The sequence below is a fragment of the Eulemur rufifrons genome, chromosome 3 (assembly GCF_041146395.1).
Source record: "Eulemur rufifrons isolate Redbay chromosome 3, OSU_ERuf_1, whole genome shotgun sequence".
Lineage (NCBI taxonomy): Eukaryota > Metazoa > Chordata > Mammalia > Primates > Lemuridae > Eulemur > Eulemur rufifrons.
The window spans coordinates 62,233,661-62,715,045 of NC_090985.1; the positions used below are offsets into that span (position 1 = coordinate 62,233,661).

Sequence of the window (481,385 nt, forward strand, 5' to 3'; positions counted from 1 at the left end):
GGTATAGCATTAATATAAAGACAGACATATAGACCAATGGAATAGAACAGAGAGCCCAGAAATAAACTCCTGAATAAATGGTCAAATGATTATTGACAAGGGTGCCAAGAGCATTTGATGGGGAAAGAATAGTCTTTTCAATAAATGTTGTGGGAAAAACTAGATAGCCACATGCAAAAGAATGAAGTTGGATCTCACACCATATACAAAAATTAACTCTAAATGTATTAAAAACCTAAAGACCTAATGTAAAAGCTAAAACAATAAAACTCTTACAAGAAAACATAAGGGAAAAGCTTTATGACATTGGATTTGTCAATGATTTCTTGGATATGACACTAAAGGCACAGAACAACAACAAAAAATTTGACTACATCAAAATTACGTATTTCTGTGCATCAAAGAACACAATCAACAGAGTGAAAAGGCAACCTATGGAATGGGAGAAAATATTTACAAACTATATCTTTGATAAAGGGTTACTATCCAGTATCTATAAAAAACTCCTACAATTCAACAACAAAAAACCCAAACAATTCAATTACAAAATAGGGCTTGAATAGACATTTTTCCAAAGAAGATATCCAAATGGCCAATAAGCACATGAAAAGATGCTCAACATCACTAATGATTAGGGAAACAAATCAAAACCACAATGAGATACCACTTCTCACCCACTAGGATGGCTACTATTAAAAAAAAAAAAACGCAGGAAATAATAAGTTTTGGCTAGGATGTATAGAACTTGGAATTCTTGTGCACTGAGACTGTAAAATGGTGCAGCTGCTATGAAAAACCATATGAAGTTTCCTCAAAAAATTAAAAATAGAATTACTATATGATCCATAAATTCTCTGGCTCCATACAAAGCATAGAATTATTTTTTCTAAATCTGTAAAGAATGATGGTGGTGTTTTGATAGGGATTGCATCAATTCTGTAGATCACTTTAGGTAGTATGGACATTTTAACAATATTGATTCTACCAAAACATAAATTCCACTTCTTAGTATACACCCAAAGGAAAGCAGGATCTTAAAAAGATGTCTGTACGTCCATAGTCATAGCAGCATTATTCCCAATAGCCAAAAGGTGGAAGCAACCTAAATGTTCACTGAGGAATGGATGGATGAACAAAACGTGGTATATATGGACAATGGAATATTATTCAGCATCCAAAAGAAGGAAATTCTGACACATGCTATAACATGGATGACCCTTGAGGACATTATGCTAAGTGAAATAAGCCAGACACAAAAAGACAAATAGTGCATGATTCCACTTACATGAGGTACCTGCAAGAGTCAAATTCATAGAGACAGAAAGTAGAATGGTGGTTACTAGAGGCTGGGGGAATGGAGAATGGGAAGTTATTGCTGAAGGAACACAGAGTTTCAGTTTTGCAAGATGAGTTCTAAAGATGGATGGTGATGGTTGTGCAACAGTGTGAATGTACGTAATACTACTGAAAATGGTTACAATAGTAAATTTTATGTGTATTTTGCTATAATTAAAAATAATTTAAAAAATTAACTATTGAGTTAAAGGGAACTATTGATTATAATTAAGAAATATCAAATTTTTACATAAAAATATTAAAATAAAGCAAACATTTTCTATTTCAATTTAAAAATGCTTGTTGAATATTATTAATTTTATAAAATAAAACTTTGCGATTCTAGTATGAAATGTCCCTCTAGTTGTCAGTGTAAATTGCGGGTATTACACTTCAGAAGGGTTTTACCTAGACCAACACACCAAATTATTTAATGCTGCAAACACTAAACAATGCAAAACGCTGCCCTGTACAGCTGTTGTGAAAGCCATGTTTACTCTCGAGTCCTGTTGGAACCACAAATTGGAGCATAACAAGAATCAAGAAAGTAGATGCTCCACACTTGTGGGCAACAGCACCTCTTTACGCAAGGATCCATTGCTTTCGTGCTCTCTGAGAGGAAAGACTCGACATGTTGATGAATTCGTCTTTTCTTCTTGAGTGCTTTTGTCCTTCGTGCTCTGAAGCGGTGTCTGTCTTCACATTTGGACACAGCCTTCTCTCAAAGGCAGGAGCTGAGGAGCAGTTTTTCTCTGGAGCCTTCATGGCATTAGCCTGGGAGTGAACAGCTCAGAGCCCTGCTGAGTCATGCTGTGCAGGCCCCGAGCGCCAGGTCTCTGGTGACACAGGCACCCACGTGTTCCTCAATACAATGACTGTTGGTGTGAGAGGTGGGGCCCTCTTTCCTGGGCAGAAGCGTGGTGCTGTCCAAACCCTACTTTCTATTACTTGAAATGAAAATGCTCCAGTTAGATTGGATCCGTTCACACAGGGAAAGCTCAAAGGGCCACTATCCAGAGAGTTTATGTTTGTCTGAGGAGGATATTCAAGTTTGAATTTTTGAGATTTTAGCCACATTTGATCAGTTCTGGTACCTTGGAAAAGTTACTTATGAGCTGTGTACCCAGGTTTTCTCATCTCTAAAATAGGGATTAAAATAGGACTACCTCATTGCATTGATGAGGATGAGCTGAGAAAATGCATATAAAGTTTTTAAGCAGTGTAATTGGCCCAGGGTGGGTATTGGTGATAATAGTGGTGATTGGGTGGCAAGGCAGAGCCTGAGAGACGAGTGCAGCTTGGGGAAAATTCATGTTCGAATCATCATGTTCCAATCTCTGGGATAGACTGGCTGGTATTTCAAATTAAGAGAACTAATTGAACGAGGGCACACCTTCATCACCAAGATCTACAGCTAAATGTTCTTTCCATCTGAAAAATAAAGCAAAGGCTTTCTGAGGTACCATCTAAGTCATAGACAATTCTGTGGCTGCTTGAACAGAACCAGCATGACCACTGATGATACTGAGAATGTCAGGTTCTCTGAAGAACTTGAGCACACTTGGATATGCTGCAAACATATAAATATTTATCTGTCAAGTTTTAAGGCCACAGGAAAGTCCTAATGTCCAGGGAAAAAGTCTTTGCCTGGAGTTGAGTAATCAATTGATTGGAAGACCTGATTCCATGAGAGCTGAGTTCACCTGTCTCATTTCATGGACAAAACTTCATTGACCATTGCCTTCCACTATTCCTTTGGTTAACTGTGGATCATCTAACGGAGTGGATTTAAAAAAAAAAAAAAAAAAAAACACCAAAAATCTTCAAAGGTAATTTCTTTCTGCTCCGAAAACAGTCTTAGGTTTTCTGGTTTAACAGAGAATTGAGAAGTAAGCATGCACCATTAATTTCTATGCAGAAAACATTCTTCACTTCAAATGGCAATTAGTGATAACATTTCTATCTTGTGTCGTGATGAGATTTTTATGCTAATCATCACATAGCTGTAAATTAATCATTTGGGCACAGTTAGAAAGGATGTATATTTCATGAGACAGATATAGATATCAAGATCTGTTTGATATTTACTCAAGGTAAATGGGAAGCATCTCAAATCATTATGAAAGGGGCATGCTGAGCAAATAGGACTGCGTGGCAGTGTAATGTATGCAGCGTAGAGGCATGAGAATTTTCAAGATGCTCTTGGTGTCATTAGTGTAATTATTGTGAGGAAGGTGGAACACTCCGGGGAACTTAAACTCCAAATCATTCCCAGACACACCAGAACCCTCAAAACCACATCATAACAACATCAAGGGCAAAATCAGCTATCGACCTCCTTTCCCTCTAGTTCTCTTCTTTTTTTGTTACAGAATTCACCCTTTTCACATTATACAATATTTATATGGGTTTCTCTTCTCAATTTGCACTTAAGGCCACTCAGCCAAATGAATCAGAAAAGGAACTTGACCCTAAAGTCAAATTGGAAAGTGGCTGTATGCACAGGAAATAGGCCACCACTCAAAGGATACACCATTTCTTAGCACATGAACAGTTCCTTTTATAACAATTTATGGAAAATAAGAGAATTGTACTTAAAAATCCTTATAGCTGTACATACTCAACAGCTTGTGCCAGGCTCCTAGGCTGCCTGGTAGACCTTAGCAATTATTATGTGCAGGTAGAGTTGTCATGAGAGGAAAAAAACCTTACAGACTCCTCTGGTTCTTTGTATTTCTTCTTCCATCTGTCTCTTTTTCTAACTCCCACATTTTCCTCCTACTGCCCCTATGGTCAGTGCTACTGACAGCCACACTCACCCACATGCTCCCCACCCACACACATCCACACTGTCGCCTCACCCAGACCCTCTGTACTCCTCTAGTGAGGCATCAGGAAAGGAGCCCAGCTAGAAAATGGACCATTCCTGCTGCCATTTGGCCCCACATCATTCTGTTTTGTTTTGTTTTTTTGATCAGGGAAACAACTTTATGGGGAGAGGCAGAGAGATGGAATAAGATCCATTTCTTCAGAGCCACTTCTAGAATAAGGGAACGGTGACACAATCCCAAACCCTGTGGGGAGGGTGGAGGTGGAGGCAAGGTCTAGTTTCCTGGAGGGACTAGGTGGGTGCAATGACTTGGGAGGCAGTTTGTTGGGGAGGAAATGACAATCTTGCCAGCTGGTGGGAATTTGAGATTCGAATAAAACTTTATGAGTTTTTCTCTTTCAAAGTTGCCCTGAAGCTTAAAATTCTGGAGTGAGTGGGGAGGGTGGTGGTAGCAGTAGGTGAAGAATACAAAATGGAACTTACTTGGGGTTCCACCGTCTGCAGGGATAATCTAAGATGTTGCTCAGACTGACAAGCAGAAAGCACAGTAGCCCCAAGTCAAAGAAAGACGGAGCTCACCAGTGTGGCAGTGTTCCTATGAGACGCTCCTCTCTGCTGTTCCTGAAGGAAATGGAAGAAACTTGGTCCAATAGGACATAAACACCCATTTTAGGATGCAAAAAAGAACCACCAGATGGCCCATGAGTTTTTAAAGCTAAATATAAAACTGGATATATCCCTTCTGTAAAATAGCCCTGAAAATCCAAGAATTTTTATCAGATAAACCATGGATTATCCTTGGACTTTGATAATTCATAGATAACCATGAATTTTTGTGCAGTCTTTGGACAGTTCATAAAATCTCTGAGAATCTCCATTCCCAGACTGGAATCAAGTTGTGAAAAAAGAATGGATCAAAATGCACAAAATGTCAAAGGAATACGGGTATAAACATTAGACAAAAATTGGTGATCTGACACCCACTTCCAACCAAGTAGGAGTAACAGGGACCAGACATACCTTTATGTATGAAACAATTAAAAATCCAAATCAAATATATATAACAACAGTTTTCAAGACACCAGATGTCAGACATGAAGGTCAACGATGCCCAAGAGACAGCAGACAAATGAGGTGAGCTCTGTGATGGCCCTGGCTTACCTTCCTTGTTAGAGTTTGCAGTCGCAGCACAGGGAGGAGAAACTCAGGCAGAGCCCAGCAACCATCGTGAGTTGAAGAGAAGAATCTGAACACCTAGGGAGGCTGAGGCAGCTGAAATTCACAGGACATGGTCTCAGGGAGGAGAGCTACAGAGAGAGAATGCCAGAGCTCCACGCCCCACCCCCACATCGTCTGCTGAGTACTGACCAGTGCATGCGTCTGAGGAAATTATCAGAGGCTGGGGGAAGGCCCAGCTGGAAGGAGTATAGGAAACAATACTAGGAACTCACACAAGACAGAAATGGCTCTTGTTCCCCCAGTCAGAGAGGATAACTTCATCCTTCAGGAGGCATCAAGTAGAGTACTTAGAAGAGTTGAGTTTTAGTAGTGGGGCAATATTAGTGTTAGACTAAATGCAGCTGTAGTTTCACCTAATTGAGCTTGGTTAAAGAATCAGGGTATGCTGCATTTCTCAATCCAGCACTACCCTGAGAGCGGTTGACTGACTGCCTTTTGAATCGAGTTGGAAGACACCATCTTGTAAGCTGCAACACCAATATTAACCAATCAAAACATCTGCTTGTGTCTCTCAAGGGCCACTGTGGTAGGAATTATTGCCTGTGTGGGTTACTGGCTATTAAGTGGTGCCTTCCAATACAGGTCTCTATCTATGGCCACTCATTTTGTGAAGATGGATTATAAATGGTACCACCTAAAGCACAACTGTGATAATGACCTTCCTCTTTGGTAGTTTCCATATTTCCTGTCTAAGCCTTTCCCCTCCTTTGAGAGAATTCCAGACCTTTCCTGCCAGCACTCAGGCTAGCTCTCTCTTGACAGGCCTTTATGCTGGGAATTTTCATCTTGTTTTCATCATTACCTCAAGGAAAGGAATAGGGAGGACTGGAAACTGAGAAATGGATTTGCCATAAGATGGAAGCAGCTAACATTCCCTAATCAAGGGACATTTATTGCAGACCTGGACCTCCTATATACTGGGCACCGTTCACGGTGCCCTTAAATTAGGAAACAACCCTTTGTTTTCAAACTGTTCCCAACAAAAGACTCTGCAGGGGAGGTATGAGGTAGGAGTCCAATTTAATTGTTTACCTATAGATAGTTATTCTAACATCTATTGAATAGTCGACCTTTTCTTACAGATCATGTATGCCAACGTTGTCATAAACCAGGTTTTTGTGTATGTGGTTCTGGATCTGAACTCTATTTTGTTCCTCTGGTCTATGCACCTATCCTGTGCTAGTGCCATGCCACCTTAAATGCTAGTTGACAATAAGTTTTGATATCTGTCAAGACAAGATCGAAAATCAGAATAGGCTAGATTATGCTGTGGTAACAAAACCTCCACAAAATTATTAGTGGCACAACACAACAAAGATTTATTTCTTATTCATACTTCATGGCCATTGTGAGTCGACTGGAAGTGTTTCCTTGCTGGGTGTTACCCTGGATCCAAGCTCACAGAGCAGGCACTATCTGGAACATTGCCATTGACCATGGGAGGGAAAAATCATATGCTGAGTCCTACAATTTCCACCCAAAGGTGTGTGATCTGTTTGAAACATGAGTTTTATTTGCTTAATATTAGGGCTTTGCCCTTTTTCTGTAAGTCCTGTGTAGAAGCTGTTCTCATTAAACATCAAACAGTTAAGTGAAAAAAAAATCTGCTAATTTCTGCTCATATTTCTTTGCCAAAAGTACGTGGTAATACCAAATTACCAGGGATCAGGACAGTGCAATCTTGCCTTGAAAGAAAATGGAACTAAGGGTCAGTCACATTAATGGCTACTATGATCATCTAGTTTTAATGTCTTTTTCAGAAATCGTTGGCTATTATAGTCTTCAGTCTTTTAATTACATTTTGCAATCAGCTTGGTACATTAAACCAACAAACCAACAAACAAAAATCAAGAACTCAAACACAAAACATTCTAATATGAAATTTTGATAGAGATCGTATTGACTTTAGAAAAATTTGAAGAGATTGTACATCTTTACTAGTGAGTCTTCCAAAACACAAACATGGCATATTCTTTCACTGGTTTAGTATTTCAATAAAGTTGGATAATTTTTCTCCATAAAAGAGTCTCATATCTTTTTGTAAAGTTTATTTTGAGACACTTTATATTATTATTTCTAGAGATAGGCGTCTTACTATGTTGCTGGCCTTGAACTCCTGGGCTCAAGTGATCCTCCTGCCTCAGCCTCTCAAGTAGCTGAGATTACAGGTGTGCATTACAGTGCCTGGCTGACAATTTATATTATTTGATGCTCATGTAAATGGTATCTTTTACAGTACATTTTCTAAGCATTTATATAGAAATGCTTCTCATTTTTATTTCTTGATTTATTTTCTTGAGCAAACTTTCTAAGCCCCATTTTTATTTTGATAATTTTTAATAGATTCTTTTGAATTTTCTAAATAGGCAATCATATTTATCTACAAATAAAAACATTTTCTTTCTTCCTTTGTTTGCGTATAATTTTCTCCCCCTGTCTTTCTGTGGCAGCTAGGACATCCAAGTAGTGCAGAATAGAAGTGGTTATACTTATTCTTTACTTTAAAAGAAATGTTTTCAGCATTTCACATTAATTATGGTATTTCTTTAACTTTTTTTGTAGATGCTTTTTATCTGGTTAAGGATGTCCTCTTTAATTTTTATCATAAATGGATTTTGGATTTTATGTGATTTTTCTTCACCTAGAGATGATTGGAATAATTTTTCTCTTTTAATTTGCTAATGTGGTGAATTATATTGATACTCTAATGATAAATCAATCTTGCATATCTGCAGAAACTCAACTTTGTCATCATGTATTTTATTTTTTTCAGTAATAGATACAGTTTGGTTAATATTTTGTTCAATTTTTGTTTCTTCTATGATCATGAGTGAAATTGGCCTGTGATTTTTCATACTGTTTTTAATCAGAGTTTGATGTTAAGATAATACTAGTCCCATAAAATGAGTTTTATTAGTCTCTCTTATAAACTCTGTAATAGTTTTATAAAATTGGAATTGTTTGTTTAAATTTTGGTAGAACATGCCTGTAAAACTGTCTGGCCTAAAGAATGTGTGTGTGTGTGTGTGTGTGTGTGCGCGCTGGTACATTTTAAATGAGTGACTCAACTTATTGAATGGAGTTATGAAAATATTCAGTTAATTCATCAGCTAATTTAGGTAGTTTACAGTTTTCAGAAGTTAGTCCATTTATTCAGTGTTCCAAATTATTGGTATAAAGCTTTTCATAAGTAATTTTTAGTATTTTCAAAGAACCAACTTTTGGCTTTTTTGATCTTTTTTATTGAATGCTTGTTGTCTTTTTCACTGATTTCTACTAATATTTATTATTTCCTAGTTCTTTCTTTGGGTTTATTCTGCTATTCTTTTTTCTTCTTAAATTGGGTTAGGTTTTTTTTTCTTTTTGTTTATGGTGTTTAGAACTGTAACTTTGCCTCCAAGAAACTACTTACCTGCATTCCAAAAGTTTTGCTATGTGTGTATTTGTGTGTGTGCTATTATTCAGTTTGTAAATACATTTTAATGTCAATTATAATTCTTTCTGTAATTCACAAGTTAATTAGTAGTCATTTATTTATTTCATTAAGTCATCTCGTATTTTCCAAACTTAGGATTTTTTTTTTTTTAGTTGATTAGTGGCATTGTAGTCATTTAATATGATACCAAATTTGATGATCTTTTTTCTCACTCCATGGGAGGGGTAATTGTTTTGTGGTTATGCACTCTATCTCTATTTTTGTGGTTTACTTAGAAAATTTAACTTTCATGTTTAACTTAGCAAAGCCTAAAGTTAGACAATGTCATTAATCTCTTCCAGATCAACACAAGGACCGTAGAACACTAATTCCAGTAACTTCCTTTTGTATTAGGTCATTAAGTACGAAATGTCCAATTTCCTTAAGTACTGAGTTTGACAGTTGATATCTCTGACATTTCACTTTGACACTTTTTTTTCCCCCTATTGTGAAGGTACATCCTTAGTCTTTCCAACACACGTTTTGCTTGTGATTATCTTTCATATTTTTTTAAGAACTATTTTTGTGAAACCATGGGTAAGTAAAAAATTCGTGTTATTTTTGAATATGAGTTCCATCATGGAACCAATGCAGTGCAGACAGCTCGAGATATCATCAAAGGGTTTGGGAAGGATGTGGCTAATGTATGCACAGTATGTTGATGGTTTGAGAAGTTCCATTCTTGTGATTTTAATTTTGAAAGTGAGCCATATGGGTGCCCTGAGACCAAGGTGGATAATGATGAGCTGAAAGCTGTAGTAGAAGTGAATCCATCTCAACCTATGTGTAAGTTAGAGCAAGGTTTGATGTTACTATTCCAACAATACTGGACCATTTGAAATAAATGGGCAAGGTAAAGAAGCTGGACAGATGGGTACCACATGAATTAAACAAATGTCAGAAGAGAAATGATCTCGAAGCTTGCCTTTCTTTGCTGTCATGATATAAAGGCAAACCATTTCTACACCATATTGTTATGTGTGATGAAAAAGACTCTTTTTGACAACTGCAAGCATTCAGCACAATGGTTGGATAAAGATGAAGTGCCAAAACATAGTTCAAAACCAAATATTAATAAAAAAATGCCAATGGTGTCTATTTGGTGGTCCAGCGCTGGTATTATCCACTCTAGCATCATGAAACCTGGTCAATCAATTACAGTGGATGTCTACTGCAATCAACTGGATGAAATGATGAGGGTGCTTGCGATTAAGCAGCTGAGATTGATCAATAGAGACAGGCCAATCCTCTTGCAAGATGACATGTCACAAAAAACAATGCTGCTCAAACTACAGAGGCTGGACTTGAAAACTCTGTCATCCACTGTATTCACCAGACCTTGCATAACTGACTACTACTTCTTCCAAGCTCTGGACCACTTCTTGCAAGGAAAAATATTCAATTCTCAACAAGCTGTGGAAAACACCTTTTGTGATTTCATCGCTACTCGTTCTCCAGGCTTCTTCGCTGCTGGCATAAACAAGCTACCCTTAAAATGGCAAAACTGTGTCGATAGTTTAGGCACACACTTTGATTAATTGTACTGCTTCTTGTTTGAGATATAATAAACTAAACTTTTGGTTTGAAATCAGATATTTCATAGTTACCTAATATTAATATGCTATTCTAGTCAAGTATCTTCTTTCTGTCTTGTGTTCTTTTCAAATACCACGTTATTATTATTGTTGTTTTCTTTATTCCATGTTTGTTTAAAATGATTACCACTTTCTTTGCTCTTAGTTTCTGTCCAGCTGCCAGGTTTAGGTGGTTAGTTAGGACACTGAGCCAAAATGAAAATAAGCAGCCTTAATCACTTACAGAGATAGTGTAAGCAAAAGTCAAAATTAGGCACCAGTTCCCTAATGTTCAATTTCTTTCCCCCAGAGAATGGCACAAGGCAAGGGTCAGATGAATCAGCCCAGATGGGAGAAATCATCTCAGGACCAAAGAGCCCTGAACATGACTCCTGACATTTATGGGGGACTGAGAAGAGGGAGAGGGAGAAGGGCTAGAAGTGGAAAAGCACTCAGAGTGGATGAGAGTGTCTTGCTCATAAGATAAGGAGGCCTTGAATGGAGGTGTTTGGGGGAGGAATGGCTGGCTGCCCTAGGGGGCCTCAGTCCTTGACTGCCCTCCGGAAAACTAAGATCCTCTGTCTGTGTACTAAATCTGGCGCGGAGAGGGCAGCTCTCTCCCACCAGGCCTGCCAGGCAAAGCCTTTGTCACCGCTTACAGTCAGGCCTGAAAGATCACATATAGATCTTGGCCTGAGCCAGTCTCTTCACTTCTTGTATGTTAGTGTTCACTCTAGGATCATTTAATCTTTCCTGGAGTACACTTTTTCTAATTTCCTTTAGTGAAGATCTGCCAGTAGTAAACTCACTCACTTTTTATCTGAAAATGTCCTTATTTTGTCTTTGTTTTTGAAAGGTATTTTTCCTGAGTACAGAATTTTTAGGTTGATAATTGTTGTCTCTCAGCATGTTGAAGATTATTATTTCCCTGTCTTCTGGCTTGCACTGTGCTATTAAGAAGTTAGCTAAAAGTCTAATTGTTGCTCCTTTTGAGATCATCCATTTCTGCTCTCTTACTTCAAAGATCTTCTCTTTGTCTTTTTTGGTCTGTAGTTTCTCTATGTCTTTTCATTTATTCTGTTTGGGATTCATCGGATTTCTTCATTCTGTGGATTGGTGTGTTTCATTATTTCTGAAAAATTTTCATTTAATATTTCTTCATGGGATTCTTTGTCTCATTTGTCTGAACCCCTGATTAAACATGTTAGACAATATAGCTCTATCCTTCATATTTCTTAACCTCTCATTCATATTTTCCATATCTTTAGTTTAGTGTACTAAATTCTCATTAATTTCTTCACTGTTGTCTTTTGGGTTCATGAATTAACTTATTAAATTGGTTAAATTGATCCATTAATTTTTAAATTTCATTTATTAAAGTTTATATTTTTAGAAGTTCTATTTGGTTCTTTCAACAACACGCTTGGTCATTTTTTTTTTATAGTTCCTTGCTCTCTATTCTATTTTCAATCCCTTCTTTTACTTCTTTAAACATAATGGACATAGTTTAAAAAATTCTCAACCTAAAGATTACAATATGAGAGGACACTGTGAGTTAACTCTTTTGTTGTCTTTTTTGGTTTGCTCTTGCTCAGAATGCTATGGTTCCTTCCCCACACCCCCTTTTGGCTGCGAGTTCATATTTTTTGTAACTTTATCTGTGGGAATTTCTTTGGACCCTCTATTCAGCAGTTATTCAATCATGGTAACTTTTCTTGTAGTTCTCACAGTTATTTTTAGTTTGTCGTTGTATTAAGGTATACTTTTTAAGGGTCTCATTCTTTTTGGGATTCTCTGGGATCCTTAATGTGGGAGAATCTGGGATTTGTCTACAGTTCCCTGAGGCCTGAAAGTTTGCAAAACTAACCCAGTGAATATTTCCCACACTCTTCAAATTTTCTCAAAGAGAAAGTTTGTTTAATATTCTATAATATACATCTCTCTTGATACATGCCTTTACTTTGTCTTTTGTCTAATACTCTTTACTTTTTAACCGGTTCATTCATATATTTAATAAGGTGTTTCAAATGTTAAATGACATTTTTAGCAGTTTCCAGTATAAGGGCCAGTCAGAATACTGGGCTGCCATCTTGCCAGATATCAAAGACGCTACTCTGTCCTTCAATCCTTTTAATTACTACCCTTAAAAAAACTGATGCTTTGTCTTCTCTTTCTGGAAATCCAATTACATGTATATTAGACCACTTGATGTTATATCATAATTCTTGGATGATACTTCTTGGCATTTTTTTCCCCTTCATTCTTCCTTCTCTTAGTGTTTCAGTTTGGATAATTTTTATTGACCTATATTCAAGTCCACTGATTCTTTCCTCAGCCTTGTCCAACCTACTGGTTAGTCCAAAAGAGAAATTTTTTATCTCTGATATTGTATTTTTTTTTATTTTAACATTTGCATTTGTTTTATAGTTTCCATCTCTTTTCTAAAATTCTCCTTCTCTTTGTATGGGTAGTCCATCTTCCCCACTAGATCTTTAATATATTAATCATAGTAATATTAAGCTTCTTCTTTGATACTTCCAACTTCTGAGTTATCTCTTTGTCTGGTTCTCCTAATTGCTTTATCTCTTGGCAATGAGTTTATTTTTTTTCTTGCTTTTTTTAGTGTATCTTGTTATTTTTTATTGAATATTGGACATTATGTCAGGAAGAATAGTAGAGATTGTCACCAGAATGAATGGGGATCAATATTTTTGCTCTGTAGGACTCTGTGAATATTATTTAGCCTCTCTGAGCTTCAACCTTTTTATCAGCAAATTGTGAATAAGCCCCAACTTCATGGAAATATTATGTAAAATATACAAAACATAAATGTAAAATAGCATTATTTATATAGTGATAGATATTAGTGCTCATATTTAATAAGGCAATTGAATTATACATACTTGATTTTTTCCTCAAATGGGGACATCTTTTTTCTCTGTTAATTTAAAACTTCCATATCTCATTTAAAGAATTCACATAACAAAAATGTATAAATTAGAAAGCCACATGCCTCCATATATTCAATTAAGTTCATACTACAATTGAGTAATTCCCCTACTCCTTCAGCAAATAACATAAACCACAATAATTGATATTGTTATATTTAATGACCATAAGTGAACACATAAAACTAGAAATCTTCAAAGATTTATTCAGGGCATATTTTCAAAGTAGAAATAATATTTTTAGAAAGTAGTATAAAGAAATGCCCCCATTGTGATCTCTACTATATGTTGATTCTATGTTGTGGGGGATCATTCCTTATAGAAACAAAAAATGTTGTGTTTTGAAGATGAGTAGATAAAATTATTACTTGAAGAGGCCTTTCCAAAAGCTGCAGACCCAAGATTCCTGGCTAGAAAGGACAAAGGTGCCTTCTTATTGCTCTTTCTAGGACCTAGGCAGCATTTCTTCCAAGTCTGCAACGACGTAAGAGACAACAGTCCAAATGGCAGCAGCAATATTCATCTCCTTTGGATCCATGACAGTCAGGGTGTCTCCATGGGAGTGATGGAAGAAGAAATATTTATACAAATCATCAAGCAGACTGGCTCCTGGAGAGAAGAAAGGAAGAATTCTTAGTGAAGTACATTGACAGACACTGCTAGCTACCTCTCCCTCTTCACTTTTGCAGGCTCCTATTATAGAGGCTGCAATAGCAAAATAATACTTTCCCAGGCTCCCTTGCAGCAAGAAATGGCCATGGGACACCATCCTCCTGACTATTAGGGTATGAATGGCAGGCTACAGTAGAGTTCTAGGAAAGCTTTTACTTTGCTGACAAAGAGTCAGGAATATGCCCCTATCCTACATTAATGGTAGATGAGAAGTTTGGAGCTGCATGGGGCAAAAAGCCCACACACTAAAAATGGCAGAGTGGAAAGACAGAAGGAGCCTGGATTTAGAAAATATTACTAACCCACTGAACAAGCTCTACACTGCCTATTTCTGGACTTCCTGCTATGAGAGGAAAAAGAAACTTTTATTTGTGTAAGTAACAGATACAATGTCCTCATATTTATAAAAAGGACAGTACCCTTTTTGTACCTACATGACTGCAAATTACGTGCCTTTCTGATACAAAAGGCAGTGCTCCTTTGTTCAAGTTTCCCTTCTCAAATCATTCATTTATTTCTTGCAGTCACAAGTCACAAAATCCCCAGCAATCCCCAGGGCACTAGCAGAAGTCTCTGCCCCACTTAAAACTTATTCTCATTCAAGAGAGAAGATTTTCACTAGTTTCAGCTATGAATCAGAGCCTCATTGAAATTTCACTGTCTCTTATTTATCCTCGAAAATGTACTGGGCACATCTTGTGGGTTCTAGCTGCAGTTCTTTAACCTCTAGCAAGCTTGACTGATTAGTTGGTTAATTATTTTATTGTGAAATACACCATACAAATGTAAAGTTGTAGAGAACATAAATGTATATTACAAAGGGTGACAATATAAAAATACACATATGTCCATAATTCAATGCAAGAAAGATATTACCAGTTCCTTTGAAACCCATATTATGACTCCCCCCCAATTGTAGACCCTTTCCTCCCTCCAGAGGTACTCATTATCCTGTCCTACTTGTTAGTCATTCTTTGCTTTTTTAAATAGTTTTATCACTTTATAGTTTACCACATATATGTACATAACTACATATATAACTATATATACAGTTTAATATTGCCTGCTTTTGAATTGTATCATCCAGTTATACAAGGGCTGTCCGGAAAGTATCCAGCCATGTAATATATTCTCATTATATTAAATTAACAATGGCTGGATACTTTCTGGACAGCCTTTGTATTTCTGTAACTTGTTTTTTCCATTCAAACATATGTAAGCTTTATCTGTTATTGTGTATAGCTGTAGTATTTTCAGTTTTTATTGCTGTACATTATCTCATTGTATTTATTTATCCATTTTCCTGACAATGTCCGTTAGGTAGTTTCCAGTTTTCTGTCATTATATGCTACAGTCACCATTCTCTAGGCTCTAAATGTTAACGTGGATTGCTGGGCTATAGAGTATGTGTGTGTTTAATTTCACCATGCAATTCCAAAATGTTTTCATTTTTAATTTACACTTACACAGCCAGTATATGAATTGTTCTCTTGCTTCACATACTTTCCAGCACTTGGTATTATCAAACTACATTTTTGCTCATTTGGTGAGTGTGAAATGTTATCTCATTATCATTTGTAAAAGTATCAGTAAGATTGAGCATGTTTTTACACTTTATTTTTTTGTCATTTACATTTTCTCTTTTGTGGAATTCCTGTTCATACCTTTTGCCCATTTTCTAGTTGATTTGTTTGTGTTTTTTAAATTGATTTGTAGGAATTCTTGACATATTGTTCTTACTTTTAATGTAGTTGAATTTATAAATCTTTTCCTTTAAGATTTGTACTTTTTATATCTTAAGAAATCCTTCCCTACCCTGATATCAAAAAGATATTTTCTGATGTTACATTCTAAAATTTTTAAAGATTTGCTTTTCATTTTTGCATTTTCCATCCATCTGGAATAGGAACTGATTTTTGTGTAGGGTGTGAGGTAGGATTCTATTTTTATTTTTCAGTTGTCCAGAAACATTTATTCACTAGTATATCCTCTTTCCCCACCCCATCTGCAGTATCAGTTTTGCCATATATCAAGTTTCCTTTTATGTGAAGATTTGTTTTGTGGCTTTCTAATTATTTTCGGTGGTCTATTTGTCTATGCCCATGGCAACACCATACTATCTTACTTGCTATTACTTTCTAATCTTTGATATCTGGCAGGTAAGTTCCCTTACCTTCTCTTCCTTCTCCTTTGAGAGTATCTTGACTATTACGAACCATTTGCTCTTCCAGGTAAATTTTAGAATCATTTTAAAACTTTCCAAAAATATTTTTAGATTTTGATCAGAATTGTATTAACCTGTACATCAAATTCCGGGGAAATCTAACACATTTTTATTAGGATATTGTGTTCTTATCCATAAAAATGGTATGTTGTTACGTGTCTATTTAAGTCTTCTGTAATGTCTTTAAAGATTTGTAATACAGTTTTCCATACTTTTGGTAAGTTTTCTTTCCTTGATGGCTTATACTGTTTGTTGCTATTGTAAATGTACATTAAAAAAACTTGCATTTTCTGGATCTTAATATCAAGGATAAATCTGATTCATAAAATGGTGTTCCTTCTTTTTCTACATTCTGAAATAGGTTGTGTAAGATTAGAATTCTTTATTTCTTGGTTATTTTGTAGAACTTTTTACAAAACCATCTAAGTCTAGTGCTTTCTTTATAGTAACAATTTTAACTGATGATTCAATTTCTTTCATGGTTATTAGGTTATTCAGGTTTTGTATTTATTTTTGAACTAATTATGGAAGTTACATTTCTCTAGAAATTTATGAGTTTTGCCTAAATATTCAAAATAATTATCATAAAGTTGTCAATAATATCTTGTTTTTAATCTTTATTGATGTCTGCAGCATCTTTTCATTTCTGATGTTGGTTATTGGTGTCTTCTATTTTGTTCATTGATCTTGCTGGCAGTTTGTCAGTTTTATTAGTATCTTGAAGAAAAAAAGAGGACAATTTTTGGTTTTTTTTGGATGCTTTCTATTGTATAGTAATTATTCTTTCATTGATTTCTGCTCTTATATTTATTATTTTTCTCCTTCATCTTTCTTTGGGTTTATTTGCTTTTTTCCCCCTAACTTCTTGAGTTGAATGCTCAGTTTATTACTCTGCAGACGTGCTTCATTTCTAGCATAAGCAATAAGGCTATACTCTTCCCCTAATATTGTTTTAAATGTGTCACATCAGTTCTGATTAGTAGTTTCATGCTTTTTCAGTTCTAAATATTTACTAATTTCTAGTTTGACTTTTTTCTTTGACTTGAGTTAGAAAGTGTTTTTTAATTTTTAATGATATGGGGTTTCCTTAGTTATTTATTTCATTACTGATTTCTAATTTAACTGTTAGAGACTATGGGCCATATGATACATATTCTTTGAATTTTGTTGAGATTTGCTCTATGGCCTCTTATATGATCAATTTTTATGAATGTTCCATGTGTACTTGAATGTACTGTCACTGTTCTGTGTATGTCCATTAAATCAAACTTGTTAATTGTGTTCTTCAAACCTTTTTAACTCCTTAGTGATTTATTGTCTATTTGATCTATCAGTTTTGAGAGACATGTGAAAATATTCCTCTATGATTTTGGGTATTTTTTTTCTCGTGGTTCCAGCAATTTCTTTTTTATATACTTCAAGGTTAGTCTATTAGGAACATGTAAATTTAGAATTATGTCTTCCTGGTAAATTGAAAATTCATCTGTAGTAATGCTTTTTGCCCTAAATTCCAGTTTTTCTTAATATTTAATATAGCCATAACCACTTTCTTTGGCAGAGTTTTACACTGGTATACTTTTTCCCATTATATTACCTGCAGTGTTCCTCTGCCTCTATGTTTTTAGAGGTTTCTCTTATGAATAGTTTAGAGTTGATTTTTTAAGATCTAGTCTAATAATCTTTGATTTTTAACTGGAGAGTATATTCCACTTTTGCAGAGTGTGATTATTAAATTGTATTCATTTATGCCATCTTAGTTTTTGCTTTCTCTTTATTCATTATGTTTTCTAGGTTTCTTTTCCCCCTTTCTTTCTTGCCTTCTTTGGGGTTGACTTTTTTCCCTTCTCTCATTCCTTTTGTTCTTCTATCTCTACTAGTTTGGAATTTATACACTTTATTTCAATTCTGCCAGTGAAGACCTTGGAAGTTACAGGTCACATACTTACCTTACAAGTCTAAAGTTAATAAATATTTTATATAAGGACACTAGAAGCCCCAAGTTTTATACCTGTCCTAGACGCACTTGCTGCTTATTAAAACCCATGCTATAGGCAAACAGGGTTAAGCAGACGAGTGCCAGGCTCCAGAGTGTTCCTACCTCTAAAGACTCTGACTCTTATTTCTCACCTCTGAGGAATTCCCTTATGCTGCCTCCTGCTAACCCATGTATTATAAAAAAACAATTATTATTTTATCCAATAATTACTTTGGGGAAGGAGAAGGACGTTTCTTTGTGTTTCTGGTAATAACATTGCTAGAGCTTTCTCCCAATCCTCCACTTCCAGTCCTGTGGATTGGACTCTGTCACTGTTTTTGAGCACTATGATGCCTTAGGATGCCATCTAGATTTTCTCTAAGCCCAACTCAAATTTCAAAAACTTTGTACCAAGGTTTCCCCCTGTTTATCCCTCCAAGCCCCTTGCTCTGGGTTGGAGTACTTAGAATGTCAACAGGCAGAAATGACCACAGGTACTCCAAGTGAATAGAATATGTGAGCATTTTAGTTTGGTTGATGTCGGGGTAACTTGGGCTAATTATTGGCAGATAAAGTGGGCAACCAACTGCGGAAGGTCCTAAATGTAAGGCTGAAAATGAACTGAATGTAGTTCATAAATGTGAAGCTACGGGGGGCAGTGCACAGGAGGTGACTGGAGCTGCACCTTAGGGAGATGCTCCAGAAAAATGTGGTGAAGGAGTTGTGTGAACAACCACGGAGGTGCAGAGACAGTTGGGGAAAAGGTATAGTCTGGGGGAGAGGTGACAGGGCCCAGGACCAGATGATGACATCTCATCCACTGGAATTCTCTGGAAGGCATGTAGATAAAGATAACAACACTTCTCGGTGGAAAGGTCAGAAGTCCATTTTAAAACCAGAGGATTCTTTATGCCATGAGCTCACAGCACACCCAGGAGAGACAAATCTGTGCGTTTACTCTGGTAGTAGCTGGAAGCATTTTAACAGAAACTGTGACATTTTTAGAATTAGTTGAAGCTGGTGGGGAGTACATGCTTTCTGGACTCCAGAGAGTATCAGGTGAATTGTCAAATTCATGCACAACTTAAGGACAGCGTCAAGAAGTTCAAAGAACGGAAGTCACTAAGGTAGCCGGAGGATGCATGAGAATTGTGGATGTCAGGAAACAAGAAGGGACATTTAATTCCAGCAGACAGAGTATGCCTCACTCAGGGCTGTTTTCCTCCCATACAGAGCTTCTTAAAGACACCGCATGGTGGTTGACAGGAAAAGGCTCCAAATTCCATATTGAAAAAATAGAGGCAAGAAATATTTGTGCATGCCCTCTTCAGGCTTCCAAAATTCCCTTTCTGTCTCAGACTGAAAGATTTTGGCTGCCTTCCTTTAGAATTAGTGACTTAAGGAAGGCATTTCCTCAGATACTATCTAAGTTCCCATGAACATTCTACAAAACTAAAACGACTCCAGAAACTCCTGTGTCACCAGTGAGAATGCTGATAACCACAGGAGAGACCAGGGTGGGCCTGCCTGCCGGCTGCCCTGCAGCTCCGTCTGCAATTCCAAGGAGACATTTTATCAGTGACAGCTACTGATCTATTATAAAACACCAGCACTGAGGGAGATCCTGCATTTCAATTTCTGAGAGCACCTGACATCTCAGGGTGGGGGGAATGTTAACTATCCCTGGAGATAAATTGCATAGTATCTTTTGACAGGTATATGAGCTCTGAAGAGGGAATCATCAAATGCTTTTTAGAAATAGAAAGCTGGTAGAGTAGAAGGAGCCTGCTCTGAAGGCCAGTATTCTCCCCTAGAAACAAACTACAGCATTATTAGGGCAGTTCACGGTTAGGAAATTATTTCCAAGGGAGGTTTGGAATTTAAGGATAGAAAGACATATCCTTCGGCATGTCAGCCAAGGAGAAGTGGGACCTAGGCAGAAAGACACAGCTGAGAGAATATGGGGTTTAGAGGCAGGTAGGGCTGGATTCAAATTCAAACTCTTCTGCCTAAAAACTGGGTGACTTTGGAAGAATCATGTAAGGACATTCAACTTTGGTTTCCTTAATCATGAAATAGGACTAATGATACCTCATTTCCAAATTGCTTGTGAGGATTAGTAGGTACTCAACTAGTTTATTAATAGGTACTCAACTGGTTTATTATAGCTGATACATCCACAAGGATGACCCAGTATATTATATATCGATGACATCGTGATCAATTAATTATGACTTGGTGGATTTACAATTCCAATTTAATAAATCAAAGTTCTGATGATTGTTCTTAAAGATGGAAAAGTTGAACTGTGAGGTATATTCTATTAATATATGACTCTGCCTTGATCCTGGTTTGGATTATCTCTTTTCCTCCTCCTCCCCTTGTTGCTGCTTCCTCTCTCTCTATGAATCTTTTTGGTAAGCACTCATCTCACAGGAAATATTTCCCGGCTATGTGACTGGGTGAAGACCATCCAATTAATATTGTAAGAAATACCCAAGCTGCCTCATACTGTTCACAGCCGATTTCAGTCTTCACGGGGAGATCTCAGTAATGACTGTCGTCCGTGCAGGATATTGGAACAAGGCTGAATACCTGCTAATTCCTGAAGAGATTGGTGGGCCCGTACACAGAGATTCCCATAGCTCCTCTTATTGTACACTGACTCTCATTCATATGGAATCAGTGGGGTTTCATGTACACAAATTAAGCAATTTGTGTTATGAGAGGTTTTGAAAGACATTTGAAAGCTTTGAAAGTTTAAATTCAAGTCTGTTATTGCTGCATGAAGAATGCACTCACAGGCAAGCGGCTGTGGAAAATCCATTTCTCCTTTGTAAACACATCTTGAACAGTATGGTCTGGGGTAGGCAATTTAATTGCAATGGAATGTGTTACAGACATTCCCCTGATCATAATAATTATGGGGTTAGAGAAGAATGTTATGGTCTTAATGTATTTTCTGAAAGAAAACTTAGTCCCCCTAGAATAAACTGCTAAAAATACATTTAAAATTTAATTAAAATTATTTTTCAGCAATATTATCAAATGAAAAAATGTTATTACCAAAACAATTAGAAAATCAATTCGTGCAATTTGCAGACATTTAATCTCTCTTTTCAAGGGGGCAGTTTAATTGCTACTGTATTAAATCTTATTGAAAATTAGAGTCAGAAGCAGTTAATTAATAGCTTCCTGACCCACAGCTCCCCAGAAGAAAAACCATCTCATAAGGGTGGGGGGAAAGGAAAAGAAAACAAATGACAGGACAGAACAGGAAAAAAAAAAAAAAAAAAAGGAAATTAAAAAAAAAAAAATCCCTGATCAAAACTCCATGAAATGCATTATAATTTTAGTTTCTAAACTCTCAATCTACCCAAGAATCTCCAAGCTTGTGCTAAAAAGTTTCAGGTGTGCCACTAAGACCCTGCTCTTCCATCTCTTCGGAAAACTCAGATTGGCCACTTGAGGTAATTTTGACCACATATCTTAGGTCAACATCAACACACCAGGTAGACCTCCAGGTGGCCGGGCACCTAAACTGTGTGATAATGAGTCATATTTTCATAAAGTTGAAAAATATATGGCAGCAATCACTAAGACTAGTAAATCTGTACTACATGAATATGGTACTACAGACTCTCTATATAGGGGAATAATAAGACTACTGTTTGTTGAGTGTTTCCTGTGGCTCTAGGGCTTTTTGAAGATTATTTCATTTAATTGATCCCATGAGGGAGGGATCTTCAAGTGTCATTAACAGATGGAAAATAGATTTAAGTAGCTTGTCTAAAGTCATAGAGTAGTAAGTGGTAGAGACAGGATTCAAACCTAGGTGTCCCTGATCTAAAATCCATGCTGTGTATCTTTTCCCACTGCCCTCTCCCAGGAAATCTACTTTTTCCCCAGGGGAAACTATTTGCTTCATTTGCTGCTCTGGTCACCCGCGCTGCTATCTCATCACAAGGGGATGGAAATTCTGGTTGGAAGTATCCTGGACCGTGAAACAGAGTAAGACTAGAATTACTTCATACAGTGGGCCCAGGCAGCCCAGGACCGATTAGATGAACGACAGAGCCCTAACTGACACTCTGCAGGCCTGCCAATCCTCCAGGGATTTCCCAACCATTCTATTTTATCTAAAGCCCATCACTCGGACTGGTCACTCATGATCTCCCTTACTCTATTTCTTCTTCTTTTTTCTTTTTTATAGCACTCTCTTCTACCCAAAACTGTATTATTCTTGTAATGGCTTTATTATTGCCTATTTGTTCCACTATGATGTAAGCTCCTTAAGAGCAGGGACTTTGTCTTTTCCACCTCAATCCTCAATTCCTGGCATATAGTAGATGCTTAACAGATATCTTGAATCACTGAATGGATAAATGGATGAATTCTTAAATGTCTAGAGGGACAAAAGCAGAGATAAATATTGACTTCTTCCTGCCTCTCTGTAGCAACTTCTGGTAAGTAAATCCTGCTTTTTAGGGATTCTACTCTTGGCTTCTGCCTTGGGGAATGACAAGTCAGTGCTCCTTACCAAAATTATGTACATATATATTTACAAATATAAGCTGAGATCAAACACTCTATTATGTATTACTCAATATGTTTTTATACCTTTTACCACTGTTATAAAAATTATTCATAAACTGAAAATAAGGCAAAAAGGTAGGCAGCAAATTCTTTCAATGTCATTCAGGGCCAAGTCCACCCAAAGATTATTTAGGAGAATGTACCTATTTTGACTCACTGCTTATTATTGATTAAAGTTCCCAGATTTAGTGAAGTTACATGTTAACTTATAGATGTCTAGAAGAGATGAAAATAATGAACAAATAATCCCAAAGGTTATAGTTTATTGGCCTCTAAAACATTAACTAGCTTTTATTTAACCCAGCAATTTTATCCTAATATTTATTAAATTGCATAGACTTAGTGTCTCAAATGCTCTTTGAATTGGTGTTAATATCTTATTGATTCCCTGGTTAATTAATGAATTGAGTAAAATCTTTGACATGTGTTCCTTGTATACTTGCATGAGAGTCATGATTTTACCTTCTAGAAAATTTTATTTTTGATGTCAAAGTGAATAGCCTAGCCCACCATAAAACACCTCTGGGGGCCACTGTCAGAAGTAGAATTATAGGCTGGATGGACCAAGAGTCTGAACTGAAATGGACTTTTTTTCATTTCTGGATACCATGGTGTCAAGGTCACACAAGAAGCTGTACCATGGATAATAAGGGATAAACATATAAGAAAGTTTTATAACTAAAAACAAATTCTATCTGAAATTGTACATTAAAATAGAATAAAAGGCTAATTTCTAATGAATAATATATATCATATTCAGAAAAATGAGGATGGTGTCATGTATATGCTTTAGAGGCAGCTCAGACCAATGAATAAAATTGATCTGGGTGTGAGAGACTCTAGATTCCTTTCTAGTTTCCATATTTGCTTATGTGTCAGAACATGGATTTATCCAAAATAAATGTGTCTATGCTTTTGTGTAAAGCAGTTGGTTAAAAAAGGTGACAAACTGCGTGGTTAATGCTCCATATTAGTGAAGTTTCCCCCAAAATCAGGTCCCAAGGAAACTACTACAAGGACTGAAACATGGTGACTAAGCCTTGCTTCAGACCATAATCCTTGAAGATGGAACAAAGTTAGATGTTGACAATAGTGAAAAATGAGGTGAATGTTAGTTCAGTATTCTAATATGTTTTCATTTTACTTATGCGAACAGGCTTTTCCTTCTTGGTCACCTGGCAGTTTCCTATTTGGCAGGTAAAGTCCCCTTTAACTGACTGATAAAAGTATGCACATTTTTTTTATGCCAAATCTTCTAAAATATAACCTACTAAAAATTATTATATAGTGAGAGAATGAAAGAGCTAAACTTGAAAAACTGCAAATTCTAAAACAAAGGAAAGCAAATGTGTAAGAAGAATCCTGGGAAATAAATATGCTTTTAATGCAAATCCATTTCACTTAAAGTAAAACATTGGTTCAAGGAATAGCCATTAAATGCCAATGCCCATGGAAAGACTCTGGCCCACAGTAGTCGATTTATAGGGAATCTACAAGGCTGAGAGGCAAATTTAACATTTAAATGTAGCTAAATTCCCAGTGCTCTTTATGGTTGACCCTCATTAATGTAATTGTTAGGACGATCCTTGTAATGAAAAAACAGTGATTATTCTTAATAGCCACCCAAAACATAATTATAATACATTTGATTAAATGCTTCTATGGTGAAATAAACTGCAATTTATACATTTCTATGTGTTCTTTGAAAAAAAAGGTTGATGATGACAAAAGAAGCTAATGCTATTTTGTGGGCTAACATGTCATTAGTTGTTCCATCATTCATATTCAAACTCCAGGATTATGGGGCAAGGTAAACGATGCTTGAGATTTGCTGCTACAGATCCTGAAACAGTTTTCAGTGAAGGGTTTATAAATAACACCAGTAGTCCTGCTGTTTCACCCCCTGAGTAATTTGTCTCTAAAGCCTTTAGAATTCTTGACAAAAGGTGGAAAGGAAAGTGCGCTGTCCTTCACTAACTAATTATACTGGTAAGAAGGTCTCATGATGGACGATATGGAACATGAACCATGAATTATTTCTTACTTAATTTCATACAGTGGAGAAATAATCTTCTAGCTGCTGTAAATAGGTTAAATGACTACTCAAAATCATCGCTGTTACATTTATAATCTATTAACTTTTCAGTCATTGCTGCATATACAGCAAGGTAGCCATTAGCGATTCTTTCAAACACTACTTGCATGTAAGGCTTCTGGGAAGGGCACTATATTCATTCAACTTACATCTTTTGCGCTCCTACTAAGTGCCAAGTACCTTGCTAAGCCCTGGGGAAACAGTGGTGGGCATAATTTACCAGGTGCCTGCTCTCATGGAACTTTCAATTAAAACAAAAGAGCACATCTAAAAACTGCTTGAGAGTCCACAGATGAAGCTTAAAAAGAAAAATCCTCATTTTCTCTAAGTTCCTGATTTTAATGCAGTAGAGATTATTTAAGGGTATGTTACTAGATGGCATAGACTGTTTCACTATGAGCATGGTACAGAAATTGAGAAATAGCCTTCCTACTTTTTGCCTCTGGAGTGAATGACATATGGTTTAATGATGAAACATGTAACAAAATCATAACCATAATCATAGCCAGGATTTACTAAGTACTTTTGATGAGCCATGGCCTGTACTAAACACTTACAGGCATTATGTTATCAAAGCCTCACAATGATTTTATAATTATTATTATCCTCATTTTACAGATGAGTAAACTTTGGCTTAAAGGTAATAATGATGATTATAAGCAAAGGGGTCTGGTCAGAGGATCTGCAGACCTTTTTACCTTGTGCTGAATCACATCCTCTCATGTTAAGGACCGAAAGCCACAGGAGCAGGGAGTCAGAGGACAACTGCCATCCTCAGATGGCCCATGCCTACACCACCACCTACCTTTCCTTTCCAGGAAACTTCTTACATGCACCTGCGCTCTTTTAAATACCTTCTATTCGATTGCATGTCTGACTTGTACATTTCCAAAATTATATCCTTCCTTAGCTTCTAATTCAATCCCATATCCCTGGAAATTGACATCTAGCCCACTCTGCTGGTTTAGGGGTGAATCCCACTCTGCCTATGGTCAGCGGATTGTCAGAATGGCTGCTGTCCCTCCTAATTTTTAGGATCATTTCTTTCCGTGGAGAAATGCCTCATACCCTTGGAAGCGTTCTTTTCTCACAAATCAGGGCTCGTAAAGAACTTCTCTAGTGCAGGCATGATTTAATGTTTGAATCACTTTATAACATCCCTAATATATATGGCTGTTCAGCCCTTTCTTTAACACCTCTGCTAACAGGGAGTGCTTTCCACAGTAGTCCATCCCAGTTGCTCTCCAGGAATCCATTCATTCAGCATAACTACATTCATAAAATGAACTGAGGGGAAAGTTTTAAGCAAAGGACTGTGATGGTTGTGTCAAGCCCCCACCCTTGAGGAGGCCCAAATAGGGGAGCTAGGACTTACACACCAAGAGCAAAACAGTTCTGTAAGAATTCAGGGGACAGAAAGGTCAATTCCAAATGTGATGCCCAATCAGATCAAGAAAACCCATGCTAACTTCCTAATTCTCTGATTGACCAGAGGAATTCATAGTACTGCAAAACCTTGTGAAAGAGCTAGATAACAGTAGTGCTAATATTGTTGATTTTCTTATTAACAAAATAATTTGCTTCTTTTTATACAAAATTTTCATACAATAAAAATACCTATTTTAAGTGTACATTCAACAAATTTTGACAAATGACACCTGTGTAACTATCACAGCAATCAAGATGTAGAATATTCCATCATTTCTAAAAGTTCCCTCATGGCCCTTTTCAGTCCATTCCTTCCCACCCCAGCCTCAGGCGACCATTGGTTTGCTTCCTGTAAGTATTAATTAGATTTGCCTTTCCTAGACTTTCATGTGAATGGAATAATACAATATGTGATTGTGATCTTTTGTTTGGCTTCTTTTGCTCAGCATAATGATTTCAGAATTCATCCATATTGTTGCATAATTTGTTTGGCTTTTTCTTCTTTTTGGACATTTTACTGACTGTGTAGCAATGTGTCATCTCGGTGTAAACTAAAAATAAAATCCTAAATCCCCACTGACTGAATAGAACCCTTCTTGGCCAAGGGAACCTTAAAAGTGAGTTCCTGGCCATGATTGGAAGGAAGGTCAGACATGCCTTGTTATATCCTCTCCCTTTTGGTGTTTAGACACAACAATTGACCAAACAGATGTTAAAAAAGAGATCACAAGACTGACAAAACAGAATCTTTGTGTCAATAAGGTACCAAATTTATAAACAAGACCTAAGGCCATGCAAGGCAAGGATTAAGCCATGTCTTACAATGCCTAAAATCTAGTTAAATAGGTCTTTTTATGCTTGCATGGTGTCACAAGATAGATAACACATCCCCTTATCTTACTTAATTTAGGCATTCCTTCCTACTGACTCCAAATTTTCAGACAAAATTTAACTCTGTCAACCAATCACCAGTGAAAGAATTCATAAATCCATCTATGATTTGTAAGTTCCCACTTCAAGATATACCACTTTTTCAGGCAGAACCAATGTACATGTTCAATGTATTGATTTATAATTGTACCTGCAATTCCTGTGTCCCTGAAATGTATAAAACCAAACTGTAACCCAACTACATAGGGACAACTTTCTTAAGAACTCCCTAGGCTATGGTCACTCATATTGGCTCAGAAAAAAACTCCTTAAATTATTTTACAGAGTTCGTTTTTTTCCATTAACATGGGGTATTAGGAACTGACCAATTCTGCATAATTTCAAACTCTTTTCATGCGTAATCTTTGCTCCAAATTTCCCTGTTGGCGTTGGTCAGGACTTTGTCAGATCGGCACAGCTGTTAGGGACTCTCCATGTCAAGTTCTGTTTTTCCTCATGTTTCTTCTCCTGTGTGAACACCATAGTGTTGATCAATCAGTGCCAACTTGATGGCGAGTACATGTGGAGCCTATTCTTCTGATCTTGTGATACCCCACTTTGGAGGATGGGCTCAAGCTCTACCCAGGAAAATATAAGAGGTGCTGGATCACTGTCATTTCTTATAATTGAATAATATTCCACTGCATACATATACCAAATTTTAATAATCCACTCATGAATTAACGGGCACTTGGGTTGTTTCCACATCCTTGCAATAGTGAATTGTGCTGCCATACATACATTTTGATATACTGTGTTTTTATTATCAAGAATGTAGAAATAATTTCTAATTTCCTTGTAATTTCTTCTTTGACTCATGGTTTATTTAGATGCATGGCATTTAATTTCCATATATTTGGGGAATTTCTTGATATCTTAATGCTTTTGACTTTTTGTCTAATTCCATGGTAGTCAACAAATATACTTCATATGATTATAATCTTTTAAAATTTATTAAGTCAGTTTTTATGACCGAGCATATGTTCTGTCATGGTGAATGCTCCATGTGCACTTAAAAAGAATGTGCATCCCGCTATTGTTGAATGCAGCATTCTATAATATCAATCTGACCAAGTTGATTGATAGTGTTGCTTGAATCTTCCATTTCCAGACTATCTGCTTGTTCTAACAATTGCTGAGAAATGAGTGTTGAAATCTCTGACGACATCTATAGATATGTCTATTTTTTTCAATTTTGTTAGTTTTTTCTTCATATATTTTTAAAGCTCTGTATTTGGGTGCATCCACACTTAAGATTGCTATGTCTTATTGATGAATAGATTATTTTACCATTGTGAAATGTCCCTCCTCCTCACTAGTAATATTCTTTATTTTGAAGACTGCTTTTTCAGATAGTACAGTTATGGCAGCCTTCATATATCCAAAATTTGTTATATATCCTTTTCCATCCATTTACTTCTAATTTACCTGTGTCTTGAATATTTAAAATGTATTTTTTTGTAAATAGCATGTAATTAAAATCTTGTTTTATTTAGTTTGACAATTTTTTTCTTTTAATTGAGAGATTTAGTCCATTTATACTTAATGTAATTATTGATATATTGATATGCTTGAGTTTAAGCCTACCATCTTAAATTTATTTTGTATTTGTTTCTTTTATTCTTTGTTCTTTCATTGTTCCTTTCTTCCCTTACTATCATGAAATTTTTTTCCCAAATTCCATTTTATCTCCTCTATGGCTCATTAGCTATATCTTTTTATTTTTTAGTGATTGCTCTAGTATTTATAATATTCATTTTAACTTATCACAGTCTTCATTAGATATTATGCACTTCATGTATTGGAGAATCTTACAGTAGTATACTTTCATTTCTCCTCTCCTGTCCTTTATGCTGTTATTAAACAGTTTACTTTCTTGTATTTATGAAATCCATACATATCATTATTATGTTTTGCTTTAAACAGTCAATTACCTCTTAAAGATATTTTAAAACAAAAATGCCTTTTATATTTACTCACATATTTATCAATTTACAAACTCTTCTGTGCAGATCTGAGTTTCCACCATTTTATTTTGACTTAATAAACTTCCTTTGACATTTCTTGTAGTGTAGGGTCTTCTGCTTAAGAATTTGCTCATCAAATTTTTTCTGTCTAAAGTATTCTTAATTTCATTCTCATGTTTGAGGGACATTTTTGCTAATTATAGAATTCTAGACTGGTAGGTTTTTGTTTAAGTACTGTAAAGATGCCATCCATTGTCTTCTACAAGACATTTCCTTTTCTCAACAAAAATCAATGATTATTCTTATCTTTTTCCCTTTTATGTAATATGTTTTTCTCTCTGGATGTTTTTAAGATTTTTTTTGTTGCTCCTTTCCAGCAAGCCATTCATGAGGGATCTGTCTCTGTGGCCCAAACACCTTATTGTTTATCCTGCTTGGGTTTTATTGAGCTTCTTGGATATGTGAGTTTGTAGTTTTTATTACATTTATTTTTTTTCCACTACCACCCTGCCATTTTCTGGCATTCCATTTACAATTTTGTTAGACTGCTTGATGTTGTCTCACAGGTCTGAGACTCTGTTTATTTTTATTTAAAAATGAGACTCTGTTCTTATTTTTATGAGACTCTTATCTGTATTTAGTTTGAATTGCTTTATTACTATGTTTTCAAGTTCATCAATCTTTTATTTAGCAATATACAATCTACTGTTGAACCCATTAGGTGAATTTTTTATTCCATATATTATATTTTTCAGTTATGGAATTCCATTTGATTCTTTTTTTTTAATAGTTTCCACTTCTCATTATGTTTTTGTTTTTCTTTAAATTCTTGCATATATGTGTAATAGCTGTTTGTATTCCTTTTCTGCAAATTTCATCAGCACTATCATTTCTGGGTCTGCTTCTCTTAACTGAATGTTCCAGTTATGTTCCAGTTCCACATTTTCTTGCTTCTTCACCTGTCTAGTGACTTTTGATTAGATAGTAGATATTGCAAGTTTTACACTGTTGAGTGTCTGGATTTTCTTATCTTCCTTTCAAGACTGTTGAATATTGTTGTGGCAGTTATAGATGTAGTTGACCCTTTTAAGACTTGTTTTCAAGTTTTACCAGGGTGAGTCTAGCATAGTCTTGATTCTAGGGCTAGTTTAGCCCTACTATTATAGTGAGGGCCTTCTGGGATCTCTGTTGAATGTACCATATTCAGCAAGTATGAGAACTCAAAACTTTGGCTGATCAGAACTCAAAATTTTCCCAGCCCTGTGGGCTCTGGTAGTTGTTTAGCCTCCAGCTCCCTGATAGCTGTTCTTTGCTGAGTAGGGTGGAATCTTACCTAATGCATGCTCAGTTTAGTATTCAGCTAAAGACTCAAGGAGACACTTATGCAGATTTGGGGAGCTCTTTTTCTGTGTAGCTCCCTCCTCTCTGGCTCTCTGTCATACAAAACTGACTTAGTCTGTTTGTATTGATATTCACATGAGATTGGGTAATTTATAAAGAAAAGGATTTATCTGGCTCATGATTCTGCAGGCTGTACAAGAAGCATGGCACCAGCACCTGTTTCTGGTGAGGGTCCAAGGAAACTTCCACTCATGGCAGAAGGTGATAGGGAACTGGCATATGGAAACAACATGGTGAGAGAGTTGGAGCAAGAGAGAAAGAGGAAGGAAGTCTCAGGCTCTTTTTAACAATCAGTTCTCACAGGAACTATCAAAGTGAGAATTCACTTATTACTGTGAGGATGGTAGGCACCAAGCCATTCATGAGGGATCTGTCTCTGTGGCCCAAACACCTCCCACTAAGCCCCACCTCCAACATTGGGGTTCAAATTTCAACATGAGATTTGGAGGGAACAAATATCCAATTGTATCAAAAATTATATATAGCTGCCTCAGATTTGGTGAACTCTAATCTCTGTCTCTGCAGTTTAATGAGACCACTGTGCTAAGCATGGGTTTCCCCACCCTGTCCCATGGCCCAAAATATGCCTCCAGGCAGAAAACTATTGGGGGTAGAGATGATCTTTTGTTTCCTTCATCTCAGGAATCACAGTCCTCACCCTCCTGTTGTCCAGTGTATGAAATTAGTTGTTTGATATATTTTGTCCAGCTTTCCTGTTTTGTTTTTATTTTTGTTTTTATGGCAAAAGACAAGTCCAACACCATTTTCTCTCTTATGGCCTGAGGCAGAAATTCTTATTAGTTTCTTGAAGGTAGAAAACATGTCATATGTTGCTCTTGTTCCTATAATTCAGCACCTGACAGTTGTTTTACTTGTCAATATGGTATTGTGGTTAATAGCACAAATTATAGAGCCAGCCTTGCTGAGTTTGAATCCTGACTCTGCATTATCACCTTGTGACATGGGTAGGATATTTTACTTCTCTGTGCCTTAATTTCTCCATTTATAACATAGGAATTATTATAATTATACCTACCTTTTAGGTTTGAGCTTTAATAAGTTAAGAGTTAGAATGCTACTTGGCACAGGATAATGCTCAATATGGTAGCTATTGTCAATATTGTTATTACTTATCATCTAAAGGGCAATTAGCTTATTTCTGTATGACTGATCCTTTTTTTTTTTTTTTTTTTGGAAACCTTATGCAGATAATCAGAGCAAATCAGTCAAGGAAATCACATAATATTGTTTCATTTTTATTTTAAAGAATCTTGTACCCCAATTCTTCCAGGCAATCATAAGTATCAAGTAACATTAAGCTCCTAAACTGAAAACAAAACACTTTGACAAAAGCCACGTCTTAAGATCTAAGGGTGTTCTAAGGGTACCCTGTTCTTTATCTTGCCATCCTAGTTAGCATCTGGGTTTCCATCCAGAGCATATGTGTACTGGATTTCTAACAATGAGATTTTATTGGAACTGCACTAGTGGCAATAGATCAGTAAAGGAACATGACAGTGAATATGCTTGTAAAGTGAAGAATCATTTTATAGAGCAAATGATTGCTCACTAATTTACGTCTGCCATAAATCTGGAGTTGGGTATGTAGGGTCTATAAATGGGCTGCACCTGGGCCAATGTTACTTTCAGTGACCAAACTTGGCCTCCTTACGTGGCTATTTTCAGCCCCATGAAGAGCTGCTCCTTTAGGGAGATCATCCCAGGAGGTTTGAGGGGGTTCTTGAGAAAGAAGAGGCCCTGATATTTATATGTGTTAGGCAAAGATTTGTTTATCACTTTTATATGTGCTTAACTAGCCTGGAGATCAGTCATGTGTCCAAGAATCAAATATAAATTCAAGTCTTAACAGAAACAAATATCTTTGCTATTTGCTCTGCAAACCAGCCCATGTGCTACCACCCCCACTTTTCTACTGTCTTGGGAGTAGTCTTTCCTCGTGTGCCCAGAAGCCTCCTTTGTCTTGGTCCTTGACTAAAATGGCCAGCTGCCAGGTGACCTCAGCAGAAATGTTGGCATGATCTGAAGTTCATGTCTTGTAAATGTTAATGATAGTCTTCAGAGGATACAGGGATAAAGAAGCAATTAAAACTCACACTCCTGACTAGATACTGTGATTAAATTGGATTCTGGTGCAGTATTTTGGCTTTGATGTAGTACGACAGTGCAGGGGTCTGTATGCTATCACTGATCTAAGTAATCCCGCACCATGTACATGAGAGACCGAATATCAGAGAATAATAACAACACGTCAGTCATCATTTCTGAGTCATCTAACAGCATTCACCTTATGAACAATACTTTGAATCTAAATCAGCTTTCCTCCAGAAAAGATCAATGCCTTTTGTCTTCTTATCTATCTGAACAATATTTCTGTGAGGAAAGAAGGGGCTAGATTTGTATTCTCTTCCTTTTACAGTGTGAGAAACAGAACCAGAGAGTAAATCATTCATTTGAGATCCTACAGTGACACAAAACCTAAGAGAATCCTGGACCTTGGAGTACCAATCTTATAAACTTTCTGCTAGATTGGGGTCAGAGACTAAATATTTTAGGTTTGGTGGGCTGTATAGTCTCTGCTGCAAGGCAACTGCTCAACTCTTCTGTTGTCACTTGAAAGCAATCATAGTACATAAATGTAAATGAATACGCATAGCTGGTCATGACAACTATATGTATTATATATGTGTATATATAATGCTATATATAATATATAAACACAGATTGGGGTCAGAGACTAAATATTTTAGGCTATATATAACATAAGCATATATGTTTATATATGTAATATACACACATACTCTCTCTCTCTCTCTTTTTTTTTTTTGAAAAACAGGCAATAGGCCAGATTTGGTCCATGAGCTGTAGTACTAAATCATGGCACATACTAAATGCTACCTTAAGCTGTAAGGGCCATTACATGACAGCAGAATGTGACATTTGTACATGCTTCCAATATTATCACTTAATTTTCATAAGAACCCTGCTATGTAGGCTGTTAATGACTTTTCATTTTATATATAATGAAATGAAGAGCTAACTCATTTGTCCAAGACCACATGGTTGTAAATGAAGTGTGAAAACTATAGCATGAGTTTCCTGACTTTTAATATTTCTCCTCTGCTAGTTGTTCCATGGGAAATTCCTACCTACATTTTCTTTTTCACAGGAGGAAATCCTAGGATCTGGGAATATTGAATGACTTGTCTGGGGTCAGTGGTCTATAAGTGATTGAGCCAGGACTAGAACTGTTGGCTTCCAGGCTGGTCTTCTATCCTTTCACATTGTGTGAACATTTTCCAGGAAAAAAGGTGTAACTAGAGAAAATAATAGCAGTCCATTGTAGTTCATCCTTTCAACTTCCTGAAGTTATACCATTTTATAAATGATCCCTTTGATGTACCAAAAGGTATCCAGATACAAAAATGATTTTTGATTCACTTTATCTTTTTGGTTGTCTAATTTTCCAATCCCAATCTGGATTATAAAGTTCTTATTGGTACCTTTAATTAAATTTTATTCTTTAATGAAATCTGAAGATAATAGTTTCAAACACAGAACTTAATTATCTCCTCCAATCCAGGCAATGTGTGAATCAGAGGAAAATAAGTTGATAAAGAGGACTCCTTGGCTTTAACTAGTACTTTAAAATGAGCGGATAGGAATCATGAGTTCTAGGGTCTCTTCTAGCTCTATCAGCACATGGTAGATGCTAGGGCGACCAACCGTCCTGTTTTGCCTGGTTTTCCCTGGAATATAGAACTTTCACTGCTCAAATCAAAAAGTCTCAGGCAAACTGGGATGAGTTGGCCACTCTAAATGCTTAATTAGTATTTGTTCAATGAATTGGCCATTAACTATAACTCTGTATCCCTGGAGGTAATGATCGTCATCTGGAATAAGGACTGGGGAACTGGGGAAAAAAATAGGAGGGCTGTCCAGCTTCTTAGCAATAATTGAGTATCAGAGGGCCTCATGATTTTGTAGAAAACCAGATCCAATTATATTAAAATATGTAGGTGTATATATGAAAAACCAGCCCAAAGACAAATCTAAATCAGTCTGGATAATTATTGCTACATTTCCCACTCAGTGGTGAAAATCATGTAATCTATCATAACCTAAAAAACATCCAAACAGAGGGCGTTCAGCTCCAACTATAACAGAAGGCACCTGAAAGTGCTTAGCTGATGTCAGTGCTCAACACGGAGAACTATCTACAAGCTACTGGTGATCATCATGTCCTGGACTCTGCAGCGCACACAGCTGCCAGCACAGGAGCCGCAGCAAGCCCAAGAGGTAGTGCCAAGTTTCCAGCCTCTGAATCGGAGGCCACAGGCCCAGCGTCACCTTCCTGAGGTTTCTCTGGGGCCCCCATCATCTCTACCTTTCCTGATGCCTCTGGTTTTGCAGATTTGGGCTGCCTGAGAGGACCTGCTCTGGACTTCCTAGCTTTGGGGGAGGGAGTGTCTGTTGGTCTCATTAGAATCCAAATCCCTTAAATGTTCCCTTCTCATCTCTAGAGTTAATGTTCCTGACAAGGGGTTTCATTTACACCACAGGTCAGCCACTCTCCCTGCCCTGCAGAATGTTCACAGTAAATACTAGAAGGATTCACACAGTCTTGCCATGGAGCAGTTGCTAACATACTAACTAGCCAGTGTTAAGAACAGCAAATGTCTAAAAATTTGGAAAAAGCAACGTTAAAGGTTTTTAGACTTTCCCTGTAGAAACACTAATCCCTGAAAGCCTTATTCTAATTTTCAGTTACAGCTGGTGACTGTTTGTTTAAGACCTTGGTTAGAAAAATTCAGTTTAAATATGCATCAGTGGATTTTGTTGCCATTACAGGCTGGCCAACGACAGTAATGAATCTGGCTGGCTCTTATTTCAGAGTCTGAATTAGCATATGCAGGGGACATTCTCCCTTGTCAGACTGTCCTAAGGAATTCAGACATCTAACTTCATTAGGGATACATCCAGCCCCTCTCCACTTCCTCCCTGTAATTCTTGAGACCTGGATGTCTCTGACTTTTTCCCCCATAATTCTTACTTTAGCCTTCACTTGTTCTATTTCCTTTTTGAATCCATTACTCAAATCTGTAGCATTTCTTTTTCTGTCTCCTTTCCTTCCGCTTTTTCCTTGACCTCCCCTCCTTTTCCCATATATCTCCTGTCAGCTTCGCTCATTTTTCTTTGTTATTTTACTCTCTCCTTTTAAGTGTCCTTGTCTTTATTACCTAATTTTTCTTCCTCTTTTGCAACTTATTCCTTGTTTTCCACTTGGGATTTCTTTACGCATTTAAAAAACCAATCATAACCATGTTGTTTTATTTTTAATAAACCTTATTTTTAAAGTAGAAACTCCATTTCCTTAGTGTGCTAGGCAGGGAAGTAAAGACATAAATTAACTAGAGCTGGCTGAAATGGGAACAGAAAGCCGATTTGTAGCCCTGTGCCAGAATGAATATGAAGCAGGTGGTGAGGGTATGAATACATACCTACATCTAGCTTAGCACACACTGTACCCATCAAATACATGCAGCCTGGCCATGCCCAGAGAAAATCACTTTCCCCTCTATTGAATGCTAAATGAAGGCTAAGTCAGGTACTGATCAGCTATTTGGAGAACAAATTCAAAAATGGCACAGAGCATTTTGAAATTGTCATGAAGTCCAGTTTCAGCAACATGAGTACCTGAGTCAGCTGAGGATATTCCTATGGGGTGACGAATGCCTGTGTGTTGGTGAAGTGCTCTGGGGTATTCTTCTAACATAAAATCTAAGCAACACAGGCCCACTAACGAGAGTGAAATTGCTTCAGGTTGACAAGCCTTCAATAGCTTCCCTGTGTTTTCAGCAGGCTCAGACTCACACCTGCCAATATAGCTTTTGATTACAAAACACAACAGTTGGGCAGTGCAGGTAACAATAATTATCTCGGTAATTAGATTCTGTCATGCACTGTATACTCAGGGCCTTGGGCTTTGCACATACAGAAGAGGCACCCGGAGTATCTTTAGAGCACTTGGTTTCTTCTAGTGAGCAGGACGCTAATAAGCTCTTCCTGAGACAATAAGAAGGCAGATTGCTTCTCCCTTTATACCTCCTTCCTCCCCTTTCTGGTTCAGCAAATTTCAGTTGTGTTGCAGAATAGAAAAGAAAGGAGAAAGCTGTAAACAAAGGCTGTGGATGGAAACTGTCCAGGAAGAAATCCAATTTCTGTCTTGTGCTCTGTGCATTTCAAAATGGAAATGCTACTATACTCATTAAACTGCCCATTAAGCAAACAATACAGGGAAACAAGATGTGGTTTAGGAAACTGGGAGGGAGGAGAAGAGGCAGGTCAGAGAGAGGAAACAAAATGAGGGCATTGTTTTTAAATGAGACTATACAATGTTCAACCAGAGGAAAGAAAATGCCTGCACAGGTTTCACTGAAGAATGAAGGAGTGCATCGTTTCAATACTGGCAAGTGGCAATAACATCTCCATTGCAGCTACACAAAACTCTGTTGGTGTCTGACAAGATAGTGGTGAGTCTATGTAATGGTATAGTAAATTCCATGTAGTAAATTCAATGCATTAGGATGAGGGATCACTAAATAGTCTTGATGGGAAGAAATGTATCAGATCTGTGAGAGTAAACACAGTTACCTAGTAGTCAAAACAGATCTGCAGAGAAGGGAGAAGAAAAAAACACTGTATACCTACTGGCTGCCACATACTTCCACATATTGTCTCACTTAACCTTGAAAACATGTGGTGCAGTGGGTCTCAGGCTTTGTTCATTCAAGAAGATATGTAAGTAGCTCAAGTTCACACAGCTGCTCACTAGCACAGCCAAAATTCGAGGGCAAATCCCATATGGTTTGCATCCTGCCATGCTGCCTTATGAGAACACAGTCCCTAGTACCTTCCAGAAAGGAAACCAGTACTTATGGATCACCAGCCATGTGTCAACTGCTTTGGAACATGCTCTTGCATTCTTCTTCTCTTATAATTTCAGCTCCACCAACCCACAAACAACTTGAAGACAAACAGTATGGGGCCTCTTCAAAAGATAATTCAAATCTTCGCCACTGCAATTACACAAATCTGGTGCCTGGGGTTGAGAGTATTATGAAATCTCCAGCATTTGGCATTCCTCCTGAACAGGGAAATCTCATTTGAAAACTAGAGGAAAAGCTCTGGAAAGAAACAGGGTAGGAGCCCAAAAGAGATTTCTCGGCTGTGCACACACTGCCTTCATGATGGATGCTCTGTGGCCGGTGCTGGAGCCAAACACTACAAACACTAAGTGTTTCTACAGATAAAACAAGCCCAGCTCCTAAGGACAATGCTGAGTTTCGACAATTTAGAAAACAACAGCACAAGAACATGTGTTTTAGTATTTTTAGTCTGGGTGAGTAGCCACCAGATATGTTCTTTTCCTTAATTTTAGGTTTCAGCAGATGATTAGAGCTAACATTTGTTGAGCACTTGCCTAACTGAGAGGTGGGTGTGCTTATCTCCACTTCAGGTAGAGAGATTAAATAACTTGCCCACAGGTACCCTCAGCTGGGAATGGACCACGGGGGTTTGTCCAGAACCTGCCCACTGTGCTACCTCCACCACATGGAACTGAATTCTCTAAAACTTTTGTAAACTGGGGATTCAGCCCACTCTCAGAGAATCTTGATGTTATAAAGTGTTAAGTCAGTAGACATCGCGCCTGTATTCTCGTTATATGCTTTATATCCTAAAATGGCTTCTCATCACACATTTCATTCGTTCATCCTCTCACCTCATTCTAAAACACAGTAAAGTCCTGTTTATGTTTCTCCCATCTTAAAAAAAGAAACCCCATTCTTTGACCGCACACTCCTCTCTAGCTACTGCTCTCTGTGTCCTCTGGCCATTTAGAGCCAAACCTCTTGAAGTTCCTCATTTCCCATTCACCTTTCAATCTACTTCACCCTCACTAGTCCCCTGGCTTTTAACTTGCCAACCTCGCCTTTCCATTGCTAAATCCAATGGGTATAAAGGTCTTTCTGGGATATCGGACCTGGTTTACCATCTGTCTTCCTTGCAAGGCTCTTGCCTTAGCCCTCGGTGGGGTGACCCCTCTCCTGGCTGTCCCTCAATCTTCTCTATAGGTTTCTCCTCATCTGCCTGCTCCCCAGTGTCCTTCCTCTTCTCTTGGGCTGTCCACTGCATCCCCGGGGCAGCATTACTATCCAGGCACTGATGACTTATGACCCCACTAGCCCAGACCTCTCTTGAGGCCCAGTTAGGTATCAAATTACCTAAAGGATGGCTTGCCCTGCCCCAAACCTGACGTTCCTTATCCTGTGAATGGACCATGATTAACCCAGAGGGCCAAGCCTGAAACATGGGCCTCATCCTTTACTCATTCTTCCCCATGACATGGTTGGCCCATCTATCTTCTCCATCTGCTCTGCCACTCCTCCCTTGGAGGCCATTGTCATCTCTTGTCTGGCCTTCCTGCCTGTTCCAGCTTCACCCCTCCAATCCATGCTAGCAAGGCCACTGCCAGCAGGGCCTTTCCAAACATAAAAGCGTCCTCTCATTCTCCTACTTAAGCTCTTGAATGGCTCCCTTTGCTCTGAGAAGTCCCTGCTCCTTGGAACTTAGCAGAAAGGCCCAGTTTCGTAATATGCTTGAGCTTTCAGCTTCCCCTTCACCACTTGCTTGTATTCTACAGTAGTTCCTTCCCGCACCATGTTCTCATGGTGTCTGGGTGTTCCCTCGTATGTCCTCTGTGTGAAGCACCTCATCCCCACCCTAATGCTTTCAAGTGATTTCTGGGTAAGTCTTACAGCTTCTGGGTTGCCTCTTCTTTGAAGCCTTCCCAGATGTCCCAAGCCTGGACTCAGTGCTCCCAGCATGTGTCCCACAGCTCTTGTGCTTTTACGGAGGGCAGTCAGGATGCTGGTTTGCAGTTGCCTCTTTCCATGTCTATATCTCCTTGTAAAATATGAAGCCCAGAAGTAGGCACTGTTTCCATCTTGGCTGTTGTTGGACTTCTAACTCCTACCACAGTGTCTAGCAAATAAATAAATGAACTGTTAACTATTTTTAAATGAATAAACATATGTTGTAGGAAACGGTAGGTGGAGAGAGAATGGTGCACCAGGGGGCAAAATAAGGAAGCGTGGCATTCCTAGGTACTCCAGCTCCCATTTTCTAGTGTTAAAGATGAAGGATTTTTCTGGAGTCAAATGCAGGCAACAGAAGTTGAAAGGCAAGATTCTCTTTCCAGGAGTCTTTTAGGAAGACAGCTGGGGTATCTGCCCAGAGCATATGAGGGAACAGACAAGGTGCTGGTTTGAGAGAGAGTGTGAGAGAAAACAAGAGAAAAGAAAACCTGGTGGGTTGTTAGGCTGCCTCTCTAGTCTTGTTCAAGATATTTACCAAATGTGAGCCAAATGTTCCTACATCTCCCGGGGAAAATGAGCAGCCTGTACTAATGGCACGAGGCAGGGCCATGTTACCCAGTGCTTTCTCACACACCCAGAGGACTGAATGCTTTAACATGTGCTCTGGAATGCAACTCCAGCTCTCCACCGACTGGTGAGTGATGAAACACGGTCCGAAGCAATTTATTATTAATATTTCAAGATGATGGTAGGAGGCAGTGCTGGCTAGCATTGGAGTGGCTCATTTTCAGCAAGGGACATCAAAAGAAAGGCCTTGCCTAACAGCTGGCCCTCTGGGACATGGCCACAGACATCTGGGGTGCACTTGCCATGTAGAGAGCTCTCTTCTGCCCGGGGATGCCTCTTCTAATCTAGAAACCCTGGAAGCTAGGATTGGGACCATCATTCCATCCTGAGAAGGTTATATCTTAATAATTCATAGGAGAGAAGAGTTACTGAAGGATGAAGCAGCTGGGAAAGCTTCACAGAGATATTGGCATTCGTGCCAGGCCTTGATGACTTGGCTTCTGGAAGGGAAAGAGGGAGGGCATTCCAACTAAGAATTTTCCCCAGACTGTGGGAAAATGCATGGAGGAAGATACAGACAAGGAACACCCAGGGCATAACGATTACACCAGCCTGGCTGGAGAGGTGGGCTCCCGTCATAGAATATTGGAAGTTAAGATGGACAAAAATGCCCTGCAGTGTTCCACAGGTAAGATCAACGGCTCATTTACCCAGCGTCAAAAGACTGCAAACAGCTATTTTTTATGTTGGAAAAGAAATCCAATAATTTGTATCACTTGCCACTGAATCTGATAAAAAGCCTTTCCCGAAGACCGAAACAAATGGCCACGGGAGCCTGCATGCGCACCGCGGTGCTGCCATGCGCTGCGGGCCGGTCGGATCAGATCCATCTCGTCAGGCCGCTTGGCTGTCTGCACGGAGCTCCTAAGTCCGTGGCTCCTTCGCCGGGTGCTATGTCATCCGGTCCTGCACCGACTCAGAGAGAGCCAGCTCTAAGGAAGGCTAGCCTGTGGGTGTGCGGAGACGACGGGGGGGGGTGACTGCAGTCCTTCAGACGCTCACTGGAGGGAGATGAGATAAGATGCTCTGCGAACACAGGGCAGCAGCCTCCAAGGAAAGCATGAATGAGGACGCAGAAGTAGGAGAGGGAGCAACTGGAACCCACATACACTGCCTTATGACCAGCAATCTCATTCCTAGGTACTTTCCCAAGAAAAAACAGAAAACATATGTCTGTGAAACTTGTACGAGGATGTACTTAGTAGCTTCATGCATAAATGCCAAAAACTGGGGGAAAAATAAGCTAAATGTGTATTTAACAGGAAAATGGATAAAAAAATTGTAGTATATTTATAAAATGGAATAATACTAAGCAATCAAAAAGAATGAACTGCTGATAAATACAACAACGTGGGTGAGTCTCAAAAACAGGATGCAGTGCTAACGAAGTATGACACACTACCTGTGTGTGACTCCGTTTATATGAAGTTCAAGCCCAGGCAAAGCTAATCCCTGGCGGTAGAACAGTGGCTATCTCTAGGTGAGGTTGGGACTTGACTAGAAAGTAGAATGAGGAAATGTCTGGGGTGTTGGAAATGTTATATCGCAATTTGGTAGTTATACAGGTTACCTGATTATCAAAACTTATCATTTTACTATATATCAATGATATCTCAATACAAATGGAAAAAAAATTAGAGTTGGATGAAAGGACAGCATGGCTTTGTGGAAATGCCGCCTTGAGTAGGCTTCATGGAGAGTGGGCCTTAAAGAATGGCTGGGGCGAGGCAAACCAGGGGCATGAAACAGGGAGATGGAGGCAGGGAGCTGGGAAAGTGCAGCGCGGGTCTTGGGCAGGTTCGCGTAGGGAACGGGAGGTAAGGCTGGGGAGGAAGGCTGAGGCCATAACATCGAGGGTGGGGTAGTAGGAGCTGGAGGCACTGACTACTTATTTCATAGGATTCACCGAGAGAGAGAAGGGAAATAGAAAAATGATTCAAGGGGTTTGAAAAGCACAGAGAATTTAAAAAATTATGTTTATTTGTAGCATGTTTGTAGGGCAAAGGGCAGAATCACTGAGGAAGAGGTATTGAAGGCATCGTTCATGGAGCAAGGTTCTGGTAGAACTGGATGGCTAACCCTTAGAAAGGAGGGGAACCTTCTGTGTCAGGAAGGAAGATGGAGGACTGAGTTAAACTGAAGGGTGGGGGAGAAGAAAGTCACGAGAGTGCCTGACGGATGTCCTCTGATGTCCTCAACACAGCAGGAGGAAGGCCCTTCGGTGAAAATGATGAAGAGGCAGGGCTGGGGTCTGAGGAGCATGGGAAGGGGCCAGAACACAGTACTCTAGAGAACTTGAAAGGGAGTTTGCCTGAGACGGACGGAAAATGCTGAGTGTTACAGAGCACAGAACAATGATGGAGATAATTGCCAAGGCTGGGGACTGGCAAGGCATGGACAATGAAAGCACTCAGTGGCTATTGAGAACACCCTTGAAATGGATTATGGCTAGAAGCAGGCGTGAGATAGGGCAGGGCCAGTGGAGATTAGGGAAGGGTCAACGGTCTGGAAGTCAGGAAGAAGAGGAGCAGGTGCAGGAGGCACAAGAAAGTTGGTAAGTATAAGGCAATGATCCATAGAGGTAGTTTTAGGGCTCCAGATGTTTGAAGGAGAGCAGTTCTGACAGATGGTGAGTTATAAGCTAACCCAATGGATAGATTGAAGAGCAGTGATGTTTGGTGTTCGAAGTTGGAGTCACTAAGGATGATGGCAGAACATGTGTCATGAAGGCGACCGAGCCCAAGGCCGAAGACCTTGAGAAAGGTGGTGGAGTATCCCCACTTAACAAGTTTCTCTCTCTCCTGTGTTATTGGTTATATTTAACCCCTTTAATTCTATGAAGTTGAAAATTCTTCAGAATGTGTGTTAAAGCTGATCTCAAGCAAGTCTCTGTGAGTTACACAAAAGTGGTTTTTATTCACATTTTACAAGTGAGGAGTCTTACTTTACTGGCTCACCTCCATCAACCCCTCCCCACTGCCTTCCTTCCACTTGGGGTAGGATTTGGGTGCACAGCGGTAATTACTGAAATCACTTGACTATTCAGAAAGTGATTGCATTAAACAAAGGTCACAAAATGTCATAAATTTCAGTATCTGAAAAGAAGTCACATGTTTTGACACTTCAAAAATAAAATTTATGAGAAGAAAGGAGTTGTTTTCTTCTTATTTATCTTTCCAGTTCTTTTATTGACTTTTAAAATTGAAATAATTCCTTCAAGCCTTTAAAAATCAAAATTCTTATTTGAGAATTCTCAGACTCCTATATTAAGAAATATATTAAAAAATCCAGTGGGAGCTGCTTGGTGTATCATGAGCCAGAAAAAAATAATGGCAACACAACTGTTTCTACTATTTACTGGCTGGGTGTCTCTTGACAAATCATTGTCTCACTGTGCCTCAACTTCCTCCCTGTGCACATGGAGAAATCGTGCAAGTGAAAGGACTACACATTGTGGAGTATGACTATTTAATATACTTAAAAGCAGTGAGTTACTAGTGAGACTTACATAGAAATTAACAGAAAAAGTCAACTATGACCTGCAAGGGCACTCTGGCGAGGCATTCTTAATCAGGGCTCTGCTGGAAACGAGTGCTGACTAAGCAGAAGAGAACTTCCTCATTGTCCCACCACCCATCCCCTTCCTCCTCAGCGTCAGCACCCACCCACTCTGCCTTCTCACTTGTTACCACAGAAGAACTATTTAAACTTAAATCCAAAGCCAATTTCCACACTTGTGCACTATGGCCTCTTCCCTTTCACCTACTCACGTCATTGCTGTGGCCGCCCTTTTCTTTTCCACATCATCTCTTTCCCCCTCTACTGGATTGTGCTCACGAGCAAACATATTCTTATTTCTCCTATCTTAAAAATCTTTTTCTTTATCCCATTTGCCCACCAGCTGAGAGAGCTGGTGAGAAGGTCCCTGCCCTTGGTTTTGTGTTCTGGCTCTGCTCCAGCCACACACCTCCCTGTGAGGAGCCCCCGCTGGGCCCGGGAGAAGTGTTGACTCAGAGCTGATGTTTCCCGCTCTCTAGCTCAAGCCTTGAGTACTCTGCACCCCATCACTCTCTGCCCACATGGTTCTTAGCTCCTTATAGGATGTTCATAGCCCTCTTCTCTGGGTCCATCTTCCCCAGGGAAGACTATGCTACACACTCCTAGGCTCAAGGATACTCAAGGGATAGTTGTCTGTGGGAGTGTGAACAGAGTTCGGACATGCAGGCCCCCCACAAACACACATAGCCCCTTTCCCTGTGCTACCAAGTTATAGTGCAGAACTCTAAGGTCCAAAAATTCTAAACCTGAATCTGCTTTTCCAGGTTCTTGTGAAGTTATATTTGTCACTGCAATGGAAAGCATATATTTATTTAATAGTTTGTTAGCTTGATGTATAACTTTTGTATATTTATAAATATTTATGTAGGCCTCCATTTTGCCTTGGACCCCATACGTGTTAGGGGTGCACCACCTACTAATCCTGTGTAAAAAAGTTCCCCTTTGTAGCAAAATTCCATTAAGGAATGGAATTATAGTCAGTAGCTCCAATTCCTCCTCTCCCACTCTCTCTTAAACACACTCATGTTGTTAGCCTTTTGCTCTTCACTATCTACTACAGCTGCTCTTGTCAAGGTCACCAATAATTCACTTTGTTAAATCCAATGATTGATTCTCAACCCTCATTTGGAACCCTCAATCAACCCTCAATCCCTCATGCTGGAACATCAGCATGTGACATAGAGATCACTCCCTCCTCCTTAATGTACTTTTCCCACTTGGCTTCTAGGATTCCATACTCTGGTTTTCTTCCTACCTTACCAGCTTCTCTTTCTTAGCTCTTTGCTGATTCCTTCTCTTATCTTATCCCCAAGTTCTTAGCGATGGAATTGCCAGGTCTCAGTCCTTGTAGTACACATCTTCTCTGTACTCACTCCCTTGTGATCCATCCAGACTGTAGCTATATTGCAGACGATTCTCAAATAATTTCTCCACACCTCTTTCTTAGCATCGTACTCTCTACCTAACATGTCCATTGGATGTCTAATCACACCTTAAACGTACACACACCCAAATGAACTCCTCCTGTCTATGTTCCCAAACCTGCTCTAATCACATCTCAGTTTATGTCAACTCCATCTTCCAACTGCTTAGACCAAAAACTCTGGAGTCTTTTGGAGTCATTTTTTTAATTCTTCTAATCTATCAGGAAGTCATGTTGGCTCTACATTCAAAATATACCCCAAACACGACCATTTATCACCACTTCCACAGCTACCACAGCCTGCAATCATCTTTGGTCTGGACTACTGCAATAGTCTCACAGATCTCCATTTCAGTCTGTTCTTAATACAGAAACCAGTCTGATGCCATTACAGTATGACAGGTGATGTCACTCCTCTGCTCAGGACCCTGCACTGGCTCTCCATTTCACACAGAGTTTTGAAGCCACTGACAGTATTCAAAGCCCTACAGTCCCTGTTGCTCTCTGATCTCCCTTCTTGCCATTTTCTCCTTTGCTCACTCAGCTCCAGCCATGTTGGTCTCTTTGTACTTCCTGGAACATGTCAAGCATGTTCTTGACTTAGCATCTTGCTCTGTCTGGCTGTTCAGTCTGCCTGGAATGCTCTCCTCTCAGTTATCTACTTAGCTACTTACCTCCTTCAAGTCTTTAAATCTCACCTTCTCAGTAAGGCTTATCCTGACAACCACATTTAATACCACAGCCTGTCTCTATTCACCCCCTAATTAGCATTCCTAATTTCCCTTACTCTTATCTACTTTTCTCTTTTCCACAGCACTTGGCGTCTTCTAACATTTCATAGTTTTCTTATTTAGTATCTGATTTTCCCATATTATCATCCGATAGAACTTTCTGCGATGATGGAAATGTTCCATATCTGCACTGTTCAATACAGCAGCTATCGGCTGCATGTGGCCACTGAGCACTTGAAATGTGGCTAGTGCAACTGGAGAATTGAGTTTTAAAAGTCTTCCTAATTTTAATTAATTTAAATTTTAATCTAAATAGCCACATGTGGCTAGTGGCTATCATATCAGGAATAGCTCTAGACTCTGATTGTCATAAGAGAAGAGTATTATGAGCACCTGGCAGAGTGCTTGACACATAGTAGGAACTCAATAAAAATGTGCTAATATAGCTGGGTGTGGTGGATCACACCTGTAATCCTAGCACTCTGGGAGGCCAAGGCGGGAGGATTGCTTGAGCTCAGGAGTTCAAGATCAGCCTGAGCAAAAGCAAGACCCCCATGTCTATTAAAAGTATAAAAATTAGCCTGGTGTTGTGGCGTATGCCTGTAGTCCCAGCTACTTGCGAGACTGAGGCAGGAAGATCGCTTGAGCCCAGGAGTTTGAGGTTGAAGTGAACTATGATGATGGTACTATACTCTACTCGGGCACAGAGTGAGACTCTGTATCCAAAAAAAAAAAAAAAAAAAAATGTGCGATCAAAGTCCAAGGCCTTTTTCAAGGCTGTAAGACTCCACTGGTGGAGACAGGGTCAGATCCCAGGACCTCATCACTCAGGAAACATGCCTCTTTCCTAGCATGTCAAGGAAAGATCCAGAAGTCTGAGCAGAGGCTTTCTGACAGTATGCCTGTAAGAGCAGTGCTTGGTCCTAGGTTTTCCTGATTTTACAAAGATATTTGCTCACACATACAAATTAAGGAAGCAAAAAATCTGTCCTGCACAGAATCCAAACCCTCCAATCTCTGCCAACATATAATCCACTTGGATCATTTGTGGCTATCATCAGAATTCAGGGCAAATACTTTCCACAGTCATGGTCTTACAGAGGGAAGTTATAATAAATTTGTAAAGTATTGGGCCCTTCCAATGGTAAGGAAGACGAGGGCATATGTCAGCATTTACTGATGAAGAGGTTGAGGACACAGAATATAATGTTTTATGCACCTGCATCCTGGAAAACAAGCAAAATTACCAAACAGCTATAGAAATTTATTTTCTTTTTGTACAATAAAAGTACTATATAGGAAATTAAACAACTACAGGGTGCATGATATTTTTAAAAGCTGTTTGGAGATGAAACATAAAATTAGTCTTATGATACCAAATCAAGAATTTCAACTGTTTCCTTATAAAATCTTATTTTAAGGATCCATAAGACCAATGTTTTTAGTTGTACAAAGGTTATCAAAGAAGTTACAAGTGTTGTATTAAATTGTAATAATACCAAGGATGAGGCAATATTTTGCTTGTATTATCTGCTTAGTTCCTTAGGTTCCTAGTAAAAGTACTGGATTATTATATCTGTTATTTAGTTTAAAATACTTCAGCATATATTTGTATGCTAATATTTATGGCAGCATTATTCACAATAGCCAAGATGTGGAAACAACTCAAATGTCCACTGATGAATACATAGACAAAATGTGGTATATATATACAATTGAATATTATGTAGCCTTAAAAAGAAATGAAATTCTACACATGCTACAACATGGATGAACCCTGAAGGCATTATGCTAAGTGAAATAAACTAGTCACAAAAGGACAAATATTGTATGATTCCACTTATATGAGATCTTGAAAGTAGTCAAATTCATAGAGACAGAAAGTAGAATGGTGGCTGCCAGGTGGAATCTCATGTTATGTATATTTTATCAAAATTAAAAAAAAAATCCAAAATTTCAGCATGTGCAGGGAGATACTATGTGGTCGTTACTTAGGTTAAGCTATGACCAGGAGCCGCCTGCATGCTAATCAAGAAAGCACAATGCAGGGGTTGCCATTCCAATTAGCTACCACAGGTGGTTGTTATCTGTATCTCAGCCCATAAGCAATGCTTTACTAATTAACACACTGAAAGTCAGAAATGGGTTTTTTGTTGATGAAATTAGTAGTCAGTTATGGAGCCCAGTGAATGTTAGAGAAGGGCTCTCATTAGTGAAATGAAGAGTTTTCATTATATGTGGATTGGCAGAAATATTTTAGAGACACTCCCCACAGCTGTTTCACAAGGGCATAAGAATCCAATTAGTCCTGTATCCTTTACTCAGAGATGATGGCCTAGGCTAAATTTCTAAATGGTCCTGTGTCCAGTCAGGAACAGTGGGGGATCCTGGATCCTTGGTGCTAGCCAAAGGGTGACAGAATGCTGCCCTTGGGATCTTCATAAGGGCCTTCAGTGAGCACTTTGTGTAAGATGGGGTCAGAGCACTTAAAAATATACAGCTGAAACATGCTCAGGTCTCCCAAACAGGTCTTAGAAATTCCATGTGTGTGTTTGTGTTTACTTGCTAAGACGTGTTTACTTAATGGATGTTTCATATGTGACAGTATTTGTCTGAGATTTCTGTTCATTATAACCCAGTAGTGAAGTAACCTCAAAACTTCTTCAGAGGCTCCCATGGTTTCCCAAAAAGATGCTAAGAGTCACACATGACCAAATCAGCTGAAGTCAATTCACAATCTCCAGCACAGAGGCCAGAGGGAAATTCTAGTGTCCAAAGGACCTGAGAAACCAAGCCACGAAGAATCAGATTGTTAGTCCTAAGAATACAAATTGAGATGGTTTAGTTTACACTCCTCCCTGACTTTAGAGATAAAAAATTAAGGCTCAAAAATGTTGAGTGATCTTCCGAAGTGCAAACTAATTTCATAAGCAGCAACTAAAGGGAAACCTTTGGTCTCATCATTATTTAAATGCTTCCAGTTATTGAGCAATTATTATGTGTCAGGCATACCACTAGGTGTTTTAATATGTGATTGCTAATTCTCACACAATCCCTGCAAGATGAATACTATGGTCCTCAGTTTTCAGAGGAAGGACTGAAGTTGAGAGAGGCTGTTCCAGCAGATGCTGTCAGTGCCCCAGCCACAGCCCCTGGCACTCAGCATTCCTCACTCGATGGAATCACCCGATGGCAAACAGTGTCCCCAGGGCTTTCTTGGCCTGTAGGCTGGAAGTGCTGGAGATAATATGCCTCTGGGATCAGCCCTCAGCCAATGATAACAGCTTCCTTCCTGCAGGTGGGATACCTCTGAGGCATGTTTACACTGTCCTCCAGATTCCATAAGTCACCCAGTGGCCCACAGGAGTAATCTTCTTGATAACATACTGTTTATTAGCTTCTTTCCACTGTCTGACTAATTTCCTCTCTCTCCATTTGTGCTTCCTGGGATCATCTTTCAGATGAACTACCTGCCTCTGATCCTTGTCTCAGGGAATGCTTTTGGGGAGTGCACCCAAGGCAACCATGTCATTTTCCCAAGGTAACCCAGCCAACCATTAGGTTGCACACTTGGAACATGGACCCAGGTCCCAAAGATGTCCACATCCTAATCCCTGGGGCCCATGAATGTTCCTTGTCCTTATATGGCAAAGGGGTACTTGCAGATGTGATTAAATTAAGCATCTTAATATGGGAGATTATCCTGGATTATCTTGGTGGATCCAATGTAATCATAATGCTCTTTATAAGAGAGACCTAGAAGGTAGTCAGAGAAGAAGGCAATGTAATGATGAAAGTAGAGATTGGAATGATATACTTTGAATATGGAAGAAGGGGCCAAAAGGCACTAGAAGCTGAAAAAGGAAAGGAAACAGATTCTTCCCTCAGACTCTCCAGAAGGAACCATCCCTGCCAACACCTTAAGTTTAGCCCAGTGAAACTGATTTCTGACTTTTGACCTCCAGAAAGGTAAAAGAACAAATTTGTGTTGTTTTATGCCACTAAGTTTGTGGTGATTTGTTAGAGTGGCAACAGGAAACTAATGCAGTTAACTAAGCATTGCCAGTGATAATAATAGACAAGATTTATTCAGCTCTTACAATGTCTAGGCATAGCTCTGGCTGTTTTCTGTGCACCATAATCCCACAGAAACATTTCTGTGAAACTAATTTTAATCTCTTCATTTTACAGATAAGGAGAATGACATTTAGAGAGGCCAAGAGGTTAAGAACTTGCTTCAAATTACATAGCTAATACCTGAACTCAGGCCTTTCATACCCCAAAACCATGTTCTTAACTAAAACACAAAATCTGAGTCTTGAAACCGTGAGTAAAAGGCAAGTGAAAGGACACTTACTGCCAGTGTTGCAAAGCAGCTTGCCGTCAATTACTTGTTGAAGAGTGAGAAACAGCAATATATACCATGAGGCTGATCCTCACCGTTTTCCCGTCACAGAACCTCTTCCTTGTTCCCCTCTGTGTTTCTGGAAAAGGGTAGTTTAACCCAAACAGTAGTGATGGTTGGACAGGGATAATTTAGTAATTGGGTGTTTTGGTTTCTAAGGTCTTCTTAGTTTCTATTTTCTATCAGAATTGAGCCCATAAGAAATTCCCCCAGTAGCTCTGAAATCAGAAGTGGCTTTGCAAACCCAGAAAGAAATACATCCTTTTTATTTATTTATTTTTTCAGTTTGAGTGAATTTTCATTTTTAAAACAAACAAAAAGCTTAAGTGATCATATTCATTTTAAAAAGGAGTGAGATTTGACTGGTTCACATAGCTAGATCTTATCTCCCAAGCTATAACATATTGTGTGCTCTTCCAGGGCAGCAAGTAGGTCTTACATACCTTTCTCCCTTTAGTAATAAGGTAAGCTACCAGTAGAGAGACAGAGAGAGAGAGAGAGACAGAGACTGATTCACCAATCTAATAAATAAATAATGAAACGATCCCAAACCCAGCAGAAGGCGAGAAATTACTAAGATCAAATCAGAACTAAATGAAAAGGACAACAAAGAAACTATAAGGGAAATTAATAAAACAAAAAGTTGGTTCTTTGAAAAGATAAACAAAATAGACACACCTCTGGCTAGATTAACCAAGAGCATAAAAGTAAAATCTCTAATAACCTCCATTAGGAACATGAAGGGAGAAATCACAACCGATGCTACAGAGATACAAGATATCATCTATGAATTCTACAAAAATCTTTATGCACACAAACTGGAGAACGTGGAGGAAATGGACAAATTTTTAGAAACACATAGTCTTCCCAGGTTCAACCAGGAAGAAATAGAGTACCTGAACAGACCAATATCAAGAACTGAAATCGAAACAGCAATAAAAAACCTTCCCAAAAAGAAAAGCCCTGGTCCAGATGGGTTCACACCTGAATTTTACCATACATACAAAGAAGAACTGGTGCCCATCCTACATAAACTATTCTCCAATATTGAGAAGGATGGAGTTCTCCCCAACACGTTCTACCAAGCCAATATAACATTAATACCAAAACCTGGAAAGGACACAACAAAAATAGAGAACTACAGACCAATTTCCCTCATGAATATAGATGCAAAAATTTTCAATAAAATACTAGCAAATCGAATCCAAGTACTTATCAAAAAAGTAATCCACCACGACCAAGTGGGCTTCATCCCCGAGATGCAGGGGTGGTTCAACATACGTAAATCTATAAATGTAATTCACCACATAAATAGAAGCAAAAACAAAAACCATATGATACTCTCATTAGATGCAGAAAAAGCATTTGACAAAATTCAACACCCTTTTATGATAAAAACGCTTAACAAAATAGGCATTGATGGAACCTACCTAAAAATGATACAAGCCATATATGACAAACCCACAGCCAACATCATACTGAATGGGGAAAAACTGAAAGCACTCCCACTTAGAACTGGAACCAGACAGGGCTGCCCATTGTCTCCATTACTTTTCAACATAGTACTGGAAGTCCTTGCGAGAGCTATCAGGCAAGAGAGCAGAATCAAGGGAGTCCAAATAGGGAAGGAAGAGATCAAACTCTCACTTTTTGCTGATGATATGATGTTATATCTGGAAAACCCCCAGGATTCAACCAAGAGACTCCTGGAATTGATTAACGAATACAGCAAAGTCTCAGGCTACAAAATTAATATATACAAATCAGAGGCATTTATATATGCCAATAACAGTCAATCGGAAAACCAAATTAAAGACTCAATACTCTTCAAAATAGCAACAAAGAAAATAAAATATCTAGGTATATATCTAACTAAAGAGGTAAAGGACCTCTATAAGGAAAACTATGAAACACTGAGAAAAGAAATAGCAGAACTTGCAAATAGATGGAAAAATATACCATGCTCGTGGATTGGAAGAATCAACATTGTTAAAATGTCTATACTACCCAAAGTGATCTACAGATTCAATGCAATCCCTATTAAATTACCAACATCATTCTTTACAGACATAGAGAAAATAATTATACACTTTGTATGGAATCAAAGAAGACCCCGTATAGCAAAAGCAATTTTAAGCAACAAAAACAAAATGGGAGGTATTAATTTGCCAGACCTCAAACAATACTACAAGGCCGTGGTTCTTAAAACAGCCTGGTATTGGCACAAGTGCAGGGACACAGACCAGTGGAACACAACAGAAAATCCAAATATAGAACCATCCTCATATAGTCACCTAATTTTTGACAAAGCGGGAAAGAATATACCCTGGGGACAAGAATCCCTATTCAACAAATGGTGCTGGGAGAATTGGTTAGCCACTTGTAGAAGACTGAAACAGGACCCACAGCTTTCACCTCTCACAAAAATCAAATCACGGTGGATAACAGACTTAAACCTTAGGCGTGATACAATCAGAATTCTAGAAGAAAATGTAGGAAAGACTCTTACAGACATTGGCCTAGGCAAAGAATTTATGAAGAAGACCCCCAAGGCAATCACAGCAGCAACAAAAATAAATGAATGGGACATGATTAAATTAAAAAGCTTCTGCACAGCCAAAGAAACAGTCCAGAGAATAAACAGACCACCTACAGAATGGGAAAAAATTTTTGCATACTACACATCAGATAAAGGACTGATAACAAGAATCTATTTAGAACTCAGGAAAATCAGCAAGAAAAAATCAAGCAACCCTATCAAAAAGTGGGCAAAGGACATGAATAGAAATTTTTCAAAAGAAGATATAAAAATGGCTAACAAACATATGAAAAAGTGTTCAACATCTCTAATCATCAGGGAAATGCAAATCAAAACCACAATGAGATATCACTTAACCCCAGTGAGAATGGCCTTTATCAAAAAAACCCAAAACAACACATGTTGGCGTGGGTGTGGAGAGACAGGAACACTAATACACTGCTGGTGGGACTGCAAACTAGTGTAACCCTTGTGGAAAGCATTATGGAGGTATCTTAAACAGATTCAAGTAGACCTGCCATTTGACCCAGCAATCCCATTACTGGGCATATACCCAAAGGAAAAAAGGTCATTCTGTAACAAAGACACATGTACCCGAATGTTTATAGCAGCACAATTCACAATAGCAAAGATGTGGAAACAACCCAAATGCCCATCAATACATGATTGGATTAGTAAACTGTGGTATATGTATACCATGGAATATTACTCAGCTATAAGGAATGATGAAGATACGACATCTCTATGGTTCTCCTGGAGAGAGTTGGAACCCATTATATTGAGTGAAGTATCCCAAGAATGGAAAAACATGCATCACATGTACTCACCAGAAAATTGGTTTCCCTGATCATCACCTAAATACAAATCTGGGAACGACACCAATTGGACATCAGACTGAGGTGGGGGGTGGGGGAGGGGATGGGGGTATGCCTACACAATGAGTGCATTGCGCACTGTTTGGGGAGTGGTAACACTTGAAGGTGCTGACTCGGGAAAGGGGGGGTGGGGAAAAATATGAAACTATTGTTTTTAACTTGCACTGTTCACTTAATAATTTATCATGAATATTTCCCATATTATTTCATATCATTGTACAAGAAATAATGTATACATTATGAGGAAAAAAAAATATAAAAAAAATAAATAAATAAATAATGAAAGGACAAATAAATGAAGAAAGTAACATGTGGGAAAGGAGGTTGAGACATTATTTTCATGTAAGTCCTGCATTTGTGTATTATTAATCATATGCACTTATACATTTGCAGGCCATTAACAGTGATAATGGGAGCTCTTTGTCTGAAACTTTGGTGAACCATTCTTTAACAAGAGATAGTATATGTTTCATTTGGCCTATGCCAACTCTGATCTACTGCTATTGGCTGCCTAGAGCCCTATATCTCAAAGAAACATAATGGCCAAATCAAGACTCAGTTGGAAAGAATGTGTGATTGATTAGTGATTCCTGCTTTGGACTAGGAACAGAGGAGTTGTAGAAATATATTTGCTGAAACTGTCTATACAATTTGATCAACTGTGGGCACAGCATACTGCCCAAATTTGTTTTAAGACAATGCCATCACTTCCAAAACTATCTCTACTCTATGAATATGTAGTTTCTACCTCTGCTTCTACAATAGAATGTGACAACCAACAAATCTTACTTTATGCTTTTAGGCATACACAGAAACAATGACTTTCATTTGAGAACATATTTGAAAAGAAGTTTAAATCAATGTTTGTCAAGTTCTGTGAAGATGAGAAATATTATACATGCCAAGAATCATGAACCATAAAGCTTTGTCTAATATTCCTTAACAAGTGTGGTTGGGTATTATTCTAATCAAGTTCCTTTGCTTACTCAGGGAATGAATGATTCTTTACCTCCCACATAATAATTTTGTGAAATGAATATATACAATTCATAATACTTTAAATCAATCACACAAATTTAACTATAAAAATCATTTCTAATACTTACTTAGGAATCTTAAAAGAATTTTCTCACTTGTCCTGTTTTAAAATGATCCAATAAGCAATTGCTCACTAGATTTCATCTTTTTACTTATTTCTTCCCAGGAATATATCCTGGGGCCATTCTATAAAATATTTTCCCACCAAGAAAACCACCAGAATCAAAAGGCCAACCAGAACATTGTTTCATCAATAATTACAATAATAATCCCATTTATAAAAAAGCTCTTGGCCGGGCGTGGTGGCTCACGCCTGTAATCCTAGCTCTCTGGGAGGCCGAGGCGGGTGGATTGCTCAAGGTCAGGAGTTCGAGACCAGCCTGAGCAAGAGTGAGACCCCGTCTCTACTAAAAATAGAAAGAAATTATATGGGCAACTAAAAATATATATAGAAAAAATTAGCCGGGCATGGTGGCGCATGCCTGTAGTCCTAGCTACTTGGGAGGCTGAGGCAGGAGGATCGCTTAAGCCCAGGAGTTTGAGGTTGCTGTGAATTAGGCTGACGCCACGGCACTCACTCTAGCCCGGGTAACAGAGTGAGACTCTGTCTCAAAAAAAAAAAAAAAAAAAAAAAAGCTCTTTAATCAACCAACATCAATTGAATAAGAAAAAAATATATAAAAAAGCTCTTCAAGTTCACAACTTTTTCACCTACAATATCTTCTTGACTTTTATTTCCTATGCATTATTTTCAAATTATAGATATTAAATGAGGCTAACAGAGGTTATTTATCCAGTTATTGAATAAACAGCAGAGCTAGCACACAAGCTCAGATGGTGGGTCTAGGCCCTAACCCCATGCCCGGCCTACCTGGTTTCTATTACTCTGCTGTGTGAGTCCTCAGACTGGAGCCATGCCAGCATTCCCAGTGAACCATGCTAATTCCCTCCTCTGTTACTTTTCTCACCTTTTCTCCTTGCCTGTTTGCCCACTCCTCTCCCCTCCACCCATTCAAAGTCTGGAACACTTTGTGGCTCTGCTCAAAGCCACCATCTTCATAAAGTCTTCTTCACTCTTCTCTCTGACCTCCTACTCCTACAGTTTTAATACTTGATGATATATTGCTGTTTGATCTCAATTCATTCCACAAATAATTCTTGAGGACTCTACCATATGCCAGGTACTACTTAAAGCACTAGGGATTCAGCAGAGAAGAAGGTAGCCTTTCAGAGTGCTCATATACCAGTTGGGGCTCGCACTCCTAGTGTTCACATCTAGATTTTAAGCTCCTTGACAACAGTAATCATGCTTCTGATTTCTCTATGTCTATGAAGGAACAATGTAATTTCACTGCTGTACATACAGCTGATCATTGAATCAATAAAGTGGTGTCTTGGTGGCGTAGATACATAGCTAGTTAATGTCAGGGGATTAGACAAGTAAACATATTTGAGATACTCACTCCATTCTCCCATAATTTTCTAACCCTAGAAAATCTCTATTATTGTTGAGGAAGGTACATTTTAGAATTCTCCAAGAAGAAACCTGTAAAGGAATTATGAGGAAGAACTGCCTGGAGATTGGTTTCCTGTGTGTGCTAAAGCAAAAGCCTAAATATCTATTTCTCAGATATATGCCTGGAAAGTCCTACTATACTTGGGAACAGCATTTTAAGAGGTTTTGAATTATTGTGCTTATTAATATATTTTTCCTTTCTTTGATCTTTTCCTTGAGGACAACTACAGCTGCTCTTATAATATTTTGGGCATGGTGAGAATTTAGCATCAGAAGAAACAATTTACTCAGAAAAAATATATTTTAAGAATTTTTACCATAACCAAAATGAACAGGGGTAGAGTTGAACCCACCAAAACAAAATACCTGTCCCTTCGAAGTCTTATAGGAAGTGATCAGAGAGGGAATTTTGGGATTTATTCCAGAAAATCCACCTGGAGAAATTTGGCATCTTCAATGTTTTAAAACTTGTTTTTTTTTTTTAAAAGAACCTGGTTGCTCTATCAAATTAAAATTTTATTTAATAGGCCTAAGTGTTATTATAGAATTTAGTACTCTCCTCTTCCCCTCTCTGCAGGGAGAAAGGTTCTGCCCAGGCCTCTTGCCTTTGTTTTATTCCTTTGCCATAAAGCAACATAATAAGAGATTGTTCTATTCTCTACAAGTACCCTTCAAATCCCATACACTCTTCAGCCCTCTGCCATCTTTACCCATTAGGACTCCACTGCTCAGGTACATATCAAACGCCTCCTCCTCCAAAATGACTTTCCTGAGTTGTCCTTACCAGTTTAAACTTTCTCTCTTTTCAATTTTTATAGCACTTATAAGTTTTAGCATTTATAATACTTTGCCTAGTTATTTAGGCATGTTCATATCTTATTTCCCTTTCTAGGAGGTAAACTTGAGGGAAGAGCTGAGTTTTATTCAAAGACCTAATTCAATCCAGCACAAAGTAGATATATAACAAGTATTTTGAATTGACTTTCCTGGCTTTCTCTCTCATACAGTAATAGGAATAAGATTAGCATCAGGACACGGATAATATTTTCTATATTTTTTGGTCTCTGGAGTACTATTCTATGTGTTCAAATCCTGGTTCCATCATTCCTAAGCTATGTGAATTGGCCAAGATACTTACCTCTCCCAGCTTTAGTTTCCTCACCCATTAAGTGAGATTAGTAATAAGATTATCACAGAAAACATTTAGAAAGTGCCTAGAGCACATAGAACTCAATAAATGTAGTTATCATCATCATCATCCTCACCACCACCATCATTTTACTGGAAAATTGTTGATGACTGTTGTTATTTTAAACAGAAATAGCAAACCCAAGTACCTTTAGGGTCCAGGAAGGTAACATGAGAAAAGTAAAATTCAGAACTTGGTGGTAAGAAAAACAAGCAGCCAATTACAACACAGTGTGATTAATGCCATGTTATAGGTTTACCATGAAAACACAGAGAAGGGGTACCAAACAGCCTTAGATACTAAATGGAGGCATAACTACCAAAATAGCAACAATAATGATCATTAACATTTCCTGGGCTGGGCGTGGTGGCTCACGCCTGTAATCCTAGCACTCTGGGAGGCCGAAGCAGGTGGATCGTTTGAGCTCAGGAGTTCAAGACCAGCCTGAGCAAAAGTGAGACCCCCATCTCTACTAAAAATAGAAAGAAATTAGCTGGACAACTAAAAATATATAGAGAAAATTAGCTGGGCATGGTGGCGCATGCCTGTAGTCCCAGCTACTCGGGAGGCTGAGGCAGAAGGATTGTTTGAGCCCAGGAGTTTGAGGTTGCTGTGAGCTAGGCTGATGCCACGGCACTCTAGCCAGGGCAAAAGAGTGAGACTCTGTCTCAAAAACAAAAACAAAAACAAAAACAAAAACAAACATTTCCTGAGTGATTTAAATGTGTTAAGAAGCTATTTGAGCTGAATCTTAAAAGATAAGTTGAAATTAGCCAGGGGGACTAGAAAGCAAGAATGTTAGAAGTAGAGAGTGCAGCATATAAAATGAGGAATTGTACAATAATTTGATGTTTTTAAGGAACTTCCAGGAGGAAGCTATGGCCAGAGTGAAGTCCATGTGGAAAACTGGCAAGAGGCCAGACTGGAGAGTTTGGCAGGTGTCTGGTCATGAAGGACCTTATATGCCATGCTCAGGAGTTTGCCTTGAAGCAATGGGAAGCCACATTTTGGGAAGATAACCAGGAACAATGCAGTCATAGGAAATGTTGAGTACCTTAACTCAGGCAACAGCATAGTGAATAGAGGAGAGGCTACATTTAGAAGGCAGCACTGGCACATCTTAAGAGTTGAATGCAGAAGGGCAAATGAGCAAGAGAGGTCTAAGTCAATGACCAGCTTTCAGGTTTGAGTGAATAGGACAATAATTTGCTATTCCTAGGACAGGTTGTAGGAAGGGTGGGATAAAAAGTTCACCTTTAGGTGTGCTGACTTAAAATACCTATAGGACATCCCAGTGGTAATGTTGGCTGCATGGATTCTAAAATCTGGAGATATAGATTTGGGCATCTATATATTAATGGTTATCTTCCAGGAACAGTGACCTGAATAGAAAGAGTCCAAGGATGCTAACCTGGCACATACTAACACTTAAGGGACTGGCACAAGGAGAAGAAGCTAAAAAATGATGGCGAAGAGAGAGATGCAAATCCAGGGAAGAAGATTATACAGAAGCTAAGGAGGCAGAGTTTCAAGATGTAGGTAGTGGTCAACTGTGTCAATGCTCCAGAGAAATCAAGTAAGAAAAGGACTAGAATGGGCCAGTTCAGTTTGGCCAAAAGGAGGACTTTTGTGTCCTTGGAAAGGTAGTTTCAGGTGGAGTTCAGAGTGCAGTGGGAGAAATGAGCAAGAGGAGAAAAGACTTGGCTGAAAAGAAAAGAAAGAGCTGAAGGATCATGGAGTTGAGTGGGGATGATTATATATTTTTTTAAAGGCAAAAGACTTGAAATATTTCATATTCTGAAGGAAAAACTTTAGTGAATTAAAGTTACAGGACAGAAATAATTGCCGGTATGAGAGATGCTTGAGGATGTAGAAGGGGACAGGACCCAGAACATGGCCCTGGACAATAAGAGGACCCAGATCCTATTGTATCAGAAAGGAAGAGTGGGAATGGATGGGGAATAGCTGCTTTGCTGAGCAGGGCAGGAAATGGAGGGTAGGAGAACATCAGTGGTGACAGTTTGGGAGAGGAGCTGACTGAGGACACCTAGCAGGATTATGAGGTCTCATGGAGGGCCCAGTTAAGATTGGAGGCCATAAATTTGCAGTGGCACAAAGTTAGTATGTATATGACAGCCCTGGGCTGTCTGGCATGGATGGGGCAGAGAAGGCAGATGAGTGATTTGGTACAGGATGTCTAGACCTCTGAGGGAATAGCTCATGTTTAGTGATTTCCTTGGCCTGAGATTTCATTATGCGTCTGAACAATTTGCAAACCTTCAAATCATCTGAGATTTTCCCAAAGCTATGCTGAATACTAATTCATCTAGATAGACACTATAACCTGCAAGGGAATTGGAGACTTTAAACTCAATTCTCTCTTGACACTTGAGAAATGAATGGAGAATTATGTGTCCAATTCTTAGTCCTTGGAGAGTCAAGCACAAAAGTGTTTTATAAGAGTTATCAGAGAAGAGTTTTGTTCTTAGAATGAGCATTCTGAAAAGAGAGAAAAGAAAAGAGGAGCAAGGAGGTTTTCACAGGAGAAGGAGGGGCTTATCAAGGGCATCCCCTACCTTTGTGTGTGAAGCCTCATACCTTACGTGATTCCTATAATAAATACTAATTCAGTGGATTTAGGATACCACAAAATGACTCTAGTATCTCCACTCTGACCTCAGTGGTCCAGAGACTCTAGGTATTGGCTATGACAAAACTTTATATCTAAAATAGAAGGCAAAGGAATAGCAGGCAAATTGGTTTCTTTAAAGATTTCAGATTCTGACTGGTGGTTTAACCTCTCAGTAGGCCTAGTCCTTACAAAGAATACAGAAAGGAAGAGAGGCCGCTGTCCAGGTAATAAGCATCAAGAGTGAGTTCAATCTCCACTGTTATCTATGCCACTCAACGTGTCACAATGGGGTCCTTGCCCACACCTCTTCCCTCTCTACTGGGAGGGTGTACAGAAGTACCTATTGGAAAAGGAATGTATCTCCCCAAACTCTGAATATATTCTATTCTATGTTTATATGAAACTGAATATTTCATAGCCTTTAAACCTTATGATACTGAGGATAACCACAGCTGACAATAGGTTTTTGACAGGTTTCAAAGGTAGTGGGTGTTAAATCTAAATGCTGCACACAGTTTTCTACTGGAGTTTTCATCCCACATATTTTCCACTTAGTTATGAAACAAGAAAAAGCTACTGAAACATGAGCTGTTCTTTACCATGATTTTAGCACTCCATAATTTCAGTATTATGTGTCAAACAGGTGCAATGCATGTGTATGTATGTACATAGCATACAGATGTAAACAAATAGTTAAATGGTAGGAACCATTGCTTTGTTGGTTTTTGTTTCTAGAGGTATTCAGGATAACTGCAGCTTTTTTAGGGTGGTAAGAAGTTCATATGAGTCTGATGTTTCCTATCCATCTATCTATCTTTCTATCTCTCAGTAGATTTTGGCAATCATTTCATTGTCTTTGCTCTTCCTTATAATTTCCCTACTGACCTGCTGCTTCATGGGAAAAGCCTTTCTTACTGTTCCTAAATCCCTAAATCTTCTCAAGTTCATAGGTTCCTAAATGCTAGGGACATGCATTTTGAGATCAGATCAACTGACCATAAATGAACAATGGCAAAACTAAAAGATTAATTTTAAAAACAGCATCTACCAAGAGAACTTGAAATGTTTGCCATGAAAAAATCATACTGCTCTAAGATTGATTTTATACTACAAAAATATTTGATGTAAAAGAGAAGAAAGCAACCCAGGACACCTAGGAACTGGCCTGACATTTACAGGTAGGCATCAGTGGTGTTGAAGAAACCAGGCCATCTTCTTCTCCTGCCAGAGACGTAATTAATCTAACAGAACACCAGCACCAGACAAGGTCACTCTGCAACTGTAATGAAATGAGTCAAAACTAGCCACTTCATAATTTTGGCTAAGCCCAGAAAAAAAGTCACAGTCAAACTACAAAATATCAACCATCACCTTTTCTGAGTAATATGTGAGTGACTACTGCCTCTTTACCAATTAAAACTTTTGTCCCCATCTGGTTTGTCCTCCCCATAGATGCAATTTATTAAGATACCCAGTCATAGAATTTTCACTGTGTCCTAACATCACCCAATCTAGAGCAAACCCCTGCTTCCTTAGACTCTCCCCAAACCCTCTAATCAGAACCCAAATTCTCCAAGTCCTTTCTAACGCCCTTTTACTGAGATGTCTCATGGCCCTCCATGGCATGTGTTCTCCCTCACTGCAACGTGCAATGAACCCAACTCGTCCAACCACAGGTGTGTTCCTGGTCTCAGACAAAGCAAAGGTTGCAGGGGCATGGACTCCTGCTGCATACTGTTCTGATGTGAAGTTGCATTATATATTTGGAGAGGATGAGGTAGGTAAAGTGACGAGAGAGGTTTCTCTAGTGAGGGTGGGCAAGAATGCTTCCTTGCACAAATTCTAATTCCAAAGAACCACTTGAGAGTTTCTTACACTCAGCTTCTTCTGCTCTTTAATGAGGTCTTACACAGAGGCACCCACACACACTGACTCATTATTGGGAAGGGTTTTGTGGTTTAACCTGACTTTTTATCCCATACAAATCCCAGGCTAGCTCAGCAGCTGGTTGTTATTTTCAACAAGTCAAATATGATTGACCTCTGAGGTTCTGAGTGTGGGAAATGTAAGAGTTCCAAGGACACCCATTAGCGGGTAGTTTAGAAACGTGACATGTAATCTGGCATCTCAATATCTTTACAGAAATGAATTGAGACAGGAAGAAGGTAAGTAGAAAGTTATGGGGAAAGTCTCTAAGGAAGTGGTTTTAAAAACTATCATCTAAACTGAGGGAAATTATTATAAAACAAAAAAAATGCTAGGTTTTCCACTGGTGTTTGGTTTCTGGAAATCTGTTACTTACATAACTACTCTACCATGTAGAAATTAGTTTATTTTTATAAGCTGTGCCTCAACATTTGCCAGTGCATTGGAATTATGTGGGTAGGAGGCAAAGATGATTATCTCCACTCACACATTAGAAAACTGAGTCATGTAAGTTGTATAACATTGCCAGAACCTCAGTGACAGGGCCCTAGGACTCACCCAGGTCTTCCCACTCGAGAGAACTCTCAGAATCCATCAAACTGCTGTTTGTGTGAAGTAGCCTCCTTGTCATCCTTTTGGTTCCAAACCTGATAATACTAATATACCCGGGGAAACACTGCCTAGATCATATAGTTACTAGCTAGTTACAATAGGTAGTTTTTGTGTAAACAGATAAGCAAGGACTCAGAGCCCATCCTGTTGCTCAAAGGATGGTTCCCAAACATCCTGAATCTTTGGCATCAGGGGAATTTCAGGAAAAATGAACATTCCAAATCTCACCCCAGACTTGCTCCATTAGAACAAGCTTTACAGGAGATTCTTAACTACATTGTTTAAATACTACTGGTCTAGGGGCCTCCAAAGGCCACTCAAAATTAAAGAAAGGGTCAACTAGCCCATCCTGAGTTCAATACACACAAAATTATTGAGAAGGAAAAGTGGCAAATGTTTAAATTATGAGTCACCAAGCAAAATTTTCAGAAGGGGCCCTCTTAGTTTTTATTGACTACAAATTAAATTGATCTCCAGTAGAAAGGGATCCAGAAATTTTTCAGATCCTCTAGCAACAAAGCTGCTGCTCTTATGGCCAAAGGGGGCGGGGGGAAATCCCGTACTAATAGCAGCTGAAAAGGAACTGGCAGACTATTTTGATATTAGCAGGGTCTGCAACCTTAGGTTGGGTCTTGTTTGAATGGGAGACTGCAAACCATAATCCTGGACCATTAGGATTGCTTCTAGGCCTGTGCTTTTAGGAAAGATGCAAACGCATAGTAAAGTAGATAGAAGCAATGCAGCTTTCTTAATAGCAGTGGATGCCTAGGCATTTTAGGAGTGGTGATATTATATTAATACTTTTTTTTTAAATAGAAGGGTCACCTATAAAAGCTATTTCAAGCATAGTTTAGACTTCCTATTTTACAGCAAAGCTACAGTCTATTTCTTTTTTTCCTGTATATGCAGTAGTTTTAATTGAGCTGTTCTTTTGAGCTACCTATGTTTAAAATTAATCAAACTTGATAAAAAATAATGCTACACACCAGTCTGTTACCTTAAAGTAGCATATTTTAAAAGCCAGGCTGTAGGTTTAAATGCAAAAAATCTCCTGTAAACTAACAAAGGCAACATAAGAGAATGAGGGTCCTGGGTAACACAGCTTCTAAGAGAGACATTAGCCTCAGCCACTCCAGCATTTAAATTTCAATTCCTGTCATTTTCACTGTTGAAATGCATGAGTTTCCATTCTTCAACAACTCTATAATATTTGAAAACTCATAGTGAAATCACACATGCTGTTTTTTTAAGAAGCCATTTTAGGTTATGCAGTGTATAATAAGGTAAGCAATTTATGGAAAATTTCTTTTTAGAAAAGCCTCATTTGAAACTTGATTGTACTATATAGAACCAAAGAACATAGATTAAGTGAAGTCAGTGAACCTTTTCCCAAATAGTCATCTTGAACACAGATGTTCAAAATGTGCTACAGATGTATAAATCAAGGTACAAAGCTATTTATAAAATTAAAATTCCATTGATCAAAGATGAAACATTTACATTTTTACCTCATTACCAGCTTGGCAACTAGTTTGGTGAAAATTAACTATACTTATATGAAATTTATTACATTGTTTTCATCACTAACATTTCTTCTTCACCATTAATATTTTTAGAGAAATGCAAAGTACGAAATATTGCAAAGAAGTACTTTCTCTTTTGAAAACATATTATGAAGAAAAGGGTGAAAAAGTAGCCCATTCTCTCTCTTTTTTCTTTGTTTTTAACTTCTCTTTGGATATAACTGAAAGTCAAATATCCTTTGATAATAAAAAAATATTTCCAATATTATCTTATAAACTATGGTTCCATATCACCAAAACAAAATAACCAGAAACACTTAAATTTGATCAAGTGCTCTAAATGCATAACTTCATTTTAAACCAGATACTGTAAATAGGCATTTTAAAACCAGGTACAGACTATGAACATAAAATATTCCATGTTAGCAATAACCTTTTGTGTTTTTTAGTGAGATCTTTTCAAATTAATCTTTCAGCACTCATATTGAAAAATCTCAGTTCTTGTCAGTTCTCAAATTTAATGACAGCCTTTTGCATTTGAGATGTTGAGGATTAGAACGAGGTAATGAATGCACAAACTTGGCTAATTTAGCCTACCTTCAGTCCACAAAATTAATGCAACTAGATTCCTAGTGGAAATGCTTTTTAAATTTAAAATTCTGTTTTGGATTTCTTAATTTACTATTCAAGATATAATGCTAATTACCATCATAAAAAAAAAATTAAAACACAGAGAAGAGCCCACCACTCCTTGGGGTGGTGATGCCCTGTTGGGGAAGAACTGCTCATCATACAGGGGGGAAAGCCCTTGACCTCAGTGGCCGGCACCTGGGAGAGGTGTACGCAGCGAGGCAGCTGCCTGCCTCAGCCAGGAGCCACAGGCTGCATTGATTCCCCTTTGGTTTTTCACAGTGCAAGGCCATTCCGTCTGTCCCGTGTAATTTGCAGCCATTATCATAGATATTAGATGTGGAAAGGCTTGGCAGGTCACCTAATTCCCCAGCCCTTCGCACAGTGCCCCCGTTGAATATTTATGAGGCAGTTGTTAGCAGGCGCCTGTGGAAGCCAGCCTCTTAGCCATTACGGTCATTTACCACCACCTGGGGGCAAACAACATCAAAGGAGCCTTAAAACATAACCATAAGTGGAAAATAAATAATGAAGCAATACCATATTCTAGACATTTGACTAATTGTCAAATAATGAGGTTTATTAAAAACTTCCATAGAAACTAGATTCCTCTAATGTTTGGGGATCAGTGGGAAGGACTCTGAAGGATACCTGGGCGTGGCTTTCTCTTCCTTTGTGTAGGAAATTCTCAAAATGGGCTCTTCCCATGCCAGAGATAGAGCGCACTTCAAAATCCAATCTGAAGGATTCTTGGTTTAGGGACCATAAATTCAGTTAATAAAAGACAGCACAGCACATACTTAATTAAAATAAGACAATATTCTTAGTATTTCTCTGGGACAAGGCGAATTTGGAGACATTTTCAGTTGGCAACAAAGCAGAAACTGGGGGTAAGATCTAGCATTATTTGATACATGGGATAATTCAGACATGAATCCAGTTAAGTCAGACCCCTGGTGGATTTCTGTTTGTGAGGCTGGGTGTATGTCAGGCTGCACTGATTGCAAAACCTGTATGAACTAAGAAGCTGCTACTCTTTGTTGTTTTCAACATAATCCCAGGAATGTAAAGACATCAGAGAAGGAAAACAGGCTTTTCAGCCAAACAGAGCAGGTTCCAGATCTGCCCTGTACCTCATACCACTTAGGGTAACTTCTAGCCAGTTTTAGCCTCAGTTTCCTCATCTGTACAGCAGAAACAGCAATACCTACTCATATAGATAAGAGGAACAGAGAAAATACTGAATATAATGTATTTGGCACCTTGCAGATCTTCAATAAATATTAGTTTCCCTTTCCCCTGTGAGCATTCTATAGTTCATTTAAATGTTCATTTCTAAAAGACAGATTATTTATGCATAAAGCAAAAACTTTATTACAGGTAAATTTACGTGGCTCTAAATGCAATCAAATTTTCCAAATATTTCTAACCCATTGAACAGTAGAGCAGGCTTTTTAAGTGCCAAGCAATTAAAATTGTTTCCTTCACATATCCTTGAGTTTAATAGGAAACTGATGCAAAATTTAATGCTGGAGAAGAGACACTCTCAGGCATCCTGTTTTTCCCATTTGAAGGACGTGATTTGATACCCTAGAATTTAACAGCTTCCCCTCTTCTGTGGAGTTGGCAAAGCCCCTAAAGATGCTCCTTTTCAATAAACACTAAACAATTTGTAGGTCACTTCTTCTTTTCTCCAATATGATGGTAATTCATTTAGACATTAAGGATAGTTAAGCATTACAACACGCTTGATATTTAAAGATTAAGAAACACCATTAACCACCATGGGTGAAACCACCATGGGCTTTAACCTCTATCAACTTTTCTCTCCGGTTCTTCTTTCAGCCATTTAATAACTCCTTCAGGTAGCTCTTCTACTAGAATTCATTTAATTAAATGAATTCATTCATTCAATTTATTGTTTATAATATTAATAAGTGATACTTACAATGTCTAAAAGCATTACCTTTCTTTTAAATGAAAAAAAAAATAATGTTACTATGATCATGCACACCCAGTATTAAGTGTTTGGATGACATGAGAAAAATGGTCAATATTCTGGATATTGTCAAATATCCCAGATGTTAAAATTAGAGAGATGAAGTATCTAGATAGATGACTTGTAAATTCAGCTCTACTTTTCTACATACTAGATAATTCCTGAATAATACAGCTTATGGAATGAAACATGACATATGCTTATTGGTCAGGAAGAGATCCAAAAGAAGGTGAGCATAGCTCCAGAGAGAGTCCCAGTGACTTCCAATTACACATTTCATGTTAAGAAATCTGACCCAAATTTTGACTGAAGGACACGATGATATGAAATCAGAACTAACTGTATTCAAAAAACAGAAAAAATCCAAAAGAAGCCAAGAATATGCTATTAACAAAAGAGTAAATAGAAAATAAAAGCAGCAACTTACAAGAAAGGTTTGTAGATGGGTAAAAGAAAGTCTTTATGTTCATTTCTTGGAGTGGTTCTTTTTTGGTGTGTACACACACACACACACACAGGGAATGACTAGCTCCTTTACTGGGCACATAAACACATTTTCAGGCAAAATTAAACTCTGTAGTTCTAGGACAGTTAAAAAGCACACACTTTGAAATGTCCCTGAGGGCCTGTGAACTGAGGCACAGGGAGACACATGCCATGATATGAAGGGCATTGTGTGTGCCTCTGTGATCGTCAACAGATGTGACATGGCAAAACACGGGAAACACAGCTTCCACTTAACACATGCTTTCTGGTGACTGACAGCATTGGAGTCTTAGAACAATGAATGTTTGATGAATGAGGCATCTTGCTTAATTGTGCTAAACTGTTTAGTTCAAATTTTCATAAATAGATTCAACTGTTGAGAAATAGGAAGCCTTTTCCTGATTCTCTCAAGCAAAAACTGGGGAGGGGTAGGAAGGAAATGAAAGAGAGCAGTAAAAGATCATGTTGCCATGGGATACACAAACTGTATAAATCAGGCATTTATGTGGTTATATTAGCAGAAATTGAAATAAAATTGGTTCCAAGACCAGATGTTGAAAAAATTAAGAGAATATGTTCCTTCACTTCTAAGATATTCTCAACAATTTGTTCCCTACATTTTAGTATGTTGAAGTACCAATTTTTTGAACAATTTAAAATCCATAGCTGATCTTTATTCATGTTTGTTTGATACAGGCAGTTTGTGCTATTTCATCTCTTGCTCCTAAAAGCTCATGAGTAGACTACTTCATTCAAAATGCTCCTGTTTTACATTGTAAGCAATTTTTACTTCTGGAAAAATAGAGGTTTTTGGTTGTAGAGTTTTAACACTAAAAGAGGCTTATGGAGGTAATTGTCCCCTTTACAGGTCAGAGAAGATGCGTACTCTATGTTTTTGTTGTTGTTGTTGTTGATGTTTGTTGAATGGCATTGTATGTGCCTCTGTAATCGTCAACAGATGTGGCATGTTGTTGTTTTTGATACATACTACCTTGACATCACTGCTTGGGATGAGGCTCCTTGACAGTGGAGAAGACCCAGTCAGTCTATCACGCATAATCTAGGACTCGATGTTGCCTGTGAGAGCCAGTCAGAGTGCCATTCATTCCGTGTCCTACTCACATAATCCCCCCACCCACTCTTCACAACCCCAAATCAATATACTTTGGCCAAATAGGAACTATAAAGGGACCTCAAAGTCCCTGGAGGCATTCTTTGAAATGAGGACCTTGTAATGTTACCAATATTTGACTTTTTTCTTCTTTGCTTTATTTCTGAAGTGTTACACCATGTTATGGTCAAGTGAGTCAGGTTGCTTTCCTAACAAAGGCCACTGAACCAGTATGTAGCAGGGTGGTTTAGAGTGAATGCCAGTAGCTCCATCATTCTTTTTTGTAACCACAAAGTGTGCTAAAGACCCAACAGTAGGTGAATGCTAATAATACTTGTGCATCTTTTACGATGTTTCTTAGGATAGTCAAGTATATGCCCAATCATCCTCTCTATTGGGTCTAAATATAGAAGAGCATGCTTATAGCAAAAACTCTTGAATAATTTTTTAAATATAAGACTATACAAACCTCCAACCCCCTGAAAAACCATTTATTGAATATTAACTGTATAGAATGTAATTGACTTTCAAATACATTATCACTTATCAAATACATTCAATTCTCACAATAGTCCTGTGAAATATCATTGCCCTCATTTTACAGATCAGGAAACTGAAGCTCTTAGAAGTTAAATAACTTGTGAAAAGCACACTGCTATAAAGCAATGAATCTTATTCCTCTTTCCTGACATTTGCTGCCTCTCTACCACAAGTGTTAGGTAAGTGGCTAGAACAATTCAAATGTTAAAGGGCGGCTCTGGGCCTTTTATGATTGTTCTTCCTCACTGCCTTATTCTTGGATAACATACACAGCAGAGTAGCTGTAGAGAGTGTTCTGTACATAACAAATAAATAACTCTGCTTAGTTTTCCTACTTGTATGGGTTAAGGAGAGACTGTGGGGGGAGTAGGAGGAGAGAACACTTCAGGTATTAAATTTCTGTAACTCAGTACTGAAGGAGTCTAGACTCCTGGCATGAATAGCTAAAATAATAATAGTGGCTCATTGAGTGTTAATTTTGTGTCAAGCATTTCACTTTGACCATCTTATTAATATTTTTTGTTATATATAACCTCCTAAGGTATTATATTGTTATTGCTATTTTATTTAGAAAGAAATTGAGGTTCCAAGAGGTTAAGTGACTTTTCTAGGGTCACACAGCTAGAAAGCAGTAGAGCTAGATTTTGAATCCATTTCTACGTGGCTCCTAAATCTGTGCTCTTAATGTCTAGGATATATCATAGTCCAGTGGTTCTCAATTCTGCTGTATATTATAACACCTGGGGAGTTTCTGAAACCAGGTGTGCTCAGGCCCTATATCTAGGGCCTCCAAGTTCCCACAAGTACAGTGTGTACCATTCACATGGAATACAGTGGAGTTGTGCTCCAGGAGGTTGGAGAGCCAGGGGGATGAATAGATTCTCAGTAAATTGTGCTCCCTGGATTTGTGCAACTGTTGTGGCCTTGCAGCCAGACCAATTCAATCTGAATCTTTTGGCTTGGGGCCTGAGCATTGATATATTTTTCAAAGCTCCCCAGGTAATTTTAAAGTACAGTCAAGGGTATGAAGCACAACTAGAACCTAAACATATCTTGGACTTATATGGGCTTTGACTGGGTCTATGCTAGCACAAAATAGAACATTTAAGCCTATGGGGGGCAATAGAAGCTAAGATGCTAAGTAACTATAATTATTAGGTTATCTCAGATAAAATCTTCTGTGAGGAACAGTGAGTCTAGAATCACTGACCCACTTAATGGCTTTATTCTGTACTGCACTTTGTAGTATAGTGCTAAAGGTATTACAATAGTATCTGTGCATAACTTCATTCTGTAAATATAACATCAATAATGGTAAACTATTTCTGCAAAAATATGTGGATTTTGTAAAGATGTGCTCAGCAAACATTTTTCACTTAGGTTTAAACCTCCAAAAACTGGATAGTTTTGAGTATTGATGAAGTTCACGCCCTATTTCTATTTAAGATTCTGTTCTCCCACCTGCCAGGAGACTATTCAAGTTATTACAATAAAGAAAGAAAAAGAAATAAAGACACACAAAGAGAGAGAGAGAGAGAGAGCGATTGAGAACACTAAGAATACTGAGGACACACCTCATAACTTGTCCTGTCACAGGCAACAGATCACTGAGGCTGCAAAGATCCGTAACTAATAGATTTTGCAGAGCTCAGCCCTGTTTGCTTTATACATTATGGACTAGAAAGACAATTAAGATAGCAAATGTCATATTTTAAAACAAAATTTAGTTATCATGAATTATGCAATCTTACACTTTTTTATAAAAATGGGATAATAAAGAGACTTAATTCACTGTGTTAAAAATTCCTGTGAGAGGGATATATAAGAATATCAGGTGAAATGGTCATTTTTGAACTTTAATACTGAGCAAACAGGAGATTTTAGGCCAATTAAATTATCCAAACTAGGGAGTCTATTGTATACATTCAGATGTTACCCATTTCTATAGTAAAAAACTCTTCCCTAATATGAACTCAATTTTACAAAAATCTCTTTGTGATATTTTTCCTATTATTTCTAATCCTATAATTATTAGAGTAATTAAATTGATAAGCATATGTTTTAGCAGAGCTCTTATAAGAAATCAATGAAATGTCACACTAAGACTTATTTGACTCAAAGGTTCAACAAGCAGATTATGTTCAATTAGAGTCAGACTTCATTTGTTCATATCTGAGAATTCTAGTACAACCATTGCCAATACAGTGCAATGATTTGTGGGGCTACTCGGTATCTCTCCAGCTGGAAGGTTTAATTTGGCAAAACTTCAAGTAGCAAAACATCAATGAAAATGCATCTTTACTGAGAAATTGCTACAAGACTTAGAGTCAATCAGTGAGATCTGTGGATCTGTGAAGATGGGTCTTGTCTTGAGTATGGACACTGCCCAGTGCCCATCATATTTCACTTCTGCTCAAAACCTTCAAAGTGTCTGGCTGTCCTAAATCCTCAGAATGGCATTCAGATCCCAAATGGTGTTCCAGGCAAGCTTTTCAGTTTTACTCTATTCCCCTGTATTAATCTAAACTTTGCCCCAATCCGACTACTTATCATTTTAAGAATCTATTACCTACAGGATTTTGCTCATCTCCAACATTTGACATGGAACGCACTCCCTCTCCATCTAAAAAAATTCTATTATTTCCTGAAAATCAGGTAAAGTGCCTCCTCTTTTGTGATACCCTGATAATTTAATGCATCTTTTGTCTGAACTCCTGTTGCACTTTGTTCTTCCTTCTTGTGTCTCAAGTCTCCATTAACTCCTTAAGAACAGGGACTGCACCTTATAGATGACATTGAAGTAAAATAGACCTTATATGTTAATTCTGGCTTCTCCACTTAATATCTTTGTGACTTTGGATGAAGAAAATCCCCTCAGCTCCATTTGCCTCCTCTGAAAATTGGTTACAGAATAATAATGTATACTTCAAAATGTTCTTAGATGATGGAATTATATGACATAATGTATGTAAAGCACCTATTATCATATTTGACACATAGTAGACATTCAATATTTGTTAAATTCCTTCCTTATACTGCTTGTCTAAATTGCTGTATAGCATTTACTAGGTATTTATTGAATGATTGAATGAAATTGTGAAATTGTCTGAGTCAAGTCTAAGAAGAAAGAATAGTATCTCGAGGATCTAATTATGGTACTCCAAGGTAATTAGTTCAATAAGTCCTATAATGATTCATATTTGTAATCTCTTTCTCACTTCATAAAGAAAAACTAGAGATAAGTATTTAAATATTTTAGAAATCAGTAGTTTCAGATTTTAAAACAAAAATAAGAAATATGGAAATAATATACTGAGAGTAATATGCATCATAGGTTAACAGAAATTTGTACATCTTTAGTAGAATGTATATATTAAAGACAAAAAGAACTAAAAAATCTTTTCAATAATCATACTATTGATGATTGTGTTGGTACTGTTTTTCTTAGACTACTGTGTGCGTATTACGTGATAAAGTAAATGAGTGATTATTTTGTTCCACTGAGAACCAGGATTTTTGGCAAGGGAAAAGGTAGATACAGATATAACATCAGTGAGGTTAAGTGCAACCTCGCAGTCCTGAACTTGAATTGGAAATGTTATATAATTAATAATATTATTTCTCTTTAGAGAAAAAAATACATTTTTTTTTAGTTCCGTCTGCTGAAAATACCTAAAAGCAGTGACCAATCTAGTAGCAATAAGCACACTAACTGCTCAGATTGTGGCTTCTAAATACTATGATTTAATAAAAGAAATTAGGCTCTTTGAAGAAATAGTTGATTTCAGATCTAGGGCAGGAAATGTACAAGATAGCCTGGAACAATCTGTCACATTAGAAAGCTAGAACACTACGGTTTTTTTTCTTAGAAATTTCAGCGTAGCTTTGTTCATTAATAGTTTTCCATGATGAAGTCTTTCATCTTATTTTCATCACTATTAAGTCAACCAAATAGCAGTCAGTTTTCAATTGTGAGTTCTGGGAGAGAAGGGACCATGTATAATTTTTCTGTCCTCCATAATTTACATGTAATATAGCTACCCATTGATTCACGTGTTACATAAGGAGTCAATTAGAGTATTTACAAAGCATTCATTGAAACTGATGGAAAGTCAAATGCATAGGAAGGGGAACCCAGAAGAGCTAACCTGGAGACCTTGAAAGGACAGATAGAGAAGGAAAATTTTTCTAGGCTATGTTATTAGAAGTCACAGGAAATAGTAGATAGTGAAACTTAAGTGTGTTTTATGGGTCATTATAGTGCAGAAAATGGAGCGATGCTATAATGCCATCCTCTGATTTTCTAAAGTAATTGCTTCTCACCCTTCACTACTCCCTCAAGCTCCCGTTTCCCTCTAGGTGCTCTTTGCTCTGAGCCTCCTATGTGAGCGTGATCTGGATACCTCCTGGCATGAGCTTTAGGGATTCCCATCCTAAAACACTGCTTTCATCAGGTCTCTCCTGACAAAGACTTCTGATGACTTTGTATCAGCTGCAGAAGTTTTCAAGCTGAAATTTATGGACCTTCTTCGCCTGACCCAGAGATACTGAACTATTCTCACCACCCACTGCTCTCCAAGATTAATTGCTCAGGGAAGTCACTTTCTTAACTGTTCCCCACAGGGACACCTGCCATGTTTATATTATTTCTCTTGCCAGGAATGTCCTTCTCTACCCCTTCTGTCCACTCTCATACTGCATATCCCTCAGTATCCACCTCAAGCTCCCTCTTCCAGGTTTCTCCTGTCTTCTGTCCTATGAATGCCTGTGGTTATTCCGCGAGTGTTATTTATTTTGGTACCGTACCAAAAACTTTCTTTTACTGTTACTTGTGTTCATCTTTAAATCAATACACCTAATCAGTAAACATTTATGGGATAACTTTTATGTGCCAGGTAATAATGGGTGCTATGGGTATGTAAACAAGAATAAAATACTCTATTGGTCTTCAATCCAGTTAAAGAGATAAAATACAAAGTATATTAACTTTCAAGTAAAAGTTTGTGTTTTAAATAATAGTTCAAGGCAGCAATAGAAGAGACTTCATAAGGAAGTGCATGACTAACTGCCCTGTGACAGTTCTCTTCTCCTCATCTGTATTCATCCTAGAAGGCATGAGCTAGGTCTGCTTTGGGCAAGATACTCAATGGCTCATGTTGCAGCTGAAGCAGGTCTACTGCAAGGGGGAAGAGCAGAAGAAGCTGTTCTGATGCACAATTTCTAGGAATGCAGTACTGATGAGGATGTTATACACACCAACCTAGCATATAGCAGTCAAGGAATATTAAAGCAAGAGCTCTAACTCATGTGAGTTAAAGAGGTAAGAGGAAACCACCCCCTATAATTCTCTGTATAGCTCTTATGCCTCTCTAATATTTTTCTCCATTCTTGATTTATTTATTTGTTTTTTTGTTTGTTTGTTTTGTTTTAGTCTGTCTCCTCCCACTGTCTCAGCAGAGACCTGTAAGTCTTTTTCATGCTCTATCTTCAGTGTCTAAACAGTGCCTGGTTTGTGGTAGGCACTTAAGACATGTTGATTGAATGAAACTGCTTCAAATATTTAAATGAGGGTCCCAGGGCTATTGTTACAAACCAGAGAGTGCCCTTTTCATGTTCCCAGTGGGCTGAGGTCTGCTCACCATGGAGCATCGATCTCTTCAAACATCACTGCACAGAGTATTTTCAACATAAGGGAGGCATCTTTTAATTAGGGACAGCAGGGGACATGGAACTGCTGGGTTGCACTATTCCATCTGGTGATTGAATAACACACGAGTCCCTGGGTCCAGAAGCCGAGCCTTCAGTTTAGTTTACACTACCATTCCTACTAGTGTCCTGATTGTCTCCTTTCTTGGAATGTCTTAGAAAAAAGGCCTTCCAAAATGCAGAAATGGAAAGTTTTAATTTAGTTCTGCTTAATAAGAAGGTGGAAAATATGTGAAATTCTCAGTAGTCTGCATATTTGGTACTTTAACACGGAGTCTGAACGACTATAGAAAAGATGAAAGAAATTAAAATATGATTTTTAAAACAATTCAATATGTAAAGAAAGAGGACAACTCAATGAAGCACTGTCATTATTAATTATAATTTACAGTTGCATAGTGCATTACAGTTAATAAGCCTCTCTCATATTATCTTACTCTTCCTACAAACCTAGACCCTATTTATTCAGCATTTGACTCATAGTCATTTTGTAGAAGTCCAGGCACTTCTTCTAGGCACTTGGAATTCTGAGGAATTCACAATTGATCACAATTATAAGAGCAGGAGAAGTGCTAAGAGGAGAGGTGAACACAGTGCATTACAGGAGCAAACCTAAAAGACACTTACTCGGACAGTAGGACATTAGGGAACAAGGAGCTGAATCATGGGTGAGTAGGAATCAGCTGGTGAAAAAGACAGATTAGGGCAGGTCCAGTGGCAAGAAGTATGAAAGCACAAGGGTGTGCCAGGAACTTCAATTAGACCTGCATGACTGACAGATGGATAGAAAGGAGCGGAGGAGCCATGGAACAGGGGGCTGCACACAAGCCAGGCGGTGGAACAAGAAGGGCCTTGAATCCCATGCTAAGTAAACACTTTAGTAATAAATACATAACATTCCAGAGACAGTGGGGAGACACTGAAGGATTCTAAGAGAGGAGCAGAGATAATGAGATATTGCAGCTACTCTTAATTACTTACCCCATGGACACCCTCATATTCTTTCTAAAGAATCCCAGTTTTTCTCACACATCAGGAAGCTATGTTTTTCAGTGGAGACCCCCACCCCATGCCCAGGAGGTAAAATTAGATCAATATAAGCCAATCTTAGTAATTCTACTCCATTGACGCTGCATGAATTAGCCACTGACATCTGTCACAATTGTACTCAAAAAGATTAAGGAGAAACCTTTTTTAGAGGTTCTGAAAAATATTTCCTCACTCTTAAAAAGGGATATCAGCCAGGCATAGTGGCACATGCCTGTAGTCCTAGGTACTCAGGAGGCTGAGGTGGGAGGATCGCTTGAGCCCAGGAGCTCTGGGCTGTGGGGTGCTTTGCTGATTGGATGTTTGGCATCAATACAGTGACCTCTGGGGAGCAGGGGACCACCAGGTTGCCTAAGGATGGATGAACTGGTCCAGGTTGCAAATAAAGCAAGTCAAAACTCCCATGCTGATCAGTAGTGGGATCATGCCTGTGAATAGTCACTGCACTTCAGTCTGGGCAACATAGTGAGACCCTGTCTCTTAGAAAAAGCGGGGGGATATCCATTATGGACCTTTTTTCTTCCACTATTGCACAATGTATGAAAACGTGTTGTTTGGAGCAACTGCAGTCATCTTGGGATCATGAAAGGACAAGCCTGAAGACAAAAGTCAATATGCTGGGATGGGGACATGGAAAGACATAAAGAACCAAGGTCCTGATGTGGTTGAATGAATTATGGACTCTGTAACCACCCACTCCAGAGTTCTTTTTAAGTGAATTTTAAAAATCCCCTTACTGCCATTCTGAGTTGCTTCTTCTGTTTTATTTTTCAAGCAAAAGCATCCCAATTGATATATTGATTTTCAATTTAGGAAGTTCAGTCTGGAAGCTGTGAGCCAATTAGGTGGAAGGGGATTAAGAATGCAGGTCAGGACATTAGTAGGAGGCTGCTGTAGGAGTCAGTGAGTTCTGATGAGACAAGATCTGTAGAGTGGAGAGGAGAAAATGGGTTTAAGAAATATGAGGGATTTGAAGTAAGCAGGACTTGGCAACGATTTGGTTATATGTCCTGGACGATTTTGAAGGTTCTGGATCATGGTGCCTGTCAATGAGATAGGGGACAGAGAAGGAAGAGGAACACATGTGGAGATTTGGTAGAAATGATGACAAATAGGCTACCATATCCATTTTGTAGATGAAATAAGCAAGACTCACTCACTAATCTGTATAATCTGTGAAGGTATATGCATCTTGTCTGTCTTTTTTTTTACCACCAGTTCCCCAGGGCCATATAATAGTTGATTAATAAGGATGCTTAAAAGCAAATGAGTGAGGCTTAGAAAAATTACATTATTTGCCTATGTAGTTAGAAGTTCTGAAGCCAGAGCACACACTCAAGGCCTCTAAGTGTTTCTAACACACCGTCTACCACAAGCCAACAACATCAAAAAAGAATTTGAATCTCAGATTCTGAAGCAGAGGAGACTCTTACTGGCAGGTACAGAGTAAGAGTGGGCTCCCTCCCTCACATCACAGTAAGAGGGTATCTAATCTTTTTTCATTAATGTGTATTTTATGGAAGAGTTTCTAAAGAGAGAAGATGTTTAGGAAGGATGCATTTAGGGACATCCAAGAACCACAGATTATACCTCACTGATGACATATTCTACAGAATGAAACAGACTACTGTTATTCTAACCTAGAGCTCATAGTTGGAGAATCAGACAAAAACTTAAGATTTAAAGCCTCTTCACTATCTGGAGTGAATAGGGACTAATCTAAATCCCTCTTAGATAACTTTAAGTTATTTCTTATATTGTCTTTGAAATTGTCAGGGAATCACTGTTAACCATTTTATGTGTGAGAATCATTAAAGTTCTAGAAGATATTGTCCAAAATCTTAGTCTTTGTTCCTTTAAGAGAAGTAATCCGTATTGCTCTAGCCGTCTTATTTTATATCATTCTTCCAATATTTTTTACATTTTTTGACTCTTTTTTTTTTTTTTAGCATCCTTTATTTTTTCCACACTCTTAAGTTGAGGGATCCAAAGCTTGTTGAGAAAATAATCATTTCAATGTTTTTGTTTCTTCTCTCAAGTCAGATTTATGAGAATTTAAATGTTTTCCCAAATTAAAGTAAGAACTATGGAAGAGGCAAAGAAGTAGAAAGTACTGACTTTAACCTCAAAGAACTGATCACTAGTATAGGAGGCAGGCTGCACATAAACTAATAATCCAAGAACAATATCATAGGGTGTAAATCAAGTGCCTGATTGTGGGATAAAGACTAGAAATGCTTTGGAAATTTAGAAACGCATTAAAGCACCATGGACTAAGGAAGGATTTATGAATATCAGTGAAGACAGTATGCCTTTAAGGCATCTAGGATTTGGAGGGGAAGAATAGGAGTATGGAAGGAGGTGGAAATGGGAGGAGGCTGGAGTATAAAGATCTAGAACAGAGAGTTTATGTGGAAAGGACATCCAAGATACTTATTTCACCCCCAAAGCCTTATATTTGTGTGGATAGTTATCTTGTCCATTATGGATATCATATAGATGGGTGAAGGACATCACCTCTCTTATCCCAAACATGGTCCTTTCAGAAATTATCTGTCTTCTATAATTAATGAAAATGATGTTGAAATTTAATTCTATCTGTGCTCTTAATTAATATTTTGGTATTCAGTATTCATGGAATATTAAAAAATTGGGGCTTGGTGATCAGATAGTCACCTCAGATTATAGAAATTTAATAGGCCTAGAACATGGTAGGGACTCCATAAATATTCATTGAATCAATGGAAGAAAGGAAAGAAAAAGGGAAAAAAAAGAATGGATGGAGTTTGGAAATGTTATTTCTCATTAATTTTTCAAAAGTTAGGGGAGTGGTTATTTACATAATAACTTAATGAGTATTTGGAATCCTATTCTTAGCTTTAAGTTATTATGATTTGCCAGATCTTCAAGAATATAGGGTATACAACTGGTGTATTTTTATTTTCTTTTTTAGATCAATTATGGTTATTCATCTTTTTCTAAAGTTCTTAAAAATTTCAATAGGTGACCATAGTTGTAACATAAGCAGTTCCACTGTTTCTTCCAGGAGTAGTGCAAGTTTCAAATATCAAAAGCTAGTTCAAAAGTAATAAGGTGAAGACAGCAATAATTTGGTTCTATCTTACAGTACTCTAAATGAAATAATTCCAGGAACATTCATAGTAGTCTAAATGATCTACTGACTTTATATAAACTTTTCTGATCTAAAGAGGTAAAGAGGGGAGTGGAACAAAGAATGTGAGAAGAAATGAGTAGTTATATACAATAACAAACTCCTTTCTCCCAGGGGGAAATTATTCTGGAGCAGGAATGAACTGAAATCCTTTGCATAAGCAAGAGCTGAGTAAGATAAACATTTTAGACACTGCCAGAGATTTGGAAGACCATCTCAGCATTCCAGACTCCCCTGTGTTGTTGCATATTGTGGGAAAAGGGCCACCAGCCTTGAAGCCAAAATGGCCTGTTCTCAGGGTGACTTCTGCCCTTAGAGCAGTATAGTCCTAGGCAAGTCATTTAACCCTTCTGAGTCTGTTTCTTCATCTGCAAAATAGGGATACTCATACCTACTTCATAGGATGGTTGTATGGATAAAACAAAATAGTGTCTGCAAAAAGTCCAACTGATTACTTTACAAATAGGACTTCAATAAGTTGTAACTCTTATTAATTCTTAGGCAACCATAATGGGCTAATTTCCCCACTCCAGTCTACTAGGTAGAAATCAAATCTGACTTCACCTTACTGTGGAAATGAGGGAAAAGGCCCCCTTACCTCAGGTGAAAAGAATCAGATCAACTTGCTCATTCCAAACAGAATCATTTTTATGGGACATGTATGTGTGAAGGGATACAGCTAGCGCCAAACCTTGATGATCAAACACAATAAAGCAAGAAATACCGGAGGGAGGGAGGTACAAGTTTTTTGTCCTAAATTTGTCTTAGGTTTCAGCTCCTTCTTACCTCCCCTTTGAGCAACCCCAGGCTCCACTCTAATTCACCCCCAATTCACCAGTCTTTTCCTCACAGCTACTACCGAGAAGCTTACTTAGGGTTTCTCAGATTTTAAGAAGTTCCTGTTGAAAAATTTAAGGCTCAGGAAAAATCTAGAATTTCAAACAAATGATTTTGTGCTTAAAGGGCAAACTCTCTCCCCTGTACTTAGATCATGCTTATTAATGACATATACAGAGAGAGTCTTGGGTCTATCCAGGAGATGTACAGCATTGTAAATGGAAATGTTGCTTTAAGAGAATTTTAAAATATGGTTAAAATATACACAGAACAAATGGAGAGAATTTGGGTCTTTGTATTAGAATAAAGGAAAGCTCCTATTTTTAGTTATGAAAGATTATAATAAACTTCAAAACCTAAAATATGCCTTAAAATCTGCAATAGCTCAATAATAAGCTTTTTAAAAATCTTAAATCCATGTAATATGCCATTGGAAATATCTACTTTGAAGTCTAGGCAAAAAAAAGCTGGAGTGGAGTGGGTCTAGAGACACTGTTTTTGTACCTATGACATGTTTTGTCGTGCAGAAATAGTTGTAGAAACAGTAATGTTAAAACTTTTCAAAATCTGGCCTTTTTATTTGTATAAAGAACAATTTGCAGATGGATCCTTTAACATTTTTTATTTTGATTATGTGTTGTGTTGAGGGAACTACTGTGGGTTACAAACTCATAATATCAATAGCCCTTTCCATGGCCAGTCTCAGGCAACTTTGTGAAGTATTAATAGTATAAGTTTGTCTTTCTTAAGACTGGTCCAGCTGCTACTCCTATAAGCTCCCAAGGTGTTCTCCCATTTCATGATTTCATTCCTGCCCCCAGGGGCTTAGGACTTCTCCTCAGGATATTCACATGGTAAGTCACTGATCAGGATAAATTAGTTTGTGTCCAACCTCTTAACAGGAGTCTTTGCATTAAGGAAAAACATGATTAACAGGAAGTATTATACTCTCAAAGAATGAATCTCTAATGGTATAATTTCAGATACCACAGTATTTGAATAGGGAATTATTTGGATCAGTGAAGATTTCCCACCACAGGACTAGAACTAGAAGAATATTAATAACAATATTGCCTTCTACTCTATTTCACAAATTTTGGTTGTGAGATCACTTGTGCTACAATCACCAGAGATACCACTTTGAAAAACAAAACAACAGATTTCTAGGCCCAATTCCAGAATCACTAAATCAGAATCTCTGGGAGTGAGGAGCTTATAATTTAGAAACAGAAGATAGATGGGTGAGCAAATATAAGGTGAGTACTAGTATTCTAATTTTGAAAATCATCAGATTATGCCTTATAGAGAAAAGCTTAAGGTTTCTATGCACTAACTGGCCTACCAGTATCCATGGTGCCATATTAAAACAGAAATGTTATTTTAAATCGGTAGCAGTATATAAGGAACACCAATTTCATCTTTCGGTCTTACCAGGCACTCCGGCTTGGATCCATAAGCTAATGTCTTCCCCTTCTCCGTGGTTCAAGACCTGAGTGATATTGAGAGGCTGCAATAGGTTCATGATCTCTTTCATGATGGCCCTGGCCTTGTCACTGCCAGTGAACTGCAGCCCAGTAGGTAAGAAGGTTCCTGCATCAGACTCCATCACCAGACTGTAGTTGGAAATATTTACCTAAACAAAAAAGAAAAAATGTTTGGTTCATATCTGTTGCTTCTGTGTTTTCTGTCTGGGAACTATCAAACAAAAATAATCAAATACTTTACCTTCTCACAAGCTGCTGCCAAAACACATGTTGCCTTGCCTGACTTAGGGTCTGGTATGCATATTACCTAACCATTCTGAGATGTGCAATTACTCATCCTGGGATTTGCCAAACTCAGGAGCTGACTTGGAAGGATTCAAGAAATATAGTGAAGGGAAATATAAAGCCCTATATTAAAGTTGTTCAATTATTTCTACTAGCAATATTCTTTAAACCGATTTTCTTATGTGTCTACTGTGTACCAATATACAATTCCTCCTATATGGCAGGGATCTCCAGACAGTGTTAGCCATGCCCAGACAAAAGAAAGTAAACTCTATGAACTCATTTCTTTGCACCTCTTCCCTCTAAATAGATATTCTATCTTATTTGAATTGTGAGTTCTGCCAAAGCTTAAAGGCATCAAACTGACAGGTTTGTCTTGGGTTTCTGATTTTGTTGTTGCTCCATCTGTTGAATCCCCAGGGAGGGGGGTGATAGAAGAAGACATGAAACACTGCTCTCCCTGGTGTAACACCACAGCACTCTAATCTCAAGCAACTCTGCCAGGCTACTAGTTTGTAAACTCTTTCCAAATAAAGTCTGGTAAGAATGCACACAGTGATTTCACATAGCCAATATTGTCACTGCAAGAGCTTAGAATATAACAGGCTCCCGACAGGTTGCACAGTTAAATTGCTACCCAGCACCAAGACTTGCAAGTTTAAGGCCCTCAACCTGGCCAGGCCAGCTGTTTCCCAGGATCTATCCACTTCTTCAGGACTGAACAACTATCACTTTGGTTGAGTTATTCCCAAGCTATTCTTGGACAGCACTGCTATTCATTCCTCATTATTCACCTCATAAAAATCAATAGTAACATTTGTACAGTGCTTCCAGAGAGCTTTCACATTTGCAATCTTTGGTTTTCTTTGACAACTCATAAAATAGACAAAATGGCTTTATTGTTGATGCTGTTTTATAGGAAAGGATCTGAGGATCAGAGAGGTCAAATGATTTGCTCAAAGCCACACAGGTGGCAAATGGTAGTGCTGGTTCTGAAATTCTGTGCTTTCCAAAACTCCACACTGCCATCACTAACTTGAGACTGGAGTGGTAAGTCATACTTGTTCTGCATTAGAATGATTTTTTTTTCACTTACATAACAATTTTGAGGGTTGCATAAGTATTTTTTTCCAAAACTGGTTCCCTTTTATAATGATTTCCTAACTGTTTTCCATGGAAGTGTACTGTTGTTACAAAGGCAAGAACAGTGGCAGGGTTTAAAGGAAGATGTTGCCAGCTGAATGCAGGGCCCTGGGATACCAACACTTTTTCTTTTGTTGTTATGAATGATGAGAAGGTTAACAAAGCAGAAGCCTGCTCATATTTCTACTCTCACTTCTAAGGAATTTCTGTCTTCATGGTGATTTTCAGTGAAAGACCCAAGGCATTTATAATAAAAAGTGCCACCTCAGCTTTCAGTAGCTGTGGCTACTGCATTATGGTAGCATCATTAGAGTTAATAACATGCAAAATATTTGCATTAATGTCTTACATTCAGGGCTCATTTAACTAGTACATTGGTGCTAGGTCAGCAGGTTGACATATAATTTGGCCTTCCATTGTATGCCCTGCCATACCCCTCACCCCAAACTCCTTCCCTTCCCTGCAAAAAGGAGAAAAGAAAAAAAATCACAATATATTTTGCAAATGAAAACAGAATTGGGAAATCTTATATGTGAAGGTTCCCATATTGCAGGCAGATTTCATTCTTCCAACAAGAAAACCAGGCAAAGTGCTCCTAATTATGTACTATTTAGGTTAAAAGTGGAGCTAGTTAGCACTTCGGCTGTCAGACTCAACACTAATGAGAAGCCTGGTGAGGTGGACATAGCCCTGGACCCATTCTGTTCTATTCCTGACTCAGCAACTGACACCCTGGGCTGCCTGGGGTGGGGGGAGGGGTGACTGGCCTCTCCCTCTGTCCCCAAGTCATGTCACCTTGGCCTCTCCATTTGTAGGTTGGGACAAAAGCTTGAATAATGAACTTGTGCTTGTGGAGTTTCACACACCTTTAAAGAAAAGGCTTTGTAGACCAAAGTGAAAGTGGTTGCATGAATTGAACTTCCCAGGACTTCTTACAACATGTTCATTAAGTGCTTTCTGGCCCTAGGACTGCAAATGATGTCCTAGGGACAGGGGACATCACAGTTTATGAATGCCACTATGCAATGTCACAGGATGTTGACAGGAACATAGAAAATATGTAAATAAAGGAACTTTCAAAGGTGCTATAGGCTATATATGTGTTGACCATTTTAGCAAAGAGATAAAGAGTATAGGCCTTGGAATTATTCAGACTGGGTTTGATCCTCATATTACCCAATCCTTAGCTGTGTGCCTTTGGGCAGCCTATGAAACCTCAGTTTCTTCCTCCATGAAATGGGGATGATAATGGTACCCAGATCATGAGGTTGTAAGAAACAGTGCATTGTAAAGCTAGTGCATAAATAGCACTTGCTAAACAGTAGTATTATTACTGTTACTGTTCTTAGCACCAGGCATCAATACCTCTCAGATTTTCAAGGATGGTTCCCAGATAAACCCTTCTGTTAGCTGATTATGATAATGATAGGTAGCATTTTTGTGATGCTTCCTACAAGCCAGACACTGTGAAACACTTTTATAGCTCATCCCATGTGATGTTCACAATCATTCTATAAGTGTTATTATATTTCTCATTTCACAGATGAAGTAACTGAGGTTTAGTCAGGTTAACTAGCTTTCTCAAGGTTACTAACCTAGTTAAGTGGTGCAGCCAGAATTCAAACCCAGAGGTCTGCCTGTCCAAGCATGCGCTCTCAACCTCTCTACTACCCTGTCTCCTCAAAATCACTTTTGTCAGCCTGCAAGTCCTCACTTTTAATTCAGAAATACAGAGACTTTAGTTAAATGTACAGATTCTTAAACATTTTTTCATGATCAGAAAACAAGGTCTACTTGGACAGAATTTATTGTTCCTGCTAATAAAGTAATTTAATTAAGCAAAAAGAGAAATGAAAAAAACCAAGACCAAAACCAAAAAACTCTTGCTCCACAGTTTCCTTTCAACTAAGAATAAAAAGCCTAAAATCATAAAACATCTTTTCAAGTCAAATAAGTCAGGATGTACAGATATCAGTAAACCAGAATTCTGGCATAGGTAGAGAAATGTTTGATTTCTATTCATGTAGAAAATTATTAGCTGCTGCTAACATGATGGCAGCATTCAATTGTTTTCTATTTATATATAAACATCTCCATATGTTTTCAATAAAGAACTAAGAAAACAAACCACCCACCACCCATGACATGGCTTTTTCTCCACATTTATGGAGTCATTATCTAATTGTTAGCACATGGTGAAGGAGTAGGGAAAACAAAAGGTCTCTGCACAAAGAAACTGGAATGAATAGCTGGGTCACTGGGCTGTTGGGACTGCTGTTTCTCAGGAATGTGTCGTCACAAATATCCCTATTCCTTACTGTGCCACGTGTAGGGACACGCTCAGTGTAGATGTGAAGAGCTGATTATAGCTAGTGACAGGGAGCAGAGCCGTGCTCATTTCACTCAACGCATTTTAGCACATGTAGCAAGATATTCATTTTCTTGTTTACAGGGTGTAGGAAGAAACCTGTTCCTAGAGACTGAATGCTTTATTGCTGAGATAACCAGCACTGACTGAGACAAGCTGAGGCACAGAGATGAGGAGGCCGAGCAGCTCAATGATAAGCTCAGATATTATCTGTAAACCCCCCACTTTGTTCTCCTAATAAAAAGAAACATCTCTTTGTTAGGAGCCATGGAAAGTGTTGTTCATTACCATGTAACGTAGAGCGATGCAAAGGAATGCTCCCAGGTAACCTCCTAGGTTGGGATCTCTGGATTAGTTAATATCTGCTCAGGGTGGAGGATTTGTAACTTTGTCTTGTGCTACAATCATCCTATGCTTTTTTTTTTTTTCTCTTTTTAAGGGTCAGGCTACTCTGCCAAAAAACAATTTGGCAACCATTAGCATTCTTTGGGTGCAACACAAGATTCAAAAGAAGAAAAGTGTTTAAAATACATATTGCATGTTTTAAAATACTTCTTAATATAAACACAAAGATGATGTTTGTGTTCTTTGCTTAAAAATTCCAGGAGATTCTTCTTCAGAAATATTGACCCAAATTCTATAACATCTGCTTTCTCCCAGATTTGGCTTAGTTTTCATTTAAAAGCTTGTTATATTCTCATAACTTACAGAAAATAACCTATGAGAAAACCATGAGAAATTAAACCTGTTTTCTCATGTTTCTCAGTATGTCTTTGGTTTTGACCTAAAGAGAAATCCCAAAATCCAATGAAAAGAAAAAGAGACTCCTATTTGAATTAATCATGTAGCCTCCTCAGTTCATTCTTCAAAGAAGTAAACTCCATGCTGACAAAGGGCAGTCAGCCTCAGTACCACTTTCTTGCCCCAATAAATATTAATATTTTACAGATAATTGTGGTGATGCTGTTTGGTTAGGCAGTAGGCTCAAAACAAGTTCTCAGAAGCAAATCACCTCATGATGTGTGTGCTGACTTGTGCAATCCTCTTTTCCAGCTCTGTCAGTGACCCTGGAGTTCCCAGTTTCTGGGGGTGAAGGTTCTTCAGACAGCTTTAGCTTAAACAACTGACATGACTGAATGATAGGTAAAGAGGTTTCTCGCTGCTGTGCAAAGTCAAAAATAGGCTTTACTTTCTGGTCAGGTCTACCTGAAGTTCAGACTTTTATTTCCGACAGTCTCTAGCATTCAGTTTTGAACAGACTTGGGCACCCAAGGGAAAGCCAGGAAAAGGATAATGACAAGGTGGAGTGCCATTAGTTACTTTTATTTGACAGCTAAACTGGCTGTAGCTTGGGGAAGTGGGCAGTCTTGGGTAAGTTACATTAGTACTAAAATTGCAGACACTTCTTGTGGTTTAGCCACCATCATGCCTGGAGTTGGGAACAGAATGAATAGCTTCTGGAGATTCCTTTCCAGCCCTACCATTCTGTGTGTGTGCACAGAGGTATCCTGTTGGGAGACGACCCTATGTTTTTAGGCAAGCCAGTTTTTACAATGTCATTTGAAGCACTCTAGATCTTATTGAATTTTCCTCTTGTGCTAGAGTTAAGGTCCACGGATAGCCCTTAAACTTACTGAAAACACATGATCCTTCTATAAATGTCACTATGGTAACGACAGTGAGCCAGAAGGCTAAAAATATGGCATAAACATTGGCTAAAAAATTCTTCAGTTATATTATATGGCAAACGTGACTGTATTTAATTTGTTTTTAGAAAAAAAAATGCAATATCCAGGGCATTCAGTAGATAGACTTAAAAAAGACTTACATGGCAAATTAATGTCTATCTCAGTTTCTGATTTTATTCCTTCATGTTGAAGCAATATAATGATATTAATAATAGAAGCAGTGGGACGTAGAATCTCACAATTAAATTTTGATTCCTTTAATACTACACGTTGGTTGAGTGTTTCATATTACTGGTTTCACATTCATTTCAGTATGTAGTTGTAGAAGAGAAATCTCCAACATAGCTGTCTTTGTCAAAGCAGCCTTCTCCGCTTTTTTCATTCTCTCTCTCTCTCAATCCCCTCCTCCCAAGTTCTCTCTCTGTCAGTCTCTCCTCTAATGCCCACCACGCTTGCAGCGTTTCCCAGGTTCAAAAGGCAAAAACTAAATTGCCTAAATGAGGAACCGTTTCTTCAGTTGACTCTCTTCCTTTAATACTGTGACATGCTAAATAAACACAAGATGTGTTTCTTGTTGTGGATGGTGTTGTACCAGCCAAGACAGTGCTTTCTCTGCTTGACCTCTAATGCCCTTCTCTTGGCTGGGAAGACTACAGCAGCTTCTTTAAGTCCCTGTCTAAGGTTACAAATGATGGTTGAGTTCATCTTCTCATGAGTAGACAGGTTATTTCTTTTTAAAATACAGTCTCGTCATTTTCTTATCCTGTAAAAATAGGCTACTTTATATTCTAGAACCCAAATATTTATTCAATCCTAGAGTGTATCATATTGAAACCCAACTCATGAATTTTCCTTTTTCTATAGCCTACAGACAAGCATACCATTTCTAGATTATGACAATATTCCCATATGCTTTATTTGATCAGGTACTCTTTACTAATATTAGTAAAGATGCTAAACATGACTTTAGAAATAATTATATTTTCTTAAGAATGCCTTTCTTTCTTCTTTCTCAAAAGCACACTAGTGAGTTTAAAACCTTATGAAAAATGAAAATACCCAAATATGAGCTTTAGGGCTTTTGGTCTGCTCAAGTGACTTCATGCCCCACTTCTGCCCAAGCCTTCCATGACTAACACACCACACTCCTATCTAATATGCTGGCCTATTGCACTTTATTCAATTTGTTTTTTATACCTTCCTTGATCCTGTAAAAATTCAAGGCTTCCTACTAGAAAAGATCTCAATGCCATATTAAAAGAGTAGGTAAATGCACAAGAACCAAGAAAATGCCACGAAGGCAGGAGTCAAATCTGCAGGGATCTCTGCCATATCTCCAGCTTCAATAACAGAGCTAAGCTCATAGTAGGTGATAAATGAATGTCTGAGGAAAAGGAAAAGCCACAACTGGGAGAATTTTGACATGACCCTAACAGCAACTTGAGGATATAATTTAGTTCTAGCTTGTGGCTGCCAATGTAAGAAGGAAGATTGATGTATTACTAAGCTCTCATTATCTAGGAAAAGAAAGCATACCACCAGCTCCTTGAAAAAAGCAATATTTTTTCTAGCATTCAATTCTAAGAGGAATTATTACGTGACTCTTTATAAGAGGCACATCGAACAAAATAATAGACAGTCTCTAATAACAGTTTTACAAAAGATGCAGAAACACTTTGCCCAACAGTATATCCTACATATTGATCCTCGATTAAAGCAAAGAGCAAAATATTAAGTCCTATTTCAGTAAAGGTGTTTCTTCAGGGAGCAAAATGTATTTATTGAGACAGAACCAAGGAATAGGGTGCCCATACATCTGTTTGCCCTGGGCTGTCCCAATTTACAGCCTTTGTCATGGTCATGGTGTTAATGAATAGAGCCTCCTTTCTTTTGCAAACATTTCCTGGTTTTAATAATGAATCACATTTCTAACCTACCTACGAAGGAATTTATATAAAAGATGACTATGATCAGATTGCTTTCCTATGAAACGTCAGAGTTTACTAGCAGAGGGAATATCTGGCTGTTACATTAAATGTGATGAGTTCTATAAATATGTACAAAGAAGTGAAAGGAACTATCAAAAAGAGTTGCAAAAGCTTGATAGAAGAGGTGATGTTTGGCCTGAGCAAAGCCCCTGGATTGAAAGTTCTCCCGTGAGAAAAGGGATCTTATTAGTTCATCAGTGTATCCCCAGGACCTAGCCAACGGGCATTTGAAAATACTTGTCAAATGAATAAATGAATGTATGACACTATTCTAAACTTCCAAATAACGCTGCCCATATATGTAGCTTTTCAATAGAGGACCAGAGCATGGTCAATCTCTAACAGACAAAAATATAAGCATGTTCTATAGAGTATCCCACTCTGAAATATCAATGGTCCCTCCTAGAATTTTTATAGGAGTTAGCAAAAAATTCAATATTGTCACTAGTGGGCGTTAAATCGCAAATCTTTGATGGTGCTGCACTTGACACTTGTTACTCCTGGAAATGCTTTCTTCCCTTGGCTTCTGGGACCTGAGCTCTTGACTCTCTTCATGCCTCACTGGATGCTCTTTCTCATTTTCCTTGGCTGGTTTTCTCATCTCCCTGACCTCTAGACATTGGGGTAGTCACAAACATTCTAAAGGCCTCTTCTTTTCTCTATCCACAGTCCTCTTATTCTGGCTTATAATTTTATTTTATTTTATTTTTTATTTTTTTTTTATTTTTATTTTTTTTTCCGGCTTATAATTTTAAATAAATGGGTTCCAAATTCATCTTTTCATGCCTCTCTTTTGAATTCCAGACTCATATTCAACAGCTACTCAGCATCTCTACTTAGATATCTAATTGTGTATTAGTTTCCTATTGCTGCTGTAATGAATTACCACAAATTCTTTGACTTACCACAAAAATTTATTCTCTTATAGTTCTGAAGATCATAAGTCTAAATAAGTGTCACAGGGCTAAAGTTGAGACTGGTAGGGCTGGTTCCTCCAGGAGGCTCCAGGGGAAAATCTGTGTCCTTGCCTTTTCCAGCTTCCAGAGGTTTCCCTCATTCCTTGGACTGCGGCTGCCTATCCTATTGCCCTTTCTCCTCCTGCTGCTTTTGTCACATTGCCTTCTTCCTCCTTTGATCTTCTTGTCCCCCTCTTACAAGGTGGATCCAACTCAATAACAGTAAAAACATTCTTCTAGTTGCTGAGTCTAAAAATGTTGACAGCCATTCTTGACTCCTCTCTTGCTTTCACACCCCAAATTCCATATATCAACAAATCCCAGTGGCTCTATTTGCAAAATAGACCTACTCTCCAACAACTTCTCACCAGCTCTACTGTTCTCACCCAGTCCAAGCCACCGTCACCTCTTGCCTGGAGTACTGCAACAGTTTCCCACCTGTCTCCCTGTTTCAACCTTTGCCATCCTTCCACCTATTCTCTATATAGAAGTCAGAACACTCCTGTTAAAAAAACTAAGCCATTCCTCTTCTCAAACCCTCCATATGCCTTCCATCCGAGTTGGGGTAAAAAGCAAAGCTTTAATATTCATCTGTGAGGCCCCAGATGTAGGGCCTGGCCTTCCATAATTTCTCTGACCTCACCTCCTACTAATCTCCACCTCACTTTCACCATTCCAACCACCTTCAGTTGCTCAGTAATGCTTGTGACCTGGTGCTTTTGCACTTGCAACTTCCTCTGGCTTTTTCCACTCGTCCTCTGGACATCTCTTGCTTGCTTCCTTCGGGGATCTGCTGAGATGTCCTCTTCCTAGGGAAGTCTTCCTTACCACCTTATGTAAAATAAGACCCCTCCCCGATGTTCTGGATAGCACTCTCTAACTCCCTTATCCTGGTTATTTTTCTCCTTTGTATCAATAAGTGTTCGTTTTCATTATTTGTCTCCCCTGGAAGAATATACAGTTCCTGATGAAAGGGAATTTTTTGTTATGCTCACTACCTGTGACAGATGATTTATTGGCTATAAATTCCTTCCTTCTCTGTATGTATGCACTCTTGTAATGTGACATTGCCATTTCTTTCACCAAGAGGTGCAGTCTCTTTCTCTACTCCATGAATCTGGGCCAGCCTTCTGACATCCTCTGACCAATAGTCTGGGGCAGAGGTGACCACATGTGACTTCAGAGTATGGGCCAAAAGAAGCCTTGCAGCTTCCACCTTGACCTTTTGCAGCCCTAAGACTGATAGGTAAAGAAACCTCTTCAAGTTGAGGCACCACATGGGGAGAGCAGCCCAGCTGACAGCCAGCTCCAACTGCCATACACAAAGGTGAGGCCATATTTCACCTTCCAGCCCCACCAAGCTACTGGATGAACACAGCCTCAGTGACCAGTGTTGCCCGTTAAAGTGCAGGATACCCAGGTAAGTTTGAATTTTAGCTAAATAATTTTTCATATGTCTTACATAGTATTTGGAAGCATGTGAGTTCCTTAATGACAGGGAGCCTGGTGTCTGGACTAGAACTAAAAATGTGTAAGGGGTGCTTAATATTTGAATGAGTGAACATTCTATATTATTGCTTCAAAGGAGATTCATGTGTTTATATATTAATATAACCTGGATATGTAGGAAAGTTGGAATTTTAAAAATTAATGAGTCTGATTTGTAATCTTTCCCATGTGATAGATCACCTCTCTTTGGCTGAACTTGGCAACATAGAATTTTTAAAATAGTAAATAATTTTTTAAAAAACTTAAAGTATGTTATGCTAAGGTTAGTACAGCATGAGGCTAATAATACATGTGCAATCAGGAAGACTCAATTACAGTAACTAATAAATGCATCCTGGGACTACTTAAGACTTTAACAATCGCTTCACATACTTTGTAAGTTTTAAAGTATTCAGACAAAATGAAGGAAAATAATGAACAGATGAGGCAATTTAGCTTTGAGAAGAGTTAACATAATTTAATAGGTATAGTTTAGATAAAAGGAGGCTAAGGAATTATAGCAATTACAGAAAAAAAATCCAAATAGGTACCTGTATTGAGCTAAGGGAGGTGAAGAAAAACAATTTCCCTCATCTGAGAATAGTAATAAGCAGAAGCGGTAATCACCTAAGGTAAGAGGAAAATAGCTGCGGTAGAAAATAGCATCAGATATGTTGGAAATAATGACCATTCTGGGAAGCCGCCTGAGGACCACTTAGGGGAGGCTGAATGCCAGAAATGCTCAAGGCAAGTTGAATAAAAGCAGTTAATCAGGCACACAGACCTCTCCTCCAGTTTCTCCCTGGATACCTGTGCTCTTCGTCAAGGTGTTGTTGATGTTCAAAGGATGTGCTGGTGATTAGGGTGACAATCCTGAGGAGTCTCAGAGTGGGGTGGATGCTAAAAGTCCCACTTCAATAGTGACTGCCACTGGGGAGCAAAGGGAGATGATGTACAGAGGCTAATGTCATTTTAGTGGCCATTAGGTGGCCATGAGGTGAAAGATATTAGGCAAGTAACATAATTACTCTGGGCCTCAGTTTACTCATTTGTAAAATAGGGATAATAGTTGTTTTGCAGGTTTACTCTAAGGCATAAATTCTTAATCTGGGGTTCCTGGGGAGTTCATAGATTTGGAGGGGGTCGGTGAACTTGAATGGGAAAAATATTACAGCTTTATTTTCATTAAACTGTAACTGAAATTGAGAATTTCATTTAATTATTCAGGTAAGCAACAAACCCCAATAGTATTACCAGAAGCTGTCACTTTGTCCCTAATAGATATCACAGATATTTTTATATGACATTAGACTTGTTGCAGAAATCTCAAAGTAATTTTTAAGTTCATCACTATTTTGAAATTACAGTAATGGTTAAATAATACTTCAAGATCTTATTTAACGTGTTTGAGAAACCACATATGTAACTGTATCACTGATTTTGCTTAAAATTTTTGATAACTGTATTTTAATAAAATTCATGTTCTTATAATGCTTTGTGTTTTATTTTATGCATTCAAAAATATTGTCCAAGAAGAGACCCACGGGTTTCACCAGACTGCCAAAGTGGTCCATGGCACAAGCAATGGTCAAGAACCTCTGCTGGGTTCTTTATGAGTAAGAGGTAGCTTTATTAGTAAGGTAATAATGATGATGATAATCATTCCTACTATTATTATTAAGCTCACTAAAATCAGTTTGCCCTGGACATCTGGGTTAAAGTCCTGGTTCTGTCATATAATAGCTAAATGACTTTGGCAAACAATCTCACTGAGATTCATATCCTCTGCAACAAAGGAAAGATCTATTTAATAAGGTTGTTCTGAAGATCATATAAATTTCTTATATATATTCAAAAGTATATCATATACCAAGCTATTCTGTTCTCTTGAGACATTATTATTATCAACAACAAGCATAACTAATAAATAGAGTAACCATTAAGTTACTATGTATGCCAGGACACCTTTGAGAGTGAAAGGGGATGCTTTCAATAATTATGGCAGGAGAGGGGGTGAAGCAAGATGGACAAATAGAAACCTCCAGCCATCTTCCCTCCGTCCCTCCACAAGAATGCCAAATTCAACTATCCATGAAAGCAAGCAACTTCAGAAGAACCAAAAATCAGGTGAGCAATCACAGTACCTGGTTTTAACATTACATCAAGGAAATAGGCACTGAGGAGGGCAGAAAAGACAGTCTTGCATTGCCTACGCCACTCTTCCCCGACCCCTCAGCAGTGCCACGCCAGTGTGCCCAGTGGAGAGAGAATCTGTGTACCCGGGGGAAGGAGAGTGACGTGACTGTGGGACTTTGCATTGATACTCGGGGCTGCCCTGGCATAGGGGAACACAGCACAGGGCAGAATTCTGCCGGTGTCCACGGAGGGAGCATTTAGACCAGCCTGGCCAGAGGGAACTCCTCCACCTGAAGCCTGAGTTCCAGCGAGGCCCACCAGGGGGTGACAAAATGGGGCCTGGGGCCTGGAATAAATTTGTAAGGCAGTCAGGCCACAAAGGCTGCAGTCCTTGGGCAATTCCTGTGGCTGTGCTGGCAAAGAGCCAGTGGTCTTGGGGTGCACCTGACCCAGTCAGACACCAGCAGGGGCAGCCAAGCCAGTGCCTGTGTCATCCCTCCCCTAAATCCAGGCAGTGCGGCTCAGGGAGAGTCTACTTTCACTTGGGGAAAGGAAAGGGAAGAGTTCAGAGGACTTTGTTTTGCAACTTGACTACCAGCTCAATTACAGTAAAATAAAGTACCAAGCAGATTCCTAAAGCCCCTGATTTAAAAAAAAATTAATAACGGGAATATTTAAAGAGCTCCAACAACTCAATAGGAAAAAAAAGCACAAATAATCCAATTAAGAAATGAGCAAAGGGTCTAAATAGACATTTCTCAAAGGAAAACATATTAGGCCGGGCGCGGTGGCTCACGCCTGTAATCCTAGCACTCTGGGAGGCTGAGGCGGGTAGATCATTTGAGCTCAGGAGTTCGAGACCAGCCTGAGCAAGAGCGAGACTCTGTCTCTACTAAAAACAGAAAGAAATTAGCTGGACAACTAAAAATATATGTAGAAAAAATTAACCGAGCATGGTGGCGCATGCCTGTAGTCCCAGCTACTCGGGAGGCTGAAGCAGAAGGATTGCTTGAGCCCAGGAGTTTGAGGTTGCTGTGAGCTAGGTTGATGCCAAGGCACTCTAGCCGGGGCAACAAGAGTGAGACTCTGTCTTAAAAAAAAAAAAAAAAAAGGAAAACATATTAATACAAATGGCCAACAGTGTAAAAAATGCTCAACATCATTATTCATCAAAGAAATGCATATCAAAACCACAATGAGCTATCATCTCACCCCAGTTAAAATGGCATTTATCAAAAAGAGGCATTAACAATAACGAATGCTGGTGAGGATGTGGACAAAGGGGAACCCTCATATATTGTTAGTGGAAATGTAAATTAGTACAACCAGTATGGAGGTTCCTCAAAAAACTAAAAACAGAATTACCATATGACCCAGAAATCCTACTGCTAGGTGTATATGCAAAAGAAGGGAATTCAGCATATCAAAAAGGTATCTACACTCCCATGTTTACTGCAGTACTATTCACAATAGGCAAGACTTGAAATCAGCCTAAGTGTCCATCAACAGATGAATGAATGAAGAAATTGTGGTACATATACATGATGGAATATTATACAGCCATAAAAAGAATGAAATCTTGCCATTTTCAACATGGATGGAACTAGAGAACATTATGTTAAGTGAAATAAGCCAAGCACAGAAAGACAAATCTTGCATGTTCTCACTCATATGTGGAAGCTAAATATGAAAAAGAATTGATCTCGTGGAGACAGAAAGTAGAGTGATGGTTACCAGAGGCTGGGAAGGGCAGAAGGGAGGGAGAGATGAAGTGGGATGGTTAACAGGTGCAAAAATACAGTTAGATAGTTGATAGAATGAACAATATTTGATAACACAACAAAGTGACTATATTCAACAATAAGTTTTAATTATTTTAAAGTATGCCTAAAAAGTATAACTAAAAGAGTAGAATTGGAATGTTCCTAACACAAAGGATAAATGTCTGAGGTGAAAGATACTCAATTACCTGTATCAAAAGATCACAGGTATCCTATAAATATTAATATATACAACTATTACATATCAATAATAATTAGAAATAAAACATCTAAAGAATTATTATGGCAGGAAAATGGGTGAAAACTGGACTACCTCAGGCAAATCAGGAACAAAAAGGCTACCTAAATACTACTTTTCTGATTTTTTGGTCTCTCCTATTTCTGCCACTAAAAAATTCAACTGATAAGTACCTTATTTCCTTAACTATAAGAATCACATTTTCTCCTATTTTAACATTTTAGAAATGGAATGTATCTTGCTATAGATGCACTCCATAAGACACTTGCCAAATACCAAGAAAAGAAACAAATATGTCATATATTTGTTGTCACTGTTTGTCCATATGTAAACTTCATCACACAGAAAGAGCCTCGGGTAAATCCATTTTATACCTCACTTAAGTTATTTGCACTGGTATCAACACAGATCATTAAATTCTAAATCAGAGTCCCTAATTATTGATTAAAATTCTTGATAAAGTTTGATGTACATAGAAGATTAATTTCATATTTGAGGCCAATAGAAATCACCAAATCTTTAGAATAGACTCTAAAGTGTTCAAGGGTAGAAAAGACTGGTGTAACCAGCTATGTATCGTGGGGGCCTCCCACTCAGGTCCTGAGCTATTTGCCAAAATCTCCCTAAGACTTTCAGGAGAAACTATTATACATTTCTTTTAGAAATATTAAAATTAAAAATAAAGTGAAGAAAACTTAAGCAAATTAAAAATACAGAGGAGAGCTGTATTTCATATGCCTCATAAAGACTGTCAACCCTAGAGGTGCATCTTTAGTGCCTTTTGAAAACAAGGAGCACAGGTTACACAAAGTGGCCTCGCACCCTGATGCCGAGGCGTCACTGCTAATGACTAAATGGTAATCAGAGCACTCTTCGGACTCCAAACTGATGGTATTTTAGACACAGATTGATTCTAATGACAAAAGTGTTATGTTTCGTATGCTATTGTCAGTTTTAAAAAAAACTACATTTAATGTAGTATTATTTTTCCTGAAAATCTATATTAACCCTAACTGTACTCCTTACAATTGACAATCCTTAAATCAAAGAAATAAAGAACTGAATACCTCCTAACCAATCTATGTCAGTATTCAGTTCCTGCTCTTCTCCTTCAACCTCCGCTATTTTCTCGTTTAAATTTGGGAATACAATATTCGACTTTCTGTTGTTCTTACTGGAGAGGTATCAATAGCGTTTTGTTTTGTTTTGTTTTGTTTTTAAATAAAAGGAAGTTTCTTTCACCACTATTCATAAGACAACTGCTTGAACCATGTTTAAGAAGAGAGGTGCAGGCTGAGACTGTTGCAGCTGCCGGCTGCTCTGCCCCTTGACATCCTTTGTGTTTCCCTGTTGGTAATAATTTTCCCACATAAATATCACTATCCTATTTTAATGCTAAAATATCTTCCAAAAGATATTTTATTATACACATGAATTTATTATACACATAAATGTAGAAGGCATTTTCACCTAATCAGTCATGAGAAAAATGCACTTCATCCCACTTAAAAACTTCAATATTAAAGTCCACAATTGCTGGTTCTTACAAAGACAATGTTAATTTATGACTTCACACATGTCACTTTCATATAATGAAATAATTAGCTGAGAAATTATATTTGCATTCTCAACACTTTTGTACAATGGGAATGTCAGTATAATTAGTCATTAACTACAATTTTAGAGAATCGAAGGTAGCAGCTTTGTGTACAAGTGAATATTTTTTCTTCCTCTTCATTTGCTCCATTCTTGTCTTGGTGATTCAGAAAAAGATGTTTAAATAGAACCTTTCAAGGGAAGCCGTCACTACAGTGTGTCATATTAAGGTAATTGCCTAAAAGATGAGAAGATAAAAATCACATGGGTGGTCAAAACCTTTCTGTCAAATTCTTTGGAAACCAATAGGCTTAGTTCCTTAGGTGCCAACAATTTGTTACACTCTTGAATGTGTCTTTAATTCTCATCTTCCTTTCCATTTCTGTTGTATTAGACGTTGGCAGGCTGGACTATCCAACAGGGATAGCTCTTTATCACAGCCACCTTTCATTGAGGAAGAACAAACACCCATCCGTTTTGGCAGGTGCAATTTTCCAGTACATTCAGAAAACAGTTTGCGAGCAAAATACTAACAAACTGAGCTCTCAATTATGAAGAAAAGAATACATTAAAGGTTACAAATTATTTTATCTCCTGACTAAGGAAAGAATAAATTAGAGTCCACTTTCTTAAAAACAAAAACAAAAAAACCAAAACAAGTGTTACATCATGTGTGCTTTGAGTTTAGTTAGCAAACAATGTTTAAATTTCTCTTTTGCAATTCACAATTCATCCCCCTCCCCCCCAGTTCATTTATCCTTCCTTAGGGCTTTCATGCAGGAACTACTAGGTCACGTAGGATGAAGGAACATTAACTTTTGCAGATCTGTAACTACTTTCGTTTATAATTGTTCCTTCAATCTTCTAAGTTGTTTCCTTAAATTAAGACATCACTAAATGGACCTGTCCAGGGATATTCCCATTGTCTGATAATGTTAAAAAAAAAATGACACAAGTGAAATCTCTGTCCTTGGAAATCTTTAAAAATAGCACAGGCAGAGGTCCATCCTGGTGTATCCCTGTCCTTGGTGTATCAGGCACGGTTACCCTGAAAGAAAAGACAGCTGGACTCGATTTGTAGAGATTCTTCATATATTTTCCTAGGTGTTTAAACTCTACACATGTAGAAAAGATATAAAGAAACATACACACACACACTATTTCTATCTCTCAAGGGTCAGGATTCTGTTCTCATTTTTCTTTTCTTTTAAGATTAAGGCAGTGGGAAATGTCTTGAGGTGGTATCCTGGGGTACGTGTGATCTGAAGATAGTCTTTTAAATAGTGGAGCAATTTTAACATTTCTTACTGTGAGAAAGAGTTTCATATCGTTAGAAGGTCTCTTTGAATTTTTAAAATTTTATCTATTGTTTACCTAAAACTTTAGTTAGAAAATGCCCCACCTTAAGGGAAAATTACAGTAAATTTTAAATTTGGTTACTTTTTAAAAATCATTTAGAGAGTTAACTTCATGAATAAATACAAATATTTATTTGTATACCCTCTAGAGAAAGTACAAATATAAAATATTGAGAATTGCTAGTGACAACTGATGTCTGCATGGTCACACACTATCCCTTGGCATTTTATTCGAAAATTGTGTTGACTTGATTCTATGCTATATGTGTTTTAAACTAAGCACTTTGAAGTGGCTCCTTCATCTATTCATTCATGCATTCCTTATCATTCAGCATTCCTGAATATATTGGTGTGTTTGTCCTTCAGTCTATGACAAGTTGGTAGACACCTGTATTTAAGATGAGTGGCAGAGAAGTACATAGTTATAGAAGTCATGATGGCTGAAGTCCAGAGATAGGAAAACTAAGTCAAATTTAGGTTCTGTACCTCATGGGCTGTGCTGTGCAAACTTGGTTACCTTCTTCACTTCTCTGAGCCTGTTTCTTCATGGGTGAAATAAGGAAAACAGTATGTGGTCTGGCAACTACTAGGGCCATTACTATTATCAATGAGGTGGTGTCTATGAAAGAGTAATTTATAAATGATCACATAGATGAAAGAGATTATAATGACATCTTGTAAATTGGACGAACTTGTTACATTATATTTGTTTGGGAAATGGGACCTTTAAAAATTCTTGATGGTTTCTTTTCTCTCTATAAGTCCATCCAAAAAATCTCTAGTGCTGGATTTTCAGATCTAATAAAAGGAACAAATTACTTTCCCTTACATGGAAAAAATGGGCAATTTTCACAAAGCACTTTTCTGTCTGTCTACTATTATGCTCTCTTCTCTTTGACCTTTCCTAATTCAAATGACAAAACAGCTTGATTGCCTCCCATTTGGCTCTGTGAGGTACAATATAGTATTTTCCAGAGCTTTGGAGGGGAACAGAATCATCCAGAGCTTTGGAGTGACGGGAGATTGGTGCCTGGCATCCATTCTGCCAGCCCTCAGTTCGTACCTGGCAAGTTGCCTGAAACATTTGTAAGTATTTACCACAGCACTGCCTCTGATTGCTGGGGGTGCTGCATCTCATTGGATGAGTTTTATTAAATGAAACTATAGGAATCCATAAAAGCAAATTATACTCCTTTTTCAACTAGTAACAGAAATTCCGTTTAATCTCAAATAACTCATGTTATGAAACCACTTTAAACCTTTGTTGAAAGGCCTGGTTAAGCTCTCTAAATTTGAATTGTTGTTTATAGATGTTTTGCTGTGTAGGGTGTAAAAGCTCTTTAGAAATTGATTTTGAGAAACTCTCCTTTAAGAGAACCCTGAAACCAAAGCAGTTTAGACAAACTGCTGGTTGTCAGGGGCAACCTCAGCTTTTAGAATGAATAATTATAAATAGAGGACAGGCATTTGATAAGAGTATGCAAGAGGGAGGTCTTCTGAGAGAAAATAAAGAATACAAGTTTGAATCTTCTGCTTAGGATAAAAAAAATTTGCCTTTGTATTTTTTACACAAATAAGTGAGTCAGCAGGAATTATAGATGTGACACAATTGATAAGGAATGTAGAAAGCCAGACCAAGACCAACTCTATCAAGGGACAAATGTCACCTTTAAGACACCACAGGACTTGGAGGTTAACACCCGAGAAATGACCCAGTATGATGGGTCCGAGAAAGAAAGACAAAGGGCCCTGAAGTGTACTCAGGCTGCACTCACAACTGTGGCCCACAAGTCTGGGGCCCCGTTCCCTGCCTGATCTTCAGCCGGTAACTCACGGCAGTTTCAGTGCTGTCCATTGCACCATCTGGATGCTGCTTCCCAGAGTGCAGGGCAAACTCACCACCCAGGAGCTGCTTTGCACTGACCTTGCAGGCAGCCCTGCCAGTCATCTCAGACAAACCATTTTTGAGTTTGGAAGTGCTGTGGAAGCAACAGAAAAGCCACCGTGACCAGAAATAGAAGATAAACTTCCAGAAGGGCTATCGATTGCCCAAATACCTAATGTTCATTGGGTCTCTTGGGAAAAGCCTCTCTCAGATAATGATTCAGGTTTAAAAAAGAAATACTGTAAGCAAATCTATGGATAAAACTAGGATGTGGTTAAGCAGTAAATGGTAATTTCTAAGCATTAGTAGGAAAGTTGCCAAGATGTATTGGAATGTTTATTTCTTTGAAAGACCCTTCCATATGTTTAAACTTTAGAAAAAGATATTATGTATTTTTGGAATACATATTTAGCCATCTTAATATAGGGTTCTGTTCTTGCTTTAAGAAATATTAGAGAAGGATGTTAACCCCTTCCTCCAATAAGGTAACTATGTCTGTTGTATGGCTCCTTGGGCTATAACTATGGCACTAGACTGACCTGGTGATGGTGTGCTCTGTTGGCCAAATACCTAAGGGGAAACAACTGGGACCTCTTAAGGGCTAAGTTTACAAACAGCATTCATATTACTAGCCTACCAAGATACAATCTCTAAATGTTAGAATTCCACCATATGCTACATACAAATCTCTTTCACCAAAAGCTATAATTGTGAGATTGAAAAAGGCTTCCAGAAGAAACTTCTGCCCAATAAGGATTTAGAACAGGGGTCAGTAAAGTATCTGACCTATCTGATTTGACCTTTTTTTTTTTTATAGATAAGGTTCTATTGGAACACAGCCATGCTCATTTGTCTAGTTTGTCTATGACCGCACTACAGTGGCAGAGTTGAGAGACCATATAGACTGCCGTCCTAAAATCTTTACTGTCTGGATCTTTAAAAAAAAAGATTACCAACCCCTGGTTTAGAAGACAAGAGGGCAGAAGGCAGATCTAGTTGAATTAAAATAGTTTTAATGACTGAAAAGTGGTTTGCTGACTCTGTAACTTAGTAAGGCCCAAGTACATGTAATGGGATAATTTAGTCCTAAAGGCTCTGACCCATGTAGGTCACTTGTGAGCCCAAGGCATGACACATCAGTTCAGATTTGCATACCCTGGTGTGCCAACTTGATTTCCTCAGAAACTTCATGCACTAGATACGCTATGGGTCCATCTTGGTCAGGTGATGATCTGGTTAGGAACAGGAAAGCAATGAGGCAGAAACTATTCATGCCAGTAGGCAATCTCTAGAAAGCTAGTAAAACAGTTGGATATAAAATGAAGCCCTTCTTCATGGTTTCAGGAGTGAAGAATAAATGCCAGCCACAATAATTCACAATAAACGTGGTGTCCTGGCACACTGTTCTCAGAACCAACCTTAAAAGGCAATTGTTTTATTTGGGTTAGTAATGGAAGCAGAGAAGTTGGGATTTTGTTTTTTACATGTACTGGGCTGTGAAACCAACACTCAAGCCAAACTTAACTATGATCTGAAACCACGAGGCATTAAACAAAAAATATTACCCCAGAATGATAGGCAAGGTCTTGCTCTCCTAGGAACATGCAAAAATTTCATTCTAGGTGTCACGGTCTATCTTTTTACCTTAAACTATTTCTTTTCTCTTATGTAGAAAAAATAATAAAAGCCAGTTGAGAAGGATCCTTTCTAAAGAGAGATAAAGGAAAGAGGTGAGTTGAAGCTGACTCAGGTCATTCGCGAGGTGGCATATGATTCTCCTAATATTGAAGGGAATATTGTGATAGCTCAGCCCAGCTATCATAATTACCATATGCACATAAGACTCAGAAGTCTCACAGTCATAATGGAATTCTACACAGCTGAAAGCAAACAAATGTAAAAGACAGTCCTTTCTTTTTTTTTTAAATAAAATCCACAAATTCTAATAAGACCCCTAAGAGCTCCCAGGTGTGTTGTAGAAAATATTTGAATGTAGGAACTACAAGGGCTCCAGACCAAGAACACACTGAGATAAATGAAATTTAAACCAATTTTGTGATGTGCTTGACAGACTAATGCAATATCTAGGCACTGAAAGAAAAACACAGGATGCATAAAAGCCCAGCAGTAATGATTGAGACAATAACCTCTGATTAGTATGTCTATACTGCATGGAACATTAAAGATATAAAAAAAAGGCTGTGCTGGAGACACAGTCCAGACACAATTATGCTGAATGAGGACATCAGCTCTATTATTTTTATAACCAGAGCTAAACACGGGTACAACACGCTTACTCTAGCACTGTCACCCTCCCAAATTAACATTATATAGAGGAAATAGGGTTGGTAAAATAAAAACGCCAAAGAAACACATTTGCCCACATAGCACGAATAAGCCTCACAAGCATTTCTAACATTTTCTTTTATTTTAGAATGAAACATGAGACCTAATGTGGGCAGGGAAGCTGGCAAGAACTTCACTGCTCCAAGAAGCTAACATTTTATATTTATGCATGTAAAGAGGAAGCTTTGTTTCTCAGCATGACAACACAGGAAATTCTGACAAAATATCATACATATTCGCTTTTCCTTTTTCTCTTTAAGAGTTGGCTAGAGTTCGGATAGACTCATGTGTTTAGAATGATCATACATCCCATCCCTCATTTAATAAAGCCTATTTAAAATATTGTCCTTATTAATGACTACCAGAACACAGCAGTGTTCATTATCCCTGTAATTCAATTGCCAGAAGTTTGTGCAATAAATCAGGAAAAGGTTAAAATATTTTTCATGCCAGAATAGAACATATCAATCTATTTTATTTGATTACCTTCAGTAATGAGGCTTTCTCAAGGCCAGATTACCTTACTCATTATAATTATGCCAGATCATATTTTTGCTTAAAATGGAAAAGATTAAAAAAATGCCAGAAATTTAGTTGAAACTAATCCAGGTTTTTTCGCCTCCTTTGTACATTTCAGGACATGAGAAATGACATCTTGCTTTCCTTCCAAGAGAAGACAAGAGAGCAACATTGTTCCCATGAAAAGTAGATTAGGCAAATGGCATCTGGACAACTCTCATTTTATCCACTGATTTGAAAATTCAATAAAATTATCTATAATATTTTTTTAAATCCAAAGTTAAATTCCACTCCTATAAATAAACTCTTATTCACTAGAGCACAATAAAATGCTTCCCTGTGTGGTGACATTTCAAGTGAATGCAAGCTAAATTCAACCAATAAAGGAGTTCATATTTTTTAAAAATAACAATTTATCAATAAAGAATAACACAAAGGCATTTTTTGCAGTTTTTCCCCTTCTCTAGAATAATCTCTTTTCTGGACATAAAAGAAATCTATCTCCCCAAGCCCTTTGGGGATCATCCTCCCTGGTTGGCTCCAATTGTGTTCTAGTAGCTTCTGGTCTGGGCTCCTGAAAGTCAGCTGTGGTTGTGAGCAGGACAGCATTTCTATGTTCTACTCTTGCCAAGGTGTTTCTCCAAATTGAGAGGGTCACTCCAACCATGAAGAGCCCCACCGGCCTCATACAGGGTGAAAAGGTCTTTGGTCTCCCTTACATCATAAGGCAGAACACCAGAATGAAAATATTAATAGTCAGGAGGCACAAGAGAAGGGGAGGGTGAAAGAATGGTGACCATTAGAAGCGGAGGCAGAACTTCCCTTGTAACTCTTCACAACTGTACCTTGAAAAATATAAAAATAAGACACCTACAAGAATGGCTAAAAATAAAAAGATGATCAATAGCACATACTGGGAAGGATGTGGAGCAACTGGGATGCTCACATGTTGCTGGTGGGAAGACATAATGGCACACCTCCTACCTTTTTGGCAATTTCTAATATTAATTAAATATCATCTATCATATGACCCAGCAATTCTACCCCACAAAAGAAAATGAATGTATATGTCTACCAAAAGATTTGTACAAAAATGTTCACAGCAACTTCATTTATAATGGCTAAAATTGGAAACAACCCAAATATCCATCAACAGACCATCCATGCTGCATTTGCCTTGGAGAATAAAGAAATTGTGGTATATTGACAACAGAAAATCACTCAGCAATAGAAAAGGACAAACTACTGTTAATGCAACAACATGGATAAATTGCAAACCCATGTTGGTTAGTGAAAGAAGCCAGACTCGAGATCATATATTGTATGATTCCATTTATAGGAAGTTCAAGAACAGGAAAAACCAATCTGTGGTGATGAAAAGTAGTAGTTGCCTCTGGCTGGGAAGGAGGTTGATCTGAAAGGGGTATAAGGAAACTTTCTAGGGTAATGGGAATGCTCTGTATCTTGATCTGGGTGATGACTGCACAGGGGTATATATTTCCCAGATATGTTTTGCTGTATACTTAAAATCTGTGCATTTACCAAATGCTAATTAACCTTAATAAAAACACTGTTAGCATGAAAAATAAATTACTTCTAAAAGAATCATTAAACATAAAGCACAAACAATATACTGTACATATGAATACTTTTCAGGTTCATGTGCTAAAGTGAAGAGGGGCAGAGAGATGGTGGAAAGAACTTTAAAACCAGGAGAGAAAATTTTATAAGTTATCAAAATAGGTGAATTGTCATTTTTTTAATAAGACAAAAATATATATATAAATCCTATATGAGACTTTCTGCTCTGAACTGTCACAAGCATGCTGGAGGGACCCCAGGAGTAATTTCTATTCTAGCTGACTCCAAATTATAGCAGATAATCCCAACATTTCCTATTTGAGTTATTTTACTTAGTAACTGCCACAAGAATGCTTATAGATCATTTCTGAGTAAAATTTTGTTTCCTCCAAAAGAGTGTTTCAGACATTATAATAAAGTTGCATATGAGTTTCAAAATTTGTACACAAACCACAAATAGCCTCATATATTTCACAATGAGTAAACTGTTTAGTAATTTTTTAGTAAATTTAGTAATTTCTAGCAATTATAATAATTTAGCTAATATTTCATAAGAAAGCATAATTATGAAGTAAAGGTATTAATCTGAATATAATTTTGAAAGTCAGTTTGGCAATAATTTTATCATATAGTTTAAAATCACTTTAATTTATATTTTTCTATGCATATGTTAATAAAAGTACATTGTAAACAAAGATATTTACTAAGAAAAGCATAATGCATATTAATCTTAATTTTATTCCCACAAAATTAAGCTAAATATAGCCATTAAAATTGCTTTTGTAGAACTTTCACTGTTGAAAAGATTCTGAAAGATTCTGTAAGGGGGAAGAAAGAATATATTCAGACCAACTAAAAGAAGAAATAATAATTTTCTACATACTATTTTTTTCTGTAGTTGGTATCATATAAGTTTAACCAACTTTACCATTAAATTCTACCAAATAAAAATGAAAAAAAGAGTTCAATATCATTACAATAATATCCTCCTACAGTATACTTACATTGGAATATATCTAGTTCCAAACAAAATTTACAAAACTATCTTTTAGGTCATAGGGATTATTGTATGGAAATATGGTGAAAGTATTTTATGACTTTTATCAGAGATACCAGTGGTCAGCAAACATTTTCCGTAAAGAGCCAGACAGTTAGTATTTTAAGTTTTGCTGGCCACACACAATCTCTGTTGCTTAGCCAGCTAAAAACATAAAAGCCATTTTTAGCTTGAGGTCTACACATAAACAAGTGGCAGGCTGGATTTGGCACACAGGCCATACTTTGCTGATTCCTGATAAAGATCACTAATAACATAAATGTATCATAAAAAGGCTAGCAGTTATTTTAAAAGTTCAAGCCTTTTATTTTTATGATACCTAAAATAGATCCTTCCCAAGTACAAATTCTGTTCCTGCATGGTATCACCCACACCAATGCCAAAGGCAAACCTTGTACACAGTTACCATCCATATGAAGGTGAGTAGCTGTCCCTTCTCCCACTTCCTGGTCACTAACTGAAATCCACTTACTCTGCAAGGATCAGATCTTGAATCTTTCCTCATGACTAACATGTCACAGTGATTTCTTCCTTTTCTAACTCCTTTACATTTAGTGTGTTAAGACTTTACACCACTCAGCATCTTGTCAGTGATACAAAATCTTTTGTAAAAATAAAATACTTTTATTAAGTAATTTAAAACCTGATCATTTATTGTCTGTTATACTAAATTTCTTATGTGTGAATTAAAAGTTGTTTTTAAAGTAGAATGTAAGGTCCTTATGGCCAAAGACTGTGACCTCTTCTTTTTTGTGTGTTGACTGGCAAAAGCCTCCTGGTAGTGGTGGTAAGTACTTTTAGGCAGCTCACAGAGCTGATCTCACTTTGAGCACCATGGGAGGTGAAGACCTCAGGGCAATTGGTCTCTTGTGCAGATGGAAGTGTATGAGAAGTCAGCACAAAGTGAGAGGAAGGCCTTAAAGTGAGACAGCCTTCCATTAATGATGTGTGCTTCCCTTCCATAGTATAGCGCTGGGGCCAGGAAGTGGCTGCCCAGCCAGGGTCTGTATTTCGTAGCTTCTTATGCAGTTGGATTACATGACGAGTTCTTGCTGATGGAATGTGAGTAGAAATAATACAAGCTCCTTCCAGAACTGTCCCATAAAAACCTCCCTCTATCCCCTGCCTGCCCACTGGATGTCAACACACAAGGCATATTAAAAGCCACATTGCTAACGAGTCTGTCAGCTTGGATCCTTGAATAAACTATACAGAGCAGAGCCCTACTGTAGATTGGATGTTAAGTGAGCAAGGAATAACTTTCGATTATGTTAAGCCATTAACACTTCAGGGTTTATTTGCTTCAGCAGTTCATATTACCTTATTTAGAGCAGAGGATCTCTCTTTTGTGACTGGAGTGACCTGAACATTGTTTGACTGTCTGTTGGCATTCAATAATGCTGTAGAGAAGTCTAGAGGCAATCTAATTCATCCCCCTCAGTTTGTGACTTGCGTATTATGTTTACTTTAAGTTGAACTCAGCCACCCCAGAAATGATTATACTCTTGACAATGTCAATATCAATATGCTAATATAAGAATCCAGAATAAGTTCTTTGAAATTGGCTGTACCATGTAAAACATGCAGAATGTCTTTTTAAAGGTGAGATAAAGAGCTGCTCTAACACAAAAAGCTTACATTTTCTCTTTCTGGAATTTCTTCTTTCCGTCCCTGAAAATGCAATGCAGAGTAACCACCAGTATGAAGACACATTTGTATGAAGGCAGCATGCATACTGTCAAGATAAACCAGTTCTGTTAATGTGACTGCACATCCTTTGAGTGTGTATTTCCCTGTCAGCCTCTTAGAAATTTAAAATCAAGTCATTTCTGATTTCATCCATGCATTTTAGAAGGCCACAGTGAAACTCAAGATCCTCTTTTTTCAGATCCTAGGAATTTCAGTGGTGAGGAAACTTTGAGCCAGATCCATTGCAGTTTAAATTCAAAAATTTTTTTTTTTGGGAGTAGAGTACGTTATAGTGAATAAAAGATCTTTAAAACAATTTTTTTAGTATTCTAAAATTCTAAAATACTTTTATAAAGTTCAAGATATATAGAATTTTAAAGCTCCCCCTTAAAAATAATTCAGCTACTCTTCTTGCCCTGAGACTAAAGTCTAAACTTCTAAGCATGATTTATATGTTCTTGTTCAGACTCTTGTTTCCCTCTTCACTCCACGCTCCTACCACTATGCCTCTTGTATTCTATGCACCAGCCACTCTGAATTCCTTTCCTTTTCTCCAATGTGCTTTGCTCTCTCTTACCTCCTGCCTTTACACGTACAGTCCCCTCTGCCAAGGTGTAGTACCCACCTCCTCCCTCCCACTCCTTCAGCTTAGATGTCATTTCTTCCTCACAGCTTATTCTGCCTTTCAAAGCCAGGTTAGGTGAACTTCTTGTGTCTGTCTTCAATACCTTATTCTTTATCAAAGACTTAATGCCTTATGTTATAATTGAAGTTTAGTGGTCGGTGTCCTTTAGATGGCGGTCTTTGTAAGGTCAGGGTGAATCTTTTTAATGATGCTAACACTAAAGCCTAATGTAGTACATGAAACATAGTGGGGGCTCAGAAAATATTAATTGAATGTTGCTGAATCTAGAACAACCCTTATCTGATGTAGTCTACCACAACATATAAAAGATGATAGCACTGACCCACCAACAAAAGGACACTTGTCTTGAATTATCTTACCCCCAGGACTACTTGAGGCCAAAGAACTAAGGTGGGAAGAGTGGGCCATAAGGCACAGGTTGTCGTTTGTATAGTAGATAATTATATTCAGTGACCAAACTCATGACGTTGAACTCATTAAACTCTAACTGAAATAGGGTAATAGAGATTGACTCTGTAAAATAATCAAAATGGATACAAATACAATTCACAAAACAAATAAATCCCTCTCTGATTTGGATAATTTAAGCTTGTAATATGTTTCTTCTACTCTGGACGTTTAGGTAAGACAGCCCAGCAGTAGCAGCAGACCAGACCCTCCTCCCCTGCCCTCCCATCCCCGCTCAGCAGCATGCCCATGGACTTGGGGGTTCCTTTTTCAAATAACATTTGACTTGATCCACAGTATTTCTGACCTTCTGCATTTTGCTCTCTCAAAAGAGGTTCTTGATATTGATCTCCCTGTCCCCACCTTAAGTGCAGTCCTGTATTTCTAATCATGGTCTTCCAAAATCACCTTCTTGCTTCAAGCTTCACTCTTGCCTAATTATAGTGAGTGTCAAAACAAGCTGTCTTCCACATTCCTAGGATGGAGACTTCTGCCTGCTGTCATTCCCACCACCATGACGGCAACGCTCCTGGCTGACTCAAGGCCTCAGAACTTGGCTCTTAAATCCCAAGGCTTCCAGGAGGATTTGGGGCATTAAGGTATGTGGGTGGGTTCAGTGGGGAGAGAAAATGTTCACCTATTACTATTTTTGTGGCATACACAAGTATAGCAGAACTAGAGATACTTAAAGAAAATGGCAACATCACAGTTAGAATTTTTCTGTGGCCACAGGCTGTAGAAGTAGAAAAGCCCTTAGCTCTACACCACAGCATGCTCAGTTCACTAGTGCATCCTCATTCACGAGGCTGGATGAAGAAGGCTTATACCAAGGGTGTTTGCCAGGGTCAGTCAACCACAAAGTATTGAGAGAGTTAAACGGGACAATTACAGGGAAATTTAAAACCAAAAGCATCACTCAATGCTTTTGGTTTACACTGATACATGTGCAAATGCTCAGGAGTCCATGGCCGACTTTTACCTTGTGTAACTCGTAATACTGGAAGGCACCAATTCCACCTTGTTCCTCTGCAGTCCAGAGCACCAGGCGCAGAGTCCTCTTTGGACGCAGCCCTAGGAAAAATAGTAAAATTTAAAAGTGATACTGCAGTTGATTTTGAATTTTTAAAAACTGGCAGGGTCCCTCATCTGCATTGTGGAGGCAAGAGAGAATCAGAGGCATTCATCTCTCACTGGTCTGGCTGTCTGCTTCAGGGTACGGCTGACACAGCAAAGGAACAACCAGGGCAGGTTCATGGAGAAAGGGGCTGTGACAAATGCTATCTGCAGGCCAGTCAGTGGGAGCCTCTGAGCACATCCTTAACTGGATCTCCTGTCCAGCAGGACCCAATGGATGGCCTAGTTCAGCGAGATATTAAATTGCATCCAGAAGATGCAGTTAAGAGGACCCTAAGCAGATCATGGGTTCTTCCAGCAATCTTAACTGAAATAAAATCATTTGGCTCTACTTCCAGACAAGGTGTGTAGGGGATTACTTCAGTCTAAATACACAAGCACAGCTAGCTGCCCATGGTATCTCCAGTAATGTAATAACTGAAAAGCAGATACAACATACATGCCTGATCATGGCCAATTTCTTCTCCTACTTGGAAATACAAGGTCATTCACTTCAAAATTAATTGAATGAGGATTTCATTTATTTACCTTATTACTACACGAACAGCTTGGTGGCAAATTTTATTGACTTGTGATATGCAGATTTGTATCCTGGAGTTATTAAAAGTTAATGGCAGATCTGGCAGATCTAGGACCATTTTCGAGTGACAATGTCTGATCAGTAGAAGTTAACTTCAGGGAAGCTGTTTTCTGAACTTAAAAAAATGGTGAAATAGTATGCTAAAATTCCACTTCGTGACCAAAAATTAAAATCAATTTCGATTCGGACTTGATAATGTTATTTCTGAGAAATAACAAAGGCAGAAAAATATAAAGCTGTACTTAAAAATCTTATTAGGAGGATTCATTTTCCCACCTCCTCAGAGGGGAGCCACAGGGAAGGACTGAAATGTACTTTGAGTAGCTGAGATGGACACACTACAAATCTCAAGTGTAATCACATGTGTGCCACCAACCAGGCGCGTGGTCTTCAAAGCAGTGAGCTTGTCAGCTGCCGCCTGGAGGACAAATGCTCCTGGGACACGGAGCCCTTTCCGGCCCCCTCCAGGGACCTCCAGGTATTCTGCTATCCTAAGCCTAGAGCTAAGGAGCTAAAAAGGAGGAACTACATTTTTTTTTTCACTAAATTGAATATGGTTGTGAAGTCACTTTACACTTTAGCATTTTAACATAATTAGAAGAGCACAGGTTTAGGATGTAGGCTGACCTGAGTTCTAGTTAAATACTGGACCAGTGATTTCCACATTCAATTCCTCAGCAATCCCATTGGCATTTCCATCTAAGTCCATCTGCAATCCAGCTTCTCATCTGGGCCACCACTTGGGTCCAAGTCCCCACCAACTGCTGCTTGGATTGCTGCAGTCGCCTCCCAACTGGTCTCCTGCCACAGTCCTCACCTCTGTGCGAGTGAGGCTCCACACTGTAGCCAGGAGGACCTTTTTAAAACTTAGGCTGGACCCTGTTATTTCTCTGCTCAGAACCTCCAATAACCAGTATGTAAGCTTCTGGAAGGCAGGGGTTTATGTTTTTTAATTCACTGATGTCTCCAGTTCCCAGATTGTTAGGTATTAGGTACCCAATAAATAAGTACTGAAGGAATAAATTAATGAAAAGCTTGGTATCTTGATTAGAGTAAAATTCAAAGCCACTTCCCCAGTCTCATATCCTAACTCTTCTCCTAGCTCTTTCCCAGACAAGGTGTTATATTTGACAAAGGCAGACAGATCTGAAGAATCCTACTATAAGTAGGTGCTAGCTGTGTAACCACTGGGAAACTGATCTACAGTAACTTCAGCCTCCTTATCTGAACAGTGGAGATAATATTACATACCCGTGCCTTAACTCTTTCACGGGGTGGTGGTGAGAATTAAACGATATGATAATGTATGGAATACAACGCTGTGGCTGGCATGCAATTGGCATTCAATAAATGAACTATAAAACCACACAATAGGTATCTAGGCACAGAGCACACACTTTCATCACCACAGAGGAGAAGGGGCATCTAAATGCCCAGAAAGGAAATTCTTTCAAAGGCCTGTGAGCACTTGGCAAAGAAGAATCCTAGAGTGCCCACTGCTTGCTCCACAGTCAAACCATCTGCTCACACTTATAGTACAAACTTAACAGACTGTTTTCTGAGGAAGAAATCTAATCAAGATTGCTAAAGATCACAATCTTTGATTTCTCTAAAAGAGATGTGCTCAGAGTCAATTTAATTTAAATCAAATGATATTTTGCTTGCAACATAGGAAAAAATAAGAAAGAATAAACTACTATTGCTTATATTCTGCAAATAAAAATTCTAAACAATTTTTAAATCCATACGGAAAAAAATACTTTTTACATATCTCTGTACCTACCAACAAAACAATACCAAATTATTAAAATGATAGAATTCTCTAAATAAGAATGAACAGGCAGCATGGGCTATTCATTTTTTTAAAAGCAAATGTTCTGAATATCCCTATAGATTTGATGTGCCACTCAAAAGTTATTATCATATAGGATTAGTCTCCTTCACATTCCAAATCAGCCAGATGGCCAATGATGTCATATTAAGGTAATAAAGCAGTAATCAGTTTGAAGTGAGGAATGCTAAGGCCTTAAAACAACAACAGCATAGCTGCTGGTGTGCAGCTGGCCCTAAAAAGACTAACAGAGCCTCATCAAGCCCTTGAGAAACTCAGCACCCATTAGCATGGAACACTAGCATCTACTTCACAGAGTGAAGGGCTCTACAGAGAGGTGAGGAACCCAGTGGTTTAGCAAATACCCGAGTCCAAAGTCTCTTTCCACTCTGACTGATCTGATTGATCCTAAACCTAAGAGAAATGCACAGGACTTCATTCAGTAATTAGACCCTAAACCTAGTGTGGAGTTTGGGCCCTTTGGCCACCAAAGTCTATGATGGATAGCATGGGTTATGGAAAGGCATTGGCTATGGAGTCTGAATTAGCTGTGTTTCATTCCTGGCTCTGCCACATCTGGCTCTGTGAGATTAGTTACCTAACTTCTTTGAGCATCAATTTCTTAATAAAGAAAATGGTAATTGCCTTATGGGATTGTTAGAAAATTAAATGAGACAAGGCAAATATACATCATGCACAGTCCCTGGCACACAGCAGGTTTTCAAGAATTGTTTATTAGCTTCTCTCTCCATCACTGTAGAGAACTTTCCAGTCTGTGCTAATAGTGACCAGGGAGAGCATGTGGGGGAAGCAGTGTCAGGTGTGTTTGTGTTGGAGCATTGTTGTCCTGGTCCTTTGGCTCCTTGCTTGGAAGAATCGCAAGCAGAGCTAGTGCGATGGAATGAGGGCAGACGAGAAACTTCCACACAAGCAGCCTTTATTGCATAGCTAAGAATACAAGTGACAGTGTGTCCCAGAGGAGGGATGGATCTGTCTCCATGAGTGGAGAAGACCCTGGGGTCTTAACACACTTCTACTTTTATGTCTATACCTTTTGATATGCTAAATGGTGGGTGGAATATTCATTATTTTTCTGGGAAAAGAGTGGAGATTTCTTGGGGCTAAGAGCCCTCCCCATTTTTATCCTTATAGGGTATCTTTCAGGGGTTGCCAGGACATTTATAAACCGTTATGGTGCTGGTGGGTGTGATTTTTACTATGCTAATATATGTTAATGGGGAAAAGGTCACCTTTGGTCATGAGCTCCTAGTTTCTGTGCATGCTCCTGGCTGGGAAAAGTTCCTATACTTAAGTTCCTGCTGTTGCAGGTTTGGTTCTAGATGCTCATTGGCCTCCTCACATTCACCCCCCTTCTCTTTTCCTGTGGTAAGTGCTGCCAACTTGCACCTGTCCCTAACAGTAGGTCAGAGGCGTGTTCTCATGCTGCTTCCTGAGGAGCCCTAGAACACCTTTGTTTATACAGAATACATACACCCAGCCAAGGCAAAAAACACAGGTTCTATCTAACTTGTAGGAAAATACATAACCTCCTTCAGTATGAAATACTTTCTCATCCCAACATAGAGCATACACATAGAAATACACATAGATAGAAACAAGCTCCTCACATTTAACGTGAGGGACAAGCAAAAGTTTTAGTTTCTGGATGAGGTCAAAAGGCTAAATATACCTGAAAACTGAATAAAATAGAGATAAGGACACCTCCATTTATAATTTTTAAATGACATAATTTATTGTGTATCTCAAATCCAAACTAGTTTGAAAAGCCACAAATTTCAAGCATATAAAATAACAGCAACAACAACAATAATAATAAAGCAATAACAGCAACAAAACAAAGTGACAGGAGGTCAAATGTAAGGAATTAATGTGGTAGAACTGAGGTAAATGAAGAGCTCAGCAGTAATCCTGGTCCCAGCTCTGGAGCTGGCTTGGTGGTGTGCAGTTCCAGTCCAAGGCAAGCACATGAAAGAAAGTTCTAGAATTGGAGGCAGGAGGGAGATCCCTGCTTAGTCTTAGCTGGCTAGGATTCAGGTCTTGTTGAAGTTTTGTCAGAGGATAGGCAATTAGTTCTATAGATTTATAGAAACTGCTTGAGATTCCTCGACCTCCTGGAATTTCTAGTAAGACCTCCGGATAGTGCAGGAAACAGTTTATAGCATCATGATTTTCCTCTAAAAGAACATAAACTACCAATGATATGTCAGAAGTTGGTTTTGGCTTATGAAATATGATATACATGCATTTCATTTTCATTTCATTGAGGAGAGTAAAAATGCTAGGGGGAAGATAGTGCATATGAGAAAAGGTGAAAAAATGTTTGGCCTTTTTTTCCCATTATGCTCAAATTTAAAGATGAGATGACTAAGAGATGAGTATCATTACGATGATAAATTGAAAAGGTCAGTTGACTATCTTACACTCACAACAAGACAGGGGCAAAGCAAAACAAACTTGACTTTCAGCAGAAAAACTCAGATTAATCCAGCCTGTACACAGCTTTTCCAAAGCATAAATTCTAAAGAACACTATTTGTTAACAAGGTATATTGACCACAATGCCCATTTACTATTCAGTTTCAAGCCCTCTAGAACTATGTAAACTATGTATGAGTACTGTTCTCCTTTCTGCAATCTAACTTTGCAGAGAAAACACTTTCTTTTATGGTGAATATACTAATTTTCCACATAAATGCTCTAGTTCACAAATGCACTTGTCCCCCTGTCCTTTAGCAACAGTTTGGAAGAGAATGCCTACACTTAACCCTACAATAAACTTGACTAGTATGAGCATAGTACCTGAGTTATAGAAGTAAATAATGACATGAATTGAATTGAGAAGAGGTAGTAAAGCACAGTGGTTAAAACCATGGGTTTGGAGGTGGAGACCTTGGGCAAATTACATAATTTGTCATATAATATATAAGCACATTATTCCTAATTTTTTAAATAGGGGCATGGTTAGACAAAGATTAATTATTTTAGTGAAGTAAATTGCAACTCTTTATATGGCAGGAACAGAAAATCACCTTGAAGATCTTTGTTCTTGGAAGAATCACTTGGTGTCTTTCTTAGTTATGTAAATAGAAGGCAATTAGGTACTTTAGTGGGCATTGGGCAGGGCAACAAGATGTTTTTTACACTTCCATCTCACAAGCTGCCACCTGGAAAAACTTGGACACTAGGCAGGAGGAGAATCGGTGTGTAAAAGGAGCCCAGGGCCTTATGGAGGGACACCTGGTGTCCTCACCCCTGTTTCCTTGGGTTAGGGGCTGGGGATGAGACACTTGTTGGGCCAGGATGACACTGACTAAGGTCCTGGGGCAGGGAAGGTCCTGGATTCCACGGAAATAAAGTGACCCTGATGAAAGGAGTCTGGGCTGTTGACTTGGGCTCCATACAATGGCCTAAGGTTCTAGGGTAAGGACTAATTTCAGCCTAGCATGAGGCCAACTCCAGAAGTGCCTCCAGACCCAGCCAGCCTGGCACAGTGGTTATGACTTAGGTAACAATGGCTGAGGTTGGAAATGTAAATAAAGGGAGTTGTAACGTTGTTGCCCAAAATGGGAACCACTGTGACATGAATATATAAGCAAGCAGCCACTACAGAGAGACGGACCCAGCCACAGGGTTCTGCAGGAGGATTGACCCATTTGGTCTGAGTGAAGTCCTAGGATTCATGGACAGTGGGAGGAACATCAAGAGGAGATAACAGGCTTCCTGCTAATGAGCCCTGTGGAGGCTTGGGTGATTAACTGGAAAGAAGATTAAAGGGATGTGATAATATTTATAACCTGTGTTTGTGGAACAGGTCATAACAGTTATAATTTCCATAATTCAAAGGCAACAGTCCTACCTCATTATAATGATTAGGATTCTATTAGCCAGGAAAATCACTATTAATCATTGGTGAAGGAGAAACACTGTGATTACGAGCCGGTGAAGGCCGTTTCTGTCCTAACCTAGTTTCCACTCTCATCCTTTGCTTCTGCCTCTCATCCTAAGCTGTGGCTACACAGCATTTCCTACCAGTCCCTGAACACGCCACACGCTCCCACAGTTTTAGCCTGGGTATGTGCCCTTCTTCCTATCCAGAATCCCTCTTCACCTCTTCCACCCGGCAAACTGCTATTCAGCCGACAAAGCCCATCTCTAACATTGTTTTCTCTGGAAACCTTCTCTAACTCAAAGGCAAGTTTGGCTGCTTCTTTCTCAGTGTTCCTCTGGAACTTTCTACATACCTCTATTTTCATTTTCAACCACACTTAAATGTTGATCTTCCCCATTCAACCATGAATTTTCTGAGATTTACTCATTTCCCTTTATCACAACCTGGACCAGTACCTGACATTTAACAATTGCTGAATAAATGTTTGTTTATTGATTGACTGAATGACTAATATATTTATATAAGTATAAATAAAAGGTACTGCCTTTTCGTTTACTCTAAAGCATGTTAGTACCTACTCAGTTCCTAAAGCTGGTAAGATAAGCTATTTCTGTAAGACCAAAGCCCAATAACACAGGTGAAAACACCTCAGTAGCCAGGATAATTAAATGTGCTTCCATTTTGACATTTGCTTTAGTTGCCATTACATTGCCTGCTTTTGTAGCACAGCTGAGTCTAGTCAAAATTTAGAGCATCAACAGCTTTTGTTGATTGAGTCATTAAATGGATATATAATGGTCACAGAAATTTTCCATCAGCTAACTGAATTACAGGTATTTGTATGTTAAACTCTTGAAAGTTCTCTTTAATTTTTTACTTTGATAATTTTTTTGAATCTGAAAACTGTATATATCCTTTTTAAATTTAAAATTAAAGAAAACAAAAAATTAGAAAACAAAACCATCTGTAAGCATATTGTTATATTTCTTTACAATTTTTATATACATATATATGAATACAAATACATGAATACAAAATTATTAATATATATAAACAGTGATATTTTTCTACTATTCCACTTAAAATCATGGCATATATGGTATTTATTATAATCAATAATCTTCAAGAAAATGGTTCTTAATTTTTCTAGCTATTCCCTTATTACTATGAATTTAAGGTTTTTATTCTTAGGACAAGTTCTTAAAAACAGAAATACAGTACTGAGTCTCAATAGTATACACATTTTTAAGGCTCTTGACATGTGTCACTAATGCCCTTAAGAAAGGTTACCGATTCATATTCCTACCAGCAGTGTATGAGAATATTCACTTTTACTTAATGTAGAACATTTAATCTTATCTCCTTTTTTTATGTGCCATATGTTATATCTATTTTTCTATACTATATTCTACGCATTTTCAGCCCAAATAATTATACACACACATGCACACACAATCCATGGTTTATTTTAACTTGACTGAGACAAATGTTAAGTTTATATCTGAGGCTTGACTAGTTAAAATATGTGAATTTGTTTTTCTTATTTAAATTGCTTGATAGTAGGGCTCTTCTATCGATATGTTTCTAAGATAATACTAGTATCATGTAGGAATCACAAGTCTGATCTAGTTGGCATTTTAAAACATGCTATTTCTTTTTCCCTATCATTATTTAGAGTGTTTTTATCTGCAAGGAGAAATTGAGAAGCCTGGTTAATGATAGATTTGAACTCTGAATCACACTTTTGTTAAGAGTTCTACCTTATACAAACATCAACTGGTGAGGAGTTAAACAGTACAATTTTCGAGAAAATGACGGTAAATCAAATACAAGTAGCAAAACTCCCTTTACAAATTTACATTCACCAATATGGTTGTTTAAATTTTATTGCTTGTGAAGATCAAGGTATATGAGGAAGAACAACTATTAATATGTTTGTACTTGTATTTGGGATTATCAAAAAGTAATGTATCTCCAACAAGCAACTGGAATGAGAAAATTTCTGGAATCCTTTTTCAGTACCCAATGGTAGGTACAAAGCATAAGTTTTTTTTTAATAATGCAAGAACCATCAATAAGCTGCTTCTTTTAACATTTTCAAATGCTCCTTTTTATGGTTATGATGGAGAAGATGTTATCTACACTTTCAAAGATTGCCCTTGTGTATAAAATTAGTTATGAAGTTATCTATACTTTATATGAAGTTATACTTTATTAAAGGCTTGATCCTTTAATCCTTTATTGTTTTTGACCAATAATTAATCAAAATTTTTTATTCTTGATTCCATTTAAGTTTAGGTTTTCAGACCATAGAACATTTGGTAATACTAATCCATCTTTCAATCAGTTTTGAACAAAAAAACTCACCTTCCTGAGCACTGCTCTATTTTTGGCCCCCAAAGTGATTGCTGCATACTCTTGCTTAGGGAAAATCTCACCATGAAAAGAAAAAGATAATCAAAATGTCTCTGGAACTTGCCTCTTCCTTTCCATTCCCACTGTGGCTATCATAATTTAAGCCCTTTGAATTGCTGCAATCGCCAACTAACTGCTTCCTCCAATCCTTTCTGTATAACTGCTGCCAGATTCATCTTCTTAAAATACTGCTTTGAACATGTCACTGGCTGCATGAAAACCTTTAATCACTCCTTATCATCTATAGCAGCAGTCTTCCTCCAACCTCTTTTGAACATGGATCTCTATCAATAAAACAATTCTGACAGAGATTTTCAAACAAATTTGGAAAAATATACATATATATATTTATATGAAAATGACACACATACAATATTGTCAATACAAGTAATTATTAGTAAAATTTATTTTTTCTATATAAAGAATACATATTTTCCTGTACACAAATGGATTTTCCTACACACTCTCTGGCTTAGGAGGCCACTGGTTATGGGACAGACCATGCTCTTTGGGACAGCATTAGAGGACCTATGCAGACTGATCCCAATCTGCCTCTCCGGATTTACTTTCAACTACTCCCCTTTCCAAAGCCTCATTTCCACATAAATTGATCTCTTCACTGTCTTTCCATTTCTGTGCTTTTCCTCACACCATTTATGCTATCTGGCTTGTCCTTTTTTCTCTCAACTTACCCGTATCTCAACCATCTTTCAAGATGCAGTTCCAATTCCCCTGCTTGATTCTCTCCTTCCTATGAACTTCAAAGCTACTATTTTCTGTTCCGCCCATTTGGCAATTAATCATCATTTAATGAACTTTCTGCTTTTGGTTTTCACACAGCCACTGCTAAATCAAAGAGCCCTATACATATCTGTTAATGTATGTATTAGCATACCTAATAGAAATTGTTTTAAGTGGCAACAAGAGAGTTATAGATTAGATCTATAAAAAGAACTTTTGAACAGAAGATATTTTAAAACATTAAATCAGTTATCAGTTACATTTTCCTAAGGGAGAGGAAAGCCTGGAAATAAGGCTGGTCTTGGGCAGGTGGGTAGGTGGAAATAGACTAGAATCTTTGAGTCCTTGTTAGATTTAGGATATTTTAATAAGTGACTCTACAAATACTGAACCCTACATGCAGGGACATGGGACTGGCATTTATTTAAGACAAGGATTTGGCCGCCCAGGAGAAGGGATGTTTATCTCAAACATTTTCATTCCTCAATTATGGAAAGTGTGAGACACATTTGTACTCTTGAGACAAAAGAAAATTTAGAGCAATCTCAGGGGTGTCTATATGAAATTTCAATACTTCAAATTTTATGTACCTTAGATTGCCAAGGTAATGAATTATCTGACCTTATGAAGCTTTTGCTGTTCCGGGTCATTTTGACACATCTTATATACAAAAGCCGTTAAGGTAAAGGAGAAATTTTATATAGTCTATTAAAAGTATCTCCCGGAGCTTGTAAAAATTTACTTAAAACCTCACGGGATTGTTGTCTTAGAAAAACTCCTCAAGTTTATCTGCTGCCCTTTTAGGGCTGAGTTTACAGGGGTGTGTGTTCAGTCTGTGAACACTCCATTTTTGACTGAAACCAAACCCATGCAGAGTTATGTGTTTAGTGTGGGAAAGAAAGTGATGCCTCCACTCTCAGCACTTCTCCCAGCACCCTCCATCCTCAAACCTTAAAATCAATCTTCCATTTTTTTTCTGTGTAGACACCATTTCAAGAACATTATTTTCTACTATACTCTAACTTATTTATTTTTAATTTCCACATTTAACGCTTATTAGAACATCACCACTGTCCATCTTGGATGCACAAGCATGCATTTAAGAATTCTATTCCATAAAAGGAGAAACTAAAATTTTGTAATAGGAGAAGTGAACACAAAAACCCACAAATACTCATTTGGACTAACTGTGCAGAAATTAAACAGAGGAAATGACACAGTCAGAGCAACTTGAAATATCAGACTCATTCATTTAACAACTATTCCTTGTCCAGGAACCGAGGACTTTGGGGCCGAAGAAGACAGTCATGCTCTTTGAACTCATGAAACTTACAATCCAGAGGAAAAGGAGTAAGAAATCCCCACATTATTCTTATCATTATCACCATCACCAGCACCATCATTGTCGGTGCTTTGAGTTCATCTAAAGAAAACTGACGAAGTTATTGTTCTAGATAGAGAGTGAGGTTATGAGAGAGAGAGAGAGAGAGAGAGAGTTATAAGTGGGTCCAGGAAGGCAATGGCATAGTGGGGAAGCATTGAGAGCACTGCTAATACGGTTTTAGAGATGGCCAACATTCAAGGCAAGATGAGGCAGAAAGGACTGAAATTGACTGGGTATTCTGAACTGTGCCAGACACTGCGCTGAGATGTTTCTAGACAATACTTCACAAATAACCTTAGAAACATTATCTTATTTAGTTATGCAAAGCAAGTAATGGTCCCTTTCTCTTTTACAAATCATGAAACTGAGAAGTAGAGAAATGAAATCACTTGCTTACTATTACACAGCTAATAAGCGGCAGAGCTGGGATTCAAACCTGGGACTGTCTACTGTCCAACTGATGCCCTTAACTGCTTCACATTATTGCCTTTCCAAAAGATAAATGGCATATAAGGATATGACCGGTCTTGTGTAACCTCTATCTTCTTCTGTCTCTTTTTTGGTGAAAATCTCACATTAAACAATATAATCTAACAAAGCTATTGTACCTGTCCCTGTTACTCAGAGGTCCATGTTAGCACCTGCAAATTCCATCTAAAACTGCCTGATTTTAAAGAGACGAAGTGGCAGGAACATGACCTATAGACATTAGTTTGGGTATACGTGTTTGGTCAGTAGAGGTAAGAGCCAGGACCAACGCAGAGAAGGATGTTTTCTAGGCTGTTGGAGATAAGCAATCAGTCTCTAAGACAGTCAGAAGCTGAACAACATTGGGATGTCCAGACTGATATCAACAGGAATGACACAATTTTGAACTTCTGGGTCCAAAAATTAACACTAACTCTGAGTAAGTAGGAGACAGATGGGTTGCTCAAGACTCACTTACGTTTAGGGGGACTGAACTCCAGAAAAACTAAAAATGAGTGTAAAAAATTATAAGTCTAGCAGCCACTTAGATAAGCCAACAAAATGCATTCTCTGCCCAGAAAAATCTTTTTTGGGCTTTTCAAAATTCAGGTGATTGTGAAAGATAAGCTACAAATGTATATATATTAAATTTGGTTGTCAACAATAAATCCTGTTGGAAGACAAAAACTCACAATGACATTTTAGGGGCTTTAGGTTCTTCTAAGGAAAAATGATCTTTTTAAACATTAAGGTTTTACTGTTCTCTGCAGAGAGGGAGATTGAACCAGAGGGAGAGTCGTAATTGAGTTTAGGAACAGATCTGGCAGGAAGGCAGAAAGGTGATCAAGGAGAGGATTGGTGGAGAGTAATTACAGAACTGTGAAAGTATTTACAGTTCCACTGATGCTGTGTTAGAGGCAGCTGGCCGACTGGCGAGGCAGTGAGGCTGGGGGAGAGCAGGAATCAGGATTTACTGGTACTTAACACTATGCCAGACACTGTGCTAAGTTATTTCTAGACGTTATCTCATTTAATTTTTACACCAATCCTATAATACCTGACAATATTATGATATCTGGGAGTATTATCCCCAAGTTACAGATAAGGAAACAGATATTAAAAGAATGTGAGTGACTTGCACAATATCACAGAGCTAATCAGTGCTAGAGGCTGGATATGCATCCAGATTTTTAGTTGTTTTTACCCCAGTGCCCATGCTTTTTCAACTAGACCACCCTGACTCAGGCTCCCTTATATCAAGAACATTCTCTGACATATGAAAACAAAAATAACTTAGGACAAATACTAATGGCATAGGTAGACCATACAGGCTGGACTTCAATAACAATGTGGAAGTAACTGAATTGCTTTCTAATGTGTTTCACTAAACCAGCCACGTACAGAGTCATTAGTGTTAAGTCACAGACATCATCGCAGCAGGGCACGGGGTCTGTACTCCAGTCTTCCTGGTGGTATCTACTACGGCCCCACCTTCTACCTCTCCTCAAGTGTCCAGTGTAATCTTCCCCAGGAAAACAAGGATTGAGATAAAGGCAGGCAGAGTGTGAGGAAGAAAAGAGGCAGTCTAAAGGCAGACACAAAGCAAACACTGTAGATCCAACACTGTCAGCCTCTTACTTGTGCAATCACAGAAAATGTACAAATCACTCTGTGAGCTGAGGCCACGAGGCACCACTGTCCCCATTCTCCCATGGTACCCTATGCACAGCACTCTGATAAAAGTTGTTACCTTCTGATTCAGCAGCTCTTGCTCTTTCCCTAGACTGACTGAATGAATGAAAATTAATTGAGAATTAAGAACATCCAGAGAGCAAAATGACCCGAGATACAGATGATGTAGATGTAATATAGACAAGCTTAGACTCATTTCAAATGATGAAAGCCAGATGGCAACCTGTGTGTCTTTTTAAAGGATATATACAATAGAAACAAATCTTTTTTCCATAGATGAATAATTCTTCAAGTAAAAACTGGTGACCATAAACAGCACTATTACAAACTCAAGAAAATATGTGGCCACCTTAGTCTGTCATATCCTGTACCTCCTGCCAACACTGCCCTATTTGGGGCATCTGACAGCAAACCACTCACACTCCTTCGGCCCTGCACTCACCTTCTACAATAAAAGCAGATCAGATATGACATGGAGGAGATGAGATGGAAAGCATCTGGGACCAAGAAGAAAGAAAGCTGGAACTAGTCAAGCATGGAAACAAAGAATCCGGAGACAGAGATGTCAGTCTGCCCGGCTCTCTGAGGCATCAGCAGGTGCGCTATAGTTGCTAGAGGCCAGCACGGAGCATGCACAGATGGAGAACAAGTGCCCAATAACGGATGTGCCAGGGACCAAGCAGCAGGCTGTGCTGAGGCTACCAGTGCAGAGTGACTGAGCAGATTCTAGCATGGACAGTAAAGTGGCTTTACTCCTGACATTGTACTTAGGACCAGATGGGATCCAAAGCCAGGGGACATGGAAAAGGCAGTACATAGCCAAAACCGTAGCTCACCAGGTCAGCAAGTGAAGAAATAGTCATGTGAGCAACAGGCACAAATACAAACTAGACGGACCTTCTGTTGCGTCATGCCAACCTTGACATGGACAGGAGAACACTAACTAGAGAATAAAGATGTTCTGTAAAGTAAAATGAAAAGTAGCATTTATTGAATGCCTATTATGTTCCAGGTACATTATGTGCCGTTATTAACTTTTTCTCAACTGAATCTCACAGTAACACAAGGATGTAGGTATAATTATTTTTCCTATTTTATAAATCAGGAAGCCGAGGCTTACGGAGATGAGACAACTCATTCATGGTCACACATACAATAACAGGCGGAAGCAGGACTTGAACCCAGGTTCTTCTGATCCCAAAGCCCACAGCTTAAGCCTTTTTTCTACATGTGAGTCCCCTCAGTAGGCCCAGGGGACTGGGGATGACTCACTTGGGGATTAGTCCTGTGGGAACCTGTTACAGAAGAAGGTGATAACAACTCACTGGACACACACTCACAAGACCCCCAACATGAAAAAGCACACTCTGGGCCAGTCACAATACTGAAAAATGAGGAACCCAGTCCAAGGGAAGAGCTACACTTTGGCACTGGATTCACGTTGGCTACAAGATCGAGGTACATTTATTTGTTCACATTTGTATAAAGAGACATCCTGAAATATCCAAGCATCAACTGACACATTACTACAGAGAATACTAAGCTATGGATTCCAGCCTCCCAGCTCTCCTTGGCTTGAGTCATCACCACGTTTTTAAAATCTATTTCTGTGTACCAGCGTATCAATAGCAGAAAGCAACAAATTGTTCTGAGTAAATAATTTCGTCTTTAAGTTCTTCAAGTTATAACTGACATTAAAGATGTTTTAAAAAAATAGAGATGTCAGGTCATGTCCTCAAGCCTTGACTTTACAAGGGACCCTAATAGGAAAGGATTGTTCACCACTCACCACCCCAACACACATATGTTCAAGTACTCTGTACAGTAACAATGTTGATATATTCATTCTTGAGCCTTGAACCTGGAGGACTTTGAGTCAACTACCTAATCTAATCTTAGCCAGACTATTTTACAGTCCCAGCATTAAATAATAGCACTGGGGTGCATTTGTTTGTGCCTAACAGACTGTGGGTAATAAATGTTAAATAAATAAGACATCCCAGTGTTCCACAGCCCCCTTCTTTATAGTGTTAAAACTGTTACTTCATTCTCTAAAGTTCCCAAATAAGAAAAACAGTCCATGCTTTATTATAAGCAATAACAATTTCTCCTCCCATCTAGAAATGCATGCCACTGCCCGGAATGAAGTTTTATTTCAAGAATTAGATCACCTTATACTCTAAAGCATAACTGTGTTCTGGCTGCCTGTGTTTTTCAGGGAAATCACAATCCACTTTGAAAATTTGCACACATTTGTCATTTTAGAAATAGTTCTTTGCTTTGGCTTTTGAGAAAGAAAGGATTTTTCTAAGGACAGTGTCAAATAGCCCTGTGATTACTCCCATTTTGCTGTGCTAATCATTATCTTCCATTACCAGGCTACAGACACCATCAGTTTTGAAAACAGCCACTTTATGGAAACTAAAACATGAGTCAGGAGGCAAGCAAGTTCTCAGTGGCGTTTGCATGTGTCATTTTATTCTAGGCAGTACCTGTGGCATTTCTGCAGGGTGGGCTTGCTTTTATTGGCTGCCAGGGCCGTTGTGGGAAGACACTAGAACTCAAAGATCTAACTGAAAAGCACCACACCGCTTCTGTTAAAACAGTTGGATGCCCAAAATTAAGCCACACAGAAGACTGTTTTGTAAAACTCCAAATGAAATGAAAGATTATATCTCTCTTACTAGAAGCCCCTCTCATTCCAGAACCAGCTGTTAAAGATATCGGTAGGTATATTTGGGGCCTCCTTGGAGTTCTACAGAAGAAACTCTTCAAACAAACAAACCTTTGGAGGGGTGGAAGGCGGCAGGATTGGGAACAGTAGTGTGCTTTTTAATGACCGAGGCTGAATATGCTTTCCTCTGGTTTTCTTTTATGTTTCTTCATAAAGCATTTTTCATGCTTTCCTGCTATTTTGCAGCAGCTTTTTTTCTCTAATATACTTAGGTTGCCAAACTAAAAAAGAATCTCTGCCCCCATGTACTCACTCTGTTTAGTTGAAAGACGAGTTTCAACTATCGCACGCAGGAGAATGAGCCAGCAACCTGCCACAGAAGTCAAGTTACAATAGGCCCCCTTCAGAGGCTGTCAATTTCCAGGGCCTGATGCTCTGTGACCAGATACGTGGGTTCCCAGTGCACCTGGGTCTCCCTGGGTTGCTAGCAAGGGTTGTCAGCACAACACTTCAGGGATCCAGCCACTGTATTTACATTTTAATAAGTATTTTGTTTTTATTACTTTTTCTTGTTTGTTCCCAGGGCTTCTAAGAAAGGCAGAGACACAGTAATAACCAAGTCATATTAGGTAGAATTAGCTACATTTGGGTGCACTGAAATTTGGACTAGGAAATGAGAGCTGGAATTTTTCAAAAGGACAAATATTTAGAAGGCTACAAATGCAATTTGCATAGGTTTTATTCTCCTTGCACTTCTTCATACACAGAGCAATTCCCCACTGCTCTGTTTACTGACTAAAAAGGGTATAGTGGGGTAACAAACTAGCACGAGAGTGTCTGCTGGATTCAAGCCCCTGACACCCTTTTCTGGGGACAGATTTATGTAAATCTAAGGAATATCAGAACACAGACATAGGAAGAGACTCTTCAAAAAGGCAATTCAGCTTTTAGATTCTTTCATCCCATTTCAATCTCACTTGTATTCCTTATGCAAAAATAACAGTCTTCTCAGTTTCAAAACTGCTTCCTCACTTTTGTGGAAATGCTGAGGGCCTTCTTCTTCAAGCACAAATATCTCCTCAAAAAACCACAGGTCCAAAGACCTCAGATGAGTAGGCAGATTCATTGATCAAAAGCATAAGGCCTCTGTTAGCCCTGTCCAGCTTGTTTAAACTTATCTTCCCTCATCATACATTTTTGGGGAAAGTATTGAGGATTCTAAACTGCAGAGGGTATCTGTGACACTGGTGGCTACTGTCAGTGACTTTTATGGAGCATATAAAACAGGCAATGGCCTTTTTTATTTTAGGGTCCAATGTCCAGTGCAACAATGTGTACATGTATGGGGGAAAAATGACTTTGGAGTGGGAAGATTAGCCCTGATCAGCTACGAACTGAGATTTGACACTCAAAACAAAAAAACAAAACACAATTCTACGTACTCACACTCACACAATAAACTCACCCTCACCCCATTAACTGATAACATCCTCAATGAAGAGATAAGCTTCATTTATAACTAGCACTATTATATATGTTAACTAGCAGTTAACATGTTAAAGCCTATCAAAAACCTGCTTAGCATAGTTTAGGATCTAAGCTATGGTAAATTTTTCTTGTCATCTTTTTCACATTCTTTAATGTTAACTTAGGAGAAGTTGTCTTTGCTGGCTATTCAAAAAAGACTTTAAATCAGTCCATATGAAGTGATCATAAATACTCAGTTGCTACAAAAAAAATTCACAAGGTTTCTGAATCAAGTCACACTTGTAGGCCCTTTCTCCAGCCCTATAAGAAATTGTTCTAGTTATACTTTTCTTTCTTTAAAAAAAACACATTCTCTTCTCTTAAACTAGAAATTGTATTCATCATGGGAAATTTGGAAAATACAGAAAAAATAGTCAAACCCCTATTAAGAGATGATCTTTGTTAACATTTTGGTATTTTCCTTCAGTACTTTTTTTTACTATACTTTAAAATTTCTTTAAGTCGATCCATCAGACATGTACATTTTTTATTTGACATTACAACTTAGATATTTATCTGTGTTATTTCATAGTCTTCCTAAATTTGTAATTGTGCTGTCTATAAAATATTCCATTGTAAGGATGAAGCAAATTTTAACTGTTCTTCAGCTGTTACACTTTTCATTTATTTTCAATATTATAAATAACATTGTAATGACTAGTTTTGAACATAATGCTTTTTCAGATACTTGAATTTTTTGAGGATAGATTGTGAGAAGTAAAATTAGTCAAACAGTAATTTTATGTTTCTTGATGTATACAGTATTGCCAAATTCCTTTTGAAAACTGGTACCAAATTATTTTCCCACAGTGTATGAAAATACATTTTCATTGTGTTCTACCGAGTATTCTGTTAGTTTTCTCAAAATGACTAATTTAAAAGGCTAAAAATGTTATTTCATTGTTTTGAATTGTATGTATTTGACTGTTACCAGGATTTAAGATTTGAAATTTTTTTTTTTTTTAAATTATGTGTTTTGGCCCTTGGCTTATTTATTTATTGCAGTCCTGAAGCTTCTTTCTTATTGATGTGTTTGAATATTTTATGTATTATGGATATTATTGATTATAACTTCACTGAAATTCCTTCATATACTGTAAATTAAATTCTGTGCTTTTCCTATCTGTAGTTCTTAGTCTTTAGTCTTCCTGCTAACATTTCAAAAGATGGCTCTGGATTTCAACATAATAGAAATGAATTAGGAGAATTAAAGAAAAAGGTGTCAGGATAGTTAAATCCAAAATGTAATTCCATCTCTAAGGTTATAAATTCAATATTACTGTTTCTCAACACATACCAAAATTTCTTCCTAAGTCTGATTAGTAAAGATAGGTTCATACATCCCAGATGATAGTGACAAAAAGAACTTATAATAGTTTTTAGCACAGTGATAAGGTTCAAGATAGATGCTCCATAAATATATACCCAGCAATGAGAATTATTCCCCCACCCCTTGGTTTGGCTAAATGAGGGACAGCACAGTGTAAAAGGTCCCTTCCAAGCAAAGGATGTCAGCTTGCACCCATGCTTATCTCAGGTCCTCACGGACCCTTCAGTCATCAAATTCCTTTGGCAAAGGGTACAGATGACTGAAGATTGAGTCAGGCAGCACCAGGCCACTAGGGAAATGAACATAGGTAAGCTCACAGTGAAAATCTAGTACATCAAAGCAGGTGACAGCTGAAGAAGAGGCCAAGAATTTCAGGCTTCAGATGAAATATATAGGGGCATATAGTGTGTAGAGACCTAGGAAATAAAGTAAAAATAATTGAAGACCAATTTTATTCACCTAAAACAAAAACTTCAGATTAATAACAACTAAACTGTACACAGTGCTTTGAGGTGGTTCAAAATGTTTTACACATTGATTTCCTCAGTTGGTCCTCCCCAAAATTCATTGTGTATGATTACATTCATTTTATTGATGTGACAGCTAAGGAAGAGAATTTCATGGAGGTGTCCATAATCTTAGCACTTTTAACTTGCAGTGGAGGAATCTAAGTCAGACCAGTCAACTCTGTGACCTCATCAATGATTCCTAAGCTTGCGATAGCCCTTCTTCTCTGGCTGAATACTGGTTCTCAGCTTCTCCAGCAATTCTACCATATCTAAAACCTTGATTCATACAGAGTCAACAAAAGACTACCTTTTTCTCTGTGAGATAAGTGGAAATTTGGGAACAAATAGCTTCTTTGGTGGACATGTTTCTTCATTCTGTCCCTCAGTATGACCTCGACTATCCTCTCCAGACTTAGGGAAACTTCCATGGAGGACTGCACTGGGATAGCGATAACCGAGGAAGCGTGTCCATAGTTTGAAGGACTTCCCTGAAGACCAAGGAAGTATAACCTTTTGAGGATGCCTCTTCTGCAACCTCTACAGAAAGCTCAACCTGCCTTCTTGCCCTAACCACGTAAAATTCAAAAGTAGAACCAGCATCTGCTTTCAAGAAAAAAGACATGAGGGTAAAGAGGAAATGCTCCTCTGTTAGAATCTATAGAAATTCCTAGGGCTCTATAAAAGGCAGGTAAATTCTATGCCTCAGGGGTCTGAAGGATTTCTGGTTCTCCCAGAAAAATATCATAGGGATAACTATGGCTTAGAAAGTACTTATGATTATGGAGCCTGGATGGTCTTGGCCACATGTGGATCTGAAAAAGTCAAACATTTATAAAACAATCAATCACCGTCTAAAGATCAGAATCTTAGACAGGTGTTCCAGAATACAACCCCACAGAAGAAAGACTGCCGAGAAAGACTGCTCAAAGTTCCGGTAGCTTTGCTAAAGTGTTCTATTTTTTTTTTTTTTCATTAAAAAGGTATCATAGAATAGTCATTAAGAATTTGGGCTTAGAATTTGACTTTGTTAAAATCTAGGATGTATCACCTAACATACTAGTGGAAAGTTATACGACTTTGGCAAGAAACTCAGCTTCTCTAAATAAGCCTCAGCTTCCTTATCTGGAAAACAGGAATGATGCAGTAGTAACAGCCTCATGGGAATGAGGATTAACTGGAAAAACCTTGTAAAAGTGTCCAGTAGATAGCAAACACCCAATAAATGTAAGCTTTTGCTATGTTAGTATTATGTACTTGCTTTAAAGCCAATCCTTTGTTCCATAGACTATTCTTATTTATTATAAGTTTTTTAATAGTTTTTTGGTTTGTCTAGTAAACAGCAAAGAACAGCAGTAAACTAAAATGAGTTGGAGACCAGTACAATGACTTCATGAGAAGTAATAGCAAGCAAATAACTAAATCAATGTAAGAGAAAGTTTTATCACAACAGAATGCAAGAATAAACCTCTAGTAATCAAGGAAAGCTTCAATGATATTTCATATCTCCCTATTCAAAAAAGCAAACATTTTCCCCTTGCTATCCTTTAGCTTCATTATAATGTAAATATAGGAAGAGGCTTTTAAAATTTAATCTTACTTGGCATTCTTTGTCCTTTTATGACTATGAATACTTGTGTCTTGCCTTAATTCTAGATAATGTTCAGAAATTTTCTCTATTTTCTCCCATTGGAACTATTTACTGATGTGTAATGGAACTTATATTTCAAAATCTTTTACATTTTCAATTCTTTTCTCTCTTTTATACAGTTAGTAATTTTCTAATTTCTACGATCCAGTTTATAAAGTCTCTCTTTGACAGCATTCTCTCTCTGATTACTTATTCTTTCTATTGAGATTTTTTAAAAAAAATCTAAGTGATTATACATTTTCATTTCTAATAAATTAAATTGGTTCTCTTTTGTATCTGTATGTTCTAATTTCATTACTACTTAGTTGTTATTTTCTAAACTCCTGTTCTTATTTTTTATTTTTATTTTTTTTGAAAATAATATGGTCTTATTTATTTATTTTTTTATTTCAGCATATTATAGGGGTACAAAAGTTTAGGTTATGTATATTGCCCTTGCCCCCTACCCCGAATCAGAGCTTCAAGAGTGTCCATCCCCTAGACGGTGCACATCGCACTCATTATGTATGTATATACCCATCCCCTCCCCCCGCAAATCTGCCTGACATCTGATTAATGTTATTCCTAAATGTGCTCTTAGGTAATGATCAGTGAAACCAATTTGATGGTGAGTACATGTGGTGCTTATTTTTCCATTCCTGGGATACTTCACTTAGTAGAATGGGTTCCAGCTCTATCCAGGAAAATACAAGAGGTGCTATATCACCATTGTTTCTTATAGCTGAGTAGGACTCCATGGTATACATATACCACATTTTATTAATCCATTCATATATTGATGGGCACTTGAGTTGTTTTCACATCTTTGCAATTGTGAATTATGCTGCTATAAACATTTGAGTGCAGATAGTCAGCAAACCCATTATTGGACATCTACCCAAAAGAACAAAAGACATTCCATAAAAAAAGACATCTGCTCTTATTTTTTAACTGGTGCTATTTACATTTTATTTTTTAAAGATTTTAAATATACATATTTTCAAGTCTTTTCTGTCTTAATCATGCCACCCTATGATGGTAAACTCAAGTTGCTAGACAGACAGCATAGGGAAATGTAAGACTGAGGGAACAATATAAGAAAAAAGGTGATGAAAATTCAATTGCAAAGATGTGGAAACAACCCAAATGCCCATCAATACATGATTGGATTAGTAAACTGTGGTATATGTATACCATGGAATATTACTCAGCTATAAGAAATAACGAAGATACGACATCTCTATGGTTCTCCTGGAGAGAGTTGGAACCCATTCTATTAAGTGAAGTATCCCAAGAATGGAAAAACAAGCACCACATGTACTCACCAGAAAATTGGTTTCCCTGATCATCACCTAAATGCACATCTGGGAACAATACCAATCGGATATCAAACTGAGGTGGGGGGTGGGGGAGGGGATGGGTGTATGCCTACACAATGAGTGCATTGCGCACCGTTTGGTGAATGGTCACGCTTGAAGGTGCTGACTCGGGAGGGGGGGTGGAGAGGGGATGGATATATACCTACACGATGGGTGCAACGCACACTGTCTGGGGAACGGACACGCCTGGAGCTTTGACTTGGGGGGACAGGCGGTACATGGGCAACGTATGTAACCTGAAATTCTGTATCCCCCATAATAAGATGAAATAAAAAAAAAAGAAAAGAAAAAGGTGATGAAAATTATGTGAAAAAGCTACCATGTAATTTCTATTTTCCTCAAGTTGGATTTCAAAATATTTAGAGAAAAATGTGGAAGTTTAAGCAATAACCTAGATTAAGACATATGATAAATGGCTCACTTTACAAATTCAAATGCTATTATCAGGTAGTCATTTATTGTCCATTGCTTAGCAAAAGAGCTTAAGCTTAATACTGTTCTCAATAACTGTGAGTTGAATGAATAAATGAAGAACAGATGGATGAATATTAAGTAATGATGACTCTCACCAATGGGAAGCCTCAGTCAAGTGAAATGATAATTAGAGCCATCTTTCTTCAATTCCAGGAGTATAGTATATGTTTTCACATTTAAAGTTTCTAGAATTAGAATGGTCTTATGATCAATGTATACAGTCATTGAGAAGTGGTTTTTCTCTTAAAAATCTTTTCTTATATGAAAGGTGCATCTTTCAACTAATATTGGGAATTAAAGAAATAGAATATTTTAATATCATAATTATGAAAAGGCTTTAAGCACATACATGAAAACAAAAAATGATAGCAAAATATCTGTTAATTTCTAATTAACTAGGAACAACAGAGACCAATCTCTAACTCAAATGGATAGACTGTGTTACACAATAATGTCAGCAAAAATCTGAGTTTGGTCAAAGCCAGAGGAAAATTAAATGATAGGACTTCAACTCTTTGGAGGAAAATGACCTTTTCCTAGCTCCCTAGGATCTGTCTATATGAAAACATTGATTCTTCTAGCTAAAGTGAGTTTTCTAATAAACCAGTGGAAGAAAGTTTATGAGCTTTAATCTATCAAGCTAAGAGGACCTTAATTGGTAGAGAAAAAACTAAAAATGGACTCGTGAATGCTTTTGATCAAAATTGAGGTATCTCTGGGGGAAGCTTTTCCCTCGAGGCTAAGGAAACATTTGAAGAGACTTTCCAAACAGAAGATCCCAGACAAAAGGCTGTAGTGCAGAATTACGATGCAGTTATAAATTCTGACTCTCTCGTGCCCTAGTGAGACTGGAGGGAGTGATGGGAGACCTGGGACTTTTCAGAAACAAGGCTTTGGCTCCTCCCGATAGAGCACTTCCAGATGCGCAGCCTACCTTATTCCACTAGCAGCAAACTAACTGCTTTGTTTAGTCAATAAACCCACCAAGGCTCTGGGGGCAAATGTTAAAAGTCTTTGAAAAGAATTATCATTCAGTAAACCTCCCCTAATGTCATGATCTAATGATTTAATAATTATTCTTTTGGAGAAGCTGGAAACAGGCATGGAAAAAATAGTCAAAAATGCAAATTACATATAAGCACAAGCAGCTGGTTGAAAATAAGAACCAATCATGAAATAGTTTGTGAAGGAATCAAATGTCTGTGGTACTAAAAGATTAAGAACACTATTCATAAATACACTATGTATGGATATACATTTTGACCCTTAAAATGTATGTCCCTAAAGACTTGTGAGATCAAATTAAATTTTAACTTAAATTTGTTAGGATAAGACAGATTTTATACCTTCTCTACAGGTATCAACCTGTGAAAATAAAATCTGAACCTAGGTACTTATTAAGTAAAGAATCATAGAATAATAAACACTTTGAAATGGAAAGAACTTTTAAGGTCATATAATCCCAAACATATCCTGGTCTGCAAATCCTTTGTGCAACTCTGGAACCAAATGACCTCATAGGCTATGCTTTTAAAAAGCCTCTAGCCACCAAGTGACCCTTTCCTTTCCTTCACAGTCAAGCACCCTGAAGAAAAGGTTAATACCTTGCAATCTGTATATCCTCTCTTCTCATTCTCACCTACACCTTTAGTGATCTGATCAGACTTGATCTTCCCTACTCCACTGAATCTATTCTTACTAAAATCACCAATAGCACTCAATTGCTCAATCTATGGAACTCATTTCTGTTCTTATCTTCTTGATTTCTGTTTGACACTTAACACTGTTGTCCACTCTATTCTTCCTGACTTTCTCTCCTTCCTTGCCTTTCTTCATATCACTTGCTGCTTTTCTTCTATTTCTCTGGCTACTCCTTCTTGTATTTTTTCATGGGCTTCTTTTCCCATGCCCCTTAAATTGTGACCTACCCCAGATAGCTGTTAATGGCCCTTTCATTGCTAACTCTGTATATTCCCTCTAATCAATCTCCTACAGTTCTTTGGTTTCAACTACCATCTAGATCCTGAAAACTCACAAATCTAGATTTCAGCTCAGACCGCTATCTGAGCCCCAAACTTAAATATTCAGCTGCCTATTTGACATTACCATTTGGATACCCCCTAGGTCCCTCAAACGCAACATATTGAACCAAATGCATTATTCCTCCCACTTAAGTTGGCCTTTCTTGTGTTTACTCTTTTAGTAATCCATCCAAACTATATGCATTCTCACCCCCACATAAATCAGCTTCCCCTGCATTTACTACTTTACATAACCGTCCACCAGGACATCCAAGTCAGAGGCCTGGGATTTTTCTTAAACACTTCTCTCATGTTTGGCCATTAAGAAACAACAGTAACAACTTCTTTTCCTCTTTCTCCTTCTTCTTCCTCATTATTGTAATCATAACAAATATTAATTATTTATTATATTTTAAGCACTCTTATAAGATTTGTCTTATTTAATTTTTACAATTTTATAAGTATTATCATAAGCCCCATGTAACAGTGTAGTAAAATGAGGCAGAGGTCAGCTGGTAACTTCCCAAGTTATGATAGCTAGTAGGTGGTAGAACTGGTATTCAAACCTAGACAGTCTTACTTAAACACCTAAGAGTTTTAACCACTATGCTATTTAGTTACTAAGCCCCATAAAATTTAATTCCTCAACCTCTTCCAAGTATGCCTCCTCTGTTCCATCCTCATAGCTATTGCCTCGTTTAGGCGCCCATCATTCACTAGACTAGACTGTACATTTCATGAATACCAGGATCATACATGCCTTTGTTGACAAATGTCCCTAGTACTTAGCACAATGATTAGCACTTAGTATGTCCTCAGTAAGTGCTTTCTGATGAAATAAAGTATTTTCATTGTGTAGATGTAGGAGACCATATAATTTAGTGTCCAAACAGGGAAAGTTTTGACAGTGAAAAGGGCACTATCCATAATTACTCTGGTGGCCTGGCACAGTGGCTCATGTCTATAATCCCAGCACTTTGGGAGGCTGAGGTGGGAGAATCACTTGAGGCCAGGAGTCTGAGATCAGCCTGGGTAACATAGTGAGACCCCTATCTCTACAAAAAATGTAAAAATTAGCCAGGCATAGTTGTGCATGGTGTACACCTGTAGTCCTAGCTACTTGGGAGGCTGAGGCAAGGGGGTCACTTGAGCCCAGGAGTTTAAAGCTGCAATGAGCTGTGATGATACCACTGTACTCCAGCCTGGGCAAAAGAGTGAAACCCAGTCTCTAAAACAAACAAACAAACAAACAAACATTACTCTGGGTCAACAGGAATAAATCGGGACTGTTCCAGACAAACTGGGATATATCATCACCCTAATAATTGGGCTACCTATGTATGCCAGACTCTTTTTGGCAACTCTACATCATTTTCTCTTCTCTAGTCTCCCTAGTATTATAGGGATTGGAAGCATTGGAACTACATTTCCTAGAATTTCTGCCCACTGGGTTATGGCTTAGATTAAGACAATGAGGCTCATTCATGTGAGATTCCAAAGATAAAAGATAAATAGAAACTTTTATTACTCCTTCAAGTGGGTAGTCACATGGACTGTTGTAGACCCTAGATGTGAGCTTTTGCCAACAGCTTCCAATTATCTTCCGACCAATCACTCACTTTGGTACCATAGATAGCTGAGATCATTGGTGATAGTTTCAAGTAGTTCCTGTGCTTCATGATTTTCTGAATACTAGTGGTTGCATCCTGATCTTCCTTCTCTGAAGCCTTCCATCATTTTTATAGCTCCAGTATTTGTGAGTTAATTAATCCTAGCTGCCTTGAAAGATGAAACTCTCAAATCTCTGTGGCTTATCGAAGTAAAAGTTAGCTTTTTGCTCATGCAAAATCCAATGCAGGTTGGTGAGAAATCTGTATCTGGTGACTCAGATGACCAGGATTTATCCACCTTTTTATTTTCCACTTCAACATATAGCTTCCAAGGTTGCTTCCAGGGGAAGTGAGGGTTGAAAGGGGCACACAAGCTCTTAACCAGTTTGGCCCTGGGAAATTGATACTTCCCTCTCCTTCAAAGTCTTTCAGCCCGGACCATCATAAGGTCCCAACCAAACAGCAAGAGAGGATAAGGGGACAATACAATGTTTGGTAAGCATTAACCCTTTCTGCTATGGGATCTAATTCTCTAAATTAAATCACTTCCTTCTTGAAATAATGGGAGTAGTTTCTGATCTCTTTATTGATACACTATGAAATAATACATACTTATAGAACCTGAATATATTCACTTTAGGAAGAGGCACTAATCATTTGTTTCCACACCTAAATGTGTAAATATTGGTTTTATTATGTATGCATAAAAGCATATTATCTTATATAAAATTTAACATACATGCTTAGTGTTTAGCTCATCTATCTACTGATAGATATTATTTGAATTAATAGATTCAATAGTAAAGACTAAATCAGGATTAATGTCTTTAGCAAAGAGAAGAAAACAAAAATTTATTGATATAGAACTTATTCAAACATATATCTAGCCATTTGAAATTAAAATGATCTATATTTTTTAGTGAGTGATAATGCTTTTGAAATTTGCAGAGATATAAAACTACCACCATTGGTCCTGTAAAGACCAGGGCCCACAATCATCATTTTTGTTTATAACATGCCTGATGATGCATAAGGTTGTACTAAAGTGAGCAAGAATGAATGTGAAACAGGATATTAACTCTCGAATTTGGTAATCATTATATTTTCATATAAAGCTATTAGCTTCTGTTTAGCTCTTATTCAAGAAACAAATAATACATACACAAACCCATTCATGTAATACAATATCTTAAAACATTTTCCAAATGGTTGAGTTAGAACAGTGCAAATATTAATATGATTATAACTATGGTTGTACTATATATACTGTACTAGACCTTCACCCTTCCCACTTGAAGGTGATTTTCAATGGACAAGCGCTCGTTTCCATTTCGATGACTATGGCGAAGATAGATTCATTTCCAGGGATGATGTATCATCAACGCAGGTGGCAGAGCCAGCCTACCCAACAGGCAACATTCAACTCCTGCCTGAATTGAGACATTCATCATTGTGTTCTGCCTATTCATGTCTCTGTCAACAAATGAAGGTCATGATACTCCCTACAATTTGTGTTAACAGAAAATGTGAGTATAAGAAGCAATCTGAAAGATGGATATGAATTGAGAGGAAGCACTTTAAGTGAGCCATTACAGGACTGAAATCTCATTCTGCCACTTTTCATCTCGGGTTAATTCATGGAAAAGAGAATACAGAGAAAGAAAGTGGGTGGAAACTCACCTTTATCGAATATTTACTTTGGCCAAATTCTGTGCTTAGAAATTTCACTTACATTTTCTTACTGACTCATCACAACAACTCTTGAAGAAGGTACTATTATTATCCCTATTATACAATAAATAAGGCCTCTTGTGTCACTTACTGAATCAAAAACTTTGAGCAAAGCCTCTTACCTCTCTCAGACTCAGCTTTCTCGTCTGCTGAATGAGAATAATAATACATGCCCTACTTCTAGACACTCCTCACACATATGATTATTTCTTTAACATTTCCTTTCCTTCTAGATTGTCAGCTACATAGGCTTTCAAAAGAAGATCCATCTGGTGCCAAAGGGCCTGCTTTTTCCTCTGTCCCTCAGAGCCTACCTGTAAGAGGGGGCTCAGAATAAGTGCTTACCTGGACAATCTAGATTCTCCGTAGACACGTGTGCACCCTCGGGCAGGAGCTACATTCAGTGTAATACCATTAGAAGCTTATCTCTGCCACTAAAAACACTCCTACATCGAAGACCAAAGAAGAATAATGCAGAAGAGAAGAGGCCAGTGATGATAAGCAGAGAAGGTCACCTTGCTGTTGATGATCGCTGGCACATACCCATCAAAGGACATAGAACAGATCTGTGTAAGGGTCAGACCCATCCACTTTGTGTGCCAGGTACTGAGACTAGGGAAGAATCTACAAAGAAATATTATGCACTTTTGAAGTTACTCACTTATGTCCAAGGTCACTGGTTGGCCTCTGTTGATTCACTGTGGGTCTTTTGCCTCAGTTCCTTCTCAGTGATGGAGAATGGAAAATGGAAACCGAAACTCAAAACCACCAAACTCTAGGGAGCCAGAATGACAACATCAAAGATGGCAAGAATCATAATAATAGCTTATACTTGGTCTAAACTTCTCCTTGTCACTTGGTCAACCAGCCAATGAATACAATACACACCCTACTATGGGCCAAGTTCTGGGGATACAGTGGTAAACAAGACACACATAAAACCCAGAGTTAGAGTTTTTGATGAATAAAGCAGTCCACACAATATGATCTGTACCACACTGCAAACATAAGAAATACATAAGCACATAGGAGGCAATATGCCAAAGTGGAAGAACATGGTATCTTTTTTTTTATATTTCAGAATATTATGGGTTAAATAATTTGGTTATATAATTTGCTTTTGTACAGTGTGAGTCAAAGTTATAAGTGTGCCCTTCACCTATGTGATAAACTGATAAGACATAGCCTGGGCTGTGAGACCCCATCCCTACCAAAAAAGAAAGAAAGAAAAATTTAAAAGTCAATATCTGTCACTTCTAGATGATAATCTACATATTGAATTTTGCCTTTTAAATAAATGTAATGTTTGCCCATCTACTAAAAAAAACCAAAACAACACACACACACACACACACACACACACACACACACACACACAGAGTTGGGAGAGCATGACCTGGCTGAGAAATTGAGATGAAACATGAAACAGAGAATGAAAAAGGACCTGAAGGAGTCCAGGGCAAGGAGAGGTCACTTTGGGCCAGAAGAGCAGCAGAGCCAAAGTCGACTTTGGAAATGAGATTGGGCTGAGCATCAGGGGATGTGCAGGGCTGAGTAGAGGAGCTGGAGGGGACGGGCACTCTGAGCAGGGCACGCAGCATCAGCAAAGGTGCAGGGGTGGGAGCGAGGGTGGCTTGCAGAGGACACGGCGAGGAGGCCTATGTAGTGCAGTAGAAGACGTGTCTGGAGAGAAATGGGATTCAGCCTGCGTGGTGTCTATAGACCTCCCGAGAGCACCCTGCACTACAGGTCAGAAAACCTGTGCTCCGACATGGACTGTGGCCCGTGTCCTTGCATAAACCACATCCTCTCTGGGGCTCATTTTGTTCACATGAACAACCAGATTGTTCCACTAGACAATCTTTGAGATCCCCTTCTAGCTCTGGCAACTGGGATTCTTTGATCCTCAAAGCTATTGTGGAAGAAAGGGTACATCATTTCCACTTCTGACTAAAGGTTCAGGGGGCACAAAGAACCAATAATACAAAGAACAAATAGAAATATATCCTATTAATCTTAGCACAGCTGAGACCCCTGGAATTCCCTCAACCAGAAGAAAAAAGCCGGGGTGGTTTAATGTCAGATGCTGAGGCTCACCATTATTTTGCTCTCAGGACTCGCTGTCCAAGTCAGTGGGGTGTGAGGAAATCCAGCTCACGGGCCCATTTCTTTTCCCTTCTGCTATACATGCCCCACCAGTCACATGACATCACACCCTGTAAAACTGTCATGCACATTTCTGTCTTAGAATCATTTCCTCTTGAAGATGCTTCCTCACAATCAAGGGACATGATAGTCACTCTGGTGGCCCTCATTTAGTGCTTCAGTTCTAGGGACTGCAGAGGGCCTGCTTTCCATAGGCAGCTCTCAGAACGGCAGGAGTCACCACTGCCTGCCGGCAGATGAGTAGACTCGATGTGCAGAAGGCACGGTGAGGGCCCATCTCTCGCAGATGGCATTCACACGGCAGATAATCTTGTCTGCATCTCAACACAGCCAGGGCAAACATGACATCTTAAATGGGCTTTTATACAGAATAAGTATTTTGAAAAAAAAAATTGATCTAGATGCATTTCTCTCAAAGAGAATAAATTCATAAGAAAATTCGTCTTTGAAGACCAAACAAAAATAAGCACATATACACACACTCATCAAAGGAAAGCTTCTAAGCGTCTGATTTTATTACTATTAATAAAATCAGCAGCATCCTCAGTTCATATTTAACTGAAGAAGGAGGCATTTCTGTTTGATCATTTTTATCTCCTCTCCCTTAGCAAGTGTCTGCTTTTTAAATTGCCAGCTGTTCCTCACAATAAGAAGAATGACCAAAGTTTCCTTTTCCTGATGGTGTCTTAGAAGGTTTTAATTGCTAATATTATTACTTCCCCCATTAAATCACATGAGATAAATCTTTCTAAGTTTGTGGGGTCAACAACCAAGGTTTTGTCAAAGCTGGAAAACAGCATCTGCACTTGAATGTTTCTCAGGGTTTCAAGCAATAAATCAAATGGAGAGAGAAATAAAAAGGCATTTATTGAAATTAAATCATCTGCTTACAAATAGCACATTTTTTTCTGAGTCTGGGAGATACGAAAAGAGAACAAAAACTCTGGATACGTATACAGTAGATAAGGGTAAATGTGGGTCAGTCTTAAGTCACATATGTCAACTTTTTTAGAAATAAGATTTGTGTAGAGTAATAGGTATTTGGTTTATCAAAAAAATGAATACAATGAAGTTAATATCACTGGGAAAGACAATAGATTATTTTTCCTCTATAGCCATCCTTCAGTACATGAAGGGTAAGAAAAAAACAGTATGCAAAAGCTGTACCTGAATATAAAATTTCAGGACAGATAAACATCACAAAACTACCCCACAACTGAACTAGCGGACAGTGACCAGATCAAAAAAAAAAAAACAACAAAAATGTCTGAATTCCTTGGATGTAGATCAACTCATCTCACACATTTTTGAATCTAAAACAAACCCTACATAGTTGCTGACAGACAGTGTGGAAAGAAATATCACTTCAAAGATGATCACGGCAATTCGTAGTGACAAGACAACCTCTATCATGGGAATTCACTTTATGCCATTAAGTTACTTTTTATAGCACTTGGAGAATGACAAAAGATTCGCTGCTGTGACCACAACTAAGCTCTACACTTAAAAAATTATTAAATAAGGTCTGTCTTCCATAAGAAGAAATAACTGTCACTTTAAATATTTATATATCAAAAGGGACTGAAAGTAGCTACCTGGAGATTGCCTGGGTTAAAAGTTCTCTGAATTAATGTTAATGTGACGTTTAAGACGGAGCCAAGGAAGAAGAAAAGAAAAATGACTAGATGATCAAGCAAAGGCTGAATGATTAACAAAGGTTGAAATTCAGACACAGAATAATGCTGGTGCTCAGATCAAACAGACGTAGATATGGACTTCCCGTCTGACTTCGTGATGTGAGTCCCAAATGTCACTCCTCCAGCTCACCTGTGCCAGCCTGGGCCAGGCTCTGCTTCTACTTGGTTGTGTTTCTTTACTTTCTTTCCCTCTCCTTTCCTTTCTCTTTGGTCATAGTTATGCTCCCTTACCACATCTGTGTTTTTGTAAGAGACCAAGGGCCTCTGTAGATTCGTTCCTCTACTCCTCTCACAGTGAAGCTTCCCCCGGCCCTCTCACTTTCCTGTCCTTTGGCACTTGAGTGTGGTCAGTTCCACTAAACCTGACAAACACTATTGGTTTTTACCTTGTGTTGGGTGTACACATGCAACAATTAAAAGTCACGCCTAAGGAACTCAAATCTGACAATGGAAGCAAGAACACATAATGTATGGAGACACGTTAAATGAGGAGAGGGGAAACTGTACGGCATATTTAGGGATCTGCAAATACATGCAACATAAAATGCCCGTGAATACAAAGAGCAGGCAGTAGCCCCATGGAAGGATTTGAAGGATGCACACGTGCCCATTTCCCATATGACTACTCTCTGTGCCCACTCAGGGACCTACCCCCACTCCTTCCAGGGCCACTTACCAACAACGACCAACATCTCTTCTCATTTCAGTCTCTCTATCTGCATTACCTAGATTTCAATATATAACCCTAAATGAACCCTAAATACATTCATTAATATACTCATCCCTCACTTAATGTTTTTTTTTCCGTATGGAAGAAGAATATTACACAGGGGTATATCAGGTAAGTTAAAAGGCTAGAAGTGTGATTTGAAAGTCTGGGTAATATAACTGTATTGTTTATCCCTCTAGCAAAGTCCACTCTAAAAATATGCTCTCTCTAACTACATAAAGCAACAAAGAGATGGCTGCACCTCCTGATGACTTCCTTATTTCCCCTCCCACTGTCTCTCCAGGCTCTACAGTGACTAGTATTCTGCCCACTGTCCTCAGATGACAGGCCAACTTCAGAGTCAGCCCAGCTGTGAGTATCATGAGTGAATTAGTTTGGAACTAGGGAGTTGTTTCTTTTTTAATATTCGGCATTGGGATTTGGGAGATGGAGTAAATAAGGAAGATCTGCTTAATAATTGCCAGGAAAAATCAGTATGAAATTTTCTAAGGCACTATTCTGCAAGAATAAATAAAAACCCCATAGTGAAAATCTTTAAGTGAGAGACAATTACATAAGTTGCATTTACCAGAGCTGGGAAGAATCACTGATAAGCCATAAAAACTCATTTGCTTTGATGGTTCAGGACTTTCTAATCTGATATGAAAACTGGGGTCATCTGTAAGGGGAGGCAACAAGATAATTTTGTATGATACTCCTTGTGCTAGTCCAAATAACATCCTCTAAAAGCTAATCAACACCCACACCTAGACTACTTAGGAACTGCATCTCTAACCTCTGTAGATGCTGCAACTTGGGTCAAGAAAGGAATGAGCAGTGGCTGTAGGTAAGTTTCTGGACCAGCTAACAGTAGCTAAACCTTGAGAGGAAGGAGGAAGGCAAGAATGATGTCCCTCTTTCTAGAGCTCCAGTCAGTACCTGGGATCATGAAAGGAACTTTATGAGCCAGTTTCAAATATTCTAAAAAAACATAGAAAAATTTATCTTTCTGGGTGAGCTGGTACCTGAATAAACTAAATTGGCAAATTTAATTTCTTTGCTCTTAGCTGGAAGAATATCAATTTGATACAGTAGCATTGGTCATCTCATAACGAATTAAAGTGTGATTGTTACAAATTTTGTGATTAGAAAAATTTGGAAATGAATTATTAGTTAACAAATTTATATGTTATTTTGTTTTTTACAAAATCTTGCAAAGCACACACACAAAACAAATAAAAATACAGAGGAAACTGGGAATCAGTGGTCTTGGCCATTTATGCTTTTCACAGTTCTCCTCACCCCCTTCCTCATTATTTCATGCCAATGAGTGTCACGCACAGGTCACTGCCCTCATTTTCCAGTTCTTTTCTTCTCCAGATGCCAAGCATCAGGCCAAACCTTTGGGTGTTTTGCTTCCTTATAAAAGAATTAGAAGGACTTCTGGCTGATCAAGCTGGTGCAGAAGGGATCCCTTTCTCATATAAACATGTGGAAATACTTAGAAAATATAAAATTAAAAAATGATTGTTTAATGCATAACATAACAAATGAAAAGAAGAAAGAAAGGAAGAAGAGAAAGAAAGAGGAAGGAAGAGAGAGAAAAGGAAAAGAGGAAGAAAAAGAGGCAGAAATCCTCAGATATCAGAATCAATAAGAGAATTTAAGCTATAGCAGAAAGTAAAAGCAGATGATGCAGTAACCCATTGGGTTCTGAAAACCCCAAGCTGAGAAAGTTACAAGAAAACTGGTTTCCCTGAAACCCAGAGAGATCAAGTCAAAGCAAGTGGATTTGGTGTTCAGGCCCCTCCAATCTGCTCTCAAGACAAAAAGAGGACCCAATGAAGATAAGACCATAATGAAAAACTACATGCCAAAACTTTATGTAATGATAAACCATATGTAGTTTAAGTTAAAACTCAATGGAAAAGACAGAAAGGAGAATGGTGGTTGCCAGGGGTGAAGGGAGGGAAGACAAATGGAGTTGGTGTTTAATGGGTACAGAGTTTCAGTTTTGCAAGATGAAAAAGTGGTGGAGATAGATGGTGGTGATGGTAGCCCAACAGCACGAATGCACTTAATGTTGCTGAACTGCACACCTCCCAAAGAGTACAGAATGGACAGGGGGGCAAAGTTACAGTGAGAAACCTCAATAAATATGCATTAGCCAGGTGATCCAGGTTCACATCAACAGTAATAGGTCATGTGGATAGCATGTACCCTTGATATGATGTGATGAAAATGGCACTTTACCTCTATAATCTTTCCCCCAAAAACGTATAAGCTCAGTTTAACCCTCAGAAAAATATCAGACAAATCATAATCAAAGGGCCTCTACAAAATAGTTGACCATTGCCCCTTAAAACTTTCCAAGTTAGCAAAAAGAAGGGAAGTCTGAGAAACTCTCAGACCCAGGAGGAGCCTAAACGGATGTGATGACTAAATGTAATGTGGTATACAGGATGGGATCCTAGGACAGAAAAAGTATATGAGGTGAAAACAAAGGAAATCTGAATAAACTGGGCTTTTACTTAATAATAATGTGTGAATATTTTTTCACTAATTGTAACAAATGCGCTATACCAATGTAAGATGTTATAGGAGAAACTGCATGTGGAGTATAAGGGAACTCTGAACTCTCTTTGTAATTTTTCTGTAAATCTAAAACATTTCTATAATAAAAAGCTTATTTTAAAAACTCAGTGGAAGGATTAAATAAAATTAACAACACAACTGAACGGAAATACGATTAACTGAAAGAATGGATCTGAGGAAACCACCCAGAAAAGCTGCAAAGAGATAAAGAAATAAAAAATCACAAGGTTAGATTGAGAGACATGGGAGACAGCATGAAATATTTATCTTGTAAGGATTACAGAAGGAGAGACTAGAATGGGGGAGAGAATATTTGAGGAGAGAATAGCTTATGACATTACTAAATAAAAAAGAACAGATAAGAGTTCTCAGATTTAAGATGCAAAAAAATAAAAGCAGGTAAAAATAAAAACAAAAGTGTCCCCAAACAAATCATGGTGAAAATGCAGATCATCATTGAGACAATTGGATTCCTCAAGAACAACTAAGGAGCCAGAAAAAAATAGAGTAATGTCTCCCAAATTCTGTGAAAAATAACTGTCATCTATAATTTCATATCCAACTGAACATCATTCAAAGATAAAAACAAAATAAAGGTGTTTTCAAATAAAACTTAGAGTTTATTACTCCCAGAACTCTATTAAAAGAACTACTATGCATTCTACTTCAGGAAGAAGGTAGTTAAACCAGAAGAAAAAAAATAATAAATAATAAAAATATCAGTGAATATGCTGACAATCTAAGAAGTACTAACTAAATAATAGCAGCTAAAATTCACTGAGTTAATTATATGCCAGGAACTGGTGTAGCTCATTTAATTATCACAATAAACCTACATTTAGATGCCATTATAATCCCCTTTATACAGAAGAGGAAACTAGGCATAGCACATTTGAAAAACTTGCAAGGTAACATAGTCAGTAAGTGGTAAAGCCAAAAAAAAAAAAAAAAAAAGTCTTAGTCCATTTTGTGCTGCTATAATGGAATACCTGAGACTGTATTATATATAACTTATAAAGAACAGAAATTTATTTTCTCACAGTTCTAAAGGCTGGAAAGTCCAGAATCAAGGTACCGGTAGATTCAGTGTCTGGTGAAGGCCCAGTCTCTGCTTCCAAGATGGCTCCTTGAACAGTGTGTCTTCCAGAGGGAAGGAACTGTCCTTACATGGCAGAAGGTGGAGGGGAAAAAAGGGATGGAATCTCTCCCCCAAGGCCTTTTATAATGGCACTAATCCATTCATAAGGGCAGAGCCCTTATGATCTAAATACCTCCCAAAAAGCTTTGCCTCCCAACACTGTTGCATTGAGGATTAAGTTTCCAACACATGAATATTGGGGGACACATTCAGACTGTAGCAAATAATATTAAGCAAGCAATTATGTATCTGGAGACAGTTTATAAACAAATCATAACTAAAATACTAGTCAACAATAACATCTATGATAATGTGATGAAAGGGGATATATTGGAGCAATCTATAGTTGCTATATTATTTAAAATAAATATACATGTGATATTTTAATAGTAACCACTAAAAGAATAGAAAGAAAATGTATAAGTTTCTAAATAATACAGAGGAAATGGGTGGAGAGGGTAAGAAAAAAACCAATGAATCCAACAGAAAGCAAAAAAGGGTGAAAAAATAGTAAGTTTAATAGAAAATTTAGGAAGTTAATAAAATATAAGTAATCATCATGAAGATAAACAAGAAAAACTTCCCTGTTAACTGATATTGTTAGGTTTGATATTTAACATCTAACTTTATGCTATGTACAACAGAATCAACAAACACGCAACAACCTAGATAAATCAGAAGTAAAGGAGCAAAAAAGAGTAACCAAAAGAGAATTGGTTCCATGATATTAATAGAAGATAAAATAGACTTGCAGAGAAAAAAATCATTATTAAGGATAAAGAAGATCTTCAGGCTCAACTATATAGAGCGATAAAGCAATAACGCTAAGCTGATGAAATTCCAGGAGAAATTTATAAAAAAATCACAATCCTAGTGGGAGATTCTAATATACTTTTTTCAAAAACTTTAGGTAATAAGCCAAAAATAACTCTTAACAAATACCACAGAATCAATATTCTGTAGACCATGTTAGAATAAGTATGCAAGAAAATTGGAACTCAGTAACTCAATAATAATTCTTCATTTTTGGAAACTTAAAGGTACTATTTCAAAACTTGCATAATGCAGCTAAACCAGTGCTTAGAGGGAGATAAATGGCCTTAAATGTATACATTAGAAAATGAAAATGACTGAAAATTAAAGGACTTAACATTACTTCAAGAAGATAGGAAAAATAAACAGAATAAACCTGAAGACAGAAGAAAATACTAACACGTACATAAATTCAAAATCACAAAACTTCTATGATACTGTTTTTAACATACACACAGAATAATGTAAAACAATCTCAGAACACTGGTTACATCTGCAGAGGGAGAAGGAAATGGATTGTGGAGAGGTACAAAACAGGTTTCAACTGTATTATTAATAGCAACTTTCTTTTTCTTTTTTTTATTTCAAAATATTAAGGGGGTACAAATGTTTTTGTTACATGGATACCTTAAGTCAGGGCTTTGATATGTCCTTCAAAAAAATAGTGTTCATTGTACCCCCATAAGTGAGCTTTTATCCCACACCTCCCCTCCCACCCTCTCTACTTGTTGGCTTCCAATGTCCTTTATATCTCTTTGTGCCTGTGTGTACCCACAGTTTAGCTCTCACTTATGAGTGTTAACATATGATATTTGCTTTTCCATTCCTGAGACATTTCACTTAAGATAATGGTCTTCAGTTCCATTCAAGTTGATACAGACATTATTTCATTCCTTTTTATGGCTGAGTAGTATTCCATGATGGTTTTGTATGTGTGTATGTGTGTATCACATTTTCTTTATTCACTTGTGAACTGATGGGCACTTAGGTTGGTTCCACATCTCTGCAGTTGTGAATTGTGCTGCAATAAACATTCAAGTGCAGGTGTCTTTTTAATAAAATGGCTTCTTTTCCTTTGGGTAGATAACTAGCAGTGGGATTGCTGCATCGAATAGTAGGCCTCCATTTATTTCTTTGAGAAATATCCACACTATTTTCCACAGAGGATGTACTAATTTGCAGTCCCACCAACAGTGTATTAGCATTCCTCTCTCTCTGCATCAATGCCAGCATCTATTGTTTTTTGATTTTTCTTTATTTCAGAGTATTACAGAGGTACAAATGCTTCGGTTACATAAACTGCCTTTGCACACCCACCAAGCATGCCCATCCCCCAGATAGTGTGCATCACATCCATTAGGTGTGGATTTACCCATTCTCTCCTTCCCTCTCCCACCTGCTCGACACCCTATGAATGTTACTTCCCATACATGCACATTAGTGTCGATCAATTAGTACCAATTTAATGGTGAGTACATGTGGTATTTGTTTTTCCATTCTTATGATACTTCACTTAGAATAATGGGCTCCAGCTCCATCCAGGATAATACAATAGGTAGTTCACCATTTTTTTTATGGCTGAGTAGTACTCCATGGTATACATATACCACATTTTATTAATCCACTCACGTATTGATGGGCACTTCTATGCTTCTTATGGAACTAGAGAAGACCCTGCATAGCTAAAGAAACCTTAAGAAAAAGAACTAATTGTCTTTTTATTTTTTTATAATGGCCATTCTGATATGAGTAAGGTGGTATTTCATTGTAGTATGAATTTGCATTTCCCTGATGTTTAGTGATGTTGAGCATTTTTCATATGTTTCTAGGCCATTTGTCCATCTTCTTTTGAAAAAATTCTGTTCATATCTTTTGCCTACTTTTTGATGGGGTTGTTTTTTTCTTGCTGATTTGTCTGAGTTCTTTGTAGATTCTGGATATTTAATATCCTTTGTCGGATGAAGAGTTTGTGAATATTTTCCCTTATTCTGTAGATTGTGTGTTCACTCTGATGATTATCTCCCTTGCTGTGCAGAAGCTTTTTAATTTAATTAAGTCCCATTTACTTATTTTTGTTGTTGTTATGTGTGCTTTTGGGGGTCTTAGTCATAAATTTTTTGCCTACGCTAATGTCTAGGAGAGTTTTTCCTATGTTTTCTTCTAGAATTATTATGGTTTCATGCTTTATTTTATTTTTTTTATTTTATTTCATCTTGTTATGGGGGATACAGAATTTCAGGTTACATACGTTGCTCCTGTTCCGCCTTTCCCCCCAAGCCAGAGCTCCAGACGTGTCTGTTCCCCAGGTCGTGCGCATTGCACCCATCATGTAGGTATATATCCCTCCCTTCCCCACCCCCCCTTCCCGAGTCAGCACCTTCAAGTGTTACCACTCCCCAAACGGTGCACAATGCACTCATTGTGTAGGCATACCCCCATCCCCTCCCCCGCCCCCCCACCTCAGTCTGACATCCAATTGGTGTTGCTCCCAGATGTGTATTTAGGTGATGATCAGGGGAACCAATTTTCTGGTGAGTACATGTGATGCTTGTTTTTCCATTCTTGGGATACTTCACTTAATAGAATGGGTTCCAATTCTCTCCAGGAGAACCATAGAGATGTCGTATCTTCATCATTCCTTATAGCTGAGTAATATTCCATGGTATACATATACCACAGTTTACTAATCCAATCATGTATTGATGGGCATTTGGGTTGCTTCCACATCTTTGCTATTGTGAATTGTGCTGCTATAAACATTTGGGTACATGTGTCTTTGTTAAAGAATGACCTTTTTTCCTTTGGGTATATGCCCAGTAATGGGATTGCTGGGTCAAATGGCAGGTCTACTTGAATCTGTTTAAGATACCTCCATAATGCTTTCCACAGGGGTTGCACTAGTTTGCAGTCCCACCAGCAGTGTAGGAGTGTTCCTGTCTCTCCGCACCCACGCCAACATGTGTTGTTTTGGGTTTTTTTGATAAAGGCCATTCTCACTGGGGTTAAGTGATATCTCATTGTGGTTTTGATTTGCATTTCTCTGATGATTAGGGATGTTGAGCATTTTTTCATATGTTTGTTAGCCATTCTTACATCTTCTTTCGAGAAGTTTCTATTCATGTCATTTGCCCACTTTTTGATAGGGTTACTTGATTTTTTCTTGCTGATTTTCCTGAGTTCTAAATAGATTCTTGTTATCAGTCCTTTATCTGATGTGTAGTATGCAAAAATTTTTTCCCATTCTGTAGGTGGTCTGTTTATTCTCTGGACTGTTTCTTTGGCTGTGCAGAAGCTTTTTAATTTAATCATGTCCCATTCATTTATTTTTGTTGCTGCTGTGATTGCCTTGGGGGTCTTCTTCATAAATTCTTTGCCTAGGCCAATGTCTGTAAGAGTCTTTCCTACATTTTCTTCTAGAATTCTGATTGTATCACGCCTAAGGTTTAAGTCTGTTATCCACCGTGATTTGATTTTTGTGAGAAGTGAAAGCTGTGGGTCCTGTTTCAGTCTTCTACAAGTGGCTAACCAATTCTCCCAGCACCATTTATTGAATAGGGATTCTTGTCCCCAGAGTATATTCTTTCCTGCTTTGTCAAAAATTAGGTGACTATATGAGGATGGTTCTATATTTGGATTTTCTGTTGTGTTCCACTGGTCTGTGTCCCTGTACTTGTGCCAGTACCAGGCTGTTTTAAGAACCACGGCCTTGTAGTATAGTTTGAGGTCTGGCAAATTAATACCTCCCATTTTGTTTTTGTTGCTTAAAATTGCTTTTGCTATACGGGGTCTTCTCTGGTTCCATACAAAGTGTATAATTATTTTCTCTACATCTGTGAAGAATGATGTTGGTAATTTAATAGGGATTGCATTGAATCTGTAGATCACTTTGGGTAGTATAGACATTTTAACAATGTTGATTCTTCCGATCCACGAGCATGGTATATTTTTCCATCTATTTGCAAGTTCTGCTATTTCTTTTCTCAGTGTTTCATAGTTTTCCTTATAGAGGTCCTTTACCTCTTTAGTTAGGTATATACCTAGATATTTTATTTTCTTTGTTGCTATTTTGAAGGGTATTGAGTCTTTAATTTGGTTTTCTGATTGACTGTTATTGGCATATATAAATGCCTCTGATTTGTGTATATTAATTTTGTAGCCAGAGACTTTGCTGTATTCGTTAATCAATTCCAGGAGTCTCATGGTTGAATCCTGGGGGTTTTCCAGATATAGCATCATATCGTCAGCAAAAAGTGAGAGTTTGATCTCTTCCTTCCCTATTTGGACTCCCTTGATTTTGCTCTCTTGCCTGATAGCTCTCGCAAGGACTTCCAATACTATGTTGAAAAGTAATGGGGACAGTGGGCAGCCCTGTCTGGTTCCAGTTCTAAGTGGGAGTGCTTTCAATTTTTCCCCATTCAGAATGATGTTGGCTGTGGGTCTGTCATATATGGCTCGTATCATTTTTAGGTAGGTTCCATCTACGCCTATTTTGTTAAGCGTTTTTATCATAAAAGAGTGTTGAATTTTGTCAAATGCTTTTTCTGCATCTAATGAGAGTATCATATGGTTTTTGGTTTTGCTTCTATTTATGTGGTGAATTACATTTATAGATTTACGTATGTTGAACCACCCCTGCATCTCTGGGATGAAGCCCACTTGGTCGTGGTGGATTATTTTTTTGATAAGTACTTGGATTCGATTTGCTAGTATTTTATTGAAAATTTTTGCATCTATATTCATGAGAGAAATTGGTCTGTAGTTCTCTATTTTTGTTGCGTCCTTTCCTGGTTTTGGTATCAATGTTATATTGGCTTGGTAGAACGTGTTGGGGAGAATTCCATCCTTCTCAATATTGGAGAATAGTTTATGTAGGATGGGCACCAGTTCTTCTTTGTATGTATGGTAAAATTCAGGTGTGAACCCATCTGGACCAGGGCTTTTCTTTTTGGGAAGGTTTTTTATTGCTGTTTCGATTTCAGTTCTTGATATTGGTCTGTTCAGGTACTCTATTTCTTCCTGGTTGAGCCTGGGAAGACTATGTGTTTCTAAAAATTTGTCCATTTCCTCCACATTCTCCAGTTTGTGTGCATAAAGATTTTTGTAGAATTCATAGATGATATCTTGTATCTCTGTAGCATCGGTTGTGATTTCTCCTTTCATGTTCCTAATGGAGGTTATTAGAGAGTTTACTTTTGTGCTCTTGGTTAGTTTAGCCAGAGGTGTGTCTATTTTGTTTATCTTTTCAAAGAACCAACTTTTTGTTTTATTAATTTCCCTTATAGTTTCTTTGTTGTCCTTTTCATTTAATTCTGATTTGATCTTAGTAATTTCTCGCCTTCTGCTGGGTTTGGGGTCGTTCTGTTCTTCTTTCTCCAGCTCTTTGAGTCTATTCGTTAGGTTGTCTATTTGCATGTTTTCTGTCTTTTGGATATAGGCATTTATGGATATGAATTTCCCTCTCAGGACTGCTTTAGCTGCGTCCCATAGATTTTGATAAGTTGTATCTCCATTGTCATTTAATTCAAAGAAACTTTTGATTTCCATCTTGATTTCTTCCTTTATAGAATAATTATTCAGGAGAAAGTTATTTAGCTTCCATGACTTTGAGTAAGAGTGAGGGTTTCTGTTTGTGATCATTGTTACTTTTATTCCGCTGTGATCTGAGAAGATGCATGGTATAATTTCTATTTTTTTGAATTTTTTAAGACATGCTTTATGTCCTAGGACATGGTCAATCTTAGAGAATGTCCCATGAGCTGATGAGAAAAATGTATATTCTGTGGACTTTGGGTGGAATGTCCTATAGATATCAGCCATGCCCATTTGTTCTAGCATTCTATTTAGGTCCATTATGTCTTTGTTTATTTTCTGTTTAGAGGATCTGTCCTGTACTGTCAGTGGGGTGTTAAAGTCTCCAGCTATTACAGTATTATTATCTATCATCTGGTTCAGATCTAGTAGGGTTTGCTTTATGAATCTAGGTGCACCTAGGTTGGGTGCATATATATTGAGTATAGTCATGGCTTCTTGTTGAATTGTGCCCTTGACCAGTATGTAGTAGCCATCTTTGTCTTTTATTATTTTTGTTGGTTTGAAAGCTAAGTTATTGGAAATTAAGATTGCCACACCAGCTTTCTTTTCGTTACCGTTTGCTTGAAATACCGATTTCCATCCTTTTACTTTCAGTCTAAATGCATCTTTGCTCATTAGGTGGGTTTCTTGAAGACAGCAGATACTTGGCTTGTGCTTTTTTATCCATTGGGACAGTCTATGTCTCTTGAGCGGGGAATTCAAGCCATTCACATTTATTGATAAAACTGATAAGTGAGACGGTTTTTTGTTCAGCTTGTTGGGTAGAACTTCATTGCGATGTTTTCTCTCCTGAGCCATTGTGGTATCTGGAATTTCATCTTTAGCTCTTGAGTAGTTTTACATTCGTGGATCTTTCTTGTGCTGATCCGTGTGTAACTCTCTTTTGAGTACTTCTTGTAGGGCTGGTCTTGTCTTGGTGAATTCCCTCAACCTTTGTTTATCTGAGAATGTCTTGATTTCTCCTTCGTATAGAAAACTTAGCTTAGCTGGGTACAAGATTCTAGGCTGGGCATTATTCTGTTTCAGAAGCGTGAAAATGGGGCCCCAACCTCTTCTTGCTTGTAAGGTTTCAGCGGAGAAATCTGGCATAATTCTGATGGGGTTTCCTTTGTAAGTTACCTGTTTCTTTCTCCTTACAGCTCGGAGAAGGGACTCTTTAGTGGATATTTTGGTCAGCCTGATGACTACGTGGTGTGGTGTTTTCCTGTTTGCTATGAATCTCCCAGGGGTCCTTTGAGCTTCTTGAATCTGTATGTCTAGAGTATTGGCAAGGCCTGGAAAATTTTCCTCGATTATGTCTTCAAATAGCTTGTCCAACCCTTGCTTATTGTCTTCTTCACCCTCAGGAATGCCAATAACTCTCAAGTTAGGTTTCTTCATATAATCCCACATTTCTTGAAGACTCAGATCATTTCTCTTACTTTTTTGATCTATCTCTGTGACTGACTTATTTAGTTGGAAGGAGTTATCTTCAATTTCTGAGATTCTTTCCTCTGTTTGATCTACCCTGCTTTTGAGACTTTCCACAGTGTTTTGTAGCTCTCTGAGTGAATTCTTCATTTCTAGGAGTTCAGTTTGGTTTTTCTTCAATATTTCAATTTCTTTAGTGAATTTTTCCTCCAAATCCTGTATTTTTTTTGCATTTTCCTTGTGTTGTTTTTCCATTGATTCTTGTATATTATTCAGCTTGTTTATGATCCATAATTGGAATTCTTCCTGTGACATGTTGGTGTTTTGAGTCTGGTTTGTGTCAAATGGTTGAGAGCTGGTATTTCTCTTTGGGGGTGAGCTTTCTGTTTGATTCTTTGTGCTTCCTGTGTTTTTTCGCTGGGCTCTTCCCATCTAGATTAATCATTGGATCTTTTATTATAGATTTATTCTGGTTAACAGCACTCTCTGTGCTCTATTCTTAGGCTGTGGAGCAGTCTAGGTATATTGCTTCCTTTGGCAAGAGGGGAAGACTGTTGTGAATTGTTTAGAAATTTTTCTATTTCAGTTGGGGGACTGCTTCTGATGGGTCCAATCCTAGAAGATTGGAGTGATCCAAGACTGCTTTGGTGAGTTAGGACACTGTGTTGTAGTCTTTCAGAAGGCAGGCAAGGTCCACACTAGTAGTGGACCAAAATTCTCTTTGTTTGTTTGTTTCCCTTTGGTTCTTCCTCTATAGGGGTGGTTTCTGTCTCTTTCTGCAGGAAAGATACTAGCTGTGGGGAGTGGATGGTGCCCTTGCTCGCTCAGCGCCCCAGTTGCCGCAACTCCCACGGGCAAAAGTCTGCCTTGGCCCAATGTCCCCAGGGACCAGGCTCCACACTCTCACTTCTGGAGAAGTAGTCAATGTTTAGACATGGGTGGGGTCCCTATATAAGGTCTGTGGACCAGGGGAGGGGGCCGTCCAGGGAGCCTCTTGGCACCCTATTGCTCCGCAGTGACTTGGCTGTGGGCCCCAAGATGGCGATTGCGCGCCCGCAGATCGCCGGCGTTGGGAGTGACTACTCAGGTTCCGGTATGTACCAGAGCCAGGGGCCTGGCCCGTTCCCAAGCTTACCGTGGGTTCCCAGTTAGAAGGCAAAAAGAGAGAAGAAATAAAGAAAAAGAAAAAAGAAAAGAAAAGAAAAAAAAAAGGAAGAGAAAAGAAAGAACAGAAGGAGAAGAAAAAGAAAGAGAAAAGAAAAGGAGAAGAGAAGAGGAAAAAAAAAGGAAAGAGAAAAGAAAAAACAAACCCCCCCCAAAAAAAAAACCAACAAAAGAAGCAAAATAAAACAAAACAAAACAAAGAAAAAACAAAAACCAAACTAACAAATAACACAAAGAGACCTAACCCAGAAACAGCGAAAACACAAACACAAAAGAACAAAAACAGAGCTACACAGCACCACAGCACATCGCTAAACGAAGGGATACACAATTCTGAAGTATACAGTTCAGCGGCTCAATGATTGTGTTTTTGCGCCTTAGCGCAGCTCCGCCCCTTCACGCCCACTCCGTTGGGTCCCGATTGGCAACTCAATGTTTATTTTACGTCTTAGCGCAGCTCCACCCCTTTACGCCCGCTCCGTTGGGTCCCCAGCGGCAACTCAATGTTTATTTTACGTCTTAGCGCAGCTCCGCCCCTTCACGCCCGCTCCGTTGGGTCCCCAGCGGCAACTCAATGTTTATTTTACGTCTTAGCGCAGCTCTGCCCCTTCACGCCCGCTCCGTTGGGTCCCCAGCGGCAACTCAATGTTTATTTTACGTCTTAGCACAGCTCCGCCCCTTCACGCCGAGCGCGGCCCGGCGGAGATGGCACGGGCCTGGCGGAGATGGCACGGGCCCAGAGACCAGCAGAGGGCGCCGGGGAGAGAGAGCCGCTCGGCACCTTATGGCTCCCGAGCGGTTCCGCCTTTGCTTTCAAGATGGCGCCCGCAGCGCTCCGGGGTCGGAGGGGGACCGGCTCCCCGGCAGGCAGAGACCAGAGACCGCCGCTGCCGGTGGGGGGGGGTTGGCGGGCAAAGCCGCCGGGGGCCACCGGCTGAAGAACCACCGACAAAAGTAGCGCAGAGGTACAGCGCAATTCGCTGATCGGGGATCGTTCGTGCCCCTCCCCCCTGGCACAGGTCCGTCCCTTCTCGCCAAAGACTGTCTCAGCCGAGACTTCCCAGGTTCCAAGCTATTCTCCCGAAAAAGCCTCCTGTCTGCAATGCCCTACGTCTCCCTCGGTGATTCTGCTCTGGCTTGCGAGGGGGTCTCCAAGCAATTGGGGGTGGAGGTCAGTGAGGAGCGCAAGCCGCTTTTCCCAAAGACTGCCCCCGCCCCACCTGGGGGCGGGCGCAGCCGCCTGTGCTCCGCTGGCTACTGTCTGTTCCGCGCCTTCCGCAGAGTTCCGCGATCTTAATTTCTGTTCACCTCAGACCTCACTTGCTCTGTTTGTCCCACGCTGATTCTCCGTGGATTCACACCGCTGTTCCTGTGTGGGAGCGGTCCTCTAGCGTTGTGGCAGGTCCGGATCCACGGTTCCTCGCCGGAGCGCAGATCTAAGCAGTCACCACCACTCCGCCATCTTCCAGTCATCGGTTTCATGCTTTAGATCTAAGTCTTTTATCCATCTTGAATTAATTTTTTTATATGGTGAGAGATAGGGGTCCTGTTTCATTCTTCTGCATGTGGCTACCCAGTTTTCCCAGCAACATTTGAGTAGGACTTTCTCTTCCCAGTGTATGTTGTTGTGTGCTTTGTCAAAGATTAGTTGATCATAGCTACATAGTTTTATTTCTGGGTTCTCTATTTTTGTTCCATTGGTTTATGTCTCTACTTTTATACCAGTACCATGCTGTTCTGGTTACTGCAGTCTTCCAGTACAATTTGAAGTCAGGCAATGCGATGCATCCAGATGTGTTCTTTTTGCTTAGGTTTGCTTTAGTATTTGGGGTCTTTTTTGGTTCCAAATGAAGTGTGGGATTATTTTTTCTAGGTCTGTGAAATAAGATGTTGTTATTTTGATGGGAATTGCATTGAATATGTAAATCATTTGGGACAGTATGGACATTTTAACGACATTGATTCTGCCAATCCATGAGCAAGGAATTTTTTCCCATTTATTTGTGTCATGTATGATTTCTTTCATCATTGTTTTATAGTTCTCCTTGTAGAGATCTTTCACCTCCTTGGTTAAGTATTTCCTATTTTATTTCTTTGTACTTATTGTGAATGGTATTAAGTCCTTGATTTGACTCTCAGCTTGACTATGATTAGTGTTTAGAAATGCTACTGATTCGTGTACATCGATTTTGTAACCTAAGACTTTTCTGAATTTATTTATCAATTCCAGGAGTCTTTTGGTGGATTCTTTAGGGTTTCTAGATACAAGATAATATCGTCAGCACACAGGAATAGTTTGACCTCCTCTGTCCTGATTTGGATACTCTTTATTTCTTCTCTTGCCTGATTGCTCTAAGAATTCCAATACTATGTTGAATAGAAGTGGTGACAGTGGGCACCCTTGTCTTGTTCTAGCTCTCAGGGAGAATGCTTTCAACTTTTCCCCATTCAGTAGGACGTTGGCTGTGGATTTGTTATAGATGACTTTAATAACTTTGAGCTCTATTCTTTCTATGCCTAGTTTTTTGAGGGTTTTTTTTTTTTTAACATGAAAGGGTGTTGGATTTTATCAAATGCTTTTTCTGCATCTATAAGCATTTGATGTATTAGTAACTTTCAATTTCTTTTAAACTAGGGCTATGAAAGTAATATTTAAAATTGTTAACATTTATGAAATGTGGGTAGAGGATATATCTGCATTTATTATTCTATATTATTTTCATTATTTGAAATATTTCTTAAAAAAAAGAGCAAAGAAAAAATTTAAAGAGCAACGTCACAAAAAAGAAATAAGAGAATTACTACTTTTACAAGTTGTGAATATATCAGCCTTGGGCCCTTTATCTGTAAAAGAAGTAATAGTAGTTTCTACCTTCTAGACTCAATGAGAATCGCATATCTAGCACTTAGCTCAGAACTTGATACAGTGTATTCAAGCATATTAACTGCCATTATTAGATCATCCTAAAATTAGGAACAGTCTACTATCATCTACACATCAATCTAAGAAGACTTGGATGAGAAATCTTATTTGATCCTACTTCATTTAAGAACTAAAGCAAGAGTATTCACTGCCAATTCTTTAAAATAATCATCTTACCTATCATTTACCTCCATTTTGCTAAGTGTAAATGTATAAGGAGATGTTACACATTTGCACTTAGTAAAATACTACTGATATAAAATGTTGTAGGGCATTATTGAACTCTTTCCTTATTATAACCACTGTGAAGGTTGCCTTGTTTCTCTATGTCTGACATCACTGCTCCACCAAAATGCTCCTTTTGAATTCCAAGCTACTGAGATGTTCACCATCAGTAGCAGCATTGCCACCGCAGTTTTCTTCAACATTATATGTCATGTATTTTCCATCTTTGCAACTCTGAAAGACATATGTTTTGCCTAGATTATATCTGATCCATATTATGGCCTTGCAAACAAATTGTCGTCTATTTCACTGATAAAAGAACTGAGTCCCAGATAGGTCCCGTGACCTATTAGAGGTAATAATACATGTCTTACAGAGCTGCTTTGAGGATTAAAAAAGATCATGCAAAGTAACTGGCACATAAGAGATATTCAATAAATATTGATTTTCTCCTCCCTTCTCCTAGGTATAGATTATAAAAATGAAAATATACAACATGGAGTTCTCTTGGTAGATATTTTGCATTTTTTACCAAAACCCGTAACTTTATAGTAAGTTTAACCCCAGTTTTTTGTGCTAGCACATTGGAAGTTTCCAGAAAGGTAATCAGTTCAAAAATTCCTCTATTGAACTCTTCATTTGTGACCAAAAATGACATTAAAATGACTTCATCTAAAATTATTCAACTATAAAAGATGAATTCATACTTTCTTCTTTCAGAAAAGGAATAATTCCAATATGAAGCACTTCATAAAATATTTCTTTGTTCTAATATGCTGCCTGAAACAAGTGAATATGGGATGGCTAAATGGATCTATGGTCTATGGTGATGAGAATAGAAATATAGCCTTTAAAACACTTCCTGAATTATATTTTCCCACACACATTAATCAAGGCAATAACTCAACAGTTTCAATTGTACTTTAAATATATTCCTTTTTAAAGATGCCATTATTACAGAGAAAGGAAAATAATATAAGCATCACTGGGCCGGGCGCGGTGGCTCACGCCTGTAATCCTAGCTCTCTGGGAGGCCGAGGTGGGCGGATCGTTGGAGCTCAGGAGTTCGAGACCAGCCTGAGCAAGAGCGAGACCCCATCTCTACTAAAAATAGAAAGAAATTATATGGACAGCTAAAAATATATATAGAAAAAATTAGCCGGGCATGGTGGTGCATGCCTGTAGTCCCAGCTACTCGGGAGGCTGAGACAGGAGGATCACTTGAGCCCAGGAGTTTGAGGTTGCTGTGAGCTAGGCTGACGCCACGGCACTCACTCTAGCCTGGGCAACAGAGCGAGACTCTGTCTCAAAAAAAAAAAAAAAAAAAAAAAAAGCATCACTGGTCATCATTCATGGTTTTCTTAAGCATGAGCCTCTTCTGAGAATACCTGAAAATTGTAAGGTTTTGACTACATTAAAAACAGAAATATTTCTGGAGAATTCAGTTACCATGGTCAATTGTAAACAGTAAGCACTAGATTTGATTCTTTGTTTTCTCTGCCTTGATTTTTTTTTTTTCTGTATCTCAACAAACTTACTTTGTAGTAAATTATGTTGCCCTCAACAGGTATTTCTGTTTTTACTATTCTTTTCTTCAGCACTATTATAAATCTTTCTATATACAGTGTTACTTAGGTTAAGGACATTGACACAGATAGCAAAGTGCATGGGAAAAAATGATTTCTACATCCTCACACTGGGAGTGTTATTATATTTTTAAGTCTGCACCACATTTATGAAGCATCTAGTAATTGCTCTTCACTACAGCAATGAGGAGAGAATTAGCCTAATATGTTAGCCTTATATACACCCATGGATGGTGGCTGTAGTGGGGTGAAGGTTCATCAGAGTCAACTACTGTTCTTTAATTTTGAGGGCTTCTCCACTGTGGGGATGGTCCTGGCCAAATTGAACTGTGCGACAGGATGTAAACATGAAAATTTGAGAGCTAAGAGTCAATCCTGGAATTATATTCTCTGCTGGAATGTCCATACTTGTTGCTTTGGCCATTAGCATCTGATAATATTGGTTACTTTTATTGATGGTTTAGTGGGGGCCAGGTACTGCTGTCTAAATTATTTCAAATAATCCTATCAATTATGCAAGATAAATTGTACCCATTGTAAAGAAGAGGAAACTGAGATATAAAAAGTTAAATAATTTTCCCCAGAGAATACAGCTACTAAGTAGCATAGGGGGATTTGAATCTAAGATATTCTAACACAGAGCATATGCTTATTCTACTATCCATGCTGCCTCTCATTTACCTCAAGATTTTGAGTTATTTAAGGAAGGGTTAAGAAAAGAGGACTTAATGGGTTGAAAAGTCAGTGAGATCTTGGTCACATCGTATAATCTGGAAATACTGGTGTCGGCCAAGAACATGGGCTATTGGTTCATCAGTGATGATTATCTAATATGAGGAGAGCATTAGGAAGAATACAAGTACTCTTATAATAGATAACTTCTTTCAGTACATTCTTTAGCCTGGCACACACCCAGCAGAAACTCTCTTTTCCTAAGTGCTTGCTTTGGAGGATGTTCATAGGAGTGGAGGGTTTATTAAGAATAAACTAAACTCTTATGTTCCAGGGCAATTTTTAAAAGCCAGTTAACAATAAAGGTCCAATCAGATGTTCATAGTATATTTTACTGTTTCTTTGCAGACCTTTGTTTTTAGGCAAGTTTACTGGAACAGAATTCATTAGAACCCGGGTAAACCACAGCTTTTGTAAAATGCAGCATTAGCATGATGCAGAGACATGTGTAGGCGATGAACACAGCAGCCCTGGAAACCCCATCACTTCCTCATTGGTATATTTAGCATGGCAAGGTGGAAGCTGGCTCATCCACCCACGCAAGTATAATTTGCTTAATAACTCCAAAGCTGTGGTTTTCCAGGCTCACTCATTGTAGCTGGGATCTCTCTGCTCTACTTTTCTGTGTGTCCATTCTATTTATCACAGTACTTTAGAAGTGACAATGAAAACCAACCCACTGTCTTTTGGAAAGAAGCACTCCCATGCTTAAAATTTTCAGTGGCTCCCGCTGCCTATAGCACCAACTCCAAACTTTAGCTTTGCATTCAATGCCCTTCACAAACTGACTCTCACCTTTCATTTGTCTCATTTCCTACCACTCCTCAGTCGCTTATTGCTCTGGAGTTACAAAAACACCCTCCACTCCTTAAACTATGTACTTTCATGAGTTCTGATTTTGTTCTCTTTCTCCCACTTCCTACCTTTTCAACATTTAGCTCAAACGTCTTTATGTGAAGCCATTGTTGTCTGACTGTGAGCTCTCTGATGGAAGGAACCGTGTCCTGTCCATTTTATTTGCTTGATATGAAGTGGGCATTTAATGTTTATTATTGAAATAGGATATCCCCTTGTAAGGCAAGTTGTGCAACACCATGATAATATTGTTTTAATAAAGTAGCCTAGGTTTTCCAGACAGCCCTACCCTCGACTTGTATGTATTCTACTCTTGGGTGGGAGGAAATCCACTGGGGCACTAAGGAGACCATTATTAAATCTTCCCATGACTCCTCTTCTCCAGGATAAATAATACCAACTTCTTAAGCTTCTACTTCCTTTGCTTCTACATTGCTTCACTGTCTAAGGCACGCAGGCCAAACCACAATACGTGGGGGAGAAAGCTGAGCATGCTATAGAAAAAGGGGGCCATGAGACTCTTCATCTTGCAGGATTCATCTGCCACTCCTCAAGACTCTCTATCAGACGGGAAGGAATGGGTCACGATGCTGCATGCCATTGGGCCTGGGTTGCGTCTACTAATAGTATATTCTAACCAAATGATAAAATAATAACAGCAATATTCATGTAGGCTAAGGCTCTAAAATGACTATGGAATCTCCCATACTGCATCAAAACTAAAAGGTAGGCCACATTCTAAGTGATTCCTTTTTAACAAATCGTACTGTATCTCACATATTTTATGAATCAATCTACACACCATTTGTCTTTTTATACATGCTAGTAGAAATGTCTATGTTAGCTGAATGAGATATAAGGATGCTAAGTGTGTTAGTGAAACTTATAAATGTGTTCAAACCTCAGGAAAAGTTATCAGCAATTCCCAGCTGAAAAAAATATGTATCTGTCATAGGTCTTATGGAAAAGGCAGATAGTACATAACTTGTCACTACAGGAAATAACATATCTGAATAAAAAATGAGAAGATCATCCTCTAAAGCATGTGAGAAGGAGTCACAAATGCCCCATGACCATAAACCTACATGTAGAAGTAACAACAACAACCAAAAAAATGGGAAAGGAAGAAAGGAGCAAACCAATTCTTAAAGTTTCTAATTCTATTGTTTTAGGTATTTGCCTTACTTAGTGTAATCACAAAAAGTGAAGACCAAAATTTTTCAGAAAAAAGAAAACATCTATCTACACATTAAAATTTAAATTAATAAAACTGAAACTTAATGTCGGAGGGAAATTTTTTTGTGTCTTAAAACAAGTTAATTTCCTGAACAGCTTTGTTTGCAGATGTATTATTCTCTAAAAATATTGAGCACCAGTGATTTTAAGGGCCATTAGTCTCCCTTCCTGTGTTCACAAAATAACTATGGAGAAAGAGCATCCAAAATGGGAGTAGGAAGATGTCATGGAATGTTTTAAGACAAAAATTCCTTCTAGAAAAGAAAAATAAAATTAAAATTCATTTGGGGCCATAGAAAAACATGGTAGAAAGAGTTCTTAGCATATTTCAAATATTTCCAATAATACTATGTTAATTGTATATAAAATAGACTCCAATAGTGTGGATAAGAGTTAGTTGTTGGCTAGAATTTGCAGTTGGGTGGATGCAAATATTCTTCAAGAAGAAATACAACAATAAGCTCTACCATGCCAATTATGGAACCATCACATGGCTCTACCTTGTCAATATTCTGGCAACTGCAAGCTCCCAAAGGTGGCTTAGAAAATCTAGAAGGAAAACAAATCCAAGGTCATTAGTATTCAGTTTCAGAAGCACATCTGAGCAAGTATTCTTGGATTCTTCTTCAGTTCTGATACTACCAACAATCCCAAGGGTAATGTGTCCCAAAGTATACTGTACCAATGGAAAATTCTCCCGGCAAATGTTTCTGATGAATACAGCAATTACCAAGAGAGAGTTTCCCAAACTTACTTGACAATAGGACACTTTTTTTTTCTTTTTGTGTAACATCTCTTGATATCCTGAGGAAGAGTGTTCCAGAAACAGACTAGGACTGCTCTTATAATAAACAGTATTATAAAGTACTTAAGAGTATTGGGTATGCAGTCAGGATGCCTGGATTTAAGTTTTTTAAGTTGAGCAGGGTACTTAGCTTTTCTCTGCTTCAGTTTCCTCATCTGTAAAATGTATAAAACAAGAGTTATCTACTTCTTGGGCTATTGCCAGGAAAAAAAGAGAACATGTACATAGTGAAGAGCTTAGTACAATGCCTAAAGCAGAGTATCTTTAGTAAATGCTAGTTGTTAGTACTTTTATTATACCCAGAGGTATGGCTAAGCCCAAGGAGAGGTCCTATGAGAGATTTCCTTTCTAGGTCTGGGCTAGTTCCAAATTGGTTTCAGGGCTCTAGCTGTCTCTAGCTCTACCTTTTAGCTTTCCACTTCATTGGAAGCTATTCATTCCTTCCCTCAGTTACTCTGGATTGGATTTCCTGGGGTTTTTCCAAGGCAGACCTGACCAGGGCTTTGAAGAAGGAACCCTCTTCCCAAAGGGGACCCCACTTTTAAGAGAGAACTCACTGCATTGGAAATGGCTACATAAAGCTCTAGGTACAGTGGAAGTTACATCAAAGACTTGGCATGCATTTGGCTGTGTTCACTGGTATATTCTGGGCCAGGTAGGCTTGGTGGACTACTTCACAACTCTTCCTACTCTCCTACCTCTGCTCTGTTAACAGCGTGTTTATGGTAATAGCAATACCAAGAATCTTTCTTTTTTGGGGGGGTACTTTTGAGGGTTTTTTCTTGATTATTGAAATAACACATAATTATTACACAAAAGTCTAACATTATGTAAATATACCAGGTAAAAAAGTGAGAATCTCCTATACTTTCACAACCTCTCCCTCCCCTCACAATCCCAGAACTGATACTGTCAACAACTATCTCCTCATTTTTAATGATGTGTAGAACTGGAAGCTCTATACTCTGCTGGGAATTCTTCATTCTTCTCTTTTTGCTTCAGGAGTTTCTATTTATCTTTATAAAAGAAAGCTCAAATATCACCTTAGTGAAGCTTCCCTGACCCAGACAAGCCATGCTGGTGTCTCTCTTCACCAGGTGCCCAAAGTAATTTGTACATATTACATTTAGAGAACTGACAACAATTTCATTGCATTTTTTGAATTAAATGTCTCTCCTACTTCAAGGTCTTTAATGGCCATGTCTCTTTCCTCTTTAGTATAATGCATCTGTTACACAAATATGCAATTAATGCACAACAGATATTTGTTGAATAAATGAGTGAAATAACATACAAATAAAATCTTTTTCTAAGAGATGGACTTTCAAGCTCTTCAATAATCACAATCAGGATGCTCACATTCACATTTTTCTAGAAATATCTTGCTTATGTATCCCACATTTCAACAACCAGATAATGCTGTTAATTCTCATTTCTCTTATTTATTTAGGCCTGAAAATTCAAAATTATAACTTTACAGAAAATGATAAAGTTCAAAGAATTTCAGGATGACTGGTAGTTTATTTTTCAAGTGCCAAATGAACATTTTGAAGCACAGCACCTTTGGCCATAGCTTTGTCCACTGATACCATAATATTCCAGGAAATGACATTTCAAATAAATAGTTTCAAGCCTAGTAAATAAAAAACACAAAAAAGTATTCAACAGCACTTCACGGCAAATAGCCTTCTGTTGACAGTTATTCAGGAATGACTGATTATATTTACAAAGCACAAATATCTCTATTAGATTAATTGAATATAATTTAAGCTGACGGCTTTGGCAAAAGAGTGAATCTATAAGAGCAGTGAAAGAGGAAGACAAGGAGAATATACCAGAAGGATGAATCTTAGAAAAATATTCCCAAATACCAGAGAACCCCGCTGGACCAACACTTCAAATTAACAAGCCCCACTGAGGGACTCTGACATGCATGCTGTATGACATATTGTCCAAGGAACAGCATCCAAAAGGAGTCTCATTTTTCTTGGAAAAAGAGAATGCCCCAGAGCTTTCACATTTCATCAATTAAACTGTGTGGGCTCAATGTAATTAAGTAATATAATTATGAACCCATTTCTTGGTCTCAAGCCCAAGGCCCTATGTCTTGATCAAATATATTAGCAATTTTCATCTATTAATAGAACTCATATGTCATATGTTAGACCCAGCTCTTCATATTAAAATACATAGGCAATCTATACATAGAAATCCACAATTAATTTTAAGATTAAAGAGTAAGACTTAATGGCAGCAATCATAGGAAGTAGGATGCGGAGTGGACACTGGGCATTCAACATGAGCAGGGCATGGAAGAGGAAAGTGACCAGGAAGAATCTAAGACTCCTGAAAACTTAGTATGAAAATGGAAAAAAGTGGAGGGAGCACCAGGTTTCCATCATGCAAGGGAGTGAGGGGAAAGGATACATACGATAGTAAAGGGAAAGGATATTTTAGGGATACCATAGCAGCTGGCCCTAGAGTTACATAAGTATAACTAACATAAGTTAGGAGGCAAAGTAGTCACTAATGGGAGTATAAAAAAATTATCTTTTCTTATATAAAAATAAGATACTATAAGAGTTCTGCTTATTAAGTCATAAAAGTTAACATTTATTGAGAACTTGGGTTCGGTCAGGCCCTTCTCTAAGTACATTATGTAAATAGTTTATTTAATTTTCAAAGCAACACTATGTGATAGGAACTATTCTTATATCTATTTCACAGATGAGAAAACTGAGGCACAGAGAGGCAAAGTAACTTGCCCAAGGCCATACAGCTAGGAAGTTGAAGAACTGAGATTTGAACTTAGGCAGTCAGGCTCCAGATTCCTGTAGTTTTTTTAACAGTATACTAGGTTGCTTCACACTACTACTAAAAGGAAATATTACTCTTTGTTTTAGAGTTTTATTCATATGTTTACATAGGTTTTCAGAAATCTTTTAGAGACTTAAGTCTGAATGGAAGAGACTGATCACTAGCTATCAAAAGCAACTGAAGTCAATGTACTATCAGAGCTGGAAAAAGATATTCAATTCACCTTTGCATAGTGTTTGACATTTACCCATGCCGTTGAATTCAACTCAATTAACAGCAATTTAGGGTCTCATGCTGAGTACCAAAGAAGTAAGATTCAAAGATTAGAGAAGATATAATTTTTCTTCTAATCTAGAGCAAATAAAATACTCTGGAAACTTACAGTTGAATAGAGATGAGAAAAATGAAGTCCAGAGAGTTCAAATGACTTGCTTGAGCCCCAAAATGTCTGTAGAACAGAGTGACCTAAAACCCAAGTCAGATGGGTCTAGTTTCTCTTTCTACTCCACCACTCCAATGAAGCTAGCTGAACACATTGAAATAAAATTAACCTCCGAAATAAATATCTGTGCTCTATAAGGAGAAAAAATGCTTGACTTTGCCTGCTCTACTCTAGAACCCTCTTCATTCTAGAATGATGTGAGGAGAAAAAAAGAAGAGATAGCCTAGGGAATATTTTTAAGGAAAGGGGAACAGAAGAGAATTCACAGAGTCTACCACATCTTCTCTGAAGGAAAGTGTGTTTTTTGGTTTTATTTGCTGGATAATTATTCTTTTAAACCTTACTCAATTCTAAAAGTAGATGTTGAAACTATATCTATATTGATAACTATGTGTATAGGTGTATGTGTAGGTCACCAACTGTATTCTAGGGGTCTTAAGAATAGAGAACATGATTTAAACCTCTCTGTGTGCCCACCATTTATAGGGTGCTTTATAAGAAGCATGATAGGTGTTCAGGAATCTTTTCTGTCAGGTATGGTAATGATGCTAGAAGTATAAGCACATACAACATAAGATTTCCAATTAGTTTTTTTTCTTTTTTTAAAAAAAGACCCTGTACTCTGGTAACCTAGAGATTTTTTTATTAGTTTATTTTAGTGGTTCTCAAACTGGGGCAATTGTTACTCCTGCCCTCTCCAGGAAACACTGGCAATATCTGGAGACACTTTTGGCTGTCACAACTTGCTGGAGGTAGCAGGGGACGGGGGCGGGGGGTGTAGTGCAGAGAGTGATATTGGTACCTAGTGGGTAGAGGCCAGGGATGCCGTGAAACATTCTACCATCCATGGAACAAACCCCACAACAAAGAATTATTTGATCCAAAATATCAGTAGTGCCAAGGTTAAGAAACACTGGCCTATTTAGGAGTGAAAAAAATAAAATGCATACCTTTCCATTTCTCCATTTAAAAACGAAAGTAAGATATAAATCAAAATGTTACACTAAAGATTTGCCCCCAAACAGGACAATTTTAGCAACTTACTTTTTGAAGATGAACAATTATTTAATGGGCCAATTTACCGGATTAGAAGGATTTACTAAAAGCTAGAGGAAAAGCATGAATTTAAACACTTACGTTTTTAAATAAGCAATGGAATGTTCTAATGGTTGCTGTATCTGAAACTGAGGCTATTCCACAACTATGACACAAGACATTCTGTTGATGAGGCATTTTAAAACCACCACTGATTTGATTCAAACATGGAACACTCACTTCAGATTATTTTATTATTGTAACCACTCTCAAAATCCACCTTTTTGAATGGCACATAAAGAGGGAATGTATGTTTTTTGTTTGCAAATACGGTCATCAAAATAAACTTCCTTTACTATCAGTCCTCACTTCTTATGCCTGTCCATCTTCCCCACATGTAGGTTTACCTACATCTAATTTTTCAGCCTGGATTTCTTCTTGTAGCAATAGGAATCATTCTTTCAGTCCTAGGTCACTCTCTTTGATTCTATCATGGAAAGATGACCAACAGTCTGATAATGTCTTAAGTCGAACAACAAAAAGGAAGTAGGAGGTCCTGCTGATTTCTCTTTGCATTTGGTCATGTTTTCCTTGTATAGTCTCCAGCTGATATAGTTACATTTGCTTAACTTTTATTTGCTTGTTCATTTTCCCCAGTGGCTGATAATATTTGATAATTTGGATGTCTGGAGTACACCTAAATAAAAATTTCTTTCTTTAAGGTGATAAGTTAATTCTTTTCTGGGAATTGACCAAACAAAAAACGTGCAGACCTCAGGAAGGTCATTGAACACATCATAGTAACTAATCTACTAAATATTTTGTGTGCTGAGTTAAACATGTCACTACTGAGATCCTCCACACATTGGTTAACAATTTTCTAAATATTTACCAAGATCTCTGATAAGCGAGAGTGCTTCCCATGATATAAAGGCTCCGCCACCATCATCCATGGCCCCCTGCCCAACATCCCAGCTGTCCAGATGTCCACTGACCAGTACAACCTAGAACAAATAATAAAAGAAGAAAAAAATAAAGCTAAGCAACAATGACAACAAAGAGAAAGCATTCATAGGTATTCCAAATACAAAAATGAAACCTTTATATTTTCTTTTCTATTTTCACATCTTAAAAGATATGTGTCATTACTAGAGGAAAACTTGGTATAGAGGCATTATATAAGAGGTATAAGGTCATCCTAATCATAATAAAAATCCTTACTTCGTACGTTTCTTTTTAATGTAATTTTAAGTACTAAAGAAATTGGCTTATTTCTAAGAGATGTTTGATAAATTTATTATATGGTTTAAAACCTAAATGACATAAAAATGGAACTCAAATCTTCAACCATATTCTCATCTGTCCCAGATTCTAGAAGACACATAGTAAATATGTGTTGGATTGAATTCAAATGAAAAAATGAGAATGATAATTTACTTTTTAAAAAATGTTTTTTTGCCCTATACATTAATCAGGTGTTAAATAAATAAATAGCTGGATTTAAAAACTAGTTCTTGTTGAACAGAAGAGCTTTTAAAAGAGATTTTAATTTATATTTGTGTTAAATATAGAGATTAAATTATAAATTTTAAATCACCATACTTTTAAATTTGTCAGGAAGCATTAGTAATTCTTTGTAAGAAAATATAAAAACTATTTCATTGAAACTAAATTTTGTGGACATATTTCAAATAAGTTAAAAACCAAATAAAATAAAGCTGAGTCAATAGAACATCAATATGGAAAAACTGTACCTTGATCCCTACATTATACAACATGCAAATATCAAGTAAGATGAATTATAGATCGAAATAAAGGTTTTAAAGAAAAGCATAGAACAGTTTTGCCAACTTGGAATAGGGAAAGATTTCTTAAACTAGACACAAAAAGCATAAACCATAAAAGAACAACTAATAAATTGGACTTTTTAAAAAGTAGGTATATCCAGTCATCAAAAGACCCCATTAACCCATAGCCAACATCATTCTGAATGGAGAAAAATTAAAAGCATTCCCGCTTAGAACTGGAACCAGACAAGGTTGCCCACTGGAACCACTTCTGTTCAACATAATGCTGGAGTCCTAGCCAGAGCAATCAGGCAAGAGAACGAAATTAAGGGTATTCAAATGGGGAAAGAAGATGTCAAACTATCACTCTTTGCTGACGATATGATCTTATATCTATAAAACCCCAAAGATTCTGCCAAGAGACTCCTGGAATTAATAAACAAGTCCAGCAAAGTCCCAGGTTACAAAATCAATGTACATAAATCAGTAGCACTCATATACACCAAAAACAGTCAAGCTGAGAATCAAATCAAAGACTCAATACCTTTCACAATAGCTACAAAGAAAATAAAATACCTAAGAATATATTTAACCAAGGAAGGGAAAGACCTCTACAGGGAGAACTACAAATCAATGGGGAAGGAAACTGCAGATGATCTAAACAAATGGAAAAACATATCATGCTCATGGAGTAGCAGAATCAACATTATTAAAATGTTTATACTACCCAAAATGATTTACAGATTCAATGTTATCCCCATTAAAATACCAAAGTCTATTCATGTCCTTTGCCCACTTTTTGATAGGGTTGTTCGATTTTTTCTTACTGATTTTCCTGAGTTCTAAATAGATGCTTGCTATCAGTCCTTTATCTGCTGTGTAGTATGCGAAAATTTTTTCCCATTCTGTAGGTTGCCTGTTTACTCTCGTGACTGTTTCTTTGGCTGTGCAGAAGCTTTTTAATTTGATCAGGTCCCATTTATTTATTTTTGTTGTTGCTGTGATTGTCTTAGGGGTCTTCTTCATAAATTCTTTGCCTAGGCCAATGTCTGTAAGAGTCTTTCCTTCGTTTTCTTCTAGAATTCTAATAGTTTCTGACCTAAGGTTTAAGTCTGTTAACCACTGTGATTTGATTTTTGTGAGGGGTGAGAGCTGTGTGTCCTGTTTTAGTCTTCTACATGTGGATATCCAGTTTTCCCAGCACCATTTATTAAATAAGGAATCTTTTCCCCAGAGTATGTTTTTGTCTGCTTTGTCAAAGATTAGATGGCTATATGAGGATGGTTTTATATTTGGATTTTCTGTTCTGTTCCACTGGTCTGTGTCCCTGCACTTGTGCCAGTACCAGGCTGTTTTAAGAACCACAGCCTTGTAGTAAAGTTTGAAGTCTGGCAAATTAATACCTCCCATTTTGTTTTTGTTGTTTAAGATTGCTTTTGCTAAACGGGGTCTTCTCTTTCCATACAAAGCGTAAAATTATTTTTTCTATGTCTGTGAAAAAAGATGTTGGTAATTTAATAGGGATTGCATTGAATCTGTAGATCACTTTGGGTAGTATAGACATTTTAACAATGTTGATTCTACCGATCCATGAGCATGGTATGGTTTTCCACCTATTTACATGTTCTGCGATTTTCTTCCTCAGTGTTTCATAGTTCTCCCTATAGAGGTCCTTTACCTCCTTAGTTAAATATATTCCTAGGTATTTTATTTTCTATGTTGCTATTTTGAAGGGTATTGAGTCCTTAATTTGGTTCTCCGTTTGACTGTTATTGGCGTATATGAATGCCTCTGATTTGTGCGTATTGATTTTGTATCCTGAGACTTTGCTGAATTCATTAATCAATTCCAGGAGTCTCTTGGTTGAATCCTTGGGGTTTTCTAGATATAACATCATATCATCAGCAAAGAAGATATAAAAATGGCTAACAAACATATGAAAAAGTGTTCAACATCTCTAATCATCAGGGAAATGCAAATCAAAACCACAATGAGATATCACTTAACTCCAGTGAGAATGGCCTTTATCAAAAAGTCCCAAAACAATACATGTTGGCGTGGGTGTGGAGAGATAGGTACACTCATACACTGCTGGTGGGACTGTAAACTAGTGCAGCCCTTGTGGAAAGCAATGTGGGGATACCTTAAACAGATTCAAGTAGACCTACCATTCGATCCAGCAATCCCATTATTGGGCATCTACCCAGAAGAACAAAAGTCATTCTATAAAAAAGACACCTGCACCCGAATGTTTACAGCAGCACAATTCACAATCGCAAAGATGTGGAAACAACCCAAATGCCCATCGATTCATGAATGGATTAGCAAAATGTGGTATATGTATACCATGGAATATTACTCAGTTATTAGAAATAATGGCGATATGGCATCTCTTTGATTCTCCTGGAGAGAGCTGGAACCCATTCTATTAAGTGAAGTATCCCAAGAATGGAAAAATAAGCACCACATGTACTCACCAGCAAACCGGTTTCCCTGAGTGCACATTTGGGAATAACACCAATTGGGTATCGGACAGAGGTCGGGGTTGGGTGGAGAGGATGGGTGTATACCTACTTGATGAGTGCGATGCGCACTGCCTGGGGAATGGACACGCTTGAAGTTCTGACTAGGGGGGATGGGGTGGGGGAGGGGAGGGGTGCACACCTACATGATGAGTGTGATGTGCACTGTCTAGGGAATGGACACAATTGAAGCTCAGACTTAGGGGGATGGGGAGGCATGGGCAATGTATATAGCCTGATCTTTTGTACCCCCTTAATGAGCTGAAAAACAAACAAACAAACAAAAATACCAAAGTCATTTTTCACAGATCTAGAAAAACTAATTCTACACTTCATATGGAACCATAAAAAGCCTGAATAGCCAAAGCAACCCTAAGCAAAAAGAACAAATCAGGAGGCATCCCTTTACTGGACTTCAAGCTATATAACAAGGCTATAGTAACCAAAACAGCATGATACTGGCACAAGAACAGGGACATAGGCCAATGGATCAGAACAGAGAACCCAGATGTAAAACCAACCTCATATTGCCATCTGATCTTTGACAAAGCAGACAAGAAGATACACTGGGGAAAAGAATCCCTATTCAATAAACAGTGCTGGGAAAATTGCATAGCCACGTGTAGAAGACTGAAACAGGAGCCACACCTCTCACCACTCACAAAAATTAATTCACAATGCATAACAGACTTAAACCTAAAGCATGAAACTATAAGAATTCTAGAAGAAGAGGTTGGAAAAACTCTTATAGATATCGGCCTAGGTAAAGAACTTATGAAGAAGACCCCAAAGGCAATCATGGCAATAACAAAAATAAATAAATGAGATCTGATTAAATCAAAAAGCTTCTACACAGCCAAGGAAACAATCAATAGAGCAAACAGACAACCTACAGAATGGCAGAAAATATCTGCATGCTATACATCCGATTAAGGGCTAATAATTAGAATCTACAAAGAACTCAAGCATATCAGCAAGAAAAAAAAATCAGACAAACCCATTAAAAAGTGGGCAAAAGACATAAACTGAAGCTTTTCAAAAGAAGATAGACTAATGCCAACAAACATATGAAAAAACTCTAAATGTTACTAATTATCAGTGAAACGCAAATCAAAACCACAATGAGATGTCACCTAACCCTACTGAGAATGGCTTTCTTTTTTTTTTTTTGAGACAGAGTCTCACTCTCTTGCGTGGCTAGAGTGCCGTGGTGTCAGCCTAGCTCACAGCAACCTCAGACTCCTAGGCTCAAGCAATCCTCCTGCCTCAGCCTCCTGAGTAGCTGGGACTACAAGCATGCACCACCATGCCTGGCTAATTTTTTCTCTATATATTTTTAGTTGTCCAGATAATTTCTTTCTATTTTTTTTAGTAGAGATGGAGTCTCGCTCTTGCTCAGGCTGGTCTCAAACTCCTGAGCTCAAATGATCTGCCCACCTCGGCCTCCCAGAGTGCTAGGATCCCAGGCATGAGCCACCGTGCCCGGTCCGAGAATGGCTTTTATCAAAAAATCCCAAAACAATAGATGCTGTGTGGATGCAGAGAGAAAGAAACATTTATACACCGTTGGTGGGACTACAAACTAGTGCAACCTCTGTGGAAAATGGTATGGAGATTCCTCCAAGAACTAAAAGTAGATCTACAATTTGATCCAGTAATCCCACTGTTGGGTATTTACTCAAAGGAAAAAAAGTCATTTTATCAAAAAGACACTTGTACTTGAATGTTTATAGCAGTACAATTCACCATTGCAAAGATGCAGAAACCACCCAAGTGCCCATAAATTCATGAATGGATTAATAAAATGTGGTATATGTATACCATGGAGTACTACTCAGCCATAAAAAATGAATTAATACCGTTTGCAACAATCTGCATGGAACTGGAGACCATTCTCCTAAATGAAGAATAGAAAAACAAACACCACATGTACTCACTATTAAATTAGAACTAACTGATCAGCACTCATATATGCACAGTTAGAAGTAAAACAATGGAAATCATGCAGCTGGGGGGGAAAGGATGGGTGAAATCATACCTAATGGGTATAATGTACACTATCTGGGTGGTGGGCACACTTACAACTTTAACTCAAGTAGTACTAAGGCAATCCATATAACCAAAACATTTGTACCCCTGTAATTTTCTGAAATAATAATAAAAAAGAGAGTGAAAATGCAACTCACAGAGGGAGAGAAAATACTCACCATACATATATATAATAAAGAACTCATATCTGGATTATATAAAGAATTTCTATGAAATAGTAACAAAAGGAGTCAACCAATAGTAAAATAGCAAAAGACTTCAACAGACAATTCACAAAGAAAGATATACAAATTTCTTTTTATATCTCAGAGTACTCAGGTTCATTATTATCAAGGAAATATAAATTGAACCACATTCAATACACATCCACCAGAACAGCTAAAATGAAAACAACAGAAAATGCCAAATATTGGAGAGGAGGTAGAGCACCTGGAACTCTTGTACATTGCTGGTGTGAGTGTAAATACACACAGCCACTCTGAAAAACTGGCTTATCTATTAAATCTGAACATACACATACTTTATGACCCAGAAATTCCACTCGTAGCTATATATCCAACAGGAATGTAGCGTGTGTGTGTACTTTAACCAAAAGAAATGTACTAGAATGTTCATAACAAAATACTGATAATAGAGGCTGAGGCGGAAGGATTGCTTGAGGTCAGGAGTTTAAGACCAGCACGGGCAACATAGTAAGACCACATCTCTGAAAATAAAATAATAAAAAAAAAAATATTCATAATAGTCCTCACTCTCCCCCCAAAAGGGCACTATTCAAATGCCTGTTAATAGTAGAATGAATAAATTGTATGTATTCATCAATGAAACACTGCACAGTAGTAAGAATGGAAAAAATGAACAAACAATACATGATAAATTTGGATGAATCTCATAAACATAATGAAGAATGAAAGAAGCCAGATACAAAATGGCACATTGTGTATAATTATGTTTATATAAAGTATAAAAGCAAGCAAAACAAGAGAGTGGTTACCCTTGGTGAGGAGAGGTAGTGACAGGATGGAGGGACACAGGAAAGATTCTGGGGTGCTCGTCATGTTGTTTCCTGATCTCGGTAGTGGTTACACAGGTGTGCTCAGTTTGTAAAAGTTCACCTTGTTATAAACTTTAGGATTTGTGCACTTTCTCTGAGGATATTACATTTCAATGAAAAGTTTAGAAAGACTGGGCGTAGTGGCTCGTGCCTGTAATCCCAGCAGTTCAGGAGGCCAAAGTTGGGAGGATTGCTTGAGGCCAGGAGTTCAAGACCAGCCTGAGCAACAAAGTAAGACCCCATCTCTACTACAAAATAATTTAAAAAATTACCCAGGCATGGTGGCACACACCTGTAGTTCTACCTAGTCAGGAGGCTGAGGCAGGAGGATCGCTTGAGCCCAGGAGTTAGAGGCTGCAGTGAGCTACGATTGTACCACTGCATTCCAGCCTGGGTGACAGAGCAAGACTCTGTCTCAAACAAAAAAAAAAAGTTAAATAAAAAGTTCAGCAGATGGATATCTATGCACAGCATGTAGTAAGCAAACCAAAGTTGAACCAATCTTCTTTGTGGTTAAAATAAAAATTCCCCATGACTCTGGGAAAGCAGGATTTCAGGTTTAAAATATCAGGGTGACTCTGCACTGGCTGATTCACTGAGCAGCTGCAGGATCTCCTGTTGACTTACACACAGACCGGCCTAGCATGACTTCATTGTAATCACAAACAAGTACAATGCCCCAGACTCACAAATGGCCATGTAACAAACCCAAATGGACTGTTTCTAAGGGGAAAAAGAAAAACAAAGAATAAAGAATAAAACATGTTGCAATAGCAGGAACTTCTGATTCAGAAAGTGGTGTAATCCCATGTGGCACAAACAGCCCAAGTAGTCAACATTCTCAGAACCCTCAGAATGATTTTCCCAATAATGTTCCAGTGGATTAAAGTGTCAAAATGTGTTTTAATGAACTTTTCTCAGATAACATGTAAGAGTAACTAAATCAAGGCAGCTATTATTCTATTCTTCAGATTTCCTTCAGAATAATTAAGGTTGCTTATAATACTTCTTTATGGTTTTTAAAAAATGCCTCCATTCTCCAATATAGAATTATTATTTAAACTAGTAGTTTAAAAATGGGACAGATGGTTTCTGAATGATAGGACACTAAATGTTTCCTATCAGGATAAGGTCTTTTGTATAGTGCTATGAAAAAGTGATAATATACTGTTTGGATTATAAGAGCTTATTTTAGTATATATTTTTTACATCAGAAGAAAAAATTGGAGGCCACAGTAGTTATAATTTTAATATCAATTTAAAACTAGGTGATGTCAAAAAGCTACTTCAAATTCAGTAGCATTTTGAATGAACTTGAATTTCCTAATCATAAGAGCTTCTATGCACACTTGGAAAATAGTGCAGGAGGTCTCATTCAAAACGGGATCTGGCTAGCACTCCTTAAGGTAGCCTCACAAAAGATAATGTAGCAAAGCATACCAAGTCACAGGCATACTGAAGATCTGCTGTATTGCGGGGTCAGGCATAAATGAATCTTAATTATAATGAAATGAGATATGATTTAAACAAAACAAAAATAGACTACCCAGAGATATAGTAAACTCCAGTTTCATGAAAAATAACTACCTGATAAAAGATAGGAAAATGCACAGTGTCTTCATTGCCTCTGTTTCTAGATATGGACCCCTAGAACCAACAGAAAAGTGGGCACCCTGTCATACACCCACCTCGTGTGATGCTTGAGGCAGGTATAGCACTGACCAATTCCTTTCCACCAACTTCCTTTCAGTCACCATCTCTTCCAAATGCAGTACAGAGTAAAAAATTATTAAAACAACAGCAACAGCAATAGCAGCCACAACAAGACAACTAGGAAGGCAGAATGAGAGAACTCTAGTTCTCTGAAATGCAGGGCTCATTACTGGTGAAGCACACATTGGCCCTGACTACCTTGCCAATGGGAGCCTTGGCAATAGGGAGAAGAACCCATGACAGTTGAGCAGAAATGGAAATGCGCCAGATGAAAGCCTACTAGGAGGAGAAATTAGACTGGCAATTGCACACACCCACCTGTAGGCCAACTGGAGGTCTGGGAGAAGAGAAGGACAGAACCAACAGTACACAGAGAGCAGCCCCAGGGACAAGCCCTTCACTTCTCTGCTTTTTGAAGGAACTTGAATTTTTCTAATCATAAGAGCTTCTCACATGTGAAGATGCTGAGTCCAAACAGATTCACTTGATTATAAAATGAATAAGAACATAATCAAAATACAGCAGAACAAGGGAGAAAGAACAGCCTCAGAGGGAGTGCATTCTTATGAAAATGAGCTGATGCAAGATACTGAAGAAAATTTCATGCTCTTTGGCATTCATTCATGATTTCATTCATCAATTTGTATTGCATTCCCACTATGTTCTAGAGGTACAGAAATGAACAAAACAAGCAGACATTCTGCCTTAATGGAATTTACGTTCTGGTGGAAGAGATGGAAGATATATAAATAAACACAATATAATGATAGTTTTAAGTGTGATAGAGAAAAATAAGGCAGAGAAAGAGAATAGAGAGTGATGGTGGCGAGGAGAGGATGGAAAATGAGGCTATTTCAAGTAGAACTGTCAGAGAAGGTCTCTCCCTAAGGAGATGATGACATTTGAGCAGAGCCCTGAATGAAGACAGAAAGTGAGCCATGCAAAATCTGGGGAACGAGCATTCTAAGCAGCATGAAAACACTCATAAAAGCTCTGGGTAGGCACAGTGTAGTGTGCTTGAAGACTGGCAAGAAAGCTGGTGTTTCTAGACTAAAGACAGTTGTGAGGTAGAGAGGGCCTAGACAGATCGCTGGAGGCTGGAGGAACAAGTAGAAACTCGTAGGCCACAGTGAGAAATTGGATTTTATTCTAAATGATGAGAAGCTATAGGGGGATTATAGGATCCGGTTTATATCTTTAAAAATCATTGCTAGTGGGAAGAGAGACTGAAGGATGAAAGGAAAGCAGGCCAATTCACTGAAACTAATTCATAGAAAATCAGTTTGTGGGGAAAAAATGAGTCTGCTTCCTCTTAAAAGGTAGATAGCCACAAGAGAATGCTGTCCCTACCCTAACAATAAGAGAAAGCTGGATCATCTACAAAATCTTAACTTTTTAAAAACCCATCAGAGATCTGAGATAGTAATTTGGTCAGAGGAACCGAATTCCAGAGGATGGCAAACCGTTCCAAGGGGAGATGAGACACATGAATTGTTTTGCCTTTGGCAGTGACAGCAGGGAGAGGTGGCAGTCATAAAAGCAAGAACAAAGAATGCAACCAAAATGTTGACAAATTCTTACAGGGCAAATGTGGGTTAGCATGAGAGTTCAGAATCCCTGGAAACCCGCATATAAGGGCACCAGCTGCCCATTTTCCAGATCTCTTCTACAGGCCTCCATTGGGTGCTCACAAAGAACACTGGGAGCAGGGTGGAAGACCTGAGAGAGCCTGTCTCAGTGGTACGGGACTGCACGTGCTGACTGCAGGCTGCTGGGAGGCAGGCAGCAAACATGCCTGCTTCTGGGACCCTTCCCTCATAGGAAACAGAAGCCATCTGGCCCTGGAGGAGAGCAGGAAACTGTCCTTCATGGCAGTCCCAGGCACAGGTCGTTGGCTATGGGGAGAGAGGTGGAAAATTGCACTCCCACCCTGTATTGACATTAGGAGAAACACCTGTCTCTTGGGGAGAGCAAGAAACTCATTCATTCCCAGAATCCTGATATAAAGTAGAGCTCTACTGCTGCTGGATGAGGGGCAGGATGCTCACTCCCATGACACAAGGCAAAGTGTGATTTCCCCAGGGGGAGGAGCAGACATGTTAAGAAAGCCCCACCCTTGAGCTCAGGAACACAGGGCCTACCTAGCTAAGACTGTGGGGCAGGAGAACCAAGAAGTCACCTTGTCCCCAGCACAACCCTTGCACTGAGTACCAAGCACAGCAGTGATAATTTATAGCAGAGGGAAGGGCAGGAGCACAGAGAGACACACCTCCTGTGCTGCAGACAAACAGCCTGCTGAAAGCAGAGGGCGAAGTGAGAACACTGAGAATACTACTCCAGCAACCCAAGCCGAAAGCTAAAGATTAGCATCAGCCCATGAAATATGTGAGCACCAAAAGTGATAATATAAACCACAAAATCTAAACCTAGCTAAACTATGAATAGATTAACTCAACTACCCTCATACTAATGGTTTGACAGAAGAAGAGGTGTTCTCATTTTTGGACATAAATATTATTCATCTCAGGCTCTACTGTTCTCTTATGTACAATGTCTAGCATCCAATAAAAAATTATGAGATACAAAATGAGCTAAAATAAAAACGATCTATTGTCACAAAATGTAGTGTTAAATAGAACCACACCCAGATATCACCTAGATCTTTAAACTAGACAAGAACTTTTAAAAAACTGTGATTAGGCCGGGCGCGGTGGCTCACGCCTGTAATCCTAGCACTCTGGGAGGCCGAGGTGGGCGGATCGTTTGAGCTCAGGAGTTCGAGACCAGCCTGAGCAAGAGCGAGACCCCATCTCTACTAAAAATAGAAAGAAATTATATGGACAGCTAAAAAAATATATATAGAAAAAATTAGCCGGGCATGGTGGCGCATGCCTGTAGTCCCAGCTACTCGGGAGGCTGAGACAGGAGGATCACTTGAGCTCAGGAGTTTGAGGTTGCTGTGAGCTAGGCTGACGCCACGGCACTCACTCTAGCCTGGGCAACAGAGTGAGACTCTGTCTCAAAAAAAACAAACAAACAAAAAAAACAAACAAAAAAAAACTGTGATTAATATGTTAAAGGCTGTAGTAGAAAAGGTAGAGAATTTCATTAGACATATCAAAACCACAAAAAAGTCAAATGTAAATGCTAACAAAGAAAAATACAGTATAATTATTTATAGATAAATTAAGCACTAAAATGTAGAAGTCAAAAATGAAAACTTTTATAAGAAAATAGAAATATCTTTACATATTCAGCAGGGAGTAGAATATTTTTTAAACATTCAAAGCATGAAGAGAAGATGCATAAATTCAACTATCATAAAAGGAAGCCTTTATGTTCATCAAGAGAAATCATAGAATGAGAGGAGTTGCTACAAATTAGGAGAAGACAATTACAATATATATAGCAAAAAATGATTTATATTCAAAATAAAGAAGTTCTACTAATCAATTAAGAAAAAGACAAGCAATCTAAAAGGCAAACGGGTAAAAGACATAAATAGGTATTCCACAGAAAAGAAATTATGAATGGACTTCAAGCACTTGGAAAACTGACCAATCTCATTACTCATCAGGGAAATGTAAATTAAATCTTCAATAAGATACTTCTTTATACCTATCTACGGGCAATAAAATTTTAAATCTGACAATATGAGATCTTGGCAAGGATACTGAGCACAGAAATTCTTATCTACACCTGATAGGAACAGGAAATTGTTAAAAATCATTCAGGAATAACAGTTGGACATACCCTTATAAAGTTGAACAAAAGTGCATTCTACAATCCAACAATTCTACTTTAAAAGACTATATTAGAAGAATTTTGGCACATGAGTTCCAGGAAATATGCACCAAAATGGTCACACAGAAGCAATCAGAAGGTCTGAAACTGAAAGTGTCACTCCATGGACACCCAAATGTCCACTGATAGTAGAGAGGATAAAGGAATTGTGATATAGTCATACAGTGGAATATTATAAAGTAGTGAAGTGAACTGAAAATGACATACAGTTAATGAATTTCAAAACAAAAATAGGGAACACAAACCAAAAACAAAAAAGGAAATGACATAAGAAATAGAAGAGTATGATTCTATGATATAAATTTTGGCTCCACTAAATAATATAATCTCTAGTAATACATACAAAGATGGTAAAATCATAAAGAAAAGCAAAGTAATGATAAACTAAAACTAGGATAGTGTTTCTATCAGATGGGGGTTGGGACAGAGAGGAGGGCATGATCAGGAAGGGGCACATAGTAGGCTTTGACGTCACTGTTAGTGTTCTACTTCTGAAAAAGTGGTGAGAACATGTGCGATCCTTGCGTTACTATTCTTTAGGTTTCATAGATAAAGTCTTTTTCATGTCTGCTATATTAAACAATAGCAAGAATTATCAAAGACCTATGGAAAGGCATGGGTCTCAGATAGTTTTATAAGTGAGTTCAACCAAACATTAAACATTAGGTTAATCTTGTCCTATATTTCAACTATTCTAAAGCAAAAAAAAAAAAAAAAAAAAAGAAAGAAAAGAAAAGAAAAATACCTATATTTACCTATAAAGCTATCATAATTTTCATACTAAAACTTGGCAAAGATCGTATGCTCCTTAAAAGCTAACTAGAGATCAAATATAATTGTAAAAATCTAAAACAATTGTATCTGGCAGCATATTAAAAAATATTCCAATAATGGCTCTGTAGTCTTCAAATGCCCTTGGTAACTAGAAACTATATGTGTATCCGACATACAAGAAAGGGCTACTGTTGGGCCATACTTACTTTCTTGGCATGCTTAACTTTTAACAGTCTTCATTTAAAATTATGTGAGTTGTAGTTATTTATCTAAACCTGACCACATTCTTGTTGCTCAATTGTCAATAAACAGGATGCCCATCTGACATGAAGCATGCTTCATTTTACAAGTATCTTGCACAACAAAAACCAGAAAGAAACTACTCAGTGTTTTTTATTTTTGCTTTTGTGATATTTTGGTTTATTTGCAGCTCCATAATTCTGCTAGTCTTAATTTTATTTGGTGTATTTTAAGAGGTAGCAGGGGAAGTCTTAGGGCTACAAAGTTCAAGGCCCAATGCGTTTCCAGATACAGGAAATCCCCAATCAAATTTTTAACAACAAAAATCATTAAATGGTTCAAAAAATATGACCTACAAAAAAAGGAGGAAAAAATCCTCATTATTTAGCCTTAGAGAAAAGGCCAAAGAGTGACTTAATAATGGGCTTCAGAGAAGAGAGGTCCCACAGTGGAGGATATAAACAGCAGAAGAAAAAGCAAAGGAAGCCAGGCTTGGGTTGCAGCAGTGCATTAGGGACATATTAGTAAGCAAGAATTTTCTGATAAGGATTTTGTAGAAGTTAAACAAACGGCTAACAGGGAAAAGGTTATAGAAAACTTCCTTCCTTGGAGAGTCTCTAAAATAGGATATATTCTTAGGTCTTACATAGAAAGCTAAAAAAGGGATAAATAAAACCTTTCAAGGCTCCATCTAATACAACATTCCATGATAGTTTTGAAGAATTCCTGCTCTATTCCAATCACTTTAAAGGGGGAACTGCCTTTCAAAAAGTCTCTAAAACCTCAACAAACTTTTCCCTGAGCATCTCCTTTTTGGCTGCCAAGCATCTTCCCATGATTTAGAATGTAGACACAGGGGGCAGGCACTTCTCAAGAAATCTGTGCTTTCATAATCCCTGTTGGAGACAAAGGCTTGGCTTTCTGAGGTCAGTTGCTGAATGTAGTATGCTGTTGCCCAGCACGGACACAGGGGACTATGTTTGAGCAAATATTTTCCTCCCCAGTGACTTAGACAAGGTGGTCCACAGAATAAAGCTGGGTTCCTGACACAGGGTGTGTTCAGGGACAGCACAGCAAACATCTAAGTTCCTCTGGAATTGATTTCTTATCTTTAAGCTTTTCTTTTTTTAGTGAAGCTACTGGGTGTTAACCTTGTAGGATACAGACCCCTTTCACAAGAAAATGGGCCATCTGTGCAAATGCTGGTTCATCACCACAGCTGCTCCTCAAAAGAGCTATTTCCACTCCCAGACTACCCCCTCTTACTTGTACTGGGCACTCAGATTAGACTCATGAAAGGAAGATCATGACTTCTCCTGGCTAAATTCTCTTAGCATGTTACCGGACTGATAATCTAAGGATAAAACAAGAGTGGCCTAATTTATCAGTGGCTGATGAAAACCAAGGCTTAGGTAGATTTATAAAATGTGATTGCAGTGTATTTGGAAGAAATGGCTGAAATCGATTAAACATTGATTGGAGGATAGAGGCACAACAGACAATATCTATGGAAAGAAATCATTTTCATCTAGATCATGACTGCATCAATCAGAGATGATCTTCTTTTAAGTGAAAGAACCATGCACCTGAATTCCTTCTCCTTTAGCCTCAGCAGCCATGGGATAAGTTGTCTCATTTGAGAGGATGGGAGGAGCAGAAGAGTTGAATATAATATTGTACTTGAACTTCCTGACAGGAGGGAGAGGAGTTTAGAAAACTTCTATGTCAGTAATGATCATATTTCCCGTGGTCAAATCCAAGTGGTACAGCGCACAACTGTAACTTCTCATTCCTCACAACCATTCACTTGTCTGGCTTTTGTCAGGTCTAAGTGGGTAGGATTTAAAAAAAAAAAAAATGGAAACATTTGGTATCCTACAGACTCTTATAGTTCAACTTAAGCAAGCTAATGGGGATATCATCAATCTTTCATTATAGAAAATAGGGGTCAAGGTGATTCCTACTGAAAGAAACTTTCTTCAACTTAAATTATAACCATTCAGGTTTACAAGCTGAAGGACTCTTCTTGGCCTCTAATGGTTTCTAAAATCCCAGAAGCCTTTGTAGCTTTGAGAAATTCCCAGCCATGATAGCCTCTGTAGTTTAAATGAATGTTACCCAAAGCATTTCTACCTTAACAGTTGGCTCCTGCCTGCCATGCCCTGGACCACAGTGGCGATGGGCATCAGAAGTTAACCATTTTAAGTCCCCATACTTGTCAGTGAACTTTAGGGTAGGTGCATGGCTTCCCATGACGACAATACTTGAAAACAACTTCTATATTGACACATAAATTCCAGCTTAAACATAAGACAGTCAAATAATGTTACAGACATCCCTAATAGAGGACTTCTTGATGACCTGATTTTTAGCTTCAGGACAGAATGTCAAGAAGCCAAGCTTACTTCACAGCAGCCAGCTTACTATCTAAACACAGTACCTCCTAGTGTTTAATCCTCTCAACATATTCAATCTCATATAATATCAGCTAGGTCACTTCTATTAATAATCTCTGTGTTTAGACTCTAAAAACCAAGCCAAATTTCCATCAGGATATTTTGTTTTAGAAAGGGATGCTGCAAATATTGAACGTTCCATTTTCTTGCATCCTTGTATGAAAGAATACTATTTTCACCATTATCCCTGATCCTGTCTTATTTTTATTAGAATTTATATATCCTAGGGGAAAAAACCAGAATAGACATCTTAACTAGTATTGCATCCAATATAAATACTATGAGAGCCAAGGAAAAGTATGTTTGTGTTATGCATATATACCTAAAATGAAAAATTCTTGCCTTCCATTTAAAATGCAGTAAATTGAAGCTTAACTTCAGTAGTCACAGTCAACACATTTATATGAAGAAAAATGACGATCTTAGTCTCACAAGAATCAAAAGCCACTAATAGCTAAAATGCTGATTAACCTTATAACATTTGTGTATCACAACTCAAAAAGAATGGTCTGAAAGTGATTTATTCAAAGTCCAAAGCTAACCTGAAGCATGTTCATGCTTTGCCCAGCACAGAAAACATCTTCTGCCCCCTTAAAAGTGAACTTCAAGGATAAGGAATAGCAAGAATCTGAATGTCATAATGTTTGATAAATGCAGGCCAGTTGGAGAAAAAGGAATAATAATTGGCCTAGAGATTAAGAGTCCATGAGGAATGACTATTTAAAAAAGAACATAATAGAAAGATAAGATAATTTTCAGAATGTAATAGAGACCATAAAAGAGAATGAATAGTTTTCTTCTTTCTAAAATGCAATTAATTAAAATAAAAGAACATCATACCATAAGACTGTTCACTTTGTCCATCAATGGATATTGTGACATTACTGTCATGTTGTGAAATTAGACACTTGAAGTCAACACTCATGAGGTTGTCCCTGTCCCCCTAATTATTTTGACTTGTCATTAGATTATACTCTTATCAATTAAATCAATTAAATATCATCAGTTGGTTGTAGCCATGTGTTTTAAATAATCACAACCTGTGGATAACTTAAAATAAAGAAAGAAAATAAAAGTGAATGCTTGTTTTTATTCATATTGTTTCTTCAGAAAATGTACAATTGAGTGGAAAAAAGTATTTTAAAATGTAACTAGTATTTGTTAGCATGAACAGTATATTTTAATAGGCTATAAATTAGCACAAGATTAAAAGAAATACAAGTATAAAATACAAGTCTTGCTAAACTATATTTCACATTAAATTTCAAATGTCAGCACTGCTTAACTTAATCCATCCAGGTCTCGGTATAATCTTGTTTAACATTTCCATCAATATCTTGGAGATATGCTTATGAATTTTAAGATGATAAAAATATAAGATGAATCATTAATATGTTGGACCAAATAATCAAGATTGTAAAATATCATGAAGCAGAGAGAATAGCTTAAAACTGATAAGATAATTTAGTGGCGATAAATATGAAGGTGCACACTGCACTTTGAGATGGTGTTGATAGCAGTGTTTCTGGCAACAATCAGGAAATTCAGGTGGCCATAAGAATACTGAGCAAACCAGTATGTCTCAGCCATGAGAAAAATTTTTTAAAATTTTTAGGATTTATTGATAAAAATAAAATAATATTCTTGATGATGTGAAGTAATTTACTCTAAATTAATCAAATGCTTTTTTCTTCCTATTTTTTTTTTCCCTCCAGAACACTTGGAGAGAGCTTTTGGAAAAGAGAATGTGGTCAGCAAAGAGCTGTCAGGATTTTAAAGTGTCTGGAAATGGATTGCTTGAAGAGCAACTGAATATGTTACCCTGGAGTACAGAAGACGTCAAAGGGCTATGCTTCATCTGCAAGAAGAGTAGATTTGCCCAGAAGGTATAAGCAGGCCAGTGAGAAGAGGGTACATGCAGGTAGATTTCAGCTCAGAAGAAGAATAAATCTGAGCAGTCTAACAAGAGAACTGTATGCCCCAGAGGAGTAATCTGCCAAATACTGACAGTGTACAAACAGAGGCACGAGGAACATCGTCAGGTGAAGAATGGATGCCTGACCTGAGAAGGTAGGGGGAGGTGGGCACTGAGGTACATAATCTTCAAGGACACTGTCAACTCTAAGATTCTATGACTCTAGAAAGAAAAATGAGCTTATCTTGGCCATTATTCAGCAAGATGGAACTGTTAATGTTTTCCTGTGACACTAGTATTGTTTTCTAGTATAAATTTCTATCATCATAAGCATGATAATTCTTCAACTGGAATCAAAACAAAATTTTTAAATTATATTATACTACTAGTAATATTAATTATTAAGGAACTTTGCCATCCTAAAAAGAACTATTTATGACTTAAAATTTGCCTTCCTGAATTGGAGCTATGCTGTATCAGCAACTTCCATTGGAACCTAGGGGCATACTGGAAGGGCACAATAACTATGATCCCTGTTAATACCAACTTTTAGGCATGAACTCCATACTTTATAGTATCCTTTGATAATCCAGAATGGACTGTCATTTCTGCATCTGCCTAAATGTTCCTAAAGTTATTTTTACTTTTTGCATCCACAGGTAGAAATCTCCATAAATTTATCATGAACCGTGTGAAACCGTACTTTTATCTGAGCTAACATTCCTTTCTCAGGTATGAAATACATAAAAATCATGATTCTGTAGAAAATTCTAAATGAGGCTTTTTTCTCCCTTTGCAGGCTAAAGATTGCTACATCTCTCACAATAGTTTCAGCATGCTGTTTTGATGGTTCCTTCTAACTTTCCTGAATCCCACTAGATTTTATAGATGTAGCAACAAAACCTATGATGTATAAATACTATGAATTCTTTGTATATTATCTATGAACTGTAACAACCTTCCTGACAGCTCCCAGAATTTACTTGGTCTCTTTAATTGCATAGATTTATATAAATTAAGAAACCTGCAATGACTCTAGATTCCTTTGCAGGCTCCCACATTCACACCCTATTAAAGCCAGAGGGCTTTAGGAGATTACAGCCAAACTCTGCTTTTACACAGAGAAGTGAAATTATTTGCCCAATTGGCAGGGCCCGAGAATAGAAGCCAGAGCTTTTGACTCAGAGCTGAAGGTTATTTCAATCATATCCCTCTGACTGCTTCACCAAAGATGGTGCAGAACCTATTTTTGATTGTTTTTATCTAATGTATGATGTTTTACTTGACTAGCTAAAAATTAATCTGCACTTTTTGCCAATACACATAGCGTAATGAGGGCTTTCAATGTTTTATCCCCATCAGTTTGACATGGGAAAGTTACTTAACCTCTCAAACCCTTGTTTCCCTATCTGCAACATGAGAATAATACTACTAACCTATCTTTAAAGTGTGTTGTGAGAATTAAATGAGATGACATGCTTATCACTGTCACATTCTCTGGCACACAGCAAGAACTCTTCAAACTGTTGCCGTTATTGATTATGCCATAATTATTGTAAGATGACCTTAAACATTGCAAACACACAATTCTCTCTAGGAAATATTCACTTGGGAAGTTGGAAAGCATAAATGGATTTCATACAAACTGCTTCTGCAGGCACTGGCTTAGGGTACTGTGTGCTGCCAGTTTGAATTAGAGAGAGTATCAATCACAAGCACATGTTATTTAGATATGTGAAAATATTCTAAAAATGTTGTTTGGTGGGCCTAATTTAAAACATCATGAACTTATTCCATTTGAAAACATCCATATAGGATGAAATAGCTACGTTACATTTTCCTTTCAATAATAGGTTGCAAAGGGGAAAAGTTACAGCTCAGGCAATCACACACATGCAACCCTCTCTAAGTAACTCTGGAGTTACTAGGTAACCAGGTAGCACTGCGTGAAAATGAATTCAGTTATTTGAACTGAAGCTTCCCAAAATGTACCTGGGGTTAGTTTTGTCCTGATGATGGCCAACCTTATGAATGATTCCACTGTCAATTGCATTTACAGAGTTAGCAAGACTGGCCACAGAATGGCTCTATCCCTGGAAGAGCCTTGAATACAGGGAGAGGGTTCAGAACAGGGCCTTGGGGAAAGCATCAAAAGCCTGTCATATCTTATTTAGAAATGAGAAGCTTAAGCTGGGGACAAAAAGCATTTCCTGACATCACATTTGCCAAGAAGGAAGATTGGATGAGAAAAGACAAATATAAATTTTCTTATGCCATTATAGATAAACTTTAGTGTGGCATTGTTTAAAGATCAAAGAAAAAAATAAATGGCCAAAGGAGCATCCTATCATCTGTTTTAACTCTATATTCTAATAATTTATCAATTTTAATCCATATATTCTTGCAGTAAACTGTAATAAAGTAGGGCATATTTCAACCTTGCTTTTTTCCCCTCTTATTGCAATAAAGTAGTTAAGACCTTCAGAGGCAGGCAGACTGGGATTTGAAGTCTACCTCTGCCACTTACTAGGAACTGTCAATAAGCTACTTGAACTCTCTGAGCTCCCGTTTCCATGTATCTAAAAATGGATATTAACATCTGTCCACAGTGTTGATGAAACAGCAATTGTGTAAAAGAAGGACCTAATGCATTGCCCAACACCCAGTGTATACTCTATCTAGTTTCCTAATCTATCTTAGAATCTAATTATATATTTTATTGTTATCATAATGCCCAATTGATATGTTATATGTTCTTGATAAAGGAGACTCTCTCTTATAGTATAATAATTCTCAAGTAGTTGAGAAGCAAGAAATATACTCCTCTGTTGGTAGGGGGCTGGGAAAAGGAGATAGAGTGCATAGTTTGAAAATAAAAAGCCACCCATCTCTGATTCTCATAGACTTCTACTGGGGAAAGTGGAGAAGTATGCCTTCCAACTTCAGCCTTGTGCTGAGAAATACTAGAATTCCTAATGGCAGAGACCTTTTTATTTCCTTCACATGTATTTCTCACAAGGCCTAAAATATAGCAGAAAGCCAATAAATCCATTTGAGTTGATATGTTTCTGTTTAGTAATATAATAAAATATGATTCAGAATCAAACTGGCTAAGGCCCTTAAAGGAAACAATATTACTTTTTGGAATAAATGCACAATTAAAATACATTTCCCATTAATTCCTTTGACCTTTACAAGTTTAGTCACATAAACCCATTAAAGAAGTTTACTCTCGACTATTATATAATGTAACTCACTTTATCTCAGTGATGAGTATAAATGGTGAGTACATTAAAAAAAGATTAACCTTTATTATGATCTCCAAAGGTCAGAACCATACAGAGCTACGGACGAGAAATTAGGACCAGAAATAAAATAATGCTTAAAAGGTAATGGTGAGACTTCTGGTCAACATGGTGTAGCAAATGCATACCATTATAGGACTACTCTGTTCCAAGCATGTGACAATTAGAAGTGAAACATAAAAAGGAAAAATCAAAAGTTTACAGTTTGACTCCAAGAACCAGATAAATATCTCTGTGGACTAGAAATGGATTAGAGTCACAAGCAATGAGTAAGTCTGGAGCCAGGGGACCTGCAGGGCTCCAATCCAGAAGCCAACACTAACTGCTGGGCATTCTGCTCCTATAGGATAAGTGAATACAAAATTGCTTCACTGGAGATAAGGGGACTAAGCCAATTTAACTGTATGAATCCAGTCAAGAAGGTTGAGCTCATGAGAAGAGGCTGAAAACAAATATAACAAAAAATCATGCCAAGAGATACAGTTTTATAAAAAGTTCTAGCCTGTGGAGAAGAAATGGATAAAGATATGACTCAGAACCAGGCACTGAATCAAGCCACCTGATGGCTTGGCAACAGATTACCTGATATGCCCAATGTCACCATTGGCAAGGGTGGCTGATACAACACAATAAAACCTGGTTCTGAACTGGAAGTCTTGGAGTCCAGGTGAAAGTGATCACAAAACCCCTTACTAGAAAAAGAATAGTAAGCCCAAAGAAAGAGAAAACAATACAATAAAAACTAAATTTAAAAATATCCCACTCAAATGAGTTAGCAAATCAAAATTTCAAAACATATGGAAAGGTATAATGCTAAAAATGTCAACAAGAATCAAAGTCTATCAATACAAAAAAAATCAACAAAACACAAAGGAAGACAGCAAGAGAGGAAAAGATAGACAAAAATATTATAAGACCAACAGAAAACAACTAAAAAAATGGCAATGATAAATCTTTACCTTATCAATAATTATATTAAATGTTAATGGATTAAGCTCCCCAATCAAAAGACATAGAGTTGGTGAATGGAAAAAACAAACAAACAAACAAACAAACAAACAAAAAATCAAGACCCAACTATATGCCATCTACAAGAAACTCACTTCAGACTTAGTGACAAACAGGCTGAAGATGAAGGGACAGAAAAAGATATTCCATGCAAATGGGCAACTGGTAGCCAAAAGAGAGCATGGGTGGCTATGATTATATCAGACAAAATAGACTTTAAGTCTAAAACTATCACAATAGACAATGAAGGACACATATAATGATAAAAAGACCAATCCACAAGGAAGATAGAAGAATTATAAATATATATACATCCAACATTAGAGTATCTAAATATATAAAGCAATCATTGGTAGAAGTGAAGGGAGAAATAGACAGCATTACAGAAATAGTAGGAAACTTCAATATCCCACTTCAATAATGGACAGAATATCAAGACATATCAATACGGAAACAAAGGATTTGAATAATACTATAGACCAAATAGACCTTACAGACATATATAAAACATTCCACCCAGCAGAGGCAGAATACACATTCTTCTCAAGTGCACAAGGATCTTTCTTCAGGATAGATCATATGCTAGTTTACAAAATAAATCTTAGCAATTTTAAAAAGACTGAAATCATAGTAAGTATCTTTTATGACCACTATGAAGTGAAGCTAGAAATCAAGAGCCAAAGGAAAACTGAAAAATTAACAGTGATGTGGAAATCAAACCACACAATTTTGAACAACCATTAGGAACAACCATTAGGTCAAAGAAGAATTCAAAAAGGAAATTATAAAATACCTCAAGACAAAGAAGATGAAAATATAACATATCAAAACTTATGGGTTTTAGCAAAAGTAGTAGTAAGAGGGACATTTACAGCAACAAATGTGTACACTAAAAAAAATTTCTCAAATAAACAACCAAACTTTATATCTTAAGGAACTAGTTAAAAAGAACAAATTAAACCTAAAGTTAGCAGAAGGAAGGATATAATAAAGATTAGAACAAAAATAAACAAAATAGAAAATACAAAAACAGTAGGAAGAAATCATTGAAACTAGGAGTTGATTTTTTTGTGTGTTTTGAAAAAACAAACAAAATTGGCAAACCTTTAGCTAAAGTAAAAACAAGAGAAGGATCAAATAAATAGAATCAGAAATGAAAGAAGAAACATTACAACTGATGCCACACTAATAAAAAGAATCATATGAGACTACCACGAACAATTCTATGCCAAGAAACTTGATAACCTAGAAGAAACAGATAAATTCCTAAAAACATTCAACCAATCAAGACTAAATCATGAAAAAATATAAAGTATGAACAGATTATAATGAGTAGAGAGATTAAATCAGTAATCAAAAACTCCAACAAAGAAAAGCCCAGGACCAGATGACTTCACTAGTGAAATCTACCAAAAATTGAAAGAAGAATTAGTTCCAATCATTCTCAAACTCTTCCAAAAATTGAAGAGGAAGGCACACTTTAAAACTCATTTTATGAGACCAGCATTACTCTGATGCCAAAACCAGACAAAGACATTACAAGAAAATAAAACCACAGGTCAATATGGTTAATGAATATAGATGCCCAAATCCTCAACAAAATACTAGCAAACTGATTTCCCCAGCCAATTAAAAGAATATATTTACCCAAGGAGGTGAATGATCTCTACAAGGAGAACTACAAAACACTGATGAAAGAAATCATAGATGACAAAAATGGAAAAATATCTCATGCTCATGGATTAGAAGATTCAACATTATTAAAAATCTGTGAATCTGTAAATCACTGCCCAAAGTGATTTACAGATTCAGTGCAATTCCTATCACAATATCAATGTGTCATTTTTCATATGTCTAGAAAAAATAACCATAAATTTCATATGGAACCAAAAAAGAGCGCAAAGAGCCAAAGCAATCCTAAGCAAGAAAAAAAAAAAAAAATCTGGAGGCACGGTACTGGTATGATGGCAGACACATAGAGCAATGGAACAAAATACAGAATCCAGAAATAAAACTATATAGCTAAGATCAACTGATCTTCAACAAAGCAGACAGCAACATACACTAAGGAAAGGGAGCCATATTCAACAAAAAGTGCTGGGAAAATTGGATAGCCACATGCAGAAGAATGAAACTGGATCCCCATCTTTCACCATATACAAAAATTAACACAAACTGTATTGAAGACTTAAATGTAAGACATGAAACCACAAAAATGCTAGAAGAAAACATAGGAAAAACTCTTCCAGACATTGGCCTAGGGCAAAGAATTTATGATTAAGACCCCAAAAGCAAATACAGCAACAACAAAAATAAATAAATTGGACTTAATTACACTAAAAAGTTTCTGCACGGTAAAGGAAATAATCAACAGAGTAAATAAACAACCTGCAATATGGGAGAAAATATTAACAAATTATACAGCTAACCAAGGGCTAATGTCCAGAATCTATAAAGAACTCAAACAAATCAACAAGAAAGAAACAAATAACCCCACCAAAAAGTGGGCAAAAGACATGAACAGATTTTTTCAAAAGAAGATAGACAAATGGCAAACAACATATGAGAAAATGCTCAACATCACTAATTATCAGGGAAATGTAAATTAAAACCACAATGAGATATCACCTTACCCCTGTCAGAATGGCCATTATTAAAAAGTCAAAAAACAATAGATGTTGGCATGGATGCAATGACAAGGGAATGCTTATACTCTGTTAGTTAGTGGAAATGTAAACTAGAAAAACCACTATGGAAAACAGTGTGAAGATTCTTCAAAGAACTAAAAGTAGACCTACCATTCAATCCAGCAGTCCCACTACTGGGCATCTACCCAAAGGAAAAAAAAGTAATTTTATACAAAAGACCCCAGCAATTCTAAAAATCAAATGGAACCACTTAAAACTATGAATAGCCAAATCAATCATGAGAAAGAGCAAAGCTGGAGGCATCATACTTCATGACTTCAAAATGTATTACAAAGCTACAGTAATCAAAACAGTATGGTACTGATCCTAAGACATATAGACCAATAGAACAGGATACAATCATGCATCACTTAACAATGGGATACATTCTGAAAAATACTTCATTAGGAAATTTCACCATTGTGCAAATATCATAGAGTGCACTTAATGAACCCAGATGGTATAGCCTACTGCATTATATAGCTCCATTATAATCTTATGAAATCACTGTTATAAATGTCATAAATGCTGCCAATCATTAACTGAAATGTCATTACGTGGTACGTGATATAGATACATTAAACATATATATAAAATATATATATGCATGTTCATGACATATATAGGTATATCCTTAGTCAAATATATTTGGAAAATACCATACCAATATATCTCACTCTAGAGAAACCTGTTTAACCTAATTTTACCCATCATTTCTCAAATGCTTTATTCACACATTCACCAAGCATTTATCAAACAACTATGTGCCAGCCACCATACTATGTGCTGGGGATACAGCAATGAAATTGACAGACAAGGCCTCCGCTCTTCTGAACTTACATTCTAGTTGGAGGACAGGTGATGTACAAGTGAACAAAAATAACTCCAGATAGTGACACATGCTATGAAAAAATAAAATGAAATGATGTGACAGACAGTGGCAGAGGGCTCTATGGCCAAAAAAAGGCCTCTTCAAGAAAGCAGTCTGAGTTGAAACTTGAATGATAAGAGTTGGCCACATTGAAGATCTGGGAAAGAGAACTCCAGCCAAAGGGAGTGGCTAGAGCAAAGGTCCAAGGCTCAGAATGAGTCTGAGTGCTGAAGTCTTCCTTTAGAAGTCAGCATTAAATGGTGTAGTGAGCCATGGAGCCCAATTTAGGAAATACTTGAGGTACCAGATATACTGATTTAATGTGAATTTAGGAAATATAGATGGGCATGTTAATTTAGAAAATTAAAGAAATACCAAAACACTCACCAACAGATCTATCTGGAAATGCTGATAATAATTCCCTTTCAAGTAGTGAAATGCAACAAATTAAATCTAGAAGTCCCAAGAAAGATGTAATATAGTAAACTAAAATGTGATTTTCTAGGACGAATTTTCTAACCATGTGGAGTCATCAAATAATTTTGTTTTAAAAGTGAATGTAATGCAAGTGTCAAATTGTCATAGAAGTCCTACGGGAGGGAATCAAAAAGGAAGGATCATTTCTTGAAAAAAAAAATCTATTTACTAGGGAAAATTTAGGAAGGGATGAGTGCTGAAGATGACATTAAATGGAATAAAAGGTGGATAATCAGGAAGATTTAAGCAGGGATATATATTTTCACGAAGTTAATTGGAAGGCCAACGTCATGGAAAGCAGCCCTGACAGGAGCAATCTGCTCATCAGCAGGTCAGCTTGACACGGGGATTCTGCAGTGCATGAAATGAGCAGCCACTGCTAAAGGCAAGTCACCTGGAAGTCACTTGGGCTGGCTACAATTCACAGTATCACCAGTGTTGGGCAGAGAGCAAACTCAGGGGCATCTGAGCACAAACAAATAGTGTGAAGAACTTCCTCGAGAAGAAGATGTGGTTTAGGAGGAAGAAGAAACCAGTTAACAGAGAATTCACACCGGGAAAATATAAAATGGAGACAAGTGAACAAGTTAATGATGGTCATATTTTAGTAAGAAATGGAATATTGTATCTTTACAACAGATTATTGTACAGAACTGTATTGTAAGTTCCTCCAATTTCAAACGTAACTTGAAAGAGGAGCTAAATTGGATATAGGTATAAAAAATAACCATGCTGCTGGGTACTCTTTCATCTTGAGAAAAAACATGCTCAGTCAAATCTTTTATGGGATGGAGTGTTCTGTTTAAATCAATTTCCTGATTAGGTAGATTAGATTTTTAAAATATAGTTGTCAATCTTTCTTAAAGATATCAGCTAAGATCAATGGAAGAGAACAGACAGCCCTGAAGCCCATCTGTGTATGTGTGTATAAAATAATTTAAGTTTATTATAAAAGATGCACCATAATGCCAATATACTACCTGCATTATGAAACATCCACAACAATAGAAATTCATAATGAGATAAACCTTAGTTTTATATTTGATCCCAACATCCTCATGCATCTCCCCATTACCACTTGTGCTCTCTGTCCTCACTGACTCTGGTTGGACTACACCCATGACCTGCAGGAGGGCAGGGACCATGGCTGTCTTGCTCATCATCCAATCTCCAGCCCCTTAGAGTGCTCAAGAAGCATTAGCTTCCCTGAGCTCTTTCCTTCCTAGGAGGGTGACATTGGACACAAGAGATATAAGCTTCTCTTTATATTCTCTTTAAGCGATCTAATTCTTTTTGGGGGGGGGAAATGGATTTTTATTTATTTTGCTAATAAATAAATAAAATAATAAATAAAAAATTTATTATTATTTTTTATTTCAGCATATTATGGGGGTACAAAAGTTTAAGTTACATATATTGCCCTTGCCCTCCCTCCCCCCAACCCCGCCTCCTCGAATCAGAGCTTCAAGCATGTCCATCCCCTAGAGGGTGCATATCGCACTCATTATGTATGTATACACCCATCCCCTCCCTGCCCCCACATCTGCCCGACACCCAATTAATGTTATTCCTAAATGTGCTCTTAGGTGATGATCAGTGAAACCAATTTGATGGTGAGTACACGTGGTGCTTATTTTTCCATTCTTGGGATACTTCACTTAGTAGAATGGGTTCCAGCTCTATCCAGGAAAACACAAGAGGTGCTATATCACCATTGTTTCTTATAGCTGAGTAGGACTCCATGATATACATATATCAAATTTTATTAATCCACTCATGTATTGATGGGCACTTGGGTTGTTTCCACATCTTTGCAATTGTGAATTGTGCTGCTATAAACACTCGAGTGCAGGTGTCTTTTTTATAGAATGTCTTTTGTTCTTTTGGGTAAATGCCCAATAATGGGATTGCTGGATCAAATGGTAGGTCTACTTGTATCTCTTTAAGGTATCTCCATATTGGTTTCCACAGAGGTTAAACAATCTAATTCTATAACTTCTGGGGACAATGAAGAAAACTTCCCCAAGACAGGATGGTGAGCACCAGGTATAAAGTGAGTCCCTTAGCCTAAGGCTACTGCTGAAGGTAAAGGGGATATTTTATGCCCTCTAGGAAACAAATCCATGAAAAGAGGAATTCGAGGTATTTCCCCACTACCCATGCCACTGGAAGAATTTTTAGAGTTGAAAGGAATAAATATGCGAACACTGTAACCTTTTAGAAGTACAACTGTTTAAAAAGTGTACACTGGCAAGTTGCTCAAATATTCTAAAACAATGAGCAGCTTGACATTTTTCAAACAAATATTTTAAAACTCAGGTCCATATGTGCACTGGAAATTAATGCCATTTGTTCAACAATAATAGACTTGATTCATATCTACTCTCATACAGTGGATTATATTTACTGATTTCATTAAACCTTCAAAAGGTTACAGCTGGTTGACATATGATAAAGCTCCACACCTCCAGAACAGGGAATTTTGTACAATTTTTTTTTTTTAACAAAACTTTTCAGAAAGAAATGATGAAACATAGAACTCTGTTCCTTCCTAACATTTATTATATATTCAAACTTTTATTATATCAGGATATACTAACAAAGTAACAGAAGTAGGTGAGCATGAGCAAATGTGGGACGTAGCACATGAGAGACACCTCTGGGAACTCCAAGAACTGCATGGAGGGGACTTTGTAGGGAGGCTTAGAGAACTGCAGCTCTGCAAGCCAGATTCATAGGATGCAAACTGGACATGAATTGGAATGGGACCCACCTTTCGCTTTTGGTTGCTGGGCCAGGGGATATTTTGATCATAGACAGGACTCTGGAATTCAGTACTCTACAATGTCAATTGTCTTACTTGTTCTTTTAGAATACTAAAAATGAAATGAAATGAAATAATAATCCTCAAAAGGGATTCTACCAGGAGTAACAGAAGGTCTGTGTAATACCAGAGAGACTGACACTAGCCTTTCAATAAACTTTATAAAGTACTTGAATCAGGAAACAAATTCTTGACCATGCCAGAAACATATTAGGATCAATGTGGGTCAAATTAGGGCTTCCATAATAATGACAGTAATTTTTGCAATAAAATCTTTAACAGCTACTAATCTACAAAACCTTCCCAGCCTAAAAGGTTTAGTAACACAAATAACTATTACATTGTCAAATCCTGAGTGACAATAAAAGTCCTGGAATTAACCCCAATACACATTAGAGGCTACAGCTACTATACCTAGATACATGTCTGAAAAACTCCAAAGAAAAAAAGCTACAACACTTCTCACAGGTGCTTATGTTGTGTCTCTACAATGCCCTTCATGTATTTATCTCCTTACTCTTTTGAAAATAGAGGTTTCTTCAGACTCCTACACTTTTCAATGATTGATTTCATTTTAACTTACACAAACCAAGAGGGCCAGGCTGCTATTTCCTTGCTGTGCAACATTATGCAAGTTACTTAACTCTCCTGTGGCTTGGTTTCTTATCTATATAAGAAAAATAATAATAATACTTAAAGTGCTGGTTATGAAGATTAGCAGAATATATACAAATCATATAGAATAAGGCCTGACCTGTGGTAGTCAATTATAAATGATTTGTATTATTTTTATTATTTCAGTGGTGTCTATAGATTGTATGAAAATAGGACCCACCATGATATATAGGGGAAATAATACATAGGAATCTTTATAAGATAAACAATTATTTTGTACACACATACACACATGTGCCTCAGGGCTGTCTGTTCTGTTCCATTGATCTTATCCAATACTCAAACTCTTGGTAATTTACTTGCAGGTCATTCAGCTTTTCTAATCAAAATTCTAGCCTGAGATTATCTATTTTTTTCCACTGGAGTGCTAGAGGGCTTTCCAAAGGAAGAAGATCTTGCATAGGTCTGGAAGGCTAGCTGCTGACTCCAGCTTTCTGTCATTCAAGCCACTGGACATTGCTTGGATCCAGTGGGAGCCTTCTAGAAAGCCAGATCTCCAATAAATAATGTACCTAAAGTCCTCTCAAAGAGTTCAACCACATTCTACAAAAGTAGATCACAGGAATTCCTGGCTCCAGCTCCGAGTAGTGACGTTAAAAGGGTCATATTCAAAGTTACATCCTGAAGCAAAGGCAAAGAGCCAAAGTGCAGAGATCACAAGAGGCACTAGACTGGTGTTTCCCCAAGTGTGGCCCTCAGCATCAGAGTCATCTGTGACGTCTGCACAAATGCAGATTCCTGGGTCCCACCCCAGATGTACTGAATCAGAATCTGAACATGGGTCCCAAACAGGAATCTACATGTTTTTTGTTGTTGTTGCTTTTGTTTTATGGGTTTTGTTGTTTGTTTGTTTTTGTTCTTTGTCTTTTTAGGACTCTACATTTTTATCAAGCACCCAGATGATTCCAATGCATGCTGTATTTTCCGAACTGTTCTAGAAATTCCACTCAGGTCATGGGACTGAGCCGCAAACCTGTGCTGTTGGCAATGGATCTTTTGTGTCAGCTAGAGGAGCCATAGGCTGTTTGACCTCTAGCTCTCCTCTTTTATACAGCAGTGGTCCCTTTTTTCATACGCTTGGTCCCTGCACCAAGCCTCAGAGAACCCAAATCTACAAATCATGCTGGGACCAAAGGAGGCAACTGGGTGGAGCTGGCCAGCCTGATAACTTGGCTCCAAGAGTATTGCCTCTATAGGATTCCTTCTTTAATGTGCATGTGGCAAGATTATAAAATCCCCATTTAAAAATCAGCTGTGGAGTTTACAAAAACCCAACTCAACCCCCTGCCTTATAGGGATGAAAAAAAGGAATGAAATATGGCAAAATGTATCAAGTAATTGCTTTTTGTGGTTTACTTGTGAAATCAAGTTAAGCAGTCTTTGGAAGGACAATGCTATTTCAGGTTCTGCTAACAAAAGTAGCCAAATTGTTTCTCTGAATTAAGAATGAGTATATATGCCCCTCAGTTATTTAGATATTGTCAAATAAATTAATCTTCTCTAGAGAAAAAGAAGAGGATAAAGGATAAGGATAAATATTCTAGCACATTTATCACAATTAAAGAGATTCAATATTTCAGTGGTAGCTTGAATGGTTAAACACCTCCCTCATTCTGTGTTTTCCACTTTATTCTTATTCTTTCAGTTTGGTTTTCTTGCATTACTACATTAAAAAAAATAAAAATGATTACATTTGATTCATAGGCATGAAAAAAAGACTTAGTGATGCATAACGTATGTAAAGATGTGAAAATTATGCTTAGCCTATTCCTGTGAGGGGCATAGAATAAAACTATAAACTTTCATTCTAATCGTTTTGGAATCATGGTTCTTAGTTATGCTCATGACATTCCAAGTAGGAAATGAAAACATCCCCTCTGGAAGGAGTGGAATAGGAAACCTGGAGTGGCTTGGCAAATTCTCCAGGGTCCCACAGCATGTTCACAGGGAAACCCTCAGTCCTGAGCCATCTCTTTGCTCCATCTACTCAATTTCATACTGACGCTTGATAACAACTCATTACTACTAATAGCAACCATATTGTCCAGTTTTAAGACACACTGCCACGCTTTGGACAGGAGCCTACAAAGAAAGAACTCTTTACAGAATGTGAACTGGGGCAATACATGGGCAGCTGAAAGTCTGAAGCTGATTTACATGCAAGCCAACCAGGACAAAAGATTAAAGAAACTGGGGACCCGGGCAAATTCAGCTGAGCTCTGACATGCAGATAAAGTTTACAAATGAGAAAGACATCAAGATTATAATAGTAAGAGTGCAAGGCTAGCACAAGTTCAGCCAATCCCAGCAGCTTGTTAAAAGCAATTCTCCCCTACCCCACTGAATCTGCTTCCTGACTTCAAAGTTACATAACCCTACCAGCAGCAGCAGCAGCAGCAGCAGCAGCAGCAGCACCAGGCACCCCATCCATTATCCACATTTCATCCAGCTTATTACCAGGTGCCAGACATGCTTCTATGGGAGAGGGCTGAGAGCAATTGCTTAAGTCCCCATGTTTTCATTAATGTGAGTTTTTCAGCTTTTCTAGGTCAGAGAAACACCGGGTGATTACAAGCTCTTAGTTGTATGGAAAGGGGGAAAAAGCATGCTGGCTCGTTTTAAGGAGCTCATGTCAATTCTCAAGATTTGGGGAAAGAAGATGGAGTGCTTGAAAGAATACAAAAGGTATTTTTAAAATATAAAATAAATTGTTAGTATCTCCTGAAGGAATCAATCAAGAGATCATATAAGGCAGCGGTCCCTAACCTTTTAGGCACCAGGGACCGGTTTCATGGAAGACAATTTTTCCACGGATGGTGGGAGAGGAAGTGGGGGAAGCGGAGATCAGGCAGTGATGTGAGTGATGAGCAGCGGCTGTAAATACAGATGAAGCTTCACTTGCTCCCCTGCCACTCACCTCCTGCTGTGCAGCCCAGTTCCTAAGTTTCATGGAAGATAATTTTTACATTTTTCCATGGGGGACAGGGGGCGCTGGGGTGGAGGAGCAGAGCTCAGGCGGTGATGAGCAGCCCAGGGGTTGAGGACCACAGATATAAGGTATTCTGAGTATTAAGTTACCAAAGAAGACTAACTCTAGTAACAGAAGATGGACTAGTTGTTAAGAATTCAACTCCATGTAGCTCCTCCTAAACTATAATGAATAAAGAACTGAAAGCTTTTATAGTATGTATTCATTCATTCACTTAGCAAATACTCGGTAGAGCCTACCCCATCTCAGAACTGAGGCAGACTCAAGAAATATAGAGGTCAAGTTTCCTCCTCTGCACTCCAGAAGCATCTGTCCATTTCGTGTCATTTCATCTACAGGCTGCACACTAATAATTCACTAGTCTTCTCCACAAGGATTTTAGCTAGTTAGTGAATGAATACATAAAAGAAGGAAAGAAAGATAGAATGGGGCGGGGGATGAAGAGAGAGAGGGAGAGCAAGATGGAGAGCGGCATGATTCCATTCAAAGAGCACTCAATCCAGTTTGCTGTGAAAGTCTAGGTGGTCTGGAGTTTGGTGAAAAGGGACCATGGAGAACTGTTGGCTTTCTCTTTCCTCTTTGTGAGCTACCTTCTCCATATGGGCCCAACCCTAACCTTCAGTTTTATGAGCCATAGTGTGCATATGAAGCCCTATCAGAATCACATTAATTTTAGAGTTGGAAAGAACTGAATGACCATTTGGCAGATTTGTTTTCAATGTATTAACTACCTTTAAATATATTTAGAATGTGTCACAGTTAGTAGATAATATAAACTTCAGAGAACAATGAGGCAAATAAAATAAGGCAGAAAAGGGAAAACAATTTTTATGGAGAAAAGTATAACTCATTTTTTAGGATCGCCAGATTAATATTTATTATGATAACAGAGTCATGATAATAGGGTGAGAGTCTCGTTAAGATTTTGCTTGGTATCCCTGAAAAAAATATTAGCAGTAAAAAATTAATACGTCTGAAAATGCCAAGCATTAAGGAAGGCAATGAACGACCAGAACTCTTACATACTTCTGGGGGGAATGTAAATTGGCACAATCCCACTGAAAACAATTTGGTATTACCTAGCAAAGCCAAATACGTTTAAACCCCATGACCTAGAAATTCCACTCCTAGGTCTATGCCCTAGAGCAACTCTTGCATGTATATTCCAGGAGACATGGACAAAAATGTTCATAAGCAGCATTGTTTGAAACGGCAAAAACTGGAAACGACCCAAAAGTCCATCAACAGTCCAATGGGGAGGTTAGTTGTGGCATATGCACACAATGGAGTATTATAAGCTATGAAAATAAATGAAGCACAGCTGCACACCAATATGGATGCTATGTTTAAAAAAAAGCAAACTGTATAAGACTATATGCAATTAAAGTAACAATTCTGTAAAGCTTTTAAAAAAGTAAAACTATGTAATATATTGTTTAGAGATACCTACATATATGGAAAAACTATTTTTAAAAACATAAGGGAATTAACACACAAAAAAGTTCCAACTAGCATTTGCAGGGTGAGGGGGCACAGGAAGCCTACATAGGAGCGGAGCTGAAGATAAGATCAAATGGTATTAGTGATCTTAGGGTGAGAGATAAATTTACAGATTATTTTATTGCTAGGCTTTATAACTTACATAGGCGGTACATGTTCTGTTGCATATATCAACCACTATACATACAAAATTTTTTAAAATTCTGATCTATTGCATAATGAAATACTATGCAGCCAAAGAATAAAATAAATAAATTAGATCCATATATTAAAATATATACTGATGCAAAAAGTTTTCAAGACAAATTGTTGAGGTTAACAAATAAACAAGTTGTAGAAAAATACCATAGTAACAATCTCATTTTTGTCCCAAATAGGCAAAGAAAGCAAAAGCTCATAGAACTATATGATATGGAAGTGTGTGTACTACTTGCCCCTCCAACCCATTCTCCACCCTTCTCCACTCTGCTGCCTGGCTGAGGAGGTTGACCTCCTCAGACTGCATCATTAGGTTTGCTTGTTCCCTGGCTTTCCGTAGGGCTTAGTCAATGGGGGAGCTTCAGCAGGAGAGTGAAAGGAGTGTGTTTATTCCCAGCCACCTCCCTGAGGTCTCTAAGGACTAGCTAGCTGCATCTCTCCACCAAAGGTCTCACTGCCTATCAGAGGGCCCCTCTGAAGCACCCTCTCTGTGTCCAGGTTTCTATGGCCACTCCCTTGCTGTGTCCCTTCAGGTCTAAAGTTAGTAAACATGATCCCTTACTTAGGCTTTCCCTACACCTTCCCCATACCATGTAAATAGTCCCTTTATTAAACTTAAATTACCCTAATTTGAATGCACCATCTGTTTCCTATTGGGATCCCAACTGATACAATTATATATGGATATGTAAGCATAGAAAATAGACTAAAAAGATATGCAACATTAGTGGTTAATGTTAGTTAAAGAAGCTATTAATAGAATTGGGGGAAGAAGAAAAACACCAATGTTTTCACTTTTATATTTCTGTATTCTATAACTTATGTATAAGAGGAAAGTTGTCATGTATTATCTGGGCAAAACAAAATTTTAAGAGTGCCAAAAAATAATTTCAAAAAATGCACAAGCTGGATAGTTTAGTTAAAAGAAGAAACTAGGTCCTTTTATGTCTATATCCCTTGTGCCTAGCACAGTGCCTGACTAGCACAGCATAAGAGGTGCTTATAAGGAAGGCTGACACTATAATCTGGTGAGCATTAGACCTAAAGAATTTCTCAGAAGTAAAATTTAGCTTCTGTGCGGTTTAGTAACAAGAGGGAAGGAAAAAACACCTCCTAGAGTAGCTCAACAGAGGTTTCCTAGAAGGTGTGTCAGTGGTGGCCCTCACTGAGTACAGGCACATGCAACAATTGGGCACTCTGCCTGGTTCCTGGACAGTACTGTGTACACAAAGCTGAGACCCCAGGCCCTCTGCAGGCTGAGGCTGTGCCACCATGATCTCCAGGCATTAGAATTGCACCTGACCTATTTGTTCAAGTGCCTTTCCTGAGGTCTGACAGACTTCTAGTACTACTATCTCCTCTCTTGCTAGCCAGGGTCTGGATGCTTCTCTTGACTATAAACTCTATGCTGAACCCTTTGGCTACCATGCTATGACTACTGGAGTGGACTCCGTTTGAACACCTGGAGCTGGGAGTGGCCACAAACACTGTCTTACTCTAGTAGGGAGACTAAGTCCAGGCCCAGACTCCTCCCATCTGGCCCACTCAGCCATAGAAAAATTGGTCTGGCTAACTCGACTACTCCTTCAAAATTCAGATTAGATGGCACTGCCTCTGAGAAGCTCTTCCTGATTCCCTGAGTTTGACTTAAGTGTTCTCCTTCTCAAATGGCGCATAGGCACACTGTGTACTTCCTCTATCATAATATTTATTATACCGTATTGAAATTGCCCACTTATTTGTGTGTATCTTCTCATAAAACTGTAAATTCTTTGAGGACAGGGGATAAGCCTTATTCACCTCTGTATCATAATACTGACGCAGAGTAGGAGTTCATTAAATATTGGGGGAGAAAGGGAGGGAGGGAAGCGAGGTAGGGTCTAGGAAGGAAGGAAAGAAGGAAGGCAAGAAGGAAGAAAGGAAGGAAAGAAGGAAGCAAGGAAGGAAGGAAGGGAAGGGAAGGGAAAGAAAGGAGGGACGGAGGGAGGGAGGGAGGGAGGAAAGGAAGAAGTGAGAAAGAGAAAGAGAGAGAAATCACATGCTGTTGGATCCATAGATATGAAAAAACAAAATATATCACCCTGTTTTACCTACTCTCATAACCTTTAAAGTTGTGGATATTCAAGAATCAATGTAAAGACAAAGTCATATAGATTCATCACATCCTTAGCTGAGAACCTTCTCTCCACACTCACTATGCTAGGGGCCAGTGATATAACGGTGACAAAAAATATACTATAGTCCCTCCCCCATTCCCATGCTTATATGTGAGAATACTTGGTTTTTCAAACTTCTGATTTTTCTAAATGTTTTGAGATATTTTCTAAGGATCTTTCCAATATTTTTGAAGTATTTAGATATCTCTGTATATTTCTACTAATTGTTATCAGGCAAGAGATTTTGTGGAAGTGCGTAATTAGCACTAGGTACAGATATCAGAGACCTGCACTGTTTCCTCTGTGCCAAATTATTTCAAGAATTCTTTGCCAAAGTAATGAAAATGAATGTTTAATGTTGGCCCCCTCTGTTTCCCTGATGGCTTTATAGAATTCTGTGGCATTTGAAAATCATCAGGGAAAGTAAATAATGAAGCTTTTGTGTTGCTTTTTTTTTTTTTGACACAAATGAAACTATTAAGCAAATGAGTCAGAAATCATATAAGAGAACATTAGGAATCAAAATAGATCTGAAAATTATTTCTAAAAGACCTTAGGCAAAAATTCCACTCAGTTGAGTCTAGAAGACTGCATTAGTCCCACCATATTGAGCAATGCTGCCTTTTAATTACTCCTCACCACACTTACCACCTTCTAATATGTGCCCACTGTACCCCATCACTGCACTGCATCTGGGTGAGAGAATGCAAGCACTTCATTCTTAAACAAGCCCAGAGTTTTCTTCAGGCACATGAATACCACACAAAAAGGCCATGAAAAGAAGATAAAGAATACACACAAAATTATAATTTCCTATCTGATGCTCACTACTTTACCTGGGCTTATAAGACATTGGTTATACTCATGAGAAAGGTAAGCAATATATGATAAGAAAAGAGGTAGACTGGCTGGGTGTAGTGGCTCACACCTGTAATCCTAGCACTTTGGGAGGCTGAACTAGGAGGAATGCTTGAGGTTAGGAGTTCAAGATCATCCTGGGCAATATAGTGAGAACTTATCTCTAAAAAAATTTAAAATTAGCTACTAGCTGGGCATGGTGGCACATGCCTGTAGTCCCACCTACTCAGGAGGCTAAGGCAGAAGGATTGCTTAAGCCCAAGAGTTCAAGGTTGCAGTGAGCTATGATGATGCCAATGCACTCTTGCCTGGGCAACAGAGTAAGATCTTGTCTCAAAAAAAAAAGAAGAAGAAGAAAAGATGAAGGAAGAAGGAGGAGGAGGAGAAATAGGAGAAGGAGAAGAGGAGAGGAGAGGAGAGGAGAGGAGAGGAGAGGACCGGATCAAATTAGGATGCACAGTTGGGAAGACAATCAGCATTAGCTTGCAATTGTACACATGTGGTTTATGAGTAGAAACCTTTTCATCTCAGACTGATTTCCCCAGCCACTATCAAGATAGAATTTATAAGTAGAGTACTTCATGCTGTGCTGCAAAGTACATAGTTACTTTGTGTTATGATTTGAAGAACCCTAAAATCCAAAATCTCCACCTTCTCCAAACCGCTCACTGGCCTTTTCATGGTAGACAAAATTTCCATGTTATACTCACTAAAAGATGGACAGTCCTTCACAAGAGGCCAATGCTATCAGGGATACAATACCTTAAACTGTTGTCAGTTGTGGTGGGTTGTACGCACTTGATGTGTGGGTGGGTGCACACATACTAGTTCAATATCCATTTTCCTTTCTTTTGAAAACAGAAACCTGGTTACCTATTGGGAACGACCTCTTTCCCACTCTCAGTCCATGGTTTGAGTGAGACTGACCATCACCCCTAGTTGCAGTAGCAGGCATCTGACCTAGTTCCAGGCAATCACAGCTCTGTAACACTCTCCCCACAATGAAAGTAGGCACATGACTCAAAACTCAAGTTTAATGAAAGCCTTATCTAGGACATATGCCAGTAAAATTTCTCTATTTCTCTTGGGATGCTAATATGGTAGTATATAAGGGTGGTGTCATTAAAGTCTTTTGGACCATTTGTAGTCAGCTTCCCTAAGAATGAAGCCACACTGAGAAAAGTAGAGCCTTCCTTGCGAAGGAAAAGCAAATACTTGGCATCTTCTGGAAACCTGGTTTCAGCCTTACCAGAACTCTTCAGTTATACAAGCCAAGCCATTTCCTTCTTATTAAACCAATTTCTCTAGGTTTCTGACACTTAAAATCCCAAGAGTCCTGATCAATATGTAGGTATTGATGCCCTAGCTCAAATTAATTAATCAAAATGCATGGTTGGGACCTCAACACCCCACAGTCAGAGCTCAACAAATCATCAAAGCAGAAAATAAATAAGGATACAATGGACTTAAACCAAACTCTAAATGGACCTAACAGACATTCACAGAACATTCTACTCCAAAACTACTGAATATACATTCTTCTCATTGGCACATAGGACGCTCTCCAAGACTGATCATATCTTAGGCCACAAAACAGGTCTCAACAATTCAAAAAAATCAAAATCATACCATGTACCTTTTCAGACCACAGTGGAATAAAACTAGAAATCAATCACAAAAGAAACACTCAAACCTACAAAAGTCATGGAAATTAAACAACCTGCTGCTGAATGATTATTGGGTCATGAATGAAATTAATATGGAAATCAAAAAATTGTTTGAACTGAATGACAAAGGGGATACAAGCTATCAAAATCTATGGGACACAGCAAAAGCATTCCTCAGGGGAAAATTCATAGCCTTAAATGCCTACATCGAAAAGAAAGAAAGATCACAAATTAACCTGATGTCAAACTTCAAGGAACTAGAAGAGGAAGAAAAAACCAACCCAAAGCTAGCAGAAGAAAAGAAATAACAAAGGTCAGAGCAGAACTAAATGAATTGGGGAAAAAATACAAAGGACTAATGGAACAAAATGTTGGTTCTTCGAAAAAATAAACAAAAGTGACAGACCTCTTGCTAGATTAACCAAAACAGAAGAGAAAGGACCAAAATAACCTCAATCAGAAATGAAAAAGGTGACATTACAACTGATACCACAGAAATAGAAAATATTATCCATGAATACTCTATGCATATAGCATAGAGGAAACGGACATGTTCCTGGAAACACACATAACCTCCCAAGACTCAATGAGAAAAGAAACAGAACTCCTGAACAGACCAATAATGAACAGTGAGATCAAAGCAGTAATAAAAAACTTTCCAACAACAACAAAAAAAGCCTTGGACCAGATGCCTTTACAGCCGAATTCTGTCACACCTACAAAGAAGACATGGTATCCATAATACAGAAATTATTCCACAATATTGAGGAGAGAATCCTCCCCAACTAATTCCATGAATCCAGTAACACCTTGATACCAAAGCAAGGAAAGGACACAACAAAACAAAGAAAACTACAGAAAAATATCTCATGTGAATATAGATGTAAAAATCATCAGTAAAATACTAGCAAACTGAATTCAACAGCACATCAAAAATATAATCCACCATGACCAAGTGGGCTTCATCCCAGGGATGCAAGGATAGTTAAACATACATATATCAATAAATTGGAATCACCACATAAGCAGAAGCAAAAAGAAATATGATTATTTCAATAGATGCAGAAAAAGCAGTCAACAAAATCCAGCATACTTTTATGATAAAAACCCTCTACAAACTAGGCCTAGAAGGAATATATCACAAAATTATAAAAGCCATATATGACAAACTCACAGCCAACATCATACTGAACGGGGAAAAGTTGAAAGCATTCCCCCTAAGAACAAGACAAGGATGCCCATTGTCACCACTTCTATTCAACATAGTGCTGGAAGTCCTAGCCAGAGCAATCAGACAAGAGAATGAAATAAAGGGTATACAAATCAGGAAAGAGGAGGTAAAACTATCACTTGTCACTGGTGATATGATCTTGTATCTAGGAAATACCAAAAATTCTACCAAGAGTCTCCTGAAATTGATAAATTCAGCAAAGTCTCAGGATACAAAATGCATGTACATAAATCAGTAGCATTTCTATATATCAATAACTGTCAAGCCAAGAGTCAAATCAAAGACTCAATACTATTCACAATAGCTACAAAGAAAATAAAATACCTATGAAAATACTTAACCAAGGAGGTGAAAGATCTTGACAAGGAGAACTATGAAATTCTGAGGAAAGAAACTGCAGAGGATACAAACAAATGGAAAAACATATCATGCTCATGCATAGATAGAATCAACATTGGTAAAATATCTATACAATTCAAAGCAATTCAATGCAACCCCATCAAGTTACCAATGTCTAGAAATCATATGTAGAAAAAATAATTCTACACTTTGTCTGGAACCAGAAAAGAGCTCAAATAGCCAAAGCAATCTTAAGCAAAAAGAACAAATCTGGAGGCATCATATTACCAGACTTCAAACTATCTATAAGGCTATAGTAACCAAAACAACATGGTATTGGCACAAAAATAGAGGCATAGGCTAATTGAACAGAACAGAGAACCCATATATAAAACCATCTACCTACAACCAACTGATCTTCAACTAAGCTGACAACAATGTACATGGGAGGAAAAGAGGCCTTGTTCAATAAACGGTGCTGGGAAAATTGGATAGCCACATGAAAAAGAATGAAATGAGACCTCTACTTCTCACCACTCACCAAAATTAATTCAAGATAGATAAAAGACTTAAATTTAAGACATGACACCATAAGAATTCTAGAGGAAAATGTAGGAAAAACTCTTCTAGATATCGGCCTAGGCAAAGAATTTATGACTAAGACCCCAATGGCAATCATGGCAACAATCAAAATTAATAAATGGGATTTCATTAAACTAAAAAGCTTCTGCACAGCCAAGGAAACAACCAACAGAGCAAAGAGACAACCTACAGAATGGAAGAAAATACTTTCAAGCTATACATCCAATAAAGTGCTAATATCCATAATTTACAAAGAACTTAAGCAAATCAACAAGAAAAAAACAAACAACCCTATTGACAAGTGGCTAAAAGACATGAACAGAACCCTCTCAAAAGAAGAAAACCAAATGGCCAATAAACATATGAAAAATGTTCAACATCATTAATCATCAGGGAAATACAAATTAAAACCACAATGAGATATCACCTTACCCCACTTAGAATGGCTTTTATTAAAAAGTCCAAAAACAATAGATGCTGGTATGGATGCAGAGAGAAAGTAACGCTTACACACTGTTGGTGGGACTGCAAATTAGTACAATCCCTATGGAAAACAGTATGAAGATTACTCAAAAAACTAAAAGTTGACCTACCATTCAATCCAGCAATCCCACTATTGGGTATCTACCCAAAGGTAAAGAAGACTTTTCATCAAAAAGACACCTGCACTTGAATGTTTATTGTAGCACAATTCGCAATTGCAAAGATGTCTGGAATCAACCCAAGTGCCTTTCAGTTCATGAGTGGATTAATAAAATGTGATACATGGAGTACTAATTAGCCACAAAAAGATGAATTAATATCTTTTGCAACAATCTGGATGGAGCTGGAGACCATTCTCCTAAGTGAAGTATCTCAAGAATAGAAAAACAAATACCACATGTATTCACTATTAAATTGGAACTAACTAATGAGCAGACATGTGCACAGAGGGATGTTAAACTCAGTGGAAATCAACCAGTGGGGAGAGGGAGAAAGGGAGGGGCAAAACCTACCTAATGGGTACAATGAACACTATTTGCGTGATAGGTATACCTGTAGCTGGAATTCAAGCATTACAAAAGCAATCTATGTAACCTAAAACATTTGTACCCCTTTAATATTTTCAAATTAAAAAAAACAAAAAAATAAACATGAAATTTTAAAAAAATGCATGGTTGAGAGAAAGGTAGACTGCATAGTGGAAAAAAGAGAACATAATTGGGAGATCACAATGATCTGGCTCTCTTTTCTGCCCTTAAATGCTTAAGCTGGGGCATGTCTCTTCATACTATAATAAGGGGGCTTATAATAATGAACTGTAAGCTCCCTCTAAGCTTTGACATACCATGATTCTAGGTATGCTTTTGAAGGTAAGAAGAACCACGAAGGGATGCTATACAGGGCATATTTTGGTGGGAGTTGGGGGCTTATTTAGCCAAGCTAGCAGGAATGCACAGGCAAAAGAAGGTTGGCTGCTGAGAGGAAGATGAATGGTCATACAGACTAACTTCAATGACTTGACAATTTTGCCAGAACCAGCCCTGACTATCAAAGAAATAAACTTCTGAGCTAAAGACCTTTGTATATCCATTCTCCTCCATAAGAAAGGCTGCCCCAAAGGTGAGGAGATAAAGGAAGTAGCTGATATACTTGACATGTGACTTGGCCTCTTTTGCTCAATTGTGCCCCTACCTGGAATGCCCTCTCCTCTCATCTCTTCCTGTCTAAAGCCTACCTTGCTTTCAGCACCCAGCCCAAAGGCCCTTTTCCTCCACAAAGCCTTCCCAAGTCACAGCATCACACAGTGATCTCTCCATTGTCCTTAATCCTAGGTTGCTTGCTGTGTGTTCCTTTCACTTAAAAATTACTTGATTCATGCATGGGCCTCTCTGCAATGATGGGAGACCCCAGAGAATGCCAGAGACGACATGCCAAAGGGCACCCAACTCCTCAGTGACAGTCAGGTGAGAACTTAGTCCACATCCAGAGCTCTTCTCTCCCTATCCACTAATGACACCTACTGCCTGATAACTTTTTCACTCCTTATTGAATGCTTCCCATGTGCTAGGCACTGTGTTAGGTTCCTTATGAACATTTTCTGTGATCATCACAATCATCCTGGAGGTACATATCACTATTTCCATTTTACAGATGAGGCACACCAAGGCTGAGTGACTTACTCAAGATCACAGAGCTAAGGACAGGAAGAGCGGGGATTTAAAACTAGTGTTATCTAGTTGCGAAGGCATATTTTTCCTTCTGTACCATCATCATTACCACCAATACCACATTGTCATCACTGCTATTACTAAGCAAGCAATTTAAAGACATTACCTTAAATTCTCTCCACTTTGCAACATGGATATTAATCCCATATTACAGATGCGATCACTTCCCCCAGGAAGCCTTTGCTGACACCAAATCCTAGAATAGTTTGAGGCTCCTATACCACCCTGTGCTTCCTCTCCCTGTTTTAGCATTTATCCACCAGCTTTTTGTCTCCTCCACTGAATTAGAAGCAATTTGGGGTGGTAGCATATCTTGTTAATCACTTGCTCAGTAAATAAGTATTGAATGGATGAGGTTGACAAAAGCCCACAAGAAGCCTTTGCTGATGATATAGGACTACTTTTCATTTCACCCTGGACCCTCCCACCATTTATTTCAGGAGGGACCATCCACTTCCAGGTAAAGCAAGAACAAACTCTCCCTGGGCCACCAAAAACAGACGTGTATGGGGAAAACTGTCTCCCTTTGACTGGAGCTACACACTTGGCATTTTCTCACCAAATCTAGTATTCATGACCTTGCTGGGGCCTAGTCAAAACCAAAATCAAAGCTACTTCTGGTCCTCACTGAGCCATGCAGGAGCCTATAATCTGACAGAAGGAAAAAAAAATCATCTCTTTAATCTATTATGGCAATTTTTGAAGAATAAATCAACTAGCAAGAAACTAATGGTTGCTAGAGAGTGGTATGAGTATTTTAGGAAAGGCATTAATATCTTCTTACATGTATTGGAAATACAGCATTAAAACCTATTCTACAGCCATTTACTGTTACTCATGCAAGCATTCATCCAACAAATATTTATTGCACACCTAATTAAGAATCAAGCACTCTCCTAGATGCCAGAAAGATAATGGTGAACAAGTAAAATCTGGTATTTCAAATAAACTTTCTTACTTGGAAGACACTATTCAGGAGGCCATTTGTACTCACTGGGGTCAAAGCACAGACAATTTATAACATAAACTAATTGTTCTTTTGAAAAGCAGTAGCAAGGGGAAAGGGTCCAAGAACATGTAACTCTTGATGACTGAACATCAGGTTGGGGTTGGGTTGTGAGGAGACGGAAGAGAACATAATCAGCTTTATGTAGTAAAGTGGCATTTACAGCAGCAATGACATTTAGTAAACCCTGGTTGGCACATACAGTTAAAATGGATGAACTAGAACTGGATGTATGAATATGGATGAGTCTTGAAATTTAATAATAATATTATTAAAGAAACTTAATAATATTGAATAAAAATCAAGTTGGAAAAGGATGCATACTTTATGAAACTGCTTGTTTAAAATTACAGTACTAAAAATCAATAGCTTATGTTGTTTATGAGAACATGAATATGTAATAAAATAATTAAAATATGCATACAAATGATATATACAAACTTCAAGTGAATTCCATAGGAAAGAAAGGGAAGAGACCAGGGAAATCTGGGTAGAACTTCAACTATATCTATATTTTTGTTTTGTTTTGCTTGTTTTCCTTCCTTCTTCCCTTCCTTAAGGAGAAATCTGAAGCAAATATAGCAAAGTGTTAACATTTGTTCAATCTCGGTAGTATGTACATACTTGCCTTTTTCTGATTTTGTGTGTGTGTTTTTGTTTTAGTATATCTGAAACATTTTTTAATAAAAATTAAAAATAATAAAAAAAGAAAGAAAGAAACATTGGGACAAGTTAGGGATCCAGAAACCCAGAAGGAAATATTTCAAGTTTCTCCCTGGAATTTACTGATTGGCTAGAGGGAAATAGTCCAGGGCAATCTATAAATATCATTCAAGGCAATAGGACTAAACTCACACCAGGAAGATCTTGACCTGTTCAAACCTTTCACCACACCAAGATGCTATCTGGTGCCTCTTCTCCTAGCCCTACCAAATGAAGCACCTTCTATTTGGGGCAATTTTGCTCACAGCACTCATTTTGGAGTGGGCGTGTAAGGTTGGGGTAGAGGGGAAAGCAATAGTTCCGAAGTTTAAGATACTCAGACCACTGCCTGTTAGTTCCAGGGCTCAACTATGTCAAACGACGGATGGTGGCAGGTGCTTCAGGGAGGGGCTCCAGTTGAAGACAGGGAAGTCACACTAAAGCAAGCTCAGCCTGTGGTGGTCTCATGTGCACCCTTCCTGCTATGTCTGCTCCTTCTCTGAAGGCTGTGCTTCACCCAGCCTAGGTGATCGTAGGAGCTGTATCGTGCCCAGGACTGTCAGCATTCCAAGTTGATAAAACAGGAGCAAAATGAAGCAGGGAACTGTAACACAAACAAACAAGCAATGGTGGTGTGGAAACAGTAAGGCAATTTCTCCAAAGCCACTGTAAAACTATAAGACCAAAACTTCATTTGTGCCATTTAGATAAATAGGAGATATACTTGTCCTTTAGGGCATAATAGAAAAGTCGAAGAGAAGTAAAAAGAAAGGAAGCTGAAAACAAAACCGTTTTATCTATTTCATGTTTGAACCTAGCATGGCTATAAGGCAAAAAGCCTAGCCTAGATCCCTGGGATACTCTGTAAGTCGCAGCCCGTTACCTGATATCCAATAATATGATCTCTGCTTCAATAAGTCCTTTGTGGGGAAGAGGGGGAGGGTGGCCTAAAGCCTGCATGTATGTTTCATGAAAGATCAACATGGCCTCCAGTGTGTAAACAGCCATTGACAGAAAAGAGGGGAGAAACACTCTTGGATTTCCCCTTGTCTATATGCCTTGGATGTTCAGCACATCCTTGAGGACCATCTGCCAAGGTAGTTTATAAGACTTAGGACACTGATATCCATCTTTGCCCTGTGAATGTTTCTCTACAGGACAAACATCTTCCTCCTCCTGTCAATGTTGACAGACCCAAGTTCAGGGAGATTTAAATCTGTCTGAAATTCCAATTGCCCATCAAAATTCTTTCCTTATCTTGGAGTCTAGCCATATATAACTATCTCCATTCCTACCCTTTTCCCAGGCATTTAAATGACATGTCTGTGTGTGTCCCTGTGAAGGTAGTTGTCATTGTCCTTTTCATTCTGCAGACCTGAAAAGTCCTTGCTGGTAGAACCAGGAGAGCAATGAAGGCTTTCCAACTAACCACTGGGAAATGGGTGCATGCAAATTATGCCTCCAGTAAAGTATATGATTTAAAACTAAAAATTTCCAAAGAATGCCATCCTCACTGCCAGAGATAAAACTTTTGGTGATAGTGTCTGTGAAGGTTTAACTTATACTTTGGAAACAGCTAGCCAAAGAATCAAGTTTCTGAAATAGCAATTCTATGGATTTCAATTCCGTGGGGGTGCTGGCAAGTGAGATAAATTCTCTATTCCAAATAACTCTGAAAAAATGAACAGGACTACATTTCAATCTTTCCCAAAAATCACTCTAGAAAAAAAAGAAATACAACATTTCTTTCAAGTCCTCATCCAGAGAAGATCTTTTAAAGAGTTGTAGCTGCTAGCCATCTGCTGGGCTAAGAGAAACATGTGTCCCTCTTTGCTCTGTGACTTTCGATGTATTTGATTCCTTGATCTGGGGCTCATGTGAAACTGAAGAATCTTAAGAAGAGAAGATGACACTGTATTTTCATTTCTGTTGCCATAGAAACTCCTATATTTTCTGAAGATGTCTCAGGAAACATATATCTCCCTCAGTCTCCTAACTGTGAAGTTCAGAAGGAAAAGATTGTCCCCTCTTGGTTTTTGACTGCTCCAGCTGGGGGTGTTTCTTATTATACCTCACCCCAAGCTTTGACCTGTATGCAGCTCCCCTTTGAGTTCTCAGCACACAGAGAAAGCTGTTTTCAAAGCATAGCAATTACTGTACAGAAACTTTTGCCTACTGAGACACTTTGACACACAGAGCTACTGAATTCTCTATCCACATTTTTTAGTGAACGCTTTCAGTAGGAAGCAAGTGTGGGTAATTGCATCTCAGAGTGTAAGTCATTTTTGTGCTTATGTACACAACTGAAAATAAGAGACAATAGTTAAAGTACATTTTCAACCTAAACTCTACAGTGTAAGGATAGATATAGAAAAAACTAAACATGTTTCAAAGACAGTCAGATGGTGAGAAGCCATGTTTTGCTTTATGCCGAAGAAAACTGTGGAAATAACTACCTGGATTTCTGAAATTAAGCCAGAGGGGGCAACAGGAGAGGGGATCACACTCCAGCATCCTATCATCGGAGCTGAGAAACTTACACTGAGAGAAGCATACGAAAAAGCCTAGAAAGATGATCACCTTTGCTTAATCTCATAAAGCAGGTCAAAAGAGTCACGAGTATAACTTCTTTACATTACAACATTGCTAAAAATATACATTCAAACAGAGTAAAACATTTTATCTTCCAACATTCCTCGCCAATACAATGGGACACATCTGCTCACTGAGACTTAAATTAGGCCTTCCTCGTGCTGACAAACTAGAATGTTACACATTTTATTTCTTTGCCTTTGAAAAGTTCTTTCTAGGCAGTGTTGGTCCTTCCCTTGTCCCGTACCAATAACCAGAATGATATTCAATCATTCGAAAGCCTGACCAAGCTCTTAATATAAATGCTTGTTAACAGTTCCTTAGAAAGTCACGTACAAAATTTAGGTTGGATGGGAAAAGCATCTACTCATTGGGAATAATTTAAAAAAAAAAAAAAGGTTTTAAATAATTTACAATTCCTTAAAAGTGACCTGGGTTGAGAAGTTTGGGTTTCGTGTTCAGACTCAGCAGAATGCTTTCAGGCCTCGGACTCCTGAAATTAAAAATCAGACCCAAATCCAAACAAATGGTTTCTACTGATTTGCTGTTCTCAGACCTGGTGTATAATTTTCCTTCGTCAGGGTCTGAACTTTCGGAAGCCCATCCTGCAAGCAGCTTTCAGTCCATGAACAAAGCAAAGAGGAGGCCTCTGCTTTTCACTGGAGAGTCAGTGATGTGGAGAATCTGGCGGCTTTACAGAGCACAGCCCGGTGGCTGCAGCCTAAACACACAGGGCTGTTTACTTTCAGTTCTGAACTGTTGAGCACTGAGGTAAACTGCCTGGCTGTGTTTGCCTGCTCAGAATACCATGAGCAGCAGAAACTGATTAAGAGGCAAAGAGACAAGCATCTGATAAACATGCTTCGCTCACAAATCACAAGTCTGCCTATCTGCTGCTAAACATAAGGTCAGCATCTCTCTCTCTCTTTTGCTGTCTTTCCCCCCACCCCCTTCTCTCTCTCTCATGCAATCCCCTTATACAAGGGCCAAATTTTTGGCTTATTCTTAATTCAGAGTGGGCAGATACTAGACAGCTCATAAGAATGGAACGTTAACCCTTAAGAATTTCCTGACATTTGATTTATGCTACCATGCCAATATTAATTCTATTTAATTTAATTGCTTTGGTTTACGTTCTTTTGAAAAGCACAAAGGAGGGAGGTTATTAGTGCATAAGTGCCCCAGGGTTTGGAACTGCAAGAGCACTTTTTCCTGTTCCCTGCCTTATAATATCAGAAAATGCTTCTTGAGAGTAAAAGATGGGCACAGTCAACCCATAAAATGAATTGAGAAATTGGTTGGTTGTGAAGCACCGTGATGCACGTGAGCTGTATGAGACTTGCTGGTCTGGCCCTGCGTATTTTCAGTGCTCGTGTCTGCTTTAACGTTGACGCAGCCAGGGGAGGGCACAACACAACTATGTCATGGCACGATGTATGCCACAGGATAAAGCAGGGCAAGGTGGGGGAATAAACCAGAATTAATCCCCAGAGTACAAATCTCACACTCTGAGATTAGAAGGAATTCCTACCATCTCAGGGCTGGGTGTATTTGAAGGATGGGGGAATTTGGTGTCTAAATAGGCAAAAGAGGTTGGTAGCACTATTTTAGCTACCTTGGTGCCTGGAGCATAAAATGCCTCTCCGATGGGTTTCTAGTTTGGAGTAAGTGGACTCACGCTCTAGCTCCCAGGAAGGAGTCCTTGTGACCCTTTACCTTCCCTCCAAAGAGACAGCAGAGAGCATTCAACACTGCTCCAGCACCAGTTCTTCCACAAGGTGCTCATCTCCATTGTGCCATAGGCCCAGGGGCACCTCATTAAGCTACTACAGGGGACACCAATCCTGGTAAAGTCTATGAAAGCCCATGAATGTAATCCCCTTGGGAGCACAACAATGTGAATGGAGCCCCTGGAGCTTGGCTTTCCCTCTCTTTGGAAAGCTATAAAAGTCCAGGGTGACCTAGATCTACCCTTAACGGGCTTTGTTTCCCAGGAAAACCTTCAGCTTCAGGGAACTGGCACACCCAAGCACTGCTGGACCAAGAGTCTCCTTGGAGACCTCATCTGGCTGCTTTCATCATGGGGAATAACAGGAGGGGAAGCAACCTTGTTTATCCTTCCCCCAAAAAACATCATCCAGAAATCAAGCAAGTAATGTAATCATTCACTCTTGCTTCCCCAGGGCCACCATATTTAGAGACTTAGAATGACTCAAGAAGAACTCTGAGAAGTAACACAGGGCATTGCCCTCTGCCCTCAAAGCAGTATATAAGTAGAGTCACATGAAAGAATGTCATATTTAAAGCCTCAAGGAAAGATTCCACAACCTTACTCAGAAAAATATTCCCAAAGTTTAATAGTCACCACTCCATTACCTAAATTTATCATATAGCTTAAGCCCGTTTGCTCTTTTACTGTTCCAGCCTGGGATAATCTTTTATATAAGAAATGTGGCAGATGAGAAAAGAACAACAAACACAATTTATTTATGGAAATGAGGACTGACTTTCAAATCCTCCTAGGAATCTGTACTTTTATTTCAATGAGGTAGCCCAGTGTCCAATACATAGGAGGCATTCCATAAATGTTTACTGAATGAATGGATTATTCAAATATTTAAAAAACTTGTTAGGAAGATTCCCTTACCCTCACCCCCATCCCAAAGTGGTAGAAATAGGAAGAATAGCTTGCAGCTACAAAGAGACAGACTTATATCTGAACTGGTCGGAGTTGCCCAGTGATGGACAAGGGCAGCCTGCAGTTATATGTCACTACTGGGTATTTAAATTGGACACCCAGAAGGCTTTCAGAGGTATCTAGGAATTGGAAGGGTGGTTCGTGTAGCTGGTCTTCAGAGTACCATGAACCATACTACAAGGCCAATTACTACTGTCTTGAAGAAGTGCAATCAAGGTTTTCTGGGTCTTCAGAGAAGACCACAATTACATCCAGGTACAGCGGTAGTTCTCAACCTTGGTTGCACACTGTAACCACTTGAGCTTTTAAAAATATCAAGGTCTGAATTCTATTCCTAAAGACTCTGATTTAAATGATCTGGGATGTAGCCTGGGCAAAAGAATTTTTAACAGTTGCCCAACTGCAGCCAAGTATAAGAAACACTGAATTGGAAGAAACTGGGGAAGCTTCATTAAAGAAGGAGAAATTATGCCTGGGCCTGAAAGGTTGGACAAGATTTGAACAAATGGAAAGAAAAGAGAGGCATTCCTGACATAACCTGGTAGGTGGTAAACACTTACAGAGCAACTATAAATGAACCACAAAGAAGGTTAATTTACTAATTTTTGTTACAGTTCATGGACATGTGTTCTTAGATATAAATCCCAAGTGGATTTATTTTGCTCATTCAATAAACATTTCCCATATATTAGACACTCACAGTTACTTTTAGCCCCAGCCTAGTGATGTGTAGAGAAGGGGTTACACAAAGGGTGGATGGCTGTGTTAAAAAAAAAAAGAACAAGTTCGATTCAATTATAAAGGGTTAGCAAAAATGTTTTTAATGGACTCAGAGTAGATGACATTCAAACTTTGATACTTGAAAGTATTAATAGCCATAGAAGTTTCTTTATTTTTCAATCAATTCACTAGTATCTGGTAAATTAAATCCACCAAACCAAGCACTCAATAATCTGTTATGGTATCTAGCCTGTTTTAAATCCATTTCCTCTTCTCTGAAAGTTGGGCTGAATCAAATATTTCTCTGCCAACTTTCCATGTATAGTGCCTTCTTACTAACACACCATAATTAGGGAGCCAATAGGTGATAAAGCAAACTGCATTAGCCATTAGAAGAGTTATGCTACACGGATGTAATCATTCTTGGTAAAAAAAAAAAAAATCAAAGCACAAGAGTTGCAAAATATTCCTTTCAAATGATAGATAATAAATCAAATGGGCATGATTAATGTCAGTACAGTGAAATTTGCAGTGGCGCTTTGGGCTACAATATTTTTCTTGTCTGCATAAATCTGCTGAAAAGAGGTTTTAGAGAAAGAGAAGCTATACATATTCAGGAAATGAGTAAGACCAATTCTAAACATAGTGCTGTGTTTCTGCACATGAAAGTGAGTAAATTCTCACCCTTGTACTCTTTACCAAAAAATGGAAAACTCTGATGCACTTCCATTTAAGGCAGCTGGACTGGCCAGAGTTTGAAGCAGATGCTATGGACACCCACTCCATGGCTTCTGGGGCTACCTCTGAGTTCACCAGCAGCCTAGGTGAAAAGAACTTACGTCTGCCCTTATCTTCTATTTTTCTGCCTGAGGGCTTTCTCCAGCACTAGGGCTTGCAAAGCCTGTTGGGAGGGCATCCTGAAAATGCCAGGATAACTCTCAGCCAATGAGTCAATCATCTCAGTTTTCCCATCCTTCAGTGGGACAATTCTGAGGCATATTCTACAAAGTTTCTCAAAAAATCCCCAGCAGGACGGAACCCAATTGTCTATGGCAGTTTCCCACTTCTTAATGCATCCTTTATTGTTTTTTCCCTTCCCCCTCCCTGTTTACTTCAATTTTGCTTCCTGTAATCACCTATCAAATAAACTACTTGCATCCAATTCCTTATTATATGGTATGCTTCTGAAGAAATGAGCTGAGACAGAACACCTACTCTCTCTTTATCTTCCTAATTTGGCCAGGGAAATGGTGTTTTGAAAATATGCTTCACGTGCACATGACAGATGCTCAATAATGGTTGATAGGATGGATGGATGGATGGATGGACAAAGAAGAGTATGTTACTGGGGACAATGGATAAAATAAGAAGAGGATTAAAACTGGAGCCATGTGAAACAAAGACATTTGAGGGAAAAAAAGAAAGAGGAAAGGGAATAGAAGAAGGAGACTGAAGCATTCCCAATGGCCAGGTTTGAAGATCCGGTTGAGTGATTCTGGTGGAAGGGATATGCCAGTTTAGGGATGGAAAGGAGGTATTTCATGGGCTAGTGGGGATTAAGCACATTTAAAAAGGTACTCTCTTTTAATGCCTAGACCATGTAGTCTAGGCACTGTCTAGCCACTGATGATTCAGTTTTATATTTTACACTGCTTTCATATACTTCTTTGCATCATAATTTTAACAACTTCAGGTTAATGCATTATTTTTAACCTCCAGGTTAGAATTCTGCTTTCCAGAGAGATAATATTTCTAAAAATCAAGCAAGGATAGTACAGAAGCTAAGGGAAGAGAGAATATCAGAAAGTCAAGCCGGTCAAGTGTGTCCATGCCACTAAGAGGCTTGGTATGATCTTGAAAGAAAAGTCCTTATCCCTCCCTGTAGCTGAGTACCAGCTAAGATGACTTCAACATCCAGTGGCAAGAGCTCGTAGAGTTATGGTCAGTTTGTAGCCCACTACCTTCTATTTACTGCTGGCCCAAGAAAGATGGGCCGGCTGTAGTAGAGGCAGCTCTTACAGCTTCCTTATGCCTGCAGGAAATTTAATGAAACATATGGAGTGGACTGAGAGGAAGGGTCAACATTAAGGAGCTGTCTCAATTGCATAGTCCTGCCACTATGCCATTTGGAAGGTCAGCTAATCTTAGGGGCTATGCCACCCAATCAAGCACCAGAGGACTATTCCAACACTGTGACTTGGACATTTTGTTCTCTTTGAGCACCACAGTGGTCTAATCAAAACCAATCATCCAATCACCATATATGCATTAATCCTGAAGAAATTAGCTTATCCAGTATATTATGATTCACTTGTATTATGTATTCACTTGAGAGGAGTTTCTGCACTGGAGATGGGGGCAGTAACTAGTAGGAATTTGGTTAAAATTGCTATAGTTAAGTAGCATAATTCTAGTTTATCACAAAAGGATAAAATATTTAAAAGCCTTTCAGGTTGAGGGAGACATTGATTTGAAAATTGTAATGTGTTCTTACTTCTTTTTAACAAAACAAAACTTTATCACACAGGGTCATGAAGAGCAGGAACACAGTGAATTGTCCCTGCCTCACATTTCAGCCACCAGTCAGTCAAATAGTTTCCAATCCTGTTTGGCAGCTCAGGCTGAGTACATGGAATTCACAGCAGTCTATCCCCTTCTAAAAGGAAAAAGAGAAACAAATTAGGGGGTTAATCCTTGCTGTATGATGAACTCCCACTGTCCGAAATCACATGCTGCTGAACAAACAGCTTTATAGGCTCTGTTTGCAAAAAGCATTTGATTATCGTCCAAAGATTTTTTTTCTTCTTTTCCAAATCCTCTACTTATGTCATCTTGTAAAACAGACAGTTGGGAAAGTATTAGGGGTTGAGCATGGTTAGGAGGAATGGGTTGCCATAGTTACTGCTTGTAAATATGGGCTCTGAACCAATTCCAATGCTGATCATACTTTGGAAACATCTTTCTAATTAGATGGCCAGAAACAAAGTTACATACTCTGTGTTGTCACACAAGAACAACACGGGTCTCTGAAATTAAAAAATTTAACTTAAAAAGGCAATTTGAAAAAAATTATTGCTACTCTTAGGGGAAAAAATTGGAGCATTCTCCATTTCTTAAAGTAAAATTTTTGGTGAAGAACATCATACACACAAACTTACTTAATTATAGTCTAAAAATAATAGGAAAGAAATCCCAAATAAAAGTTATTGCTTAAATGTTCCCCTTCACATCTATATCTACTCACCTTCTCCCCCAGATACTCTACATATGAGCAGTTATAACTTTAATTATGAATGAGTATGACGATAAACTAAGATTATTTAAAAACTGGCAATAGGTTGTTTACTATATTATTTTGAGTTAAACGTTTTCAAATTTCTATAAAAATCTTTCTGAGAATGAAGGAGAACACTGAAAGTTTAATCTGTGGGTGGGGAAGGTTTATTGTATTATATTTTTAATACAACAAAAAAGCTACAGTGCAATACCATAGAAAGGCTTCTGCAGCTCAAGAACCAAGAGTTTTCTGTTCGGACCCATCTCTTCATGTTGAACATGTTAACTCCTACCTCAAAAACTGATATCCAAACTTGGGACTCATAACAGGTGTTCAATATATATTTGTGGAATGAATGAACAACTAAAAGGTGATCTAACCACATGGAATGGCTTAAAAGCAGAAAAAAAAAAACAGTAGGTATTCTATATCACCATTATTTCTTATAGCTGAGTAATACTCCATGGTATACATATACCACAATTTACTAATCCATTCATGAATTGATGGGCATTTGGGTTGTTTCCACATCTTTGCAATTGTGAATAGTGCTGCTATAAACATTCGGGTACAGGTGTCTTTGTCATAGAATGACTTTTGTTCCTTTGGGTAGATGCCCAATAATGGGATTGCTGGATCGAATGGCTTTTGTTCTCCTGGATAGAGCTGGAACCCATTCTATTAAGTGAAGTATCCCAAGAATGGAAAAACAAGCACCACATGTACTCACCAGCAAATTGGTTTCCCTGATCATCACCTAAATGCACATTTGGGAATGACACCAATTGGGTATCAGACTGAGGTGGGGGGTGGGGGAGGGGATGGATGTATACCTACATGATGAGTGCGTTGCGCACCGTCTGGGGAATGGTCACGCTTGAATGTGCTGACTCGGGGAGATGGGGGTGGGGGGAGGGAATGGGGGCATAACTACATGATGAGTGCAATGCGCACTGTCTGGGGAATGGGCACGTTTGAAGCTCTGACTCTGGGGGATGGGCGGGACATGGGCAATATATATAACCTGAACTTTTGTACCCCCATAATAAGCTGAAATAAAAAAATAAATAAATAAAATTTAAAAAAAGCAGTAGGTATATCAACATTTAATTCTTCTGTTTCAGTAGAACAATGACAGAAAATTGAAAGGCATTAGATTCTGGAAACTGAATAATAAATAAAATTGCTCTCTTTTCATATTTGGCAAATTTGCTATTTTCTTCAGCCCAGCATTAGGCAGCAATCCATGGTAACCTGTCAGTTGTACAAATGCATAAACTACAATAGAAAGAAACAGGCGCATACTCTACACTCATGGTAAGGGGAGAGGGAAGGAAGAAACATATTGGTAAAGTGAAGAGAGAAGGACATTTAAATCAAATAGCCTGGTTTCAAATTCCACCTTCCACCTGAGCAGCTATGTGTTTGTACAGACTCTCTGAGCCTCAATTGTTTCATCTGTAAAATGCAGTTAATAATAACACTTACTTTATAGGATTGGATGAAGTTCAAATTATGTGTGTGAAAAATGCTTTATAAACTACAAAAGATAAAATAAAATCAGAAATTTCAGTCTGAAGTTTGCTCCTCAATGCCAACTATATTAGTTTGCTAGGGCTGCCGTAACAAAGTACCACAGACTGAGTGGCTAAAACAATAGAAGTTTATTTCCTCACACGTCTGGAGGCTGGGAGTTGAAGATCAAAGTGTTGACAAGTTTGGTTTCTTCTGAGGCCTCTCTCTTTGGCTTGCAAGTGACTGCCTGCTCTCTGTCTCTTCACATGGTTGTCCCTCTCTGCCTGCCCTTGGTGTCTCTTCTTGTGTCCAAATTTCTTCTTCTAATAAGGACACCAGGCATATTAAATTAAGCCACACTCTAATGGCCCAATGGCCTCATGTTAAATCAACCACCTCTTGCAAGGCCCTATCTCTAAGTACAACCACAGTCTGAGGTACTGCAGGTTAGGGTGTGTATGAATTTTGGGGGAATAGAATTTAGCTCATAACACCAACTAAATATGACCTTTAATATAAAAATGTGGTGAGAGGATGGGATATTGAAACAATGCTGAAGGCTGATATGCTGACTAATTAGCAGAATGCCAGAGTTAAATTATAGCATTTGGAAAGAACAATATATTAGAATTGTTAAGAAAACAAGTCCATTACTAAATAACACATTTATTTACACTGATGGCCTCACAACATTAAGAGCTAAATGGAGTAGCTAATGGACTTTAGATCATGAGAAATGATTCTTATAGCTACTAGCTACTCTTTCCTTGGTTGCAAGAACACAATCTTTTAATTTAATAGGGCTCAGTGAACAAAGTACCATTATTTCCCTGGACTGCTAAATTTTCTCTGCCCAATCCCCAACGCCCTCACCCCTCAATTTTTTTCACTAAACTTTTTTCAAGTTATTTCAGACAACCATCAAATATTTGCTCAGCATTATATTAACTGTCATGATATATAATAACAAATAAAGGTAACATATATTGAAAGCTTACTACATGCCAGGTATTATGCTGTTTTACATACATTATTTTGCTTAATCTTCATACATGCCAATAACGTATGTATTGGTATCATTCCAATTTTAATGTAGAGAAACTGGGGCTCAAAGAAGTTAATGAATTACCTATTTGGTAAGTGAAGGAGCTAAGATTCAAACTCAGGTCTAACTCCAGAGTGCATATTCTAATTTGTTATCCATGTGGCCTTTTTATCTTAACTTTAACTGGACTTCTGAGCTAATTCCATTGCTAAAGACATTATTTGCCACACCAAAGTCATACCAAATCTGTACATAAATGAAATTAAAGTATGAAAGATGAATCTAATTAGAGAAATAGAGTTGTTTGGGGAACCTCCCAAATCATAGTATCTTCAATTTCTTCCAGTCCTTTTCCAGGTCACCTCCTAGGGGCAGCATAGTTGTGGGGCATACAACTGGGTTAAAACTTAAAAATGTGAGATTCTAGGTCAGTCTAACATTGTCACTTAACTGCTCAGATGGTGCCTGAGCAACTATAATGTATCTTAGAGGTTTTAGTGCCTGTTCAGAAATAATACAGCAAACTCTTGGATTCAATAAGCACATAATGAGGACACCTAGCAGAATTAGGCCAGCACAAGGCTCAGAGTGTATATACATTAGTTAGATGTGGTCCTTGCCCTAGATGGGCTTATAGTCTAGTGGGGAAAATGAACAGATGTAGTACAATAGAGTATGACATGTGCTCTGACAGAGGATCAAACAGAAGACTGTGGAAAACAAGGATAAAGCAATTTACTTTACTTGGAGGACTCAGGAGTACCTTCTCCAAAGAAGTAACACAAGCTGAGTTTAGTGTGGTTCATAAAAAATGTAAACCAGGCATGGGACTTCAAATTTAAGTTAGGACATCATTTTCTCTCCAAAATCACCTCTCACAACAACCAATAGCACAAGAAACATAAACACAAACTCCACCTGTGATGAAATTTAAAGACATCTGTAACACTGAACCACGTAAAGTGAAGATGCTAAGCAGATATAAGAATTCTTACTGACTCAGCAGAATAAAGCCAGAGCAACTTATGTACCCACAGAGAGTATTCCTAAGAGAAACAAACTGTGTTACTGCAGAGAACCTAAGGAATATACAGGAATTAGAGGGACCAGGTACCACTAAAGCAGGGGTGAGTCATAGGGTTGAGAGAAGGAAGCGTGTTTGAAAGCATTATGAAAAGCACATACACCCCAAGTCCCCAAGCCCTTAATGCCCAACCAACCAACTGCAACCCACATCCTCCCAATGCCAGAAGATAGTAGTATAAGTCTTGCAGAAAGTGACTCAGAAAGGCTTGAGACTCAGTCACCCAGGCACAGTAGAAGGCAGAGTGAGACACCAATCTGAGAACAGGGACATTAAGTAAAAGCCTGCATACAAGACAATGAGACCCTCAGTCTTCTTCCTTATTCAGTTTCCAGACCTTATTCCTGGCTATACAAACTTATTTTCTGTGAAGTAGCCCAAGAAAACAGAAAGTCCTGGGAAGTAAGGATGAGGCATAAGAAAAATCTGGGTACTATCTAGTAAGTTTGATCACATGGGAAAAAGTGCTGTGGGAGACATGGGTATAAAAAAATGAGGCAATTAATTCCAGGATTGAAAAAAATTGAAAGGAAAGTAAATAATGTAAATACTGAATATCAATTTAATTAAAAAATTGTGAAATTGGGAATGGGTCAAGGGAAGTAGATGTAATAAAGCTAAGTTCTCATCTACAATAATAGGAAATCAATGGATAATGTTTAAAGTTGATGTCTCAAGTTGTAAAGTACATTATTTAAATTTTAAATGAATGGATGTATGTAGCGAAAAGAGTTAAAAGTGTTGTCCTTAGGGAACAGGTCAGGGTGGAGTAGGAGTGAGAGGAGGGGACTGCTAGGTTTTATTATAAGCCTGGCAGCACTATTTGCCATCTTTAGCTATATAATCCTATATATTATATATTTGGATAAATATAAAACACAATTTTAAAAAGAGAATGATATGAAACAACCTCACTGTAGGAGGAGTGGGATAAGGTGCTAATCTAAGTAAGTTTGGAAATGAGTTGACTCTATAAGGCTAAAGGTAAAAGTAACTGTACTATATAAGCACTGTGCTCTAGTTGATAAAGTTGATTCCCACAGGGGAAACATGTACTGTTCTAAAACAATATATGTGTACTGGAAATGAACAATTAAGTTTGTTGGTATTAGGTGGTGAGAACTAGGTTTCTCATTGCTGGGGTGGGAGGTTACAAAAGAGCAAGGGGACAAGGCTAGAATGTGGTAAAGGATTAGAGTTGGAGACATCAGTATGCACTCAGGTTTAACTTAATATAAATACAGATGGCTACATATAAAAACACTTGTGGATATGTGTATATAGTTGGGTTAGCACACACACATATATCTCCTTGCTTTGTTAACTGAGAGGATCTAGAAGCAATGATGCTCTAGGAGTAATGAGCATATCTAACATCCGATCTTTGTTTTTAATGCCATTCTTGAATAAAAAGAACTAGGGCTCCTTGGAGAAATGGATTATTCTAAGACTGGAGCAGGAAACATGTGAGATAAGCTGAGAGCATCTTGTAGTGTCAGAAAGTAAGGAAGGGCTAAACACAAAACAAAACAAAACAAAACACACAGTAACAGGAGTATGTCAAAGGGACACAGGAGCCAACTGAAAGAACTCCCAATGGCCAAAGTGGGAACAATTTGAGCAACATCATAAATAAACTAGTATCAGATTATAACCCAAAGTACAGAACAAATTTTCATGCATCCATAATAATATAAATAAATTATTAAATAAAGGAAAATAGAAAAATCTCCTGTGCAGAAGAATTATAATTATACAGAAACTACATGCTTAAGGAGGTGGAGTATAATTCTCCAACTCTTTAGTGTGGGCCGCACAGAGTGATCTTCTTCCAAAGAGTATAGTAAGTAAAGGGTGAAAAAAAAAAGAATAACTTTACAAAGGAGAAACCTGACAAATACTACCTCAGTCAGGTGATCAAGCTTAATATCAACAGTAACAAGTCATGCTGACAGTTTGTACCCTTGATATGATGTGATGAGAATGACAGTTTACCTCCGTGGTCTTCCTCTCCAAAACACTTACCCCAGTCTAATCATTTGAAAAATACCAGACAAATCCCAATAGGGGGCATTCTGCAAAATCTCTGACCAGATATCTTCAAAACAGTAAAGGCCATCAAAAACAAGGAAAGACTGAGAAACTATCATGCCAAGAGGAGCCTACAAGATGTGACTTCTAAATTCAGTGTGGTATCCTTGAAACAGAAGGAAGACATTAGGGAAAGACTGAGAAAATCTGAATAAACGATGGAGTTTAGTTAAAAATAGTGCTTCAATATTGGTTCATTAACTATGACAAATATACTATACTGATGTAAAATGTTAATAATAGGGGAAACTGGGTGTGGGCTATATATATTATTTTTTACAATAATTCTGTAAATTTAAGACTGCTCTGGAATTTTTAAAAATTATTTTTAAAATGATAATGGTCATAGAGAAATGCAAATCAAAACCACAGTGAGATATCACCTAACCCCAGTGAGATTGGCCTCTATCAAAAAAATTCCAAAACAACAAATGCTGGAGAGGATGTGGAGAGATGGGAACACTCTTACACTGCTGGTGGGACTGCAAATTAGTGCAACCTCTGTGGAAAAGAATTTGGAGATACCTCAAAGAATTAAAAATAGAAATACCATTCGATCCAGCAATAGCACTATTAGGCATCTACCCAAAAGAGCAAAAGTCATTCTATAATAAAGACATCTGGACTCGAACGTTTATGGCAGCACAATTCACTATTGCAAGGATGTGGAAACAACCAAAGTGCCCGTCGATTCATGAGTGGATTATTAAAATTTGGTATATGTATACAATGGAACATTACTCAATTTTAAGAAACGACAGTGATCTAGCACCTCTTATATTTTCCTGGATAGAGCTTGAGCCCATGATACGAAATGAGATATCACAAGATCGGAAGAATAGGCTCCACATGTACTCGCTGTCAAATTGGCACTGACTGATCAACACTATGGTGCTCACACGGTAGTAATATTCTCCAGGGATTAGGGAGTTAGGGGATGGGTAAACTCACAACTAATGGACATAGAGAGCGGTGTAGGTGGGGAAAAGGCACACTCCAAATCATGGTTTGGGTGTGGCAAAGTCATAACATGTAACCAAAACGGTTCTACTCCCATAGTATCCTGAAAAAAAAAAAAAAAAAGATAATGGTCATAAGTTTCCAGTTAATTTCTGCTCTAATTCTCCATTTTAAACTCTCAAGTTTTTAAAACTGTAGTAAGAAATTAAGTGCTATAATGGAGATTATTTGGTTTAATTCATATCTAAGATCTCTTTGATTATTAGAACGTTTTGAACTCTATGCTTTCAAAATGCTTTAAATCATCATAACACAAAAGTAGGGACTAGAAGATGGAGGCTGCATTAGGATACTTGGTCAGCAAACAACAACCAATTTTGGCAACAGAGACAAAATAAAGGGATTTGTAGAAGAGATATGGGCAGCTCACAGACTCTAAGGTAAAGCTGCCCAACCAGGCCTCATAAAGGATAGGACATAGGCAGGTTGAAGGCAGGCAGTAGGGTATCCTGCCTTCTCTTCAGAAAACGCCCTTGAAAGGAATCAGCTGTTGCTCTTTTCCATTCTTAGAGGGCTGCTGCTCAAAGCTCAAATTCTCAGTCGTCAGAATGGATAGCCTCAGGTGAATCACGTGACTAGCTTCAGGCAGAGAAGGGCAGAATCTCTTAATTGGGATGCCACTTGGTCTGCATGCAAAGCGGGAGAGTAGGTTCTCTCGAGTATCTAAGATACAATTGCCAGAAGCAGCAGCAGCAGATGTTGGGTTGGCCGGAAACATCAGCTGTCCAAGTTCCTTCAAAGAATTTACAAACCAAAGGGAAGGTTGAGTCAAGCAGGGTATTTAGACATAAGCATCCTAAAACAGAGGAAGCAAATTACAAAGCAGGGAGGTGTGAGCCTCAAGAGAGGAATCTTCAAGACTTGTCCTCAACATACGGAGGACACAGAGTCAGACAGCTAGGAGGTCTTCTAGGAAAGGAGAATCCAATTAGAAATAAGTATGGGAAAACATACAATTCACCCATGAAGAGAATAGCCCATTTAGTCTGTATGGGTGGGTGGCATGTTTTTTCTTTATTTCCTTTTATGCAAATCTTATTTTTAGAGTGTTTTTTTCTTTTTGGACTATGTACAAATCCATGAATGAAAAAGGAAAAGTATGCTCGGTATAAGGCATGCTTCCAGTGATCAGCAGTAGTTATTTTGGTGTTCAGAATTTCAGCTGCAGGCCTCCAGGTACACAACGTGCATGCTTCTAGAATAGGACGTTATAGATGCTTCCGGAGCTTTGGACGCAGGACAGGGAGACAGAAAAAGAACCTTCCCAAGGCCCTAACTTTTAAAAACAAGGGCCCCAGAATTGGCAGGATAGAAAGGGCATTTGCAGGCATCATTATCATCATGCAAGTCAGTGCCAAGGACGAACTCTACAATTCCCTGTCTCTTTGGCTCCTCCCCCAAATAAAAGCTTTCATGTCATGTTAGGCAGGTAAAACAGATAACCCCGGAAACCAGCAACCAGAGTCACAATCCATGTGTTCCGATAACCTAAAAGACTTCCTCTGATTATTCCATCAGTGACTTCAATGCCAAAGAGCCAGCTGCAGTAAGTATTAATAATTTTTCCCATTTTTGACTGTACAATGGACCATAACTGGCAGATTTGCATCCCACAAGTCAATCTCTAACCAATGATTTCAGCTGACATCAACAAATTCTTCCAAACTGGCAAGTGTTATTCCATCTGAGCAATCCCCTTATTCCTGGCATCTAAGCATGCCACTTCCTGTTCTGTGTGCCGGAGGTGGAGACCGTTTATGGCCGACTGGAGTCAGCAGACTCGGTTTAAAATGAGCCTGGTGGAATTCTGACCAAAAATCTCTTACTATAATTTTAAAAGAAATCGTCCCAAAATGACAAAGTAGGACCAGGGATGCATTCCCCTCACTGAAAACTAAGATGTTTAATGGAAAGGAAAATGCCGAGGCTGAAGGGAAAGTTACTATTACAAAAAAATTGTATTTCAGATTTCTGAGCACAAGTCAATTATATTTCCTAAACCTGTTCAAGGGATAGATGTCAGCCAACCTTGTGATGGTTATTATATCTACTAATTTCCTACCGGCAACACTTGCTGAAAGTACCACAAGAGGATTCCTGGAGTTCTGCAAAGGGCCCTGTTCTTTTCCTTTCACAATCTACCACCATTGCTGTAAACTGCTTTGTGATGGAGGCATTCAAGGAATGATTCAAAACTATTTTTTCTCATACTTAGGTTGTAGTGAGTAACTACCCTTGCCTTTTTGTAGCTCTAAAGTCCTTGAGTTCTTGTTTCTTTTCACAAAACTAGTCAAAGTAAAAAAACAAACAAAAACTTCATACCCAAAGAGAGGTGAAGTTTCTTTATGACACATTGAAGGTACTCAGTGAATATTTTTCAAATTAATTTAAAAATGAAAGTATCTGTAACACTAACATAATTTTGTCTATTGAAAAACAAATGAATTTGCTTTGGCTATATAACCTCAATTTACCACCATAATCCTCCAACACATATGGGGCACAATTAAGTAAAGAAGCTTGAATGCAATGAAAGGAATTGGAATCACTTTCTTTAAAAGCCATTTATAATCACATTGTAAACCAATATGTGTTTAGAAAGCATTATTTTGCAATTTCTTTTCTGTGGTGTTCAAGGTAATTATGTGGGTTTGTAAACAGCAAAGTAATGACTGAGAAATAAATGACCACAATATCTTGCTATTTGTAAAGTTTTCAGTAATCAGCAAGACTCTAGACTGAATAATAATAATTTGTAAATAGCTAGACAACCAAAAGAGCCTTTTAAAAATTAACTATTTGAAAACTAGCTTATAAGGAACTTCTGAGAGATGGGAAACACAAAGAATTTATTTTATATCCTGAAATCATACCTTGGAGCCCTAGCTAGAAAGGGAGGGTTCAAAGCACTGAAGAGACAAGAGAGTTCAATTCATTTAATTTCCTTTCCCACACCTAACGTTTGCCTTTTCTCTTTACATGAGTAGGGTGATGGCAAAGCTCCCTGTCTCTCACTTTCATTTAAGAATTACTTTCCCCATCACCTTGTGCTAGAAAAGCACATGGAGTTCACAACTTGGGAGCAAACAGATATTTGCTATCCTGGAACTATCACAATGATGATGTGGTTGGGATCAGCAAGACTTCAGAAGCCAGAGCAAAAAGCAAGGGACTATATGTGCTTTGACCATCTATTATGAATAAAATGCTGCCAGCCTCACCAGCAGTGTGGACAATGGTCTGTATGTATGATATATCTGGAGCTATATACATGGTTGCCTGATTGCTTTTATCAGACAGTCATTGTACCTTTCCCCTAAGAATATAATTTTTGAAGCTTTTCCTTTTTAAGGGAAAAAAGGGTGCACATATGTTGGTTCACAGGAGTAAGCTCCTCTGTGTGTGTGTGTGTGTGTGTGTGTGTGTGTAGAGAGAGAGAGGAGCAGGAGAAAGTGGAGGAGTAAACAGTTGGGCCTGGCCTCTCTAGAGTGAGGATGTCATTATTAGATGACATGGCTGTTTGTGGCATGGATTGCAGAATGTGGATGGAATCAGAACACTGCTCAACAGAATACTTCTCTTCCATTGCTCCTCCTCACATGGGGCTCAAAACAGTCTCATTTGCAGATAAAGAGAGGAAGTTTCAGAATAGAGCATATGGAATCATTCTATGTAGCTGAGGGAGATTTGATCTTTGAGACTATTTAAAGATTCTAAGCCTGCAGCAAAATAACTATGTTGTTTCTCTTAATACTCCTTCGAGGTAGGTCAGATTCTACCATTTCCCTCAAAGAACTGGCAAAGGAATTCACATTCCATTATTTTAGTATTATTTCTATAAAATTCTCTTTAAAAAACCTGTATAAGGTCATGCATTTGGCTAGCACATGCCTGATTTAATACATTTATGAAAAAATAATAACCTGTTTATATGCCCCTAAGTCCTCAAAATAGCCTTATCTTTTAATGTGCTTTTTAAGAAGCATTTTTAGTCATTATTATATTGGAACTTTGAGATTTTTTTGACAGTAAAAGGCTAGATTAAAACAAACAATATGCTCACAAAGATGTACTTGGCACATAGAGGGTATTTTCACATTCACATGCAAGATAATGGCAAGAATGCCTTTCTTACCACCTTGTTCCCAGTGAAAGGATAAGAAATGAAGGCAACCTGAAGTGAAAACCTACTAATGTTATAACGTAGCTTGACTTCTAAAGTGAGGTACAAAACTTTAAAAAGAATATTTCTTATCTCTTTCAATAAAATGAATGCATTTCATATGTTAAAAGAATCCTGGATGACCTTTGTCTAATTAAAGCTTCCTAATGAGAGAAAAACATCACAAATGAATCACTCATCTGCTTCTGGGGAGTGAGATCAGGCAAAACGCTGTTCTGTAACTAAGCACTTCACGTGCAGTAGCTCCTCTGATCCTCACAGCACAAGCCACTTGGTGGGCGCCATTATTGTCACTCTACAGATGGGGACAGTAAGGCTCAGACAACTTATATGAGGTCACACAGCTAAGCTGTGGAGCTAGGTAGAACCCTATAGTTCATGCTCTTACCTTCTGAACAACGCTCCTCCTGGCTGCTTTATAAACCTGGATTCAGTGAAATGCCCACCAAAATAGCAGAGATAACAGGCAAATCAGACTAATTTAGGTTACATGAGAAAACTCAGAGTGTCAATATTTACATTTTAAAAATTTGCATGGTTTTCTATACTTGGTCAATATTAGGGTTTATGAGATTAAAAGACTTAGTTTTATTGCTAGAAAGGACTAGTTTTTAGGAGGCCCGCTTATTATATAGTGGGCCCAGATGGTTCAGGACAGCAAGACAAAGGAGCATGGGCATTATATTATACAAGAGAGAGCATGATATTGGTATCACCAGGAATCATTAAATCACACTGTAAGGAACAGCTATAACACACGGCCTAGACACTGGCAAAGTACAAAGGGGACTCCTTATTCGAATGAGGGGATTGGTAGGAAAGGCAAGCGCAAGGCCCGTAGACCCTTGTCTTGCTGCTGCTGAGCTCTCAGGCCCCCATTTGAGAACATGTACCAGTTTGACCTTTCCTGACCTGAACCTGAACTTGGCAGGAACAAATGACTCAATTGTCTCTTCATTTATGAGCTGCATTCTTGAAGTAGCAAATGACGTGTTTGCATTTTGGAGCAAGGGCCTTTTGTGGTTATTGTCTTATTTATATGTTTTGTTTTGTTTTGTAACTACTCCCATTGCAAACCTGCTGTCTCTTGCTCCACCTCTTCACTTACCCAGGGAACTCTTCTGGTGGGTAAAAAGCACATGGATCACTAAACTATTAATATAATTCAAGAAAACTTTTGGTTCTATGGTAGCTTTATCCTAAAATATCCTAACTACAACTACTAAATTAGAGATAATAATATTGATTCCTTTTTGCTTCATCTTTCAGTCCTCTCCTACATGTACTGGTGTAGCAGTGACAGTCCACTTAGAATAGAGAGAAGCCCATACATCTGGAGTCTCACAAACCCAGGTTCAAGTCCTGACTCAACCTTCAGCATGACCTCAACAAGACACCTGGCCTTTCAGAATTTCAGTTTCCCCAACTGTCAAATAAGAGTAAGGTTGAGATGATTATACTACCTCACCTACTGCATGTTCAATGGGAATACACATTTTAAAAAGTACTTTACAGATTTAAAAAGTATTATACACATGATAATTATTATGGTTATTCAATGTGCAATAATAGTACAATGCTGACAAGGATGGAGAAAGGTAGCAATCAGTCTAGATATGATATAGTAAAAAAAAAAAGTCTTAGAATAGAGTCTTAGAAAACATTACTGCTACTGCCAGGACCACCCTTAACTAGGTGTGACATTGGGCAAGACATTTAACTTCTTTGGACCAGCATTTCTTCACCAAAAATGTGAATGGAAAGAAGAAAAGAAATCTACAAGCCACACAACGGCTAGGATTTATTTGTTCTCTCTCCTGTAATCAAACACTAGGCTTCACAAGAAGCATGACATCCACTGTCACGAATGAAGAGAACTGAGGCCCTGAAAACTCAGTGAAGAGAACTCAAAGCACAGCAGTAGTGGCTCCAGATTTAAACTCTATTCCGCTGACTCCAAATCCCATGCTCAACAAGGCCAAGTACCGCACAAAGGAAACAATCGTGACTGTGGCTTTGATCAGGGTGATTTGTAAGGGTTTCTTTTAACTCTAAAATTCCATGAGTCCAAAATTTGATTAGTTTTCCCACTTAGTGAAAAATAAAAGCCTACATCATCTAGGTTAAATATATCTTTAATTTTTATATGACATCCCTCCATAAATGTCCCCTTATTTTTCACAGAAAGGCAGGCTAGCTACTAAAGTTCCTTAGATGTCCACTCCCAACTCTTCTCTGGGGGAGGGACATGACTCATATCATTGGGCTATTAAAACTCATCTCTCCTTTTACAAAAACACAGGCCAATAACAGCAGGACAATCATACCACTGGTTTCCAATACTGTGAGAAAGAGCTGCCCACACATCTCCAGCGCCATGGACAGAAAATAAACATAGCTGTCCCTCTCACTAAAAGAAAATTGCTGAATTTATAGTATGATATTATCATGGCAAGTATACTGAGAAGAGGGGGAGGAAATCACTGAAAAATTCTCCTCTTTGACCAATGCCCATAATAGAAGAAGAGTATTAGAAGAAGGCTGCCTTGTGTTAAGTACAAAGCCTCTAACACCATTTTATTTTCACTGTTACTGATGTAATTGTGCATTCTTTCTGCATTTATAATTAAGAAAGAAACAGATGGTAATGCTTAGTATTAAGCAATAAGGAGTGGCCATTAAAACAATCTAGAATGCCAGCAGTTGTATATGATATCAGAGGTTTAGTTTACCATAACAAAGTTTTATATCCATGGGAAAAGAGAAGAGAAATTAAGGTCCTTCCACCCTGCCAAAAAAAAAAAAAAAAATCCATTCACATCACAGCTGTCCCTTCATTGAAGGCACATTGCACATCACAGGCAGACTCCAACTTTTCCATTGCTGAACGCAAAATAGGTCATATCTTGATTTAATTATAAACTGCTAACACAAGTGGCAAAACATGAATTCCAAGATGGAATATTCACCAAGCTATAGAATACTATTGGTGAGACACTAAAGAATCACAAAAATCATACTTGGGTGATGGAGCAGTCTGAGGGTAGTAGGAAAAATTCCAGAATCCTGTGGGAACGTGTCTGAAAGCTCAGATCTCCTGGAGAATATAAGGGTCTATTAAATGTGATACAAAATTAAAACAAAACACCTCTCCCTCAAAACATATGGGTGTGTGCACATGTGTGTGTATGTGTGTGTGTGTAACTTAAAAGAGAAATGGCTGTATAATTTTTCCAGTAAGACAAACTTTAATGGCAATGTCAACTAGCTGCTAGGAAAGTAACTTATCTCTCACTCCACCACTTATAGACACCAATGTTTTCATCTTTAGTAATCTGAGCTTTCTAAACAGTTTGTCAGCCATCAAATCTGCCTTCAGATTTTTCTTTGAGATAATTTCATCTCACTGAAGTCACACTGTCTCACAGGGATCCAGTTCCCATGGTGAAGAAATCACTCTCTGAATCAATGAAACCATCCAAGCAGCAGCTCTCACTAGTACCGATCTGCTTCCATCCCCCTTAACAGCCTCTGTCACATGCCAACCTCCAGTCTATGTCATTCATCGTGCAAAATGCGTGGCAGCAGAGTGACTTCATCTTTAGAAATCACCCATGGCAGCTAATTATCAGAACTTTCTGTTATGAATAGTACTATGCATCACAGAATAATGAGCAAACATATATTGTCATGGTGGAACATTCTTCTGTCTCTCTCTCTCTCTCTCTCTCACACACACACACACACACACACACACAGGTCAGGAGAGAGAGCAAGAGGAATCAAACAAAGAGGTAGTATAGAATAAAGAGAGTGCAGGGACAGGTGGAGACTTGGGAACCATCAGTAAAAATGTTGAAAATCTGTGAACTCATTTTCTGCTTGGATGAGCTTTAAGAAAACAATCTTAATGTTCAGAGCCTCCGATTATATGACAATAGTCACACTTGAGATTTTGAGATTCATTATGTCACAACTGTCAGAAAAGTAAATGGAATACAATTCATACTGACATGTTTGTCAACATTTCCTAACCAACAGCACATTTATTAACTGTAGGATAAGGACTGAACAAGTCTTTTCCTCATGACCCGCAAGGATACAGGAAGAGAATCCTAAATTGATAAAAAGAAATAGCAGCATCCACATCGTCCACAATAATTCACAGGCTTAGCTGGATACTAGGAATAAGGCTTTAGACAGGCTAGGAACAGCACATCAAAAGAAATATTGATACTCCACAGCACAATAGTAGCTGTGGCCAATTAGTGAAGCCATGAAAAGTATTGACTGGCTCCCTTTTCAAAGTTCCATATATGTTTCCTGTGGCAGAGACTGCTAGTTAGTTACCAACTCTGTTCTCACCTTCTTCTATAGCAGTAATGACCGAGTTATAGTTGGGTGTCTGGCTATTCCACTAGGCTATACTTCCCAGCCTCCCTTTTACTTAGGCATGGTTGTGTTTTTAAGCTTGTTAATGGGATGGAAATGATAGGTGCCACTTCCAGGTCTGAGCTTTAAGATGCTCCATGTGATCTGTTCCTTTTCCAGGTGATAAGCCAGCTTCTATATATAAATACATAATAAACATATATGTAACTATTTTATACACACACACACACACACACACACACACTTGTTTTAGCTGGGAGAAAGCCTTGCTTCTCTTCCTCAATTCAACCCAGTTTGGGAAACACTGACTCAAAGCTCACCTTTTGGGTCAAGCTTTCAATGCTCTGCTTTCTTCACAGACCTAACCCTTCTGTCAGATGGGCACTGGCTATAATGCTATAATGCGGGAGATAATCTGATAGCTTCCTGTGGGGCTGTGTTCATTAGCTGTTCTTAAGCTACCATCCACTTTCCTATCCTCTGGTCACAGCCTTCATCCTTAACCACATGCTTCCAGGCCACTGTCTTCTCAGCAACTCACTCCACTCTACTGCAACAAAAAATATCCATGCTTGGAAATGACCCTCTACAGAAATCAGCTGATACAGGGCTGCTGTGTTGCACAACTCCAAGAAGTACTATTCAGATTCTATTTCATGTGAATCATGCCCATGGAGTCCATACAATGCAAATGGCACACCTGGAGCTGTACAACTGGCAGTATTGAGAAAAGTTGTTCCTAAACTGTGCATCAAAATGACCTAAGGAACTTGTTACAATTATGGATTCTAGGCCTCTGCTCCCCTCTGCAATCTCCTTCCACATGAAGTATGATTCAGAGGTCCGAGATGGGCTCTTTTTAAAAAAGTATCTGTGGTGATTCTGATGATTAGCCTGGTTTAGTTATAAATAATATCACCCAACTCTCCCATTTTGCAGGTGAATGAATGGAGTTCCCAAAGAACTAGGTGACAAATCAAAGTCATACACAGATGTTAAGTCAGAGCTGCAAGCAGGTCCCAGATTTCATGATTTCCCACAACGGCCTTCTGCCACCATCATTTAAACAACAACAAACAATAAATGTGAAACAATAACAAAAACTCACTAGGGGGAAGAAGAGTGGTATGAGGTATCTCAAAGGCAAACATGAAATGCTACTTGTATTCTCCATTGTGTGGAGCACGCATACCATGGCTCCATTCCATGGCAAATGTGGTCCTATCTGTGCCATGAACACAAAACTCTGGGGTTGTGCCAAGGAGGGAAAGTTGGGAGAGAAGAGCTTTAGATTCAAAAGAAAAATTTTAAAGACAATTTGGCTCCCCCTGAGGACACCTATCCAAGAAGATATCAAGGAGGAAGCCTGCCGGCTGCCTTAGGCTAGGTGACCTCTGCAAGATCACTATGTTCAGGGTTTGGTTCTGTGAGAGGATCGATTTATGCCAATCCAATACATTAAAGCTTTATTGAGGAGCTGGAGGGCCCATTTATTATTTTATAATAGAAAGTATTCTTGGCTTGAGAAGTAAAAACAGTCTGCTAACAGGAATGGGCACTTCCTCCTCGGAGACAAAGATACTCTGAACACCAGCAACTGGCTCCACCAGAAGTGGCTCTGGAGCAGATTAGAAAAAAGGTAATATAATGCTCTCATGCCATATTTTTTCTCCATATGTCCTTTCTCTGCTACAGATAACTTCCTTTGATAAGAAACTTTGCAGAAGACAGCAGAACGTATCAGTTTTTAGTAGGGGCCTCAGAGTTAGGCAGACCGGGTTTGAAGTCTGGCTCTAGTACTCAACTCATCAGCTATTGGGCACTCACTTCTCTTTGAGTCTCCATTTTCTATCTCAAAGGAATAAATGAGAAAATATACATAAGGCACTTACCATGGTCTCAGGTATATATTTAAGAGTTTAGAATTAGTGGCTATTTTTGCTATGGGGAAGAGGAGACAGGCATAACAGGGAGGAAGCAAATCTGACTTGCAGTCAGCCTCTCCAGGGAGGTCCTCCCTCCTAAATCCCCCTTCTCCATCAATGCTAACTTTCTGGTAACTTAATCACATGGAGTCCTGAAGCTTACACTTTAGTCATAATAGCAATTCCTACCTCATTCTAAATTCATTTTTCAAAGAACCTATGTCTTTTGTCTCTGAATGAGGACGTGTTGAGAACTATGTCCACTACTCTACTTGTTTTCACTTTTTTGCACAGACCTACTTTCTCAGCTTGGCCTTTAATGCTTTGTTTGAAAGGGGTAAATCCAGGGTAGCTAGGGTTAGACAGAAGGGAAGTGAGTCAAGGCAAGACACCAAGCAATGCCACGTGAAGTATCACTACGCTGCCTAATGCCTCACAATAAGCCACAAAGAGACACAACAGGTCCTTCAAGGGTGCATCCACTTGACAAGGGTAAGAATGAGCTAGAAGGAAAACTCATGCCTCAGAGTAGTCAACTGAACAGAGGAAGATGAGGGAATTTAGCCACTCCTCCTCCTGCCCCTGTCCCCTACTTTCCTCTGGTCCAATTTCACCCCACAGGGAATTAACTCTCCTGCATTTCCAGGTTGTATCATCTGGCTTCTTCCACTGCTCATGGGGCCACATCCCATGCTCCAAGGCTTGGTGGCTCATCCAAGTCCTGATGTGGCAGGAAGAGCCAGAAACTCGGTGCAGGGGACTGGCTGACCAAGCTGCACACTGGCAGGCAAGGGCCCAGCTCCTCCAGGACACATGACTGGGCAGTTCCCCGGGCAGTGCAGTGCAAGATGCAGTTGGCCCAGACAGATTGGAGGAGACATAGAAGATATGTGCCGGTTATACCCTTCTCCCCACCACACGCATTCTGAATCTATCTTGGTCTTTCATTAAGGAAATTTATAACATATAAGAACCTTCTGCCTCAGAAGCAGGTACATAAGCAATGGATAATAGAAGAGCATGACTTTGGGAATAGACTACCTAGGTTTGAACCCAGGGTTAACAACTTACTAGCTATGTGACATTGGGCAAGTTATTTGGCCCCTCTGTGCCTCAGTTAACCTCGTTAACTAAACAGGTTTGATGATAATAATAGCACCTACTTCATAAGCTTTCCGCGAGAATTACTTATACATACAATATTACTAGAATAGCACCTGACATGTGATGAGTGATGTGCAATAAATATTTATTATTGTTAGACATCTGTTCAACAATCTGACCTCTTATTTCCTGGGCTCTCTCACTTGGGGTCCTCTTTCTTTCTGCTCAGTCTCCTAACTAGAGTCCTGATTCTGAGATGAGCTTCCTGAACTGAATCAGTCTATCCCTCTCTGCCTTAACTGACCTTCCTCCTTCCATGCTTTGCGTGTCTCATCTTATTCATGCAAAGTTCTCACCAGCTCCTTCCCTTCCTTCATCACCAACTTCTCACACCTAGTCTGCTCAGTCTTGTTATGCCAAGTTCCTGGAGTGAAGAATATGAAATTCTTGACATGTTTTGTTAGACAGTGCAAGTACTATCAGGACAATGTTGTGCAGGTCTTGGGACTCACAGCTCTTCCAAAGTAAATAAAAATGCTAATTGGCTGTCTGACTACATTGTTCAACTCTCTTGAAGAAAGCCCACAGCTCTGCCACTTGGCACCCCAAAGATGAGCTCATTAGGAAGCTGTCAGTGAAAAACTATGACATGACAGAGATTATTGTGACCAATCATTTTAGCAGCTAATTTGCATATAAGGAATCTATATGTTCCTATATAGAATATGATGCTAGGACACTGCCTTAGTCCATACAATGAAAGGTCTTTCATTTGGATTCCAAGCCATCCCCCAAGTCCATCACTCCTCACCTCAATTTAACAATAAACTATTACGTAGCTTAACACCATCAGAGTCAAATCTCTGTGACATTAAATATGCAGTGGACACAGCAGCTAAATCAAAGACATTCAAGAAACTTGTAGAAAAACCAATGTCAAAATATTTGGTAACAAATGTCCACTATTGGTAGAAAAGCATGAGGGGCACATGAAACTTTCTATAGTGGTTTTTGTGATTTCTCTTTGTGATATTTACAGTCCATAAACCTGGCTAGCTAAGATAAGTAGTTTATTCATGAGTGCACACTGCTTCACTACCTGGAATCCATCAGGAAGTCTCTCTGCCTCACATGCTTAGAGAACAGCAGCCTGGCAACAGTTCCTTGGACTTGTTAGGGAAGAATCTAGTTCAATGAACTTTGTCCTTCGCAAAGACAGTCCTGGACACAAAATTATACTTCCCCTTGTGCCCCCTTTCATATCCTCTGAGTCTAGTGTTTTATTCCCACCACTGCTGCAGCAACTACTTGTGCACAGGGGTAACCTGGTAGTACCCTGCCTCAGCTGCACCTGACATCTCTCATTTTCTTCTCAGAACTTTCAGTGCCTGCCTCTTGGGAGGATGACAGGTACTCATTCAGCTGCTCTGAGGCATGTAAAAACCTGGAAGTGTAAGGAATCAACACCTCATAAAGCAATGTTTGGCCAATGGGGCCGAGGAGATGTGGAGAAATACTCTTCTCTTCTACCCTCTGGCAGACAATTCTATTCGGCTCCCCAGAGGGTCCCAAGTTAGAGTGTACTCAGTTGTCCATAATGGTAAGTAGATCAATAATAAACCCTTGAATTGGCTTTCCCTCCTGCTGTTCCCATTCTCTCACTTCTCTTCCTTGGGATAATTTCCCAAAATAAACTACTCACATGTAAGTCCTTTAGTCTTTGTCTTAGGCTCTGATTTTGAGAGCTAAGACATCTTAATCTAAGACATCCTCACTGAAAATTTTCTCTCTTTACTGTATGAGCTTTACATATTGGATTCACAGCAATGAAATTTAAAATATTCTTCAAAACATATAGGCGATTACACTCACATATCCAGCCACTCCAGAAGCCCCATCAAAGTGTCCAAGTCCATAAACAAATTGGAATGGTTTCACAGGAAGACTTGAAGTCACACACTACAAGCTTGGCTCCCCAGGGAGAACTCTGCATCAGATTTTAGCATGTAGAATATTTATGCCCTTGGGATGAACACCCAAGAAAGGGAGGGGAACGACTCAAGAAAGGAGAGAAGGAAAAGTCAAGTCACCATACAGCCCAACAATGGCCTCAGCTGACCTCATGAGCAGCTGTGAAACTAAAATGGCTTGTCAAAGTTGTCACACATTGGACTGGGCTTTTATACTCCCATCTGAACCAGTGACTGCATTGGATGTGGACCACACTGGATAGGGCGTGGCCTTAGATGAGTGGCTGTCTGCCAGTGAGACAATGCCTGCAGGGGATGACACTGGAGCCATCTGTTAGGTGCATTCCCAGAACCTGAGCCAACAAGTCCTTTCCTGAAGGAAGATGTCCTCCAAGGAACACTGAAGAGATGGAGAAGAGCTTAGTCCAGCATAGAGAAAATCAAGAGAGATATGGACACTGTTTCCAAATGTGTGATGAGCTTTTATGTGGAAGAGATATTGGGGTTTGCCCGTTATGGGTAAAACTAGGAAAAATCTGCTTAAAGGGAGGAAAACTTTACCCTAAAATTGAGACCTTTCATACAGGGAGAGCTAGCTAAAGGACTGGGAAGTATCTATCAGTTAGGACCTTATGAAGATGTAAAGCAGTCTGAATACAGAACAAATCCAAGAGAGAAATTAAGTTCCCATCCAACCCTGAAATTCTATGATTCCAAGAATCACAGTAATACTCATAATATAAAAGTGTCACTTATGCATCATTCACAGGCAGCACTATCCACCCTTAGGCACAAAAAATAAATATGAGAGTTCCATTTGTTATGGCTACATGAGAAAATAAAGTTGCTAGGCAATAGAAATACTAATGACTATAGACATTTCCCAACTACCAATATCTATCTATCTATCTATCTATCATCTCTGTCTATTTATCCTACTTATCTATTCCTCCACTAATTCTGCAGCAAATGAAACACTCTAAGTTTACCCATCTCCACCACTGGGCAACAAACCAAGATTTCTCTTGTGACCAGACAACAGAAAATGGCTATTCCAAGGCAGCTCAAAACCAACATATCTAAAACCAAGCTCATCTTTCCTTTGCCCAAACCCCACCCCAACCCATATTCTTTCTGTATTCCTTTATTTTGTTAATGGTGGTACCATTAACTCAGACATTCCAAGCCAAAAGTGTTGGAGTTCATGAGTTTTGGAGCCAGACATACTTGATTATGAATCTGGCTTTCTTCCATTTCTCTCTTATTTATTATATGGGCATACACAAGTTATAGAAACCTCTTTGTGCTTCATTTTTCTCAACTGTAACATTGAAATAATACTTATTTCATTGGGCTGTTTTGCAAAAAGAGAGTTCTGTTAGTCAGAGAGAAAAGGTACCAGGAATTAGAAGAGGACCAAAAAAGGGGCCATCAAAAACAACATCATCTATTTTTTGGGGGGGATGGGGGGCAAGAGTTGGCCTAAAGTCCCTAGATGATAGAAGAAACCCTTCCTCTATCATCCTGTGATCCTCATACTGACTTTCTCTTAGCCTCATACCTTGTTCTGATAAATTCAATTCCAGAATATGAATTAAACAGTCATTTGCAGCTTCATGTCTACTTGAAAATGCATTCCAAATTCCAAGTGATCTACTTTTTGTACAACTTCTGGTAAATTGGTGATTGTTCAAACTTGAAATAAGATAACAAAAAGTCACATTTTAAGGAGGCATGTGACTATACCTATGGCTTCTAATACTCTCTCTGGGCCCGCATATTAAAGATCAAAGATTCTTGCTTGATCAGTACTCCCCCATCACTTCATATAAGTGTTCCTCCAGCCAGCAGGATCATTTCTTTTTCCACCTCAGCACCCGAATTTCACCCACAACATTTCATCGGCTAGAATAGGTTGCCTTAGCACAGATGCCTCCTGGACATCTCATTTATAATTCTCTGTATTGTTATTGCCACGTACAATATGCTCTGTTTCATTTTTGAAGTTCTTACCACCCAGAGTGGGACATTTCTTAATATTCTGGAACTTCACCATAACTCTAGTCATTAAAAGAGCGCCTTCGCCACTGGATGGCTGGATGGCTACTTCCTTCATAGACTTGGTAGACCCTTTCTACTCCCTCCACATCCGCTACCACCTCTCTGCCCCCAGCAACAGTCCTGAGTTTCTTTAGTGCCATTGACTTTTAAAGAATGAAGTATTATTTTTTAATTATTATTTCAATAGATTTAGGGAGACAAGTGTTTTCTGTTACATGGCTGAATTGTATAACACTGAGATCGGGGCTTTTAGTGTACCTGTAACCAGAATAGTGTACATTGTACCTGATAGATCATTTTTATGCCTCACCCCGTCCCACCCTTTCCCTTTCTTAGTTTCCAATGTCCATTATACCACTTCATGATCATATATACCCATTGTTTAGCACCCATTTATAAGTGAGAACGTGTGATATTTGTTTTGCCATTCCTGAGGCACTTCACTTAGCACTGTGGGTTTTAACAGCAATATTATAACACAGCAGCAGTGCATCATACAACAGTTCACAACCAACTGGGTATCTTTTGCTATCTCATCATTTGAATGGTTGGATATTCACAAGTACCTTCAATGATTCTGCATTTGCTGCCTCCTCAGCAGAAAATCTCCTTTTGCGTTTCCATTTTTGGAGGGATTAAAAAAAGAATTGTCCCCAAGACTACTAATCTCAAGAGTGGTACTAACATTCACTGAATAGTAACTCCGTGCCAAAGCTATAATGGACATCATCTTACTGAATCCTCAAACAACTCAGTGAGGCATATACATCCTATTTTACAAAAAGGAAAACTGAGGCTCAGAGATCCTGAATTGCCCAAGGCACCATCAGGAATGACTCAGCCCCAACCACCTCTGTCCCTGTGTGTCTCTTCTCCAGATTCCAGCTCTTAGGAGTGGGAGTTAGCAGTCCACCAAAAACACAAATGCTGGGAGAGGGGCCCTTTCCAAAGGAAGGAACCCTCGGTAGACAAAAATACCTTTCTCAAGCCTTGATTCCATAATTAGAGGTTACCTACCACTCTCTGTGAATTTTTTCCTTTCTTTGCCCCAGAAGTCTATTATAAAAAATATAATTTAACCTAATTCCAGATTTTTGAAGGAATGGTCACCTCCAGAAGGACAGTTATGCCTACTCTGCTTCAGCATGGTATGAAGATTAAAAGGGAACCACTAACCACTCAAAGAAGCACAATTTTTTGAGACTCTCTCCCCATTCTGTGGTTTCAACAATTTTCTGCAACAAACAAACAACAAAAAGCAAAATTCAGCACTAAAGTCTTACAGGTTGAATATTCCTTACCCAAAATGCTTGGGACCAGAATTATTTTGAATTTTGGACTTTTTAGATTTTGGAATATTTGCACATAACTAATGATACATCTTGGGGATGGGACCCAAGTCTAAATAAGGAATTCATTTTTGTTTCATATACACCTTACACACACAGCCTGAAGATACAGTATTTTTAATAATTTTATGCATAAAACAAAGTTTTGACTGTGACTCATCTCATGAAGTCAGATGTGGAATTTTAATTTGTGGCATTATGTTGGTGTTCAAAAAGTTTTGAATTTTGGAGCACTTCGGGTTAGCATGTCAACCTGTGTTCCTCTTTCATAGAGCTCATACAGAAGCAACTGTATAAATAAAAATCACTTAGGTGTCACTGTCAAAGCTCACACATATTCTAATGCCATGAATAGATAAAGAAGAGCACAGAAGTTGAGCTTGTGGGCTTCAGAGACTAAATGACTAAGGGTTAATCTGCCCAATACCCACAATTACTAGTCCTGTGGGAATGGACAAGTTGCCTAATCTCTTTAAGCTTCCAACTCCCCATCTGTAAGATAAGGACAATAAAAGCACCTGATTCATAGAGTTGTTTGAGGGATTAAACAACTATGAGAAATTAGACAATAAAATACCTGACAAATGGTAAACACAAGCTGATCATTATGATTATTGTTTTGGTGGTTCACTTTTATCAGGAACTAATCAAAGTCCTTAACCTTTATTCATTGTTCAAAATAATGATCTGTCAAAATTATTTAATCTTCTGTTTTTCTCACCACTCAGGTTAATATATTTGCCCTTTGAATGCTAAATTAGGTTATGATACTCTGAAAGAAAAATCTTCCTGTTCAGTGCTGCCCGTAAAGCACTATGTCTTATGATAAAAAGGAATGACAAAGTATAATATTGCCTTTGGCTTCCACTTTTAGATAGGGGAGAATGTGATTATATGGTGAAAAAAGAGCAATGATATGGGAATCAGAAGATATGAGGATTCCATATCCTTCTCTGTTGGGATGGTCCAATATGGAAAGCACATTGAGGGTGCTTTATATACTGGAAACCCATGAAAATCTTCAATTTCTATTCCAGTTTAATCATTTTATTTTAGCCATTAGCTTTTGCTAATACAGAACATATAACTTTGATTCATTAGTTCATTCATTCATTTTTTTAATGATAAAAGTATTTTTGAGGGCTACTATATGCACCTATATGCACAGAAATGAGGTATAGGATTTATGGCAAAAGGGAAGCATAAAAAAGACCTATAGAAGTTCTGAAGAGAGAAACATTGTATATGGCTGAGTAGTTGGGAAAGGCTTCTCAGGGGTCATGGCATTTGAGCAGGCCCTTAAACAGTGTCTGAGATGAAATCAGTGCTCAGTAAATACTTATTAAGTAAATGAGTTTTATTAAAATGACCAATGAATAAATGAACAAGGAAAAGAGTACGTAAGATTTCAACAGGTAGATTTAGAAAAGGGGGTCAATATGGCGATGGCACAGAGACAGAGAAGTGACACCAAACATATGGAACAGAGTCTTCTGGGCTTCTAGAAGATAGGTAGGAAAAGGTTTGACCAGTATGACACTTATAGGTTCAAAGTTTTGAATGCCACATTTAAAGAGTATTGGCTATTATCTTATTGGAAGTGTGAAGCCATTGACTTTTTAAAATAGAGAATTGATAGAGGCATTCTTCTATATAGAGGTGTACTTAAAGAGTATTGGTATGCAAGACAGACGGAGAGGGAAAAATTCAAACACAGATAAGATGGCACAATATGCCCTGAAGAGTGAAAAAGGACTTGGTCCAGTACATTGATTTGCATTGATTCCAGTGCCCCATATGCAAGCTAGCTTCTTACAGGCTTATGAAAATACACAAATGGGGCTCTGCAATATAAACTCAAAAGCCTCCTGATATAAACACTGAGGGAAAAGAGAAGAAAGTGCTACTTAAAAATCTGGTCAGAATAAATTTGGAATGAAATATTGTAATTTTGCAAAGAGATGAGGCATGACTAAGGAAGAACATGCATTAACTGCCCATAATTGCTGCTAAAAATTCACATGACATTAAATTAAGTTAGTTTAACCTTAAATTAAGAACCAAGAATGTGTACAGAATAATAATGTTCTTCATCCAATCCTTCATGCTTAATTTAACTAACAGTGTAACTACAATGGCACATTCAGCACAAGGCCACAATGGCCATCTCAGAGCCTCACAAAGGCAGTTACCTTGGTAGGGGGAGAAGCCATGTTAACTTCTTCCTAAGCTTGCTATAGATTATTATTTAAAATTATCCAATTATCACAATATCCATAAACCGTTCAAAAGACAAATTCAAAATTCCTTAGCCACATGTTTATTTAGATATTACATCATTTTTACTGAAAGATTGATTCTTGTATAATCAAAACCCCTAATAACAGGTTAAGTAAATAATAGAATATCCATTTGTTAGAATACCTTAAATATATTAAAAATTCTCTTTCAAGGGATATTTTGCCTGATGTAAAAAAAAATAGGTTTGACAGTATCTATAAAATGTGACAACTATGTAAAGATATTCATAGAAGAAAACAGAGTAAAGGAAATGCAGCAAGATGCTAACAGCAATTGTCTTTAAGTTAATGTATTTCCAAGTAAAAATTCTTTTCATTTTTCTCTATTTTTCAAGTGAGTAGGTATTAATTTTATATTTAAAACTCAACTTAAGCAGTAAGTGTAGTCTTTTTACCAGGAACTGCTATTAACTTTAGAAAATAGAACTGAAATTGGGATGCAAAGAGATTTTTGCAACCATAAAGGTTTGGTTTATGGGCCTATCACAGTGGGTAACACATGGATAGCACTCAATAAATAGTCAGTCAATGAATGAGGTATGGCATAGAATAACAAGTCAATGCGGGCAATTCTCTTTTTAAAAAATTCAGTTGGTTAGCCTGATGCCAAGCAAAACACATAATTGGTTATAAAATGTTAATTTCTACCTGATTGTTGTAGCAAAACTGGTGCAGTGAAATCCTGTGGAAGAACCAGCTGTTTTTCATTAGTTACTTTTTGGCTCTACATTTAAGCTAAAGTTTTCAAAACATGGACCCAGACAGTCTCGGGAAGTAACAACACAGGGAGGTGGCTATTCTGGATAGCCTAGACTCTAACTAAGAATTTATACAGTACTTCTTTTGTTTTAATTTTTGAAGTAAATATTTCAAACATTGTTTTAATTGCTTTCCTAGCTTCTTAAATAGTCCATATGAAACTTAACTTCTTGCAGACTCAAAGTCACTCTTAAGAACATCAGTCGTTACATTATGGCATAATAAATTCTTAGTGAGATTCCCATACTCAAAATGCTATGCTTTTTGCTTTGTGTGATTTTGTCTCATCCTGTGCATTGTGCAGTTTCATAAATGTGCCTTGCTGTGGCACATTTCCATGCTTTTTTGTACACACTTCTCTTTGCCCATAACACCTTCCAGTAAATTCCTTGTCCACCTATTAAGTTCCCACTCATATTTCTCATCTTTTAGTACCCAGCTTTCATGACAGCTCAGACAGGGCTATTCCTTTCTGTGTATCTTGTATAGACTGATTACTGTATTAGTTCACCCCAAAACTGAGTGGCTTAAAACAATAAGCAGGTAACTCATACATTTTTTTTTGTGGGTCAAGAATCTGGGAGTGGCTTAGCTGGGTGGTTCGGCTCAAGATTTCTAATAAGGTTGTGGTCAAGTTATCAGCCAAGGTTAAATTCATCTGAAGGCTAGACTGGAACTGTCAGGTTTACTTGTTGGCTAGTTTGTGCTGGTTGACAGCAGAAGGCCTCAGCTCCTTACTACCTGAACTTCTCCACGGGGCTTCTTGAATATCCTCACAGCATGGCGGCTGGCATCTCCCAGAGCAAGTGACCCAAGAGAAAGAGCAAAGCGGAAGCCACATTGCTTTCTAAGTTCTAACCTTGGCTGTCACACCCTAGCACTTCTACTACATTCTATTCATTAGAAGTAAGTCACTAAATACAGCCCACACGTAGGAGATCAAAATATTTTTAAACCACTAAAATTGCCCTTATTACATAATTATACTGTAATTATTTACTTAGAGGTTTTCATTTTTAGGTTGGGTTTCAGGCCATACTTAAAGCATTTATTTATGCTATATAAAATTATAAGGCTTTGAGCAGTGACTACAGCAAGTTATAGAGAAATCACACTTTGAATCTTATCTCCCACTTGTTAGGTATGTGTCTATCTTTAGTAAAGCTATTTAATCCCCTGAATCTCAGCTTCCTCATCTTTAAGTGGGAATTGTAATAATCAGCCCCATTGTCAGGATTATGCAGGATAATATAGGTAAGATTACACTGCAAATTTTTAAAGTACTATATGCACATGTTAGTACCAGGCCAGCCAAGAGGCAATACTGCAGGCCCTGTGTTAGCACTGTAGAGTCTGAGTTCCAGAACTTACTGTCTACTTTACTGAGTAGCCACCAAGAAAGGACCCTTTATCTTCTCTCTTCTCTGCCCCAGAATATTTCCCAAGTTTGTAACACAGTGTCCTGTAAATAGTAGGTGTTCAACATGCATTTGTTGTTGATGCTGATGGTTATCCTGGTTTTCTTTTCATTTAGGGTAAAATGGGAAACTCTTTAGGTAGCAGTGCTTCACAAACTAGAATAGAGAGGGACTAAGTACAGGGTAATGAATTGTTAAGAATACAGGTTCAGGCCGGGCGCGGTGGCTCACGCCTGTAATCCTAGCACTCTGGGAGGCCGAGGTGGGCGGATCGTTTGAGCTCAGGAGTTCGAGACCAGCCTGAGCAAGAGCGAGACCCCACCTCTACTAAAAATAGAAAGAAATTATATGGACAGCTAAAAATATGTATAGAAAAAATTAGCCGGGCATGGTGGCGCATGCCTGTAGTCCCAGCTACTCGGGAGGCTGAGACAGGAGGATCGCTTGAGCTCAGGAGTTTGAGGTTGCTGTGAGCTAGGCTGACGCCACGGCACTCACTCTAGCCTGGGCAACAGAGTGAGACTCTGTCTCAAAAAAAAAAAAAAAAGAATACAGGTTCTGAGATAGGAGAGGCTTGAGTTTAAATCCCACCTCTGCCACTCAGAAACTTTGTGAATTTTGTGATCTAAGTTTCAGTTTCTTCATCTGTTATATGAGAACAATAGCATTCCTTATTTGATAAGGTATTTGTGAAGACTAAAGGAGACAGTGTATGAGAAGTATCTAGAATACTGCCTGTCGCGTAGTAAGTACTCTATCAATGTGTATAATCCTTCAATTTATGATTATCGTTAAGCGGCTCCATCATTAATAAGGGCAAGGTGCTCAGCTCTATGAAAGACCACATCCTCCTGCTTGCAAGTCCCATCTGACACACCAAAATGACTTGTGTCTAGGAAAGAGTAAACTCCCAGGTTTGCCTTGCCTACCTGGGTGGCTATCTATCTAAAACAGCCTGTCTGGCTTGAGCTATTTCCATCCGCTGTCTTTATGAGCCCAGAGGCATGCACGGCTATGAGCACATTTCAGAAATTTGAAAAATAAACAATGAAATGTCTCATGCTTGCCACACATGTATTTTTTCTTCCATGATTTAGGTTGGCTGATTCTAAGCCATATAAAGTTTATAATAAGAAAGAAAGAAAAAAGAATGAATTTGCCAGCTTAGAACTCTTTAACCCTACCCCCCAAAACTTTCCAACTCGAGGTTAAAATGTGAACAAATGTTCTAACCAATATGTTCATGAAACATTTAATAATTACTTTGCTTATGAAAGTTTAAACAGCTGCTTAAGTTAGTAAAAAGTCTCCCACCCAGGCAGAGTGGGAGACTGTACCCTGCTATACCCACTAAGCAGGTTTTACAAATCATCAGACTACATATTCAGATGAAAGGCAAAGTTGCATTTGCTGTACAGCCTCTAACTATTCAATTATGTATGGAATGAGTTTATTCACCAGGTCAATCAGGTTTTGTTTATTCCTTTGACAAGGGTCTTGACAGCATCAATGTTAAAGCAGTTTCAGAGGGATTGCTGAGCTTTTCAATAATTTATTTTTTAAAACACATATACATGAAATAGGCCATGTCTTTTTCTTTAGGTTATTTTATAGCATAACTCCATGAAAACAGGGGTCATTACCAAATGGATTCAGAAATGATAGGAAGTCACATCATATTCCTTAAAAAAAGAGTAACACTACTCTTTGGGCTTTCACATGTTCTACTTCCTCTGCTTGGAATATACCCCATCCCAATCCCATTCCTATAATCCTTACCATGGTGTTAATGTACTACTCATGCTGCAGGAGTAAACGGAATCTCCCCAGCGATCCTTCCTTGGCCTCCTGGAACAGGATGGTTGCCCCTGAGATAAGCCCCAGAGAACCAGGTAGCTGCTATATTACAGCACCTACCACCTTCTGTTGTGTTGCTTGTTTAATTGCCCATCTTACCACTCAATCCCAAGTACTATGAGGGCCATTTGACACACCCAGAAAATAGTAGAAGCTATTGCTGTAGAATTAATGAATGAATTCTCCCAGTTACCCAAACTGCACTTCTCCCTCGTTTTCTCTCCTATATCCAAACTTTAACAACTCCTGTCAATTTTATTCCCTAAACATTTTCTGAATTCTTCGCTTCTTTTCTAACACTACTTCAAACATTTCAGTTCAAGCTCTATTATCTCCTGGCTGAATTTCAGTCCTTGCCTACTCAAATGTATACAGTGGCCAGAGTAAACTGCTAAAACCCTACAGTGACTTCCTGCTGCCTGTAGGACAAAGCCCTAGCCCTTCCCATGGCAGGCCCACTGTGGTCTGTTCCTCCTAATGTGTACCTTCTATTTCTCAACTCCTTGCCCTTGCATAAGCTCTTTCCTCTCCAGAAATGCTAATATTTATATCTATAAAGGCAAATAATCTACCAATTACTATAATAGACAGGATTTGAATTCTGTAGGCTTTGCTTCTAACCACAGAGCTATACTGCCCACCCAATGCTATTGCTATAACTCTAGTGCCTGACACATACTAAATACTCAATAAATATATGCTAAATTAGTGAATAATTAGGAAAAAAGAACATAATAAAAAACACCAAAACATCTACATCCTTCCATTGTACAGTTTCTCAAAATGTGTCTCATGGTAGGATACTCTGTGAAAAAATTGTTTCATGATCAAAAGGTTGCAGAATAGTGCAAAGCTACCACTTAAAGATTCCCAGTGCACATCAGCACATTAAAGGCTTAAGAAATGCCACAGAAAAGAGGAGCCTGTTTAACTTTTTGAATAGGAGAATTCCTAACTGTATTTGAATACAGAATTTAAAAAAAAAATACCATGAAAATACCCTTACTCTGTGAATAATTCTCTGCTCCAACACCAGCTTTAGAAAGGGCTCCCACTGCTTGTTACTATCTAACAATACACAGAGTTTACCATCATCAGTCTGATGATAAATTTCATCTCCAAGTATTTTTTTAAATAATGGAATTCTAGGGCTGGCAATGACCTTGGAGCTTTTTCAGACAAAGTTCCTCCTTCTATAGATGAAGGATTAAGTAACGATAAGGTCACTTGCTTATTTGTAGCAGAAATAAAACCAGAACCAAAGTCTCACAACACCCACCCAGTCTTCTTTCCATTACTCCACACATCAGTGATTCTCAACCTAGGGTGACTTCTGTTCCCCAGGGGACATCTGTCAATGTCTGGAGACATTTTTGATGGTCAATATTATGGGAGGTGAGGGGTGGGGGTAGGGAGTGATACTAGAGATTAGAGGCCAAGGAAGCCCCTGAACAGCTGATAATGTAGGACAGCCCCCACAAAGAGTGATCTGGCCCAAAGAGTCAATAGTTATGATGTTGAGAAACCCTGCCCCACACTAAAAAGAAGAAAAATTGAAGTGTTTGGTTAACAAACTATAGATTTCCTTTCAATGTTTCCCATTAGCCTTCATGGTGTTGCATTATATTTGAAATAATACTGGCATATAATACTGAATTTGTTCTTCGAATCCATGAAAATAACTGCTGTAGGAAAAAGAAACATATGAAAAAATAATTCCTTGCATCAAGGCCTTATCAAACTACTATCAATCCTCCCCCCCCCAAAAAAAAACCTCAAAACACTTTTCTTTCCATACAATGCCCTCAGAGGAATTCTTGAATATATTAACATTTTAAAAATGCTGCATTTACTAAGCAAACTTCAAAATAAGACCTAGGAAATTACTGGGGATCAAAGGAAATGGGCCAGCCCCAGGAGTCAACATGAAAGAATATGCTATCAGTGAGAGAGTCTCTCCTGTGGGTACAACAAAATCCTTAAGGTCACTTTGCCCTGTGGTCAGGTCAATTCAAGCACAAATCTCCTTCTGTATTTGTCTATTTATTTGTTCATTTGTTTGTGGAAAATCATAGAAGCATCACAAATTAAGACTGGAAAAAGACTAATTGGGCTAATGTCAGAGTAGAGTCCACCATGCACTGGGCACTGCACAGGCAGGCCCTGCTTTATAGGAAAGCAGCTCTCACACTGATAAGTGGTAAGGGGTAATAGGTCATGAGGGATCTACCCTCATGGATGGATTAATGCCATTATCACAGAAGTGGGTTACTTATCTTGACAGTGGGTTTGCTATAAACGGGAGTTTGGCCCCCTCTTGCACTCTCATTCTTACCCTTTCTTGCCCTTCTACCTTCTACTATGGAATGATGCAGCACAAACACCCTTGCCTGCACCATGCTCTTGGACTTCCCTGCCTCCAGAACTGTGAGCCAATTTCTGTTCATTATAAATTACCAATCTGTGGTATTCTGCTGTAGAAGCATAAAACAGACTAAGACAATCCACAAATCACTGAGGATGTTTAATCTGCAGGCAGAATAATGGTGATTTCAATAAACCCTCATTTTTAGAGATAATTTCCACTACAACTAATTTGCTCAGAGTTATTTGGCACTACTATTCTTTGGTATGCTAAAAAGCAATGATATGTCAGGCATAAATTAGTCAACCCAAACTATCAAAACCAACATTTATGGTCACTGTTGCATCAATGAGAATTAAAAATAAAGTTGAGATTTGAGCCTCGAAGTGAGGTTGTTGCAGGAAGCATGTTTTTGGCTTTTGGCAGTGGAGCAAAATTCCTGAAGACAATTTATTCTTCAAAAATCCTTAGATTCTCTACTTCTGCTTTTTGGAGGGTAAAAATATGAGATCAAAGTATCAAGACTGGAGGAAGATGGCAGCCTAGAAGCAGCCCACACATGCTGCTCTCATAGAAAGAATCAAAAGTTGCAGGTGGATGCCTAGCTATGGATGGTTTTTCTTGGAAAGAACATTGAAAAACTCTGGAGAAATGCAGGGGGACATTCAGAGTAAAGGAGAAGGTGACAGGGTGATTCATATGGCAAGATCAAAGAGAACCTTGGAGAGGCATCCACACATGGGGAAATACAGGAAAAGAGAGCCCTGGGGCTCCATGTTCACCCCACATGCTCTGCAGCCCAATCTGTGAGGGGGGCTGCACCACTACAGGTCTCTAGACTGCTCAGGGAGCTGCTTGGAGTCTGTGGAGAGACATTGCACTGGAGAGCAGGCACAGCAGGGATTTGGTGGCTACCAATCCCCGGTTACTGCAACTGATGCCATTCTGAGCTCTCAGATGCAGGGGCCCAGGTCTGCATCGGGCTCAGCTTTGCAATAGTAGACTTTTCCTTGTCCCCACTGGGCTGGGGAGGGAGCGGGCACAGTGAATGTTCCCCCTGTGGTGTGCCCTGTGATTGAGTACTGAGCACCTGTCTCCCCGAACATGGGATCTAAGCAGACAGGGCACCCTTAGAGCCACAGACACCACCTAAGAAGCCTTGAGGCTTGGCATCCATAGTCTCAGCACTGCTGGATTAGCCCCTGCCTATGTGGCTCTACCTCTGTGGTCCCTACACCACTGGATCAGCCCCCACCAGCACGGCTCAACCTTTACGGTTCTCATTTTACGGTTTGACACTATGGCCCCACTCACACAGCTCTTGCCTTGCCTCCAGGCTGCAGTTCTGGCTCTGAGACTCCCACAACACCCAGGCCAGAGGCTCCACCCTTGAGGCTTCATTGCCCCTGAGGATGCAGCGCTGCTCTTAGGACCATAGTACCACCCCAAGGTCCAAAAATCCACCAGGGACTCCCCAGCCTTGAGCTGACATTATACCTGAAGCTGGTTTGAGCAAATGTCCAGAACCCAGACACCCCAGACCACTGCCTACATGGCCTCACCCAGCTGGCACTGGCACTTTCATGGGGAGACCCTGAGCAAAGCAATCCCCGCAAAATGCCTCCATGGAGAGGGTCTCACTCAGCCCCCAACTCAAGCTTCCAACAATGATCTGCCTGCATGAATATCATCAAGCAGTGGCTTGAATTGTTACAATCACATGGGAAAGGGACAAAACAGAACAGTGGCACTAAAGGCTCTCAGTGTACCTGCCCCTCCCCTGCCCAATCAACCTTCCTGAGTAAAATACAAAAGCACATCTATGGAACTCCCCTTCTTCTCACTAAGTAGGAGAATTCCCAGTGAAGAACAGGTGCACTGAAAACCTACCAGCTTTGAGCTGAGAGGAGTCAGATAGGAAGAAACCAGCAAAAGAACTCTGGCAACATGAAAAAAACAAAACAGTTCAATACTGCCAAGGGATCAAAATGGAATTACAGTAGTGGATCCCAACTAAAAGGAAATTGTTGAAATGTCAGAAATGGAATTCAGGATTTAGATGGCAAATAAGATGAATTGAACTGAAGAGAAAGTTGAAATCCACAAAATGAACCCCAAAAAACATTTCAGGAAATCAATGGAAAAAAATGAAAAAGTCATTAAAGAGCTAGACAACACAAGAAAGGATATACTAGAGCTTAAAGAAATGCAAGAGTCATTTAGGGAATTTTAAAATACAGCAGAGAGCATCAACAATAGTCTAAACCAAGCAGAAGAAAGAATCTCAGAGCTTAAAGACAAGGCTCTCAAGCTAACCAAGTCATTCAAAGATTAAAAAAAAAAAAAAAAAAAAGAGTATAAAAGACGAACAATCACTCAGAGAAATATGCAAAGTGAACCAAAATATGAATTATAGGTGTCTTTGAGGGAGAGGAAGAAAGAACAAAAATCACGGAAAATCAGTTTAAGGGAATTATTATTTTTTTTTTTCCGAGACAGAGTCTCACTCTGTTGCCCAGGCTAGAGTGAGTGCCGTGGCGTCAGCCTAGCTCACAGCAACCTCAAACTCCTAGGCTCAAGCGATCCTCCTGCCTCAGCCTCCCGAGTAGCTGGGACTACAGGCATGCGCCACCATGCCCGGCTAATTTTTTCTATATATATATTTAGCTGTCTATATAATTTCTTTCTATTTTTATTAGAGATGGGGTCTCGCTCTTGCTCAGGCTGGTCTCGAACTCCTGAGCTCAAACGATCCGCCCACCTCGGCCTCCCAGGGTGCTAGGATTACAGGCGTGAGCCACCGCGCCCGGCCTTAAGGGAATTATTGAGGAAAACTTCCCTGGTATTGCCAGAGATTTAGAGATCCAGATACAAGATGGTCATTGAACACTGGGAATATTCACAGCAAATGGGATAATTCCAAGACATATAGTCATCATCCTGGCCAAAGTCAAAAAGAAGGAGAAAATTCTATAAGGAACAAGATGAGAGCAACAACTAACCTACAAAGGAAAGCCCATCAGGCTAACAGCAGACTTCTCAGTGGAGATTTTACGAGCCAGACTGGTTTGGGGTCCCATCTATAGTGTTCTTAAACAGAACAATTGCCAGACAAGAATATTGTATCCCACAAACTAAATTTCATAAACAAATGAGAAATAAAGACTTTTCCAGAAAGGAAACAGTGAGGGAATTTGTCATATTTGTCATGACTGGGCCTGCCCTACAGGAAATACTCAGAACAGCATTATACATGGATAGGCACAATAGATACCTACCAGTGTAAAATTACTCCAAAGCTAAAGCTCACAGCTTGCATAAAACAATAACATATGAGGAAAAACAAAGCAATAAGGTACTATCCAATATTATGAACAGAACACCATCCTACATATCAATACTGTCAGTCAATGTAAACGATTTGAAGTCTCCACTCAAAAGACACAGACTGACTGAATGGATGAAAAAACATACCCCAATTATCTGCTGTCTCTAGGAAACACATCCAATCCACAAGGACTCACACAGACTCAAGGTCAAGGGATGGAAAAAAATATTCCATGCAAATGGACATGAAAAGAGAACAAGTGTAGCCATTCTCATATCAGATAAAATAGACTTTAAATCAACAATGGTTAAGAAAGACAAAAATGGTCATTATATACTGGTAAAGGGAGCAATTCAACAAGAAGACATAACAATTCTAAATATATATATGTATGTATATATACATGTATGTATATGTACGTATTATATTTATATCCTAAATATAATCCTAATGCAGGAGCTCCCAGGTTCATAAAATTCTACTAGAACTAAGCAAAGAAATAAACAGTAGCATCACAATTACTGGGGACTTCAACACCCTACTGACAGAGCTGGGCAGATTATCAAAGCATAAAATAAAGAAAGAAACACTGAACTTAAGTGGGACTCTAGAACAAATGGACCAAACAGACATTTATAGAACACTCTACCCAAAAACTACTGAACATACATTCTTCTCGTCAGCACATGAAGCATTCTCCAAGACTGAACATATCTTAGAACACAAACATGTCTCAACAGATTCAAAAAGATCTAAATCATACCGTGTATCTTCTAAGACCACAGTAGAATTAAACCAGAAATCAATTCCAAGAGAAACACTCAAATCTACACAAACTCATGCAATTCAACAACCACCTGCTGAACAATCCTTGGGTCAATGATGAAAGTAAGATGGAAATCAAAAGATTCCTCAAATGACATAGGGAACACAAGCTATCAAAATTGTGGAATTAGCCAAAGCAATCCTAAGGGGAAAATTCATGGCCTTCAATGCTTACATCAAAAAGACAGACATATCACAAATCCTCCCCAACTCATTTTATGAAGCCAGTATCACCTTGATATCAAAGCCAGGAAAGGACACAACAAAAAAAGAACCTTACAGACCAATATCCCTTATGAAAATATATGTAAAAATCTTCATCAAAATACTATAAAAATGAATTTAATAGCACATTAAAAATATAATTCACCATGATCAAGTGGGTTTCATTCCAGGGATGCAAGGATGGTTAAACATACATAAATCAATAAATGTGATTCATCACATAAACAAAGCAAAAACAAAGATCATATGTTCATCTCAATAGATGTCAAAAAAGAAGTCAACAGAATCCAGCACCACTGAACATGATAAAAACCCTCAACAAACTAGGCATAGAAGGAACATAACTCAAAAGTATAAAAGCCACATATGACAAATCCACAACCAAGATCATACTGAATGGGGAAAAGTTGAAAGCATTCTCCCTAAGAACTGGAACAAGACAAGGGTGCCCACTGTCACCATTTCTATTCAACACAGTGCTGGAAGTGCTAGCCAGAGCAATCAGACAAGAAAAAGAAATAAAGGGCATCCAAATCAGGAAAGAGAAGGTCAAACCATCTCTTTTTACTCATGATATGATCTTGCATCTAGAAAACCCCAGAGTCTACCAAGAGTCTCCTGAAATTGATAAATAAATTCAGCAAAGTCTCAAGTTACAAAATTAATGTACACAAATCAGTAGCATTTCTATATACTAATAGTAGTAAAGCTGAGAGTCAAATCAAAGATTTAATACTATTCACAATAGCTACAAAGAAAATAAAATACTTAGGAATATAATTAACCAAAGAGGTGAAAGATCTTACAAGGAGAACTACAAAACACTAATGAAAGAAGTTGCAGATGACACAAACAAATGGAAAAACATCTCATACTCATGGATCAGTAGAATCAACATTGTTAACATGTCCATACTTCCCATAGTGATTTACAGATTCAACTCAATCCCCATCAAAATACCAAAGTCATATTTCACAGATCTAGAAAAGATAATTCTATGCTTCACTTGGAACCAAAAAAGAACCAAAATAGCTAAAGCAATTTTTAGCAAAAAGAACAAATCTGGTGGCATCACACTACCAAACTTATACAATACTATACTACAAGGCTATAGTAACCAAAACAGCATTGTATTGATATAAAAGTAGAGACATAGACCAATGGAATAGAACAGAGAACCCAAATATACAACCATCTACCTACAACCAACTGATCTTCAACAAAGCAGACAACAACATACACTGGAGAAAGGAGGCCCTATTCAATAAATGGTGCTGGGAAAACTGGATAACCACATGCAGAAGAATAAAAAATGACCCCCATCATCTCTTGCCATATACAAAAATTAATTCAAGATGGATTAAAAATTTAAATGTAAGGCATGAAACCATAAAAATTCTAGAAGATAATGTGGGAAAAACTCTTCTAGACATTAGCCTCAGCACAGAATTTATGACTAAGGCCCCAAAGTCAATTACAGCAACAACAAAGAATAAATAAATGAGAGACTTGATTAAATAAAAAAAAGGTTCTGCACAGCAAAGGAAATAATCAACAGATTATATAGACAACCTATGAACCAGAGAAAATAGTCACAAACCATACATCCAATAAAGAGCTAATATCCAGAATTTACAAAGAGCTCAAACAAATCATGAAGAAAAAACCAAACAACCCCATTAAAAAGTGGTCAAAAGACTTAACAGAAATTTTTGAAAAGAAGATAGACAAATGGCCAACAAACATATGGAAAAATACTCAACATCACTAATCATCAGGGAAATGCAAATTAAAACTACAATGGGATATCACCTTATCCTTGTCAGAATGGCCATTACTAAAAAGGCAAAAAACAATAGATGCTGGCATGGATGCAGAGAAAGGAATGCTTATACACTGTTGGTGGGACTGTAAATTAGTAAAACTTCTATGGAAAATAGCATGGATATTCCTCAGAGAAAGAAATATAGACTTACCACTCAACCCAGCAATCCCACTATTGGGTATCTACCTAAAGGAAAGGAAGTCATTTTATCAAAAGGACACCTTCACCTGAATGTTTATTGCAGCACAATTCACAGTCACAAAGATGTGGAATCAGCCTAAATACCCATCAATTTATGAATGGATTAACAAAATGTGGTATACATATACCATGGAGTACTACTCAGCCATAAAAAGGAATTAATTAATGTCTTTTGCAGCAATTTGGATGGAACTGGAGACCGTTATCCTTAGTGAAGTATCTTAGGAATGGAAAAACAAGCACCACATGTACTTTGTAATAATTTGGAACTAATCAATGGGCACACATGGACACAGAGAGAAGTAAAACTCATTGTAAATCAAGAAGGCAGGAGGGACGGAGGAGGGGAGGGGTAAAAACCTACCTAACAGGTACAATGAACACTATTCTTATGATGTGCATACTAATAACATTATAAAAGCTATCAATATAACAAAACATTTGTATCTCCTTAATATTTTGAAATTAAAAACAAGTTAAAAAAACACAGTTGAAGGATTTTAGGAAAGCTTTTCAGAGTTTAGGAGAGCTGAACTCCCTCAATGGCCTATGGAATAAAGAAGATTTAAGTTGATCTTAAATCTCTATCATACATTTCCTTTCTACATCATACATTTCCTTTCTCTCTTTCTTTATTCTCATTTTCTGGTCATTTATGAATGGTGCTATATAATTTCCTCTTACTATAACTGCCTCCTACATAACCCTCCCCAGTTCCCTTCCCTCTTTGTCTCATTTCCTCTGTCTTCTGCTCACCTCAGATCACTCACGCCAGCATTTATCTTCATCACAACCTTAATCTTGTAGAAAAAGAGATAGGGAGAGAGGGACCTAAAGCAGGGAAACACCATGTTGAGATCAATGTTTTAAAAGATAACTTTGAGCTTCATTATAAGAACAGACACAGTATGGGAGAGACTAGCAGAAAAATAGATCAGGAGGGAAATAGTGAACACCTGAATTAGGGCAGTAATAGCGGTAAAGGCAAGGTAGGGACAGAATTTTTTAAAATATGCTGAAAGTAGACTGAATAGGACATGACGCCTGACTGTAGGACAGTGATAAAGAGGAGGGAATGAAAAATAACTTGAAGTTTTATAACTGTGCTGATAGCTAGATACGGTTCATTCAATAGACACAAGAAATGAAGGCAAGGAACAAGGTATGAGGGAGTTGATGTGTTCATGTTTGGACATTCAGGGATGATGTCCAATATGCCAATCGATAATGTTTTAAAAGGGCAGGAAAACTAGATTTAGAGAGGATCAAGATTAACAAAATCTTCCAACCATTTACTTCTTTACTTACTCTCTTCATTCTACTAAAAATATATATACATGTTGGGAAGCTACTGCATGCCAAGTCCTGGGATAGCCATTAGAGAAAAAAAAGAAAAAGAAAGTAAATAAAGTAAATAGAGTGCCTGCTCAGGGCACTTGTAAACACTGGTGGGAGATGAAAGTAGCATAAAGTGTTAAGAAGAGGGGAAAGTTACCAGAGAAGGCTTCATGGAAGAGGTGGCATTTATCAGGGATAAGAAGGACAGTGCTTACTCAGGTTCATTAACCAACCTAACAACTGAAGGGGAGACTATATGCTTGTCTTTTGCGTTCACAATCTGTATGTCCCCTGTGGTTCCAAGTCAGCTATAAGGCAGATTCCTCCAGAAAACACAGCCACAGATTTGACTTTACTGTGATCATTTATATTCCTTCTGTGGAAATAATGCTGTGACTCCTTTGTGGGAGAACTTTTGTTAATCTTCTACCGTTTATATCTTGGTAAGGAGATATTTATGACCAACTCTTGGAGTGCCAGGCAACACTATGGAAAAGGTGAAAGTTTAATCTTGAGTCCTGAGATCTCTCCAGAATTGTCCATTTACCTTCCTGGAGAATGTAAGTCCACAGAAAGACGAGGACAAGAATGTTTACAGAAGCTTCACACATAATTGTCAAAAACTAGAAACCACCCACATGTCCATCAACTGCTGAGTGGATAACAAAATTGTGCTCTATCCATACAATGAGATATTCCTCAGTGATATAAAAGAAGAAATAACTTTTTATATACTACACTTTTTAGATACCACAACATGGATAAATCTCGAAAGCATTATGCTGAGTGAAAGAGGCAGACGTTAATGACTACAGATTATATGATTCCACTTATATGAAATTCTAGAAAAGATAATAGCTCTAGAAAGAGCAAGTAGCTGTCAGGGGGCAGGAGAGTTAAGTTGCAAATGGACCGAAAAAGCACAAGGGAATCTTTGGCCTGGTGGAAATATTCCATATGATTGTGGTAGTGGTTGCATTACTATATACATTTTTAAAAACTCATCAAAACCCGAAGGCCAGAATCAACCTGCTCACTCAGACAACTGATAGTATAAAATCCTAAACCCCAATACCCTGGGCTAGCAACCTGAAGATGACAAAACTTTATCCAGGAATTACTGACGGGGAAAATACCTGGTAAGGATTACATTTTTCAGGAGTCTGACTGTTCAGTATCTGGAATACAGATTCTTGGTTCTCTTGTTATCAGTTTCCTATAGGGGGAAGAGGCTGGGGTTATTTGTTTTCTCAATATTTGAAACCATAGTTTCAATACAGCTATCTGATTCCCAATGGTCCTACTGAGTTCTTGATTTTCTATTATCCCTGTGGCCACAACCCATGGTTGATGATACCCAGGTCCTTGAAACAGGCAATTTGGGAAGAAAAGGGTCCTGAACTTAAAATAAATCTTTACTACAGCACAACCCTAAGTCTGGGAGGAGTCCTGAGTCAAGACATGAGCAGAAGGTGTGTTTCTCCATTACCAAACTCCATCACTATTCACTTTTTCCTTTGTCCCATTGGTGTCTTCAAGCAAAATACAAGTCTGAAATTTCTGAGTAACTTTATTTTTAAGTCTATTTTCAGGATTTCAGATTTGCACCAGAAACATCATAAAAACTGTTTTTTGCACACTTGATACCACACAAAGTAGACTCACAGTCAATGAGCATTTGAGCATTTGTGATGTGCCAAACACTGTATGAGGCTATTTGATGTGCATTATCTAATATAGTCCTCATAATAATTTGGTTAATTACATATACCATCCCTTTTTTTGCAGATAAGTTCTCTAAGACTCAGAGAATAAGTAACTTGGTCATGTTATTTAACATTCAGGTAGTATAGAGATTGGATCTATCTCTAAGACTATTTAAAAAAATACACCTTGGAAACTGCACATAAACTGTGGTTTAAAGCTTAATTTAATATCTACAAAGTCCTGAATTTAAGTCCCTTATCAGTCACTTAGCTGTGTGGACCTTGTGAGAGTGAGTTTCCCTCTGAGTTACCTTCCTTACCTGTAAAATGAAGAAAACAGGTCCCGCTTCACTGATGTTTGAAAGGATTAAATAAGATAACTCACACAATAAGCACAATAAGTATTACCTATTGGTTTGATCTCAAATGCCAACCTGGCTCCAAATGGAACAAATCTGTATGTACAAATAATACTCTCACACTATGGATCCCATTCTCCCTTTCAATTAGTCCTGTCCTTCTTCAGTCAATGTAGTAAAACTTTTGGTGAGAAAAAATATAAATGAAGTTTCTGCCTTCAATGAGCCTATGAGGACCATCTCTGCAGTCTCATGTTCTCCTTCCCAAACTATCCTAATAACTCAAACTTGCCAAGATCACCCTATTCCTAAACAGCCCATCCCTCTCCTTCACTCACCTGTTCTGGGTACTTTCTCCCAGTGATCTCTGCTACAATGTTGAAGGAATCAGTATCTGGATAGTTCCTTGCCCCCATCTTCAGCCGAATGATAATTTTGACCCCACGAGAAGCCATTCTTGACATCATTTCTGCATCTTCCACTGTAATACAGGCTGCTGGGATCTTGGGCACATCATCTTGGTATTTCTGAATACCTGTGTGAGGACTTGAGAAAAGAAGCCACCAGGTTACCTTGACAGTTGAAATGGACCAAGAGTATTTTTTAAAAGCTCCTGTATATTGACATTTGATTTTCACTGATCTTTGTTCACATATGGGAAGTAGGCAGGGTGGGCAGTATTGGTTTACTTGCTTTTGATATGAATATAATTTTTACTTTGGTAAAAAAAAAAACTTAGAAACTTTAAATTAATAATCATCTAATTGAAAATATATGTAAATTTTTGATAATATGGATGATCCTTCAAAGTTGCAAATTGCCACAAACTCTGAAGGACATCAACAGTGCCTTTGTGACCAAGAAGTGAACACATCTGTACCAGGAGACAAGGCTGCACACCAGAAGACCCACATGTCTGGAAGAAAACTGGCCCAAATACACTTAGCTCTGTGGTCACTGACTAACACTGAGCTTACACTCTTCTCACCTAAACACAGAAGTCTGAGTATATAATCCCACGTTGGTGGTAGAACACCATGCAGGAAAACTGGAGAACAACGTCTGGGAAATATTTGTGGTCTCATGAAGAAAGGTGCTGAATAAATCCAGGCCCCTGATTTTATTGCCACAAGAGAAAAAAAACTATTATAATTTTGGCACTAAAGGAGAAATATTATCCCAACTGGTCAAATGTTTCTTGCTAATTTCCAGATTCTTCTTACATTACTAGAAACACTTATAATTGAAGTTTATATTAATCTACTATTGATTCAACCTCTGTATCTGCTAATGAAGTTTATCAAAGTCATTTTGCAAATTGCTCTTTCAAGCTGTCCCCTTTTACCCCTGAGGTACAGCTGCAAACCCTTCTGAACCGCAATTCACTCAAGGCCAGTCTCTGCTTCTGAGCGCATACCACAACCTATCAGTCTATTCCTATCTTCTGTTAAAGCAGAAGCAAAAAGCCTCCCTTTTAAAATTATTTTTTCTTTTCATATTTCCATATTTGTTTCAGGTTATCTCATATTCACAGAACAGCCTTCCTCCTCCTTTCGGCCACAACACATTTCTCTCCTACACATGACAGCTTGGTGCTTCTCTCCTATAGAAGTGACTCCAATCTCTACATGCACAAACACAATGTTCCATTGTTATCTATAACTGCATTCTTGGTATGACTGCATTGTCGTGACCATATTTCAGGTGACTTCTTACTTAGAGAAATTACATAGCAAAACAGTTAAGAACAGAGGCTCTGGAGCAAGACTGCCTGGGTTCAAACCTGGGCTATGCCACTTACTGCTAATTGGCCTTGGGCAAGTTACCCACATCTTTGCTTCAGGAGCTTCAGCTACAAATGGAGATGATAATAATAATACTCCTATTTTATAGAATTCTTTTGCAGATTTAATTACTTTATACAAGTAAATCAATTACCCTGGAACATAGTAATCACTCAATAAATGCTAAATATTTATTTTATTGACTTGCCTATTAAATTATCTCCACAGAGACTGTCTAATCTTAAGTCATTAGTACCATCTGAGTACATGCTTTATGGACATTTCTTAATTTCTTTTTTTTCCTTAAATCTATGTTGTCTTCTTAGGGACATTTCTTAAATGTTGACTGCAAATTTTATTGTTCATCAAAAGGAAGACAAATGACTTATAAACCCAGAACTTGGAATATCGGATCTGAATCCCTGCTCTGAAATGTGCATAATCCACTTGAACTTCTGGTTCAGGTTCTGTGGTCATATAACCAAGGTCAAATCCTGGCTCCAGCATTCTCTACCTGCATGACACCAAGCAACTTAGATTAGCTCTCTGTTTCTCAGTTTCCTCATCTGTAAAGTGGAGAGTAATGTTAATATTGACCTCATACTATTGCTATAAAAAATAAAAAAGTATATATAAAGAATTTAAGACAGTGTTTGGCACATAGTAATTACTTAGTAAACATTAGTTGTTGTTATTATTTCTTCAGTGCTAATTTTTCCCACTGAGTTGGTAGAGTGATTAATGACTAGAAATTACCTTGCAACATGTAGGAAGACAATCTAAATATTTATTACTCATAATATCTTACGTGATGTCTGGGATTCAACAAGCTCTCCTTGTTCTCAGACTCTCTTACTCATGAGAAGGTCAGTATAAAACTTCTTAACAGTTTCTTATAAATAATGTTTCTAGACAAATTTGTCCTAATAAGTTACAGGTAAGAGTTCTTAAAGTAGGGACAGTGAACCAGGCATCATGGCTTAACTGGGAGAAACAGCACGGAAAAAGATCTTCTAACTGTGGTTCTGAATTTAAGATATAAAAACCTTTGAATTTGTTTCTGTCTTCCAGTGGTAGAGCATTAATCATTGTCTAGCAGAAGGAGGCAAAATGAAGACTCAACAGTTTTATTTAGAATCCTGTACTTTCACTGTTGTGAAATTGTCCTAGAGGGACCAATCAGTATGAACACCACCTTCCTGCCTCCATTTACAAGCCCTATCTGCAACTTAATAATAGTAAAGAGTAAACTACAAAGGAAGCCATAAAAAATAAAAATAATATTAAAAGATTAATACTAGTCCTTTACAAACTCTTCCAAGAAATAGAAGAGGAGGGAATATTTCTAAACTTATTCTATAATAAAAGGCAACTATTACTGACATCAAAACCAGATAAAAAAATGCTCAACAACTCTAATTGTTAGAGAAATGCAAATCAAAAACACAATGAGATATCATCTAATCCCAGTGAGATTGGCCTCTATCAAAAAATCCTAAAACAACAAATGCTGGAGAGGATGTGGAGAGATGGGAACACTCTTACACTGCTGGTGGGACTGCAAATTAGTGCAACCTCTGTGGAAAAGAATTTGGAGATACCTCAAAGAACTAAAAATAGAAATACCATTCGATCCAGCAATAGCACTATTAGGCATCTACCCAAAAGAGCAAAAGGCATTCTATAATAAAGACATCTGGACCCGAATGTTTATGGCAGCACAATTCACCATTGCAAGGATGTGGAAACAACCAAAGTGCCCATCAATGCATGAGTGGATTATTAAAATTTGGTATATGTATACAATGGAATATTACTCAATTATAAGAAACGACAGTGATCTAGCACCTCTTATATTTCCCTGGGTAGAGCTTGAGCCCATTATCCGAAGTGAGGTATCACCAGATTGGGAGAATAGGCTCCACAGGTACTTGCCATCAAACTGGCACTGACTGAGCAACACTATGGTGCCCACACAGTAGTAATATTCTCCAGGGATTAGGGGGTTGGGGGGTTGGTAAACTCACAACTAATGGATGTGGTGAGCATTGTAGAGGAGAAGGGCAGAAGGGCATGCCTCTAAACCTCACTTGGGTGAGGCAAAGACATAAAATGTAACCAAAATGTTTGTACCTTCATAATATCCTGAAATAAAAATAAAAATAAAACAGATAAAGACATCACAAGAAAAGAAATCTACAGACCAATATCTTATGAATATAAATGCAAAAAATCCTCAACAAAATACTAGCAAACTGAATCCAGCAACATATGAAAATGATTATACACCATGACCAAATGGGATTTATCCCAGGAATACAAAGTTGGTTTAACATCCAAAAAATCAATGAATATAATACACCACATTGATATGATAAAAGACAAAAACCACATGATCATCTCAGTAGATGCTGAAAAAGCATTTGACAAAATCTAGTACCTTTATACAAAATCTCTAATCAAACTAATGGAGAACTTCCTCAAACTGATTAAAAAGTATCTACCAAAAACTCCACAGCTAACACCATACGTAATGGTGAAAGACTGAATGCTTTTCCCCTGAGATCAGGAATAAGACTAGGATGTTTGCTCTCCCTATGCGTATTCAACATTGTGCTGGAGATTCTAGCCAGGAAAATTAAATAAGAAAAAGAAAGAAAAGTAATTCAGATTGGAAAGGAAGAAATAAAATATCTCTTTTCACAAATGACATAATTTTATATATAGAAACCCTTATGGAATCTGCAAAAAAAAAAAAAAAAGAAAAAGAAAAGAAAAGAAAGAATAGAAAAGAAAGAACCATTAGAACTAATTAACAAGTTTAGCAAGGTTACAAAGGTTACAGGATAAAAATCAGTTGTATAGTAGCAATGAACAATACAATACAATAGCAATACAGTAGCAAAGAGCAATTTGAAAATTAAACAAGTAAACAATTCCATGTATATTAGTAACAAAACAATAAAATAGTACAAATAAATTTAACTAAAGAAGTGTGAGACTTGCACACTGAAAACTACAAAATATTGTTGACATAAAGATCCAGATAAATACAGAGACATCTGATGTTTATGAATTAGAAGACTTAATATTGTTAACATGGCATTACTCCCCAAATTTATCTATAGATGTAACACAATCTCTATCAAAATTCCAGCTACTTTTTTTTTTTTTTAAGAAATTGACAAGCTGCTTCTAAAATTCCTATGGAAAAGCAAAAGACTCACAGTAACCAATACAAGTTTGAAAAAGTAGAACAAAGTTGGAGAATTCACACTTCCAAATTTTAAAATGACTACAAATCTATAGTAACCAAGATAGCATGATACTGGTATAAGGATAGATATATGAATCAATTGAATAGAATTAAGAGTCCAGAAATAAACCCTTATAAGAATGGCCAATTCATTTTCAACAAGGTTACCCTAAATCACATCATATGCAAAAATTAATTCAAAATGAATCATAGACCTAAATGTAACAGCTGAAACTATAAAACTTCAAGACCTTGGGTTAAGAAATTGTTTCTTAAATACAACACCAAAATCAGAGGCAATTAAAAAAATAGATAAATTGAACCATCAGACTGTTAAAACTTTTGTGCTTCAATGGACATCAACAAAAAGTGGAAAGACCACACACACAAGGAGAGAAAATTTCGGCAAATCATATATAAGGCACTTGTAACTAAAATATGTAAAGAGTTCTTAATATAATTTTTAAAATCCAGTTAAAAATGGGCAAAGAATTTGAACATACACTTCCCCAAAGAAGTTATACAAATGGGTTATAAACACATGAAAAGATGCTGAACATCATTAGCCATAAGAGAAATGCAAATCAAAACTTCAGTGAGATGCTACTTCATACCCACTGGAATGGCTATGATCAAAAAGAGATTAAAAACAAGTATTGGGCAGGATATGAGGAAATTTGAATCCTTGTACATAGCTAGTGGGGTAAAATGGGGTAGCTACTTTGGAAAACAATTTGATAGTTCCTCAAAAAGTGAAACATGTTAAACATTTGTCACACAACCCAGCAATGCTACTCCTTGTCATATACTCAAAAGAAATGAACACATATGTCCACATGAAGAAAACTTGCACACAAATATTCATAGCAGCATTATTCTTAATAGTAAAAAGGTGAAAACAACTCTAATATCCATCAACTGATAAACTGGTAAACAAAATGTGTATAGCCATACAATAGAATATTATTCAGCAATAAAAAATGACATTTTTGGTACATTTTATAACATGAATGAACCTTGAAAATATTATTTTAAGTAAAAGAAGCTAGTTATAAAAGACCACATATTATAAAATTCCATTTATATGACATCTCCAGAACAAGCAGATCTATAGAGACAGAAAGTAAATTTTAGCTTGCCTAAGGCTGGTGGGGGAGAGGCGAATGGGGCATGAATGTTAACAAGTATGAAGTTTCCTTTCAGGATGATGAAAATGTTCTAAAATTGGATGGTGATGGTGGTTGCACAACTCTGTGAATATACTAAAAACTATAGAATTGTACAAGTTAAAGGGGTAAATTTTATTGTATATGAATTATGTTTGGAATAAAACATCTATTATAAAAATCAAAATAAGAATTCTAAGTTTCCAGATTTTTCTTTAAGGAGAGAATCCTGATATCATTCTCATTTAAAAATTATACTTCCATGGACCTGGCTTATGAGACCATAAACACAAAGCCTGCTGCTGTCTGTGCTTGCAAGATAGTATACCCTAAATATAAAATGAACATGTAAAAATGTCAGTCTTAAATCGGTTTTTCAAATTTCATTAAAATTTCTTATGTATTTTACGAAAAGTGACATAATTTGAAGCAAGATGAATATTTTCCTTTTACCTACATAAAATAAGTACAATGTTTAAGCAAATAAGTTTGAAGTTTCCCACATGATTACCACACATCAGTCAAACTCCCTAATGCTAGTGACTTCTGACTATTGCCTTATAAAAGATATCAGGCACTTTGTTTCTGAATATTTCAAAATTTACAAAGCTCAAATCAATCCTTGAAAGTAGGCGTCAGCTTATATGTTAAATGTAAGAGGACAATTATGTATTTCTATGAGAAATATGTAGGTTTATGTAGAGGCATATAATACATTGACTAAAATAAAAATTGTTCACAATACTGTAAAGCCTTAGAATGTTTCCTAAACAAAGGTCTGGAGGTGGGAATGGTTGTGAAGATTGTGAGCTTTTGAAGCTACAATCCTTTGTTTCCATAGTTTTTTTTTTAAAAAAAACTTCTTTATTAGTAACATTAAACGAGCACTTACTCTGTTTATTAGACAGGCTTGTTAGATTTAAAAATCAGTGTGAAAATAACTCTTTGGGAAAATTAACAATTGGCTTTACTAATTTTTTTAGATCTAGTGCCATAATATGAGTAAATTCACCTCAGACTTTTAAACTGTCATTAACAACACAAAAGCAAAAAGTTTCATTTATACCAGAATTTCACAAAAGGGAAACACTAAAGTATTCCCAACTTCCACAAGTTAAAAAAAAAAAAAAACTTAAGAGAGAGGAGACAGGACTAAATTTCATTCCTAACTTGTATGATTCAGTTGAAATGGTAGAAGAGAGACAGAAAAAAGTCAAATTCTTGAATTCTATTCCATATGAATGACAGACTCCACATGAACAAAACTCAACCAACATGTTTAATATCTTATGTTCACCTACAGACTATTACAAACACAGTGTCAGAGAGATGTAGCTTCTCCCAAAATAGAGGAATACAGCCAACTCCACAAGAGTGTGGGAAAGAAGGAAGATGATCAAAATATTGAGGGAAATAAAACTGACTTTTAACATTGACGGCATACAGGAAAGACTTTTGGCTTTTTTCTCTAAAACACAAAAATGTAAAGAAGACTCAAAGATATAAGAAGGTAACTGTGAAATAAATATAAAATTCAAAATAGCTAAAATTTTATACAATATTTTGTCAGCTAGAAAGTATTACATGAATATTAGTTTTTGTGATTATTTTGTAACCCAAAGTAAACATCACAAAATATATTAGTTTCCTTATTTTCTTTCTGATTTCATTCTGTGTATGTTATAATTTCTGCTTGGTTACACATCCTATTGGTTTTGTTTCTCTGGAAAACCCTAATACAGCTACCATTAGCCAAATTCATTCCTAATGTTTGCAATGACCAAAGTAGATAAATCAGTGTATTAAATATTTTAAAACTATAAATATTAAACCTTTTCTTTTAAAAATGTACAGCTCCCTATCAAGTAAATAAATCCAAATTAAAATTATTGTAAGAAGCTATTATATACTTAAAATAAAAATCCAATATTATGTAAACTGTGGAGAAATTGTACATACAGGTCAAGCATTCCTAATATGAAAATCCGAAATCCAAAATGTTCCAAAATCCAAACTTTTTGAGCGCTAACATGATGCCACAAGTGGAAAATGCCACACTCAACCTCACGTGATTGGTGGCAATCAAAATGCAGTTAAAACTAGGTTTCATTTCACAAAATTATTTAAAATGCTGCATAAAATTATAAAATTACCTTTAGGCTATGTGTATAATGGGTATATTAAACATAAATAAATTTGTGTTTTGACTTGGGTCCCATCCCCAAGATATCTCATTATGTATATGCAAACATTTCAAAATTAAAAAAAAAAAATCTGAAATCCAAAACACTTCTGGTCCCAAACATTTTGGATAAGGGATGCTCAAGCTCAACCTGCATATCACATGCTGGTGGCACCTAAATTAGTTTGATCTTTCTACTATAGAATGTGATCTCTCAAAATGTTTTAAACCTATAAAAATTCTTATTTTGCCCTGGTTATTTTGTTTTAGAGAACAAACTCCTTGGTAATATCATAAAAAAATAATTTGTACTAAAATGTTCTCTGCATCTCTGTGTATAAATGTAGAAATCTAGAAGAAATGCAGCAGAAAAACTTCAGGAGTGGTAGCAGCAAAATGGAAGATTTTCATGGCATGTAAATGGTCAAAAGCAACACATGGAAACATGAAGATGAAATAATGTAAAGTAAAATAAAAGAACTGAACACAATATCCACATGATAAAGATTGAACATGAATTTACAGTGACCTAAACTGAGTTAATAGTCACTTGATTCTTTGAGAAATTATAGTCATCCTGTTAAACTATAATCAACCAAACTGCAGCATTACCAAGAAACAGAATTAAATTCTTAAAAGTATGTGCCACAACCTGTAGAAAACCTGGAAGCAAAATCTGAAGCTATCACAGTAGCAAATTTGAATACCTGAAATTCTAGCACACAGGCATTTGAGCACCTGTGGCAAATTAATAGAAAAATATCTGTTGAAATTTTCTTTTCTTCTACCGTAAGTTACATGAAATATTTGCAGATGAATCCTTCTGTAGTGCTAGCCATCAATGTACCATCTAGGCAGAATTACAAAGCTAATATTTTTGTGATGTAAACTGCATTTGTGTTCAAAGACTCTTCCTATACATCTGGTAGTATTTTAACTGTTTATTCACGTTTGTGTACATCTTCTCAGCCTCTGAGGCAACTGACACATATTTTAGTCTTCTAATCTTCAGAAAAGTCCAATACAAGATCTCTGTCCCACACAGTGATATCGAGGGCACAGAATTAGTTCTGATAAGAATGCTGGCACAGATAAGAAATCAGTAGTTAGTTACTTCAAAGGAGGAAAATAATGTATACAAATAGAATCTGGGCATCATTATCGGCATATGTGCTTAAATAATACATTTCCATGAAATAAAAATGGATGACTTTTGATTAAAATTTTCTTCCCCTTGGCCTTTTGTAAGTCTTAGTTTGGTATAATTTTTTTTTTCTTCTTATTCTTAGACATCATGGAAAGGTCTTTACTCAAATAGGTATTGATCTTTGAACACCACAGATTTAAGAAAGGGTGATATTCTTGTTCCATAGTCCCCCAAAGAAAACACCATTTCATGAAAATTACAAAATAACACAGAGAGATGTTAGACTTTTTGACAGAGCAGTCTACAGAACATTCCAAATAAATTAATGATAATAATAGCTAGCACTTATTGAGCATTTGCTGTATGCCTACCAGTGTTTTGGGTGTTATACATGCATTAATTCATTCACCAGTACCTACAACCCTATGAAGCAAGGACTCTCATTGTCCCCATTTTATAGATGAGGAAACTGAAGCACAGAGAAGCTAAACCCATGGACTCACAACTAGAAGCTGACAAAGCCAGAAGTGAACCCTGGCAATCTGGCTTGAGTTACGCTCTTAATCTCTACAGAACCGATACTACATTGCCACTCACCACGCTAGGAACAATGATAATGATGTTGATTACTGTTAATAGCAATAAAAATAATTACTACCTATTGAATATTTGTGATATATATATTGAGCTAAGCAATTTCATATGTTACTTATTTAATCTGCATATCAATTTTAAGGAAAGTGCTAATATACTCATTTCTGAAGTGAACTGACAAGCACAGAGACTAAATAGTTCAAGTCCTCTGGGCAAGAAATGCTGAACTTTGATACCAGAGTTTTATTATTTCCAGTTTTAAGGGAACCTATTCAAGCCACACAGCAGCATTTAATCTTTTATATTCTTTCTAATGGATAGATTGAAAGAATTTTATACATACACATATATATAATGCAAAGCACTTGCACTGTGGCTGACAGATAACATGTGGTCTCTAAATGGTACTTATCATTATCACCACCCATATTTCGCATATACTTCTATATTGAAGTATCACACAGCATTATATTTATTTAAATATTTTATACACATTTGCACATCTTTATTTCTTCTAGACATCAGCTCCTTGAGAACAAAGACATTATCTTTTTGCTTTTGTGTACTTAGTGTTTACAGCACAATTTCTGGAAAATGTTTATTGAATTTTGCTTATCTGTGGTTCTAAAGCCAATTTTCTTTTGTCCTAGAATATCTCCCTGATCTTTATTTTCAGTTTTTCTCCAGGCATATTTTACCATTTATTGATTTATGTATTATGTGTCAGAATAACATGAAGGGCTTGTTAAAACAGATTGCTGGGCCCAACCCCTAGAATTTCTGATTCAGTAGGTCCAGGATGGAGCCAGGGAACATTCATTTCTAACAAATTTCCATGTGATGCTAATGCTGTTGGTCCAGAGTTCTGAAAAGTTCAAGCCTTCACCAGAAGAAAGGATTTATTCAAGATAGGTCCTTATCAATGGAAAAAGAGTATGCTCAACAGAGTATTCACTTTTTAGAATCAATCACAAATATACACAGGCACATACCATGTACAAGACACGAATGGAGGGGCTATGAAAGAATCAGCCACTGCTCTCAAGGAACTGACATTTAGAACAATAGATTTATGCCCAAGTATGACTATCGAGTTATGGACTTAACGGCTATAGTAACAAACCTACTCAAACTCACATAACCAAAGGAGTGTTATTCCTCCAAAACCATCACTGTGGTAGGCTGCACAGTTATTGCAGTAATTGCCCATTGCTCTAAACATTTTTGGAACTTTTCCTCTAAAATTGCCTTCAGAGCATTTGGCAGTCTTCCAAATGGTCTAAATAGAGGCAAAATTTGGTGCTTTAAAATTAGAATTGATTTTTGGAAACAGTCAAAATATGACAAATAAAATGAATGAATTATTTGGGGTCCAAACCAAGATATGTTATAAAGTAATAAAACTGGCTTTTAAGTTGTGGCTCATCAATTGGCCCTAAAAACAATTTCAAAGAAAAGTATTAGAAATGTTTTTATAAATAGCACCTGTGTTAGCATATGTGTTCAGACTTAGAAGTTATTCATACAGTAATGCTGATTATATGCATAAATTCTAGTATATTTGTTTTAAAATGATTTAAAAACTATTTATTCCAACAGTATTTCTAAAAAAAAAAACAGCAAACTAAAAACCCAGTAATAAGGGAATTGTAGTATAAATTATGGTATTCAATTTCAATGGAATATTTTATAGCCATTAAAATGTTAATTATGAAGTCTAGAAAATAACAGGAAAATTTTTAACATGATACAGAGAAAATGCCAAGTTGTATGTAAACTGTGATAGGCAACATAAAGTTTTACACACAAGGAATAGAGAAAATATGGAATGAAAGAAATAGGTTTGACTGGCAGAGGAAATAACAGGATTATTTTTTCTTTTGAACTTACTCATTTTCATACAACTACAAAATTTAAACTTAAAAGAATCAATCTTTACGTTAAAATTTCTACTGACACTTGGCAAGGAGACAGAAAAACACAGACAAGGCTAATCATAAACATTATGAGAATAAAGGTATGAATGCTTACATATGTGTGTAATACAAGTTATCAAATATGTCTGAAGGACTACATAGGTCTAAAGGAACACCTTGAAAACAGATGTGTAGGGAGAAAAATTCCCCAATTGTCTGAGAATCTGATGGTGTTTACGGTGACCTGCCACATATTCATGGACATGAAGGTGAGTGGGTCCACATGATGATCACAGCGTCTAAAGCAGATTCCCAATCTAAATACGTATGATCAGTGTATCAGTCAAGATCAGCTAACTTATGCTATGATACCAAACAGCCCCCAAGATTTCATTCATTAAAACAAAGTTTTGTTTTCTTCTCACATTACCTATCCATCCCAGGTCAGTTGGGTGCTCATCTTGGCCTCACCCTCACTCTGGGATCCAGGCTTACGGAGCAGCCACTCTCTGGAATGCTGCCAGATAGTGTGGCAAAAACAACAGTGCTCGAGAAGATCTCTCTCATTAATACTTAAATGCCTTACTCACATCTATCTCATTGGCTAGAAAAAGTCAGATAGCCTCACCCAAACCCAAAGGGGCCAAAAAGTACAGTCCTTTTATGTGAAGAAGGTGAAGAGTATCTAGGAGCCGGTGCTAATGACTACCGTAGTGAGCCCAGAGTGACTCAGTGAAGACAAAGGATGTGCAGTCATCACCATGAAACTGAACCTAGGCACCACAGCAAGACAGGAAAGACCAAATAAAGGATGGTGAAGTAGTAACAGATAAACTCTGCAGCCACTCAAAACCATATTTTGAAGAATATTCAATGTCACAAGAATATGGTTAAAACATGTTTCAAAATTGTACATATACTCTAACCCCAATTTTGTATATATGTAAATTTATGTAGCAAAAAATGATCCCCCCAAATAGAGGAAAACGTAAAAGAAATTTTATCTAGGTAGTGAGATCATGGATGATTTTTATGTTCTTCTTTACTTTTCAACATTTTCTAAATTTGTAAAAAAAAAAAAAAGTAAATATTACGCTTATAATCAGAAAAATAATGCAAAGCACTGAAATTAACATCAACCTATATTTTTTTGAGACATAGTCTCACTCGTCACCCCACCTAGAGTGCAGTAGTGTCATCAAAGCTCACTATGCCCTCAAACTCCTGGGCTCAAGTGATCCTCCCTCCTCAGCCTCCGAGTGCTAGGATTACAGGTGTGAGCCACCGGGCCCAGCCTACGATGTTTTAATTTTTTTAAAAAAGTCGTGAGTTCAACTGCTTTTTTACCCTACCAACCTGGCTACAAAATGTCAACTTTAATATTGCCTTATTCCCCATTTTTTCCTATTTTTTTCTCCCAATGCCTTTTCTAAGTAGTCTTAAACTGATTAATAGTGATGAGTTAAGCAGACAGATTTTCAAAGGATTAGATTCTATTGCTAAGCTTTGAGGAATTAGTAGGTGTTCCTCCATTCATTTTGCAGTCTCAATTAATAATCTGGTTTAAGAAATTGAGAAATTAAACTTTTCTTTCAAAGAGAGAATACTTTTTAGGGAAAACAGAAGATGTAGGGAGGTATAAGAAGCATTGCCAAGAACTTAGTATTCATACAAAATTCCACAACACAGACTGCATTCTTGTCATGTGTCATGGTGAAAATAGGTGATGATAGGGAGTAAGTCCCTTTAAGGCAGAAGGGTGGGACTGAAGGACTGTTGGGTAGCTAAAATGTAATATTTAGTTGATGTAAAATGCTTTCATCTGGTACTTTGAAGTAGGCAAATGTATTTTTTTTAACCACAAAGTATAAACAGGACATTAGCAAAATGCCATTTTATAAACATCTGGATAATGTGTTCTTAAAGCCTAGGCCTAAAGATTCAGGAATCAGCTGGCAATAATTCCAAATCCATCACTGATTAAAACACTTTTCAAACAGAAAATCTCAAGTACTCGCTGTGGTTTCAGATTGCACTGGAACATTCTGTAAGATTTAATCGACTTCATAAACACGATGGTGAGGTATAGCCTTAAACTTGGAGTTTGCATTTTAAAAGAGAAGGGTAAAAGTAACACCATCCAAAAATAGATAAAAGTTAACTCTAAAAAATAATTAGTAATCAAATGGAAACTATTATTTCTGCATTTAGAGCTATAATTTAACTTCTGTGAGAAATTAACACCTAAAAATATTTTAAGATCATATAAAAATGTCTTCAAATATCTAATCAATTCTCCATAATCTGCTCCCCTTTCAGGTAATTTCTGCTTTTAAGTATAGCAAAACAGATGTAATTTTAAAAGTTATTTTCCTAGTTTCCTTGCAAGAATATTATATAACCTAATAGGTCTCATTTGCTGAGAAATTTTCCTAAGCTACCATGTGTAATGTCTTAAAACTGCCAACAGATTTGCTGAGCTTTTTGTGAGCCTTCTGCTTTTATTAAAAATAAATCATTCAACAAACCTGTGATGAGGCATATTCACCAATTACCAGAATTTAAACATTTGGCTACCAGGTTGACTTTGGCAACAAAAAAATTTCTAGCTCACTAAAAGGAGTAAAAAGAACACATGGGTTAAATTAACTCATTCTGGCCACTTAATGATATAATTAGAAATATTAAGTCAATTCAAAGAACATCTACTGGGTACTTAGCTGAGCCAGGTTCTGTGATAGGCAATGGAGAGAGGCTACATCTGTGAACAAAACAAATGCAATTCTTGTCCTCAAGGGAAAGAAAATTCACATTTTCCCAAAAGCTTGTGAAGATTTATATCCCAGACTAGCCTAGATGCCACTCTCAGGGTTTCTACCCTACTCCCTAGGACAGGCATTGTTTATATATTTATCTTTATATGGCTAGTGCTTAGTATACACCCCAGTACACAGTAGGTTCTTAATAAACATTTGATGAATAAATGAATGAATGGAGTGTAAAGTACATATTATATAATATTATTTCCATTATTATTAAATATGTCCATTGATGGGGGATCATTAATTCAATACCGACAACTTGAGTTTAGGAAAAATTCAACCTCTCCTTCTCATCTGTGCTCTAACTGTTCTCAAACACGATGGGTCTATTTAAAATCAATACTATCTGAATTTCTAACTAAGCCTGACAAAGAATCAGTCACACAGCAACTCTGGAGAAAGCTCACCTTAAGAAGCAAGGGCATGTTACAAACCCTTGAAAGTCAGATGAACTGAAGTTGAGTGGAATAGGAATTCAATAAATGACTATCATCTACATCCACAGGGTAGCATATTGATCGTAGACACCAGGAAAGGTCCTGCTGGGCTCCTGCAGAGTTCACCTGCACAAGGCACGAGATACCTGGGTGCACATCTTCTATGTGCTGCTCAGCGCTAAATCAGATTCGTGTGTAGAGCCTCCTTTCTCTGTTCTTCCTCAAAACACAGCCAGCTAACTGTGGTGGTTTAATCAATCTCAACACCTGCCTCTCTACTCCAGACAAACAGGGTCTCACTGAGTGAGAGAGCTAACCTTTTCCAGTGTTCATACCAGGTAGAGCTAGCTGTCATTTGGGGAACTATTGATTCTATGTTGAACCCTGGAGAGGCAGGGTCACCATATAAACCAGAGAAAAGAAGGTTCAAATTCAGTTTTGACATAAACAGTAAGACCTAGGGTAGCCTTCATGACCAGGCTAATCCTCAGATTCCTCATCTGTAAAATGGAGATGATACCTAGCTCAGAGAGATGCTGAATCTCCAGAAGGTTATGCAAAATGCCCAGCACACTGTCACTATGAATGGTAGCCATGATTATTATTCTACTTTGTCGGGCCACCTGCCTTCCTACACACCCAGAGATGCACGGCCCATACAGTCCACTCAAGTATACCACTTATGCCTTCCTCCACAGACCCCCACCCTCTGGCAATGCTCCAATTTTTCTTATTTTAGTATTATTGCTATTAATATCAGTAATAACACCTACTATTTTAATTGTCACTTAGAATTTACTAAGCATATTCTCATAAATTTTATTTACTTTTCACAACAATCTCATAAAGTAGGTATTGTTACACAAATTAACAATGGAGACACTCTTGGTTCAAATTTAAGTAATTTGCCCAATATTACACAAGTAGAAATGAAAGGAACTAGAATTTGAAGCAATACCTACAGTAAATGTTTTATGGGGGAGACATGCTGTCTCTCACTCCTCTCCCCAGGTTGTGTGCCTCATCCTCCATCCTATTCCTCCAATTACCTATTGTTGCTTATTTCCTTAGGCTTGAAAACATGGAGGACAGGTTCATTTAGGCTACAGTTTTAAATATTTCTCAAATAAGTATATTCATTCAAAATTAATTTAATAAACATTTATTGAGGTACTGTTCCAGGTTTGAAAGATATGGCAGTGAATGTAATATTTTATCATGGTTTGTAACCCTTTTGTGTTTCTTATAATCTGAACTCTACATTGTTTTATCTTTGAAAATATAGAACATATCACTGTTTTGTATAATGCAGCTCAGGTCAACATTCTGTACAAGGTTCCTATAAGCTTTAAGAACACAAACATGCCTCTTTAGACTCTTGATGAATCCATATAATCATAATCTCTGAAGTTTTTGTGGTCTACAGCCTTCTTCTCTTCTGCTAGGGAGAAGGAAAAGCTTTGGGTGAGGCCATGCGTAATGTCTCACAGAACTTTAAGGAAACTGGAAAAGCCCAAAATGTTAATATATTCCATCCTCTTCAACTGAGAGAATATGGCCAGCAGATTTGCCAACCCTGAAGAGCGGGAACTGGAGCAGGGTAGACATACTAGGTGTTAGGTCAGCTTAATGGGGGTGAGGTGCTATAGGCCTCTGGCTCCAGAACAAACTGGTTAGGAAGCAGGACAGAAACAGTAAACAGTGTCCACCTCCTCCTGGTCCTTACCCTTGGCACAAATCATCCTTTTCCCGTTTCTCAATATCATTCTTCTCACAGTTATTTCCATAAATGTCTGGTATATGTCTGGACAAAAGTAATGCTGGCTATTATCAGTTAGAGCCAGTTACTATATGGCCTATAATCATGAAGACCAGTAATACTATTAAAATATGTCAAGCCTGATTTGTTAGTAATTTTATTTGATGCCAACACCAAAACCACTCATGAGTTCTCAGTCTTCACAGTCTGTCGCTTACGCAGCATGATCATCTGCTCGCAACTTTAAAAGCCATTAAGTGACTTTCCAGTCGAGACCATCCATCCTCCACGGAATTCCTTGGAAATGCTGTCACTGAGATACTCTGGTGTACAGCTACTTACCAAAGAGATTAACAAAGCTGTAACCAAGCATTAAAAGGGGAAAACAACTCTGTGAGCTGGAACCAAAGTTTTCCCTGAAACACTAAATAATATAGTATTGTATTTATTAATGAAGCGAACATATCTAATACTACATTCTTGACTATGAGATTCCTGGAAATCTCTTTTCCTTTCCCACATTTCCCACCATGTACAAAGAAATAAGCTTCACCAATTCAGCTTCAACTCTTCTTCCTTTTCCCTCTCACAGTCAGCATGCATCTTTGCCTGCCCAACTTCACTACCTCTATTGCCTCCTCCCCCTGCATAAACAGACACTTAGCCCAGGGTCAGCCTTCAGTGTTTTGCACTCTTTTTATACTTGCATCCCCTGGACATTTCTTCCTCTACCATACATTCAACGATAGAGTTATTTAAAGTCCTGTTGCCCACCCCAAGTCTAAACTTCCAACTCTGATCTCTCTGCCAAGTTCTTAACATTTGTCTCCAATAACCTGACTTCTCCACCTGGATTGGACCCCAAACCAAAACCATCATCCTTCCCCTGCTCCAAACATGTATCCTTTATAGTCCTATAACTGCTATTGGCTGAAACCCTAGAAACTAAGCTCCTTTCATTTATTTCCTCCATAACTAAATTGGTTAGGATTACATTCTACTTCATGTAACAGAATCTCAAAATCCCAATGGCTTTGACAAATTAGTTTATTCTTCTCTCATGTAGAAGACTGGTGAAATTTAGTTAAGGGATGGTATGACCATTCTGTTCCCTGAAGTTTCCTGGGACTCAGGCTCCTCCCAGCTCATCTCTTCAAGATTCCTAGGGTCCAAATTAGCAGCTAGACCAAGACCAAGATGGCAGATAGTCTAAATAGCAAGATGGAGAAAGTGATAAAGAAGAAAGAAGTAAAGGGTGTGCCAACCTTCTTTTAGGTATTGAACTACATGATACTTCTGGCCAGAACAGAATTACATAGCCACATATAGCCACATGCATAAAAGGTAAACAGGGCCTTTATTTTAGATAGCCATATTTCCAGCCAAAAATCATGGATTTTATCACTGTGAAAAAATAAAGAACAGATATAGATGTTCAAGTGTCTGACACCATGCTCCATATCTAATTTTCCTAATCTTTTATGTCTCAGTGCTAAAATGAATCTGGAATCAGCACTATCAAAATAAAATTTCTAATTCTAAACCTTAATCACTCATTCCATAGTCAAAATTTTTCAATGGCTTTCCAATGCCTATAAAATTAAATCTACATTCCTTAACTAGCTTCCTAAGATCACCCAAAATTTAATCACAAATTACTTTTCTGATTTTATTAACACATTGTCCAGAATGGAGACAGTCTATTTACCAAAATAATTGCTAACATTTGTTGAGCACCAGAAGGTTTACATAGATTCTAACCAGTCTTCACACACACCACCCCCCTCCAAAAACGCAAAATCAGCATTATTATCCCCACGTTAAAGACAAGTAATCTGAGATTCAGAAAGGTTAAACAGCCTCGGCATAGTCCCATATTTATAAATGGAAAGGCTGGGATTTGAAGACATAGTTGTGGCACCTCAAAGTACATTGTCCTCTGCGCCACCCACCCTCCTCCCTGTAACACACTGCTAGTCATCAAACAAGCTGTCCTCCTTCATGGCTCCGCTCATGCTGTTCCTTCACTCACCATGCCTGTACCCTCCATCCCTGTTGAGATCCCATCACTTGTTGACATTCAAGCCATATTCCATGATAGGTTAAAATACTCCCCCCTTGAGAAAGCTTCTCTGATTTGTTTGCCCACCCTCCCTCTACTCCTACCTACAACAACCAAAAGTACTTTTTCCCTGAATGCCCACAGTATTTTGTTTGTACTTCCTCTAAAGTCTTAATCCTATTCTATCATATGTTGTGGTTGGCTCTATCCAAGCCTACTCTCTCTACAGACTTCTCATTCTCAGAGTGCCAGATCTGTGTTTGTCATGTGCATGCCCATGTGGGTGGCGATGGGTGCCAGATATTCTGAGTAATCACCTAATTTTAATGAATAAATCTGTATATAAACATATCATGTTAGCTTAAGAATAGACATATCTGTTTTAGATGTATCTCCATACACTGCTGAGCATGTTCTCTGCAAAAATTTCTGATGCCAGAATTAGCAAAGGGAAGTGAGAATGTGAAGAATTTGTCACACCCCAGTGATGTCTTTGTCATATACTCACGTCTTCAGGGTCACAATGTACTAATTGTGAAACAGAAGATCTTGTAAGCTTAGTGACCTAAACAACCTTCCCCAATTCTTATTGCTTTTCCCCTTTCCATTCAGATTTTGTTCTCTCAGCTCTGACCCTATTCCATTAACTTCTTGCCCTTTTCTCTGCTCTTCCTAACTTTCTGCTTAGTCTTAGCCATAAAATTCTAAATTACTGGTAAAAAGTAAAGCACTTTCTTAGACAACTGGACATACAACTTTGCTTCTAACCAGAGTTTTTTTGTTTGGTTTCTATCTTCTATATGCTAAAATTCTCAGGCTGGCTTAGAATTGCAATCTAGACAAATTATATTATGCACCACCAACAAAGATATCACAGACTTATCCATTTTTCTATCACCAATGCAAAGCCCAATGTCAAATGCACAGTATGGATTTAACAAATGGTTAATGAAGCATGAATAAATGAATGAGTCCAGAAGAAAGACTGCTTTGTTTCTGGCTCCTCCTCCATTATATTTCAAAAAGTTAAACTACTCGCAGTACAAAGTCAAAACACAATTTTTAATTCAAAATAAACCAGCATTTATTACCAAGAAACTCACATTTAAATTGCATTCACTGGTTTTGAAAATAAGCACCACTGCTTCTTTTTTCAGTACAATCAGGAGTATATTAATGCTGCCTAAAGCTAAGCTACTGAAAAGGAAAAAAGGAACAGGGAATTTTACTTTAGAATTTTAGGTTAAGTGTCCAGAGGCCCGAGACTTATCCTACATTCTACCTATTCAGCCAGAAGCTTAATTCCATACCCTGGAGTGAAAGAGGACCTAAGACAACTATCCCAGCAGACCCACCCTATGAACTGGAGGAGCTCCTATGGGCTGAACACATTTGCACACCCCGTGTTCACCAGCTCCAACCCTTTCCTGCTCAATATCGATAGATGACTGCCTAGAAAAGGCTACCTTCCCACTTCCCATGCCCTGGCAAAAAAAAAAGGAACTGCTATTGGACCAAGGAACTTCAGGGAATCAGAAAAGGCATTCAGATACACTGAGCAAAACATCCAAATGATTGATTTTATAGAAAACACATGGAAAAATCACTGACATAAATAAAAAGCAAAGTCCACAGCTTTGAAGCTGTGGCCAGTATTCTTTCAGTGCAATAATAGCTAAGCTTTTCAACTGGGAAATTGCCTGTATTGAAAATACGCTATCCTTAGTGATTTGTTTTTTCCTATTGAATATGTCCTTAGTGCCTGCATCACTCCCCTGATATCCTAGAGAATGTGTTGAACTCTCGTAGTCCAGTGCATGATCATTTAACACATTATAAAAGTGCTAAATGTACCCTCAGGAGGGCACCAGGGTGACAGTGGCAGGGGCGACACAAGAGGTAAGCCTTCAGTGTGCTCAGAGTCTCTAAAAGAGTTAACAGAGCTCCCCGTGTTTCTGGTAGAACTGTTTGATACTAGGTTCAAGCTACTAGATCAGACACAGATTTAAAAAGTATTGGTTTACTTAACGGGAAAATTCAACCCTTGAGATTTAAATTTAAACCTTTTTGAAAAACAATTTGGCAATCTCTATTAAAATTAAAAATCCATTTTAAATCCATAAATTTCAGATATTAGTAATTGCCATAAATGAGTACACAAAGATGCATGTACTTGAATTTTAATTGTAAGACTGTAACAGTGAAAAATTAGAAAAAGTCAGCATGTCTTTTGGGAATGGCTAAATAAACCACAGTAGATAATACATCAGGGAATGAAATAATCTGCACAAGTTAAAAACAATGAGGAAGAAGTTCTACTTCTAAGTATAATGGAGTTTGTGGCAGGCCAACATTCTGACTAAAAACAACTTAAAAAGTCAAATAAATTTTTTAAAACCACATATTGGAAGACATTAGAGAGCTGATGAAGCAAAGAGGTCTAAAAAAAGTAAAATTCCAGAAAGAAAGGAGAATTTCAGAGATGAGCTGGGGACATGCAGCTATCTGCAGGGACAGTTGCCACTCCCGAACTGGCTCACTCTAGAGGATGGAATCCAGGATGGGCCCAGGCAGAGGGAAGCTGCTGGGATAAAGAAACCAGCAACCCCCTGGCAGCCACGTAGGACATCAGTGACAAAATTGGAGAGTTGAGAGGCCGTGAACACAGAGTTAGTCTCCCTGTCAAGTTATTTATCAAGTTCTAAAGCTACACGGGGCAAAAGACTATATATCTAAGCCAAAATCTCTCAAAAGCAGATCAGATATTCTGTATTCTCTTAGTGCCAAGAAGACAAAGACCTACAAGGATCACAAGCCCTGGAGGGCCATGCTTCTGGAATACAGAGAACAAGAAACAGTCTGAGTCATAACAAAACTACAGCCTATTCTGATGGAATTTAGTCTGTGGTTGGATTAAGATAACTAGTTCTTCAATGTGATCTGCCTAGCAGAGGAAAGGTAAACCTATGAACCTCTACAGCTTTTGAAAACAATGCCTGGCATTGAAACAAAAACTATTGGGCATACAAAGAGTTAGAAATACATAAATGACAGTCAAGAGAAAAAAACAAATAAAAGCATCAAAGTACCATCATATCTACTGATGATTTCTAAGCTGAGTTGTTAGGAAAAAAACACAAAACTACACACACACACACAAACACACCCACACCCATATGTCAATGAACAGGGAAAAAGTCCAGAAGAATATAATATACAATAAACTCCCATCATTCATTATATGTAAGCGTACTGACTAGGATGGGGTGGCAGAGGGTAGTCAAGGGAAATAATTATCTGTATTATTTAAATCTTTTTATTTTTAAAGTAATTAACTTTCAAAACTATTTAAACAGCTTGGTCACCTTGGGAGTAGGGAGATACACATAGATTTCTGCATCACAGGAAAGGAGGCACTGACTGCAACAGCTGGGAAATTAGTGAGCCCGCAACCCATTTACCTTTTCAGGACAGAGGGAGAGAGGCAGGGGGAGCAGAGCGAGTGGGAGACCCCCCAGCAGTGATTTTAATCATGTCCATTTGGGGTCGAGAAAAAATGGGGAGTGACCTTCAGGATATCAGACACTTCTATACAAAGAACTCAGAAGTTAAGCAAGGAACCAGAAACAAAGGGTGAACTCAAAGTAGGTAGATTATCTGATAAAATCAAATGTGGACACACATATCAGTCTTGATGGAGCCTGCCCAAAAATAGAGAAAATTAACAATCCAAGGGAAACACTCAAAATCAGGAGCTGGGTGGAAGGGTGCAGAAGCGTCTCTAGTAAGGCCTTGATCCCCTCCCGCCACCCACCCCAAGAAGTATTAATATCTCCCTCTGCTGCATCCCCACAAGACTTCATATTTCTCTTATTAATCTTAGCACATTCTCCCTCCAGACATAGTCTTCATATACACATCTTCTCCGCACTCACTTAACTCTGAGTCCCCAGACGCCAGACACTGTACTGGGGGTATCTCCATATCCTGCCTCCTTCCTAACAGAGTGTCCACGCATGGTAGGTGCTCTGCACGTGTTTATGCTATAAGCCAAATTGAAGAGACCTCTGATCATGGCGCTTATCAGCAAGAAAATAATCACACAGTCGCATTGCAGGGCACAATTCACTGAAACACTCAGTTCTAAATTATGAACTGAGTATCTACTGCCTGCATAGCATTATGCGAAACTCAGTTTTCACGGCATAGGAATTACCACGACTCATCTCTTTCCAGTCTGCTTCCTGATCAATCTTGCTTTCCTATACCTCCTAAATGGGTCTGTAGTTTTGAGTTATGAGGAACACAGGGACAAGAAAAGTAACAAGAAAGCAAACCTTTAGGAACAGTTCCCAGTGGAGGACCAGTATACAGGAAGCATGTAATAAATATTTATCGACTACCTGACAACCAAAAAGTGTTTTCTGGCTAAAATGTGTACAGTAGTTGTAAAAGCACAACTGAAAACTGCTGTGCTACTGAAGCATTCCACAGTTACTCCAGTGAGGGAAGATTTTTCATTTTCCATTTTGATAGCTGACCAACAACCCAGTGAAATTTCCCCCTGATCGTTCATCTTTATCTGAGGATAAGACTGCTTAAGGGCAAACAAAGCTCTTTTGAAAATCTTCTGTTCAAAGCAGATGCCATGGAAGAAATTACTTCATAAGAGGAGATCTAAATGTGTTCCTTAAGTAGAGGAGGAGGTGATGGTTTTTCTTGCTGTTTTTTAATAAACATGCAGATGCTCCTCAGATCCCTCTGGGCACTGCTTTCTGGCACTCCATGCTTATTGGCCTTCGTTTATTCCCCTTACAGATTTAATTCTTCCCTAGTGACCTGGAGGCACTATCTGCTGCTAAATTTGCAGCAAGGATGTGTGTGGCTGTGCAAATCCATAGGTGGTCTGTCCATGCCTGTTAACAATCAGAGCCAGAGAAGCAGTTAAATTACAGGCCTGTCCAGGCAGAGGCCCATGGGTCTAGGCATTGCCGACCTGCAAGAGAAAGAAGAGACTTGGCCAGTTTCCCTAGCAGGTCACATCTCACAGATAACAAAATGAGTACTGAGGCTGTGCCAGGAACCAAGTATGGCTTTCAGGCACGACCAGCCTACTTGTATTTCCTGGGTACATACTACCTTTCTAGAACCATGCAAAGAATATAAGACCTAGTCCTTGCTTTTATAGAAGTTACGATCTAGTGAATACATGTAGAACAACAGAACAACTAGAGAAGAGGGTTTTCCTTAACCACTTTCTTCATCATATTTTCAACACAAAGTTTATTAAAATCTGAAACCACTTGGTTAATGTGTTTATTATTTATCTCCTCCACCAGAATACAGTTTCCATGACCGTAGAGGTCGTTTCTGTCTTGTTCTTCTCTGTATCTCAGCCTTAGCATGGGCCTGTCCATACTAGTTAATCAGTGTTCATATACCCATGCATTTGGGGCACAGGCACTGTTCTAGATACTGAGGCTGGGGCAGTGAACAAGATAAGCAAGGTTCCTTCCCTACTGTGCCTACAGCCTGAAGAGAAGAGACAGAAGCAAATACATACACAAACAAACAAAATAACTTCAAAGAAAAGTAAGTGCCAATAAGAAAATAAAACCTAGCAGTCACTCTCGAATTCTTAATTTTTCTCACCCCCTATATCCAATCCATCAGCAAGTCCTGAAGGCTCTGTCACAAAACAGCCAAATCTGCCCACTTTGTACTGTCTCCACTGCTGCTACTCTGATCCAGCTCTCCTAATTTCTCCTCTGGACTCTTTCAACAGCCTTCGAAATGTCTGTCCTTACTTCCATTACTGCTCCCCGCAATCTGTGTCCCACCCAGTCGTCAGTGATCTTCCTAAAGCACAAATTAGATCATATCACTCCTCTTCTTAAAACGTGTTTCCATTAGGATAAAATGCAAGCCCTGAATCAGGGCCTACATGACCTTCCGTGAACACCGGGCCCTCTGAACCTCCGCCCACCTCTCCAACCTTTCTCCCCTTGCTTACTCTGTTCCAGCTACACTGGCTTTATTTCAGTCTCAGAACAGTCCAAATGGTTCTCTGCACTGAGCTGTTGTGCCAGCTGATCTTTGCCTGAGAGGGTCTTCCCCCAGAGCTCTGAAAGGACAGTTGCTTCTCATCATTCAAAACCAGGTTGGATATAGTCTTCTCGAGAAGTCTTCCCTGACCAGTATAGCTAGCGTAACCACCCCCGTCACCAAGTCAACACTCTAATGCATGAACCCATTTTATTTTTTATAGCATTTATCACTATTTGAAATTTCCTTCTTCATTTGCTTAGATTCTTTCTGCTCCCACTAGTATGTAAGATGCATGATGGAAAGGACCTTGTTTGGTATTCACAGCCTTGGTTGAATCCCCAGTGCCTTTCACAGGGTAGGCCCTCAGTAAATTTTTGTGAATGAATAAATGAGAGCACCTGAAAAGACTACTTTAGACAGTGTCTAGGGAAGGCTTCCCAGAGAAAGCAATATTTGAATTGAGACCAAAATGAAGAAATGAAGAAATGAGTGAATTCTTTCTAAAGCTGGGAAGCTGATCCACCTACTTCTGAGAACCAGGCATTCTCCTATCAGGGCTTGATTTATTGCCTTTGCCCTGGACCACTGGGTCCCTTATGAGACACCATCAATCTCCTGCCCTTCTCGGCAGCTGCCTGTTATCTAGGTATAGAAAGGCACCTTTCTGTGACTGACTGGAAAGACGGCTGTGATGGTTAATTCTACGTGTCAACTTGACTGGGCCACAGGGTGCCCATATATTTGGTATTAAACAGTATTCTAGATGCTTCTCTGAGGGTGTTTGTGGATAAGACTAACATTTAAATTTAAACTGAGCAAAGCACACTGCCATTCCTAATGCGGGTAGACTTCATTCACACAGTTGAAGGCCTGAATAGAATAAAAGGCTGACCCTCCCCAAGTGAGACAGAATTCATCCTGCCTGAATGCCTTCAAACTGGAACATCCACTTTTTCCTGCTTTCAAACTTGAACTGAAACATCAGCTCTTCCTGGGTCTCCAGCCTGTGGCCTTTGGACTGGAATTACACAATCAGCTCTCCTGGACCTCAGACCTTTGGACTCAGATAGGAACTAAATCATTGGCTCTCCTGGGCATCCCACTCACTGACTCACACTGAAGATCTTGGTACTTGTCAACCTTCATAATATCATGAAAACCAATTCTTTATAATAAATCTCTCTCTATATATATATGTATAAAATATATATATACACACACACACTTTTTATATCACACACACACACACACACACACACCCTATTGAATAAATATAACAGCCTCTTCTCTTCATGTTACAACACTTTCACTGGGCTTTCAGTTCCTCCATGTTGTTTCTTAAAAGGAAGACACAATACAACTTTTCTGGGTAACTCAATGTTATCCTTATGAATTTCCACCACTGTAGGGTATGGCAATCAGCTTTGTGGTTACATTTTAGTTTTCCTTCCTCCTCCCTGTATGGCAAAATATTCTCTATCATTCCTATATCTGCTAATCTGATATGTCCTCAAAAATAAAAAATGTAAACATGTTAAAAATAATGTGCTCTCCCCAAAAGCTCTTGGTGAGAAGAGCAGCAGTACAGTGTACTACCTTGCTACGCTGGGATTATGACAGCTATATGGGTGGCTCAGAGGCCTTTTTCTCTGATTTCTACCTTAAATTCCTAATGAAACTTTAACATCCAGATAAGTATGGCATTGCCATCATTGGCTTTGTCATAACTATGGAATTCCTAATACCAAGCGTGTGTATAACTTAGTAGAAAATTAAATAATAAAGAAAAATATGTATATCCTACACTATTTGGTACTTTATTTCTTTGCTCACGAGTCTTTCCCATGAATCAGTTTCATCATTGAATTATCAGTGATACCAAACCTTCTAAAACATGTAAATTTGGAGTCAAAGCAGACAGGCTAGAAAAAACAGTTTCTCCTGTGAACCAAATATTGACAAAAAAAAAAAAATCAGTGCCCAGTATAATAAACATCTTCTTTGTGGACCTAAAACATCAGCTTGTTCTTTCAGGTCAGTAAGTGACCAGTAACAGCACAGTGCAAGGTTGAGAGAAAGAATTTCACTGCAAACATAAGCAAACATCAAATGTCACATGAATTACCAGTGTTCAGAAGAAAAATTCCATCTGTGTCTATAAAGGTTGATCTCTCTCTTCCTGTTCTCAGGGTATGTTAAGAATATAATGATTCATAGATTAGAACCTGCCACAATGCCCTGGCCTTGGATTTTAGAATGTTTTATACGAACCAAAAAAATCTCACCTTCCACTAAATACCTTCCCGTGACATTTATGGCCATAGGTTTCCTTTCTGGCAAGTGAGAGCCAACAAAATCAATCAGACTGTGTGGAAAATAGGGAAGAATGTTTAAAAATACTTCTATTCATACGTTGGCAAGAATTTTCAAGCATTAACTGGGGTTGGGGACTGTCTAAAATGGCAAACTTTTGCAGCTAAGGTAACAGACTTGTTTATTAAACAACTGGTAGGGCTCACAGTTGAGGCTTCTTCAAATATGTGCCCAAATGGGTCTTGGAAGCATCAGTAATAACAAGTGTAAATAAATCATTGGGGGGATGTAGGCATCTTACGCCGAGTCACTGTCACCCTTTTTCTTGCAAACTTCCAAGAAGAACTTTATTTGTATTTCAAGGTTTCCATTTGGGTCATCCATGAACAAATGAGAATAGGGGAGACAGACAGAGAGGCCACCTGGAACGTGAGCTGGGAGCCTGATGAGAATTTTTCCAGGCGTGCCATCTGGTATGTCCTGGCACTTGTCATCCAAATTGCTGTTCTCCTGAACAAATTTAGTTTCCCCCAGACAGTTCAGCTTAAATGAGCTCATACTGTCTATTTGACACCTGTCAAAAGGAAAATGAAAGATCTCTCTAAGCTCTGAATTGAAGGAGAGGAGGATACAGAGAGAGAAAGGTGAGCAGGAGCAAGGAAGAGGGTAAGAAGATGGGATGTGTGCAGAGCAGAAAGAGCTTTTTCTTGGAGGGTCAGTGTATTTTTATCTCCAGCTATGAATCTAATGCTGGAAGGTGGGGACAGAAGGGAAAGCACCATTTCCTATTATATTTGCTAAGAAAAATATAATTGAACACATGAAATATGAAAATAGTACAAACTACCTTCACTCTTACCTAATTTCTCTCTTTTTCTCTTTTTGTCTATTTGTTGTACGTGGTGTTTTGTTTTGTTTTTAGTTAAGAAGGGAGGAAATAGCAGTGGAGAAATCTGATCTGCTTTTGACAGCATGACCAATGCGCTTTTTCCATCCTGGCTGGAACAGGATTTAGTAACAGGCAAAGGCAAGTGGAGGAGTGATTTCATTAACCAAGTCTTGATTTTGAGGTTTGCATATCTGCAGATCTGCTTTTTTCTCTCTGTGTCTTGGGGAACTGCCAATATGGGCAAAAGAAGTGATGATAATGGATTGAAGCTGCCACAGGGCAAATCTATGGAAAGAGAAATATCATAAATAATTGCCAGGAGGGGACTGCCTGTGCCTTTGCCTTTCAAGTTGAAAAGTAACAGAGAACCTAATTTAGTAACTGCTATTTGCCTTGAGAAAGTACTGAATAAAGAGAAGGAGGAAAGGGACAAGAGAGAAAGGTAGGAAAGAAATGAAACTCACAGAAATACAACCTAAGCTGTCTTTCAAAATTCACCTTCCAAAACAAAAAGTCCAAGATTGCAGAGACTGCTTCACATCCATCCAATGTCGTTATTGCTGGTGTCAGTACATTTGTTCGCAGTTTTCCTTCTTTTATTTTCTCTATGCTATGGTTTGAAAGTGTCCCCTCCAAAATTCAGATGTTGACACTTAATGGCCAATGTGATGGTATTAAGAGTAAGGCCTCTAAGAGATGAGTAATCCCCAGGGCAACTTCCCTCACGAAAGAGATTGAGGCCCTTATAAAGGAAGTCTCACCCTCGCTCTTCTGCTTTCTACCGCATGAGGACACGGTGTTCCTCCCCTCCAGAGGATGCAGCAACAATCTTGGAAGCACAGAGTAGCCCTCACCTGACAGCTGCATCTACCAGTTCCTTTATCTTGGATTCCTAGCCTCTAGAACTGTGAGAAATAAATCTCTATCATTTATAAATTACCCAGTCTGTGGTATCCTGTTATAGCAGCACAGATGAACTAAGACACTCTACCTGGTCTTCTCAAATGGAACAGATTGCTTGGCCTCCTTTGTGACCTTTCCTAAGGTAAACTTACAAAGACCCTTACCTATGTGAGCACTTTTTTTTCCATTTCCAGTTTAGTTATATCAAGGCTCTCTTAAATTGGAAAACAGATAATCAAAAAGCTTTATTTCAAAATGTCCTAGGATACAATCTTGATCAAGTTACTCAAATATAAAATGTGTCTAAAGTTCACTGCCTCCTATGGCTCTTACAAGGGCTCAATTGAGATGATACTTACAAAGCACTCAATACTTAAAAGCTGTCAAATATATGTTAGCTCTTTTTTCTTACCCTCTTTGAATTAAAAGTTTCCTAGAACTTCAGTTTGCTGGTGAGTACATGTGGTGCTTGTTTTTCCATTCTTGGGATACTTCACTTAATAGAATGGGTTCCAGCTCTCTCCAGGAGAACCAAAGAGATTCCATATCGCCATTATTTCTAATAGCTGAGTAATATTCCATGGTATACATATACCACATTTTGCTAATCCATTCATGAATCGATGGGCATTTGGGTTGTTTCCACATCTTTGCGATTGTGAATTGTGCTGCTATAAACATTCGGGTGCAGGTATCTTTTCTATAGAATGACTTTTGTTCTTCTGGGTAGATGCCCAATAATGGGATTGCTGGATCGAATGGTAGGTCTACTTGAATCTGTTTAAGGTATTTCCATATTGCTTTCCACAGGGGCTGCATTAGTTTACAGTCCCACCAGCAGTGTATGAGTGTACCTATCTCTCCACACCCACGCCAACATATATAGTTTTGGGACTTTTTGATAAAGGCCATTCTCACTGGAGTTAAGTGATATCTCATTGTGGTTTTGATTTGCATTTCTCTGATGATTAGAGATGTTGAACACTTTTTCATATGTTTGTTAGCCGTTTTTATATCTTCTTTTGAAAAATTTCTATTCTTGTCCTTTGCCCACTTTTTGATAGGGTTGTTTGATTTTTTCTTACTGATTTTCCTGAATTCCAAATAGATTCTTGTTATCAGTCCTTTCTGACTGGGGGGGATGGGGTGGAGGAAGGGGAGGAGTGCACACCTACATGATGAGTGTGATGTGCACTGTCTAGGGAATGGACACAACTGAAGCTCAGACTCGGGGGCATGGGGAGGCATGGGCAATGTATATAGCCTGATCTTTTGTACCCCCTTAATGAGCTGAAAAACAAACAAAAAATATAATTAAAAAAAAAAGAAAGGAAAAAAAAAAAAGTTTCCTAGAACTTAGAGCAGAAAAATCCAGATCAGTAAAGGGCAGTATTTAGGCATGCATCCATAAACTTAAATTTTCTAAAGGGAATAAATCCAATTAAAGATAAAAATCAGTGCAACAACATAATGCCTCTTTGGGGTATTTATGAGCATCAGAATCCCTTTTTAAAAGTGTTCCAATGAGCAGTATTTTAAATACACCATGGTGTTATGGATACGGCCAGTGCTAAGCAACTTGAGGTGCGTAAGCAATGAAGATCTATTTCACAGCTTCTTTCCTTAGCAGGCAAAGCGATGACATTTTCTCAGCCTGGCCTCCCTGCAGATTAAAAACCAAGCCCCAGAGGAAGGCCAGGCAGCTGACATATAGACTCTTGCCCTGCTGAGGAAAGGAAAGCACAAAGCCCAGGGAAGGCTTCCCTTTTCATAGGGTGAGTTTCCATTTGCCACAAGAGTGTTCATGAAACAGTTTACTTAGCTAAAAGTCCTACCAAAATGAGCTAAATAACATTATTATGTGACATTTTAGAAGCACACTGACTATTCTAACTCTTAAAAATATCAACTGGGGGAGACTCATAGAGATTAAATCAATGCATGCCTAAATTAATTTACATTAATCCTGGGAAACTGGGTATACTCTGATAGAGATTTACCCATGAGACTTGAGAGAAAATAAAAATGGGATAAGGAGCTAAAAGACATGTGTCCTTGTTCTGCCATTTAGTTGAGTGACCTTCAGCCTCATTTACAAAGTGTAGGAGTGGAGCAAATGTTCTCTAGGGGCTCATTCACCCTGAACATTTTGGAAATCTGGGTTCTAAAAGAGAAAGGAGGTAGAAATAGGAAAAAGCTTCTTATAAAGAATTCCAAGTGCCAAACCACCAAAAACTGGAAAAGGCCACTAAAGCACATATGGAAATGATGATGGGCAGAATTAGGATGTTATCAGCTAACATCTGTGGTTGCCTCAGTAGGAGGGCCATAGCAATCCATGCACTTCACAGGTGTTAACTCTTTTAACCCACTCTGAATTCCTTTCTGCCATACTTCCCATCATACTGGACAGCACTGGGTTGACTACAGGCATTGAGGGGCCAGCTAAGAGAAAGCTGATTGTGGATATATTAGTTTGGGTTTATGGAGATGTATTTATGTGATTCACAGTTGTTTCCATCCTGGTACAGGAATGGCTGCCAGGACTACTAGTGTCATGATACAAAGTCTCAGGGCCAGAGGTCAGATTGTGATAAGAATGCATCCTATAACACCTGGCAGTGAAAGTTATAGAGACAGTGGGGAAGATCTAGAAGCTAGTCACTGAAAAGTTCTTCTAAATATCAGATATGTAGAACTGCAGTTAAAGCATCCAATTCTCATTGCTTCCTACTTAAAATGGAAGTTCTCTCCTGTCAAGAATAGACTCAGTAATTCAGAGTATGCTGTTATGAACACATCCTCTAATTTTATATTTTATTTTTCTTTTTTGAGGAAGTCATGCAAAATGGAATTTATCAGGATCCCTGTGTTGGATCACATGTTAACATATATAACATATCTTGTTTTGACCAAGTCTGGCAATCCCAGACAAAAGTCATATAAAAACAACAATTTATTGAGAGAAATAGGAGTATTTTGAGTATTTGTGATAAATAATTACTTGAATAGTCTTTTAGATAATTTAGTAATCTAAATAATGAAATGTAAATCACCTTGGGAAAGGAATGAAATTTCTTGTTGGTTTGACACAAAATACTGACAAATACAAAGGTAACAGAAAGTCATAGTACTCCACTAAAAAGAAGATACAGACAACAAACTAATTTGAATGTTGTCAATTCATTGTTACTGTAAAACTTATAACGTCCTGAAACCTTACAGCCCATACATGAGCAAAACTTAATAGCATTTTCTCGAAATTTGAAAACAAAAACAATCTTAAAAATGTATATGATATTACCAATAAAAAGCTGTAGAGCTGAAATAAGCTTTTCCAAACTATCAATAATAAAAGTTAAATTATTATCAACCATACTAGAGGAAAGACTAAATTCTTTTTAATTCTCTCTTTAGAAAATATAACATAAAAGTATTATCATATAAAGAGCAATCAAAGAATATCCAAGCAAAAAATTTAGAAAATGTACAGCAGCTTGACAGGTAGTTATTTAATAAAAACAAGATATTTTTCTGAATTTTGTATTGTCTGTAGTATTTGGCAGCTTTCTTAAACTTATAATTTGTTATAATTTCTTCCCTATTCTAGTAAATATTCATTTTATATCTGAATTTATATTTGTAACTTTGTATTCTTTTCCTTAAAGAGGCCCCAAGATTATGCAAGCACCTACCCCCACAAAACTGTGGTCCTTTCCTGGCCTGAAATATAGAAGACACTTAATAAATGTTTATTGAATAAATGAATAATGTTGGAAAAATTAAAAATTAAATTCTTCTCCTAAATGCAAATATTTACTTTATCAAACATCAACCAGTGCAATAACAGACATTCATTGAGCTATTAAACTGTTACAGTTGACTCCCTGGCAGATGCTGGTTACCCCATTACAACTACTGATGACGTGGGGAGGTTGGAGTGGCTGGATAATTTATCATATTCTGTACTACAACACAGATATGAGGTAAACTCAACTGAAAGAAACATCCTTATTGGGCCCTGCAAACCCACAAAGACCCTTATTTCTCTTGGAAAAAAAGAGCTCTTTGGGCACTCCTCAACATCAGTACTACACAGTAAAAAAAAAAAAAAATCTGGAGAAACCTCAGAAGTAATTGCTGGATCTAAAATTTTTGCTCACTTATTTTAACAAATAACAGCAATTATGTATGGTGTGAAGAATCTTCATTTGCATATGCTATACATTGGTAATGGTAAACTAAAAATAACTTCAGGAGTTATTACCCCAAAGCGCATCTTGTTAATGAAAAAGTTCAGAGGAAATGATATTGATTACACCCTGCTAATTAGTTGACTATCTGGGGGTAGTTTGGGTAACTTTGGATGAAAAAAAATGAATTCCTTTCAAATGTTTCAAATATTCAAGCTTATCATATAATATTAACTTTGACATTTATTAAGTACTTTGAAATTTTTGATGCTTTATCAAAAAGAATGATGACAGTAATGAATTTTATCACAAACACTTAAAAAAAATCCATGAAGTAACAATCAGAAACAAAAAGACGGTAAGGAGTGTGGAAGTTCTTTTTTCAAAAGCACACTATCTAATAAATGTAACAAAAATAATTAAATTAGAACAATATTTGCGACTATTAGCATAGTGATTGATTTAGGCAAGATTATCAGTGGATGCTAAAATCTCATTGGGTGAAATTCTTTTTGGAGAACTTAAGAATCACAAAGTCTCAAAAGCATCTCATCATAATTACAATATATTTCCTCTACAAAGGAAAAATGCTACCTTTCAACTAAGAAATCCAGAGCTAATTCCTTAGACAAGTGATCAAATTTAGCCTTGCCAATAAGGAAAAGTGATACTATTTTCTTCCTTATGTGATGCAGTAAGAGGGACACAACATTATCCATATAGAATTCTTTCAAAAATATAAATATTTAATCTGAATCTAATAATGAGGAAAAACTCCAAACTGAGGCACATTGTGCAAAACAGCTGCCTTGTTTTCTTCTAAAATGTTAGTCTTCCCTAAAAAGACCAGGGAACAATTCCAGATTAAAAGAGACTAAAGCACATGACAACTAAATGTAAGGTATATTCTTGCTTGGATTATGGAATTAAAAAAGACAAGATCAGGGCATTATTGGGGGAAGACAATCGAGGAAATCTGAATACAGAAGGACTTCATATTATATAGCACTTGTCCAACAATGCTAAATTTCTTAGACATGACAATGATATTGCAGTTATGTTACAGAAGGTCCCTGTTCTTATGAAGATAAACATAATTCACCAAAAACCATTAGGACTCCCAGCATACAGAAGAAATGCTATGTAAGAGAATTTGAGAGGAGAGTACTACTCTACCTAGGATAATCAGGAAAGACCTTTCCTAAAAAGAACCTTTCAGTTGAGATCTAAAGATTGAAAGGGAGTCAGCCATACCAAAAGTTGGGGAAACAGCATTCCAGACAGAGAGGACAGTGCATGCAAAGGCCCTGAGGTGGAAAATAGCTTGGATATTGTTTAAACTAGAACACTTGCTGGCTCTTGGTCAGCTGGCCATTGATCACTGCTTTGATACAGCATGCAAGAACAGCAAGCATTTAATGTGAGGCCAAAGAGGGCAGAAAAGACAACGGGGCATAGTTTGAAGTCAAACACTGAGGGGGACTAGGAGAATGGGTTCCTAAAGTCAGGAGGTAAACAAAACCAAGGTCTCTGGAGTCCACACTGAGGAAAATTCTAGAGCTGCTGCTTTTTAAGACAAATCAGTTCAAGTCAACCTACCTGCTTACTCCTATCATTAACTAATGATGACGATGATAATGACCATGACCATGATAAGATGTCAGTTACATGTCATTGATTGCTTCCCATGTGTCAGCTTCTGTGTCAAGTGCTTGAGCTCATTTAATTCACTCAACAAATCTATGAGGCAAACAGTATTTTCCCCATGTTACAGATTAGAAAATAGGCTCAGAGTGGTTATTTAACGTGCATAAAGGTCACATGGCAGAAGCACATTTGAATCCAGTCTGTCTAATTCCAAATCCTACTCTATATACTGTTATCTTAGTTGGTCTCCAAATCTCCCTGGTAGTACCTTTTGGCTGGTACTTTTTCAAGGAGGCTAAAGAAGCCTAAAGGTCATTTGGATGTCAGGGGACTTTAAGAGTCATCTCTAATTTGATGGAAGGTGGGAGGGATGGGATGTGTGTGTGGTGGGGGTGGCGGGGGGAGACAGAGAGAGCACGCAAAAGCACACATAATAGAAAAAACTGGCTTGAAGTTACTCAGGATTCTTTTGGTTCATATTCTACACTAAACATTATTCAAAGGGCACTGCATAAGCAAACAACATTGTCATAATCCTGAAGCCTGAATTCAAAATGCATTCATTTCTTTTTACCACCAGAGATTCAGAAAAACACACCACAGTGATGTGATTCTCAAGTCTGTGCTTTTGATAATCAAAAAGCTGGAAAACAGAAGGTTAACATTTATATATATATATTTAAATTATGAATGCAAAATAGCAGCCAAGAATAAATTTTTATATCAAGGTTATAAGCAGATGAAAAATGACAGTCTGTACTAGAAATGCAAACAGACCATTAATTATAGCAACCCCATAAAGCACCATAGTAATATGCAGTTTGTAATACTTTACCAAAATTTACATAACTGTATAGTCTCCTCTCAGATTCCAGAGATTCTATTTTTGATAAGTAGCAATTCAAATGGTTAGTCGCCTCATCTATATTATTATTCAACATCTATGAATGTGCAATGGTGACACCTTGAATTTACACGTTAGCTATCAGGATAGGGTGCTTCTGGCTCTTTCTTTATTTATTCCAGCACTACTCTGTGCCAGGCAGAGTGCACAGCCCAGTGGATACCCAGACGAATAAGACACACAGTCTGTCTCCAGAAGAAATGCCAGTCCAAAAGGGAGACAGACCAGCAAACACATAACCCCAGCAGAGTTTGGACAAACTAAACAGATACAAATCCAAATGACACATATGTCACAGTTTGTCTCCCAACCAGATAGCTGCAATTATCCACCAATCACAATAATGACATTAAATAAAACTCTTCTTCTTCCTCCCTTTCTTCTTTCCTTCCTTTCTTTCCTTCTTCTCTTCCTTTCCTCCTCTTCCCCTCCCTCCCTCACTTCCTGCTTCCCTCCCCTCCTTCCTCTTTCATTAAATAACAATATTCAGTCATTAATTAGCAAGACTATATAATAATAGTAACTTATATGTATTTAAAACTTACTATGTGTCAGGCAATGATAACATTATTTCATGTATGCCCCAGGAAGAAGGCACAATCATTTCTCCATTTTATACATGAAACTGAGGCACAAGGTCACCAAGGTCACACATTTGGCAAGAGGCTAAACAAAGACCCAGGCACTGTGACTCCAGAATCCAGGCTCCAAAGGACATTGCCTGGCTCTATCCATTATGAAGTAGCATACCTGTCACACTACCTGAAGCCATAATAAGAATTCAATGATTAGAGAACATTTTGGAATTTCTAACAAAGGCCTTCCAAGCAAAGAATCTGTCTTTCAAAAATCAAAGAGGGGAAAATAAAAGGAGGATGAGAGGGAAAAAATGCAGTGTTCACCGTAGGTCTTCTCCGGTTTCCCCCCTTGGGAGCACAGTGGCCCTCCACCTGCATACATGATGAGGATTGGCATTCTGCTTGATTACTGTACATCTGTTATGGGGCTCAGAGTGAATTAAGCAAAAACAAAATAAGGGAGGAAAAGAGTCTACTAATTGAGGCTGGCCCACTTGTACTGTTTTGAGTCACGGTGGCATTTTCCTTCTTTTCCACCAGCAGGCACACATGCCCCCCAAGTTGCAACAATATTTAAAAACAATTTAAATCAAGCTTGATAGCTAATTATCCTAAGGTCATACTGAAGAAACAAACCACCAGGACATCAAAAATTCAAGACTGTCTAAGTGTGAAGAATACAGCATTCGTTTTTTTCCCCATTAAAAAACAAAAGAGAGAGCTAGCTCTTTTATTCCCTAAGAATAACTGGCTTTCAAAAATCATCCAAAACAGACCTCTTAAGACATTTCACCTCTGCTCTGAATGTTTTAAGCTGGCCCTCTGATTACAAAATGTTCATGTGAAATCTCATCAAGATGCTTTCATACGATGAAGAATGTTTTATAAATTGTAATGGCTTTAATCAGCGCCCTCTTTGAAGTTATTTAACTCTACGATGTAGCCCAACCAGTGCTTCAATTATGTCATTTATCGACTCTGTATTAATTAAGTATCATTATAGAGACTGATTTATATACTGTTCCCCATCTCTCTTACCAGATGGTATAGCATTCTCCCCCTCTGACACTCCATAAACATCACCTGGATTCACTCATCTTTCTCCCCAGCTGAATGTTTAATCAGCTCTTAGTCATCTTCAAACTGAATTGCTCCTCTTTTTCCTCCTCTTCACTAGATTCTATCAATACAGTACACAAAGTCCAAGTGATGTAAACATCAGCCAGTAGTATCTACAAAGCCAAGTTCTATAAACAACTCATTCCCAACTCAATGAATTCTTAGCCAATGTGGTGATGCAATTTTCACAGTAAAGTGAAGGGAGAGCCTTTTGCTGCCTTAGCTGATTAAAACCTACAGTCAGTGTTCAGTTATCCAGGGTGATGGAGAAAATAACTAGAAAAAAATGTGTATTTGGCAATGAGAATACAACAGACAACTTGGCCTCAGTGGAGTCACCTTCTGAATGATATTTTACTTGGGCTAATATAAAAATTACTTTGCATTCTTGAGCTTGCATGCCGAGAAAAACAGCAGGCAGAAGTCGCAAGGTGTATGGCGTTGCAAGAAACCAGCCTAGAATTTTGAATTGCCTTGGGTGATCCAAAAAATGGATAATAGAGAAATGGAAAGGCTGAACTGTTTTTCTCACAAAATATAAAAACCAAATTAATGGGACTATCATACAGTCACCTCAAACTCAAAATGTCTAGAAACCAAACTGGTCATGTTTCCCTCCAAACCAGCTCCTTCTCCCAACCCACACATTTCTTTTCATTCTCCAGTCCCCGAGCTAGTATCCTTATAGCAGGGATCATGAGTTCAAATATCATGACCCAAACAGGCAACATAAATGAATAAAGTATATGAGAAAAGGGGGTGGGGGAAACTGGCAGACAAGAGAGGGTGCATCCCATCAGCAAGGACTAGGTGGCTATTCTGCTCAGCTCAGGTTTGCCCAACAGAACATACCAGATATCTCACCAGATCTGTGTTTTCTCTGAAACTTGCAAATCACTATCATTATGTAAACTTAGGATTTTTAAATACTCGGCTGAATGGAACACAGATTTGTCACATGGATTTTGATCCTTGCCTGTCAACTTTGATGACTTCTCCTTCCCCCTTCAAATACAACCAGTCCCCAAGTTTTTTTATTTCAAATATTAAGGGGGTACGAGTGTTTTTATTACATAGGTTAATTATATAATGCTGAATTCAGGGCTTTTAGTGTACCCATTACCAGATTAGCGTACATTGTACCTGATAGGTAAGTTTTTATCACTCACACATGTCCCATCACGTCCCCCAAGTTCTGATAATTTTTTTCTTACTATTCCTCCTGCTGCGTCATTTCTTTCCATTCCCATTGCCATCATCTATGTTGTCATTATTTCACATCTGCACTATTAGGGGAGCAACCTGTCTTTCCTTCTCCAGTGCATGCCAGGCACAGTGACCAGACTGAGCTTTCTAAAACAGTAGTTCCTAAACTTTGATGTGCATCAGAATCACATGGAGGGCTTGTTAAACCAGATTGCTGGAACCCACTCCCAGCTTTTCTGATTCAGTGAGTATTGAGTGGGGTCTAATAATATCCATCAATAAACTCCCAGGTGAGGTTCATCATGCTGATGTTCCAGGGACCACATTTAGAAAACCACTGCTCTAAAACATCACCTACCTCTCCCAGCCCTAACGCATTCCATGGTTCTCCATTTCCTCCACACTAAACTTAAAACTGCCCAACCTGCTATTCTGGAGTCTTTAAACCTGGTCTCTTCCTCTAACCTCAAAATGCCATTTCTCCTATCCCCTGACTCCAGCCAAACTGGTCTACTGGTGTATTACCCAAATACACCATACACTCCCACCTTCTTGACTTGACCTTGTATAGCATGTCTTTCCACCTCCTTTCTCTTAGTCAAGTTCTAGCTTTTCATTGAATACATCCAAAACCCCCACCTCAATGAAACCATCCCCAATCAGACTTCCATTATCTCCTCTAAACTCCTCTAGCATTAGCTTTCCAGGTTTCTTGGGGCAATCCAAAGAACATGGTATTTAAAGCCAGAGACTCTGAGTTGGAATCCTAGTTCTTTCACTAGCTATGCAGTTTGATAAGCCATTTAATCATTCTGAACCTGTTTCCCCTTCAGTAAAAGAGAGATACCTATACAGCAGTCCCCAACATTTTTGGCACCAGGGGCCAGTTTCATGGAAGACAATCTTTCCACGGACTGGTGCAGAGCTCAGGCGGTGAAGACTGTCCATTTTCATAACAGGCCATGGACCCATAATGGGCCCAGGGATTGAGGACCACAGCTGTACAATATCTAATTCTACTGGGTTGAATAAAAATTAATGGAAACAAACTATTTAAGCCTTTAGAGAAGTATTGTATAAAGTAGGTACTTAACAAGTGGTAATTTCCTTTCTTCATCCCTTTCCTCCAACCATGCTTTTAGCAATAAATATAAAATATATTATACTAATCACATATTTTAAGCTTACTTTCTTTAATTTTAGCTAGATAGAATACTTCTGAGGGACATAGAAAGAAAACATCTAATTCATCTTAGTAATCCTTGTGCCCAGAAATTTCCGATTAACTGGTAAGCCCTCAATAAATATTTACTAAAAATATGATTAATTTCAGAATATAAGACAAATGGTTCCATGAAAAAGTTCTGTTGAACTTAAATCTCTAACTAATACATTTATTCTTAAAATATCTATGACAAAGCAAAGGTATTTTACATTCAGAAAAACTGAAAAAGCTTTAGTGGGAGTCCCATTGATACTCAATGGTGGATGAAATAAGTGTTGCTATAAAAGCATCAATAAAGGGAAAGTCTTCTTTTTGAAGTAAAGTTGAGCACAAGGAACACAAATGATGGCAATACATAGAAATAACAATAATGAATCTGGATGGTGGCAACAAGTAATAGGCTTTTTCTTGAGGACATCTGTCATGTAACCATGTGACTGTTGCACTTCTAAAATGGCTGACAATCCTAGAATCGAAAGGGCACAATTAAAAAAAAATGGCTGACCATATTGATGATTGCACTGAAAAGTGACCAAACTGGTCAAATCAAACTGTTCTCTAAGGGGTCCTCTAGTTTTGAAGCCAAGCAGCAACAAATTACAATACACATTCTGTTCTCTAGTATTGCTGACTTCTACAATATCCCTAGACAGGCTTTAATATCACTCACTCACATAGAACTAAGGGTGAAAATACTGGTAAGAGAGAAAGGAGCTATTTTCTTCAATCAGCAAGTCAAAACATCATTGTTCATAAATATTATGGCAGAAAAAATAATGATGTAATCTGCTGTATTGGGAACCTGGATATTTTCCTCCAAATACAGAGCAAAATGCCCTAAAAGTTCAAGTTCTTTTAAAGTTAGGATACAGAGGTTACACACTTTGGTCAAAGAGCACTAGGAATTGGGTGACCTGGTTTGTCATGAGATCCCTGACATGGTTTACTATGCAACCTCCGACAAGTTCATTTCTTCAATAGACATTTCCTGAGTGACTACTATGTACCAAACATTATACTAGATGATAGAGACATAGAGGTAAAAGAATATATAATCAATGTCTTTCTGGAAATTACATTCTAGTGTGAAGTCAAGCAGTTGGGACAGACTGGGAAGTTTTTCACCAAACTCATTTTCCTTTCACTCTGGGCATAAAGATAGACCAAATTTCCCAGCCTCTACATAATGGCATTCTAGCCAGTAGAATGTAAGCAAAAGTGAGGTATGCCACATCCAGGCCTAGATATGGATAACAACAGAAAACATACCTCTAGGTTATCTACTTGCTCTCTCTGCTCCCTTATTTGCCAACTGGATGCAGAGGACTCTGATATCTCAGAGGTGATGGAGCCACAGATGGAAAGAAGCAGAAGGTCACTTGCTGAATATCCCTTAGGAAATATCACATGAACAAGAAAGTGACTCCTATTGTGTTAAATGACTGAGATTTGAAGTTGTTTATTACAATAGTCTACCCTACCAAAGCACAACCCAAAACTACTTCTAAGACATTATGATACAGAGTATGCACAAGATGATGTGAGACTACCAAAAAGAAGTAGTTCACTTGGGCACAACTGGATATCAGAGAGGGCTTTCCAGAAGAAACACTTAAGATGAATCTTGAAGAATGGTGTGTGACAATGAGAAAAGGAATGGAGAGTAGCAGAGGAGAAAGCACATACAAAATCATGAAACCCTGGAAATGTATCAGTTATTCTGACCACTCATATGTAGAGTAATGCTGGGAAATGGAGCTGCTCAATATGTATTTGTTGAAATGACTGATAAAGAGCGGAACCTAAACAACTTAGTAATTACTAGAAATGATGCACAAGGGAAGAGGAAAAAAGTAATCAAGGACCACCCAACTTCAAAAGCAGAATAGATGGTATTATTGTCACTGAGACAGAAAATGCAGGAGAAAGAAGTGAAATGATGAGTTGAATTTTGAAAAAATTGAAAGTGACATAGCTATGGAACATCCAGAAGAAGAATCAACAGGCAATTGAATATATAGGTCTAGAGCTTATGGCAGTGGTATGGCTAGCGGAGGTGGGTTTGGAAATTGGCACAGTATGATGGTGGTTAAAGCCACAAACATGGGATTGCTCAGGTAGAATATTCAGAGGGAGAAGTCAGAGATATAGGGAAGGAAGAGAGAAAGAGCCAAAGGGTGCAAGAGTGAGAGCAAATGAGAGAGAGAGAGAGAGAGAAAAAAACACGAGAGAGAAAGTCATGGAAGCCAAAGAGAAGAAATATTGAAAAAGCAATCAATAGTGGTGAGTACTTCAAAGTGGTGAAGTAAGGTGATGGCTTGAAATGTGTCCATTAAATTTGGCAACTGGGCAGCTATTTGTGGAACCTTAACAAGTTCCATTTCAGTATTGGAAAAAGCCAGGCTAAAATAATCTGCAGAGTGAATGAGAGATGAGGAATTGGAGATAAGGAATATAGAATACTCTTTAAGGAAATTTGGTTCTAAAAACAATAAGTCTGAAGTGGACAAAGACAAAGAGTTTATTTCATTCTGGTTTTTATTTTGGGGGATGCAAGACTTAAATATGTGAATATATCTAACTCCCTGAGCTTTTATTTCCTTATCAATAAAATGGGATAATAATACCTCTTCTGTATGGTCTTTCAGGTTGTTGTCAGAACAAATAAGATGACATATGTGAAATATCCTAAAGTACTATATAAAGGCCAACGTTATCATATATTTGTTATCATATATTTGTAAATGTTGAAAGAATAGAGTTATAAAAGTTGAGTCCAGTGAAATATGGCTGGCTATAAAATCAGTGATAAATTACAATCAGTCTAGATCTAAAAATATTAAGAAAAAGTTCCTTTTAATACTGAGACTACAAGTTGCTCACCCAAAACCTTAGAGGCTAACAACAGACTTTGAAGTCCCATACTGTAGAATTCTTCTGGTACTTCTAGGTTGTAGCCTTGGTTTCTAAACGTCTTCATTATGCCAGAAAAAAAAAAAAAAATGCCAATGAACCCTGGAAGATCACTGTGCATTAAGTCATCTGGGAATTTATTAGTCTTATGAGTAGTAGTTCTTAAATAAAGATTTCTGGCAATTGCCCCATTTTACAAAGCAACAGACCAGCTCCATAATTTAAGTCTCATGACTTAATGAGCATGGTGAATGACCACAGCTTGCTGAGTATGTTATTTCAGGGGGTAACTGAGGTATTCTGGGAAGTAAACTAGCCATTTTAGGACTTCCCTCCTGGGAAGATTAAGCATCCAAAAGAATAAGGTTCAGTCATTGTTTTACTAGTCACGAAACCTTTAAACACTTTACAAAGAACATTATTTTTAGCACTATGACATCAGTGTAACTAGTTTTTCTCTCATAAAACTTCTGACAAGTAGTTTTAACATGCCCCATCTTCCTCCCCTGGGAAGACATCTTATCCCTGTAAAAGAAAATTGTCTGTTTCCTTTTCTCTGCACTTATATACAACTCCCCTTTGACTGAGTTTCCTAGTTGCTGAAGTCTCCTTCTCAGTTATTTTATTTTCATGGGTGTAGGGTGCTAATTAAGGTCAAGCAGTTATGTCTCAATTCCAAACAGCAATTGTACAGAATAAATAACTTTACAACAGATACTAAAAATCCAGTGTTGAGGCCCAAATAAACCCTATCTGCAAGTATTTTTTACATTTTTAAAAAATCTTAAACCCGGCTGCAATACTGAGATGGTGCTTCTTATATCCATGTTTCTCAAATATTTTATCACTAATGTGTGACACTACCATAATAACTATTAACATCTACGTGTTAATTTTTAGACCTTTTATCCACTGCAATACTGAGTTTCATTCCTAGGACTGAGCGGCAATAAGGCACTTCGACATGACCTCAATCAGGACTAAAAAGAAAAAGACAAGCATTAATTTGCCCTAAAACAATACCTCCAAACATTTATATAAACTTTTATAGATAATCAAGTATGTTTCATAAGTTTACCTCATTTAATATTAAAATTATTTTGTACATTTATTATTCTTTATCATCCCTGGTTAGTAGAAGAAAATTATAAAGCCCAGAGAAGCTTAAGAAACATTCCCAAGGCCACACAGTTGTTTAGGAGCAGAGCCAGGTCTGTATCCAAGGTCCTCTAATTCCCCAAATCTTTCCACTACACCATAGATGGCCCCCATCATGTTACCCACTCTCTATGTAACTTCTCTAGCAACATGGAAAACAGTCTGGGTCCCTCTGAAGTCATTAGGAATCTTTGATGAAAGGCAGACGTGAATTCAGTTCTTCCTCCAATGAAAATACATAATATATTAGTTATATAAGGAAAGTTATGGGATCATTGTGGATATGGAAAGCTTGAAAGCTTTTGAAAGGAATTCACAAATGATGCTTGGAATCCTGAAAAGGCCAAAGAAGATATTACAAACAAATGACCAAATGTGGAATGGGGGGAAATTCCATTAACAATCAGTATTTTCATTTCAATGGTTTGTTTTTATTTCATAAAGGCATTTCTTTCATGGAAAACTCTTGTTTTTGAAAGGATTTCAAATAAACATCATGACCCACCTGTAGATGGAGAAGGGAGTCACTGATCGGATGAGGGATGCCACAGCCCCAACCTTGGCAGCTTCCACTGCCCCCTGGAATCGGTATTGCACCGTCCTCGAGTAGTTGAGATAAGGTTGGTTATACACAACAATCTTCCCTTTTGCTTCTGGGGCCCTTCTCCTCAGTTCATCGAAAGAGTTCACCACCAGAACTTCAGCTGTAATGCCTAGAAATAAAAGTCATACAGGATTAACTTATGGTTTCCCATTAGCCGGGTTGAATTGGCACACAAAAGGTCACACATGCTCTTTCCGCTACATCTGGCAAACTGATTTGAGATGATCAAAGTTTTAGAGCCATTTACCATGGGAGAAAGATTGTGGGGTTAGCCAGTTTCCCAAGAGAGAGAAAAGGCATTCAAAATAATATAACATACGACTCAAGGTTTTTCAACTCACTTGACCAGCTGGTATTAAATCAAAAATTGCATGAAAAGATAGCTTCTTTTTTTTTCTTTCTTTCCCACCCAAAGAAGTCATGAATTTCACAGGATGATGCTAATTATTTATTTAACAAATGCATTTCAGAAAGCTTCCCTTAGGATTAATAAAACACATATTTATCTTTTCATAAAACTATTTTGATATGTTGCTAAACAACCTACAATGACATAATACGAAGGTTGGCAGTTTGTGAAGAATACTTTTCATAAATCCAACTCTTAACAAATGGTTAATGTAACCTCTCCCAAGAACCACAAAAAAGTCAGCTTGTTTTCTTTCCTCCTTTGTATAAAAACATTCTTAAAGGATGTGGAAACTTCCCATGCTTCTCAATTTACAGTACTTGTTCATCATCAAACACACCACTATTCTTCAAATAAAAATTTTGAGGACATTGTGTAATTGTCCTATAATCCTGTTGTCTTGGTTAGAAGAGATGTGCCTCCTTTTCTTATACCACAAGACTTGCCCAAATCTTCCTGATTAGGGAACAAGGTTTCGCATCTTCCAAGAAGTTATTCAAAAACTGCCAGACCACTGAAGATACAACTTGATGGGGTAGTGAGAATGACAACGAAAACATATTTAGCAACAAAGGCCAGATGCAGTGGCTAAATATAACTATCTAAGAGAAAGTGGTAGCAGCCTGTTTTGTGGCTTTAGCCACACCGTCATGAAATATGTCAGTAAAAACCAAAGTATCAACATATATTAAGTATACTTCCTTAATATTGCAAACTAGAGAATTAGGTTTTTCTGAAAGCTTAACAAATGTTAACTGTTACATGGAAAATCCTTTTAAAATGCACTGCAGGTATGAAAGAATTCTTGCTTTCAGTCTAGGCCTCATCACATTGGACCTTTTGGGCTGGCTCTCTCATACTTCTGGTATCACTATCCAGACTGAATTTGTACTTTTACTTTAAAGTGATTGGCTACAAATATATAAGCATGTCCCCACCAATACTCAGAACTTAAAATATAATCTAAAAGAAGCAATATATAATTATGAAAAGTAAGGAAACCACTAGCTTTTTTCCACATAAGCATGCATAAAAATACAAATAAGGGTTTGGCAAGAAAGATTTTGAGATTCATAACTTTCTGAAACCTGGAGTTACCTTGAAATTTGACTGGTGTTATTGTTGGCATAGTATGGGAATTTTGCTGATGGTTTTCAGCTGGTCCTAATGAATAACAGGTTCAGAGGTCTACCCAAGGGATGTCTCAGCAATGGGGTAATTTTGGCATCTGGATTGGAGCCACTAGAAATGAAGCCAAATTTCTATAAATTTCCATAGGCCACTGCAAAATTAAAGTCATATGAGAATGGTTCTTCACTATGGTCTATGCTTCAACTCAAGTTCTTTCAGCAAACAAGACAGTGGAGTCCTGAAGAGCCAAACCTAACCTAGACACCGCCATTGCCAATGCAAATCACCAGTAGCAGCTACAGGTCAAAACCTATCACCACGGACTTGGAAGAGGAGTTCAAATGAATCTTTCTTCCTGAAAGCTTATGGTCATCTCTCACTCCTCTGTCTCCTTCATTCCCCACATCTAATCAATCCTCAAATACTAATCACTTTACCCCTAAAAGTCAATACTGATTGAAACCATATCCTCTGTTTCACCCCATTATACTCTGTCACATTAGGCCCTCATTACCTCTCTTTTGGACTGTTAGAAGCCCAACCCTCCCACCACCACTGGTATCCCAGCCTCTAGCCCAGCCTCCTCAAGTTTAACCTCCACAGAGTTGCCAGAGTGGCCTGCTTCAACTACTGAAAAGCCAGATCTGCCTACAGCACCAGCCCCCTGCCCATCTCCCACTTCTACCAAAAACCCATCATTTCAACATACCATTCAAAGCCCGTCTACCTCTAGAGACACCAGCTCCCTTTTATTTTAAACTTCATCAATACTAACCTTAAAAGGTCCTACTCTCACACCATGCAATTTCACTCTCCAGTGTCTTTGTGCATGCTACAGTATATCATGGCTTGTTGACCCCATTTTCCCAACTTCATCACGTGACCAACACCTATTTATCCCTTGGGATTCCATTCAATAATCACTTCTTTAGGGAGCATTCCATGGCCTCCTCTCTCCTGTCTCATCCCTCTACCCACACCCTGGGGAAGGCTGGGTCATGTATTACACTCCTCCAGACTTTCAGGGCACCCTGGACATACCTGGGCACTGGAAAAATGAAACTCTATTTATGGCTCTCTCTGCTGCTTAAACTATAATCTTCTCAGGGTTTGGGGCCATGTTCATTTTTGTCTGTATCTCCAGGGACTAACACAGTGCTTGGTGTACGTGTGGGCAACGGTCATTTAACACTCCTTGAATGGCACTGCTCCAAATAAGTGACCATTGACTGGGTCTGAAGCATCTTCATGAGTGTTCAATTTTGCCTTTAAAGTTGGATAGCCCTTCTCCCATAGGAAATCAGCAGTCTGATTCTCTTACCACTCAGAGTACAACTGCAAAACAATAACCAAATAAAAGAGGCCTTGGGGCAATCAGACTATAAATATAAATTCCAAGGACAAAAATTCAGATACTTGAACATAAGAAAGCTCTTCTGATCTCTCTTAGAGCCTAGTTACCTTTACTTTACACAAAATTGTACATCTGTTATTAAACCTATCAACAATGAGAAACAACAAATCAAAAGGAGGAGAAAGGCCTGAAAACTGACAGCAACACTACAAAAAACAATGTCGGAGACAGAAACATATAAAGTAATTAATACTAACAGACCCTTCTGCAATGACAGAAATGTTCTATATCTGTGCCAACACAGTAGCCATTAGCTAAATGGCTACTGAGTGCTTGAAATGTGACTAGTGACGAGAGAAACTGAATTTTTAATATCATTTAATTTTAATTAATTTATATTTATACTTAAATAGCTGCACATGGGTAGAATTTATAATCACTGCAGGCTCAAGCCATTGCATAGGGCAAATAGCTGATGGCATCTCTGCTGGCCCCGAGGAACTTGCTTCGAAGCAGTCACGTAGCAGGAATGACAGTCATAGAGGTAACCTCCTCCAGAGTTCACAGACCAGGTGGACTGTATTCGGTAGCCATCGTTAGGGAAGGCAGGAGGTGTGCAAAACATTTTCAGAAGATTTTTGCTTAAATTGAAAAAAATAAAACTAGGCCATCTGGAAAACTTCACTTTTCTATATAAGTTTGTGCTCTGACACATTACATCAAAAGAAATATTCATGCTCTCCTACAAATCAGCAGGTTTCTACTTGTTTCTTCATTCTCATTCCCCTTCTTCCCATCCAACCATTCTAAAAGACAGTTCGTGAAAAACCTCCAAGAACACAAAACCACTGTCATGTTCACAATAAGGCCTACTCTGATATCACAATTTATAATTTCAACTCACTCCTAACCTCTTGTCCCTCTTAGCTTACTTAGTTTTTCCATAGAATTTATCAGCGTCCAGTTGTACCCACTACAATAATGTAAGCTCCATGGGGATAGAAATTTTTGTCTGATTTATTGATTAATATTACCCAAGTCCCTGGGATGGTGTCTGGCTCATAATATGTGAAACACACACACACACACACACACACAAAATGAATAAGAACTCCCCCCGCCAAAAAGTATAATAACCTATCTCTGATTACCCTCCAAAAATGTATACTTCCAAGGAACTTGCATATTTCTGTAGATCAGAATAATTAATAATAATATAGCTACTTTGAATGTCTATTGTTTACACTAATGCTCACAGCAACTCTGAAAAGTAGTTTATTATGAGGATACTGAGATGCAGAGAGCTAAGTTTATGCAACTACTAGGTGTTGAAGTGAGGTTTGAACTATTGGATTCATCCGAGGGTCATGCTCTTCCTATTAACTGCCTTGTTATCTTCTCTCACAAACATAAAATACATCAAAAGAAAAGCTCATCATTTTAAGACAAATAAGACGGAAAAATAAGTAGGTGTATACAAGTGTGCCTAACTTGTCAGGTATCAGTTGTTTTCCTTAGTCTACACAGGATGTTGCTCATCAATCGGGGTGCTGTCATCATACTAGGTCTATTACCTGTTAACAGGAGAGCTGGCCTAGGTGCTTCACTCTAGAACAAGCGTCATCAGGCTCTCTTAGAGTAATGAAAATGATTACAGTAGTTAATTTCTGAAGAGAATGTAGGATGGAAGCTAAAAAATATTCATAAAGTGACTCTTGGCTATAGCCTATTGTATCACAAAAATGGTATAGAAATCCTCAGGTTTTCTATACCTGAGGATATAAAGGATACTAAATCCTTTTTATCTTCCACACCTGATTTCAAAATTGGTCAATTTATTTTTTAAGCCACTTACTGCTGCGGTCTCCTTGCAGAGACAGCAGATGCTGACTGCCATGACATTGGCTCAGACCATCTCTTCTATGGAGAATTTGATAAAGAGACTCCAATCTTAGTCTCTTCTGACTTGAGTCCTCCCAAGAACAGTTAAGAATAAGAAGATAATTAAGGAAGAATTTTGTAATGTTTTCTCCCATTAAAAAGAAAAGACTACAGAGGAACATGTCTCTGGGCTCAATTCAATGTGTTACGTTTTAGGAAATTGATTCTGATTTCAGAAGACTTAACTCCTGAGCAGGAAATAATTCAGCCCTACCCAAAAGGAAGCCTAGCTTTTTACTTTTATCGCGTAGTCTTCTACCGTGTGCACTCTGCAAGATAACTAGGTCCATGGAATAGCTGGTTTTTCCTGAACTCAGAGTTATGGAGAAGAGAAAACAGTTGTTCTGGGAAACTCAGTGTTTTGGCCTGAAGTGCTAAGGAAATTGCAAATTCATGGCAAGGCAGATAAAAGAACATCAGAGCAGTTCTTTTTGAGTGTCCATTTGTTTATAGAGAATATTATGATTGTGCAATGATGTCCTCTTCATGGAAGAACAAGCCTTAAAGATTCAAATTAATTCAGCAAATTTATAGCCCTCCTACTGGGCCAGGACTTTGTGCTGGGCATTGGGGAAAGTATAAAGATGGGTAAATTCTGGTCCTATCCTTAAGGATTGTATAATCTGAGGAGGAAAATAGGTAAATAATAACTTTAAAAAGAACACAGACTGCAAGTATTAAATGAAAATAAAATTTCATGAAATAAGAACATAAATCAGTATTAATTCTGACTAGGGGAAATCTAGGAAGTTTCCTATAAGAAGAAACTTTAAGAGGGCTTTAAAAGATTTCAATAGCCTGAAAATGAGGGAAAGTACATTCCTCGGTAAAGAACAAAGAAGGGAAGACAAAAATAGATGAAACATCTATTCATTTACAGTGAATAGGAGGCTTCCTGCCAGGACCCAAAACAGACAGAGGGACACTCTACAATCTTCCAATTTTTAACTAAGGTATTTATAGACCCCCATCCTCATGCTGTGAGTGCCAAGAAGGAAAACAGTCTCCTTGAAGAAATTTTCAGGAAAAAAAAAAAAGAAAATAAAACTCAGCCATTAGTTGAGTGAAAGTTAGAAGAGCAAGGGGCAAAGCACAACACCAAATGCTAGCTGGTGGCACATGACCCATCCTTTCCTAACTGCGTCTCCTGAGATCTGGCTCAAATTAAACCTGGTCTGGAAGCCTTATGAGAGAGCCCAGACACAACTACATCAAAATCCAGGGGCCCAGTAAATTATCATTACCTCTAGAGAGGCAGCTGTCTGCCCAACGAGGCAGTGTGCCAAGAGCCATCTTACTATACTGACACCTGTGGACAAGCCACCGGCAAAGCATCTTGTCTACTTTGACCTTTAAAATAATAGAATTTACACAGAGACTTTTGCTGCTTAATAGAGGGGTAGGTACAATAGGCCCATTACGTTCAATTTGACATGTAATGTTGGACACTCCAGTTTTACAGAGACCCAACTCAGCAACCTGCAGCAGCAATAAGCATAGAACACTTTTGGTCCTTAGAAATCTGATTATCTTAAAATCCAAACTTCTCCTATTGTTATTACAGCAGCACGAAGAGGCAGTCAGACTTTTGAGTACCTTGATTACTTTCAGCAATTATCACAGGAAACATTTATACCCTAAAACATGAAGTATACTCTTGTCAAAAACAACTTGGTTGCTTTGAACATGGTTACTTTGAAATGTGGTTGGCACAGTTGCTTTCTCCCCAACCACTGGGTGTTTCCTCATAAAGGTGACTGGTGTGGGAGAGTGAGAGCTTTCATAAAAACCACTGTCATCTAATACATCTGTTAAGGTGAGCAGCAGGAAGGCTCAATGTACCTCAGTCAGCTTCTAGTGGTATTTAAGAAGGAAAATCCACTGGCCTTGGTGGTGGTGGCTGGGATACAGAAGTGAGGTGCTAGTGATAGTAAACTAACACAAGCCTGTTGTCATGCTCTGGAGGTCATGACCAGCTTCCGTGGGAAGGTGGGATTTGAAAAATTAGTGCTAATTGACTAGGAGACACTGGCAGGAAGCTAGGGAGGAGAGAGGGCTAAGATGAAAGTAAGCGGAGAGTGAGGGAGAGAATGATATGAGAGAAGGCTGGCATGGTTTGCAGGGTGAGAGCACACAGGAGCCTCATAGCTACGATTAAGGAATTCGGGTGAGGATAGAGAGGTCAGGCAAATTCAGATTCACATTTTGAAAGCATGATAAAAGGCTTGGAGGAGGTAAGGAAAGAGATGGAGGACTGTTTAAAGGCCAACTGCCCCATTCTGGCTGAGAGATGAGAGTGGCTTAGACTGGGGTAGGGCAGTGGAGACAATGCACGGAAGGCCATCTGGAGAGCAGCATGGATGGACGCCATTTAATGCAATGGGGAAACTGGCTTCGTGGAGCTTTGTACTCCACTAACCATACTGCCCATCTAGGTAATGATTGTTTTCCTGGGGAAAGCTGTATGTAAACTGAGATTTAGCAATCAGATCGTTCAAACCAAAGAAGGTATCTTTAAAAATTTTGTTAATAAATTGAATCTTTGCAGTAAAATAAGCAACCATCTTACTCTATAGCTTTTTTTAAAAAGAAGGTATATATTATATTACATTATATAGTTTTTAAGATATGCTTAAAACTGGGGATTTCTGCATCAATAACAAGAAATGTACATCATTACATACACTGGATTGATTACTGGCTATAAAGCTATCACTAGCCTTTTGATCCTGAGTAAGTTGCTTAACTTTTCCTAGCATATAAAATGAGAATCACAATAATATTGGCATCACCAGGCTTCTGGTGAGCACCATATGAGATGATAGTAATAAACTTGTTCTGTGCATTATAAATCACTATAAGACAATATGGTATATATTTTAGGGCTCTGGATGTATATTTAATAGGCATAAGCAGTAATCATCTGATTATTTAAAATTTCACTTCAAACCAAATTACCAGGAATAAAACAAAGTGGATGTAACTTCAGTAAATATTGAACCTACTTGGCTCAGAACAGAGCTTTTCCACACCACATCAGACAGCTGCAGTTTTGACTAAGGCGATAATTTAAGCCCTACATCTTAGAGGCCCAACATCAAGCTGGACAGAAAAGCTGAGTGGGTTCCATGAGTCTACTTGGCAGCAGCGGGTAGAGTAAGTGATGGAGGGGTAGGCAAGGGAAGCAGGAAAGGGGCTTGTTGGAGAAGCAGCAGCAGCAGCGGAACAGGACACAGTGGCCCTATCCAAAATAGACCTAAGTTATATTCCATTATTTCCTCTCCCCTTCCTTTAAGGAGATAACACATGCCTGCCCATTGCCTTATAAACTGTGGTATCTCTGTTGAAGACACTGACCCTGGACTTGGCCAAGCAACTTGCTCCGGCCAGTGGAATGAGAATGGGCATGATAAATGGTCACAGCTGAGCAGGACCATTAAGGACCATTGTGGGATTTGGCTTTGTCTCTTAAGAGCTCAATGCCCTCAGCCACGAGAATGGTCTGTTTCAGACGGGAGCTGCTCCTTCCACCTGCGTTCTGGGGTAAAAAAGATTCCTGAGGCAGGAGCAAAGGCACTACCAACTGGCAGCCTGTATATATATAAAGTAAACAAGAAATAAATCTTGGTTGTTGTAAGCCACCAAGATTTTGGAGGTTGTTTGTTACCACAGGATTACTGAGTGAGAACTGACTAATTCAGGGGATCTGAACTAAAAGTTTTTATCAGAGTTTTTTTTCACGATCTATGGCTGATTGATGAGATATAGAATAAATATATTTGATACCTTACGGGAGATTGTTCAGAGAAAATTAGATAACTACTTTCCTCCTCCTATCACACATCAAAGTGATCAAATGAGCAACACCAAACAGCAGAAAACAAACAAATCTGAAGAATTTAGCAAGTGTAGTGATCTAACACATGTAGACTAAATGACAAAGAATTTTAAATAGCAGACAAACTAGACTAAAGATCATTAAAATACAGTCTTGGCAGCTTTGTTTAGCTAACTTGCCTGATGTCATTTCTAACAGAAACAAGTAGCCATGTCATACTGTTAAATAATTCTATACCCTTTCAGTAGACTTCACTATTTCATCTCCGAATGCATTTTCTTTCTAAATTCCATCTTCACAAACCAAGGACAAAAATGATAGAAACTAGTGTGCCTACGTTTGTATCAAGTAAAAAATGTTACTATAGTGTTGTATTAGAGGAATAAAATAACTCTATGACAACTTGGTTTCCAAAATGGGCTTCTATGTTTAGCTATGTCTTCACATGTTGTGTTCTGTGCTCTTCTTAGAGAAATAAAATTTGAGTATAAAGTACAGTAACAAAGCAGAATTTCTGTCCCAAATAATAATAAACCTGACTTACTTTCATGATTCAATTTGATATAATTTACCACTAGATGAAGATTCTAGAGATATGATACATATATATATATACATATATATTATATATATCAGAACCATATGACTTACATGAAAATTTTCTGGATGCTATGAAAGTCCATTAAACTAGACAAATACAAATACAATTATTGACACTAATGACATTCCAGCCAAAAACCAGCACCATATAGTCTTAAGGAGGTGGGAGTAAGGGCATTACCCACATTTTATAGGTGAGAAAACTGAGGCACAAGAAGGTTCAAGTATCTGAGCAAACTAGAAAGTGGCAGTACTTGGACTTGAGTCCAGGTCAGACTGACTCCAAACTCATTTAAAAAAATACTTGCTATCAGTCAATTTTGTTTCTACAATAATTTTAATCTCTGAGTCAAGTTTTACTACAGATATGAATCAGTATTCTAGAATAATAATAACAGCTGAGTTGCAGCTATCATAAATCTTTTTTCTAATTATTGAGATCAAAGAACATGTGGATTCTCACCCTTACAAGTGAAAGAAAATGCCACTCCAACTGGCTTGGAAATGTTTTCGTTCATGTGACCAGTGGTAGGGCCAGCTTCTGGCAGTTTCTGGATCTTTGTGCTTCCCTTCACCATGTCAACTTCATCTTCAGTGTCTGTGGTGTTCTGCCCTAAAACAGCTCCAGGTTCTCCCAGACCTCCCATCCTTACTATACTGCAAGGGAAAGAGAGAGTGTCTCTTCCAGCAGTTCCCACACCACAGCAAAGACAGAGGAAGCTTCAATTTTTAGAAGTCCCAGCAAAGAAGTCTGTTTAAAATTCATGAGTTATATGCCCACCGATGAATCTAATACTATGGCCATGGGGCTGGGCTGTGCTGACTACCTTAAGCCAAGCAAGGCCCACCTACTCCTAGACCTGTGTAAGGGGCCAATCCTAACCAAACCATAGGCAAAAGCTGTAGTCCCCAAATAGAAGGGAAATGAATCCTGGGTGGCAAACAACAGATGGCTACCACGAGGGATGTCCCTTGATATTGCCACAATTTGTAGTGTAATGCTTTTCCCATATTCTGAATTCAATATGTTTGCTGAATTGAAGTCAATTAAATTGACCATATTGTTCATGATCCACTTTGGCAGGGTGAAGAGCCTCTGAGGCCATTTATCCTCAACCAGTGAACTCAACAAAATGAATGGGAAGTTTTTGATGAGCCACCAATTAATGAAAAACAGGCATCCATTTAACAATATTAATAATTTATTAATCTATACCAGAAACTTAAGCACAAATGCTGTGGTAATAGAAATGTTAATGCTATTAGAGTTCATAGCTTGCATAGCTCCCAAGAACCCATGTGGACCAGTTGTGATCCTTAAATCATATTTGAAAACCATTATTCTATACAACTTTGTGATGTAATAGCAAAAATTTAAGCATTTGCAGAATTTCTGTCAGATTTTAGGGTAGGATTTTCAAATATTTAAAGAAAAAAACAGGTCTGTATATATTCAATAAAATTTTTTTTTCTCATTTAATATATTTTGGAAATTAGTTCATATCGAGAAACACAAACTTAACTCATTGCTTTTATTTTATTTTATTTTATTTTTGAGACAGAGTCTCACTCTGTTGCCCAGGCTAGAGTGAGTGCCGTGGAGTCAGCCTAGCTCACAGCAACCTCAGACTCCTGAGCTCAAGCGATCCTCCTGTCTCAGCCTCCCGAGTAGCTGGGACTACAGGCATGCGCCACCATGCCCGGCTAATTTTTTCTATATATATTTTTAGCTGTCCATGTAATTTCTTTCTATTTTTAGTAGAGGTGGGGTCTCGCTCTTGCTCAGGCTGGTCTTGAACTCCTGAGCTCAAACGATCCGCCCACCTCGGCCTCCCAGAGTGCTAGGATTACAGGCGTGAGCCACCGCGCCCGGCCTAACTCATTGCTTTTAATAGAAATAAAACATATACTAATATGTATAAACATACTTTAACTTACTGATGGACATTTGTTTCCAAATTTTATTACTACAAAAATTCTGAAATAAATGTTGAAATGCACAATGTGAATTTTTCTATAGGTTAAATTTATAGTAGTAAAATTATTAAGTCAAAGATATGTACATTGAACATTTTAATGGGATAAATCTAAGAGGTAAAAGGTAATAATTCTTCAGTTTAAAAAATTTACATTAATCTAATGATAACAAAAATAACTACTATTTGCACACCCTGGCCAGGCACCATGCAAAGCTCTTTACATACATTATTTCATATAATCCTTATGTTCCCTATGTGGTAGGGATCATTTGCTGACCTATCAGTAATTAATCTAATATGAAAACTGAGACTTGATACAGGTCACAGAGTTTGGTTAGTTGTAAGTCTAAGATTTGAACCCAGACCTATCTGATGGAGACCTTCCATCTCTAACAGAAAAAAATGGAGAGAGAGCAACAGTCCTGCTGATCAAATCTTCATCCAGTTAGTCATCCATATATTCTATCTACAAGGTACCTAAATACCGGACATATAAAGTGCCTTAGAGGCCATCGCTACTAAGATTTTTAGCATATTATCTTACACAGCCCAATGTATTTACTAACTGCTACATAGACATGCAGACATAGAATAATTGTTGCTGAGTGGCCCTTAAATGTATATTTTTATCTTTTTTCTCCTCATTTAACCTAGTTTAAAAGTTTTAGTAAAACTATCTCTTCAAACAGGTTTATTTGATGGTCACTTCAGTAGAGATTTAATAATAATAATAATAATGAACTACCATTTATATAGGGTTGTACCATGTGCCTGACACCATTCTAAATGCTTTACTTATATTAACTCACTTGATTCTCTCAGCAGCCCTATATGTAAGTACTTTTATCATCTTCATTAAGTATAGAATATTTATTTATACTTGTGTTTTTACTTATTTTCCAACTTATTACCAAAAGAATTTGAAAAGACTTGCAAAAATACATTGAAAAAAATAGAAAGAACGAAAGAGAGAAAGAAAAGAAAGAAGGTAAAGAAAACAGAAGTAGTAAAATAAAATAATGTCATGTTTAACATTATCAGAAAAAAAAATATATGTCACAAGGTTTGTGGAGTCGCTGGACAGGACCATAAGTTTTGCCACAAACTGCCTGGCAAAAAAAAAAAAAAAAAGAGCAAAAAAAAAAAAAAAAATCAAGCACAAGATTCACAGTGTCCATAGCAAGAAAATAAGCCAGTTGCTTAGGAGTAGCACAAATTTTCTACTAGAAAGTTATTTGTGGGTCCTCATAGAGAAATTGCCGTGGGATATACTAATGTACCAGAGTCCATTTCTAACATGTATGGATATTACTTCTCCCCATATCTGTTTTCTCCCTCTCCCTCAGTAATAAAACCCTTAATTTTGCTTGGAAGATGACTGTCTAGAGAAAGGAAAAAAATACCCCATTTTCCAGCTTCTCCATAGTTAGATGTGCCCACAGTACTTAACAGGAGAGGCACATCTTTACTCTTTCCTGGTCGCTTAAATGCAGATGGAAGATGTCATCCTGAGCCATGAGGTAGACTTGCAAAGGAACATCTGGACAGAGAAGTCTGAGCTCCCAACACTGTGGTGCAGTTATCTAGAATTTTACATGACAGAGAAAGAAACTTCTGTCTTGTGTAAGCTACTGTCATTTGCTGGGAGGGGTGGGGGGGCAGGGTGTCTGTCATTTTTAGCTAACTGAAGAATGAAGGGGACAGAAACCTTCTCTGGATTAGGTGATCATGGAACACTTCTCAGAGGAGATATTTAAGCTGAGAACTGAAGGATTTTATGCTAAGGAGCCATGGATAGGAAGAATGGAGACAAGAATACTCCTTGCAGAAATCACTGCACCTACAAAATTCCCTGGGCAGGAAAACCTTTCTGAGGAACTGAAGGACGATCATGGTGGCTGGAAGTGCAGTGAGAAAAGGCAAAGAGGAATATGAGATAAAGTTAAAAAAAAAAAAAGGCAGGGACCATAACATGCAGGATCTCATGGGCCATGGTAAAGAGTTAGAATTTGTGTCAGTGGGGACAAGGAGAAAAGGAAACCGTTTTACATTGTTGAAGGGAATGTAAATTAGTAACAGCCATTATGCAAAACAGTATGAATTTCCTCAAAAAATTAAAAATAGAACCATATGATCCAGCAATCCCACTACTGGTTATATATAGAGAGAGTATGAACTCTGTATGTCAAAGAGATGTCTACACGCCCATGTTCACTGCATCATTATTACAATAACCAAGATATAGACTCAGTCTAAGTGTCCCTCAGTGGACAAATGGATAAAGAAAATGTGATACATAGACAAAATGGAATTACTATTCATCCTTAAAAAAGAAGAAAATCTTTCATTTGCAACAACATGGATGAACCTAAAGGACATTATGCTAAGTGAAATAAGCCAGGTGCAGAAAGACCAATACCGCATAAGCTCACTTAAATGTGGAATATAAAATCCAAACTCATAGAAACACAGAGTAAAATTATTGTTACCAAGAACTTAGGAGTGGAGGGATTGGGAAGATGTTGGTCAAAGGACACAAAATTTCAGGTAGGAGAAATAAGTTAAAGAAATTTATTGTCCATCATGGTGACTATAGTTAATCAAAATATATTGTATACTTGAAAATTGCTAAGAGAGATTTTAAGTGTTCTCACCACAGAAAAAGTATGTGAGGTAATACATATGTTAAACAGCCTGATTTACCCATTCTACAATGTACACATATACCAAAACGTCATGTTGTACACCATAAATATATACAATTTTTACTTGTCAATTTAAAAAAAATTATTAAAAAAAATTGTAAAACCCAAAAGCTAAAGAGAGAGAGACAGAGTGAGAGAGAGAAAATTTATTCTATAGTCAATGGAGAACAGGGTCTGCCAAATAGCAGGCCCTCAAACATTTGCTGAATGAGTTTTTAAGAGGTATTTTAAAAGATAATTGCATGATAATTTTTCTAGGCAGAAGGACCAGCAAGGAACCATATGACAAAACTTTTATAAAAAAATATAATTGTCCCAGTTATAGAGCAGAGGAGAGAAAGAGTTGAAACTAGTGAGATCAGGTGAAAAGAAAGACCTAAACAAAGATTACGATGGTAGTCTGGCCTGATTTCATAGTAGAGGAAAAGAAGTAACTGAATTTGTAATGTATTTTAGAAACAGAATCAATAGTGTTCACTGAATGATTTGACATGGGGATAGGAAGAGGGGTGCAATGAGAAAAAGAAAAGAAGGGTTTGATGAGAACTGAGTAACAAAGAGTTAAAGGATAGATTCTACGCCAGGAACTTGGAGTGAATGTGTATTCCATATTGTCAACTCAGAGCAGAGCAATATATATTGACACGACAATTTATATCCTCTTACAAAATTAAGGCAACTAACAGACATATGTCTGAGTCTGTGGCCACCATACTTCTCCAAATTGGTTGCCAACGAGCTCAGATTTTCCTCAGAATACAGTTGCTCAACAAGGCAAATGGGTAGTCAAGTCCCCAAACATACAGGCAAATCTCATTTTATTTGCTTTGCTTTATTGTGCTTCACAGATAATTGCATTTTTTATGAATTGAAGGTTTGTGGCAACCCTGTGTCAAGAAAATCTATCAACACCATTTTTCCAACACCATGTATTTGTTCACTTCGTGTCTCTGTCATATTTAGATGATTCTCACAATATTTCAATTTTTTACATTATAAATGTTAATGGTGATCCGTGATCTTTGATGTTACTATAGTAATTTTTGGGGGGCACCATGAACTGTGCCCAAAGAAGATGATGAACTTAATCAATAAATGTTTTGTGTATTCTGACTGCTTCACTGAGCAGCTATTCCCCTGCCTCTCTCTCTCTCTCCTCCAGCCTGCCTATTCCCTAAGACACAACAATAGTGAAACTAGGTTAATTATTATTAATAACCTTACAATGGCCTCTAAGTGTTCAAGTCAAAGAAGTGTCACATGGTTCTCAATTTAAATCAAATGGTAGAAATGATTAAGCTTAGTGAGGAAGCCTTGCTGAAAGCCCAGATAGGCTAACAGCTAGGTCTGTTGAGCCAAACAATTAGTCAAGTTGGGAATGTTTGTGATGAGAATTAAAAGTGCTACTCCAGTGAACACATGAATGATAAGAAAGTGAAATAGCCTTGTTGCTGATATGGAGAAAGTTTTAGTGGTCTGGTAGAAGATCAAACCAGCTACAACATTCCCTTAAGCCAAAGCCTAATCCAGATCAAGGCCCTAACTCTTCAATTACATGAAGGCTGAGGGGTGAGAAAGCTACAGAAGAAAAGTATGAAGGTAACAGAGGTTGGTTCATGAGGTTTAAGGAAAGAAGCCATCTCCATTACATAAAAGTACAACTTGAAGCAGCAAGTGCTGATGGAGAAGCTGCAACCAGTTACCCAGAAGAGCTAGCTAAGATCATTGATGAAAGTGACTATAGTGAAGGCAAAATAGACTTTATTGGAAGAATCTTCATAGCTAGAGAGGAGAAGTCAATGCCTGGCTTCAAAGGTTCAAAGGACAGGTTGACTCTCTTATTAATATTAGGAGCTAATGCAGCTGGTGACTTTAAATTGAAGCCAATGCTCATTTACCATTCCAAAACTCCTAGGGACCTTAATAATTATGCTAAATCTATACTTCCTATGCTCTGTAAATGGAGCAATAAAATCTGGATGACAACACATCCATTTACAGCATGGTTTACTGAATATTTTAAGCCCATTGCTGAGACTTACTGATAAGAAAAAAAGATTCCTTTCAAAATATTACTGATCATTGGCAATGCACCTGTTCACTTAAGAGCTCTGGTGGAGATGTACAAGGAGATTCATGTTGTTTTCATGCCTGCTAACACATCTGTTCTGCATCCCATGGATTAAGGAGTAGTTTCAACTTTCAAGTCCTATTATTTAAGAAATACAATTCATAAGACTATGGCTGCCATATACAGTGACTCTTCTAATGGGTCTCAGCAAAGTAAATTGAAAACCTTCTGGAAAGGATTCATCATTGTAAATGCCATTAAAAACATTTGTGATTCATGGAAGGAGGCCAAAATACTAACATTAATAGGAATTTGGAATAAGTTGATTCCAACCCTCATGGATGACTTGGAGGAATTCAGGACTTCAGTGGAGGAACTAACTACAGATGTAGTAGAAATAGCAAGTGAACTAGAAATAGAAGTGAAGTCTGACCGTGTGCCTGAATTGCTGCAGTCTCATGATAAAACTTTAAGGGAGAGTTGCTTCTTGTGGATGAGAAAAGAAAGTGGTTCCTTGAGAAGGAATCTACTCCTGGTGAAGATGCTGTGAACACTGTTTAAATACCAAAGGATTTAGAATATTACATAAACTTAGTTAATAAGGCACTTATAGGGTTTGAGAGGATTGACTCCAACTCTGAAAGTTTTACTGTGGGTGAAATACTATCAAATAGTACCACATGCTACCAAGAAATCTTTCATGAAAGGAAGAGTCAGATTAATGTGGCAAACTTCACTGTTGTCTTATTTGAAGAAATTGCCAAAGCCATCCCAACCTCTAGCAACCACCACCCTGATTACTCAGCACACGTCAACAAGACAAGACCCTCCACCAGCAAAAAGATTACAACTTGATAAAGGCTCAGATGATCATTAGCATTTTCCAGCAATAAAACATTTTTTAATTAAAGTATGTACATTGTCCTTTTAGACATAATGTTGTTACACACTTAACAGACTACAGTATAGCATTAACATAACTTTTATACACACTGGGAAACCAAAAAATTTGTATGACTCATTTTATTACAATATTCACTTTACTGTAGTGGTCTGGAACCAAACCTGCCATATCTCCAAGATATGCTTGTACCTAGAAGGATCCGAATGATATAAATATTGCCCTGTCCTCAAGGAATTTAAAATGTAAATACTGAATTAGCTTAATATATTAGCTTACAAAAAAAATAAAAGTAAACAGTGCAGTTTCTTTATCTACACAATAACAAAATCACAACAATGTTGTGTGGAAGAAATCAGAACATGTACTTGAAACTGTTGAGTAAATTAGATAACCAATTCAGAAATAAAGTATATTCTTTACCACCTTCCCATTTCTCTTCTTCCCCTAACTGGCAAATCGTTCGAAAAATCTATCTCCTCCTTCCATTTTTCTCTCTCTCCTTTTGTTTAATAACAGTTTCATTGAGATTAAATTCACATACCATACAATTCACTCACTTAAGTGTACCATTCAAAGGTTTTTATAGGTTATTAAGTAGGAAATGTTCAGTTGCCTTAAGTACTAAGTTTGGCAGTTGATAACTGTGACATTTCACTTTGACATTTCTTGTTTTATTTTTATTGTAAAGATATATCCTCTGTCTTTCAAACACATGTTTTGGCTTGTGATTACCTTTCAAAAAATTTTTTAGAACAATTTTTGTGGAACCATGGATAAGTCAAAAATTTGTGTTATTTTTGAATATGAGCTCCATCATGGAACCAATGCTGCACAGACAGCTCAAAATATCAATGAAGTGTTTGGGAAGGATGTGGCTAATTAATTCATGGTATGTGAATGGTTTGAGAAGTTCCATTCCGGTGATTCTAATCTTGAAAATAAGCCATGTAGATGACTAGAGACCAAGTGGATAATAATGTCACTATTCCAACAATATTGGACCATTTGAAACAAATCGGCAAGGTAAAGAAGCTGAAGAGATGCGTTCTGTATGAATTAAATGAGCATTAGAAGAGAAATTATCTTAAAGCTTGCCATTCTTTGCTATCAAGACATAAAGGTGAACCATTTTTGCACCATATTATTATGTATGACAAAAAATTGATTCTTTTTGACAATTTCAAGAGTTCATTACAATGGCTGGATAAAGATGAAGCACCAAAACATAGTCCAAAACTGAATATTCATCAAAAAAGAGCTAATGGTGTCTGTTTGGTGGTCTATTGTCGGTATTATCGACTACAGCTTCATGAAACCTGGTCAATCAATTACAGTGGATGTCTACTGTAACTAATTGGATGCAATGATGAAGATGCTTGTGATTAAGCAGCCAAGAGGTCAACAGAGACAGGCCAATCCTCTTGGAAGACAATGCTCGACTACATTTCATACAAACAACACTGCTGAAACTACAGAGGCTGGACTTGGAAACTCTGTCATCCACCATATTCACTAGACCTTACACCAACTGACTACCACTTCCTTCCAGGCTTTGGACCACTTCTTGCAAGGAAAAATATTCAATTCTCAAAAAGCTGTGGAAAACGCCTTTTGCAATTTCATGGCCACTTGCTCTCCAGGCTTCTTCACTGCTGGCACAAACAAGCTACCCTTAAGATGGTAAAACTGTGTTGATGGTTTAGGTACATAATTTGATTAATTGTATTATCTCTTGTTTAAGATAAAATAAACTACACTTTTGATTTGAAATCGGACATTTCAATTTTTTTTTTTTTTGAGACAGAGTCTCACTCTGTTGCCCAGGCTAGAGTGCCGTGGCATCAGCCTAGCTCACAGCAACCTCAAACTCCTGGGCTCAAGCCATCCTCCTGCCTCAGCCTCCTGAGGAGCTGGGACTACAGGCATGTGCCACCATGCCCGGCTAATTTTTTCTATATATATTTTTAGTTGTCCATATAATTTCTTTCAATTTTTTTAGTAGAGATGGGGTCTCACTTTTGCTCAGGCTGGTCTTGAACTCCTGAGCTCAAACAATCCACCCGCCTTGGCCTCCCAGAGTGCTAGGATTATAGGTGTGAGCCACCGCGCCCGGCCGGACATTTCATATTTAATGACCTAATAGCATATTCAGAGTTACGCAGTCATCACCACATAAATTTTGAAGCATTTTTTCTCATGCCCAGGACAAACACTATACCATTAGTAATCACTCCCCATCTGTGCCCTCCACTGATACAGTGGGGTTGCCAAACCCCTGGCAAACATTAACCTTTCTATCTCTATGGATTTGCCTATTCTATACATTTTATATAAGTGGAATCATACAAAATGTAGTCTTCTGTGATTGGCATTTTCACTTACCCTAGTGTTTTTGAGGTTCATCCATATTTAAGCATGCATCAGTACTTCATTCATTTTTGTTGCCAATATAGAATATTCTATTAATTATTCAATAGAATAGTATTCTATTCTATGAATATATCACTTTTTTTTCTATCCATGTATCAGCTGCTTTAGGACTTGTCTTTGTGTTCCATGCAGTGCATCACATGATGCCAATGAGGATTGTGAGCCCCTGATGGTAGCAGCTGTGTTTTACTCATTTCTATATTAACATCACCTACATCTCAACTGGCCTATAACACGTGTTAAAAAGTCTACGGATGGTATGAAAAAATGATAGTGCAAAAATCATTTATAGAAAATAATATTTATGTTAAGGGTAAGATTTAGAGAAATGCAAACATCTACATTCACATTAACCCTTAGCACTAATAACAAATTTTTCCAAGGCAAATAGATTGCTTCCTTAAATGTAGCCGGGATAATATCTTAACTTGGAATGAAAGCTCTCCTGGAGCATCCATCCATCCATCCAGAATCCCCTCACAGTTTTGTTCCAAAAGCCTTTGACTTTCAGCTTCTGGTCTTTCAAGTGAAAAATGTGTTGCTTCCAAAGTAATCAGAAAAAGAAAGGTACTTAGTTGCCTTCACAGCATTCACAATCCCCAATCTAATTGATAAAATCCCTGTGATTTTGTATTCCATTTACAGGGAAAATAAAGCTTAAGAAAACCAACAGACTGATTCTGTTCATTAAAAAAAAAAAAATTAAAACTCAACTTATATGAAACCGGGTTTATTGTTTGGCATCATCCTACATTTACGTAAATAGTCAGAGCAATGCCCCCAACATGTGTTATTCATTCAAGAAGTGTCTAATGCTTTGGTAAGTCCTAAAGAGAATAAAAATGTAAGATATTCCTTAGTCTGAAGTAGCACAAATTAATTGGGAGAGATGAAGTAATTTATCATAGGTACCATAAAGAGACCTTTTATAATGCTGGAAGAATACAAAGAAGATGGATGTCAGTCCCTGAAAGAACTTGCCCTGCCCAGCTGTCCAAATTAAAAGCCTATAGGCTCTGCCCTACCCAGGCCCTTGTAGTAGGCCAGAGAAGTCTATGGAAGAGTATGTTGCATGTTTTCTGGTATCTGATATTGCCAAGGGTTACAAGAGTCCTAGGTAGCAGAGTGAGCTGCCATCTTCCTACCAATTCCCACCTCCACCCCTCCCTTTCTGAGGCCGGTCTGACTATACATCCCTCAGGCCCTGCTTTTCATGGTAATTTCCTTAAGGACTCAATTCTAGCCCTGAACACCAGACTGCTAGTCTGCTGTCCTGAGTTCCTCACTTAATTTCTACCTGTCTTTTAGGATTGGCTCCTCCTTCCACAATCTAATATATCAGCTCACAGAATATGTCCTGATCCTTAAGTAAAGTGACAGTCTGGTATCAAGAAATGTTACATTAGCCCTGGACACAGTCACCTAAACAAGCACCGTTCTCTCACCTTGAAAGGTACCTTGGAAAGAAAGTCAATGTGGACAGTACCAGAGTTCTTTGGCTCTCTGAATTTAGTGATCAGGGTACTGATCTCTGTTAGAGCTCTCCAGGCCTCACCCCTTCCCAGCCTTAGGCTGTTCTCTACTTCCCACCAGAAATGCCTAGAATATCTCTTGACTGCATAGAAGAATGGTTCAGCTAGAGTTGAAGCTTGAGTAGGAAAGTGGTAAAAGTTATGCATAGATTGGAACCAAATTCTAGAAGGCTTCCACCTGCCATGCTGAAGCGTCTTCACCTTTTTCTATCGTCATTGTGGAGAAGGGGGACCACTGGAGGTTTCTGAGTAGAAGATAAATAAAATGAAATCACAATTTATTTTATAACCACATCCTGACCTAACCCCACAGGACCAAAACTCACTGGAAGAAGTCTCTCACTCTGTTTGAGGAAGGGCCCAAATCACTGTCAGGCTTGACAATAAACATTTTGGCTTACTTTAAAACAGGAATGTTCTTTTTTTTTTTTAAGATAAGAAATAACATGTGGTCAGAATATTAGGCACCAGCTCTAGTTTGAGGGAAAAACCTTCAGAGGGACTCAGCATTTTTTTGTGATTAGACTCCTACTTGTTTTTCTCTTAGCTGTTCTAGTGGCAATGCCATCCTTTCCTCCTATGTGAACAGTGCTGCACCAGGCACTGTAAACATTGTATGAACGATCACGGAGACTCTATCCCTGTGTCAAGGACTTAATCGTCTAAGGATCTCTTTTAACCATTCTACCATTCCCATAACTCACCTATCTCTATCTCTATCTGCACCTAAGTCACTCAAAACAATCCACCTAAGAACAAAGATCCTACTTCCCAAACATACTAACATTTTGATCCCTTAAGGAATACTTTACAATTACTTTTAAAAAGAGAAGTTTTCTATTATGCAAGAGGCAAGAGACATGAAATAATGCCTTTTTTTTTTTTACAGTGAACAGTCCTATAAATTAATACATGCTGTTTAGTAAATAGAGGTGTCATTTTTTAAAATTCTTTTAATCCTTTAAAAAATTAATGTAAATTTAAATGTAATTAAGGATTAATGGCTGGGAAACATCTTTGCTGTGGCATGTAACCCCATGTGAGTGCCAAAGAATCTTGAAAGCAGACAAAGCTCTGAGAAGTTATGATGCTGGTTTTATTGGTAGGGGGTGGGAGAGGGGAATTACCTGCACAAAAAAAGATACACTGGAATAAAGTAGTTTTCTTAAACACAAATTTGCTAGATTAGAATATTAAAAGGAACCTATTTGGTAAAAATGTAATAATTCTTTATGGGTACTCCATATGAAAATAATAATCCACAAAGAAGAGGAATTATTGTGCTAATATCCCAACTATCAGAGTCACTAATGTGGATTTTTAAATAAAGCACATAAACAAAGATTTGGTTTATATTCAAGTTCCTCTTTCTTTCCACTTCCTCCAATTTTCATAGCCACTCATGGGAAACTCCAATTTATGTAAAATAAATAAGTGTAAGTATCGGATTTATTCCCCAAATATTTTCATATCCTAACAAAAAACACATTTGGGTAAATATCTACACATGCTGCAAGAAGTTAGTGACCCTTGGCATATTATTTGAAAGGTTAAATCAACAAGTCAGCAAATTATTTTAAATTGTTTACCAATATTACAGCGTAGGTTTAAATTACCTTGAAATAGAAATTCACTTATTAAAAATGATTATAATATAGAAAACTTTTTGCTTTCTATTATAATTCTTTCTCATATATGTAAATATTTGCATAATATACTATACCAGCAAACTATTTCAGTATCTCTCACATTTTCTTCTCCACTTCATTTATTTTTATCATGTGTCTAAAAATGGTCACATTATCTATAATATCATTTCAATTAATTCCTAATGTTCCCAAAATTTATACACCTAATTAGGTCTTCTTCCATTTTGTTCCAAGCAACATCAGTAAGGTTAGTAGAAACTAAAAATAAAGATGGATAGAGGTAATGAGAGAGGGTCAAGGGCCTAGTGTTTGTTCTGTTACCTAAAAATAAGGCATAGTCCCCATTCTTCTATAATCAAGGTAAAATGTTATTTTCTAGAAAGAAAGTGTTTATAAAATGCTAGAAATAATACCACAGAGATGATGTGCCATAGTTCAGATTTTAACACTTGTGGAAGATTGATCTTAGAGTGAAATTCTTTAGTCTTCAAAAGTTCCAAATAAAGACATCAGTAGACTTCCAAAGATCCAGACATGTTTATTAGCTTAAACTTTAAAGGTTTCTGTGGTAACCAAAGATACTTTACCAGACTCTAAAAATGAGATGTAATTACAATATTATTTTGATACTTATCCTTCTCAAAGAAAACTAGCTAACATTTCTGTAGACTTCTATGTTGAACTCTACTTGGTTTGTCATTTTAACATTTCTGGGTGCAATGCACTCTAGTAAGTACTGCAGAGGACCCACAGATAAATAAGACAAGATCCACATTTTCAGAAGTTTTGCAGACTGGTTGGTAATTGCTTCAATGAGAAATAACAGAGTGAATTGACTTGACAAAACTATAAATTCTGAAGCTATCCTTAAACAGTTGAAAGTGAACATATTTTATCTATTTGGTTTGCTTTGCATCACTATATCCTAGAGCTGAGAAATAACACTCTTCTAATGATATAATAATAACTTATGTATACAAACTGCATTTTCACATACATATTATTTATGTCTCATGGTAATCCCATCCAGTAGATGAAACTATTTCCCTCACTTTCTACCTGAGAAAGCTAAGGCTGACACATTAACCAACTTGCCAAAAGTTACTCTAACCACTAAGTGAAAGATTCGGATTCTACTATATCTTCCTTCCCTTCCATTATTTCCACCACCTTACATAGCCTTGCCACTTCCTTTGGCAAGCTCATTCATTGATTCTACAAACATTTATCGACCATCAGCAATGTGCTGGGCACTGGGCATTAAAAGCATGTAAGAAGGCCAGGCACAGTGGTTCACATCTATAATCCCAGTACTCTGGGAAGCTGATGTAGGAGGACTGCATGAGGCCAGAAGTTTGAGACCAGCCTGGGCAATATGGCAAGACCCTATCTCTATAAGAAATTTAAAAATTAGCTGGGCATGGTGGTGTGCACCTATAGTCCTAGCTACTTGGGAGGCTGAGACAGAAGGATCACTGATTTCACCCAGGAGTTTGAGGTAACAGTGAACTATGATACTATGATTGCACCACTGCACTCCAGCCTGGGCAACAGAGCGAGATCTCTCTCTTAAAATATAAATAAATAAATAAGTGTGTAAGATATGGTTCTTAACATCTATAAGATTATGGTCTTTTAGGGAAGATAAACATAAAGAGCTAATTATAGTGTAACCTGATAAGCATAATAAAACTAATGGCCAGGAATACCCAGAGGTGCTCCAATGTACAAGGGATGAGGAGAAATCAAGGAAAGCCTCCTGGAGAAGGTGAATTCCAAACTGAATCTTCAAGGTAAGTAGGAGTTAGTCAGGTGAGTGAGGGAGAAAGTGAGAGTCCCAGGGAAGGACAGGGAAAGGAGCTACTCCAGGCAAGTGATCAGCATTAGCAAATGACAGGAAAGAGAGAAACAGTAAGGTGTGTATGGAGGACTACTTAGCAAGTTGGGTGTTTACTATATTGTAATGCTCAATGTAAGACATGAGGCTGTAAAATTCATTATTCAAAAGCTGAAATTGAACTATATAACCTATAAAAGGGAACTATTTTTATTTGTAATAGAATGTTTCTCCTTTCTCTATCAACATAACATTTTCTATTTTGTACAGGAGTGAACTGTTTTTATTTCCATTTTTAAGTTGGCTTTTTACTGAAGTAGTTATACTTCATATAATAAAATTGATCAATTTTCAGTATACAATTCCATGGGTTTAGACAAATACAGTCATATAACCTAACCACTACCACAATCAAGATATAGAATATTTCCATCACTTCTCAAAGTTCCCTCATAACCTCTTACAGTCAATCCCTCCCCTGACCCCTGACAACCACTGATTTGCTTTCTGTCACTAACATTTTGTGTTTTATAGAACTTCATATATATGGAATCATATGGTATGTAATGTTTTATATCAGTCTTCCCTCACTTAGCGTCATGCTTTTGAGATTTGTCTGCATTGTTTTGTCCACCATTGGTTTATTCTTTTTTATCGCTGAGTACTGTTTCATTATATGGATGTGCCACAGCATGTTTATTCATTCACCAGGTGATGGACGGGACAAACCATTGCTAGTTTTTCGCTATTATGAATAAAACTATAATGAACATTCACATACAAGCCTTTGTGTAGACTTATGTTTTCATTTCTCTGGGGTAAATACCTAGTGTGCAATTGCTGAGTTGTATAAAAAGCATATATTTAAATAAGTTGACATCATAGGGCAATAATTCTTTATTCTCATTAAAGAATCTTCTGGTCAAATGGCTCACAGCACTTTTCAAACGTCCTTCTCACTGCATGTATTTTGCATTAATAGTACAAATTTATGTACCCTTGTAGTTCTCAAAGTACATTCATGTGCATGTTCTTATTTTACCCTTACAGCCACTCTGTAAAATAGTCCTGGTTGACATTCAGCTGGTAAGTACCCGGCACAACCTCATGGGATGTGTATTCCAACTGTCTGATAACAGCCAAGCCCCACTCCCATCAGATATTTTGAATATCACTTCTGGAGGTAGATACTATTGGCCTCATTTGAGGATGAGGAAACTGAAACTAAAACAAGTTAACAAATTTGGCCACCATGAGCTCCCAGAAAAGCATAAGGACAAAGGACTCCTACCTAGAACTTCTGAAGCACCTGCCCTTTCTACATCTGAGGGGCGAGCACCATAAAGGAGTAAACAGATGGTTGTAGGGCAAATTTGAATTATAATTAGATTGATAAAGAGGATATCTTTCCTCCTACAGGCCTTACATGAGGAGTTTTGTCCTCTGATGTTCCCAAATTCAATTCTAGAGAATTTTAGCAAAAATGCATTGGATTTCTCTCCCTAAGGAGGGACAAGAAGAGAAAACAATATCAGAAATTCCAGAAGTCTCAGTCTTTGAGAGGAGAGGGCTGTGAGCCAGACTCTGTGATGACAAAACTCAGGGACTTTCCTTGCTCTGTGTATCCAGACTCATTGTGATCCCACAACAAACTCTGCCAAGAGCCAGCCCAGACACCTGGGCTGCAGTTCAGCTACCAAGCTCCACTTCACCATTCCATGAATTATATTTTTCTTTCTTTAGCTCAAAAAAGTTTAGGTATTTTAAAGGGAGCTTTTCCTCCATTTTTCATAAAATATAGCTATAGTGTCATAATTTTACCATCCTTCCTAAAAACCACCAACTAATAAATGCTTAGTTTGGTAAAAGTGAATAGAATATAAATGAGAACAACATTAACATTATCTGGATTCAACAGCAATCCTAAAATGTCGTCATAATCTCAGTAGAGTGACTTGTAAAAGTAGTCACAGCACCAAGTCCCAGCTTTGCCCAAAGCCACAAAAAGGATGCTTTTCTTTGAGAAGTGTGAATCCCTCACATAAGTTCACCCTGACAGTGTCTCTGGTCCCAAGTTAAATATATTCAACTGTTTGACAAACTGAAATTGGAAAGAGCCTTGCAAATATGAATATAGATATACAGTACTTTGTTTTCATAACTGGTCTGGGTCTAAGCATAATCTGTCTTGACAATTTACTATCTGAAATTGATCCTACATATTCTAGATTAGCGATTTCAAAATTAAGCTTTAGAGAAACTATGGTTGTACTTGCCTTCATGAAACAAAATTTTCTTGAGAAGAAAGCATAAGAAATTGCAGGATGAATGATCTCCAAGATATATACAGTTCAGTGAAAGAGCAAAGAGCATTAACTGTGCAGGTGGAAAAGGAATGTGCATATAATATGATTCTATATCACAGGCTGTCACAGGAAGAATTCATGGGCAACTGTTAAAAGTGGTTTTCTCTGGCCACGGGAATAAGCGACCAGGGATCAGAGTGTGAAAAACTTTCTTTCCCTTGTACTTTTATAATTTCTCTTTATTGTGGTCATATATTAATTTCCTCTGCCCTTATTTCCCCATTTTAAAAAATCATGAAATATGTTAATCATATAATAGAGATAATCTAGAACATATTTCAACCTCCTTGCATCTTAATATTTTATCATCTTTGCTTCAGCTTTTTTTCTTAAATGGATATTCACAAACAGAATACAAACCTACGATGCTTTATTTCCCCCATCTCCTGCCTTCTCTACACAACACTTATTATCTAAATGTGGTATTCAAAATATGCATGCATTTATACTTTCACTATATATAAACATATAAAAATAGTATTATCTGTATGTTCTTTAACCTCATATAAATTGCATAATACTGTACCTATAATTCTCAATTCACTTTTTAAAATTCAACATTATTTAATTCAGGCTGGTATATGTAACTCTAGTTCATCCATCTTAACTGTTTTCTAGTATTTCATTGTATAAATCTGACCTAATTTATTTACCACTGTCCTGTAATAATAATTTCTTATTTTTACAAACACTGCAATAAATATTCTCGCACAGGTCTCCTTAAGTACTGTGTGAGAGTTTTTTTTAGAGTGTGTGCCTAGAATCAGGATGTGCTAATTTGCATTTAGTAGCTCTCTAAAGTAGTTGTAGTAGCAACCTATAACTCCCAGTAGAGTTTCTGCTGCTCAAAATGTTTGGCTAGAATCAAACTTTTAAATTTTGTTAAACTTAAATATTATCCCAATTTTATTTTCCACTAAGTAAATGAGTTGGTAAGGTGAGTAGTATGAGGCTCTAAGACATCAAGATGCAAGGAAATAAACACACTATTGAACCTATACCGTCAACCAAAACAGTGGCAAAATTCATTAACACTGTGCTTACCTCATCCCCTCATCCACCCCACCTCATGCTTGTGATAGTTGACTCTGCACTCTAAATCCCAACTTGGTTCCATCCCCAGACTCCAATAATTTGCTTAAAAAGGCTCTAATGTGATGCACACTGTCTAGGGGATGGACATGCTTGCAGCTCTGATTGGGGGGGGACCAAGGGCAATACATGTAACCTAAACTTTTGTACCCCCATAATATGATGAAATTTAAAAAAAAAAAAAAAAAGGCTCTAATGGCCACTCATATGAAATCCTATGGCTGACCCCATTGCCAGAAGTGACTCAGATCCAGACTCCAGACCCACTCAGAAGATTACATGCATCTCTCTTACCAGCCCCATCTAGCCAGTGTTCATTCCTACCAAGTCCTATTGTGGAGGGCACGTAAGAGAAATACAGAAATAAGCCCCACAGCAATCAAGTGAGGTCATTTGGTGTGACCAAATCCATATGAGTGAAACAACTGAGAGAAATCCCAAGTTTCAGAAACTAATGGAAAAACTTCCACTCTGACAATTTATAGTGGGGTGAGAGTCTGACTCAGCAATTATTATTGCAATGGAACCAAAGTCACAGATTAACAACTGAGTGGTAATGAATCTGATGGCCCGACTGGGCATAGCTTAGCAAACATTACATACAGGAAAAAAAAAAACAAATAAAAAACAGAAATAACTACAATATCCGGTAATAGAGGACTCATATAACAAAGTACTATGAGCTAGGCACTGAGTGCTTTAAATGCAGTATCTTATTTTGTCCCAACTCTAAACCTATGGAGTACTATTCCCATTTTGCAGAAAACAAAACAGAGCCTTTGAAAGGCTATATAAGTTAAGAAAGATCACATTGTAAATTAGTGATTGAATCAGGATTCAACCTAAAAGCCAAATTCTGAACAATTATACTCTACTCTCATTTAAAAGAGGGAAGTGTTCACAAGATACTGTTTATAAACATTCAAATGCATAGGAAAAAATAGAGTATACATAGAGACCAAAATTTTCATAGCTCTTACCTTCAGGCAATAGAGTTTCATGGGATTTTATTTTCCTACTTGTGCTTTTATTTTTCAAATTTGTGCATTTGAAAATAAATACATTACTTTTATAATCAGACAAATATTATTTTAAAAAACTGTATGGAACTTATACTTCCTGCTTGCACATCATTAGCTACTTTTTGTTCAGACCAGTTACATCACCTGTAATGCCTACAAATGAGTGCTAAATGAATGCTTTTCAGGATGAAAGTCATGCATAAATGCAGTCTGAAGGTAAATATCCTGTTCCATGAACTGCAGGAGAGAGCCAAGAGCCTTCTCAGAAAATAAAGCACTGAATGTTTTGCTGTAATTTCCCCCCAATTAAGCATAGAAAATGTACTTGACAAGTAATGTTCAGAAGTAGCCCAATATGGCAGCCTGAATTTAAAAAAAAAAAAAAAAAAAGCTTTTTGCAAATAATTAGTTCTGTCACTAAAAGCCCCGTTGGCTTTAAAGTCATTTGGCTTATAATAAGACTCACATAGTTTACAAAATGGCAGTGGAAAGGAGGACTAGAACATTAGTAGGCAATGAGGTTAACAGTTCCCAGTGAAGGGAACACTAGAAATTATTCCATTAATGCCTATATGATCAACAGAGTATGAACTGTTATTTGGCTTATTAGATTTAAAAAAATAAAAAAACTATATATCCTGATTTAAAACTCTCAGGGATTCCTATATCAAATGCAAATTATGCTAATAACAGTAATACTTACAAATAACATAGAAACTGACCCTAGATAGCTCAGAGAATTTTTATAACTTTGTGCTAGTCACATTAGTTAGTAGCAAAGATTAAAACTCAAAACTCTTCATACCTAGTTCTCTATGCTTCTACTAAAAGATACCAAATTAAATTACCATCTAATAATTTCTCCTCACCACGAACCTGTTCCTACAGTCATAGAGCAAACGCACCTTAAACTCTCGTACTTTCATACCTTTGCTCTTCTTGGTCCCTAAGAATACTTTTTCTCCCTCCTCAGCCCCAGTAAATCCACCCTTCAATGTCATGTCCCTTTGAAGGCTTGTTTAACCCCCAAACAGAATTATTTGCCCTCTTCTCCATGTTCCCACCTTACTTATATGAGAGCTTTCTCTTTGTCTGATTCATTTGTGTATTGTCACCACCTGACCCTGTGCTGGGCACACAGTAAGAGATTAGCATTTGAATTGGTGGGCTGATTAAAGCCAATGCCAATGCAATAACCAAGTACTGAATACCTACCAAGTAGCAGATGCTTTCTTCATGGCTGGGAAATAGAGATTATAAGCATCCCTTGCTATCATCATGCTCACAGTACACTGACCTGACAGATAAGTAAATAGGAATCACTGCTGTGGTAATATTAGCAGATGATAGTAATTAGTTTGTAGAATTTAACTGAAGAAAATAAGAAACACCACACAAGTGGGATCAGTGACTACCCTGATCCATTGTTACCATGTTGTGACATTTGGGGACACTTTATAAGAGGATATTGCTGTTTTCTGTGGAATCAACTTCAAAAGGGCAATATATTTGAAACTAAACTCATTACACTGTCTTCATACCACTTACCTCCCCAGTCCTCCTCTTTTACTCTGTAACATTATCATGGTTTTTCTACCAACACACTTGAAGGCTTCATCTCTCATATCCAAAAGGTATTAACTGACCTTTAACATTATTTGGTTCTCCATTTCTAAGGCCATTAATCCTAACTAACAGTCTCTCAAATCTGGACTCTTTCCAGTCTTCTCTTTTCCCATCCATTTGTCCCAGAGCCAAAAGAATGCTTTTTGAAAAATGTTTACCTGAAAATTCCCCTATTTATAAATGTGCAATAATTTCCCAACTATAAATCCCATCTGGCCCCATCTTAGGTTTCCACCACCATTAAGACATCATCTTCTCTTCTGTCCACATGTCATCTATGTCATCTATGTACACCTTTCAGAAATGCCCTACATATTATTTTGTCGTGTATGTGGAAATTTTGATGGTTCATTTTATGTTTCAACTTGCCTGGGCCAGGGGATGCCCAGACAGCTGGTTAAGCATGACTTCTGGGTATGTCTGTGATGGTGTTTTCAGAAGAGATTAGCATCTGAATTGGTGGGCTGAGTAAAACAAAGGACCCTCCCCAATGTGGATTGGCATCACTCAAACATTAAGGGTCTGAATAGAACAAAAAGTCAGAGGAAGGTTGAATTAACTCTCATTGACTGTTTGGGCTGGGACATCAATCTTCTTCTGCCCATGCTCCTGGTTCTCAGGCCTTCCGAACCCAGGCTGGAATCTATACCACCAGCTCTCTGGCTCTCGGGCCTTTCAACTACACCACTGGCTTTCCACGATCTCCAGTTTGTAGACGGCAAATCATGGGTCTTCCTGGCCTCCATAATTGCATGAGCCAATATCTTATAATAAATCTCTTTATATATAGTGCCAACTAACAAGAGTTAAACATAATTTAACCAAGTTTTGACAATATCTCCCTCTAGTTTCTTCAAAAATACTGGTTTGATATCATCTGGTCCCAGTGGTTTATTTATCACACACTTTGTCAATTAGGCTTTGAACGTCCAATGCATTTACCAGTAGTTGATCTAAAACCTCTAAGCCATCTAATACTAAAGAAGACAAATCTTCTTAATGTTTTTCTCAGAAAAAAAGTTTCAATTTGATGATATAAAGTTCTGAAACTTCCTGGAAATTTTACATGCAATTTTTCAAGGCAAAGAAAATAAAAAATGTAAAGAGACCCATAAGTCCTTTGTCTATTCAGATCTCTTGGAGAAATCAAAGTGCCTTCAGCTAATTGATATTATTGATGCATTTTCCATATGGTTTCAAAATGGCACTGATTCTTAGGAAGTCACTTTCAATGTGAAATGTGTCACAAAATTTTTCTTCACTACCATAAGAATGTAAGATATGTACTCACCATCTTTCTTCAAGTGACTATAATTCTGAGACTACAATGAGTCTGTCAAAGAAGACTTTTACAGACTAAGAAAAAGATATAAGTTCTAATTAAATCTAGAGCAATAACCCATAGCTGAGAATACATCAGCCTTGGAGTACACTCTTGAGTCTTTGACCCAGAAAATAGGAGGTAGAAAACAAAGAGACAAAAACAAAGAAACAGAGTCTAAAACAAAGAAAGAGACAGAGAAAGAGAGAGTGAGATAAAGAGAAGGCCAGAGAGACAGAGATGATTAGTAGAGAGAGATACAGAGAAAGACACACAGAGAAGCAGAGGAAATAAAAACAGAGAGACACAGAAAGAAATAAAATGACATGGAGAATCACAACTATCAAGAAGTACCTAAATTTCCTACATTTACATAATTAAGTTCAATACTTATTATAACCTTTTTACTATTGACCACATTTCTTAGATTTATGCACCAACAGCAGTTATAAAAAATGTATAGTTATTAACCAAAGATGTTTTCTGTCAGGAAAAAGGAATCAGAGAGATTTGTTGAAAAGAAGGCAGAGATGAGGTGTGAGGTGGAATAGGAGTGTTTATTAAAAGGGATAGCTGATGCTATCAGCCCACATTATCTCATCATCAAGTCTCCAGGGAAGATCATCTACACTTTCAGAATTTCAAAAACAAAACCTTTTCCTAGAAGATTTTCCATAAAATTAAACACTAAGATTATCACTATGCTAAAGGCTATATAAAATCAAATGAAAAGAGGTTTTATCTCTGCCCCCAAACACTTAGAAACAAAGAAGACAACAAGGACAAAGAGATATTTGACATAAAAACTAAAAAACATATACATAAAAAGTAAAGAATTTATATTGTATTTACATTGTATAAACAAAAATCTAAATGAAGATCATAAAATGGTAGGTGAAGAGGGAACTGTATAAATGTTTAAAGAGTAAAAGTGAAGTGGCTTCCTTTCCTCTTGAAGAAAATGACCAACTATCCAAATATCTACCTTAACCTCATGACTTATAGACAGGCAAGTGGACTTTTGTTTTTAATATCAGATGCTGAGGGTTCAGTTAATTATATGCCTCAATTCATAGTACAAAAACATCATTGTCCTATTCAAGGCACATCTCTTTGTTTTATTTGCTTGTTTTTAAAATTTATTTATTCTCTTTTATCAGAATATCTCACTCCTCCACTCATGTCCTAAATAGTCAGCCATTCTAAGATGTTTTATGCTAATATGTCTTCTTGCAAAATGTAAAATATTCTGTGTGCTTGCAAAGTTGTATTTATACATATACAATTATATTACGTATATAATGGTATTTTTTACTTTTTGTTTCCCAGCTTTATGTTTATAAGATCTGTCCACGTTGCTATACATATATTAGTCTATTACTTCCAACTGCCGCGTGATATTCCCTGCCGGGCACACATCACATTTTACATGTCCACTCTCCCAGTCATAACTCCCAGATGGAGCCTGCTGGGCTCCAAATATAGCTACAATAACATCCTTGCATAGGTACCCATAGGGAGCTGTGTAATAATTTATTTGGAAAATATACTAGGGAAATGAATTACTGGGTTATACAACATGAAAATATATTTAATTTGGCTACAGCCTGCTCTCCAGAATGGCGACATCATGCTTCATGCCCACCTATCAGTGCATGAGGGTGCCTATGTCCACAGCCCTACCAACACATTTTACAGCCCTGCTATAAAATGATCTTTTTTTTTTTTTGACACAGTCTCGCTCTGTCACCCTGGCTAGAGTACAGTGGCATCATCACAGCTCACTGCAATCTCAGACTTCTGGGCTCAAGTGATTCTCTTGCCTCAGCCTCCTGAGTAGCTGAGACTACAGGCACACGCCATGACACCCAGCTAATTTTTTCTATTTTTTTTAGTAGAGACGGGGTCACGCTCTTGCTCAGGCTGGTCTCCAACTCCTGAGCTCAAGGGATCCTCGATCTGCCTCAGCCTCCCAGAGTGCTAGGATTACAGGCGTGAACCACTGCACCTAGCCACAATGACATCATTATTTTTTAAATTTGCATTGTTCTTATTACTAGTGAGTTGAATATCTTTTTATCTTCTCTTTATAGCTTTTAGCCTTCTTATTCTTCCTATTCTTAAAGGCCGCCAATTCACAGCCTTTGCCCATTTTTTTGTATTAGAATTACTGCCTTTTTCTTGTTATTTCCAACATTTTCTAGCTGAAACATTAATCCCTAACATTTCAGACAGTGCTAATATCTTCTCCCATTTATCAGCTTTGTTCAGGGTATCCTTCACTGAACAGAAATTCTTGATTCTGATGCAATCAAATTCAGTAATGTTTTTGTCTTATGGCTTATGCTTCCTTAAGTCACATTTGTGTGCATAGGAGATAGATGTGGTGGCCACATTCTTACAGAAACAGCCAAGAGGAAAATGAAATACCTGAAAGATGTGGGCAGAAAGATCTACCACAAGGCAAGGTGAAGAGAGAAGGCATTAGGAAGGTATGCCTTTGGGGCAAAACCCTGCCACATATTAGCTGTGTGACCTTGGATAAAATGCCTCCCAGAGCCTGTCATTTGTAAAGCGGGAACAATATCTACCCCCAAAGATAATATAAGAAAAAATCTGCACAATGACTAGTGTATGATAGACAGATACTCAATAAATGTGAATTCCTTTGCCTTCTTCCTCCTCATTTCTACCCTTGACTTGATGCAAACAGGGAATTTGCAACCGCTGACACTTTGGAATTAGATCCATCAGCTGATCCCATACCTCCAAATTCAAAATGTCATCTGTGGATACAGGCTCTCCGGAGCACTTCTGCTCATTCTATGGGGAGATATCAGACAAAGATCAAGCCCCGAAAAAAAAAAAAAAAAAAACCCAATGAAAATGTTGTTTCCCTGATGAAACCAAAGAAAGAGAAGATGACAGGTACAAACAACTAATTATCTGCTGGTGGGACCGTGCGGGTAAATTAGGAAGCACCTCACTAACAAATGGACTGAATGTATTGGCTGTAGAATATCTTCCTTTGCTGGATGTGCTAGAAGTAGGCAGGAAGGCTATTTTAGGTTCCTACAAAATAAATACAGAGAAAGTCTGGAAGTTTAAGCTGTAGTTTTCCAGACTTTCTGGTCTATGCTGCTTACGTTTCCAGAAAGAAAACTGGTGAACTACCTAATCATGACTTGAATGACGTTCATTTATCCTCCTCTTTCCTATCTGCTTTCACTGAGATGCAAACCAAAGCTTCTTGTTATCTGTATATGACAGAGGCATAAAAGACCTACAAGAATCACAAAATGCTAAAGGAAGCTTATTTAAGTATGCATGAGTTTTCAAATATCTTTTTTAAATTTGTGACTTTTCTCAAAATCCACTCATTATTTCATGAGCAGATATTTAATATGCATCTATTACATACCAGGTGCTACAGGAGATATAAAGATAAGCAAGATGTGTCTTTTGCCCTGGAGGAGGTCACAGTTTCACAGAGGACATAACCAGGGTAACACTCAACTATAATAAAGTGTGATCCCCGTGTAAGAGAACAGAGAATCAGAGATGAAAGAACCATTATGTTTATTTAGGTTTGGGTTCCATCAAAACTTCAGAGAAAAGATCCATTTTAAACGAGTCTTTACAAATGACTAGGAATTCTCCAAGCAGAAAGGGTTTGGATTGGGTTAGAATTATGGTTAGGATTAGGATAGACAGTGGTCCAGAAAGCAGTTTTTAAGGTAAGGAGGTATACACACATTGAGGGAAAAGCAGTTAGACCCCATGTGGTTGAGCATAGGGTGTGTCACTAGGGAGAAGCTAGACATAAACCTAGAAACACAGCCTGAGGTCACTTTTTAAAAGGTCACAAGAATTTAAACTATGCCCTGAACAATGAAAAGAATTTAAGCAGGGGAGTGGCATAATGAGATCCATATTTTACAAAGATAATTAAAGCAGCAGTATGGAAATAGATTAAAATGAGACTGGAGTCAGGAATATCAGTTAAGAAGCATTACAACACTGTAGGCAGGAGACGCTAGATCCTGAACTCTGATGTGCCGCTGAAGATGCAAAGAAAGGAGTCATGTGCAACATTTAAAGCTTGGTGACCAACTGAATGCTGGAGTGAGATACATGAATAGACTTATTCATTCAACAAATATTTCTTGAAATTTTTCTGTGTGTGTGAGACACTATGCTAAAAACTAAGACAGAGTTTCTTAACTTCAGCATTATTGACATGTTAGAATAGATAATTATTTGTTGAGGGGGAGGGGAGGCCTGTCCTGTACATTGTGGGACATTCAGCAGTATTCCTGCCCTCTATCCACTAGAGGCAAGCAGCACCATCCCCCAGTCATGACCATCAAAAATGTCTCTAGACATTGCCATATTTCCCCAGGGGAGCAAAACTGCCCCCAGTTAAAACCACAGAAACCAGGGGTTCTGACTTTAAGGGGCTTATGATCCAGTAGAGAAATGTTTGAAATATAAACAAGTTCAGGACACAGAAAAGGCAGAAAGGAAGAAGTGGCCAACACTTCTTCGGGATGAGCAAGCATAGTAAAAGTCTCCACAGAGGAGGAGACATTTGAGCTACATCTTTAATCATGGGCATTCCAGGCAGAGGACAAAAACATGAAAGGAAGATAATGTATCAGATATTAGGAGAATTTTGAGACTCCTAGCTTGGGTACCTGGGTGGATTCAAAGATCAGAAACACAGGAAAAGTAGGATACTGAGCTTGTGAGGCTTACAGGAAATCCAGTAGTTCTTAGAAATGCAGATAGAAGTGAAGGACATATATATACACATAGAAGTCATAAGTATATATAGGTAGTACTTAAAGCCATTGGACTGCATTATATCATGTAAGGAGAATATTTATAAATGAAACATAGAAACCTTTGAAAACATCAGCCTTTAAGATGAGGTCTAGGAAAAAGAAACATACAAAATATTAATAGATAAGGGCAAAAGGGTAGAAAAAATGAAGGAGATCCCATGTTAACTTACATGGCAAACTTGACAAATAGCCTAGAACAATTTTCCTTCTACCCATCAGGATCCCCAATAAGCTAGGCCCCCTTGCATTTCATGATTACTCTGCTCTACATTCCTTTTTGTCCTATTAAATTCACTCTAAGACTATAACTACAGAAGACCAAAATGATACTGGTGATGTTACTAATATTATATAATCAATGACTATCTTATTTACTTATGCAAAAAATCATATATTGTTGATTAAGGGTCATAACGAAATGAGCATTGTTTTGGATATGGACACTAGGCATTCAACACCCGTTCAAATTTCCTTCAAATGTGTCTTTCTGTTCTATAAAGACTAAAAACCTAAAAACTACATTTCTGGTACCTCTTACGCTAGGGTTCTAAAAGTAATTTAAACATCACCAATTTTATACACTTGAACAAAATCTGGAAAGGATAAATTAGGTGGAGGCTGCTTTCTGCTGCTGCTTCTACTAGTTCAGAGATAACCACTACTGTGGAAATGTCTGGATTTCCTACAGCAGCCTTCAGATAAAGGCCATTGCTTAATCTAGGAAAGGCAATAGCAATCCTGGCAGCCTGGTTCTGCAGAATGATTCTCAAATTCATTCTTGAAAAGTTCAATTTAAAGTCTGCATCATTAGCCTTCCCAATAATTCTGTAAACCATTTAAAATCCTGTAAGATACCCATGTCTGCCTAAGCCAATTAGAGTGAATTCTAATCTCCACAGTAGAGCATTAACTAAGCAGTCAAGTCTACACATTAAGCCCAGTCTAGTGCTATCTCTACCTATTCCTCCTACTCCTAATTTGTTCCCATAAAGAAAAGTCATGAAGTACACATGCTTAAACATGAACCAGCAGAAATACCAATCTATACACACAGCTGAAATCCAAGTGCAGCCAGACTGGGACCTTAAATTTGTAAGTACAGATTCAAGAGCAGGTTGCCCACCACAGTGCAAACAATGAGGCTGATGGTCCAAAGCCTGTGTAAATCAAGCTAAAAAACTCAATTAGTCAACATAGAGGCTGTTCTGCAGCCTCTAACTACACTCCAGTCATCCTCAAATATGAGAAATAAATAGACTTAAAAAATGAGAAAGAAGATTAATAGACAATTACAAATCATCTCAATAGCTTTTTAAAATATCAATTTAAATAAAATACAATAAAGAATTAAAATCTTTACTATGTAATGAGTTCTTATATGTCAATTAAAATATTAAAACACCAATAGAAAAATGAGCAAGGAATGTGCACAAATAATTTAAAGAAGAAAAATGCAAGTGATCAATAAACATGAACGTGCTGGCCTCAAAAGAATGCAAAGTAAGATAATAGTGAAATATCATCTTTAGTCCATCAACTGGCAAGGTTTAGGAAAAAATGCATGCAGGTAAAGGTGAAGAGATTAGAAGATATACTACTAATAAGAGAGCAGATGTGTACAATCTTTCTGGAAGATAAAATTATCAAGAGCATAAATGTATCAATATTTTTGTTAATACTAATTTTAAATAATTAAAATATATTTACTTTATATGATAAAATTATTATATTATATGTTATATATTAACATTTTAAATAACTAAAAATATTAATATAGACAAAAATGGCTTCTAAAAATTTTATTGGCATTTTTTACATCAATAGGAGCAGTTTCAAAACTATTTCTTGCTACTTTCATACAACTTCCTAGAATATCGCAATCAATCCTCCTTTTTTATGTTATTTATTAAAAACATAAAAATATTCCCTTTGAAAGTATACTCTTATATCTAAAGGATTTTTATAGCCATGCTACTTTTAAAAAGAGGCAAAAAAGAAAATAATCTAGATTCCAATAACAGGGCTTTGGTCATATTTATTATTGTATACCTAAATGTTGTTGCCATTAGAACTTATTTCAAAAGATATTTAGTAGTATGTGGTAAGTGTTCATGATATATGGGATAAAAGGACACAAACTATATTCACTGTGAACTGGAATTTATAAAATAAAAAATATATATATGGAAATATCAGAGGGAAAAACAGAAATGATAGCATTGACTCTTTGAAGGAAAAGATTACAGATGATTTTTATTATTTTTATATTTATGTGTATGTTTTTTATAATGAGCAAGTATTAATTTTATAATTCTAAGTAAGTGACAATGCTCAAGAGCATCATCATTTAGTATGTAGAAGAAAGCACTTTTTTTTTTTTCATTTTTTTTTTATTATTTTTTTTATTTCATCTTGTTATGGGGGATACAGAATTGCAGGTTACATACGTTGCTCCTGTACTGCCTTTCCCCCCAAGTCAGAGCTCCAGGCGTGTCTGTTCCCCAGGTCGTGCGCATTGCACCCATCATGTAGGTATATATCCCTCCCTTCCCCACCCCCCCCTTCCCGAGTCAGCACCTTCAAGTGTTACCACTCCCCAAACGGTGCGCAATGCACTCATTGTGTAGGCATACCCCCATCCCCTCCCCCCACCCCCCACCTCAGTCTGATGTCCAATTGGTGTCGTTCCCAGATTTGTATTTAGGTGATGATCAGGGAAACCAATTTTCTGGTGAGTACATGTGATGCCTGTTTTTCCATTCTTGGGATACTTCACTTAATATAATGGGTTCCAACTCTCTCCAGGAGAACCGTAGAGATGTCGTATCTTCATCATTCCTTATAGCTGAGTAATATTCCATGGTACACATATACCACAGTTTACTAATCCAATCATGTATTGATGGGCATTTGGGTTGTTTCCACATCTTTGCTATTGTGAATTGTGCTGCTATAAACATTCGGGTACATGTGTCTTTGTTAAAGAATGACCTTTTTTCCTTTGGGTATATGCCCAGTAATGGGATTGCTGGGTCAAATGGCAGGTCTACTTGAATCTGTTTAAGATACCTCCATAATGCTTTCCACAGGGGTTGCACTAGTTTGCAGTCCCACCAGCAGTGTATTAGTGTTCCTGTCTCTCCACACCCACGCCAACATGTGTTGTTTTGGGTTTTTTTGATAAAGGCCATTCTCATTGGAGTTAAGTGATATCTCATTGTGGTTTTGATTTGCATTTCTCTGATGATTAGGGATGTTGAGCATTTTTTCATATGTTTGTTAGCCATTCTTATATCTTCTTTCGAGAAGTTTCTATTCATGTCATTTGCCCACTTTTTGATAGGGTTGCTTGATTTTTTCTTGCTGATTTTCCTGAGTTCTAAATAGATTCTTGTTATCAGTCCTTTATCTGATGTGTAGTATGCAAAAATTTTTTCCCATTCTGTAGGTGGTCTGTTTATTCTCTGGACTGTTTCTTTGGCTGTGCAGAAGGAAAGCACTTTTTTTACTTGCAAGTGAATAATGCCCCAAGGAAAGAGCTACTAAAAAGTACACTGTTCCTCAAGCACTGAATGAGTAGCTACTATGGTACTATGGTGCCAGGCACTGAGGATACAGAGATGGATAAGACTCAGTCCAAGCCTTCAGGAGCTCTCAAACGAATATAAAATATACAATTCCTAACACATAATATTTGGGGAAAGCCCTCTGTAGGGATGTCAGTTTCCATAGAGGATTAACAGTTACTCAATGACTTGCTGTGTTGAGTTGGGAGACCATATAACACGAAGACCCAGAGTTACGTCTGCTGGACAGAACATATTCTACCCAAGTTCCTCTTTCTTGTCCATGTGTCAGCCTGTCCTGGATTTGACTACTGACTTCCATTCTTTTACTTGGTCCATTTAAATCTGATGTCTGCTATGTTACCTCAGGATTGAGTGAAGATTATACTTTCTCCTTGTCTTTCTTCCAAGACTAGGTTTTGTTCTGCAACTCTTCTTACTTGGCCTGCTCATATATCTGCTTTCTTCATACTCTCTACAGATAGCTCACAAAACCATCATCCTGCCACATGTATTAACTAATACATATTGTAACACTCAAGTCTAGAATGGGAAAATTAAAAAAAAAATCACCTCTGATTATACAAGAAATGTGTTCCATTGTGTATGCCTCACAGAATGCAGCTCTCGAGAATTCTGGTTTCACTGATCCCTTGTGGATTCTCATAAAAATCACACTTTCCAATCTAGAAGAGACCTTACAGATTCGTATTCCAATCATCTCTTGTTTTACATGTCACAAAACTAAGGCCTGTGATGATTAAATTACTTGACCAAGGTCACTCAACGAGTTAGTTCCTAAGCCAAAGTTAGAAAACAGGTTTCCTGCAAGACCAGCTAGGAGAAGGGTTCTGCACCACTCTGCCTGTGTATAGATAAACTTTACGCCAACTTTACACTATCTCCTCTGGGAATTTTCCACACCTGATCCAGCCTAACTCTCCAGTCTCCTCAGATTTTAAAATAGTTCAGTTGCCAAACAACAGTTTATCTACTTTGAGCCCCATGGAATAAGGAGTGAGGTGAAAGTGAGTCTTGGAACACCAGAATAGATGCCAGTGGGTACAACTCACTTCCCTTGAGATTTGAAGGTCCCAGGAGCAATCAGTAACTTCACTTAGTTTTTCAATACCAGGAAGATAGCCAGGGAAGAGAAGACCCAGCTATAGAATGAGAAATGATGGCCGGGCGCGGTGGCTCACGCCTGTAATCCTAGCACTCTGGGAGGCCGAGGTGGGCGGATCGTTTGAGCTCAGGAGTTCGAGACCAGCCTGAGCAAGAGCGAGACCCCATCTCTACTAAAAATAGAAAGAAATTATATGGACAGCTAAAAATATATATAGAAAAAATTAGCCGGGCATGGTGGCGCATGCTTGTAGTCCCAGCTACTCGGGAGGCTGAGACAGGAGGATCGCTTGAGCTCAGGAGTTTGAGGTTGCTGTGAGCTAGGCTGACGCCACGGCACTCACTCTAGCCTGGGCAACAGAGTGAGACTCTGTCTCAAAAAAAAAAAAAAAAAAAAGAATGAGAAATGATGATAAGAAAGAAATGGGAATTAAAAAGCTTGTCCAGGCCCGGCGCAGTGGCTCATGCCTATAATCCTAGCATTCTGGGAGGCCGAGGCGGGTGGATCACTCGAGGTCAGGAGTTCGAGACCAGCCTGAGCAGGAGCGAGACCCCATCTCTACTAAAAATAGAAAGAAATTATCTGGCCAACTAAAATATATATATAGAAAAAAATTAGCCGTGCATGGTGGCACATGCCTGTAGTCCCAGCTACTTGGGAGGCTGAGGCAGTGAGATCACTTAAGCCCAGGAGTTTGAGGTTGCTGTGAGCTAGGCTGACGCCACGGCACTCACTCTAGCCTGGGCAACAGAGCGAGACTCTGTCTCAAAAAAAAACAAAAAAAAAACTTGTCCAAAAAGATACAGAAACCAATAATATTCTGCCATCACAGCACAGGTATCAGCAGCTTTTGAAACAGATCTGCCTCATCCAGATGACTAAAAATAGAAATCTTATAAATGAAAATAACATTAAAATATTTGTGTGTGAGGCAATGTAGTCAAATGACTAAAATCACAAACTCTAGAGTTGGACAGTTATTCATGTCCGAACATCGCCTCTTACTAATTGTGTAACCCTGGGTAAATTATGTAACCTCTTGGGGTCTGGTTTTCTCATCTATGTACAAAAAATAAAAGGGGGAAAAAAAGCTAAGCCTTTTAGGACAGTTGAGAAGGCATGAAAAGGAGGACTTAAGTTTGTGCCTAACAACGATTAGCAATTCACAGAAGGAAAGTGAACCAAACTCCTGACTAACACTATAGAACCTGGGCTGAGGGGGCTCCCTAATACCTTAGGGAGCTAGACCACTTTTCACGCAGCCTTAGAGAGCTCACAACTGTCTATCCCAGTGATACTTCCAGAATGGTGGAGTGAATAACTCAGGATATCTTCTCCCTAACAAAACATTTAGTGGGAAAGAATATTTTTAAAAACCATTTAAAGCTCTCAAAAGTGTCCTAAGGGCATACAGCAAATGAAAAACCATTCATTCAAAAAAAATCTACCGAGTCTTGGTAAGAACAATAGGAGTCCGTGGTATTTGGGCCATGACTTGCTTTTTGCTCCCACCCCCAGCTCCATGTTACAGAAATGCTCTACTCTAGGCAAGTGCATCCAAGAGTATGGGGGCTCCCTCTCCCCTAGTTCTCAGTTTAGAGCTGTGGTTTCACTTTTGAAAGAGCAGGCTACCAGTGTTTCTCATTCCTTCAATCCCATTCCCATCATAGAATCCCAATTCTCAGGCATGGCTAGGTGGACTGAGGCCCCATTCCTCTACCCAGGCTCTACTCATAGAATAGAAACTCTCCCAAGTGTAGCCATCGAGAATACTGGACCCCTGTCTCAGCCCACTCATAGGTAGTATTCTCACACTGGGAACTGCAAGCTGAGAAGAACAGGAGCTACCAGCCTCCCTTTCTAATACCCACTAAGGATATCTTCCTGGGTGACACTGGGTGGTGCCTCTATCACTGCACCTAGCTCCCGTGCAGTATCACAGAGGTTCTCCCAGGGGAGGAAGCAAGCCATAAGGATAAAGAGCCCCACAGTTCTTATTAAGATTAGTGACTTTATTTGGTGCAGAGCATGGAGAATTCCATGCCTAAGGGTGTTGGTGAAAACCATGGAGAGTTTGGCGGAGAACAATTAAGGGGGTGATTGTAGCTTCAATATACTGCTAGCATCAAGCAAAATGGTAGAACCACCAGAACATTAACATAAAGAATCAGGGAAAGAATCAAGATGGGCCCTCCTGGAATCCCAGTAAACCCTGACGGAAGGCCACACATATGTCCTAGGCTGTACCTACTCCAGAGCAATAAAAACAAGACATGGGTCAGACTTGAAAACATTTCCCAAGCTGCACATAGATCTACCAACAAAGGGCAGAAGCTTCACTGGTTCAAGAGGCTTGAGTACAGCCTCTGACCAAACACTGGCTGAAAAATAAGCTATTCTGAAGTTGGATAAAATACTATCAAGCCAAGATTAAAAATAAAATCACATACATCCTAGAAATCTGGAAGACTCTGTGCATGCCCAAGGCTACACCCTCTCAGGAGTGATTTAGAGAGGGAAATTCCAAGGCACCAGGTCTTGGCTGAAGTAGGGGAAAAAACAAACTCCTTAAGTTGTAATAACATACTCCAAGCTACACAAACATCCAATGGTAAAGAATAAAAATATAACTGGCTAAGGGGACCTCAGCATAACCTTTGCCAATAAGTGGCTTATGCAGATCCAGGAGTAACTCCTAGGGAATCAGGCTAAAAGAAAAAAATAAAAGAAAATAAAAACAATCTGAACAGAGACACCAGAAGCTTCACACTGTAGAAGAAATAGACTACACACAGTTAGTAAAGCCAAGTTATTAAACAAATGAGAAACCAAACAAACAACAAAAATAACATCAATATCCAATCAACCTATGATGGTTGTGGGAGAGGGAGAAAGAAGAATCAGTATCACAAGTTGCTATTTTATTTAAATGCTCATTTTTTTATTTTAAAAGAAATTATAAGATATGAAAAGGAACAAGAAAGTGTGACCCATACACAGGAAAAATAAAGGTCAGCGCTAGAAACTGCCTTTGAGGGGGCCCATATGTAGGACATAGCAGACAAAGACCTCAAAGAAGCTATTATAAAACTATTCAAGTAACTAAAGGAAACCATACTTACAGAATTAAAGGAAGGTATGATGACAATGTCTCATCAAATAGAGAATATCAATAAAGAGAAAGAAATTATTAAAAAAAAAAAAAGACCAAATGGAAATTCTGGAGTTAAAAAGTACATTAACTGAAAAGAAAAATTCAGTACAGAGGCTCAATAGTAGATGTGAGCTAGCAGAAGAAAGAATCAGTGAACTTGATGATAGATTGAGAGAAGTTCTGCAATCTAAAGAACATAAGGAAAAAAGAATGAAGAAAAGTGAGCCAAGCCTCAGAGAAATGTGGGACACCAACATACTCAAAATGGAAGTGCTAGAAGGATAGGAGGAAGAGAAAGGGGAAGAAAAAATACATGTAAAAATAATAGCTGAAAAACTCCCAAATTTTATGAAAAACATTAATCTACACACTCAAGAAGATCAATAACCTCCAAGTAAAATAAGAGTGAAGATATCCATACCTAGATACATCACAAATTGTTGAAAACCAAAAATAAAGAGAAAATCTTGAAAACAATAAGGGCAAAATGACTTATTATGTACAAGGGAACCCCCAAAACATCAATAGCTAATATCTCATCAGAAACAATGGAGTCCAGAAGGCAATGAGATGACCTATGCAAAGTGCTGAAAGTAAAACAAAACAAAAACAAACAAAAAAAACTGTCAACCAAGAATCTTATATTTTATAAAACTATATTTCAAAAATAAAGTTCAAATAAAGAGATAAAAATGAATGAAGGCTTAGAGAATTTGCCGATTAGGGCAAGAGAAAGAAATAAAGGGCATCCAAATCAGGAAAGACGAGGTCAAACTACCCCTGCTTGCTGATGATATGATCTTGTATCTAGAAAACCCTAAAGATTCCATGAAAAGACTTCTGGAATTTATAAATAAATTCAGCTAAATCAGGTTACAAAATCAGTGTACACAAATCAGTAGCATTCCTTTATACTAATTACAGTCATGCTAAGAGTCAAATCAAGGACTCAATACCATCTACAGCTACAAAGAACATAAAATTCCTACAAGGAGAACTATAAAACACTGATGAAAGAAATTTCAGATGACACAAACAAATAGGAAAACATCCCTTGCTCATGGATTGGCAGAATCAACATTGTTAAAATGTCCACACTGGCCAAAGTGATTTACAGATTCAATGCAACCCTCATCAAAATACTAACATCATATTTCACAGATCTAGTAAAAATAATGCTAACCTTCATCTGGAACCAAAAAAGAGCCCAAAGAGCCAATGCAATCTTAAGTAAAAAGAACAAATCTGGAGACGTCACATTACCTGACTTCAACTTATACTACAAGTCTATAGTAACCAAAACAGCATGGTACTGGTATAAAAGTAGACACATAGACCAATGGAACAGAATGAACCCAGAAATAAAACCATATATCTATGACCAACTGATCTTTGACAAAACAGACAACAACAAACACTGGGGAAAGGAAGCCCTATTCAATAAATGGTGCTGGGAAAATTGGATAGTCACATGCAGAAGAATGAAACAGGACCCCTCTCTCTCACCATATACAAAAATTAATTCAAGATGGATAAAAGATTTAAATGTAAGGCATGAAATCATAAAGAGTCTGTAATAGAAGAAAATGTAGGAAAAACTCTGCTAGACATCAGCCTAAGTAAAGAATTTATGATTAAGACCCCAATGGCAAATACTGCAACAATAAAAATAAATAAATGAGACTTAACTAAACTAGAAAGTTCCTGTCCAGCAAAGAAAATAATCAGCAGAGTGAACAGACAACCTGCAGAACGGGAGAAAATATTTGCAAACTATACATCCAACAAAAGACTAATATCTATAATCCACAAAGAACTCAAACAAGTAAGCAATAAAGAAAAAGAACCCCAAGAAAAGTGGGCAAAAGACATGAACAGAAGGTTTTTGAAAGATCGACAAATGACCAAGAAACGTATGAAAAAATGCTCAACGTCACTAATCATCAAGGAAATGCAAATTCAAACTACAATGAGATACCACCTTATCCCTATTAGAATGGCCATTATTAAAAAGTCAAAAAAACAATAGATGCTGGCATGGACACAAAAAGAAAGGAATGCTTATATACTGTTGGTGGGACTGCAAACTAGTATAACCTCGATGGAAAACAATATGGAGATTCATCAAAGAAAAAAATGTAGACCCCACTGCTGGGTATCTATTTCAAAGGAAATGAAGTCACTTTATCAAATGAAATCTGCCCTTGAATGTTTATCACAGCACAATTCACAGTTACAAAGATGTGGAATCAACCTGAGTGCCCATAACTTCATGAGTGGCTAGAGAAAATGTGGTGTATATATATACCATGGCATACCACTCAGCCATAAAAAGGAATGAAATAATGTTGTTTGTAGCAAGTTGGATGGAACTGAAGATCATTATCCTAAGTGAAATATCTCAGGAATGGAAAACCAAATGCCATATGCTCTTACTAATAAGTGGGAGCTAAACAATGGGTACACATAAGCACAAGGTAAGGACATGAGAAACCAGGAAATGGGGTGGATGGGAGGGATAAAAACTTACCTATTGGGTACAATGAACACTATTCTGGTGATGGGCATACCAAGAAACCTGACTTAAGCATTATACAAGGTATCCATATAATAAAAACACTTGTACCCCCTTAATTAATATTTGGAGATAAAAACAAAAGAAAACAAAAATAAAAATTACCCACAAAAACTAGGCTTAAGGAATGCAAAATAAATAAATATTTAAAAAAATAAAAAGTAACCCTATACAATCAGTTTTCTTTCAGAAAAGAAATAGAAGTAAGAAATGGGAAGAAGAAAGAAAAAGAGTATAAGAGTAGAGAACTTATTATGCCAATGCAATGGAAAATTATTACATTTTCCTTCTATTACAAAACTTTAATATGAATCATGCATGGTGTAATCAATTATTCCAAGTGACATTAATTTTATAAAATATACAGCAAACTGAGAAGACAAACAATACCTTCTGAGGGAGTCCCAATGCTGCTGCCAAGACCTAAAATAGCCATCTCATGAAATCTCGGCTTCAGCATCACAGCAGATTCTTCTCCCCTTTCCCAGTGGGGTATTTTGACTGGTTCCAAGTGGACATTCTCCAGATCATTATCCTTCAGGCTTTGGTACATGATTTGAATTGCCATTTCTAAGTTCTTGGAGCCGCTCAGTCTGGGTCCAACAGTGTCAACCAGAAGTGCCAATCGGTCATAGGATCTGTTCTGGGCTTTGCCATAAACAGCAAGTTGGATGATTGCTTTAGCAATGTCTCCATAGCTGGCTATTTCCTTTTGTATTTTTTGAAAAGTCCTCTGACAGGTGGCATTCTTGTATGTAGCATGCCCAGAGCCCGGGGATAATAGGTGAACAACGCCAACAAATGTGAAGATAAGGAACTTCATTTTTTTCCCAGTTGGTTTTCTTCCTAAAATAATCTACGTAAGTAAGAAACATCATGTTTTAGGAAAAAAGAATCTCACAGCCATCTGCCCACAACTCATGGATTGATTTTCAAGCAGCATTTCCTCTCCCTTCCCAACCATTGCCCAATCTCCATCATCAAATTCACCATCAAATAATTCCCAGGAATATACAAGCGAAGAGTCAGTGATTGGTCTTATTAACAAGGCAGCAATTATTAATACTATAGAATCATGTTACCTAGTAATTCCGTTTAAAATATGCTAAAATATTAAGAAGGGAACTAGGAAGGGCAGAAAGAAGTAGTGGTAGCAGTGATACTGCTAAGACAGTTTTATCTGTAGTACCACCCCTATGTAGAGTATATTCCAAATGGGTGTCAATGCTCCCTCATCTTGATGTGTTCTTTCCTCGTTGCCTACTGAACTCACCCTTTGAGGCCCTCTCAGATGCCATCTTTCCTTGATACTTTCTCTAATCCCTGCTACACTAAAAATATTATTTCTTCATCTGTGCTCAAAGAGTACTTTATGTTTATGTTCAAAAGATATTTATTGAATGCCACTGCATGCCAGGGACTGTGGTATGTTTTTAGAAGGAAGAAATCTAAGCTACTACAGAAAGCAGAGAATTAAAAAGACTGGGCTTTGTTCCCATTTAACTGTATGGGATTTATCACCTACTTTATAATAATAAAAACAATAATGATGATAACAATAACAGCAAACATTTATACAGTGCTTGATATGTGTCAGACATTGCTCTATGTATACTCCATTCATTCACCCATTTAATCTTCACAACAACTTTATAGGGTGGTTTCTTATTATCTTTATTTTACAAAGGAAGAAACTAGGGCACCAAGGGATTAAATAATTTTCCAAAGACACACAAAGGCTTTCTAGCTTTATAGTCCATACTCTAAATAGGACTACTCAAAGCATGGATTGTGGACTGATGCCAGTCCACAAACTGTTTTTCACTAATCCACAATAGGTAAATACAGGTAGTAAGAAGAAATGAATCCAATGCTGCCCAATACAGTAGCTAATAGTCATGTTTAGTTATTTCAATTTAAATTAACTATTAATATAATTTTTAAGTTAAGGATTCAGTTTCTCAGTCACACTAGCCACAGTTCAAATACTCAGTAACCATATGTGGCTAGTAACCAGCATATTGGGCAGCAAAAAGAGAACATTCTATCGTTACAGAAAGTTCTGTTGGACAGCACTGGTTTAGACACTTTCATAAACTATACATCTGCTATGGTGTAAATGCTTGTCCCTTCAAAACTCATGTTGAAATTTAATTTCCATCGTGACAGTATGAGAAGGTGGGACCTTTAAGAGGGGTTTAGGTCATGAGGGCTCTGCCCTTATGAATGAACTAATGCCATTACTGTGAGAGTTGGTTCCCCCCACCTTGCTCTCTCTCTCTTGCTCTCTTTTTGCCCTTCTGCTGAGTAATGCCTTCTGCCATGTTATGACATGTCAAGAAGACTCTCATCAGATGTGGCCCCTTGAACTTGGGGCTCCCCAGCCTCCAGAACCATGAGCCAATAATTTCTTTTCTTTATAAATTACCCAGTCTTTGGTATTCTGTTATATCAGCACACAATGAACTAAGACAAAAAACTGGTACCAGAGGAGTGAGCTGTTGCTATAACAAATACCTGAAAATGTAGAAGTGGCTTTGGAACTAGGTAATAGGTAGAAGCTAGAAGAATCGTAGGAACAGCCTAGAAAAAGCCTAGATTGCCATGAATGGAGCACTAAGGGCAATTCTGGCAAGGGCTCAGAAGGAGAGAGGAGTTGAAGGGAAAGTCTGAAACTTACTAGCAATTACCTAAGTAGTCATGATCAGAATACTAGTAGAAATATCAGAAGCAAAGGCAATTGTGATGAGGTCTCCGATGGAAACGATGAGAAAGTTATTGGAAACTGGAGTAAAGGCCATCCTTGTTATAGTGGCAAAAAACTTGGCTGAATTGTGTCTGTGACCAAGGGCCTTAGGGAAAGCAGAACTTAAGAGCAATAAATTAGAATATATGGTGGAAGAAATTCCCAAGGAAAATATTAAAGGAGCTGTGTGGCTTCTTTTAACTGCATATAGTAAAATGTGAGAGGAAAGAAATACTGTAAAGATGGAATTTATAATTTAAAGATAAGAAGAACATAAGGATTTGGAAAATTCACAGCCTGGCTATGTAAAGAATAAAAAGGCCTGTTTAGGAGAACAAACCAAAGGTATGGCCAAATAACCATTTGCTAAAGAGATTAGTATGGATAGAATGGAGCCCGGTGCTATTCATCAAGACAATGGGAGATGACCCCAAAGGCATTTCAAAGATCTTTGAGGCAAGCTAGAGCCTTGAAGACAAGGTTTCCAGGGAGGGAAGTACACAGGGGACCTCAGCATTCAATGCCCTAAGCCACCTCAGGTGTCTGCTCCCCACATACCAGCCCAACACCCATGGGCTGCTCTAGCCATGGCTCAAGCAGGCACATTTGCAGCTAGGGTAGCCACGCTTGAGAGTACAAATAGTTAAGTCTTAGCAGCATACATGTGGTACCAATTCTTCAGGCACACAGAGGAGTTCACAAGCTGTGAAGGCATGGCTACCTCCACCTAGATTTCAAAGAACATACAGGAAAGCCTGAGGGCCCAGGCAGAAACCTGCTACAGGGGCGGGGCTGCCACAGAAAGTTCCCACTAAGGCAATGCCTAGTGAAGCTGCAGGGGCAGGACCACCCCTAGACCCCCAAACTGTAAAGCTACTGGTGTGCAAAGCCAGCCTGGGAGTGCTGCAAGTACAAGACTCCAACCCATGAGAGCTGTGATGTGGACAATGTCTAGAAAAGCCCCAGGGGCAGGGCTGCCTAAGGCCTTGGGGGCCCAACCCCACCCCAGTGTGTCCAGGAAGCAGGATATGGAGTCAAAGGTGATGATTCCTAAGCCTCAAGATTTAATGTTAGCCCTGTTGCATTTTTGATTTATTTGGGTTGAGTTACCTCTTTCTTCTTGCCTATTTATCCATAATGGAATGGGATTGTCTATCCTATACCTGCCCCACCACTGTAATTTCAAAGTAGATAACTTGTTGATTTCACAGGCTCACAGCTGGAGGGGAATTTTCCTCAGGATGAATCATGACTTGAGTCTCACCTATATTTTGATTCATATAAAACTCTGGACTTTGGACTTTTTAGTTGGTGTTGGAATGAGTTAAGACTATTTGGGATAAAATGAATGTGTTTTGTATTTGAGAAAAACATGAAAGGAGAAATGCTATGATTTTAACATTTGTCCCTGTAAAACTCATGTTGAAATTTAACTGCCATTGTAATGGTATTAGAAGATGGGACCATTAAGAGGTGGTTAGGTTCTGCCCTCATGAACGGACTAATTATTTTTCATTATGTCAGGAGTGTGTTGACCACCTCTTGCATGCTCCTGTGCATATTTCTCTCCCTCCCTTCACCTTCCACCATGTGATGGCTTCTGTCATGTTATGATGCAGCGAGAAGGCCCTCACCACATATGGTTCCTCAATCTTGGACTTTCGAGTCTCCGAACTATGAGCCAAAAAATGTCTGTTCATTATAAATTACCTTGTATGTAGTGTTCTGTTATAGCAGCACAAAACAGACTAAGACATTTGTCAAATTTAATGATTAAAAAATGGTACTTTGCCGTCCCATTTACAGTAGCTACAAAAAATACCTAAAATAAATTTAAACAAGTAGGTGAAAGACCACTATAAGGAAAACTACAAAACACTGATGAAAGAAAGTTAAAAGGAAACAAACTAATGGAAAGACATCCCATGCTCATGGATCAGAAGAATTAATATCGTTAAAATAGCAATACTACTCAAAGCAACCTAAAGATTCAGTGCAATTTCTATCAAAATACCAATGACATTCCTCACAAAAATAGAAAAACAAATCCTAAAATTTTTATGAAACCACAAAAGACCCCAAATAGCCAAAACAACTCTTAGCAAAAAGAACAAGCCTGGACCTATCACACTACCAGACCTCAAAGTATACTACAAAGCTGTAGCAACCAAAACAACATGGTATTGGCATAAAAACAGACACATAATACTCAACATCACTAATCTTCAGGGAAATGCAAATCAAAACCACAGTGAGGTATCATCTCAATCCAGTTAGGATAGCTATTATCAGAACAACAATAAACAACAAATGATGGCAAGGATGAGGAGAAAAGGGAACTCATACTCTGTTGGTGGGAATGAAAATTAGTACAGCCACTAAGGAAAATAGTATGGAGTTTCCTCAGAAAAACTACAAATAGAGCTACCATATGACCCAGCAATCCCACTATTGGAAACTTTTCCAAAGGAAAAGAAATTATATTGAAAAAAGATCTGCACTCTCATGTTTATTACAGCACTCTTCACAATAGCCATGATATGGAATCAACCTAGATGTCCAAAAACAAATGAGTAGATAAAGAAAATGTGGTATATATACAACATGAAATACTATTCGGTCATAAAAAGGAATGAAATCTGTTATTTGCCACAACATGGATGGCACTGGAGGCAAAGCTAGGAACAGAAAGTTAAACACCACATGTTTTCATTCATATGTGGAAGCTAAAAAAAAAAGTTGATCTCATAGAAGTAAAAAGTGGAACAGAGGATACTAGAGGCTGGGAAGGGTAGAAGGAAGGGAGTGATAGGCAGAGATTTGTTTTTAAAAAAAATACAAAATTACAGTTTGACAGGAGGAATAAGCTCTAGTGTTCTACAACACTGTAGGATGACTATAGTTAATAATATATAGTTTCAAATAGCTAAAAGGAAGATATTGAATATTCCCAACACAAAGATATAATAAATGTTTGAGATGACAGATATATTAATTACCCTAATCTGATCACCATACATTACATGTATCAAAACATCACTATGTACTCCATGAATATGTACAATTATTTATCAATTAAAAAATAGAATTAAAAAATCTTTAAAATGGTGCTTCTCTTTGTATGTATTTTTTATTTCATTTTTCTAATTTATTGTTATTTTATAAAAGTATTAGTATATAACAAATTTGAATTTAAAAATCTGGGCCTTCACCACATTTAACTTGAGAAGCACAGTCATATATTACTAAATTATAAAAATAAATTCTAAATTCAGCTAGCATACAAGTCCTTTCAAAATATGACTTCAGTGACTACTTCAACCTCATATATCCTCCTTCCTCTCTAGAGCACACACATTTTCATTCTCATTCTCATTCTCTCTCTCTCTCTCTCTCTCTCACACACACACACACACATATTTCTAAGCTTCTAGATATTGAGCACTTTAATTGTGGGTAATCCAAGTTGAGATATTTTGTAAGTGTAAAATATACATGATTTGATTTTAAAGATGTAAGCATGAAGGAAAAACAACATAAATATTTCAGATATATTAGCTTAAATAACATGTTATTATAAATTTCACCTATTTCTTTTACTTGTTAGTATGTCTATTAGAAAATTTTTAATTACATATTTATATTGGATAATAATGCTCTAGTTGCATTCAACTTCACACTGTTCTTCAAATATGCAGACTCTTTTATAATACTGGGTCCCTACATATGTTCATTCTCTACTGCAATGCCCTTCTCACAATACTCCCCTTCTAGCATATTCATCAACTCATTCTTTAATGAAAATGCTTTAAAACTCATCTCTTCTGTTAAGCCTCCCCAAACAACATCCCAGAGTTATTTGCACCATCTTTGGTGCTTCTACCATAATTATGTTATTAGTCGATATATTTGTTTATAAATCTGTGTCTCCTACTCTCAAAGTCAAGTAGGGTAAATTATTCACCACTGCACTTTCAATTGTTGTACCAAATATAGGCATTCAATGCATTTTTACTTAAAGAATAAATGTGCCTTTAATCTCTCAGGGTCTTAGCTTCCCTAGGATATGAGAGTGTATCAGTCTTGCCTCCTTCACAAAGAAGCTGTAAGAGTAAAAACTTGCTATCATATTTAAAATATTTTGAAAAATTATGAAAACTACATATTGCTGCTGTTTCCTTTTTATTGCAACTACTTATATAGGGTCTTGGTTTCTAAAGTTACTGTAACAGAGGGAATGGCCTGGAAGAAAATGGAAAAAGATGTGTTCTCTTTAAAACTTCCCCCATTCTTTCTGGGAACTGGGCCCTGCAATCCCTGCCTCAGGCAGGTGATCAGGAGGGGCAGGGGAATGTCTTTTGTTCTTTGTGTTACAGGAGAAAGCTCAGCTGAACTGTGGCTCCATCCAAGGCCTGGTGCCTGGCCAGGAGAGGTCTGAGTGGGCTTCCCAGGTGGGTGGAAGTCATAGGCTTTGTCTTCAGCAGAGATGGAACAATTTGAATCATTAACCACAATATCCTAGAACTGAGGGCCCTACCTTTAATAGTTCTGTATTTCTGCTTATGTACAGGAATTTGGTTTTTGAGATGATAGTTTACCATTTTCATCCTTTTCCAGCAAAGTAATAAACTTCTCTTTCCATCTCCTCAAACCATTTGTTCTTGTTCTTCTGATGTGGCCTGGAGGACAGGTGCCAAGCTTTCGGTAATATTACTATACTGATGCTAGTTTTTCAAAGTTAAATTTTGTTAAGCAATAAAAATATTTCACCAGATTGCAATTTATTCTTAAAAGTAGATTTTTCCAATGTGGTGTTTGTGCACAAAAAAGAAGAAAATATACACTTGATTTGATTTTAAAGAGTTAGTAGGTCATGTTATTTATTAATACAAGTGACATACATACAAAAGAATGTATAAATCATAGACTTAGGCGCTGTTATTTTCTGGGCATATCTTTTAACTAAATTCATAAGCCATCTGTTCATTAACACTAACCACAAGTATCTACTATCCCATACTCTTGTTTTATAGAAACTTAGTCAAGGCCTGTATTATGATTCCCAGGAAGCAGGTAAACCAGCAGCTACAATCAACCCGGTAACTGGACTGACTGATACAGACTTCTTGGAGGATTACCAGTTGTTGTTTTTTTTTTTAATAGGAAACTGGATGCATTTACATATGATGGAAACTCAATGAGGAATACCTAAATGTAGTCTAAGAAGCAAATAACTATAGTAAAACATATATACTCAAATAGATTCATACATATAGTACCAATGGATCACAGAGAAGAAGGGGATCACAGAAAGCTATAGAGAAGACATGACATCTGCAGATAGTCTCAAGAAATGGCTCAAGAGAAGAGGGAATGGTACCCTTTCTAGAGAAACCACTGGAACATCATCCTAAGGTCACAGTCTAGTTAAAAAATATGTCCAGAAAATAACAGTGCCTAAGTCTATCATTTATATATCCTTTTGCATGTATGTCACTTGTATTAATAAATAATATGACATTTTGATGATAATACTTAATGCCTCCTCACATCATCAGTTAAATTAATTTTGACACTAAAAATGATATAATTACTTTATTTTTTTTTTTTTTTTTTTTTTGAGACAGAGTCTCACTCTGTTGCCCGGGCTAGAGTGAGTGCCGTGGCGTCAGCCTAGCTCACAGCAACCTCAAACTCCTGGGCTTAAGCAATCCTCCTGCCTCAGCCTCCCGAGTAGCTGGGACTACAGGCATGCGCCACCATGCCCGGCTAATTTTTTGTGTATATATATTTTAGTTGTCCATATAATTTCTATTTTTAGTAGAGACGGGGTCTCGCTCTTGCTCAGGCTGGTCTCGAACTCCTGACCTCGAGCGATCCACCCGCCTCGGCCTCCCAGAGTGCTAGGATTACAGGCGTGAGCCACCGCGCCCGGCCGATATAATTACTTTAAAACAGAAACACTGATACCAGTGTTGTTCTGAATACCTTAACTAGAGTGTATCTTCAAGTCTCGCAAACACAATAATGCTTATTTTCTAAAGTAGGTTAATTTAAAAGATGATAGTTTGTCACCATTTAAAAGATCAGTTTTTTCCTGAGTGTAACATCAGCATTTTAGAAGATTCACTAAGATTGAAGGTGTAAAACAATGAACTACATGAGAAATCACCTAGAATGCCTGTCATAAATAAACACTAACTACATGTTAGTTGATTTAAAACCTGGTTTTACCTGGAACATAATCAGAAAATTACTGATGTAATTCTTGGCTAGAATGCATAATTATATATCTCTCCAACAGAGCACTTGAGAATTTTTTATTATTATTGTTTTAGAAAGTTACGTTAGCCTAAGATAGTTTTTCATTAGTAGTAGAAAATAAAAATTATTACAGTCTATATTTTAAAAAGTAACAAAAAGGGAACAAGATATTAACATATTACCTATTCCACTTAAGAAAAACACTGTAAATATAATATGTAATTTTAAAACATGGAAACTATAATCTTACATATAATTTGTACATTCTAAGCAAGAAATAGAAATTTGTCATGAAAAAATAATAAAATTTATAGACAGAATAAAGTTGAATAAAGGCCAGAAACCAAGGACAACCTAAATAATCTCTCTCCTAAGGCACAGATTTAGGATCATCATACATCAGAAAATTCATTCTAGACCTGGAGTCAGTCTAAAGGAGGATGATCAAGGGTATCAGTTTACATGAAATTATTAAAAACATTAGGTCTTCTCAGTGTGAAAAGACATAGGACTTAAGTAGAAATATTTTAATGTATAAAATCAAGAAGGGTTTGGGTAAGATGAATACAGATTTACTCACCAAATTGTACCATTAGATAGTCCTAGTAGTTCAGGGCTAATTTTAGGAAAATAAAAACACACATTACACAATGAATGATAAACATATGTAATTTTTTTTTACTAAGAAAAAGAGGGGACTGGATAAAATAATAAATAACACAATAATTAGAAGTTGAATTCATTTAAATCTACGACAAACCATTGCCACCACACTGACCCAAGTAAAATTCTCTATAGAATCACCAGGAGGATTTGCTGATCTGAAAAACTGTTAGTCTGCCCTAGCTCAGAAATACAATGTCCCTATACAGTCATTTCAGTTAAATAAAATTAAGCAAGGTACTGTAATACTTCTCTACAGCCTACAAAGGGAGAAAATCATTCTAGAGTGATCAACAAAGACAAATAGTATTACTCATCTCAAACACTTTCTTTTTACTCAATTGTAAAACGTGTTTTGTTTTAGGTCATAATTTTTTCTCTCCATTAATTTAACAAAAATTTATCAAGCACCTACTAAGCACTGAACACAAATATATAGGATAATGTCCACACACTCAAAGAGCCGCCAAGTACAATAGAGAGACAGATGTGCAAAGCACTGTAACTGAGGTAGTTACAAGGTTCTTGAGAACAGAGGAGAGGAGGGGATTAAAAGGACATAATGCTTGAGCTGAGATTTAAAGGGTAAGCAGGAGTTTACTAATGGGAAATGTGGAGAAGGTGAGAATGGCATTGATAAAAAGATAACCCAACAGGAGAAACAATTCATGCAAAGACATAGAGGCTTTACAATACATTTTCCCCTGTGGGGAAAATGACAAGTAGATGGATGATGAGAAAAATGGTGGAAGACGCAGCAACATTAGGAAGTAAGTATTCCCCAAGATTTGCCTGAAAATGTCTGCTGTGTGAGAAGCCAACACATATGGAGCAAGATGCCCTCAAGTTCTGCGACAGGGAACACAGTGGATATTTCCCACTCCCTCATGTAGCCAGGAAAGAAGGGACAGGATGAGAAGAGAAGCGAGAAAGGAAAATTGCTCCCTGATCTTTACTACTCCCTGCCTCCTTAGCACAGAGAATTCACTCAATACCACATCAGGACAAGAACAGCATATGAGGTTCCTCAAAATACCCAAATAAGCCTTTACTTACTACCTATCTGATTATTCCTTAAAATTTTCACAGAGGGATGAAAACAATAGTGCACAAGTAATCTGTGCCTACCAAAGATGCATTAGTCAAGCAATTCATTTACAAACACACTCAAGATTTTCTTCCATTTAAAAATCTCTAAAACGCTAATAACATAATTGACCAAAAAAAGTCAGTTCTCTAGAGTTCTCTCAAGTAATTTTAGGACTATTTGAAATGCCTAAACTTAAACCGCACATTTTTTTTTTAATGTTCCTTATTCTTATACACAAAAGGTTGAAGTCATTGTTCCTTCATTTGAATTCAAACTATGGAAATATTAAATGTTATAACCTTCAAAATGTTAAACAACTATTTTTAAAACCCATGCTGTATCATGCTTTTGAATTCAGAAAGTTATATATTGAAAGGCAACTTTGGAGCACTGTTTGAAAAAGATCTGCTTTTCATATATTGTCTCCACAATCCATAGTTACAGATTATCTTTTTCACAAAAAAGATAAAATTCTTTATAATGTCATTTTCTTTCTTTTCTACTTAAATATGGAAGCAAACTGAAGCAAAACCAAGGTTTCTCATACTGTGAATTATATTCTAATAATAGGTTTATATTTTGAAGAAACACAACAAAACCCTTTGCTTCTATTTCTAAATATTTTCCTGAAAAATTATTGTTTGAAAACGCCTCAGGCTATGATAAAACTGCCAGAATGAATAGAATAACGGAAGTAGAAAAGGACACAATGAAAAGAGAATATGCTGAAAGAAAAAAGAAGTAAGATTTAGAGCCTGAGATTTTGATTGATCTTTTTATTGTGTCAGTTACTTTTTCCTCTAAAGACAATATACTACTCACATGAAAACTTGAATATTTCCCCTAATTGCTGAACAGGATTCACTGTTATAAATTTAACTCTTAGTCTTTGGTCTAGGGAGTATAGCAGATATAAAGACCAGAAGTGCTAGAGACAGATACGGGCACATCAAAGTTCATCTCCCAACTCCTGATAACATTCCTGGATTTATGGTGTTAGCCTTTTATCCATCTTAAGGAAGATTTTTGCCTTTATTGAAGTCAAAGCTCAAATAATACTGGGTTTCCATTTACCATAGCTTACACTTTGATTATTCATTGAGTTATTCAAGAAAGCTTATTGAGAATATGCCAGCAACTCTGCAAGAATTTGGAGGAAGGTACAAACATAAGCAAGACCCAGTCCCTCCTATTAGTAGATACTGTCAATTACCTATTCAATATACTCAGTCCCTCTTTTCCTTACTAACCAAACCTCAATTTTGTTTGGAGTACCAAGAGTCCAGCCCAATTAATCTAAGCTGGTTGTTCTCAATATGGATGATGGTACCCCTAGGGGCTGTTTTGAATATGGAAAGGGGGGACATTTTTGGTTGTCACAATGGTATGGGAATCCTACTGGCAATTAGTTGGCAGAAGCCAGGATATTAAACATACTGCCATGGAGGGGACAACCTGTGTACTAAGAACTCTCCTACATTCCACATAGCTTTCTTAAACATGAAAAACCGATTATCTTAACCTTGAACTGAACTCTATTGTGCATACAAGTACAAAATAGTTGTTGTAAAGTTTTAATGCAAGTTGACCTTTTCAAGAAGCAACTACCATGCATATTAAGGAAAAACTATGCTGTGTTTTGTTCAGAACTTTACCAAGAATTAGTCATCATTTCAGCAAAACACCAATAACCATGCTGCTTATGGTACTGGACACACCATTGCCACACCCCTGTACCATTTGCATTTGTTGCTGTCACATTCACCATGAAAGCATTTGACAACTTCATTATGTCTTAAGTCACACTTAAGAATTTTGAAATATTTTATTATACATTACTTTCCTTCAATTTCTCCTTTACATTACAGTTAGGATAACATATTTATTTTAAAATATACATAAGCAGATTATCTTTGATGTTTATTTCATGATAATAAAGCAGGCATTACAAATTATTTGTTTTTAAAAAAAGCAGCATTATGTATAAAAGGATGGGGAACTGCTCGCTTAATTTTCTTCTTCACTCTTCCAGTCAACCTTTCAGCCAGAGGAGGCCCTGTGATCCAGTTCTACTCAAAGAGACCCAAAGAGAAGCACCTGACAAGAAAGTGGTCATAATTCTAGAGCTGCATCAGAGATTTGTCATCATGAGGGCAAGTCCAAGAGAATTGGTCCTGCCATCATGAGCAGCTGAGCCAATACGAGCACCACCAACTTCCCTGTAAAGTGAGGGAAAAAAACTCTATTTGTTTTAGATGTTGTCAGTCAGATTTTCTGTTCCCTGCATCTGTGAATACATTTCCAACTAATACATTATTTTATGGTGCTTCTTGGGGATCCATAATTAAAAATGTTTATAGTAACTAACACCATAAGCAAAGCCTAGGATCTCACGTATGGTCTACCTAGATTTCCCAATGGACCTAAGATTCTAAATATCCAACACCAAACTTAGAATCTTCCCTTCCAAACTTGCTATTCCTTTATTCCCCACCCCAGTCAATAAGTTAGAAACTTCAGTGTTTTATTGGATTCTTCTCTTTCCCTCAGGAAGAACAGGCAAACAGTTGGCAAATCCTGCCTATAATTCCGCTTTCAAATTCTTTCTTGACTCCTCTCCACCCTTACCATGACTTCCCTAGCTCAGAACCTCATCATCCCTCATTTGAAACACTTCCTCACACATCTCAGTGCCTACTAACCAGGTCCCTTTCCAACCCATCTTCCATACTGCCATTAGATTTATCTTAAGTCCAAATCAAATGACTTTTTGGCTTAATACATGTTTCCCCACTGTTTACTATTCAGTTGGCTATGGATTTTGCTGTGGCTTAAGATGGTATCCCTTCAAAATTCATGTTGAACCTTAATCCCCAATGCAATAACATTAAGAGGTGAGGGTTTTAGGAGGTAAAGCCCTCATAAATGGGATTAATACCCTTACACAAAGGCTCAAGCTTGAAGGAGCTCTCTCTTGCTCTTCTTTCCCTTCTACCATGCAAAGACACCGTGTTCCTACCCCTCTGAGGACACAGAAACAAGGTGCCATCTTGGAAGCAGAGAGTAGTCCTCACCAGACACTGAATACTGGTGCCTTAATCCTGAATTTTCCAGCCTCCACAATTGTGAAAAAATAAATTTCTGTTCTTCATAAATTACCCAATCTCAGATGTTTTGTTATAGCAGCACAAATGGGCTAGTACAGCTTTCTAGGCTTCACAATCATTCCCTATTCTATCCCTACCTTCACACTGCAGCCCCACCAGGCTATTTAGCAGTCCTTCAAGTTACACATTTTTTTATACCTCTCTGCTCATAGCACTCTCTCTGCTGAAAGTACCCTCTAATCCTTTCTCTATTTGGAGAAATCACAATTATAATGCAAGGTCCAGCTCATCTGTCTCCAACTCCCAGGCAGAGCTACTTCCCGCCTTTTCAATGGCACATTGTATGCTACGGTTTTTGTGTCTGTCACCTTGCTAGACTACATCATTTAGTGGCAATAATATTTTACTTTTATAAAATTCATCAAGCATGCTCTCTACAAGGAATGTGTTTTAACTGTCTTTGTATGCTAAACAAATAGCACAATACTTGTTAATAAATATTTATAAATTCATCACATAAGTAGTTATATTTCACAATAGAAGTATACAGCTCTGATTCATCACTTTAATGATTACTTTTACTGCATCAGACATTACTTTGTTTCTTTAAACTATGGTATATTTATAAGTTTTTTTTATAATAAGGGAGTCAAGTGACCTGAGAATTGGTACAGGCTGTCCCTCCCCAGATGCATGACCTTCAATAATTTATTTGAAACCACTCTTTATATGTAAAAAGGGGGTTGCATTTCAGTTCTAACATTCTATTATGGATTTTCTTAAATATTTAATATCAACCACACTTTTCTTTACACTCTATGTTAGCACTTAACTAAATTACCTTATGCCAAACTCTTTTGGTTCATATTTAAAAATCCCTACTCAATCTACTGTTTTTGGTCTCTCCTCCCACAAGCCAGCTGAAATTGAACTCACAAAGTCAATAAGGATGCCCTTGTTCCTAAGTCCAATGAAAATATTTCTATCATACCTGACATCTGAAGCTTTGACATTGTTGACAGCCTGTCCTTTTCCTAACACTCTTCCTTCCTCTATCTCTCCTCTCCTTCTCAATCTCTTTGTAGGCCCTTTATCCCCAATCTGTCCTTTAAATTTTAGTGATTACTAGGGTTCTCTCCTTGACTTCCTTATCCTACTTCACACCCTTACTGGCAAGGATATTCACCCCAAAGCTTCATTTACCATCCATAGCTTGAGTTCATCTATAAGTTAATGAGCTCAGTTTGGATGTCCCATAGGCACCTCAAACTCAACATATCCACATGACTTTTCCTCCACAGTCTGTTCTTCTCCCAGAATTCTCACTCTTGGGGCATAGCATTTCCATCACACCATCATCCAGAACCATTCTGGATACCTCCATCTCTTTTAAACCTTGTGGCCAGTTAATCACTAAATGCTGTCAAATTTAACTCCTAAATAGCCCACAAACCCATCCCTTCCCTTCCAGGTCTTCCTCACCACCTTTGTTTCTGGCCATCTTACCTCAACCTGAACTACCACAACAATCTCCCTGTCTCCAGCCTCCTCTTCTCCCACACATTCTCTTTGCTATAATGGTCATCTTTCTTCAAAATAAAGTCAATTTTTTCCCTCCTCTGTTCAAATTCTTCAGTGGTTCCCCACTGCCTTCAAGATATACCCTACTCATACCTCTATTTATAACTCTTATTACACTCCGTCACATTTTCCTCTTTAAATGGGTCTGTCTCTCCCACTAAACTAAGGACTCATTGTGGGCAGGGACTGTGTAGAATCCATCTTTGAACCTCTAGTATCTAGCATTGATATGGCATTTAGTAGGTACTCATGCTTACTAAATGTACTAGCAGGTGAACACACAGGCAAACAATATAGGAGGTGATGCCTAAATTAGTTTGGGAAAGCTCTAATAGTTCCCAGGTATATGGATCAGGGAGGAGTGGATGTACATTCTAGATTGAACAGTAGTTCTCTCTTTATAACCCAAAGAACAGTGCTGAATACATCTTACATGCTTAGTAAATACATACTGTCTTGAGTGGAACCTTCTGTGTAACCCAATGACTCTCAAATATAAACCATTTCTTCTTATAGGCATTCATGTCCTCTTTGGCACCTAACATACTGCCTTGCAAAGTAAGCATTCAGATTCTAATTGTTGATATAAGTTTTCTGGTATCTATTTTTCACATGATGGGGGAGAGGGAGGCAATATAGGAAAAAAGGAAGAAACCAGACATGAACCCTTGCACCCCCTGGACCTTCAATTCTACTTGTAAAATAAAAAGAGCCATAGCATTTGAAATCCTTAGAAAATCCTACCTAGCAACAGCTGGTTGAAGCCTGAATAAAGTCCATAGATTGTACCCATGGCAATTTCCTGGTTTTGACATCCTACTATAGTTATTGAGATATTCCAGTGTGGGAAGCTGGGTAAAGCACACAACAGAATCTCTCTGTAGTATTTTTGCAATGTCCTGTGATTCTATAGTTATTACAAAAGCAAAAAAGAAAGAGAAATTTCTGCCTGCCTGACTTTTTAAAAGTTCAAACTTTTTTTTTTTTAAATTGTAATACTTATCTAGAAATATCCACAAAGGAGCGAATCAGAACTGTGTCTACTTGTTAGAATCAGACTCCAGAATAGAGAGAGGACTGCTCAGGCTCACCTCTCCTACCATCTTGAACTAGAATTCATCTGTATCCAATAGTTTCATCATTATTTTTCCTAAGAGCCATGATAAGGAGGCTCTATTTCAGATGTCTCTGCCACTAAACATGACACTGAATAAAGCGTGGGCATTGCAGAAACAAGGAAGGAGGACTGAAGAAGAGAGTTGAATCCTAACAGCCAGGCACAGAAATGGTTCATGACATTCCTCTTTCTTCTCTCACTGATTCTGGGAGTCAGGACCATGGTAGCAGGTCAGTGAGGTGATGGAAGCCGGGCAAATGGTATACTGATTCCTTTCCAGAGCGGGTGGTAACCTGCTAGGAAAGGTCCAGCAGTAGACCCCTGCGCTCCCTCACGGCCCACTCCCAGAAGACGGCCAGTGACCTTTCATCTACTGTAGTTCCTCATCCTCATCCCATTAGCAGGAGCCAGTGTGCTGACTCATTTGTGTCCCTGACATTTTATGGTTTGTCAGTGAGCACTCTGGGGTTTGCCTTTGTAGAAAATTAACTGGGCTCATTTTATAACTTTTTTTTCTGAATTTCTTCTCTCCCTTTCAAGTTTCCTGAATGTATAAAACAACAAAGCCTAAATTGCTATGTTCAAAAGGAGGCATCTTTGTCATACAGCTAGCTGAATGTAACTGGCTTTTGACCTACATCATGATGGGACTGAGATAAATAAAGATGAAACTCCCTCACCTGCTGCTTAAGTGAAACAATATAATTAAAATTACAATAAACAAAATCAACTATGAACTCTAGGACAACTATGTATTCTTGGCTTGCAAAATCTGTACTGAAATTTCAAAGAGGATATGAGACAGCTCTTGGTCTCTTTTGTTAGCTGAAGATGCTGGGCTGACCATGAGGGCGGCTGCCCTGGAGAACATGAGTCTGTGATCTGTGATTCACATGTGCCACACCCATAATCAGAAGCCACAGCCAGGCACAGATAGTCAATAAAAGCACAGATAGATCATGAAAATGCAGTTTATACCCTTTGGGACCAAATACAAAGTGGGTAATCCTAAGCACTCACAATTCTGAGGTCTTACGACCTAAGAGAACTGAAAAAAGGGAAGAAAGGAAATGGGATTCTAGCCTCATAAAGTACTAGTTTCCCAGGACTTGGACCCCCCAACATAAGAGTAATAGGAAGTGCTTTATTTCTGCCAATAAAACCAGCGAAGCATTTGTCTTCGATCTGGCAATATTAAAAAGCAATTACAAGGTATGGCAGCCTCTTCCAGAGGCAGGGGAGAGAATATGGGCTTCCTTGAATCAGATGAAGTGCAGAAGTCTCCCAGAGATTCAGCTGCAGAAAACTATAAAGCTGGAGATATATAGATTTAATTACCATTCGCCAATACAGGGTTACAGTAAGCTGACTGTACCCATGTGTTTTTATTGCTAAACAGCGTGTTTCCTTCATGTTATCTCCCCCTAAACTGTTTAATAACAAGTTCTGAGGAACACTCTGGTACAGATATGAGTAATTTCCTTTGAAACATGCCTTGCAGTTTCTCGCACTTTAGCCAGGCTTTCCCATCCCATAAACACAAAAGCAGAAAGACCCTCAATGAATCTTGCTGCAAACACAGTTCTTGTTACAGCCCAAGCCAGGGAGGCCTGTTCAGCAAGTTTTTTAGTGCAAAATTTGCTATTAAACCTGTCAAACAGACATATAAGAAAATATCGCTTCACTAAACAGCTGTTAAGTTTCATGAGCTTAAAAAGAAAATACCATCTAGCTATACGCTGTTAACTCAACAGAAATTCGCCATTCAGTTTTAAAACCTGATATGCTGGTGCAATTTTCCCTAAATCCTAACATTTGCTCTCTGCTATGAAATGGCTGCCACAGAGCACCGTTAGCAAACACTGGCTGAGAACACACACATGCTCATTTGCAACAGTGGGCGCTCCCTCCCGCAACAGGAACACAGAGCATCTGTTGCTTGAGGCTCTTGTACAGGAGAAAGAGCACTTCTCAGTGGTGTCAAGGGGAAATTAATGTGCTGATTTCTCTGTCTTAGTGGTCAGATATTAATCAACAGTTGCAAAAGAAAAGTGTTAAGTCAAATAGATTCACAGTAATGGGGCTAAAACAATTATTCAAAGTGCTTAATCAGTCAATGTAAAATAAAACCATTGTAGCACTACATCAGGACACAGCCAGCAAAATTATACTGAGAAATAACATTCATAAAACAAGTTTTCTGGGAAGTAGAGGAAGCAAGGTGATACAGCAGATGTTTGACAGCAGGAAATTAAAAAGGTAACTTAAAAAAAAAATAAAAAAGGAATTAGGGAGACACTTGGAGAGAGAGGAGTTTGCACTGTGGAACAAAGACCATGGTGGAAACTACATCCCAGGCTACAGGTGAGAAGGGAAAAAAGAACTATTAATAGCACAAAGAAGCAGGGTAACCAGCTGAAAGTGACTTTTCTTCACGGGCAATTTCTAAATTCAAAAAGTAAGTTTTTAAAAAAGAATCACATTTATTAGGAGAATAGGTGTATAATTTAAAGGATTATGAAGATGGATTTAAAGAAAAAGATTCTTGGATCCCAGGTAGAGATTGCAGAAGGAAAAGGGAACAGAGAACTTGTTACCTCTGGGGAAAGCCAAAAACAGCTTGGAAGGAGGACAGAGAGAAATCAAAGGTCCCACAGCTTATCTTGATTTTGTGATTTATTTCCTGATGTCTCACTCGAAAGATGAAAAGCCCATACTCAGGTCACTGTTATGGGAAATGAGGTGAGGAAACACTAAGTTAAGAATAATCACCCTATAATTGCCTCGAGGTCTACGAAATCTGTGAAGGATCTTCCTATTTCCTAAATGTAGTGCATTTGATTTCCCTCCAGAGAATGCAGGAAATTGTACCCTTTGAAACAGATGAGAAGCTTTGGGTAACATCAGATTCTACTGGAAAGCCCCCTGGTAATGATTCGGCAACTTGAAGCCTGCACTACAGTGTCTGATACATTTAGTAGCAGATGAGGGGAAGTTTGTTGTGACAGCTGTGCAGAAAAAAAAAATCTAAAGGTTAGGTGGATTTGCAACATGAGAAGGTGATTTGGGTTTGGAAAAAGCTGTCTTCTTAGGAGGGGAAAGTGCACAGAAAAATGAACAAAAGGACATATAGAGTGAAGAAAGCAAAATGTGCCCAGTATGTGGGGTTTTCTGCATTGCTTCCCTGCACTGGAAATGCCTGCTGGCCAATCAGAACCTTCCTAAAAGCAGCACCACCATTGCTTCTACAGCAGTTAAGGCCTGGCCAACAGTAGGAATACTTTACTATTAATATTTGCAGGACACAGATACAGAGTAAACTTGAGTTATCCTTGAAGATGATTTTCTTCTCCACTTGTCCTCCCCAGAGACCTCTCTTCTCTCAGCTCAGTCACCAAGGCATTTTTCTTTCATCACTCCCCACAGGCAGGGTGGGAGGACAGATGATGGCTGCTGCCTGCCCCTCACGCACACGCAGGGCCACACTGGTGTTCTGTTCAACACAGCCCTATGGATTTTGCATTTGTTTCCCATCTTCCCCCTGCCTCCAGCGGTTGCTCAGAGGGCCAGCCACTTCCCCTAATGAAGTGTCACAGGCAGCACATGAAAGACATGAGCATGGCCCAGACCAGCCTCAGAGGGAAAAGACCCTAATGAACTGGAAGAAGGAAGATAAACACCAAGTGACGGGAGATGACGACTGAAAACCCCCCACAAAAGTCACCTCTGTGTAGTTTGCTACAGAAGTCACATTCCTCACTTGATGGAGGCAAGCGGGGAAGAAAAAAGGAAGAAAACCAATATTGACATTTCCCTGAGCAAGCAACTGGGCTAAGTACTTTAATTTATCTCATCTGATTTGATCTTCATAAGCAACCAATGAAGGAAATTATTTCTTCAAAACAGAGACTCAGAGAACTTAAGTGATTTGCACATTGTCATATGGTAGTAAGAGGCAGAAGCCTTTCCCTTACTTCTTTGAGGTGGTAACTCTGACTCACCCTTTGGGAAGGCTTACCTGATCCTCATGGTCTGGGCTAGGAGATCCTCCCATAGGTTGGTCCCAGCACTACTCTGTTCTAGGACTTTCTCCAGAGTACATGGCATTCTGTGCTATAATTGCCTGTTTATTTCTCCATCTCTGTCTGTACACTGAATGCTCATTGAAAGCAGAGGCTGTCTTTCAAGTATCCTGCAGCACTGAACACAATGCCTGGTCTATATGTGCCTGAGAAACGGTAGGCCAAAATGGAAAGCCCATCGTTTCATGCTGTCTCTGAATACTACTGTTTGGAATTTTAATTTAATCAAGGGCTTAGCAAAATGAAAAAGAATGGTTAAAAAGACTATATATGTCCTGGGGGGGTACTCTGGGGTTCTTGACATGCATAAAGTTACTCCCCCCACCTTCTACCTTTTGGCACTGGTGACCCCAAAGTGAAACCATCAATAAAGACATTTTAAAAAAAAAAAAGACTACTTTCAGGATCCTACTGTATAGCCTCCAGGATACTAATACTACTATGGGGAATGTGGGTAGGGACCTGTAAAATAGGAAGTTTAAATGCAAGTGACTATACAGAACTGTGGTATTTGCTATTCCCTGGTTAAAAATGAGTGTTAGGCTGAAATGTTTATGTCTGACAATAGGTTTTTTCCAGGTTCTTTTCTGTTTAGTAAGGATAGGAACTGGTAAGCCCCGTTTTCACCCTCAGAGTCCCACAGATACCAGTTATTCATACTCAATGTCACAACTTCAAAATGTTTAAGATGCTCTGAACTTTGGTGAGTTCTTTCTTTTAGAGATGGGAATGAAAACAGAGCCAAATTACCTTAGCCTGTGTTTTTAGAAGTCATTATAGTTTCTGCACCATAGAACCCTGCAATCCTATTCCAGCAATCCTGTTCCAATGTCTGTTTCCAAACTAGTAAATACATGACTTGACCACCACGAATGTTTGTACTAAGTCCAAGTCCAAAAAAGGGTAGCTCTTCCTGGGCACTCCATCAATTAGCAAAGTCTTAATCAACCCAGAAAACCAACAAAAAGAGGTCAGCCAAACAACTAAATCCAGACTGCAATAAATCTGCTTCTACTTACTTTTCCCTCTTGTTCCAAACACATTTAGGTACAGATTTTAACAAAGACAGGTGCAAAGGCTGGTTTTACTAAATTCCATACCTAATGGGGGAGCCAATTGCTTGAAATAAGTAGCCTCTAGCAACAAGAACCAAAGCTGAACATGCATTTAATTCAAAGGTATTGAACTCTATGAAAAAGGTCAAACTTTCTCAATTTGTCTTGACATCTGGATGATTCCATGGGTGGTATTTTAGGGCCACCAGCATTGTGAAGAGTTTCTTCTTAGTCTCCTGACTGCCTAGATTAGATAGATTAAAGTATACAAGAAAAATATTTGCTCAAATGCTACTGGGATAGCAAAAATTTTAATAAGCCTGAAACTGATCACTAATACTCTTGTATTTTATTCATTTTATTCTTTGATTCTTCATACTTGTTCGAAACATTTTCAGTCACTTTTTAGCAGCTTTATTGAAGTATAATTAACAATAAATTGCACATATTTAAAATACATAATTTTATAAGTTTTGACAGATATTTACATCCATGAGACCATTACCACAGATAAAATAATGAACATATATTCATTAACTTGCCAAACATATGTTCATTAAGTTAAGAGAAGGAACATGTGATAATGAATACCCCCCAAAAGGTTCTTCATGCCCCTTGATAATCCCTTCCTCCTCCTCCTACTCTTCTTTGAACTCTTCTATCCCTGGCACAAGGAAATCACTGATCTTCTTTCTACACTTGATCTTAGCCAAAAGGCCAAGAAGCAATTAATCTACTTTCTGTTACCATACGTTAGTTTGCATTTCCTAGAATTTGAAATAAACGGAATCATATAATATATACTCTTCTTATTTCTAGCTTCTATCACCCAGAATAATTATTTTGACATTCACTCATGTTGTAACATGTATCCATAGTTCTTTTTTATTGCTGAGTGGTATTCCATTGTATGGATATAGCACAGGTCATTTATTCATTCACCTATTAATGGGTATTTTCATTGTTTCCAGTTTGGGGCTATAATAAATAAAACTCCTATAAACATTCATGTATAACTCTTTGGGTTATTTTCTTATTACTTCTATCTTAGGGTTCTTTATATATCCTGGATGTAAGTCCTGTATCAGATCTATAATTCGCAAATATATATACTCTCCCCATCTGTGGCTTATCTCTTCATTCTCTTAGTAGTGTCTTTTGAAGAGCAGATATTTTTAATTTTGCAGAAGTCAAATTAATCAATTCTTTCTAAAGCTCATTGTAAAGCTAAAGTAATCAAGACAGTATGGTATTGGAACAAAGATAGACAAATAGATCAGTAGAACAGAATAGAGAGTCCAAAAATCAACCCACATTCATATGGACAGCTGCTTTTTGACAAAGTTGGAAAGGCAATTCAGTGAGAAAAGTGGCACTTTGCAGCAAAGGTATTAGGAGATTGAATATCTACATGGAAAAAAAAAAAAACCACTTTAATCCATGCATTGTGGGCTCAGTTACGTCCTCCCAAAATTTATATGTTGAAGTTCTAACTCTCAGTACTTTAGAAAATAAATGCACTTGGAAATAGTCTTTAAAGAAGTAATTAAGTTAAAACGAGGTCACTAGTATGGCCTTAATCCAATATGGCTTGTGTCCTTATAAGAGGAGGAAATTTGGACAAAGACAGGTGCAGAGGAAACAGACCATGTGAAGATACAGAGAAAACCACCTAAAAGCCAAGGAGAGAGGACTAAGAAGAAACTAAATCTGCCAACACCTTGCTTTCAGACTTCTTGCCTCCAGAATTATGAAAAGATAAAGCTCTGTTATTTGAGCCACTTAGTCTATGGTGCTTTATAGCAGTCCTAGAAAACAAACACACCATACCTGTCATTATAAACAAAAATTGACTCAAATTGGATCATAACAGATATAAGCAGAGCTTCTTTTGAGGGGGCAGGGATCCTGGGTACTGTTTCCTTAGTCCCCCCATCACCTTCCTCTGTAGCCTTTAAGATGTCTGCAGAATGTGGGATCCCAAAGAATAACATGTGGAAGCCACTGAAGATTATTAACATGATGTTTGAATGTGCCCATAATAATAACCACTAACATTTATTGAGAGGCTATTATGTATTACATAATGTGATACTTTCTTATATTATTTTCTCTTTTAATCCCATGAAATAGGTGTGATTTACATTCACCCATAAGGAAATTAAGGCTCTCACAGCTGGTACATATCATAACTGGAAACTGAACCCAGTTTTGACCTCCAAGCCCATCTCTTTAGAAAGTTTCAATGTTCAGGGATACCTTGCACACAATGCCTTGAAATCAAACATAAAAGATAAGAACATGAACTTTCTGTGGACATAAACCACTTGTACAAAATAACTGTCAATTTTTTAAAAATGAAATTTTTATTTCCCTATGAAAATAAACTCCAATTAAAAATAATATATAATGAACACCCAGGATATACTTCTTATAAAGCTACAGCACCACATGGTAGTGTGATAGCATAGCTATAGAGCAAATATTTTTGGCAAGCCTCGCTCCTCCCAGATATGCACACTCCTTCCCTACTATCAAGCAAGTGGCATACAGAGATCTGTGACTGATGAATTCCATTTGTTTAAAAGCCTACACAAGCTAGTTAGGTTTGCTGCATTCAGAAGAGGCGCAGAATAGCAAAATGGTTAGGAATATGTACTTGATATCACATTATCTTATTTAATTCCCACAACAAACCTATATGCCAGGTATCATTAACAAAATGTAATAGATGAGAAAGAGGCTTAAAGAGGATAAATGATGTGGTCAAGGTCACACAGTAAATGAGGGATAGAACCATGATTTGTACCTAGATCTGTGACTGCAGAGCCAGACTGAACTACCATTCTAGTCTCTCTCTCTCTCAGGCAGAGGAAAAAAAAAAAAAACAGGAAAACTCTCCAACCTCCCTCTTGCAACCCCTCTTCCTGTTGTTCCCTGGAGTAGGGCAATCACTCCACCAGTCACTCTGTAAATTCTACAAGAGGGGGCTCCCCATTAGAGAAGTCAATCCAGAACTGCTGGGAGAGGAAAACTAGGGGGTGCTTAGATCACAGGTGCAGAAATCCCTCGCTCTTTGCTCTTCGAGGCAGCAAAGTCACATCTGCAAGGTAGCTTCCTTGCCTGGTGGTTTATCTGCATCTGATTGGCTTCACAAAGTTCAGAGAGCTGGTGCATATCAAGAACTGATAAGTAGCTTTCTTCTGACAAGCTGAAAACACAGTCAGCACTGCTCAAAGACCACCTGGGACCAGGAAAGCCTTAGAAGGAACAGGAAATGCTTGTAACCCACTTCTTCCACACTTTGGCAATAGTGCATTTTACATTTAGAAAGGAGGTTTTTACCTGAAAGTCATTAACAGCTGCTTATTCTCTATGAATTTTCAGGCAAAAATGCTCAGCCACACAACAGTTTAATCAATACACATCCTAACTGAGACTCTTCCAGCTTTAGAGCTATAAAAGTTAGAAGGTTTTGCCTTTCTCTGACATAATTACAAGTTCCATATTTTTGCCTAAGGCTAAAATGTAAATCATTTCCTGGTATACCACAACTTCCCAGAATTGACTATTATAAGGCAAGGCTGCATAGCATTTAAAATTAAAAACATCATTTTCCTAAATGTGTGTGTCATTATGATGTTTTACCAATGTGTTTTTACTGGTTAAGCCCCAGTTCCTATGTATTTCAGTCAAAAGGCCTGCTGGCCTGGTGATATAAGCTAGGCAATATAGCCTAAAACTCGCCACAGTGTTTATTCTCTTTGGGTTCTCTCATGAGTTCCTTCAGAGCATACTTTATGGGGCTCTAGAGTAGCGATTATACTGCCTTACCACTAGCAGGGGCTAAATTCATCTCTGTTGGTTAAAGTCCTCCTTATGCCTCTTAGTAATATTGCTCCTTCTCATTGGCCCTTCAAACATTGCCCTTGAACCCAGCCCTAATGAGGCATAGCAGAAATCATGGGCTATAAGGTCTGACAGATCTGGGTAAAAATCCTGACTCCTTGAACAAATTTCTTCACCTCTCTGAACCTATTTCCTCTTCCATAAAGTGGGAATGATAATACCAGACTTACAGAGTTCTTATGATATGGGTTTCTAATGGCCAGTGGGCACATAGTAAGTGTGCAATAAACATGAGCGCTTTCTAGTCCCTTCTTATCCATAGGACTCCCATTATACCCCTGAGAACAGGCCCTAGACCTGTAGGAGTTACAGAGAAAAACAAAGTTCGTAATCGTGGCTCAAGGAATCATGAGAAATGAAACAGCCTTTTAAAAGCTATCTGTACTGCATATCTTCATAGGCTCAGTCCAATAAAGCTAAGAGGGACCCACATGGCTAGAAGCCAGTGTTCTGAAATCAAGGAAATCTGGTTTCCAACTGCAGCTATACCAGGACTAGCTGTGTGACCTTGACTAAGTTACCTAACCTCTTTATATTATAGTTTCTTTCTATGTAATTGGGGGAATAATAGCAGTGCCTGCCTTGCAGGGTTACAAAAAGTATCAAATGAGAAAATGTATGCACAGGGCCTAATACAGTTGTTGGCATGTTGGGAATACTCAGTATCAGTGATCATTTGCAATTACTAACTGTGATAGAAAGCTTGCCTTTGCTATACTCGCTGAAGGAGACATGGCTCCTAGTCAACATTCTGCTACCTTACTCACTGCATGACTTTGGACAAGTCACTTAAATGTTCTGCACCTCAGTTTCTCATCTATAAAACGGGAATATTAATAGAATCCCAGCATTCTTCATAGCATCATTGGGAGTAGCAAATAAGATAACAGGTGTAAAAGTAGTCTGTGAGAGCTATGGCATAGAAATTTAGAAGGTATTATTATTATAATACAAAATGTTACAGAAATGCTAATGGATGATAATCATAAGGTCTTTAAGTTCACCAAAATGCAAGTTGGTCTGAATAGGGCTTAACTGAGTGCAAAAAAATTAATAATCATCCCAGAAGCATCCATTAGCCAGCAAATCACACTTCAAAGAAGGGTTTTAATGCTTCATACATATTTATGTGGTCTATTTCTGATTTTGGAATACAACAGCCCTTTTTACCGATACTAAAATCTCTTCTCTCACTAGAGGTTTGGGGGAAAGGGAATAAAGGAGACAAGAAAATAAGTTGAGCATCCTGAAAGCAGGTGAAAGGTAGGGTGGCGATGGAGCAATGTGAGCCACTGAGCAAGTCCACCCTGAGCAGCACACTTATTGGCATGGTCCCAGGAGACAAGATAGGTCATGCATTATCTCCTCCACTAAAAGACCAGGGAGCAAGCGGATAAGAACTCCATAGCAGGCATCTGGGCTCCAAGGTCTCCCTAGATAATATTACTCAAACGTTGTCCATTTCCAGGGTTTACCATTAGTGGTAGAAAGAGTATGAGCCCACTCCTATCCTCCTTGTAAAAGCTGACCAGCTATCAGTATATATGTATCAAACATCTACTATATAGGAAATACACAGAGTAAGGCTTGGATCCACCTTCAAGGAAATGGCTCACAATGTGGAGGCAGTAAGAAGACTGGTAAAGGACTTCTGGGGTAAAAGGTTGGAGAGAACCCAAGATGAGTTAAGTGAGAGAGAATTCAGCTCCCTAGGATGAAAAAGTCTTATAAATAGGAGGAATTTTTCTATTTTAGAAAAAAATCGGCTTTTTCTAAATAACTGTGCTTTCACCCACTTATTTTCTTCCTAAGTTAGGAGAGCTGAGGTCTCCCTAACACTATTTGGGTGACGGGCACACCTATAGCCAGGACTCAAGCATTACAAAAGCAATCCACATAACCTAAAACATTTGTACTCCCTTAATATTTTGAAATTTTAAAAAATACAAATGCCAAAAATAAATAAATAAAAGATATGCCTCTCCAAGCATAAAAAAAAAAAAGATGTTACTAACTGTAATCCACCTAAATCCATGACAGATGAATGTCTGTTAGACATTTTTTAAAAAAAGAAAGAAAATAGCAAATTCCAATTTTAGTTTAAATATGAACAGAACATCTAAACAGTAAATGGAGTAAAAAATAATTCACCTATTCTTTTTGTTAATAAAGACAAAGCCTAACATAACAATAAAAGAAAACTAAAAAAAAGAAAAAAAAAAACTATAGGCCAATATCTCTGATGGACATAGAAGCAAAAATCCTCAACAAAATACTAGCAAACCAAACTCAACAACACATTAAAAAGATTATTCATCAAAATCAAGTGGGATTTATCCCAGGAATGTAAGAATGATTCAGCATATGCAAATCCATCAATGTGATACACCATACAGAAACAAGAATAAAAACCATATGATCATTTCAACTGATACTGAAAATTCAATAAAATTCAACATCCCTTCATGATAAAAACTCTCCAAAAACTAGGTATAGAAAGAACTTAACATGATAAAAACCACATATGACAGACCCACAGCTAGTATCATACTGAATGGGGAAAAGCTGAAAGTCTTGCCTCTGAGATCTGGAACAAGACAAAGATGTCCATTTTCACCACTGTTATTCAACATAGTACTGGAAGTCCTATTAACAGCTAGTCCAATCAGATGAGAGAGAAAGAAATAAAGGGCATCCAAACATGAAAGAAAGAAGTCAAATTATCATTGTTTGCAGATGATATGATCTTATATCTAGACAAATCTAAAGACTCCACCCAAAAACTATTAGATAAATATTAGATAAACTATTAGATAAATTCAGTAAAGTTGCAAGATACAAAATCAATATACAAAAATCAGTAGCATTTCTATATGCCAAAAGTAAACAATCTGAAACAGAAGCTAAGAAAGTAATCCTAGTCACAATAACTACAAATAAAATAAAATACCCAGGAATAAACTTAACCAAAGAAATGAAAGATCTCTATAATGAAAACTATAAAACATTGATGAAAGAAATTGAAGAAAACACAAAAAATGGAAAGAGATTCTATGCTCATGGATTGGAACAATCAATATTGCTAAAATGTATATACTACCCAAAACAATGTAGAGATTCAATGCAATCCCCATCAAACTACCAATGACATTCTTTACAGAAATAGAAAAAATCATCCTAAAATTTATATAGAACCACAAAGACACAGAATAGTCAAAGCCATCCTGAGAAAAAAAGAACAAAACCAGAGGAATGATGTTACCTGACTTCAAATTATACTACAGAGCTGTAATAAACAAAACAGCATGGTACTGGCATAAAAACAGACACATAGACCAATGGAACAGAATAAAGAATCCAGAAATACATCCACACATCTATAGTGAACTTATCTTTGACAAAGGTGTCAAGAACACTGATTAGGGAAAGGACAGTTTCTTCAATAAATGATGCTGGGAAAACTGGATATCCATACACAGAAGAATGAAACCAGATGCTTATCTCTATATACTTATAAAAGTCAAATAATAATGGATTACAGACTTAAATCTAATATCTAAAACTATGAAACTATTAAAAGAAAATATCAGGGAAATGCTTCAGGATATTGGTCTGAGCAAGGACTTTTTGAGTAATAACTCCCAAAACACAGGCAACCAAAGCAAAAATGGACAAATGGGATCACATCAAGCTCAAAAGCATCTGCACAGCAAAGGAAACAATCAAAGTAAAGAGACAATGCACAGAATGGGAGAAAATATTTGCAAACTATCCATCTGACAAGGAATTAATAACTAGAATACATAAGGAGTTCCAACAACTCGATAGGAAAAATCAAATAATCCAATTAAAAACAGGCAAAGGATCTGAATAGACATTTCTCAAAAGAAGACATACAAATGGCCAACAGGTATATGAAAAAATGTTCAACACCATTAGTTATCAAAGAAATGCAAATCAAAATGACAATGAGATATCTCACCCCACTTAAAATGGCTTTGATAAAAAAGGCAATCATGAATGCTGGCAAGGATGTAGAGAAAGGGGAACCCTCCTACTCTGTTGGTGGAAATGTAAATTAATGCAACCACTATGGAGAACAGTATGGAGGTTCCTCAAAAAACTAAAAATAGAAATACCATATGACCTAGCAATCCCACTGCTGGGTATATATCCAAAGAAGGGGAATTCAGTATATCAAAAGATATTTGTACTCCCATGTTTGTTGCAGCACTATTCACAATAGCCAAGATGTGGAATCAACCTAAGTGTCCACCAGTGGATGAATGAATAAAGAAATTGTAGTATATATACACAATGGAATATTATTATATACAGCCACAAAAAAGAATGAAATCCTGCCATTTGCAACAACATGGATGGAACTGGAGAACATTATGTTAAGTGAAATAAGCCAAGCAGAGAATGATAAATCTCACATGTTCTCACTCATATGTGGGAGATAAATATTAAAAAACAATTGATATCATGGAGACAGAGAGTAGAATGATGATTACCAAAAGCTAGGAAGGGTAGCCAGGAGAGAGGATAAAATGGGGATGGTTAATGGGTGCAAATATATAGTTAGATAGATAGAATGAACAATATTTGATAGTATAACAAAATGACTAAAATCAAAAATAAGAGTATACTTTAAAATAACTAAAAGAGTGGAATTGGGATAGTCCTAACACAAAGAAATGTTAAATGGTGGTAGATATTCTAATTACTCTGATTTGATTGATTCACATTGTATGCCTGTATCAAAACATCACATGTACCCTATAAAGACATATAACTACTGTGTACCTATAATAATTAAAAATTTAAAAATAAATAAATTTAAAAAAACAAAAAATAAACAAATAAAAGCCAGTACTTCAAAAAACAAATGACAAAGCCTGGATAAATCTCACACAATTCAAGGATGAAAAGTAGAAAAAGAGCCAACTATGGGATTGTGGAAAAAAGGATACTTCAGCAATAGAGAAAATGGATAACACTCTAAAACTTCAAAGACAGAGAAACTTCTAAAAACAGTTTTCTAAAACAGGTTAAAATTTAAACTATATTTTTTTGTCCTCAAAAGATGTAAAAGGTAACCATCACTATGAAACAAGATCATAACACAATAAATAGAGAACAAGTTGGCACAAAATTGGCTAAAATATGAAAATATAAGGAAACCCAAAATGTAATCAGGAGTTTTAAAGCATACTAACAACAATGAACAGAATGAAACTACAGAAATAGAATTTGTGATAAAGCATTCAGGTTACCTCAAAAGTAAAGGGAATCAACTTGGCATCAGACTTTTTATCAGGAATGGTAGATGCTAAATGACAAAGGAGCACTGCCTTCAAATTGATAAGAGGAAATTATTTTTAATCTAGAATTCTATACCTAGCAAAACTACCACTCAAGCATTAGGTCAAAATAAAGACATCTTCAGAAAAACAGGATCCAAAAAGTTTCACTTCCATGTACCCTTTATGGAAAAAAAAATTTCTTAAATATATACTGCAGGGGAGAAAAAGAAATTTTCTTAAAAAGGAATAAAAAGGATGTAAGAAATAGTGGAACTAATCCATAGTGAAATACCAGGATGACAGCTCTGAGACAGACCAAGAAATAGGGCAATACCTACTAGAGTATTCAACAAATACTATGGCTAAACAGTTGCAAGATATTGGTAATATGGTGGAAAGGTACATATTTTCTTTTGTCAAGAAAAAATGCAATTAGAAATTCAAAAAGTTTCCTAAGAATGGTTCACATAGAAAACAACTTAAATCATGACAAGAGTCTGAATAATAGATGGAATATTAAAATAGAGAAAATCCATTTAGTCTTGACCTTTGGAACATTCCCCTTAAGGAGGCATAAGTGTTGAGTTGCTTTGCTTTCTCAACATATCCAATATTCCTATCGAATATGTAGGGAATATTTACATATCTATTATATTGATATTTTATCTATAAGTTTTTAACTTTCAGAGTTAACCTACAGACAAAGCATAGGAGATTTAATTAGAATTAGAAAACAAAATGCTATAAACACTTTCCACATAAAAGTGACACATAGCTAATAGATATTGGATGGTAGAGAAAGGGAGACACAAAAGATGCTAAATTTGGAAATTTATTTCCCCATCAGAAATAACCAAAAGTCAAAAAGTGTTTAAAGTTGATGAATCAAGAAGTTGAAGTTGAAGTATTTTTAAAAATTATAAAAGTTACTCCTCTAAGAAAAAATAAAAATTGAGAAGAATTTGAAAAGGAGAGGTAAGGGTAGTATAAACAACCTGAACCTTAACCTTTCCTATTGAAGAATCAATAGATAATGTCTACCGTTAGTAAGTTAAGAATGAAAGATCTAAACATATTATTTAGAGTTATGGAGGTAACCACTAGAAGAAATAAAAATAATAAAAAGTTTCCAAAAGTAATTACCACTGAAAATTGAAGGTGGGGAGTTTAAAGAAATATTTTAGTTTCATTTGCTGTCCTTCTGTACAATTTAAATTCTTATAGGTGTTACTTTTAGGATTTATTTTTTAAAGTAAAAGTTACATGTCATAGTTATTAATAATTTATGATAGTCATACATTTATGCCAAATATCATGGCATAAAATATAAAAACTAAAGTTATCAGAAATATAAATAAAAATTGACAAAATTTCAATTGGAGAAGGAAACAATTTTACCACATTCTATAATGGATCAAGTAATCCACAATAAATAAAAATTATTTTGAATGAATAATTATATATTTTGTACCCTTTAGAGACTATACATTTTTAAATAAATATGAAATATTTATAATAATTGACCTTGTAATTATTCACATGATAAATCTCAGGACTTTCCAAGTAGTAGAAATTATAGACTAACATTCTCTCATCACAATGCCATAAAACTAGAAATTAATAACAAAATAATTTATGTTATATGAATAAGTGTCTTAAAGCACTCTCCTAATTATTTCATCAAATGAGAAGTTTAAATTAAAGCCTATTTTAAAATAATGAAAACAATAACTAAGTAAAAATATATATATTTCTGACAAAGCTGTACTCAATAACCAAATCCACTTAGAATAGCTCTAGAAAGAAACACAAAAACCTGGTAATTGTGGTTGCCTCTTGGTGAAGAATAAGAAGTTTGGGACAGAGGAAGGAAGGAAACGTGATTTTCTATGTAAGCCCTTTTGTATACTTTGAATTTTGTACCATGTGCATAAAGGACCACAAAATACAGACCTATTTTTAAATTAAATTGACAGACTTGAATATTTTCATTACTAAGCAAAAATGTAGTTTTAAATGAACTATTCAGTCAACTTAAGAAGCTAGCTAGAAAAGAAAAAAACAACTGCAAGGAAAGCAGGAAAAATAAGATAAAAATCTAAGGAGAAAACTAATGAAATTTTAAACAATAAAATAAATTGATGCAATAGATAGGTGCATATAAAAATAACCAGACAGAGTGGTTATGTGGGGGGAAAGTTTTTAAATTTACAAAGTTCTGAAAGATCTAAATTTTAAAAAAGAAAAATACAAAATTTTTTAAAAGGTAGAAAATAAAAAAGTTTACCATTTACTATATTCCATGTACTGTTTCAAGCATTTGGCACAGATAATCCCATTTCATTTTATTTACCGACAGATAAGTAATACAGATTTTAAGAATTAAAGTGAATTCTGCCCACAATCATGTTTTAGCAAATTTAGAAACCTCAATAAAACGAACAACTTTCTAGAAATATGAATTTATAAAATTGATTTGATGTTATAGGAAAACTGAATATCCATAGAAGACACTGCAAATGTTATCAAGGGATAATTTGCAAAACTGGCTCTAAGCCTTTCAAGTTTTCAAGAAACTGATAAAATCCATATTATATAATCTATTCCAGAGCACATAAAATTATGAAAAGCTATCCCACCTCACTTTATGAGGTTAACATTACCCTGATACCAAAATATGACAACGAATATGATTAGTATAACTTTCTTGGGGTGGCAGGGGCGGGGGGGCGGTGGAATCTATTGCAGATACATTTGAAAAGTTCTCTTGTCAGAGATTATAGCATGTATTAGCATATTAAAGTTTCTGACAAGCCTGAAGCAAAGAAATTTGTTTAAAAGTTTTAATCTGCCTTTCTCAAATGTATTTGATCATGGAACCATTTTTTTGTCAGAATATTCATTATTAGAATACACTTCAAGAAATGCTCTTCCACACAAGTTTTATTTATAAATACAGTTGTGAAAATCCTCAATAAGGAACCAATAAAATTAGGTCAAAATATACTAAAATAATAAGCCAGTATAATCAAGTAGGGATTACCTCAGAAATGCAAAGATTGTTTAATATTAGAAAATGTATTAACATATTGCATCACTAGATCAAATAAGATCAGGTGATTATCAAAAAATTTGGTAATTAATAAAAGTTGATCATTTGATAAAATTTAACACATTTTTTTCTGATTTTTTAAGCCTTCTAGTGAACTAGGAAGCAAAATATATTTCCTAGTCTCTCTTAGGCCAATTGCTGATATGTCTTAGGAGTAAATTATTATAGCTGTTCTCATTAAAATCAGGAAAATCATAAGGATGTCCAGAAGTCAATTATTCCAAAACTAATGTATATTTTTGACATAATGTCAAAATGTATTTGGCAAATATTATTTGTGAAGATAGTGGAATTTTTTAAAAAAGCAAACTCAGTAGAAATCTACCAAAACTCAATATTAAACTGCATTTCAATACTTCAATAATTAAAATGGTATCATGCTGGCAGAAGAATCAATAAACAGATCAATGTAACAAAACAGGCCTGAAATAGACTCCTGTATACATTATAATTTACTATGTGACAAAATATACATCATAAGCCAATATGAAAAGAATGGGTTACTCCATAAATGGTTTGTATAAAACTGGTTGAATATTTTAAAAGAAAAACATCAACTTATGGTCTCCTTTCATACTATAAAAAAGTGAATTTCAAATAAATTTTAGAAATAAATGAAAAAATGTATTTTAAAAGCAGAATAGGCAAATATTTGCCAAATTTTAGAGAGGAAGAATTTTCTAAACATAATAGCATCAAACAACTCACAGAATAATATGATGGAATGACACTGGATCATGAAACCTGACTCTCAAAATCCTTAGTGAAATGAACAAAAATAACTAAAGATCAGCCAGAAATATACCAGCAAAACCCAAACAAAGGAAGGAGCACAACCTCATACCAAGGAAACCCCATACAACCTCATGTCATGGTGTCTGGAAAGTGAAAAACTGGGCGGGGTGGAGGAAAGATCTCAGGAATCAAAAAGCAACTATCCCACAGAAGCAGTTCCAGTGAAAGAAAATGAATGGATAAAATTCAGAAAATTTTCCCCAATATCATCTATACTACCAAGTCTGTAATGAAATTGTTTGCCTGTTCACTCGGTCATTTTATTTGCTAATACATATGACATGTACTCTGTTTTGAGGACTATTCATTCAACCTAGAAAATACCAATCTGAAAGAATTATTCTTTCTATAGTAATAATTTTGAAAACAAAATTCTTTATAATTAGAGTGGCATATGTTATCTGTAGAAAATTTGTAACATCAAGAGAAGACCCCATTTAGCAAAAGCAATTTTAAGCAATAAAAACAAAATGGGAAGTATTAATTTGCCAGACTTCAAACTATACTACAAGGCTGTGATTCTTAAAACTGCTTGGTATTGGCACAAGTGCAGGGACACAGACCAGTGGAACAGAACAGAAAATCCAAATATAAAACCATCCTCATATAGCCATCTAATCTTTGACAAAGCAGACAAAAACATACTCTGGGGAAAAGAATCCCCTTTTCCCCATCAATAAATGGTGCTGGGAAAACTGGATAGCCACATGTAGAAGACTGAAACAGGACCCACAGCTTTCACCTCTCACAAAAATCAAATCACGGTGGATAACAGACTTAAACCTTAGGTGTGAAACGATTAGAATTCTAGAAGAAAATGTAGGAAAGACTCTTACAGACATTGGCCTAGGCAAAGAATTTATGAAGAATACCCGTAAGGCAATCACAGCAACAACAAAAATAAATGAATGGGACCTGATTAAATTAAAAAGCTTCTGCACAGCCAAAGAAACAGTCACGAGAGTAAACAGACAACCTACAGAATGGGAAAAAATTTTCGCATACTACACATCAGATAAAGAACTGATAACAAGAATCTATTTAGAACTCAGGAAAATCAGTAAGAAAAAAATCAAACAACCCTATCAAAAAGTGGGCAAAGGACATGAATAGAAATTTTTCATAAGAAGATATAAAAATGGCTAACAAACATATGAAAAAATGCTCAACATCTCTAATCATCAGGGAAATGCAAATCAAAACCACAATGAGATATCACTTAACTCCAGTGAGAATGGCCTTTATCAAAAAGTCCCAAAACAACACACGTTGGCGTGGATGCAGAGAGACAGGAACACTCATACACTGCTGGTGGGACTGCAAACTAGAGCAACCCCTGTGGAAAGCAATATGGAGATACCTTAAACAGATTCAAGTAGACCTACCATTCGATCCAGCAATCCCATTATTGGGCATCTACCCAAAAGAACAAAAATCATTCTATAAAAAAGACACCTGCACCCGAATGTTTATAGCAGCACAATTCACAATTGCAAAGATATGGAAACAACCCAAATGCCCATCAATTCATGAGTGGATTAATAAAATGTGGTATATGTATACCATGGAGTATTACTCAGCTATAAGAAATAACGGTGATATACAATCTCTTTTGTTCTCCTGGAGAGAGTTGGAACCCATTCTATTAAGTGAAGTATCCCAAGAATGGAAAAACAAGCACCACATGTACTCACCAGCAAATTGGTTTCCCTGATCATCACCTAAGTTCACATTTGGGAATAACACCAATTGGGTATTGGACAGAGGTGGGGGGTGGGGGAGGGGATGGGTGTATACCTACATGATGAATGCGATGTGCACTGTTTGGGGAATGGACACGTTTGAAGCTCTGACTCGGGGGGATGGGGGGGCATGGGCAATATATATAACCTGAACTTTTATACCTCTATAATAAGCTGAAATTAAAAAAAAAGAGAACTAAGTATTAAAAAAAAAAAAAAAAAAAAAAAAAAAAAGATAAACCAATTGGGCGCAGTGGCTCACGCCTGTAATCCTAGCACTCTGGGAGGCCAACGCGGGAAGATCACTTGAGTTCAGGAGTTGGAGACCAGCCTGAGCAAGAGTGAGACCCCATCTCTACTAAAAATAGAAAAATTAGCCAGGTGTGGTGGTGTATGCCTGCAGTCCCAGCTACTTGGGAGGCTGAAGCAAGAGGATCACTTGAGCCCAGGAGTTTCGAGGTTGCAGTAAACTATGATGATGCCACAGCATCCTACACAGGATAACAGAGCAGGACTCTGTCTCAAAAAAAAAAAAAAAAAAAAAAAAGGGGAATCAAAGATGGCGGAGTGGTGGTGACGGCCTGAATCTGCGCTCCCGGGAAGGAAGGCATCGATCCGGACCTGCCACAACGCTAGAAGACCGCTCCCACACAGGAACAGCGGTGTGAATCCACGGAGAATCAGCGTGGGACAAACAGAGCGAGTGAGGTCTGAGGTGAACGAAAATTGGGAACGCGGGACAGACACTAGCCAGCGGAGCGCGGGTCGGATACACCCGCCCCCAGCCGGGGCGGGTGCAGCCTCTCGGGAAAGCGGCTTGTCCTCCTCATTGACCGCCGCTCCCAATTGAATAGAGCCCTGACCCAGGCCAGCGCAGAATCACTGAGGGATACGTGGCGCATTGCAGACAGGAGGCTTTTTTGCGAAATTACCTTAGAACCTGGGTGCTCTCAGCTGAGACAGCGCTTGGCGAGGAGGGACGGATCTGCACCAGGGCAGAAAAACACAAAAGATTCCCGGACAGCAAATAGCGTTGTACCCCGTGCTGCCTTTTCCGGCGGTTCTCCAGCCGGTGACCCCCCGGTGCGCGTTCTTGCTCGCCAGCCCCTGGGCAGTGGCGGTCTCCGCCTGCCGGGGAGCCGGCCCCCTCCGGCCCCGGAGCTCGGCAGGCGCCATCTTGAAAGCGAAGGCAAAACCGCTCGGGAGCCAAAAAGTGCCCAGCGGCTCTTTCTGCCCGTGCTGCCTTTTTCGGCGGTTCTCCAGCCGGTGACCCCCTGGTGCGCGTCCTTGCTCGCCAGCCCCCGGGCAGTGGTGGTCTCTGCCTGCCGAGGAGCCAGTCTCCTCCAGCCCCGGAGCTCTGCAGGCGCCATCTTGAAAGCGAGGGCGAAACCGCTCAGGAGCCATAAAGTGCCGAGCGGCTCTCTCTGCCCGGCGCCCTCCGCTGGTCTCTGAACCAACGCCAGGAGTGCGGGATATGCCGGGGCCGCGCTCGGGGTGAAGGGGCAGAGCTGCGCTAAGGCAAAAAAAAAAAAAAAAAAAACACGAACAAGAAGAATAGGCTCGCCGAACTGTATATTTTATTCTTGGTAAATTTCTTCTGGGTTTTGTTTGTTTGTGTTTGTGTTTGTTTTTTTAGGGTTTTTTCTTTTTTTTCTTTCCTTTTCTTTTCTTTTTCTTTTTTTTTCCGGTGGCGGACAGCCTCGGCGGGCACGTTTGCCCTCTGGGCCTCTGGCTGCCGCGCCTTTTTGAGCGCGGAGGTTGGATCCCCACCACCCTCGGAGCTGTGCGGGCGCGCAGACGTCATCTTGAAATCCACTGCGAAACCGCCCGGGACCCAGCCGGGCAGGCGTGAAGGGGCGGAGCTGCGCTAAGGCGTAAAAACAAAAACATCTAATGGCCGCTCCGGACCCAGCCGAGCGGAAGTGAAGGGGCAGAGCTGTGCTAAGGCGTAAAACAAACAAACAAACAAAAAAAAACATTGAGTCGCTGAATTATATACTTCAGATTTGTGTATCTTTCTGCCTTGCGGTGTGGTGAAGTGCTATGTAGTTTGTTTTTGTTCATTTTTGTTGGCGTTTTTGGTGTTTTTTGGTTTGGCTTTTTGCGTTTTTCTTTTTTTTTTTTTTTTTTTTTTTTTTTTCTTTTTCTTTCTTTCTTTTTCTTCTTTTTTTTCCTTTTCTCTTTCGTTTTCTCCTCTTTCTTTGCTTTCTTTCCTTTTCTTTTTTCTTTTTTTTTTTTTTTTTCTTTTCTTTTCTTTTCTTTTCTCTTCTCTTTCTCCTCTCTTCTCGCCTTCAAACTGGGGACCCACGGTGAGCTTCGGAACGGGCCAGGTCCCTGGCTCTGGTACATACCGGATCCTGAGTAGTCACCCCCAGGGCCGGAGATCTGCGGGCACGCAATTGCCACTATAAAGCCCACAGCCAAGTCACTGCGGAGCAATAGGGTACCAAGAGGCTCCCTGGACGGCCCTCTCCCCTGGTCCACGGACCTTATATAGGATCCCTGCCCAAGTGTAAACACTGAATACTTCTCCAGAAGCGAGAGTGTGGAACCTGATCCCTGGGGACATTGGGCCAAGACAGACTTTTGCCCGTGGGAGCTACAGCAACTCCCCCTCTTGCCAAAAGAAGCAACATACCTAGACTGTTTCACAGCCTAAGAATAGAGCACAAAGAGTCCTGTTAACCAGACTAAACCTATAAGTAAAGATCCAACGACAAATCTAGATGGGAAGGGCCCAGCGAAAAAACACGGAGAGCAAAAAGAATCAAATGGAAAGCTCATCCCCAAAGAGAAATACCAGCTCCCAACCATTTGACACAAACCAGACTCAAAACACCAACATGTCACAGGAAGAATTCCAATTATGGATTATAAACAAGCTGAATAATATACAAGAATCAATGGATAAACAACACAAGGAAAACACAAAAAAAATACAGGATTTGGAGGAAAAATTCACTAAAGAAATTGAAATATTGAAGAAAAACCAAACTGAACTCCTAGAAGTGAAGAATTCACTCAGAGAGCTACAAAACACTGTGGAAAGTCTCAAGAGCAGGGTAGATCAAACAGAGGAAAGAATCTCAGAAATTGAAGATAACTCCTTCCAACTAAATAAGTCAGTCACAGAGATAGATCGAAAAAGTAAGAGAAATGATCTGAGTCTTCAAGAAATGTGGGATTATGTGAAGAAACCTAACTTGAGAGTTATTGGCATTCCTGAGGGTGAAGAAGATAACAAGCAAGGGTTGGACAAGCTATTTGAAGACATAATCGAGGAAAATTTTCCAGGCCTTGCCAATACTCTAGACATACAGATTCAAGAAGCTCAAAGGACCCCTGGGAGATTCATAGCAAATAAGAAAACACCACGCCACGTAGTCATCAGGCTGACCAAAATATCCACTAAAGAGTCACTTCTCCGAGCTGTAAGGAGAAAGAAACAAGTAACTTACAAAGGAAAACCCATCAGAATTACGCCAGATTTCTCAGCTGAAACCTTACAAGCAAGAAGAGGTTGGGGCCCCATTTTCACGCTTCTGAAACAGAATAATGCCCAGCCTAGAATCTTGTACCCAGCTAAGCTAAGTTTTCTATACGAAGGAGAAATCAAGACATTCTCAGATAAACAAAGGTTGAGGGAATTCACCAAGACAAGACCAGCCCTCCAAGAAGTACTCAAAAGAGAATTATACACGGATCAGCACAAGAAAGATCCACGAATGTAAAACTACTCAAGAGCTAAAGATGAAATTCCAGATACCACAATGGCCCAGGAGAGAAAACATCACAATGAAGTTCTACCCAACAAGCTGAACAAAAAACTGTCTCACCTATCAGTTTTCTCAATAAATGTGAATGGCTTGAACTCCCCGCTCAAGAGACATAGACTGGCCCAATGGATAAAAAAATACAATCCAAGTATCTGCTGTCTTCAAGAAACTCACCTAACCTGCAAAGATGCATTTAGACTGAAAATAAAAGGATGGAAATCGATATTTCAAGCAAATGGTAACCAAAAGAAAGCTGGTGTGGCAATCTTAATTTCCAATAACTTAGCTTTCAAACCAACAAAAATAATAAAAGACAAAGATGGCTACTACATACTGATTAAAGGCACAATTCATCAAGAAGCCATGACTATACTCAATATATATGCACCCAACCTAGGTGCACCTAGATTCATAAAGCAAATCCTACTAGATCTCAACCAAATGATAGATAACAATACTGTAATAGCTGGAGACTTTAACACCCCACTGACAGTACAGGACAGATCCTCTAAACAGAAAATAAACAAAGACATAATGGACCTCAATAGAATGCTAGAACAAATGGGCATGGCTGACATCTATAGGACATTCTACCCAAAGTCCACAGAATATACATTCTTCTCATCAGCTCACGGGACATTCTCTAAGATTGACCATGTCCTAGGACATAAATCATGTCTTCAAAAATTCAAAAAAATAGAAATTATACCATGCATCTTCTCAGATCACAGCGGAATAAAAGTAACAATGATCACAAACAGAAACCCTCACCCTTACTCAAAGTCATGGAAGCTAAATAACCTTCTCCTGAATAATTATTCTATAAAAGAAGAAATCAAGATGGAAATCAAAAATTTCTTTGAATTAAATGACAATGGAGATACAACTTATCAAAATCTATGGGATGCAGCTAAAGCAGTCCTGAGAGGAAAATTCATATCCATAAATGCCTATATCAAAAAGACAGAAAACATGCAAATAGACAACCTAACGAATAGACTCAAAGAGCTGGAGAAAGAAGAACAGAACGATCCCAAACCCAGCAGAAGGCGAGAAATTACTAAGATCAAATCAGAACTAAATGAAAAGGACAACAAAGAAACTATAAGGGAAATTAATAAAACAAAAAGTTGGTTCTTTGAAAAGATAAACAAAATAGACACACCTCTGGCTAGACTAACCAAGAGCACAAAAGTAAAATCTCTAATAACCTCCATTAGGAACATGAAAGGAGAAATCACAACCGATGCTACAGAGATACAAGATATCACCTATGAATTCTACAAAAATCTTTATGCACACAAACTGGAGAATGTGGAGGAAATGGACAGATTTTTAGAAACACATAGTCTTCCCAGGCTCAACCAGGAAGAAATAGAGTACCTGAACAGACCAATATCAAGAACTGAAATCGAAACAGCAATAAAAAACCTTCCCAAAAAGAAAAGCCCTGGTCCAGATGGGTTCACACCTGAATTTTACCATACATACAAAGAAGAACTGGTGCCCATCCTACATAAACTATTCTCCAATATTGAGAAGGATGGAGTTCTCCCTAACACGTTCTACCAAGCCAATATAACATTAATACCAAAACCTGGAAAGGACACAACAAAAATAGAGAACTACAGACCAATTTCCCTCATGAATATAGATGCAAAAATTTTCAATAAAATACTAGCAAATCGAATCCAAGTACTTATCAAAAAAATAATCCACCACGACCAAGTGGGCTTCATCCCCGAGATGCAGGGGTGGTTCAACATACGTAAATCTATAAATGTAATTCACCACATAAATAGAAGCAAAAACAAAAACCATATGATACTCTCATTAGATGCAGAAAAAGCATTTGACAAAATTCAACACCCTTTTATGATAAAAACGCTTAACAAAATAGGCATTGATGGAACCTACCTAAAAATGATACAAGCCATATATGACAAACCCACAGCCAACATCATACTGAATGGGGAAAAACTGAAAGCACTCCCACTTAGAACTGGAACCAGACAGGGCTGCCCATTGTCTCCATTACTTTTCAACATAGTATTGGAAGTCCTTGCGAGAGCTATCAGGCAAGAGAGCAGAATCAAGGGAGTCCAAATAGGGAAGGAAGAGATCAAACTCTCACTTTTTGCTGATGATATGATGTTATATCTGGAAAACCCCCAGGATTCAACCAAGAGACTCCTGGAATTGATTAACGAATACAGCAAAGTCTCAGGCTACAAAATTAATATACACAAATCAGAGGCATTTATATACGCCAATAACAGTCAATCGGAAAACCAAATTAAAGACTCAATACCCTTCAAAATAGCAACAAAGAAAATAAAATATCTAGGTATATATCTAACTAAAGAGGTAAAGGACCTCTATAAGGAAAACTATGAAACACTGAGAAAAGAAATAGCAGAACTTGCAAATAGATGGAAAAATATACCATGCTCGTGGATCGGAAGAATCAACATTGTTAAAATGTCTATACTACCCAAAGTGATCTACAGATTCAATGCAATCCCTATTAAATTACCAACATCATTCTTTACAGACATAGAGAAAATAATTATACACTTTGTATGGAACCAAAGAAGACCCCGTATAGCAAAAGCAATTTTAAGCAACAAAAACAAAATGGGAGGTATTAATTTGCCAGACCTCAAACTATACTACAAGGCCGTGGTTCTTAAAACAGCCTGGTATTGGCACAAGTGCAGGGACACAGACCAGTGGAACACAACAGAAAATCCAAATATAGAACCATCCTCATATAGTCACCTAATTTTCGACAAAGCGGGAAAGAATATACTCTGGGGACAAGAATCCCTATTCAACAAATGGTGCTGGGAGAATTGGTTAGCCACTTGTAGAAGACTGAAACAGGACCCACAGCTTTCACCTCTCACAAAAATCAAATCACGGTGGATAACAGACTTAAACCTTAGGCGTGATACAATCAGAATTCTAGAAGAAAATGTAGGAAAGACTCTTACAGACATTGGCCTAGGCAAAGAATTTATGAAGAAGACCCCCAAGGCAATCACAGCAGCAACAAAAATAAATGAATGGGACATGATTAAATTAAAAAGCTTCTGCACAGCCAAAGAAACAGTCCAGAGAATAAACAGACCACCTACAGAATGGGAAAAAATTTTTGCATACTACACATCAGATAAAGGACTGATAACAAGAATCTATTTAGAACTCAGGAAAATCAGCAAGAAAAAATCAAGCAACCCTATCAAAAAGTGGGCAAAGGACATGAATAGAAATTTTTCAAAAGAAGATATAAAAATGGCTAACAAACATATGAAAAAGTGTTCAACATCTCTAATCATCAGGGAAATGCAAATCAAAACCACAATGAGATATCACTTAACCCCAGTGAGAATGGCCTTTATCAAAAAAACCCAAAACAACACATGTTGGCGTGGGTGTGGAGAGACAGGAACACTAATACACTGCTGGTGGGACTGCAAACTAGTGCAACCTCTGTGGAAAGCATTATGGAGGTATCTTAAACAGATTCAAGTAGACCTGCCATTTGACCCAGCAATCCCATTACTGGGCATATACCCAAAGGAAAAAAGGTCATTCTGTAACAAAGGCACGTGTACCCAAATGTTTATAGCAGCACAATTCACAATAGCAAAGATGTGGAAACAACCCAAATGCCCATCAATACATGATTGGATTAGTAAACTGTGGTATATGTATACCATGGAATACTACTCAGCTATAAGGAATGATGAAGATACAACATCTCTATGGTTCTCCTGGAGAGAGTTGGAACCCATTATATTAAGTGAAGTATCCCAAGAATGGAAAAACAAGCATCACATGTACTCACCAGAAAATTGGTTTCCTTGATCATCACCTAAATACAAACCTGGGAACGACACCAATTGGACATCAGACTGAGGTGGGGGGTGGGGGAGGGGATGGGGGTATGCCTACACAATGAGTGCATTGCGCACCGTGTGGGGAGTGGTAACACTTGAAGGTGCTGACTCGGGAAAGGGGGGGTGGGGGAAAAAAATATGAAACTATTGTTTTTAACTTGCACTGTTCACTTAATAATTTATCATGAATATTTCCCATATTATTTCATATCATTGTACAAGAAATAATGTATACATTATGAGGACATACTGTATCTAACAAGATATACTGTTAGACTCTTTGATTCTGTAAAATAAAAAAAAAAAAAAAAAATAAAAAAAAATAAAAAAAAAAAAAAAAGATAAAACAAAAGAAAGAAATCTTAATGATAACTTCCAATAATTGTTTTTGTGTGTGTATGTGTATCTGTTTTATAAAAATTAATCATAATCTACCTATAATTCATAGATAGCTTTTAAAATTTGATAATATATCATGTACTTCTTTCCTTTTCTATAAATATACTTCTACATCATTATTTGAATGCTTATGTAATATTCCTTTGTATAAATTAATCAATTTGTTTAATCAGTTCCCTATTTTGGGACCTTTAGATTGGTTCTAAATAAATATCTTTATACAAATATCTTGGAACACCTGTCAGATTATCTCATTAAGTAAAATTCTTAGAAGTGGAATTGGTGGGAAAAGAAAGTATCAATACCTTTAATATTTTTAATATACATTGCAAAAGTGCATGCCAGAAAGGTTGTACCAATTTACACTTCTATCCTCCTCACCAACAGCATAAAGTGCCTGTTTCCTCACACCTGTGCCAACACCCAGTACTATAATACTTTCTGACTACTATACCCTTGCATTTTCCTCATTCTTAAGTTCTTTACCAGCTGTGAACTAAGACTTTTTCACATCCAGAGTTCTAAATTGATAGAAGAGCTCCCCTTCCAAGCTTTAAGCCTCTTTCCTCTTTGTTATATCCAGCCTTAGAAGATCTTTGTTGTTTATTGACAAATCATTTCAGAGAACCATGAAAGATTGTGAATTCTTGACTTCTGATCCTTGCTGACTGGAATTTCAAAGTATTGGCCCTAGTCCAGATTTGGGACAGACACAAGTCTATTAATCTAAAAAGGTAGCTCCAAGCTTTTCAAATAGCCGTCTTCATATCACTGACAATATATGAACTTTTCTTGACTGCTCTTTGACAAAGTTGAATTATCCCCCAGAGCAGGGAGAGAAGCCAGATCACTGGCCAGTCTGTCATCACTAAATGGGTCCATATAAGATCCTGTGTTCTTGGTCCTACATAATAAGGTAAGGGGAAAAATGTTCTTGAGGAACAAGTATCTTAGTCAAAACAAGACTTTCATGTAACATCACGTATTGAACATCAATTTTGTGCCAGGCCTGTATAGGCACATAAATATAAAGCTGAATGAGTTATAACCTAGCAAGAGAGGGAGAAACAGAATAATAATTATGATGATGATGATGTTTGATATGAATATTTTTGAAACATATAGACAAATATACCAAGTAATATGGAAAATATAGAGGAGAGAGTAGTTGATTATTTCTACAGGGGTCAGAGAAGGCTTTACAGAGAAGGCAACGAATCTATCTACTGGGTCTTAAAAAATAAGTAGGAATTTTTCAAGAAGAGAAGCTTCAGAAAGGCATCACAGAAAGACGGGACCACAGGACCTAGACCCTGTTACCCAACAGTGTTCATAGAGAACACTGGTGTTCCATAAACTGAATCAAAGTATTTTACAGTTTAAATCATATAACGGCAAGCTGTTGCAATCTGTTGCAAATCTGCTTTAGCTTAAGTAACATACAGAGTTTTCTTAATTTTAAGTTATTCCTATACAAATATTTCTTTGGGATTTTTCTTCACTTTTTTTAACAGAAAGAGGTAGCAAATAATTTTTTAGAGATAAAAAAATATTAAATAAAAAACTCAGAAAGAGCCAAACTAAATTTAGTGTTTGTTTTCTTTATTAATAAATGCTATGATCTAAAGATTTATCATCTTATCACATTTTCTATAAGATTGTCCCTGGATCATACAATGAAATAAAAATATGAAGTAAAATCTTATTTCATATTAAAAAAAAAAAAAAAAACAAGATGACTCTAGGTAATCAGCTACCTAAGCTAATTTGAGAACTAAAGATTCCTGGATAGATGAGGGTGAAAATTTGGGAGATAAAATTACAAAGACATGATGTAATACTTGGGAAGGCCTAGGAAGCCATCCTGAGAAATTAAGGACTTTTTTATTGTAAAGAAATTTCAATTGTGTGAGGGACTGTTCTGTGGGTGTTGCTTTATAGACAAAAACAAAAAGCCCTTGACAATAGCATAAAGGATGTAATTGAATGAGAAGAGATTAGAGATTACTGTAGTAATAAAAGAATGAAACAGAACCAAAGCTGGGAAAGGAAGACATAAATAATGAAAATAGTATATTGTCATCACATGTTAATTAGTTGATTTTTGGCAAATTTTCAACCACTAGAGAGTCTGACACTAAAGAAAAAATCTGCCAAAACGAAATCCATAATCACTGTCTTTGCCTTTCTTACTAAACGCATCATAGGACATCAGAATTAGAAAGATCCTTGGAGATCACCTCATCCAGAGGTACTCAAACTTTAGTGCACATGCTTGGTCAACTAGTTAAAAGGTGAATACATGAACGCTACTCCCAGAGATTCCAATTCAGTAGATGTGGGTGGAGTTCAGGAATCTGGACTTTTAACAAGTCCCATGGTGATTCTGGTCCCTGTGATCCAAAGATCATATTCTGAGAATCACTGATCTGGTGCAGGCCCCTCAATTGTCATATGAGAAAGCTGAGGCCAGGAAAATAAAAGTGATTAATCTAATCTTGAGACTTGAGATATTGAAGTCTCCAGCTATTATGGCATTGCTGTTTATCATTTTGTTTAGGTCAAGCAGGATTTGCTTTATGTATCTGGGTGCTCCTCTCCAGAATTAGAATCTTGGGCTTCTAAATAATTCCCAGTAATCTTTATACTACATGCTCCGACTGCCCAAAACAACCCACAGTTGACTTGGGGCCAACTGGAAGAAACCAGAATATCCAATCTATACAGACATGTGGTCAAATTCTGAAAGCAAGAATTTTTCTTGGGGACTTTTTGGTCTCACACACTCAGCTTACAGCACATTCACCTCAGTAGTAGTTTGTTCACATTCTAGTAGGAATTTAATGTCTACTCTCTATGCACTGGCTAGCACTTGCATGGCCCATTCAAATAAAGAGCCAAGTCAATTGTAAATACACCAAATCCCAGGTATCAGCCACACCATATAATTTAAAATTCAAGAGTCAGAAACCCATGGGAAATATTTTGAAACACAACATTTGGCTGGTAAAGCTGTGGAGTTGAAAGATGCTAAACCTTCATCACTAACTATTTAGTAATTCACAACCTCCTTAGTTCTCAGTTTCTTCATGTGTCAAAAGGCTATAACGAGATCTTTCCTACCCACCTAAGGAAGATATTACAGGAAGCACTTGTGAAATTGCTTTTGCGAGGTTTAAAAGAACTACTCAAAACAAAAGTAAAAATGTACAAAATCCTTCTTCGTGTACTTCAGCTGCCATTACTGGATACCTGGAGATACACAATACAGGGAGGGGCACAGGTCAATGGAAGCTTCTGGAAGAAATATGCTTTTGGCTGGGATTTTAAAAGAAGATGAAATGGTTACTGATGGAGCAGCAGTGAGGATAAAGAAAATAAGTGGACAGAAGCAGAGTCTACAGAGAGGCCAGCGTGATGAGACTTCTGCTGACTGAAATTAATTTTTTTTCTTATGGGCTCTTGGCCTTCACAAGGTAGAGTGTGTTAAGCAAGGCACAGAGTACAATGAATTCCCTACCCCCCCAGTAAATACTGGCTATTTACTAAAAGCTATCTATAAAATAATGTCACATTTTAAAAATATTACTTATATTTAAAATTGGTTATGAATTTATTATTAAGGGTTTTAATGTGTTAATATGCTAGTAAATGGAATCTCTTGGCTTTTGTATTTCTTGGCTCCAGGATTTCAAATTAAAAAACTTTATGTGGCACTCATATTTTCATTCTATTAAAATACATGACTTGTTTTTCTCCTATCTAAACAGGCCAAATAGACTTTCAAGTCATCAACAAATAGCATTGTACTAAAGTTCCCCCCTGTACACATCACGTAACACTGCAGTGAGTTAAGGAGGCTGAGCAAAGAAAGGACAAGCTCACATTGTGGCTAGTTTCAGAAAGTAGGGAGAATTCCTACATACTTGTTAAGCTCTGGCACAGTTTCAACATGCTGATGGAAATTGAAATAGACCTTAATGGTCACCTAATCCAAACATCTGTTCTAAAGTACAACTTCCCGTTCAAAGTAAAACTCCTACTATAAGAGTCTTGACATATGACCGCATCATCTCTGTTTAGAAATGATGGGATGCTTGCTACCACAAATGACAGTTCATTACTTTTTTTTTTAATCAATTTTAATTATAAAAAAGTTCTTCCTTTATTTTGTATTATCCAGTTCACCTCCCTGTGATATAATTTAGTAAAAATAGCAAGAGTTTTAGAGTAATACAGAATTGAGTAAGATTCCCAATTCTGCCACTTAGTAGTAGTTTGACCTAAAGTATCTTCCTTAATCTCTGCGAGCCTCAGTTTCCTCATCTATAAAATAAGGATAATAAACACTTCCCTAGGTTATATTATATTCAGTAATTTTACTGGCACATAACAATTGCTCAATGAATAAAGTATTATTCTACTCATATGTTCTAGTTCTATCATTTGCTGCCCATGTTTTAATCCTGCTTTTGTATGCATATTGTAGTCCTTTAAATGTAGGATGAGGGTGAACTTCTTCCTTCCTGAAACTGCTCTTTATGCTGGTAACTATCTCCAGTTCCTGCATCCTTTTATAGTGCCATTTAATCACATGTCACTGTGCTGCTGGGGGCCATAGGAACAGTCCAATATAAAGGCTCTGGTGGGTGATTGTGTTATTCAGTGATTGCAAGAGTTTTCAACCAAGGGATGTGGAATAATCCAGATCAACACTTCAATCTAAACCACTACAAGATGACAGAAATGAATCCAAATATAGTATTAACCACAGTCAATGTAAATGGCCTCGATTACCTGGTTAAAAGACAAATATTGACAGATTGAATTAAAAAGTAAAATACAACTCTAAATTATTTGGAAGGAATATATCTAAAGCCTAATATACAAAAATTTAATGTAAGGTTTATGAAAAAAATCAAGAAAACACTAATTTAAAAACTGTTAAAGTTTTATCAATATAAGACAAAACAGACTTAAAGGCAAAGGGATTACTAGATAACAAAAGGATCACTACATAAAAGGCTCAATTCACCAAGAAGATATAACAATTTTACACATATATACACTTAATAACATAGATTTAAAAGTATATAAAGCAAAAAAAGACTGAACTACAGAGAAATGGACAAATCTACAAAATAATGGATTATCTTAACATACCTTCTCAGTCACTGACATATGAAATGACAAATCAATAATGACATAAAAAATCTGAACAACACAACAAGCTTGATTTAATGTGTATCTATGAAACAATACATCTAACAACTTGAGACGATATGTTATTTTCAGGCACACATGATTTATTAAAATTAACCATATCTCAGGCCATAAAATAAATCTCAACAAATTTCAGAGAATCTGTATCTCATGCACAACATTATCTGACAAAAATAATTAAATCAATGGCAAAAAGAACTATCAAAGAAATTATACATTTGAAAATTCAAAAATATACTTTTAAATTACCCATGGATTACAGAAGAATAAAAATTAGAAAATTCTAATTTAGAAGTACTACTAATCAAAACTTGTGGGATGTAGCTAGAGACAGATTTATAATCACTTACAATTTAAATATATACAGTTTAAAAATCCAAAGGAAAAAAGATTTATGGCCTTAAATACTTGTAACAAGAAATCAGAAACATTGAAAAAATAATGAGCTAAGGCTTCAACTTAAAAAATTAGAAAAAGAACAAACAGACTAAGCAGGAAAATTAAGACAAAAGAAAGAAACTAATAAAACAGAAAGCAAAGATACAATAGAAGGAAACGACAAAGCCAAATCTTGGTTCTTTGCAAAAACTAATAATATTGGCATACCTCTGGCAAAAGTGAATGAGAAAAATTGAAAGAGGGCACAAATAATATTAGGAAAGAAAAGGGACACAACTACAGATGTAGCAGATATTAAGAAGTTAATAAGAGAAATTTATGAAATCCTTTAGGTGAAATGGACATGTATAAACTACCAAAATGTACTCAAAGAGATTTAGAAAATATCTAATATCCATTAATTATCAAAGAAACTAAATCTGTAACATTCTATAACAACCAAGTAATAGCCACAATTGCACTTGCTGGGCCAGATATGATACCTTTGTTAGAGCAGATTAACACAACATTTGGCATGTAGAATGCAGCCATTTAGCCAGTAAATGCCTTCTTTTCCATTCCTATCAATAAGGAAGATCAGAAGCAGTGCCTCACATCTATTAGGAAACAATACACATTAGCCAGCTGTGAGTGGAGCCCACAACAGCAAGGAGCTCTGTGGCAGATCCAGCCTGTGGTATAAGCAGCCTACCACTTGGGCTATATGAACTGGTAAAACCTTTGATTCTTGAGGTTTCTGTGGTATGAAAAGGTAAAATCCTTATTGTGTCTTTTCATAGGACTTTTCAAAGGACTGTTTGCAGATGGGTCTATGGAAATGGCCACAATGTGTGAAGATGTTTATAGGACATGTTAGGACTCACCAGAGAGAATAACCCACAGAGAAAGCACTCTAGCACCAAGGGGACAGAGTAACACAGCCAACTGATATGACCTAGTTTCCATCTTTGGGCATGACAGTGCCAGCACAACAGGTGTATGACTGGAATAAGTATGGTGACAGGGATAGAGGCAATGAATAGACCCCAAAATGTGAGCTCCCACTCACCAAGGTTGATCTAGATATTGCCATTGCTGAGTGTTCAACTTTGTCAGCAAGAGACACCAACACTGAGTAAACCTGGGAAACTTCTGCCAGGGCTTGAGATTATGATCACATATCAATTAGCCTTACCACTAATATTGCCTTCTATTCGTACCAGTCCATGTGTTTGGAGAATTACTAGTTCATAGGTAATGTCTGTTCAGATTTACCATGTAATTCCAAATAGTTTTCCAAAGTGGTTTTTACCAATTTATACTTTTGCCAATAGCGTACAAATTATTTTGTTCCACATCCTCTCCCATCCTTATCATCAAACATTTTTGTTTTTGCAAGTATTATCCTATGCCTCTTAAAGGACAGCGTCTAAAATCTTCACAATGAAACAAAAGCTGGAACACTTAGTCATACTAACAAGCATTTCTGCAACCTCAAGAAGCCTCTTAAAGATACCAACCTGCTACAAACAACAAGCTGACTACGTGCATTTGCAGATTCAGCTGGAATTTATTGAAGGCTTAGTATATGTCAGGCCCTAGGCTTGTACTACAGATATAAGGGGGATAAATAAGGGAGATGTGGTTCTCTATTCTCATGAAGCTTACATTGTTAGAGATAGATACAATATTAAAATTATGCAAATAATCATATAGATAAAATTGTGATTCTGAAGTGTTCTGAACGGAACATAGTGGTACTATAGAAATAATGTAGGATGGGGCCCAAGAGTCAAGGAAGTTAGAGGTGTTCCTGAGAAAGTCACATTTAACCAGAATGGCAAAAGGAGGTTAGCCAGGCAAAGAGAGAATGCAACAAGCACTGCAGGTAAAAGTAGGAAAGTGTGTGAAAATCCTTGCACAGGAAGAGAAAGAAGATAGCAAAATAAAGAATGAAGGAGTAGTAGATAATTAGGAGCTAGATCACAAAGGCCCTGTAGGCCACTATAGGATTTTGGACTCTTTTCTAAAAGCCTGGGAAGTTGTTAGAGGATTTTAAATGGGAGAATGGCATGCTCAGATTTGCCTTTGACAACACAGGTTGTAGCAGGGAGAACGCACTGGAGAATACCCAGAGTGGATGTGGGAAGCCTGTTGGAGGCTCCTGCAGCCATCCAGGGAGTGGCAGCCTGTCTAAAGAGATGGTAGTAGAGATTGAGAAATGTGGTCTGATTCTAGATGTACTTTGGAGGTAGAACCAATAGAACTTACTGAAAGACTAGTTTGGAGGCTGGGGTATACGGATGAGGGAGATGAAAGGTCTCAAATAACTCTCTTTCTGGCATGGACAACTAGGTGGTATTATTGAAATAGTACTGCTGCACACAGCCATGTGCCTTGTAAATACCACCTCTTAGAGGTATAGAGTGTCCTATCTGTAAAACTATATATGCAGGCCTGTCAGCAGAGAAGCAGAAATGAGGAGAAAAATCATTAGTTTAGATTTAAACATTTTTCATAAAGAAGACAGTCTAATTGAAACTAAGTACAAGCTCACAATTTTATACTCTTTTTACTCAGAAATTTTCTAAGGCTATGAATATGGTAGTTACTAGCCACATTTAGCTAGTGAGCACTTCAAATGTGGCCACTCCAAATTGAGATGTGCTGTAATTGTAAAATGCATCCTAGATTTCAAAGACTACAAAAAAAAGAATATGAGATATTTTATTTATATTGATTACATGTTGAAAAGATAATATTTTGACATATTGGATTAAATAAAATATGTTGCTAAAATTTATTTCACCTGTTTCTTTTTTAAAGTGGCCATTCAAAAATTTAAAATTATATATGGGGCTCACATTGTATTTCTACTAGATGGGGCTGTTATAAGAACTAACTGAACCATGTATTCACAATGAACCATGTCTTCATTGAAAATTGATGGATTGAAAAAGTTCATTGTTAAAACTGGAGAAAGGGAAATAAAGATGTGCCTCAAGCTGAAAAGGCAGGACCATAATAAATAAACCATTTTATTAATTGAATGCAGAGTGAGGAATTGAAATCCCTAGTCTATAAATTTCACCTCTTCACTAATACTGAGAATAGTAAGAAGCTAGGCAGGAGATGAGATGTCATCAATGTCTTACCTATGGTAGGAATGGAAGGAGCTTTTAAATGTCCTGGCAGTGGGGAAGTATAAAAGAAAGGGAATTCAGTGATGTTAAGGAAAAATTTAAACAGTTCCTGTCTTTAAAATAGATTTGAAATAGAAGTCATGTGTTGAGATCTGAGGACAGTCTATATGAAAAACTCTATACACCACTTTTCCCAGCCATCAAATCTATACCTGAAATCCAAAAAATGCCTTTGTGTTTGTATTGGCTAGAGTTCATGGGAAACTCATTATCAGGATGAAACATCAAGTCCTACCACTGATTAATCTCTCACATACACCTTGATCTACGCTACTTTTATCAAATTCTTTCCTCCTCAGACAATTCTCTAACACTGAAGCATTAAAAAAATAGAAATTTTCTTCTGAATAGGAAAGGGCACAGCTGTGCAGGGGGTGATCTCGATGGGAAGCTGTGGACAAGTGAACTCTGGACTACATAGGGGCCCTGCTCAACACCTAGATGACGTATGCCACGTAGCAAGGAGATAATATAAGAAAGAGTCAGCAGTACAAACAGCATTCCAATGTTGCCAGAAATTGTGCCAGTCTCAACCTCAGACTGCAAAAAGAAATTTCACTGTGCCCAATAAGCATTTTTAACTTTTTACTTCTTGGGAGGTTTTTTTTTTTTCTTCATCTGTCTATTAAGAATAGAAATCCTTAAAAAATGGAAATTAAAAAAAAAACCCAGCTACTACATTAAAGTAGGGTAGCAACCAAACCCACAGTCATGATATTCTGGATAATAATGTATGGATAAAATAATTCCAAAAAGTATTTTAAAGACTAAGGTTCATCCCCACTGAGTCCACCAAACATCCTAATCAAACACCCTTTGGTGCTATTCCTCCATTTATCCAGATGCCAGAAAGAAAGGAAAGCTTCTCTGGAAGGTTCTTCATTGTGAATTCTCAGGAAACTAAAAAGCATTTTTCATGCTTTAGAGGTCAGGGATGTGCAGAGAACATGATGTGGAAATTGTTGCCAGGGTTGTGAAAGATAAACAGGAAATACCACCTATGGCCATGTTTAGACTTGACTCACTAGTTTAATGACATTGAGACAGTGCCAGACTCAAATCAGCTTTGCCTCTAACAGATCACTTTTGATTTGTGTATTCCACTCAATATTATTCAATATAGGTCATCTAACTTTGGAATTCCCCAAGCCTCTGACTTCTCTTTTGTCATCTCCTCCCTGAACCCTTCTAGCCATTTCACTACTTACTAATGTGTGAGTAGGAAGAAAAGAAAGGAGAAAGTTAAATTCATATCAATCAATTTCACTTCTTACCAATACTAGTGAAATATTCATAACAGAAAGTGAGGTTCTTGTATTATTTGGGAGTTTTGCTTGACCATTTTGGAACACCAAAATGGGAAAGAATATGTTGATGTTTTTTCATGCCTGCTTAAAATTCCATTGAAAAAAAAAAAACACATCAAAAACTCCTTCCTCAGTCATGAACCTGCTCCTCTGGTCCACAGAGAACTCCTTTCCACCTTAGCCCCCCAGCCCCTCCACCACCACTATTATGGACCTTAATATCTCTTTCACAGTCTTTTTCATGAAAATGGACTTTTGCCTGGTTCCTTCTCCACTAATTAACTCAGTTTTTCTCAATTACAGAGCATTTCCTGAGTCATTTCATGGAAGCTCTTGGCTTCTCTCTCATCACTCAGCAGTGAACAAACTCCTACCCCGACCAGCCCTCATTTGCTCCTATGAGGCTGCAAGTCAGTGAGGACCTTTAGACCCATCATGGGTAAGCAGAATCTGTATGCCCCCTACAAGTGCAATACCAGGGTAACTAAAGGTTCCCACCTAAAACCAAACCATCAATCCTGTCTGAGAACAGACCTGAAAGCTTACAATGGCCTCAAGGAAAGCCTGAACTACTGAAGGAGCTAACTTCTATTCAGAGTACACTAGCTTATGACCAACTTTAGTCTTCATTACAAACTGTACAATAGGTATTATCTCTAATTAAGATATAAGAGAACTAAGGCTCAGAGACTTTAGGTATAATTGTCCAAAATCACACAGTTAATAAGTGATAGAGTCAGGGTTCAAATCCAGATCTTGATGATTAAAATCCAGTGAAATCTAGACCAGTCTTGTTTCCAATGGTCCTTCTCTTCAGAGCCTGGTTCTATAAAGATGCTGCTATAGGGAGATGAAAAGGTTTGGAAGATATGGGACTTGGGGGTGGCAAATGGTGCCCACTGAGAAAGTTTTCAGGACCAACTTAAGTAAGGCATCTCCACTTTTATCTTTTCTATGCACTGGTTTACCATAAGGTCTAATTGGGGTGGGGAGGGATGTTTAATGCATCTTTTTCAAAAAAAGTTTCATATATGTGTGTGTGTGTGTGTGTGTGTGTGTGTGTATGTGTGTGTATACACACAGAAGTAATTAATCTAAGTGTTCTCAAACTTATATACTCATTAGAATCACCTGGGAAGTCATTTAAAACACCTGTTACCCTGGCCACACCTGAGACAAGTTACATCAGAATTTCTGAGGGTGGGACCCAGGCATCAGTGCTTTCTAAAGTTGCTAGGTGATGCCTATGTGCATTCAAGTTTTAGAACCCCTGCTCCAGGTTAGGAATGATAAGGATTGAGTTAGTCTTCCAAAACACTCTTAAGATCAGAAAAGATTTTATAGGCCCACTGACAACCACCAGTCTTTGAGAGGAAAAAAAAGACATGAGCTGGTCTCTCCCACTGTTTCCCTCCCTGTACTAGGCTTCCTTCTATGACTATCTTCTTTCCAACTTTTATCTCTGAATGCCTATCATCTGCTTCTCCCAAGACACTTGGTCCTTTGCAGTTGTTTATTTCAAATCTGGGCTCCCTCTACTCCCTGGAGAGATGAGTGAACTTTAAGAAAGGAGAACAAACTCAAGATGTCAAGCCACTGGGAATTTTCTATGAACTTCTCATAGCTTTAGTTTCTTTTCATTTTCCTGCCTCTTAGTTTTATCTTGTTTTATACAGGAAGCACTACCCAAAATATGCATCCAATAGGATCATCATATCTTCAAATCTATGGCCTAGCAAAGAGAACAAAATTACCTGGTTCTTTTGAAAAGGACTCTGGTCCTGTGCGTTCACATCAGTTTGTCTGTCAGCCATAGTGGGGAGCAGGACACAGAACACTCTTGCTGCCTTTGTGTTTACATTATGGAAGGCCCTCTATGTACATCTTCAACACCAAATGCAAAGTATAAAACTCATCCTGAAAAATCAAAACCCAGAAGATGAGACATGGTACAGACCAACTGGCTTGTCTCTTCGAGTCCATGTCACATGTCCACACAAACATACACAAAGCAGAGATGAGGAAAGATCATTCTAAGTTAAAAGAGGTTTAAGAGACATAACCAAGTGAAATGCATCGTCTGTCCATCCTTGGTTAGATCCTGACTGAACAAACGCATGGCAAGTGACACTTTGCTGATAACTGAGAAATTCAAACTTGGACCAAGTATTAGATGACATTAAGGAATTATAGTTCATTTCAATAGATGTGAAAATAACATTGTGATTATGGAAGAAATTGTCACTTTTTAGAGAAATATGTAAGGGTAAGATAACACTAGCAAGGAAAAGAAAAATAATGAAGCAAATATGGCAAAATGTTGACAATTGTTAAATCCAGATGATGTATATTTGAACATTTATTATTCTATTCTCATTACTTTGAAATTTTTCATAGTGAAAATAATTTTTAAATATCTTATCCTTGAAAAATAGGTACAGATAGAAAATATTGGTCCTTCCCATAATGAAGATAGAAAAACATCTTTCCACAGGCAAACACTCAGGAAATGTGAAACCAGGCTGTACAAATATATGGAGTGAATAAGGCAGCCATAGGACAAGTGTCTACAATCCTAGGCCCTCACACAATCCTTCTGCCCTTTTTTTACCCATCCTCCATGAGAAAAGAGCATTGCCTTAGGATGTATGATATCACTTACCACATCCAACAGGACATGTGCTTTGAGTTCTTGTCTTCCTTGGTGATGAAGGATTTTCTTCGTACTTAATCTAATCCTTCTTGGGCCTGAGACCATACATTTACCAGACTGGCTAAGCCAGGAGTCCCTACTTGGGCTAAGCTAATGGACAGGAATGGGGATCAAACCCATGACTCAATGCTTATTAGCACCTTGCTCTAACAAACCCCACTAGCTCCATCTCAGAGATCTCATTCATAATCCCACACCTGGCAAACCAGCAAGCTGCACTCAGAAAATATGTATCTGATACTGTCTTAAGAACAGAGAAAACTGTGTGATTAAGTGCTTGCTTCATTTCTCAACTTGATACTGACTACTCTTAGAATGTGCGAAATAATCCTAAGGAAAGCAGAAGTTTTCTGTCTCAAGAAGGCTATGTTCAAAATGCTCAGAAGCCTGGAATCCACAGATCAAAATGTGGTGAAAATTTCTAAGATGATGGAGGGTCAAAATTCTTCTTTTTCTAAATCATAAACCTGACTGCTGTTTTTAGCCCACCAGTCTTTTACGTTAAGGGGTAGGGAGGGGGCGGAAATCCGGCATCTAATGAAATCTGGGCCACCTGATTAACATTAGCTCAAGATCAAGCACAGAAACCCTAAAAGTACAAACAGGTTTGAGAGCCACTGAATAATAAAATACTGGCCTCTTGCCTTGCTTTCTCAACAGTTAAAAAAGTATCCTTCCATATAACATTTCTCTTCTACTAAAATTATCAAAATAAGTCAGGCCTCCCAAGCACCAGTCTAAGGCAACCAATGAGGGAAAGGCTAAGTAATCAGACGTTGCCCTGCCTGCTCTCAGTATCAGATCACTTGAAAGTCAAGGTTACCCTGATAGATGTTACAATAAAGTGTCCACAAATAGTGGGTGACACCTGGCAGAAACAGCCAGATGGTGCAATAGCCAAGCAAAGGGCAGATCAGCCAAAGTTTGAAGCAAAGGGCAGATAAGCCAAAGTTTGAAGCAAAGTTCACAAAAGAGTGATCTGTGGGCTGAATTCAGGTCAGATATATTTTGTTTGTCCTGCACGTTGTTTTTTTTTTTCCAAATATTAAATCAGTTGTTGACACTAAAAGTTCAAGAGATTTCACATAAAAATCTAGATTTCTGTTTTTTTTTTTTCCACCTCTGGACAAATCAGAAGATCTGGGAGTAGTCCCATGAGAAGTAGCTACTCCATCTTCAGGCTACCATAATCCCACAACTCCCGATGGTACTATACTAATCCTGGGATTCTGGGTCACTCATTAGTGTTCCCACCTTGGTCTACATAAACATTTGAATGTGTCACCCCTGCTTTAAGGATGTGCCAAAAGTGAGAAAGACCAGAAGTCTGGAAGTCAGTGAGCTGAAGAGTTACCTTTCCTCAACATTTAGCTGCAAGCCAGGGATTTTGAAACAACTATGGAAAATCAAGACGGGAGCACCAGAAAAGATAACAGTGAGATAAGACTAAACTGGAAGTGGCCCTGACAGTGTTTTTATACCTTATGTCAGGAACAGGAACTGCTAACCAGACTGACAGACCAAGGTCAAAGCAGGTGATTGCTGCTGTTTCCACACCTGTTTCCAAAGTTCGACAACTCAGCAATGTTTTAACACAGCCCCCAGAGAAGGAAAGGGAATGGGGATTGTAGGGACAGACTTAGTTAGCTGAAGTTTCATAAGAAAAGAATGCTGTTGCTTCCGCCATATATTGGCTAAAGGGATAGAAAACAGTTTGGTTTTACTTTCTAAACTGGAAAACTCACATACTTTATGACCCAAAAGAAACTCTTGCTCATGTACAAAAAGAGACATGTATAAGAATATTCATAGCCAACCATCTAATAAGAACCTAAAAACAACCCAATATCCCATCAACAGAAGAAAGGATGAATAAATTAGCTGTTAGTCCATTTTCTGTTGCTTGTAACAGAATGCCTGCAAATGGGTAATTTATAAAGAAAATAAATTTATTTCTTACAGTTATGAAGGCTGAAAAGTCCAAGGTTGAGGGACCACATCTAGTGAGAGCCTTCTTGCTGCCTGGGACTTGAGGCAGTACAGGGCATCACATGGCTGGGGGCTGAGTGTGCTCACTCAGGTCTCTCTTCCTCTTCTTACAAAGCCACCAGTCCCACTCCCATGATAACTCATGAATCTATTAACCCATTAATTCATGAATATTCACACCATAGCAAACTGTTACATTCACACAACGGAATATTACAGAGAAGTCAAAATAAATGAGTGACTGTAATATGCAACAATATGGATGATTCTGAGCAATACTGAATTTTAAAAACCTAATCCTAAAAGATTATAAAAAGCAAGGTGCCCTATTTTTTTTTTTTAGATAGAAACAGCATAGTGACAGAAAGAGATAGAGACAGCATAGTAACAGCTTTGGAAGAACAGGACAACAACCAATTTGTGTGCCAGATTTTCTAAAAAGGTGGGAGATCTCAAACAAAAAATACTCTAAAGTGCTTATTTATTTCCAAGAGACCTTTTATATTGGAGAAAGAACAATTTACATCAAACTATATTCCAAAGGGCATCTTCAGGATCTGTTCTCCTCAATTTAATCTAATCTAATTTTTACTTTTAATAGCATAAGAAGCACCCAAAAACCTAACACCCAAAACCGAAGCTGGGATCTTGACAGTAATCTACCATTATACCTCACCAATCTATTGCCCTGCCTATAAGTGATCATTGTTCTTAATCCTATGTTCCTATTTCCTTGCTTTGGGATATGAGGGTAATAAAAGAGAGACTGAGTGACAGGAGTCCAAAGCCAGCTCTCTTCAACCACAGCAGCTTCTTTTAAGTGTTTTATAAACTGGGCTTCCTCCTAAGATTTCATCTGTCGAGAGGGTTCCATTGTCTAAAACAAACAAAGGGGTAGGGGAGACTGAAAAACCACCGCTCTAAATAATAATACCACATTAGCAGGATAAGTTTTCAGTCTACATATAAGGGTTCATAAAAGGATCCCCCTACGTCAGGAAAATCCTTCAGTCCATTTAAAACATTGCTATATTTTATTTAATTTGCATGATTGGTATATTCTTTAAAAATTGTGTCAATTGAATATTTTTAAATGAAATCAAATTTTTAAAAACTAGTGGGCCCTAATTTCAAAAGAAAGTGGTTCTGAATTCTCTTATTTTATAAAAGTCCTTCTCCTACTTACTTTTCATGATATTTTAATATTTTGAATATGGATCATGTAAAATAAAAACATAATTATAATGCAGTACTTGGAAGGAGTATATTTTCAAGACAACTAACACTAAAAATGTTAAGTGAAAAACTGCCCCCTGCAAAAAATACATATTTAATCGTTTTAAGGCAATCTTTCTGTAACAGAGACACTCACTGCTCATCCAACCCCCTTTCATTAGGTGGGGCCATATTGACTACACCTGGCCAATAAGCTATGAGAAGTGATTTGTGTCACTTCCAGGCCCAAGAATTGCAGGCCCTCCAGCTTTCTTTCCCTCTTCCAGGGCAATCAAGAAGATAGGTACCTTGATGGAACACAAGACAGAAGCTGCCTGGATCTCTGAATCACTATATGGAGAGCAGTGTGTTAGAAAATTATTCAAGCAGCAAAGGAATTTGTATGAGACAGAAATAAATCATTGTTGTGTTAAGTCACTGAAATTTCAAGGTTAATTTCTGACCTCAGACTAGCCTAGTATGTCATCTATACTACCTACTCTAACATGGTTTCCCATGCTTCTCCATTTAAATAAATTGAAGATGCCATAGAGTGGTCAGCAAACTTTTTCTATAAAGGACCAGAAAGTAAATATTTTAGGCTTCACAGGTCCTTTGTCTTTGTCCTAACTACTCAACTCTACCATAGTAGTACAGAAGCAGCTGTAAATAAACAATACGTAAAGCAATAGGTATGGCTGTGTTTCAATAAAACTTTATTTACAAAAGCAGACAGCAAGTCAGATCTTGCCTGTAGTTTGCCAACGCCTGCTATAGATATTTAAACCTTTCCCTTATGAACTCTGGATATGTAGCTTGGAGAAGTAAAAACTAAGGAACCCACAAGAGTTTCCTGTGTATTTTAAGAGCAGTCATGTGAAAAATAGAATAAACATGATCTCTATTTGTTCATTCATTCAATAAGTAAATATTAACGGAATACTAGCTATGTACCACACATTGTACTAAGCACTGTGGATACATTGGACAAGACAGATAAAATCTCTGCCTTTATAGAGCTTATTTCCTGTAGGAGTAATGAGAACAAATAAGAGCACTGTTAATAATGACATTAGGGTAGTGTACGATACATAAAGCAGGAGCTCTATCCTAGTATAGGCCTCTGAGAAAAAGTTGTCTGTGCTGCAATCTGAAGGATGAGCAAGAGTTAGCCAAGTAAAGTAGTGCGTAAGAGAGTGAGGTTTCCAGACAAAGAAAAACAAATGTGCAAAGGCAAGGAGGCCATTGCACATTTGCCAAACTGGAAAAGATCAGTATAAGATACACAAGGGTCTCTCGTTCCAACCAGGTTAATAACAAAAACAAACACCACATGTGCTAACCATTAAATTGGAACTAATCAAACAACATTTATGTTCATATATGGAAATAAAACTCATCGGAAATCAAGCAGGTGGGGGGGATGAGTAAATTCACACATAATGGGTACAATGCACACTATTTGGGTGATGGGCACACCTGTAACTTTGACTCAAACTATACAAAAGCAATTTCTGTAACAAAAACGTTTGTACCCCTGTAAAATCCTGAAAAAAATAAAATAAAATAAAATGATGCACCAGGGTTCAGGATAGAGCAACAAAAGCTACAGCTGAAGAGGGAGATAGGAGACAGATCATAGAGGAAGGCCTGTGAGCTACTCTAAAGAGTTTGAACTTTATCCTAAGGGTAAGAGTGCCTAATAAGTTTCCAAACAGGGGAATGACAAGAATAGATTTGTATTTTGTCTTTCAGAAAGTTCCCTCTGGAGTTTGTGAGGAGGCTGAAAGTAAGGAGACCAGGAGACCACTTAGAAGAGTATTGTTCTAATTCTGATAGGATGATTATTACCTGTACTAGGTATGGATGGGATTGAAAGGAGTAGAAGGAGGTCTTCTGCTTCCAATAGAAATCAGAGAAACTGAAGTTAATGGTACAGGTATACCCTCCCTCCAAAAATGACTACAGAAACATAAAATTGTACATAACTAGCAACTAACTAAATTCAAGCACTGGGAAGAGGGCAGTGAGCTAGAGTCCAAGAAGAGCACAGCAGTCTCACTGAGCTGAGAAATATGCAAGGCAGGGCACCAGAGAAGAAGAAACTATACAACGTGGGCCCCAAAAGTCCATGTAAAGGTTTCCTGCAAATCTACTGCTGAAGGCTGAGCTATACATGCACAGGTTAAGACTATACAAACAAAGGTTACAGAGAGTGGCTGCTATAGGGTTGAAAATAGAATAGAAATACTAAGGTTTGAGCATTGGTGGAGCATATTGGCATTTGGCACAGCCAGGGAGGAAAGAAAATCTCATTAACACCTCATTAACACCCCTGAGCATCCAGCAGAGACACCAGAAAGGTTTTACCTGAGGAAAAAGGACCCTAGAACATGCATTCTCAACAGGGGTAATATAATCCCCAAAGAAGAGAAAATTATTTCTTGGCAGGGAGGAGGGGAGCAAAAGATTCTTAGATATTACAGTGCTTTGTAGCCTTCCAAAGAACCACATTACATAAACAGATATACAGTTATATCTGTGGTATCAAAACTTCACAGGGGAGACCATAAATGGGAAAAAAATATCCATAAAATCTCCTTAGAGAACAATAATTAAAAATAAAAAGATAGAGAAACATTGCCCTAGAGTACAGACTACTCTAGACCTGCCCAACAAAGGCCTAAAACTAGGCCTTGACAAGATCTTCAGAGGAAACAGTTTGTAAGCTATGTCCTAGTAAGTTAGAGGGGCTTAAGTAAGTTAGAGCTTTCCACAGAACCCTTCTAGCAAAGCATAATACCACACCTATCTAAGTTCAAGGTGATCAGCCAATAATTCAACTGCTTTCTAGACAAACAACACACACACACACACACACACACACACATATACACAAAACTCTTCAGAGGAAGATAACAGATTTCAGAATGTCTACAATGCATTGTCTACAGTGTCTAGCATACAGTAAAAATTTACTAGATCTGCAAAGAGAAAGGAACATGTGACCCATAGTTTTAAAAAAAGTAATCAATAGAAACTGACTCCAAGATGGCCAGGTGTTGGATTTACCAAAGACCTTAAGATAGTTGTTATAAACATGTTCATAAATTTAAAGAAACTATGTCCAAATAATTAAAAGAAAGTATGGTCTAGTATACAAATGGGAATCTCAGCAGAGAAATGAAAACTCAAAAAAAGAAAATGAAAAAAAAAACATTTAAATTCTGAGACTGAAAATTATGATACCTAAAATAAAAGAAGTACACAGATCTGAAAGATATTTTAGGAGTTATATATTAAGGATATTCAATAGTGGTGAATAGTGATAAAGGTGAATCCTCCAAATTTTTCCCAGACAACTGTGTGGATAATAATGTCATTTATTGAGATAGGTAACTCTGCAAGAGAAGTAAGTTGATGTTGTTCCAAAAGTTGAAAACAGAGGGCCACTGTGTGGAGACTGTAAAGGGCCAGATGATAGGATAACCTAGAACACTTATAGCTATACAAAAATGCAATTGATGTGTTGCTAAGTAGGAAGTACCCTTCATAGGAAACTAATGGCAGAAAATTAATGAACTAGAGATTTTATGGAAGAGAATAATATTGTATGGAATAGAAGACTGGACTAGATATCATAAAAGTCCTCTTTTAAAGTTAAATTTCTATTGTTCTTGAATCCTTATGAGACCCATATACTGTGCTGAATGAAATATAGGTAGAGGCCCAACAAATAATGTGAAAAATATATCTAGGGCTTAGTTTGTCCTTTTACTAAATGGCTCCAGATTTAGAAGATGATGTGGTAGACAGAATAATGGTCCCTACAAAGATATCCAAGCCTTAATTCTTGGGACCTGTGATTATATTAGATTATATAACAAAGGTGAATTAAGATTACTAGACAGCAGACTTTAAGATAGCAAGAATATTTGGGATGATCCAAGTAGGCTCAATGTAATCACAAGAATCCTTAAAAGTGGAAGAGAGAGGCAGAAGAGAGGCAGAGGAAGATATGACCATAGAAGAAAGGAACAGAGAGATGCAACATTGATGGCTTTGAAGATGAAGGAAGTGGGCCACGAAATAAGAAATATGGGCAGCCGTTAAAAGCTAAAAAGGGCAAGGAAACGGACTCTCCCCTAAAGCCTCCAGAAACAAAAGCAGCCTGGCCAGCATCTTGATTTTAGCCCAGGGAGACCTGTGCCAGACTTCTAACCTGAGTGTCAGAGTGTCACCATGTGACAAGACATCACTGGTCATTGCTGCCTTTGAAGACGGAGAAAGGAACCACAAGCCAAAAATGCAGGCAGCCTCTAGCAGCTGGTAAAGGCAAGGGAACAGATTCTCTGCTAGAGCCTTCACAGCTGTGAAGGAACGCAGCTGTATTGACACTTTGATTTTAGCCCAGTGAAACTCATTTTGGACTTCTGACTCCCAGAACTACAAAATAATAAATTTGTGTGATTTCAAGTCAAAAAATAATTAATTAATTAAAATAAAATGGTGTTGTTTAAGCCACTACATTTGTGATAATTTTTTTACAGCAGCAATGGAAAGCTAATACAATTATCTAGAACAATACTGCTATTCAATATAGTTGCCACTGTCCACATATGATCAAATTAATTGAATTGAAATAAAGATTAAAATTCAGTTTCTCAGTTGCTATAGCCACATTTCCAGTGCTCGGTAGCTAACTATGGCCAGTGGCCACTGTATAGGACAGTGCAGACAAAAACTTCCATCATTGCAGAAATTTCTATTGGACAGCAGTGATCTATCTCTTCAGTGCCTCTCCTCAATTGAGGGCCTATTACTCTGTGTAGGGTTATTTTTATAGGTATAAGCCTCCTTTTTTCCCTATATCAAATGTAAAATCTATATGTTGCTAGGAGAAAATAAATACGATGCCACAGATATAACTAAATAAAGTTCTGGGCCTATCATAGGAAAGGAGACACCATTCTGGTTTTACTGAGTCAAGCTGTGGGCTTTGTGGAAGGCATTTACACTGGACTCAGAGACTTTTTACTTCAGCTTATTCCTACATTTGTGGCTATGCTGGAAGGTTACGGTTGTAAGAAATACAAAAATTGAATACCAAGATCCTTACTGCAATCTAAAATTTGCAAAAATGTAAAAGGATGTAAGTAATGACTAATGAATAAAAAATTCAAAATCATTTCCTCCTCTATAACTTTTCTGGGTTTTATTCACAGTATTAATATAATGAAACCTGAAGATGTAGAGCAGTTAGTGTCAATGAATAAGGTCATGTTATTCAAAATTATACTACTGCTTGTGAATCATAACTTCCCATTTTAACATTTAGCTGTCATTTTAAATGTATGCCTTCAAATGTTTTAAAAATTGGTCTTCACTCACGTAGACAGAACTTCAAATTCAACTTCATTTAAAAATCAGTAAAATTCTTTCACTCAAAGTCACCATCCAATTTAGCCCTATCTCCCCAATCTGACACCCTTTACATACTCATCCCCAATTCTCAAGAGCTCAGCTTACTCTTCTCTGGCCACATAAAGGTCATGCTGGTGCTTTTTCTCCTCAAGGCTAACAAAATACTCAGTCATCCAAGTCACTTAAAGTTGGGAAATAAAACAGGCAGCACAAAAGATAACAGACACAGGCCGAAAAGCATATACCTGGCTTAAAATAACAGAGTCATTGGTTCAAAACCAGGGACTTAAGAAAAATTCCAAAAGTCAAGTAAACATAAAATTCCACAGGTCAAGAACAAGCAGTAAGTCTAGAAAAAAAAAATGCAGGTGACAAAGATGGTGAATTAAAACAGAGTCCAAGCATCAAGGACTGGATCACCAGCTGTCAGCAAGCCTTTAATATTACAATATTTGTCTCACCCAGGAAAAAGAACCAATCCCCAAACACAGGAATAGCAGGATAAACTAGCCGAGGCACCCTGCCAGAATGCGGAATGACTGGGAGGAGAGGAAGGCCCACTGACCATCACACACTGGTCACATTATCATTACATCGATTAGCAAAGAGAATACACAAGCCTCATTACCAAAGGCAAAAATTATATGAGGTGGAAAAAATGTATTTCAAAATGGAAAATGGGAAAGAAAGGTGATAACTGCATAAAAATAGTATTAAATCCAGAGTAAAATACTGCCTATAATTGTGAAATATGCCCTTGGGATTCTTTGGGCAAAGGAAAAAGAGGAATTGGGATAAAGTTAGGGGGAGTGAGCAACAGGCAGTCAACAGGGACAGGGAATAGAAGCAAAGAGCCTATTCTAGACCTGGGCATAGTAAGCTCCAAGTTGGTGAGGCAGACACCAAATTCTCGGCTGCAGCAGCTTCTTGGAATAACTTTTAGCAATATAGGTTTAGGGGTAAGAGCAAATCCATGCAAAGAAGCCACAGATGCAGAATTTAGACTCCTCTGCCCCTCAAAAAGTTTCCCATCTGCTTCCTGATACCCCAAAGTCATCATTTCACAGTATTAGACAAAAGGCTTAAAATAAAATATCTAGGGTCTCCTAGAGGCCATGTGAGGAAAAATCTGCTTTCTGCTCTTGCTCATCTTTCTACGAAGGCTCTTTATTCCCACTCATTCACAGGTACGTTCCATGCCCACTATGCAGGAAGTGTGTCAGGTACTAGGGTTTCTAGAACAATTTTAACAAATGAAGTCCCTGCTCTCAAGGCCAACAGAGGGAATAGAACAAGAAAATAAAGGTCAAAATATGGTAAATTAAATAGAGTTCAGTTAGAGAGACATGCTTGGTCAATTGAAAATAAAACCATTTAGAGAGGCCACAGAAATCAGCATAAAGAGCTTAATCTCTTCTGCTTTTAAGATTCCTCCTCCCTGTTCATTCTTCTTTATCAAGTCTTTAAAAGTTGAAGTTCCTCAAGGCTCAGTCTGAATGAAGCCCTCTGTTTTTCTTACCCTATACTCTTTCCCTAGACAATTTAATCAGTGCCCTTGACTTTAAACACCATCTATAGTGCTATCACTCAAATGTGTATATTCATTTCAGACTTCTCTGAAACCAAAAATAGGTATATCTAATTGTCTACTTCACATCTCCAGCCGGATGTTTCACAGGTACTTTGAATTCAAGATTTCCCAGACTGAACACCTAATCTTCAATACTGTGAATGGTCACACCATCTACTCAGTTGTCCCTCTCCAATCCATACCAGCAACAGATTGATTTCCCATTTATAATTCTTCAATAGCTTCCCAATGCTCTTAGGATGAAACTCCAAAACCCTCCTAATCCCTTAATAGCCTACCCTCTCCTACCTCCATAGCTTCATCTCATGTACTTTCCTACTCTTGAACTCCATATACATTTGATTTTATGTCACACCCACCAATGTGCCATGCATTGTCCTCACCCCTCTGTCTAGAATATATTCTCTTTGCTCCCTTTAGTTAATGCTTACTTCTTCAGAGTTCAATTCCAATTGGTATTTCCTTAAAGTAGTATTTCCTTAAAGAAGTATTCCTGATTCCCATATTAAGTCAAATCCCCAGGAATACACTTCATAGCATTACCATAATTATAATTAAATAAGAACAAACATTTATTAAGCACCTACTATTGGACCAAATACTGTTCTAGGTGATGGATATTCAGCAACAGGAAAGGCAAACAAGGTTTCTGCTCTTTTGGAGCTATACACTTGTCATGAGGGAAGACAGACAATAAACAAATAATCAAAAAAGCAAGATAACTTCAGATAATAATAGGTAAAATGAGCATAATAAAACAGGTGATGTGGTGGATAGTGGCTGGGTCAGAAACAGGGCCAAGAGGGAGAGTACTACCTTAGATGGATTGCTCAGTGTCTGCTTCTCCTGAAGCAATGTAAGTTTCAAAGGGCAGGAGTTTTGTTTTACTGCTATATCCCAAGTGCCTGGGACATAATAAGTGCTCAATGAATATTTAAGAAATAAAAGTATGAAAGATGCTGCTTTCTAAATAGGACTATTTTCCAATATGCCAAAGAATAATCTCAGTGAATTCGATTTTCATTTTTGTCACAAGTACATCTTCAAAATATTTATTGAACAGATGAATAAATGAAACGAAAATCCACTTCCATAGATCTCCAGTCATACATAATATCTTTCATGGATCAGAATCCCCTTACATAATCTACCCCTCTAAATCCTTGATGCTTGACTTTTTAACTCCCCTACAGCCAAACAGACTATAAGGTACCCACCAATGGCTGATAACCTCTTTGTTTATCAAAGTGCTCTTGCTAAGTACACTATTGTGTACTCTGATATAAGACAGATGGACCTTAATCTTATTAGACAGGATTAAGGGAAATAAACAATGTCTATAACAAACTATATAAAATTCCATTTCAAAAATCTCAATAGCTAGTGCTCAATAAATAGTATGTAATCAATTAGAAGGCAACTTGGAACTTGCTTGCCTCAAAGGTTTTATAGCTTACTTAAAAAGAAAAAAAAATCATTGATTCCAGGCCCATTTATGTTATTTCTTAAAATGTAAAATAATAGATTAGATTATTTTATAGGTTTTAAGTATTCATTTTATCATTAATTTAATCATTCATTCATTCAATAAGCATTTACTAAGCACTGACTATTTGCCAGGCACTATGTAAGCTATTGTGTATGTCATTTCATGAACTAAAGAAAAAACACCTGTGTAGTGGCAGTGCTTAGCAAATAGCTACATTGCTTAGAAAGATGACTGTGTATCTAGCCAAATTTAGAGGCAAGAGATGTTTATTATCACCTTTGTCAGAAAAAGATACATGGTAAAATCTCATTAGTCATGGAGTTATGTTCAATAATGTTGCCACAAACACTGAATTAGAGAATACTGAATCACAGATTCCAGGGAGATACAGGGTGGTTAGGTTCTTATGAACCTCTGGTCACACTTTCATCAACTTATCAAGATATAACCTTGTTTTATCTGTGTATCTTTTAAAGATCCCATATTTAATATCTATCACTTCATTAACATTGCATTCACAGCCAACAGCACCATAACTTAAGGCTGAATGAGGCTTATCTAACACACACATTTTCTCTGTAAGGAAAATCAAAACCTTCCTGTGCTTAGGAACACTAGACAGCACTTCAGCACTATACATGGGGGCCATTTTAAACAGTGAAATCACCCCAAAAAAGCACAAAAATGCAAAAAATGTGACATTAAATAGATCACAAAGAGACTACTTTTTTACAGGAGGAGAGGGGGAAGGAAGGAAGAGGAGGAGAGAAAAAATATAATTCCTGTTTTTGAAACCTGTCTCTACCACTTACTAGCTGTGTGATCTTAGGAAAGTTACTTAATGCCTCCATGCCTCAGTTTACTATCTTGAAAGCAGGATAGTACTACCTATATCTTGCAGGTTTGTGGTGAAGATTAAAAGACTTACTACATAAAAGTGTTTAGTGCAGTGCCTGGTACATAGTAAGCACTATTTAAGTGTTCACTATCAAAATAAACAAACATAAAGCAATGGGGCATTATCTTAAACTTTCAGTACAAATATGTGATGGGTACAGAATGGCTATTCAATGGCTGTAGCTTTTATTCACCTTTCTCTCTCTTCTTCTCCCTTTCCCTCCCCACCTCATCTTCATCGCTTCCTTCTTGCCTATGCTGCTCACTCCATGGAAGCCCACACAGGATGTTGGAAGGTCCTCTTCCCTCAAGGAGTTTGTGGACCTATAGGAAAAGAGTTTGCTCTAAATGCAAGTGTCTCTCATTTCACAATTAAGACAGCACTTCCTTCAAACAAAGACTGGACAGTTTCTAGAATGAACACCCCTCCCTGCTGTGCTCCCACCAGCTACTGCCAAAGACAAACCAATTATCCACAGACAGAAGGAGCCTTCGTGTTACCCCTGCAGCTCTGCAACAACTGCCTCTTTCCATGACAGCAAGTCTCCATCTTGCCAGCAGGACTTCAGTTTTTAGTGGGTCACCAAAGAAGGGAAGCGCAGAACAAAGTGAAAGAGAGATTAGGAGCCAGATGAGAAACTGGCAATGCCAAAGCTGAGGCCCTCTCAAAGCAAACCTGCCACACACATTTCCAAGCTGGAGAACATGGAAAGGAGGTTAGGGCCAGAGCCAATGAGTAGAAGGGATAAGATATAATGGCTAATGCACAAATAAAACTTCCTCCAGTTGGGGATGTGGATGGGGTCTGGAGCAGAGACATTAAAGCCAGCCCCGAGTGGCAGTGCTTTAACTGGCAACCCGAAAATCCCCTCCTGCCAAACTTTGCAGGGCCAGGGTTGCCAAGGAACGCACTCACACAGCCAAGAGTATGTTATTCAGAGCATCTTCCCAGTGAAATGTGTGTGGCACATTTTGAGGCTGGCAGAAGCTCTGCCTCAGATCTCTTTGGAGCTTCCTCATCTTTCTGATCAGAACAAGAAGCCCTTTCTCATGGTTTTCATAATACTAGCTCCCAGTTAGATATATTTAAACTTCCAAATTAAGCAGAAAAATGCTTTGAAAATGTATTGAATTCATTGAAAAAGATGGTCTGGGATTTAGAAAACATCAAGTACTTGTCACATTAGACACACCTAACTACTTTAAACTACATTTGATAACTACATTGGCCATTAGTCCTTGCTTCACCAGATCTGTCTCCAGTTGTAATAATAATCAGCTCCCCCTTTCAAGGATCTACGCTGCAGGCATCACACCAGACACTTCTTAGAACTTATTTAATCTTCCCCCAAATCCCTGGGAAGATGATGTTACCACCTATGGGAAGTAATCTGCCAAAAATCATGTGGAGAGTAAGTGGCTGAGCAAGGATTCCAACCCCAGTCAGTTTGACTTTAATATCTATATTCTTTCCACTACATTGTAGATAGCCAGGTTATTGTACAGTCTGCACTCAGCAGAATCCAAACTTGAAACGGGCTTATTTTCCCCAGTCACTGCTACCAGCTGTGCTACACTGAATCATATTTTGCTGTCTCTTCATAACAACTGGACAGATTCTACAACTTTCTAATCGCTTTCAGTTACTAGAAGAATCTAATTCCAGTATTTAAGACTCAAATCTATTTTAAATTCCAGTTTCATATGTAGTGTAAAGCTCTTCACCTTCCATCTCTGCATGGCTCACCAGGCTTCAGAGGGATTAGAGGGGGCAGAGGTGGGATCCACTCTTCTCTGCCTACCCTTTAGGAAGAGAGGAGCTGTGCTCTGTGTCCAGTGTGCCTCTTCCCTCCTCCATCGTCCAAGCCGTAAGTCCACCCATGCTTTAGAGCAGAGAGAATGGAAGCTAAGAGGTGGCAGGGGGTGACCATGAGACTGGCTGCCTGGGAGAGGTAGGTAGCTGTTTTGAGTTCCCATTCTAGCTCAGTCTAATTCATTCCGATGCTGGTGGTCTTCACTAATTTGGTGGTTTCTACACAGAAGGTGCAGTGCAGTTTATTTCAAGAGATGTTCTGCTTCACTCGAGCTCCATCCATGACTGAGAATGCCCTCAGAGAAGAGAACAACTGTGTCTTCATTTTCTTTCTCTGCCACTGGTCTGTGCCCCCATCCTCTTAACAAATGGGGCATCTCCTAACTGGATGCCACCTGATCAGATCCCAAACTCATACCATGCTTTCCACATTCTATGCTGCTTCTGCAGAGCCATAGGAACCATGAAAATCCTCTTCCAGGCCTTCTAGGTGGGGTGGGAGATTCACTCTGTCTTCTCTTCAGACACTTTATCCTGCAATCTCTTCTCCATCACCTTTGGCAGACTACTGCAGCCAGGCAAGCGGCAGCACCAATTTCCAAGATCATATATGCCTCTACACGTCAGGGACCCACCTCAGGCTCTTTCTTTCCTTCACCACACTTAGCTCCACTCCATCCTTAGTGACAGCACCAAGCAGGGCCTCTACTGCCTTACCTCATCCAACATCTACTTATTAGAGTAGGAGACTAAGAGACAGCGCTAAGACTGATGCAGAGTCTTGAAGATTGGGTGCAGGTGTTAAAGTAAACAACCTTAAACAAAAAGCTGATAACCACAGGCAAGAATCAGCTTCAGCTGGCTTCTCAGCTATCTCTGTCACCTTACACTAACATTGGCCAATTACAGTATCATTTACATTGCAGTTTTAAAATTTCTCCATCCTTGAAATCACCATGACAGTTCCGAAACAACCACATAAAGTATGAAAATAGGAGGGAATCCAATTCTAGGAATTACTACCTAAATTGTTAGTGAAAGCCAGCTCCTTGGCCTTGAATATTCCTCTCTTCAATTAATAAAACTACAAAATATCTAAAACCACTTCCTCCCAGTGAAGCTGCTCTCTTTCAGCCTGCCTGCTCTCCTCCCTAAGAGTGTACTTTCGCTTTCAATTAAAAAAAAAAAAAAAAAGAAAACTATCACTTGCTTGGCTTATGTGGTGCGTACTGAAATTCTTTGACCAACAAGCACCACAAACTTGGAAAAACCTCCATTCAGAGGCCAGTAACATCATCAGGAGTGAGAAGCCAGTCTCCTCTTGACAACCCCAGGCTCTTGTCTAGTTTTCCACTTGTCACTGGGCTTTGATGTAGACAAGCAGCCCCTATGGGAAAGGGAGGGAAACACCACAACTGGCCAGCAACTCACAACTGTAACAACGTCTTCTTTCTCCTCTCAAGCCCACATCTTCTTTTATCAATTGGGAAAGGATGGGGAAGGCCCTCAGTGATAGTTTAGAGTAGTAAGGAAAGTTTGGCCACCTCTTACTGACCGCTGGGGGAAATGTCTGACCCCAGTTATTTGCAGCTCACCTTAGAAAAGGTGTGGTTGATGCCTCCTTGTCCTCATCTTGGGCCCTAGTCAGCAATTCCAAGGCAAATAGCAGAAGTCTCACTCAACACATTGCAGCATGAACTCTGTCCAATTGCCCCACAAGTACCATGTGCTTCAAATTTTGTTAGAACTTAGTGAAGCACAAATATGAAACTGCACTTATAGAGTATTTCAAAAAAATGCCAAGAAGGCTCACCCTTTATTATGAACTATAACTTTATTCAGGATAGTCCTATTACACACTTACAGGCAAGGTTACAATCTTGCACTTCTACTGGAGGCTTACAGCAGTCCAGCAGGACCAGCCCTCTCACCTGCTGTTTCAAGCTTGTCCTAGGCACATTCCTGCCGTTAGTGATGTCATTATCCCTGCTAAAATGCACCCTTTCTCTATCATATCCCACCCAGTCTTTAAGATTCAGCTCAAGATCCATTTCCCAGAGACAACTCCAACCACAGAGACCTTGCCGCTCTCCAAAACTGTAGGACTTATTATTAATAGTAGTATCACCATCTTGTTTTTAATCATATATAATTGTATGTTTTAATAAAGCCCAGCTCCTTCAGTGGTTTCCAAAGGAAATCTACTCAACTAATTTTCACTGTAATTTCTATGGTTTTAATGATATTTATAGAGTAATGAGGAAGGGTCACATTTCACAGAACAGTATTTCATATGGAAAACCCCCATTGGGTTTCCCTCTCCCTAAAAGCCACCTCGCATACCAGCATCAACGAACACTGAGGACAAGCCAGGTCTTGGAGGCTAACTCCTACCCAAGTTTATCAAAGCATCTTCTCAGGAACTTTCCCAGCAAAGGTATTCTCACACACATTACCAAGATGACACCACTTTATTTTTTGTTTTAACTTATGTTATTGTTCAAATGTATTTCTTGTATTGAGTCATCAATTAAATTATAAACATTTCAAGGAAAAGACAGTTTATACTCTAAACCTTCAGAATAGTGTTATTCACAAAGGCAGTGCTCTGTAAAGACCTGAACAGACCAATAATGAGTAACGAGACTGAACTTGTAATAAAAAGGCCAATAAAGAAAAGTCAGGACTGGATGGCTTTACTGATGAATTCTACCAAAATTTGTAAAGAAGAACTAACATCAATTCTTCCCAAAATATTCCAAAATACTGAAGGGGAAGAAATTCTTCCTAACTCATCTTATGAAGCCAGCATTACCCTATACCAAAACTAGACAAAGACATAACAACAACAAATTACAGGCCAATATCCTTGATGAAAATAGATGTAAAAATCCTCAACAAAATACTAGCACAGCAAATCCAACAATACATTAAAAAGATAAGACACCATGATCAAGCTCTATTTATCCCAAGAATGCAAGGATGGTTCAACATATGCAAATCAATAAATGTAATACATCACATCAACAGAATGAAGGATAAAAATCATATGATCATCTCAATAGACACAGAAAGAAACATTTGATAAAATTCAATACCCCTTCATAATAAAAACTCAACAAATTAGGCATAGAAGAAAAAATACCTCAACATAATAAAGGCCATATATGACAAAACCACAGCTAACATCATACTGAACAGGGAAAACTGAATGTCTTTCCTCTAAGATCTGGAACAAGACAAGAATGTCCCCTTTACCACTCTTACTCAACACAGTACTGGAAGTTCTAGCCACAGCAATCAGGCAAGAAAATTAAATAAAAGGCATCTAAATTGAAAAACATAAAGTCAAATTGTCTCTAATTGTTTCTGTTTGAGGACAATATCATCATCTTTTTTTTTAATCACTAATGGACATCTTACGGACAACATGATCATATATATAGGAAAACCTAAAGATTCCACAAAAACATGCTTAGAACTAATAAACAAATTCAGTAGAGTTGCATGATACAAAAATCAGCATACAAAAATCAGTAACATTTCTATACACCAATAATGAACTAGCTGAAAAGGAAATCAAGAAAGAAGTGGTTTGTGCCTGTAATCCCAGCTACTTGGAAGGCTGAAGCTGGAGGATCATTTGAGGCCAGGATTTTGAGAACAACCTAGGCAATATAGTAAGACCCCCAAGGTATTACCTGACTTCAAAATATACTACAAAAAAAAGCAAAGTGTTGGTATAAAAACAGACACATAGGTCCAATGGAACAGAATTGAGAAACCAGAAATAAATCCACATATTTACAGCCAACTGATTTCCAACAAAGGAGCCAAGATTATACACTGGGGAAAGGACACCCTCTTCAATAAATGGTGCTGGGGAAACTTGATATCTCTATGCAGAAGAATGAAACTAAACCCCTATATATCACCATCTACAAAAATTAACTCAAAATGGATTAAAGACTTAAACATAAGACCCCAAACTATGAAACTACTTGAAGAAAACATAGGGGAAATGATTCAAGACATTGACCAAGGCAAAGATTTTATGGGTAAGACTTCAAAAGCACAGCCAACAATAAAAATAGATAAATGGGAATCTATTAAATAAAAAAATTTCTGCACAGCAAAGGAAACAATTAACAGAGATACTGAAGAGACAACCTGCAGAATGGCATAAAATATTCACAGACTATTCATCTGACAAGGGACCAATAGAGCCATTATGTAACACAGTGTGTGGGTTTCTAAAAAACTAAAAATAGAACACCCTTATAATCCAGCAATCCTATTATTGGGTATTTATTCAAAGAAAAGGAAATCAGTATATCAAAGAGATACCTACACCACCATGTTTATTACAGCACTATTCACAATAGCTAAGATATGGAATCAACCGAAGTTTCTATCAATGGATGATGGTTACCAAGGATGAGAAGAGTGGGGGTGGGGAGAAAGAAGAGAGGTTGGTTAATAGGTACAAACATATAGTTAGGTAGAAGGAATAATTTCTAGTGTTCGATAGCACAGTAGGGTCACTATAGTTAACAATGACTTGTTAGAATAGCAAGAAGAGTTGAAATATTCTCAACCTGAAGAAATGGTAAATGTTTGAGGTGGTCAATATCCTAAATACCCTGATTTGATCATTATACATCATATACATGTGTCAAAATATCACAATTACCCCATATGTACAATTATCATGTACCAATAAAAATAGGCAAAAGATAAATATATTAGGTATGATAAGTCAACTTGAATTGACACACATGATAAATACACCAGTGTGTATTGCTGGAAATATATTTATTAAAAACAAAGAACTCTCACAAATCATTAGAAAAAGACCAATAATGCTTTTAAAAGTAGGCAAAAGATGTGAACAGACAGTTCACAGAAAATACAAATGACTCTTAATCTTAGGAAAGATGCTCAACATCACTCATGATAAAGATGCAAACTAAAACAGGACACCATTTCTTTCCATCAGATTGCTAAGACCATAATGGCTGATACACATTGTTGTGGCAAGGAAATAGAGAAAGAGGAACACTTACATATTGCTGCTGTGAATGTAAAAGTTCTATGGAGAGCAGTCTACCTACACGTATGTACTTTTTAACACAAAAATTTCCCTTCTAGAAATTATCCTATAGCTATACTCACATAAAATGGTCTGTGCACATGGATATTCAGTTACATTATTTGTAATAGTTTGGAAAATTTGGAAAAGCCTAAATCTTCATGTATAGTAGGACTGATAAAGCAAATCATGGTGCATCCGTAAGGTAGAACAAGACAACACTAATTAAAAAGAATAAAGTAACTACGTACAAATATTGAACAGCTTCAAAGATGAAATGTCAGGAGAACAAAGCAAGATGCAGAACAAATGTATAGTAAGATATCACTGAAAAATGATAATCATTGAAAAAGAAAAAGAATATGCTATCTCTGGAAGGATACACAAGTCACTGATAACAGTGGTTGCCTCTGTGGAGGATAACTCAGTGGCTTAGAGCAAGGAGGAATAGGGAAACATACATTTCACTATGTACTCTTTTTGAGTTTTGTTCCACTTGTATTTATAACCAAAAACTATAAAAATTTTGAAAGCCTTTTTTATATGGTTTCTTTTGTCTGACTTCATGTTTCTTCCCAAATTCTCGACAGATATGCACTTAGTACCTATTCTTCCAAAGAGGGTGTCGTGTTTGTGGATATTCTTGTTTTGTTCCAGGGACAGGCAGGATAAATTTAGCCCTTAAAGGTATCAGTATTTCAATTTTCAGTGTGATTATGATCTGCAGGAGAAAAAAAAATAGACAACACTGGCTCTTTTTAAAAAGCTCTTTAAATCATTTTTGTTCTTAAGCAAATCTGTTGTCAAACATCAAAGGTTTTTCTCTACCTTTATATCCAAAGATACACTGTTTTTCAAAGGTACTTCTCACTTTACCAAAAACAAAACAAAAATAAGACTCCCAAAGTTTTGTGGGATGTAGCTTTATCAGAGTACGAAGGGACTGCCTCTCTCAAACAAAAGAAAGATTTTGTTCACGTTTTGTTTGAATCTCTTTCGTCTATAGAACAGCTATGCCAAGTTTCAACCTGAAAAGATGTGCCTGTAATGGATGTGCTGACAGACCTTTATCTAGAGAAACAGGAATGTAATACAATCATTCTTAGCCAGGTGTGTTGGATACTTTTCAGTATTTTAAAACCACCACAAGCGTTTCTTAAGGAAACTTATACCTTTAGTAATACAAATCCAGAGTAATATAAAAGTTTACTTAGGTCATGAAATCTTATACACTTCAGACTTCCAAACTACACTATTCAGCCATGTAGATCTGACATTAATGAGATGTAAATGAGTGTATTTATTAAACAGTCTCAATAGAACCCCAAAAGTGTTTTAAGCACAACATCATTAAGGAAAGGACAAAAAATTCAGGAAATACACACATTTCAGTCCTTTCTACTTCTCAGAATCCCTTCCTCTTCAAAACCTTTTCTGTGTCCAACTGGTTTTTTCCAGTGGGAGGAATCCTAGCAATGATGCCAGCTTTGGGTATTTTGCCAATATTGATAATTTTAATATACTGTGACAATGGTTGACATACTGTGTTACTAAAATAGATTCCCTGTGACCAGTTTAATTGTTTCTAGTGGAACAATTACTTTTTAGAAACAAGACTAAGTTCTTATTACAGGACAATATCCCTCACTCCTCCATCTTCACTTTTTTAAAAGTAATAGAAAAGTCTTGTCAGGATGTTTTGTTGTTTGTTTGTTTTTTCATTTTGTCTTTCTAAGCACCCTTTTCTCCAGTTGTTACCCTGACTTTAGCATTTTATTGGGATTTCTTCAATATGGTATTTAAGCCATTTCCTAACCAACCAGGCAATGCAGTACTCATACCACAGCTATCTAGTCAGATCACGTCGCTCCCTGGCTTAGAGTCCTCAAATTGCACCACCCCATCTCATTCCGAGTCGTAGCTGAAGTCTTTAGGATGGCCCACAAGACCTCTGCTATATTTGGACTTCATCCCTACCATTTCCCTGCGCTTTGTTCCAGCCACTCACGACTCCTTGCTGAGGTGCAATATCCGCACCTCAGTACATCAGTACCAGCTGTTTCCTCTGCCAGAACACTCTTACCCAGAGGGAGCATAGTGCCTTCAAGTCTTTGTTTAAATTTCACTTCTCAGAGAATCTTCCTGAGCACCTGATTGAAAATTGCACTGACTCCCCCAATGCCAGCAATCCTTTTCTGCCACCCTTGCTTTATTTTTCTGCATAGAACATGTCACCTCCACACATACTATAAAATGAACTTATCCATTTATACCATTGCCCCTATTTCCAGCCTCGAATGAAAACTCCATGATGACAAGGACATTTTTCACCTGTTTTTTTCGCTGCTGTATCCCCAGTATCTATAACAGTGTGAGGCACATGGTAGGTGCCAGCACTACGGCCCAGAAACTGTGCCCAGCTTGACTGTGCACTTGACTACACAACCCCTTCAGACACCATTCACATGGTCTTGGAGTGGTACAATGGTGCAGCCATTCGTAAAGTATTTGTAAGGAAGAAAGTATTTGTAAACTACCTGCTTTGTGGTCTATTATATAGTAACATTCACAAATGGTTTAAGAAGTCCACAAAGCTTTATTTTTGCCTTCTTTTTATTTTTATAGTTTTGGTGTTTTTACATAGAAAGCTGATGTTGGACAGTACATAGATAATTATCTGATTCTATAAAAGCAGAAATCCTCAACATTTTCACAAAAATTTGTAAGAATCCTCTAAACAATGAGATCTGATAGGATCTATTTTTCTGCCAGCTCCCTGAAAATCATATTAGTGAACTCAAGCTAAACATTTTTCTTAAGAAGTTGTCCCAAGTTTTTGGTTTTTTTCCTCAAATTCAAATAAACGTGAATATAGTTTTTCAAAGAGATTCTACAGGCAAATTAACTGATAATTAGGAAAGAATCTGAAATGCTAAATCTTCATATATTCCATAAATAAAAATAAAGGGACCATTGGTAAGAATGTTCTTTTCTCTTTTTTCCCCCCAATGTTTTGGAAATGAGTCACAGATTCTTTAAATTATTCTTCATTCATTCCAAGCACTAGAATTACTTGGAAGAATATTGTTTTAAATGTAATGTATTACGATAAACCTCAAATTGATAGGTTCCTTGTTGCAGCTTCCAACCCTTTGCTAGGTCATTTGTTTTTCTTTTGTTTTGCATAATTCACATGAATTTGACAATACAATAGTTGGTACTGTAGTGAAGCTACATATCCTGAGAGAGGATATTCTTGGCAAGTTGAGAGCTGAATAGGATTACAAATGCTACTTTACACTATAGCTTTTACAATTTACAGTGGAACACTAAAATTTTGAAAGAGGAGAATTATGCCTGCTCTAAGACATACTTGTACATGCTTTTCACACACACACACACACACACAATTTTTTGTATGTACTCTAAATCTTATGTTTCTATATTTGTATTCCTAATACTCCCAGCCACCACAATGCTGAGTACAAAGCAGGAATTCAGACCTGTGTATCGCTGGTTGACAAAAAGATTTAAGATTACCAACCACAGAGAAAGAAGCTACACTAAAGTACACTATTTTTTTTTGTTGTTCTTGTTGAGACAGAGTCTCACTTTGTTGCCCAGGCTAGAGTGAGTGCCGTGGCGTCAGCCTAGCTCACAGGAACCTCAGACTCCTCGGCTTAAGCGATCCTACTGCCTTAGCCTCCCGAGTAGCTGGGACTACAGGCATGTGCCACTATACCCGGCTAATTTTTTCTATATAGATTTTTAGTTGTCCATATAATGTCTTTCTATTTTTAGTAGAGACGGGGTCTCACTCTTGCTCAGGCTGGTCTCGAACTCCTGACCTCGAGTGATCCACCCACCTCGGCCTCCCAGAGTGCTAGGATTACAGGCGTGAGCCACCGCGCCCGGCCCACTATGTTTTTTAATTACAGTTTTTATTTTGAGATCATTGTAGATTCACTTGCAGTTATAAGAAAGAATACAGAAAGATCCCATGTACCCTTTCCCCAGTTTCCCCCAATGCAGCATCTTACGAAACTACAGTACAATATCAGAACCCGAATACTGCCGCTGAGACAATCAGGATACAGAGCATTTCCATCACCCCAGGATCCCTCCTATTGCTCTTTTACAGCTGTACTTAGCCCTCCCCCTACCCTACCCTCCTAATCCTTAAAACCTGGCAACCACCAATCTGTTCTCCATTTCTGTAGTTTTGTCATTTTCATAAATGTGACAATATATAAATAGAATTATACAATATATAACCTTTGGGATTGGTTCTTTTTTTTAACTCAGCAGAATTCCCTAAAGATTTATCTGGGTCATTGCCTATATCAATAATCTTTTCATCTTTATCGCTGAGTAGTATTCAAAAGTATGGATACATCATAGTTTAACTATTCACCCATTGAAGGACAACTGGGTTGTTTCCAGTTTTTTGGCTATCACAAATAAAGCTGCTATGAACAGTAGCATGCAGGCTTTTATCATGAAATAAAGTTTCTCTGTCTCTGATAATTTTCTTTGATCTGATGTCTACTTTATCTGATAGTAATATAGCTGCTCCTTCTTTCCTTTGATTAATTTTTGCATGATATGATCGATCCTCATTATTTGTGGATTTCATATTTGCTAATTTGCCTAATTGATAAAATTTATTTATAACCCCCAAATCAATATTTGCAGTGGTTTTGCAAGTCCTTTGTGCACATGCACAGTGCAGAAAAAAATGAGTCACCTCACACACATGTTCCCAGCCAAGGTCAAACAGGGCGATATTCTGCCTTCTTGTTTTAGCTCTCATGCTGCCAACAAGCGTTCCTCTCACAGTCTATTTAGTGTCACATTTTTCACATTTTCATACTTTTTTTGGTGATTTCACTGTTTAAAATGGCCTCACGCATAATGCTGAAGTGCTGTCTATTATTGCTGAGCACAAGAAGGCTGCGATGTGCCTTACAGAGAAAACACACGTTATTAGATAAGTTTTGTTCAGATATGAGCTCCAGTGCTATCGGCCATGAGTCCAAAGTTAATGAATCAACAATGTATACTCTACTGAGTGTCTCTAAACAGAAATACACACAAAACAATGTTATTTATTGACCAGTTTACAAAAATGTGACCAGAGACTCACAGGAACCTGGCTCTATGTCTTTCCTAGGAGCAGTGGTTCAGCATTTGCTAATTCAGCATTCACAGCAACATTACAGAACATAGCTACCTCAAATAACAAGAACCAACTATATATCTTTTTCCACCCTTTTATGTTCAGCCTGCTTATATTGTTATATATGAAGTGAGTTTCTTATAAACATCATAGAGTTGGATCATTTTTTAATCCATTCTGCCAGTCTGTTCTTTAATTGGTATATTTACACCATTAACATTTAATGCAATTATTAAAATGTTAGAACTTAAGTCTGCCATTTTAATTTTTGTTTTCTATTTTTCCTCTTTGCTTTAATTCTCTAGTTTTTTTTCCCCCTGCCTTCCTACGGGTTGCTAGAACATATTTTAGAATTCCATTCTGATTTATCTACAGTGCTTTTAAGTATAGCTCTTTGCATAGCTTTTTTAGTGCTTGCTCTGGGTATTATGTTATACATACATAACATCAAAGTCTACTAGTGTTATCATTTTATCAGTTTGATTGAAATATAGCAACTTTATCCCCTATTATACCCCATTACCCTTCCATATTTGCAATATAATTTTCTTAAATATTTTTTCTATATACATTCACAATCACATTGGACAGTGTTATAATTTTCACCTTACCTGTCAAACACAATTAAGAAAATTCAAAAGGAAAATGAATGCCAATTGTATTTACCAATATATTTGTTTGCCATATTCTTTGTTTCCTTCCTAATATTCTATGGTTCCTTTTTTATCATTTCATTTCTCTTTAGAGAACTTATTTTAGCCATTCTTTTAGGGTAAGTCTGCTTTAAGATGTTTTCTTTTACCTGAGAATGTCTTGATTTCCCCTTAATTCCTGAAGGATATGTTTTCTCAGTATAGGATTTACGACAGACAGTTATTTTCTTTTAGCACCTAAAAATTTCTGGCCTCCATGGCTTCTGATGAGCCATCCACTCTCATTCTAACTGTTTTTCCCCTATAGGTAAGGTATTATTTTTCTCTGGCTGCTTTCAAGATTTTTTTCTTTGTCTTTCATTTTCAGAAACTTAATTATAATGTGTGTTGGCAGGGACCTCTTCAGGTTTATCCTACTGGAGGTTTGCTCAGTTTCATGAATCTCTAAGTTTTTCTCTTACCAAATTTGGTAAGTTTTCAGCCATTATTTCTTTGAGTGCTTTTTTCAGTCATGATTTTTTTTCCTCTTCTGTGACTCTGAGGGTATGAATGTTAGATCATTTCTTATACAGGGTGAGTATCTCTAACACAAAATGCTTGGGACCAGGAATGTTACAAATTCCATTTTTTTTTTTTTTCGGATTTCCAGTGAGCATTTCCTTTGAGCATTATGTCAGCACTCAAAAAATTTCAGATTTGGAATCATTTTTTATTTCAGATTTTCAAACTGGGAATAATCAACCTGTAGTACCATAGCTCCCTAAGGCTCCATTCATATTTTTTCCAGTCTATGTTTTTTTCTGTTGTTCAGATTGGTCAAATTCTATTGCTTTATCATCCAATCCACTGATTCTTTCCCTTTCATTCTGCTGTTGAGTCCATTCACTAAGATTTTTATTTTGCCTATAGTATTTTTCATTTCTAAAACTTCCATTTGATCTTTGTATCTTCTACTTCTTTGCTAAGACCTTCTCTCTCTTTTCTGAGACTTTTACTGTTATCACTTGTTTCAAGCATATTTGTAATTGCTTGTTAAAGTATTTTTATCTGGCTGCTTTAAAATGTTTGTCAGACAATTCTAAAATCTCTGTCATCTTGGTGTCGGTATCAATTGATTGTCTTTTACATTCAGTTTGAGATTTCCCTAGTTCTTGTTATGACAAATGATTTTCAATTGAAACTTAGACATTTTCATATTATGTTATAAGAATCTGGATCTATTTAACTGCCATGTGAGTTGTATTTAACTCATGCTAGTTTTGAGCCCAGGGCCTTGTGAGGCAAAACCCTGAAAATCTTGTGAAAATCTTACTTGTTGATGTTCTTATTGTTACAATTAATATTGACAATTTAATTCTAAAAATGTGGATTGCATTGCATATAACTCATGCATAGAAAACAATAAAAAATAATAAAATAGAAAAGATCATTTTGTTTTAATAAAACACTGTGGCCCCAGGGAAAACACTTTTTTTTTTTTAGTGTGTCAGTCAATATCTTAAACCTTCTATTTTAGTTGGCTTTCTCTGACAACACTGGGGTAGGGAAAGGGGCAGGGGGATCACTGCCTTATCACTGCCAGGGGAAGGTAGAAGTCTAGATTCCCTAGTTGGCCTGCCTTGAAACTTGAAGAGGGGGAGGGTCTCCTCATAAATTCTGAGTGAAGATAGGAGTTCCAGATCCTCCATGTTGTTTTCACTGACACTTTGGTGGGATGGCCTCATTACTGTCGGGCAATGGTGAAAGTCCACTAGCTCTCCTCTGATACCATGCCAGAAGGGAAGGGGAGAGACGCATTATTGCCAATTAGGTCACAAGTCCAAGCTCCCCACATTTTCTCTACTGACATCACAGATAGGGATGTCGTATAGGGAGAGGGAGGCTTATTACTGGCTGACGAGAATGAAAGTCCCTCTACTTGGTCTTCCTTGATGCCATCAAGGGATGTTGGGATACCTCATCACAGCCTTGTTAGAGTAGAAGTATAAGGTACCCACTCAATATTTGTTGCATGAGTGAAGCTGGGGGCCACAGTTTTTTCTGTGATGTTTGTCTTGAGCACAGTGCTTAATTTCTAAAAGTTTTCTATCTTGCTAGACTACCTCTTTCCTGGTTCTTTATCTCGAGACATTAGGCTTTTCTTGGGCATTTTTTTCTGCACCCATTGACATTTCCAAGTTGCCAGCTCCTTGAGCTCTAAATCTGAGATATACAAAGCAAAAAGAAAACCCAGAGAACTCATCAACATGTCATTCCTGAGGTCCCAAGGTCCCTAGCTGGTCTGCCTTCTTCTTTGCTTTAAGAGTCTTCTTATATTTGTTTTATATATATAATGTCACGGGTTTTTAGTTGTGCTTAGTGAAACAAATAGGAAAAACTACAACTACTCCATCTTCCCAGAAGTGGAAACTCTCCTGCATACTAATTTTTAACAACATACTATGTAAAACACAAAATTTCCACAAAGGAAACATGAGTGTCAGTGCTTCATCCCCACATTTCATTTTTTTCTGAATGTTATCTATCTCCTCATGAATCCGTTCTTGAGCTATCCAAGTCAGAATAAATTACTCCCTTCTTCATATGTCCACAAACATATCATTTACTTTTCTGTAATGCTTTATAATAATCCCATGACATCATCATTGGTCATGTAAATAAAGCAAATTGAAGACATGTTGGATTCATGTTTGGATTCTGAATATCTAAATGTCTAATTATAACAGTAACTCACAGGGTGTGAGGCAAACAATGGATACTCAATAAATATTTGTTGACTGAATAAGTGAACAAATGAATATTTATTCAGCACTTATCCATATGTTCTAGAACTGAATAAGGATTTGTTTAATTAAACTAAATTGTTTCAGCATCTGTCAGTCTAATTAATCCAAAATTATTTCTTCCCATGAGGAAAGGGAAGCTCACAAAGTATATCCAAAGTGCAATTATTGCAGATTAGTACGTTTTCCCAATTAATAATTAATCAATTAACAACTATTTACTTAAAACTATATGCCCAGAACTGTCCATGGTACAAAAAAAGTAAAAGTCAGGATCCCTGCCCTCAGAAGTATGAAACATATTGTGGAGACTAAAAGATGGGCAATAATTAAAGATAAATAATCAATGGTAAAATTGAAGTGTAAGGAGGAAAAAAGAGAATATAGGGATCTGGATAATTAGAAAAGACTTCATAAAAGACATAAGACTTCAGTCACACTTTGAAGGATAGTTAATATTTATTTGGTCAAGAGGAGAGCAAAGACAAGGGGATTTCAGGTTTGGACACAGTACAGAAAGATATAAAGATAGAAACAAACTTGGCCTAAGTGTGGGGACAAAGAAGAATTAATTCCCTTAGAAAGAGGATATAAGCCTGAAAATTGGAGTTTGAAAAGGATTTAGAATTTATACAGCAATGAATAAGAAATCTAGAAATTACCGTGATCTCAACCATTTTACAATTTATAAAGAGTTTTCAAACATGTATTTTTTCATTTAAGCTATAAAATAGTTTTAATAAAATGCAGAGGAAGAATATGAAGTGACTTGAATCTAGTTCTTTAGACACTCACCCTTGTACTATACACACACCATTCTCTCTCTGTAATGTTCAAATAACTAGGGTGGTTTTTTTGGGAGGGTGGTGATTTTTTCCCCAGTGAGATAAATCTGACAATATTAAGAAAGATGGATTTTAAAGGACAGACTAGAACGGAAGCAGAGATAATATGGTGAGGAAGGAGTCAATCTAGGAGATAGTTCATAATAAGACAAAGGACTTGATAGAGGGGGGAGGAAGAGAGTCAAAAAGAAAGCTAAGGTTTTTGTTGCAGGCAATGAGGAAAACACTGGTACCTAGTCCAGGGACTTGGAAAACCTAAATGATGCCTAAAGCTCCAGTTTTCTTTCGAACGCTGAGTTTCAGGAAACTACATAGGCTTTAGAAAAGCAGGACAGTCTATGGCCATACCACTCTGAATGTGCCTGATCTTGTCTGATCTCAGAAACTAAGCAGCATTGGGCCTGGTTAATATTAATACTTGGATGGGAGAAAAGCAGGACAAAAGAAAGGCATCAAGCCAGGGAGAAGCACATAAAACAGCTGTTAAAACAAAAATAAAAACGCCTAACTTCTCTAAAGTCTAGAGGCCAAGAGCCATTTATGAACCTGGTCATCTCAATAAAGATGGCCCCAGGCACCTTGTGGTAGACCAGTGGATATAGTTTTTGGCTTACCTGCATACTTTCCTGTGTTCTGTTTTTTGTTTGTTTGTTCCTTTAGGGTAATCCTCCCTGATTCCCATACTCCAATCTAGGTTGACTTGTCAATCACAGTACCATTCCTCACCCACATTCCTCACCCTAACTACAGAGATGTGATAACCCAACCAAACCAAGGCCAATCACAATCTTTCCTGACATTGATATATGGTATATTAACTATACACTCTTACTTTCTGTGTTTGTAATGTTTTGGCATCCGGGGCCTCATTAGACCAAAAGGGACTGTGCCTCCCAGGATTAGCTAGTTTCTAGAAATAGCATATGATACCCTATGAGTGTCATGTACAAACTAGCCAAGCCAAAGCCTATAGCCCCCAACTACCTTCCTTTTCAAACTCCCACATACCAAGCCAATATTCTCCTGCCTTAATCACTCCAGGGCCAGGTACCAGACAACTTGGGACAGATCTCTATTTCCCAAAGCCCACTAAAATTATTCAAACTAGCCAATCGTAAGCCTGCTTGCCTGGCCTCATCCTTTCCTTCCCATAAAAAGCACAATAAAGGCTCCTTCCCATGCTTCCCACTCACTCCTTCTGCCTCCTAACTGACCCTGGTGTTTTCCCACATGGCCTGCATGGCACAGTGTGCTCCCTCATCTTGGGAACTATGAGTGACAAATTATCTTTTCATTGGCAACTGCCTCCTGATCTGTTGGCCTCACCACACCTGAATAATAATAAAACCAAAATTTTAAAATATATGAATGTTGCAAATAAAAGTTATTTCTACTGGAATTGATAGGATGTGAATCTGGAGATTTAGGTACCCATCTTGCCTACCATGTACTAAGAGCCTATCTTTGGAATGAAACCAAGCAGGATAAGCTGAGCCAAGAGAAAAAGATAATAGGGATAGAGATGGGCCTATATCATATCACTCGAACCCTAGATCCAGCCAAGCCTAAAACCAGATGCACCCATGAACTTTTTAGTTATGAACATTGCAAATTCTCTTTTTTAGTTTAATATCATTTTAGTTGGATTACTTTCACTTGTTCTGACTCAGCATCTCCACACTCATCATCTTCTCCCAAATCTCTAACTCAGGAGTTCCCTCTTTCTGTCAATGAAACCATAATTGTCCCTATCATTCAGGCTCAAAAGTGAAAAATCACCTATTCATTCCCCCACATATTCAGCCAATCACTAAATCTCATTATTCTATTCTCCTGACATGTCTTTTTTCTGTCCCTACCAATAAAATTGTTATCACTTCAGTTCAGGTCTTCCTTATTTTTCTCACTCAGTAATGGTATCATACATAACTCATCTCAATTATCACCTTCTCTCTGAAGTCCTCTATCTGCCCTGGCCAAATCTGTCTCTTTGCTCTGCTTTTTCTTTGCGTTTGCTCCCTTGCTTTTTCCTCTCCCTTTCTGCCACTTTTCACCCCAACTCTCCTACAGTCATCTTGATTTAGCTCAGGCAAGATCTTTCCAGGATGCTTTCCTGACCTGCCCTCTCTTTTTGTAGGTTGTGTTGAATGTCCTTTTCTATGATTTCCTAACACCCTCTGCTTACCTCTTTCAGGGTACCCAACAATCTGAATTTAAATTATCTATTATGTCACTAGGCTTGAAGCTTTTCGAGGGAAAGATTGTTGTCATATGGATGATCTACCCCATATATGGTAGGAGCTTAATAAACACTCTTGAGCTTTTAAGGAGAATTGTGTTTTCTTCAACCTTGTATCCTTATCACTCAGCATATGTGTGGCAGAGTAGCAGCTAGATTAATGCTAGCTGTCTAAGGGAGGGGCCTCCCCACCTCCAGTCTGTCTGCACTTCTATCCACACAAATCACCATTTCAGATTAATCTAGGCTCATAACCTTGCTTGGTGGTTAATGATTCCAACATTTTCATTAGCACCTTAGAATGCTTTTGCCTTTCCTCCTCACCTTCTTTCCTATTCCTCAAACCGAATTGTGAATTTTCTCTGTCTTTACTCTAGGCTGCATAATACCACCATCAGCACTGACATAATCATGTCAAATATCTCCACTATAAACTAAGACTGTCTGATCTTGGCTATATTCTCTGCATTCCTGGGCAATCCTTATATTTACCTTCAGTTGACGCCTATCAAATTCTTCACAGCAGCTGCTACAGAATTTTTCCACTCTCCTTAAGTCCCAAATTCCACCCCTACTCCCCCTCTCGCTCAGCAAATGCTCTCTACATACATGAAGAGACAGTGTTATGACCATGAGACGCTTTGTCTTTCTTTGTCCTTACCTCGAAACTTTTCTATACTGTTACCTATACAGTCTTTCTCAGCTCCTATCCCAGTTAAAGAACCGTCCACCCCCTTTTCCAAAGCCAAATTCTCTATCCATAGTGTACCAATTGTCTCATTTTTCTCCCTCCTTCCCTTCACCATATAGGAATGCTTAAACCTACTCAGACTAAAACAGTATTATTTCATATTTCATTATTAGCTAAAATTTGTTGAGCACTTACAACGTGGCAAGGCCTGTTATAAGCACTTTACATAGATCATTTAATCCTCATAATAACTGTTGATATTCTTGTTATTATACGCTCTCTTTTATGGATTAGGAAACTGAGACCAGTAAAACTGGAAATTTGCTCAAAGTCACACAGTTTTCTCCTTCCTTACAAACTTCAACTTTTCCAAAGAATAAACTTCTTTGATTCTTCTCCATTATTTTCTTCCTCTGTGTTTCTATAGCACGTGTCCAAACCTTTCACTGATTTTCCAAACACAGACTTATCGTTAAGCATTTCTGTCAACAAAGATGATGACTCACATATACCACACACATATACACACAACACTATTAACACTTGTTCAATATGTATTTGTTGAAATGTTGAAAAAAAGTGAATTCAGTCCTTAGAAAAGTAGGAAAAAAAAACATCAGCACTGCCCTTTTCTCTTTTTCTCAGCTGTAATCATTTTTTATCATTTTCAAGCACAAATAGTTTAGAACTGTGCAAAAGAAACTCAAACACTGAGTAGATTTTCTTGGGTTGAAAAGTGCTCACAGCCTGGATATTTTTCTTTAGTTAGCTAACCTAATCCCATGGTCCACAGCTTGGCACAGTCTCCACGGCTTTCAAGAGGAATTTTTTCTGAATAAGGAAGACAAGATTAGGCCCAGAAAGGAAGCGCCTACAACAGTATCAGCTGAAACTGCTTCCCCATCAGGAAGGCCAAGGCTGACAACGGGTCAGCTGAGGAAACAAACATTTCTTCCATTGACAAGTGTTTAATTGGACATTTTGAGAATCTAATGTCATGTATGCAGATGCAAATGTTTGAAGAGTTGTTTACAGTGTAGTTTGTGCCAGACAGGTTCCACTGCCAAGCCAGTACACAGCCTCCCATTATTCCGCTGGGCTCTGCTTCTAAAGATGTTTCAGGGCTCTCTGAGCCTTGTAAATTTCCACATCCAAAGGCTCATCTTTGTTTTCAAAGCAGAGTCCTTCTTCCTTCATGAGGAGACATCAGTCCTTCCCCTGCCAATCTGTTACTGCCTATCCTGGTTCAAATTAGGGCTTGGAAAAATGATTTGAGAGGTGATCACCCAATCTAAAAAGTTTAGGGTTGAAGTTTAGTCGTTTTAGAAAACCAACAAAAAGGAAATGCCAGACCCCAACTACCTAGCCAGAAACTGGGTCTTAGCTGATTTAATTTTTTTGAGAATTGCTTCTGTTATTCATTGACCTAGGAAAACAAAGCTTAGTAGTTCAGCTATTAGACAAGTCCACCTTAACATGCCAGCTATAAGGATACTGTTCTTGATTAGGAGGATCAACAAGGACATACTACAAATGGACACTGAGAAATCCATTTATCCTTACGAACTGGACCATTAGTACACTGCCCTAAAAAATGCAATGCGGAAAAAGATACAATTATCACAAATTGTTATAATGCCTTCACTTTGTCCTCATCCTACTATCGTGTATATTCTTCAAGGGAAATTCTTAAAATGTTAAAAGTTCCAAGATGAAAATACACACTAAGAACATTGTTCATGGCCAGGCACGGTGGCTCACACCTATAATCCTAGCACTCTGGGAGGCCGAGGCGGGTGGATTGTTTGAGCTCAGGAGTTTGAGACCAGCCTGAGCAAGAGCAAGACCCCGTCTCTACTAAAAATAGAAAGAAAATTAGCTAGACAACTAAAAAATATATAGAAAAAATTAGCCGGGCATGGTGGCACATGCCTGTAGTCCCAGCTACTCCGGAGGCTGAGGCAGAAAGATCACTTGAGCCCAGGAGTTTGAGGTTGCTGTGAGCTAGGCTGACGCCACAGCACTCTAGCCTGGGCAACAGAGCGAGACTCTGTCTCAAAAAAAAAAAAAAAAAGAACATTGTTCATGTGTCATGTTAAGGATATTTAATTCAAGAAAAGAATAATGAATAAAAATTCTGCCACTCTTGCAAAAAACCTATCTGATAAAGGACTGTTATCCAAAACACACAAAGAACACTTAAAACTCAACAATAAGAAAGCAACCAACCCAATTTAAAAATGAGCCAAAGACCTTACTAGACACTTCACCAAAGAAGGTAAACAAATGGCAAATAAGCACATGAAAAGATTTTCCACATCATATGTCACCAAGGAAATGCAAATGAAAATAACAGATACTACTAAACACCTATTAGAATGGCCAAAATCCATAACATTGACACCACCAAATGTTGGCAAGGATGTGGAGCAACAAGAACTCTCATTCATTGCTGGTGGGAATGCAAAATGGTACAGCCAGTTTGGAAAACAGCTTGATGGTTTCTTAAAAAACTGAACATACTCTTAATATATAATCCAACAATCATGCTCCTTGGTATTTACCCAGAAGAGTTGTAAACTTATGTCTACACAAAAACCTGCACATGGATGCTTATAGCAACTTTATCCATAATTGCCAAAATTTGGAAGCAACCAAGATGACTTTCAATAGGTGAATGGATAAATAAACCGTGACACATTCAGACAATGGAATATTATTCAGTGCTAAAAAATAAATGAGATATCAAGCCATGAAAAGACATGGAGGAAACTTAAATGCATATTACTAAGTGAAAGAAGATAATCTGAAAAGGCTGTATACTGTATGATTACAACTATATGACATTCTGAAAAGGGCAAAACTATGAAAACAGTGAAAAAATTAGTGGCTGCCAAGAGTTGCGGGAGAGAGGAATAAACAGGTATAGAGGATTTTTAGATTAGTCCAAACCCATAGAAAGTACACCACCAAGAGTGAACCCTAATGTAAACTATGGGCTCTGGGTGATTATGATTTGTCAATATAGGCTGACCAATTGTAACAAATATACTGCTCTGGTGAGGGATGTTGATAATGAGTAAGGCTATACCTGTGAGGGGTAGGGAGTATATGGGATATCTCTGTACCTTCCTATCAATTTTTCCATGAACCTGAAACTGCTCTAAAAAAGTAAAGTCTTTTTTAAAAACTCTGCTACTTGTTTTATAGTTGATAAGCTTAGTTTTTAATCCAATGATCTCCACTGTATAAAAAGTCACAATAAAAATATTAGCATTTATTAACAAGTACATTCATTTGCTCATGATGCAAACATTGGTTGATTACCTGCTATGTTCAGAGCATTACCACTGTTTCAGATATATAGAAATAAAGACTATGTTATTCTTGGCCTCAAAAAGCTAGTAAAGAGAAAGGCCAATGAATATCACATAAAACAAAAGGAAATAAATTCTTCAGTACTTACAACAAAATCACGATAAAGTATTTCAGGATTATCTCTGGCAAGGATAGGGGAAAAAATAACAGAGAAGATGGTATTTCAGCTCAGCCTTGCAGGATAAATGAATTTTCATGGTTGTATGGCAGGAAGGGTATTACCAGTTAAAGAACATCTATGAGCAAAGGTATGAACACTTATAATATTTCATCAGAAATGGTAAAAGGTCTGGGAAAGCTGGGGTATTATAAAGCACTAGGGAGAAATTTAAACACACACACACACACACACACACACACACACACACAGATATTGCCAGCCCCATTTCAGATCTACTGATTCAGAACCTACAAGGAGTTGGGTGGGACCTAGGAGTCAGTATTTTTTAGGTGATTTGTTCTGCATTTTTGAGTATAGAATACATGGAGGGATATAGTAGGTATTATGGGCTGAATTATGTAACACAAAATTCATATGCTGAACCCCCTAACTCCCGGGACCTTGGAATGTGGTTGTGTTTGAAAATAGGACTTATAAAGAGATGATTAAAGTAAAATGAAGCCTTAGGGTGGGCCCTAATATAATCTGGTATGCATATAGGGAGGAGGAAATGTGGACATACTGAGAGATACCAGGGATGTACATACACAGAGAAAAGACTATATGTAAGTACACGAAGAGAAGAAAACCACTTGCAAGCCAAAAAAAAGAAGCCTCCATCAGAAGAAACCAAACCTGCCAATACCTTAATCTTGGACTTCCAGCCTCCAGAACTGTGGGAAAATAAATTTTTGTTGTTTAAACCACCCAGTCTGTAGTATATTGTTATGGCAGGACTAGGAAATGCAGTAGGTACATGCATTAGGAATATACCTAGAAATATATTTTAATTCCAGAACTTTAAGAACTTAAAGTGCCATATTAGGAGTTGAGACCTTATTCCACATTTTATTTTTGAAATGTAGGTCTTTTAAGAAAGGAAGTAATATGATCCAGCCTATGATCCAGCTCCTGAGGCAATGTAGGAGATGGGCTGGTTTAAAAGATTCTGCCTGGCCAAGGCAAGAGACAATAAGGGGTAGGACTAGGGCAATGACAAAAAGGATGGGGGGAAATTCACAAGTAGACACGACAGCACTTGGTGACTTAATAATTCTGGAGGATGAGGATACATGGAGAGTTAAGGATAATCTCCCAGACTCTGTGCCCATATTTCAGACATACCACATTACCTTCTGTCCCATAGATTGAGATGCCATTAACCAAAACAGAAAACACAGAGACTGTATTTTGGGGAATGAAATTAATGAGGTGAAAAACAGAGAATAGAAATCAGAAATAAGTGTAGAGATTAGGATCTTCTCATGAACATAGAAGAGATCCTTAAAGCCATGGGGTAAAGACAGCATTGCTCATACTTCAAATTAGGGTTTCAACATGTAAAGAGCTTGGAAGTCTTCACTTCTGTGCTTACAACAACAAATAAAACTGAACAAACTGCAAACCAATGACCTTCCTTGGCCCTACCAGAGAACAGAGGTTTCAAGACAATAACCACTCTAAAATCTGGAGAGGCAGGCAAATCCGCAGAGTCACAGCCAACATCTGCTCACCTGGAACAGAAGCTGCTGGAGCCAAAAACTTGTAGGAACACTTAAATGGTAATTTTAACAAAGTACTGGAGGCTGAGTATAGACAGACTAGTGTGAGAGTGAAAAGTACCTCGGGCCATCGTCCCGGGGGAATGGTATCCACAATTTTGGGGACTCACAAGACAACTACAACAAAGGGGCAAGGACAGAAGGGAAAGTACCAATTAATAATAATAGTGGCTAATACTGACTGAGTATTGACCATGTGGCAGGTCCATCCTAAAGATTTACATTCCTTAACCCTTACAATAACCCCACAGGATAGCTCATTTATTTTCTATGTGCTGCTGTAACTGATTACCACAAACTTGATGTCTTAAACAATACAAACATATTACCTTACAGTTCTGTATGTTAGAAGTTAAAACATTGGCTGCACCAGGTAAAAGAAAGGTGTTGGCAGGGCTGCATCCCTTTCTGGAGGACCTAGGAAAGGATCTGTCTCCTTGCCTTTCCCAGTTTCTATTGGTTACCTATATTCCTTGGCTCATGGCTGCCTTCCTCCATCTTCAAAGCCAGTAACACTGCCTCTCTCTAACTATTTGTCCATAATCACATCTCCCTAACTCTCTGACCTCCTCCTCTGCTTCTCTCTTCCACTTTTAAGGACGCTTTGATTACACTGGGCCCACCAGGATAATCCAGGATAATCTCCCTATTTTAAGGACTGATGATTAGCAATGTTAATTCCATCTGCATCCTTAATTCCTCTTTGCCATGTAACCTAACATATTCACAGGTTTGGGGGATTAAGACATGGACACCATGGAGTTGAAGGGGACATTACTCTGTCCAACATAGTTATGATTTTAATCCTAATTTTGCAAAGTAAGAAACTGAAGTATAGAAAGTATATGTGATTGGCCCAAGATCATACAGGTGGTGACAGCAGACCTCAGATTTGGACCCAGGAGATTAGCTTTAAAGCCCATGTTCTTAACCATTAAACTATAGGGAGTGCAAAGTGCTAGTGACTAGTTTAAGTGGTAAACCCTAAAATTTGGACTGACTGGGTAATGGGAATCAGAATAGTGCTGATTTCTATGATGTACCACCTACTTCTCAAGGAACTTAATTGGTGTTTATTATACCTCAATTCATTTTGTAGCCTCCCTATGGTCCCTTGGTTTTCTTCAAGCTTTCACTCAGAAATGCTAATGAAAAGAAAAACCCTATGAAAGAAAAGCCGATGTTACAGACGTAAATTTTGGAATACTATACACACAGCATTTAATGATTTAAAATACATAACTGTAACAAATACAGCTTCAGATTATGGATAACATAGATTCAAGGTATTCTGATAATGAAATTGAAAATGAAAAAAGAATTTCAAAATGAGGCTCTGGGCACAAAAGGAACATATGTATATGTAAGTGGAAGGTGAATTATACAAGAAGCTTAACAGCATCAAGATAGGTATGTTTTCTTTTTGTTTTATCATTTCAAACTATTACAAAGCTAGCTGAAAATATAGGCTAAACAAGAGGAATAAGACCCAAGGACAGTAAGGACAAGAAGGACTCTGGAATCCACTGAAGTCTTCATTTAACTTTTTTTCTTACAATTTCTCATAAATGGTACAAGGAAAAAATAAATTTTCTGCAAATATATAGGAGTGACATCAGCAAGATGGCAGAATAGGAGGTTCCAGGCTTCACTTCCCTCCACGTAAAGTCCAACTAGCAACTATCCACAGACACACCTTTGTGAAAATCCCAAAACTTGGGAATGAAACTGAGATGTATGAACAAACCACAGAACTAAATAAAAACTCCATTAGAAGAATATGAGGAACAGTCTCACTTTGACCATGGCACCCCTCTCCATCCTCCAAGTTTGCACAGTAACACACAAAGAGGGTCTCCCTGGGCCCATGGTTTCTCCAGTGAAAAAACTGAACTGGAGGAAGATATCCAGCTTTCCTAGCATTCCAAGACACTTTCTAGGAAGCCCACTCCTGTCTCACCTCATAGGGAACACTGGGGATAATGACAGGGCTAGACCTCCTGGGGTCAGATAGAAACAAAGGAAGGAGGCAGAGCTCACAGGGACCAGTGTGCGGATCTTGGTAGGAGCTCTGTGTTCCTACCAGCGGTGGTGCCCAATCAGAGATACCAGCCAATGGCATAGCTAACCTGCAAAGCCAAGCTTGTCACTCACAGAGTGAGTGGTGGAAGTTCAACACGGCTTGAGTCCCTAGATGGCCGCCTCCATATCCAGCCTCAGAGCCCATACCAAGACCCCGTCCAGGAGGGAGATACCCACCATAGAGCATTTCTGTGGAGCACAGAGGTTGGAACTTTCTGACTTGAGAATTCAAACAGTGGCTCAGCCAGACTCAGAGCCCACTCCAAGACCCTGTCCAGGAAAAGAGGCAAGCCTCAACCATGCATTTCTATGGTGCATAGCCTCTAGACCTACCTCAGAGCCAAGCCTGCATCCCTGCCCAAGTGCAAAATCCAAATAGCCGTACCATCTGGCCAGGGAACACACCCTTCCCTGTCCAATCAGAAGTGATCACAGTGCACAACCAGCAGCTCCACCAGACTGCAGAGCCCAGGCAGTGGAGCCCAGCCAGCAGCCCCGTCTGACCTCGGAGCAAAGGCAGCAGTGCAGCCAACCTCAGTAAGCCCTGCCTGCATGGGGTCATTACCATCTGGTACAAACAGAAATCACAGACTAGACAAAGTAGTAAAGGTCAATTCCTGCCAAAAAAATACCTATAAAGGCCAGAAGAGGAAGGTATCTTCTCAAATGCACAGACACCAATGCAAAAATACAAGGATCACAAAAATAAAGAGTCCCCAATGGTCCTTCTTCACTAGATTAACTAAGAAAAAAAGAGAGAAAACTCAAATAAATAAATTCAAAAATGAAAGGACACATTACAACTGAAACCACAGAAATGCAAAGATCGTAAGAGATTACTATGAATAATTATACACCAACAAACTAGATAACTTAGAAGAAATGGATAAATTCCTAGAAACATACAACCTACCAAGACTAAATCATGAAACAGAAATCTGAACAATCTAATAACAAGTAAGGGGATTGATTCAGTAATAAAAAGTCTCCAATCAAAGAAAAGCTTGGACCTGATGGCTTCATGGGTGAATTATACCAAACATTTAAAGAAAAACTAATACCAATCCTTCTCAAACTCTTTCCAAAAACTTAAGAGAAATAAATATGCCCAAACTTATTTTATGAGGCCAACATTACCCTAATACCAAAGCCAAACAACGACATTACAGGAAAAGAAAATTACAAGCCAATGTCCCTGATGAACATAAATGCAAAACTCCTCAACAAAATACTAGCAAACAGAGTTCAATAGCACATTAAAAGAATCATGCACCATAATCATGTGGGATTTATCCCTGGGATGGAAGGATGGTTCATCATACACAAATCAATAAATGTGATATATCATTTTAGCAGAATGGAGGACAAAAACCATATGATCATCTTATTAGATGCAGAAAAAGCACTTCACAAAATTCAACATCCTTCCATGATAAAAACTCTGGACATGTTAAGTATAAATAAAGGCCATTTATGACAGGCCCACAGCTAACATTATACTCAACAGTGAAAAGTTGAAAGCTTTTCCTCTAAGATCAGAAACAAGACAAGGATGCCTATACTTACCACTTCTATTCAACATAGTTCTGAAAGTCTTTGCCAGAGCAATTTAGCAAGAGAGAAAAATAAAAGGCATCTAAATAGGAAAAAAAAGAAGTGAATTGTCTCTGTTTACTGATGACACAATTATATATATATACATGTATGAAAATATAAAGACTCCACCAAAAAAACTATTAGAACTAATAAATGAATACAGCAAAGTACAGGATACAAAATCAACACACAAAAAGCTCAAGTGTTGTAAGTATCCACTCAAAATGCTGTATGACGCTAATCATCTCCACCTGAGCAGCTCATCTGTCCAGTAAATTGCATATTGCAGTAAAAAGTGATCTCTCATGGTTCTCACATATTTTTCATCCTGTTTAGTGCAATACTGTACACCTTGAATAATATCATAGGACTCACATGAAGTGCCATTAGTGATGCTGGAAGTTCTCCTAAGAAGCAGAGAAAAGTCACAACATTACAAGAAAAAGTTAAATTGCTTGATATGTACCACAGATTGAGGTCTGCACTACAGATTGCCATTTCAAAACAAATTAATCCAGCATAAGGACCACTGTAAAAAATGAAAAGGAAAGTCATGAAGCTGTCTCTGCAGCTATGCCAGCAGGCACAAAAACCTTGTACTATTTGAAAAATACATTTTTATCTCATATTGAAAATGCAGCTTCTATGTGGGTGCAGGATTGCTATAAGAAAAAGCATACCTATAGACTCAAATATGATTTAAGAAGCAAAATCATTACATCACAACTTAAAGCAAAAGGAAAGCGAAGGATCTAAAGTTAGAGAATTTAATGCCAGCAAAGGATGGCTTGAGAATTTTAGAAAGAGGTTTGGTTTTAAAAATGTCAAGATAACAGGACAAGCAGCTTCTGCTGACCAATAGGCAGCAGACAAGTTCCCAAATGTCATTTAGAAAATCAATGAGGAGAAGGAATATCTTCCTGAACAAGTTTTTAAAAGTGCCCTATTCTGGGGGGTGGGAAAATGCCACAAAGGACATTTATTAGTAAGGAAGAAAAGCAGGCACCAGGATTTAATGCAGGAAGAGATAGGCTAACTCTACTGTTTTGTGCAGATGCAGTCAGATTTATAATCAGAACTGTCTTTATCTATAAAGCTGCTATTCCCCAAGCCTTAAAGGGAAAAATAAACGTCACCTGCCATTCTTCATCATCATTGGCTACATTATTCAAATCTTCTATATTACCATTTGGCTTTTCTACTTCATTTGTCATGTAAAATAACAGATCTAAGGTCTCCTACAAATTTCTTTGCATATTTTCTCATACTTATAATCATGTGTTTTATATATTTTGAAGATATGCATTTTTAAATGTTTCACCCAGGAGGAGTCACAACTACTCCTTTCTTCCTTAAAGAGTTTAACTTTTATCAATACAAAATAATTCTGGGTTTAGTATAGTGCTCTTTGCTTTGAAATGCACCTTGTTTCATTTTAGTACTGACATGGAACTCAAGGATCGTAAGAATTTCTGGTTTCCCTAACCTGGCCCACTATGTTAGTGGATTTACTTATGTGACTGTCAATTGCAGTCCCACTGTCAGACTGAGGGCAGTGCTAGTGCCGGGCTTGTCTATCCATTTCCCAGCTGAGCTTTGCTCCATCCAATGCCCTACTTGCAGGTGCTTGGTAAGGTAGCTGGATGTATTTAACAGCAAATCATGATGTTCGAAATGCTTTAAATAGTCTCTAACAATTAGGAGATCCACCTCCACATCCCCATCTTTGTATTTGATACCCAAATCAGAAAAGTCTTCAAATATAATAAATGTAGATGTAGCTCACTACAGATGTATCTTGCTTTAAGTAAACCCCATATTTGATAGTCTGGATTTATTCAGACAATATATCAAGGAGTGACTGATGGTTCATTTAATAAAGGGATTATTTGCCTCATAAAAGATTTATTCATAAGACTGTTTTATACTGTAGACTCTCCTATTGCATTGAAAGCACCATTCGATTTCCACAGATATTCTTATACTATTGTACACAGCAGAATTGGTGCTAAGGTTCCTCTCCACCACTGCCTCTCTCCCCAGAGATCTTGCTCCTTTGGACTTCAAATATCATCTGCTTTACTTTTATATTTACATGATGTGATATGGTGAGGTAGGGGTGGAGGGGACACACTGCAAACAGCTAATGTTCCAAGCCAAAGCAAGGCTCTGATACAACGCACAAAGAGGAGTGAACTAAAAGTCAGAAGGCTGGGAGTTCTTGCCAGCCATGGGATCTGAGCCATCTGAGGCGAATTACAGCCTCCTTAATACCAGATTTTTAGTTTACAAAAGAAAGAAAATAAATAGTGCCTGGCTGTACCTACTTCAGAGGCTCTTGTAACAATCACATGTACAATTGCTTTTTAAATATAAGGTGCTGTGCTAACATACTCTTTTTTCTCATGTAAGCCTAATATCACTACATCAAGAGAAAACTGCATCAATCTACCTTTTTCTTTGTTAACAACTATTTGTCATAGAATTTCTTAAATGTTCTAAAAAATACCTCCAAATCATTACCCTCTTCATTTTTATCTTACTCTCCCTGTTACTCTTCACTTAGTTCAGAGTCTCCACACAATGTCTCTGCAAAATGAGATCAAGCCCCCTGTCCAGCACCCCCACCTCTGAACAATCTCCTGTTTGTCTCTTCCTGACAAACTGAGTAAGATGAGAAATCAAAGCTTGTGATAGTCTTACCATTAAAGTAGTTATTTGTAAGAGTCCACTCAGATTTCTTCTCTGTAGTCCAAATCTGCCTCAACTTGTGTCTTTAGCAATCACTGCTCTCTGCTACACTCCTGCCACTTCTTTACCTTTGTTCCTTTGAACCACTCCTGTCTGTGTTTCTCTTTTCCAGTTTCTCCTTGTGTTTATAATAACCCCTCATTGTTTGCATCTCCAACCTTTTTTCCTTCACTGAAACTTACATAAGGATCAGAGTTCTGAGAACTCATCTAAAATATGATGTAATGGTCATTAGCCAAGTCTATTGTATGCTTTTTTCTTCTTTTTAAGTGGCATCAAATTGATATGTCTTTTTAGATTGAGTCCTTGTTGTAAAGTTTGGCAGAGGTCTCAACTGTATGACATCACAGCACAGCTACAGTCAAGGTTGTACCCTGGAGATCTCCACCTGATGTTCCACAGTTACCTCTAATCACTGTCTTTCTGTTCAAACCTCTTCCTCATATTTATTACCCTCACTGGTGGCATCTCCATTTGCCCAGTTAAGCAACTCTAAAACCTCAAGATTATTTTTTGAATTTATTTCCCATATCCAGCAAGTCATTAAATCCTGCCCTATTTTCTAAAAATCTTTCAAACCTATCTTAGTTTAGACTTTTATCCTTTTTCATTTGGACTGTAGAAACAGCATCCTCATTTTCCTCTGGCCTCCTGGCTCTTCCCTCCCCAGTTCCTCCAAAATATTATTGCTGGAGCTATTTTCTAAAGAAAATCCAAACATATCACTCCTCTGCTTAAAATTAAGCTTAAAAATGCTGAAAAAAAAAAGGATTATCTAGACTGTGACAAAAGTTAAACATGCCATCTAAGGACCTTCACTATCTGGCCCCAGCCTCACCAGATTTCTCTCCTACAGCCACACTGAACCTCCATCTCCCTAGGAATGCCAGGCTTATACTCCTTTTCTTTGCCCTTGTTGTTATTCTTGCTTAGAATGCCCTTCTCCCTCTGCTTGGCCTTTAGGCTTCAAAACACAGTTCAAAATTCACCTGCACTGTTAAGTGTTCCTAAGCGCCAATCATACCTCTTTCCTGGGAGAGTGAACGGATACTACTTCCACATCACCCTGTGGTGCAATTATTTGTGGATGGGTCAAGCTCCTACTTAAAGTCGGTATCTCATTCATCTTTATCTGGCACATAATACACACTCAATAAATGGTTATTGAAATTAATATTTGCAGAATAAAACAATAACTAAAGAAAAATTTCAGAGACCTAGAAATACATCAGTCCTACTTCTTTGTTGCTTTAAAGAAACCAGCCCAGAAATAAAAAGAAAGAACTAATAATCTGACTGTAGCAAACACATGAATGGGTTGTTTGTTTTTAAAAGCTAAGTGGTTTAGAGAGGGTAGGGAGAGAAGAAAGTACATTTTAAAACTCCAGCTCCAGGGCAAGTAATAAAAATTGTTGCTTTAATTTTTTTTTCATAATATTGTGAGCAATGGGAAGGTCTATTCCATCACACAAGCCTTCAGGGCAGAAAGTTTCAGCCTCCTGAACTAAATCAAACTGGCATCGACTCTCAGTTTTTCGGGCAGCCGCAATTGGTCTCTGCTTTCCGTGGGGCTAAACTTGGCTCACAAAAAAGAAACAAAATAATTTTCCACTTATTTTATGGGTTTCTCTTTTCCTCTTCTGCTCTCATCAATTAATTATAAGGGTTCTAGAAACCCATCTTGCGTTCTTGTCTCTGGATTACAGAGATGTAGGCATTTTAAGGACAGCAACTTCTAGTGTAGACAAAGTATTTGTCTACACTAGAAGCTGCTGTCCTTAAAACGAAGGAGGTTGGGAGGCAGCACCTCACCAAGGACACAAAGCTAGAACAAGAAACAACACTGCTTGGCACTCATGGTTCAACACTCTTAAGTGCCGTTCACTGATAACAGCTGTAGATGTCACCCATTTTATACTCCCTAAATTGGTAAGTCTGAACATGTTTAAAATTAGGATGCAAAGGCATCTAATCAAAGTATCAGTGTCTAATAGAATCCCAATGCAATTCAAAATTTTTCAAAATGATAAAATGACCAATTCCTCTATAATTCAGTCCTACTCATTCCACCCCTGTGCTCCCATTCTAAATTCACTTACCGACACTGCCCCAGAGTTTATATATATGCTTGAACACACAGAGACCACATTCTTCTTCAACATCGCACAGATTTTCCTAGCAGGGATTTTGTATGTTTCTGGGAGATCCTCTGCCTCCATCTGCCTGTGTTTTGAGTCCTGACTTTCCCATTTTCCAAGCACTATCTCCATTTAGGAAGGTCAAATAGGGATTATTAATAGTACCTAGCTCGTAGTTTATAGTGACAATTAAATGGGACAATATAAGTAAAAAGATTAAATGTAACAGTGCTTGATGCATGGTCAGTGCCCCGTAAATATTAGTTTTGTTATTTCCATGCCTGAATGACACAGGACCCCATAACTGGCTCTTTGGGAAAAGTTGGAGAAAGTTTTTTTTTTTTTTTCCACCAAGCAACACATTTATTCCACATCTCCCAATAGACTTGAAATAAGTGAAGTAGGTAACATTAATTTTATTTTACTTAACACATTTGAGATTTTGTGTTTATTAAATGTAGCATGCAAAAAATTTAAATATGTATGTATAATGACTTTCTAAGTGCCTTTAAAAAAAATCTCCATGTTCCTTCCAGCTCCAAAATGTTTTGATCTATGATAACTAATATCAAATGCATGCAAAGTAATAGTGATATAGTTCCCTAGATACACTGGAAATACGTGGCATTGTCTCACTGGGTCACACTGGAAACAAGTCAGACCTAGGACTGGGAGCCTGTGATAGTGTAGAAGAAAATCTTGCCCTTCTTTCTCCCCTGTGGCCTAGGGTTTATAATTTTCATCTCAAGCTCCCAGGTCCTCTTGTTGTAGATGTGGAGAGGAAGCAGAATGAGCTCTAATTTGCAGAGGGCCAAGTAGAGACAAGACTACAGAATCCCAAGCACAGCAGGTGAAGTAAGCAGAACTCCCGGAAATCATCTACAATTTCACCTTTTAACCCTGATAAAAGAGAATCTCAGAAGTTTAAGTCAAGAAGGGGCCTCAACTAAACACCCTCATCTTGGAGATTAAGAAATTAAAACCTAAATCCAAGGTCATCCAGCTTTTCTGGAACCTGGGTCTGGGAACAGAATGGCTGCCATGACCAACTGTATTAGAGCTATGTGTTAAACCTGTGTTTACACACGGATAAATGTTTCTCTTTTCCTTTCTGGGCCATATGTCGCCTTCTTCAGTCACCTGCAAATCAGCCAGCACCTGTCTCAGGAAAACAGACAAGATTCTTCACAATCCTGAATTCGAGAGAAATGTCGGGTTCTACACACAAGTCAGAGTCATGTGGTTTTACCTTTAGATTCACCCTTATCTTTCAGAAATATATTAAATAATATTACAGTGACCGATTCTTTAAAAGTCCAAAGTAGAAAAGAACAAAACACAAGCAAGAAAAAGCCTAAGCATATATTGTTTTAAGCAAACACATACACCCAAATCCACCTAGACAAGAAATACCAGGGGGTGTTACTGGTAATTATTTAACAACAGCATAGAATAAAACTCCTTTTAAGTAATCACAATCAGAATGACTCCACTTACAAAAGTGCGACTTTTGCACTTTTTAGGAAACTATCAAAAGAGTTGTAGGCCTGTGTCTCCACTGCCTCCACTTCCTATGTATTTATTTGTATCCACTCATGTATTCATTCAGCTCTATTTCATATGTACTCATTCTCTTGCTCGTTTGTTCATTCAGTCCTACTTCACAGGTGCTCATTGGTGCAATTACTTATTAAGTAGTATTGTGTTCGTGACCAGCCTCTCCCTTGGAACTCACACTCCAGGGGAGTCCAGGAGTGGAACCTAGACACACCAAAAGCGAAAAGTACAAGATAAAAGGCGATAAGGATCTCAAAAGAACCGCAAAGGTACACTGGAGGCTCAGGGGAACTAGTCATATTCCCGGAGCGGGGCTGAGGGAAGCTCCTCCGTGCCTCGGGGCTGAGGCCCGGAGCTGAGGGGGACACGAAGGTGCCTCGCAGCAAACCTGCAAAATCCTCCTCCATCCGCACGCCCCCCACAGCTCCCCCAGGTCTAGGCCCAGAGCCGCCCGTGTCACGGAAGAGGCAGGCCCAGGCCGTCTCCCAGTGGCTCCCCAGCCCGGTCCGTCAGTCGCTCCCACGAATGAGCGCCGGGAAAAGTCCGTTCCCCCGCCCTCGGGCCGGCCCAGCCTCAGCCCGCCCGCCCTGCCTCCCGTAGGACGCCGGCCTGGGCCCAGCCGCCCCCGGGCTGGAGGCGAACGCACCTGTTGGGGCCGTTCCGGTTGTGGTGGTGGCAGATGCGGCGCCCAGGGCCAGGCTCGCGGCACAGTCAAAAAGTGGCAGCGGCCACACCTCTGACCAGGCTGGGGCCCTTCGCGCGGCCTCGTGACCGCGGCCCTGCCCCCCGCGGCGCGGGCCAAGAGGCGGGGCGGGGAAGGCCTGACTCGAGGGTCGGGGACGCGGGGCGCCGCCTCCAGATCGCCTGGGGGTGTCACCAGACTCTGGCGACCTCAGGGCCACAGGGCAGCCGGATGGCTCCTCACCTTCTGGGTTCCGGCTCCTGTTAGAAAATTGAGTGTCACCCCGGGCCGGACTTCTTGGCCCATGCAGGGACGCAGCCTGCAAACCCTAGTCGGCCCACGCGGAGTGCTTTTCAGAAGCTGCCGTCTCGGCTCTGGCCGCGGCGGGGGCCTGAGGGGGGGAAGGGTCCGGCATGGGCGTCGCGTGCTTCAGTGAGTGTCTGTGCAGGTAGGGAAGGGTGGGGCGTGAAGCTGAAAGGCAAACAGGAAAGGTTTTTGTCTGCCTCTGAGCCTGATTAAAGGCCAGCAGCCCTGAAAGCCGTTGTCTGGAAACTCCATGCTTTGTGAGCTGTCAGACGCCTCCCAGGGAAGCGGTTTTCGAACTGTTTTCCCATCCTGGCGGTTGTAGGACTGTTAGAGAGGCGGGGATGATGGAAGGTAGAAGAGATGACCCAGACTGGGAGGTCTGAAAGCGTCTTGGCTCCTTCCTTTATGCATTCGTTATACGAGGGTGCCCAAGAAAGGAGGCTCATCTGATTACCTGGTGTAGCTTATCTCAACAAGTCACATGCATTTCTGGTCACAAAGTACGTGCTCAACGTATTTCCAACGTTTTATGTTTTGATAAGTTTAAATTCCTTTGTTTAACCAAACTCTCATCAAATACAAACAGTTATTGTGAAACACTGAACAGTTCCAGGAATTACTCGTAACTAAAAAAACAAACCAAAACTTTTAATTAAAAAAAAAGTAAAAGAAAAAGCACATGATCACTAAAAAAAAGCCACACAACGTGCAAAGTCCATCACCTACATACGCATAACCCTCAGTTCCCTCAGTTAATCCCTCTGAACTTTACTAGCCCTATTGCCCACCAAATACAGTATTGAACTCTGTGAGGCATTCAGGGGTCTGCACAATATGGCCTTGGCCCACCTTTCCAGTATCATCTCTAGGGTGCCATGTCCAACCCCACTGAATTACATTTTTCTCAAGCTATCAAGGGTAAAAGATAAGTTTTTATCATCCCCAATCTGTCATGAACTGTTATTTTTGTAAAATACAATTAAAACCTTGATAACAAATGAGAAAAAAAGACAAACTACAAGCCCTGGTTTTTATTAAAACCAGTATACAACAAGTATCCAACAAGTATAAAATGCTCTTTCAATTGGGATGTTGTTGTTTTTTAAATTTCTAAATGATTACTCTCAATTTCTACATTTACCTGGTCATGGACTAGTAAACTGTTCCCAGACTGGCACTAGTGACTTGACTTTAAGTGGCACTGACTTGCTGTTCTTTAAATATGTCAGATGCTTTTCAACTTTTGAGTCTTTTCTCATGTTTAGTGCTGATCAAATTTCTTCTCACTCATGTTTCAACTCATAATGCAATAATAATAACATTTATTGAGTGCTTCACACTAAGATTTTAGATGCATCAACTGTGAATTCTTACCAGCCCTACGAGCGAGGTGTTATTAATATTCCTATTTTGCAGATGAGGAGATTGAGGATTAGAGAGGCATGAAGTCAGCATTCTAAACTGAGCTGGCCTGATTCTGGAGCCCAAGCAACCAACCATTATGCTGGGCTCTTTTCCATGAAATCTCCCCCTTTGCTTTCCAGTTGAAGTTAATCACTCCTTATTGTACCCCTACTGTAACATTTTCCCCCCTTGGTTTTCATTCCTGTTTCCCACGCTAGGCTTTAAGCTTCTTAGTACAGTAACATTTGTGTATCTCCACAGTTCTTCAACTCTGCTCATACCTCTGGAAGCGGAGCTCATTCTCATCTTTGTGTTACCATTATCTTTTGTGCTTACGCATGTTATGTTATAATTATTTGGTTTTGTCTGCATCCTCTACTAGACCACACGAGATTCAGAATTATCCGCCCAAAGATGTTTTTATTTAATTGAACACACTTCTATAACATGTATGATGTGCCAGGTACTGTTCTAAGAGCTTTATGACCTTATAAATAGCCCTGTAGAGTAGATATTATTTTATTCCTGTTTAAACCATGAGGAAACTGAGGTACAGAGTGGTTCCTAGTAAGATGCAGGGCCAGAATTTCAAACCAAGCAACCTGGCTCCAGAGTCTATTTTTGAACCACCGTGTTGTACTGATTTTCCAATATACCATGTTCTCTTCCTGCTTAAAACACTTCAAGGACTTTTCACTGCTCTTAGAATAAGAGTGAAACTCCTTAGTAGGGTCTGCAAAACTCTGCATGTCCTGGCTCCTGGTTAATTCTCCAGCTGCATCTCACGCCAAGCTCCCTGGCTCCCTTCTAGCCACACCTGTCTATTTCCTTGCTCCTGGGAGTCACACTCCCTCTAACCGTAGCACATGCTGTTCCCTTGGCCTGGAATGCTGTTCCTTCCTCCACTCAAAATTATCCTTCAGACTTTAGCTGAGGAAAACCCCTCTAGACTAGGTCAAATACCCTATTATACATTTTTAAAGCATTTTAATTCTTAATTATCATTTTATATTTGATTTATGTGAATATTTGAATAAAGTCAGTCTCTTCCTCTCAACTGTAAACTCCATAATGGCAGGAGCTATCTTATTTGCCCACGTTTATATCTTCAGCACTTAGTGCAATATGTAACATAGATAGGCAGTCAGTAAACATTCAATGAATGAATGAAGAATAAATGGTGTTCAGAGTGCTATGAAATTATAGGAAGGCACAGTGGTATGCTGGTCAATGTTTATCAACACAAAATTTTTTTTAAAGCCCTTGTTTGTACCATTTGCTGATTCCAGTGTAATCTGGTATAAATACTCCCACCATGGCCAATTTCAAGATGCCAACATGACATCAGGCAACACTGGAGTTGGGAAGTGATGTGCCCAATTGGCTGGCTTTGAAAGCCTGTACCAGCTGGCTCTGGCACACCATTGGAAGGGCATCAAAGTTAGTGGGACAGAGAGTGGTGCACAAAGCTCAGGCAACTTCCCAGAGAATCTAAGCTAAGATCTGAAGCATGAACAGAATAGAATTTGGGAGGTGGAGACATGTGGGTGGCCACAATAGGCAAGGTGTGGGGTGGACAGGAAGAGGAAAAGTTCAGTAGGGCTGAAGTGCTCATTTGAAAAGAAGGGCCTTGTAAATCTCGTTAAGAGGGTAGGACTTTATCCTTACGGAATATATATAGACTTGCTTAAACAGACAAGTGGCACAATGACCTTAGCATTTTGGAGAAATTGCTCTGGCTGCCTTTGCTGAGTAGATTGGCAGCCACCAGGGGAAGAGATACTGGTGAACAGAACCAGGATAGAGAAGAAGAGAAAATGCAGACAACTGTGAAAGGGAGCCTGGTGGGCAAAAGGGCAGTCTGGCAGTGAGCAGCCGCAAGCTATAGCCCTAGTTTCACAAGGTGGGACCTCATGCCCCAGGAAAGGGAACCAGCACAAGGCAGTGCCCGCCCTGGAGACCCAGGGACTAGACCTTGATTTCAAGAATAGGCTTTCGAAGCAGGGAGACCAGGACTAGGCTCTGCTTCAGCCACTTACTAGCTGTGACTAGTCAATTAAACTTTCAGGTTTGCAGGGTTTTTTTGTTTGTTTGTTTGTTTTGTTTTTTTATCTGTTAACAAGCCAGGGGAGGGCTCAGTGGCTCATGCCTGTAATCCTAGCACATTGGAAAGCCAAGGTGGGAAGATTGCTTGAAGCCAGAAGTTCAAGACTACCCTGAGCAACATAGCATCTCTACAAAAAATTTAAAAATTGTCCAGGTGTGGTGGCACGTGCCTATAGTCCTAGCTACTTAGGAGGCTGAGGTGGGAGAATTGTTTGAGCCATGGAGTTCAAGGTTACAGTGAGATATGATGACTCCACTGCACTCCAACTTGGGCAACTGAACAAGACCCTGTCTCTAAAAAAATTTTTAAAAAGTGGGAGGGGTTTACAATAAAAATACTTCACATGGTAATCCTGATGATTCTGATGATAAGATGAGATGCTATATGTCAAAGTACCTAATATAGCATGTGGCACATAGTAAGTATCCAATAAATATGTTAAAATTTAAATAGGACATAAGTTAGGCACCCCTTGGTTTACGAAAGTGGTCTTCAAATTTGAATATATGTTCCCCTGGGGAACTAGAAGGGGGACTCAATGGAGTGACCAATGATTTATCATCCAAACTGAGATACTTAGAGAGTAACAGGGAGGCAAGAGGCATAGAGTGGAGCATGTGGTCATCTTAGCGCCCAAGGACTTTGCAAGGGGCAGGCAGGCACGGAGAGTTTGAAGGAACCAATTTCAAGATCCAGAACCTCAAATGTCTTATTGCCTCCTTCCAAAACTTGGTTTGCCTCAAATGTACCTTTCATGATCACCTTTATTCCACTTTCCAAAATAAAGAATTCCTTTCACACATCCCACACCTCTCTGAGGAACATTGCCTGGAGGCCAAAAGATGTTCCAGAAGCCAAGCCAAGGGACATTTTGATAATTCTTTCAATCAAAGTTCCATGAACGCTCGTGACCCCCATCTACCTCAGGAAGATTCATTCCAATCTTACCTCTTGTGTTCAATAATTATTTACTAAATATGTAATTTGTGTTTAATAAATTATATGCTAATAATTATAATAATTCAATTTAGAGAAAAAAATTAACACTCAGGACCTATGGTCACAGGAAAATTTTAAAAATTAAATTTTAATGTGTACTCTTTATTGTGGAGAAGTATAATAGGGCAATTAACAAAATATTTTGAAGTGTAAAAACCAGGAGGATAAATCTCAGAGTGAGGGGCATTAGATATAAAAGCAACTTCATGGAAGAAAAGAAACAGTGTAAAATTTCTGACTATTAAGAAGAGTTTTTCAAGTATTTTTTTTTTTTTTGGAGACAGAGTCTCCTTCTTTTGCCCTGGCTAGAGTTCTGTGGTGTCAGCCTAGCTCACAGCAACCTCAAACTCCTGGGCTCAAGCAATACCTTCTGCCTCAGCCTCCCAAGTAGCTGGCACTACAGGCATACGCCAACATGCCCGGCTAATTTTCTCTGTATATTTTTAGTTGTCCAGCTAATTTCTTTCTATTTTTAGTAGAGACAGGGTCTCGCACTCCTGAGCTCAACTGATCCTCCCGCCCTGGCCTCCCAGAGTACTAGGATTACAGGCATGAGCCACCGCACCTGGCCTTCCAAGTATTTTTTAAGTGGACCATGGTAAGTATCCAGCCATTGTGGAATTTAAATTCTGTTATAAACGTTTCACAGAGTGATGAAATGGTTTTATTTTGAAATGTCAGTATTTTTAAGATGCTGAAAATTTTATTCTTTGCAATTACTAAAATTATAGGGAAAAGTTTACAATATTCTTTGCAACTATTAAAATTATAGAAAAAAGAGTTTACCATAATGTGCCACGGAGTATATTATCCAAAACATTTGAAGACCAGGGGTTTACAGTACACAACTTAGAAGTTAAAGTCTGGCTCTACCATTTATTAGCTGTGCAGCCATGGACAAATCACTCTATCTCCCTGAACATTAATTTTCTTATTTATAAAATGGGAACTAGCAAAATCTATTTCAAGAATTAGATTAAATAAACCTTATAAAAATTCCTAATAAGCTTGGCAACAAATGTTAATAACTAACATTTAAGCTAATGTTAAGCTAACATTTCTTGGCCATTTACTGTATGCTAAGCACTGAACTAATCCAATCTAATTATCACATGACCCTATGAGGATAGATTTCCATGAATCATAGATGAGGAAACTGAAGCACAGAGCCATGTCTTTGGGCTTTTTAAGTATAATACTTTACAAAACAGTTGGTTAATGGTAAAGCCATCATTCAAAATTAAGTACTTTGATTCTTGAACCTTCCATGGAAACCACTAATTATACCATGCTTTTCTTCCCAAAAGGCCCCTCCTACACATTTCAGGAACCTGAGTTTCTATTAGAATCTAGGAGTAATTCTCTATTTTTAAGTGGCAACTTTCACTGCTTGGAGTCCCTTCTTAGTATTTCTTCTTACTGCTGAATTTCCAACCCTTTCATGTCACCGCACACAGAGAAAATGATATTTGTAAGGAACAATGGGATAACGGTTGCAGCATCTCATTGTAGGAGGTAACCAGCCTAGTGGTTTCAGCTTCTCCAAGCCTGGCTTTACCACCCTGAGGATTCAGTAGAATCCATGCCTCCACACACCTGTAATTCATTCCCCATCACCCAGTGGGCCCAGGCACATAGGTTGGGAAGCTCTGATATAGACATGAATGAAGAGAGGAATATACCCTCTTCTTCCTTTGACATGGGTCAGAAGAAGTAACTGATGGGTCTTTATTTTGCCAGTTATCCTGACTAGCTTGGCATTCTAGAAAACTTTCTTTGTCCAAGTTGACATTAGCAGAATATTGCAATTAGGGAAGGTATTGTAGTCAAATGCTATCTCTCAGCTAACATAAGTCAATGTTACCTTGATCCTTCAAAGGATGCAATATGAAGCATTGCTTTTTATCTTTCATTATTCCATCTTAACTACCCTCCCAGGTATGTGAGAAAAGAGGTGTACCAGAATTTGAATGGCTGAACTTAACACTGAGATGCTTATCTTGTCTAAGTGTGAATCTAGTGGGGAAAACACATATACACACATGTCATGGTACTAAAAGCATTGCAAGATCAATGGGTTTTGATCATATTTCTCTGTTTTTATGCAATAGTTTCTAATTAAGATTGTATTAAATAGTATAAAGATTCTGATAGTAAGTATGGATGTTCAATATAGTCACATGACACTTAACGATAAGAATATGTTCTGGGAAATGTGTCCTTAGATGATTTCATCATTGTGTGAACATATTAGGGTGTACTTACTCAAACCTAGATGGCATAGCCTACTGCACACCTAGGGTATATGATAAATAGCCTGTTGCTCCCACACAGCAACCTGTACAACATGTTTCTGTGCTGAATGCTGTAGGTAATTGTAACACAGTGGTATGTGTGTATCTAAACATATCAAAACATAGAAAAGGTACAGTAAAAATATGGTAGAAAAGATGTAAAAAATGGCACACCTGTATAGGGCACTTACCATACATGAAGCTTGCAGGACTGAAAGTTGCTCTGGATGAGTCAGTGAGTGAATGGTGAGTGAATGTGAAGGCTTGGGACACTACTATACACTACTGTAGACTTTATAAACACTGTACACTTAGGCTACACTGAATTTAAAAAATACACTTTCTTCAATAATAAATTTACCATATCTTATCATAATTTTTACATTTATAAATTTTTAAATTTTTTATTAACTTTTTCACTCTTATAACACTTAGCTTAAGACACAAACGCATTGTACAGCTGTACAAAATATTTTCTTTCTTTAGATCCTTATTCTATATGCTTTTTTCTATTTTTAAATTTTAAATTTTTATTTTCACATTTTAAACTTTTTTGTTAAAAACTAAAACACAAACACAAAAATTAGCCTAGGCCTATACACGGTCAGGATCATCAATAAATATCACTGTCTTCCACCTCCACATCTTGTCCCACTGGAAGGTCTTCAGAGGCAATAGCATGCATGGAGCTGTCATCTCCTATGACAACAATGCCTTCTTCTGGAAAACCTCCTGAAGGACCGACCTGAAGCTGTTTATTAACTTTTTTTAGTAAGTAGGAGTATACTCTAAAATAATGATAAAAAGTGTAGCACAGTAAATACATAAACCAATAACAGTCTTTTATGATGATTACCAAGAATTATGTGCTGTATATAATTGTAGGTATAATACCTTTACACAACTGGCAGCACAGGTTTGTTTACACCAGCATCACCACAAACACGTGAGTAATGTGTTGCGTAATGACGTTATGACAGTTAACAACATCACTAGGCAAGAAGGATTTTTCAGCTCCGTTATAATATTATGAGACCACAGTCATATAGGCAGTCTGATGTTGACTGAAATGTTGTTATGCAGTGCATGACCGTATATGTGTATTTTCACAAAGTGAACACACCTGTTATAATTAGCATGCAGATCAAGAAACACAATATTACAGGCCCCCCTCATGCTCTCTTCCAGTCATCTCCTACACCCACAAGGATATTCCCCTAGCCTGACTTCTAACACCATAGGTTAGAATGAATTATTTTTGAATTTTATATCAATGGAATCCTACAGTATTATTTTGTGTCTAGATTCTTTCATTCAAAAATATGTTCGATGGCATAATGACAGAAATATAGACCAATAGAATGGAAGAGAGATCCCAGAAATAAACATGCATATGTATGGTCAGATGATCTTCCACAATGATGCCAAGATCACTCAATGGGGAAAAATGGGGAAAGGACAGTCTCTTCAATAAATGTTGTTGAGGAAACTAGATATCCACATGCAAAAAAATGAATTTGGACTCTGACCTTATACCATATACAAAAATTAACTCAAAATGGATTAAAGACCTGAACATAAGACCTAAAAATGAAACTGAGATAGTTTTTCCATAGGGGAAAAGCTTCATGACAAATAATTTCTTGGCTATGATACTAACAGCATAGGCAACAGAAACAGACAAATGAGACTATATCAAACTTAAAAACTTCTATTAATCAAAGGACACAGTCAGCAGAGTGAAAATTTATCGCTACAGAATGAAAGAAAATATTTGTAAATTATATATCTGATAAGGGGTTCATATCCAGACTATACAAAGAAACCCTACAACTCAACAACAAAAAACAAATAACACAATTTAAAGATGGGCAAAAGATTTGAACAGAAATTTGTCTAAATATGATATGCAAATGGCCAAAAGGCATATAAAAAGATGCTCAACATCCCTAATCATTAGAGAAATGCAAATCAAAACCACAGTAAGATGCCACCTCACAGACTGGGCATGGTGGCACACGCCTGTAATCCCAGCTACTTAGGAGGCTGAGGCAGGAGGATTGCTTGAGCTCAGGAGTTGGAGGTTGCAGTGAGCTATGATGAAGCCACTGTACTCCACCCAGGGTGACAGGGTGAGACTCTGTCTCAAAAAAAAAAAAAGGCACCTCCCACCTGTTAGGATGCCTACTACAGAAAAAAAAGAAAAAAACAGAAGAAAATAACAAATGTTGGCAAGGATATGGAGAAAGAGGGACTTTTGTGCACTCTTGGTGGGTGTGTAAAATGGTATAGCCACTATGAAAAATAATATGCTATTTCCTCAAAATGTTAAAAATAGAATTACCATATGATCCAGCAATCCCACTTCTGGGCACATATCCAAATATCCAAAAGAATTGAAAGCAGGATTTCAAAGAGATATTTTCACACTACTGTTCACATAGCCAAGAGGAGGAAGCAACACAAATGTCCATCTATAGATGAATGAATAAACAAATCGTGGTATATACATGCAATGAAATGCTATTTAGCCTTGAAAAGGAAGAAAATCCCATCACACACTGCAACATGGATAAACCTTAAAGACATTATATGACATGAAATAAGCCAGTCACAAATGACAAAAACTGTATGATTCCACTTATATGAGGTATCTAAAGTAGTCGATTCATAGAAACAGAAAGTAGAATGGTGGTTGCCTGGGGCTGGGGAAAGGGAGAAAGAGGAATTCTTGTTTAATGGGTATAGAGGTTCAGTTTACAAAATGAAAAAGGTCTGGAGTTCTGTGGCGCAACAATGTGAATATACTTAACACTACTAAACTTTACACTTAAAAAAGGTTAAGATGGTAAATTGTGTTACATATTTTTTACCACAATTAAAAATTTAAAAACAATTTTTTTGAGACAAGGTCTTGCTACATTGTTCAGGCTGGTCTCAAACTCCTGAACTCAAGTGATCCTCCCATCTCAACCTCCTGAGTAGCTGGGATTACAGGCACACACCTCCATGCCCAGCTATAAAAATTTTCAAAATTTTAAAAATACATTTGAGACTTACTCATATTATTGTGCATTGCTGTGATTCATTCATTCTCATTGCTATATGGCATTCCATGGTGCACATATACCACCGTATATTTATCCATTCCACTGTTGATGGGCATTTGGGAAGTATTTAGTTTGAGGCTATAGTAATTAGTGCTATACATAGCATTTTGGAATAAGGAAAATAAAAATCTATCAGATTGTTAGGGCTTGGAAGGCATTCATAGAGCATTCATAATGTACTTTGAATAGGTTAATAATATGTATTCTTCTCCATCCTTGTTCTCAGTTTCTGTATCCAACTGTTGACTTAACTTTTCTACTTGGATATTGCTATGGTTTGGAGGTGGTTTGTTCCCTGCAAAACTCATGTTGAAATTTGATCCCCAATGTGATAGTTTTGGGAGGTGGAGCCTAGTGAGAGATGTTTGGGTCACGAGGTGGATCCCTATGAATAGATCAATGCTTTCCCTCGGGGGGTGAGTGATTTCTTGCTCTGGGGAATGAATTAGCGAGAGAGAGAGAGAGAGAGAGAGAGAGAGAGAGGGAGGGAGAGACTTGTTAAAAATTATCTGGCTTCCTTGGTTTCTCTCTCTGTTGCTTCCTCTCTCGCCCTGTGATCTCTTTGCACACACCTGCTTCCCCTTCTGTTTTCTGCCATGAGTTGAAGCAGTCCAAGGCCCTCACCAGATGCAGCTGCCCAATCTTGATTCTTCCAGCCGTCAGAATTGTGAGCCAAATAAACTTCTTTTCTATGTAAGTTACTCAACCTCAGATATTATGTGATAGCAAAACCAGACTAAGACAGATATCTCATAGACATCTCCAGCTCACCATGTTTAAATATGCTTTACCTGCAGCCTTCTTCACATCTGTTGGTAACTACATCCTTCTAGTTGCCCAGGCCAAAAACTTTGGTAACATGTTGACTACTCTCTTTCTCTCACACCCACATCCAAGGCATCAGCAAAGAATGCTGGCTCTATCTTCAAAATAAATCCATAATTTCAAACCAAACCATATTCAGTTCTTATATGGTGTGATAAGGGCTAGACTACAGGTAAGCACATGCAAGGGGGCATCTAGGTCACACTAAAGGGCAGAGAGAGCTTCCTGGAGGAGGTGACATTTTAGCTTCATCTTGAAGAATGATTAGAATTAATTAGACAGAGTAGGTGACAAGGCATTCTAGGAAGAGGGAACTGAGCACACAAAGACATGGAGTATAAAAGAGCATGACCACTGTGGGGACCTAAAGTAATAGGTGTGTAGAGGAGGAGATGAAATGGACAGTTAGGCAAGGTTCAGATCTATGACCATTTGAAGATCAGTTAGAGTGAGGACTTTATCATAAAGGAGCCATACGGAGAGCCATTAAAAGAATATAAGCAGAATAGTGACACCTCTTATCCCAATTTTAGGACATTACAATGATATTTCCACAGTGGCTAAAAATTGTTCAAAGAGATCAACTCAACCGGCTATTGATGTATGTAACAAACCACCCCAAAATTCAGTGTCTTAAAACAATACTCATTTATTCTGCACCTTGGCCAGGTTGCTAGGCTGGACTCAGCTAGGCTGCTCTGCTTCAATACACAGATCTGTCTGGGCTCAGGTCCGTGCTGCAGGCTGGGCTCAGGTCTGCTCCATGTGTGTTCATGCTGGAGCCCAGGCTATAGGGAAGCAGCTACCTAGGGCATGCTCTTCTCATGCCAATGGCAGAAGCCCCAGAGGGCAGGCAGGAATTATGATGCACCTTAAAGCCTAGGTTCAGAATAGGCACATGGTGACTTTCACCTATATTCTGTTGGCCAAAGTAAATCATGCAGCTAAGTCTAAAGTCAAGAGGCAGGCCAAGTACATTGTGCCTTTAGTGGGAGAAACTGTAAACTCACTAGTAAAGACTGTGGATACGGGGTGTGGTGAAAAATTAGGGCCAAGAATTTAATCTACCTTAGAGACCATTTTTACTCAGTACTTAGAAACTACATGGTGTAATAGAAAGAATATTAGTTGTGGAGTCAGACTGTCACTTAATATCTCTGTGCCCTTCCATAAGTTATTAAAAATGTTTTGGATACCTCTCCACCTTATAAGTGATTATAAGAATTGCATGTGATATCGGGGCTTTGTATGTTGGACACCAATGCTAGGTAGGAATCTTCTGACTGATAGTTACATCTAGTGTGCCCTGACTCTGTCAGTGAGAGCTGTAGGAAGGAAATCAATGGTTGGATTGTGGTGCTGCAAAGTCTCCATATCAGAGAGAAACAAAAATCCAGTAGGACCCAGAATACAGCATTTCCCCCAGATGTCTATTAACACCCCCTCTGCTGGCAACTACAGCTACTTGTCTTGGGGAAAAAGTTGTGTCTCCCAGAAGAAAGACCAGCTATTTGCTAATATGTGTTTGATCTGACAGTTCTTTTCCATATACACTTAATTTCTTGGCAGTTTGAATTTTTGGTTCATGGATAAGAGGGCATTTTATCCTAGAAAGGTCAGGGCCAATGTTGGGCGGGAGGCAGATGGGAAAAGTGCTCCCCAGGCATTGCTCTAGAGTTTGTTCTCCCTGAGTCTGCAGCTGCTGCTCTGTCCAGATGGCTTCCCTTAGCTGAAGGATTGTGCCAAGACAATACCCAAAGTGCTCTCATTTATCTTCTCAGATTGAACCCAACTTGCCCAACATCTCACAGCTCTTTGAACCTCAAGCTGCTTGGATCCCACGTCGCTGCAAGATTCCAAGTTCCTTCTATCTTCTTGCTGCCACATCCCCAGTCAGCCTTTCCCAGTGGAATTTTCTTGAGAGAATTAAGCTTTAATGCTGTAAGGCCTCCATTGTGGTAATTAATTAATGTTTCTCCTATGCATCTAGAATAGTATAGCTTTGCGTTATCCTTGGAATAATGGAGATAAGAGTTACTTAAATCATCTTCAGGAGGGCTTAATTGTCTTACAGGAACCCCAGTTGAGAAAAGCTGCTAGAGTATGGTTCTCACCCCATGGTTGAAGTTGGACCCCAGCACCATATCCCCACATTCCAATATATGAGATGGGAGGCAGAAGAAGTGGGAGCTGGGAGAGTCTTTAAACAATATGACCTAGGAGATGCATGCATTACTTCTGTTCACACCTGATTGGCCAAAACATAATTTCATCGACAAACCTAGTCACAAAGGATAGAGGGAAAAGTCATTTCTAGCTTGGCAGCCATATACACAGCTAAAACCTTCAGGTATTCTATTGCCAATAGGAAGAAGAATGGAATATACAGGAAGATAATCATCAGTCTGTCACATTTGACTATTATTCACCAGACAGTAAGTTTTATAATAGAGGAACTATGTCTCATTCACTAAGCACAAATAAGTTGAGTGTATTTTTTGGCATAGTATTTATCACATAGACAACCAACCCTTAATAACTTTGACTAAATTCCATTTACTTATATCACATTAAGGTAATCCAGAGGAGTGCCTTGAATTACAATTTTCAAAAGACCCAGGGCCTAAACACTTCAATGAGTATGTATGTAACATTTTCTCTTTTTCCTCTTTCTCTCCTCTTCGTCCTCCTCCTCCTTCTTCTAGGGTAACTTTAATTTGTTCTGACCTAACTTTCTCTTAGTTTTAATTATTGATTACTTTGACTCCTCAAATCTTCAAAATCAATTTGTTGACTTTCATAAACCTGCAAAAGAAAACCCTTCTTCTCAACTGGGACACACGGGCACTGTTAGGGTACAAATATTGTGTAGCAAAAAGGAAGTTAATATTTGTAAAAAATAAAGTGGGTGCTATATAAGTGTCATAAATGATGGAAGATGATTGGATAGATGGATAGATAGGTATAGATGCACACATGCATGGAAGGATGGATGGATGGATGGATGACATGATGGGATGAAACAAGGAAGGAAAAGAGGGAGAGAGGGCTGGGAGGGAGGAAGGAGGGAAGGAAATGCAATGAGAGACAAGCTGACATTTTTCCCCCTTATTCATGAGTAGATTATAACATTTTCTACCAGGGGCAGCAACAGTCAGTGGGCCTTTATGGCAGGAGCCATCTCATCAGAGACTGAAGATTCATTGCTTTGCTTGGTTGAGCCTGGATGCACTTTGCCTACTACATGTGCTGCAGTCAAGCTAACTGCTCCCTGGTCTCTCAGGGAATACTAAAATGACAAGAAAAAGTGGGTCAGAGTGGACATTGGTGGAGCAGGTAGAGATAGGGCCTGACTTAGAAGGAGGCCAGTACCACAGCAAGAAACTCCAGGACATCTTATGGAGTCCTCAGACCTAGTCTTTTAGGGTCATTCTCCTGGTGTTAGGGATGATCTAGCACACAGAATAATTCAGGACAGGAGATGTCCTGGGCATGAAAAATGTGTCCACTCCCTGGGTTGGGAATAGGTGTCTGTAATGGATGGATGGTTTTGCTCACCATAAATTTATTCTCCCTTTTTCTGAGAACAGCACTTTGCTGCCCTTCTGGGGATGTTCTGCTCTCCCTTTTCTGATCCTGGTACAGTTCCTCAACTCCCCACACCCCCCAGATCCAGAATGACCACTGAGTGTATGCTATCTTCCTGACCATGTGATTGGTTTCAAATGGGTATATGACCAAAATTGGGCCAGAGTCTTCCTTAAAATTTAATACAGACACTAGAAGAGAGGGGATAGATTCTTCTGGACAGGGGAAGGAAAGTGGAAGTTGTTCTATTTGCAAACATCTTTCCCAGGCCCAGAAAAGTCATATGTGGTGCAAACAATGTAGCTAAACCAAGGAGGAGGTAGAGTTAAGCAGACAGCAGATGGAAAGTGTTTATATCATCTGAACCCCAAGATCCAGCTGTTCCTGAAGCTAGCTAGATTTGCTCCTTTTCAGCTACCTATGCCAATAAATTCCCTTTTTTATTTAGACTTACTTGAGTTAGCACTTCTGTCATTTGCTGTCGAAAGAATCATGATTTGTAGAGTGCCCAAATTGCTTTGGTTGCCCTAATAACTCCCTCATCATGCATGGCTAACACGGCTGAGGCCCTACAGACAACTCCTACAGTTATGTCCCAGTGGGTCAAAGAATTGCTCCAGGTTCCACTGTGTACATTCTATGCTAAACCCGCTAACTGTGGTTCCTTATCTCTACTTCTGCCTTGTGGCCTGGTACCTGGATCTCTTTGGATTGACACTTTGAGGTATATTGAGTCTGGTCTTCTATTTCAGTCTCATCTTGAATGTAGTTTCTCCAAAAAGCCTGGGCTGCCCTCTTTTTATTCCACGGGACAGAGTCTCTGACCTCTGCACCCAGCGCAGGACCCCTGAGTCAGACATCTCTCCATAAGCAAGAACAAGTGAATGATTTTGTCTCCTCAAGCAGGTCCTGTAGTGAGCCTGCCGTGTCCCCTTAATAAATGCTCATTTTCTTTTAATGTCTTTTCTCTTAGCTTTAATTTATGTGATTCAGGAAACCCAAAGGTCAAAACCTCCTATATAGCCTACTAAACTATTTGGTACTTTTCCAAGGTTTGGTAACAGGAATTTTTGCTAGAAATGAGTAGGAAAGAATGAGATTTCATAAGGAGGTTAGTCATTCAAACAAGGAAGTCCTGAAAATCTACAATGCATACGGTACTCTCACCATACAAAGAAGAATGTAAGACGTTTTGTCCTCTGGGAGTATGTCCTCTTCCGGGCTGAACTGTGTCCCCCCTACAAATTCTTATGTTGATATCCTAACCCCCATTACCTCAGAATGTGACTGTATTTGGAGATAGTCTTTCAAGAGGTAATTAAGTTAAATTGAGGTCACTAGGGGAGGTCCTAATGCAATATGACTGCTGTCTCTATTGGAAGAGGAGATGAGGACACAGATGCACGCGGAAGACACAGGGAGAAGGCAGCCATCTACAAGCTGAGAAGAGAGGCCACAGGAGAAACCAGCCTTGCCAACTCCTTGATCTCAGACTTCTAGCCTCCAGAACCGTGAGAAATAAACTTCTGCTTTTAAGCCACCCAGTCCATGGTACTTTGTTATGGCATCCCTAGCAAACTAATAATGTCCCCCACTAATTATTAGCAAACTGGCATCTCTCCTCACCAAATCCTTTGGGAAAGAATAATAGAAATCTCTTCCTGGCTCCCTCCCTCTCCCCTCAAAAATACTCACAGAAATAAAACCCATGGTATTTGCGGAATTATCTCTGAACACTGTCTTATTCAACCAGTAACTGAGGAATGGATTTGGTGTTTCAGTCATTGGCAGGAGAGGAGGCTAAGAGGTAAAGTGCCAGCATCCTCTTATTCAAGAGTCAACAATGGCCTTCCTTACCCCTCTTTTTCCCCTTCCTCTCTTCATCCTGAACAATTTGTGCAAAGTCATTAGATGGAGTTGAGCAAGCAATGTCTGTGTGTGTGTGTGTTGGGGGTGGGGGTAGTAGGCCATGGTGGCCCAGAGCAGGGTGTCCAAAACAGGGAGTGGCTGGGCACAAGGTAGCCTGGTCCAAAAATGGGGAGTGGGGCATTTATGTTGATCGGCTGCCTTTTGTGAGATGTTGAAGGCTGAGTGGGATGAGGCAAGTCTCTATGAGGTAGGGTGGCCCCATGTTGGGTGTCAGAGCCAGAGCAGGGTGAGGAGGGTGTCCTTTCCCCCAGGGGTGCATCCCAGGGTGGTACGTTTTGAAGCCTGAGCAGAGTGAGAAGGGCATCCACACAGCAAGCAGAGTGGCTGAGCATGGTGTGTCAGAGGTCAAGAAGAGTGAGGAAGGCATCCACATTGGGGTGGGGTGGGGCTAGTGTTGGAGCCTGAATCGCTGGGTGAGCAGGTGGTCCACACAGACAGGGCTGTCTGGTGTGAGATAGCAGGGCTTGAGCACAGTGTATAGCGTATCCACACGGTAGGCTGGCCCAGCGTGGCGTGTGAGAGCCCAAGTGATGTAACGAGGGCAGATTGGAGATTGGTTACATACAGGTGGATTGATTAAATAAGTAAATATATTAAGGACAATGAGAGCTAGATGACTCATTGTTGGAAAGGGAGTTATAAAATGAACACTGTGGTGCTGAGTTAGAATTGGAGATGATGGGAATTCATAGATTTTAAGATACAGATGGATGATAAATAGATGATAGATTAAAATTAAATGTTAAAGTGTACACACAGAGACATATACACATTTCCCAGCTGGGTACACTAAGGGGGTCTGAGAACAGTGACACCCTAATAGCAATGAGCGTACTGAGTGTCTAGATTTTGGTTTCTATACACCATTCTCCACTAAAAGACATTAGAGATCCTTAGATAAATGGCTGATTCCAAAACTGGGCTAGGAAATGTACAAGATAAGCCTGAAATTTTTTTTTGTACCAGAAAGTAAAAACGTGTTCAAAAAATTTAGAGACATATTACTTCAAAAGGACACAGAAGCTAGCATGAAGGGACTCCCACTGTCTGAATACGGCATAATATAAGCATGAAAATAAATAATGATAGTAGTAGATTATGATCCATTAAATAAAATAGGAATCCATGAGTCCATACTGATAAATAACAAAGTTAGAGTATGATAAGAAGCAGGTTATGGGCATAGGCTCAAGTACCTTGCCACAAGATACTAACTAGAAAAGGCAAAATGCCTGGCAAATGCCACCTTAATCAATGATCAATGTTAACATCATTAGCAATGGGACAAATCTGAATCCTGTGTCACCCAATGGGATGCAATGAGAATACAGCATCAATTCTGTGATATTTCTACCAAAGAGGCATAACCTGAATCTAGTCATGAAGATACATCAGACAAATCTAAATTGAGGACCATTCTGCAAAATAACTAGCCTTTTATCTCTGAAAGTGTCCAGATCATCAAAGTCAAGGAAAGATTGAAGAATGTTCCATATTGAAGGAGACTAAAGAGACAGGACAATGATACTCAACACATTTTGTTTAGCCTGGATTCTTCCCCTACAGGACATTATTGGGGCAACTGGAGAAACTTGCATGGAGTCTAAGCATTACATGGCAGTGATGAATCAATGTCAGTTTCCTGATTTGATGCTTGTATTGTGGTTATATTGGAGAATGTCCTTTTTTATAGGAAATACATGCTTAAATATCTGGGAATAATGGGGCATCATGTCAGTAACTTACTCTCACATCTTTCAGAAAAGAAAAAAATTATTACTGAAACTTCTCTGTAAATTTAGGATTGTTTCCAAATTAAAAAAAATAAGGTCAAAGATAAAGGAAAAGAGGCCCAGTCTCTCCAACAAATCTGTCATGTAAAAAGGAATAGATTAAAAGAGGCTTATGGGATATAATAAGCAGATGCAAACGTGGTCCTGGATGGGATTCAAATTTGTATAAACGAGTGATAAAGCACATTTTGGAGACAACTGGGAAATATATATATGGTTTATTATTAGATGATATGAAATGTATTGAAATGGAAAAGCGGAGATCATTGACTCCAAAAAAGCAGGTAATAGAGCAGTAGTATGCATTATCAGGTGCTCTCATTTTATGGAAAATAGAAACACAAATAATGCTCTGGAAGGATAAATACCAACCTTAGCACTGGTACTCACTGAGTGGTGGGAATACTTTTTTATTCTCTTATTTTTACTTGTTTTCATTTTCTAATATATAATAATATACAAGACCTGTTTCTCGTTTAGTAAAAAATAATTTTTAAAGCAAAATTTAAATCACAGAATTAGGGGAAAAGTTAATAGGGCCAGTATTCACAACCTTCAATAATTTACATTTTTGTCAAGTGGGACACATGGATGTGTAATAACTGAAGACATTCAGGCAAAGTCTGAAGCATCTCCTTGCCTCTTGCACAGGGCTACTGACTCTGCTACACATATCTGTTTGAGAGGTGCCTTAGGGGTTTGTATGACTCGATCAATAAATTTTAATACCATGTAGAAATGCCTCGGTTAACTCACCTGTAAAAATGAGGATTAATATCCTGCTTCAGAAGGTAATTGGGAGGATTAAATGAGTTAATATAGCTATAAAGTATTGAATAAATGATTAATAGATACCAATAGCACATCACTTACACAAATACAAAATTTGTGATCATCTTTGTTTTTGCTTCATGAAGAAGATGAAGAATACAGATAGAGCCTCCCAGTTCAGACTAGAGCCTGGTAGTCCTTTTAATTGACAAATTCTTATGTTGTACCTTTTGTATGTCAGACACTATTCTAAGTTTTTTTATAAACAATATATTTTTAGTCATCATAATAATTCTATGAGGAGGGTAACCCTATTAACCTCCCTATTTTATAGATGACAGATGTAAGCCACAGAGGGGTTAGTTAACTTGCCTAAAGTCACACAGCCAGTTAAGAGGCAGGGGTAGGATTAGAACCAAACAGTCTATGTTCTCATCATCAACTCCTGCTGCCACTCTTACCATCACATAACCAAGTACAGGTGAACTACAATTTATGTACCAGTTGCTTTCCAAAAGCTCCCTTGTAAGCCAATGTTTCAGGTTCCAAATGCATTTCTGCCTCCCCAAAAGTATTGCAGATC

General features: G+C 37.9%; 1 protein-coding gene across 1 annotated transcript; it reads right to left on the reverse strand.

Annotated features, from left to right (window-relative positions):
- Positions 1–13,607: 13,607 nt before the first annotated feature.
- Positions 13,608–462,089, reverse strand: CPQ (carboxypeptidase Q). The gene is made up of 8 exons (XM_069466192.1): positions 461,920–462,089; positions 356,785–357,250; positions 309,221–309,428; positions 264,833–265,040; positions 168,256–168,367; positions 109,367–109,458; positions 81,140–81,341; positions 13,608–14,010 (listed from the first exon to the last, which is right to left on the reverse strand). Exons 1-8 carry the CDS (start codon positions 461,980–461,982, stop codon positions 13,847–13,849), a joined length of 1,515 nt encoding a protein of 504 aa, XP_069322293.1. The 5' UTR covers positions 461,983–462,089; the 3' UTR covers positions 13,608–13,846.
- Positions 462,090–481,385: the final 19,296 nt, after the last annotated feature.

What these genes read in the sequence shown, in the direction of transcription:
- CPQ (XM_069466192.1), bottom strand. Translation starts at nt 461,982, where the DNA reads ATGGGCCAAGAAGTCCGGCCCGGGGTGACACTCAATTTTCTAACAGGA. An exon ending in CATTGGGACTCCCTCAGAAG is followed by an intron (nt 309,429 to 356,784) that starts GTATTGTTTGTC and finishes TTTTATTTCTAG; the next exon opens with GCATTACAGCTGAAGTTCTG. An exon ending in GATCCAAGCCGGAGTGCCTG is followed by an intron (nt 14,011 to 81,139) that starts GTAAGACCGAAA and finishes TCTTCTCTCCAG; the next exon opens with GAGCCAGTCTGCTTGATGAT.